General features: G+C 46.1%; 4 protein-coding genes across 11 annotated transcripts; 1 reads left to right on the plus strand and 3 right to left on the minus strand.

Annotated features, from left to right (window-relative positions):
- Positions 1–20,374: 20,374 nt before the first annotated feature.
- VWCE (von Willebrand factor C and EGF domains) lies at positions 20,375–468,694 on the minus strand. Of its 7 annotated transcripts, none has more exons than XM_068260103.1 (34): positions 468,261–468,693; positions 428,397–428,491; positions 427,745–427,834; positions 427,625–427,666; positions 419,465–419,584; positions 417,489–417,644; positions 387,403–387,528; positions 382,530–382,646; positions 373,724–373,846; positions 370,055–370,183; positions 364,086–364,205; positions 359,715–360,136; positions 359,147–359,237; positions 358,983–359,065; positions 347,362–347,449; positions 335,966–336,051; positions 335,677–335,794; positions 333,952–334,037; positions 325,409–325,505; positions 315,873–315,955; positions 291,623–291,713; positions 291,467–291,549; positions 288,716–288,806; positions 288,463–288,545; positions 285,302–285,377; positions 282,661–283,482; positions 277,537–277,619; positions 274,969–275,073; positions 269,280–269,409; positions 260,134–260,312; positions 253,787–253,842; positions 251,502–251,841; positions 208,383–208,530; positions 202,186–202,346 (listed from the first exon to the last, which is right to left on the minus strand). In XM_068260103.1, the coding sequence occupies exons 1-30, from the start codon at positions 468,365–468,367 to the stop codon at positions 260,227–260,229; spliced, it is 4,029 nt and encodes a 1,342-aa protein (XP_068116204.1). In that variant the 5' UTR covers positions 468,368–468,693; the 3' UTR covers positions 202,186–202,346; positions 208,383–208,530; positions 251,502–251,841; positions 253,787–253,842; positions 260,134–260,226. The 7 variants fall into 7 exon arrangements, with proteins under 7 accessions (XP_068116203.1, XP_068116204.1, XP_068116200.1 ...); XM_068260099.1 differs by having other exon boundaries at positions 251,502–252,168; positions 253,640–253,842; XM_068260102.1 differs by lacking the exon at positions 202,186–202,346 and adding an exon at positions 20,375–20,490 and having other exon boundaries at positions 251,502–253,842.
- LOC137537839 (uncharacterized) lies at positions 39,908–54,071 on the plus strand. Its single transcript, XM_068259792.1, is given in 4 exon segments — positions 39,908–43,691; positions 43,693–44,825; positions 46,942–47,776; positions 47,890–54,071. Coding segments are annotated over 4 exon segments (8,247 nt in total). The 5' UTR covers positions 39,908–40,781; the 3' UTR covers positions 51,259–54,071.
- Positions 155,757–156,806, minus strand: LOC137537840 (3-galactosyl-N-acetylglucosaminide 4-alpha-L-fucosyltransferase FUT3-like). Its single transcript, XM_068259793.1, has one exon. The coding sequence runs from the start codon at positions 156,804–156,806 to the stop codon at positions 155,757–155,759; it is 1,050 nt and encodes a 349-aa protein (XP_068115894.1).
- LOC137538100 (4-galactosyl-N-acetylglucosaminide 3-alpha-L-fucosyltransferase 9-like) lies at positions 167,601–235,085 on the minus strand. Of its 2 annotated transcripts, none has more exons than XM_068260105.1 (2): positions 234,991–235,085; positions 167,601–168,755 (listed from the first exon to the last, which is right to left on the minus strand). In XM_068260105.1, the coding sequence occupies exon 2, from the start codon at positions 168,732–168,734 to the stop codon at positions 167,700–167,702; it is 1,035 nt and encodes a 344-aa protein (XP_068116206.1). In that variant the 5' UTR covers positions 168,735–168,755; positions 234,991–235,085; the 3' UTR covers positions 167,601–167,699. The 2 variants fall into 2 exon arrangements, with proteins under 2 accessions (XP_068116206.1, XP_068116207.1); XM_068260106.1 differs by lacking the exon at positions 234,991–235,085 and adding an exon at positions 169,135–169,363.
- Positions 468,695–576,716: the final 108,022 nt, after the last annotated feature.

The following is a 576,716-nucleotide window of genomic DNA, read 5'->3' on the forward strand; positions in this document are numbered from 1 at the left end:
TTTAGTGTTCAGTGAACCCACCTCACTGTATCTTACTACCTTTAATGTTCAGTGAACCCACCTCACTGCATATAACTACCTTTTGTGTTGAGTGAACCCACCTCACTGCATCTAACTACCTTTTGAGTTCAGTGAACCCACCTCATTGCATCTGACTACCTTTAGTGTTCAGTGAACCCACCTCACTGCATCTAACTACCTTTAGTGTTCAGTGAACCCACCTCACTGCATCTAACTACCTTTAGTGTTCATTGAACCCACCTCATTGCATCTAACTACCTTTAGTGTTCATTGAACCCACCTCACTGCATATAGCTAGCTGTTGTGTTGAGTGAACCCACCTCACTGAATCTGACTACCTTTTGTGTTCAGTGAACCCACCTCACTGTATCTTACTACCTTTATTGTTCAGTGAACCCACCTCACTGCATCTAACTACCTTTTGTGTTCAGTGATCCCACCTCACTGCATCTAACTACCTTTTGTGTTGAGTGAACCCACCTCACTGCATCTACCTAGCTGTTGTGTTGAGTGAACCCACCTCACTGCATCTAACTACCTTTAGTGTTCAGGGAACCCACCTCACTGCATCTAACTACCTTTTGTGTTGAGTGAACCCACCTCACTGCATCTAACTACCTTTTGTGTTGAGTGAACCCACCTCACTGCATCTAACTACCTTTAGTGTTCAGTGAACCCACCTCACTGCATCTAACTACCTTTAGTGTTCAGTGAACTCACCTCATTGCATCTAACTACCTTTAGTGTTCAGTGAGCCCACCTCACTGCATATAGCGAGCTGTTGTGTTCAGTGAACCCACCTCACTGCATCTAACTACCTTTTGTGTTGAGTGAACTCACCTCACTGCATCTAACTACCTTTAGTGTTCAGTGAACCCACCTCACTGCATATAACTACCTTTAGTGTTCAGTGAATCCACCACACTGCATCTAACTACCTTTAGTGTTCAGTGAACGCACCTCATTGCATCTAACTACTTTTAATGTTCAGTGAACCCACCTCACTGCATATAGCTAGCTGTTGTGTTGAGTGAACCCACCTCACTGCATCTAACTACTTTTTGTGTTGAGTGAACCCACCTCACTGCATCTAACTACCTTTAGTGTTTAGTGAACCCACATCATTGCATCTAACTACCTTTTAGTGTTTAGTAAACCCACCTCACTGCATATAGCTAGTTGTTGTGTTGAGTGAACCCACCTCACAGCATCTAACTACCTTTAGTGTTCAGTGAACCCACCTCACTGTATCTAACTACCTTTTGTGTTGAGTGAACCCACCTCACTGCATCTAACTACCTTTAGTGTTCAGTGAACCCACCTCGCTGCATCTAATTACCTTTTGTGTTGAGTGAATCCACCTCACTGCATCTAACTACCTTTAGTGTGCAGTGAACCCACCTCACTGCATCTAACTACCTTTAGTGTTCAGTGAACCCACCTCACTGCATCTAACTACCTTTTAGTGTTCAGTGAACCCACCTCACTGCATCTAACTACTTTTTGTGTTGAGTGAACCCACCTCACTGCATCTACCTAGCTGTTGTGTTGAGTGAACCCACCTCGCTGCATCTAACTACCTTTAGTGTTCAGTGAACCCACCTCACTGCATCTAACTACCTTTAGTGTTCAGTGAACCCACCTCACTGCATATAACTACCTTTTGTGTTCAGTGATCCCACCTCACTGCATCTAACTACCTTTTTTGTTGAGTGAACCCACCTCACTGCATCTACCTAGCTGTTGTGTTGAGTGAACCCACCTCACTGCATCTAACTAACTTTAGTGTTCAGGGAACCCACCTCATTGCATCTAACTACCTTTAGTGTTTAGTGAACCCACCTCACTGCATATAGCTAGCTGTTGTGTTGAGTGATCCCACCTCACTGCATCTAACTACCTTTTGTGTTGAGTGAACCCACCTCACTGCATCTAACTACCTTTGTGTTCAGTGAACCCACCTCACTGCATATACCTAGCATCCCCCCGAAATGGACAAAATGGACAAACCAGGTAGAGGAAGAGGTAGAGGCAGACCCAGAGGAAGGCCACCTGGCACCAGCAGGTCTGTGCGAGGTTGTGTTGATGTAATTTCGTTCGGACCTGGCCCAAAGTACAGTGCTCAGAAGAAGGCACGTGCCATCACTTCCCAAAATTGTGAGGACGTGGTTGAGTATTTACACAGAACACCTCATCTCCTGCAGCCACCAGCACTACTACAAGCACCACATCCGCTGCATTTGACACTTCACAGGAGTTATTTGGTGTGGAAATAACTGATTTACAGCCAATAATGCTACAACAAGATGAAGGCAAGTTACACCACCTCATACGTCTGAGTTAGGTGGCGATAGTATGGACGTAACGTGTGAGGAGGGGGATGATGAAGCACCTGATGTTGGTGCAGTTGTGGAGGTGTCTGAGAAAAGCGAAGCTGGGTAGGAGGATTATGATGACGATTATACGGATGCCTCGTATGTTCCCAATAGAGGAGATGATCAGGGGCACAGTTCAGAGGGGAGCCAGAGAGGAGTAGGAGGAGACGAGTCCATGAAAGAAGCAGAGGGAGCTCCTCTTCAGAAACAGCTGGGGGCAGTGTCCGGTGCCGTGTATCGCCAGCTATGGACAGCCAGCCAACATGCCCTTCAACGTCAGCTGCTGATGCCACCATAGTGCCATCACCCCAGGGAGGCTCAGCGGTTTGGAAATTTTTTAACGTGTGTACCTCAGATCGGAGCAAAGCCATCTGTTCTCTCTGCCTCCAAAAATTGAGCCGTGGAAAGGCCAACACTCACGTAGGGACAAGTGCCTTACGAAGGCACCTGGAGAAAAGGCACAAACAGCAACGGGAAGAGGAAAAGCAGCACCCAAAAGACAAGCCACCCTCCTTCTCCTCTTCCTCCTTCAGGTGCATCATCTTCAGCCGCTTTCTCTCTTGCACCTTCACAGGCACCCTTCTCCACACCGCCTCTGCCCTTGAGCGGTTCCTGCTCCTCTGGCAGTAGCCAGGTGTCTGTGAAGGAAGTCTTTGAGCGGAAGAAGCCAATTTCTGCCAGTCACCCTCTTGCCCGGCGTCTGACAGCTGGCGTGGCGGAACTATTAGCTCGCCAGCTATTACCATACAAGCTGGTGGAGTCAGAGGCTTTCCGTAAATTTGTGGCCATTGGGACACACACAGTGCAAGATACCAGGCCGCAATTATTTTTCATAAAAGGCCATACCCAAAATGTACCGTGCAGTTGAGAGGCAAGTGGTGTCATCTCTTGTGAAGAGCGTTGGGTCAAGGGTCCACCTGACCACGGATGCCTGGTCTGCAAAGCACGGGCAGGGCCGCTACATTATGTACACAGCCCATTGGGTCAACCTGGTGACCGATGGCAAGCAGGGAGTACGTGACTGCGCAGCGGACCAACTTGTGCCACCTCCACGACTTGCAGGCAGGCCTCCTGGCACCTCCTCTCCTTCTCCTCCTGCTACATCCTCTTCGCTTTCATCCTCCTCCTCCTCCTTGGCTGAGTGGCAGTTCAATTCTAGTGGTGCTGCCATCTCCTCCTCTCCAGCTACACAGCCCCATCTCCCCAGAGCCTATGCTGCATACCAGGTTTAGACATGTCTTGCCTCAAAGCGGAGAGTCACACTGGACCAGCTCTCTTGGCTGCTCTTAACAAAGAGGTGGAGCAGTGGCTGAATCCCCACCAGCTGGAGATCGGCAACGTGGTGTGTGACAACGGCAGCATTCTCCTTTCCGCTTTGAATTTGGGAAAGCTGACACATGTACCCTGCATGGCACATGTGCTGAATCTGGTCATGCAAAGTATTTTGTCAAAGTACCCAGGCGTAGAGGACGTCCTGAAGCAGGCCAGGAAGTTGTGTGGGCATTTCAGGCCGTCTTACACGGCCATGGCAGGCTTTGCGGACATTCAGCGGAGAAACAACTTGCCGGTGAGATGCCTCATTTGCGATAGCCCGACTCGCTGGAATTCCACCCTGCTCATGTTCTTTAGAGTTGGGCCGAACCTCCGATTTTCGGTTCGCAAACCGGGTATACAGTGGCGGGTCCACTGAACAGAACAGGTATACAGTGGCGGGTTCACAGAACAGGTATGCAGTGGCGGGTTCACTGAACAGGTATACAGTGGCGTGTCCACTGAACAGAACAGGTATACAGTGGCGGGTTCACAGAACAGGTATGCAGTGGCGTGTTCACTAAACAGGTATACAGTGGCGGGTCCACTGAACAGAACAGGTATACAGTGGCGGGTTCACAGAACAGGTATACAGTGGCGGGTCCACTGAACAGAACAGGTATACAGTGGCGGGTTGACAGAACAGGTATGCAGTGGCAGGTTCACTGAACACAACAGGTATGCAGTGGCGTGTTCACTAAACAGGTATACAGTGGCGGGTCCACTGAACAGAACAGGTATACAGTGGCGGGTTGACAGAACAGGTATGCAGTGGCAGGATCACTGAACAGGTATGCAGTGGCAGGATCACAGTACAGGTATGCAGTGGGCTGAGGGCTCACTGAACAGAACAGGTATGCAGTGGCAGGATCACTGAACAGGTATGCAGTGGCAGGATCACAGTACAGGTATGCAGTAGGCTGAGGGCTCACTGAACAGAACAGGTATGCAGTGGCAGGATCACTGAACAGGTATGGAGTGGCAGGATCACAGTACAGGTATGCAGTGGGCTGAGGGCTCACTAAACAGAACAGGTATGCAGTGGCAGGATCACTGAACAGGTATGCAGTGGCAGGATCACAGTGCAGGTATGCAGTGGGCTGAGGGCTCACTGAACAGAACAGGTATGCAGTGGCAGGATCACTGAACAGGTATGGAGTGGCAGGATCACAGTACAGGTATGCAGTGGGCTGAGGGCTCACTGAACAGAACAGGTATGCAGTGGCAGGATCACTGAACAGGTATGCAGTGGCAGGATCACAGTACAGGTATGCAGTGGGCTGAGGGCTCACTGAACAGAACAGGTATGCAGCCAGGAAGAAGTTAAGCCTAACTAATCTTTCCCTATATGAGAGACTGCAGCAGCTCGCCCTACTCTCACTAATGCAGGCACACGAGTGGCCGTAATGGCCGCCGCTGCCTGCCTTATATAAGGGGGGGTGGGGCTCCAGGGGCTAGTGTAGCCTAATTGGCTACACTGGGCCTGCTGACTGTGATGTAGAGGGTCAAAGTTGACCCTCAGGTGCATTATGGGGCGAACCGAACTTCTTCCGCAAAACGTTCGCGTGCGGTAGCCGCACGCGAACCACCTACGTTCGCGCGAACCACGTTCGCCGGCGAACCGTTCGGCCCAACTCTAATGTTCTTTTGCCTGCTAGACCAGGAGAAAGCCGTCACCCAGTATCTGTACAATTACAGTAGAAGGACACAATCTGGGAAGATGGGGATTTTCTGGCCACCGAACTGTACACTGATGCGAAATGCATGCAGAATCATACAGCCGTTTGAGGAGGTGACCTACCTGGTGAGTCGCGCTGAAGGCACCATCAGCGACTTGATCCCCTATGCTTACTACCTGGAGCGTGCCGTGCGTAGAGTGGTGGATGAAGCTGTGGAGGAGCGTGAAGAAGAACAGTTACGGCAGGAGGAGTCGTGGGAGCGATTTTTATCTGAACCAGATGTTTCCTCGACACCTGCGGCAACACAGAGGGGGCAGGAGGAGGAACAAGAGGAGTCATGTGGGGAAGGAGAGGAGTCAGACTCGGATGAGGAAGGTGTTTCTGTGGAGGAGGAAGAGGCGGCGGCAGAAGAACAACCACAGCAGCTGTCACAGGGGGCTTGTGCTGCTCCACGTTCCCGTGGTATTGTTCGTGGCTGGGATGAGGAAGAGGACTTGCGTGACGTCCCTCAGGAAGAGCAAGAGGAGATGGAGAGTACGTCTGGATCCAACTTTGTGCAGATGGCCTCTTTCATGTTGTCTAGCCTATTGAGGGACCCCCGTATCAAAAAACTCAAGGGGAATGACCTGTACTGGATGGCCACACTACTAGACCCTCGGTACAGGCACAAAGTGGCGGACCTGTTACCAACTCAACAGAAGGTGGAAAGGATGCAGCACTTGCAGAACAAGCTGGCAATGATGCTTTACAATGCGTTTAAGGGTGATGTGACAGCACAACGCAATAAAGGTACCACTGGCAGTAATCCTCCTCCTCCAAGTCCACGCAGGCAAGGACAGGACGCTCCAGCGATCTCAGGGTGATGTCGGACATGCGGAGTTGTGGACATTCTTCAGTCCAACGCCTCGCCGTAGCCCTTCCGGATCCACCCTCCACCAACGCCTGGACCGGCAGGTAGCCGACTACCTGGCCTTAACTGTGGATGTAGACACTGCGAGCAGCGACGATGAACCCTTGAATTTCTGGGTGCGCAGGCTTGACCTGTGGCCAGAGCTGTCCCAATTTGCCATCCAAATTCTCTCTTGCCCTGTCGGAAGCGTCCTGTCAGAAAGGACCTTCAGTGCAGCTGGAGGCATTGTGACTGAGAAGAGAAGTCGCTTAAGTCACAACAGTGTTCAGTGCCTCACCTTTATCAAAATGAATGAGGCATGGATCCCGGTGGGCTACTGCCCGACCGAAGACTAAGTCAGTCCCCACACACAGCATCTCTGCCTGCAGGCCACTTGCCTTCTCCGCCACCACCAACAGGGTCCAGGACTCTAGGAAGATTCCTGAATTTTTAAGGGCGCTGCTAGCAGCGGCCGCTATACTAATTTTTCTGGTGCGTGTACATGCCTGCCTAATTTTTCTGGCTGCACTGCGGGCGGCTGCAACAAGAAAACAAAAGGCATGTACATATGCCCATCCGCCTTCGTGATCATTACCTTGCCGCGGCGAAGGGGCTTGCGTATCACAATGAAGCAATGACCGCCGGCTATATGAGTGTCTCGGGTGGGGGTGGCACACCAAAGATAATAATGTCGTTGCTTCATTGTGGTCAGACCAAATTTGATCAGCTGGACAGTCACTGTTCTGTCATTCAGCTACATCAGCCGTGCGACCATATGGGCTGTAAAGCCACCATCACCTGCACTCTCGTCATGGTGAGCACCAGTCCAGCACGGACGTCACTACACAAACGGCTGTTTTCGTACCTTTCACTGCATTCTCGTTAAAGGGTTTAAAGGTGATTCATTACATTAGGGCCTCAAAAGTCCTCCTGAGTCCTGTATTGTTATTTTTGGTCACTACCTCGGGCGGGCATGCCTGTTGCCCTCCTTGCCTGGATGTGTGGTGGTAGCCGTTTATTAGGCTACAACTCTGGACCGGAATCACACCAGCAACGATCCCCCGGCCATTACCCTTGGTCAGTGGTCACAATGGCAGACTTGACCTCCATAACAGATTCTCGCTGGAGACCAACCTGGTGAATCGCAGTGAAGCCACATCAGACTTGCCCTTCATAACTAATTCTCGTTAAATGATTTAAAGTTGATTCATTACATTAGGGCCTCCTGTATTGTTATTTTTGGTCACTACCTCGGGGCGGGCATGCCTGCTGCCCTCCTTGCCTGGTGGTTGCCGTTTGTTAGGCTACAACTCCGGACCGGAATCACACCAGCAACGATTCCCTGGCCATTACCCTTGATCACAATGGCAGACTTGCCCTCCATAATAGATTCTCATTGCAGGTACTGAACAGCAAGTAAAAAATGTAATGTAAAAAAAAAAGAGATGTAAGCTTTAACAATGGTCGAGAAAGAACCTTCGAAAGTTGATAAGGCAGACAGACATTACCTAACCAGACATCACTGAGTGAGGAAGAGCAATCTCGCCATGGTGCGCACTGCGCAGTAGTCCACCACGGCCATCACAACACAAACAGCTGTTTGCGGTGCATTACACAGTGAGTTTGGTGTGTCAGTGTGAAGCAGTACTAATTACACTCCATGATTGATGTATACACATGCAAGATGTTTGAAAGCACTTTAGGCCTGCAATTTAGCATTCAATGTGATTTCTGCCCTTAAAACGCTGCTTTGCGTCAAATCCAGATTTTTCCCAGGGACTTTTGGCATGTATCCCACTCCGCCACCTTGGGGTCCAGGTGTTAGGTGCGAAAATCGGAGGTTCGCGACATCTCTAGTTGCAGATGGCATTAATGGTATTGCTGAGGCACACAAATAAAAATAATTCCACACTTATGAGCTTTGGAATGTCGGCATTCGGGTGGTGACAACTGCAGGCATTGAAGGGCGTGTTGGCTGGCTGACCCCAGGTGTATCGCTAAATGCATCATGTGTGAATAACTCCTCTGACACATCAAGTGGAGCAGCTGTTTTGCTAGTGGTGGTGTTAAGTTTTTGTGGGGTACCAGAAGCAGAGCAGGAGGAGGACGGTGCATCAAGGAGGTTCCGTGCGGAAGCTGTAGAAGACGCGGTGCACTGTGTAAGCCAGTCAAACATGTTCTCAGAATTTGGGGGGTTGAGGGTACGTGCCCTCTGAACACTGTGCATTCTTCCAGGGCCGCAGGAAATCACATCAGCACAACCTCGAGGACACTTGCGGGGTGGCCTGCCTCTGCCTTTTAATTGGGGTACTGTGCCTACAACAAGTGAAAAGTAATGCAGTGAAAGTGCCTGCCCTGCAACTGAATATGGCAGCAACAATAGCACTAGTGTACACTGCTCTGGTTGTCAGTGGGCTGTGTAGTGTCACACACCGAGATACGCAACAGTTCAAACACAACACAGTGATAATAACAGAGGCCCAGGAACACTAGTGGTAAAACTGGGAAACAGTAGATTCAGGCACATGAGACAAGTGGACAAAAAGGGCGCCGCCATAGACTGCCATATTAATTATCGTTTGATGGGCGCTCACCGGGAATAAAGGGCGCCCACGTAAAATAACGTTTTATCATTACATTTTTGCTAGTTAATGTTTTCCACATTTCCCCACGATCATTGTCGTTAACATATTAAAATTTTATCTCTTACTGTTTGTAAAACATTCTTATTCACAAAATAAAGCGATCAGTACGTAACGTAAATTGTCATATATTTTATCCTTTACTGTTTTTAAAACATTATTCTCCACACAATAAAGCGATCATTAAGGGGGGGTCTTAGGTTTAGGCACCACCAGGGGGTCTTAAGTTTAGGCATCCACCAGGGGGGTCTTAGGTTTAGGCACCACCAGGGGGGTTTTAGGTTTAGGCACCACCAGGGGGGTCTTAGGTTTAGGCACCACCAGGGGGGACTTAGATTTAGGCACCACCAGGAGGGTTTTAGGTTTAGGCACCACTAGGGGGGTCTTAGGTTTAGGCACCACCAGGGGGGTCTTAGGTTTAGGCACCACCAGGGGGGTCTTAGGTTAAGGCACCACCAGGGGGTCTTAGGTTTAGGCACCACCAGGGGGGACTTAGGTTTAGGCACCACCAGGGGGGTCTAGGGGTTAGGGGTAGGTACAGGGAGAGTTCTGTGTGAGACTAGGGTTAGGTATAGTTTTAGTAAAATTTTAGTAATACTTACTAATGTTTTACAACACTTATTACGAACTTAGTTATATTTCTATCATCGTTACAAACAATATTTTCAAATTTTATTATACGAAGGAACAATAAATGAAGGTTATTCACAATAATATACAATTACAACGATTAAACATATATTAACGTTTTTTTTAAGAAACGTAATCATAAGTTTCACTTTTGAAACAGGGAAGATTAATGTTTTCACAATTGCCGATTTCATACACATTATTTAATGATTTATAAATTTGTAAAACATTATTTTTAAACGCAATACAGCACAATATTTTTTTAAACGCTATTAGCGCTTATCGTTTAAACCCCGCGCCCTTTTTCCCGACGCCCTTTTTTAACGTAAGCGAAAAAATAAGCTATTAAGTGTTGAATTAAATCATTATTGGGAGTATTATCCCCCTACTGTTATGGAAACAGGGGTCTATACGCAATTAAGTTTTTCTCTTTAGGGAAAACTCTGCATGATGTCCACAGTGAGATGTAGAAAATACAAATCTGTATTGCATCAGGTAAAACCAGCACAGCTGGACGGATGACGTTTTGGGCCGAAATTGGTGCTATCATGGTGCTATGATTAAGGCCCATTGTCGGCCTGACACATGTTAGCCGTCCGGCTGTGCTGGTTTTACCTGATGCAATACAGATTTGTATTTTCTACACCTCACTGTGGACATCGTGCAGAGTCTTCCCTTTCTTCTGTCTGCTGTTTGGGTTCGAGTCACCTGGCTACTGTCTCGGTGGGCAGAGATGAGCGCAGCTCACAACATTTCTCCAATTGAAAAACTACCAAAAGTGGGGGGAAAAGTACTATATTAAAATTATTTTTGAGTATTTTTTTGCTTGCTGGTGGCTTAAAAGGTATTTTATTGACAAGGTGGGAACTTATCACCTAGAAGAAAACTCAGGAGAAAAAGTGAATTTCATGTGGCCCAGCCGCCCAGGGATTCAGATTTACAATTCATATCCTATATTCCGTACCTGTATGTCTTAGACTCTTGTTAAAGAGACACTGAAGCGAAAAAAAAACTATGATATTATGATTTGTATGTGTAGTACAGCTAAGAAATAAAACATTAAGATCAGATACATCAGTCTAATTGTTTCCAGTACAGGAAGAGTTAAGAAACTCCAGTTGTTATCTCTATGCAAAAAAGCCATTATCTCTACGACTTTCAAAGTCATGGAGAGGGCTGTTTTCTGACTTTTATTATCTCAACTGTTAGTTAACTATTTACTTTTCCTCTGCCAGAGGAGAGTTCATTACTTCACAGACTGGTCTGAAAGAATCATTTTGAATGCTGAGTGTTGTGTAATCTGCACATATTAGAGAATGATGCAATGTTAGAAAAAACACTATATACCTGAAAATAAAAATATGAGAATATTTTCTTTGCTGCTAATCTTCTAGTAATTATTCATAGTACACAACCAATTCATTATATCATATATTTATTTTCGCTGCAGTGTCTCTTTAAAGGGACAAGCTTTATCACAATCTCCACAACTTACTGGTAGCCGCCTTTATTGGCCATAAAATCTCCTCAAATACCATACAATACCCAGGTATTTTAGCCACCCTTAAAGCATGGGAACACTCCATTAAACACCCCCCCCCCCCCCCCCCGATAAAAAAGTACTCTCTACACTTAATGTGAATTTATCAGCCCTAAAACTTCTTGTCCCTAATCTTGATCTCCATATATGGATAGACGCTGGTATAAATACATTAAATCACATATTTAAGGGAGACAGTATCAGATCCTTTGCTGATCTGACAAGATCCTTTCCCCTCCCTTCACACCAATTATTCACATATCATAGGATATATAACTTTCTCCACTACAAAAGAATAACTCTCCCTAAAATAGCCACCCCCATATTATCCATGCTCAACTATAAAGGCCACTTCAAAGGTGGTATCTCAATCTGGTACGAGGAGCTTATAGGGGACCCTATATCTCCGATTGAAAAGTACGCTTGGGTCTGGTCTCAGGATTTAGATCTGGAGATTCCCGCTAATAAACTGACATCCGCCTGCTCTGCCGCACTCAAATTATCTAAATGCAACTCCCACTGGGAAATAATGAGAAAAAATGTATACAGGTGGTATTTAACCCCCAGAAAGGTAGCGTCCTTTTCTAAAAACTCCTCCCCTACTTGTTGGAAATGTGGCTCCGATATAGGTACCTATTTTCACATGTTCTGGGCATGCCCGCTGGTTGCTAAACTCTGGTACAACACTGAGCAATTAATCAAGTCTCTGATACTACCAGACTTCCATCTAACCCCCCAACTAGCTTTACTAATGATTGATCTTTATAAAATCCCCAAATCAGCTCAACCTATTATATGCCACACAATTCTCGCAGCATTGCATTTGATAACCTCAAACTGGAAATCTACTGATAAATTTTCCTTAGCACATCTACTGGCTCTAGTCAAAAAGAATTTACATATGGAGATCAGAATTAGGAATAGAACCACTATGGTCAGCACAGGTTACATACTACCGGAGGAATGGTCTTCCTTCTCCCCACTTTAAGATGCCCTTTCTGAGCCTGATGTATCCCATCAGCAGACTGCACAAACACAAGACACACGATTTCCTTTAGACTCCATACACTCACGTGTAACATATACCTAGTTCCTACAGTTTTGGTTTATATACAAAAACAGTTATATATAGTTGCCGCCAGATATTTTATTACTTACCTACAGAACTCCCAAGCGATACCTTCTGTTCTAGGGCCCTTGTCAAAGGTCCATCTGGGAGGAACAGTTGAATCATATCAATATGCTACCAAGGTACTGTCAGCCTCTACGAGATAATGTTTGACTGTACCAGGTACTCTAATCAATAGCATATGTTCTGTATAAGTGGCAAGTGTAGTACTTTCATAAGATATCGTATTTTCTAATGTATGATGTAAATGTTGTCATGCAGTTCGGTATATCTTTACGTCTGTATAACCTTATATATTGCAACCCGACTGTATTACGATGCTTGATTATATACAAGTTAAATCAATAAAATTTGGATTATAATGAAAAAAAAAGGGACAAGCTTTATGTGTGTTTAACGATAGGGACCTTTAGATCTTGGGGATCACTAATAAACTATATTTTATCCTCTCCCTTACAATAATAAAATAAGATAAAATAAGATACAATGGCCCATATGCAATTCACCTTTTCTCCATAGTCATAAAATGCCTTTTAAGCCACCAGCAAGCAAGAAAATACTCAAAATAAATTTGATAGTAACTTTTAACTAACTTTTGGGTACTTTGTCAATTTTAAAATGCTGTAAAGTTAGTTTAAAGAGAAGAGGAAAATGAGGAAAATGATCTCCTAGGAGATAACTCAGGTGAAAAAGTTAATTGCATATGGGCCAATATGTTCTAAATCACTTATCACCTTTCATACCTATCCTTTTACTATAGATGGCAGCAACTCTTAAGGTGGCCATACACTGGTCGATTTGCCATCAGATTCGACCAACAGACAGATCCCTATCTGATCCAATCTGATCAGAGAGGGATCGTATGGCTACCTTTACTGCAAACAGATTGTGAACCGATTTCAGCCTGAAACCGTTCACAATCTGTTGTGGTGGTGGTGCTGCTGCCGCCGCTTCCCCCGCCCGCATGCCCGCATACATTACCTGCTCCGCCGGCGCGACTCCAGTCCCCAGGTCACCGCTGCTCCGTCTCCGCTCTGGTCTCCGGCCCCGGCATGCTTTACTTCTTCTTCTTTAAACAGTAGAGCGAACTGAAGCATGCCGGAGACCAGCGCGGACACGGAGCAGCGGTGACCGGGGGTAGTCGCGCCGGCGGAGCAGGTAATGTATGCGGCTCTATTGCGTCGGTCGTCGGGCAATCGAACGCCGCTAGCGACGCGCTCCCTACCCGCGGGCGATCGCCGGTAATTTTCCGCACAGAGCGATCGACGGGATCGGACGAAAAGGATCAAAATTCGGCGTGTAGCGCGAACGATTGGCAGCAGATTCGATCCCAGTGATCGAATCTGCTGTCGAAACGGCGGCAAATCGGGCCGGTGTATGGCCACCTTAAGGACTTCAAACATCTGCGTCTAACATGATGGTGTCTTCTAGAATGATGAATTAAAAAAAAAAAAACTAGTTAATTATTTTTTGTAAATACTTACACGGATTGCTTAAAGCGGTAGGATCAGCCATACTATGCCAGGGGAAAAAAACACATATATAAGTAGATAAATACTTGATCTACTTACATAACACATGTATTATACTGTCCACGTTTTGATTTCAGTGAATGTTATATAGTAAATTACGAGAATTCTGTTCCTGGTGGGGGTCATGTCTTTTGCCCACAGTTAAGGCTAACTCGTGATGTCATTTCTGCCCGTTACTTTTTTTCTTGTCTCCTCCAATCGCTGAATCACCTCAGCCTTGCTTGTAAACACAAGTGAGTAGGGGATTAGGTTTCAGATAAGAAGCTGGCAGGGAAATAAAGGGAAGAGGAGGAATAGATTATAGATTAAAAAAAAACCCAGCATGCAATTCTTTGGCACGACTACTAAAGGGCCAGTGTTCCTTAAGTATGTGATAACTCCAAATCATAACAGCAGAAAAAGTTTTGAATGCAGGATTAGCATGTTTATTACTTAATACACTTAGACCAGTTGCTGTTGAAATTTGGTTTTTATGGTGACGATACCGCTTTAACTACTTTGGTCTGAAAAATTACTTGAGTGCCTCTCGAGTGCTACCTAGATGTTTTTTATGTTTTCTTTTCATTAGAGCTGTTCTTTTAGAACAAGGAAAAAAGAATATAAATTTGAACTTTGCGTAGGTTTATTTTGTTAAAGGAAATAAACTTTAAAAAAAAACAATTCCCTCCCCTGCTGAGTGCTCTTTGACTCCCAAAGAATGTGTAGAAGCTTCTGGGGAGCTCAATTCGGCATTTTCTTTCTACCTAAATACTAAACTGTAGATTTAGAAAGGCTGTTCACAAGCAACAAGTTTGATTTTTGAATGATGCTTGTTCAATATTATTATCATGGTGTACATCAAGGGCTTTTTCTAAAGCCGCCTGAAACAAGGTCAAACACCCCGTCCCCAACCCCAGGTATGTGCAGCCTGTATCTATTCCCCCACCTATGTGAGAAGTGAGACTAGATTCTGAGCCCCCCAAGTGAAAGAAATGTCTATGGCTAAAGCCAGTCTGTCTCTTCTCCCCCACCATATATAACGTATAGCAGTGGCCACACTGAAACCGAAATTACCAAATCCAGAATCTACAACTAACATCTCTGTAAACTTCAAGGACTCTGGCCCTAATACTGTGAGAATGTCTCCAGTTTAAAGGTGGTCATTAGGGATGGTTGGAAAATTTCCCTGGAAATCCGATTTCCGGAAATTGGGTTAAAGTGGACCCAAATTAAAAATACAAGATTTCAGAAATAAAATCTATTTTCTAAATTATAATAATAAATAGCAGCCTTTTTTCAGCTGCATGATGACAAATATAAAATATTTTACATTTATTGGAGGAACCCCTCCCTTCCTTTCAAATTGCCGGGATTTTTCCGGCAAACTGGTGGAGTAGATGGTGTCCGGCAATGGAGGAATTGCTAATGGCTGCCCCCAGTATAATTCTAGTTATGAAAAGAGAAGGGTGAAAAGCATGCACTGAAATGATCATAGGTTTGAAAGAGTGTTTATTTATCTTTGTATGTGTCAGAGTGGTGCAACTAAATATTTTTAATTAAAAAAAATATTTGGTTTGGGTCCGCTTTAAGGCGGAAATCAGTATGCAGAAACAGGGGCGTGCAGAGAATCCTCAAGGTGGGATGCTCAAATTTAAAAAAAGGGCCCAAATCGATCAATCGTGGTAAATGGTGTATGTAATACCCCCTATCCAGAAAGCATTAGGGAGTCTTAGACCCCCCCCCCCCCTCCACACACACACACCTTTATAGCAGTATCAGGCAGACTTTGTGTGTCTCCTCCCAACCAACTCTTGGTTGATTATGGGGGCTATAGGGTGTCATGCGGGTCTTAGGTGCAGATACTGAGTGGGTACTGGGAGTGAGTACATAGTGACATATGGGTGATGGGTGCTGGCTAGTGGGGTATTTGTTGTCATGTGGGTGCTAAATGCAGATGCTGGGTGCCATGTGGGTTCTGGGTGCTGGCACAGGGTGTCATGTGGATTCTGGCTGTATGGGTGGGTATCAAGCATCAAGTAGGTGTTTATTGCAGTCCCTTGTGAGTTCTGGATGCAAGTACTGGATGTCATATTAGTGCTTGGTGTTTGTGCTGGGCACTAAGTGGAGGCTTGGTGCAGCTGGAACTACTGCAGATGAAATACGTGGGTTCTGAGTGCAGGTACTGGGTATCACATAGGTTCGAATACTTGGTGCCAAGCCTGCACTGGGTGCTAGCACTGGGTGCTAGCTATGGTGGACATTGTGTGTCATGTGGATTCTGAGTGCAGTTACTTTGGGTGCTAGTAGTGGTTATGTGAGTGCAGATAGTGGGTGCCATGTCAAGGCTGTGTGCAGGTGTGAGTAGTGGGTGCCATGTCGGGGCTGGGTGCAAGTACTGTGCCATGTGGGTGTGAGTACTGGGTGCCAGCTATAGGGTGAAGGGGTGCAGGTATTGGGTGTCATGTGGCTGTTTGATGCAAGTACTAAGTGCCATATGGAGCCTGGGTGTGAGTATAGGGTACAGGGTGCTTGGTGCAAGTACTGGGTGCTTGCTATAGTGGGGGTTACTGGTTGAGTGTAATGTGGGTGCTGAATATTGGTGGGATTGCTGTGGGTGCAGGGAGTGAGAGGTCACTGTGGGTACTGCAATGAATGGCATAGTTGCTCAGGGACGGATCTAGACCAAGTTGCGCCTGGGGCAAGGTCAGGTTCTGGCGCCTATGCTCTTATCCCTACTGTTTATACATAGTTTGAAACTCAATCCTCGCATGTAATCCTAGAAATATTTTTGTTTTCAACTAAAATATTGACAATTAAACATGGAAAGTATATAAATGAACAAATCAATTTACTTTAAACAATTCTTTGACATTTTCAACACTTATAAATATTTTACAAAAACTTCACTTTTCGAGATTTCTTTGCAGCAAACGATGCAATGATGTCATCATATGATAATGTACTGGCCAATGTATGCTCTATGTTGATAATGCTGAGGTTGGATAACCTGTCTTCCTTGCACTGATTCCTCACATAGGTTTTGATCAGCTTTAATTTGCTAAAGCTCCTTTCATTGGAGGCTACTGAAACAGGGAGAGTTAGAAACATCTTTAGGCACGTTGTAATGTTTGGGTATGCATCTTGAATTTTGCAGTTACAAACCATTTCAAGGAGACTTTTGGACAAAGTATTATTTTTGATGGAGGGATAGAGTTCCAAGGCATGGAACTTAAAGCTTTCTATTTCAAGAAGAAGTTCAGTCTTGTCGACGTCATTTGTGTACAAGTCAGCTAAGTTGGAGGCTTTTGATCAGAGCGAATTGATGGAATCAGTTTCAAATGAGTGTCCATTGAGGAAAGAGAACATCTCATTCAATCGTTGGTTTGCCTGAAAACGACTCCTCAGCCCAGCCAAGATCCGATCAATCACCTCGAGAGTTAGCAGCTTGAACTTTCTTTCTGCCGATATAGTTGCACCCTCATCCTCGCATAATTCATCGAAAAACTTTTTCTTCTTCCTAGCTCTTGAGTCTGTGAACGTTGGTTCAAAATCAATGCCAAATTTTCTAGCATTTTCTTTTGCTTCGGAAACAGATTCATTAGATATGGTTGACCTTTGTGTGTCCAAATGTTTGATCAGTCCATCTATTTGTTTTACAGACTCGTCAATTGTCAAGTCCTTTTCCTGGAACATTTTGTTGACAATGTCAATCTTTGTTAATACTCTGAACCAGAAACATGTCATGGCAATGAAGTCGAATGTTTTTAGGTTCTTAAGATGAGAATCTGCATCAGTCTTGGTAACATCTGTTGCTGAAGGACACTGATGTAATTCTTCGAGTGCTTCAGTGATTTGCTTGAGGTGTTTGTAAATAACTAATATTGCTTGCCTTTTGGAAGACCACCTAGTTTCACTCTGTAGTTTCACCGAGAGTGGAACGTGTTTTTGTAAAACTTCCCATCTTGATGTGCTGGCAGAAAAATATTTGTATAGAGAGTTGACTTTTCCAAAGTAAACCTCTGAATCCGTTGAAATGTTGGCGGCGTTATTTCCCACAAGGTTTAAAGAGTGTGCTGAGCATGGTACAAATAACGCCAAATGGTTCTCTTGCAAAACCCTATTTTGGACACCTTTGTACTTTCCGGCCATGTTCGAGCCGTTGTCATACGAATGGCCCCTGCAGTTGACTATATCCAACCCATCCTCTTTTATTTTATGAAGTATGGTTTCTGTTAGGGCTTCTCCTGTCTTTTGATCCACAGAAAGAAATCCAATGAAACTCTCAACTATTTCAAAGTCTTTATTGTCTCCCATTTTGACGTACCTAATAACTTGGGACATTTGCTCTAGATGGCTGACGTCTGGGGTACAATCAAACATCATGGAAAAATATTTTGCCTCTTTGATGTCATTGAGAATTTGCTCTTTCACCTTGCCTGCAATTATCTCCAGAAACTCATTTTGAACGCTGTGTGAAAAATAGGTAACCTGTCCTTTTTTATGTCTATTTATGTGCTCTCGTAGTACTGGATGGTAGTGTGAAATAAGTTCTATAGTATTCAAAAACGTACCACATCTTGGATCAGATAACTCAAGATTTTCTTGAGATCCTCTAAGAGGACTACCTTGCTTTGCCAGGTGCATTATAACATCAACTATTACACGTAACACAGACTTCCAATGATTTTCTTCTTCCAGTATTTGGTTTTCTAACTCTTTGTCAATACCACTTCTCTGAGTTACAGAACATTCAAGCGTTTTCCAAGTACAAAAGCACTTCTTATGGGGCAAAGAGTTTTCATGTTCAGGAATTCTATCACTAAGCTTTTTCCATTTACTAAAGCCATTTGTTTTAGCCAGGGAAGACACATTTTTCTCAGATGTTGTTTTTGAGAACAGTTTGCAAGGTAAGCAAAATAAAGCTGTTTTGCTTTCGCTGTACAATAACCATGACCTTTTGACTTTCTTCCCACTTGGAAGTTGTTTGTAAAATCAGTCCTTTGTCAAAAGACGACCATCTCTGATACTTTTGGTCAAGTCATACTCAGCATCTGGATTGTCTGCTATCATTTTGACAATGTAGCTCTTTTGTGTGTCAGTAAGCCTTTCTGGCCAAGTCCCAGGATCACTGATAGTAAATTCTGAACCATGTGATTGTGAAGAATGTGCATCATCTGTTACTTCGGACTTATTTGCATTTGAATTTGGCATGTTTGTACCTTCATTCCATTGTTCTTCACAATCCATGTTCATTGAAGTTTGTTGATCTTGAGCAGGTTCATTTTGCTGTGATTCTATTTCAGTAGAAGTTTTTAGGTATTCTTGACCTGGTTCTAAATTGCTGGCAAGTTCCAATTCCGAGCCTAAAACGTAACACATAAACATTATAGGCACCTGTTTCGTGTTTAAAGGGAATGTCCAAGCAAAATAAAAAATGAGTTTCACTTACCTGGGGCTTCTACCAGCCCCATGCAGCCATCCTGTGTCCTCGTAGTCACTCACTGCTGCTCCAGTCCCCCGCTGGCAGCTTGCCGACCTCGGAGGTTGGCGGGACGCATTGCGTACATTTTTACGCATTCCCGCTAATGCAGGAACATTAACACATACAATTTTACGCATTACTGGTTCAATGTGTAAAAATTTACGCATTGAACTAGGAACGCGTAAAAATGTGTGTGTTAATGTTCCTGCACTAGCGGGAATGCGTAAAAATGTACACAATGGGTCCCGCCGACCTCCGAGTTCGGCAAGCTGCCAGCGGGGGACTGGAGCAGCAGTGAGTGACTACGAGGGCACAGGATGGCTGCATGGGGCTGGTAGAAGCCCCAGGTAAGTGAAACTCATTTTTTTATTTTGCTTGAACCTTCCCTTTAATCACTAAAACTATTTAATACAATTGTTTTTAACTATCAAAAAATCAAAAGAACGAACTGTGCTACGCTGGCATTGCTGAGAGAATAGAATCTCTATCTGACACGCAGCTAGAAGTATGAAACACGACCCACAGGCCACAAGTCCTAACCTAACAATACAATACAATAACATTTGTAAAGCGCTTTTCTCCCATAAGACTCAAAGCGCATAGTTGTGTCTCAGATCAATACAGGATTGCAGGCTGGGTTGTGTTACAGAGGAGATAGTCAGGAGTTCATGAATGCCAGACTGAAGAGGTAGGTTTTCAGTTTAAACTTAAATGCTTCCAGGGATGGAGCTGTCCTTGTTAGGCATGGCAGGGAGTTCCAAAGTGTAGGGGCAGCATGACAAAAGGCTCTGTCTCCAAAGCTTTTGAGGTAGACTCTGGGGGTGACCAAGGTGTTACGACCTTTTGATCTAAGATTGTGGGGGGTGCGATGCAGTTGCAACAAGTCCTTCAGGTATCCAGGGCCCAGATTGTGCAAGGATTTAAATGTCAGTAAGCCAATCTTAAACAAAATTCTCCATTTTATCGGTAGCCAGTGGAGTGAGCACAGGGTTGGTGTTATAACCTTACCTGTACACGATATGTAATTAAATACCTTCATCATTTTGCAAGTGAGTGTACAAACACCCGTGAACTATACAGTAAAAATAATCGTACGATAATAAAATAGCTTACCTTCACTGGGTAATTGTGTGCCTAGCCATGATGACATCAATAAAGACGACTGGGCCGCCTGTTTTTCCCTTGCCTTGGCTCTCTTTTTGTAGTCCCATCCTGATAACTTTTTAGACATTGCTACTCGTTAGTTGTTGACCTCCCTGGCGTTCAATTTTCCCAGGATTTCTGTGCAAAAATTGGTTTAATTAATTTTAATAACCCTAGTAAGGGTCTAGTACACTTTTTGAGTATAATAAAAGCTTGAAACATAAAATAAAATCAAAAACGAATTTCAAAATTACCCCCCAAAATCTAGTGATAATGGGCAGATTCGACCAGGAGACAGATCTCTATCTGATTAGAGAGAGATCTGTCGGCTGCCCATACACTGCAAGTCGATTCCTGATCGATATCAGCTTGAAGTCTCTCGGGAATCGGCCCCGTCTGCTGACTCGCCATAGTCCCCCTAGTGTATAAATGTACCCCCTTGTGTGTGCATATACCATATTCTTCGCCGTATAAGACGCCCCGGAATATAAGACGCACCCAGGTTTTGAGGGCAAAAACCAGGGAAAAATTATATATACTAAACCTGGTGCGTCTATATTCAGGAGCATCTTGTAGTTGTTCCACCCCAACTAATGTCCTCAGGTGTCCCCAATGTGGTCCCCATTTGTCCCCAGGTGTCCCCCATGAGCCCTTAGGTGTCCCCAGGTGGCCTCCATGTGCCCTTAGGTGTCCTCAGTGTGGTCCTCAGGTGTCCCCCATGTGTCCTTAGGTGTTGTTCCCAGTGTGGCCCCCATGTGTCCTCAGTGTCCCCCATGCACCCTTAGGGTGCGCCGAATTGGGTGAGGGGTGCAGAGAAGTGATGAGGGGTGCACAGAAGCAGGTGAGGGGTGCTTAGAAGTATGTGCGGGTGGAACATTTGTGGGGAGGGGGCACAGAAGCAGGTGAAGGGGCACATATGTGGGTGAGGGGTGCACAGATAAGGATTGCACAGAAGTGGTGAGGGGGAACATATATGGCAGAAAGTGCACAGAAATGCGTGAGGGATACAGAAAAGTGTTAAGGGGCCACATATGTGGGTAAAGGGGTCCACAGAAGCAAGTGAAGGAGCACATATGTGGGCTAGGGGGCACAGTCTGGTGAGGGGGCACACACAGAAATGTGTGAGGGACACAGAAAAGTGGCATGGGGTCGCATATGTGGGTAAAGGGGTGCACAGAAGCAAGTGAAGGGGCACATATGTGGGCGAGGGGGCACAGTCTGGTGAGGGGGCACAGAAATGTGTGCTCCCTCACCAGACTGTGCCCCCTCGCCCACATATGTGCCCCTTCACTTACATATGCGACCCCTTGCCACTTTTCTGTCCCTCACACATTTCTGTACCCCCTCGTCCACATATGTGCCCCTTCACTTGCTTCTGTGCACCCCTTTACCCACATATGCGGCCCCTTGCCACTTTTCTGTATTCCTCACACATTTCTGTGCCCCCTCACCAGACTGTGCCCCCTCGTCCACATATGTGCCCCTTCACTTGCTTCTGTGCACTCCTTTACCCACATATGCGAACATTTGCCACTTTTCTGTATTCCTCACACATTTCTGTGCCCCCTCACCAGACTGTGCCCCCTAGCCCACATATGTGCCCCTTCACTTGCTTCTGTGCACCCCTGCTTTACCCGCATATGCGAACACTTGCCACTTTTCTGTATTCCTCACACATATCTGTGCCCCCTCACCAGACTGTGCCCCCTAGCCCACATATGTGCCCCTTCACTTGCTTCTGTGCACCCCTGCTTTACCCGCATATGCGACCCCTTGCCACCTTTCTGTAAAAGTGGCAAGGGGTCGCATATGTGGGTAAAGCAGGGGTGCACAGAAGTTTGGAGTGCACAGAAGCTGGTGAAGAAGTGGACCATATCTGACTGGGTCACAGGTGAGGGGTGCACAAAAGTGGTAAAGGGGTACATAAGTGGGCAAGGGGGTGCACAAATGTATGAGGGAGAAGAGGCAAGTAAGTCACGTGGGCACATGATTGAATAAGGGGGTGCACAAGTGGGCGAGAGATTCTCACATGAGATCATGTCATGATGAGAGAGGCAGAGAAGTGTGTGAGAGAGATGGTGGGCACATATCATGTAGCTCAGCTGAGCCTGAGGGGTGCACTGACTGTGGCTGTGCAGTGTGCACAGAACGAATTGTGCGAGAGAATTTCTCTCTATGCTGACTGACCTGACCTGCAGGCTGCAGCAATTAGGCACCAACCGCACTTTAGGCAGCGGCAGCAGTCATAACACTTCAGCCGCTCTCCGGACCAGAATGCAGACCTGGTCTCCTCTCCTCTCTGTGAGTCGCACTCGCGCACCTCTCTATTTGGCTTCACTGATGACGCGCATTACAGAAGCCAACACTAGAGGTGCGACAGAGAGGAGACCAGGTCTGCCGTCTGCGTTCCGTTCCACGGAGAGCGGCTGAAGTTAGTATGTATCCGTGTGACTGCCGCTATGATCCGCCATCCCTCCGCTATGCTGACACAGCGCCTGAGCCGAGCCTGGCTGACACACACTCGGGGGGCAGCGCAGCGCCAGCAGCGCAAACAACAGGGGGAAAGTGGAGCCCACACAAGCGGGGATAAAGAGCCTGCCGCCTGCCGCCGCCTGGGGCAAGAGACCCGCCTGCCCCCCCCCCCCCTAGATCCGTCCCTGTCGTTGCTGCTAGGGGAGGTAGAGGTCAGTGTGGTTGCTGGGGGAAGTAGAGGCCACTGTGGGTGCTGGGGGAAGGGTAGGTCACTGTGGGTGCTGGGGGGGAAGAAGTAACTGTGGGTGCTGTGGAAGGTAGAGGTCAGCATGGGTGCTGGAGGAAAGGGAGGTCACTGTGGGTCCTTTGTGGGGAGGTCACTGTGGGTCTTGGGGGAGATAGAGGTAATTGTGGGTGCTGGAGGAAGGGGAGGTCACTGTGGGTGCTGCTATGAACGGCATAGTTGCTGCTAGGGGAGCTAGAGGTCAGTGGGGTTGCTGGAAGAGGTAGAGGTCAGTGTGGGTGATGGGGGAAGGGTAGGTCACTGTGGGTACTGTAGAAGGAAGAGGTCAGTATGGGTGCTGGGGGAGGGAGTAGTCGTGGATGCTGTTTGTGTGGGCGCTGGGAGAGGTCACTGTAGGTGCTGCTTTTTGGATGGGAGGTCCCTGTGGGTGGGTGCTGCAGGGGACAGGAGGGAAAGATCACTGTGGGTGCTGGGGGAGGGATAGGTCAGTGTGGGTACTGGGGTAGGCAGGATTACTGCTAGAGCTGGGGAGGGAGAGGTGATTGTGGGTACTAGGTGAAGGAAGAGGTCACTGTGGGTGCTGGGGGAGGGAGAAGTCACTGTGGGTGCTGTGGGAGGGAGAGGTGATTATGGGTACTAGGTGAAGGGAGAGGTCAGTATGGGTCCTAGGTGGAGGGGGAGTTCACCTGGGTGCTAGGTGGATGGAGAGGTCACTGTGGGGGCTGGGGGAGGGAGAAGTCACTGTGGGTCCTAGGTGGAGGGAGAGGTGATTGTGGGTGCTAGGTGGAGGGATAGGTCATTGTGGGTGCTGGGGGAGGGAGAAGTCACTGTGCGTACTGGAGGAGGGAGAGGTCACTGTGGGTGCTAGGGGAGGGAGAGGTCACTGTGGGTGCTAGGTGGAGGGAGAGGTCACTGTGGGTGCTGGGGGAGGGAGAGGTCACTGTGGGTACAAGGTGCTGGGGGAGGTCACTGTGGGTGCTAGATGGAGAGGTCACTGTGTGTGCTGGGGAAGGGAGAGTTCACTGTGGGTGCTAGGTGGAGGGAGAGGTCACTGTGGGTGCTGGGGAGGTAGGGGTCAGTATGCCACACCAGAACTCCTGTCTGGACCTCTCCCCTTGAAAGTGTTCCAGGTGGGGCGGGGCTTACATCGATCGTGGGTGGGGCTTATTTTGCGCAGGCAGAGGGGCCTTTTTTGAAGATTTAAAAAAGGGGGGAGGGGTGCCTGAGCACCCAGAGCACCCCCCTCTGCACGTGCCTGTGCAGAAATCAGAAATCTGTGACAATGCCACATTACCGCAACTCAAAAATTTTAGCCCAATTACAGAACTCTGAAGCATTGGACCAAACACAGAATGCAGATTTCTCATATGGAAATCAGATTACTGCTGATATTTTAGGCTGATCAGAAGACATCAGAAGCTTTGGACCAATCACAGAATGCAATTTTTTTTTTTTTTTCAGAAAACTGATTACCATGGTAATTTTAGGCCAATTCCAAGAGACTTTGGAAGTATTAGGCTAATCAGAGAATGCAGACGTTTACCGCAGTTGCCAAATGTGGTTTCTACATAATGGCGTACTTTCGCAAAAAAATAGCGGATTCTGAAATTTTTTATTTTTTTTTTATTTAGAATTAACTTTTTTGACTCCCCCAAAAAAGTATTATGCTTACATTGGAAATCAGAATTCGAAATTCCGATTTCCGCAGAATTCCATGGAATCAGTAAGAGAATTATTGGAAAGTGAAAATGTAATCGGAATTGGAAATCGGCATGTACGACTATCCCTAGTGGCCATGTAAAGACCAAAGTTTGAGAAAAAATAATTATTTATACAGTTTTTTTGCCTTCCAACACTACCAGGTAAGACCAGAGACTGAAACCAAACTACTGTATCACCCTTTATCAACAAAAAACACTCATGACTAGCACGACACTTTAGCCATCCCAAAATTAGTGGGACTTTCAACACAATCCCAGAGTGGCAGGCAGATGGAGATCCAAATACAAAAAAATATTACTTTACGAGTAAAAATAAGATTCTTCTCTAGTCACTGAGGAGGTAGATATACTGTAGCTGATGCTAAAGTAGTTAAATACAGTTTTTTGCATGCAGAAGTGCAGCACTTTGTGTATTTTGGCCAGAACCAGATCATCTACAAGCCAAACCTAGGCAGTTGCCTAGGGCCTGGAGAGAGTCTAAGGGCCTGGCAGCAGTGGCATAGCAACAGGGGATGTAGACGTTGTGACTGCACCACCGCCCCTGGACCAGAGGGGCTCACGCGGTTTCCTCCTTAATCCATCTTATCTGCTTTTCATTGGTTTTCTGCTAGTAATGAAAACTTCTATATGTACATTGAATAGTAGTAATCCTTAAACTGTTTCCTTAGGCCTTGTTCACAATGCGTGTCCATCCACGTTGGGTGGTTTTTGACGCAGATTTTTTTTTCCGATTGCAGGCACTTGGGTGTGCGATTCGTTTTTGTGCTTAGCGGTTTTCTAAGCGTTTTTTACGAGTGGTTTTGTAATTCACTCCCTGACGCAAGTCAGGAAGTGAACTCTTTGACCCGGAAAATAATAAATACAATGGGCTTGATTCACAAAGCGGTGCTAACTGTTAGCACGCTTGTGAAAAGCCCCTATTCATGCCTAAAGTCAGTTTGGGCGTGATAAGTAGAAATAGCGTGCAAAGTCCCGCATGCAAAACTTTGCGCGGTGCGTGAAAAGCGTTGCATCGCGGTGCAATGAAAATGGCGCACCCGATTCGCCTCAGGTGCGCCGTTTTTGTTGCACTTCAATGCAATGATTTGCGCGCACCACGCTGTGCGTGCGCAAACTTTGCGCGCGGGGCTTTGCGCGATCAGATTTCCAGTTAGCACCCTAGTTATCACGCCCAAATTCTTTTAGGCATGCTAACTGAGTTAGCACCGCTTTGTGAATCAAGCCCAATGTATTTATTCTTAAAAACACGAGCACAATCGCTTTTTTATGCATTTTTGTATGCGTTTTCCGATTTTCCTATACCTTCCATTGAGGCAGAATCGCCCCGCAAATGGTACACACAACGCTTTGCAATCTGCACAGTGCACGATCTGCACTGATATGAACCTTCTCATAAACATTCATTGTCCGCGCGGTCAGGGGGCACTTTTAAAAACCACATACGGATACGGGCAAAAAAAAATGAAAACGCCTGCAGTGTGAACAAGCCCTTACTATAATTACACCTTTCTGTGCTTGGGGACTCATGTAAAACTTGCACTGAAGCCCCAAGCTCCTTGGTTACCTCACTGCCTGGCAGATGCTACCCCTCACCAAATCTTACAAAAAAAAAGCCAGGTGATCATCAGCGGTTGGCAAAAACGGCTATTTTGCCTAGGGCCCCATTTTATCTTACTCCTTTTCTGGTTTTGTCTCTAAATTACATTAACTGCTGTGATAAAACATGCACTGTTTTCCACATTCAAACACACATGGGGCTTGATTCACAAAAGAGTGCTAACTGTTAGCACGGCCGTTTCCGCGCGAATTTTCGCATTGCGCGCGCTCACGAATTTTCGCGCGAAACGGTAACGTTTCCGCGCGCAAACGCAAATTTTACAGCGAAATTGATATCATTTTCACGCGAAAATTTGCGTTTGCGCGTGAAAACGTTATCGTTTTGCGCGAAAATTCACGAGCGCGCACAATGCGAAAATTCGCGCGAAAACGGCCGTGCTAACAGCACTCTTTTGTGAATCAAGCCCATGGTGTTCTGCATCAAAACACACACAGAAGACAAGTGTGTTTATTTCTCAGCCTTAAAGAGATCCCGAGGTGGCTTCCTAAGAATGAAATCCGCACACAGAGGCTGGGTCTGCCTATACTGCCCAGCCTCTGTTGCTATCTCAATCTCCCCTAAGTTCCCCTGCGCTCTGCTATCCCCCATAAATCACAGCCACGCTGTCGACACGCAGCGTGTCGCAGCGGGCTCTGTTTACCTCTGTAGTGTCATTCTGCATGCTCCCCCGCCTCCTGCATAGCTTCAGTCCCCTCCCGCGTCCCTTCCCTCCCCGCTGATTGGAGGGAAGGGACGCAGGCGAGGACCGGAGCTATGAAGGAGGCGGGGGGAGCGGCGTGTCGACAGCGCGGCTGTGATTTATGGGGCATAGCAGAGTGCAGGGGGAACTTAGGGGGGATTGAGATAGCAACAGAGGCTGGGCAGTATAGGCACACCCAGCCCCTGTGTGCGGATTTCATTCTTAGGAAGCCACCTCGGGTTCTCTTTAATGTATTTGCTGGCAATTTATGTAACTGTTGCAGTTAGCATATGCCCCTATTCCCCAACATTGTCCATTATTTATTAGAATGAATGCTGTCAAACCCATGCTATGTCATGAATCATAACTGTACAGGCAGGGATGTGCTATGGAAAGGTAGGAGGTGGGAGTTACGTGCAGTCCATGCCCATGTTCATGTTTTACGCTGCACAGACCTGCAAACAGGCTCACCTTTGATACTTTGTGTTTCAGAGATCATGATTTAACGATACCTGTTGCTAGTAAGCATGTGAACAATGAAATACAGCCTTAAACAATTATGGAAAGGTCAACATCATCTATACACGACAGGCGGGCATGGTAATCAGATGTCATATGAATCATGAGTGTGATAACATGTACTGGCATTGTTCATGGTATCTGAACTGTTTGCCCATCATGTTGTAAATACATGTCCTGGGCAACAGCCAAGTAGTCAGCAGATAATGTGGGATAGATTCCACTTTCATTTACAATTATATCACGGGAGTCTATAGGCACAGATGTCCTAGCAACATAGATTTCACCCTCCATGAATCTACAAACACCCGCCGAACCGCACCACAAGTGTGCTGGCTGGCCCAGCTGTCACTTCTCCCTTACTTCACCTGCCTGGTGTAGCCACAGGTGCCCCTTAGTATTAGGCAGCCAGAGGTTTCCACATTACGGTACAGGTTGGGGATTGCCTTCCGGAAAAAATACGTTCTGCCAGGTACTTTCCACTGTGGTGTCCCAATTGCAACAAATTGGGACAAAGACTTCACCAGCTTATATGGTAATAGCTGGCGGACTAACAGTTCCGACAAGCCAGCTGTCAGATTCCGGGCAAGGGGGTGACTCGGAGACATCGGCTTCTTACGTTCAAAAATTTCCTTGACAGAAACCTGACTGTGGGCAGATTAGCAGGCACTGCTCAAGGTGAGAGGCAGAGTGAATGGTGGCTGCGAAGGGACCTGAACAGCAGAGGGTGACGTGGCTGAAAAAGCTGGACCAGGATAAAGGTGTCTTAGACTTTGGGTGCTGATTCTCCTCCTCTCCTCCTCTCCTGTGTTGCTCCCATTGGCATTGGTGTTTGGAGCTCAGGTGCCTTATCAAAACAGTTGTACCTAGGTGGGTGTTGGACTTCCCATGACTCAGAATCTTGTGGTGCAGGTTGCAAATGACTTAGCTGTTGTCACACAGAGACACACAAAAAATTGCCACACTGGTGAGCTTTGGGTTGATGGCATTCTGCTGCTGGTGGTGGTGGTAGTAACAGCAGAAGTTGGCGGGCGTGTTGGCTGGCTGACCCTGGGTGTCGATACATGCTGTCTGACAGTGCCACTAGCTCCTTTTGACGGTCTCCCCCTGCTAGTTAATACAACTCATTTCCTCCTCCTCCCTGTCTCCTCATCTGAACTGTCCCCCTGTTCTTTATCTCTTCTTGCAGGCACCCATGTGACATCCATGGACACATCGTCATCATCATCAACTGCTTCACTTGTATCAGACAACTCCAAAAAGGCACCAACAACAGGTACTACAACATCATCATGACACCTTACGTCCGTGTGTGTATTGACGCCTGACTGAGACATATCAGGTGGTGTGTAACATCCTTATCACCATCATCTTCTGCCAATAATGATTGTGCATCACTACATTTATCACACACATGTGTGTATAACTCCTCTGACATATCAAGTGGAGCGCTGTGGTGCTAGTGGTGGTGGTGGTGGCTGGCTGCCGGGCAAGTAGTAATAAGTTGTTGAGGGGTGCCCGAATCAGCAGGAGGAAAATAGTGCGTCAAGGTTCCATGCGGAAGAAGAAGATGGGGTGTGCAGGGTAAGCCAGTCAACTACGTCCTCTGAATATTGGGTGTTGATGGTACAACTGAACACTGGGCATTTTTCCAGAGCCGCAGGAAATCACAGCAGCACAACCTTGAGGGCCCCTACGGGGTGGCCTGCTTCAGCCTGTCATTTTTTTCATTTGGGATAATTTGCCTGCAGCAATGAAATATAATGCACTGGAGTGGTACTGTGCCTGCAACTTAATGTGGCAAGAATCGCAGCAGTGTACACACAGCTCTGGGTGTCAGTGGGCTCTGTGTAGATTCACACACAGAGAAATGCAGTAGTGCTATCAAAATACAGTGGAAGAAAAAACACTGGCGTGCTACTGTGCCTGCAACTGAATGGGCCAACAATAGCAGCAGTACTGTGCACAGCTGTGGGTATCAGTGGGCTGTGTAGTGTCACACACAGAGAAATGCATTAATACTATCAGAATACAGTCTAAACTAATGCACTGGAGTGCTACTGTGCCTGCAACTGAATGGGCCAACAATAGCAGTAGCACTTTGTACAGCTGTGGGTATCAGTGGGCTGTGTAGTGTCACACAAAGAGAAATGCAATAGTACTGTAGCCCTGCTACAAATAGTGCAGCTTCTTTAATTTAAAAAAAAAACAAAAAAAAAACATGTATTTTTATTTCTGGCCAGCATCAGCTATGAGAATTAGTGCTGGCACAGGCTGTATTTACACAGAGCAAGCAGCCAGCACTCAAGATGGCTGTTCTGCTCTCAGTCAGGGGGCGGGTGTCAGTTACACAGGTTGGGAACGCCCCTCCAGCTGAAGAGGCAAGCCCTCTCTGATTTTTACCTCAGAAGGTGACACAGGCAGCGTGAGGAGAGATGACAGAGACCAGAGGGGGAGAAACTGAGCTGACAGAGAGAGAAATGGCATTCAGTAGCAGAGGAATTTAGCTCACTGATGACACACAGAAAGGGGACCATGAGAGACAGCTCCCTGAGTTAAAACAGGGAGACACCTCATCCACAGAGGAGTGAGGGATAGCTCAGCAAGGCCAAGGAGACCACTTCAGGAAAAATTGACAGATAAGTGAAATTTCACCACACAGAAACACAGAAAGAAAATGACAGGAGTTTTCCTAATAGTAATGACACAAAAATCAGACTGTCAAATCAAATCAGCTAAATATTCTTCGTCTGATTCTCTACAGTTAGATAATATATATACAGTGTGTGTGAGGAGAAGAAATGTTGTCATAGCAACACCAGAGTACTGTATAATGTGAATCAATGACTGTGCTTCCCTACCTGTCACCACAGAGCTGATCAGTGAGAGAATCTGTGTGTGCACTCACTGGTACTGATTATTAATCTGTCTCTCCACAGTAAAGCCAGTCAGCCTGTGTTTGAATGCATTTGCTCTGTACATTGACTGTGCATATGCCTCAAGAATAATCCCCAGTGTGGCTCTGCCTGATATGAGTGGAAAAGACACTTACCTGACGATATTTTTGGAGTGTTAATCTCTCTGTGTGGAGAAAAGAGAATAACACATTAGTAAAGAAATTTATCAATTCATGGGAGAAAAATAGGAACTTACCCGTGAACAGATCTGTTGCTGTGTTCTGTGTGTTCTGCAAGTGAAGTGATTGCATTTAGAGCTTAAACCAACCTGCAGTAGAGATGGGAAGTTCGGATCTTTTCAATGATCCGGATGATTCGAATCGGATCATTGAAGAGATCCGGATCTTTGATTCGAATCTCGGATCATTTTACTACCGGAAGCATTCGGGGTGAAATGAACAGCAGGACAGGTCTGTGGACAGGAGAAGGGGAGGGGGTGGACACACAGAGAAGGGGAGAAGATGGACAGAGGGCAGGGAGTGGACAGAGATGGAAGGAGGGACGAGCAGAGAGCATAAATGTTTGCACGTAATACCCACATGCTGAAGTCATATGCTTTACATATATTTCACCTATATGTTCATCTGTACACTTTGAAAGAAAAGGTCGCACAGTGAAAGAAAGCATTCCCAGAAGATAAGTGCAGCTGTTTAGTGCCGAGCGCAGGAGGATTATATTGCCTTTCAATCACACTGTCTGCAAAGTTACTGAGCTATGCTGAGCCAAAAGCTTCCAATGTGTTCACTGTGCAGCACTACAGAACAGACAGCCTATACTCAGCAGCACATTTCAGCCAGTATGTGTGCTCTACACATATCTGGCAGTGGCACCCATGTCCCCTCTCTCTCATCTACCTGTCTCCCTGCAAGGCTGCCTCCCTTCCAACAGAGCGATCTATCTCAGCTCTGCTTCCAGGACCCCGCTGCCCGCTGAGAGGGGGCGTGTCGCTCCTGGCCCCGCCCCTTTTGCGATCCGAATCACTCATTTTGATGATTCGGATGATCGACTCATAAAATAGATTCGGATCAAAGATCCGAATCGTTCATGATCCGGACAACACTAACCTGCAGTGAGAAGTAATAAAAGGAGAGAATTGATACTTACATATGTGACATACAGGAAAAAGAAAAACTTTGATAACAATAAAGGGAAGAAACTTACTTCAGAATTATTGAACTGGCATCTTGGAGTGTGCTGCATGTAAAGTAAAGTAAGGTTATTATAAGCTATCATCTGCTTCAGGAAAAGATCTTTTATCAGCAACTTATCATCAGTTCTTTTAAAGGGGTACCCCTACTCCATGATCATATACAGGTTTAAGTGTGAATATGAATTCATAGCCACTGTATGGTTAGATAAGACTTTTGCAAGGAACTGAAGACTGTTATGGTCATTACCATACAGTAAGGACTACTTCGAGTCAGTCACTACTTATCTACCCAACCAGAAGCATTAGTCCATTTCCTATTTGGTTTCTCTCAGGTGTATTTGTTCACATACATGTATGCATACATATTTTTAGATAGGAAAGAGAAAACTGTATCGCTATAGACGTATTCAGAGTGAGATGAAGAAAAAGGTCTGATGAAGATTTGTGAAATGTGTATTTGCTGTGTTTTGTTCTTTGTTTTTCCTACAGGTGCAGGAACTTCAAGCAAGGTCCAAGTGCAGTAGCCTCTAATGATATTTCTGGAAGTAACCTTTTTCTTTTCAGGTGCTAGATCTTCAAGCAAGAAGTGTTAACTCTGAATTTGTTGCTTATTTTACCTCATTAATTTAGTGTATTTCAAGGGTGGTCTTGATATTGAGGATTTCAATTGGGGGTTTGTATTCTTGTTCTGCATGTTAGTGGACATTATTTCTTTGTTTGCCAAATAAAATCAATTGTTATTTTTCACCAATTTATCCTCCTGGTCAGTCGCTGTCCTTCCGCTTTAAGAGTAATAAGGGAACTCTCTCCTAGTGATAGTAATCGATTGGTCGGTTACATTTTGGCGCAGTCGGCAGGATGGACTCTGACATCAATAGACCAGGAGAGAACCTGGGGTCAGACGTACCAGCTATGGGTGAGGGATCCGCTGAGAGAGCTCTATCAAGGGAGAATGTGGATTTTACCATGTCTATGACTATGACTCCTATTGGTATGTTAGCTACCTACTTACCTAAATTTACTGGCAATAATATGCCTCTGAGAGATTGGGCAGAGCGTATTCAAAGTGCTATCAAAGCATATAAAGTTCCAGTTGATATGCATCGGGAAGTAGCCATTTTAGCTTCTGAGGGTGATGCACGGAAAACAATAATTAATGCCAGTCGGGATCTTCCTGTGAGTTTAGAAGACATTTTGGAGATACTTGAAGAAATATATGGGGACCCCTCTGACCTACACGTAGTGCGGAAGAGGTTCATGGATCGAACCCAGCGGGAGCAGGAGAGCATACCTCAGTTTGCTAATGCCCTACAAGAACTGATGAGAGCTATACAAAAAAAGGAAGATGCGGAGGATCCTTACCAGAACAACGGGATGTCTTCCTGGCTGAAAGACCAGTTTGTGCTGGGATTACGGAGCCATGTAGTAAGAAGGGCAGTAAAGAATAAGTTAGAACTAGACCCTGCAATTTCCTTTCAATCAATCCAACGACTAGCTATTAAATATCAACAAGAGGAGGAAATTACTCAATTGGCTATGCGACAACTAAATTCTGATGCAAAGGAAAAGGAAAGTGAGAATAGACATACCGCCCATACCTCTGCCAGTAAAAAGGGGGAAGAGGCCATCGAGTTAGGTCACATTTTGAAGCAGATGCAAGAAGATATTGCTAAGTTAAGATTACACCAAGAAGTCAGACGAGAAGAATACCATGGGCCCAGGGAATCTACTCAGAATAGAAATGACCAACCATTCACCTGCTGGAACTGCCGAAGAGAGGGACATTTTGCACGTAATTGTCCTAGACCTCAACGATATGCTCGCAATGGAAGCAATCAGAATTTAAACTAGAGCCTCCTAGGGTTGAAGGTCGGACGTTGGGAATGGCTACTCAGACCTATGTGCAGCAGGAGACAGGGCCAGTAGTAGGAAATTGTCCTTTGATTAAAATTAAGTTAGAAGGGAAAGAGGTTAATGGCTTGTTAGACACAGGATCCCAAGTGACTACCATTTCAGAGGCGTATTTTGCAAGGAATTTTCCTGGAAAAATTCAGGATTTGGAGATGTCTTGGATTGAGCTGGCAGCAGCCAATAATTTGCCCATCCCAGTCAAAGGAATTATTTGGATGGATGTGGAAATTGGTGAGGAACAGTTGGGAAAAAGGGGTATAATGGTGGTAAAGGGACAGCCATCCTCAGAAACCCCAATAATTGTTGGAATGAATATTCTGCAGGATCTGGATGGACGATTATTTTCGCAATATGGACATCGGTATTGGCAAAAGGTTTCCCGGCAACAAGAAGAGAGACGAGTGTTTCAAAATTTGATAAAAACATGTAGTGCTATTCGAAATGCCAAGCGTTGTAAGGGGAGGATTGGAGTGATAAGAGCACCCTGTGAGAAGGGTTTGTCTGTTCCCCCTAGGTCTGAGGTAGTCATGCAGGTGGCTGTGGGTTCCAACTGTCAAATTGCAGGTCTGACGGTGATGGTAGAACCAGTGAATCCGAGATTAGATATTACTGTAGCAAAGACAGTAGCCACGGTGAAAAATGGGCAAGTTCCTATCCGAATGTCAAATTGGGGAAAAGACACTGTACATATACCTTCGGGTGCTTGGTTGGCCGATGTGTTTCCGGTGGAAAGTGTAGGTGGTAAGGAAGTGCAAGTGGAAGAGAAAGGAAAAAATCTTTGCTCATGTCGGATAATGTCAACAGACTCTGATACTAAAGCGCAAGAATGGAATGGAGAGAAAATTTCCCAAACAGTAGTATTGGATGTTGAACAACTGAATGATAATGAGAAGTCTGCATTGAATCAGTTGTTTGAGAGAAATAAAGAAGTTTTTTCTATTGATGAAAGTGATCTTGGATGCTCTGATAAGATTCGTCATGAGATTAGAACAGATACAGCTGGCCCCATCAGAGAAAGATATAGATATATCCCTCCTAATTTGTTCCAAGAAGTTAAGCAGATGTTAGAACAGATGTTGGCGGCTAATGTAATAGAACCTAGCAGTAGTCCCTGGGCAGCTCCCATTGTGTTAGTGAAGAAAAAGGATGGTAGTCTGAGGTTTTGTGTAGATTACAGAAAGTTAAATTCAGTGACTATTAAGGATGCCTATCCCCTTCCGAGGATAGAGGACTCATTACTGGCTTTGGGGAAAGCTAAAGTGTTCTCTACTCTAGATCTTTGTAGTGGTTACTGGCAAATTTTAGTTGACAAAAAAGATCAGGAAAAGACCGCTTTTACTACACCCATGGGACTATATCAATTCAAGAGAATGCCGTTTGGATTGACGAACGCCCCAGCTACATTCCAAAGACTGATGGAGAGCTGTTTGGGCGAGTTTAATTTTGAACATGTGCTGATCTATTTGGATGACATCATCGTATATTCCACTGATTTTCATCAACATATTCAGCACCTGGATGTGGTATTCCAGAAGCTCAGGTCATATGGACTGAAGTTGAAGCCTAGTAAGTGTCATCTATTCAAGCCGGAGGTTAATTTCTTGGGGCATGTTATTTCCAAAGAAGGTGTCAAGCCAAACCCAGAAAAAGTGAAATTGATTAAGGAATGGCCAGTTCCTACTACTATCCGAGAGGTACGAGCATTTTTAGGGATAGCAAGTTACTATCGAAGATTTATACCGCATTTTGCACAGAAGGCTCGTCCTTTGCATTTTATTCTAAAAGGGGCTCAACTGAGAAAAAAAAATGATACTGTCTGCTGGAACACTGAACAGCAAAAAGCTTTTGATGAATTAAAAGCCGAAATCGAATCTTCTCTGATACTGGCCTTCGCGGATTTCCACCTTCCTTTTCGTTTGTATACTGATGCTAGTAATCAGGGCTTAGGTGCAGTACTGACTCAGGAAAAAGGAGGAAAAGAACGAGTAATAGCTTTTGCGAGTCGTATTCTCAGAGAGACTGAGAAAAATCCAGCAAATTACAGTTCTTTCCGGCTAGAATTGTTGGCAGTGGTATGGGCCGTCACGGAGAAATTCAGTGAGTACTTGAATGGAGTAAAATTTACCATTTACACCGACAATAACCCCGTAGCATACCTTCAAACAGCTAAATTAGGAGCGATGGAACAACGGTGGGTAGCCAGATTAGCCAAGTTCCAATTTACTATTAAGTACAGACCAGGAAGAATCAACGGCTGTGCAGATGCATTATCGAGATTCCCATATGAACCTGCTGGAAGGGAGAGAGATGAAGATCTGGAAGAAGTTGAAGTACCCCTGTTTGGGATTAAGGAAAAAGCTAGTCACATGTCGAAAGAAAATGAGGATGAGTTGATGGTAAACATGATGGAAGTTATTGAGTCCTCCTCAGCAGAGTGGCAAAAATTGCAGGAAGAAGATCATATTCTCAAACCATTGAAAGAAAAGGTCAGAGCACAAGTATGGCCAAAGAGAATACAAAGAGTCAATTGGACGGTGGAGGGCCAAAAACTGCTTAGGCAGTGGGATCGCTTAAGAGTGGAGAACAATTTGCTGGTCAGAAAGGTGCGGTTGAAAAATTGGCAGAATGTGCGAAGTCAGATAGTGTTGACTCGGGATGTAGCAAGCAAAGTTATCACTACTCTGCATGAAAAATTAGGGCACCCAGGGCCTGAGAAAATAGCCTGGTGTTTCCGAAAGAGATTTTACTGTCTACAGATGGAAGGGGTAATTAAGAAAGTATGCAGAGAATGTCTGACATGCAACACCAATCAAGGCACTGAGCCAAAACTCCCTTTGGTAAAATGGAGGACCAGCGCACCGTTGGAAGTGGTGGCAGTTGATTTTTTGTCTCTGGATACTGCTCAAGACGGACGAAGTAGCGTGTTGGTCATGATTGACCATTTCACAAAATTTGCTGTAGCCGTACCAACTAGAGACCAAACAGCAGTAACAGCTGCCAAGCACCTCTGGAATGACTTTATACAAACTTATGGCTGTCCTCAGCGGATCCATTCAGACCAGGGTCCGTGTTTTGAAAGTCGTTTGATGCAGGAGTTATGTCAGCTCTATAACATAAAAAAATCGCATACTACACCGTATCATCCTCAAGGGAATGGAGTCTGTGAACGTTTCAACCGCACCCTGATACAGAAGATACGGTCCCTGGAACAAGAAAAGAAACAACGTTGGCCGGTATACATTAAAGAGTTAGTCTGGGCCTAAAATCACACTGTGCATGACGCTACTGGTTATGCTCCTTTCCATTTGTTCTTTGGAAGGGAAGATGGAGGACCTCTGGATGTTTTGTGTGGAAGGTTAGAGGGGGATCAAACTTCAAGGACTATGCAAGAATGGGTTGAGAACCACAAAAATAGAGTACAAGAGATGTATGACTTGGTACGGCGTAGTAATGAAAAAGAATCTGAAACTTTTGAAAGGAGGTGGAATTTTCAGGTCGGAGACATTGTCTTACTCCGAAACAAAGGAACACATGAGAAAGGAAAGTTGACATCAAGATGGGGTGCTGATTTGTGGAAAATAGTAAATCAGCCTTCAACAGACATTCCAGTGTATGATGTTCAGAAGATGGATGGCACGGGCCCCATTAAAAGAGTGAATGGGGCTCTGTTAAAATTGATGTCAGAACCTAAGCCTTTTGGAAAATCTAAGAATTGTGAAATGGAACTGGAAGAAATGGTCCCTTGTTGGGTCCCAGTGGAGCTCTCCAGTGGTCTTACACCCCAGGCTCAGAGAAATAGAGACCAAAATTTGGCTCATCCTGTTGATGAGTGGCAAGATGTTTCGGGTCTCAGGGAGGAGAGTTCTGGAAGCTCAGTAGAGAGTGAGAGGGGGAGTGATGCTGACCAGCAGGTTGAGGGTTCTCCTGAGTTAGAACCTGAGGGTTCCTTAAGGAGATCGTCCAGAGAGAATATTGGACTTCCTCCTAAACGCTATCTGCAAGAAGAATTTATATGGCAACAGAGGAGATAAAGTCTTCCTTACTGTATTTGAGCGATGTATTGTGTTATGCGAAGTGATTTCTTAGAGAATTGTAAGGGACTACAATTTAAAAAAAAAGGGGAAAAATGTAGCCCTGCTACAAATAGTGCAGCTTCTTTAATTTAAAAAAAAAACAAAAAAAAACATGTATTTTTATTTCTGGCCAGCATCAGCTATGAGAATTAGTGCTGGCACAGGCTGTATTTACACAGAGCAAGCAGCCAGCACTCAAGATGGTTGTTCTGCTCTCAGTCAGGGGGCGGGTGTCAGTTACACAGGTTGGGAACGCCCCTCCAGCTGAAGAGGCAAGCCCTCTCTGATTTTTACCTCAGAAGGTGACACAGGCAGCGTGAGGAGAGATGACAGAGACCAGAGGGGGAGAAACTGAGCTGACAGAGAGAGAAATGGCATTCAGTAGCAGAGGAATTTAGCTCACTGATGACACACAGAAAGGGGACCATGAGAGACAGCTCCCTGAGTTAAAACAGGGAGACACCTCATCCACAGAGGAGTGAGGGATAGCTCAGCAAGGCCAAGGAGACCACTTCAGGAAAAATTGACAGATAAGTGAAATTTCACCACACAGAAACACAGAAAGAAAATGACAGGAGTTTTCCTAATAGTAATGACACAAAAATCAGACTGTCAAATCAAATCAGCTAAATATTCTTCGTCTGATTCTCTACAGTTAGATAATATATATACAGTGTGTGTGAGGAGAAGAAATGTTGTCATAGCAACACCAGAGTACTGTATAATGTGAATCAATGACTGTGCTTCCCTACCTGTCACCACAGAGCTGATCAGTGAGAGAATCTGTGTGTGCACTCACTGGTACTGATTATTAATCTGTCTCTCCACAGTAAAGCCAGTCAGCCTGTGTTTGAATGCATTTGCTCTGTACATTGACTGTGCATATGCCTCAAGAATAATCCCCAGTGTGGCTCTGCCTGATATGAGTGGAAAAGACACTTACCTGACGATATTTTTGGAGTGTTAATCTCTCTGTGTGGAGAAAAGAGAATAACACATTAGTAAAGAAATTTATCAATTCATGGGAGAAAAATAGGAACTTACCCGTGAACAGATCTGTTGCTGTGTTCTGTGTGTTCTGCAAGTGAAGTGATTGCATTTAGAGCTTAAACCAACCTGCAGTGAGAAGTAATAAAAGGAGAGAATTGATACTTACATATGTGACATACAGGAAAAAGAAAAACTTTGATAACAATAAAGGGAAGAAACTTACTTCAGAATTATTGAACTGGCATCTTGGAGTGTGCTGCATGTAAAGTAAAGTAAGGTTATTATAAGCTATCATCTGCTTCAGGAAAAGATCTTTTATCAGCAACTTATCATCAGTTCTTTTAAAGGGGTACCCCTACTCCATGATCATATACAGGTTTAAGTGTGAATATGAATTCATAGCCACTGTATGGTTAGATAAGACTTTTGCAAGGAACTGAAGACTGTTATGGTCATTACCATACAGTAAGGACTACTTCGAGTCAGTCACTACTTATCTACCCAACCAGAAGCATTAGTCCATTTCCTATTTGGTTTCTCTCAGGTGTATTTGTTCACATACATGTATGCATACATATTTTTAGATAGGAAAGAGAAAACTGTGTCGCTATAGACGTATTCAGAGTGAGATGAAGAAAAAGGTCTGATGAAGATTTGTGAAATGTGTATTTGCTGTGTTTTGTTCTTTGTTTTTCCTACAGGTGCAGGAACTTCAAGCAAGGTCCAAGTGCAGTAGCCTCTAATGATATTTCTGGAAGTAACCTTTTTCTTTTCAGGTGCTAGATCTTCAAGCAAGAAGTGTTAACTCTGAATTTGTTGCTTATTTTACCTCATTAATTTAGTGTATTTCAAGGGTGGTCTTGATATTGAGGATTTCAATTGGGGGTTTGTATTCTTGTTCTGCATGTTAGTGGACATTATTTCTTTGTTTGCCAAATAAAATCAATTGTTATTTTTCACCAATTTATCCTCCTGGTCAGTCGCTGTCCTTCCGCTTTAAGAGTAATAAGGGAACTCTCTCCTTGTGATAGTAATCGATTGGTCGGTTACATTTTGGCGCAGTCGGCAGGATGGACTCTGACATCAATAGACCAGGAGAGAACCTGGGGTCAGACGTACCAGCTATGGGTGAGGGATCCGCTGAGAGAGCTCTATCAAGGGAGAATGTGGATTTTACCATGTCTATGACTATGACTCCTATTGGTATGTTAGCTACCTACTTACCTAAATTTACTGGCAATAATATGCCTCTGAGAGATTGGGCAGAGCGTATTCAAAGTGCTATCAAAGCATATAAAGTTCCAGTTGATATGCATCGGGAAGTAGCCATTTTAGCTTCTGAGGGTGATGCACGGAAAACAATAATTAATGCCAGTCGGGATCTTCCTGTGAGTTTAGAAGACATTTTGGAGATACTTGAAGAAATATATGGGGACCCCTCTGACCTACACGTAGTGCGGAAGAGGTTCATGGATCGAACCCAGCGGGAGCAGGAGAGCATACCTCAGTTTGCTAATGCCCTACAAGAACTGATGAGAGCTATACAAAAAAAGGAAGATGCGGAGGATCCTTACCAGAACAACGGGATGTCTTCCTGGCTGAAAGACCAGTTTGTGCTGGGATTACGGAGCCATGTAGTAAGAAGGGCAGTAAAGAATAAGTTAGAACTAGACCCTGCAATTTCCTTTCAATCAATCCAACGACTAGCTATTAAATATCAACAAGAGGAGGAAATTACTCAATTGGCTATGCGACAACTAAATTCTGATGCAAAGGAAAAGGAAAGTGAGAATAGACATACCGCCCATACCTCTGCCAGTAAAAAGGGGGAAGAGGCCATCGAGTTAGGTCACATTTTGAAGCAGATGCAAGAAGATATTGCTAAGTTAAGATTACACCAAGAAGTCAGACGAGAAGAATACCATGGGCCCAGGGAATCTACTCAGAATAGAAATGACCAACCATTCACCTGCTGGAACTGCCGAAGAGAGGGACATTTTGCACGTAATTGTCCTAGACCTCAACGATATGCTCGCAATGGAAGCAATCAGAATTTAAACTAGAGCCTCCTAGGGTTGAAGGTCGGACGTTGGGAATGGCTACTCAGACCTATGTGCAGCAGGAGACAGGGCCAGTAGTAGGAAATTGTCCTTTGATTAAAATTAAGTTAGAAGGGAAAGAGGTTAATGGCTTGTTAGACACAGGATCCCAAGTGACTACCATTTCAGAGGCGTATTTTGCAAGGAATTTTCCTGGAAAAATTCAGGATTTGGAGATGTCTTGGATTGAGCTGGCAGCAGCCAATAATTTGCCCATCCCAGTCAAAGGAATTATTTGGATGGATGTGGAAATTGGTGAGGAACAGTTGGGAAAAAGGGGTATAATGGTGGTAAAGGGACAGCCATCCTCAGAAACCCCAATAATTGTTGGAATGAATATTCTGCAGGATCTGGATGGACGATTATTTTCGCAATATGGACATCGGTATTGGCAAAAGGTTTCCCGGCAACAAGAAGAGAGACGAGTGTTTCAAAATTTGATAAAAACATGTAGTGCTATTCGAAATGCCAAGCGTTGTAAGGGGAGGATTGGAGTGATAAGAGCACCCTGTGAGAAGGGTTTGTCTGTTCCCCCTAGGTCTGAGGTAGTCATGCAGGTGGCTGTGGGTTCCAACTGTCAAATTGCAGGTCTGACGGTGATGGTAGAACCAGTGAATCCGAGATTAGATATTACTGTAGCAAAGACAGTAGCCACGGTGAAAAATGGGCAAGTTCCTATCCGAATGTCAAATTGGGGAAAAGACACTGTACATATACCTTCGGGTGCTTGGTTGGCCGATGTGTTTCCGGTGGAAAGTGTAGGTGGTAAGGAAGTGCAAGTGGAAGAGAAAGGAAAAAATCTTTGCTCATGTCGGATAATGTCAACAGACTCTGATACTAAAGCGCAAGAATGGAATGGAGAGAAAATTTCCCAAACAGTAGTATTGGATGTTGAACAACTGAATGATAATGAGAAGTCTGCATTGAATCAGTTGTTTGAGAGAAATAAAGAAGTTTTTTCTATTGATGAAAGTGATCTTGGATGCTCTGATAAGATTCGTCATGAGATTAGAACAGATACAGCTGGCCCCATCAGAGAAAGATATAGATATATCCCTCCTAATTTGTTCCAAGAAGTTAAGCAGATGTTAGAACAGATGTTGGCGGCTAATGTAATAGAACCTAGCAGTAGTCCCTGGGCAGCTCCCATTGTGTTAGTGAAGAAAAAGGATGGTAGTCTGAGGTTTTGTGTAGATTACAGAAAGTTAAATTCAGTGACTATTAAGGATGCCTATCCCCTTCCGAGGATAGAGGACTCATTACTGGCTTTGGGGAAAGCTAAAGTGTTCTCTACTCTAGATCTTTGTAGTGGTTACTGGCAAATTTTAGTTGACAAAAAAGATCAGGAAAAGACCGCTTTTACTACACCCATGGGACTATATCAATTCAAGAGAATGCCGTTTGGATTGACGAACGCCCCAGCTACATTCCAAAGACTGATGGAGAGCTGTTTGGGCGAGTTTAATTTTGAACATGTGCTGATCTATTTGGATGACATCATCGTATATTCCACTGATTTTCATCAACATATTCAGCACCTGGATGTGGTATTCCAGAAGCTCAGGTCATATGGACTGAAGTTGAAGCCTAGTAAGTGTCATCTATTCAAGCCGGAGGTTAATTTCTTGGGGCATGTTATTTCCAAAGAAGGTGTCAAGCCAAACCCAGAAAAAGTGAAATTGATTAAGGAATGGCCAGTTCCTACTACTATCCGAGAGGTACGAGCATTTTTAGGGATAGCAAGTTACTATCGAAGATTTATACCGCATTTTGCACAGAAGGCTCGTCCTTTGCATTTTATTCTAAAAGGGGCTCAACTGAGAAAAAAAAATGATACTGTCTGCTGGAACACTGAACAGCAAAAAGCTTTTGATGAATTAAAAGCCGAAATCGAATCTTCTCTGATACTGGCCTTCGCGGATTTCCACCTTCCTTTTCGTTTGTATACTGATGCTAGTAATCAGGGCTTAGGTGCAGTACTGACTCAGGAAAAAGGAGGAAAAGAACGAGTAATAGCTTTTGCGAGTCGTATTCTCAGAGAGACTGAGAAAAATCCAGCAAATTACAGTTCTTTCCGGCTAGAATTGTTGGCAGTGGTATGGGCCGTCACGGAGAAATTCAGTGAGTACTTGAATGGAGTAAAATTTACCATTTACACCGACAATAACCCCGTAGCATACCTTCAAACAGCTAAATTAGGAGCGATGGAACAACGGTGGGTAGCCAGATTAGCCAAGTTCCAATTTACTATTAAGTACAGACCAGGAAGAATCAACGGCTGTGCAGATGCATTATCGAGATTCCCATATGAACCTGCTGGAAGGGAGAGAGATGAAGATCTGGAAGAAGTTGAAGTACCCCTGTTTGGGATTAAGGAAAAAGCTAGTCACATGTCGAAAGAAAATGAGGATGAGTTGATGGTAAACATGATGGAAGTTATTGAGTCCTCCTCAGCAGAGTGGCAAAAATTGCAGGAAGAAGATCATATTCTCAAACCATTGAAAGAAAAGGTCAGAGCACAAGTATGGCCAAAGAGAATACAAAGAGTCAATTGGACGGTGGAGGGCCAAAAACTGCTTAGGCAGTGGGATCGCTTAAGAGTGGAGAACAATTTGCTGGTCAGAAAGGTGCGGTTGAAAAATTGGCAGAATGTGCGAAGTCAGATAGTGTTGACTCGGGATGTAGCAAGCAAAGTTATCACTACTCTGCATGAAAAATTAGGGCACCCAGGGCCTGAGAAAATAGCCTGGTGTTTCCGAAAGAGATTTTACTGTCTACAGATGGAAGGGGTAATTAAGAAAGTATGCAGAGAATGTCTGACATGCAACACCAATCAAGGCACTGAGCCAAAACTCCCTTTGGTAAAATGGAGGACCAGCGCACCGTTGGAAGTGGTGGCAGTTGATTTTTTTGTCTCTGGATACTGCTCAAGACGGACGAAGTAGCGTGTTGGTCATGATTGACCATTTCACAAAATTTGCTGTAGCCGTACCAACTAGAGACCAAACAGCAGTAACAGCTGCCAAGCACCTCTGGAATGACTTTATACAAACTTATGGCTGTCCTCAGCGGATCCATTCAGACCAGGGTCCGTGTTTTGAAAGTCGTTTGATGCAGGAGTTATGTCAGCTCTATAACATAAAAAAATCGCATACTACACCGTATCATCCTCAAGGGAATGGAGTCTGTGAACGTTTCAACCGCACCCTGATACAGAAGATACGGTCCCTGGAACAAGAAAAGAAACAACGTTGGCCGGTATACATTAAAGAGTTAGTCTGGGCCTAAAATCACACTGTGCATGACGCTACTGGTTATGCTCCTTTCCATTTGTTCTTTGGAAGGGAAGATGGAGGACCTCTGGATGTTTTGTGTGGAAGGTTAGAGGGGGATCAAACTTCAAGGACTATGCAAGAATGGGTTGAGAACCACAAAAATAGAGTACAAGAGATGTATGACTTGGTACGGCGTAGTAATGAAAAAGAATCTGAAACTTTTGAAAGGAGGTGGAATTTTCAGGTCGGAGACATTGTCTTACTCCGAAACAAAGGAACACATGAGAAAGGAAAGTTGACATCAAGATGGGGTGCTGATTTGTGGAAAATAGTAAATCAGCCTTCAACAGACATTCCAGTGTATGATGTTCAGAAGATGGATGGCACGGGCCCCATTAAAAGAGTGAATGGGGCTCTGTTAAAATTGATGTCAGAACCTAAGCCTTTTGGAAAATCTAAGAATTGTGAAATGGAACTGGAAGAAATGGTCCCTTGTTGGGTCCCAGTGGAGCTCTCCAGTGGTCTTACACCCCAGGCTCAGAGAAATAGAGACCAAAATTTGGCTCATCCTGTTGATGAGTGGCAAGATGTTTCGGGTCTCAGGGAGGAGAGTTCTGGAAGCTCAGTAGAGAGTGAGAGGGGGAGTGATGCTGACCAGCAGGTTGAGGGTTCTCCTGAGTTAGAACCTGAGGGTTCCTTAAGGAGATCGTCCAGAGAGAATATTGGACTTCCTCCTAAACGCTATCTGCAAGAAGAATTTATATGGCAACAGAGGAGATAAAGTCTTCCTTACTGTATTTGAGCGATGTATTGTGTTATGCGAAGTGATTTCTTAGAGAATTGTAAGGGACTACAATTTAAAAAAAAGGGGAAAAATGTAGCCCTGCTACAAATAGTGCAGCTTCTTTAATTAAAAAAAAAAACAAAAAAAAACATGTATTTTTATTTCTGGCCAGCATCAGCTATGAGAATTAGTGCTGGCACAAGCTGTATTTACACAGAGCAAGCAGCCAGCACTCAAGATGGTTGTTCTGCTCTCAGTCAGGGGGCGGGTGTCAGTTACACAGGTTGGGAACGCCCCTCCAGCTGAAGAGGCAAGCCCTCTCTGATTTTTACCTCAGAAGGTGACACAGGCAGCGTGAGGAGAGATGACAGAGACCAGAGGGGGAGAAACTGAGCTGACAGAGAGAGAAATGGCATTCAGTAGCAGAGGAATTTAGCTCACTGATGACACACAGAAAGGGGACCATGAGAGACAGCTCCCTGAGTTAAAACAGGGAGACACCTCATCCACAGAGGAGTGAGGGATAGCTCAGCAAGGCCAAGGAGACCACTTCAGGAAAAATTGACAGATAAGTGAAATTTCACCACACAGAAACACAGAAAGAAAATGACAGGAGTTTTCCTAATAGTAATGACACAAAAATCAGACTGTCAAATCAAATCAGCTAAATATTCTTCGTCTGATTCTCTACAGTTAGATAATATATATACAGTGTGTGTGAGGAGAAGAAATGTTGTCATAGCAACACCAGAGTACTGTATAATGTGAATCAATGACTGTGCTTCCCTACCTGTCACCACAGAGCTGATCAGTGAGAGAATCTGTGTGTGCACTCACTGGTACTGATTATTAATCTGTCTCTCCACAGTAAAGCCAGTCAGCCTGTGTTTGAATGCATTTGCTCTGTACATTGACTGTGCATATGCCTCAAGAATAATCCCCAGTGTGGCTCTGCCTGATATGAGTGGAAAAGACACTTACCTGACAATATTTTTGGAGTGTTAATCTCTCTGTGTGGAGAAAAGAGAATAACACATTAGTAAAGAAATTTATCAATTCATGGGAGAAAAATAGGAACTTACCCGTGAACAGATCTGTTGCTGTGTTCTGTGTGTTCTGCAAGTGAAGTGATTGCATTTAGAGCTTAAACCAACCTGCAGTGAGAAGTAATAAAAGGAGAGAATTGATACTTACATATGTGACATACAGGAAAAAGAAAAACTTTGATAACAATAAAGGGAAGAAACTTACTTCAGAATTATTGAACTGGCATCTTGGAGTGTGCTGCATGTAAAGTAAAGTAAGGTTATTATAAGCTATCATCTGCTTCAGGAAAAGATCTTTTATCAGCAACTTATCATCAGTTCTTTTAAAGGGGTACCCCTACTCCATGATCATATACAGGTTTAAGTGTGAATATGAATTCATAGCCACTGTATGGTTAGATAAGACTTTTGCAAGGAACTGAAGACTGTTATGGTCATTACCATACAGTAAGGACTACTTCGAGTCAGTCACTACTTATCTACCCAACCAGAAGCATTAGTCCATTTCCTATTTGGTTTCTCTCAGGTGTATTTGTTCACATACATGTATGCATACATATTTTTAGATAGGAAAGAGAAAACTGTATCGCTATAGACGTATTCAGAGTGAGATGAAGAAAAAGGTCTGATGAAGATTTGTGAAATGTGTATTTGCTGTGTTTTGTTCTTTGTTTTTCCTACAGGTGCAGGAACTTCAAGCAAGGTCCAAGTGCAGTAGCCTCTAATGATATTTCTGGAAGTAACCTTTTTCTTTTCAGGTGCTAGATCTTCAAGCAAGAAGTGTTAACTCTGAATTTGTTGCTTATTTTACCTCATTAATTTAGTGTATTTCAAGGGTGGTCTTGATATTGAGGATTTCAATTGGGGGTTTGTATTCTTGTTCTGCATGTTAGTGGACATTATTTCTTTGTTTGCCAAATAAAATCAATTGTTATTTTTCACCAATTTATCCTCCTGGTCAGTCGCTGTCCTTCCGCTTTAAGAGTAATAAGGGAACTCTCTCCTTGTGATAGTAATCGATTGGTCGGTTACATTTTGGCGCAGTCGGCAGGATGGACTCTGACATCAATAGACCAGGAGAGAACCTGGGGTCAGACGTACCAGCTATGAGTGAGGGATCCGCTGAGAGAGCTCTATCAAGGGAGAATGTGGATTTTACCATGTCTATGACTATGACTCCTATTGGTATGTTAGCTACCTACTTACCTAAATTTACTGGCAATAATATGCCTCTGAGAGATTGGGCAGAGCGTATTCAAAGTGCTATCAAAGCATATAAAGTTCCAGTTGATATGCATCGGGAAGTAGCCATTTTAGCTTCTGAGGGTGATGCACGGAAAACAATAATTAATGCCAGTCGGGATCTTCCTGTGAGTTTAGAAGACATTTTGGAGATACTTGAAGAAATATATGGGGACCCCTCTGACCTACACGTAGTGCGGAAGAGGTTCATGGATCGAACCCAGCGGGAGCAGGAGAGCATACCTCAGTTTGCTAATGCCCTACAAGAACTGATGAGAGCTATACAAAAAAAGGAAGATGCGGAGGATCCTTACCAGAACAACGGGATGTCTTCCTGGCTGAAAGACCAGTTTGTGCTGGGATTACGGAGCCATGTAGTAAGAAGGGCAGTAAAGAATAAGTTAGAACTAGACCCTGCAATTTCCTTTCAATCAATCCAACGACTAGCTATTAAATATCAACAAGAGGAGGAAATTACTCAATTGGCTATGCGACAACTAAATTCTGATGCAAAGGAAAAGGAAAGTGAGAATAGACATACCGCCCATACCTCTGCCAGTAAAAAGGGGGAAGAGGCCATCGAGTTAGGTCACATTTTGAAGCAGATGCAAGAAGATATTGCTAAGTTAAGATTACACCAAGAAGTCAGACGAGAAGAATACCATGGGCCCAGGGAATCTACTCAGAATAGAAATGACCAACCATTCACCTGCTGGAACTGCCGAAGAGAGGGACATTTTGCACGTAATTGTCCTAGACCTCAACGATATGCTCGCAATGGAAGCAATCAGAATTTAAACTAGAGCCTCCTAGGGTTGAAGGTCGGACGTTGGGAATGGCTACTCAGACCTATGTGCAGCAGGAGACAGGGCCAGTAGTAGGAAATTGTCCTTTGATTAAAATTAAGTTAGAAGGGAAAGAGGTTAATGGCTTGTTAGACACAGGATCCCAAGTGACTACCATTTCAGAGGCGTATTTTGCAAGGAATTTTCCTGGAAAAATTCAGGATTTGGAGATGTCTTGGATTGAGCTGGCAGCAGCCAATAATTTGCCCATCCCAGTCAAAGGAATTATTTGGATGGATGTGGAAATTGGTGAGGAACAGTTGGGAAAAAGGGGTATAATGGTGGTAAAGGGACAGCCATCCTCAGAAACCCCAATAATTGTTGGAATGAATATTCTGCAGGATCTGGATGGACGATTATTTTCGCAATATGGACATCGGTATTGGCAAAAGGTTTCCCGGCAACAAGAAGAGAGACGAGTGTTTCAAAATTTGATAAAAACATGTAGTGCTATTCGAAATGCCAAGCGTTGTAAGGGGAGGATTGGAGTGATAAGAGCACCCTGTGAGAAGGGTTTGTCTGTTCCCCCTAGGTCTGAGGTAGTCATGCAGGTGGCTGTGGGTTCCAACTGTCAAATTGCAGGTCTGACGGTGATGGTAGAACCAGTGAATCCGAGATTAGATATTACTGTAGCAAAGACAGTAGCCACGGTGAAAAATGGGCAAGTTCCTATCCGAATGTCAAATTGGGGAAAAGACACTGTACATATACCTTCGGGTGCTTGGTTGGCCGATGTGTTTCCGGTGGAAAGTGTAGGTGGTAAGGAAGTGCAAGTGGAAGAGAAAGGAAAAAATCTTTGCTCATGTCGGATAATGTCAACAGACTCTGATACTAAAGCGCAAGAATGGAATGGAGAGAAAATTTCCCAAACAGTAGTATTGGATGTTGAACAACTGAATGATAATGAGAAGTCTGCATTGAATCAGTTGTTTGAGAGAAATAAAGAAGTTTTTTCTATTGATGAAAGTGATCTTGGATGCTCTGATAAGATTCGTCATGAGATTAGAACAGATACAGCTGGCCCCATCAGAGAAAGATATAGATATATCCCTCCTAATTTGTTCCAAGAAGTTAAGCAGATGTTAGAACAGATGTTGGCGGCTAATGTAATAGAACCTAGCAGTAGTCCCTGGGCAGCTCCCATTGTGTTAGTGAAGAAAAAGGATGGTAGTCTGAGGTTTTGTGTAGATTACAGAAAGTTAAATTCAGTGACTATTAAGGATGCCTATCCCCTTCCGAGGATAGAGGACTCATTACTGGCTTTGGGGAAAGCTAAAGTGTTCTCTACTCTAGATCTTTGTAGTGGTTACTGGCAAATTTTAGTTGACAAAAAAGATCAGGAAAAGACCGCTTTTACTACACCCATGGGACTATATCAATTCAAGAGAATGCCGTTTGGATTGACGAACGCCCCAGCTACATTCCAAAGACTGATGGAGAGCTGTTTGGGCGAGTTTAATTTTGAACATGTGCTGATCTATTTGGATGACATCATCGTATATTCCACTGATTTTCATCAACATATTCAGCACCTGGATGTGGTATTCCAGAAGCTCAGGTCATATGGACTGAAGTTGAAGCCTAGTAAGTGTCATCTATTCAAGCCGGAGGTTAATTTCTTGGGGCATGTTATTTCCAAAGAAGGTGTCAAGCCAAACCCAGAAAAAGTGAAATTGATTAAGGAATGGCCAGTTCCTACTACTATCCGAGAGGTACGAGCATTTTTAGGGATAGCAAGTTACTATCGAAGATTTATACCGCATTTTGCACAGAAGGCTCGTCCTTTGCATTTTATTCTAAAAGGGGCTCAACTGAGAAAAAAAAATGATACTGTCTGCTGGAACACTGAACAGCAAAAAGCTTTTGATGAATTAAAAGCCGAAATCGAATCTTCTCTGATACTGGCCTTCGCGGATTTCCACCTTCCTTTTCGTTTGTATACTGATGCTAGTAATCAGGGCTTAGGTGCAGTACTGACTCAGGAAAAAGGAGGAAAAGAACGAGTAATAGCTTTTGCGAGTCGTATTCTCAGAGAGACTGAGAAAAATCCAGCAAATTACAGTTCTTTCCGGCTAGAATTGTTGGCAGTGGTATGGGCCGTCACGGAGAAATTCAGTGAGTACTTGAATGGAGTAAAATTTACCATTTACACCGACAATAACCCCGTAGCATACCTTCAAACAGCTAAATTAGGAGCGATGGAACAACGGTGGGTAGCCAGATTAGCCAAGTTCCAATTTACTATTAAGTACAGACCAGGAAGAATCAACGGCTGTGCAGATGCATTATCGAGATTCCCATATGAACCTGCTGGAAGGGAGAGAGATGAAGATCTGGAAGAAGTTGAAGTACCCCTGTTTGGGATTAAGGAAAAAGCTAGTCACATGTCGAAAGAAAATGAGGATGAGTTGATGGTAAACATGATGGAAGTTATTGAGTCCTCCTCAGCAGAGTGGCAAAAATTGCAGGAAGAAGATCATATTCTCAAACCATTGAAAGAAAAGGTCAGAGCACAAGTATGGCCAAAGAGAATACAAAGAGTCAATTGGACGGTGGAGGGCCAAAAACTGCTTAGGCAGTGGGATCGCTTAAGAGTGGAGAACAATTTGCTGGTCAGAAAGGTGCGGTTGAAAAATTGGCAGAATGTGCGAAGTCAGATAGTGTTGACTCGGGATGTAGCAAGCAAAGTTATCACTACTCTGCATGAAAAATTAGGGCACCCAGGGCCTGAGAAAATAGCCTGGTGTTTCCGAAAGAGATTTTACTGTCTACAGATGGAAGGGGTAATTAAGAAAGTATGCAGAGAATGTCTGACATGCAACACCAATCAAGGCACTGAGCCAAAACTCCCTTTGGTAAAATGGAGGACCAGCGCACCGTTGGAAGTGGTGGCAGTTGATTTTTTGTCTCTGGATACTGCTCAAGACGGACGAAGTAGCGTGTTGGTCATGATTGACCATTTCACAAAATTTGCTGTAGCCGTACCAACTAGAGACCAAACAGCAGTAACAGCTGCCAAGCACCTCTGGAATGACTTTATACAAACTTATGGCTGTCCTCAGTGGATCCATTCAGACCAGGGTCCGTGTTTTGAAAGTCGTTTGATGCAGGAGTTATGTCAGCTCTATAACATAAAAAAATCGCATACTACACCGTATCATCCTCAAGGGAATGGAGTCTGTGAACGTTTCAACCGCACCCTGATACAGAAGATACGGTCCCTGGAACAAGAAAAGAAACAACGTTGGCCGGTATACATTAAAGAGTTAGTCTGGGCCTAAAATCACACTGTGCATGACGCTACTGGTTATGCTCCTTTCCATTTGTTCTTTGGAAGGGAAGATGGAGGACCTCTGGATGTTTTGTGTGGAAGGTTAGAGGGGGATCAAACTTCAAGGACTATGCAAGAATGGGTTGAGAACCACAAAAATAGAGTACAAGAGATGTATGACTTGGTACGGCGTAGTAATGAAAAAGAATCTGAAACTTTTGAAAGGAGGTGGAATTTTCAGGTCGGAGACATTGTCTTACTCCGAAACAAAGGAACACATGAGAAAGGAAAGTTGACATCAAGATGGGGTGCTGATTTGTGGAAAATAGTAAATCAGCCTTCAACAGACATTCCAGTGTATGATGTTCAGAAGATGGATGGCACGGGCCCCATTAAAAGAGTGAATGGGGCTCTGTTAAAATTGATGTCAGAACTTAAGCCTTTTGGAAAATCTAAGAATTGTGAAATGGAACTGGAAGAAATGGTCCCTTGTTGGGTCCCAGTGGAGCTCTCCAGTGGTCTTACACCCCAGGCTCAGAGAAATAGAGACCAAAATTTGGCTCATCCTGTTGATGAGTGGCAAGATGTTTCGGGTCTCAGGGAGGAGAGTTCTGGAAGCTCAGTAGAGAGTGAGAGGGGGAGTGATGCTGACCAGCAGGTTGAGGGTTCTCCTGAGTTAGAACCTGAGGGTTCCTTAAGGAGATCGTCCAGAGAGAATATTGGACTTCCTCCTAAACGCTATCTGCAAGAAGAATTTATATGGCAACAGAGGAGATAAAGTCTTCCTTACTGTATTTGAGCGATGTATTGTGTTATGCGAAGTGATTTCTTAGAGAATTGTAAGGGACTACAATTTAAAAAAAAAGGGGAAAAATGTAGCCCTGCTACAAATAGTGCAGCTTCTTTAATTAAAAAAAAAAAAAAAAAAAAACATGTATTTTTATTTCTGGCCAGCATCAGCTATGAGAATTAGTGCTGGCACAGGCTGTATTTACACAGAGCAAGCAGCCAGCACTCAAGATGGTTGTTCTGCTCTCAGTCAGGGGGCGGGTGTCAGTTACACAGGTTGGGAACGCCCCTCCAGCTGAAGAGGCAAGCCCTCTCTGATTTTTACCTCAGAAGGTGACACAGGCAGCGTGAGGAGAGATGACAGAGACCAGAGGGGGAGAAACTGAGCTGACAGAGAGAGAAATGGCATTCAGTGTCAGAGGAATTTAGCTCACTGATGACACACAGAAAGGGGACCATGAGAGACAGCTCCCTGAGTTAAAACAGGGAGACACCTCATCCACAGAGGAGTGAGGGATAGCTCAGCAAGGCCAAGGAGACCACTTCAGGAAAAATTGACAGATAAGTGAAATTTCACCACACAGAAACACAGAAAGAAAATGACAGGAGTTTTCCTAATAGTAATGACACAAAAATCAGACTGTCAAATCAAATCAGCTAAATATTCTTCGTCTGATTCTCTACAGTTAGATAATATATATACAGTGTGTGTGAGGAGAAGAAATGTTGTCATAGCAACACCAGAGTACTGTATAATGTGAATCAATGACTGTGCTTCCCTACCTGTCACCACAGAGCTGATCAGTGAGAGAATCTGTGTGTGCACTCACTGGTACTGATTATTAATCTGTCTCTCCACAGTAAAGCCAGTCAGCCTGTGTTTGAATGCATTTGCTCTGTACATTGACTGTGCATATGCCTCAAGAATAATCCCCAGTGTGGCTCTGCCTGATATGAGTGGAAAAGACACTTACCTGACGATATTTTTGGAGTGTTAATCTCTCTGTGTGGAGAAAAGAGAATAACACATTAGTAAAGAAATTTATCAATTCATGGGAGAAAAATAGGAACTTACCCGTGAACAGATCTGTTGCTGTGTTCTGTGTGTTCTGCAAGTGAAGTGATTGCATTTAGAGCTTAAACCAACCTGCAGTGAGAAGTAATAAAAGGAGAGAATTGATACTTACATATGTGACATACAGGAAAAAGAAAAACTTTGATAACAATAAAGGGAAGAAACTTACTTCAGAATTATTGAACTGGCATCTTGGAGTGTGCTGCATGTAAAGTAAAGTAAGGTTATTATAAGCTATCATCTGCTTCAGGAAAAGATCTTTTATCAGCAACTTATCATCAGTTCTTTTAAAGGGGTACCCCTACTCCATGATCATATACAGGTTTAAGTGTGAATATGAATTCATAGCCACTGTATGGTTAGATAAGACTTTTGCAAGGAACTGAAGACTGTTATGGTCATTACCATACAGTAAGGACTACTTCGAGTCAGTCACTACTTATCTACCCAACCAGAAGCATTAGTCCATTTCCTATTTGGTTTCTCTCAGGTGTATTTGTTCACATACATGTATGCATACATATTTTTAGATAGGAAAGAGAAAACTGTATCGCTATAGACGTATTCAGAGTGAGATGAAGAAAAAGGTCTGATGAAGATTTGTGAAATGTGTATTTGCTGTGTTTTGTTCTTTGTTTTTCCTACAGGTGCAGGAACTTCAAGCAAGGTCCAAGTGCAGTAGCCTCTAATGATATTTCTGGAAGTAACCTTTTTCTTTTCAGGTGCTAGATCTTCAAGCAAGAAGTGTTAACTCTGAATTTGTTGCTTATTTTACCTCATTAATTTAGTGTATTTCAAGGGTGGTCTTGATATTGAGGATTTCAATTGGGGGTTTGTATTCTTGTTCTGCATGTTAGTGGACATTATTTCTTTGTTTGCCAAATAAAATCAATTGTTATTTTTCACCAATTTATCCTCCTGGTCAGTCGCTGTCCTTCCGCTTTAAGAGTAATAAGGGAACTCTCTCCTTGTGATAGTAATCGATTGGTCGGTTACAGTACTATCAGAATACAGTTTACTACAGCACTGAGGATTTATACAGGAGCCAGTGGATACTAGATGCCAGTAATGGTGTGGTGGTGGTTTATGGTCAGTGCACTACTAGGACCAGCAGACCTGTCTCCAACAGCTAACTTGTGCACTGGCCACAGAAGAGCAATACAATAGCAAGAAAAACAATGTACAAGCCCTAAGAAGGGCTTAGCTCACAGGACAATGTGGTAGCAGCAAGAATCTGCACTGAGGACACAGAACACAGGCCTACCTAACTCTCGCCTTGTCACAACACACTGTCCCTCATCTGCCTAGCACAAAAGCCAAACACAGACTGCAAAATGGCTTTTGTGCTGGCTTTCTGATAGGTGGGGTGGCGGTCCAGGAGGGGGTGCTAGCTGATTGGCTGACATGTGTCTGCTGACTGTGAGGTAAAAGGTCAAAGTTTAGCTCAATGATGATGTATAGGGGCAAATCGAATCCACCAAGTATTCGCCTGAGGAGGCGAATGCGAATATTCTTTGAATCTCAGCCCAAATGTCCTAGCAAGTCCCCTTCTCTCCCTCTCCTCCCACCTACCCACCCTAACATGCCCCAATGAAGCGGCTGCACAATATAACCTTGCCCTCTCATCTGCTTTAGATCAAGCTGCCCCCTCAATCTTCCGCACTATCAAGCCCCCCAACCCTGGCACAACACCCACACACGTAACCTCAGAAAAGAAACTCGAGCAGCCGAACGGAAATGGAGGAAATCACATCTCAATGCTGACTTCCTAGATTACAAGGCCAAACTGTTACTCTTCCACGCTGCCCTCTCTGAGGCTAAACAAAGGTACTTTGCAGCACTGATTGTAACCCAAGCTTCCAACCCTCGACAGCTTTTTGCTACCTTCAATTCCCTCCTCAACCCCACTCCTCCCCCTCCCAGCTCCTCCCTCTCAGCCAATGACCTTGCCAACCACTTCACCACTAAAATTGCAACAATACGCAATGAAATTTCCCTCCTCCATCCCTCCCTTACCAATGCGTCTCAGGTTGTCCCCTTGCCTTCCCTCCCAGCGGCTCCCTTGTCTCATCCACCCCTCGCCTCTTTTGCTCCTGCCACCATTGATGAAGTCAGCCTGCTGCTAGTGGCTTCCCCCCCCCCCCCCCCCCACATCCTCTCCCTGTGATCCGGTACCCGCGAATACTCTTCGTCCCCACTTCCCTGACCTGGCCCCAGTCCTCACCTCCTTGTTCAATCACTCCCTTTCCACAGGCATCTTCCCCAAAGCATTCAAACAGGCCACTGTACTTCCCCTGCTGAAAAAACCCTCACTCTACCCATCCCTACCCTCAAACTACCGCCCAATCTCCCTCCTTCCCTATGCTTCTAAACTCCTCGAACGCCTAGTCCACCAGCGCATTACCCAATACATCAACACTAATACCCTACTTGACCCCCTACAGTCTGGATTCCGACCTGCGCACTCAACTGAAACAGCCCTCGCCAAGGTGGTCAACGACCTTACCCTTGCCAAGGCCAAAGGCAGTTATTCCATCCTGCTCCTCCTTGACCTCTCTGCAGCATTTGACACTGTTGACCACTCCCTCCTCCTCCAATCACTACAGTCCATAGGCATCCATGGGCTTGCCTTGGCCTGGATCTCCTCCTACCTATCCAATCGCTCCTTCACCACTTCCTTCAATGGCTCCTCCTCAACTCCTGCCCCCCTTTCAGTTGGAGTCCCCCAGGGCTCTGTTCTAGGCCCCCTTCTTTTCTCCATATACACTTCCTCAATTGGCAAGCTTATCTCCTCCCTGGGCTTCAATTACCACCTTTATGCAGATGACACTCAGATTTACCTCCATACCCCCGATCTCTCAGCCACCACCATAAACAAGGTCTCCTCGTGTCTCTCAGCAATTTCCTCCTGGATGTCAGCTAGGTTCCTAAAGCTTAACCTAGACAAAACTGAGCTCCTGATCTTTCCACCCCATGCTGCTGCACCCATCCCAGGTTTCCACCTCACAATCGACAACACAACCATTCTCCCTACCTCCCAGGCCCGCTGCCTGGGTGTCACCTTGGACTCTGACCTCTCCTTCATCCCACACATCCAAAACATCACAAGAGCCTGCAATTTCCACCTCCGTAATATCTCCAAGATCCGCCCATTCTTAACCCCGGATACGACCAAACTGCTCATCCCTCATCATCTCCCGCCTTGATTACTGTAACTCACTCCTTTTCTGGCCTCCCCCTGAAACGCACTGCCCCCCTTCAATCAGTGATGAACGCGGCTGCAAGACTCATCCATTCTTCGCACCGCTCTGCATCCACATCTCCCCTTTGTGAATCCCTGCACTGGCTCCCTATCTGTCTCAGGATTAGTTTCAAGATTCTATGCCTGGCGTATAAATCTGTGCACAAAACATGCCCTACCTACATCTCAGAGCTTGTTCACAAGTATACACCAGGTCGCCCCCTCCGTTCCTCCAACGACCTTCGCCTCACCACCCCGCGCATTTCACACTCCCATGCCCGCCTGCAGGATTTCTCAAGAGCTGCCCCCACCCTCTGGAATGCCCTTCCACCACCCATCAGACTTGCTCCCTCTTTCAACACATTCAAACAAGCCCTCAAAACCCACCTCTTTATGATGGCCTACCCACCTCCTACCACACAGTAACTCTCTAAGGAATATTTAACAGCCCCCCCTAGTGTTTCCACCCCTCCCTTTAGATTGTAAGCCTCTGGCAGGGTCCTCCACTCCCTAGTGTAATCTACAGGATCATGTGCTCCTGTCCTATGACAGCCTGTACTTGTATTACTGGGCCTACCTAACCAGCCCATATTGCATGATCATGTATTTTGTACAATTTGTATGTATAACTTTGTTCTATGTGTATAACCCTATGTATGTCATCCTTGTATCATTGTATATATTTATTATCCAGAGCTGCGTAATATGTTGGCGCTTTATAAATACAATAAATAATAATAATAATAATAATAATTATTCACCTGGCAAATACTTCGGCCCATCTCTAGTAAAGAGATTCCATTGTTTTTCTGTGTATAATTCGTACAGACAGTTTTATTATGCACCACAACAACTGTTGTTTGTATGAGTTGAATTGTATCCTAAAAATTCCGGCCGGAATTAGCTTAATTCCGATTCCGGTAGTGCAACCGGAATTCCTATACCTCTCAAACGGAAATTCCGCGGAAATTTTATAATTCATACGGAATTTTCTGGAATAACACTAATAATACTTTTCAAAAAGTACAAATCCTTAATCATGCTACTTTTTCTATTGAATTGATCATAATGGTAGTATGGTTTATGCTAGGCAAGCTTTACCATGTAGTGTGGTTCATGGTCTAGAGGGTAAGACAGATACCTAGTACCTACTACTAGGTATCTGAGAGAGAGAGAGAGAGAGAGAGAGAGAGAGAGAGAGAGAGAGAGAGAGAGATTTTAAAATTTTTCCGACGGAATTCCGTATAGGTCGGAATTCCGCGGAACATTTCCGGAATACCATCGGAATGAAACGGTGGTGGAATTTCAGTATGACGGAATGCGGAATTGTCCCGGAAACGGAAATGGGCTCTTCCGACCATGCCTGGTCAGTAGTGTATTACTCACCATCTTGGGCTGGATGGCTAAAACATACAAGTGTATGCATGTATACGTATGGACTCATGGTATGGAGCATAATGTTATAAGTCATTGTGTTACGTGCTTGTAACATCCGTAACCTTGGCAGCTGCGGATGCGCATGCTATACCCGCAACCGCCTTTGTTCCCTGTTCACAGGCCTTATCCGTCCCAACGGCGTCCAGCACGCCGGGAACGACATTGTCTCTTGCTCATAGGGTCTCTGTATCACGCAGGCGCGTGCGGAGACAGGACCTTTATGCTGGAAGAAGGTGCATAAGCTGACCTGCCGGTCGGCTGACGTCAGGAGTGACTTGCGCCGCTCGTATTGGCTGATTACTAAGGGGCGTGGCTCTGGGCTCTCCTCGGCTTCTTAAGCCTTCACAGATCATTGGCATCTCGTCTGCTGTTGTGAATGCACTCGTGTTAGCGCTCAGACCTAGTGAGGTTCCAGTTGATGATAGATGTAAATGCAGTGTTTGCAATATACATCTATCTATAGGTAGTTATTATTACATTGTATGATGATAACCTGTGTATGATTCTGGCTACTTTCTGACCTTGCTACTTCTATACGATTCTGTATCTCTGCCTTTCTGACTTAGTTGCTGAACCTCTGCCTGATATTAACTACTTTCTTGCCTGCCGATTTGGTACTGTCTCTGCCTGCCTGTTATCGAACCTAGCCTGTCTGACTACTCTACTCACCAGTGGGCTCTAGCCACTGGTGAGGTGCTCTTAGCTATTAGAACCTACCAGCCCCTATGGTGAGGTTCCGACCTATTGATATAGCTCCAGTGACTGATAGTATCTTACCAGCCCCTCTGGCAAAGGCCTATTGTTACTTGTGTTGGTAGATCCTCCAGCTCCTCTGGAGAAGTCTATACTGTTGCACCAAAACACCACACCTTACTCTCTGTTAGCTATACTGGTATTATTGGTGATACTGCAGATCACCACATGATCAGGTATAGCGTCTGTATTTATTGGTGATTCTGCAGATCACAAATAATCAGACGTCTGAGTTGCAGCACCCAATCGTTACAGAACAGCAGACCAGATATCATGGATACACTGGCTGGTCATGTGGAAGTCTTGATCACAGCTATTGCCTGACTGTCTCTTATAGTTAGTACTCAACAGACTCAGATTTTCCAACTATCTGAAGCTTTACAAGACATTCCAACACATACTATACCAGTGTCATCTCCTCTTGTTCTGGAGCCCAGACTACCTCTTCCAGAGAAATTTTCTGGGCATAGGTCCGATTTTCAAAATTTTAAAAATCGATGCCTTTCATATTTTGAAGTTTGTCCCATGGCTTCAGGGTCGGAGAGCCAGAGGGTCATTTTGTTAAAAACCTTATTATCAGGAGACTCACAGGCATGGGCCTATAGTCTTTCAGATAACCATGAAGCTTTGGTTTCTGTGCAGGGTTTCTTTGAAGCTATGGCAGTTATATATGATAATCCTGATTTAGCTATAACGTCAGAGAGGAAGCTTAAGGCCCTCGGACAAGGTAATAATTCTGTAGAGGTATATGCAGCAGAGTTTAGAAGGTGGGCGGTGACGACTAGATGGGAGCAATATGCTTTACTTGATTGTTTTTTATCGGCACTATCTGACGCAGTGGCCGATTTGATGTTAGGTCACCCCGAACCTATGTCTCTCGACGAGGCGATATCTTTGGCTATTAAAATTGATCGCCGAGTTCGATATCAGAGAGGGACTCTGGGTAAGATTATTAGGAAAGCTGGACCAGGTCCTTCGCTTTTTCAGGATAACTCGAGAGAAATTGATTTATTTCAGTTGTCCGAGTCTGAGGGAGATGGGAGCTCTCGTTCAGGATCCTGTTTTCCTTCGCCGGAGACAGATCAGCGGGGGCAAAATTGTCTCAAGGAGACGGACACTTTACATCACTCTCTGGTGGTTGGTGGTACCACCGTAGGCGATTCAGGCGTTCCGATAGGAGATTGTAGGTTGCTCCTTCCGTGCACTATTACCTGGGAAGATCAGGTCCAGGATACACAGGCATTCATAGACTCAGGTTCAGCAGCCAATTTTATGGATTATGATTTTGCAGTACAGCTCGGTCTTCCTCTCCAGTCGTTAGGACAGCAGGTTGTTCTTACTGCAGTGGATGACTCACCACTGCAGGGGAAACGATCTCTCTTGCAGACTCCTGTCTTGTTATGTTAGATTGGAATTCTCCATAGAGAACAAATTCAGTTTCTTGTTCTCAAAATGGCGACCTCCTCAGTGACTCTTGGTATGCCTTGGTTTCAGAAGCATTCCCCTCAGATTGACTGGAGTTCCAGACAATTATTAAGTTGGTCCTCTTTTTGTCAGCAGCATTGTTTGGGGAAAGTCACAGTATGCGCCACGAAACTTCAGGTGGAGGGATTGCCTGGACAGTATTCTTATTTCTCAGATGTATTTTGTCCCCGGGCTGCAGACAAGCTTCCACCCCATCGAAGCTTCGATTGCCCCATAGATTTAAGATTGGGTTGTATGCCTCCTAGGGGTCATCTATATAATTTGTCTAGGCCCGAAAAACTGGCTAATATATCACGGACAATTTGGCCAAAGGTTTCATCCGCCCTCCTAGGTGCCCGGCCGGGGCAGGTTTCTTCTTTGTGAAGAAGAAGGATGGTGGCCTCAGGCCGTGTAGCGACTACAGGGGTCTGAATAAGATTACAGTCAAAAATAGTTATCCTCTACCCCTAATCGATGACTTACTCTCCCAGGTTACTAAGGCTGGGGTCTCTACTAAACTCGATCTCAGGGGTGCATATAACCTGATCCGTATAAGAGAGGGTGACGAGTGGAAAACGGCGTTTAGCACGCCCGACGGGCACTACGAGTATCTCGTTATGCCCTTCGGCTTGTGCAACGCACCTGCCGTCTTCCAGGAATTGATTAATGAGGTGTTCAGGGAGGTTTTGGGGAAATTTGCCCTCGTTTACCTGGATGATATCTTTATTTTTTCCTCTACACTGACCAAACATAGAAAACACGTGCGATATGTTTTGAGGAAGTTACGGCAGAACTCATTGTTTCACAAACACTGGTCCACATGACAGCCCAGGGGCCCCAGGTCTCTCTCACTCGCTGGGTCCCCCAAACCACCATGCGACACCTAGAGGGAAGTGTGGGCAAGCCCTGGACCTCTCACCTCCAGGGAACTCACCCCACCACCTCTAAACTGAATGCCAACTGCAACAAACACAATTGCTAACTTCCAGCCAGAGCAATATCCTGACTCTATCTGGCCAGCAGACGCCAGTCAGCCAATCAGGTGTACTGTCATACACCCTTTGCCTGCTGTACCAAATCTAGCAGGAATTACATAAATTAGCATTCAGGTGGGAGGCTTCGGTTGGACGCAATCGTGAATTGCATCGTTTACAGGGACGCCCCGTGTAGGCACATCTCCCACACGGTCCCCTCCCTAACCACTCACCTGTCAACCGCATCCTAGAAGCTGCAAAAAAGAAATTTAAAATCACAAACACTGGTCCACATGACAGCCCAGAGGCAGGATATTGCTCTAGCTGGAAGTTAGCAATTGTGTTTGTTGCAGTTGGCATTCAGTTTAGAGGTGGTGGGGTGAGTTCCCTGGAGGTGAGTGGTCCAGGGCTTGCCCACACTTCACTCTAGGTGTCGCATGGTGGTTTGCGGGCCCCACAAAGTGAGAGAGACCTGGGGCCCCTGGGCTGTCATGTGGACCAGTGTTACACATATATATATATATATATATATATATATATATATATATATATATATATATATATGTATTATGTATATATATGTATTATGTATGTATATGTACATATATGTGTGCGTATATATGTGTGTGTATATATATATATATATATGTGTGTGTGTGTGTGTGTCTGTATATATATATATATATATATATATATATGTATATACAGTATGTGTATATGTATATATATATGTATATATATATATATATATATATATGTATATATGTGTATATGTATATATATATATATATATATATATATATATATATACATATATATGTATATATATATATATATATATATATATATATATATATATATATATAAATATGTGTATGTATATATATATGTATATACATATACACACACTGGGGCAAATCTATACTGAGGGTACTATTTTTCCTATGCTGATCCTGGCCTGATTGACTACCCAAACTCTTGCCTAACCCTGCTTATCTGACTAACCAATTTGCTGCTGATCCTGGCCTGGGTGACTAGACTACCGTGCATACATGCAAAAAAGGGCGTCGGGAAAAAAGGACATGGGGTGTAAACGATAAGCGGTAATAGCGTTTATAAAAATATTGTGTTGTATTTAGTTTACAAATAATGTTTTACAAATTAAAACACATTTAATAATGTGTATGAAATCGTAAATTGTGAAACGATAATCTTCCCCGTTTTAAAAGTGAAACTTATAATTACGTTTGTTAAAAAGACAACAATATATGTTTAATCGTTTATTGTATATTATTGTCAATAACCTTCATTTATCGTTTCTTCATATAATAAAATCTGAAAATAATGTTTGTAATGATTAAAAAATATAAGTGTGTACGTAATAACTGTTGTAAAACATTAGTAAATATTGCTAACATTTTACTACAACTAAACCTAAGCCTACTCTCACACAGAACCCTCCCTGTACCTATCCCTAACCCTTAGACCCCCCTGGTGGTGCCTAACCCTAACTTCAAAGGGTGTGGACGTGTCTGAGAGAGCTCCTGGACTTCCAGGGAAGGCCGTGCTGCTTGGAGGCTTTATCCGATTTCTGGACACCTTTGCCGGGGAGATTTCCACCTGAGGTCCCTGCTCCGGGCCTGCGCCGGGCAGGGGCCTTCCCTGTGCTAACTGGCTGCTCCAGCCATGGAGCAGCCAGCTCATACCCCTCCTACTGCTACCGGTACTCACCTGGGGGATGGTGGAGACTCCTCTGAGGAGGACATTGCAAATAATGTCATTTCATGGATCAAGGCTGTGAAGGCATGCGAGGAGACATTATTGCAACTAAGGTACAATTTTTCCAGAGGAAAGTTTCGGTACGGCATCAAATGGAGGCGAGAGCTTCTGTGGCAAGATGACACGCTAATGGACCTGAGAAAACAAATCTTAATACAAAAAACAAAGTTAGCAGATCTGGAGAAAATTGGTGGTCCCTTCTCTGAGCAGATGGGCCACAAGAAGAGATTCAAAAAAATGCTCAAGCCAGAAAGTGACGTGGATGACAGTGACACGGAGGAGGATTGCATTTTAATGGAGGACGAGTGCTCCCCCCCAGAGAGACCCCCGTGGATTAAAGAAGAGCCATCCCAATCCCAGATCCCACCTGGACAAGGCCTGCCTGCCGGGGACCCCAGGGATGAGGAGAGCGGGAGTGAAGTGCCAGAAGGTGAGGAGGAACTAGTACCGGACTCTGCAGCGAGTGTCCGGGTGAGTGCGGGTGGTATTGGTGCCGCTGCCCCTGCTGCTGAGGGTCTTGGTGGCGTGGGTGCTACTGGGGCCCTTGGTGAGGAGGTGGGTGGCGATGCTGGTGCTGCCCTGGCTGTGACTGTGGCTGGCATGCCCTCCCTCAACATACCTGGGGGTTGTGGCGTGGGCACGGCTGCGGCGGCCTCCCTGGACATTCGCACTGCTCCTGCTCCTGGTGGTTTCCTGGTCCCTGCGTTGGGGTCACAAATGGTGACTGACGTGGGGTCCTGGGTGAAGCCAGGAGTGGGGCAGTGCGCTCAGAGTCCTAGGGAACGTTCCCCGCATCGTAGCCTGCCTTATCAACATGGCGCCGGCTCGCCCAGCGGCGTTTCATCAACGCCGAGTGAACTTCCGGTCAGCGGGGAGGAAGTGAGGTCAGCGGATGCATTTCCGGCTGAAAACGCGCATGAAGGCGGAAATACCGCTACCGCTAATGCAGTTGAATGCGGCTCATTTTCCGGAACTGATGCAGCTGTATTTCCGCATACTGACGGAATTCCCACCAATGTCAATGGGGATAAATGCGGAAATTGGCCTGGAAAGGCGGAGTAGCAGGCAAGAGGTGGAATTCCAATGCAAATGGATGCAGGGGATGCGGAAAAGCTGCCAGTGAGCCCAGGTGACGGAATTTCCATTGAAACCAATGAGGGAGGAGGCGGAATCCGGCATGGTGATACGGAAGTGAGTGCAGAAGGTGGAATTCCAGCAGAAGTGGGTACAAGGGATGCAGAAAAGCAACCTACACAGATTAATGCAGTTGCTAAGGAAAAGGAGAATGCAAATGAGGAGAAGGCGGTGCAAAGAAGTCCGACCGAGGAAGCATGCAAACCGTTGCTGCGGTCACGGCTGCAGTGCTACCGGGAGACCTAGGCGACTGTGCATCAGCGTTTTTGGGGCTGTTGAACTCATCTTTGGATGAGAATCAGAAAGCGGAGATCATACGTCTGGCCAATCAACCAAGTTTGGAGATGGACTTGACAGTCGAGGAACTTGGGGAAGAGGACTTCCCGCAGTCTCAGGAGCAAGAAATGCCTGCAGAGATTGCAGAAAGCGATATTGAGCAATTAGCTCAAGAGCTTTGCCCGATGTCCAATGAGGACGTAAACCTGAGTTCTGTGGAGGAACAGAGCGGGGACGAGGACACGGGGAAGTCGGCTGGTGAGAAACAATTTTTGTTACTTTCTGGGAAACAGAAAAAGAAGGTTAAAAAAGGGAAGAATAAGATAAGTAAAACAAAGAAACTTGTTTTTGATATTGGTGGGCAGAGGAAGAAAAGGGGAAGTGCCTCTACCTCTGCAACAGTGGTGGAAGAAACTGATCTGTCCTCTCAAGAACCTCCAAGTGGAGAGGGGGAGGGTGTCCAAAGTAAGCAGGGCCCCCCCAAATTTGTACAGGAGAATGAGGGTGGAGAAATCCTGATTGCACGGGGAGAGGGGAGCACTGCAAAGGGGAGAGGTGAGGGGCACAAAGATCTCGCCCCTTTCTTTGAGAGAAATCTCCTCTCAGATCTTATATCTGATGACGAGGAGAGAGGTGGGAAAGGGAAAGGGAAGAAGGAAAAACTTAAGAGCAAACACCCTGAAGCCCCCCCTGTGGTAATTGAGGAGGTTGTTACCGAATTTAAAACAGCCAATATGACATATAGGCTGGAAAAAACAAGGCTGATTGTTATTGACGAGCATTCCGGTGAGGCTGTGATACTTGCGGTGGAGCCGGGGGGATACTATGGGGGCCTATGCATGGTGGGCATGGGCGATCCCAACTGTGGTCTCCAGCTAGATTTTCGTGCAGGAAGAAAGAAGTTTGTGGTGGAAGGTGATACATTGAAGAGGTTTTCACTTGAGGGGAAGCTCGAGTGGATGGAGACCATTTTTGGGCTCGGGCCGAATGCCCCCAAGCGTAGGTCCTCTCCTCCCCCCGTCTCCACCGCAACCGGCCTTAGCCGGAATGTTACGGAATTACCTGTGACTGATATGGGTGATGTTGGTCAGGCCAATAAGGCTGATACTGTTGTGGGAGCTGTTGGGGGTGTTGTGGCTGGGCCGGAGCTGCCAGAGCTGGAGAGTGTGTCAAGGGTTGGTTTTCCAGCTCTCGGCCCTGCTCGGAATCCGGGGGCCCTTGCTCCACTGGCAGCTTTGGCTCAGAGCACTTCATCAGCTCGTCCGGCATTGTATTCTAGAGCAGTTAGGGGTCCTGCTCCTGGTAGGAGGGTTGAAGCTCCCCTGGAGACAGGATTGGAGGAACACACCCCAGGTCGAAGGAATGTGGTCCGCCTCAGGCGGGACCATGCTCTTCTTCCTATCCCCACCAAAAGGCAGTTTGTGAAGTATCTCTTCGACCTGGGCTTTAAGCCAGTGGACCTCTTTGCGATCCTGGCTCCAGGGGACCCTCCGCAGTACTACGACGTGTCCTTTCTCTCCCAGCAGGGCATGGAATCTTTTTTGGAGGAGCGGTTAAAAGAGTCTGAAAACAACGAGTGGCACGGCTTTAAGGTTATTCCGTTGTCCAGGCAGACGCTGGAGAGAAAGGCACACGTTGTGGTGCATAATGAAAGCATTCCGGTGCGGGACCTGATGACTTGGGTCCAACACTATGCGGACATAATGTCCCCACCACACAGGGTCCTGGACGAGCTCGGGATCTGGTGGGGGGAGTATGAGGTGGCGATCCGACTCCGTGTAAAGGAGGGGGCCGTCACCCATATTCCCCGTTCCGCCCTCATAGGGCGGGACAAGGTCATCACGTACTACCCGGGCCAACCCAGGACCTGCAATAGGTGTGGGAAGCGGGGACATTTGGCCAGCAACTGCCCGGATCCGAGGTGCAGTCGTTGCCAGGAGTTTGGGCACTCTGCGCCGTCTTGCAGGCGGATTAAATGTAATTTCTGCTTCGAGTTTGGGCACCCGTACACAGAGTGCCCAATCTCCTGGGCAACCATGCCCTCGGATCTGAAGGTAGCCATGTTGGCTAATATGGGAGAGAGCCAGGAGGTCTCCGTGCCTGATCCTAGTGTGTCTGTTAAGTCTGTCCCAGTTCTTAACGTGTCCACGTCTAGTGTGAATCCGTCCTCTGTAGTCCCTTCCCCTGGCTCTCTTTCAGCTGACATGGCCTCCGGGAGGCAGTCTGGGTCTGAGTCGTTGGCTCCTGCCCGGGATGCTGTTCAGGGCGGAGGTAACCCTCCTCCCAAGGAGCAGCGACCTCAACCTGCAAGGAGTAGGGTGGGGGGCGGTCTTAGACCCCTCGCTACTGCTCCTGCAACACGGCCTCAGGCCCCTAAGCCTCTTCCTAGGAGGCAAAAAACAACTAGAGTCCCTCCAGCCACTGCTTCCTTGTCAAGTGGCTCTCCTGTCCCCCCCCCCCCTCAGCCCCTGCCACACCCCTTCCCCCTCCTGGCCCTCCAGCTCCTGTTGTGTCCCTTCCCCCTCCTGGCCCTCCAGCTCCTGCTGTGTCCCTTCCCCCTCCTGGCCCTTCAGCTCCTGCTGAGTCCCCTCCCACTGCTGGCCCTCCAGCTCCTGCTGTGTCCCTTCCCCCTCCTGGCCCTTCAGCTCCTGCTGAGTCCCTTTCCCTTCCTGGCCCTCCTACTGAACACCCTCCCCCTCCTGGCCCTCCTGTCCTAACTGTCCCTGCCCCCCCTGCTGTTATCCCGCCCCCTCCCCTCCCCCCTGCCTCCCCTTCCACGTCCACTGACAGCAGTACCTTTAAGTTGGCTTGTCCCGTCCCTTCTGCATATTCCTTTGCAGCTCCAGGACCTACTGGGGCGGCTTCCGCTCCCTGGAAAAGGGAGCATCTCTCTCTGGAGGATAAGGAGTATTTAGAGCAACGCTTTAGGACAAAGAAAAAAAAGGGGATTAAGACTTTGTCCAAAATCCCCCTGGAGGATAAAAGGGAAGCACAACGGGTTGATGCCTTCCAGAGAAGGCAAAAAAACAAAGACCTGAGCCTGTCAAACAGGTTTGACGTGTTGTCTCCTCTTGGTTCAGAGGAGGAGGAGATGGTCGTTGAGAGTTCAGCCCCCGTTGAGGAGGCATTGTGATTTCGTGTTGATGTATTTCCTTTTGTAAATGTTGTCAGTTTATTTAATTTTTGTCTTATGTTTAAAGAAGGATGAAGGGAAACCTTAAATCACTCTGATGGCAGTTCCCCCACCACTCATACTGGCAACGATCAACGTTGCCAGTATTAAAATGACCAGGGCTCGAAAATTGGCTTTCTCGATTTTGGCTGCCCATGAGGCTGATGTGTTTTTCCTGCAGGAGACCAGGCTCACCTCTGCAGCTGACCTCTGGTTGGCTGAGAGGGACTGGGTGTCCGGTCCGAGCTTTTGGTCCCTTGCGGGAGAGCCTGGTAGTGGTGTGGCAGTCCTTTTTAGGGCTGACATGGTAACTTGCCAGCGAGTTATTGAGGTGGAGATGGGTAGGTGTCTGGTCCTGGACGTCTGCATGAGGGGGCAGGATCTCAGGCTAATTAATATCTATGCCAACCCCAGGTTTAAGGGGGAGAGAAAACGCCTTCTCACGCAGATCAGGCCATACCTTTTTTCAGCCTATCCTGTGATCCTGGGTGGTGATTTTAACACCATCACTAGGGCCATGGACAGGGCAAGGGCCCAGGTCCGGATAGGTGTAGATAGTCAGTATTTAGTTAGATTAGCTAATGATTCTGTTCCGGTGGATGTGCACGTTTGTCACTCCCCAGGTCTCACGGGTTTCACCTTTTATAGAGGTAGTAGTAGGTCCAGGTTAGATAGATTTTTTGTTTCGGAGAGCCTCATCACTTCAACTCCTAAGCAGAGCCGGATTAAGGCTAAATGGGGCCCTAAGCAAAGTAACTGATTTGGGCCCCCCCATCATGTCGTAATAGAATCAGAAGATGCAGCTGCACAGCAATATGTCGCACACACCGGGCAGCCGAGCTACTGGTTGCTATGGGCAACAGCACGCTTTCCTCTGTGGGTGCACAATGCAGGGAATAGCAGCGGCAAAATGCAGAGTGAGAGATGAATGGCTGGGACATTTGCACTCAGGGGCTGGGGCACCCCTGTGAAGAGGGCGCCAGATATCACAGCAGCAGCACTTTCCCCCTGCATCTCCAGCCTGGCAATAGCAGAAAGCTCTGGACACCGCCAAACCGGAAGCCGTTCCCCAGACAGAATTACATAACCACTCCCACCACCGAACAACCAATTTCCTCCCAAACTAGACAGCCACCATGCAGCCTCCATCCCAGTGAATACGATAGTCCAGCAGAGAAGGCAGCCGCAGTGGGGGAGAATGACAGCACCAGATGAATCACATTCACCTATTGCGATCCAAGCAATAGAGGTCCCGTCATCCGGAGCCCATCTGTCTCCTCTAGAGTGCTGCCGCTCTGTTACTACTACTATTACTACTTCCTACTTCATGTCTGATCTGAGAATCAGGAAGTTCAGAGCGAGCGGCTGCACTGTAGAAGAGACAGACGGGTTTCAGATGACGGGATCTCTATTGCTTGGATCATGGATAGGTGAGTGAGCGTTTGCCATCTGCTGCTATCATTCTTGCTGCAGCTGTGGTTCTCTGTGGGAAGGGAGGGTGGAGTGGGCAGCAGCAGAGCGCACAGTAGCAGGAGGGGGACCTAGGAGGAGAGCCTGGCTCTGAAGACAATCAGCAGCGCACGGCATCATTTGACAAGACAAGACAAATAACATTTATATTGCGCTTTTCTCCTGGTGGACTAAAAGCGCCAGAGCTGCAGCCACTAGGACGCGCCCTATAGGCAGTAGCAGTGTTAGAGAGACTTGCCTACGGTCTCCTACTGAATAGGTGCTGGCTTACTGAACAGGCAGAGCTGAGATTCGAACCCTGGTCTCCTGTGTCAGCGGCAGAGCCCTTGAAGGGACTCCAAGCACTGCCTGTGGATATGCCTTTAAGCATACCCACAACTAATTCATTACATCCTCACACCTACCAGCATGATGTTTGTAAATTATATCCCCCTGGGTTCCTTATATTTCATTGCATTGTGCTGAATCGAGCTGCCAACTTTGGAGAAAAGTCGTCCTGTGGCCGTGATTTCGATCGTGAAAATATCAAAAACTAAAAGGCATAGAGCAGCCATTTATATAGCATTGGAAAGAGGAGAAAAAGAGCTTTAAAATGATATGCATCTTTCCATAGTTACTGCACTGCTCAAAGTCCCTTTAACCATTATACCATCCAGCCACCGCTGACTTTGGAGAAAAGTCATCCTGTGGCTGCGATTTCGATCGCGAAAATATCAAAAACTAAAAGGCATAGAGGAGCTGTTTATATATCATTAGAAAGAGGAGAAAGAGAGCTTTACAATGATATGCATCTTTCCATAGTTACTGCACTGCTCAGAGTCCCTTTAACCATTATACCATCCAGCCACCGCTGATTTTGGAGAAAAGTCGTCCTGTGGCCGCGATTTCGATCACGAAAATATAGAAAACTAAAAGGCATAGAGCAGCTGTTTATATATCATTGGAAAGAGGAGAAAGAGAGCTTTAAAATGATATGAATCTTTCCATAGCTACTGCACTGCTCAGAGTCCCTTTAACCATTATACCATCCAGCCACCGCTGACTTTGGAGAAAAGTCATCCTGTGGCCGCGATTTCAATCGCGAAAATATCGAAAACTAAAAGGCATAGAGCAGCCGTTTAGATATCATTGGAAAGAGGAGAAAGAGAGCTTTAAAATGATATGCATCTTTCCATAGTTACTGCACTGCTCAGAGTCCCTTTAACCATTATACCATCCAACCACCGCTGACAGGATGGCAAGGGCTGGTTTATGTGCTAATGGGGCCCCTTTGACTCTGAATGGGGCCCCAAGCGACTGCTTTTGTTGCCTGGTCGGTAATCCGGCCCTGCTCCTAAGTTGTCGGCGGTGGAGTTCTCAGATCACCTTATTCTGTCGGTAGGCTTGAATGCTTCGGATGCTCCTCCCAGGGGTCGGGGTATCTGGAGAATGAATTCGACCTTGCTACTGGAAGCTGAGATAAGACAATCCTTTGCAGTGGCGTAGCTAAGGAGCTGTGGGCCCCGATGCAAGTTTTACAATGGGGCCCCCCAAGCACTCTATACATAACAATTTTGACTGCCCTCCAAAATCTGCCAATGGCAACTACAGTGTCAGAGGTGCAAGAAGGGGATGGGGAACAGTTTGTTAATGATTACCACTATTCAAAGTATCTACAGAAGTCATTATTATGAGCATAGGACCAATAGAGAGCTAATTCTGTAGTTAAGGGAGGGCCCTTTGGGGCCCCTCTGGCCCAAGGGCCCCGATGCGGTTGCTACCTCTGCACCCCCTATTGCTACGCCCCTGATCCTTTGAGGAGTTTTTTCAAGCACAGGTCTCCATCCTGGACTGCTTTGACAATAGGTCTGAGTGGTGGGAGGAGGTCAAAAAACGTGTCGTTAGATTTTTCAAGGGTCTAGCTACTCGTAGAGGTATTGATAGAAATCTGGCTTACCAGGCTCTGAGGGAGAGGTTGACTGTCCTCGTTTCTGAGGGCGGAGATCCGGGGGAGATCTCCGAGGTCAAACTTCGCCTTAAAGGGAACCTTAACTGAATGGGGGGTAAAGAGTTTTACTTACCTGGGGCTATTACCAGCCCCCTGCAGCAGTCCTGTGCCCTCGGCGCCGCTCTGGAATCCTCTGGTCCCCCGCTGTCACTTAGTTTCGTTTTTGACGACTCACCAGTCGCCGGCCGCCATGCGTATTATTGGACGCATTCACCAATGCAATTAGCGCTATTGCGGACCGCAACGCGTACAAAAATACGCGTTGCCTCATATCTACGCGTGCGGAATGCGGCAACGCGTATTTATGTACGCGTTGCGGTCCGCAATAGCGCTAATTGCATTGGTGAATGCGTTTAATAATACGCATGGCAGCCAGCGACTGGTGAGTCGTCAAAAACGAAACTAAGTGACAGCGGGGGACCAGAGGATTCCAGAGCGGCGCCGAGGGCACAGGACTGCTGCGGGGGGCTGGTAATAGCCCCAGGTAAGTAAAACTCTTTACCCCCCGTTCAGTTAAGGTTCCCTTTAAGCAGCAGCAGTACGACCGGCTGACTTCTTTGGCTCTGGAAAGGGATCATGGTAAATACCACTCACCTGACCCTTACCAGAGTTTCAAACAAAGCTCGGCGCTTAAGACGGTCATCGGTTTCAGGGATGGCTCGGGGTCTCTGGCAAAGTCCAGGTCGGAGATCCTAGCCATCGCTAGAGAGTTTTACGCTGACCTGCTTGGGGAGAAGCCACTTGACCAGGCGAGGATGGAGGACTTCTTGGTTTCCACGCCAGGTCTGGAGAATATTGATATTTCTGCCATAGACTTGACAGTGGAGATTACTACAGACGAAGTAGCAAGAGCCATTGGTGGCCTTGCGCCTAAAAAGACTCCGGGCCCGGATGGACTGACGGCCGAATTTTATAAGGCTTTCGTGTCCACCCTAGCCCCTCAATTGGCTGGTGCTTTCAATGATTGCCTTGCTGAGGGCCAGTTACCACCCTCCATGAGGCAATCTGCAGTAATCCTGCTGTCAAAGGGTCGTGATCCTGAGATGATTGAGAATTGGCGCCCCATCAGCCTTCTCAACGTCGACAGAAAGATCCTGGCGAAAATTTTGTTCTGGCGGTTGTCCCAGGTGACAGACGTACTTTCTCGCCATCAGCACTGCTCTGTTGTGGGAAGGAGCACGCTCTCAGCATTGTTAGCTGTCCGGGAAGGCCTGGAACGGTGTAGGGCTGAAGGTTGGGGAAAGTATTTGCTGACGTTGGATCAGTCCAAAGCCTTTGATCGGGTCAATCACAAGTACTTATGGCGGCTACTTACTGTATATGGTTTGCAGGGGGGGTTTGTAGATTGGTTGCGAACTTTATATAAAGGGGCTGAGAGTTTCATGCTAATCAACGGATGGGTAGGCCAGCCTTTCGAGGTGGGCTCGGGGGTCCGACAGGGTTGTCCACTGAGTTCTCTACTTTACGTGTTTGCCATCGACCCCTTCGTGAGAAGGCTGGAGGGCGGCACGCTTGGTGGGGTTCCGGTGGGCATCTCTGGGAGCTCATCACTGAAGGTGGTGGCGTATGCCGATGATGTCACTGTGGTGATCTCGGATGCAGAGGAGGCGTTGGTGGTGGCTGAGGAGATTGCCAGGTACTCATCGGCATCTGGTTCGAAGATCAATCCGGATAAGTGCGAAACTTTCTGGATGGGCAAAGATGGAGAGTCCTTTAGACTTCCCGGATCCTTTCCCACGCCTCAAGACGAAATTAAGATTCTTGGCATCAAATTTGGCCCAGGTGATTATGGCCTGCGAAATTGGGTTAGCAAACTAGCTGATGTCGACAGGAAAGTGGTTCGCTGGAAAGGTTGGAGTTTGACCTTTAGGGAAAGGATTGACCTGATCAAGACTTATCTGATACCAATATTATTGTATGTCAGTTATGTCGCAATTTTGCCAGCATCACTGTACACCAGGGTCAATGGCTTGTTTTTCCTAATGTTATGGGGAAACAAGCTGAACCATGTGCGCAGGAATATTATCTATAAAGCTAGGCGGGAGGGTGGCTTAGGTATGGTCAACCCGATTGTTTTTTTCTCCTTAATTTTTATTAAATACAATATTGGTAGCATGTTAATGGAGAACCCGCCTGGCTGGGTAGGGATTTTTCAGACTTGGTGTGAGCCTTTCCTTAGAGAATGGAAGAGCGGTGGCCCGGTGAAAAAACTGAGGACACGTCATGGCTATCTTCCGGCCTATGTCTTGCCTTGCTTGAAGAAATTGTGGCAGTGGGGATTGACGGTGGAGGACATCAGATCGGTTGACAGGAAAGTCCTGTCGGCCAGGTTGGTGGACTCCTACTTTCCTGACTCACTAGCCTTGAGGGATTGCCCAGGCACAATTTTGGAGGAGGGCTTGCGTCTGTTGAATTCACCGCGGGTTCCGAATAAATTGTGGGACATCGCCTGGCTTACCTTCCAGGGCAAACTCTACGTTGGAGGGAACATGAAGTGTCGGGAGGTGGCGGAACGTGGTTGCCCTCGACAGGAGTGCGCTGTTGAGGAGACCATGGACCACTTCCTGATGTCATGTCCTTTTAATGTAGAAGTGTACAAACAGGTGGGGAGGGCTCTGAATATCCCGTTTCTGGTGCATCTTAGTTATGCCGAGTGGGCCTATGGAGCTTTCAATCAGCGCCAGGGTTATGATTTGTGCACGTTATATATAGTAAGTTTAGTGGTTAGGAGACACTTATGGTTGGCACGATGTGATTTAGCCATTAGACAAAAAGACTTGCCCGTCCAGGTGGTGGTGAGCACTATTCTTGGTGAGGTGAGGGTCATTCGGTACTTGGAGAGGGAGAAGCTGGGAAGAGGAGCTTGGGTTCTGGCTTGGCAGAACATCAAGCCTCCTTGACTTAGTGGAAATCTCTCCTGGGTGGGGCTTAACTGTCTCTCCTCTTTCCACTTTAGATTTTTTATTTTCTCGCCATTTTTGAAGTATTGGCCGCAGGCACACGGGGAGCATCCCTTTGTGCTTCTTTTTATGTGTAGGTGAGGTCTGTCCCGTGTTTTGGGTATTAGTTTTTATTTTCTGTCTTGTCTTGTGTAGTGTCCTTAGTCTTACGTATTCAGGTGTCTCGGGCGTAAAAGTCCCGTAGTATGTATGAAGTATGTGTTGGTGTTGTCCTTTCACTTTTTGGTGGTGGTATATGGTGTATGTTCCTTTTCTTTATTTCCTTTATTTTTTTGTCTCGTCGGTATGGATGGTGTATTGTGGGTGTTGTCGTTGTCTTTTGGTGATGGTATATGTTATGTGTTTTGATTTTCTTTTTTTTTTTTTTTTTTGTCTGGTTGTCTTGTCGGGGTGAATGAGGGTGAATGGTGTCTCCTCAACATGGTTATTGTGCCTTGATATAAAGACGAAGTGTTCTTTTGTTGATTATGGCTTATTATAAGCAGGTATCTCATTCTTATATTGTGAGCAAAGTGTTTTCCTGTTTGTTCATAGCTTGATACAAACATTGTTTTTCTTCGTTGTATATATGGAATAAGCCTATCCTTTGATTTGATGCATCACTGTGTATTATTTTTTCTTATGTCATGATGTATGTTATGAAATTATGTTTGACTGGTGATGGGATACTTTTACTTATTTATTTATTTACTTTGTATGCTACTTGAACTTCTTTAATAAAAAAAAAAAAATTTAACCCTAAGACCCTCCTGGTGGTTAGAGTTGGGCCGAACGGTTCGCCTGCGAACGGTTCCATGCGAACTTCCGTGGTTCGCGTCCCGCAGGCGAACCTTTGCGGAAGTTCTGTTCGCCCCATAATGCACATGGAGGGTCAACTTTGACCCTCTACATCACAGTCAGCAGGCCCAGTGTAGCCAATTAGGCTACACTAGCCCCTGGAGCCCCACCCCCCTTATATAAGGCAGGCAGCGGTGGCCATTACGGTCACTCGTGTGCCTGCATTAGTGAGAGTAGGGCGAGCTGCTGCAGACTGTCTCTCATAGGGAAAGATTAGTTAGGCTTAGCTTGTTCCTGGCTGCATACCTGTTCTGTGAACCCACCACTGCATACCTGTACTGTGAACCCACCACTGCATACCTGTTCAGTGATCCCACCACTGCATACCTGTTCTGTGAACCCACCACTGCATACCTGTACTGTGAACCCACCACTGCATACCTGTTCAGTGAACCCACCACTGCATACCTGTTCAGTGAACCCACCACTGCATACCTGTTCAGTGAACCTGCCACTGCATACCTGTTCTGTGAACCCGCCACTGCATACCTGTTCTGTTCAGTGGACCCGCCACTGTATACCTGTTCTGTTCAGTGAACCCGCCACTGTATACCTGTTCAGTGAACCCGCCACTGCATACCTGTTCTGTTCAGTGAACCTGCCACTGCATACCTGTTCTGTGAACCCACCACTGTATACCTGTACTGTTCAGTGAACCCGCCACTGCATACCTGTTCTGTTCAGTGGACCCGCTACTGTATACCTGTTCTGTTCAGTGAACCCACCACTGCATACCTGTTCTGTTCAGTGGACCCGCTACTGTATACCTGTTCTGTTCAGTGAACCCGCCACTGTATACCTGTACTGTTCAGTGAACCCGCCACTGCATACCTGTTCTGTTCAGTGGACCCGCTACTGTATACCTGTTCTGTTCAGTGAACCCGCCACTGCATACCTGTTCTGTTCAGTGAACCTGCCACTGTATACCTGTTCGGTTCAGTGAACCCGCCACTGTATACCTGTTCAGTGAACCCGCCACTGCATACCTGTTGTGTTCAGTGAACCCGCCACTGTATACCTGTTCTGTTCAGTGAACCCGCCACTGCATACCTGTTGTGTTCAGTGAACCTGCCACTGTATACCTGTTCTGTTCAGTGAACCCGCCACTGTATACCTGTTCAGTGAACCCGCCACTGCATACCTGTTGTGTTCAGTGAACCCGCCACTGTATACCTGTTCTGTTCAGTGAACCCGCCACTGCATACCTGTTGTGTTCAGTGAACCCGCCACTGTATACCTGTTCTGTTCAGTGGACCCGCTACTGTATACCTGTTCTGTTCAGTGAACCCGCCACTGCATACCTGTTGTGTTCAGTGAACCCGCCACTGTATACCTGTACTGTTCAGTGAACCCGCCACTGCATACCTGTTCTGTTCAGTGAACCTGCCACTGCATACCTGTTCTGTGAACCCGCCACTGTATACCTGTTCTGTTCAGTAAACCCACCGCATCAGTGCGCATACCTGTGCAGTTAAGTGAACCCACCTACCTACGTGAGTGCACGCAGTGTGATATACCACTCTGTGCATACCCGATATGGACAAAACAGGTAGAGGAAGAGGTAGTGCCAGAGCCAGAGGAAGGCCACCCGGCAGGTCTGCGCGAGGTCGTGTAAATGTAATTTCGTGTGGACCTGGCCCACAGTACAGTGCTCGGAAGAAGGCACGTCCCATCACCTCCCAAGATTGTCAGGACGTGGTTGAGTATTTAGCGACACAGAACACCTCATCTTGCTCAGCCACCAGCGCTACTACTAGCACCACTTCTGCTGCATTTGACACTTCGCAAGAATTATTTAGTGTTGAAATCACTGATGCACAGCCATTGTTGTTACAGCCAGATGAATTTTCACCAGCTCATATGTCTGAGTTACGCGGCAACACTATGGATGTAACGTGTAAGGAGGATGAAGGACCTACTGATGGTGCATGTTTGGATTTGTCTGAGGCAAGCGAAGCTGGGCAGGATGATTACGATGATGACGATGATAGGGATCCTCTGTATGTTCCCAATAGAGGAGATGAAGAGGGGGACAGTTCAGAGGGGGAGTCAGAGAGTAGTAGGAGGAGAGAAGTTGCTGAAAGAAGCTGGGGCAGCTCTTCGTCAGAAACAGCTGGTGGCAGTGTCCGGCACCATGTATCGCCACCTATGTACAGCCAGCCAACTTGCCCTTCAGCATCAGCTGCTGAGGTCCCCATAGTGCCCACATCCCAGGGTGGCTCAGCAGTGTGGAAATTTTTTAATGTGTGTGCCTCAGATCGGACCAAAGCCATCTGTTCGCTCTGCCAACAAAAATTGAGCCGTGGAAAGGCCAACACTCACGTAGGGACAAGTGCCTTACGAAGGCACCTGGAGAAAAGGCACAAACAGCAATGGGATGGCCACCTGAGCAAAAGCAGCAGCAGCACACAAAAGAAAAGTCACCCTCCTTCTCCTCTTCCTCCTTCAGGTGCATCATCTGCTTCTGCCGCTTTCTCCCTTCCACCTTCACAGGCACCCTCCTCCACTCCGCCTCTGCCCTTGAGCGCTTCCTGCTCCTCTGCCCACAGCAGCAGTCAGGTGTCCGTGAAAGAAATGTTTGAGCGGAAGAAGCCAATTTCGGCCAGTCACCCCCTTGCCCGGCGTCTGACAGCTGGCGTGGTGGAACTGTTAGCTCGCCAGCTGTTACCATACCGGCTGGTGGACTCTGAGGCCTTCCGTAAATTTGTGGCCATCAGAACACCGCAGTGGAAGATGCCAGGCCGCACTTATTTTTCGAGAAAGGCCATACCCCAACTGCACCGTGAAGTTGAGAGGCAAGTGGTGTCATCTCTTGCGAAGAGCGTTGGGTCAAGGGTACACCTGACCACGGATGCCTGGTGTGCCAAGCACGGGCAGGGCCGCTACATTACGTACACAGCCCATTGGGTCAACCTGGTGGTGAACGATGGCAAGCAGGGCGCAGCGGACCAAATTGTGACACCTCCACGGCTTGCAGGCAGGCCTCCTGCCACCTCCTCTCCTCCTGCTACATGCTCTTCGCTGTCCTCCTCCTCCTTGGCTGAGTGGCAGTTCTCCTCTCCAGCTACACAGCCCCAGCTCCGCAGGGCCTATGCTGCATGCCAGGTACGACGGTGTCACGCCATCTTAGACATGTCTTGTCTCAAAGCGGAGAGTCACACTGGAGCAGCTCTCCTGGCTGCTCTTAAGAAACAGGTGGATGAGTGGCTGACCCCGCACCACCTGGAGATAGGCAACGTGGTGTGCGACAACGGCAGCAATTTGCTTGCCGCTTTGCATATGGGGAAGCTGACACACATACCCTGCATGGCACATGTCATGAATCTAGTTGTTCAAAGATTTGTGGCAAAGTACCCTGGCTTAGCGGATGTCCTGAAGCAGGCCAGGAAGTTCTGTGGGCATTTGAGGCGGTCTTACACAGCCATGGCACGTTTTGCGGAAATTCAGCGGAAAAACAACATGCCGGTGAGACGCCTCATTTACGATAGCCCGACTAGCTGGAATTCGACCCTGCTCATGTTCTCCCGCCTGCTAGAACAGAAGAAAGCCGTCACCCAGTACCTCTACAACTACAGTAGAATGAAACAGTCTGGGAAGATGGGGATGTTCTGGCCCGACAACTGGACACTGATGAAAAATGCATGCAGGCTCATGCGGCCGTTTGAGGAGGTGACCAACCTGGTGAGCCGCAGTGAGGGCACCATCAGCGACTTAATTCCCTACGCTTACTTCTTGGAGCGTGCTGTGCGTAGAGTGGCAGATGAAGCTGCGAATGAGCGTGACCAGGAACCGTTACGGCAGGAACAGGCATGGGACCAATTTTCATCAGACCCAGCTGTTTCCTCAACACCTGCGGCAGCACAGAGGGGGGAGGAGGAGGAAGAAGAGAAGTTGTGTGCAGAAGATGAGTCAGACTCAGAGGATGATGAGCAAGGTGTTTCTTTGGGGGAGGAGGAGGAGGAGGGGACGGCGGCAGGAGAACACCCGCAGCAGGCGTCGCAGGGGGCTTGTGCTGCTCAACCTTCCCGTGGTATTGTTCGCGGCTGGGGGGAGAGGGTTGACTTACGTGACGTCACTGAGGAAGAGCAAGAGGAGATGGAGGGTACTGGATCCAACTTTGTGCAGATGTCGTCTTTTATGCTGTCCTGCCTGTTGAGGGACCCCCGTATAAAAAACCTCGAGGGGAATGAGCTGTACTGGGTGGCCACACTACTAGACCCTCGGTACAGGCACAAAGTGGCGGACCTGTTACCAACTCACCTGAAGGTGGAAAGGATGCAGCACATGCAGAACCAGCTGTCAACTATGCTTTACAATGCCTTTAAGGGTGATGTGACAGCACAACGCCAGCAAGGTACCACTGCCACTAATCCTCCTCCCGTGTCCACGCAGTCAAAGACAGGACGCTCCAGCGATCTCATGGTGATGTCGGACATGCGGACGTTCTTTAGTCCAACGCCTCGCCGTAGCCCATCCGGATCCACCCTCCACCAACGCCTGGAACGGCAGGTAGCCGACTACCTGGCCTTAAGTGTGGATGTAGACACTGCTGTGAACAGCGATGAGGAACCCTTGAACTACTGGGTGCGCAGGCTTGACCTGTGGCCAGAGCTGCCCCAATTTGCCATCCAACTTCTCTCCTGCCCTGCCGCAAGCGTCCTGTCAGAAAGGACCTTCAGCGCAGCTGGAGGCATTGTCACTGAGAAGAGAAGTCGCCTAAGTCAAAAAAGTGTTAAGTACCTCACCTTTATCAAAATGAATGAGGCATGGATCCCGGAGGGCTGCTGCTCGCCCCAAGACTAAGTCAGTCCCCGCACACACAGCATCTCTGCCTGCACGCCGTGTGACTGGCTGCCTGGCCTGCCCCAAGAAGACTAAGTCGCTCCCAGTCCCTCCACACAGCATGTCTGCCTGCAGGCCGCTTGACTACCTTCTCCGCCACCACCAACAGGGTCCGGGACTCCAGGCGGATTGCTGAATTTTTTAGGCCGCTGCTAGCAGCGGCGGCTGTAATAATTTTTCTGGTGCGTGTACATGACTGCCTTATTTTTCTGGCTGCACTGCGGGCAGCTGCAACAACAAAAGAAAAGGCATGTACATGCGCCCATTCCCCTTCGTGATCATTACCTTGCCGTGGTGAAGGGGCTTGCGTATCACAATGAAGCAATGACCGGTGCCTAGATGAGTGTCTCGGGGGGCACACAAAAGATAATAAGGTCGTTGCTTCATTGTGGTCAGACCAAATTTGATCAGCTGGACAGTCACTGTTCTGTCATTCAGCTACATCAGCCAGGCGACCATATGGGCTGTAAAGCCACCAAAACCTGCACTCTCGCCATGGTGCGCACCAGTCCAGCACGGCCGTCACTACACAAACAGCTGTTTGCGGTGCGTTACACGGTGAGTTTGGTGTGTCAGTGTGAAGCAGTACCTTAATTACACTACCTGATTGATGTATACACATGCAAGATGTTTTAAAGCACTTTAGGCCTGTCATTTAGCATTCAATGTGATTTCTGCCCTTAAAACGCTGCTTTGCGTCAAATCCAGATTTTTCCCGGGGACTTTTGGCGTGTATCCCACTCCGCCATGCCCCCCTCCAGGTGTTAGACCCCTTGAAACATCTTTTCCATCACTTTTGTGGCCAGCATAATTTTTTTTTTCAAAGTTCGCATCCCCATTGAAGTCTATTGCGGTTCGCGAACTTTAACGCGAACCGAACGTTCCGCGAAAGTTCGCGAACCCGGTTCGCGAACCTAAAATCGGAGGTTCGGCCCAACTCTACTGGTGGTGCCTAACCTTAAATCTCCCCTGGTGGTGCCTCCTAACCCTAAGACTTCCCTGGTGGTGCCCAGGGCTGGGACAAGGTTCTCCAATAGTAGAGGCAGAGATCTAAAGTTGCGCTCCCCCGCCCAGTATAGATAGCTAGATATGCCACTGCTACTTTACTCACTCACTGTAGTACTGTTGTTGTACTGTAGTACTATACTCACTGTAAGTGTAACTTGAATGGCCGTGGGTGCCAGACCAGGAAGTCCCGACTACGCAGCCAGATCAGCCAGAAGACGCCTGCGAGTGACGTTAATGATGAGAAGAAGGGGGCGGGCTCACGCAACCAGACACCAGCCACAGCCAGCCAGCGTCAAGAGAAGGGGGCGGCGGGACTCACGCGAGAGCCACCAGGATGCACCAGCCACAGTAAGCATAGGCTTCCGTGAGCTGCATGCTTACCATAACAACATGCCCGCCAGTGGCTGGAGAGAGAGGGGGGGCGGCGCCGGGATTATCATCACTATGGCAACTACTGTACTATCTCAGAGAGAGTACAGAGACGATCTGCACAGCGGCCGCAGAATTAGTAGTGCTACTGTAGCGGTAAGCTGCAGAGCGGGCGCCAGGCAGACACGACTGTCTAAGGAAGAATCTTCATCCTGCGCCAATGAATGACCTCACTGACCAGCGCGCCCAGAGGCTGTATCCTCGCCAGCCTATGTGGCGGCCCGGCCCTGGTGGTGCCTACCCCTAAGACCCCCCCTGGTGGTGCCTAACCCTAAATCTCCCCTGGTGGTGCCTAACCCTAAGTCCCCCCTGGTGGTGCCTAACCCTAAGACCCCCCTGTTGGTGCCTAACCATAAGACCCCCTGGTGGTGCCTTACCTTAAAACCCCCCTTAGTGATCGCTTTATTGTGTTGAGAATAATGTTTTACAAATAGTGACTGTAAAAAATATATTACAATTTACGTTATGTACTGATCGCTTTATTTTGTGAATAATAATGTTTTACAAACAGTATGGGATAAAATTTTAAATAATGTTTTAGTTAAATACAATAAATATGTTTAGTATTTTTGTAAATGTTATTCGTCACGGGTGTATTTTGTAAGCTTAAATCATCACAAGCAGGGCTGAGCTCTCGGATTCCGAATTTCGAGTTTGGCATCGGAATTTGGCAGTTTCGAATACACACTCGAAACTCGAAAAATCGGCAGTTCCGAGTATCGAATTCAGATTTCCATTGAAGTCAATAGTGCCAAATTCTGCGGTTAATTGTGAAGCCCCCGTACATGTTATCATCACCAAATTTGCAGTGCCAGGGGGGTGCTTGGGGGTTGTCCCCCAAATTTGTCCAAGCACCCCCAAAGCACCCCCTGGTGTGAACTGACTTCAGGCGTCTAAGAGAGCCGCCGAGTCAGTTCACAGCGGCAGCCCGAAGCAGCAGGGCAGGGCTACGGTAAGATGGTCGCCCAAAGCCCTGCTCTGCAGACTTGGAGTCTGCAGTGCAGGGCTTCGGGTGGCCATTTTCCTGTAGCCCTGCTCGCCGGGTAATGCAGGCTGCAGGCAGGAAGTCACGTGAAGGAAGAGGATCCGAGCTGCACGCCACAAGGAGGTCAGGACCAGGGACGGATCTAGGCGGGGGGGGCAAGCGGGTATCTTGCCCCAGGCGTAGTTTGTTGAATTTTTAAAAAGGCGGCAAAATGAATGGCAGTTTAGGCGCCAAAACCTGACCTTTAGGCGCCAAAACCTGACCTTGCCCCAGGCGCAACTTGGTCTTGATCCATCCCTGGTCGGGACAGGAGGAGGTCGGGACAGGAGGTCTTCTGACTGTAGGTGAGTAAATGGGTTTTTCTTTTCTTTTTCAGGTGGTGCTGCTGATTGGGGTCAGAACTGCTGAGCATTGTGCATATTGGGGTCAGATCTGCTGAGCATTGTGCATATTGTGGTCAGATCTGCTGAGGATTGTGCATATTGGGGTCAGAACTGCTGAGCATTGTGCATATTGTGGTCAGATCTGCTGAGCATTGTGCATATTGGGGTCAGAACTGCTGAGCATTGTGCATATTGGGGTCAGATCTGCTGAGCATTGTACATATTGGGGTCAGATCTGCTGAGGATTGTGCATATTGTGGTCAGATCTGCTAACGATTGTGCATATTGGGGTCATATCTGATAACGATTGTGCATGTTGGGGTCATATCTGATAACGATTGTGCATATTGGGGTCATATCTGATAACGATTGTGCATGTTGGGGTCATATCTGATAACGATTGTGCATGTTGGGGTCATATCTGATAACGATTGTGCATATTGGGGTCATATCTGATAACGATTGTGCATATTGGGGTCATATCTGATAACGATTGTGCATATTGGGGTCATATCTGATAACGATTGTGCATATTGGGGTCATATCTGATAACGGTTGTGCATATTGGGGTCATATCTGATAACGATTGTGCATATTGGGGTCATATCTGATTACGATTGTGCATATTGGGGTCATATCTGATAACGATTGTGCATATTGGGGTTATTGAACGTGTTTTTTGTTCAAATCTGCTCACATTACGTGTATTTTCTTGAGAAAACTTGCACAATTATGTGAATTTTCTGGGGAAAGGGTCACCAAAACTTGGGCCCTCTGTCTTTGTGCTGCACTTTTAAAGGGAACCCGGGGTGAGAATAATATTGAGGCTGTCATATTTATTTCCTTTTAAGCCATACCAGCTGCCTGGCTGCCGTGTTGGTTCTCTGTATCTAATTCTTTCAACCATAGACCCTGAACAAGCATGCAGCAGGTCAGGGGTTTCTGACAATATTGTCAGAACTGACAAGATTAGCTGCATGCTTGTTTCTGGTGTAATTCAGTTCACTACTGCAGCCAAATAGATCAGCAGGGCTGCCAGGCAACTAGATATTGTTTAAAAGGTAATAAATATGGCAGCCCCCATATCACTCGCACCCCGGGTTCACGTTAAATTACAGTTAGCCCCGCCCTCATCCGGCCATGACCACGCCCATTTTGTCGCCGCGCGCTGCAGTTTGTAGCCACACCCATGTTTTGCCGCGGCGCGCTTCACGCCGCAGGTCGTCAGCTACCCCGGAAATTGGTCCAGCACCTGCATAGCACCCCCTAAAAAAATTCCTGGAGCCGCCACTGCAAATTTGGCATGTATATTAAGCAGATGAGTAGGAACATGGTAAAAAAATTTTTTTTGTGAAAATACCTTATAGTTTTTGAGCAAATCGATTTCAAAGTTTCATAGGTTTTTAAACTGTGTAAAATGACACTGCTGCAGTACAGGTTACTGCATTCCGAGTTCTGTATACATATTGTATACATTTCATGAAAACAGACAGCGGGGGCCCCCCCTACAGAGCCTCTGTAACCCCTTGTCCCCCCTTATAGTTTTTGAGCAAATCGATTTCAAAGTTTCATAGGTTTTTAAACTGTGTAAAATGACACTGCTGCAGTACAGGTTACTGCATTCCGAGTTCTGTATACATATTGTATACATTTCATGAAAACAGACAGCGGGGGCCCCCCCTACAGAGCCTCTGTAACCCCTTGTCCCCCATGCAGGCTGGGATAGCCAGAATGCTTAGTCCTGGCCCCGTGGGGCTTTGCACCCTGAGCTATACCAGCCCGCATGGTCCATGGTATGGGGGTCTCTGGAGGAGAGGGTCAGCCAAGCCTCCCCACCATATAGTACCAGCAACTGCAGGCTCGGCGGGCAGATAATTACTCACCTCACTTCCGCGTTCCAAGCACTGGAGCACAGAGTCAGTCGCCACAACTCTCCGACTTCAATGCCGCCCACTGTGCTTCCGCTAATCAGGAAGTAAAGTGGGCGGCATTGAAGGCAGAGAGTTGTGGCGACTGATGCTGCGCTCCAGTACTTGGAACGTGGAAGTGAGGTAATTATCTGCCCGCCAAGCCTGCAGTTGCCATTACTATATGGCGGGGAGGAGAGGCAAAAGGAGGAGACCGAGGTGAGGGAGAGGGGGTGCTGGCCGCCTTCCCCGCTGCAGTCCCCGCTGCCCCTCCTTCTAGCGCTGCTTCCCATCCTGCTCTGCCGCAGGGGGGGGGGGTGTCATGGCAACACCCCCTCGCTGTCAGTTACCTGGTGCGCCACACCCCTTGTGCTCTATGGTAGGAACGCCCCTGTGTGGGACCACTTCCCCTTTAACACATGGATCCACGGAGGTCCTCCCCAGGGGAAAAGGGTATAGGGGTATATAGTACCCCTTACCTATTTGCACAAAGAGTTAAAAAAAGAAATAAAAACACAACAACAAAAAAAGTCCTTTATTATTCTAAATTAACCAGGGATACTTACCTTGCAATAATCCCATACCAGTATCCTCAGAAGTGGTCCCACGCCAGTATCCTCTTAGGAGGTCCCACGCACACGCCCAACTCCCGGGGCTGAATGGCTGTAGACAGCATCTGCAATCTGTATTGCATAAGCTGGAAACATGAAAATTGTTTTCTGAAACAAGAATTTTCTGCAAACAGTGCCACATACAAAATGGCTGCTTGGGAATCCCTGTTCCCCAGAGGCCACCTCAGAGTGTCAGAATGAGCGTTATTTCACATGAATGGGTAGGTCCAGGGGACCAGGGAACCTTCTGCCTGGACCTGGTCCCACCATCTGTGTAAAATGGCTGGTTTCGCGACTCTAGTGTGGTCTGTAGTAATCAGGGATTTCCCAGTGGCCATTTTGATTGCACTGTTTGCCGAAATTTCTTGTTTCAAAGGCAACATTTTCGTCTTCCCAGCCTCTGCTAAACAGATGCAGAGGCTGACTGTGACCATTCAGTGGCGGGAGTTCGTCAGTGTGGGAGGGTGGTGGGATGTCCTAACAGGATACTGGCGTGGGACCACTCCTAAGGATACTGGCGTAGGATTATCACAAGGTAAGTATCCCTGATTAATCTAGAACAATAAAGGACTTTTTTTCGTTGTCGTGTTTTTATTTCTTTTTTTAACTCTTTGTGGAAATGGGTAAGGGGTACCGTGTACCCCTATACTCATTTCTCCTGGGGAGGGGGTGGCATCCGGGGATCCACTTGTTAAAGGGGACCCCCAGATGGCACCATGAACCCCCCAGGACATCGGCGGCCCCCACCTCCTCCTGGGGCACCGGAGGTGGGGAAGAGTCCCTTGTCCATGAATTGGACAAGGGCTCAGGGGGAGAGGCTTGGCCAACCCTCTCCTCCAGAGACCCCCATATCATGGACCATGCGGGCTTGTATAGCTCAGGGTGCGAAGCCCCACATGGCCGGGACTCCGTATTCTGGCTATCCCAGCCTGCATGGGGGACAAGGGGTTAAGGATGCTTGGGTAGGGGGACCCCACGCTCTCTTTTTTCATGAAATGTATATGTATACAGAACTCAGAATGCAGTAACCTGTACTGCAGCAGTGTCATTTTACACAGTTTAAAAATCATTTTTCCTATGAAACTTTGAAATCGATTTGCTCAAAAACTATAAGGTCTTTTCACAAAATTTTTGTTCCTACTCATCTGCTTAAAGAGAACCTGAGGTGGGATTTACTTATGTTAGTGGGGCACAGAGGCTGGTTGTGCACACTAACACCAGCCTCTGTTGCCCCATGGTGTGCCTCCAGGACCCCCCTGCGCGCCGCTATAGCCCCCGCAGTGCTGGCGACACGCAGCGTGTCACCAGCACAATGTTTACCTTCTCCTGCCTGTTAGCGCCGCTCCCCCGCCTCCTCCGTATCGCCACTACCCACCCGCGTCCCTTCCCTCCCACTGTCCACTAGTCTCATGCGCCTAAATTTCCTGCTTCCGACTACCCCAACTCTTGCCTAACCCTGCTTGTCTGGCTAAACAATTTGCTGCTGATCCTGGCCCGGGTGACTACCCAAACTCTTGCCTAACCCTGCTTGTCTGACTAACCAATTTGCTGCTGATCCTGGCCTGGGTGACTACCCAAACTCTTGCCAAACCCTGCTTGTTTGACTACCCGATTTGCTGCTGATCCTGGCCTGGGTTGCTCTGTCCTTTTTTCCAGAGTTCTAGACTGCAAGTTGCAAGGGTTGCTGCCCTCACATTGAAGTCTCCACTGCACAGATACGCGATTCCTTTAACAATTAGTTTAGATGCATGTTGCGTGAACTTTCCTTTATAAAAGATCAACAGTAAGGCCTGGTGCACACCAAAAACCGCTAGCAGATCCGCAAAATGCTAGCAGATTTTGAAACGCTTTTTCTTCTTTTTCTGTAGCGTTTCAGCTAGCATTTTGCGGTTTTGTGAAGCGTTTTTGGTGTAGTAGATTTCATGTATTGTTACAGTAAAGCTGTTACTGAACAGCTACTGTAACAAAAACCGCCTGGCAAACCGCTCTGAAGTGCTGTTTTTCAGAGCGGTTTGCGTTTTTCCTATACTTAACATTGAGGCAGAAACGCATCCGCAATCCAATCATACTACATGGAAGGGGGTAAAATTGGTCTGTGATCTTTCATTTTCAAAAGACTGTGGTCTGATGTGTGTATGAGCCTTTAACCACTTAACGACCGCCCCCAGCCGATGGGCGGCGGCAAAGTCCGGGCCCAAACGACCGCAATACGCCCATCGGCGGGGGTGGCTGCGGGAGTGGCTATGCGGCGATCGCGTCATTTGTGACGCGATCAGCCGCCGGGGACTGGCTCCGCCCACCGCTCGCTGTAACCCGCCGGCCGTTCGGAAGCGCCGGCGGGTTACTAGCTGCCCGATCGCCGCACGGAAAGTGTATAATAGGCTTTGTAATGTATACAAAGCCTATTATACTGGCTGCCTCCTGCCCTGGTGGTCCCAGTGTCCGAGGGACCACCAGGGCAGGCTGCAGCCACCCTAGTCTGCACCCAAGCACACTGATTCCCCCCCCCTGCCCCCTGATCGCCCACAGCACCCCTCAGACCCCCCCCTGCTCACCCCCCAGACCACTGTTTGCACCCAATCACCCCCCTAATCACCCATCAATCACTCCCTGTCACTATCTGTCAACGCTATTTTTTTTTTAGTCCCTAATCTGCCCCCTACTCCCTCCTGATCACCCCCCCACCCCTCAGATTCTCCCCAGACCCCCCCCCCCGTGTACTGTATGCATCTATCCCCCCTGATCACCTGTCAATCACCTGTCAATCACCTGTCAATCACCCGTCAATCACCCGTCAATCACCCGTCAATCACCCCCTGTCACTGCCACCCATCAATCAGCCCCTAACCTGCCCCTTGCGGGCAATCTGATCACCCACCCACACCAATAGATCGCCCGCAGATCCGACATCAGATCACCTCCCAAATGCAGTGTTTACATCTCTTCTCTCCTCTAAACACCCACTAATTACCCATCAATCACCCATCAATCACCCCCTATCACCACCTGTCACTGTTACCCATCAGATTAGACCCTAATCTGCCCCTTGCCGGCACCCAATCACCCGCCCACACGCTCAGATTGCCCTCAGACCCCCCCTTATCAATTCGCCAGTGCAATATTTACATCTGTTATTCCCTGTAATAACCCACTGATCACCTGTCAATCACCCATCAATCACCCCCTGTCACTGCCACCCATCAATCACCCCCTGTCACTGCCGCCCATCAATCAGCCCCTAACCTGCCCCTTGCGGGCAATCTGATCACCCACCCACACCAATAGATCGCCCGCAGATCCGATATCAGATCACCTCCCAAATGCAGTGTTTACATCTCTTCTCTCCTCTAAACACCCACTAATTACCCATCAATCACCCATCAATCACCCCCTATCACCACCTCTCACTGTTACCCATCAGATTAGACCCTAATCTGCCCCTTGCGGGCACCCAATCACCCGCCCACACGCTCAGATTGCCCTCAGACCCCCCCTTATCAATTCGCCAGTGCAATATTTACATCTGTTATTCCCTGTAATAACCCACTGATCACCTGTCAATCACCCATCAATCACCCCCTGTCACTGCCACCCATCAATCACCCCCTGTCACTGCCACCCATCAATCAGCCCCTAACCTGCCCCTTGCGGGCAATCTGATCACCCACCCACACCAATAGATCGCCCGCAGATCCGACATCAGATCACCTCCCAAATGCAGTGTTTACATCTCTTCTCTCCTCTAAACACCCACTAATTACCCATCAATCACCCCCTATCACCACCTGTCACTGTTACCCATCAGATTAGACCCTAATCTGCCCCTTGCGGGCACCCAATCACCCGCCCACACGCTCAGATTGCCCTCAGACCCCCCCTTATCAATTCGCCAGTGCAATATTTACATCTGTTATTCCCTGTAATAACCCACTGATCACCTGTCAATCACCCATCAATCACCCCCTGTCACTGCCACCCATCAATCACCCCCTGTCACTGCCACCCATCAATCAGCCCCTAACCTGCCCCTTGCGGGCAATCTGATCACCCACCCACACCAATAGATCGCCCGCAGGTCCGACATCAGATCACCTCCCAAGTGCAGTGTTTACATCTCTTCTCTCCTCTAAACACCCACTAATCACCCATCAATCACTCCCTATCACCACCTGTCACTGTTACCCATCAGATTAGACCCTAATCTGCCCCTAGGGGACCCAATCACCCGCCCACACCTCAGAACGCCCTCAGACCCCAGCCCTGATCACCTCGCCAGTGCATTGCTTGCATCTATTTCCCCCCTCTAATCACACCTTGAGACACCCATCAATCACCTCCTGTCACCCCCTAGCACACCTACCCATCAGATCAGGCCCTAATTTGCCCCGTGTGGGCTCCTGATCACTCGGCCAAACCCTCAGATCCCCCTCAGACCCCCTTCCGATCACCTCCCCAGTGCATTGATTGCATCTATTTTCCCCTCTAACTGCCCCCTGAGACACCCATCAATCACCTCCTGTCACCCCCCTAGCACTCCTATCCATCAGAACAGGCCCAATACATCCTGTCATCTAAGAGGCCACCCTGCTTATGACCGGTTCCACAAAATTTGCCCCCTCATAGACCACCTGTCATCAAAATTTGCAGATGCTTATACCCCTGAACAGTCATTTTGAGGCATTTGTTTTCTAGACTACTCCTCGCGGTTTAGGGCCCCTAAAATGCCAGGGCAGTATAGGAACCCCACAAGTGACCCCATTTTAGAAAGAAGACACCCCAAGGTATTCTGTTAGGTGTATGATGAGTTCATAGAAGATTTTATTTTTTGTCAAAAGTTAGCGGAAATTGGATTTTTATTGTTTTTTTCACAAAGTGTCATTTTTCACTAACTTGTGACAAAAAATAAAATCTTCTACGAACTCACCATACCCCTAACGGAATACCTTGGGGTGTCTTCTTTCTAAAATGGGGTCACTTGTGGGGTTCCTATACTGCCCTGGCATTTTAGGGGCCCTAAACCGTGAGAAGTAGTCTAGAAAACAAATGCCTCAAAATGACCTGTGAATAGGACGTTGGGCCCCTTAGCGCACCTAGGCTGCAAAAAAGTGTCACACATGTGGTATCGCCGTACTCAGAAGAAGTAGTATAATGTGTTTTGGGGTGTATTTTTATACATACCCATGCTGGGTGGGAGAAATCTCTCTGTAAATGGACAATTGTGTGTAAAAAAAATGAAATAATTGTCATTTACAGAGATATTTCTCCCACCCAGCATGGGTATGTGTAAAAATACACCCCAAAACACATTATAATACTTCTCCCGAGTACGGCGATACCACATGTGTGGCACTTTTTTGCACCCTAACTGCGCTAAGGGGCCCAAAGTCCAATGAGTACCTTTAGGATTTCACAGGTCATTTTGCGACATTTGGTTTCAAGACTACTCCTCACGGTTTAGGGCCCCTAAAATGCCAGGGCAGTATAGGAATCCCACAAATGACCCCATTTTAGAAAGAAGACACCCCAAGGTATTCCGTTAGGAGTACGGTGAGTTCATAGAAGATTTTATTTTTTGTCACAAGTTAGCGGAAAATGACACTTTGTGAAAAAAAAATTAAAATCAATTTCTGCTAACTTGTGACAAAAAAAAAAAATCTTCTATGAACTCACCATACTCCTAACGGAATACCTTGGGGTGTCTTCTTTCTAAAATGGGGTAATTTGTGGGGTTCCTATACTGTCCTGGCATTTTAGGGGCCCTAAACCGTGAGGAGTAGTCTAGAAAACAAATGCCTCAAAATGACCTGTGAATAGGACGTTGGGCCCCTTAGCGCACCTAGGCTGCAAAAAAGTGTCACACATGTGGTATCGCCGTACTCAGAAGAAGTAGTATAATGTGTTTTGGGGTGTATTTTTATACATACCCATGCTGGGTGGGAGAAATCTCTCTGTAAATGGACAATTGTGTGTAAAAAAAATGAAATAATTGTCATTCACAGAGATATTTCTCCCACCCAGCATGGGTATGTGTAAAAATACACCCCAAAACACATTATAATACTTCTCCCGAGTACGGCGATACCACATGTGTGGCACTTTTTTGCACCCTAACTGCGCTAAGGGGCCCAAAGTCCAATGAGTACCTTTAGGATTTCACAGGTCATTTTGCGACATTTGGTTTCAAGACTACTCCTCACGGTTTAGGGCCCCTAAAATGCCAGGGCAGTATAGGAATCCCACAAATGACCCCATTTTAGAAAGAAGACACCCCAAGGTATTCCGTTAGGAGTACGGTGAGTTCATAGAAGATTTTATTTTTTGTCACAAGTTAGCGGAAAATGACACTTTGTGAAAAAAAAATTAAAATCAATTTCTGCTAACTTGTGACAAAAAAAAAAAAAATCTTCTATGAACTCACCATACTCCTAACGGAATACCTTGGGGTGTCTTCTTTCTAAAATGGGGTAATTTGTGGGGTTCCTATACTGTCCTGGCATTTTAGGGGCCCTAAACCGTGAGGAGTAGTCTTGAAACCAAATTTCTCAAAATGACCTGTGAAATCCTAAAGGTACTCATTGGACTTTGGGCCCCTTAGCGCAGTTAGGGTGCAAAAAAGTGCCACACATGTGGTATCGCCGTACTCAGGAGAAGTAGTATAATGTGTTTTGGGGTGTATTTTTCCACATACCCATGCTGAGTGGGAGAAATATCTCTATAAATAGACAATTGTGTGTAAAAAAAAATAAAAAATTGTCATTTACGGAGATATTTCTCCCACCCAGCATGGGTATGTGTAAAAATACACCCCAAAACACATTATACTACTTCTCCTGAGTACGGCAATACCACATGTGTGGCACTTTTTTGAAGCCTAACTGCGCTAAGGGGCCCAAAGTCCAATGAGCATCTTTAGGCTTTACAGGGGTGCTTACAATTAGGCACCCCCAAAATGCCAGGACAGTGAACACACCCCACAAATGACCCCATTTTGGAAAGTAGACACTTCAAGGTATTCAGAGAGGAGCATAGTGAGTCCGGGGCAGATTTCATTTTTTTTGTCGCAAGTTAGAAGAAATGGAAACTTTTTTTTTTTCTTTTTTGTCAGAAAGTGTCATTTTCCGCTAACTTGTGACAAAAAATAAAATCTTCTATGAACGCACCATGCCTCTCACTGAATACTTTGGGATGTCTTCTTTCCAAAATGGGGTCATTTGGGGGGTATTTGTACTTTCCTGGAATTTTAGTCCCTCATGAAACCTGACAGGTGCGCAGAAAAGTCAGAGATGCTTGAAAATGGGAAAATTCATTTTTGGCACCATAGTTTGTAAACGCTATAACTTTTACCCAATCCAATAAATATACACTGAATGTTTTTTTTTTTATCAAAGACATGTAGCAGGATAACTTTCGCGCTCAAATGTATAGGAAATTTTACTTTATTTGAAAAATGTCAGCACAGAAAGTTAAAAAAAATCATTTTTTTGCCAAAATTCATGTCTTTTTTGCTGAATATAATAAAAAGTAAAAATCGCAGGAGCAATCAAATAGCACCAAAAGAAAGCTGTATTAGTGACAAGAAAAGGAGGTAAAATTCATTTAGGTGGTAGGTTGTATGAGCGAGCAATAAACCGTGAAAGCTGCAGTGGTCTGAATGGAGAAAAAGGCTCTGGTCCTTAAGGGGCGAAAAGACTGTGGTCCTGAAGTGGTTAAACTGAAATTATCAGTATCTGCAAAAGAACTGTTCCTGCAAAAGATCCGTTCCTGAAAAATGCATTCATAGTTTATGATATCTTCAGATCCTCATACACACCTTGTTTAACTGACATTCATCTGCAGATCAGAGCCACCAGGATGGATCTTCAGATCTGCAGATGATTGTCAGATATGCAGATGAAGTCTGTTAAACAAGGTGTGTATGATGATCTGCAGATATCATAGACTATGAATGCATTTTGCAAGAACGGATCTTTTGCAGGAACAGATCTTTTGCAGATGCTGATCTTTTGAATGTATACAGCATCTTTGTGTGCAGCATCTTGCAAAGATTTCTGTCTGATAGGGAATTCAGCTCCATAGAATAGACTGTGTAGGTATGGCTCTCATACTACATGGAAGGGGGTAAAATTGGTCTGTGATCTTGCCTTTTTCAAAGACTTTTATCTCAAGTGTGTATGTAGTCTTACATACAGTATGTATCTGGTATAACCACTTTTAGGCCTCTTTTCCACGAACTGTTGAACTGTGTGCTCAGCAAGCAGTTACCAGGCAGCAGTCAGCAGTTACCAGGCAGCAACAAGCAGTTACCAGGCAGCAGTGAGCAGTTGTGAGAGTTTGAGAGGCATTTCACTGCCTGTCAATAGTTCGTGGAAAAGAGGCCTTAGGTAAGTTTTGTGAACCAGTCCTCCCAAAAATATTTTTTCTCAATGTGACTTCTTTCACCACACTGTGGCCCTTATTTAATTCACTTTTCTCCTAAGTATTCTCCTAGGAGATAGTTTTGGTACTTATCCGTTAGCCGGGCGCATCCGGCAGGTGGAGCTAATTACTATTCCCCCTCCAGGCCGCCATGGATAGTAGGGAAAGATGTAACTCTGGTGGAGTTTTGTCGCCACGTGCCGGGTGCACCCAGCTAACGGATAAGCACCATAGTTTTTCATCTTGTGTTTAAATAACTTTTCAGCACTCTGTAAATTAAAAAGTACAAAAAAAAGGTTAAAAAGTACTGTCAAAATTATTATGAATATTGGTTCTTTTCCGTTAGCCGGGTGCATCCACTAGGTGGCGACCTGGAGGGGGAATAGTAATTAACGCCACCTGGTGGATGCACCCGGCTAACGGAATAGTACCTGAATATTGTCTTGCTTGCTGGTGGCTTAACCTCCCTGGCGGTTTGTTAAAATCCGCCAGGGGGCAGCAAATACCTTTTTTAAAAAAAAATTTTCATGTAGCGAGACAATGTCTCACTACATGATAGCCGCTGCTGAGCGGCATCCCCCCAGCCCCTCCGATCGCCCTCGGCGAACGGAGATCAAGAGATCCCGTTCAAAGAACGGGATCTCTTGGAGGGCTTCCCCGTCGCCATGGCGACGGGGCGGGATGACGTCACCGACGTCATCGACGTCGTGACGTCAAAGGGGAATCCGATCCATCCCACAGCCAGGGCCGGCCCTAGACTTTTTGCCGCCTGAGGCAAATTTATTAAAAAAATTGCCACCGAACACCCCCCTCCTTCCCCCCGTGGGGGGCCGCCGAGGGGTAGCGGGCAGGACGGGGGTATTGGGCCTAGCGGTGGGGAGGGGGGTCGGACCCCCCCCCCCTCTCGCCTGAGTTCCCTGATCTGCGCTACCTTCCAGCTGTAATAGGAAGCTGCTGATGCCCAATAGTAAGAGGCACGGGCGGGGAGGACTCACCTTATCCGCGTTCCAGCGTGCGCTCCACTGACGTCACTTCCTGCATCGCCGCCCACTGTAATGTAAGTGGACGGCAATGCAGGAAGTGACATCAGTGGAGCGCACGCTGGAACGCGGATAAGGTGAGTCCTCACCGCCCGTGCCTCTTACAATTGAGCATCGGCTGCTTCCTATTACAGCTGGAGGGGAGCGCAGATCGGGGGACCCAGGCAAGGGAGGGGGGGGTCTGACCCACCTCCCCACCGCTAGGCCCAATACCCCCGTCCTACCCGCTACCCCTCCGGCTCGGCGGCCGGCCCCCCCGCACCCACGGACAGGCGGGTGCCGCCCCTAGAAGTTTGCCGCCTGAGGCAAACGTTTCACCCCGCCTCATGAGCGGGCCGGCCCTGCCCACAGCGCTGCCTGCCACTGAGTGGCCAGGCAGCGCACGGGGTCTGGGGGGGGCTGCGGCGACGGGCATGGCGGCGGATCGGCGGGTAGCGGCGGCGATCAGAGGTTACACGCAGCTAGCAAAGTGCTAGCTGCGTGTAACAAAAAAAAAATATGCAAATCGGTCCAGCGGGGCCTGAGCGGTGCCTCCCGGCGGCATAGCCCGAGCTCAGCTCAGCATATTTATTTCCTTTTAAACAATACTAGTTGCCTGGCAGCTCTGCTGATCTTTTTGGCTGCAGTAGTGTCTGAATCACACCAGAAAAAGACATGTCGCTAATCTTGTCAGACCTGACAATAATGTCAGACACACCTGATCAGCATATGCTTGTTCGGGGCTATGGCTAAAAATACTATGGCAGAGGATCAGCAGGACAGCAAGGAATTGCTTTCAGGCCTGGAACCCACTACAAATCGCAAAACGCTATCGCAATCGCTAGCGTTTTTATTCAGAGTTTCGTAAAGCGATTTCATGAGCGTTTACCGGCGCTTTTGAGAAAGATTTTAAAAAGTGTAACCTTTTTGCCAGCGATTGTGTAGCGATTTGCGATTAGCGATTTTAATTCTAATTGGTCCTTTCAATGTATCAGAATTTTATTACAGCTTGCCATCGCACTCAAATCGCTATGTGTAGCGATTCATGAGTGATTTGCCAGCGCTTCAATACATTACATTGAAGCGCAAACGCTCTCAAAATGCTGCATGTCCTGCGATCGCGATTTTGCTAAACGCAATGGATATTTTCGAATTTGTTACATTTATTTACATTGGCAGAGCGTTTAGGGAAAGCGCTAGTGATTTAAAGCGCTCCCTAAACGCTCAAAAAATCGCTCTAGTGGGTTCCAGCCCTCAAGGAAATAAATATGGCAGCCTCCATATCCCTCTCAGTACAGTTGTCCTTTAAAATGCATTTATTGGTAAGGTGTGAAAATATCAGCTAGGAGAAAAATACATGGAACAAGAGCCCTAAACGTCTATTAATGAATTAAACAAATGCTTGTTTGGATTGTATAAACGACAAGCCACAGTGTCACTTGATAAAAGTAAGCATCACATAACAATCTATAGGCCATATGCAATTCACTTTTTCACCTAAATTTTCTCCTAGGACAGTGATGGCGAACCTTTCACAGGCCGAGTGCCCAAATTGCGACCCAAAATCGACTTATTTATCACTGAGTGTGAAAAATGGGTGTGGCCATGACATTGTATGGGCGGAGCTAACATAATGATGTAACAGCGAGGCATAAGAAAGCAGTGTTTATGCCGTGATGTGGTGAAACGAGGATTCGCATCATGGGTGTGCAGAAACTGTGTAATGCTATTTATTAGTATACCGTAACCCCAAAGCAGCAAATATAGCCAACTATGACCATTAAATAATAAATGCAGCAATAGTTACCCCAGACACCAGAAAATTAACGCAATGTGGGCAGTATTTCACCAGAAAATAACGCAATGTGGGCAACATGTCAGCAGAAAATAACGCAATGTGGGCAACACGTCAGCAGAAAATAACGCAATGTGGGCAACACGTCAGCAGAAAATAACGCAATGTGGGCAACATGTCAGCAGAAAATAACGCAATGTGGGCAACATTTCAGCAGTAAATAACGCAACGTGGATCAGCATTTCAGCAGTAAATAATGCAATGTGGATCAGCATTTCAGCAGTAAATAACGCAATGTGAACCAGCATTTCAGCAGTAATTAACGCAATGTGGGCAACATTTCAGCAGTAAATAACGCAACGTGGATCAGCATTTCAGCAGTAAATAATGCAATGTGGATCAGCATTTCAGCAGTAAATAACGCAATGTGAACCAGCATTTCAGCAGTAATTAACGCAATGTGGACAACATGTCAGCAGTAAATAACACAATGTGGACAACATTTCAGCAGTAAATAATTCAAAGTGGGCAACATGTCAGCAGTAAATAACACAATGTGGGCAACAGGTCTGCAGTAAATAACGCAATGTGGACAACATTTCAGCAGTAATTAATGCAAAGTGTGCAACATGCCAGCAGTAAATAACGCAATGTGGGCAACAGGTCAGCAGTAAATAATGCAATGTGGACAACATGTCAGCAGTACATAACGCAATGTGGGCAACAAGTCAGCAGTAAATAACGCAATGTGGACAATATTTCAGCAGTAAATAATGCAAAGTGGGCAACATGTCAGCAGTAAATAACGTAATGTGGGCAACAGGTCAGCAGTAAATAACGCAAAGTGGACAACATTTCAGCAGTAAATAAAGCAAAGTGGACAACATTTCAGCAGTAAATAACGCAATGTGGACAACATTTCAACAGTAAATAACGCAAAGTGGGCAACATGTCAGCAGTAAATAACGCAATGTGGGCAACCGGTCTGCAGTAAATAACGCAATGCGGACAACATTTTAGCAGTAAATAACGCAAAGTGGGCAACATGTCAGCAGTAAATAACGCAATGTGGGCAACAGGTCAGCAGTAAATAACGCAATGTGGACAACATTTCAGCAGTAAATAACGCAAAGTGCACAACATGTCAGCAGTAAATAACGCAAACTGGACAACATGTCAACAGTAAATAACGCAAAGTGGACAACAGGTCAGCAGTAAATTACGCAAAGTGGACAACATGTCAGCAGTAAATAACGCAAAGTGGAAAACAGGTCAGCAGTAAATAACACAAAGTGGACAACATGTTAGCAGTAAATAACGCAAAGTGGACAACATGTCACCTGCAAAAAAAATGAATTTACTCACCTGACAGAAGTTTCCTCTCCCGGCGGCGGCGCGCAGCTCCACAATTACCTTCCTGCTGCCAGCAGAAAGTCCCGCGCTGACAGGAAGTGCTGACGTCTGACGTCAGCGCCCCTGTGAGCAGAGCGGGGAAGGGGTGGGGACAGAGCTTCGGCTCTTCCCTCGGCAGGCATCGGCTCCTCTCGTTGAAGAGAATTGGCTCTTAGAGCCGGCACTTTGCGAACAACCCATCACTACTGCGGCGGCGGGGGTTGTGGGATTAGTTGTGGTAGCGGACCGCACACGTGCCCACAGAGACGGCTCCACGTGCCGTCTTGGGCACACGTGCCATAGGTTCGCCAACACTGTCCTAGGAGATAATTTTTCATCTTTGATTTAAAATAACTTTCCAGCAAGAAATTGGAGTATTTTCTTGCTTTCTGGCGTCTTAAAAAGCATTTTATTGACAGGTTTAAAAATGTCACCTAGGAGAAAACTCAGGAAAAAAAGGTAATTGCATATGGGCCGATGACTCACAATGCAATAACACCACTTATGTACATTAAGTAGTGAGTGCAAATTACAGGTTATTACACATAAAACATGTATTGTCAAAGTTCAAGGAACTGGATTGACGTCGAGCACCATGTAAGCATAAAATAAAAAGCACTTAGGCCAGATCCACACTATAAGCACTTTTCTGGGTGCTTGCTGATTGATTAGCGCTTTCTAAGCATTTTTTAAAAATTTCTCCCTTTCACTTTGTGACGAATCAACGTTTCTTCGTCCTAAATAGGTAGTTAGAGCCTTATGAAATATCCCCTGTTGCCACTATTAACAAAATGACAACAGATAGGGAAAGGCTTGGTTTATAAAAAGACCAGGGAAGCCAAGGGTTAACAGTTCCTCTCCCTGGTCAAATGTAGCAAACCCTGGCTCTTTGGTAGCTTCTAATTACATAGCTTCCCTCCAAGGGTGGAATTTGTCACCTAGCCTTGCTGGGGGTTATACAGCCCATAAATCACAGATAAGGCTGACATATATCCTAAACCCCAAGTTTCTGGCAGAATGGTGTCTCTAACATTCTCACCTCCACACAAAACTAGCAAATGCCCAGATCTTATCAGTTTCTCTCTGGAAGCAGCTGACCTGCTGTGACCTCAGGAATCCCAATATTCATATGTTCTCCATATTTCCTTCATAATTCCTGGCGTAGCAGATCTCCCTGCCCATGAAATCTGCACAGGTTATGGGATTCCACAGGGCGCTGGTTCTGACAGGTTTACGGACCAATCGGACTGCCAGATCTAGCGTAAGATTGTTTTAAAATAACCCTCTAATACCCCAGGGGTCTGACCCCCCAAGTTTGGTATCAACGTTCTTGATAAATTCTGACAAACCTAAAAATGTTATTAGATTTAACATAACTTGTACGGTTTGCAGGTTTCCACACTTATCATGATTCAGGTAAATTCTTGCTTCTATGAGAGGGGCAGAGACCTACTGCTGCAAAGAGGTGTGTGATCCATGCCCCCTAACCCCTCCTTGCTGGAGTGGGGGCTATAACCACAGAGAGCCCAGAAAGCTCTGCGTCCTTTACCTTCAATCTGATGCCTAGTAACATCCTGGCAGCCCGCAAGGACACGGGCAAACCCTCCATCTTGGAACTTCCTAACAAAGGCCTGTTGGCCGCATGGCAACCGCCATTTTGGGACTTTCGCCAAAGACTTGCGATTGCCGCATGGACTACCAATAACGGTATTTGAACTGTATATAATCAGACATTCTGTTCTCTTTTCCTCTCTTCTCTCTGTCAATCAATCTGTTCTAAAATAAGCTGTGTGTATGTAGTTTAGAAATAAACTAGCGATTTTATCGTTCAGTCTTGTGCCTGTTCTGGTCATCTGATTGCTGCTATAACGAATCTGCCCTCTGAAGAGTCAGTCATACTACCGCATTGTTTTATGATTTGCTTATGATTGTTGATTTGCTAGCTAGGTTGTAAATAACCGTTTCTTCCTTCTAGGATTAGCTAGTACCAGATTTCCTGTGCGAAATCGATAACTTCGTTTCTCGATTATAAATACAATTCGAGATTGCATCATATAGGGACCCAGTAACCTTTCTTTAACGTCACATTGCTCACAGTCTTTAAGCCGTCGGAAGTGACTATTCCCCGAACGGTGACTTGGGCGTGTTGAACGTGATTGGGCTGGCTACCGTATTATGATAGCGGGAGTCTCTTTCCTCCCTGAACTTGAGAGAGTGGTGGCAGTTACCCGATTTCCAGCGCGAAATCGATATTTTTAGTGTACCGATTGTATATACAATCAAAATTGTACATGTATGGGCACCTCCAACCAATCTTAACCGTTTACTACGCACACAGTGAATTTGCCTCCAGCAGTCTCTAGTGCATGAGCCCTGCATGGCAACAGTGGCCTAGTAATACGGGATTGGTGGATGTTTGTCCCATTACATATTGTCGGCAGCGGCGCGACCAATCTTTATTGTCAGTCTGTTCACCGTACTTCCTGCGTATGCTAACGGGAGCAGATTAGACGGGATTGGCACGCTCTGTCGCCCTTTTCTTCTTACCTCTGACGATCCAGCAACCGGTCTCGTTGTCCGTCTGCGCCCGTACTTCCTGCGTACGCTAACGGGAGCAGATCTCGACGGGATCGCGGGGCTGGATTGTCACATTGGTTGGCAGTGGTGGTGATAGCACACCCCAAAACCAGGCATAGCCAGCTTTTGGGAAATCAGAGCGCAAAGATCTGACAAACTCAGTCTTTGCAACCAGAATAATAAGACAGTGGTCGCTAAGTATCCTGTCTTGCAGAACCGAAGTTCTGGGCACAAAACGGTACACATTGATAGCGAATAGATTGGTCTACATTTCCTAACTTTCTCTTTGCTATACCCTATTTTTTCTTGTACTCTTCTCTTCTGAATGTCTGATTCAGTTCAGTTTCACCAAAATTGGTCAGTTCCTAGCTTGCATGCCCTCTGCGAATCGCACGGCATTGCTGCTTGCAGCACAAGCAAGGCTGAGCTGGTGGCATAACCCCAGAGATGGAATCCTTGTCGCCACCTTGCTTAATGCCTCTATTACCTGCAATCCTGATACCCCCGGAGTGGTTGGCAAACCTGACCGGCGAGGATCTGCGCTTGTACCAGGAGTTCCGAGAATGTCAGCGCCAGCATGAGGCAGCGATGCTCCAGCATGAGGCGGAGATGCTCCAGCGTGAAGCAGAGCACCAAGAGCGGCTGCGCCAGTTTGATCTCCAGGCCAAGGAGCGACGACTCCAGCGGGAATTGGAGTTGGCAAACCTGACCGGCGAGGAACTGCGCAGATACCAGGAGCACCGAGAGTGTCTGCGCCAGCGGGATCTCCAGATCGAAGAGCTACGGCTCCAGCGTGAATTGGAGTTGGCCCAGCTAACCCAATCAAATCAGCACTCTTCACTATGTGTTTCGGTGGAGAGATGCGAACCTCTACCCGTGACCCCCACTGCAAAACTTCCTGCCATGGAAGAGGGCACGGGACGAGACTTTCCTGTGCACACCTCTGAGAGGGCGTACCATCAGGTTCCTGTACCTGACAGACAGAGAACCCTGGTGCTGGACAGTCACAGAACACTGTCCCAGAACTTGGAAGGAGGTAAGCCTACTGCATTCGCTCCTCCTGGTCCGGCGAGCTTTGTGCCACTGAGACCTGCAGCTGCTGCTATTGCTGCATCCCAGTCTGACACACCTGCCATTCGCACGTGTAATCTTTGTGGCGCAACTGGCCACATAAAGTTCTTCTGTCCCAAGAGGAAGAGAACGACCGTCCCTAGCCCGAAGATGGCTAGCAACCCTGATCCGTCACCTGCATCACCCTCTGCACTGCCTGTCAGCGTGTCAGAGATGCTCTACGGTTCCGGAAATCTTCACAGTGCTCCAGTGGACGACCAGATCATCTTTTGCTCCAGTGCTCCAGAAGCAGATGTTTCCTTGGTCTGTTCCGACCTTGCCACAGAGGAAGATATTCTCCCACAAAAGCTCCTCACCCTGACTGAAGTCAGGCCCAACCACCACAACCCTGTTATCCCAGGTCCCGAGAAGGCCGGATGGGGGGTGGGTTTTCCAGAGTGGGCTGTTGCTGAGTTTCCCTCTCCTCCTGTGCTTGGCACTGATCTAGGCACGCTTGTGTGCCCTTCGGAATTTTCTGCTGATATGCAGGAGTTCCCAGCAGGACTCCCTGACCACCAGGTACTGTACAAGCCTTTGGGAAAACAGGGAGATGTCAAACCCTTACCTGCTAATGCTACTGTACCTAACGCCGCTGGGCGGGAGGTACCCTCAGATTTATATGTACCAGCAACTGACTGTCTTTTATCCCTTTCTGCACCTGTTATTACTAATGAAATTGCATGTGTCAGTGATAATTGTGATAGAAACGCTGTACATTCTTTGGCCATTACATGCTCTATGGCCAGCCGCATGAACTCAGAGCTGACAGCAGGGATCCCCTCTGACAATTCTGACTTTCAGGCGGGTGACACACATGCTAAAAATGACATATCATGTTATGCAAATGCTTTTGATAGTGTTGTGCATGTTTGTGACAGTACGCTGGGTGACGCTAGTGTTGGGCGAACAGTGTTCGCCACTGTTCGGGTTCTGCAGAACATCACCCTGTTCGGGTGATGTTCGAGTTCGGCCGAACACCTGACGGTGCTCGGCCAAACCGTTCGGCCATATGGCCGAACTAAGAGCGCATGGCCGAACGTTCCCCGAACGTTCGGCTAGCGCTGTGATTGGCCGAACGGGTCACGTGGTTCGGACCCGAACGCGCTCTGATTGGCCGAACGGTCACGTGGTTCGGGTAAATAAATACCCGAACCACGTCATATCTCCGCCATTTGTCTGTGGGTTTAGCTTTGGGTAGGCAGGCAGGGTAGTTCGCGCTCCAGCCACGCTAGCCAGGGTCCCCCCTGTCATTGTGTCACTGCTGGGAACAGTAGTACACCGCTTGCTCAGCCACACTATATAGCATTCTGTTTACTGCCACTCTGTGTACCTCGCTCAGCCACACTATATAGCATTCTGTTTACTGCCACTCTGTGTCTGCTGGGAATAGTAGTACACCGCTTGCTCAGCCACACTATATAGCATTCTGTTTACTGCCACTCTGTGTACCTCGCTCAGCCACACTATATAGCATTCTGTTTACTGCCACTCTGTGTCTGCTGGGAATAGTGGTACACCGCTCGCTCAGCCACACTATATAGCATTCTGTTCACTGTTCTGTGTCTGCTTGGAATAGTGGTACACCGCTCGCTCAGCCACACTATATAGCATTCTGTTTACTGTTCTGTGTCTGCTGGGAATAGTGGTACACCGCTCGCTCAGCCACACTATATAGCATTCTGTTTACTGTTCTGTGTCTGCTGGGAATAGTGGTACACCGCTCGCTCAGCCACACTATATAGCATTCTGTGCACTGTTCTGTGTCTGCTGGGAATAGTGGTACACCGCTCGCTCAGCCACACTATATAGCATTCTGTTCACTGTTCTGTGTCTGCTGGGAATAGTGGTACACCGCTCGCTCAGCCACACTATATAGCATTCTGTTTACTGTTCTGTGTCTGCTGGGAATAGTGGTACACCGCTCGCTCATCCACACTATATAGCATTCTGTTCACTGTTCTGTGTCTGCTGGGAATAGTGGTACACCGCCCGCTCAGCCACACTATATAGCATTCTGTTCACTGTTCTGTGTCTGCTGGGAATAGTGGTACACCGCTCGCTCAGCCACACTATATAGCATTCTGTTCACTGTTCTGTGTCTGCTGGGAACAGTAGTACACCGCTCGCTCAGCCAGAGTATATAGCATTGTGTTTACTGCCACTCTGTGTACACCGCTCAGCCAGACTATATACCATTGTTTACTGACACTCTGTGTACACCGCTCAGCCAGACTATATACCATTGTTTACTGACACTCTGTGTACACCGCTCAGCCAGACTATATACCATTGTTTACTGCCACTCTGATTCTGCTGGGAACAGTAGTACACCGCTCGCTCAGCCAGACTATATAGCATTGTGTTTACTGCCACTCTGTGTACACCGCTCAGCCAGACTATATACCATTGTTTACTGACACTCTGTGTACACCGCTCAGCCAGACTATATACCATTGTTTACTGAAACTCTGTGTACACCGCTCAGCCAGACTATATACCATTGTTTACTGCCACTCTGATTCTGCTGGGAACAGTAGTACACCGCTCGCTCAGCCAGACTATATACCATTGTTTACTGACACTATATAGCAGACTATATAGCATTGTGTGTACACCGCTCAGCCAGACTATATACCATTGTTTACTGACACTCTGTGTACACCGCTCAGCCAGACTATATACCATTGTTTACTGCCACTCTGATTCTGCTGGGAACAGTAGTACACCGCTCGCTCAGCCAGACTATATACCATTGTTTACTGACACTCTGTGTACACCGCTCAGCCAGACTATATACCATTGTTTACTGCCACTCTGATTCTGCTGGGAACAGTAGTACACCGCTCGCTCAGCCAGACTATATACCATTGTTTACTGACACTATATAGCAGACTATATAGCATTGTGTGTACACCGCTCAGCCAGACTATATACCATTGTTTACTGACACTCTGTGTACACCGCTCAGCCAGACTATATACCATTGTTTACTGCCACTCTGATTCTGCTGGGAACAGTAGTACACCGCTCGCTCAGCCAGACTATATACCATTGTTTACTGACACTCTGTGTACACCGCTCAGCCAGACTATATACCATTGTTTACTGCCACTCTGATTCTGCTGGGAACAGTAGTACACCGCTCGCTCAGCCAGACTATATAGCATTGTGTTTACTGCCACTCTGTGTACACCGCTCAGCCACACTATATAGCATTGCGTACTCTGCCAGTCAGTGTGTATATTGCTGGGATCAGTAATACTCCACTCACCGTCAACCACTATATGAGCTCAACATGAGTTCCCCAGAGACCTCCGCTGTGAGCAGCACTCCCAACAACAGCAACAGCCAACGCCCCACGCAAGCTATAACATCCACCCCAGCAGCCAGTGGTCAGCAGCAGCCCTCCCCGGAGGAGAACGTTGTGTCCATCAGTCCGTCGCCAGAGCGATTAATGAGGGCTGCCATTGAGGAGATGATGGGGCCTGATGTGGAGGAGGAGGTCTGGCTCAGGCCAGCATCCCAAGTTAATGTTGAGGACGATGAGGGGTCTGTGTCTGGGGATGTTGGGGTGGCAGAGGTGGTGGGTGGGTCAGACTCAGGAGAAGAGTTGTATGATGAGGATGATGATCGGGACCATCTGTATGTGCCTCAGAGTCCGACCCCGGAAAACATGTTGTATCGTGTGTTTAGGTACTAAAATCTGCGTTCCCTCCCAGTAGTGTTGGGCGAACAGTGTTTGCCACTGTTCGGGTTCTGCAGAACATCACCCTGTTCGGGGTGACTATATAGCAGACTATATAGCATTGTGTTTAATGCCACTCTGTGTACACGGCTCAGCCACACTATATAGCATTGTGTTTACTTCCACTCTGTGTCTGCTGGGAACAGTAGTACACCGCTCACCCGCCACTGTATAGCATTGTGCTCTGTGTCACTGCTGACAATAGTGGTACACCGCTCACCCACCACTGTATAGCATTTCTGTACTGCCACTGTACTGCTGCCAGTCAGCGTGTACTTTAAGGATAAGTGAAATGAGGAAGAAATCCGGTGAAAGAGGGAGGGGCAAGGGAAGAGGTGTTTCCCCTGACGGTTCACGTACAGGCCACAGGGGAGCACCCAAGAAAACCCACTCAATACTGCCCATGTTGTCCAGGACAACAACCCTCACAGATCCAAAAGAACAGGACCAGATAATTACTTGGATGACCTCTCAAGCGTCCAGCAGTGGGTTAAGCAGCACCAGCACATCACGCACGAGGTCCGAGTCCTCAGCCAGTTAAAGTCTGGGCTTTCTTTGAAGACTGCACTGAGGATGTTACCATGGCGATTTGCAAGGTGTGCAAGACCCGCCTGAGCAGGGGGAAAAGTATTAACAACCTCTCCACCACCAGCATGAGCCGCCACATTCTATCCAAACATCCCACTCTGTGGGCAAACGCGGCAGGACAGGGTACCACCAGCAACACTGCCTCCCTTGGGTTCACCAGACTCACCACCAGACCCGCCTCAGCAGCAGCAGTAGCCCAGCCATTGCGTGGTTCACAACATTCACAAACATCAGACGATGCTGACACTGTCACTTTCCGGACTAGTGCTCTTGAGGTCTCCCAGTGTTCATCAAACACAACAACCAACAGCCCTTCGGTGTGCAGCGCTACGGTTGAGTTGTCTGTCTCTGAGATGTTTGAGCACAAGAGGAAATTGCCAGCAAATGACCCCCGGGCCGTGGCAGTAACAGCCAGCCAGCATAGCCAAGCTTCTGGCCTGCGAAATGCTGCCATATCGAGTGGTGGAGACAAACAGCTTCAAGGGCATGATGTCAGTGGCCATCCCACGTTACGTTGTTCCCAGCCGCTACCACTTTGCGCGCTCTGCAGTGCCTGAGTTGCATGAGCACGTGGTCAGCTAAATAACCCGAAGCTTGAAGAATGCCGTTGCCTGCAAGGTTCACCTCACCACTGACACCTGGACGAGTGCGTTCGGCCAGGGTCGATACATCTCCCTTACCGCGCACTGGGTGAACCTTGTGGAGCCTGGCAGCGATTCCTCACCTGCTACGGCGCGGGTGTTGCCCACGCCGCAAACAGCTGGATAACAACAGCAGCACCTACCTCTCTGACTCCTTCTCCTCCTCCAACGCATCTCAAAGCTGTACCTCATCCGGAAATGCTAACCCAGCACCAGCAGCAGTAGGATCGTGGAAGCAGTGCAGCACAGCTGTTGGCATGTGTCAGCAAGCGTTGCTGAAGCTGATCTGCCTTGGGGATAAGCAGCACACAGGGGAGGAAATTTGGAGGGGAATAAAGGAACAGACGGATTTGTGGCTGGCACCGCTGGACCTGAAACCGGGCATGAAGCTAGACACCTGGCACGAACTGGCAATGTACGCAATAGAGGTGCTGGCTTGCCCGGCAGCCAGCGTTATGTCGGAACGCTGTTTCAGTGCTGCCGGAGGCATCATCACAGATCGGCGTATCCGCCTCTCCACAGAAAATGCAGACCGTCTGACTCAAATTAAAATGAATCAATCCTGGATTGGAAACGACTACGCAACACTCCTGGACCCCAACCAAGTAACATGACCGATGAACATCTGGGATGGTTTAGCGTTTCCGGTCCCTGTTTATTGAACCTCTCATCTGTATTACATTTATGACTGCATGGCGGCAAAAAGCATTGCTGCTATATCCGCACGCTTTTTGTCCTCATGCAAGGCCTGGGTTGTTGTGTCTCACAAAGCGTGGCCTTCTCCTCCTGCGCCTCCTCCTGTTCCATCACGTGTGCTGCTGCTGCTGCTGCTGCTGGGTTACCGTTGCCGGTCCCTGTTTATGGAACCTCTTATCTTTATTACATTTATGACTACATGGCGGTACAAAGCATGCTATCCGCACGCTTTTTGTCCTCATGCAAGGCCTGGGTTGTTGTGTCTCACAAAGCGTGGCCTTCTCCTCCTGCGCCTCCTCCTGTTCCATCACGTGTGCTGCTGCTGCTGCTGCTGGGTTACCGTTGCCGGTCCCTGTTTATGGAACCTCTTATCTTTATTACATTTATGACTACATGGCGGTACAAAGCATGCTATCCGCACGCTTTTTGTCCTCATGCAAGGCCTGGGTTGTTGTGTCTCACAAAGCGTGGCCTTCTCCACCTGCGCCTCCTCCTGTTCCATCACGTGTGCTGCTGCTGGGTTAGCGTTGCCGCGTGGTCCCTGTTTATTGAACCACTTATCTTTATTACATTTATGACTGCATGGTGGTACAAAGCATGCTATCCGCACGCTTCTTGTCCTCATGCAAGGCCTGGGTTGTTGTGTCTCAAAGCGTGGCCTTCTCCTCCTGCGCCACCCTCCTCCTGTTCCATCACGTGTGCTGCTGCTGGGTTAGCATTACCGGTCCCTTTTCCTGGAACCTCTTATATGTATTACATTTATGACTGCATGCCGACAAAAAGCATGTTACCTGTGCAAAGAAAACAGACATTTCCCGCATTTAAAAGACAGTTTTCCCTTTGAAACTTTAAAATCGATTTTCTCAAAAACTATAAGCTCTTTTTGCTAAAATTTTTTTTCCTCTTGTACCCACTCCCAAGGTGCACATACCCTGTAAATTTGGGGTATGTAGCATGTAAGGAGGCTTTACAAACCACAAAAGTTCGGGTCCCCATTGACTTCCATTATGTTCGGAGTTCGGGTCGAACACCCGAACATCGCGGCCATGTTCGGCCTGTTCGGCCCGAACCCGAACATCTAGATGTTCGCCCAACACTAGGTGACGCCTTCAGTGTCACCGGTAGTCCGGACTCAGGACTATCTGGAGGAGTCTTGACTTCCCCTGATATCTCTGACCCCCAGACCAATGTCAATATTGACGTGATTTTGATTTACCCAAAAGGTGATGTTTATTGTGGTGTACCTGTGCAGACAGACACACACAGTACTGTTGGTAACCTGAGCTCAGAGCCTGCAGGCATTCCTGTCAGCTCTGACCCCAGAGAGTTTGATTTTCAGCAGCTGACCTCAGATCACACTAGGCAGCTGGCTGAGATTTGTAGTCCCACATCCGTGAGGATACTACAGAGCGACTCCAACCTGCGTGCGCTTAGTGGCCAGACCGCTAAGCCGCCAGCAGTGGAAGCTCCACTACAGGTGTACTGGGAGAATGGTAACTACTCCAGTGAACCCATTCCCCATGTAACTGACACCCCAGGTGAAAGCATGGTCCATGTGGATCTGTTAGAAGCCCAGTCAGACAGAACGCAGTTAGTTCTAGGAGATTACGGCCACTTAGAACAGGAAGATACAGGTCCCCTGTCAGGCTTGATAACTCCCACACGAGAATTGGCGGATGATGTGAAAGTCACGCCCCACCTCTCGTACTCCCCGAAGGCCTCGCTGAAGCGCACTGCGCCCCCACAGCGAAATCTTCGCAGCAACCCTGGGCAGGATACAGCAGTTCACAGAAGGGACCCGGGGACTCACAAGCCCTTACGGCAGATCCCCTACCGCGCCTCTCCGGAGGTGCAAGCAAAAGTAAAGATGAAGTATGAGGAGATGTTACAGATGGCTGTCCTCCGCAAATCCTCTAGCTCACCGACCACCAGGTTCTGTGAGGCCTATAGGATGCCGGACGACATCCCAGTAACTGTTGCGTATCCTGTGACTCCCCTCGGTGATCTGTTGGATTGGCTGGCATCCGCCAACTACCTAACAATCATTGATTGGAGCAACGGATACTGGCAGATTCCAACCGTGCCGGAGGCGCGCCTGGAATCCCCATTCACCCTGCCCTTGGACTTAAACGCCTCGATGCGGATGTCTTTTGGTATGATGAATGCCCCAGCCACCTTTCCCCAGGCGTGGAACGACCTGTGGAAGAGCAAGCACGGTTGTACAGTCACGTACCCGGATGACATCCCTGTGTTCCCCCCGACTTGGGAGCAACACTGCGATCACTCGTCCCTGGTACTAGAACAGCGGTCAGCTGACAATCTGACCGTTGAACCAGATGCAGATCAGATTGTCATGACAGAGGTACAGGCCTCTCTGGGAACAGCGGGATACTACAGGACGTTTGCTAAGCCCTGTAGCCTCCTGATTAACTCACTGACCAATGCATTGGGTAAAAGGCAACCCCCCAAGGTCAGGCGCAACCCAGCCTTTCCGGATGTGGCGTACCAGACCCAGCAGACGGTGGATTGCTTTACTCAGAGTCTTGTTAACTCCTCCCCAGCTAATCTCTTAAAAGGGGGAGGTGTGACGAATCAACGTTTCTTCGTCCTAAATAGGTAGTTAGAGCCTTATGAAATATCCCCTGTTGCCACTATTAACAAAATGACAACAGATAGGGAAAGGCTTGGTTTATAAAAAGACCAGGGAAGCCAAGGGTTAACAGTTCCTCTCCCTGGTCAAATGTAGCAAACCCTGGCTCTTTGGTAGCTTCTAATTACATAGCTTCCCTCCAAGGGTGGAATTTGTCACCTAGCCTTGCTGGGGGTTATACAGCCCATAAATCACAGATAAGGCTGACATATATCGTAAACCCCAAGTTTCTGGCAGAATGGTGTCTCTAACATTCTCACCTCCACACAAAACTAGCAAATGCCCAGATCTTATCAGTTTCTCTCTGGAAGCAGCTGACCTGCTGTGACCTCAGGAATCCCAATATTCATATGTTCTCCATATTTCCTTCATAATTCCTGGCGTAGCAGATCTCCCTGCCCATGAAATCTGCACAGGTTATGGGATTCCACAGGGCGCTGGTTCTGACAGGTTTACGGACCAATCGGACTGCCAGATCTAGCGTAAGATTGTTTTAAAATAACCCTCTAATACCCCAGGGGTCTGACCCCCCAAGTTTGGTATCAACGTTCTTGATAAATTCTGACAAACCTAAAAATGTTATTAGATTTAACATAACTTGTACGGTTTGCAGGTTTCCACACTTATCATGATTCAGGTAAATTCTTGCTTCTATGAGAGGGGCAGAGACCTACTGCTGCAAAGAGGTGTGTGATCCATGCCCCCTAACCCCTCCTTGCTGGAGTGGGGGCTATAACCACAGAGAGCCCAGAAAGCTCTGCGTCCTTTACCTTCAATCTGATGCCTAGTAACATCCTGGCAGCCCGCAAGGACACGGGCAAACCCTCCATCTTGGAACTTCCTAACAAAGGCCTGTTGGCCGCATGGCAACCGCCATTTTGGGACTTTCGCCAAAGACTTGCGATTGCCGCATGGACTACCAATAACGGTATTTGAACTGTATATAATCAGACATTCTGTTCTCTTTTCCTCTCTTCTCTCTGTCAATCAATCTGTTCTAAAATAAGCTGTGTGTATGTAGTTTAGAAATAAACTAGCGATTTTATCGTTCAGTCTTGTGCCTGTTCTGGTCATCTGATTGCTGCTATAACGAATCTGCCCTCTGAAGAGTCAGTCATACTACCGCATTGTTTTATGATTTGCTTATGATTGTTGATTTGCTAGCTAGGTTGTAAATAACCGTTTCTTCCTTCTAGGATTAGCTAGTACCAGATTTCCTGTGCGAAATCGATAACTTCGTTTCTCGATTATAAATACAATTCGAGATTGCATCATATAGGGACCCAGTAACCTTTCTTTAACGTCACATTGCTCACAGTCTTTAAGCCGTCGGAAGTGACTATTCCCCGAACAGTGACTTGGGCGTGTTGAACGTGATTGGGCTGGCTACCGTATTATGATAGCGGGAGTCTCTTTCCTCCCTGAACTTGAGAGAGTGGTGGCAGTTACCCGATTTCCAGCGCGAAATCGATATTTTTAGTGTACCGATTGTATATACAATCAAAATTGTACATGTATGGGCACCTCCAACCAATCTTAACCGTTTACTACGCACACAGTGAATTTGCCTCCAGCAGTCTCTAGTGCATGAGCCCTGCATGGCAACAGTGGCCTAGTAATACGGGATTGGTGGATGTTTGTCCCATTACATATTGTCGGCAGCGGCGCGACCAATCTTTATTGTCAGTCTGTTCACCGTACTTCCTGCGTATGCTAACGGGAGCAGATTAGACGGGATTGGCACGCTCTGTCGCCCTTTTCTTCTTACCTCTGACGATCCAGCAACCGGTCTCGTTGTCCGTCTGCGCCCGTACTTCCTGCGTACGCTAACGGGAGCAGATCTCGACGGGATCGCGGGGCTGGATTGTCACACACTTTCATTAAAATCGCGGTAAAAATCATGTAAAATCACAGCAATCACCTATGGAAAAAATCACAGTGTTTTTTATCTGATTTTTACCGCGACTTTAATGAACGTGAATGGGAGAAACTTTTAGAGCATGCTAATCAATCTCAAAACGCTCAGAAAAGCGCTTATAGTGTGGGCAACATGTCAGCAGTAAATAATGCAATGTGGGCAACAGATCAGCAGTAAATAACGCAATGTGGACAACATTTCAACAGTAAATAACGCAAAGTGGGCAACATGTCAGCAGTAAATAACGCAATGTGGGCAACAGGTCAGCAGTAAATAACGCAATGTGGACAACATTTCAGCAGTAAATAACGCAATGTGGGCAACAGGTCAGCAGTAAATAAAGCAAAGTTGACAACATGTCAGCAGTAAATAACGCAATATGGACAACATTTCAGCAGTAAATAACGCAAAGTGGACAACATGTCAGCAGTAAATAACGCAAACTGGACAACATGTCAACAGTAAATAACGCAAAGTGGGCAACAGGTCAGCAGTAAATTACGCAAAGTGGACAACATGTCAGCAGTAAATAACGCAAAGTGGACAACATGTCACCTGCAAAAAAAAAATAATTTACTCACCTGACAGAAGTCTCCTCTCCCGGCGGCGGCCTGCAGCTTGCCAAAAGTCCCGCACTGACAGGACGTGCTGACGTCTGACGTCGGCGCCCCTGTGAGCAGAGGGGGTGGGGGTGGGGGCAGAGCTTCGGCTCTTTCCTCGGCAGGCATCGGCTCCTCTCGTTGAAGAAAATCGTCTCTTAGAGCCGGCTCTTCGCGAACAACCCATCACTACTGCGGCGGCGGGGGTTGTGGGATTAGTTGTGGTAGCGGACCTCACACATGCCCAAAGAGACGGCTAAGCATGCCGCCTTGGGCACGCGTGCCATAGGTTCGCCAACACTGTCCTAGGAGATCATTTTTCATCTTTTATTTAAAATAACTTTCCAGCAAGAAATTGGAGTATTTTCTTGCTTTCTGGCGACTTAAAAGGCATTTTATTGAAAGGTTTAAAATGTCACCTAGGAGAAAACTCAGGAGAAAAAGTTAATTGCATATGGGTCGATGACTCACGATGCAATAACACCACTTATGTACATTAAGTAGTGAGTGCAAATTACAGGTTATTACACATAAAACATGTATTGGCAAAGTTCAAGGAACTGGATTGAAGTCAAGCTTCATGTAAGCATAAAATAAAAAGCACTTAGGCCAGATCCACACTATAAGCGCTTTTCTGGGCGCTTGCTGATTGATTAGCGCTTTCTAAGCGCTTTTTACAAAATTTCTCCCATTCACTTTCATTAAAATCGCGGTAAAAATCATGTAAAATCACAGCGATCATGTATGTGAAAAACCGAAGCGATTTTTATGTGATTTTTACCGCGATTTTAATGAACGTGAATGGGAGAAATTTTTAAAGAGTGCTAATCAATCTCAAAACGCTCAGAAAAGCGCTTATGGTGTAGATCTCACCTAAGAGCTTGTTCACACCTAGGGCATTTTGCATTTTTTTGAGCGCCAGGGATTCTTACAAACGCCCTGAACTCGCTAGTGCAATTATTCCTTATGGGTCAGTTCATATCAGTGCATTTCGTCCGCTTTCCGCTCAGCAAAGCGCTGCATGTACCATTTTCGGATAGTTTTGCTACAATGGAACGTATAGGAAAAGCCCCAAATGCCCACAAATCGCTTTATCCGGCGATTGCGTTTGCGCTTTTATGAATAAATACAGTGGGCTCGATTCACAAAGCGGTGCTAACCCAGTTAGAGACTTTAGGCGTGATAACCATTGCATTACGCTGGTGAAAAGCCAGTTTAGGTGTGATAAGTTTAGGCGTGGGCACATATCAAGATGGCACTGAGCCAGCAGCCTTGGTACACAGCTCCTGACTTTTTGTCCCTTTTCCGCTTTTTTTTTGTCTATTTCTGCTACCAGTGGTGCTCAGCAGAGCTCGAATATTCGAGTAGCTCGAATATTCGAGCTCTTTTTCAGCTATTCGAGCTCGAATACCGAGCTCGATTAGCTGCAGCTATTCGAATGGGCTATTCGAGTTAATTCGAATAGCCCATTCACTATTCGCGCTATTCGAGCAAACAGCGATATTCGAGCTCGAATACCGAGCTCGAATAGCGTCATAGCCCAGATTGATGTCCTTAGAGCCAATCAGAGGGCTCCCAGGCCCTCTGACGGCAGCCAATCACAGAGGGGGACCCTGGCCAGCCCCTACCCTATAAATAGTGGCCGCCATTTTAGGTTTTTCCGTCCTTGCCTGACTTTGTACAGAGAGAGATCTGCTCCTTTGTGCTTTGGCTTAGGAAGAGCTTTATTGTGGTCAATCACCTAGCGTTTTTGCTCACATACACCTCCTATATACACCTATATTGTTGTTAGTTAGATAGACATTGTATTTTAGTTAGTAGCTTGTGTGTTACATAGCGACAGCCAGCTGCTGCAGGCAAGCTTACACAGCTTTAGGCCTCAGGGCCTTGCCTGTGTGGGCACAGCTGTCCTCCTGTCCTCTGTTAGTTTATTTCTCATCTTATCTATACCAGTGTTTCTGCTGTCCTTTACTACTGAGTGATTGTATTTTGTAGTTATTATACTGTAACTGTACTAGGACACTCACTGTCACTGTTTGTTCGTTCATAGCTCCTGCGTGTGTGCGTGTACTGTCTGTACAGTACACACACTCTATTTCCTTCTGATTACTACTGATTATTGTAATTTCTAGTTGTACTTACTGTTACTACTTACTGTACTAGGGACACTCAGTCACTGTTCATAGGCTAGCTCCTGCGTGTGTGCGTGCGTGCACTGTCTGTACAGTACACACACTCTATTTCCTTCTGATTACTACTGATTATTGTAATTTCTAGTTGTACTTACTGTTACTACTTACTGTACTAGGGACACTCAGTCACTGTTCATAGGCTAGCTCCTGCGTGTGTGTGTGCGTGCACTGTCTGTAGTGTACTACACACACTCTATTTCCTTCTACTGAATCTGATTACTACTGATTATTGTATTTTCTAGTTAGTGTACTAGGGGACACACTCACTGTTCACACTTACTGATTACTGAATTATTGTATTTTGTATTAGTACTGTACTAGTAATCACTTAGCGATCTAATCACTTAGTGATTAGTGTCACCTCACCCACCAACCCACTCCATTAAAGTACCCCACTTTTTCACCCGCCCTTTTAAAAAACTTTATTGTTTACGCCCAAAACATCAAAGATGTCTGGAAGTGGCAGCCAGCGCGGTTTGGGCAAGGGGAAGGGCAGCAAGGGAATCAGGAGGAGAGGGAGCAGCATTGTGGCAAGCCGCGGCCGCGCCACCATGCACAGTTCCGCAGCAGCTGCGTCAGTGGCTAACATTCCGCCTCTAGCCACTGGCCGTGGACGCCTTGGGTGCCGCCCAGCAGGAGCATCTGCAACTCACGCTGCAGAGACACAGCAGCAGCAGCAGCGTGTAGTACCTGCTCCTATTTTCCTCCAGCCGGGTCGGAAACATCCCATTGAGGAAAAGGATGCAGCCACTGTGGTGCAACTGATGACGGAGGATGAGCAGCCCGCCATCAGCTCTGCATCCGAGGCCTCCAGCCTCACCACCACCCCTGTTCGCAGCAGCCGCCCAGCAGGGCCTGGGGAGGAGGCCAGTTCACCGTCGCAAGTTGGCGACCTGTCACTCAGCAGTATTTTTACCCCAGGCACCATGAGGGTATTGTCTGCTGTTGTTGGCGATTTGGAGGAGGAGATGCTGATGGGCACTTTGGGGGATGAGGGATTGGACAGCAAGACTGTGGCGACAGTCAAGCAGCCCATCCATGCATCAGGAGAGGAGTTTGGGGGGTCATCATCCCAGCAGGACATGTTTCAGGAGGGGGAGGATGATGATGACACGGTGACAGACAAAGTCTGGGTGCCACCAGCTCCTGGGGATGTCGTCGTCAGCAGCTCTGAGGAGGAGGAGGAGGATGCGCTTGTGGGCCTTGCAAGGAGGCGCATCATTGCAAGCATTGGCAGCAGTAGGCAGGTCCCACAGCCTGCTGGTGTCTCAGGCTCAGCAGCAGCAGCAGCAGCAGCATCTCCCAGTACCACCACCAGCCGCACCCAAGCCCTCCCCCCCCCCCCCTCCAACCACCACAGGGAGACAGGCAGCAGCGGCTCCAGGCCGTAGAGGGTTGTTCTTGTCACCAATCTGGCGATTTTTCACAATGCCCACAGTGTACAGCAAGTACGCCACTTGCAACCACTGTCAGCGGAAGTTGAGCCGAGGTGCAGACCCCTTAAAGTTCAGCACCAGCTCGCTCATCAACCACCTTGCTGCTAAACATTTCCACCAGCATGAGGAGTTCCAGAGGCTGAAGGCATCTGGTGCTAGCAGTGGCACCACACCCATCACTGCACAGCCTTCAGCAGCAGCAACAGCAGCCACCCGCCCTCCTGCTCCTCCAGCAGCACCAGCAGGAGTGCGGAAACGCACTGCTCCTCCCCCCTCTGCAACTCCTGCCGCCGACACTGAGGCCTGTTCTGGCAGCCAGTCCTCATTGGCCTCTTCTGCTGTGTCCGCTGATTCCCGTGCTAGCAAAAGGCCACGCCAGAGCCTTTTGAGTGAGTCCTTCCAGGGGGTGGTTAGGGCTCTGCCTCCCAGCAGCCGTCGCGTGCAGCAGCTGAACGGCTTGCTGGCACGGGCCATGTGCTCCCAACTCCTGCCGTACACACTCGTGCAGGAGGGGAGCGACATGCGTGCGCTGCTTGCTTGTGCAGCCCCAGACTGGCAGCTCCCCAGCAGACACTTCTTTGCCCGCAAGGCCATTCCTGCACTGCACCGCTTTGTGATGGCCAATGTGGAGCGAGGGCTGGAGCACGTGGTTGGTGAAAGGGTCCACATCACCATGGACACCTGGAGCACCCGCTTCGGGACAGGCCGCTTCCTGTCCTTCACTGTCCACTGGGTCAGCTTGGTGGAAGGTGGTGAGGATGGGAGAGCAGCAGCGGGCACAGCAGCAGCAGCAACACAGTGGGTGGTGCCACCCCGCAGGGTTAGGGGAACTGCAGCAGGTTCCTCCGATCCTCTGCCATCCTCCGGCACACCTGGCCAAACCCCCAGCCTCAGCAGCAGCGTGAAGGCCCGCCACTGCCAAGCGCTGCTGCAGTTGGTCAGCCTTGGGAAGACCAAACTGACGACAACCCATGTGTTGGCCAAACTCCAGGAGCAGGAGAGGATTTGGCTGACCCCCAGAGGCCTCAGAGTCGGAGAGGTGGTGGCCGACAATGGGGCCAATCTGGTTGCTGCAATTGACAGGGGAAACCTGACCCACATCCCCTGTCTTGCCCACGTGCTGAACCTGGTGGTGCAGAAGTTTTAGCGCACCTACCAGGGGATGGGCGAACTGCTGGAAACGGCAAGGAACATTGTGCGTCACTTCCAGCGCTCGGCTGCAGCCTGTGCGAGCCTGGAAGACGTGCAAAAGGAGCTGGAGCTGCCACGCCATCGGCTGATCCTTGACGTTCTAACTCGCTGGAACTCCACCCTGGCGATGTTGGAGCGTCTGGTTGAACAGAAGCACGCTGTCAACCAGTACCTTGCCCTGGCCACTGTTTCCGCCGCTCAGAAAAGGGACAAGACCAGCAACATCCCGTCCATCGTCCCGGATGACGACTGGAGGCACATGCAGCAGGTGTGCTTAGTGCTGGCTCCCTTTCTGCAGGCCACTAACATGGTGAGCAGGGACCATGCTATGGTCTGCGAGTGGGTGCCCCTGGTTTGTCTGCTGAACAGGGCCCTCGATGCTTTGCTGGAACAGGGAGCGGCAGCCTTGGACCAGCAGGAGCGGCAAGCAGCTGCACAGTCCACCTCTGAGGGGGAGGAGGAGGAGGACTTGGTGGAGGTCCCTGACCTTGCTGCTGATAAGGGGGATCAGCACAGCGCAGCTGAGTTGGTGTGGGGGTGGAGAGAGGATGAGGCTGAGGAGGCAGAGGAGGAGGATGAGGACAGCACTGCCGTCGATGTGCCAGCACACGTGGCCCGCCTCTTCCCAATGGCAGCGCACATGCTGACGTGCCTGCGCAAGGACCCCAGGGTGATCCAGATGAAGCAGAGGGAGGACATCTGGATCAGCATGATGTTGGACCCACGCCTCAAGGGAAAGTTGAGCCAGTTCCTGCCGCCTGCAGGAGGAGACCCAGCGCAACAAATAAGGAGCTTGCAGCAGGCCCTTGTTGAGCGCTTGGAGGAAGCCTTCCCCCAGCCTTCCACCCCCACTGTCCAGCCACAGCCAGCACAGAGGCAGCAGCAGGTGCCTGCATCCAGCAGCAAGCGCCCCACAGACCTGCTGTCTCTCAGCAACGAGCTCTACAGGACTGTAGAGGCTCCGGCAGCAGTGACTAGAGAGGAGGTGCATGCAGCAGCATCCTCCTCCGGTCACAGCCAGCGCCTGACCCGCATGGTGGCTGACTACATGGGGTCCTACAGCGGGCTTGACAGCGATGCCCCTGTTAATCCCATGGAGTATTGGGTCAAGTGCCTGGAGATCTGGAGCGAGCTGGCGCAGTACGCCCTGGAAGTGCTGTCCTGCCCCCCTTCCAGCGTGCTTTCCGAGCGCTGCTTCAGTGCAGCTGGTGGCGTGGTCACCGAGAAATGCTCACGTCTGTCTCACAAGTCTGTGGACAGACTGACGTTTCTCAAGATGAACCAGGCGTGGGTGGAAGGCGAGTTCCTGGTCCCTGTTGTCGGCGAGAGGGGGACATGAACTGGCTGCCGGAAGAACCATCGTTAATGTGCCTTACCACCCTTTACCACCTCCTGGTTCCTGCTCACTAAGCCAGCCTGGTTCACTTTGACTATTACGTCGCCTGCAGCCACACCTTTTACATCTACAGTGGGCTGAAGTGTACTGCCCTTCTGCTGTCTGTCTGTCTGTGTTTCCCACTGCCAGGGTACACAGATTTACCTTCTGCTGCCGCTCTGCCACCAGCTATTACGTCAAACAATAGCTGCCCCTGCTGCCTGTATTTACCTTTAAAAAAATAAAAAAAGGTTTAATTTTTCTGAGGTGCCCGGGTTGAAAACTGTGTTGTCCCAGTTGTGTATTGGACACGATGTGGGCTGCACGACCGCTGTCTGGGACCTCCTGTTGTGTTTATTTCCAGCCCTGGTATCAACGCTAGGTACCAGGGCTATTATGTCACGCTGCCTACCTACCTACTGCCACACTCACATTACTCCTCCATTCCTCCTGCTGCTGTCTGTCTGTGTTTCCCACTGCCAGGGTACACAGAATTACCTTCTGCTGCCACTCTGCCACCAGCTATTACGTCAAACAATAGCTATATCTGTGTAATTTGCTGTGAAAACAAAACAAAAAAACCATTAAAAAAAAAAAAAAAGGTTTAATTTTTCTGAGGTGCCTGGGTTGAAAACTGTGTTGTCCCAGTTGTGTATTGGACATGATGTGGGCTGCACGACCGCTGTCTGGGACCTCCTGTTGTGTTTATTTACAGCCCTGGTATCAACGCTAGGTACCAGGGCTATTATGTCACGCTGCCTACCTACCTGCTGCCACACTCACACTACTCCTCCATTCCTCCTGCTGCTGCTGCTGTCTGTCTGTGTTTCCCACTGCCAGGGTACACAGATTTACCTTCTGCTGCCACTCTGCCACCAGCTATTACGTCCAACAATAGCTACTCTCATTACTCCTCCATTCCTCCTGCTGCTGCTGCTGTCTGTCTGTGTTTCCCACTGCCAGGGTACACAGAATTACCTTCTGCTGCCACTCTGCCACCAGCTATTACGGCAAACAATAGCTATATCTGTGTAATTTGCTGTGAAAACACAACAAAAAAAACATTAAAAAAAAAAAAAAGGTTTAATTTTTCTGAGGTGCCCGGGTTGAAAACTGTGTTGTCCCAGTTGTGTATTGGACATGATGTGGGCTGCACGACCGCTGTCTGGGACCTCCTGTTGTGTTTATTTACAGCCCTGGTATCAACGCTAGGTACCAGGGCTATTATGTCACGCTGCCTACCTACCTGCTGCCACACTCACACTACTCCTCCACTCCTCCTGCTGCTGCTGCTGTCTGTCTGTGTTTCCCACTGCCAGGGTACACAGATTTACCTTCTGCTGCCACTCTGCCACCAGCTATTACGTCAAACAATAGCTACTCTCATTACTCCTCCATTCCTCCTGCTGCTGCTGCTGTCTGTCTGTGTTTCCCACTGCCAGGGTACACAGAATTACCTTCTGCTGCCACTCTGCCACCAGCTATTACGTCAAACAATAGCTATATCTGTGTAATTTGCTGTGAAAACAAAACAAAAAAACCATTAAAAAAAAAAAAAAGGTTTAATTTTTCTGAGGTGCCCGGGTTGAAAACTGTGTTGTCCCAGTTATGTATTGGACACGATGTGGGCTGCACGACCGCTGTCTTGGACCTCCTGTTGTGTTTATTTACAGCCCTAGTATCAACGCTAGGTACCAGGGCTATTATGTCACGCTGCCTACCTACCTGCTGCCACACTCACACTACTCCTCCATTCCTCCTGCTGCTGCTGCTGTCTGTCTGTGTTTCCCACTGCCAGGGTACACAGATTTACCTTCTGCTGCCACTCTGCCACCAGCTATTACATCCAACAATAGCTACTCTCATTACTCCTCCATTCCTCCTGCTGCTGCTGCTGTCTGTCTGTGTTTCCCACTGCCAGGGTACACAGAATCACCTTCTGCTGCCACTCTGCCACCAGCTATTACGTCAAACAATAGCTATATCTGTGTAATTTGCTGTGAAAACAAAACAAAAAAACCATTAAAAAAAAAAAAGGTTTAATTTTTCTGAGGTGCCCGGGTTGAAAACTGTGTTGTCCCAGTTGTGTATTGGACACGATGTGGGCTGCACGACCGCTGTCTGGGACCTCCTGTTGTGTTTATTTACAGCCCTGGTATCAACGCTAGGTACCAGGGCTATTATGTCACGCTGCCTACCTACCTGCTGCCACACTCACACTACTCCTCCATTCCTCCTGCTGCTGCTGCTGTCTGTCTGTGTTTCCCACTGCCAGGGTACACAGATTTACCTTCTGCTGCCACTCTGCCACCAGCTATTACGTCCAACAATAGCTACTCTCATTACTCCTCCATTCCTCCTGCTGCTGCTGCTGTCTGTCTGTGTTTCCCACTGCCAGGGTACACAGAATTACCTTCTGCTGCCACTCTGCCACCAGCTATTACGGCAAACAATAGCTATATCTGTGTAATTTGCTGTGAAAACAAAACAAAAAAAACATTAAAAAAAAAAAAGGTTTAATTTTTCTGAGGTGCCCGGGTTGAAAACTGTGTTGTCCCAGTTGTGTATTGGACACGATGTGGGCTGCACGACCGCTGTCTGGGACCTCCTGTTGTGTTTATTTACAGCCCTGGTATCAACGCTAGGTACCAGGGCTATTATGTCACGCTGCCTACCTACCTGCTGCCACACTCACACTACTCCTCCATTCCACCTGCTGCTGCTGCTGTCTTTCTGTGTTTCCCACTGCCAGGGTACACATATTTACCTTCTGCTGCCACTCTGCCACCAGCTATTACATCCAACAATAGCTACTCTCATTACTCCTCCATTCCTCCTGCTGCTGCTGCTGTCTGTCTGTGTTTCCCACTGCCAGGGTACACAGAATCACCTTCTGCTGCCACTCTGCCACCAGCTATTACGTCAAACAATAGCTATATCTGTGTAATTTGCTGTGAAAACAAAACAAAAAAACCATTAAAAAAAAAAAGGTTTAATTTTTCTGAGGTGCCCAGGTTGAAAACTGTGTTGTCCCAGTTGTGTATTGGACACGATGTGGGCTGCACGACCGCTGTCTGGGACCTCCTGTTGTGTTTATTTACAGCCCTGGTATCAACGCTAGGTACCAGGGCTATTATGTCACGCTGCCTACCTACCTGCTGCCACACTCACACTACTCCTCCATTCCTCCTGCTGCTGCTGCTGTCTGTCTGTGTTTCCCACTGCCAGGGTACACAGATTTACCTTCTGCTGCCACTCTGCCACCAGCTATTACATCCAACAATAGCTACTCTCATTACTCCTCCATTCCTCCTGCTGCTGCTGCTGTCTGTCTGTGTTTCCCACTGCCAGGGTACACAGAATTACCTTCTGCTGCCACTCTGCCACCAGCTATTACGTCAAACAATAGCTATATCTGTGTAATTTGCTGTGAAAACAAAACAAAAAAAACATAAAAAAAAAAAAGGTTTAATTTTTCTGAGGTGCCCTGGTTGAAAACTGTGTTGTCCCAGTTGTGTATTGGACACGATGTGGGCTGCACGACCGCTATCTGGGACCTCCTGTTGTGTTTATTTACAGCCCTGGTATTAACGCTAGGTACCAGGGCTGTTATGTCATGCTGCCTACCTACCTGCTGCCACACTCACACTATTCCTCCATTCCTCCTGCTGCTGCTGCTATCTGTCTGTGTTTCCCACTGCTAGGGTACACAGATTTACCTTCTGCTGCCACTCTGCCACCAGCTATTACGTCCAACAATAGCTGCCCCTGCTGCCTGTATTTACCTTTAAAAAAAAAAAAAGGTTTAATTTTTCTGAGGTGCCCGGGTTGAAAACTGTGTTGTCCCAGTTGTGTATTGGACACGATGTGGGCTGCACGACCGCTGTCTGGGACCTCCTGTTGTGTTTATTTACAGCCCTGGTATCAACGCTAGGTACCAGGGCTATTATGTCACGCTGCCTACCTACCTGCTGCCACACTCACACTACTCCTCTATTCCTCCTGCTGCTGCTGCTATCTGTCTGTGTTTCCCACTGCCAGGGTACACAGATTTACCTTCTGCTGCCACTCTGCCACCAGCTATTACGTCCAACAAAAGCTACTCTTATTACTCCTCCATTCCTCCTGCTGCTGCTGCTGTCTGTCTGTGTTTCCCACTGCCAGGGTACACAGAATTACCTTCTGCTGCCACTCTGCCACCAGCTATTATGTCAAACAATAGCTATATCTGTGTAATTTGCTGTAAAAACAAAACAAAAAAACCATTAAAAAAAAAAAAGGTTTAATTTTTCTGAGGTGCCCGGGTTGAAAACTGTGTTGTCCCAGTTGTGTATTGGACACGATGTGGGCTGCACGACCGCTGTCTGGGACCTCCTGTTGTGTTTATTTACAGCCCTGGTATCAACGCTAGGTACCAGGGCTATTATGTCACGCTGCCTACCTACCTGCTGCCACACTCACACTACTCCTCCATTCCTCCTGCTGCTGCTGCTGTCTGTCTGTGTTTCCTACTGCCAGGGTACACAGATTTACCTTCTGCTGCCACTCTGCCACCAGCTATTATGTCCAACAATAGCTACTCTCATTACTCCTCCATTCCTCCTGCTGCTGCTGCTGTCTGTTTGTGTTTCCCACTGCCAGGGTACACAGAATTACCTTCTGCTGCCACTCTGCCACCAGCTATTACGTCAAACAATAGCTATATCTGTGTAATTTGCTTTGAAAACAAAACAAAAAAAACATTAAAAAAAAAGGTTTAATTTTTCTGAGGTGCCCTGGTTGAAAACTGTGTTGTCCCAGTTGTGTATTGGACACGATGTGGGCTGCACGACCGCTGTCTGGGACCTCCTGTTGTGTTTATTTACAGCCCTGGTATCAACGCTAGGTACCAGGGCTATTATGTCACGCTGCCTACCTACCTGCTGCCACACTCACACTACTCCTCTATTCCTCCTGCTGCTGCTGCTATCTGTCTGTGTTTCCCACTGCCAGGGTACACAGATTTACCTTCTGCTGCCACTCTGCCACCAGCTATTACGTCCAACAATAGCTACTCTTATTACTCCTCCATTCCTCCTGTTGCTGCTGCTGTCTGTCTGTGTTTCCCACTGCCAGGGTACACAGAATTACCTTCTGCTGCCACTCTGCCACCAGCTATTATGTCAAACAATAGCTATATCTGTGTAATTTGCTGTGAAAACAAAACAAAAAAACCATTAAAAAAAAAAAAAGTTTAATTTTTCTGAGGTGCCCGGGTTGAAAACTGTGTTGTCCCAGTTGTGTATTGGACACGATGTGGGCTGCACGACCGCTGTCTGGGACCTCCTGTTGTGTTTATTTACAGCCCTGGTATCAACGCTAGGTACCAGGGCTATTATGTCACGCTGCCTACCTACCTGCTGCCACACTCACACTACTCCTCCATTCCTCCTGCTGCTGCTGCTGTCTGTCTGTGTTTCCTACTGCCAGGGTACACAGATTTACCTTCTGCTGCCACTCTGCCACCAGCTATTATGTCCAACAATAGCTACTCTCATTACTCCTCCATTCCTCCTGCTGCTGCTGCTGTCTGTCTGTGTTTCCCACTGCCAGGGTACACAGAATTACCTTCTGCTGCCACTCTGCCACCAGCTATTACGTCAAACAATAGCTATATCTGTGTAAATTGCTGTGAAAACAAAACAAAAAAACCATTAAAAAAAAAGGTTTAATTTTTCTGAGGTGCCCGGGTTGAAAACTGTGTTGTCCCAGTTGTGTATTGGACACGATGTGGGCTGCACGACCGCTGTCTGGGACCTCCTGTTGTGTTTATTTACAGCCCTGGTATCACCGCTAGGTACCAGGGCTATTATGTCACGCTGCCTGCCTCATTGACTGCCTGCTGCCACACACTCATCCTCCTGCTGCTGCTGCTGCTGAATTTACCTCCTGCTATCTGTGTGTTTCCACTGCCAGGGAGCACATACAATGGCGCTTCCACCATGCGCCACCAGCTATTTGTTACGCTCAAAAATAGCTGCATTTCTTTAAAAAAACAAAAAAATATATATATACTTTTTATTAATACTTTGTGATATTATTTTTAGAGGTGTCCGGGTTGAAAACTGTGTTGTCCCAGTTGTGTATTGGACATGATGTGGGCTTCACGACCGCTGTCTGGAACCTCATGCTGTGTATTTACGGTCTGGTACCACCGCTAGGTACCACACAGCCTATTATGTCTCGCTGCCTGCCTCATTGACTGCCTGCTGCCACACAATCATCCTCCTCCTCCTGCTGCTGAATTTACCTCCTGCTGTCTGTGTGTTTCCACTGCCAGGAAGCACATACAATGGCGCTCTTAACATGCGTGCGCCACCAGCTATTTATTACGCTCAAAAATAGCTGCATTTCTTTAAAAAAAATATATATAAAAGAGAAATAAGTGAAGAAGAAGAAGACGATATAGAAGAAGAAGAAGATATAGAAAAAGAAGAAGAAGAAGGAGAAGAAGATATAGAAAAAGAAGAAGATGAAATAGAAAAATAATAATAAGAAGAGGATATAGAAAAAGAAGATATAGAAAATTGTAAGGTGTACAGAGGCGCCAATAGGATAAAAGGTATTTAAAAAGTTTAAAAAAAAAATTCGGGTGGCGGCGGTGGACCAGCCACTCAAAAATGGACTTTGAAACGTCAGTTAGGTGCCAAGCGTACACTGGACCTGTTTAAGTGTATTACTCCTACTGTTGAATGCCTGATGAAGCGGGGTTGTGCCCGTGAAACGCGTTGCGATACTGTTCATTGGAGTATGTGAATAAATTATTTGTTCCTAACTGACGTTTCAAAGTCCATTTTTGAGTGGCTGGTCCACCGCCGTTACCCGAATTTTTTTTTTTACTTTTTAAATACCTTTTATCCTATTGGCGCCTCTGTACACCTTACAATTGAGATTACCACCCTTGGTGGAAGGGTGACAAACCCTTTTTTCTTCCTTCAGAGAGCGACATCTTAATCCTGAGTGGGGACAGGTCTAACCTCCCCACCTGCCTATACAGTGGTTGCCTGAGTGGTAACCCACGTTTGTGAGTATATTACTTACTTATCATATTTCCTCCCTTGGTCAATACATACTACACCATATTGGGCTCTCGGTTTCTCTCCTTTTATATAGAAAAAGAAGATATAGAAGAAGAAGTTGAAGAAAAAGAAGATGAAAAAGAAGATGAAGATGAAGAAGATGAAGAAGAAGAAGAAGATGATGATGAAGAAGATGAAGAAGATGAAGAAGAAGATGAAGAAGAAAAAGATGAAGAAGAAGATGAAGAAGAAGAAGATGAAGAAGAAGAAGATGAAGATGAAGAAGAAGAAGAAGAAGAAGAAGAAGATGAAGAAGAAGAAGATGAAGATGAAGAAGAAGAAGAAGAAGAAGAAGAAGAAGAAGAAGAAGAAGAAGAAGAAGAAGAAGAAGAAGAAGAAGAAGATGAAGAAGAAGAAGAAGAAGAAGAAGAAGAAGATGAAGAAGAAGAAGAAGAAGAAGATGAAGAAGAAGAAGAAGAAGAAGAAGAAGAAGATGAAGAAGAAGAAGAAGAAGAAGAAGAAGAAGAAGAAGAAGAAGAAGAAGAAGAAGAAGAAGAAGAAGAAGAAGAAGAAGAAGAAGAAGAAGAAGAAGAAGAAGAAGAAGAAGAAGAAGAAGAAGAAGAAGAAGAAGAAGAAGAAGAAGAAGAAGAAGAAGAAGAAGAAGAAGAAGAAGAAGAAGAAGAAGAAGAAGAAGAAGAAGAAGAAGAAGAAGAAGAAGAAGAAGAAGAAGAAGAAGAAGAAGAAGAAGAAGAAGAAGAAGAAGAAGAAGAAGAAGAAGAAGAAGAAGAAGAAGAAGAAGAAGAAGAAGAAGAAGAAGAAGAAGAAGAAGAAGAAGAAGAAGAGAAGAAGAAGCAGCAGAAGAAGAAGAAGAAGAAGAAGAAGAAGAAGAAGAAGAAGAAGAAGAAGAAGAAGAAGCAGCAGAAGAAGAAGAAGAAGAAGAAGAAGAAGATGAAGAAAAAGATGAAGAAGAAGAAGAAGATGAAGAAGAAAAAGATGAAGAAGAAGAAGATGAAGAAGAAGAAGATGAAGAAGAAGAAGAAGATGAAGAAGAAAAAGATGAAGAAGAAGAAGAAGAAGATGAAGAAGATGAAGAAGAAAAAGATGAAGAAGAAGAAGAAGATGAAGAAGAAGAAGAAGAAGAAGAAGAAGAAGAAGATGAAGAAGAAGAAGAAGAAGAAGAAGAAGAAGAAGAAGAAGAAGAAGAAGATATAGAAGAAGAAGAAGATATAGAAGAAGAAGAAGAAGATATAGAAGAAGAAGAAGATATAGAAGATAAAGAAGATATAGAAGATAAAGAAGAAGAAGAAGAAGAAGAAGTATATACACTACTGAACAGAACTTCCCTTCTCTTTCCACCTTTTTTTTTTCTTTAAAGGAACATCCCCACATAATCACTTGCTGTTGTTACTTGGAAAAAAAGATGTTTCTTGCATCATTCACCCTCAAAACAAGTGTTGAAAGCTATTTAAGGCCAATTCGAATAGTCAGCTCGAATAATGAGCTCGAATACCGACTCGAATAGTGAGCTCGAAGTCCGAGGTCGAATCGAATAGTAAAAAATATTCGACTCGAATATTCGACCGAATTCGAATAATTTACTATTCGAATTCGACCAAACTCGAATAATAAAAAGGGGTATCCGAGCATCACTGTCTGCTACGTCTTTTACCTTTTCACGGTGCATCACAGGTCGCTTATGCCTGTGATGCACACCTACAAGCGCATTGCCCCCCCCCCCCCGCTCGCCTCCGATCCCCAGCGAGCTGCACTGAGCTGCACTGAGGGGATACCGCTGCCTGCCTGCCGCCGCCACCGCTATCACAGGGAGGGACCACGTGGAAGGACCACACAGTCCACACAGACATTACCTCCTCAGCTGGAGCCCTGCACTCATCGCTGCTCGCACTGCTGCCCGCCACTGATCTCCTGGTCCCCAGCACCGCGGAGGGGACACCCGCTGCTCGCCTCACCGCTGCCCGCCTCACAGCTGCCCGCCACAGATCTTCTGGTCCCCGTCACCGCGGAGAGGACACCCGCTGCCTGCCACAGATCTCCTGGCACCGCAGAGGGGACACCCGACTCCATCAGACGAGCGCTGCATCCTTGTTGGAGCCACCCGCGAGCCCCGCTCAGCTGTGCTAGGCCACCCACGTGGTCCGCTGACACCACAGCTGCCTCCGGGGGCTGGCTGGGTCCTCGGCCCAACACCACCGGCCATCGGCACTAATGTAAGGGGATGCGAACCCCTCTGCAGCCAGGCTCCACTGAGCAACACTAGCCGCCGGCATCAGCTGCTGTTGCTGGCTGGCTCCCCCACGCAGCAAAGATCACCTGGAGGTGCCCACATCACTGCAGGACCACCGCGGCAAGTCTGCTTCCACCCCTTCGCTCACCGTGCAGAGGTCACAACCACCAGTTGCAGCTGATCCCACACGAGGCCTGCCTGAGCCGGAGCCATCCAGAGTCTGCTGCTTGGAAGGGGTAAGGGCCTCACTACTCCTGTTGCCTATGATGTGCATGCTATCACACCCCTTGTGCTGATCCCCCTGGGCCCAACCTGCTTGCTACTCAAGTCCTCTAGGCTGAACTCTCTGCCACTGTCACTGCTGGTCCTACTGCTGCTGCTCCCAGCCTCACCCTCCTGTTGTGCACCCCTGAGCCCGCTAGATGCCGGATTCACCTGGCCTCAAATGAAGTCCTGTGTTGTGTCTGGCCAGCTTGCCCCATGCTGACCTCTCTTGCCCCTTGTGCGGATCCTCCTGGGCCCAAACTGCTTGCTACTCTTGCCTTTAGGCTGAACTTTTTGCCGCTGACACTGCTGGACCTACTGCTGCTTGCTCCTAGCCTCACCTCCTGTTGTGCACCCCGCTGGCTACACCTGGCCCCACTGATCGCCCTGTGCTGTGTCTAGCCAGCTTGCCCTGTGCTGAACTCTGCTCTGATGCCTGGTCCACTAGCCGGTTGATTGATACTCAGGCAATGCCATGCTTCACTACCCCCTGCTGGCGCTCCACCTCTTGCCCTCTCACCGGAGACCGGGGTCCACTCTCACCACCCCCCGCCACACGCGTTTTATACACCAGGGAGCAGCTCCTACAGTGGGAACCTTGTGGCCCCTCTCCCCCTGTAGCCAGGCTTCTGTCCAAGCTGGTCTGGAACCACATCCAACTGGTCCTGGATCCGGCCTTTGGCCCTCGTGGAGGCCAGAGTTGGAGAGGCTGTCGGGCAGGCGCCCGCGAGAGACTCAAGAGGAAGGGCCTATGATCAGCTATCCTCTCAGTCCTCCTGGTGAATGTGTGCTCCCTCCCCAACAAGCTGGATGAACTGAGACTCCTCTGCGACAGGAAGGACCTTAGCAGAACGACGCCAGTCCTCTGCTTCACGGAAACTTGGCTACACGAGGACATCCCTAAGAACTCTCTACACCTCCCAGGTTTCAGCCTCACCCGTGCAGACCGGGACCCTGTCCTTTCCGGGAAGAAAAGAGGCGGCGGTGTCTGCTTCTATATCAGCTCCTCATGGTGCACCACCACAACAGTACTCACCAGGAAGTGCTCCCCCGACCTCGAACTCATACTCATCAACTGCAGGCTGTCATACTCTCCACGTGAGTTTTCCTCCTATGCTCTTGTCGGTGTGTACATTCCCCCCAACGCTGACGTCAGAGGTGCCTTATTGGACCTCAGCGAGACCATCTCACAATGGGAGACGTCCCTCCCAGACTCACTATTCATTGTTATGGGCGATTTCAACAAGGCAAATCTTCACCAGGAGATGCCACATTACCACCAGCATGTGGAGTGCCCCACCAGGGGCGTGAACACTCTCGACCACTGCTACACAGCACTGAAGGGTGCTTACAAAGCAGTCCCAGGGGCAGCTCTTGGCTCCTCTGACCACTGTGTCATACACCTGATCCCCATCTACTAGAGGCGCCTAGAAGCTAAACCGACTCGGTCAAGGTTATCAAGTTCGCTGACAACACCACCATTGTCGGTCTCATCACCAAGGACAACATCCAGGAGTACGGTCAGCAGGTGGAAAGAATCTCCCAATGGTGCAAGGAGAACAAGCTAGTGCTGAACACTACAAAAACTGTCGAGCTAATCGTTGACTTCAGGAAGTCCGCACCCACCCCACCACCAATTCACATTGACGGTACGGAAGTGGCCAGAGTGCCTTGTGCCTGCCTCCTGGGCACTACCATCTCCAGTGACCTCAGCTGGAGGCCTAACATCACTGCCATCCAAAGGAAAGACCAGCAGAGACTCTACTTCCTTCGTCAGCTGAGGAAGTTCGGCATAGCCCCAGAGATCTTGACCAGCTTCTACTCCGCTACCATTGAATCGATTCTCTGCTCCTTCATCCTGGTCTGGTACACTGGCGCCACCGCCAGCGACAGGCTCACACTTCAGAGAGTCATCAGGGCAGCGGAGAGGGTCATTGGGAGACCTCTTCCCCCACTAAACCTCCTACACAAGAGAAGGCTGAGATTGAGGGCGCTGAGGATCGCTAACGATTCCACTCACCCGGGATACCGCTACTTCTGTCAGTTCCCACTGGGAAATACTGCCAGTGCCACGTGCTACATCTGAGAGACAGAGGGAGCTTAGGGAATTAAATAAGTGGCTGAGAAATTGGTGTAGGAAGGAAGGGTTTGGGTTCCTGGAGAACTGGGCAGACTTTGCAGTCGGCTACAGGTTCTACAGCAGGGATGGGCTGCACCTTAATGGGGAGGGTGCAGCTGCATTGGGGGAGAAGATGGCTAAACGGTTGGAGGAGATTTTAAACTAGGATCTGGGGGGAGGCGGGAGGATAAAGTCTCAATACGTAATCAAGATGAGGTAAAAAGACAGTGGGAGCCTAACATTATGGGGGGTGGAGAGGGGGGTGGGGACAGTGTAAAGATTAAGGAGGTTGGTAAAAATTCAAGTAGCCCATTTCATGTAAACAAAATTGGTAAATGTGGTGGTAAAAATATAAAGTGCATGGTAACCAATGCTCGGAGCCTTGCAAATAAAATAGACGAACTAGAGTTCATTCTGAATGACTAAGGCTATGACATTGTGGGAATAACCGAGACATGGATGGATGAAAGCCATGACTGGATAGCTAATTTAAAAGGATACAATGGGCCTGATTCACAAAGCGGTGCAAACTTTTTCGCGGACTTTTGCGTGCGCAATTTGCCGCGATCCGCGCGATCGCTGACTTTTGCGCGCGCAATTACAAATTGCGCGCGCAAAAGTCAGCGATCGCGCGGATCGCGGCAAATTGCGCGCGCAAAAGTCCGCAAAAAAGTTTGCACCGCTTTGTGAATCAGGCCCAATGTGTTTAGGAGGGATAGAACAGGGAAAAAAGGTGGAGGGGTTTGTCTCTTTGTTAAGAATTCTCTTACAGCTGTCCTCAACGATGAGATGGAGGAAGATTGCGAAGATGTGGAGTCCGTTTGGGTAAATATTCATGGTGGAAATAAAAGTTCCCAATTGCTTATTGGGGTATGCTACAGGCCACCTCTTATTAATGAAGCTGCAGAACTGCGATAACTACATTAGATTGAAAAAGCTACAAGTAAAAATGAGGTAATAATTATGGGCGACTTCAACTTTCCAGACATTGACTGGAGTATTGAGGCTACCCATTCTGGTAAAAGCAGCAGATTTCTGGCAGCACTACAGGACAATTACTTGACTCAAATGGTAACTGAACCAACTAGGGGGAATGCGTTACTGGATCTGATCATTTCTAATAGACTAGTTAATGTATCAAATGTGCAGGTTCAAGAACATTTGGGAAATAGTGATCACAACATGATAACGTTTGATCTGGTGACTGATAGGCCACGGGGCAGCGGGACCACTAAAACTATGAATTTTAGAAAAGCAAAGTTCAACCAAATTAGGCAGGCACTACGTTTGGTGAACTGGGATAATGTACTACAAGGGGAAGACACTGAAGGGAAATGGCAAGCTTTTAAACTTATACTCAATCAATATTGTAGTATGTATATCCCATATGGAAACAAAATATCTAGAAATAAAAAAAGGCCTCTATGGGTGAATAGAAAGGTTAAAGATAAAATGAAGAGGAAAAAGAATGCCTATAAGGTCCTAAAACAGGAGGGGACCGAGGCTGCACTAAGCAATTATAAGGATTGCAATAAAAATTGTAAAAAAGAAATTAGGCAGGCAAAGATTGAAGCTGAAAAGCAAATCGCTAAGGATATCAAATCTAACCCAAAAAAGTTTTACAAGTACATTAACTCTAAAAAAAGAAAGGTTGACTCAACTCAATGGTGGATGACCAAGGTAAGGCAGAGTTATTAAATGCTTTCTTTGCTTCTGTCTTCACAAAAGAAACAGCACTGTTGCAAACTACAGAGGCGGAAGAGTCTCAATCTTCTAACTGTAATATTAAATACTTAACGTAGGAAGAAGTGAAGGCAAGACTAAATAAATTAAAAATAGACAAGGCACCTGGCCCGGATGGCATGCATCCTCGGGTCCTAAGGGAATTAAGTTCAGTTATAGATAAACCCCTTTATCTTATCTTTTGTGACTCTCTTGCAACTGGCAGAGTCCCAGTGGATTGGCGTACAGCCCACGTTTTCCCATTATTTAAGAAGGGCAAAAAATCTGATCCAGGAAATTATAGACCTGTAAGCTTAACATCAGTTGTATGCAAACTATTTGAGGGGTTACTAAGAGATACTATACATGACTTCATAGTAGAAAATAATCTTATTTCTCAGCATCAACATGGGTTTACTAAAGACAGGTCCTGTTTGACTAACATGCTCAGCTTTTATGAGGTAGTGAATGCTAATATGGATATTGGGAATGCTGTAGATGTGATATACTTGGACTTTGCAAAGGCCTTCGACACTGTTCCCCACAAAAGTCTGGTGCAAAAGTTGAGGATGCAAGGACTGGGGAAGAGTCTGTGTTCATGGATAGGGAACTGGCTAGTGGACAGAAAACAAAGAGTTGTGGTCAATGGATCGTACTCAAAATGGGAGACTGTTAGCAGTGGGGTCCCACAGGGGTCTGTTCTGGGTCCAGTGCTCTTCAATTTATTTATTAATGACCTAGTAGATGCAGTAGTGAGCAATGTTGCTATTTTTGCAGATGATACAAAATTGTGCAGAATCATCAACTCTCAGGAAGATAGTGTCATATTGCAACAGGATCTGGATAGGATGGCTATATGGGCACATACATGGCAGATGAAATTCAATGTTGACAAATGTAAAGTCATGCATTTTGGACGTACTAATGGTCTAGCACCATACAAAATAAATGGGATACAGTTGGGGACATCAAACTTGGAGAAGGACTTAGGAGTACTCATTGACAACAAGTTAAATAATCGTACTCAATGCCAAGCCGCTGTAGCTAAAGCTAACAAAATTTTGGGATGCATTAAAAGGCAAATAAAAACTCGAGATGCTAGCATAATATTGCCCCTGTTTAACTTTCTAGTAAGGCCACATCTGGAATATGGAATTCAGTTCTGGGCACCACATTACAAAAAAGATATTGCAGTTTTAGAGCAGGTGCAGAGACGAGCAACAAAATTGATACGTGGGATGGAAGGTCTCACTTATCAAGAAAGGTTAGATAAACTGGGTTTATTTAGTCTAGAGAAAAGACGCCTTAGAGGGGATCTAATTAACATGTATAAATACATCAGAGGGCAATATAATAGCTTGGCGGATGAGCTTTTTGTCCCTAGGCCTTCTCTAAGGACTAGAGGACATGATCTGCGCATGGAGGAAAAATGTTTTAGCCATTTATTTAGGAAAGGGTTCTTTACAGTAAGAGTGATTAAGATGTGGAATGCATTGCCACAGGAAGTCGTTATGGCAAACTCTATACCTGCATTTAAAGGGGGCTTAGATGCTTTCCTTGCGTTGAAAGACATCCATGGCTACAATTACTAGGTAATGCCTAATGATGTTGATCCAGGGATTTTATCTGATTGCCATCTGGAGTCGGGATGGAATTTTTCCCTTTAGGGGATAATTGGACCATGCCTTGTAAGGGTTTTTTCGCCTTCCTCTGGATCAACAGGGATATGTGAGGGAGCAGGCTGGTGTTGTACTTTATACTGGTTGAACTCGATGGACGTATGTCTTTTTTCAACCAAAATAACTATGTAACTATGTAACCTTACTCTCATACAGAGCCAGTGGCGTAGCAACGGGGATAGCCGCCATAGCGTTGCTATGGGGCCCGCAGTATCCCTACGCCACAGGGGCCCGTGCAGAGTCAGTGGACTTTTTTTTAATTATTTATTATTATTTTTTAAATGACGTCCGCCCCCCCACCCCCAGGCCCGTCCGAGCCCCCCCCCCATAATTTTAAAACAGGGGGCGCGCCGCCCTCCCCCGGCCCCCCTCCTCTGATAAGGTGGCTGGTGAGGAGGGGGACCACGTGGCGGCGCATTGATCCTCCCTGGCTGCCGGGCCGACACTTACTGTATAGTTCCGGCCAGCCAGGGAGGCAGAAGGAGGAGACAGCAGGAGGAGTCAGAGAGTGACTCAATCTCTCCGAGACTCCACACAGTCAGTCAGACCCCGTGGTGAGTGACCGTCTGACTGGCTGCGACCAGGAGCAGGGAGGAGAGGACCGAGGAGGAGAGCGGAGCACACCGACCCGACCCCACCGTGCACCGTCCCACGCAAGCTTGTAAGTACTTTGTGCGTGCGTGGGGACGCGTGCCTCACTGGTGCTGTTGCTGCCTGCAGTAGACGGAGGTGGGTGGGTGATGGGGCCAGCCCGGGGGACTTGCTGCCTGCTGCTGCCACCCATACCTGGCCAGCGCCCAGCGGGCGGCCATGATGCAACCTGGTGCTGGGGGGGATAGGGCAGGGTAGAGAGAGAGAGTTGCTGGCTGCTGGGAGGGGGGGGGATGGGGGAGAGAGAGAGAGTTGCTTTTGCTGGTGCTGGCTGCTGGGGAGGTGAGAGTTTCTGGCAGGGGGGGGGGAAGGGTGGGGGTGGAGAGAGTTGCAGGGTGCTGTGTGGGGGGAGGGGGGAGAGAAAGGTGCTGGCTGCTGTGTGGGGGGATGGGGGAGATAAAGGTGCTGGCTGCTGTGTGGGGGGATGGGGGAGAGAAAGGTGCTGGCTGCTGTGTGGGGGGATGGGGGAGAGAAAGGTGCTGGCTGCTGTGTGGGGGGATGGGGGAGAGAAAGGTGCTGGCTGCTGTGTGGGGGGATGGGGGAGAGAAAGGTGCTGGCTGCTGTGTGTGGGGGGATGGGGGAGAGAAAGGTGCTGGCTGCTGTGTGTGGGGGGGATGGGGCAGAGAAAGGTGCTGGCTGCTGTGTGTGGGGGGGATGGGAGTCGGATGACTTCTGTACAAAATCCACAGCCCTGTTAAGTATTAGACTAAGGAGTTGAGGAGTCGGAGTCATTTTGGGTACCTGGAGTTGGAATCATGGCTGCTGTGTGTGTGTGTGGGGGGGGGATGGGGGAGAGAAAGGTGCTGGCTGCTGTGTGTGTGTGTGTGGGGGGGGGGATGGGGGGGAGAGAGGTGCTGGCTGCTGTAGGGAGGGGGATGGGGAGAGAGTTGCTGGCTGCTGCCAACCGCCACCCATACCTGGCCGGCGGCCATGATGCTACATGTGCCTGGCTGCTGTGGGGGGGGGGGATGGTTTATTTTCTGCGCAGTGCGCACATAACAATTATGTGAATGCTCCCCACATAGCGATTATTTTCTGGTGATTGCTCCCCACATAACGATTATTTTCTGGTGATTGCTCCCCACATAACGATTATTTTCTGGTGATTGCTCCCCACATAACGATTATTTTCTGGTGATTGCTCCCCACAACGATTATTTTCTGGTGATTGCTCCCCACATAACGATTATTTTCTGGTGATTGCTCCCCACATAACGAATATTTTCTGGTGATTGCTCCCCACATAACGATTATTTTCTGGTGATTGCTCCCCACATAACGATTATTTTCTGGTTGTTGCTCCCCACATAACGATTATTTTCTGGTGATTGCTCCCCACATAACGATTATTTTCTGGTGATTGCTCCCCACATAACGATTATTTTCTGGTGATTGCTCCCCACAACGATTATTTTCTGGTGATTGCTCCCCACATAACGATTATTTTCTGGTGATTGCTCCCTACATAACTATTATTTTCTGGTGATTGCTCCCCACATAACGATTATTTTCTGGTGATTGCTCCCCACATAACGATTATTTTCTGGTGATTGCTCCCCACATAACGATTATTTTCTGGTGATTGCTCCCCACATAACGATTATTTTTCTGGTGATTGCTCCCCACATAACGATTATTTTCTGGTTGCTCCCCACAACGATTATTTTCTGGTGATTGCTCCCCACATAACGATTATTTTCTGGTGATTGCTCCCTACATAACTATTATTTTCTGGTGATTGCTCCCCACATAACGATTATTTTCTGGTGATTGCTCCCCACATAACGATTATTTTCTGGTGATTGCTCCCCACATAGCGATTATTGTCTGGTGAATGCTCCCCCACATAGCGATTATTGTCTGGTGAATGCTCCCCCACATAGCGATTATTGTCTGGTGAATGCTCCCCGACATAGCGATTATTGTCTGGTGAATGCTCCCCCACATAGCGATTGTCTGGTGAATGCTCCCCCACATAGCGATTATTGTCTGGTGAATGCTCCCCCCACATAGCGATTATTGTCTGGTGAATGCTCCCCCCACATAGCGATTATTGTCTGGTGAATGCTCCCCCAACATAGCGATTATTGTCTGGTGAATGCTCCCCCCACATAGCGATTGTCTGGTGAATGCTCCCCCCACATAGCGATTATTTTCTGGTGAAATGCTGCCCACTTTATGATTTCTGGTGAAATGCTGCCCGCATAACGCTTATTTTCTGGTGAAATGCTGCTCTTAACAATTAATTTATGGTGAAATGCTGCTCTGTTTACGAATAATTCAGGGCTGAGGAGTCGGAGTCGCGGGAATTTTGGGCACCCGGAGTTGGAGTCGGAGTTGTTGATTTCATAAACGTCGGAGTCGGACGATTTCTGTACAAAATCCACAGCCCTGTTAAAGAGAATCTGTATTGTTAAAATCACACAAAAGTAAACATACCAGTGCGTTAGGGGACATCTCCTATTACCCTCTGTCACAATTTCGCCGCTCCCCGCCGCATTAAAAGTGGTTAAAAACAGTTTTTAAAAGTTTGTTTATAAACAAACAAAATGGCCACCAAAACAGGAAGTAGGTTGATGTACAGTATGTTAACACATAGAAAATACATCCATACACAAGCAGGCTGTATACAGCCTTCCTTTTGAATCTCAAGAGATCATTTGTGTGTTTCTTTCCCCCTGCATCTGTCATGCACTGAAGTTTCAGGCTGCTCTTTTCTTCCTGCAAACAGCTTTGCCCTTGTCTGTAATTCCTCACTATGTGAAAGCCCAGCCAGCTCAGAGGACGATTTATCCAGCTTGTAAAAGAGAAGAGAGAAGTTGCTCTAATCTAAATAACACACAGGCAGTGTGCAGAGAGGGGCCTGGAAGGGGGAGTTCATAGCAGAACCACAACACTGAAGAACTTGGCAGCCTTCCAGACACAGGCTGACAAGTCTGACAAGAGAGAGATAAGTTGATTTATTACAGAGACTGTAATAGTACAAAGTGCTGCAGTAAGCAAGAACACATTAGAATAGCTTTTGGAACTTGTAGGATGATAAAAAACAGGATGCAATTTTTGTTACGGAGTCTCTTTAAGTATTAGACTAAGGAGTTGGAGTCGGAGCCATTTTGGGTACCTGGAGTCGGAGTTGGAATCATGGTTTCATAAACTGAGGAGTTGCAGTCGGAAGATTTTTGTACCGACTCCACAGCCCTGGATTAATTTCTGGTGAAATGCTGCCCACTTTACGATTATTTTCTGGTGAAATGGGGGGTGGGGATGGCGGGGAGGGGAGGGGGTGGCGGCGCGAGGGGGGAGGGGCCCATACAAAAAATTTGCTATGGGGCCCAGTCATTTCTAGCTACGCCCCTGTACAGAGCCCTCCCTGTACCTATCCCTAACCCCTAGACCCCCCTGGTGGTGCCTAAAGCTAAGATTCCCCTGGTGGTGCCTAAACCTAATACTCCCCTGGTGGAGCCTAAACCTAAGACCCCCCCTGGTGGTGCCTAAACCTAAGACTCCCCCTGGTGGGGCCTAAAACTAACCACCCCCCTGGTGGTGCCTAAACCTAACCACCCCTGTGGTGGTGTATATTGCACTGTAACTATACCTAACCCTCCCTGTACCTATCCCTAACCCCTAGACCCCCCTGGTGGTGTCTAAATCTAAGACCCCCCTGGTGGTGCCTTAACCTAAGACTCCCCTGGTGGTGCCTTAACCTAAGACCCCCCTGGTGGTGCCTAAACCTAAGACCCCCCTGGTGGTGCCTAAACCTAAGACTCCCCTGGTGGTGCCTTAACCTAAGACCCCCCCTGGTGGTGCCTAAACCTAAGACCCCCCTGGTGGTGCCTAAACCTAAGACCCCCCTAGTGGTGCCTAAACCTAAGACCCCCCTGGTGGTGCCTAAACCTAAAACCCCCCTGGTGGTGCCTAAACCTAAGACCTCCCTGGTGGTGCCTAAACCTAAGACCCCCTAGTAGTGCCTAAACCTAAGACCCCCCTGGTGGTGCCTAAACCTAAGACCCCCCCCCCCCGGTGGTGCCTAAACCTAAGACCCACTTGGTGGTGCCTAAAACTAACCATCCTCACCGCACAAACACGCTAAACACATATAAACAATAAAATATTTAATCCTTAAAAGATTTCACTACAAATAACATGAATAAAATAATTTATATATTTGTAATAGAATAACTAGCCTTAAAATCACGTATACATTAATAATATAAGTGGAAAAAGGTATATATATATATATATATATATATATATATATATATATATATATACACACAATAAGATAGATAGCCTTACAATCACGTATGCATTAGAAATCTTAAAATAACAGTGATATTAAAGGCGATATTTTAGTAACTATAATCAACGCATTATAAGTGTAAAAACAAAGTTATTACCAAAAGCGATGTATTTCTAATACAATCAGGCTAAGAAACGGTATTTAAGCATTATACATATGAAAACGAATTTTAAATGATAAAAGAAGTGTAAACAAAAATTTGGTTGTTATAGTTTTGTAAGCGAAATTTTAAAACGAAAAAAATACGTAAAACTCATATAAGCGAAATTTAAAAACGAAAAAATAAGTATAACACAAAGTCAAAACGAACTTGTAAACGATATTTGTTATAAACCTTATCCTGTAAACGAAAACTTTTGTTACCACGATCCCTGTGACCGCTATTTCTCGGGCGCCCTTTGTTCCTATCAGGCGCCGAATAGCCGATATTTTGCATTGCAGTCTATGGCGGCGCCCTTTTTGTCCACTATCCCTGTGCGCTCTTTTTTACTAGCTCCATATGTACTGTGCCGAACACAATTCCGGGCATGATCGCGGGCAAAGTCCCGCACGCAAAGCAGCGCCACTAAACTCTATGCGAAGTGCACCAGACTTTGCTAGCGCAAAACGTTTGATCAGCTGTGCACTGCAGTGCTAACCCAGTTGGTGCTATAGTTATCACGCCTAAACTTATCACACCTAAACTTATCACGCCTAAACTTATCACGCCTAAACTTATCACACCTAAACTTATCACGCCTAAACTGAGTTTAGGCGTGATAAAGGTCTTTTCACCAGCGTGCTAACTGTTAGCACCGCTTTGTGAATCAAGCCCATTGTATTCATTCATTTCCGGGTGAAAGAGTTCACTTCCTGACGTCACGGGATAGCTCTGCAAAAAAGCGATTTGTACAAAATCGGGAGGGGAAAAACAGTGCAAAAAATCAAAAATCGCTGGTGTCAGCGATTTCGATTTTAGATGTAAACAAAGCCTAAGGCCTCATTTCTACCTGCACCATGTAGCCACACTTTTGGAAATGAGGGACCTCAGAAAGTACATAACCTGCACTGCACGATATTTCCATCCATTCGTTGCGGTTCACTGTGGAATTGTAACATATGATTGCATGCATTTCGGCACATTTGTGATATGATTCCATTCATCATGATAAATTCATCAGGATACATGGTATCAGTACGTAAATACAGGGCCGGCCTTTGACCGGAGCGATCGCTCAGGGTGCCGGCTTCCAGGGGGGCGCTTCTGACGCCTGGCTGCTGCAGGCCCCGACTGGGTCCGTCTCGCTCCACCCTCGCTCCACCCCCTGGTGCCGCTGCTGGGGGTGATGGGAGGGCAAACATGATGGGCCGCCCCATGGCGGAGGGGGAAGCCATGGGGAGGGCAGCCTGACCTCTCCCTCCCTTCCTCTCCGGGCCACCCTCCGTGCTCCCCCCTCCGATGTAGACTGCAGCAAATTGCAATACAGAGAGAACAACTCACCTCCCTGGTTCCCGGTGCCTCTCACTAGCCGCTGGTCGCCTCTTCTACCTAGCCGCTGATACACACTACACTAAACTTCCTGCTTAACAGGAAGTTTAGTGTGTATCAGCGGCTAGGTAGTTTCTCCCTACGCTAAAGGGGGAATATGCCTATGCTGCTAGATACACTAATGGGGGGTGGGGGGTGGATCTGCTTCCTAAATACACTAAAAGGGGATATGCGACTGCAAGACTAGTAGCCTAAGCCTACATACACTAAGGGGGGGATCTGGCAGATCCCCCCCTTAGTGTATATAGGCTACTAGTCTTGTATATGTAGGCAGATCCACCCTTTAGTGTATATAGGCTTAGGCTACTAGTTATGCAGTCACAGATCTCCTTTTAGTGTATTTAGGCAGCAGATCCCCCCGACCCCCCCACCATTAGTGTGTGTGTGTGTGTGTGTGTGTGTGTGTGTGTGTGTGTGTGTGTGTGTGTGTGTGTGTGTGTGTGTGTGTGTGTGTGTGTGTGTGTGTGTGTGTGTGTGTGTGTGTGTGTGTGTGTGGTGCGCTCACACGCGAAGAGGATGAATGTGGGGAGGGGCACCAAAATCTGGTTACGCTCAGGGTGCTGTAAAACCTAAGGCCGGCCCTGCGTAAATATACAATTTACAAAAATACCTATTTCCTTTTTTTCCATAGATCTGATGGGGTGGCTGTTCTTTGCAGACTTGGACACCCTTTGGAAACTCCTCCCTCCACACACACACCCCTTCCAGAGACTACTACAAAAGAAGGGTTAAAGGGCAACTGTAACAAGAGGGATATGGAGGCTGCCATGTTTATTTCCTTTTACACAATACCAGTAGCCTGGCTATCCTGCTGAGCCTCTGCCACTAATACTTTTAGCCATAGACCCCGAACAAGCATGCAGCAGATGAGCTGCTTCCGACATTATTGTCAGATCTGAGCTAACAAGATTAACCACATCCTGGTTTCTGGTGTAATTCAGACATTACTGTAGCCAGATCAGCAGGGCTGCCAGGCAACTGGAATTGTTTGAAAGGAAAAAAATATGTCAGCCACCATATTCTTCTCACTTCAGTTGTCCTTTAAGTTGCATACCAGCAGCTTGGCCCTTCCCCCCCATCCAACCAAAAGGACAGCATGCACAGGAGGGACCAGGGATGTAAAATATTAGAAAGCATTTGTGGTCCCTACTGAAAAACAGCATTTTTTCAATATTAACGCATGTAATACTGTTGAATTGGGTGAGGGAGCAACCCATAAAAGGAAATCAGAGACGACAGATACTTACCTTTGTATACATACCTGGGGCTTCCTCCAGCCCCATGGGCATGGATCACTCCAACGCCGCCTGCACCTCCGGTACTGGGCCCCGTAACTTTCTCCAGTTGCGGCCTGGAGCTGCAGGCGGTGGAGGACGGCGGCCTGGGAGCGATCCGTACCCATGTGGCTGGAGGAAGCCCCAGGTATGTATAAAAGGTAAGTATCTGTTGTCTCTGGTACACTTTAAGGAAAATATTTGACTGGGCTGGGACTTTAACAGTGTTTACTGACTAATTAGATTCAATGTTTTATTATATATTTACACTGAGCATGACTTGAAGCTTGTTCTTTGAACTCTGAAGATAAATTTTGACGTGTTCACAATAATCTGTAAATGGCGCTAGTTAACTGTATTTACTGTATTGTGAGTCATGGACTGTAAGGTCACATTGTTATTTTTATGAAATACTGCCATGTCATCTATTCCCTTTCAATGTGCATCTGTATAATTTGTTAACAGAATTGGAGGTGCAGTGATAGACGTTTAGGTTAAAATTAGAAGAAATTATCTGCATTTTGAGACCTGGCTCTTACTGAAACTTAAAGAGGAACTCTAGTGAAAATAATGTAATAAAAAAGTGCTTAAAATTTTTACAATCATTATGTATAAGGTCGCATTCACAGTGGGACGTTATGGTCGCGTGTTATAAAGTCTTGCAACGCAGCTTACCGCACTGCAATGATAATCCTTCAGGCCGTTCACAGTGCGAAGTTAAAGTCGCATAAAAAAATGTTGCGTTATGGTAACTCACTGCTTGCAGTGCGTTACCTCTTCACGCAGACACGTTGCGACTTTAACGTCGCATTAAAACGCAACGTCCCACTGTGAATACAGCCTTAATGATTTAGTCAGTGTTTGCTCATTGTAAAATCTTTCCTCTCCCTGATTTACATTCTGACATTTATCACATGGGGACATTTTTATTGCTGGCAGGAAATGTCACTGGAAGTAGCTGCTGCTTGCTTTTTCGCAGTTGTAAACAGCTGTTATTTCCCACAATGCAACGAGGCTTCCACAGTGTGATGTCATTACCTCAGTGCTGTGAGGAGCTGACATCATTTGTGGGAGGGGTTTCACCACAAAATCAGCCATATAGAGCCCCCTGACGATCCCTTTGAGAAAAGGAAAAGATTTCTCATGGGAAAGAGGGTATCAGCTACTGATTGGGATGAAGTTCAACCCTTGGTTACAGTTTCTCTTTAAGGTGCCCCACACATCAGATGATGTATGGGCAGATCGACCAAGAGACAGATCTGATATAGGACTGGTGCACACCAAGAGCGCTTCTGAGCGCTTTAACCACTTAAGTACCAGCGGTCTCTGGGCACTTAAGGACCAGAGACCGCTGGTCCAATCCTGACGGAATCCCAATGAATCGCCCCACATACCCGCCGCCATCGCCGCTCGCCGGGACCCCCAGGATATAGACTCTGCCGTCTCTATGAGAGCAGAGTCATGTGAGCCGGTCAGGAGTCGCTTTCATTGGCTCCTGACCCTGTTTTTCAATGTAAGCCAATGGGAACGGCTTACATTGAAAGACAGGGCCAGGAGCCAATGAAATAGGCTCCTGACTAGCTCACATGACTCTGCCGTCATAGAGACAGGCATAGCCTGTGAGATGGGTTTGAGCGGCGCGATCGTCGGGGAGCGGCGGAAACGGCGGATGCGCGCTGCAGACATTGATTGAGATCTACGCCCTGCCAGCCAGGAGCCCACCAAAACAGGGCATAGATTTCAATCACTGCGGTCATTAAAGGGAACCAGAGGCCCCAGAAAAAAGATTCGATACATACCTGGGGCTTCCTCCAGTCCCATACGCACGGATCGCTCCCACGCCGCCGTCCTCCACTTCCTGGATCCGCCGGTACCGGGTCCCGTCACTTCCGGCGGACGCGGCCAATTGTCCGCATGAGCAGGGGCTCCCTCCATACCCTTACGCGTGCGGCTGCGCAGTAGGCAGCCGCACGCGTAAGGGTATGCCGGGAGCCCCTGTGATGCGGACAATTGGCCGCGTGCTGCCGCCGACTGGCCGAAACTACGGGACTCGGTCCGGCCAGATACAGGAAGCGGAGGACGGTGGCGTGGGAGCGATCCGTGCGTATGGGGCTGGAGGAAGCCCAAGGTATGTATAGAATCTCTTTTCTGGGGCCTCTGGTTCCCTTTAAAAAGCGCTTGGCTAATGTATTTGAATGGGATGGATCACGCCACAGTGATGTGATTTTTTTTTCCCAAATGCAGACGCGGGTCCTGCAGCATTTCTGCTGGTTTCTGAGGCGACTCAACCCCAATGTTAAGTATAGGAAAGTGGAAAATCGCTCTGAAAAGCGCTAGAACAGAGTGATTTTTCCAAGCTTTTTTTATACAAGACAAGTACACTTGTAGCTCTACTGTATTTAAAATAGAAAATTGCTACACCAAAACGCCCCAAAATCGCTAGTTATAGAAAATCATTAGGCACATGCCTAAAATCACTTCTAAAAGCGTTACGCGTTTTGCAATTATGCTAGCGATTTTAGGTGTCCACTGGCCATGAATCTGATTGGAGAGATATCTATTGGCTGCCCTTACACCGCATGCCGATTTCCGATCGATTTTAGCATGAAATCTCTCGGGAATCGGCCTTATGATGCTGCATCCGCCACTTCATGCGAACAATTTAGGCCCAAAATTGGTCCCATCGTCAATCAGGCATGCTCTTGGCGGTACCATTTTTAATCTGATTATAATAATCAAATGGAATGGTCGTTCGGCCGCCAAGTGTCCTGATGTATGGCCAACTTTACGCAAGTCAATTAGCAGCATAGACATCCTGCAGTTTCTAACAATGATTGAGGCCAGAAACCCTTTTCTGAGCGCTTTGTGATTTGAAAAGCTCTTGCTAATGTAATGCTATGGGTGTGATCCCACTTCAGTGATGTGATTTTATAAAAATCCCCCATAGCATTGCATTAGCAAGAGCTTTTTTAAATTACTAGCGCTTAGAAAGTGCTGCTAGTGGGTTTTTGGCCTAAATCTCTCAGAGATTTAAGCTGCAATGGGCTCTATTCATAAAACATTTTCGGGGAAAAAAATCTTGGACGGAAAATACCGCATCAGTATTTTAGACTTTTGTGTGCTAATTCATAATACAGTTTACACTTGCGATAGTAGTTCTGGGAATTCCCACACTGAACTAGCAGTGCTGCCTGAGTTGATACATTTTCTCTGGGCAGAGACAGAGTTAAGGCTCATACACACATCAGACCATAGTCTTTGGAAAATATAAGATCACAGACCAATTTTACCCCCTTCCATGTAGTATGAGAGCCATACCTTCACAGTCTATTCTATGGAGCTGAACTCCCCATCAGATAGAAATCTTTGCAAGATGCTGCACAAAAAGATGCTGCAGATCATCATACAAACCTTGTTTCATTCATCTGCAGATCAGATCCACCAGGATGGATTTTCAGATCTGCAGATGAATGTCAGTTAAACAAGGTGTGTATGATGATCAGCAGATCTCATAGACTATGAATGCAATTTGCAGGAACGGATCTTTGGCAAGAACAGATCTTTTGCAGATACTGATCTTTTGTGTCTGTACAGCATCGGTGTGTGCAGCATCTTGCAAAGGTTTTTTTCTGATGGGGAGTTCAGCTCCATAGAAAAGACTGTGAAGGTATGGCTCTCATACTACATGAAGGGTGGTAAAATTGGTCTGTGATCTTTCATTTTCCAAAGACTATAGTCTGATGTGTGCATGAGCCTTGAGTATAAAGGAGGCAGCCCCAACATCCCTTTACATGTGCATTTTTTTTTTAAACTGCCTCTCCTTGCCCTGAATCTTCTCTGAATCTGTCTAATAGTCTTTCTAATAGTCTTTCTAAACCATCTATTTAATTGCTGCAGCTTAGAAGAACTTCAAGAAATGTTACACATGCAGGCTTTCTGATGTGAAATTTATCTGAAAACAGGTACCCAAGGGGTTAAAAAACACAGCCTTGGTATTCTGGGATGCCGTTTTTGTTCTGCTCTCACCAGAGCCGGATTAAGGCTAAATGGGGCCCTAAGCAAAGTAACTGATTTGGGCCCCCCCATCATGTCGTAATAGAATCAGAAGATGCAGCTGCACAGCAATATGTCGCACACACCGGGCAGCCGAGCTACTGGTTGCTATGGGCAACAGCACGCTTTCCTCTGTGGGTGCACAATGCAGGGAATAGCAGCGGCAAAATGCAGAGTGAGAGATGAATGGCTGGGACATTTGCACTCAGGGGCTGGGGCACCCCTGTGAAGAGGGCGCCAGATATCACAGCAGCAGCACTTTCCCCCTGCATCTCCAGCCTGGCAATAGCAGAAAGCTCTGGACACCGCCAAACCGGAAGCCGTTCCCCAGACAGAATTACATAACCACTCCCACCACCGAACAACCAATTTCCTCCCAAACTAGACAGCCACCATGCAGCCTCCATCCCAGTGAATACGATAGTCCAGCAGAGAAGGCAGCCGCAGTGGGGGAGAATGACAGCACCAGATGAATCACATTCACCTATTGCGATCCAAGCAATAGAGGTCCCGTCATCCGGAGCCCATCTGTCTCCTCTAGAGTGCTGCCGCTCTGTTACTACTACTATTACTACTTCCTACTTCATGTCTGATCTGAGAATCAGGAAGTTCAGAGCGAGCGGCTGCACTGTAGAAGAGACAGACGGGTTTCAGATGACGGGATCTCTATTGCTTGGATCATGGATAGGTGAGTGAGCGTTTGCCATCTGCTGCTATCATTCTTGCTGCAGCTGTGGTTCTCTGTGGGAAGGGAGGGTGGAGTGGGCAGCGGCAGAGCGCACAGTAGCAGGAGGGGGACCTAGGAGGAGAGCCTGGCTCTGAAGACAATCAGCAGCGCACGGCATCATTTGACAAGACAAGACAAATAACATTTATATTGCGCTTTTCTCCTGGTGGACTAAAAGCGCCAGAGCTGCAGCCACTAGGACGCGCCCTATAGGCAGTAGCAGTGTTAGAGAGACTTGCCTACGGTCTCCTACTGAATAGGTGCTGGCTTACTGAACAGGCAGAGCTGAGATTCGAACCCTGGTCTCCTGTGTCAGCGGCAGAGCCCTTGAAGGGACTCCAAGCACTGCCTGTGGATATGCCTTTAAGCATACCCACAACTAATTCATTACATCCTCACACCTACCAGCATGATGTTTGTAAATTATATCCCCCTGGGTTCCTTATATTTCATTGCATTGTGCTGAATCGAGCTGCCAACTTTGGAGAAAAGTCGTCCTGTGGCCGTGATTTCGATCGTGAAAATATCAAAAACTAAAAGGCATAGAGCAGCCATTTATATAGCATTGGAAAGAGGAGAAAAAGAGCTTTAAAATGATATGCATCTTTCCATAGTTACTGCACTGCTCAAAGTCCCTTTAACCATTATACCATCCAGCCACCGCTGACTTTGGAGAAAAGTCATCCTGTGGCTGCGATTTCGATCGCGAAAATATCAAAAACTAAAAGGCATAGAGGAGCTGTTTATATATCATTGGAAAGAGGAGAAAGAGAGCTTTACAATGATATGCATCTTTCCATAGTTACTGCACTGCTCAGAGTCCCTTTAACCATTATACCATCCAGCCACCGCTGATTTTGGAGAAAAGTCGTCCTGTGGCCGCGATTTCGATCACGAAAATATAGAAAACTAAAAGGCATAGAGCAGCTGTTTATATATCATTGGAAAGAGGAGAAAGAGAGCTTTAAAATGATATGAATCTTTCCATAGCTACTGCACTGCTCAGAGTCACTTTAACCATTATACCATCCAGCCACCGCTGACTTTGGAGAAAAGTCATCCTGTGGCCGCGATTTCAATCGCGAAAATATCGAAAACTAAAAGGCATAGAGCAGCCGTTTAGATATCATTGGAAAGAGGAGAAAGAGAGCTTTAAAATGATATGCATCTTTCCATAGTTACTGCACTGCTCAGAGTCCCTTTAACCATTATACCATCCAACCACCGCTGACAGGATGGCAAGGGCTGGTTTATGTGCTAATGGGGCCCCTTTGACTCTGAATGGGGCCCCAAGCGACTGCTTTTGTTGCCTGGTCGGTAATCCGGCCCTGGCTCTCACTGCAGCAGCCTGGGAGGTCTGTCTTAGCTTGCCTGTTATCTTGCCTGTTATCGCTGGCTTATGTCCTTTTCTAAACAGTTGTTGTTCTCCGTGCTGATTCCGCTTGCTCTAATCTTTATGAATTAACCTTCAGTGACATGTGTTGTCAGTGGCGTAGCTAAGGAGCTGTGGGCCCCGATGCAAGGTTTACAATAGGGCCCCCAAGCACTCTATACATAACAATGGATACGGCGCACCAAAACCTGGCAACTACAGTGTCAGAGGTGCAAGAAGGGGATGGGGAACAGTTTGTTAATGGTTACCAGTATTCAAAGCATCTATAGAAGTTATTATTATGAGCACCCGACCAATAGAGAGTGAATACTGTAGTTGAGGGAGGGCCCTTTGGGGCCCCTCTGGCCCAAGGGCCCCGATGCGGTCGCTACCGCTGCAACCCCTATTGCTACTTCCCTGTGTGTTGTGATAATCTCCGCACAAGGCGGTAATTTCCCGCACTGCTCAGGAATTGTAGCTTTTTTATGCGGAAACAGCTTTTATGAATGGACACTTTGCTAAATGGTCGGGAAAGTCAGCTGTTTTGAGCATTACCGCATGTGGGAACGCTTTATGAATAGAGGCCAATGTGGCTGCCCAATCAATGTGGCGTGCTGAAAAGGTCTCACTCAAAAGGACTGTTGTAGAGGCATTGGCGTTCTGATTTCCCGACAACCGATGGACCCCACCCTCACTCAGCCCATGTGTAATGTGTACCTCCCAGGCCCGTAGTGAGTGTTGCAGAGTAGTTTAGACTCCGCTGGTGCACCTCATCCTGTGTCCCGTGTCTTCTCTCCATTGCCTGTACCCCGTGGCCTGGTGACACATACGAGGGCGGCAATGGAGAGAAGACACAGAACACTGGAGGAAGTTATCGTTATGATCATTCAGAAATGATCAGTCTGCCCACTAGTGGTCAAAAACTACAAACCAATTTGATCAGTTTGATGGGATTGATTAAAAAAAATAGATCAATTCCATTTATCTGATCGAATTGGTTAACAGGTTTACGTCCATTAGTGGGCATGGTTTCTGATTGGTCACAGCAATTCAATTGGATGATCAATTGCCTGTGGGATTATTTAGTTGGTGGGCACCCTTAAAGGTGACGATACAATAAAAGGTCCAATTTTACGACAAATTAATAAAAGCTAACAACAACAAAAACAGAAAGCGTTTTTTCTGATTCGATTGAGAAATCTAATTGAATTTCCTGGGTGCTTTTTTCCTATGAAACGCAATTCGAAGTGGTGGAAATTTCTGCAGAAGTTTGAGGCTAGGTTAACAGTGGTCAGTTCCATAACACACGTTAAAATGACTGTGAACTGCAATGGAGATTGGACCTAGACTTTAATGCAAAGCCTGCATGCAGCAAGTTAGAGTAATGTGGTCCTTTACAACGCAGTACTGTGAACAGGTCCATTGAATTGTATGAGTGGTGAGTTGCCATGCAGAGTTATTCTGCCACGCAACTGAGCACCGTGAACTAGTCCTCAATGGTGTAGGAGATGTTGTCAATTTCTTGATTTATAGAACCAAGCAAATATTCCAACAATTATTTTTTTCCATACGTGGAGGGAAATTGAACAGGTGTGCGACACATTGGTCAGATTTTCAACTATTACAATCAATCAGAAAAATTGGTTGTACTTCTCAAATTGAAATATAAAAACAATTGGATTGTGTGTGGCCACCTTGATGCTCTGAAAGGGAGCTTCAAGAGCGTGCACAGAGCTGCTAATCCACATCTCCTCCAGCTAGATAATTCTTTCACATAGCACATGTTCAGGAACATGGCAGGGGCTCTGGTCAAGCTACAAGCGCTAGTCTCATCATCATTTGGCAACTACCCCCCAGCACCTTGAAAGTGTTTACAATCCATAGAAGCAACCTGAAAGTGTTTGCGATCCAGAGTAGCTCCTTGAAAGTGTTTGCTGTTAGAATGTTGAGATTCATATGTCTGCTCCACCTACAGTGACATAAGAGTACTGCATTCTAAATACTGCATTCTGTGGTGGCTGGATAGTGTAATGGTTAAAGGGGAACTGAAGAGAGAGGTATATGGAGGCTGTCATGTTTATTTCCTTTTAGACAATACCAGTTGCCTGGCAGCCCTGCTGATCCTCTGCCTCTAATACTATTAGCCATAGCCCCTGAACAAGCATGCAGCAGATCAGGTGTTTCAGTGGTTCAGACTTATAAGTCTGATCTGACAAGACTAGCTGCATGCTTGTTTCTGGTTTTAATCAGATACTCCTGCAGAGAAATAGACCAGCAGGGCTGCCAGGCAACTGGTATTGATTAAAAGGAAATAAACATGACAGCCTCCATATACCTCTCTCTTCAGTTCCCCTTTAAGCGCTCTGCCTCTGACACAGAAGACCAGGGTTCAAATCTTGGCTCTGCTTGTTCAGTAAGCCAGCACCTATTCAGTAGGAGACCTTAGGCAAGTCTCCCTAACACTGCTACTGCCTATACAGCGTGTCCTAGTGGCTGGCACTTTGAGTCCGCCAGGAGAAAAGCGCAATATAAGTGTGTTTGTGTGGTTGTTTGTTAATGTGTGTCTAAATAAAGTTTTGTTGCTGTTCCTCTGACCATGAGGCTGTATTAGCATGGTGCCAGAAGATGGGAAGAGAACTGGTGTTTTTTAGCTACTATACTGCACAAACAGGACTGAAAGCTGTCCCTGCATACTACTAGCATCTGTAGTACATATGAGGCGGTCCGTGCACTGCGTCTTTAAATCACATTTATTATCCAAGGTTATCACCAGCAGACATTGACATTGTATACGTGTTCACAACGTGCATGAAGCGGAACAATCTGACCTGTGTCCAAGACGGATGCGGGGGTGTGACCAGGGGATGAGAGGACGGCACAACAGCCGTTTCACGCCGGTGTGGCGCTTGCTCACGTGCGTGTGTCCTTGGGCAATGGCGGCGCGTTCGGACCTCTGTGATGTAGACAAGAGGCCCCGCCCACCGCGTTCGCCATTGGTCCGCGGAACTGTGATGCGATAGTGACTGGGCTAAAGGGGAGGGGACGGGCCGTGTCATGTGACGTGTCATGTGTGTCCTGTGAGTGACAGGGGAAACTCTTCTACTTTGGACCAATGGTTGTGCAGGGGGGAGGATCGCCTTAATACGGCGAATACAACAGGACTGCGTTACGTAAACACCATTGTGCACACTGCAATAAACATTTGCCAAGGAACATTGGCGTGTTAAAAACTGTGCTAACACATTATTAACTTAAAATAAAGCTTTAAACCATGTGATATTTGAGAAAAGTGATCCATTATAAAAGGGTAAAGTCCATCCCATCTAAACACATTCCTATGATTGCACCTATACCCCATGATTCTTTTGATGCCTGCTGGCATAAGAACCCTCTTTGTTTACCTTTATTAAATACTATAGATTAAAAAGGAACAAGACCACCTCAATTCCCATTCTAAAATCAACATGCAGTTTGGGAGGCACATGGAGAGAAGGACACAAAAAATCAGGGGGGGACCCCCGAAAACAAAAGGGCTGCCTAAAACCCACCCAAACCTAAAAGCCCTATCAAGGGCTATTTTGTCCCCTACCCTTGTGTTTAATCCTACCAGGGTACCGGGGTTGGAGCCAGGGTGGCATAAAGTGCGTTCCCCCAATGCTCACTGGAAAAAGTAAGCTGGGAGCGTAATTATACAGCAAGAAAAGGGGGGGGGGGGGGAAATCCAAAGGATCCCCAGAGATTGGTGTGGCATCCAAGCGGTGCACGCCCAACCCCCCAGGGGCAGGACAGGGGTGCACCGGGCACGACAGTGCAGACAGGGAGGAATTCGTGCATTAGGGGGGACGATCACCGGGGCAACTTCATCCCCCCCCGGTGACGTCCTTTCCTCCCTATTCTATATGCAGGAAAAGGTGGCACTACCATCAATATATTGGTGGCATTATCTGTCCACTCTCATCCCTGTATTGCACCTGTCACCCGGCTGCCCCCATGTAATCCATATCCCCCAAGTGGGTGCCCGTACACCGCGGGCGCCACCTTCGAGTACAAATCAGGAATGGAGATAGTTGCAGCTGAAAAGAAGGGTGGAGAAGGGGAGAAAAAGCCCATGAAGGGGCGAGAAAATAAAGAACGGAGACAGACGAGTGGGCAGGAAGCGGGGCAAAACCTTAAGGGGGGGGCACCCCTATCGGGGTTAAATACCGAATGGACAGAGACCTGTCCATGGGTAAATGTTGAAAAGGCAAGGGGGGGGGGGGGGTTTTCGAGAAGGGACGGGAAAGGGGGGGGGGGGGAGGCCCAAGGGGGGAAGTTGCACTAAGTTCTAAGGGTCCAGGAAGCAGGACAGTTCTAGCCTGTCATTGAGGCCCAATGGCCCCATTGCCTCCGTACGTAGAATCACCCGGGATTCTCGTCGGGTGAGCTCCTGATCCCTATTTCCTCCCCTCCTCGAATTTGTGACATGCAAAAGTCCTGCAAATCTCAGGCATTTTGCTTTACCTTCGTGGGCCTGTCTAACATGATCAATCAGGCGTGGGCACCCCTTCCCAGATTTTATGGATTTGAAATGCTCCCCCACTCTCTCTTTGAGGGGCCTGGTGGTTTTGCCCACATAAAAGAATTGACAGGGGCAAAAGATGACATAGGAGACAAACCTGGTCTGGCACGTTATGAATGCTCTTACCTCCCACTGCACTCCCCCCATTCTGAGGTTGGTGCCCTCCATCATCCGTGGACAATATTTACATCTACCGCATTTGTGGTTCCCCTTGGGGCGTCTATTGCTTAGCCAATTAGATGGTGGAATTGAGCGGTACTCACTCCGTGTCAGGATATCCCCTAAGGTTGGAGCCCTTCTATATACCACACGTGGGGGGTCAGGAAAGATCTTGTGTAGTGTTGGGTCCCTAATTATAAGTGACCAATTCTTCTTTATAACTTGGGATAACCTTTTGGCCATGGGGGTATAATCAAACGTGCAAGTGAAAGAACCGCCTGCATCGGGTTTGGGTCGCCTAGTTAGGAGGGTGGACCTGCTCTTTTCTCTAGCCCTAACCTTTGCTGCTTCGAGGGCAACACCATCATAGTCCCTTGCCCGCAGGCGTGCAGTAAGTTCCCCTGCTTGCTTCTCAAATGAGCCTAAATCGGTGTTGTTGCGTCTAAGGCGCAAGTACTGGCCGTATGGCAGGGATGCCCTCACGTGTTCAGGATGGTAGCTGCTTCTATGCAGCAGTGAATTGACAGCCGTGGACTTTCTAAAGCCCTCACAAATCAACTTGGCCCCATCTGGTTTGATCATCAAATCCAAAAAGCACGCCCCCCTGTCATTGATTTCGGATGTAAAGCGCATGTTGATCCTGTTCACATTGAGGTGCTCCATGAACTCCCCAAATTCCTGAAGGCCTCCCTGCCACACAACCAGCACATCGTCCACGTAGCGTGACCATGTTTTAATGTTCCCTTGGAAGGGATTGGATGGATTAAACACGTAATCCTCCTCCCAGGCCCCCAAAAAGAGCCCCGCATAGGTACATGCCACAGAGGTTCCCATGGCCGTCCCGGAAGTCTGGTGGTACCATCCTCCGTCAAACATAAACGCATTATGCGTTAGGACGAACCTGAGACATTCACACAGGTAATCTTTGTAACCCGTGTCTTTACTGGTCCTATCCAGGAACCTGCGGACCGCCTTGATACCCTCCTTGTGGGGTATCCGGCTGTAAAGGCTTTCGACATCGATCGTGGCCAATCTGTATCCAGGTTGCCACACCACGTTCTCGGCAACGTTAATTGCGTCCAACGTGTCAGCCAGATAGGTTGGAACTCCCACGAGGAGGGGGCGCAACAGATGGTCCAAGAAGCGGGAAAGCCGTTCCGTGAGGGACCCACACCCGGAGACTATAGGTCTCCCCGGTGGGTTCTCCATAGATTTGTGCAGCTTGGGAAGATGGTACCACACAGGGTATCGGGGGGACACGGGTAGAAGGTCAGTAGCCAACCTCTGTGGCATGTACCCCTGTTCGACCCCTCGCCTTAACAATGTGCGAAGGGCCGACTGGTATTTTATGGTTGGGTTGTGACCCAAACGTTCATAAAATTCCCGGTTTTCCAGCTGCCTGTATGCTTCCCGTGTGTAGGTCTCACCGGTCATGATGACCACGTTTCCCCCCTTATCCGCCTGTTTCACCACCAGGTCGCGGCGAGACCTGAGCCATCTAATGGCCCTCCTCTCTGCACTGTTTAAGTTATCTGGTGCCCTGTCGTAACACAGGGCCCTCATCTCGTCCGCGACCTGGTGGAAAAACTGGTCTATTGGGGAACCGGGGGGAACTGGTACTGCTTGTATGGACCTACACGCCCTGAAAGCCCCGGGATTGCCCAGGCCCAGGTGTGGGCTGAAAGAATCTTCTGACCCCATAGAGCAATCTCCACCCTCCTCCCAAAGCTCCTCCAGCATCCGGAGTGCCTCCATCTCAGCCTTATCCCAGTCCACCACGGGACTGAACCCTACTAGCATCTCAGCAGCCACACAGAGAGAAAATGGCTACAAACAACATACCAGTTCCGGGTGCAATGGCCTGCACAGGAGACCTGGCAGCAAACTGGAGATTCTTCAGATCACAGTGGGAGGATTATAAGGTTGCTACTGAACTGGACAAGAGAGACCCCAAAGTCACATTTGCCTTTCAACTACTGAAAATGAGAATACAATTACACTGGTTTGGTTTTCACTTTCTGACATGTTTTGTGCATATTTAAAAATGTGTAAAATGAATGTGTATTTTTCACTGTCCATCTTTTAGTTACTGGGTTACTTTTCCACATGTACATTTAAAAAAGGGCTAGTAGTGCAGTGGTAATATTACCATCACTCTTCTATTAGCCACTGTTGTGAAATACCACAAATCGATGTCTTGGAAGTAAAGTATTGGTTTATTTACTGTACAGGAGACATGTACTTAAAGGGACTCCGAGCAGTGCAGAAACTATGGAAAGATGCACATCATTTTAAAGCTCTCTTTCTCCTCTTTCCAATGATATATAAACCGTCACCCTACGCCTTTTAGTTTTCGCTATTTTTGCAATTGAAATTGCAGCGGCCGCGATTTCAATCGCGAAAATAGAGAAGGCTTAGGGCGACGATTTAGGTGTCGCCAGAAAGAGGAGAAAGAGAGCTTTAAAATGATATCCATCTTTCCATAGTTACATTGTATTACACAGGACGACTTTTTCCTGCTGAATGGAGCTGCTGACACTGGGGAAAGTGTCGTCCTGTGTAATACAAGTAACTATAGAAAGATGGATATCATTTTAAAGCTCTCTTTCTCCTCTTTCTGGCAACACCTAAATCCTTGCCCTACGCCAGTTAGTTTTCTCTATTTTCGCGATTGAAATTGCGGCCGCGGCAATTTCAATCGTGAAAATAGCGAAAACTAAAAGGCGTAGGGCAGCGCTTTATATATCATTGGAAAGAGGAGAAAGAGAGCTTTAAAATGATATGCATCTTTCCATAGTTTCTGCATTGCTCGGAGTCCCTTTAATCATAGCCATGTCTGACTTGCAAAGCTCGGAACAGAAGTTATACACTCCCAATTACACATTACAATCATACCTCCTACCAATAACCTGATTGGATCCTCACAAAATCTCTAAGTTACCTATTGGAATACAGAATACAGCATAAATGAATACATATTAATATTTAAGTGGATGAGATCAGTCAGTCGTTAATTATTATTAGAGGAATTTGCTTCAATAGTAGCTTGTTTAATTTAAGGCTAGTTTGACTGGTGAGATTCACACAGCGCCATCTCTTATCTGCAAGACAGCACAAATCATCCCTAGTAGCACATTCCAAACCCATGAAAACATGTGAAAGAAGAGAACTAGGGCCATATGCAATTCACTTTTTCACCTGAGTTTTCTCCTAGGTGATAATTTTAAACTTGTCAATAAATGCATTTTAAGCCCCCAGAAGGCAAGTATATGCTCAAAATAATTTTAGTAGTGCTTTTTTACCAACTTTTTGGTACTTTTTTAGTTGAAAAGTACTGGAAAGTTATTTAAAATCAAAGATGAGAAATTATCTCCTGGGAGAAAACTCAGGTGAAAAAGAGAATTGCATATGGCCCCTAGTCTTATACGTGTAACTGTATAGAACAAAGGGAGTGTGGCAAAATGGCTTACAGGTGGCCATTTTATTTATCAATTTTACTTCATTACTGCATGATGTCATTTGTAAAATATTGGTAATTTTACCGATATTCAACTTTCACTACCCTCAACTTCGAATCACTGTCAGGTGCAGGTATGGGGCAGGTTCATGTTAAGAGGCGGTAACAGAGGTTTAGTAGTAGAGTTTTACACAAATGTGAAGTACATTTATTTTCACCCTATAAAAGGGATATCCTCTTCTGTTGCCAACCTTCTGCATAAGGTGGAGCTTCATGTAACAGTAAACCCTTCATAACTAGCTTAGAAAGTGCCACGGGAATCAGGTGTGGTGAGGAATGTCTGTTGAGCAGCGCATGGTCCTTCCTGTAATGAGTGATGACTGAACAGAGGTTTCAGAGGGAAATATACATATATTGTGGGAGCACTACTTACAATATATAAGTATATGGGTTGAACCTGCATCATTTGATTCCTTTTCATAGCCATATTTTACGTCAGGAACCATTTTTCCACGCTAGCTATAGCTTTGTAGCCTTTGCTTTGCTGTAGCTCTCTGCATGCTTTGCAGTAAAAACTATCCCAACCTAACTCTCTAACTGTCACAAACTTTGACCTCCAACTAAAATACTGTTCATATTTTGCATTGTCTTTGTCTAAGTCCAGCAGAAATTGTGCAAGTTCTTTCGGACTAGAGAAGTCATCCACATGAATGAAGGAAGTGGGAGGGATGAAACGTTCATAGTTCTCTCGAGGCGGGCCAAGTACAACGGGAACTAGCCCTGTGATAAAAGCGTTACTCCACAGTTTCTCAGTGATGTAGTCCCTATGCTCACAGTTTTCAAATGCAAGGTAAAACTTGTATTGGATGAGCGTACGTTCAAAGCCATCCCGGCTCAGTTTCTTGTGGTAACGTCCATATACATCAATGTCTATGTGTTTCTTGAGCTCCTCATAGTAACTTGCTCTTCGAGTACCTGAGTACCATGCACTGACTACCCAGGCCACCAGCTTAGACTTGGTAGGAATTTTAAAGCTTTGTGGTTCCTTCAGTGGCTTCATATAACCATAGGGTAAAAAAATATCAGAATTCTCTTGATAGCTCATCGTCATGTTTATAAGGTTGTCAAAAATATAGAGGTTGACGGTAACAATGGGAGGCTCAATGTTAAACCACACCCAACGTTGGTAGTGAGGTCTTGGTCCCCGAGGGATATCCCAGCTGTACATGACATCATAGTGATGGAAGACTACAGCATCCACTTCGCCAAGTAAGCTACGATCTGCAGTCAAAGAGCATCCTGAAATCTTATAATGAGACTCACAAGTATCCAAAGGAAAAGTTTCTTTAAAAGGCCAGGTCCAGACTAGAATAAGGAGTTTCTCATTTACATTTTCTTTTGATGGCTTTATCAATGTAGAGTGTCTATTCTCAATTTCACTTCCATGTAACACTTGCTTGAAAAACCATACATACGAGAGGAGGACAATCCCAAGGAAAAAAGGAAGGATGAAAAACAGTTTGTAAGGCTTTTTTCCCATCTTCCATGTGACATAAAAGTGCTGTAGAAAAACTTAAGAAAAAGAAAAAAATAATTGACCACAATAGATGGAAATGTTCACTTACAAAGAAAAGTTATACAATTGTGAAAGGGATTGTTGTATTGGTGATCTACAACTGTTCAGGATAATTTTAGGTGGCAATCTAGTATAAGTTTCCCTCTACATTGCTTGCTTTACCTTCAGCAATTCACTGAAGAAGATCCAACTCTGTCAATCTTGCTGTAGTTCCAGCTCCATCCTGCTTCTTCTCCCCCCCCCCCCCCTTCCTCTCTGTAAAACAGTATAGACTACTCAGCAGACAGCCAAGCAGATCATCTGTACATTGATTGGGGATGAATTATCTCCCGAAGGTATCATGAAAGATCATATCACGAAACACAGATATATAATCTTTACAGCAGCTTAAGGCCGATCATTGTTCTCTATTGTTGTGGATGCTCATTTTGCTTTCTAGGCTATCGTAGTAACAAGAAAGCATATGGGGAAAGCAATAATAATAATTCCTTTTTTTGTATAGTGCTTTTCTCCTGCCGGACTCAAAGCGCTTCTGAGGCAGCCACTAGAGCGCACTCAGTAGGCAATAGCAGTGTTAGGGAGTCTTGCCCAAAGAACTCCTTACTGAATTACTGGCTTACTGAACAGGAAGAGGCGAGATTTGAACCCACGTCTCCTGTGTCAGAGGCAGAGCAATGATCTAATTTAATCTACATATTGAAGGTATGGTTGTGGGTCACCATAACTAGATAGGGTTTTATTGGGGCTAAATACGAGATATCAGATGAACACCACCTGCTTTCTATCTTGATTAATCAACAGTTTATAGGCAAAGATCGCACATTTTATTTGTGTTAAGCTAGAAACCTAAGGGCTTGTACAAATTTGCAACTGATGTCGCCAGTCAGGGATCAGGAGCTGCTCCCCTTGGGTGACATTGCTGAGCCCTGCTGTCCTGTTTAGTTTAAGATAACACCTCTCACAATCCCATGGAAACTAGACAATGGCCTTTTCTTTACTGTAATTCACTTTTTCTCTCCTTTTCTCCTAATATTGAAAAGTTATTGTAAAAGACAAGATGAAAATTGACCTCCTAAGAGAAAACGTAGAAGAAAAAGTGAATAAAGTAAAGGCTAATGACCCTTATTCAGTTCACTTTTTCTCCTTTGGCCTCATTCTTCTGAGTTTTCTCCTAGGTGATATTTTCCCACCTTCCTATAAAATGCCCTTTAAACCACCTCAAAATAGTCTAAATAATTTTAATAGTACCTTTTCACCAACTTTTAGGTACTAGTTTAATTGTAAAATGCGTAAAAGTTATTTTAAAGAGAAATATGAAAAGATCTTCTAGGAGAAAACTCAGGAAAAAAAAGTTAATTGCATATGGGCTAAATGTTTTAAGTGAATATTTTCTAAATGTGGGCTTACCGTAGCTTTGGTTATATATGGCAGCATAAAATCACAACCAAGTGTTTCATATTACACAATGACCTATTCAATTTTAAGTTTCAGCATAAGTACAGGCATGTGTACAGCACACAACTTGTACTTAAAAACATTTGCAAGAAGTTGTCAAAGTGTCTACCACAAACTAGTTCTACCACAAAAGTTCATATGGATCTATCATTTTTGGAAGAGATTGTGTTAAAGTGTCATATCATATGCGCATATTGGAGAGTGTTTCTTAACCTCCTTGCCGGTTATCCCGAACTCAGTTCGGGGTAACCTGCGCAGGAGGATTTCTCAGGCCCCGCTGGGCCGATTTGCATAATTTTTTTTTTCCTACACGCAGCTAGCACTTTGCTAGCTGCGTGTAGTACGCAATCGCCGCTGCTCGCCGCCGATTCGCCGCTACCCACCGCGCCGAGCCGCCCCCCCCCCCCCTGCCCCAGACCCCTGCGCAGCCTGGCCAATCAGTGCCAGGCAGCGCTAAGGGGCGGATCGGGATTCCCTCTGATGTCACTATGTCCATGACGTCGGAGACGTCATCCCGCCCGGTCGCCATGGGGACCGGGGAAGCCCTGCAGGAAATCCCGTTCTGAACGGGTTTTCCTGCTTACTCTGATCGCCGAAGGCAATCGGAGTGAGTGGGGGGATGCCACCGCTCAGCAGCTATCATGTAGCGAGCCCTGGGCTCGCTACATGATTTAAAAAAAAATAAAATAAAAAAAAAGTGCTGCGCTGCCTCCTTGCCGGATTAATTAGACCGGCAAGGAGGTTAAGATCCACTTATTGCCTCTTCATTGGCCTTACCTGCATCTTTCCTGCATCTTCCCTTGCTGGTTTTAGCCAGCTGTGTATTTGTAGTAGCTGGGTTGCAAAGTACTACAATGTAAAATTTGGGAGCGACAGTCCTTTTCTACTGTATGAATCAGCAAGTTTCTCTTTACTTATTCCTGGAGTGTGATTATGGAATACAGAGAATATATTTCATCAAAAAAGGTTTTATTGTCTAACTGTATAGGGCTTGCATGAAGGTGTATAAGAATTATGGGAGGTAGATAATTTTGATAACGTTCATAAATCTAGGGAAAGATTTTCCCATCTTTTAAACATTCCATGAGGCCTGAGCCACACTATAAGCGCTTTTCTGAGTGTTTTTGATTGCTAAGTGCTTTCTGAGTGCTTTTTAAAAGTCACTCCCATTCACTATCATTAAAATCACGGTAAAAATCGAGTGAGTGATTTTTAAATAGTGCTCAGCAATCACAAGCGCTCAGAAAAGCACTTATAGTGGGGATCCAGCCTAAGAGGGGCTATACTAATTTTTTTGTGTTGTTTCACTATTTTCAGTTTAGATTGTGCATAGATGTGTTTGCATTGGGAGCAGAACTGATTTTTCAAAATTAACTTTAAATCTGGAGTGGTAAATTTAAAGGACAACTGAAGTGAGAATAATATGGAGGCTGCCATACTTATTTCCTTTTAGACAATACCAGTTGCCTGGCATTGTTCTGATCTTCCATGCATAAGTAGTGCCTGAATCACAGCAGAAACAAGCATGTTGCCAACCTTGTCAGATCTGACAATAATGTCAGAAACATCTGATCTGCTGCATGCTTGTTTAGGGTCTATGGCTAAAGATATTAGAGGCAGATAATCAGCAGGAAAGCCAGGCAACTGGTATTACTTAACCACTTAACGACCAGCTAACGCCCATAGGCGTCAGCAGGTCTTAAGTGGGTTACCATGGAAACATCGAGCGGACTTTCCATGTCAGTTCACGGAGGGTGTCTCCGTGAACAGCCGGAGAGCCGCCGATCGCGGCTCGCCGGCAAAATGTAAACACGCAGGGAAGAAATCCCCGCTGTTTACAACATACGGTGCTGCTGCGCAGCAGCGCCATAGGGCAGATCGGCGATCCCCGGCCTCTGATTGGCCGGGGATAGCCGTCATTTGATAGGCTGAAGCCTATCCTACAATGTGCAGGACGGATATCCGTCCTGCGCACATCAGAGCCATAGCGAGAGGCAGGAAGATGTAGGGAGGACGGAAAACGCTGCGGAGGGGGGCTTTGAGGTGCCCCTCCCTGCTCGGCCACACAGAGCGGCGGCGATCAGACGCCCCCAGCAGGTCATCCCCCTAGTGGGGGAAAAAGGGGGGGGAAGTCTGATCGCCCTGCTGTATTCACGATCTGTGCTGCGGGCTGCAGAGCTCACGCAGCACAGATCTCTAAAACACAGCCCGGTCCTTAAAGGGATACTGTAGGGGGGTCAGGGGAAAATGAGCTGAACTTACCCGGAGCTTCTAATGGCCCCCCGCAGACATCCTGTGTTGGCGCAGCCACTCCCCAATGCTCCGGCCCCGCCTCCGGTTCACTTCTGGAATTTCTGACTTTAAAGTCAGAAAACCACTGCGCCTGCGTTGCCGTGTCCTCGCTCCCGCTGATGTCACCAGGAGTGTACTGCGCAGACACAGACCATACTGGGCCTGCGCTGTGCGCTCTTGATGACATCAGCGGGATCGAGGACACGGCAACGCAGGCGCAGTGGTTTTCTGACTTTAAAGTCAGAAATTCCAGAAGTGAACCGGAGGCGGGGCCGGAGCATCGGTGAGCGGCTGCGCGGGCACAGGATGTCTGCGGGGGACCATTAGAAGCCCCGGGTAAGTTCAGCTCATTTTCCCCCGACCCCCCCTACAGTATCCCTTTAAGTGGAGGAAATAAATATGGCAGCCTCCATATACCTCTCACTTCAGTTGTCCTTCATCATGTTCTGATCGTGACTGTGTTAAGTCTAATAAGTATTTTATTTCTCAGACCATAAGATGCGCCAGACCATAAGACACACCTATATTTAGAGGACAAAAATCAGTTCCCAAACAGGCATAGATTTCAATTATTGTAGTTCAGAAGAGGTTAAAGAAAAAAATAGCAAATATGTACACATTGGGCACAGCAAATGCCACATTGAAGGAAATCCTAGGTGAAAACGTAAAATAAATATGGTACATGCATGTCTCCATAATGTCATACAAGGACTTTCCTGCGCATGCACAGGAAATACTTGATCTAGATCAAAGGTCACAAACCAGGTGGGTGGGGCCTAATCCAGTGCTAATCACACCTAAAGGGAGCAGTGCTGGGCGAACAGAAGACATTTATGTACCCTATTTATTCCATGTTTTCACCTCGGATTTCTTTTATAGTGAATATGCGGGGATGAGAACTGTATGAATGTGATGCATGGCTGAGTAAGGGGAGTGTGTAGGGAGTTTGATGTGACAATGACAGAGTGTTACATTTATTTTTGTAGACCGAACATAGCTGTGAGGGGTGCAAAAAATAGCTGTGTCTGTTGCTATAAATAAGAGAGGAGACACAACAAGTGGCACAGGATGGAGCGGTATGGAGTGGGCGGTGTGAGGGGGAGAACAATGGTCTCATCCAGTGCTGGAATGAAAGGATCTGACAGTCCAGATCTCTCTCTGAAGGATTGGGGAGGGACGAGAGCTGCCGTACACGCGTCCATGCAAAAAGGGCGTTGGGGGAAAAAAGGGCACGTGGTGTAAACGATAAGCGGTAAAAGCGTTTATAAAAATATTGTGTTGTATTTCGTGTACAATAATGTTTTACAAATTAAAAAACCTTTAATAATGTGTATGAAATCACAAATTGTGAATACGATAATCTTTCCTGTTTTGAAAGTGAAACTTATAATTACGTTTGTTAAAAAACGATATGTATAATCATTATAATTGTATAATATTGTGTATAACCTTCATTTATAGTTTCTTCATGTAATAAAATCAGAAAATATTGTTTATAACAATGAAGAAATATATAAGTACATTGGTAATAACTGTAGTAAACATTAATAAATATTACTAACATTTTACTACAACTAATCCTAACCCTACTCTCACACAGAACCCTCCCTGTACCTATCCCTAACCCTTAGACCCCCCTGGTGGTGCCTTACCCTGAGACCCCCATCTCCTGGTGGTGCCTAACCCTAAGACCCCCCTGGTGGTGCCTAACCCTAAATATCCCCTGGTGGTGCCTAACCCTAAGACCCCCCCTTAGTGATCGCTTTATTGTGTGGATAATAATGTTTTACAAATATTGACTGTAAAAAATATATTACAATTTACTTACTGATTGCTTTATTATGTGGATAATAATGTTTTACAAAAAGTAAGTGATAACATTTTAAACAACGGTTTAGTTAAATATGATACATAATTTTAGTATATTTGTAAACGTGATTCGTCACAGGTGCATTTTGTAAACTTAAATCATCACAAGCGCAGTTTGAAAAGAATACTAATAATCCGGGCGCTGTTTGAAAACGTTAACAGGGCGCCCTTTTTTTCCTGTTCAGTGCCCGTCAAATGATATTTACTATGGGAGTGAATGGCGGCTCCCTTTTTGTCCACTTGCCTCATGCGCCTAAATTTCCTGCTTCCGCCATACACACACTAGGTTCTCTGCACGGCCAACTTCAACCCATTTACTTTTGATCTTGCTTTTTTTCAGACACTTGGCATACACATAGACACAGTTCTTTCTGGAACACATGCAATTGACCAGAACAGGAACTGAGGTGCCCAGACCGATTAATCAGTTTTGCTCATAACATGGAAGAAACATGCACGCCATGAAATGTTATGGATTACTCAGAAAACCAAAACCTTCAAAAGGAGGTAATCCGAAGATTATGGCTTTAATTCACTAAGGGGAATTCGGTAAAATAATTTACCATACCACATACTGTATTTTACACTTTTTTCGAGTTCACTAAGATGCGGGGAGCATGCAGTAGAAGTAATTTAGCAAACAAACAAGCTTCAATTCACTAAGCCCTGCTCGGTAAGTCTCACTTGCCAGCTGTGGGGAAGGTCAGGCAGGAAGCTGAGAGTCTGTGTGCAGGAGTTGGGGTTTTTCTGTCCAGTGCATCCCAGGCATCTCTTTAGATGTGCTGCAGCCACCAGAGGGAGCTCTTCTGTTTACTGTAATGATCCGCTCAGCTGGCTGCACAGGCAGCCAGCTGTTTGACCATTCCTTATGTCTGAGAGATGCAGGTCTCTGGAAAAGAGACCTGGCTTCATCTTGCAACTTTCTGAGTTGCTTTGCTAAGGAATTTGCATACATGCAAATTGCTCAGCTGTCTCGTTGGAGGGCTGGCAGTATAAAAGCCTGCTGCTGACCAGAAGGCTTCGCTGGTCATAACGGTTTGTTAAATCACTCCTGGAGTGTCAGCCTTTTCTGTTGGATTGTTGTAGCTAGCTTAGAGTAATTCTGGGGACTGCACTAGGCAGCCTCTCTAGTGCAGTTAGCCTGCTTATCTGTTTTGTCTGTATTGTCTCTCTGTTGCGATTGTCCTGTCGCCAACGGTGGTCATCAGGAAATCGTTCTGTCTGTCTGTGGGTGCTAACCAGGGCAGCGGTTGTTACTTGTAGCCCCTTCTGTTTTATCTGTCTTACTTGGATTACACTAGCCTCTAGCGGTAGCGGCTGTGGATCCCTCTGATCGCTTTCTTGGAGTATAGCTGGAGCAGCGGTTGCCACCGGCTATCTCATCTGTCTGTCTTGCTTGGATCGCACTCGCTCTGGCGGAAAGAGCAGTGGATCCTGCTAACTCTGCTTCTATACTTGGATCGCACTCGCTCTAGCGGTAAGAGCAGTTGATCCTGCTAGCTCTGTTACTTTACCTGGATCGCACTCGCTCTGGCGGAAAGAGCAGTGGATCTTTTCTATCCTACTTCCCGTCCGTCTGTCTTGTCTGATACGAACGCTTGCTGTAGGCTCGATGAGGTAACCGTTAAGCAAGCGCTCGCGTTCTCTGTTTCGTGTTTGTGTGGCAGGGGTTAGTTAGGCGTGCTTGTCTCTGTTGTGCTTAACACGTGGAGAACGCGCTGTAAACGCGTTCGCTGTTGCGAATGAGTGCGGTGTTCGCGTTTAGTTAGCGTTTGTTATTTTCCTTATCTTCTCATTGTATGATTTGCTGTGCCTTTGCTACTCTCGTGCCCTGTCTTGCTTAAGCCTTGTGTCACCTCTGGCAATTGCCTCTCTCGCGATTTTGTTCCTACTTTGTTTCTGCTGTTGTGTGTGCACCGTCGCGGGTTGGTGACTAGATTGGTGCACATACATACATTCTGTCTCTGTGCTCATTCTCATTCGCAATCGCTTCTCTTGCGATTGCGTTCTCACTTGGTTTCCTCTGTTGTGTGTCCACCGTCGCAGGTTGGCGGCTAGATTGGTGGACATACATACATTCCTCATTTGTGCTTATTCGGTCTTGTGTTGCTGTTAGCAATCGCCATCTCTTGCAATTGTCTTCTCACCTGATCTTCATGGTTGTGTGTTCATCGTCGCAGGGTGGCGACTAGATTGGTGGACACACATAACCTCTGTCGCTTTGCTCTCTCTCTTTCAGGGCTATCTTGCCCTGCGTTTCTTCCCTTCGTACAATTCCTGTCTGGCGTCTGTGGCAGGGCAGAGGATCTGTTCCTCTGCACTCCACAGCTCCATCTGCCAACAGGAATTTCCCTCTACAGGTGCGTTGCACCTTTTGCTGGGTTCTCTCAAATTATACGCTTGTGGAGGATTTCCGCAGTGTCAACGCACATCCTGTGCGCTGACCACGGAAAGAATTCCACAATCGTTACATTTACTAGTATACAAATATTCACATCTAAAGGTATACCGAAAAGCCTTTTAAAATGTCTCCTTCCCCTCTTCTGTATTCTGAATTCCCGCCCTCCAGAGTATCGGACCAAATTGGGTGAGAAGCAGGGCTGTATGTCTCTCCCTATTGGCTTTCTGATACATCTATCAAGTTTTACCGCATAGAGATTATGAGTTACCAGCTGGTCAGAGCTAGTGGTAAATATCAAACACTTTTGCTTGATTTACTGAATGCTTTTACCTTTGTGAATTGCAATTTCTTGCCATTTCTTGATGTTTTTTACCACACAAGTTGGTAATTTACCTCACTAGTCGATAGTTTTCAGTGCAGCAATAGCTTTAGTGAATTGCCATTTGGCAAGGTGATTGGTAAAATCAGCTATATTCTGCATTACCGAATAAGGTTTTGCTTAGTGAATTGAGGACTATGTGTACAGAAAGAGGGAAGGCTAATTTCCATAATGGATGTATTAGGCCCTCTTGGTAACAAATGTAACACCTGTTCTGTGCCATGATAAATTCTATGCACATTATTTCATGTAATCTGCACTCTGTTGGTACTCCTAGGATAATATCAGTTGTTAGATACAGTGCGTCTTCCTGTTTATTTTTGGTAAATAAAACATCTTTCTATATTGTGCATCAGAGGCCTACACGGGTCCACTTTTTCATACCCACACCCTACCCACACCCGCGACCTGCTACCCGCACCCGACCCGCGACACGCTTTCTGGTGAATTTGATACCCACAACCCGACCCACACCCGCAGAACCGCTACCCGCACCCGACCCGCAGGCCCGCTACCCGACCCGCTACCGACGACTTGCTTTTTTACATTTTCTTCTAAAGTGCACATTTAAAGTAACATTGAGCTGTAAAGTTAACAAAATCTATTTGTATACACAAATCAAAGCTAAAGAAGGTTTACATGCTTGCTTTCACTACCCGCGACCCGCACCCCGCTACCTGCAACCCTACCCGCACCCGCAACTCGCTACCCGCACCCGACCCGCACCCGCAGCTTAAATCAATATGGGTACCCGAACCCGACCCGCATTTCAGGTTACCCGGGGGTACCCGACCCGCTGCAGGCCTCTATTGTGCATATTTGCCTTTGAACTACTCAAAGTGTGAATGAAATTACACTGGTTTTCATTTCCTGACATGTTTTGTACATATTTATAAATGTGTAAAATTAACTACTTGACCACTACAGGTTGTGCTCCCTTTATGGACCACAGCAATTTTCACATTTCAGCACTCCTCCCATTAATTTGCCAATAACGTTATTACTACTTATCACACCTAAATTATCTATATCTTGTTTTTTTTCATCACCAATTAGGCTTTCTTTCGGTGGTACTTTTTGCAAAATAATTATTTTATATGCATTTTAAATGAAATAAGAAGAAAGTGAAAAAAAAAATTTCTGTTTTCAACCAGTATAGTTTTAAAATAATATGTGCTACTGTAAATACAAAACACATATTTCATTTGCCCATGTGTTCCAGTTATTACAAAATTTAAATTATGTCCCTAGTACAATGTATGGCAACAACATTTTATTTGGAACTAACGTGTTTTTAGTTTTCTCATTGCACTTTATACATAATTACAAGCCCTAATTTGCTAAAATTACAATAATATACCCTCATAGCATACATATATATAAAAAGCTAAGTCCCTAACGTAATAATTTATGTATTCTCTTTAAAATGAGGTTTGAGTTTGGTAACTGTGGGGGCTAATGGGATTGAGAATGGGAATTTTATTAATGTGTAGTTTTTTGGTTTTTTTAGTGCACTAGTGCACTATTTAATTTTGGCCACTAGACAGTGTATTCTTGCAGAGAAAGCTGAATCACAGTGAAAGGGAAAGCAGCTGGAAAGCGGCTGTTTTTTGGGTTTTTTTTTTTTTTTTTTACTAACATTCAATGAATAATATCTGCTGCTCGTTACAGCAGAGATCATTCATAACTTAGGCACTTAGACTGGCTTTGGGAACTTATGTTCCTATTCACCAACAGATGATGGTTAGACAGGGGGTGCGTACGCATAAACAGCTACAGACGAATTGCCCCTGGGACTGGAGATGAAGTCCTGTGGTGTGTATATATACTGCCCTAAATAAAATAACTAGTTAATGTCTCTTTTTCACTGTCAGTCTCTGAAACTTTTTTTTTAAGTTACTGATTGTATTGGGTTACCTTTTCACATGTACTTTAAAAAAGGACTTGCAGAAATAATTTTGTGTTTCAGAAGCAGTTAGTAACATATCAGCAATGTCAATATTCTAGTATTAGCCACTGCATAATGCCAATTGTAAAATATTGTTAATTTTACTAATATTAAAATATCACTACCCTCAACTACTAACTAGGTGCAGGTATGGGGCAGGTTCATGTTAAGAGGAGGTAGTGGAAGGTTAGTGGTAGAGTTTTACACAGATGTTAATTGCATATATTTTGTCCATATAAAAGGGATACCCTCTTCTGCTGCCTTCATCATGGGGCAGCTAATAGCCGACCTTCTGTATAAGGTGGAGCTTCATGTAACAGTAAACCCTTCATAACTAGCTGAGAAAGGTGTGGTGAGGAATGTCTGTTGAGCAGCACAGGGTTCTTCCTGTAATGAGTGATGACTGAACAGAGGTTTCAGAGGGAAATATACATATATTGTGGGAGCACTATTTACAATATATAAGTATATGGGTTGAACATGCATCATTTGATTCCTTTTCATAGCAATATTTTACGTCCGGAACCATTTTCCCACGCTAGCTATAGCTTTGTAGCCTTTGCTTTGCTGTAGCTCTCTGCATGCTTTGCAGTAAAAATTATCCCAACCTAACTCTCTAACTGTCACAAACTTTGACCTCCAACTAAAATACTGTTCATATTTTGCATTGTCTTTGTCTAAGTCCAGCAGATATTGTGCAAGTTCTTTTGGACTAGAGAAGTCATCCACGTGAATGAAGGAAGTGGGAGGGATGAAACGTTCATAGTTCTCTCGAGGCGGGCCAAGTACAACGGGAACTAGCCCTGTGATAAAAGCGTTACTCCACAGTTTCTCAGTGATGTAGTCCTTGTGCTCACAGTTTTCAAATGCAAGGTAAAACTTGTACTGGATGAGTGTACGATCAAATTCATCCCAGCTCAGTTCTGTGTGATTATGTCCATATACATCAATGTCTATGTGCTTCTTGAGCTCCTCATAGTAACTGGCTCTTCGAGTACCTTGGTACCATTTACTGACTACCCAGGCCACCAGCTTAGATTTGGTAGGAATTTTAAAGCTTTGTGGTTCCTTCAGTGGCTTCATATAACCATAGGGTAAAAAAATATCAGAATCCTCTTTATAGGTCATCGTCATGTTTATAAGGTTGTCAAAAATATTAAGGTTGACAGTAACAATGGGAGGCTCAATGTTAAACCACACCCAACGTTGGTAGTGAGGTCTTGGTCCCCGAGGAATATCCCGGCTGTACATAACATCACGGTGATGGAAGACTACAGCATCCACTCTGTCACATAAGCTACGATTCGTGGTGAAAGAGCATCCTGAAATCTTATAATGAGACTCACAAGTATCCAAAGGAAAAGTTTCTCCAAAAGGCCAGGTCCAGACTAAAATAAGGAGTTGGTCATTTTCAATTTCTTTCGGTAGTCTGTTCTCAACTTCACTTCCATGAAAGACTTGCTTGAAAAACCATACATACAAGAGGAGAACAATCCCGAGGAAATAAGGAAGAATGAAAAACAGTTTGTTGTAAGGCCTTTTTGCCATCTTCTATGTGACAAAAAGGTGCTGTAAAAAAATAAAAAATACATAATTGATAACAAGAGATGGAAATGTTCACTTACAAAGAAAAGGTATATACAATTGTGAAAGGGAATGTTGTATAGGTGATCTACAACTGTTCAGGATAATTTTAGGTGACAATCTAGTATAAGTTTCCCTCTACATTGCTTGCTTTACCTTCAGCAATTCACTGAAGTAGATCCAACTCTGTCAATCTTCCTGTAGTCCCAGCTCCATCCTGCTTCTTCTCCCCTTCCCTCCCCTTTGGGATAAACTATCTCCCAGAGGCATCATGAAAGATCATATCACGTAACATGCATAGTCTTTACAGCTTAAAGGAGTTATCAGGGTAATATACAGAAAATAAGTGCTACTTAGTACTTACCTTTAGCCCCAATCTCCCAGCATGTCCCTCGACGCAGCTCTGCCTTCAGCCGTTCACAGCAGCTCCCTCCCAGTCTCTGGTGATGACGTCAGGCCGACCGACCTCCAGGTGGGCCTGTACTGCGCCTGTGCGAGCGGCCCTGTCAATCACTGCCACGTGGACCAGAGCGGACTGGTTCCTTTGAAATCAAAATGCTACTTTTTGGTACTTTTTCAGTTGCAGAATATGGAAAAGTTACTCTAAAGAGAAGATAAAAAAATTACCTCCTAAGAGAAAACTAGGAAAAAATGAATAAAGTAAAAGCCACTGGCCTCAATTCACTAAGCTTATCTCCTGTCTTTAATAACTCTTCTAGAGTTGTTAGCATGGTGATAAAGCATGTAGTATTCAGGAAACATTTTACCTCAGGATAGCCTAAAGTTAACTCTTCTGTCTTTAAATTAACTCTCCAATCCTTAAAATAACTCCAGAGTTAAAGACAGGCTGTTAATTAACTGCATGTGAAAATAACTACAGAGGAGGTAAATTAACTACAGAGGAGGTAAATTAACTACAGGAGAGGTAACTTAAAGAGGAGCTGTTAGGTATAAGGTCTCAGAGAAAATAAACACATATATCAGTAGCTAAAGATTGGCTGTACTTACATTACATATGCATTTCCCTGTCCACGTTTGTACTTCACAGAATTTTTATATAGTATATGCAGAGATTGATGCTCCTGACAGCTCATGGCAGGTTCCATGTTTTTCTGACTTCTATGAAGCCAAATGTGTGGTCATGTCCTGCCTGCTTCCTGATCACAGAAAAGCTCGTACTGAATAACACAGTGTGCAGTGAATATTAATTAGCCATGTGGCTAGGAACAATAGCTGACTCCTGCAGTGTACTCTGCCCGGAGATTTATCAGTGCTACGCGCTGGACTGATTACAAGCTGCTGTAATGTCTCATTAGCAGCCGAGGGGAGGGCCCCAGAATGCTTTGCAGCATAGTATGCGGCTTGCGTCCTGCTTGGGTCTAACAGCTTTGCTGATAAGCACACATCAAAGGTAAGAGAGATTTTTATCTTCAGTAATGCCTTTTTGGCTTCCTTCTAAACTGTTTAACACAGGAGAATAGAGGTTTAAATTAGCTTCTGCAGCCTGACAGTTACTCTTTAAGGAATGAAGAGGTAAGATAACTCTCTCACGTGTGGAGGTAAGTTTTCTCTTGTTTTATTATCTCTAGCATGATCTTAGTGAATTGAGGCCATTGACCCTTAGTCAATTCACTTTTTCTCCTGAGTTTTTTCTTTGAAGATGATTTCTCATCTTTTGTTTAACAAAACCTTTTAGCATTCTGCCATTTAAAAAGTACCGAAAAAGTAGGTGAAAAAGTACTGTCAAAATTATTCTTAAAATTGTCTTGCTTGCTGGTAACCTAAAAAGCATTTTATTGATAAGATGGGCAAATACTATGTCCTAGGAGAGAAAGAGAATTGCATATGACCCTAGGCCCATATGCAATTCACTTTTTCACCTGAGTTTTCTCCTAGGAAATACTTTTTCAATTTATTTTTAAAATAACTTTTCAGCACTTTGCAATTGAAAAGTACAGAAAAGTAGGCATACCATCAATATTATTTTGAGTATTTTGTTGCTTGCTGGAGGTTTAAAAAGTATTTTATTTACTAGGTGTGGAAATATAACCTAGGATAAAACTCTGGAGAGAAAGTTAATACCATAGGGGTCTTTGTCATAAGTGAAGCTTTCTAAATGTGGGCTTAGCGTTGGTCCTGTACAGGGTTTATATATGGCAACATAAAATCATAACCAAGTTTTTCATATTAAACAATGACCTATTCAATTTTCACTTTTAGCATAATATATGTACAGCACACAAGAACTTCTGCACTTTAAATAATTTCCAAGAAGTTGTGAAAGTGTGTCTACCATAAGCTAGTTCTACCACAAAAGTTGATATGGATCTTTCATTTTTAGAACAGATTCCGTTAATGTAACAAAAAAAGGCAAAAAAGCCGTGCACAGGTAGCAGGATCTGTACTGTGGAGTGCAACTCACCAATCCAAGTAGTTCATGCAGTATAGTATAGGAGAAGAAAGCAGTGGTGCACTTCCAGATAAAACATCACATGTTATTGAAATCCATTAAAAGGCTTTCATTATAGCAAACAGATGGAGAGGTACAGGCTAGTGGAGACGGTCTACAGCCGTTTCGCGCCGTTAAAGTCTGTGGCACAGACTTTAACGGCGCGAAACGGCTGTAGACCGTCTCCACTAGCCTGTACCTCTCTCCATCTGTTTGCTATAATGAAAGCTGTAATGCCTTTTTAATGGATTTCAATAAAATGTGATGGTTTATCTGGAAGTGCACCACCGCTTTCTTCTCCTATACTAGATTGTGTTAATGTGTGCCATATTATATGCGCAAATTGGAGGGGGTGTTGCAGTTATAGCGCTATGGTTTCATAACATTTACTTTTTGCCGTTCCAATGACCTGCTTCTTCCCTTGCTGGTTTTAACCAGCTGTGTATTTGTAGTAGCTGGGTTGCAAAGTAATACAATGTAAAATTTGTGAGCGACAGTCCTTTTCTACTTCATGAATCAGAGCATTTATCTTTTTTAATTCTTGTGGTCTGATTATGGCATACAGAGAAAATGTTTCATCTAAGGATTTATTGTCTAGTGGTATAAAGCTTGCATGGAGGTGTATAAGATCATTTCGCTTAGGTCGATAAATCTAGGGAAAGATTTCCCCATCTTTTAAATCTTCCACAACAGGGGTTATATCATTGTTTTTATTTTCTTTCACTGTTCTCAGTTTAGATTCTGCACAGTTGTGTTTACATTGGGAGCAGTCTTCATTTTTCAAGATTAATTTTATATGTTCTGATAGTGACTGTATTGGGTCTGTTAAGTACCATATTTTTCATACCTTAAAGGACTTACGAGCCCAAATAGCGAAAAAAAGATAAGTACCTTAAAGTGAACCTCCAGACTAAAAATTGACTCAGCAGCACTGAAAAGGCCTTGTGTTTCTTTAACAGTTTCACAGGTTCAGAACTTTGTTTCTCTTATACAAGCCTCATTTTTAGATGCACAGAAGAAAACTGCGCGGGCATTTTCCCCCTAATGCTGTGCAAAGCATGATGGGATTTCTGATGTTGTTGCTCTCGTTCTGCTGTTTTGGTGCAAATTTGTTTTCTTACATTTTGAATTTGACATTTGAAGCCTAGGCAGCTGGGAGGGGTGATCAGGACACAGGACAGTTGGAACTGTGTCTCCTGCTCCCTGTCACATCCTTTCAACCAAAAAGATGGCTGCCCCCATGACAAAGATGGCAGCCCCCATGAATCACAAACATTTGCCTGTTCTTTTAAAACAGGGCGAGTAAGAGATTATATTACCAATCTATTCTAATTAACATAACTAATGTAACTTAATGACAGTATGTTTGTTTAGGCTGAAGTTCCCCTTTAATCAGTTTTAAATGCACGGAGGACGCCGTCCGCACCCTCCGTGCAGTTCTGCCGGGTCCCCGCAGTCTGATCGCCCCCCGTGCCGCTCCCGACCCCACGGACGGGGTCGGGCTCCCTTTCCTCTCCCAAGATGGCCGCCGGAGCCTCTCCCAAGATGGCCGCCGGAGCCGGCCGCGGCTGCGCAGTCCGCATACACGTTAGTGCGGCTGTGCAGCTCTAGGGCCCTCCCCCCGATCCACGCACAGTAGCGTGGATCGAGGGGGGAGGCCCTAGAGCTGCGCAGCCGCACTAACGCGTATGCGGACTGCGCAGCCTCGGCCGGCTCCGGCGGCCATCTTGGGAGAGGAAGGGGAGCCCGACCCCGTCCGTGGGGTCGGGAGTGGCACGGGGGGCGATCAGACTGCGGGGACCTGGCAGAACTGCACGGAGGGCGCGGACAGCGTCCTCCGTGTATTTAAAACTGATTAAGGTACTTATCTTTTTTTCGCTATTTGGGCTCGTAAGTCCTTTAAGATGCTCTGACCGTAAAATGTACCTAGGTTTAGAGGACAAAAGTCAGGAGGAAAAAAAAATATACTAAACCTAGTGTGTCCATTATGCAGGGGTGTCTTGTGGACCTTTCTCCCATAACTGTCTCTATCTAAACTACACTGCCCAGCCACCTCTGCTGTCCCCATCATCTACACCAATCCCTGCATACCCTAATCGCTGCAAACACTAATCCCTGCATATACTAATCACCACATACACTAATCCCTGCATACATGAATCACTACATACACTAAACCACTGCAAGTGCAGGCTTTTATCACCTCTCCAGAATGCGTCAGTCCTCCATCTGCTTCATGTGTCAGGTTGGTGCAAGTGGGTCATCTGTGTATACTTCCGGTCAGCTGATGTGGGGGATCAACGAGAGTACCGGCCCCTGTGTAAGGACTCACATGGGCTGAGTTCCAGGGTGGTGGATGATCGGAGGTGTATACCAATGAGCTGCCGCAGAGTGCAAGGAGATGTTACCCCAGGGAATGCAGGTGGACCAGAATAGTGTTTCACCCCCCAGTCGTTGCAGTGTAGCACAATCAGACACTGCTACCACATGCTCCAAGTCCAGTCTTGCATTACTTCCTGGTTTACTGGTGTTCGCCACCCGGGTCACACAGTGAGAGGCCAGTAAACCAGGAAGTAATGCAAGATGAGACTTGGAGCATGCCAGAGCAGTGTCTGATTGTACTACACTGCTGGAGAACAGAACACTAGAGTTGGCCCGAACGGTTCCAGGCAAACCTTGGGTGGTTCGCGTTCGCCGGCGAAGGCGAACTTTCCCGGAAGTTCAATTCGCCCCATAATGCTCCATTAGGGTCAACTTTGACCCTCTACATCACAGTCAGCAGGCACATTGTAGCCAATCAGGCTACACTCAGTCCTGGAGCCACTCCCCCCCTTATATAAGGCAGGCTCCGGCAGCCATTACACTCACTCGTGTGCCTGCAATAGTGAGAGTAGGGCGAGCTGCTTCAGACTGCTCTCCTAGGGAAAGATTAGTTAGGCTCTTGGCTTGTTAGCTTGCTCATGGCTGAATCTTATTGCTATAATAGCACCCAGCAACAGCCATTTTCAGAGTGAATCCTGTTCTTGTGATTTTTTATTTTTCTGTCTGTGTGTCACCAGGGCCGGTTCAAGTAACAGCTGGGCCCTAGGGCAAAATTAGCCTGGGGGCCCCCCAACAGACCCCTCCCCCCAACCAAAAAGTATCATTAGAGGCCCTTTGTTGCAGCCAAATTTCCCTCCTGGGCCCTGAGCTGGCTGCTGACCCTCCCCCAATCACCTCCCAACTTAACAGACTCTACAGAGTCCCTGAGGAGCAACAGTTAAGATGGGTGAGGGACACCTTGAAGGCCCCTACAGGCTCTGGGTCCCTGGGGCAATTGCCTATTTTTTCCTATGGTAGCTCCGGCCCTGTGTGTCACTGACTGACACTTGTGTTGTATAGACAGCTTTTGTAATTCATACTGTGTGCCAGTGCCAGCCCAGGCCAATCACAATCAGACACCTGTGTCAGCTGCACATTGAGCAATATCAATTACTGCACTTGTGTTGCATGGACAGCTTTTGAAATAAGCATATACATATATATATATACCTACCTAGCTGTTGTGTTCAGTGAAACCACCTCATCACAGCACATACCTGACTGTTGTGTTCAGTGAAACCACCTCATCACAGCACATACCTGACTGTTGTGTTCAGTGAAACCACCTCATCACAGCACATACCTGACTGTTGTGTTCAGTGAAACCACCTCATCACAGCACATACCTGACTGTTGTGTTCAGTGAAACCACCTCATCACAGCATATACCTAAATGTTGTTTTCAGTGAAACCACCTCATCACAGCATATACCTGGCTGTTGTGTTCAGTGAAACCACCACATCACAGCATATACCTGACTGTTGTGTTCAGTAAAACCACCTCATCACAGCATATACCTAAATGTTGTTTTCAGTGAAACCACCTCATCACAGCATATACCTTTACCTAACTGTTGTGTTCAGTGAAACCACCTCATCACAGCATATACCTGACTGTTGTGTTCAGTAAAACCACCACATCACAGCATATACCTTTACCTAACTGTTGTGTTCAGTGAAACCACCACATCACAGCATATACCTGACTGTTGTAATTAGTAAAACCACCTCATCACAGCATATCCCTTTACCTAACTGTTGTGTTCAGTGAAACCACCTCATCACAGCATATACCTTTACATAACTGTTGTGTTCAGTGAAACCACCACATCACAGCATATACCCAGGGCCGGATTTAGGCCAAGGCCGCCTAGACCATGGCCTAGGACACCACAGGAGCATGGGCACCAAAGCAGCAGACTAAACTGGTGCAGAATTTGCAAGCTTGCAAATGCTGCAATGAAGGGATATCAGGCGAGCGCCTGACTGCAGTACTCTGCTGTTAGCCGCTTGTACAGTCAGTCAGCATATACCTGACTGTTGTGTTCAGTGACACCACCTCATCACAGCATATACTGTACCTTTACCTAACTGTTGTGTTCAGTGAAACCACCTCATCACAACAGGGCCGGTTTAAGCAACAATGGGGCCCCAGGGCAAAATAAACCTGGGGGGCCCCCCCAACATATACCCCGGAACAAAAATCGGCATTAGGGGACCTTTTTTGCAGCTGGTATAGTCAGGGTGTGAAGTCCCAATCGGTCAGAGCTCCACATTCTGGCTATCCCAGCCTGCATGGGGGACAAGGGGTTAAAAAGTTTTAGGAGAGGGGACCCCACATAATTTTTTTTTTTTTAATTCCCACACTCTAAACATAAAAAAATTGGGAAAATAGGAAAAAATGCCAGGGATCGTCATACAGCCATATTACGGCTGTATAGCGATCCCTGGCCAAAGCGCTGCGGCTGCGTATGGACCCCCTGGAAACCCCGTCAGAAAATTTACTGCGCTTTCGTTTGATGCATGTAAAATTACACTACCGTTAGGTTTGCTACTAAAAGTGGCATTTACCGCATTTAAAACTATACTTTTTTCCTTCTAAAACTTTAAAATCGATTTTCTCAAAAACTATAAGGTCTTTTTGAAAAATAGTTTTTTCTCTTATTCCTAATGATCTCCTTAACATATCCTGCAAATTTAGGGTTTCTAGCATTAATAAGGTGGATTTGCTATTACCCATTAAAGTCGATAGGTTTTTAAATGTGTTTTGTTTTTTTCCTTTGAAACTTTAAAATCGATTTTCTCAAAAACTATAAGGCCGATTTGCAAATTTTTTTTCCCTCTTGTAGCCACTGGGGGCCCCTACAAGCTCTGGGGCCCTGGGGCAGCTGCCTCCTTTGCCTTAATGGTAGCGCCGGCCCTGCATCACAACATATACCTGACTCAGTGAAACCACCTCATCACAGCATATACCTTTACCTAACTGTTGTGTTCAGTGAAACCACCTCATCACAGCATATACCTTTACCTAACTGTTGTGTTCAGTGAAACTACCACATCACAGCATATACCTTTACCTAACTGTTGTGTTCAGTGAAACCACCTCATCACAGCATATACCTTTACCTAACTGTTGTGTTCAGTGAAACCACCACATTGCAGCATATACCTGACTGTTGTGTTCAGTAAAACCACCTCATCACAGCATATACCTTTACCTAACTGTTGTGTTCAGTGAAACCAACTAATCTGTCGTGTTCAGTGAAACCACCTCATCACAGCATATACCTTTACCTAACTGTTGTGTTCAGTGAAACCACCTCATCACAGCATATACCTGACTGTTGTGTTCAGTGAAATCACCTCATCACAGCATATATCTAGCTGTTGTATTCAGTGAAGCCACCTCATCACAGCAGATACCTAACTGTTGTGTTCGGTGAAACCACCTCATTACAGCATATACCTTTACCTAACTGTTGTGTTCAGTGAAACCACCTCATCAAAGCATATACCTGACTGTTGTGTTCAGTGAAACCACCTCATCACAGCATATACCTGACTGTTGTGTTCAGTGAAACCACCTCATTACAGCATATATCTAGCTGTTGTGTTCAGTGAAACCACCTAATCACAGCATATACCTGACTGTTGTGTTCAGTGAAACAACCTCATTACAGCATATATCTAGCTGTTGTGTTCAGTGAAACTACCTCATCACAGAATATACCTGACTGTTGTGTTCAGTGAAACCACCTACCTACATAAGTGCATGCAGTGTGATATACCACTCTGTGCATACCTGTTAACTGCTGCACCTGTGTGACTGCACATTGTATTAGTCAAATCAGTACATACCTTTCACTTCACCCCCCCCCCCCCCCCCAATATGGACAGTACGGACAAAACAGGAAGAGGAAGAGGTAGAGCAAGACCCAGAGGAAGGCCACCTGGCAGGTGTGCGCGAGGTCGTGTTGATGTGATTTCGTGCGGCCCTGGCTCAAAGTACAGTGCTCAGAAGAAGGCACGTCCCATCACTTCCCAAGATTGTCAGAACATGGTTGACTATTTAACACAAAACATCTCATCTCCCGCAGTCACCAGTGCTACTCCAAGCACAACATCCGCTGCATTTGACACTTTGCAGGAGTTATTTGGTGTGGAAATCACTGATTCACAGCCAATACTGCTACAACAAGATGAAGGCGCTAAGCAAGTTACACCACCTCATACGTCTGAGTTAGGTGGCGATAGTATGGACGTAACGTGTGAGGAGGGGGATGATGAAGTACCTGGTGTTGGTGCAGTTGTGGAGGTGTCTGAGGAAAGCGAAGCTGGGCAGGAGGATTATGATGACGATTATATGGATGCCACATATGTTCTCAATAGAGGAGATGACCAGCGGGACAGTTCAGAGGGGGAGTCAGAGAGGAGTAGGAGGAGACGAGTCCCTGAAAGAAACAGAGGGAGTTCGTCCTCAGAAATAGCTGGTGGCAGTGTCCGGCGCCCTGTATCGCCAGCTATGGACAGCCAGCCAACATGCCCTTCAACGTCAGCTGCTGATGCCACCACAGTGCCATCACCCTAGGGGGGCTCAGCGGTTTGAACATTTTTTCATGTGTGTGCCTTAGATCGAAGCAATGCCATCTGTTGTCTCTGCCTCCAAAAATTGAGCCATGGAAAGGCCAACCCTCATGTAGGGACAAGTGCCTTACGAAGGCACCTGGAGAAAAGGCACAAACAGCAATGGCAAGAACACCTGAGGAAAAACAGCACACAAAAGACAAGCCACCCTCTGCCTCCTCTTCCTCCTTCAGGTGCAGCATCTTCAGCCGCTTTCTCCTTTGCACCTTCACAGCCACCCTCCTCCACACCGCCTCTGCCCTTGAGCGGTTCCTGCTCCTCTGCCCACAGCAGCCAGCAGTGTTGCCAACTCATCCCTTTAAATACAGACGCTTATGAATTATACATGTCTTGTGGCTAGTTAGATGCAGTTTAGGCAATGATTATCTGTGGGAAGCCCCAGAACCTGTATAAATTAGATGTGTCAGTATTTAAAGGGATGAGTTGGCAACCCTGGCAGCCAGGTGTCCGTAAAGGAAGTCTTTGAGCGGAAGAAGCCAATTTCTGCCAGTCACCCTCTTGCCCGGCGTCTGACAGCTGGCGTGGCGGAACTATTAGCTCGTCAGCTATTACAATGCAAGCTGGTGGAGTCTGAGGCTTTCCGTAAATTTGTGGCCATTGGGACACCGCAGTGGAAGATACCAGGCCGCAATTATTTTTCTAAAAAAGGCCATGCCCAAACTGTACTGTGAAGTTGAGAGGCAAGTGGTGTCATCTCTGGCGAAGAGCGTTGGGTCAAGGGTCCACCTGACCATGGATGCCTGGTCTGCCAAGCACGGGCAGGGCCTCTACATTACGTACACAGCCCATTGGGTCAACCTGGTGAACGATGGCAAGCAGGGAGTACGTGGCTGTGCAGCGGGCTAACTTGTGACACCTCCACGGCTTGCAGGCAAGCCTCCTGCCACCTCCTCTCCTTCTCCTTCTGCTACATCCTCTTCACTGTCATCCTCCTCCTCCTCCTTGCCTGAGTGGCAGTTCAACTCTAGTGGTGCTGCTATCTCCTTCTCTCCAGCTACACAGCCCCATCTCCCCAGAGCCTACACTGCATGCCAGGTACGACGGTGTCACGCCATCTTAGACATGTCTTGCCTCAAAGCGGAGAGTCACACTGGACCAGCTCTCCTGGCTGCTCTTAACAAAGAGGTGGAGCAATGGCTGACCCCGCACCAGCTGGAGATCGGCAACGTGGTGTGTGACAACGGCAGCAATCTCCTTTCCGCTTTGAATTTGGGAAAGCTGACACATGTACCCTGCATGGCACATGTGCTGGTCATTAAAAGATTTGTCTCAAAGTACCCAGGCTTAGAGGACGTCCTGAAGCAGGCCAGGAAGTTGTGTGGGCATTTCAGGCGGTCTTACACGGCCATGGCATGCCTTGCGGACATTCAGCGGAGAAACAACTTGCCAGTGAGACGCATGATATGCGATAGCCCGGCTCGCTGGAATTCGACCCTGCTCATGTTCTCCTCTCGCCTGCTAGAACAGGAGAAAGCCGTCACCCAGGACCTGTACAATTACAGTAGAAGGACACAATCTGGGAAGATGGGGATGTTCTGGCCACCGAACTGGACACTGATGCGAAATGCATGCCGGATCATGCGGCCGTTTGAGGAGGTGACCGACCTGGTGAGTCGCAGTGAAGGCACCATCAGCAACTTGATCCCCTATGCTTACTTCCTGGAGCGTGCCGTGCGTAGAGTGGTGGATCAAGCTGTGGAGGAGCGTGAAGAAGAACAGTTACGACAGGAAGAGTCGTGGGAGCAATTTTCATCTGAACCAGATGTTTTCCTCAACATCTGCGGCAGCACAGAAGGGGAGGAGGAGGAAGAAGAGGAGTCGTGTGGAGAAGAAGAGGAGTCAGACTCGGATGATGAAGAAGGTGTTTTTGTAGAGGAGGAAGAGGCAGAAGAACAACCGCAGCAGCCATCACAGGGGGCTTGTGCTTCTCCACGTTCCCGTGGTTTTGTTCGTGGCTAGGGGGAGGAAGAGTACTTACGTAACGACACTCAGGAAGAGCAAGAGGAGATGGATAGTACGTCTGGATCCGACTTTGTACAGGTGGCCTCTTTCATGTTGTCCAGCCTGTTGAGGGACCCCCGTATAAAAAATAAGCGTCCTGTCAGAAAGGACCTTCAGTGCAGCTGGAGGCATTGTCACTGAGAAGAGAAGTCGCCTAAGACACAAAAGTGTTCAGTACCTCACCTTTATCAAAATGAATGAGGCATGGATCCCGGAGGGCTACTGCCCGCCCGAAGACTAAGTCAGTCCCGACACACAGCATCTCTGCCTGCAGGCCGCTTGCCTTCTCCGCCACCACCAACAGGGTCCAGGACTCCAGGTGGATTCCTGAATTTTAATGCCGCTGCTAGTAGATAGAGATGTCGCGAACCTCCGATTTTTGGTTCGTGAACACCGTTTGCGAACTTTCGCGGAAGGTTCGGTTCGTGCGAACTTTCGCAAACCGCAATAGACTTCAATGGGGAGGCGAACTTTGAAAAATAGAAACACTTATGCTGGCCAGAAAAGTGATGGAAAACATGTTTCAAGGGGTCTAACACCTGGACCCCCAGGTGGCGGAGTGGGATACATGCCAAAAGTTCGAGGGAAAAATCTGGATTTGACGCAAAGCAGCGTTTTTAAGGGCAGAAATCACATTGAATGCTAAATTGCAGGCCTAAAGTTCTTTCAAACATCTTGCATGTGTATACATCAATCAGGGAGTGTAATTACAGTACTGCTTCACACTGACACACCAAACTCAATGTGTAATGCACCACAAACAGCTGTTTGCGTAGTGACGGCCGTGCTGGACTGGTGCGCAACATGGCTAGAGTGCAGGCCGTGGCGGTTTTCCAGCCCATATGGTCGCTGGGCTGTGGCAGCTCAATGATAGAACAACAGTGACTGTCCAGCTGATCAAATTTGGTCTGACCACAATGAAGCAATGACATTATTATCTATGGTGTGCCAGAAAAATTAGGCAGGCATGTACACGCACCAGAAAAATTAGTATAGCGGCCGCTGCTAGCAGCGGCCTTAAAAATTCAGGAGTACGCCTAGAGTCCTGGACCCTGTTGGACTTGTTGGTGGTGGCGGAGAAGGCAAGCGGCCTGCAGGCAGAGATGCTGTGTTTGGGGACTGACTTAGTCTTCGGTCGGGCAGTAGCCCTCCGGGATCCATGCCTCATTAATTTTGATAAAGGTGAGGTACTGAACACTTTTGTGACTTAAGCAACTTCTCTTCTCAGTGACAATGCCTCCAGCTGCACTGAAGGTCCTTTCTGACAGGACGCTTGTGGCAAGGCAAGAGAGAAGTTGGATGGCAAATTGGGACAGCTCTGGCCACAGGTCAAGCCTGCACACCCAGTAGACCAAGGGTTCATCGTCGCTGCTCGCAGTGTCTACATCCACAGTTAAGGCCAGGTAGTCGGCTACCTGCCGATCCAGGCGTTGGTGGAGGGTGGATCCGGAAGGGCTACGGCGAGGCGTTGGACTAAAGAATGTCCGCATGTCCGACATCACCCCGAGATCGCTGGAGCGTCCTGTCCTTGCCTGCATGGACTTGGGAGGAGGAGGATTACTGCCAGTGGTACCTTTATTGCGTTGTGCTGTCACATCACCCTTAAATGCATCATAAAGCATCATTGCCAGCTTGTTCTGCAAGTGCTGCATCCTTTCTGCCTTCTGTTGAGTTGGTAACAGGTCTGCCACTTTGTGCCTGTACCGAGGGTGTAGTAGCGTGGCCATCCAGTACAGGTCATTCCCCTTGAGTTTTTTGGTACGGGGGTCCCTCAACAGGCTGGACAACATGAAAGAGGCCATCTGCACAAAGTCGGATCCAGACGTACTCTTCATCTCCTCTTGCTCTTCCTGAGTGACGTCACGCAACTCCTCTTTCCCCCCCCCCCAGCCACGAATAATACCACGGGAACGTGGAGCAGCACAAGCCCCCTCTGACAGCTGCTTCGGTTGTTCTTCTGCTGCTGCCTCTTCCTCCTCCACAGAAACACCTTCCTCATCCTCATCTGAGTCTGACTCCTCTCCTTCCCCACACGACTCCTCTTCTTCCTCCTCCTCCCCCTCTGTGCTGCCGCAGGTGTTGAGTAAACATCTGGTTCGGATGAAAAACGCTCCCATGACTCCTCCTGCCGTAACGGTTCCTGTTCATGCTCCTCCAGAGCTTCATCCACCACTCTACACACGGCACGCTCCAGGAAGTAAGCGTAGGGGATCAAGTCGCTGATGTTGCCTTCAGAGCGACTCACCTGGTTGGTCACCTCCTCAAAAAGCTGCATGATCCTGCATGCATTTCGCATCAGTGTCCAGTTGTTGGGCCACAACATTCCCATCTTCCCAGATTGTGTCCTTCTACTATAATTGTACAGGTACTGGGTGACGGCTTTCTCCTGGTCTAGCAGGCGAGAGAACATGAGCAGGGTGGAATTCCAGCGAGTCGGGATATCACAATGAGGCGTCTCACCGGCAAGTTGTCGGTGTGAATGTCCGCAAAGTGTGTCATGGCCGTGTAAGACCGCCTGAAATGCCCACACAACTTCCTGGCCTGCTTCAGGACATCCTCTAAGCCTGGGTACTTTGACACAAATCTTTGCATGACCAAATTCAGCACATGTGCCATGCAGGGTACATGTGTCAGCTTTCCCAAATTCAAATCAGAAAGGAGATTGCTGCTGTTGTCACACACCACGTTGCCGATCTCCAGCTGGTGCGGGGTCAGCCATTGCTCCACCTCTTTGTTAAGAGGAGTCAGGAGAGCTGGTCCAGTGTGACTCTCCGCTTTGAGGCAAGACATGTCTAAAATGGCGTGACACCGTCGTACCTGGCATGCAGCGTAGGCTCTGGGGAAATGGGGCTGTGTAGCTGGAGAGGAGGAGATGGCAGCACCACTAGAGGTGAACTGCCACTCAGCCAAGGAGGAGGAGGAAGATGACAGCGAAGAGGATGTAGCAGGGGGAGAAGGAGAAGGAGAGGAGGTGGCAGGAGGCCTGCCTGCAAGCCGTGGAGGTGTCACAAGTTGGCTCCCTGCTTGCCATCGGTCACCAGGTTGACCCAATGAGCTGTGTACGTAATGTAGCAGCCCTGCCTGTGCTTGGCAGACCAGGCATCCGTGGTCAGGTGGACCCTTGACCCAACGCTCTTCGCAAGAGATGACACCACTTGCCTCTCAACTGCATGGTACAGTTTGGGTATGGCCTTTTGTGAAAAATAATTGCGGCCTGGCATCTTCCACTGCGGTGTCCCAATGGCCACAAGTTTACGGAAAGCCTCTGACTCCACCAGCTTGTATGGTAATAGCTGGCGAGCTAATAGTTCCACCACGCCAGCTGTCAGACGCCGGGCAAGAGGGTGACTGGCAGAAATTGGCTTCTTCCACTCAAAGACTTTCTTCATGGACACCTGGCTACTGCTGTGGGCAGAGGAGCAGGAACCGCTCAAGGGCAGAGGCGGTGTGAAGGAGGGTGGCTGTGAAGGTGCAAGGGAGAAAGCGGCTGAAGATGATGCACCTGAAGGAGGAAGAGGAGAGGGTGGCTTGTCTTTTGGGTGCTGCTTTTCCTCAGGTGTTCTTCCCATTGCTGTTTGTGCCTTTTCTCCAGGTGCCTTCGTAAGGCACTTATCCCTACGTGAGTGTTGGCCTTTCCATGGCTCAGTTTTTGGAGGCAGAGACAACAGATGGCTTTTCTCCGATCTGAGGTACACATGTTAAAAAATTTCCAAACCACTGAGCCCACCTGGTGTGATGGCACTATGGTGGCATCAGCAGCTGACGTTGAAGGGCATGTTGGCTGGCTGTCCATAGCTGGCGATACATGGTGCTAGACACTGCCCCCAGCTGTTTCTGAGGACGAGCTACTTCTGCTTCTTTCATGGACTCGTCTCCTCCTACTCCTCTCTGGCTCCCCCTCTGAACTGTCCCCCTGGTCATCTCCTCTATTGGGAACATACGTGGCATCTGTATAATCGTCATCATAATCCTCCTGCCCAGCTTCGCTTTCCTCAGACACCTCCACAACTGCACCAACGTCAGGTGCTTCATCATCCCCCTCCTCAGACGTTACGTCCATACTATCGCCACCTAACTCAGACGTATGAGGTGGTGTATCTTGCTTAGCGCCTTCATCTTGTTGTAGCATTATTGGCTGTGAATCAGTGATTTCCACAACAAATAACTCCGGCGAAGTGTCAAATGCAGCGGATGTGGTGCTTGATGTAGTGCTGGTGGCTGCGGGAGATGAGGTGTTCTGTGTTAAATACTCAACCACGTCCTCACAATTTTGGGAAGTGATGGCACGTGCCTTCTTCTGAGCACTGTACTTTGGGCCAGGTCCGCACAAAATCACATCAACACGACCTCGCACAAACCTGCCGGTGCCAGGTGACCTTTCTCTGGGTCTGCCTCTACCTCTTCCTCTACCTGGTTTGTCCATTTTGTCCATCTCGGTGGGATGCTAGGTATATGCAGTGAGGTGGGTTCACTGAACACAAAGGTAGTTAGATGCAGTGAGGTGGGTTCACTCAACACAAAAGGTAGTTAGATGCAGTGAGGTGGGTTCACTCAACACTAAAGTTAGTTAGATGCAGTGAGTTGGGTTCAATCAACACAACAGCTAGCTATATGCAGTGAGGTGGGTTCACTGAACATTAAAGGTAGTTAGATGCAGTGAGGTGGGTTCACTGAACACTAAACGTAGTTAGATGCAATGAGGTGGGTTCACTGAACACTAAACGTAGTTAGATGCAGTGAGGTGGGTTCACTCAACACTAAAGGTAGTTAGATGCAGTGAGGTGGGTTCACTGAACACTAAAGGTAGTTAGATGCAGTGAGGTGGGTTCACTCAACACAAAAGGTAGTTAGATGCAGTCAGGTGGGTTCACTCAACACAACAGCTAGCTATATGCAGTGAGGTGGGTTCACTGAACACTAAAGGTAGTTAGATGCAGTGAGGTAGGTTCACTCAACACAAAAGGTAGTTAGATGCAGTGAGGTGGGTTCACTGAACACTAAAGGTAGTTAGATGCAGGGAGGTGGGTTCACTGAACACTAAAGGTAGTTAGATGCAGTGAGGTGGGTTCACTCAACACAACAGCTAGGTAGATGCAGTGAGATGGGTTCACTCAACACAAAGGTAGGTATATGCAGTGATGAGGTGGGTTAAGTAAACACAACAGGTACTAGTAGGTATATGCAGTACTGGGTAGTACAATGTGCAGCTCCCTGTCACACACAGGTAGTCACTGAATGTGCTGCTGGGCTGCTGGCAGTGGCACACACACAGTATGAATTACCAATGCTGTCTATGCGACACAAGTGTCAGTTTGACACACAGAAAAAAAAAAAAAAACATCACAAAAACAGTATTAGCTCTGAAAGGAGCTGTTGAATGAGGGGTGCTATTAAAGCAATAAGATTCAGCTAGGAGCAAGCTAACAAGCCAAGAGCCTGACTAATCTTTCCCTAGGAGAAACAGTCTGCAGCAGCTCGCCCTAGTCTGTCTATGTGCAGTCACACGAGTGAATGTAATGGCCGCCGGATCCTGCCTTATATAAGGGGGGGGGGGTGCTCCAGGGCTGAGTGTAGCCAGTTTGGCTACAATGTGCCTGCTGACTGTGATGTAGAGGGTCAAAGTTGACCCTCATAGTGCATTATGGGGCGAATCAAACTTCCGGGAAAGTTCGCCTTCACCTTCGCCTTCTACTAGCAGAGGCCGCTATACTAATTTTTCTAGTGCGTGTACATGCCTGCCTAATTTTTCTAGCTGCAGTGCAGCTGCAACAACAAAACAAAAGGCATGTACATGTGCCCATTCCCCTTCGTGATCACAGAGGCGTAGCTAGGGTTTTCAGCGCCCGGGGACAAAGACAGTTTTTTGTGCCCCCAACCTCCCGGACAAAATGGGTGTGGCCACACATTAGAATGTGGTCGTAGTCATGCATGGATTCAAATGATATTTAAAAGGACATACGTGCCCCCTCACCCTTTCAGAAAGCCAGATGTGCCCCCCATTCCCCCCATTTAGATAGCCAGATGTGCCCTCAGTTCCCCCATTTAGATAGCCAGATGCCCCCCCCCTTTTAAATAACCTTTTTTCTGCTGCTAACACTTCTGCGCTTCTCTGCATAGGGAGGGAGAGAAGCGGAGGTACTTTGGGCAGCCAGCGAGATACCTTTCATGTATGTGGGGGTGCAACAGCCCTGCTGAGTGCCCTCACAGTGCTGTGCCCGGGGACACGTGTCCCCCCTTGCCCTCCCATAGCTACGCCTCTGCGTGATCATTACCTTGCCGCTGTGAAGAGGGGCTTGCGTATCACAATGAAGCAATGACCGCCGGCTATATGAGTGTCTCGGGAGGGGGGGGGTGGCACACCAAAGATAATAAGGTCATTGCTTCATTGTGGACAGACCAAATTTGATCAGCTGGACAGTCACTGTTCTATCATTTAATAAGTTAAGGAAAGAGAGGTGCTGAAGGGGGTGTGGCCAGAAGACAGCAAAAATCTATTAACCATTCGCACTCTCGCATGCAAATGTTCAAACAAATGCATTCACAGATTCACTCATCCAGGCACCACTGTTATCCCCACAGCTAAGTTACAAGCCGGGGTCTTAGTTCACAGAAGAATGCATTCTTATGCTTCGTCGCCTATACGGTGCAGAAGTACCCAGGTGTCCTAGGTGTCCTAACTCTGGCCCTGTAACATGCATAGTGCAGACATGCAAACATTCATTGCATCAAACCTATCTAGGGATTAGGAGCACACATCCTGACGTCCTCTCCTGGGACAGACAGTGCATCTTACCAATCGCACAAGGGAGCTAACGTAATGTATCCATGCGCACCATGCACATACACCAGCGTAAGCTGTGTGCATGCTGACAAAAAAACACATACAGGGGAAGGAGGGAGTGCACTGAATTAAAACCCTAGCCACAGGGGTCAGTAACAAAAAAGAATACATATATCCAGGCACATTGCCTCTAGTTAGGACATTAAATAAGTTATTAAGGAAAGGGATGCATGTTACAGGCCCAGAGTTAGGACATCTATGTTTACCTGGGTACTTCTGCGCAGTATAGGTGACTAAGCATAAGAATGCATTCTTCTGTGAACTAAGACCCTGGCTTTTAACTTAGCTGTAGGGATAACAGTGGTGCCTGGATGAGTGAATCAGTGAATGCATTTGTTTGAACATTTGCATGCGAGAGTGCGAAGGGTTAATAGATTTTTACTGTTCTATCATTGAGCTACCACAGCCCGGTGACCATATGCGATTGAACACCGCCACGGCCTGCACTCTGCCCATGGAGCGCAAAAGTCCAGCACGGCCATCACTACGCAAACAGCTGTTTGCGGTGCGCCACCCTGGAAGACCTTATGCGGATAGAGCCGCCTAATGCCGCTCACTCTACCGTCCTCTCCCGCACCACCATACGTTGCGTCAGGTGCACGTTATGCGACCTTAACGTAGCACCTAACGCATCGTCTTAGTGTGTAAGTAGCCTTAATGTTTCTAGTTTTCAAAGTTCGCATCCCCATTGAAGTCTATTGCGGTTCGCGAAAGTTCACGTGAACCGAACCTTTTGCAGAAGTTCGCGACCCGAAAATCAGAGGTTTGGGCCATCTCCATTGAAGATCTCCACTGCCCCCCACATAGCAGAGAATGCGTCCTGTGCAGAACGTATAGCTGCCGGCTCCCGCTGTCTCTCCCTACCTGCCTTCACCTGTCACCCTCACCTAGGCTGGCACCTGGTGCCCATGGGGCTGGAGGAGGCCCCCGGCGAGCGAGGTGGGCAGGTGCGTGCAGGCACGTGCATGCTCATTGTTGGCAGCAGCGGTGCAAGAAAGACTTAGAGCCCATTTTTAAACGAGCTTGGGTCTACTAGTGTATGTATAAAAATGTAAGTATCTGTTGTCTCTGGTACACTTTAAAACCTGCAGTCAGATATCAACTAATCAGACTAGAATAATCACCTAAACTAGTATAACCAACCTAAAGGTGGCCACTAACGGTCCAATTTCTAGCGAAAAATCGTTCGAGCGATCAGAAATTCTGATTGGATTAATTGAAAAGAATCTCAGTTTATGGGCACAATCGATTATGAACGATTATAAAAAAAAATCGTTCGATTGGATTTTGGTCAAACCAAAATTTGGATTTTCTTGATTGGTTGTGATAGATAATAAGCAAAGATTGGTTCGTTGATGGTGTAGTGAACGATTTTTCTTCCGATCAACTTTCTGATTGTTCGAACGATTTTTCGCTAGAAATTGGACCATTAGTGGCTATCTTAACCACTTCGGGACCACAGTCTTTTCGCCCCTTAAGGACCAGAGCCTTTTTCTCCATTCAGACCACTGCAGCTTTCACGGTTTATTGCTCGGTCATACAACCTACCACCTAAATGAATTTTACCTCCTTTTCTTGTCACTAATACAGCTTTCTTTTGATGCTATTTGATTGCTGCTGCGAGTTTTACTTTTTATTATATTCATCAAAAAAGACATGAATTTTGTCAAAAAAATGACTTTTTTAACTTTCTGTGCTGACATTTTTCAAATAAAGTAAAATTTCCTATACATTTGAGCGCGAAAGTTATTCTGCTACATGTCTTTGATAAAAAAAAAAACATTCAGTGTATATTTATTGGATTGGGTAAAAGTTATAGCGTTTACAAACTATGGTGCCAAAAGTGAATTTTCCCATTTTCAAGCATCTCTGACTTTTCTGCGCACCTGTCATGTTTCATGAGGGGCTAAAATTCCAGGATAGTACAAATACCCCCCAAATGACCCCATTTTGGAAAGAAGACATCCCAAAGTATTCAGTGAGAGGCATGGTGAGTTCATAGAAGATTTTATTTTTTGTCACAAGTTAGCGGAAAATGACAGTTTGTGACAAAAAAAAAAAAAAAAAAAAAGTTTCCATTTCTTCTAACTTGCGACAAAAAAAAATGAAATCTGCCACGGACTCACTATGCTCCTCTCTGAATACCTTGAAGTGTCTACTTTCCAGAATGGGGTCATTTGTGGGGTGTGTTTACTGTCCTGGCATTTGGGGGGTGCCTAATTGTAAGCACCCCTGTAAAGCCTAAAGATGCTCATTGGACTTTGGGCCCCTTAGCGCAGTTAGGCCGCAAAAAAGTGCCACACATGTGGTATTGCCGTACTCAGGAAAAGTAGTATAATGTGTTTTGGGGTGTATTTTTACACATACACATGCTGGGTGGGAGAAATATCTCCGTAAATGACAATTTTTTTATTTTTTTTACACACAATTGTCTATTTATAGAGATATTTCTCCCACTCAGCATGGGTATGTGGAAAAATACACCCCAAAACACATTATACTACTTCTCCTGAGTACGGCGATACCACATGTGTGGCACTTTTTTGCACCCTAACTGCGCTAAGGGGCCCAAAGTCCAATGAGTACCTTTAGGATTTCACAGGTCATTTTGAGAAATTTCGTTTCAAGACTACTCCTCACGGTTTAGGGCCCCTAAAATGCCAGGACAGTATAGGAACCCCACAAATTACCCCATTTTAGAAAGAAGACACCCCAAGGTATTCCGTTAGATGTATGGTGAGTTCATAGAAGATTTTTTTTTTTTGTCACAAGTTAGCGGAAATTGATTTTAATTGTTTTTTTTCACAAAGTGTCATTTTCCGCTAACTTGTGACAAAAAATAAAATCTTCTATGAACTCGCCATTCTCCTAACGGAATACCTTGGGGTGTCTTCTTTCTAAAATGGAGTCATTTGTGGGGTTCCTATACTGCCCTGGCATTTTAGGGGCCCTAAACCGTGAGGAGTAGTCTTGAAACCAAATGTGGCAAAATGACCTGTGAAATCCTAAAGGTACTCATTGGACTTTGGGCCCCTTAGCGCACTTAGGGTGCAAAAAAGTGCCACACATGTGGTACCGCCGTACTCAGGAGAAGTAGTATAATGTGTTTTGGGGTGTATTTTTACACATACCCATGCTGGGTGGGAGAAATATCTCTGTAAATGACAATTATTTGATTTTTTTTACACACAATTGTCCATTTACAGAGAGATTTCTCCCACCCAGCATGGGTATGTATAAAAATACACCCCAAAACACATTATACTACTTCTTCTGAGTACGGCGATACCACATGTGTGACACTTTTTTGCAACCTAGGTGCGCTAAGGGGCCTAACGTCCTATTCACAGGTCATTTTGAGGCATTTGGATTCTAGACTACTCCTCACGGTTTAGGGCCCCTAAAATGCCAGGGCAGTATAGGAACCCCACAAGTGACCCCATTTTAGAAAGAAGACACCCCAAGGTATTCTGTTAGGAGTATGGTGAGTTCATAGAAGATTTTTTTTTTGTCACAAGTTAGCGGAAAATGACACTTTGTGAAAAAAAAAACAATACATATCAATTTCCGCTAACTTGTGACAAAAAATAAAATCTTCTATGAACTCATCATACACCTAAAAGAATACCTTGGGGTGTCTTCTTTCTAAAATGGGGTCACTTGTGGGGTTCCTATACTGCCCTGGCATTTTAGGGGCCCTAAACCGTGAGGAGTAGTCTTGAACCCAAATGTCTCAAAATGACCTGTGAAATCCTAAAGGTACTCATTGGACTTTGGGCCCCTTAGCACAGTTAGGCTGCAAAAAAGTGTCACACATGTGGTATCGCCGTACTCAGAAGAAGTAGTATAATGTGTTTTGTGGTGTATTTTTACATATAACCATGCTGGGTGGGAGAAATATCTCTGTAAATGACACATTTTTTTATTTGTTTTACACACAATTGTCCATTTACAGAGAGATTTCTCCCACCCAGCATGGGTATGTGTAAAAATACACCACAAAACACATTATACTACTTCTCCTGAGTATGGCGATACCACATGTGTGACACTTTTTTGCAGCCTAGGTGCGCTAAGGGGCCCAACGTCCTATTCACAGGTCATTTTGAGGCATTTGTTTTCTAGACTACTCCTCACGGTTTAGGGCCCCTAAAATGCCAGGGCAGTATAGGAACCCCACAAGTGACCCCATTTTAGAAAGAAGACACCCCAAGGTATTCCGTTAGGGGTATGGTGAGTTCATAGAAGATTTTATTTTTTCTCACAAGTTAGTGAAAAATGACACTTTGTGAAAAAAACAATAACAATCCAATTTCCGCTAACTTTTGACAAAAAATAAAATATTCTATGAACTCATCATACACCTAACAGAATACCTTGGGGTGTCTTCTTTCTAAAATGGGGTCACTTGTGGGGTTCCTATACTGCCCTGGCATTTTACGGGCCCAAAACTGTGAGTAGTCTGGAAACCAAATTTCTCAAAATGACTGTTCAGGGGTATAAGCATCTGCAAATTTTGATGACAGGTGGTCTATGAGGGGGCAAATTTTGTGGAAGCGGTCATAAGCAGGGTGGCCTCTTAGATGACAGGATGTATTGGGCCTGATCTGATGGATAGGAGTGCTAGGGGGGTGACAGGAGGTGATTGATGGGTGTCTCAGGGGGCGGTTAGAGGGGAAAATAGATGCAATCAATGCACTGGGGAGGTGATCGGAAGGGGGTCTGAGGGGGATCTGAGGGTTTGGCCGAGTGATCAGGAGCCCACACGGGGCAAATTAGGGCCTGATCTGATGGGTAGGTGTGCTAGGGGGTGACAGGAGGTGATTGATGGGTGTCTCAAGGTGTGATTAGAGGGGGGAAATAGATGCAAGCAATGCACTGGCGAGGTGATCAGGGCTGGGGTCTGAGGGCGTTCTGAGGTGTGGGCGGGTGATTGGGTGCCCGCAAGGGGCAGATTAGGGTCTAATCTGATGGGTAACAGTGACAGGTGGTGATGGGGGTGATTGATGGGTAATTAGTGGGTGTTTAGAGGAGAGAATAGATGTAAACAATGGATTTGGGAGGTGATCTGATGTCGGATCTGCGGGCGATCTATTGGTGTGGGTGGGTGATCAGATTGCCCGCAAGGGGCAGGTTAGGGGCTGATTGATGGGTGGCAGTGACAGGGGGTGATTGATGGGTGGCAGTGACAGGGGGTGATTGATGGGTGATTGACAGGTAATCAGTGGGTTATTACAGGGGAGAACAGATGTAAATATTGCACGGGCGAATTGATAAGGGGGGGGGGGGTCTGAGGGCAATCTGAGCGTGTGGGCAGGTGATTGGGTGCCCGCAAGGGGCAGATTAGGGTCTAATCTGATGGGTAACAGTGACAGGTGGTGATAGGGGGTGATTGATGGGTAATTAGTGGGTGTTTAGAGGAGAGAATAGATGTAAACAATGGATTTGGGAGGTGATCTGATGTCGGATCTGCGGGCGATCTATTGGTGTGGGTGGGTGATCAGATTGCCCGCAAGGGGCAGGTTAGGGGCTGATTGATGGGTGGCAGTGACAGGGGGTGATTGATGGGTGGCAGTGACAGGGGGTGATTGATGGGTGATTGACAGGTAATCAGTGGGTTATTACAGGGGAGAACAGATGTAAATATTGCACGGGCGAATTGATAAGGGGGGGGGGGTCTGAGGGCAATCTGAGCGTGTGGGCAGGTGATTGGGTGCCCGCAAGGGGCAGATTAGGGTCTAATCTGATGGGTAACAGTGACAGGTGGTGATGGGGGTTATTGATGGGTAATTAGTGGGTGTTTAGAGGAGAGAATAGATGTAAACAATGGATTTGGGAGGTGATCTGATGTCGGATCTGCGGGCGATCTATTGGTGTGGGGGGGTGATCAGATTGCCCGCAAGGGGCAGATCAGGGGCTGATTGATGGGTGGCAGTGACAGGGGGTGATTGACGGGTGATTGACAGGTGATTGACAGGTGATTGACAGGTGATTGACAGGTGATCAGGGGGGATAGATGCATACAGTACACGGGGGGGGGGGGTCTGGGGGGGGGGGTCTGGGGAGAATCTGAGGGGTGGGGGGGTGATCAGGAGGGAGTAGGGGGCAGATTAGGGACTTAAAAAAAAAATAGCGTTGACAGATAGTGACAGGGAGTGATTGATGGGTGATTAGGGGGGTGACTGGGTGCAAACAGTGGTCTGGGGGGTGGGCAGGGGGGGGTCTGAGGGGTGCTGTGGGCGATCAGGGGGCAGGGGGGGGGAAATCAGTGTGCTTGGGTGCAGACTAGGGTGGCTGCAGCCTGCCCTGGTGGTCCCTCGGACACTGGGACCACCAGGGCAGGAGGCAGCCAGTATAATAGGCTTTGTATACATTACAAAGCCTATTATACACTGTTGCAGCGGCGATCCGGATGCCAGTAACCCGCCGGCGCTTCCGAACGGCCGGCGGGTTACGGCGAACGGGGGGCGGAGCCAGTCCCCGGCGGCTGATCGCGTCACGAATGACGCGATCGCCGCATAGCCACTCCCGCAGCCGCCCCCGCCGATGGGCGTATTGCGGTCGTTTGGGACCGGTCTTTGCCGCCGCCCATCGGCTGGGGGCGGTCGTTAAGTGGTTAAGATAGATAGAAGGAATACAGTGATACAGTGCATGGAGCATGTGCAAAGAGGACTTCCCACAGTATAATGTACCTTTGCACAGAAAAGTGTTGCGTGCATAAAGAGAAAACTGTGAAAAATGAAAGCAAAGTGCCAAATGCATAAGGAGAAAACTACAGCAAAAAAAAGTGCATATGTGAGACCAAGGACCAAAACAATCATTATAAATTGGGCTGAGAGGGCTCACTCGGAGGTGCAACAGTTAAAAGTGAATACAAAGTGACCAGAAGGAATCTAGCAATAAGTTATTAGTGCAGCACTGAAGAGCTGCCAAAAAATGGCAAAATAACAGCATGATGATTGAAATAAAAAAAAAATGTACAGCAGTGAAAGGGTGAATAGCTCCAGGGAGATCAAAGCCCAAAGCTGCCAGAATCTCAGAGTGAGACAGAGCAGAGCAATGCCGTGCAGAAAGTGAAACTTACTGAATAGGACAGTCACTCTGGATCTGCACAGTTACACTTCAGCTGCAGCAGCCACTCCTCCCTGGCCGGAACTAAAGATTAATTGTAGGCTGAGCCAGGGAGGTATACATTCGCTAGAGGAAAAATAGTTCCCTCCTCACCTGCCAGATGCACTTAGGGACCTGAAAAAAGGTTTGTAGATGTACTTCTGCATGTTGGGAGGCAGGGCCCAGGAGAGAGTAGGTATTCTATAATTGTAGTTAAAAGTTTTCTGCAGTCAGCCTGGGCCCCCCCTCCTGGCATAGCATAGCGCAGCCGGACACCATAGCCAATGCTATGGTTGCTATGGCTATCCCGACGCCTCTGGCAAACAGCTTCTTGTGTAGTGACGGCCGTGCTGGACTGGTGCGCACCATGGCCAGAGTGCAGGCCGTGGCGGTTTTCAAGCCCAGTGCTTTAAAACATCTTGCATGCGTATACATCAATCAGGGAGTGTAATTAAAGTACTGCTTCACACTGACGCACCAAACTCACTGTGTAACGCACCGCAAACAGCTGTTTGTGTAGTGACGGCCGTGTTGGACTGGTGCGGACCATGGTGAGATTGCTCTTCCTCAGTGAAATCAGGTAAACGGCGTAGGATTTCCACTCCCGACAGGATCGTGCGCACCCGAGAGGGGAGATTAAGCCGTCATATGAGAGCTGGCATCTCCCCCCCCCCCCCCCCTCAGTGATCAGAAGCCATTGCGTATGGCTACTGATCACTACGATCGCCAGTGGATCATAGTGATCACCAGTAAGAGTTGCGGCGATGGGGGGGGGGGGGAGGATCCACTATCCATTCATCTTCCTGCCGTTCCCCCGGCCAGCATCCCCACTCGCTCTGACGTCAGTGGCGGGTGCTGGCTTGATGTCGTCATCAAGCCGCGACCCGGAACGGTGCGGCAGTACAAGCGGGGATGCCGGCCAGAGCGGAGGGGTCCATTGTGGCTCATCGCTGGAGCCTGGAAGGAGGGAATTCTGGCTATGGGGGGACACACAGCCCAGCAAGCAACACTGGGGATCCGACTACCTGACCCCCCCCCCCCCCCCCAACATGCCCCCCCATGCAAATTCGCCTGGTCCTTAAGGGGGGGTTAGGCAGCCGGTCCCCAAATGGTTAAATATATTCCAGTATTGTTTATAATTTAATGGACAAATATTATGTAGGCTAAGAAGAGGACATAGGTCATCATTAGCTTTTGTGACGTTGTTTACAGTACATCCAGAACACAATATAGTAGAATGCAGTAAATTATCAGGATACCCACTTTTAAGGTAGTTTCCCTCCATTCAGCATCAGAAATACTTCCTATATCTTTATATTGCTGTATATCGGTATGTAGCCTCACCCTCCCAGCGATACTAAGCATAAGCTCTTTAGATATGCCGAATTCTCATCCCAGAGCATTCTGTGAGACCAGGTATATTTTCTACTGCCTTTAGAACTCTCAATAAAAAACATTCACAGAGCTGCTAGAATAGGTGATCACTGTAGGGATACCATGGTCACCTGTATGACAAGGAGAAACCAGGAGCCAAATGTCGCAGTATTGGGGGGTATTAGATGTTAGATTGTAGTACTAGAGTATTTATACTCACAAAGGTGGGTTGCAGTCCCTGCTACCACTGTATATTGCTAGCTGGGAAATAATCATCCCTGCTCTGTATTCCAGGTCCTACTGGAACTGGACGGTTACACTCCTGGTTGGTCCTTCTTGGGTGTAGATAACACCCCACCTGGAAGGTGAACACCTCCAAAGGAGATGTAATGTATAGTACTGGGGGTGGAAGCGCCCAAAAATAGGTAATGTAATAAAACAAAAAATAATAATAAGATGTAGGAAGGTGTCTTTACCACTCCAGATGGAAGAACCCAAACCACAGGGTAAATGAAAAAGCAGGCTGAGACCCGTGAAACGCGTTGTCCTTTTAATTGTGCTGAATAAATAACTTAATCTTTTTACATTTACCCTGTGCTTTGGGTTCTTCCATCTGGAGTGGTAAAGACACCTTCCTCCACCTTATTATTATTTTTTGTTTCATTACATTACTATTTATGGGCGCCTCCACCCCCCAGTACCACCTGTGATAAATATCAGAGTTTAGATTAAAGTGAACCTCCGGACTAAAAATCTACTCAGCAGCACTGAAAAGGCTTGGTGTTTAACAGTTTCACAGCATCAGAACTTTGTTTTTCTTACCAAAGCATCATTTTTAGCTGCATATTTAGGTAAGCTCCACCCATCAAAGAAAAAAAAGCCTGGGCTTTTTTTCCCTGATGCTGTGCAGAGCATGCTGGGATTTCCTATGTTGTTATTCATGTTGCCTAGCAACTGGGAGAGGTGCTCAGAACACAGGACAGTTGGAACTGTGTCTCATGCTCCCTGTCACCTTCTTTCAACCAAAAAGATGGCTGACCTCATGAAATCAAACATTTACCTGTTCTTTTAAAACAGGGTGGGTAAGAGATTATATCACCTATCTATTTTAATTAACATAACTAATGTAACTTAATGACAGTATGTTTGTTTAGGCTGGAGTTCATCTTTAAGGAGAAAAAAGATTTAAAAATGGGCAAACATTGCTGAAATCATTTATAGTGCGTAAATATTGTAAAAAGAAAATTGTATTCATTACATTATTTTTACGACAGTTCCTCTTTAACTGTTCACAGTAGAACCTCCTGGAAAACCATGATCCAATATTCTGTTTGCTATAATTCAGAAAAATGCTACACTTCAGGTATGCAAAATGTATGTGGCTCATACCTTAAAACAAGTGGCACCGGTTTATCTAAGGACTATGACACAAATAATAGCTTACTAAATGATACCATACTTGTGTAAACACATTGTGTAAAACAACTGCACTAAACACCTGTGACATGCGGGTGGAGGGAGGGTGTGGCCAGGAAGTTTCAATGGCTCAGATCAACCACAGTTCTTTCATATGCATTTAACTAAAACATTATTTCATTAACCTCCCTGGCATTTAATTTCCTCAGGATTTCTGTGCAAAAAGTGGTTCAATTAGTTTTAAATAATTTCCAAGCATTCTTTTTTTCACTTACCGGTACTTTTTTTTAAATATTGAATTTAATACAGGTTATTGCAGGGGTCCCCAAACTTTTTTGGTCAAGGGCTGGGTCAACATACTTCAAACTAATGGGGGGCCGGAGTATACATAATATGATGTAGAAAATATTACATTGAACCCAGGTAGTGTAAACTATTACCTGTTAACACGCTAAGCCCTTTTCTTCCCATTTAACCAAAGCAGATATTATGCCCCCAACACAGTGTGTGCAGATGCGTACGTTAAAAAAGGGCTCCGGGAAAAAAGGGTGCAGGGTTTTAAAAGATAATCATGAATAACGTTTAAAAAAAATTTGTGCTATATTTCGTTTAACAACAATGTTTTATAAAGTTATAAATCATTAAATAATGTGTATGAAATCGGCAATTTTAAAAACGTTAATCTTCCCTGTTTAAAAAGTGAAATTTATAATAACGTTTTATAAAACATTAAAAAGAATTTTACTAAAGCTATACCTAACCCTACTCTCACACAGAACCCTCCCTGTACCTATCCCTAACCCCTAGACCCCCCTGTTGGTGCCTAACCCTAAGACCCCCCTGGTGGTGCCTAACCCTAAGACCCCCTGGTGGTGCCTAAACCTAAGACCCCCCTGGTGGTGCCTAACCCTAAGACCCCCCTGTTGGTGCCTAAACCTAAGACCCCCCTGATGGTGCCTAAACCTAAGACCCCCCTGGTGGTGCCTAAACCTAAGACCCCCCTGTTGGTGCCTAAACCTAAGACCCCCCCTGCTGGTGCCTAAACCTAAGACCCCCCTGGTGGTGCCTAAACCTAAGACCCCCCTGGTGGTGCCTAAACCTAAGACCCCCCTGGTGGTGCCTAAACCTAAGACCCTCCTTGTGATGCCTAAACCTAAGACCCCCTGTGATAAGCATTAATAACGTTTGAAAAAAATATGGTGCGGTTTTTCGTTTAAAAATGTTTAAAAAAAAATTTGTACGGTTTTTCGTTTAAAAGTAATGTTTTAAAAAAATATTGTACTGTTTTTCGTTTAAAAATAATGTTTAAAAAATTATAAATCATTAAATAATGTGTAATCATGAGAAGCAGTTATAAAACATTAAAAGTCTCTGGGCGCCGCTTTTAAAACGTTATTTTTCTCCGGCGCCCTTTTTTCCTGTTGGGTGCCGATTAAACGATATTTATTATGGGAGTGAATGGCAGCGCCCTTTTTGTCCACCTGCCTCATGCGCCCAAATTTCCTGCTTCCGTGTGCAGATAGTATGCCCCCCAACACAGCATGTGCAAATATTATGCCCCCAATACAGCATGCGCAGATAGTAAAAAACGTATTTTCGCCAGACAGTGAAGTATACTCAGGGGGCAACCTGTTGTCCAATTGGACAGCAGTGTCACTTGATGCGGAATTGGATTGGAAGCCAGTGAATGACTGCTCGCTGGCTTCTACAGTATGTGGATGGGTGGTGCAAGCACTGCCATTCTATAAGTGAGACACCAATATTTAAAGATGTAGTGGACCGCATCTATAAGTAATAAATTTTATCAGTGGGGGGGGGGGGGGGGAGGAGTCAGTGAAAAAGCCTTGGAGGGCCGCATTCAACCCACGAGCCTTAGTTTGAGGACCACTGGGTTATTGTTTTGAAAAAAAATTAGTTTGCCGCCAGATGTTGATGATGCTGCATGACCCTGGTGTCATTAACACCGATTGCCTGGGAACATGTTATCGCCAAGGGAGAAACAAATTCGCTGAGGGACATGGAAGAAGACACTGGGAAAGCTATCGGAGGTATACAACGATGGATCAGCATGCCAAAGGTAAATATAAGCCCCAGTATAGGTTAACCAGCTAAAGGTGCTCCAGTACAGGTAAGCCAGCTATAGATTTCACAGTATAGGTAAGCCAGGTATGAGTGTCCCCAGTATAGGTAAGGCAGCTATAGGTCCCACCGTATAGTTAGAAAAATATAAGTTCCAAAGTTTCACAGGGGGGCCCAGTTATTTCTAGTTACCACCCTGCTTGAAAGTAGCAGGATCTGAACTTGAAACAGAGGTATGAAACCAAGAGATAGTCGGTGGAGAGCATTGGCGTATATAACAGGAGTTATATAAGGCAAAATATCACTTGTTGGGAACCCGAACTTCTTTCCACAGTGCGCCACACTCTTTCAGGCCACTGCAGTTTAGGTGTTTCCACAGGTTGGGACAAGTCAATCCTCACATTGGCTGTTTCAAGGATCCTCCTGCCCCCATCAAGTGTGGAGACTCTGTGGCTTGTCCCCTGTCGTGTAAAGTTTAGAGCAGCGTTTTTTGACCGGTGTTCCGCGGCACACTAGTGTGCCACGGGATGTTGCCTGGTGTGCCATTCAGGTCTGGCCTCTCGCTCCTCCCCTCCCCGCGGCCACCGCTCCTGTCACCTTATCATGAGCGGGCGGCCGCTTGTCCGATTAGATTCCCCCGTAGTAGCCGCTCTCCTCTGTGGCATCTCCTATTACAGCAGCGCGCTCGGCGGCTGCTGTGATGACCAGGAAGCGGTACAGCGGTTCCCATGGTAACGGCGATGCATATCGTCGCTACAGGAAGCTGCTGTACCACTTCCTGCTCATCACAGCAGCCGCCGAGCGCGCGCTGCTGTAATAGGAGATGTCACAGAGGAGAGCGGCTACTACGGGGGAATCTAATCGGACAAGCGGCCGCCCGCTCATGATAAGGTAACAGGTGCGGTGGCCGCGGAGGGGGGAGGGGCACACCTACCCATACTAGGAAACTATATTGGGCACTATACTAGCTATACTGGGCACTATACTGGGGCACTACCTACCTATACTGGGCACTATACTAGCTATACTGGGCACTACCTACCTATACTGGGCACTATACTAGCTATACTGGGCACTTTACTGGCTATACTGGGGCACTACCTACCCATACTGGGCACTATACTTGGGCACTACCTATCCATACTGGGACTATACTAGCTATACTGGGGCACTATACTAGCTATACTGGGGCACTATACCTGGGTAACTATACTAGCCATATTGGGGCAACTAAACTCCCTATACTGGGGCAACTATGCTAGCTATGCAGCCGCACCCCAGTCCCCCCCCTCCCCATAGCCTGCTGTGCACGGCACTGTCCACTAGGTCGCGCAAACAAACGCCGATTCCTGACGATTCCTGTCGTTCCGTCCGTGCGGTAGATTTCCCTCGATCGGCGGCGGGTCGGGAGTGCATCAATAGTGGCGTTCGAATGCCCGACGACCAACGCTAGCGGCAATACATTACCTGCTCAGGGCGGCGCGAGTCCCTGCTTTCTCGCTGTCTCTTCTCCGCTGGGTTCCGAGTGCCGGCTGGCTACTTACTGTCATGGCAGGGAGTTTAAACAGTAGAGCGCCCTCTACTGTTTAAACTTCCCGGCAGGAAGTTCAGTGAAGCTGCAGCCCTGGGGCCCGGAGCGGAGAAGACGACAGCGGAGACCGGGGGACTCGTGCTGGCCGGAGCAGGTAATGTATAGCTGGGGGGGGGGGGGGGGGGGGCAGCAGCTCCACAGATTGTGATCAGTTTCATGCTGAAATGTATTGCACAATCTGTTTGCAGTAAAGGCAGCCATATGATCCCTCTCTGATCAGATTCGATGAGAGCCAGGGATCTATCTGTTGATCGATCTGATGGCCAAATCGACCAGTGTATGGTCACCTTTAGAAGAAGTTTCAGCACTGCCAGAGAATGTTTACATGTCTCTCTTGCTACAATTAAGTAAAACACAAGATAATATTATCATCTGGTCTGATTGGGATCCCACTGCAGGGAGCTTTCTATTGAAAAAGCAAGTCCTGTGTTTAACTGTTTGAATGCTGTTCTGCTAAAAAAAAAAATGGTGGTAGTTTAATATATGCTGTAAATAATCTTTTAGTACAAAGAAGAAATGCTGGATTTCATACCACTTTAAGGTTTTACTGCAGAGCTAATTACCCTTTGAACTTACCTTTCATTTTTTTACTATAATTAATTTTTATTCATACAAACTTTCCAAATACAGAAAAGAAAATTAATTTTCCAACAAAATTAAAATAAAACATAATCAAAATAACTCCCAGGTCCTCCTCTGGAAATATCTAAGAGGGTCATCACCAGAATTATACAAACATAATTTATAAAACAAGGAAATCTTGTGTCTCTAGGAGCTTAATTCAACACAAAAAGTTTCTCAAAACAAGAAAGATTAACTGTTCTTAAGTTTTTTCTAATCTCCATTAAAAAAAAAAAAAACGCTCCGACTGTCTGTGCTCCAAAAATCACCCTTTGAACTTTCCTGCTCTGTTTCATAGTTTAAAATGCAGAGTATAGTTTGTAAACTGTGAATATTAGAGAATGATGTAATGTTAAAAAAAAAAAAAAGCTATATAACTGAAAATAAAAATATGTTGTTGTGTTTTTTTGTGTTTTTTTTTTGCTACTAATGTATAGAATTACTGTACTACACATACAATTCATTATATCATATGTTTTTTTTTTTTTTTTTTGCTTCATTGTCTCTTTATAACACACAAGCGTGCATCCTGCCTTTTTCTTGTTTATAAGGTAATAAATAAGTCAGCCTCCAGATCCCTCTCACCGCAGGTTCCCTTTAAATTTGCAGTTACTGATTAAATTGATTGATAGTTCCCAAATCTGATTGCTTAATAGTGTGTTATTTTACCACTGATAAATAATGAATAATAAGGACAACTTTGTTCTATTTAGATGGCATAAAGCAGATTTATGGCTGATCAAACATAAAACCATACAAGATACTATTCGTTTTGGTACATAACAGCAAACGTTCCCCCCCCCCCCCCCCCCACACACCAGACTATGGCTGTTAGCATTCTGATTTGGTATCTGAGCTATGCAGGGCCACACAGGGCTCACAGAAATGCAAATATGCGGAGCAGGATATTAATAATACTCACGACAAATGTGTAGTGTAAAGTCTTAGCAGCACACTCAGACAGCATTGTTAAGCTGAATGGAAAGGTATCTCACTCTGTACACCTTTGAAATCCCATGGAGATAAACGCCGTCCCACAGTAAACATATCAGGAAAGTAACAAGGGCATTCATACAATTTGATCTGAACCTGTTGAATGCATAAATGCATGTCAGATAAATGGATGTCAGCTTATTAGTTAGGTAGGACGAAAATTTACATATAGATTAAAACTCAGTGTGTGTGGGTGTTAAAGGAATACTATCAATGCCAAGTGTTCTAAGATTACAATGTACAAATAATGCCTAAGTAGCTGTGTAAACATTTTCCTACTCTTTTCATGTAAATATCAGAGCAAAAGCTTTACTTTATTGAGAGTAGGATTCAGCTATATTGGGACAAATCAATTGCAGAAGGGGTGTTTGCTTCAATGCACAGCCAGTGTTGCATATCAGACTACAGAGTATTCTTCTCAGAAAGCAAAAACAGTATGAAAAGCTTACCTCCCAACATTTTAAAATTAGAATCGGACACAGGCCACACCCCTAGCCACACCCTTAGCCACACCCCCTAACCACCTAAGTCACGCCTACCATAAAGTTTTTTGAAGATTTTTTTTTTTAAATATTGATGCCCTTATATTTTTTTAACTAAATATATCCCTCATATACCCTGCCCGTGGGTGGGGCTAACTGTAATGTAGTTATACCAGCTAATGTAGTTACATAAATAAAATATGAAGTAAATGCACATGACAGACAGCATTTCCCCAGTAAATGCATGAAATGAGAGACAGCGTTTCCCACTAAATGCACATAAGAGACAGCGTTTCACCAGTAAATGCACGTAATGACAGACAGCGTTTCCCCCGTAAATGCACATAATAAGAGACAGCTTTTCATAAGTAATTGCACATAATAAGAGACAGCTTTCACCAGTAAATGCACATAAGAGACAGATTTTCACCAGTAAATGCACATAATAAGAGACAGCTTTTCACTAGTAAATGCACATAATGACAAACAGCCAGTTGTCCCCAGTATATGTAGGCAGGGGTATATGTGCCCAGTATTTGTAGCCAGAGGTATATGTGCCCAGTATATGTAGGCAAGGGGATATGTGCCAGTATATGTAGCCAGGGGTATATGTGCCCAGTATATGTAGCCAGAGGTATATGTCCCCAGTATATGTAGCCAGGTGTATATGTGCCCCAGCATATTGTAGCCAGGTGTATATGTGCCCCAGTATATTGTAGCCAGGTGTATATGTGCCCCAGTATATTGTAGCCAGGTGTATATGTGCCCCAGTATATTGTAGCCAGGTGTATATGTGCCCCAGTATATTGTAGCCAGGTGTATATGTGCCCCTGTATATTGTAGCCAGGTGTATATGTGCCCCAGTATATTGTGGCCAGGTGTATATGTGCCCCAGTATATTGTAGCCAGGTGTATATGTGCCCCAGTATATTGTAGCCAGGTGTATATGTGCCCCAGTATATTGTAGCCAGGTGTATATGTGCCCCAGTATAGCCAGCAGTATATGTGCCCAGAATAGGTAGCCAGGTGTTGTCCCGTCCCCCCCAGGAGGAGAGAGCGAGGGAAGGAGAACAGTGGAGAAGGGGGGCCATCTCCCCCCCCTTCCCTCACCTTAGGGTGCTCTCGCTGTCCCCTCCGGAATGAAGTGCTGTGGCTGGCAGAGGGGCGGAACTTACCATCCGTGTCCTCCGTCTGGTCTCGTCGCCGGCGCGGGATGATTTGCCACTACTCTGGTCTGATCCAGACCAGAGCAGCGGCTGCGGGACCAGAACTTCCGGCTGGCGCATGGAGCGACACGGAAGGTAAGTCCCGCCCGCTGCCAAACGCTGCCGCACACACAGATCAGAGGTGAGAGAGAGGGAGGGAGAGCACCCTAAGGTGAGAGAAGGGGGGGAGATGGCCCCCTTCTCCGCCGCTGCCCACCGCTTTCCCTCCACTGCGCTGCTCTCCTCCTGCTAATACTGACAGCCGCCCGGGACTTGGGGGGCTCTTACCGGGATAGCGGGAGAGCCCCCCCAAATCGGGAGAATCCCGACGAAAACGGGACGGTTGGGGACTATGACAGAGTTACACACAGGGTTAACTGATCAAGTGTGAGGGGAATTTCCCCTCCCCTCATGGCTCATTCATGTCAGTTTTGGAGTCAGTAAAGTTTGAAAGTATTTTGATAACAGTAAACAAAGAGGTTGCCAGTGAAATGTTTACACCAGTACTTAGCAGCACTTCCCAAACAATTCCTATCTTAATTGAAAAAAATACTGTATGTAGATCGATAGTGTTCCTTTAACTGAGTTTTTGTGTGTTGCATACATTTCTGTATTGATACTAAAGTTATAGCTCCCAATTGTCCCTCTTTTGGGAACCCAATCCCTCTGTCCCTGTAATGAAAATTCCACGACGCCAGGCGGATTGCGGAAATATGGTCGCATCTGTTCCGGCAGGCGGACTTTCCAATGCGGAATGCGGAAATTTGTCCGCATCCGCCGCGCAAGATTCTCCAGGCGCACCGCTCCAAACTCACTGGCGTGCTGCACATCAGGGCTCGGCCATCTTGCCTCTAGGTGGTGCGCGTGCGCCAGGCACGCCTTTATACCTCTAGAAAGCGTGTCAGCTGACCTGGAGGCCAGCTGACGTTTTTAGCCTGCCCTGATTGGTTGCTGCTTGGGGTGGAGTCTTCCAGGCAGTATATAAGGAAGTGCTTTTCAGTCACATTTCGTCTGTGTTTGCAATACCCTGTGTCAGCACTCAGACCTAGTCAGTTCCCGACTTCCCGTGTGATAATCCGGCAGGACCCCGGCTCTTGTCACACTTAGCCAGTCTTGTATTTGATATTGCGTCATATACTGGTTTATCGCCAGTATATACGCATATTGAACCGTATTGATTTTCTGTGTATGACTCTGTGCCTGTCTTGACCATCCTTTTGTACTTTGCCAGCCCGTACCGTTATCGACTATTGGCTTGGTTTCTGACTATTCTCTCGTCTCACGTTTCTGTACTGTTGCCGCCTGATCTGTTGCCGAACCTCTATTTATCTGACCTTTCTCCCTTCAGTGGAACGTCTCCCACTGTAGGGTTACTATCTGAGGCTTGCCTCTCTGAGACGCCCACCCTAGCAGACCGTTACTGCCAGAGGCCGAGACTCCTCCACTGCTTCCCTTAGAGGATCTCACACACGGGGTTCCCATTCAGAGGTAACCACACCTCTGAGGAATTACCATGCGGTGGACATTTCCACAAACTTGTGAATTTATACTGCATTGTATTTTGTTGCATTTGTTCGTGTGTCTACTACCTTTTTGATCAGCCCGCATTATTAGCAATTCCACAAATTGCTCTATATAATCGGGTCAAACCTTGTATTATTGGTGATTCTGCGGATCACCAATAATCAAGGCTCTGGGTGTGACACTGATCTTCACAGATCGTTACAGTCCCTCTTTCTTCCTCATGTGTTCCTCTTTCAATCAGGACTCATGTACAGATTTATGTAAATATGTGTATTTGTCTATTGAAAAAATGTGTTAAACTGATTCCAAACGTTATTTCCATCCTTTAAATTAATATGTTACACGCTGTACCTGTCCAAATCAAGAGCAATAAGTACTGATGGATGTTGCCAGCCTCATTTTTTGTTATATGACTGGCTCATTGTGCTTCTGAGTCATCAGACAAGGCACATCACTTTAAAGGGAATCAAGCGCCACTTTTTTTGGTCTATAGTTTCTAATAGCCATAGGAGCTGCCATGTTCCCCCTCCGCTTCTAGCTGCCCATTATTTATCCAGGGGAAGGTGTGAAGATAGCTTCTGTGGCTTCTGTAAACTCTTTGAATCACAGTGTCCAATTACCTGCCCTTCCTGCTGATGAAAGTTTTTGTTTTTTCTCTGCTAATGTGTGCAATAAAATAAATACAGCAGGCCTTATCTGCCTGAAATGTCTGCTGTTGGGCACGCCTTGGAGGTAGGAGGAAGTAGTATAATAAAAGCCTCTGCAAAACTTTTAAATGTAAAAAAAGGGGTAAAATTGAAGGTTTATTTAATAATGAGCCACATTGTTGGCATGCATGTTTAACGTGCTATTGAGGTGCCCTGGGTGCTAAGAAAAATAGTGCTTGAAAATAAAGCCTCCAGATCCCTCTCACCTCATGTCCCGTTTAAATTTGCAGTTACTAGTTAACCATTTCAGCCGCGCGGACGTGAGCTTCACATCCGCAGCGGCAGCAGCTAGAGCCGCAGGGACGCGATAGTCATGTCCCTGCAGTTTGGGGGGGTCTGGAGGCGATTGTGCGGGCCAATTCCCGCGATCGCGCTGCTGCTGCTAGCAGGGGGGATTGGCTGCAGGGGATAAAAGTCCCCTGTGCCTATCCGAGCATGTCCGCCAAGAATAAACACTGTTTTTGTTCAAAAACAATGTTTATTCTTACTTACAGCCGTCGCGCTGTATCCTATTAGCGTACAAAGTATGCTAATAGGATTTTTGCTCAGCGGGGACATCTTGTGGCCAAATAGTAAAACACACCTAATGACTTTAAGGTAACAAAAAAAATTATTTCTATGTCAAGAGGGCATATAATTATTAAATAATGGGCTTAAAATTAGTGATAGATGTAAAACTGAAAAAAATGGACCTTTATTTCCAAATAAAATATTGTTACCATACATTGTACTAGGGAACTAATTTTAACGTTGCAATAACCGGGACAAATGGCCAAATAAAATGTGTTGATTTTAATTATGGCAGCATGAATTATTTTAAAACTATAATGTCTAAAAACTGAAAAACAATGCATTTTTTCCATTTTTTTCTTATTATTCCCATAAAATTGCATTTAGAATAAAATAATTCTTAGCATAATGTACTACCCAAAGAAAGCCTAATTGGTGGCGAAAAAAACAAAGTATAGATCATTTCGTTGTGATAAGTAGTGATAAAGTTATTGGGGAATGAATGGGAGGAGTGCTGATAGGTGAAAATTCCTCTTGTCCATAAGGTGAGAAAAACCCGTGGGCTGAAATGGTTAATTTGATTGATAGTTCCCAAATATGATTGCTTAACAGTGTATAATTTAAAAAAACTACTGATAAATAATGAAAAATAAAGATAATTCTGCTCTGTTTAGATGGCATAAAGCAGATTTATGGCTGATCAAAACATAAATTCATACAAGATACTAATCTATTAGTTTTGACACATAACATAGGTCCAACAGGAAGTACCTGGCTGATGATGCAGATAAATGTGTGTCTGCTTATTAGTTGAAGTTAAATATAAGTAGGATGAAAATTTACAAAAAAAATGATAAGCCAGTGAACGTAGGTTTTTGTGTGTTGCATACATTTCTGTATTAATAGCAAAGTCCAAATGAGAACCTGTACTACTTTGTTACGGTTATCTGCAATTGCATCAAGAAGTACATCCCTTAGGCCTTGTTCACATTATAAATCGCCAGCACTATCGCAAACGCTGGCGATTTATGGGGAGATTTTGAATACGCTTTTACAAATGCTTTCAGAGCAATTTCAGCTTTTATAAGAGCTTTTCTAAGCGCTTTTGCGGAGCGATTGATTTTTCACTTCCTGAATCCTAACATCAGTCAGGAAGTGAACTCTTTAACCCAGAAATTAATAAATACAATGTATTTATTCATCAAAGCACTCGGGAAATCGCTATACAAGCACTTTGTGATTTCCCTATACCTGCCATTGAGCCAAAATGCTCAGAAAATGGTACATGTAGCGCGTTCGCGATTTTAAACAAATTGCAACGCTCAAATGTGAACACTGTCATAGGAAATCATTACACAAGTGCTTTTAGAGTGATTTGCAAAAACGCCAGCGCTTAAAAAAAACAACAAGCCCTAGGCTGGCTGCACACTTGTGTCTACTGCCCATGGTTTTCTGCAGACGATTTAGTGCGTGTTGTAACACAAGTATCACCCACCATAGTCAGCCACCACCTGCTGGCAGTCTGTGGGAATCGCAGGCACCTTGTGATTTAATGCGACAGGACAGAAGAGGGGTTTTTTCAAACGTGAGAATCGTGGTGGAAAAATTGTGGAGCTCTACGTGAACGCATGAACCTGGGACAGAAGTGGGTCTGACTGTAATAGAGCACATAGTATCACTAGGAAAGGCATCGGAGGGACTTACCTACTTCTTGTTTGGATAGGAATTGAAGGAAAATCTCTCACAGGGGATTCTGACAGCAGTGAAAACCCAGATCCACCTTGTCATATTTTTCCATTCCAAAATAATTCATTTGGGTGGAGCGTGGATTTAAGTGATATAGGTGTGGTTTCTGTTTGGAAGAGAGATTGCTGATAAAATGCAAATGATTTTGACTTATATACAAACATCTTCCAAACAGCATGAAGCTTGAAACTGAGATAATCACAATCATTTGGTGTTTTTGATTAGGCCATTTGCAAGCTGAATATAATTTGCATGCAAGCTGCAATTGTTTGCATCTGATTGACTATCTCTAGTGTGGAATAATATAATGAAGTGATTTGGTGCACTATTTATTATCAAACATTAATGAAAACCTGTAACAAAAAAACCCTCCCATGGGGGGTACTCACCTCGGGTGATGTTTCCTACCGTCCTCGGTCCCACGGCAGCAGCGAAAATCCTCCCGGAATGACGGAGATGTAAATATTTACCTCCCCGACTCCAGCACAGGCGCAATATCGGCTCTCCGCACGGAGATAGGCGGAAATAGCCGATCTCCGTCGGGCCGCTCTACTGCGCCTGCGCAGTACAGTGGAGCCAACAGAGATCGGCTATTTTCCCCTATCTCCGTGCGGAGAGCCAAAACAGCGCCCCCGCTGGAGCCAGGAGAGGTAAATAAATCAGCGCTTGTCAGGCTTGTCGAGGGAGGACTCCGGGACACTTCGGGGGAGCCAGCGCTGGACTGTCTGCAGCTACAGGAAAGGGGGAAGGCTTATTGGGACCCTGAGGCTTCCCCCTACCGAGGTGAGTACCCCCCAGGAGAACTTTATTTTGATACAGAGTCTCTTTAAGCAAGAGTATTATATAGGGCTGAACAAGAAAGAATGCCAATTGCAAATTGTATGTGCCAGAAAATGTGCATGAAACCCGCCTTTTTTGAAGAGTGTGGGAGGTGAACAGTTAATTTATAAATGTAATTGTATGTCTTGTATGTAGATGTAGTTTTACTATTTGGCCACAAGATGGCCTCAGTCATTTTTTTCATCCTGTAAGTGAGCGATCACATGAATTTTTTTTTCTTCAGAAAGATTGCTGCTTCTGATAGAAGCCATTGGTCTTTCTAACGGGGACTTGGGAACTGCTTACAGGACTGCGATTTTAGTCCAATGTAAAACGGGCGGCAGCACCGGAGCGTGCGGGCGCGCGTGCGATCGTCCGCGGGAGCGCACAGCAGTGCAGCAGCAGCCTTTTAGATATAGCAAGTATGTCCCAAAGGCTTAAAGGGACTCCGAGCAGTGCAGAAACTGCATACCATGCATACCATTTTGAAGCTCTCTTTCTCCTCTTTCCAATGATATATAAACCGCCGCCCTACCCCTTTTAGTTTTCGCTATTTTCACGATTGAAATCGCGGCCGCCGTTTATGTGTCGTTGGAAAGAGGAGAAAGAGAGCTTCAAAATGGTATGCATCTTTCCATAGTTGCTTGCATTAGACAGGACAACTTTTCCCCAAAGTCGGCAGCTGAATGGAGCTGCCGACTTTGGGGAAAAGTCGTCCTGTGTAATACAAGTAACTATGGAAAGATGCATACCATTTTGAAGCTCTCTTTCTCCTCTTTCCAACGACACATAAACCACCACCCTACGCCTTTTTGATCGCAATATATCGTTGGAAAGAGGAGAAAGAGAGCTTCAAAATGGTATGCATCTTTCCATAGTTACTGCACTGCTCGGAGTCCCTTTAATTTAAATTTATAGAAATCCTAAAGTAAACACTGCAGTGTTTACTTCCTGGACAGATGGGAGGCTGAACTGTGAGTGTTCATTTTATGGGGTTTTTTTTCCGTCCTAGTGCCTCTTTAAAGAGAACCCGAGGTGGCTTTGTATAACGTTAGTGGGGCACAGAGGCTGGTTGGGCACACTAACACCAGCCTCTGTTGCCCCATGGTGTGTGTCAAAGACCCCCCTTCTCGCCGCTATACCCCCGCAATGCTGGCGACACGCAGCGTGTCGCCAGCACAATGTTTACCCTAGCGCTGTCTGTCAGCGCCGCTCTGCCGCCTCCTCCGCATCGCCGCTACCCGCCCTCGTCCCTTCCCTCACGCTGATTGGAGGGAAGGGACGAGGGCGGGTAGCGGCGATGCGGAGGAGGCGGGGGAGCGGCGCTGACAGACAGCGCTAGGGTAAACATTGTGCTGGCGACGCGCTGCGTGTCGCCAGCACTGCGGGAAGGATAGCGGCGAGCAGGGGGGTCTTTGACACACACCATGGGGCAACAGAGGCTGGTGTTAGTGTGCCCAACCAGCCTCTGTGCCCCACTAACGTTATACAAAGCCACCTCGGGTTCTCTTTAAGCGTATTACTTTAGAAGTATCAGTTTAATGCAGTGTCAAAGAAATACGTTTCTAACTTGAATTTGTGAGCTATCCTTTACTGTGAACAATAGCTCTGCAATCCTCCTTAGCAGGTCTTTGCATTACACAAGAAGTGTTTATCTGCATTTGGTCCCTCTATGCTATAGTATTGTAAGCCTGAGTTGCAGATTGTGGATAACATCAGGAAACATATAAATCCATGTATACATGCTTGATTAACCATTGGCTGAGGCAGCCATTATAGGACATCCAAGCTAAAGGAGAAAAGATAAGCCTCATTTACCTGGGGCTTTTTCCAGTCCCTAGCTGGCTTTCTAGTACTCCGCAGCAGTTTCACTGCCCTCAAGTGCACCGCTATCACTCCGAGGGATCCCCAACCATAACTGTAGTTGCAGGCTTCGGTGCATGCGTGGGTGCATTCCACACGCCACTCTAGATCGTGCTTCCATGGCTAGGAGTGATCTGCACTTGCTCAGTTCACAAAGACGCTGCAGAATGCTCTCGGCTATGTAGCGCAATCTGGAGAGATGCGCGCAAGTGCAGTAACCTGCGACCACAGCTTTGGTCGAGGATCTTTCAGAGGGGACATCAGCACCTTTGGAGGCCAGTAGTGCTGCAGCGAGGGAACAGGTTGACTCCTAGGAGCTGGAACAAGCGGAAGTAAGTAAATTTAATCTCCCCCACCCTAAAATTTTCTTTAAAGTGGATCCGAGTTTAACTTTTACACATTGCATAATTATGTTCCTTTCCTATTGTTTATAGGGCATTCCTGAAGCCAAATACTTTTTTGTTTTTGTTATAATACTCTAATTCCTTACAAACTAGACAAGCCACGCCTACAGGTTTTTAGAGAGCCAAGGCACTTTCAGACAGTAGCAAGGGCTCATGGGAGCTCAGTCTGGGCAGGAGGAGGAGGAGGTATTACTAGCCAGAGATTTCAGAGGCAGAGGGGAGGAGGGAGGAGGAAGGGGGATTAGGTTTTTTTGCTCAAGATGCAGATAATCCTGCCTCTGTGTAATATTTACAAACAACATGGCTGCTGTCATTGTATCACATGATTAAATAATTATAATTCTATTAAAGCTGTTTGCAGCTATATTTGCTGTGTAAACTACCTAAACTTCAGATAAGATATATAGACAAGTTACTTGTTATAGTTAGTTTTTCATCTCGGATCCTATTTAAGGACCACTGTTGGTGAAAATCTAGTGTGTATACAGGAGCCCCCTGATATTGCCTAGGCTAGTAACAAGGGGCATAGCTAGAAATCATGGGGGCCCATTGCAAAGTTTTGGTATATATATATATATATATATATATATATATATATATATATATATATATATATATATATATATATATATATATATATATATATATATATATATATATATATATATAAATATATATAATTATTAGCAAAAATACAAAAGATCATCTGACTCTTGGGTGCATGCAAAAACAATTTAACTAAATATTAGCAAAATACATAATATGCACAAGACTACATAAATATACATAAATACCACTCTGTATTATAATAAAAAGCCACCAAAAAGACCCCCCAGAACAAGCATCATTACATAGAGGCTGCAGTCCTCTTAATCAAAAAAACATAGTTCGATGGGCCAAATTTTAATCAAGGCTGATGTAATGGAATGTAATTGAATACTATAGTCACTGAGTCCTTAATTGAAGGTATTGTATCAGAAGGACAGTATGCTGATCCGGCAGCTGCTAATGAGAATATATGTATTGATCATCTCACGCAATCCAGAGGACTTGATCCTGGACTCAATCACAGAACAGGCATCACACAGTCCATAGACCGATCAAACGAAAATGACATTGGACTAAAATCGCAGTCCTGTAAGCTAGCAAAGGCAACAGTTCATTTGAATGCGTGATGATTCCACCAACAAGAGGGTACATGCCCCAGTGTATGCAAGATTGAATGGCAAGCAAGCAGCATGCAGTTGAAGTAAAGCCATGCAATGCAATAGTATAACAGATGTCCGCTCAGGCAGTGCAATCGAAGTAGCAGGTCACATATATTGCAAGTTCATATTTACCACTCCGAAGTTACTCGGCAACGTGGAAGCTGATGTGGCCCATAGTACGGTTCTAAAGATGGTTCTGGGGTGTGATAGCTGGCTGGGACGCTGTCATCTGACATGTTTCGCCATCTCCATAACAGCCTCTTCAAAGATAAGCGTCCGGTCAGGAAGTGTATCGGCCGCAGAGTGCAGCGGGCATTTGAAAAAAGCCATGTGTCTAACCCCGCCCATCCGTCTCCCCTCCGCATAGCCAATCGCAAAGGAGCGGCTGGACTGAGGCGCAGAACAGCACCCAATGTCCACCACGCATGTGGGGAAGGACCCGTACGCGTCATGCGCTCCACAATGGGACGCAAACAGGAAGCGCACGCGTTCCATCGCAGGCAGAGGGGAGGAGAGGGGCGGCGCGGAATCCCCGCATATAATTATTACACACCTTTGTGCCCCCTTCTACCACACACACCAGTTTTAGGTAGCCAGTGTGCATATGTATCAATACGCCACCGGTGAGCTGGGCGCAGGTTGAGCCGAATGATGGATCACCTTGCTGCCGCACAAATCCCCCGCAGCGTTAAATACTGAGTCATATCAACTCAGAGGGATATGTAATTCAGGTTCTGGTGATCACTAGAACCTCTGATTACCCTTACACGACCCGTGCACTACAGCATTGCTGCTATAGCGGCGCCTGGTTTCAGCACTGAGCGCTGTGCACTGAAACAACCTGCTTCAGCCAGTGTTGTCCCCAGCATTAAGTATCCCCCCAGTATTAGATAAACCTAGGTACCCCCCTGTATATAGGTAGACAGACATGCCACCTAGTATAGGTAGCCACAAGTAGCCTCCTCAGTATAAGTATGCACAGGGGCACCCCGGTATAGGTAGCCAGAAGCATTCTCCCTTCCTCCCCCCAGTATAGGTAGCAATAAGTAGCCACCCCAGTGTAGGCAGCTAGAAGGTGCCCCCAGTATAGATACCCAGATATGACCCCCTTCCCTTGCAGAGTTATGTGAGTGAACCAGAGAAGAGAAGTAACTCACCTCTTCAGGCTTCACCGATGATCTACCTTGTCCAGACATCTGTTTTTCTGTCATTAGAGCACCCTCTCACCACTTTATTGAATGGCATGTCACATAATGACAGAGGGCACTGTAATTCCCAAGACGGGGATGCCTGGAGACAGACTGCTGGTGGAGCCTGGAGAGGTGAGTTACTTTTCTTCTACACTCCACTCAGGCTACTCTACTACAGGGCCTGCCTTGAGTCTTCATGAGGCCCATTGCAGACCCCTCTGTTGCCATTGGCACTCACATGGGCCCCCTTGGCTACAGGCAGTTATCCTTACTACTAGTAGTAGCTACAGGCATTATTCTACACTGCTAGTAAAGCGGCTGTGCTGCACTTGGTCGTGAACAGTTGCCTGAGGGATTGTGTTCGATTCTCTATGGGCGACCATCTTCAAAATGAAATTGCTTACTTCTGGCGCACTATGGGCAGCCACGGCACACAGAGCTCCCGAATCTTCTCATTAATACTTACTTTCACATTTCTTTCTTTATATTTAGTGAAGTTTAGTAGTTTTAGTAGGCTTAATGCTGTTAGAATAGAGCAGATCAGCAATCAACGGGTTTACTGCTTGCCGCCCACGTGGAGGAGTCGCTAACTGGGAGTCGACTCCACATAGTAATCCCCCTCTGCCGGACGTGCAGCTACCTGGGAGGCCGACCCCACATTGGAATCCCCCGCCACCGGACTGGCAGCCACCGACCACACAGCAGATGGCAGGAGACAGGAGGCTCTCAGGCTCAGACTGGCCTCGCCACTCACAGCCACCGATGGATGACACCCACTGCACAACCTCTCCCGACGGACCTGCAGCCACCAACTCAGCCCCTGCAGTTCCAAGGCACAGACTCAGCCCCCGCAGCTTATGGGCACTCAGCCCCGCAACTCAAAGGTCCCGCTGCTCAAAGGTCCTGCTACCTACCCTGTGGCAGCTCACCTTCTCTCGGCGGCCTGCTGTACCTCCATGCCCCTGCTTCTATTACATGGCCCGCTGCTCCTGCCCACACAGATACTCCAAACCAACTGGCCCCTGAAGCAGCCAGCAGACAGTCGCTGCTCCCATTGAGCTGGCCCCACAGCCCTCTCGCCAGCCGAAGGTACTTAGCCACCCCCACTGCTGCTAAGGAGCACCAACAAGAGAACTCCTGCACCAGAAAACTCCAGAATTTCCCTACCCTACCTCCCTCAGCACTGCACCCCTACCAGCAAAACTGCCAACTTGCTGCTATCTGTGCTATCTGAGCTAACTACTTTGACCTATGCGCCCCATACTCCTTGTTACCTGGAGCCATATAACAGGATGTTTTTCTCCCCTGTGCGCTACACACTCTGCCCATCCACTGCGAACTGCCTTGTATAACTATATGTAGAAGCTTTCCAGAGGCGCCAAAAGAATAAAAGTCACTTAAATGAGCTTAAAACCGATGGGGCAGTGGTGGGCCTATCCCATCCATGCAGACAAAGCAAACAAAGGAAGGACTGTGGCATCAACAGTCAAACACCAATTTATTTATACTCCACAGTAAAAATAGGCAACGCGTTTCACGGGCTCAATCCCGCTTCATCAGGCCAATCAAAAAGGAGCATACAGCTTATCAGCATCAAAACCACACTGAGCGCCTCTGTTGCCTTGTATAACTGCAGTGAACTTACCTTTTTGCCTATCATGTGCCACTGTGAATTAACTTGCTTATGATCTATGCTGCCTGATGCTTCCACTTCTCTATGCTGTCTGAGGCTACCTTATTACCGCACCAACTGTGTTGTTGTTGCTAGTATAATATTGTACTGCCTTGCACTGCACTGCATATTGTTGGGACTCCTGTACTCTGTACTGCACTGTTTCGCACCGCACTGTGTTGCTGGAGTATTCCTGCACCATCCTTAACTGCCACAAAACAGCCTTGCTGCTGCTATTATACTTGTACTTCATAACATTGTGCTGCATAACATTGTCTTTCTGTGGGATTGTCTTGCTGGTAGGATCTCTGTACACTGTGCTGCATTGGTTTGCCGGAGTATTCCTGTACAACCCTATATTTGCCCCTGTTGCTGGCGGTATATCGATCTACACCAATGCAAAGAAACGCTACCTAGGCCCTAAGTTGCCCGACCACTGATCCCACCACCTAAAGTCAAACCGACTTAGTACAATGAGAGCTTGCACTGGGAGGGGCATTCCCTGATGTTGGGACCCTAAAAAACACCATCTGGGACCACATAAACCACCTCGCAGGCAAGCACAAGCACATAGACCCAAGCCCTACAGAGCAAAGCAAGCAGGAGCACTCGTAAGGCTAAAGAGGTATGGTCTGTGTTCAGCCATTCCACCCATCCTCCTAGCGAACGTCCGCTCACTTCCCAACAAGCTTGACAAAATACAGCTACTAACCCACAAATCCTCAATCAAGAGCAGCAACCCTATTCTATGCTTCACCGAGACATGGCTCAATGACAACATACTAAACTAATCTCTAAACATACCGGATTAAACTTCCTACGAGCGGACAGAGATCCCACCTTAGCTGGGAAGAAGAGAGTGGGAGGGGTCTGCTTCTATATCAGCTCCAAGTGGAGCCATGAGTCGACCATTCTGACAAAAACCTGCTCGCAAGACCTTGAAGTTCTCCTGGTCAACTTAAGACCTTAGTACTCCCCCAGAGAATTTTCCTCTTTCGTACTAGCAGGGATCTACATCCCCCCCTAATACAGATACCAGATGGTATCGCTCTCTAAGCAATACCATCTCAAAATGGGAAACAAACCTGCCAGACTCCCTCTTCATCATTATGGGTGATTTCAAGTAGGCCAATTTTCACTCAGAGATGCCATGCTATTTACAGCACATCATATGCCCCCCCAGGAACCAGAACACTCTAGAACATTGCTGCACCGTCTTCAAGGGCGCATACAAGGCTACAACATGAGCGGCCCTCGGCAACTCGGATCACTGCCTGGTCCATCTGATCTCCACCTACACAAGGTGCCTTGAGACCTGCCACCAGTCATCAGGACTACCAAGGACTACTGAAGCAAAACAAACACTAAAGCCCTGCTTTGACTGCACTGACTGGTCAGCCCTTGTACCATCAAATGGCAACCTGGATGACTGGGCAGACGATGTTATGCAGAGCCAAAGAAGCAGCCCGGAGGAGCAGCACCTTAGAAGAGCTAAGGTTAGCCAAAAACATCCTCAACAGAGAACTGAGAGTTGAAAAAAGGAAGTTCTCTGACAAACTGCAGCTGAGCCTCAGCTCAAAAAACCTGTGCAAAGTCAGTAGAACCCTCTCAACGCACGACTCCCAGCACCAAGCTAGCTGAAGACCTGAACAAGTTCTACTGCAGGTTTAAGGGGAACCAGGTGAGCCCACCCTTAGACTGTACTCACCACCTCCCCCTTGACCCCTCCATATCAACCAGCCCTGCCCCCCCCCCCCTCCCGGCTACGCTAGTGGTGGAAGATGCTGAGATATTAAAAAACCTTTGTAAACTCAAACCCAGAAAGGCACAAGGACCGGACGATGTGTCAAACCTCTGCCTGAAAACCTGTGCAGTCCAGCTGGCCCGAGTCCTTACCACTCTGTTCACACAATCTCTGAAAGAACACAAGGTACCCTCCTGCCTAAAGAAATCGACAATCATACCAATCCCCCAAAAAACAGTAGCCACTGACCTGAATAACTTCAGACCCGTTGTACTGACATCAAATGTCATGAAGGTTTTCGAGAGGTCAGTTCTGTCTCACCTAAAACACACCACCAGTGACCTGATCGACCAATACCAGTTTGCCTACAGAGCAAATAGGTCTGTAGTGGATGCCATTAATATCAGTCTAGAGCACATTCTAAACCACCTAGACAGGCCAAACACCTATTGCCAGAATGCTCCTCCTAGACTTCAGCTCGGCATTCAACACCCTTAGCCCTGACATCCTCTTCAGCAAACTTGCTAACTTCAATGAACACCCCAGCGTCTGTTGATGGCTGATGAACTTATTAACAAGCAGAACTCAAGTCATCACGCTCAACAACTTCTCCTCACAGGTGTGAGTCACCAACACAGGTGCTCCTCAAGGTGTGTCCTGTCCACTATTCTATTTTCGCTATACAGGAACTTCTGCACCTCTATGAGCAAAGTCATAAAGTTTGCAGACGATGCCACCATCATTGGCCTTATAGACGAGAATGATGAACATGCCTACTGCCAAGAGATTGAAAACATTTGCAACTGGTGCAAGGTGAACAAGCTTGTCCTAAACACAGCTAAAACAGCACAACTGATCCTAGACTTCAGGATAAACTCCCTTGAACTTCACTTGGTCCTCATCAAAGGCACAGAGGTCACCAGAGTCCCACATGCCAGCTTCCTAGTCATCACCATCTCAAGCGACCTGAGGTGGGAGGAAAATGCCACCAAAATCCAGAAGAAAGCCCAACAACGGCTATTCTTCCTTCAACAGTTAAAAAAGTTTGGGATGTCGCAATACCTACTTCTACTCTGAGACCATCAAGTCAATTCTATGCTTTTCCATAATCATATGGTATGCAAGGGCCTCCACAAGTGACACGCTACAGAGAACTATAAAGCCTGCAGAAAGCATCATCTGCAACCCCCTTCCACTCAATCTGCTTGACTCCACCAGACTGCGTTCCAGAGCTGTCAGGAAAGAAAAAGACCCCTCTCACCCCAGCAACCGCTACCTGAAACCTCTCCCATCAGGCCACCGATATAGGTCCTTACCCACCAGGACCACTAGACACAGAAGCTCCTTCTTTCCCCTAGCTGTTTAAAACCTTAATCTATGCCCCTCTTGATCCCGTGCCAGTGGGCACCTGGTATGCCAATTCAATGTATACTATGTCTTGTCCCTGGTACTACGACCACCTCTCTTTGTACAGAAACTGTATGCCTTTATCTTGTATTGCACTATATTGCCTCCTTGTAGTGCAAATGTATGTCCTTATCTTGTATTGTACTGAAACGCCTCTAGTGTACTGTAATTCCTCCTTGTACTGCAAATTTATATCTTTATCTTGTATTGTACTGTACTCCTCTGTTGAGCTTGTGTGTGCCAAAAATTATTCCATGTACTATCAGTACTTGTCGAAATAAACCTGTACTGATGCTGGTTCTGATTCATATGTGTGTACAAGGCTTTAATGACTAGATGGCCAAGCCTATGTACTGTATGAGAGGTTTTGCTTAGTATCACTAAATATTGGTGGTGTATATAGTCAGATTTCTCTCCATCATTCTTATGTGGGATTCATTTTTAACCTGGGGTTTTTGCTATTAAGATGAGGGTGGGGATGAGGGTGGGTCTGGCTAGCTGTAGGTTGCAAGGCAGACGTACAGGGTACTTTCATTTATTCACACACAAATGTACTGCTCGGGATCTGGTGTCTAGTTAGATTATAGATCTATTTGATTGGGTTTAGTCTATTAAAATCAAACTTTGGTTCATGTTTGAGAATTTAACGAACTAGTTAATATCTGAAGGCTTGCATACATGCTTGACTAAAGTCGCCTTAGCTGACAATCAAGTGTGTGTAGAGCAGCCCCCGACTGCTGACTCCCAACCCCCAAGTGATCCGCCCAGCAGATCTACTCACCCGATCAGCGGTCAACTTGTTTGAAGATGCCGTTCCCCCACCCGCCGTGTGATGTCACATGCACGCCGCTTCGTCGTCTCTCCACCACCCGGTATAGATACAGTATGCGTCATTAGCTACACAGCTGACACACCTCTGTACTGGCAGGCCCATCAGTGTCACAACAGGGAAATCGGGTCCCGATCCCAGATGGGATCGGGACCCAACAAATCACAAATCACATGTGTGTGCACCTTCAGGGCCGGTTCAAGGGGCCCTGTGGCAAGCTTTAGTGTTGCCCCCCCCCCATTACCCCTCTGCTCCCTGGGGCCCTGCTGCAAGTATATTAGCAGCCATAATGACCTTATTCTCGGCTGGTGAGCGGGCGGGCAGCGGCTGCACTCAGAGACACACTGTCTCTCTCTTTCTCTATGACCTGGCGCATCATGTGTAAACACACGCCGGGTCATAGAGAAGGAGGGAGACAGCGTGTCTCCGAGTGCAGCCGCTGCCCGCCCGCTCACCCGCCGGGAATAAGTTAATTATGGCTGCTAATATATAATATACTTGGAGCAGGGCCCCAGGGAGCAGTGCGAGCGGGGGGGGGGGCTGGAAATATCGCAGGGTCGGCGCTGCTGGGGCCTCAGCAGAAGTCGGGGCCCCATAGCAAATGCCCCTTTTGCCTCTATGGTAGCGCCGGCCCTGTGCACCTTTAGAATGTAAGTGTCAAACCTCTCTCTCTCAATGGCCCATATGCAATTCACTTTTCTCCTGAGTTTTCTTCTAGGAGATGATTTTTTAACTTTTTTTAGAATAACTTTTCAGCAATTTGCAATTGAAAAAGTACCAAAAAGTAGGTGAATAGTGCCACTAAAATGATTTAGAGTACTTTATCACTTGATGGTGGTTTAAAAGGAATTTTATTAATAAAGTGTGAAAATCTCACCTAGGAGAAAACTTAGAAGAAAAAGTGAATTGAATAAGGGCCAACGTGCTTTATTAGTGCTGTGTGATGTATGTTTTTTTCCACCTCTTTGTACAAGTCATTAGCCATTCTGTTGTGTATTACCTGTATCCAATTTATGGTTTTTGTATCTGTATGTACTATGTGCTCTATATTGTACAGCACTACAGCATATGCTGGCGCTATAAAATTTGAAACAATAATACATGCTGGGACACCATTGCATTTTCTGAAACTGATCTCACTCATCCCTACTGATAATTCTTTGTGCCGCCAGCAGCCATAACAGAAAGCTTATTTTTTTTAGCAAATGTTTGTATCGATATCTTGTTGGAACTCAATAAACAAATATTAAAAGAAATGCTACCTTTTGCTATCTACAGAGCCGCCACTATCATTCCAATGAACGCTGCACTATGGAGTAGCAAAGTGAATGCTGTTGATCATACTTTAAAGTGGTCTGAAAGCCAGAATTTCTACTTTGCTCTAAAAGATTCCTCACAGCTTGAAGGCTACTATCCCAGAAAAAAATGCTAGCAGATCACTGAAATGCTTAAACAAAGCACTTTCTCCTGCTATTCCACTTCAAATCCACATCCAAACTGGAGATAACAGTATATTTTTACTTGTTAAACACAAATGTATCAACTCTGGAATGTAAACAAACACTCTCTGCAAAACTGTCTCTGCTTCAGGCACACACAGAGTTCAGAATAGCTCATTAGAAGATTTTAATATATAATAAAAAGCAGTTGTAATAGAAAAAGAATAAAATGCAATGCCAGCTTTCACGGCAAGAAAAACTACTCTTTGGAAACTTGTAATTTGTAAACCGACAATATTACGTGTGCACAAAAGCAAATATGATAACTGTATGAGTAATAAAAAGTAGGAAAACACATTTTATTGAATGTTATGTCAGAGTTTTAGATCACTTTAAGACAAGGTAAACCGGTTTCTATAATGCCTTTGAGACAATAAACTTTTGGCAGACGTGACACAGTTAGCCATTAAATGATGTAAGGATTGTGAAAACACTATCCTACTAGATGACTCTGGGAAAACAACTCTGAACATCTATGGAAATAGGAAGGGTGTAGTCAGATCGTTTACAGTAAATGTGTTTGTTGAGGCACAGTTCTTTCATATGCATTTAACTAAATAGTCTAATGAATTATGTATAGAACATTTGAAATCACAGTATTAAAGAGGAAAACAAGTGGTTGGCTGCCAGGCGTAGCACAAGGTTTTTTATATGCATTTAATAGAAAATGATTATAAATAATTATCCATTAAAGACACCCATAACATTAGGAATTATAGGCCTATATCCCTATGAAATATGGATAATAAAATCATAACTTCAATTGAATAGTAGATTTAATAGCTGTCTCCCCTCCATGGACCACAAGGACCAAGTTGGGTTTGTCTGTTCCGTAAAACCTCCAATAGCTCTTTCATATGTAACAACCACTTTTTCATGTCCAGGTGCCCCCTTGGGCTGCAGCTACCCAAGGCCCGGCCCTTTTGTGCATTTCCAGAAACTCTGCCCTGCTCATGACAATATACGTTCCAGACCTTCTCCCATTTTGGAATCTATGGTGCCTTCACAAACATTATCTCATGCCTTTATTTTAACCCTTATGCTTCTCTTAAAATCTAATCTGCACAGCACTCCCGCTTCCCAATTTACATAAGTACATGCCAAGGCTGCCCCCTTTCTCTGGCCTTGTTGTGTTGTGGAAATAGAGCCCTTAGCCTAAAGTATTCACTTAAACCCTGATATTCAAGGATACTGCATTGGTGTTGTTCACATGAAATTGGATCTATTTGCGGATTACCTGCTTGTCTCTCTTGTTAACCCCCAAACTGCTCTCCCAAATTTATACACACTTTTATACACGTATAAAACATTCTCAGGCCTATCCCTCAATCAGAATAAATCCCAGGCAATATTTTGTAATTACTCTTCATAGATTGCTTAGGGCATAGCAGAGTCCTTCAAGATCCAGTATAAAATAGTATATCTTACAGGTACTTGGGTATCAACCTGTGCACTACTATGAATAACATGTACTCGCAAAACTATATTCACTGGTTCAGGAAACTCAGGCATGATCTACAACAATGGGACTCATTCTCTTTGTCATGGACAGGCCGCACATATGTGATACAAAATGACTCTACTACCTCGTCTCACATATTACTTTCGCACTCTTCTCATCCTTCTAAATTATTCTGATATACGCCTATTGCAGAGATGTTTTGAAATGTATTTGGGCACACAAGCAAGCAGGTATACCAGCAAAAGTCATGCACTGGAATAAACAGCTAGGTGGCTTCTCTGTCCCGAACTTCAATAAATATTACCACACCTCTACATTAACTCCTCTCCCTATGATTTATGCAGGACAACATATCCCCCTTTGGGTTATATTAGGAAACGAGAGGCTGCAACCCTTCTCCTGGAAAGGCATACTTTGGTCCACCATCCCAAATCTCAATGATTACAAATTAGTGCCCCCCAACGTCTTATACTCTACAGCTATGGAAACATCTGAGACGCACCTATGCTCTACAGTCAAGCTCTCTCCCCAACCATGAAAGTCTTTAAAACCCAGATTTCCCTCTCGGCTTGGACTCCAATAATTTCCTCGTATAGAAATTATCTCAACTCCCTTAGCTGAATAGTAGCTGCTGGTAAAATACCCACTATGCAGCAAATATCTCTTTCATATTCTGTCCCGTTAAATTAGCACTTTCAATTCCAACAAATATATCACTATCTGCTATCCTTGCCTCAACCCTCTGAGGACCATAAAACTACTCAGCTGGAATGTGATTCTACTAGAAAGGGAGCACTATCACTTGTACTGTATATGCTCACTTCAACTCTCCCCCTCAAGATCAAAAATTAGCATTTATGCAGAAATGGGAGAAGCTATAAAGCTGCTGAACTAGAGACCTTCTTGAAGGGACTCCGAGCTCAGAAAAAAAAGGAAAGTTGTACTCACCAGGGGCTTTTTCCAGCCCAGTGCTGGTCGGGAGGTCCCACGCCGGCGTCCTGGCTCCTCTCCTTCTCCCCGCTCCGGAATGGCTGGCAGGCCGCAGCCCGGGCGACACTCTCCCGAGTGTTGGGCTGCTTCTTCCGCATATGATGCGGATTACGTCACACGCCGGCCGCCTCGCGTCATCACGGCGGCCGGCATGAAAGTACTGCGCATGCGCGCTTTGTTCGCGCATGCGCAGTACTTTCACGCCGGCCGCCGTGATGACGCGAGGCGGCCGGCGTGTGACGTAATCCGCGTCATATGCGGAAGAAGCAGCCCGACACTCGGGAGAGTGTCGCCCGGGCTGCGGCCTGCCAGCCATTCTGGAGCGGGGAGAAGGAGAGGAGCCAGGACGCCGGCGTGGGACCTCCCGACCAGCACTGGGCTGGAAAAAGCCCCTGGTGAGTACAACTTTCCTTTTTTTTCTGAGCTCGGAGTCCCTTTAAAATTACTCGACAGGACATACCTAGTACCCCCACGGTTAGTACGCTGTTACCTGGGAAATCTCATCTGTGCTTTATGGGAAGTCAGGCTTTGAATACCATGGAAAATATATGGTGGTCTTGCCCAGTAGCTTCTAAATTCTGGTCGCAAATAGCCAGATTAATTTTATTCATTTTCGTAACCCAATTTCAGAAGGACCCAAAAATCTTCCTACTAGGCTTCAAGGCTGATAAGACTAAGTACCCCAAACACAGGCTAATCCAACATGTACTTATTTACGCCAAGTTTACTTAGCCTCCCTGTGATCTAAGCCCACTTTGCATATTACCCATGTGCTGACCAGGTTAGACAGAAAACACCTCTCAGAAAAGCCTGGACTGGGGCCGCAGGACCTGGGGAGGGCACGCATGATGGGGCTAAATTCGCCTCCATCCTGGGAAGGGGTTAAGCTGGGGAGCCTCGGTGAGTCACATCCGGACTGGCCAATCGGGTAATAGAAGGGGCGGGACAGGCAGGAGAAAAGGGGTTAAGTAGTGGGGTGGAGCTAGCGGCGGCAAGGTTCGCCGGAAAAGAGAAAGTTCAACAGCTCTCCCTCGTGCTGTGCGGCGAATCTTTAACGGCCATCTCATGGACGTGGAGGCCCTGATTGCACGGATCCGCCAGGAGGTGGCCGTGCACGGCGATGAGTGGGTGACCGGCCAGTTGAACACGCTGGATGCAGCTCCGGCCTCAGTCGCAGCGGGGGTGGCCACGAGGGCTCGGACGATCCGCCCTCCTGAGCGCCTCAGTCCGGATGCCTCCCCCAGAGCCCAGCGCCAACATGGGAGCCCCAACGTGGACCCTCCAGCCCCCCGCCAAGCGGCCAAAGTCAGGAAGCAAGCAGGTGCAATCTCCAGCATCGGCGAGGCTCTACCGGAGGTGCCCGTAGCAAGCCTTCTCCAACTGCACCGCCGGCGCCTTCTGTTTCCGCCACAGCGGCGGTTCCCCGCAAGGGGGGCAGGCCTGCTCAGCGCTGGAGTGACTCCTGTTAGGATATATAGATTTATATATCTGCTGCCACTTACAGTAATCTAAAAGTACTGCTGCTGCCACCTACAGTACAATTCTAGTACTGTATTCTAGCTGTATGGTAATGTTGTGTCTCAATAAAGTTGGTTGTTGTTCCTCTGACCATGAGGCTGAGTTAACATGGTGTCAGAAGCTGGGAAGAGAACTGGGTTTTTTTTCACTACTAAACTGCATCAAACAGGACTAAAAGCTGTCCCTGCATACTACTAGCATCTTAGCAGCCACACAGAGAGAAAATGGCTACAAACAACATACCAGTTCCGGGTGCAATGGCCTGCATAGGAGACCTGGCAGCAAACTGGAGATTCTTCAGATCACAGGGGGAGGATTATGAGGTTGCTACTGAACTGGACAAGAAAGACTCCAAGGTAAGGGCTGCAACCTTACGCTCAGTGATGGGGAGAGACTGTCTGCGTGTCTACCAGCACCTCACACTGTCTGACACTGACAAGCAAGATGTACAGAAAACACTGGATGCATTACAGAGCTATTTCATGCCTGCCAGGAATAGAGTGGGGCCGAACCTCCGATTTTAGGTTCGCGAACCGGGTTCGCGAACTTCCGCGTAAGGTTCGGTTCGCGTAAAAGTTTGCGAACCGCAATAGACTTCAATGGGGATGCGAACTTTGAAAAAAAAAATTATGCTGGCCACAAAAGTGATGGAAAAGATGTTTCAAGGGGTCTAACACCTGGACCCCCAGCTGGAGGAGTGGGATACATGCCAAAAGTCCCCGGGAAAAATCTGGATTTGACGCAAAGCAGCGTTTTAAGGGCAGAAATCACATTGAATGCTAAATGACAGGCCTAAAGTGCTTTCAAACATCTTGCATGTGTATACATCAATCAGGTAGTGTAATTAAGGTACTGCTTCACACTGACACACCAAACTCACCGTGTAACGCACCGCAAACAGCTGTTTGTGTAGTGACGGCCGTGCTGGACTGGTGCGCACCATGGCGAGAGTGCAGGTTTTGGTGGCTTTACAGCCCATATGGTCGCCTGGCTGATGAACAGAACTGGTATGCAGTGGCGGGTTCACTGAACAGAACAGGTATGCAGTGGTGGGTTCACAGAACAGGTATGCAGTGGCAGGTTCACTGAACAGGTATACAGTGGTGGGTTCACTGAACACAACAGGTATGCAGTGGCGGGTTCACTGAACAGGAATACAGTGGAGGGTTCACTGAACAGAACAGGTATGCAGTGGCGGGTTCACTGAACAGAACAGGTATGCAGTGGCGGGTTCACTGAACAGTACAGGTATGCAGTGGCAGGTTCACTGAACAGGTATGCAGTGGTGGGTTCACTGAACAGGTATGCAGTGGTGGGTTCACTGAACATGTATGCAGTGGTGGGTTCACAGTACAGGTATGCAGTGGTGGGTTCACAGAACAGGTATGCAGTGGCAGGTTCACTGAACAGGTATGCAGTGGTGGGTTCACAGAACAGGTATGCAGTGGTGGGTTCACTGAACACAACAGGTAGGCAGTGGTGGGTTCACTGAACAGGAATACAGTGGCGGGTTCACTGAACAGAACAGGTATGCAGTGGCGGGTTCACTGAAAAGTACAGGTATGCAGTGGCAGGTTCACTGAACAGGTATGCAGTGGTGGGTTCACTGAACAGGTATGCAGTGGTGGGTTCACTGAACAGGTATGCAGTGGTAGGTTCACAGTACAGGTATGCAGTGGTGGGTTCACAGAACAGGTATGCAGTGGTGGGTTCACAGAACAGGTATGCAGTGGCAGGTTCACTGAACAGGTATGCAGTGGTGGGTTCACAGAACAGGTATGCAGTGGTGGGTTCACAGAACAGGTATGCAGTGGCAGGTTCACTGAACAGGTATGCAGTGGCAGGTTCACTGAACAGGTATGCAGTGGTGGGTTCACTGAACAGGTATGCAGTGGTGGGTTCACTGAACAGGTATGCAGTGGTGGATTCACAGAACAGGTATGCAGTGGCAGGTTCACTGAACAGGTATGCAGTGGTGGGTTCACAGAACAGGTATGCAGTGGTGGGTTCACAGAACAGGTATGCAGTGGCAGGTTCACTGAACAGGTATACAGTGGTGGGTTCACTGAACAGGTATGCAGTGGTGGGTTCACTGAACAGGTATGCAGTGGTTGGTTCACAGTACAGGCATGCAGTGGTGGGTTCACAGAGCAGGTATGCAGTGGTGGGTTCACAGAAAAGGTATGCAGTGGCAGGTTCACTGAATAGGTATGCAGTGGTGGGTTCACAGAACAGGTATGCAGTGGTGGGTTCACAGAACAGGTATGCAGTGGCAGGTTCACTGAACAGGTATGCAGGTATCCAGTGGGCTCACTGAACAGAACAGGTATGGTGGGCTCACTGAACAGAACAGGTATGCAGCCAGGAACAAGCTAAGCCTAACTAATCTTTCCCTTTGAGAGACAGTCTGCAGCAGCTCGCCCTACTCTCACTAACGCAGGCACACGAGTGAGCGTAATGGCCACCGCTGCCTGCCTTTTATTAGGGGGGGAGTGGCTCCAGGGGCTAGTGTAGCCTAATTGGCTACACTGGGCCTGCTGACTGTGATGTAGAGAGTCAAAGTTGACCCTCATGGTGCATTATGGGGCGAACCGAACTTCCGCAAAAGTTCGCCTGCGGGACACGAACGCGAACCACTGAAGTTCGCATGGAACCGTTCGCAGGCAAACCGTTCGGCCCAACTCTAGCCAGGAACACCATATATGAGAGATATGTCTTTAATACCACAGATCAAGGTCAGTCAGAGAATATAGACCAGTATGCCACAAGGCTGAGACAGCTAGCTGCTACATGTGAATTTGGTGAATTGCATGATGAACTCATCAGAGACAGGATAGTACTTGGATCAAGGGATATCAGTGCAAGGAGAAGAATGCTGAGGGTGTCTGACTTGAACTTACAAAAAGCTATAGACATGTGCAGAAGCCATGAACTCACAGAGCATCAGCTACAGACAATGCAAGATAACAAGGTAGAGAAAGAGACTGTGCATTACACTACAAAGTCACAGTACAGAAAGGAGCAGACACCCAGAATGAGAGCACAAAGCAATGCAGGAGTGAGCAGGAACTGTAAATACTGTGGAAGCAGTCACACCAGGGGCAGAGAGTACTGTGCAGCCTATGGAAAAACATGCAGCAAATGCAAAAGACTACATCACTTTGCTAGTGTCTGCAGACAGAAAAGAGAAGTGATGCAAATTACTTCAGAAAGGGAAAACAGCAGCTCTGAGGAATCTGTCTTCGCTGTCATACATCAGATTGGATCAGTCAGTTCCACAGGATCACAGTGGTTTGTACCTTTAGAACTCAGCATTGGCAGACAAACAGGCAAGCGAATACTCTGCCAGCTAGACTGTGGGGCCACCTGCAACCTTATGGCATACAAAGACTATTGCAAACTTACTAAAGAAATCCACACTACACTGCAGAAGAGTAATGTAAAGCTGAAATGGTACAATGAGACATATATGACACCTGTGGGACAGTGTACTTTGCACTGCACATATAAAAAAAAAAAGATACAGACTTATATTTCAAGTTGTCAAAGCCAACCACAAGCCACTCCTGTCAGCAGATACTTGTCAGAAAATGGGCCTTCTCACGCTGAATATAGAGCAAAATGTGTTATCAACAGAACATAATGATCTAAAAACTGTTCAAGATTCACTACTAACATATGAGAAGATCACAGCAGACTATAAAGATTTGTTCCAGGGTCTGGGATGTCAGGAGAATATCATTTAGAAGTGGACACAAGTATTACACCAGTGCAGCATCAGCCGCGCAGAGTGCCAGCTCCTCTCAAGGCTGAGCTAAAGCAAGAAATTCAGCGCTTAGAGAAACTTGGAGTACTCAAAAAAGTCACAGTGCCCACACCATCGATAAGCAGCATGGTTGCAGTTAAGAGACCAGGCAAGTTGCGAGTGTGCATTGATCCAAAGGACTTGAACAAAGCAATAAAAAGGTCACATTATCCAATGCCCACTATAGAGCAAGTGCTGCCTAGCTTAGCAAGAGCAAAAGTATTTTCAGTTTTAGATGCCAAAGATGGGTTCTGGCAGGTCAAGCTAGATACAAAAAGCAGCTACCTCACTACATTCTGGACGCCTTTTGGAAGATATCGGTGGTTGCGCATGCCTTTTGGATTAGCCTCAGCTCCAGAAGAGTACCAGCGGAGACAACATGAGGCAGTAGAGGGCCTGCCAGGAGTGGAAGTTATTGCTGATGACATCTTGGTATACGGTTGTGGAGACACCACGGAAAACGCTACAGCAGATCATGACAAGAACTTGATTAGGCTCCTGGAGAGAGCAAGAAAACTTAACCTGAAGTTAAATAAACAAAAGCTGAGACCAAGATTGTCGTCAGTATCCTATATGGGACATATACTATCTGAGGAAGGTCTGCATCCAGATCCAGAGAAGATAAGAGCTATTTTGGAGATGCCAAAGCCAGAAAATGTACAGGCAGTCCAGAGACTTTTAGGTTTTGTAAACTATCTTGCAAAATTCCTGCCTCACTTATCCGATGTATGTGAACCCCTCAGGAGGCTTACTGATAAAGACAGTGTATGGGTATGGCAAACCGCGTCTAGTTAAAAATGGCGCCGGCCAAAAAATGGCGCCCCCTTCTGCCCGATATATGTTTAAAACGATATTTATCGTTTTAAAGGTTAAAATAGTGCAGAACGAAATTTATCGTTTTAAAACTGTTTTTTTTTTTTTTTTTTTGGTCCTGCCTGAACGATATTTATCGTTTTAACCCCTGCTTTGCTGCCGTTTGGAAAATATCTGCCCGCCGGCTTTAATGTTTAATAGCAAAGCCCCCTTAAAAGCTAAAAACACCAAATTTGCAGGGAATGTTAAGAAGAATATTGTGAACAAGAGGAAAAAAAAATCTTTCAAAAAGACCTTATAGTTTTTGAGAAAATCGATTTTGAATATTCTTCTTCTGACCGTGGGAAAATTAAACGCCCGCCGACTTTAGCGGTTAATAGCAAAGCCCCTTTAAATGTCAGAAACACCAAATGTGTAGGGAATGTTAAGAAAAATAGTGGGAACACGAAGAAAAAAAAATTGTTCAAAAAGACCTTATAGTTTTTGAGAAAATCGATCTTAAATCTTCAAAGGAAATGTAACTATTTAACCTGCCTGGCGTTCTATTAAGATCGCCAGGCAGGCTGCGGGAGGGTTTTTTTTTAATAAAAAAAAAACTATTTCATGCAGCCAACTGAAAGTTGGCTGCATGAAAGCCCACTAGAGGGCGCTCCGGAGGCGTTCTTCCGATCGCCTCCGGCGCCCAGAATAAACAAGGAAGGCCGCAATGAGCGGCCTTCCTTGTTTTGCTTACATCGTCGCCATAGCGACGAGCGGAGTGACGTCATCGACGTCAGCCGACGTCCTGACGTCAGCCGCCTCCGATCCAGCCCTTAGCGCTGGCCGGAACTTTTTGTTCCGGCTACGCTGGGCTCAGGCGGCTGGGGGGACCCCCTTTCGCCGCTGCTCGCGGCGGATCGCCGCAGAGCGGCGGCGATCAGGCAGCACACGCGGCTGGCAAAGTGCCGGCTGCGTGCTGCTTTTTATTTCAGCCAAATCGGCCCAGCAGGGCCTGAGCGGCAGGCTCCGGCGGTACTGGACGAGCTGAGCTCGTCCAGACCGCCCAGCAGGTTAAATCGCGTACTGACATTCCCGTGGAAACTTTTCCCGCCGACTTTAGCAGTTAATAGCAAAGTCCCCTTAAATCCTAGCAACACCAAATTTGCAGGATATGTTAAAAAGATACTGGGAAACAATATTTAAAAAAAAAATTTGAAAAATTTTATTTATTTTTTTTTTAAATTAAAATTTTTGGGTTATGTTCAGAGTGTGGGAAAAGTTTTGAAAAAAATGACGTGGGGTCCCCCCTCCCGAGCCTCTGTAACCCCTTGTCTCCCATGCAGGCTGGGATAGCCAGAATGCGGAGCCCCGGCCGACTGGGGCTTCGCACCCTGAGCTATACCAGCCCGCATGGTCCATGGTATGGGGGGGCTCTGGGGGGGAGGGGCGGCCAAGCCTCCCCCTCCCCCCCGGAGCCCTTGTCCAATCCATGGACAAGGGGCTCTTCCCCACCTCCGGTGCCCCAGGAGGAGGTGGGGGCGACGACTCATTTGATTCAATACAAAAAGAACCGGCTCATTTATGAGCCGGTTACTATACCTTAGGATGCGTCCTGTGCGGACGTATAGCTGCCAGCTCCGCTGTCTCTCCCCACCTGCCTGCACCTGTCACCCTCACCTAGGGTGGCACCCATGGGTGCACCAGGTGCCAGGCTAGGTGAGGGTGACAGGTGAGGAGGCGGGGAGGACAGCGGGAGCCGTGCTATGCGTCCCTACGCAGGACGCATTGTAGGGTATAGTATTTTAATTGGCGTGGGAGATCTGCAATCAAGCTATTTGAAGATCGCAAGATAAGAGGATATTGTTAATCGTTGGATCATTTCCGAGGATATATTGGCGTGGGAACATTTTTTTAAAGGTACAGGTAAGTATTTGTGGTTAATTAAGATTATTAAAATACTTTTCTCGTGGTTGTGTTTTTATTTCATTTAACCCTTTGTTGAAATGGGGAAGGGGTACAAAGTAGCCCTATACTCATTTCTCCTGGGAGGGGGGTGGGCATCTGTGGGTCCCCTTCTTAAAGGGGACTCCCAGATGCCACCATGAAACCCCCCCCCAGGGAGTCGTCGCCCCCACCTCCTCCTGGGGCACCGGAGGTGGGGAAGAGCCCCTTGTCCATGGATTGGACAAGGGCTCCGGGGGGGAGGGGGAGGCTTGGCCGCCCCTCCCCCCCAGAGCCCCCCCATACCATGGACCATGCGGGCTGGTATAGCTCAGGGTGCGAAGCCCCAGTCGGCCGGGGCTCCGCATTCTGGCTATCCCAGCCTGCATGGGAGACAAGGGGTTACAGAGGCTCGGGAGGGGGGGACCCCACGTCGTTTTTTTTTTAAATTTATTTCCCACACTCAGAAGATTAAAAAAAAAATTTGATAGCAAATTTAAAAAAAAAAATGACGTGGGGTCCTCCCTCCCGAGCCTCTGTAACCTCTTGTCTCCCATGCAGGCTGGGATAGCCAGAATGCGGAGCCCCGGCCGACTGGGGCTTCGCACCCTGAGCTATACCAGCCCGCATGGTCCATGGTATGGGGGGGCTCCGGGGGGGAGGGGCGGCCAAGCCTCCCCCTACCCCCCGGAGCCCCTTGTCCAATCCATGGACAAGGGGCTCTTCCCCGCCTCCCTTGCCCCAGGTGGAGGCGGGGGCGACGACTCCCTGGGGGGGGGGTTCATGGTGGCATCTGGGAGTCCCCTTTAAGAAGGGGACCCCCAGATGCCCACCCCCCTCCCAGGAGAAATGAGTATAGGGGTGCAGGAGTACCCCTTACCCATTTCCACAAAGGGTTAAATGAAATAAAAACGCAACAACGAAAAAAGTCCTTTAATGTTCTAAATTAACCACAAATACTTACCTGTACCTTTAAGAAAAAAATCCCACGCCAATCAGGTCCCACGACAGTATCCTCTATCTTGCGATCTTCTGATACATGTTGATTGAAGATCTCCGCCGCCCCGACGCCACACACGCCGCCTCCGCCGCCAGTGGCGGCTCCAGCTTCAGATTTTTGGGGGGGCTCAAGAGGGGCACAATGGCTGGCAGGCGGGGCTCATGGGGGGAATTTGCGGCGCGCGAAGCGCGCCGCGGCGACCATGTGGGCGTGGTCATGACATCATGTGGGAGGGGCTAACTAATGTATTTGTACCAGCTAATGTAGTTGCATAAAAAAAATATAAAGTATATGCACATAATGACAGACAGCGTTTCCCCAGCAAATGCACGTAATGACAGACAGGGTTTTTCCAGTAAATGCATGTAATAAGAGACAGCGTTTCACCAGTAAATGCACGTAATGACAGACAGCCTTTCACCAGTAAATGCATGTAAGGAGGGACAGCGTTTCCCCAGACAGCATTTCACCAGTAAATGCACGTAATGAGAGACAGCGTTTCACCAGTAAATGCACATAAGAGACAGCTTTTCACCAGTAAATGTATGCTGAGGAAATCGAGGGACAGGGGTGTCATGCTGGGAGGACAGGGGGTATTGTGAGCTGGGGAGATCCCAAGCACATGACACCCATGTCCCCTCCAGCACAAAACCCCTGTACTCCCAGAAAATCACACCCCTGTCCTCTCCAGAACATGCCAATACTGTCCCTCTCAGCACATCACACCCCAGTCCCCTCCAGCACCTCACTTCACTGTCCCCTCCAGCACATCACACATCTGTCCCCTCCAGTACATCACACATCTGTCCCCTCCAGTACATCACACATCTGTCCCCTCCAGTACATCACACACCTGTCCCTCTGTAACCCCAGCAGCACATCTCATTCCTCCCTCTAGCACTGACCCCATCCTTCAGCCCAGGACCCCAGAGCAGCTGGTACTTGAGTGGCAGCAAGAGAAGTATGTGGCTCCCATGGTCCTGGGTCCGTCTGGGGGGTGTGGAGGAGGAAGAAGCCATCTACTGCTGTTGCATCGCTGCTTAAATATACCCCCCACCCTCATTTTCCCCTGTGGTGGTGCTGCTGCTGACGCTAACACACCTCAGATTGGCAGCGAGCAGGAGATAGGAGTCAGCCAGAACAGCGCATTGCAGCCACGCGGTGAAATCAAATGCAGGAAGTGATATCATCGGTCACGTCCAGCATTTAAAGTCCACCGTGCGGCTGCTATGCGCTGGTCTGGCTGATTCCTATCTACTGCTCGCCGCCGATCTGAGGTGTGTTAGCGTCAGCAGCAGCACCACCACAGGGGAGAATAAGGGGCAGGTGCGTTGTCAGCATCCCAAAAGATTCGGGGCACTTCTGGGCACCAATAAAAAGAAACCGTGTGACATGCTGTGGTGTTTGTGGGCATGGCAATGACAGGTTATATGTCACCATAATAAAAAAGAATAAGGCTAGAAGTTTTAGAGCTAGTCTACTTTAGGAGACCCAGCAGGAAACCTCATAGGGAACAACTCTCCAATCACAGCACCCTTTACCCCACAGAGCATTGTGATTGGCTGAACAACGTGGGCGTAGTTTATTACAACCTATCTGAAACCTACAAGTTCAAGAGCATGCCATCCACCCAATCACGTTAGCTAGATTTCCTGCTGGGTCCCCTAAAGTAGATTAGCTCCGAAGTCTCCTATAGAATCTTCCCACATAACAGCCAAAATATCTCACACATAGCAATTTTTAGGCAGCAAATCCCCTATTTAGCAGCTAGGCACTACATCTACCACATAGTAATACAGCTGCATATGTCCCACATAGTACAGTAATTAGGCATCCATCACATAGCAATAGGACTGCATGTATCCCCCATTTATACCCCTGCATGGCAGTTAGGCAGCATAACCCTCTGCACAGTAGTAAGGTAGCAGATGGATAGTAGGAAGTAGGATAGTAGGAAGTAGAAAGGTAGCAGATGGATAGTAGGAAGTAGTAAGGTAGCAGAGCACACAGCAATTAGTGACACATACCACTTAATAGGTAGACGTTTCCCATATAGCAATTAGGCACCCTGATTTTGCACCATATCATTCATATAATAGGCAACAGGTTAGCTATTAAGCAGTCAGGTAAAGTGCATTATTTTCAGTGTATGGTGAAGATGTGTGACTCCCTTCCCTGCACAGCAGAGTAACATGCTAAGAGACATTTACTTGGTGATCTGTTATCCTAATGTATGCCCAGAATCCCTGCTTGCTTTCACAGTGTCTATCCTGCTGCTGCTTCTCCCTGGATGTCAGACTCACACTAGTCACTAGTAATCCCTCCATGTCTGCTTCTCTCCCTGGTGTCAGCTATCAGACATTCATGATCTGCCCTTTAGTCCACTGGTGGTGTGAGTGAAGTCGTGGGGGAGAAACACTCACAGACACCGCTGATTTCTGACTACTGCAGCATCAGACATTCCTCCAGGCTCCAGCCTCCTGCTTCTCCTCCTCTCTTCTTCAATTCTTCTTAGCTTTTCAAACATCCGCACTCCCTGTCAGCTGAAACTGTATCCTTCCGCCCTGCAGCTGCAAAATCCTGTATCCTTACGCCTTTGAGTCAGCTAGTGTAAATATGCAGCGATCGGGACTATTTTGTACAGTGGAAATGCCCGTTCGGGGCACAGTCGGGCTGATACCAGCACGTGCTACAAATAAATTGAGCTTAACAACGACACTGATGAGGGCAGAACATTTAAGCAGCAGCAGCATGAGGGAAAGATTTTTTTTTAAAGTACACTCAGCTCTGGGGGGGGGGCTTTGGGGGAGGCTTACAGTTTGTCAGCTGGGGCTTCAGCCCCGGCAAGCCCCAGTGTAGCGCCGCCCCTGTCCGCCGCACTGCTCTCAGCTATACTAAGTATAGCTGAGAGTTAGACGCATTAGCGCTAGCTGCCGCTGCCCTCCCTGCCTCCACCCACCTGTCACCCTCACCCATGCTGACACCCAATGCACCCATGGGTGCCAGCATGGGTGAGGGTGACAGGTGGGGAGGGCAGCGGCAGCTAGCGCTAATGCGTCTATATAGACGCATAGACGCAACTCTCAGCTATACTTAGTATAGCTGAGAACAAAAAGCATCTTTAAATTTTGGCTCCAAGGCTCCCCATTGGTTCCTTATCGACCAATGGGGATCCTCCTGATCCCCATTGGTCTGTTAAGGAACCAATGGGGACCATTGGAGCTAAAATTTAAAGATGCTTTTTGCTCTTAGCTATACTAAGTATAGCTAAGAGCAGTGAGTGCGTCGGAGGCGGCGTGTGTGGCGTCGGGGCGGCGGAGATCTTCAATCAACATGTAACTGAAGGTCGCAAGATGGAGGATACTGTCGTGGGACCTAATTGACGTGGGATTTTTTTCTTAAAGGTACAGGTAAGTATTTCTGGTGAATTTAGAACATTAAAGGACTTTTCTCGTTGTTGTGTTTTTATTTCATTTAACCCTTTATGGAAATGGGTAAGGGGTACTCCTGCACCCCTATACTCATTTCTCCTGGGAGGGGGGCAGGCATCTGGGTTCCCCTTCTTAAAGGGGACTCCCAGATGCCACCATGAACCCCCCCCAGGGAGTCGTCGCCCCCACCTCCTCCTGGGGCACCGGAGGTGGGGAAGAGCCCCTTGTCCATGGATTGGACAAGGGCTCCGGGGGGGAGGGGAAGGCTTGGCCGCCCCTCCCCCCCGAAGCCCCCCCATACCATGGACCATGCGGGCTGGTATAGCTCAGGGTGCGAAGCCCCAGTCGGCCGGGGCTACGCATTCTGGCTATCCCAGCCTGCATGGGAGACAAGGGGTTACAGAGGCTCGGGAGGGGGGACCCCACGTCATTTTTTTCAAAACTTTTCCCACACTCTGAACATAACCCAAAAATTTTAATTTAAAAAATAAATAAATAAAATTTTTCAATTTTTTTTTTAAAATATTGTTTCCCAGTATCTTTTTAACATATCCTGCAAATTTGGTGTTGCTAGGATTTAAGGGGACTTTGCTATTAACTGCTAAAGTCGGCGGGAAAAGTTTCCACGGGAATGTCAGTACGCGATTTAAATAGTTACATTTCCTTTGAAGATTTAAGATCGATTTTCTCAAAAACTATAAAGTCTTTTTGAACAATTTTTTTTTCTTCGTGTTCCCACTATTTTTCTTAACATTCCCTACACATTTGGTGTTTCTGACATTTAAAGGGGCTTTGCTATTAACCGCTAAAGTCGGCGGGCGTTTAATTTTCCCACGGTCAGAAGAAGAATATTCAAAATCGATTTTCTCAAAAACTATAAGGTCTTTTTGAAAGAATTTTTTTCCTCTTGTTCACAATATTCTTCTTAACATTCCCTGCAAATTTGGTGTTTTTAGCTTTTAAGGGGGCTTTGCTATTAAACATTAAAGCCGGCGGGCAGATATTTTCCAAACGGCAGCAAAGCAGGGGTTAAAACGATAAATATCGTTTGGGAGCAATACAAATATAAATATAAACGATAAATATCGTTTTTAAAGCCGGCGCCATTTTTTAGCTGTCAAAAACGAAAAATAACTAGTGATAATGGTTCTCTATGGGGCGCCGTTTTTTAACTACGATAAATGGCGCCATTTTTAACGGACCCCTGGCAAACCAGCCATGATGAATGCCTTGACAAAATAAGAGCACTAGTCACGGCTCATCCAGTCCTCAGATACTATGATGTCAAGGAAGAAGTAACAATTTAATGTGATGCTAGTGAGAAAGGACTTGGAGCAACTCTTTTGCAAAACGGTCAGCCTGTTGCCTTTGCATCACGAGCACTGTCACCAACAGAGCAGAGATATGCCCAGATTGAAAAGGAATGTTTGGCCATTGTTTTTGGCTGTCAGAAATTCGATCAGTATATACATGGAAAGATGCTTGTTAACGTTGAGTCAGATCACAAACCACTGGAAAGTATTTTCAAGAAACCTCTTCTAGGAGCTCCAAAACGTCTACAGCGCATGATGCTACAGTTACAAAAATACAACTTAAAAGTTATGTACAAAAAGGGCTCTGAGATGTACATTGCAGATTTCCTGTCCAGAGCAGCATTGCCACAGAAACATGTCACAGGAGATACCCGACATTATGACATATTTTCCAGTCAAGCTGAAGAAGATTTTCAGCATGAGGTAGAGCAGATTAACTTTACAGAATATTTGAGAGTGTCAGACTCCAGACTGCAACAAATTCAACACCATACTGGGCAAGATGAAGTAATACAGTCACTGAAAACAACTGTTCTATCAGGTTGGCCTGATAAAAGGGAACAAACGCCAGTGTGTATTAGAGACTTCTGGGGTTTTAGAGATGAAATCACCATGCAGAACGGAATTTTGTATAAAGGACACAGAGTCATCATACCCAAAAGTATGCATCCAGAAATGATAACACGAATCCACTCGAGTCACCTAGGCATAGATGCATGTCTTCGCAAGGCAAAGGATGTGATATTTTGGCCACAAATGGGTCCAGATCTGATTGCTGCAATTCAGGACTGCAATACTTGCAATGAATTTCTACGCAGGCAGACGAAGGAACCTCTTATGACACACAGTTTACCAACTCTACCCTGGAGTAAGCTGGGAATGGACCTGTTCTCTGTGCATGGACAGGACTATTTGATAGTAGTCGATTACTACTCAGACTTCTGGGAGATAGATGCATTAACTGACACAACGTCAAGGACAATAATTGAATGCTGCAAGATACATTTTAGTCGGCATGGAATACCTAACTTGGTCATTACAGATAATGGACCACAATTCGTCAACTCTGAGTTTGACCAATTTGTTAGAAAGTGGGAATTTGAACACATCATCCCCGTACCACAGCCAATCCAATGGCAAGGCCGAATCAGCTGTTAAAATAGCAAAGACACTTATAAAGAAAGCCATGAGAGATGGCAAGGATCTTTGGAAAGCTGTCTTAGATTGGAGAAATACACCAACAGAAGGGAATAAAAGTAGTCCAGCCCAAAGGCTTATGTCTAGAAGAACACAAACTCTTCTTCCCACAGCTCAAAGGCTACTGGTTCCCAAAGTGATTGACGGAGTAGTCGAACAACTTGAACTTAAACGCAAAAAAGCAAAATTGCACTATGATAAAGGAGCCAAGGAACTCCCTGAGTTGACTATAGGGCAATCAGTACGCATGCAACCAGCACCTTCCTCAGGTGACGGACTGTGGCGGAAAGGAACATGTGTACAGCAAGTTGCTCCACGCTCATATGTAGTGGAAGCTGACGGACATTTGTACCGAAGGAACAGGAGATTTCTTAGAGCAAGAGAGGAGAGAAGTGATACAGATAATGAGGAACCCTCTACGACGGACAGGGACAGTCCAGCTGTGAACATACCTGACAATACATTGCTACATGAATCGGAGTTGGGGTCACCTGCAGATGATGATTCTGCACCCCCTCGTTGCACTCGAACTCGAGTTACCAGAACACCGTTGAAATATAGAGACTACATCCTCTAACTTGTTTTTTCCTTAGATGCAGCAGTCCACAAACTGTCTTATGTTTAGCATTTACTTATATTTGCAAAAGAAGGGAGATGTTAGGATATATAGATTTATATATCTGCTGCCACTTACAGTAATCTAAAAGTACTGCTGCTGCCACCTACAGTACAATTCTAGTACTGTATTCTAGCTGTATGTTAATGTTGTGTCTCAATAAAGTTGGTTGTTGTTCCTCTGACCATGAGGCTGAGTTAACAACTCCAGGACGGGTGCCTCCGCCCGTGGCAAGACGGCGGCCAAATCCGGGAGGCCGGCCCAGCTTCAGGGACACTCTTCTTCAGGCTCGTCCGGACCTTGGAGGTGCGTGCCTCGACTTCTAGCCAGGCCATGCAGTCCTCCTCTGCTGGTGTGACGGCTGCCCAGCCTTCTGGGCTGGCTTCCCCCCTTATTTCTCCCCCTCCTGCCGGCCAAAGAGGGCACCAGAAAGGAAAAAGGCCCCAATCCAGGGGCAAAGAGCAAAGAAGCCCTCCTCGAGGAGTCGCCGGGGTTTCCTCCAGGCAGAGCTCAGGCTCCTCCTCGGAGGGTGAAGTGTCAGACGATGGCCTTCCTGATGGATCCGGTGCTGCGGCTGACCTGGGCTCAAGCTCGGTGCAGCCAGGTGAGACTGGGGGTTCTTATTATGGGGGGCTGGGGTGGGCTGTGCGGTTAGGGGTAGCAATGTTGCTGTTCCTTTAAACACTGTGCCTGTTGCTACATCTGCTTTGCCTGCTTCTGCTTTGGCTTTGGTGTATTCTTTGTTGTTAGGCTTACGTGATGTTTTGCAAGTGCCGCCAGTTTCCCCACCTATTTCTACACCCCCGGCTAACCCGACGATCGCTTGGGTGGGTACCCCGGGTCAAGCTGTAGTTCCGCTGCTGCAGGTTTTACCTTCACACTTACCTTCCGTTCCTGCGGCTGCGGTGAATCCAGACTTTTCAGGCACCGGTCTTATACCAGTTCCTTTACCCGCCCCTGTAGCAGTACCCCCTCCCACCCTGTTATGTGATCAGATCAGGTTGGGGGATGCGGCAAAAGGGGAGGTTTACCTTTGCTTCGAGGGCCCTTTAGGGACTCACTTAAAGCAGGAGGTAAGAGAGCGTATATGGAGAGGGGAATACGTAGAGATTTTCTCTTTGCTTCAGCTGGAGAAATTTAATCTGGATAGGGCAAAGCCAGATGAAAGTAAGAAGGAGGCGTTATCGATTGATTCTGCGTACGTTTCAAAACTAGCTACAAGCCTTTTCCATTTTGGCGAGCGTGATCGGGGAGCGACAACCAGAATGTTGCTCTGCTTTATTTTGTTATTTGGAATGCATTGGATAGGCTCATCGTGCTTACGGCGGCATAGCCTGGCTACGGTACGATGAGCAATTCCGACAACGAAAAGCGGTGCGTCCTGTGATACGCTGGGATCAGAAGGACATCACGCTGTGGATTGAATTGACGATGCCATCGGGTCATAGCAGCCAGCCCTTTCAGAGTGGGGCCAGTGGTTCAGGATCCGCAAAGAAAAAAGGGTTGTGTTGGCAATTCAATGAAGGGTCTTGCGGTTTCGGGAGCTCGTGTCGCTTCAAGCACGAGTGTTCGTCCTGCAATGGCAGTCACCCCTCCTCAAAGTGTTATAAGGCGGGAAAAGGACGTTCCAATGAGTCTTCAGGTAAGAGGGAAGACTCCGGTGAGGGTTCAAGGGATGGAGCGATTTCTAAGTAGATACCCAGATTCAGCCGCTGCCGCTTTTCTGTTTCAAGGTTTTACAGACGGGTTTGTAATTCCCAGTGTTTGCAATTTGACTTCCGCCCCCCCCCCCCCCCCCCTTATCGCAATTTGAAGTCGGTGGCCTTGTGCCCTGATGTCATCTCTCAAAAATTGACCAAGGAGGTTTCATTGGGGCGCATGGCGGGTCCATTTAGGGAACCTCCGCTGGAAGACCTTGTGGTTTCCCCGCTGGGCTTAGTACCCAAAAAAGAACCGAACGCGTTTCGTCTCATACATCACCTTTCATACCCGAAAGGTACGTCGGTCAATGACGGTATAGATCGGGACAATCATCTGTGGTTTATACGTCATTCGACGAGGCCGTGAAATGGGTGAGGCGCTGTGGTCAAGGGGCGTTGCTGGCAAAGACGGATGTGGAATCTGCATTCCGTTTGTTGCTGGTGCATCCCGACAGTTTTCGCTTACTTGGTTGTTTTTGGGACAACAGTTTTTTCGTAGATCTGTGGCTGCCTATGGGTTGCTCCATCTCTTGCCAATATTTCGAGTCCTTTAGTACATTCCTGGAATGGGTGGTAAAAGACATTTCGGGTTTGGGGTCGGTCATTCATTATCTGGATGACTTCTTGTTTCTGGGTTCCAAGGACTCGCAGCATTGCAGGTACCTTTTGGCAACCATGCAACAAGTTTGTAAGTCTTTTCGTGTTCCACTGGCCAGCGAAAAGACTGAAGACCCTCAGACAACCATCAAGTTTTTGGGTATTACGATCGATTCGGTCGCCATGGAATGTCACTTACCAGATGACAAAGTGGCGGATCTTCGACTCACGATAATGGAGGCACTGGCAAAGAGAAAGATCACTTTGCGTGCACTACAGTCCTTAATGGGCAAGCTGAATTTTAGAATAATGCCCATGGGGCGCATTTTCTGCAGGCGGTTGGCAGCAGCCACGGCTGGAGTTTCAGTTCCTCACCATCGTATTCGCTTGGTCAGTGACATGCGGGAGGATTTGGCAATGTGGTTGTCCTTTTTAGCTGATTTCAACGGGCGTTCGGTATGGATGGCCGAGAATATTGATAACTTCGACCTGGAGCTGTTTACCGACGCCTCAAGTGCGTGCGGCTATGGAGCCTATTTGGCAGGTCAGTGGAGCACAGAACCCTGGCCAGGTGACTGGGTTCAGGCAGGATTTACAAAAAATCTATTGTTGTTGGAATTATTTCCCATTATAGTGACAGTGGAGTTGTGGGGTGCCAATCTCCGCAACAAGAGGATCAGGTTGAATTGTGATAATTTGGGTGTCGTATTGGCCATCAATCGGGTCTCGGCATCCTCCCCTCCTGCTGTTCATCTGCTTCGTCATCTGGTGTTAGTCTGTCTCCGCAACAACATGTTTGTCCATGCTGTACATCTGCCTGGAACGGCTAACAACGTGGCTGACGCCCTCTCTTGTTTCCAGTGGGATCGTTTCCGAAGAGAAGCCCCGGGAGCCGAGCAACAGGGCCTTTGCTGCCCGGAGGCCTTGTGGATGATTCCTTTCGGAAGAGACAGGAAAGGATGCAACAGTCGGTATCGTCCTCCACTTGGAACGCGTATACGGCCGTATGGGCCCAATGGAAAGAAATTATACAGACCAGTGGCGCGGGTGATTCGTCAGAGGAACGGTTGTGTGTTCTGTTCCATTTTATGGCACAGAATAGGGGCGAGGGTGTTTCACCCTCGGTTTTAGCGGAAAAACTCACAGCTCTTGCCTTTTTATTTAAAATGCAAGGAGCTCCAGATATTACGAAAGATTTGCGGGTACTTTTAGCTCTGAGGGGCTATAGGTCGGGTCTTTCTGTGCGTGACACGCGTCGTCCTGTGTCTTTTACAATTTTGTCTGCTATGTTCGAGCATTTGGTCGATGTATGTCTGTCTTCTTATGAAGTCTGTCTGTTTGCTGCTGCATTTTTGCTTGCTTTTTTCGGTGCGTTCAGGATAGGGGAGTTAGTTAGTGCTAGCAAGGTTAAGCAAGGGGGTTTACTACAAGGTGATGTTTCCGTAGTACCTGATTCGGTGTTAGTTTACCTTCGCAGGTCAAAAACTGATAAGTTGGGAAAAGGCAGGTTGGTTACCCTCTTCCCGGTGCAGGGGTCCCCTGTCTGCCCGGTTGGAGCAGTTAGGTCCTTTTTGGAAGTTAGATCCAATCAAGGAATATCCTTTTTGTGTCATGAGGGGGGATCCGCCTTGTCCCGTTTTCAATTTGTGGCAGTTTTTAGAAAACTGCTTAGCCTTCTGGGTTACGATCCCCTTAGCTTTGCATCCCACTCCTTCCGGATTGAGGCCGCTACAGAAACGGCAAGGTGGGGTTTAACCACTTGCCGACCGCCCACAGCCGATAGGCGGCGGCAAAGTGGATCCCTAAAGGACCGCAATACGCCCATGGGCGTTGCGTCCTTTTCACATGCCGGGGGAGCGATCGCGTCATTGATGACGTGCGCTTTCCCCAGCAACTGGCTCCGCCCACCCACCGGAACATCCCGCCGGCCATACGGAAGCGCCGGCGGGATGTTAACCCCGCGATCGCCGCTACAAAGTGTATAATACACTTTGTAATGTATACAAAGTGTATTATACAGGCTGCCTCCTGCCCTGGTGGTCCCAGTGTCCGAGGGACCACCAGGGCAGGCTGCAGCCACCTTATGTCGCACCCAGACACACTGATCTGCCCCCCCTGCCCCCTGATCGCCCACAGCACCCCTCAGACCCCCCCCCCCCCGCCCAGCCCCCAGACCACTGTTTGCACCCAATCACCCCCCTAATAACCCATCAATCACTCCCTGTCACTATCTGTCAACGCTATTTTTTTCTTATTCGCCCCCCTGCCCCCTCCTGATCACCCCCCCACCCCTCAGATTCTCCCCAGACCCCCCCTCCCCCCTGTGCACTGTATGCATCTATCCCCCCTGATCACCTGTCAATCACCCATCAATCACCCCCTGTCACTGCCACCCAACAATCAGCCCCTAACCTGCCCCTTGCGGGCAATCTGATCACCCACCCACACCAATAGATCGCCCGCAGATCCGACATCAGATCACCTCCCAAGTGCAGTGTTTACATCTGTTCTCTACCCTAAACACCCACTAATTACCCATCAATCACCCATCAATCACCCCCTATCACCACCTGTCACTGTTACCTATCAGCTCAGACCCTAATCTGCCCCTTGCTGGCACCCAATCACCCGCCCACACGCTCAGATTGCCCTCAGACCCCCCCCCCCCCCTTATCAATTCGCCAGTGCATTAATTACATCTGTTCTTCCCTGTAATAACCCACTGATCACCTGTCAATCACCTATCACCCATCAATCACCCCCTGTCACCCCCTGTCACTGCCACCCATCAATCAGCCCCTGTCACTGCCACCCATCAATCACCCCCTGTCACTGCCACCCATCAATCAGTCCCTAACCTGCCCCTTGCGGGCAATCTGATCACCCACCCATCCGATCGCCTGCAGACCCGCAGTCAGATCACCTCCCAAGTGCATTGCATCTGTTCTCTCCTCTAAACACCCACTAATTACCCATCAATCACCCCCTGTCACTGCTACCCATCAGATTAGACCCCTATCTGCCCCTAGGGCACCCAATCGCCCACACCCTCAGACCCCAGCCCTGTTCACCTCGCCAGTGCATTACTTGCATCTATTCCCCCCACTAATCACACCTTGAGACACCCATCAATCACCTCCTGTCACCACCTGTCACCCCCTAGCACACCTACCCATCAGATCAGGCCCTAATTTGCCCCGTGTGGGCTCCTGATCACTTGGCCAAACCCTCAGATCCCCCTCAGACCCCCTTCCGATCACCTCCCTAGTGCATTGAGTGCATCTATTTTCCCCTCTAATCACCCCCTGAGACACCCAGCAATCACCTCCTGTCACCCCCCTAGCACTCCTATCCATCAGATCAGGCCCAATACAACCTGTCATCTAAAAGGCCACCCTGCTTATGACCGGTTCCACAAAATTTGGCCCCTCATAGACCACCTGTCATCAAAATTTGCAGATGCTTATACCCCTGAACCGTCATTTTGAGACATTTGGTTTCCAGACTACTCACGGTTTTGGGCCCGTAAAATGCCAGGAGGGCGGTATAGGAACCCCACAAGTGACCCCATTTTAGAAAAAAGACACCCCAAGGTATTCTGTTAGGTGTATGACGAGTTCATAGAAGATTTTATTTTTTGTCAAAAGTTAGCGGAAATTGATTTTTATTGTTTTTTTTTTCACAAAGTGTCATTTTTCACTAACTTGTGACAAAAAATAAAATCTTCTATGAACTCACCATACTCCTAACGGAATACCTTGGGGTGTCTTCTAAAATGGGGTCATTTGTGGGGTTCCTATACTGCCCTGGCATTTTAGGGGCCCTAAACTGTGAGGAGTAGTCTTAAAAACAAATGTCTCAAAATGACCTGTGAAATCCTAAAGGTACTCATTGGACTTTGGGCCCCTTAGCGCATTTAGGGTGCAAAAAAGTGCCACACATGTGGTATCGCCGTACTCAGGAGAAGTAGTATAATGTGTTTTGGGGTGTATTTTTACACATACCCATGCTGAGTGGGAGAAATATCTCTGTAAATGGACAATTGTGTGTAAAAAAAATTAAACAATTGTCATTTACAGAGATATTTCTCCCACCCAGCATGGGTATGTGTAAAAATACACCCCAAAAAACTTAATACTACTTCTCCTGAGTACGGCAATACCACATGTGTGGCACCTTTTTGCAGCCTAACTGCGCTAAGGGGCCCAAAGTCCAATGAGCACCTTTAGGCTTTACAGGGGTGCTTACAATTTAGCACCCCCCAAAATGCCAGGACAGTAAACACACCCCACAAATGACCCCATTTTGGAAAGTAGACCCTTCAAGGTATTCAGAGAGGAGCATAGTGAGTCCGTGGCAGATTTCATTTTTTTTCGTTGCAAGTTAGAAGAAATGGAAACTTTTTTTTTTTTTTGTCACAAAGTGTCATTTTCCGCTAACTTGTGACAAAAAATAAAATCTTCTATGAACTCATCATGCCTCTCAGTGAATACTTTGGGATGTCTTCTTTCCAAAATGGGGTCATTTGGGGGGTATTTATACTATCCTGGAATTTTAGCACCTCATGAAACATGACAGGTGGGCAGAAAAGTCAGAGATGCTTGAAAATGGGAAAATTCACTTTTGGCACCATAGTTTGTAAACGCTATAACTTTTACCCAATCCAATAAATATACACTGAATGTTTTTTTTTTTATCAAAGACATGTAGCAGAATAACTTTCGCGCTCAAATGTATAGGAAATTTTACTTTATTTGAAAAATGTCAGCACAGAAAGTTAAAAAAGTCATTTTTTTGACAAAATTCATGTCTTTTTTGATGAATATAATAAAAAGTAAAACTCGCAGCAGCAATCAAATAGCACCAAAAGAAAGCTGTATTAGTGAAAAGAAAAGGAGGTAAAATTCTTTTAGGTGGTAGGTTGTATGACTGAGCAATAACCGTGAAAGCTGCAGTGGTCTGAATGGAGAAAAAGGCTCTGGTCCCTAAGGGGTAGAAAGACTGTGGTCCTCAAGTGGTTAAGCAATACCTGGATAAAACGTATTGGCAGATGGGAGTCAGCTCGTTTTCTCTCTTATGTCAGGCCGCATCTTTTGTGATCAAGTATGCTGGGTTCAGGTTCAGTTTTTGACATACGCGTTTCTTTAGTTATTATGTGTTTCAGACGCCTCACCTTGCCTGGTCTGGATCCTTGGCCATTCGTACGTTGCCTGGGGAGTCCGGCGGGCAGGAGCAAGGCCCGAGGGCCGCCACTTGGGTATATCTCGAGACCAGGCTCTTTTAAGATGGATCGGGGTTCCCGGTATGCTGTGGTCTCGAGTGGTGCCAAAGGTCTACAGCTTTGCCAGGCTGGATCGCCCACCTGATGTTTTAGTTATCCACGCCGGTGGGAACGACCTGGCATCATGCCCTACCCAGCATATTGCCAGGGATATAAAATTTGATTTTTTTGCGGCTGAGATCCAGCTTCCCAGATATGGTCGTGGTCTGGTCGGAGATGGAGGGCCGGCTCAGGTGGAGGCAGGCGAGATCGGTGGATAGGATGAACAGGGCATGGATAAAATTAAATAGGGAGGTCTCGCGTTTTGTAGCGCATAATGGTGGGGTGGCTGTGCATCACTCAGACTTAGAGATGGACACGTCCAGGTTCCAGAGGTTGGACAGAGTCCATCTTAATGCAGTGGGTACAGGCCTGTGGACCCTGGCTCTCAGTGAGGGAATCCAGAGAGTGTTGAGTATGTGGCGTGCCGGGCAGGCATGAGGTGTCCTGCCAGCTCGGTGTGGAGGGGGTTCGGTATCCGGAGGTGGTTAAGAACTGGGAGGTGGGGTTGCGCCTTGGTGCGTATACCTCCGAAGAAGGTCAACGGCTTCAAAATGACCGTGTTGGGCGGAATACAGCTGTCCTTGAGTCATTGTTCGCGGCTGGGGGCCAGTGCTATGAGCTGTATTTCCGTTATGTTAACGTGTGTTACGTGTACCTCCGGATCCCTCCCCCTTTTTGTTTTGTTCCCTAAATTTTGCACTATTGTTAAGTTCAATAAAGACTAAGGGCTGCTCTGGCCTTTATTTTTCCACGTCAATTGCAGTCCTGCGTTTTTGTTATAATAGTAGGAATTGTATAAGTTTGATGGTAAAATAAATGTGGATGATGTTGGGAAGGATGGGGTGATAGGCTATGCCCTCATCAAGAAAAGCCCGGACTGGGGGCCGCAGGACCTGGGGAGGGCACGCATGATGGGGCTAAATTCGCTTCCATCCTGGGAAGGGGTTAAACTGGGGAGCCTCGGTGAGTCACATCCGGACTGGCCAATCGGGGAATAGAAGGGGCGGGGCAGGCGGGAGAAAAGGGGTTAAGTAGTGGGGGCGGAGCTAGTGGCGGCAAAGTTCGCCGGAAAAGAGAAAGTTCCCTCCCTCCCTTTAGATTAGGCTGTTTTGCTGTGTCTCTCTCTGTGTTTTTTCTTTGTCATTGCAGCTGGAGGGGGTTCGGTATCCGGAGGTGGTTAAGAACTGGGAGGTGGGGTTGCGCCTTGGTGCGTATACCCCTGAAGAAGGTCAACGGCTTCAAAATGACTGTGTTGGGCGGAATACAAGAGCTGTATTCCCGTTATGTTAACGTGTGTTACGTGTACCTCCGGATCCCTGTCCCTTTTTGTTTTGTTTTCTAAATTTTGCACTATTGTTAAAGAGACACTGAAGCGAAAAAAAATATGATATAGTGAATTGGTTGTGTACTATGAATAATTACTAGAAGATTAGCAGCAAAGAAAATATTCTCATACTTTTATTTTCAGGTATATAGTGTTTTTTCTTACATTGCATCATTCTATAATATGTGCAGATTACACAACACTCAGCATTCAAAATGAGTCTTTCAGAGCAGTCTGTGAAGTAATGACCTCTCCTCTAGCAGAGGAAAAGTAAATAGTCCAGGAACAGTTGAGATAATAAAAGTCAGATAACAGCCCTCTCCACGACTAACTTAGTCGGAGAGCTTAATGGCTTGTTTGCATAGAGATAACAACTGGAGTTTCTCAACTCTTCCTGTACTGGAAACAATTACACTGATGTATCTGATCTTCATGTTTTATTTCTTAGCTGTGCTACACATACAAATCATAATATCATCATTTTTTTTTTTCGCTTCAGTGTCTCTTTAAGTTCAATAAAGACTATGGCCCCATTCACACTTACGTTTTGCCTTGCAAACGGACCGGATCCTGATCGGATCAGGATCCGATCAGGATCCGGTCCGTTTGCATCAGGCATGCATCAGGCTGCCATCAGGATCTGTGGGCAAAAAATAGCGAAATTAAATAAAAAAATGTTGGGGTCAGCAGAAGGTGCACCTGGTGCACCTGTAGAATCAGGTTCCTGCGCTGTAGGCCTCACCTCCACCTCCAACATTCTGCCAAAACAGCTCCAGCACGTCTGTCACTGCTGCTCCACTCCAGACATGCTTGGCCCATGTGTCCCCATCCGAAATGGCCGCTTGGATACGCATAGGAAGTGGGGTAGAATGTCAGGTTTTTGTAGGCAGTGTGTTCTGTGCCTTCCGTTCCCCATTGGTTTCTGTGTGCCTGATGGTGCTGTCAGGTTCCGGTCAGGCTCCGGTCAGGATGCGTGGGCCGGAGATCCGGACCCAAAAAATAGCGCATGTTGGAAAAGAGTCCGGAGTCCGGATCCGATCCGGCTCCGGTACGTACGGAACGGACGCGTGTGAACGTCCGCATAGACATTACATTGCTATGCGGAACGTACGTTCCGTTTGTACAGTATGCGTTCCGGATCCGATCCGGAAAATCCTGATAGCGAACGCTAATGTGAACCGGGCCTAAGGGCTGCTCTGGCCTTTATTTTTCCATGTCAATTGCAGTCCTGCGTTTTTGTTATAATAGTAGGAATTGTATAAGTTTGATGGTAAAATAAATGTGGGATGGTGTTGGGAAGGATGGGGTGATAGGCTATGCCCTCATCATGAGAAAATTAATACCACGGTTGCCAATAAATGAAACATTTAAAAAAAAATGAGGTCCTTGGATTGATAGGAGTGGCTTTGAGGGTGATATTTGGTAGATTCATTTTATGTGTGGTTGAAAGTCCCTTGCCCTGCTAACAGAGAAATGATAGGCTTTCTCTTCTTAATATTACAACATGGAGACATCACTAGGTGGCAATACTCTGCAACACGCTATCCCCCTCTCTCTGGCAGTGATGGTTTGTATACATCCAATTTCTAATTAACATTATCTGCATGTTTTACGAGATATTTCCAGTGGAATGTAATGATATTTTGACCTGAACAAGACAATATATTTGCTTTTCTGTATTCTACTGTCTATGTCTTGTAATTATGTTATGACTGTGGGTTGTCACCCACCCACGTGCTTTGGATGTTTGACGTTTTTATGCTTCTATAATCAAAAAGATTAAAACTAAAAAATGATAAGTCACATAGCATACTTGTTCCCCTAAGTAAATGGGTTAATGCTTTAAAGAGGTTAGCGTGGATACTATGAGAGAGCCTGAACAAGGCGTACCTGCTAACATGTATTGCTTTTATGTGGAACTGATGTCTATTACATGCAGTTCTTAGCAGCTTTGTATATAGGTTGAGAAGTGCATAAGCTTAGTCTGTGCCTTTGCAGGAGGTGGGAGTCTTTTGTTCACCCACATATAGGACAGGTGCTGCTTGATCCAGAGCACTTGCTCTTTCTCTACCCATGTAAAATATTTAAAGAAACCCTAAAGCAAAAAAGTTAGATACTTAATTATGGGGAGGGAAGGCTCGGGATCCGATAGAGCTTACCCGGCCCTCTCTGCATCCCCACATTCCACTGCAGCCCCCTGTAAATTAATTTGACCTCACATTTGCGCAGTATGGATGCACCAATCCTTGGAAGCAGGGGCAGGCTGATGCAGAGGCGAGAGAGGCTCCAGTCTGAGGGTGCAGTGCAGGAGGGAGCGCACAACTCACTCAGCTATCATTCCCCTATTGTGTTTGAAGCAAGGAGAAATAAGAAAAGGTGATACATGGCAGTGACTGCCAGCCCGATAACTAGAGATTAAGGTGTTGGGAGGGGTTGGGGACCCTGGGATGACTCTTAGGGCTCTTTCACACTAGAGGCTGTGGTAGAAAAGGCTAAAAGGCTGCCTTTTGCTGTCCGCATTTTTGTAGCCTTTCCATAGCATTTTCAAAGCTTTTTTATAGCGTTTTACAGCTCATATGAAAACATCCTTTTTTTTTCTTTTAAAAAGAAGTCAACAAGTCAGCTGTGAAATGCTTTGAAGCTGTAAAAAAGCTGTAGTTTGCCTTTTCCATTGACTATCATTGAAACGCAAAAAGCCGACATCAGCTGTGAAAAGCTTTGAAAAAGCTCCGGGGAGCTTCAAACAGCAACGCCCAAAAAAGCTGCTTTAGGTGTGAAAGGTAAAATGAAAGTCTATGGACTTTTATTTTACCTTGGAAAACGCAAACTATGGTCTTGGCTGTAAAACGCCGAAACTAGCCTCTAGTAGTGTGAAAGAGCTCTTAGTGTAATAGTAATCAGTGTGTGACGGCTGGGGTGGGAGGGATGGAGGGGCGCACTTTGGTGTCTCAGACTTTGGTGCTGGAGGACCTTGTCCCGGCTCTGCTTGGAAGTACTCTGGGATGCAAGTACTTCCAAAGCCTTCTAAGGACTCCTGAAGACACAACCAGTAGAGCAGCAGAAGACATTTAAATCCACGCTTGGTTGTATCTACTAGGTGCCATCATTTTTTGAAAGTGGTCAACACAAATAGATATAAAACTAAATAAAAAGTAAACTTTTAGACTTGTAAATATTAAAAATTTTATTTGAAAATTGGCCAGTATAGCTCTCTTTCACCCAATGAATTAGCCGATTATTTTAAGACAGAAAAAAAGGTTTTTGTTACTCTTGTTATTTTATACAGATATAAATGAAACATGGATTTACAAATAAAACATTTAAATAATAATTAAATAACATAAAAATGGTGTTTAAAAATGTTATTTATAACCATTACTGAAAATAAACCAGGCCAGCTTAAATATTCAGAAGCCCTTTTTGGCATACTCACACAATATTTTCAAGTGTTCTGCTGTGGAATGTTTGTCACAAGTCAGGTGGAGATGAGTGAGAATGACAAGTTTGTACCAAAGCCGTCCAACCTTTTTTTTCAGAGGAAGCCACTTTTAAATAGCACATTTAATCAAGAGTCAACAGTTGAAAAACCATGGTAGCAGGGTAGTGCAGGAATCCGTATACCCGGATGCCGGTACCAAGCCTCGCTCAGGTCTCTCCCCCGAGTGTATGTTGTTCCAACAAGTGAATGAAGAGGTGGCACACCACTGGCTTTGCTATTCAAGCGTATATTGTGATGATCAGACAGAGCAATGCACATGATTGCAGTCACATGACTAATTCATTAAATTAAAGAAGAACTTTAACCAAGGATTGAGCTTCATTCTAATCAGTAACTGATACCCCCTTTCCCACAAGAAGTGTTTACCTTTCCTCGAATAGATCATCAAGGGGGTCTGTATGGCTGATATTGTGAGGGAACCCCTCCCACAGTATGATGTCATGACCAAGGTCCCAACAGTTTGCTGCTGTGAACCTTGTTGCATTGTGGGAAAGAATGTCTTTTTCCAACTGCCAAGCAAACAGTATCTCCCTCTGTGCACAGCACTCTCAGTAACAAATATTCTGTACAGATCACCTGGCAGAACAAGAGATGTCACCACCTGTGATAAATTTCAGAGCGTAAATCAGAAAGAGAAAAATATTTTACAATGGGCAAACACTGACTAAATCATTTATAAGTGAATATTGTAAAAAATAAGAAATTTTATTCACTATGTTATTTTCATTACAGTTCCTTTAGAAACGTTCTGCAATCAATGTTAAAGTCTGACAAATTTTAAACCGGGGACAGGATTGCTGAATCGCTTACTGCATGTTTTTGAATACCTAAATGAATACCTATAATTAAAAACATAATTACAGTTATCCTTGGAAACACATAGTTCACCTTCTATAATAAATGCAGCTACTCATCCCATGCCTATTCTGTGCAGAATAGGGTAGTGTGGCAGTAGTGACATCATTCCCCATCTACAGAATCAGTAGGGAGCATAAGGAGGTCAGTGAGCTTGGTACACTGTCTTATTCTGCATGTAACAGGATGGGTTCAGAAACAGCATTTAGTATTAAGGTGCATTTTTGGGGCTGTAGGAATACAGTGCTTGTATTTATCCTTTAGAACTGAACCTTTAGCAATTGAGGCCAATTGTTCATTGGCGTTTGTCATATCAACAGAGCATTTAGACATCAGCTACCTGCTAGACAACAAAGGAAATTAAATTGTTAGAAATCTTAATCTACTTCACCACTATGTTGGTTAACAGCAGAAATCATTCTAATGATATAAATAAAAACAGAGATCCTCTGAGGAATTAAATGAATTCAATTTGCAGGGGTTAATTTGTCAATGCACGTTGCAGTTTTCACATTAGAACAGATCCATGCAAGTAACCCTGGAGTGGATGATGATCCATTCAGATAAGTTCCCCAATATATCCTTAAACTGAAGTGTTTAATAGAAAACTAGATGCAGTTTCTTTCCATCTTTTCCTCTGTACCATCCAGCCATGTGAAAATCTTGCAGCTCAAATGGACTGGTGAGTAGATGAGTCAGAGTCGAACTTGCTAACTTACTTGTGATTACTTCTCATTTCTAATGAGCCATGCTGTCTGGTTGGAGAGACGGCAGCATGAGTCCTCAAAAGGGTGGAAAGGGGATATGAGTGATCATGTGGTATAAGCATCCCTGAGTGACCAGCACAATTTTTCATATAGCTAGAAAAGTAGTTCATTGCAGGAAACTGCATGTGTGCTTAATATGCTCTTCTGCCTGTTAACTCCTCTGAGTTAATTATGGATTCAAATATACGGATCCACTATATATTCACTTTAATAAGAAGATCAAACTTCTTGTCTAGTGTCCAGTATTATACCAGTATTACATATAGTAATAAAGTAGAGGTTTGGCATCATTTGTAAGAATGGTTTGCTGGTTAGCAGGTGTTCCAGAATAGAAGATGGCTTTGGCATTTGATTGTCCCATGGTGATGATGGCCAGATTCTAATGACTTTTTGGCAACAGTCAGTTTTTGATTACCAAGCAGCATAGGTAAAATTACTTATATTTCTTACACCCGGTATATTCTCATAAATGTAACAGAACACTCCTTTTACGGTCGTTTATATCAAAACGTCTTATCTGGAGAGAAGGTAAAGACCAGCTGAGTTTTGGCACATGGTGCACTTTGATGACTAGACGTTGCAGAGTGGAAAGGATACTTGACATTGAACTGTATCAGGATCTTGTATCACCTTTCTGTCCATGAAGAGGATCGCTGTAACAAGAATAAAAGAATTTGTGAATGCCAAATATGAGCTAATTTGTAAATTGGGGTCAGAAGCACAAGTATCACCAGATAGAAGATTGGAGAGTAGTAGAAAACCGGCAAACCCAAACTGCATTGTTTTAAAAACTGTGACATTAGGTGACGACATTTGCAACCCTCACCTAGATTACTGTATATCAGAACATAATGGCAATTACTAAATGATTAGTGGACTAGTGGTAGTACAATTGCAGTAGCACATAGACACCTGCAGTGAGACCTTTTTGTGCTGAAGGACTATTTGAATATATTAAGCTTTTAACTTTTATGGTGGATATGACTACACCTATTTTACTAACCTTTAGCAATCCTTACAGTACTTGATCTGACATTACATGTGTAGGTTGCAAAATGTTCGCACCTAACAGCGGACAACCTTTTATAGAATCCATCCCAAGTCTGCTAGATGATAAAGGCGGGCTAGCCACGCACTGTTTTGCTACACATCTTTCTGACTACTGTACAATACACAATGGGCCATATTCTATTCTAGGAGATATGTGGCTTGCAGATGCGAGCTACATATCACCTTGCCATCGTGCAAGGATTACCGGCAAATCCTATTGCCAATTTCCTTTGAACAATGGCCGATCGCTAGGGAGCATTACTCAGGTGAAAGCCTGAGCAATGCTCCCTTTTACTGGGGAGCGAGGCTTTATCCTGTGGTGCTGTCCACCCGCCGAACATCCTCCACCATCTTCTGCCACCGCATCTGGAGGTCTCCTTTAATAATCACCGCTAATCACACGCCGCATCTCACCGCAAGTCCCGTTGTGTAATTACAGTGTATGAGTCACTGAAATTACTCTGCATCGGAACCCCAGCAAAACATCTTTGAAGCTCCCGCCGGGGCTCCCCATTGGTCCAGTGGCTGGACCATTTTCATTGGCTCAGACAATGGACCAATGGGAAGCCCCAACGGAAGATTCCAAGATGCTTTGACGGGTCTCCGATGCAGAGTAACTACAGTGACTCATACACTGTAATTACATGACTGGACTGGTGGCGAAATGCGGCGGGTGATTAGCAGCGGTTTGTAAATTTCTCGGGCATGGCGGCGCAGCTACGCAGAGGACTACGCAGGCGGCAACCCGACAGGGGGTCTCCTTATTAAAGGAGACCCCCAGATGCAGCGGGGACAATGTGCGTTAGCTGGTTTAGACCTACCCTTTGCAGGTCTAGGCTAATGCTCATGTCTGCCGGGAAGCATGGCTTCTGGGAGGTATGAAGTTGGCAATTGGATAAAGTGTAAGGGACTCACTGGGCAATTATATCATCCAAGCGAGTTCTTTTATGCCCAGGGGAGGGGGGTGTGTTAAATAAAATCGGATTGGGCGATGCTCCCCTCGTCTAAATTAAGAACTCGACAGCGCTTAGTGCTGGCAAGTTCAGCAATAGGATATGGACAAAACAATCCTTCATGAAGCTGACAAAGCATACAGTCTGGCTCGACGTCAGGAGCATAACATGAGCATATATGGTTTTGTTTAGGCAACAATACAAGTTAGTTTCGGGCAAGATGTGCCCTTCATCAGACCATTGTTTTTAAAAGATTCTAAAACCAAAACAGACAAAGCAAATAATAAAATTCAGTATTAAAAAGGAGCTAAAGATGTCCCGAAGCCAAAAGTGAAATATTAGAACCATGAAATCATAAATAGTGAAAAGAATTGGTATAATGCACAGAAACCCTCATCAATTCTAGGGCTTCACTTTTAACCAATATAGAGAAAACATGCACAATAGAGAAGATATTACATCGTTAAGGGAGAGAGTGTCCTCTAGAGGCCCCCACACTCTAAAAAGAGATAGATCCCACGCAAAAGTGTGCAATTTAGATATACAGTAGCAGCATATCACCTTACAAAGTACGACCAAGTGCATAAAGAAAGCGATGCAGAGAAGATGGAAAAATGACCCATAGAAACCTCATAAGCCAAGTCAATAGAAAAACCAAATATATAATATGAAATACTTATAAGGGAGCATCTGAACCAACCAGATGCATTCACACCTAGTAACAAAAAATAATAAGAGAGGTGCTGTAAATACTTGGCAACAGATATGGCCACAGCCCTGCATAAAGAAATCTAAACATACCAACTGCTGACATACATCAGAGATAAAGGAGTAGTACAACGTAGAGACAATCTCAAGACTCCTAGTTGTGTATATCTCTATGGTAAGCAGTACTAAATGATTTAGAGCACTACATACAGGTCAGTTGTATTCATTAGTTTCATGCTTTGGAGCCATATATCTCTCTATATATAACCATTATCTATAAAGTTCATTGGGGATCATAATCTATATTCATTCCCATTGAAACTAGTGTCTGAAGGAATCTGATCCAATAGGCCTCTTTATGGAGGAAAATAGCATCTCTATAACCACCTCTTTTTAGTGTATCAATAATATCTAAAATACAGAAACGTAATTGATTAGAGCTAACAGGGAATCTTTATCGGATGTCACCCTGCCATGTTGAATAGCAACACTTATTCTCAGTCTGTTTTCCACAATACATTCTTTTACTGCTCAAATTGTCTACCCTACATGCATCTTACCACAAGGGCATTTGAGTCCATAAACAATGTATGCTGTATCACATGTAGTGTAATGTCTAAACTTGATTCATTGATGCTCTTCTCCTTAAGAACCAATTTGCAACAAGAACAGTGCAAACCAGTGATGAGCAAAAATGCAAAATTTCTTTTCGCCGAATTTACGCCCAAAAAAGCAGTAATTTCGTTTCGACAGGTGAATTTTCGATCAAATATTTTCGTGTTAATTTTCACCTAATGCCCGTAATTTTGCGTTAAATTCGTAGTTCATCGCGTACGTATTTCCGCGTAGTCGTAGTACCGCTATGCGAAGCTTCGCCCGCTACGCGTAGTATATAATTCCGCATTGGAAGGTGGAATGTACGCATGTATTAGCGGATTATTGCGTACATTTTTCCGCATAAGGACATAAGCGTCCGCATACAGCGAAGTTTATTCAATTTTCGATGCTGGTCAAAAACGCGAATATTTCTGAAAATTTTCACGAAAATTTGCTGAATTCGAAAAAGGATTTTCGATGCGAAAATGACTTGGGCGAACATTCTCAAGCAACACTGGTGCAAACAAGGGAAAGAACATTTTTCGAGGTGGTGCAACTGTCTCTGTAAATTCATTTTAGCAGAGGCAGTGTCTGCTATGGTTCCTTATAGGGTGCGCCCTTTTGTATGCCATTATGGTAAGAATTCTGAAAGAAGGAATATTGGTGCTAATAGAACGTGGAATAAACCAATGCCTCGTAATAACCAAGGCAATCCTCGATGACAATGTGTTATAAGAGGTTGCCAAAAATAGGCGGTTTTTCCTATCAGTACTCCTCCTGAGTTCCAATAGATTTTTCTGGTCAAAACCTAGGACTTATGAGGTTTCAATGGGATCATGTTTGCCATCTTCTCTGCATGGCTTTCTTTTTGCAAGAAAGAGTGTTGGAGGCTGGCACTTCCAAAAATAGAAAAAAGCTCTTTATTGAAGCATTAAAAACAGTGGTAACACAGCGACAGCCCGCTGTTTCAGGTATTAGCCTTTCTTCAAGCCGTTTTAACCACATGGTTTCAGTCTTACTTTGTAAGGTGATATGCTGCTACTTTATATCTCAATTGCACACTTTTGCATAGGATTTGTCTATTTTTAGAGTGTGGGGGCTCATTTTTGTAGATTCTAGTGGACACTCTCTCCCTTAACGATATAATATTTTCTCATTTGTGCACGTTTTCTCCATATCGGTTAAAAAGTGAAGCCCTAGAATTAATGAGAAATAGCAGAAGAAGAATTGCACACTATTCCTGAGGTGCAGGACCAGATATGCAATACAAACAATCCAAGGGGTCCGCACACTCAAATATAAACAGTTCCTTGCTCATTCAGCAATTGTTACAATGATCCATTCACATACAGTAACCAACAAATAATTTTGGGGCCCCTCAAAACGATTCGTTGGTTATGTGAATGGATCATTGTCAGGAACAAGGAACTGTTTATATTTGAGTGTGCGGACCCTTTGGATTGCTAGAAGTGATGAGGGTTTCTGTGCATTATACCAATTATTTTCACTATTTCTGATTTCCTGGTTCTAATTTGGCATTCTTGACTTTGGGACATCTTTTGTTTCTTTTTGATACTTAATATTAATATTAGCTTTGTCTGTTTTGTTTTTAGAATCTTTTAAATGCAATGGCCGGATGGAGGGCACATCTTACCCGAAACAAACTTGTATCATTGCCTAAACAATGTATGCTCAGGTTATGCTCCTAATGTCAAGCCAGACTATATGCTTTGTCAGCTTCATGAAGGATTGTCTTGTCCTGTATATGGTCTCTGATGCAGTCTTCAATCATGAAGATTGAACTCTTGGAAGACATTTAGTATAAAAAGGAATATTTTTGTGCCAATAAAACTTGTAGCTGCAACATTTTATCATGGTGTCTTGAAGTATCCAATATCCTCATAAAACATATTAAGTATTGAAATTGGGTGTAGTGGACTACCCTTTAAAGGTTTAAATGTTTTTTGCACTTCCATTTGAAAGGACCATTCCCGAATATACTGTATATATAACATACTGTACAATACACAACAGACTAGCACCTATATTGCAACAGCATGCACCTTTCCATTTATGGCCTTGCAAGTCTATAATGCCTATTAGCTTCTTGGATTCCTATAAATGAACATGCCATAGCTGCTGCTAATCAAGAGGTGGTACCTACTGCTAGAAATTATGCTTTATTTACTACTTGGGATAGAGGACAGAAAAGCTGCCTGGTATACCTAACAAATAGCACATGCTGCATCACATGAGTTTGTCCTACAAGTGTTGTGCACCTCAGAGCAGGACTCAGATCAAGCTATAATGGGCCAGATCCAATTCACTGTTTTTCCAAGTTTTCTCCTACCTAGGTGATATATTTACATCTTATCAATAAAATGTGTTTTAAGCCAGCAGCAAGCAAGAAAATACTTTTAATTTTGACAGTACTTTTTTCACTTAGTTTTGGTACTTGAGAGAGTGTTGAAAAAGTATTTTAAACTGAATATGAAAAAATATCTCCTAGGAGAAATTTAGGAGAAAAAGTGTTACTAGTTCCTTCATTGAGAAGTGAACTCAAAAATAAATTATAGTGAAAGAGAATCAAAAGGAATGTGAGACCTTCAAAATATTACTGCTTGCCATGTGTAAAATCCAATAACCTTGTTTAAGGAGCACTGATGATTTGGAAATATCGAAAGAAACCAGCTTCCATATCAGATGGATTTCGACTAGTTGCTATGGACTACAGCAGCTGTGCCCAACCTAAGGCCCGCGGGCCATTCGTGGCCCACAAAGCCGACTTTTGTGGCCCACGGAAGTGTCCTTAGGTTGAGGATTGTGTCATACTATGTCAGGTTTACACAGCGTACTCGTGTTCTCTGCAGTAGCGCTGTGCTAGTTAGAGAACCTCGTCCATTGGTTGCTGCAGGAACCCCCCTCCAATAGGAATCAGCCTTATTTCTATTGGAGGGAGGTTCCTGCAGTAACTAATGGGCGAGAGTCTATAACTATTACAGTGCTACTGCAAAGAAACTGAGAACGCTGTGTAAAACCTATAACACAATCCTCGATCCTCTTCCTCAGTACGGATTCTTGCTTAGGCTGTCCTCACGTGCTCCGGCTATCCTCTCCTAGATGCTTTGCCACTGCTCCGGCCTCTCATCTCAGGAGACAGTGTGAAATCACACCCTACCAGCCAGTTAAGCTGTAAAAAACCTTTGCTCCACGCTGACCTTCACCCACGGCTAGGTCACGGCAACTAATTGAGATCCCAGCTTCTGCTGAATAGTAGGCCTTAACTCCCCGCAGCTCACACAGCACTTGTGCTGGGCGGGGTGATCACACAGAAAGCTTCTGCACATACACCCAGGTACCCCAGAAAATGGGCATCAAATGCTGAGTACAACAATTCTTGGTTTGCCATGATCTTTCCTTTTCCAGCACCATGTTAACCTTTACTCGACAAATGTTAAAGATTTATATTTAAATTTTGTATGTATGTGTTCTGGCCCACAAAATGTATCTTGATATGAAGTGCGGCCCTCGGGCACAAAAAGATTGGGCACCACTGGACTACAGCAATATGTATTTTCTGCTAAGCATTAATAAATAAAGCCAATATCACATAATTTCTGTAGAATTCCTGCTTACCATGTGAGTGCTGAGGAGGCCTCAAGAAGCTGGCATTAGAAGATGGTAACAGTTCTGGTATCTTCCCTCCTGGAGATCTGGATCTTGATATCTTCAAGGACTGAACTGCTCATCCCAAACGTTCAATGCCCCTTCAATAGTCAGGGGAACCCGGTTAAGTTGCTTCTTTGTATTTTTCTCTGAAAATAAAAAATGAAAATTGAAAACGCAACATAGAGTTTTTATGTGCTAATGCAACTCCTTGCAGGATAAAACTGCTCCAGCTCTTAATATAACAATAACATACCCTCATGCCATACATGGTAGAAAAGCGGAGTTCCTAACATAATTTTATGTTTTTTGTTTTTTTTAAATGGCGTAATTTTTTTTTTATTTAATAAATGTAAAATGTAGTGTAAAAAGTGTTTGTTTTTTATTTTCACATAAAGATTTTTTTTGACCACTAGATGTCCTCATACTCTTGCGATCAAATAGCAGCGACGGCGTGGGGGGACATTTCAAAACATGCGTCGGTCCGTTAACAGGGACCAACAGGACGTTTTACAACAGCAGGTGGGTGGGTAGTGGTAAAGAAAACCTGAACGGAGACAAAAAAGAAGAGTTATATAATCACCTAACAAGAGGGAATACTCCGGATCCCACAAAAGCTCCTTGGTCCTCTCTGTGTTCCCTTTTTCCACTGTCAGGTGCCCACTCCCAGTTGAAGTAATCCAATTAGGTAGTTGAAATAAGCCTTCAGGGCTCTTCAGTGAGATTTGCAATTACTCGTATCCCTATGTTTTTCTGAAGACAAGCAGATCCGTACAGCACACTCGCATTACAGCAGGACAGATCCACTTGTCTTCAGAAGTACTTAGAAACTTCCCACGCTTACCTAATGCTTATCTCGACTACTTAGTCCCTAAGGCTTATTCGACTACTTAGCCGGATTACTTTAATGGGGGGCCTGGTGGTGTAATGAGGGAATCGTGAAGGTTCTGTGGAATCCAGGACCCTTTTCTCTTCTCAGGCGAATATGTAGCTGTTATTTTTATCTCAGTTCAGCTTTCCTTTAAATTTTCAACAGGTGTCCAGTGAGGATTTATGATCAATCTTCCTAGCTTCCAGACCTCTATGCACAGCACATAAGTGCACAAAAGACTTCCTCCTCCACCCCAAAGAGTATGAACTTTCTGGACTTTGGTGTAAGTGAGCCCTCCTAAGTGTTTGGCAAGACAGATATGAGGGAGGTAGACAAGAATAGGGAATAGGGCTAGGTTTATAAAACCTAGTGTCTATCAATGTCTATCAATTTAGTGTTAGGTGATTATTCATCAAAACAGCATGGAATAGTTGAGTTAGGAACTACCTAATTGAAACGCTGCACTTCCACCTTCACAGTTAGAAGTCTGGAGGATTTAGAACAATCTGCAGCGCAATGGTGAGAGTTAGCTACTGCCATCATGATCTCACGCCTGTCTTTTATATTGTGTAGAACACATCTCATTGTAGTAATGTCTCTACCAAAATCTAGGGCCAGTTCAGAAAAAGTCGACCTGCCAGCATCACGTTTTTGGGATGTAGTGGGAAGAAAACGAACACTTGGAGTACATGCAATATAATGTACAACAGGAACACCAGTCAAACCACTGAACCAGTGCCATGGAGCGGATCAATGGCTGCTGGACCAGAAACTCCAACGCAAGACAAAAAAAAACCTGTTCCCTCAACTGGTAAAAAACTTCTTTACATCTATGACTAAAGATAGTGTTGGGCGAACAGTGTTCGCCACTGTTCGGGTTCTGCAGAACATCACCCTGTTCGGGTGATGTTCGAGTTCGGCCGAACACCTGATGGTGTTCGGCCGAACACCTGATGGTGTTCGGCCTTTTAAGTTCGGGTTCGCCCCGAACTACTAATTGGTCGCCGAACAGGGCCGAACAGGGCCCCTGTTCGGCCGAACAGGGCCCTGTTCGGCCGAATACTGCCCCCCTATGGGGTCGCAGGCATAAGGGGGGAGCATGCCCCGATCGCGGGGGGGGTCGGAAATTTCCCCCACCCCCTCCGCTAGCGCTCCCCCCTCTGCCCGCTTCCCCATACAAAAGTTTCAGGAAGTACCGGTCCGGTGGTAGTGGGTGGCTGGCAGTGGGCGGCACTGTGAAGTGAGTGACTGAGGAGGAGGAGTCCGGAGAGTGACGCGTTGAGGGAGGCCGGGCAGCGGGCGGTTCAGCAGTAGTACCGTACTACTGCTGAACCGCCCGCTGCCCGGCCTCCCTCAACGCGTCACTCTCCGGACTCCTCCTCCTCAGTGCCGCCCACTGCCAGCCACCCACTACCACCGGACCGGTACTTCCTGAAACTTTTGTATGGGGAAGCGGGCAGAGGGGGGAGCGCTAGCGGAGGGGGTGGGGGGAATTTCCGACCCCCCCCGCGATCGGGGCATGCTCCCCCTTTATGCCTGCGACCCCATAGGGCCCCCAAAAGCGGGATGTTCGGGGCGTTCGGGGTTCGGCCCGAACATGCCGAACATTGCGGCCATGTTCGGCAAACTTTCCCGAACCCGAACATCCAGGTGTTCGCCCAACACTAACTAAAGATAGATTAAATTGCACCTGTGTTTGTACCCAATTGTCAATAAAGGAAGACATTTTTACCCATTGAGCAGTTTGTTTTCTTGTCTTACGTTGGAGAACATGCAGATACTGTCCTGGAGCAATAGCACAGCAAGAAAACAGTGCAAACCACTCAGCCACCATGGCACTGATGACTTCCTTTTAAAAATTATGACTTGCCTAGTTGCTGTGCTGATCATCGTTTTCTAATACGTTTTGAATTTCTGACCTAGGACAAGCATGCAGAAGTGTTCTGATACCACTTAAGCCTTGTACATCTGTCCAACAAGTGCATGACCAACAGGATGACATAACCAACCACATGACAACACGTTGACATGACCTGTATGTCCAAACCAAGTACAAGTCGTTCAAATGACTTATACATATGCGGCCAACTGCATGTTATCAGCACAACAGTCATGTGAGTAGATCCGATGGATGGATCGAGCAAACTGCCTGTTATCAGTTGGTTGTCTAGTCGTTTGCGCACAGACATGCCTTATTGTCGTCCCTCGGACTAAAGTCTGATGACAATCAGGCAGTTTGGTTGAGTGTGTGTATGAGCCTTTAGGCATCACTAGCTGCATGATAGTCCCAGTTGTATGCTTGAGAAACTACTGAAAATGAGCAGTACAATCATGCATTTGCATTTTTTATATTTTTAGCGAAAAACATGGCATTCTCATATTTATTTCACTTTAGTTTTCACCTAAGATAGGTAACATAAAATAGAGGGAGAAGAAGCTGGATATGCCTTACTTTCCAAAGATTGGGAATTTAGAATTGTAGTGGCAGCGTGATCAAGGTGATATGACGTGATATGACGTGTGTGTACACAGGTGGCATCCGGCCATGGGAAATAAAAAATAAGAATTTTGTATGATATCAGATGGTCAGCTGGGGGAAGGGGTAATTTAAGCACTTCTCATATGAATATTTAATAATAATAATATTATGTAATAGTATTTGTACAGCGCCTTTCTCCTGTTGGACTCAGAGCTTGATAGTGTTGAAACTCCACATTTAATTTAGTTTTGCATAATGCTGGTTAATTATAGACTAAGGATACAAAACTGAAAGATGTTAATTTTAGTTACTTCCTAAATATGCTAACCTTGCCTTTTTTAAGCAGAAGGCATTTGCAGTTATATACATAAGCAAGGAAGATCTCCCATAATGCATCACCGTTGAATATGCAAATCATCCCTCTGTGCCCTGAAAGCCAGACACACAACCAGGACCATGAATTCCAGACACACAACCAGGACCATGGATAACTATTGCTCTATGGGGTAGGGCTTGGGTAGTGTAACAGAGTACTCAGCTTGTGGTGACTCAGTCAGAACCACAATAATATTATAAGTTGACACCTTAATGCTGGGAATACACGGTTCGCTTTTTAGCTGATTAGATGGTTCGATAGATAATTTCCGACATGTCCGATCTCCCTTTCGATCCTTTTGCCACTCGATTTCTGATAGAAGTGAATGGAAAAAGATAAAAAAAAAAAGACGAGGGGAAGATAATAGAATCGACTGCAGAATCGAGCGGCAAAAACGATCAAGAGCAGAAACACACGGCAGAAACGAACCGTGTATTCCCAGCATTAGGTTGTGAGACTTCAATAGCTTCAAGTTAATCAAACACTAAAATGTACATAACATATTAGGACATTAGCTTAGTGGTTCTACTTTATCACTACTTGAAATGCAGCTGATAAGAAGAACAAAAAACTTGGCAATGGCTGCACTCACACAAGATATAATTGGGTCCTGGCAAGGTCTAATCAACAAAAGCCAAAGACATCTTCAAAATAGCCATTAACTGTTTGTGAACCAAGGACTAATCCAGGACTATGACTATGCAGTGTGTTTGTGACAAAGTAACCTATGTGCAAATAACTTTCTCCTGAGTTTTCTCCTAGGTGATATCTTCACACTTTGTCATAGAATCTTTTTTAAACCACCAGCAAGCAAGAAAATACTCCAAATAATTTTGATGGTACTTTTTCACCAACTTTTAGGTACTTTTTCAGTTGTAAAATAGAGAATCTGTACTCTACAATTCTTACAATAAAAAGCATACCATTCTATTCATTATGTTCTCCTGAGCCCCTCTGTGCTGTTTCTGCCACGCTCTGCTGCAAACCTGGCTTGTAATTACCAGTTTTAGGCAGTGTTTACAAACAAGACATGGCTGCTAAAAGCTTGTGATAGGCTCAAGTAAGCAGAGTGTGTGAGTCACACAGAGCTTGCAGGGGGCCTGGAGAGGGTGTGTATAGCTCCTATCCAATCACAAGCAGCACAGCACATTCCAGCCATACGGCCTGAGCCCGACAGACCCAACAGAGGAGAGAAGATTAGATCATATAACAGAGATAACACAGTCACTGTGCAAGTAGGAAAGGCTGTGGTAAGCCAGACCACATTAGAACAGGCATAGGAACTTATATGATAGAAGAAATAAGGATGACATTTTTGTTAGAGTCTCTTTAAAAGTTATTTTAAAGAGAACATGACAAATTATCTCATAAGAGATAACTCAGGAGAAAAAGTGAATTGCATATAGGCCAGTTCCTCTATGATGTGTTCCCATTCTGTTTCCTTTAGTGTAAAAGCTCTAACTAAAAATACTTCAAACAGAAATTAGTTCACCAAGCTATTTAGCTGCCACATACTGTATACTTATATTTTTTCTTTTTAATTTGGAGTCATTTGAACAGCGTAGAGGTAAAACAGAAACTTGTATACCTTTCAACAATTTTCTGTTGCAGAGGGTCCTTTTTTGTAACTGTAAAGCAGCCACATTTGTTACTTCGCCTCCATACACAAGATCTAGATAACTGTGACATAACAGGGTAGCCAAAAAGGTAAGAACATTACTCTTACAAATGTGTGCCATGCTTCTGTGGAATTTACCCACTGGTTGGTTCACTTATTTTCAGAAGCGTCAGACATTCCCGAGTTGCATGTGTTACAGAAGTACATTAATTTGTGTAATTAATTCAACTTGTGTTTGGTTCTTAGCTTAGGCCTCTTGCACACTGCAAGCGATTTCGATTCAGATTCCCCTTTTTAATCAGTTTTTACATCTGAATCCGATTTGCAGTTTGCTCCCTGCACACTGCAAATCGGAATCTGAATTGGATGTAAAAACCGATTAAAAAGCGGAATCTGAATCAGAATCGTGTGCAGTGTGCAAGAGGCACAGATACACTTTATACATTATAACTAGCTGGACATTACAGTTCTTTTTGTTGATGAATGCTGGCTGCTGTACACTTTGATTAGTAAGACGGTGAAGCCCTCTAGCGTCAGTTGTGGGTACTGCAGATGAGTGTGGCGTAATTGTTTATGGCCAGAGGAATGTCAGGACCTGTCATGCACAGACAACTTTTTTTGTAAACAAAAGTAAAGTTTTTTGAAACACACAGCTAGGCAAGGACAATTACATACATAAGTGCACGTTTCTACATTGAAAGATTGGTCAAGAAACTGACAAAGGTAAATGAGGTCATCTCAATCAAACCTGTATATTAGGTAGAAGGTTGCTAAGCAGTGAGAACATGTTGTCATTCATTGAATATTGACATTGTGTATGTTGAGGAAATGCTTAGCGAGGTATTGGCATTGCAGAGTGCAATCACACACAATATTAGGTTGCAAAAACTGAGACAGTGTCTCCAGGGAACTCATCTCAACAGACCAGTGATATACATTACGTCTGTTTATCACAGATTACTGTTAGTTATCTCGGACGTTTTTTCCATCTGTCCCATATTAAATGGAATGTCTTTATAGCTCCTCTATGCACATACACAGGGGCGCAAGTAAGGGGGCGCAGCAGGGGGGTTTAGAGGTGTGTGTGGGGGGGCTACTAACCTTTCCTTTCTCTCATAATCCATATCAGGTGTTTTTGTGGCTACACATGTTAATCAGTGTGAAGATCCTGATGGCCACACTTGGTTTGTGACCCTTACAAGATCGGCCCCCAGGCTGTGAGGGTCACCAAGAGGAGGCAAAGTAATTCTTATGAACATTGAAGGGTCCCATCTAAGTTTAGCTGGGGGGCCCCATGATTTGTAGTTACGCCCCTGCACATACAATAACTTTGTAAAGTAAAGAGTTGCCACTTTTTACCGGTGGGACCCGATGCAGAATTTGAACTTGGGCCCCCTACATTAAATAATGTGCCCCCCTCCCTCTCACTCCAGTATGGTAGCCAGAAGTGCCCCACTTCCCCCCCCCCCCCCCCCCTGGTATGGTAGCCAACTATAGGAGCCTACAGTATAGGTAGATAGGAATAGGTGTCCCAGTATAGGTAGCCAGGAATAGATGTAACAGTATAGGTAGCCAGAAATAGGGGCCTCAGTATAGGTAGCCAGAAATAGGAGCCTACAGTATAGGTAGCCAAAAATAGGGGCCTCAGTATAGGTAGCCAGAAATAGGGGCCTCAGTATAGGTAGCCAGAAATAGGAGCCTACAGTATAGGTAGCCAAAAATAGGGTCCTCAGTATAGGTAGCCAGAAATAGGGGCCTCAGTATAGGTAGCCAGAAATAGGGGCCTCAGTATAGGTAGCCAGAAATAGGGGCCTCAGTATAGGTAGCCAGAAATAGGGGCCTCAGTATAGGTAGCCAGAAATAGGGGCCTCATTATAGGTAGCCAGAAATAGGTGTAACAGTATAGGTAGCCAGGAATATGTGCCTCAGTATAGGTAGCCAGGCATAGGTGCCCTCAGTGTAGGTAGCCAGGCATAGGTGCCCTCAGTTTAGGTAGCCAGGAACAGGTGCCTACAGTATAGTATCCAGGAATAGGTTCTCCAGTATAGGTAGCCAGACGGAAGGGGGGATGCAGCAGCCAGCGCACGAGCAGCAGCTGAGAGGGTCATCAGTTACTTACATTGCCAGGATTCACACGCTGTATGTACTTACTTATTCCTGTTCTTGCATTCCATCTCACAGTAACAGCACTCCCTAGGGGGCACTGTTACTGTGAGATGGAACGCAGGACAGGAAGAAGTTAGTAGTACATGCGTCGCTGGATCTTGGCAATGTGAGTATTTGATGACCAGCATATGGTTGGTGGGGAGGGCTCAGGCCTTCTGCATGCTACCTCTTGTCTTCCCATAAACAACACTTCACTCAAAAATTATTTGAGGAGCTTCCAACCTTTTAGGCCCCGTTCACACTTGCGGTTTTGTCAAAACCGCACCGGATGTCCGGACCGCACCGGAGCCGGACCGGACCTGATCCGTACGGTTCCTATCCGGATCCGGTCCGGATCCGGTCCGTTTGCATCCGGTTTCCATGCGGTGTGAACACGGTTGCGGTCCGGATCCGGTTTCTTAAGGAGATAACATCCTGTAAATACCTGGGGTCTGGGAGGTCAGCAGAAGGGTCTGGGGTCATTGTTGGAGACAGGTGGACGTGTGGAGACCATCCGTGGATACAGAGACTGCAGTTGGGACCATGGATCCAGGCATTTTTTACTCGTAAACCTGGGAATTCTCTCCTTCCTGTTGTTGGCCTCCTCGTTATCAGACATCAGACATGTTGCTGCCAAAACGAGCTCCAGCATGAAATCGCTGCTGCCCCACTCTTTGAACGCTGGGCCCATGTGGTCCCCATCCAAAATGCATAGGAAGTGGGGTAGAACGTCCGGTTTTTGTAGCCAGTGTGTTGTGCGCTCTCCGGCTCTCATTGCTTTGTATTGGCCGGATGGTGCAGTCCGGCTCCGCTCCGGATACGGCTGCCGGAGGAGCCGGACCAAAAAATAGCGCATGTTGGAACGGACGCCGGAGTCCGGATCCGGTCCGGATCCGGTCCGGCTCCGGTCCGGCAGAACGGACGCATGTGAACGGACGCATAGGCTTTCATTGCTATTGCCGTGCGTCCGTTCCGTCCGTTCTGCAAGCGGTCCGGCTCCGGCACGGCGATTCCGGACGGCCACCGCTAATGTGAACCGGGCCTTATACTGTACTCACATTGGACAAAAAAACAGTTCTTTAAGCAAACTGTAACAAAGCGAACTCTAACCGAGGTGAATGGTTCCTATGCTAATAAATAGAATCTGTACACATTGCTGTTCATAGTGTTCTCTTTTCTTTTATATTATAGTTGTAATTTAAAGAGAAACTATAACCAAGGATTGGACTTCATCCCAATCAGTAGCTGATACGCTCTTTCACATGAAAAATATTTTCCTTTTCTCAAACAGATCATCACGGGGCTCTGTATGGCTGATATTGTGGTGAAACCCCTCCCACCAGGGTGCTGACTTTACACTGTGGGAGCCTTGTTGCATTGTGGGAAATAACAGTTTCAAATTGCTAAAAATGCATCATCTCTTTCTACAGACATCACCTGCCAGCAGTAAAGTTGTCGCCATGTGATAAATGTCAGAATGTAAATCAGGGATAGGAAAGATTTTACAATAAGCAAACACTGACTACATCATTTGAAAATAATTATTGTAAAAGTTAAGCACTTTTTTCATTACGTTATTTTCACTGCAGTTCCTCTTTAACATTTGTTTACGTTATGATTTGTATACCTGTACTGGATTCAGAGCTCTGTGATGTGCCTTCTGTGTTGCAGCCAGGTGTAGAGGAGCAGGATCGACAATGAAGAAAGACATTCTCACATTTGCAAAACGCCCGGCCTTCACCTTGTTCTGAGTAAATCTGCAAAGCAATCATTCATTGTTAAACCAGACTATGAAACTAGTGAGAATTGAAAATTCTTTTGGGGGTAAAGTCATTATAAGGAACACTATTGCAAAAAATGTCGAATCCATGTGTAACCACAAATGTTTGGTTATGTACATCATATATGTGTATACATATGCACTATAAATTCACACACACACACACACACACGCACGCGTGTATCAAAAAAGGGAGCCTGGAAAAAAGGGCGCGGGATACAGCCGAAATTATAGGTTGTAATATAAAACAATAATTTTCGATTATAGCTTGTAAACGAAAATGTAGTGATAAATAGGTTAAATAAACGGAAATTATACCGTCTATAACAACAAACGAATTCTGAAATGAAACGTCAAATAGCGTCTATATCGAAAAAAATATATTTACACTTGTATTAAGCATAGTAATACAATGGTAGATTTTGCAGATATTTTACTGTAGGCTCACATAGATCTCTCCCTATCCCTATTCCTAACCCCTAGACCCCCTCTTTGCTTAAATATACATAATTTAATAAATTGTATATATTACATACAGGATCTTCTCAAAAAATTAGCATATTGTGATAAAGTTCATTTGTTTTCTGTAATGTACTGATAAACATTAGACTTTCATATATTTTAGATTCAAATACACACAACTGAAGTAGTTCAAGCCTTTTATTGTTTTAATATTGATGATTTTGGCATACAGCTCATGAAAACCCAAAATTCCTATCTCAAAAAATTAGCATATTTCATCCGACCAATAAAAGAAAAGTGTTTTTAAAACAAAAAAGTCAACCTTCAAATAATTATGTTCAGTTATGCACTCAATACTTGGTGGGGAATCCTTTTGCAGAAATGACTGCTTCAATGCGGCGTGGCATGGAGGCAATCAGCCTGTGGCACTGCTCAGGTGTTATGGAGGCCCAGGATGCTTCGATAGCTTTAGCTCATCCAGAGTGTTGGGTCTTGCGTCTCTCAACTTTCTCTTCACAATATCCCACAGATTCTCTATGGGATTCAGGTCAGGAGCGTTGGCAGGCCAATTGAGCACAGTAATACCATGGTCAGTAAACCATTTACCAGTGGTTTTGGCACTGTTAGCAGGTGCCAGGTCGTGCTAAAAAATGAAATCTTCATCTCTATAAAGCTTTTCAGCAGATGGAAGCATGAACCCACTTTTGAACCAGAAACAGCGGCAGAAGCGCCTTACCTGGGCTACAGAGAAGCAGCACTGGACTGTTGCTCAGTGGTCCAAAGTACTTTTTTTCCGGATGAAAGCAACTTTTACATGTCATTTGGAAATCAAGGTACTAGAGTCTGGAGGAAGACTGGGGAGAGGGAAATGCCAAAATGCCTGAAGTCCAGTGTCAAGTACCCACAGTCAGTGATGGTCTGGGGTGCCATGTCAGCTGCTGGTGTTGGTCCACTGTGTTTTATCAAGGGCAGGGTCAATGCAGCTAGCTATCAGGAAATTTTGGAGCACTTCATGCTTCCATCTGCTGAAAAGCTTTATGGAGTTGAAGATTTCATTTTTCAGCACAACCTGGCACCTGCTCACAGTGCCAAAACCACTGGTAAATGGTTTACTGACCATGGTATTACTGTGCTCAATTGGCCTGCCAACTCTCCTGACCTGAACCCCATAGAGAATCTGTGGGATATTGTGAAGAGAAAGTTGAGAGACGCAAGACCCAACACTCTGGATGAGCTTAAAGCCACTATCGAAGCATCCTGGGCCTCCATAACACCTGAGCAGTGCCACAGGCTGATTGCCTCCATGCCACGCCGCATTGAAGCAGTCATTTCTGCAAAAGGATTCCCCACCAAGTATTGAGTGCATAACTGAACATAATTATTTGAAGGTTGACTTTTCTTATATTGGTCGGATGAAATATGCTAATTTTTTGAGATAGGAAATTTGGGATTTCATGAGCTGTATGCCAAAATCATCAATATTAAAACAATAAAAGGCTTGAACTACTTCAGTTGTGTGTATTTGAATCTAAAATATATGAAAGTCTAATGTTTATCAGTAAATTACAGAAAATAATGAACTTTATCACAATATGCTCATTTTTTGAGAAGATCCTGTATGTTGTGCTGTAACTATACCAAACCCTACTCTCACACAGAACCATCCCTGTACCTATCCCTAACCCCTAGACCCCCCCTGGTGGTGCCAAACCCTAACCACCCCCCTGGTGGTGCCTAACCCTAACCATACCCCTGGTGGTGCCTAACCCTAACCATCCCCCTGGTGGTGCCAAACCCTTACCATTCCCACTGCACAAACACCCTTACACACATATAAACAATAATATATTTAATCCTTAAAATACTTCACTATAAATAACATGAATAGAATAATTAATATATTTGTAATTGAATAAATAGCCTTAAAATCACTTACACATTAATAATATTATAAATAGAAAAAGGATATATATTAGTAAGTTAATAAAAATATAATTGACACATTATAAGTGTGAAAAACAAAGTTAATACCAAAAGTGATGTACGGTATTTCTAATATAATGAGGTTGAAAACGATATTTAAGCATTATACCGTATGAAAACAAATTTTAAATGACAAAATAAGTGTAAACAAAAATTTACTTGTTACAGTCCTGTAAGCGAATTTTTAAAAACAGAAAATAAGTATAATACAAAGTCAAAACGAACTTGCAAATGATATTTGTTATAAACCTTATTCTGTAAACGAAAACTTTTGTTAACATGATCTCTGTAACCACTATTGTGTAAGCAAATTTTAAATGACAAAATAAGTGTAAACGAAAATTTACTTGTTAGCGTCCTGTAAGCGAAATCTAAAAACGGGAAAATAAGTAAAAGCTCCTATAAGCGAAATTTAAAAACGAAAAATAAGTATAACACAAAGTCAAAACGAACTTGTAAACTATATTTGTTATAAACCTTATTCTGTAAACAAAAACTTTTGTTAAAGAGACACTGAAGCGAAAAAAAAATTATGATATTATGATTTGTATGTATAGTACAGCTAAGAAATAAAACATTAAGATCAGATACATCAGTGTAATTGTTTCCAGTACAGGAAGAGTTGAGAAACTCCAGTTGTTATCTCTATGCAAACAAGCCATTAATCTCTCCGACTAAGTTAGTCGTGGAGAGGGCTGTTATCTGACTTTTATTATCTCAACTGTTCCTGGACTATTTACTTTTCCTCTGCCAGAGGAGAGGTCATTACTTCACAGACTGCTCTGAAAGACTCATTTTGAATGCTGAGTGTTGTGTAATCTGCACATATTGTAGAATAATGCAATGTTAGAAAAAACACTATATACCTGAAAATAAAAGTATGAGAATATTTTCTTTGCTGCTAATCTTCTAGTAATTATTCATAGTACACAACCAATTCATTATATCATATATTTTTTTTCGCTTCAGTGTCTCTTTAACACGATCCCTGTAACCGCTATTTCTCGGGCGCCCTTCTCTCTTGTCGGGCGCCCAAGAGCCGATATTTTGCATTGCAGTCTATGGCGGCGCCCTTTTTGTCCATTAGCCATGTGCGCCCTTTTTTACTGTCTCGACACACACACACGTCAAATGCTATCTGTGGTGGACCACTCCACACTTACAGTGAACAGATTTAATACTTAATAAGTAAGGGCTCTGGCCCACCTCTTCCTGCTATCTGCCAACCAATCAGATAGCACAAATTAGGAAAGATCACGGTAGTCCTCTTAAAACCAGAAAATGCCTTGGTTGCAAAACAGAGTAGCTGTTAAGAAGCAAGCAAGGTTTTAGCAGACCTGAACTCAGAACTTCCTCTCTGCTCTAAAAGATAAGCAACAGCATAATAACCTTTAAAGAAAAACATGTATTTGTTACAGCTGATACAAATCCTGCAATAAATCTGCAGTGTATCTACTTCCTGATTTCATGAAAGCAGCCATATTATTAACATCCTGTATTTACCTATTGGACCTTAAAGAGACTCCGTAACAAAAATTGCATCCTGTTTTTTATCATCCTACAAGTTCAAAAAGCTATTCTAATGTGTTCTGGCTTACTGCAGCAAGTTCTACTATCACCATCTCTGTAATAAATCAACTTATCTCTCTCTTGTCAGACTTGTCAGCCTGTGTCTGGAAGGCTGCCAAGTTCTTCAGTGTTGTGGTTCTGCTATGAACTCCTCCTTCCAGGCCCCTCTGTGCACACTGCCTGTGTGTTATTTAGGATTAGAGCAGCTTCTCTCTTCTCTCTTATCTTTTACAAGCTGGATAAATAGTCCTCTGAGCTGGCTGGGCTTTCACATACTGAAGAATTACAGACAAGGGCAAAGCTGTTTGCAGGAAGAAGCAAGCAGCCTGAAACTTCAGTGCATGAGAACAGGGGGAAAGAAACACACAAATGATCTCTTGAGATTCAAAAGGAAGGCTGTATACAGCCTGCATGTGTATGGATGTATTTTCTATGTGTGGACATACTGTACATCAACCTACTTCCTGTTTTGGTGGCCATTTTGTTTGTTTATAAACAAACTTTTAAAAACTGTTTTTAACCACTTTTAATGCGGCGAGGAGCGGCGAAATTGTGTCAGAGGGTAATAGGAGATGTCCCCTAACGCACTGGTATGTTTACTTTTGTGCGATTTTAACAATACAGATTCTCTTTAACTCTCTGCTGTGGAAGCCAGCTGACACAGCTGTGGGATCAAATTACAACTAGTGATTAGAAACAGATGAAGAGGAATTAGGCTGGCTAAACTCTAAATACATACAGGGTGCATTTCTCTTTGCTTTCCTTCTGTCTTGTGCAAGAGTTCCAAAACCTCAAAATAAATTGCTTGGGTCTATAAATGAATGGGACTATAAATAAAAAACTGACAATCCATACCATTCTATCTTCCCAGTCAACTTATTTAGCCAGCCCATTTTTTTGAACCATCGACTTGCTGCCTCCTAAGAAAGAGCTTTATTGCTATGGTCCGGTCTTTTCTTTCAAATGGTCTCACAAATGTTTTCACACTTATCAATACATTTTTTTTCAACTTCCAGCAAGCAAAAAAGTACTCAAAACAAGTATCCCAAATGAATGTAACATTGATATTATTTTTCATAACTACTTTCACCACTCTTTAGGATTCGTAGATAAGATGAGAAAACATTGTGAGAATGTCATAACATTCCATACATTGGCCAGGAGGGGGAGCATTTCATCTTTCATGAACATTTTGAGCAGCATCACCCACACTACAGCACAATTCAGATTCTGTTTGGGTTGTAATCTCAAGTTACTTTTAACATATTAGGGCCCCTATGCAATTCTCTTTTTCTCCTGAGTTTTCGCCTAGGTTTTTCACAACTTGTCATAAAATGCATTTTAAGCTACTAGCAAGCAAGAAGATAATCAAGGTAAATTTGATAATACATTTTCTCCAACGTGTGAGTACTTCAGCAATTGTAAAATGCTGAAAAGCTAGTTTGAGGAGAAGTGGAAAATTATCACCTAGGAGATAACTCAAGTGAAAAAGTGAATTGCATACGGCCCCAGGAGTCATTACCTGATTGGTTTCCTTAGAGCAGGAATCAGCCAGGAGATGGTAACAACTCTGGCAGCACAATCCATTCGGGAAACGGGTATTTGCCCTACAGTATATTCCAGAGCTCTAAAAACAAAGCAAAATAAATAAATAGCGTAGTGCATCTTTTCAAACATCAGAACAATTCTTTAGTCCCTATAGTAACGCACAGGGCCTTATTTCCTTAAGTTTGGCCATATGGTGAATATGTAAAAGGAGACATTAAACAGTAAATATAATGGGGGGGGGGGGGGGTATTTGGCTAGAAGCTTTTACATATATTGTTGCTGTTTGAATCCCTGTTGGAAAGGTTTGCCTTTATTTCATGTAATTTTGTCTCGGGTAGAGTAATGTAACCTTCAATGAAACCTTAAAGAGTACCAAAGGCAGCATAGGGGAGGCAAATGTGACACAGAGGCATGTTCCCTGCTCAATGCCATGCTGCTCTCTGCGCTGTGCTGGGACTCCCCCTTTCCCTTGCAGGACAGGCACTTCTGTAAAACACCCCCTCTGGCATTAGAAAAGCCCCTTCCTCTGCTCTCAATGGCCCAGTTCTGCTTCTCCACCCATTTTCCACCTCTCACCCACCCCTATGCGCTCTGTGCTCTTGGAGGGAGAGCACAGTGCAAGAAAATGGCTCTACCTGATCCGGCTCACCCCTGGATCAGAGAGAGAATATAGATATATATATATATATATATATATATATATATAGAGAGAGAGAGAGAGAGAGAGAGAGAGAGAGAGAGAGAGAGAGAGAGAGAGAGAGAGAGAGGTGGTTCAGGTTCTCTTTTGAGGACAATTATCACAAATAAGTGTAACATTTAGAAATGAAATGTAAATTGCATTTTTCCTGTGTCGCTGTCACTTACAGTAGGTAGTAAGACTGACAGATCTTTTAGGTTTTGGACTAGTCCATCTCCTCATGAGGGATTGTTAATTATTTCTTTACTTATGAAAGCATTTAATGACTTGCAGTTGCTCAATCTAACTTCCAAATAGTGTGCAAACAGGTAGGGAGGCTGACTGACATCTTTGTATGGATCCTTTTAAAGAAGAGCAGTAATACTGAGAATCCTGAGAAATTGGACTAGTCCAAGATTTGTCAGTTTTTTATTACTTGTAAGTAACAGCAACTTAGGAAAAATATTACATTTTTTTTATTATTTTCACTACATGTTATATGTGTGTATTTTAAATTGTATATATTTTTTTCTAATCGTGGTACCTTAAACTGAACCAGAGTTAAACTGGTGCCAACTAAGGGTAAGGCTAGATTTCATGCAGTCTTACCAACCACTCTGAGGCTTATTGTTAAAAATGAGGCTGCAGAGTACTGTGGTCAGGTCTTTCTGCTTCTGGGTCTCTACTTACGGAAGCTGGCCTGCAGTGGTGGTGGCCACTACTTTCTTTCCACCTAAACATAAGCTAGGCTTTCCATTGCTTCAGAGGCTGACTTGCCATCATTTAAGATGGTGTGTGGAGGCTCGGCATCAAGTCCGCTATCCTAAGAAAGGCAACATCTGAGGTTAGTATCATCTTCAGACCCCTGAACAAGCAAATTTTGGGTGCCGACATAGGCGCTTATTAATTTCAGCAAATACCAATTATAACTGCAAATTTAGAACATTGGCGGTGCCCAAAGAATTGCGGCAGGAGAGTTCTGCTACATTGACTGTGGCAGCAGTGGGGTTGACTAGAATGGCAGCAGTGAAATGACCACAGCAACAGCAGAACAGATGTACAAAGGTGAGAAATGAGAATATGTTGACGGACACACAATGGGGCACAGCGTATCTGCTCAGGATGCGCTGTGAATAACTGTTGTGCAAGCGGCATAGTGGAAACCCAGCCTAATACTTCTAGCCAAGTATTCAGAAAAGGTGCTCTGACTGAAGTTTGCCTGGATTTGCTGCATGCTGCATACTCATTTCAGACGTGTGATTCAGACTCTACTGATGCATGAAAGATCAGCAGCACGCCAGGCAACTGGGATTGTTTAAAAGGAAATAAATATGACAGCCTCCATATGCCTCTCACTGCATGCCCTTTAAAAACCATCATTTTTCAGGAATCATAATAAATGTATTGTTATATGCCAGCAACCAGTGCAACACACCCTTATAAAAGTGACAAAACTGCTCTGGATTCCAATAAATGGATTCCATCATGTCAATATATATTATTATTATTATTATTATTATTTATTGTATTTATAAAGCGCCAACATATTACATAGGCCTTTCAGCACGCCACAATAAAGAGGGAAAATGGAGAAAATCCAGAGTTTTACGTTAAACCAGCCATAGTGGAGCAATGTAAACAGCAGCAAGCATGATTGAATATATTTAATGGAATCTGGAGCTGATTTGTCACATTTATAAGGGCGTGTGCTGCGCTGGTTTCAGTCATAAATAAAGCAGGCTGAGAACATAGACTGAAGATGTGATGTCATTTAGATACTGCATAGGCTTTTGTGTATAAAATTATAGCAGAAAATGGTGCTCAGAGGTATTTGCAATATACGCCTCTTTGCTGGGGAAGTTTTACCAAACATTCACACTGCAGGCAGATGTCCGCATCAGCGATGTAGATGGAGCCATTCGTATGCCTGAGGCCATTTAAAGGGCACTCTGAAGAGAAAAAAAAATAATAAATTGAAGTTGTAGTACGACATTGTTCATGTATAGCAGTGATTTTAAGAGTATTTGACTATATTTTGCATATAAAGCAAACCTGAACAGAAAATGAACTTGCAAGGTATTTGTATGTGTAGTGGCAATAGTATATAGAAGTTACAACCTCCATGCAGTCTTATATTCCTATTTTTAGTCAAGGAACTACATTTAGGCCATCATAGAGTGATGTAAAATACGGTTCACTCAGCTGCCAACAAAAGAAATGATGAACATTTAAACTGTTAAGCATTCTTTTGTTATAATCAGCATTTGGACACCTACATAAAATTAATTTGCTTCCCTCTACTCTTCAGGACAGCCTGTTCTACTGTTATATTTGCATAAAGATATTAGTTTATTTACACTTTCAATGCAAAAAATGAAATAAAAAGTGAACACAGGCAGTTTCTAAATGGGCTTAGTACTACAAGTACCCATATTTATTTCATCAGGTCACATGTCACTTCAGGTACGCTTTAAAGGAAACCTGAAGTGAAAAAAACCTATGATATAATGAATTGTAAGTGTAGTACCGATAACAAATAGAACATTAGCAGTAAAGAAAAGAGTCATATTTCTATTTATATAGCTTTTTTATAACATTGCATCATTCTGTCATCTTTGCAGTTTTACACCACACACTGGGGTTGATTCACTATCACTATAGCTCCCCTTACTGCACGCTTAGTGTGCCTTATCAGAGTAAACATGCCTTATAGAGATGGCTCGAACCTCTGATTTTAGGTTTGCGAACCTTGAAAGCGAACTTTCGCAAAAGTTCAGTTCACATGAACTTTTGCGAACCGCAATAGACTTCAATGGGGAGGCAAACTTTGAAAACTAGAAACATTTATGCTGGCCACAAAAGTGATGGAAAAGATGTTGCAAGGGGTCTAACACCTGGAGGGGGCATGGCGGAGTGGGATACACGGCAAGAGTCGCGGGGAAAAATCCGGATTTGACGCACAGCAGCGTTTTAAGGGCAGAAATCATATTGCATGCTAAATTGGAGGCCTAAAGTGCTTTAAAACATCTGGCATGTGTATACATCAATCAGGGAGTGAAATTAGTGTACTGCTTCACACTGACAGACCAAACTCACTGTGTAACGCACCGCAAACAGGTGTTTGTGTAGTGACAGCCATGCTGGACTGGTGCGCACCATGGCCAGAGTACAGGCGATAGTGGTTTTCAAGCCCATATTGTCGGGCTGAGGTAGCTGAATGACAAAACAACAGTGACTGAGTGTCCAGCTGATCGAATTTGGTCTGTCCACAATGAAGCAACGACCTTATTATCTTGGGTGTGCCCCCCCCCCAAGACACTCATATAGCCGGTGGGCATTGCTTCATTGTGATACGCAAGCACCTTAAAAATTCAGTAATCTGCCTGGAGTCCTAGACCCTGTTAGTTCCGCAATAATGTCATTAGCGATTTAAATAGATACATTTTCCTCTTTGAACATTTAAAATCGATTTTCTCAAAAACTATAAGGTCTTTTTCAACAATTTTTTTTCTTCGTGTTCCCACTGTTCTTCTTAACATTCCCTACACATTTGGTGTTTCTGGCATTTAAAGGGGCTTTGCTATTAACCGCTAAAGTCGGCGGGCGTTTAATTTTCCCACGGTCAGAAGAAGAATATTCAAAATCGATTTTCACAAAAACTATAAGGTCTTTTTGAAAAAAAAAATTCCTCTTGTTCACAATTTTCTTCTTAACATTCCCTGCAAATTTGGTGTTTTTAGTTTTTAAGGGGGCTGTGCTATTAAACGTTAAAGTCAGCAGGCAGACATTTTCCAAAGGGCAGCAAAGCAGGGCTTAAAACGATAAATATCGTTCAGGCAGGACAACAAAAAAAACAAGTTTTAAAACGATAAATTTCGTTCAAAAGGTTTGTACTATTTTAACCTTTAAAACAATAAATATCGTTTTAAACTAATATCGGGCAGAAGGGGCGCCATTATTTAACCGGCGCCATTTTTCACTGGACGCGGCTTTTTCCCTTTTGTACCTAACTGACCCCTCAGTTCTTTGAAGAGTTTTGCCTTTCTCTAGGATGGATAAACCAGAGTTATCTTGGGACAAGGATGTTATTTTTGTCTGTTTTCCAGCAAACTGTGTAATATCTGCCTCAGAGATTTCACGTTTGAAAATGTTTGTACAATCTATTCAAAAAACAATATTGCTTGGCAGAAAAATCACTCCACACAAGCAAGATTATGAGGAGTATGAAAGTTAAGACTATGTCAAATATCCTCCATTATTTAAAGTTGTGACGTTTGGGATTTGGGAACTGTGAAAGTCATGTTTAAATAGATGCCATAAATATCCAATTCATTTCATGCCTGTGGCTGTTTAGACCTTAATTAACTATTTCACATTCCTGGACGTGAAACTCACGTCCAGGAAGCCATGTGCGCTCCTGCGCGTCCACGCGGCCGATCGCGCGCGTGCACGCGCGCGATCGGCCGGCGGTTTGTTAGCCAGTGAATCAGTGAATCGGGCAACGGTGCCCGATCACTGATTCCTCTCCCCCGCAGAAAAAGCGACAGCTTCTCTCGGAAGCTACGCTTTTTCTGCTTCCTATGTCGCTCTAAGCGTACGTGGTACGCTTAGAGTGACGTCACTGTAAACAACTCATGGCTGCCATCTTGTGGCCAAAAAGTAAACTACATCTAAATGTTAAATAAAAATAAAAATACACATATATTTACAAAAAAAATACAATTTCAATCCCACCCTCCCAAAAATACCCACATAAAATGTTTAATTAAAAAAAAAAAAAAAACATTACAATTAAAAAAAAAAAAAAAACACAAATATTTACCTAAGGGTCTAAACTTTTTAAATATCTATGTAAAGATGAAATATTTCTTTTTTTTTTTTTATTATAAGCTTGTAAATAGTGATGAATGCAAAACGGAAAAAATGCACTTTTATTTCCAAATAAAATATTGTCGCCATACATTGTGATAGGGACATAATTTAAATGGTGTAATAAACGGGACAAATGGGCATATACAATACGTGGGTTTTAATTATGGAGGCATGTATTATTTTAAAACTATAATTGCCGAAAAGTGAGAAATAATGATTTGTTTCCGTTTTCTTCTTATTCTTCCTTTTAAAATGCATTTACAGTAAAGTGGCTCTTAGTAAAATGTACCCCCCAAAGAAAGCCTAATTGGTGGCGGAAAAAACAAGATATAGATCAGTTCATTGTGATAAGTAGTAATAAAGTTATAGGCTAATGAATGGGAGGTGAACATTGTTCGGATGCATGAAGCGAAAAACGACTGAATGCGAACTGGTTAAAAGAAAACTATAGTCCATTAATGCCAGCTATGGTTGGATATACCACAAAAGACATGTAGTATGACATATGCATAATCTCCAGATTGACAAGAACTTCTAATCACACTAAACTGAAATTTTACCAATGGACTGAAGAAGTATATGTGGTCAAGTACTACTCCTCCACAATAAGAGATCATGATAGTTGAATGCTCTTCTTTATTCCCAAAATGATTGTTCACACATTAATCCTCAACATTCTTTGAGAGTGGGATTTAGCTGTGTAAGATCCCTCAAACATATAATGCATTATTAAAGGCCTGTCACCTGTCCTGCAGAAATCCTGATCTGATTACTAGTTACTTCTGTTCAACGTTGCTTAGTGTGGTAATGTAATTAGAGTTTTTAAAGTTGGTTATATACAAAAGAAAGCTCATTGTGCAGACTGGCACACTTGTATAATTTCTTCTATTTCTACCTTTGTTACTATCACTATGTTCCCTGCATGCACCGTGGGGCTGTCATGAAAAGTAATTTCATAGGGCTTGATTCACTAACTCATAGCACGGCCGCGCTATGCTTAGCGCATAAAACTTAACGTGCGCTAGAGCAAACGTTTGCGCACGTTCACGCAGCACAACATGCTCATAAGTACACGTTGCGCAGCGTGAACGGGCGCAAATGTTTGTTATAGCGCGCGTAAAGTTTTATGCATTGTAAAACGCGTGCAAAGCATAGCGCGGCCGTGCTATGAGTTAGCACGGCTTTGTGAATCAAGCCCATTGTGTTACACAATGATAATAAAGTGCTTAAATCTTGACTATGTTTCTTATTTCACCTAGCAGTCTATACAGTGTGCAATGGATGTTCAGTTTGCTTATCTCTGAGGCTCGGTTCCCACTTGTAGCGGATCAGCAGGAGTGTACAGTGTAATGCCCACTCCGATGGTCTGGCTGCAGCCCAGGGCAGATGCGTTACCATCATAGGCTATATGGGAGAATGCATCCGCATGCACGGGATTATCGCAAACTGCACAGAAGTGTGATCCATTTACTTCAATGGATCCCATGGATCCGTTGCAGAGTGGCAAATGTGAACGGCTCCTATTTATAAACTAGGAGCCCTTCGCTGTCCATTTAGCAATGAGTGGAGAACAGACAAAATGTCCATTCTCCACGTAAGTGGGAACAGAGCTTACCCCTTTCTAAGGCAGTAATGAAAGGTGTTTGTGGGCTCTATTCTTTTCCACATTATCAGTAGCGTTAAAGGGGAACTGAAGAGAGAGGTATATGGAGGCTGTCATGTTTATTTCCTTTTAGACAATACCAGTTGCCTGGCAGCCCTGCTGATCCTCTGCCTCTAATACTATTAGCCATAGCCCCTGAACAAGCATGCAGCAGATCAGGTGTTTCAGTGGTTCAGACTTATAAGTCTGATCTGACAAGACTAGCTGCATGCTTGTTTCTGGTTTTAATCAGATACTACTGCAGAGAAATAGACCAGCAGGGCTGCCAGGCAACTGGTATTGTCTAAAAGGAAATAAACATGACAGCCTCCATATACCTCTCTCTTCAGTTCCCCTTTAAGTAGAATATTGAGCAGAGACATTCTGAAGGTCATGAGGGACATCTAACTCATGAGAAAAGTAGCCATTTTTTACTTTTACCTGTCCAAAAAGGATTTTTTAAGAATTAATCTTACCTATTGAATGTTGCGATTCATAATCCATCGACTTAGCATCCTCTGGTATCTCAAATGAAGGTCTCCGGATATCTGCCAGGTTGTCGTGATAAAAAGGCCTTGATACATTCCCCTCCACAGCTTCTGATGTATTTGCAGTGGTGTCATTGTTATCCAGTGAAGATGGTAAGCTTCCAAAACCAGGTGAAGACATTGGAACATTTTCCTCCGTATCAGCAGCTCCAACACCTAGTGTGGGATTGGGGGAAGGTTGAAGAACTTGCTTAAGGTAATGGAAAGAGGTAGAAGTTGTGTTTGTAAGGCGAGAGGACTCCGTTACAGTGGACATCATTTGTGATTGTGTCTCAGCAGATAAATTAGTAATAGAAATGTTTTGATCTGATGAGCTTGAGGTAGGTTGACTTGTTGCATCATTAGTGGTATTCGAAGAATGAATTGGTTGATCTGGCAATGAAGGTGATGCAGAGATATCAGGGGAACCAGAAGACAAGTGCAAATGATCGCTAGGTTCTGTGAAATGTTTTCTTGTAGCAAAAGGCACAGGATGTGTAAATGGTTCAACATCCAAATTTTTGTTGTGTTGTAGCGCTGACATTAATTCTGCTATGCCAGTGGTTCGATCTTCTACAGGCACAGAACTGGAGACAGGAGATGGTGTGACTGTAGTGGCAAAGTTCTTTCTTGTAATCAGTTTCTGGGACAAAGACATACGGCCAGACACAGGAGATTTAGTGGCCGGTAGTAACTTCAATGGATCGTTGATTTGTAACCCAGCATCTTGAGAATATTGTAATTGCTTGGAATAAAAGGTGTCTGAGACTTCTGTGGAAGACACAAATTGAGTAAAGGGTAAGATCTTGATTAAATACAATAATTCCAATGTTTGTAAAGCGCTTTTCTCCTGTCGGACTCAAAGCGCTTGCGAGGCAGCCACTAGAGCGCACTCTTCAGGAAGTAGCAGGGTTAGGGAGTCATAACCAATAACTCCTTCCTGAATAGAAAAAGCCAAGATTTGAACCCATGTCTCCTATGTCAGAGGCAGAGCCCTTAAAGAGGAACTCCAGTGAAAATAATGTAACAAAAAGTGCATAATTTTTACAATAATTATGTATAAATGATTTAGTCACTGTTTGCTCATTGTAAAATCTTTCCTCTCCCTGATTTACATTCTGACATTTATCACATGTGACATTTTTACTGCTGACAGGTGAAGTCACTGGAAGGAGCTGTTGCTTGCTTTTTTGGCAGTTGTAAACAGCTGTTATTTCCCACAATGCAACAAGGCTTCTACAGTGTGATGTCAGTACCTCAGTGCTGTGAGGAGCTGAAATCACACAGTGGGAGGGGTTTCACCACAAAATCAGCCATACAGAGCTCCCTGATGATCCGTTTCAGGAAAGGAATAGTTTTCTCATGGGAAAGGGGGTATCCGCTACTGATTGGGACGAAGTTCAATTCTTGGTTATAGTTTCTCTTTAAAGTGAACCAGAGGTGAAAACAAACTGATGAGATAAGCAATAGTCAATATTATATAGCTGCGCTCAATGTTAATACAATACTTGGTAGTCCTTAGAGCTGCAGGCAGTGTCCTCTGTATAGGCAAAGTTAACATTTATCACAAGTGCTGCTGCGCTTCAAATCCTCATATATCCAGCGAACAAACATGTAATAGAAGCAAAAAGAGACAATGCTGCCTGGTAACTGCTTGCTGAGCACACAGTTCAACAGAACAGTCTGTGGAAAAGAGGCCTAAGAGTAGAGCTGGTCCTGCATCCAGACCAGTCTCAGGAAGTGTATTGGAGGCAATGGCTGCTAGTGATCACGCATGTTAAAGTATTTACTGTGGGTAAGTGGCCAACCTATTGGGAGCTGCTGGGACTATCCCTGTCTGTGGCTGGGCCTGATCATCTTTCTTTCTGGAGACGTGTGGAGTTGCACTAAGGGTGTTTATGTGTTTTAACGTTACACCCTATGTTTTGTGTATCTCTTTTTGCTTCTATTACAGGTTTGTTTGCCGGATATATGAGAAACTGATGAGAAACTACTGTTTTTATCCTCCTACTCTAAAAAATTATTTTTAAATATCCCATGGTTTTATTTGATATTTAAACATTTGCAAAGTAGATTGAATGTTTTGTTATCTCACTGGCAGCAGACTAAGTGTCCCTAAATGAAAATACATGAACTATTGAACTTGTTATCTTCCCCTGTTCTCAGAAGTTGTATTCTGCCAAGAAAACTTTTATGGCTGTAATTTCCTCATCAGTGATGTTTAATATATTCCCAACAAGGTACCAACAAGACAAGAAGCTGTCACTTCTATGCCTAAAAATTAACTCTTTCAGGCAGCAAAATAAAACCAGTAAAACAGCCTCATTATGAATATGTTTTGCACTATACAAACACATATTTATCTCATCATGAGGTTGATTCACTATTGATAACGTGCCAACACAGCGCAGGTAAACTCCTCTTACAAGCGCTAATAAATTAGCGCGACTTAATGAAACCTCTCGGGGCATGCTATGCATGCTAGTGGCAGCGTAGCATGCATTATTTAGCAACGATACCGCCATACTTCACTAGCTCGGCCGCTACTAAGTTAAGATTTTGTAGTGATCTGTAAGTCTAGTGTACGTACCATTCAGACAGTCCTGAGTCTTCTGGTCACAAGGGGTACAGGAATCCTCCCGTTGTTCACATTGCACATTCCCGGCCTGTGTAAAGAAGATGTTAAGTTGCACTCTTTAGGGGAGTATTTCGCTGCAGCCTCCACATTTATTTCCTCATCCACTGACTGCTTAGGCTAACTCAGGGGCGTAACAATAGACCCTGCAAGGGATGCAGCCGCAGTGGGGCCCAGAGGCCACAGGGGGCCCCATCCTGAGAGACTGACAACTAAGGGCACAGAGAGAAAAACACTTTCTGCTCTCTGCACAATTGTTCTAATGAATGCATCTGCTTAGCCACTGATAAGGAATTATACAAAGTTTTGCAGACAAAAATTTGTAGGCAGTCCCTATTCAGTGTTCACATAGTCTTGTGTACAGTGCTGTTCTACTCCCAGCATTTCTGGGGAGGAGGTTTGGCGGGAGGGGGTCCCATCCAAAGTTTCGCAGGGGGGCCCCGTGATTTCTAGTTACGCCCCTGCTCATTATATACACTTACAGAAGTCAGTTCTTCTTTTTGATTATTCATGGTTCGTTTCCAAATGCAAAAACACATTACATCACATCTCACAACCAGAGGCGGGACAAGGTCCTCCAGCACCCAAGGCTGAGACACCAAAGTGTGCCCCCCCCATCCCTCCCACCCCAGCCGTCACACACTGATTGCTATTAGACTAATAGGTGCCTTAAGGCCCCCAACCTCCCCAACACCTTAATCTCTAGTTACCTGGCTTGCAGTCACTGCCATGTATCCCCTTTTCTTATTTCTTTCTGTTTCAAACACAATTGGGAATGACAGCTGAATGAATTGTGCGCCCCCTCCTACACTGCGCCCTGAGGCTGGAGCCTCTCCAGCCTCTGCCTCGGCCCGGCCCTGCTCACAATCAACATTAAATATATGGTCTGTTTGCACTCTGAACCTTTTTTATTTACAGAAAAAAAAACCCTGACAGCTTGTTGTTAGCTTCTGGACACGACACACGCTTTCTCTGCTGTTAAAAACCGCACATGTTTTTTAAGTGACCCTAAAGTGGAAAAAGTGCCCCTAGGAGGTACTTGCCTTGGAAGGGAGGAGGCTCTGGATCCTAAAGAGGTTTTCCTTGTCCTCCCCCTCAGCCCCGTTCCAGCGGTAGGACCCCCCAAAAGTCCAACAAGAGCTTGTTGGCGCTCTACACATGCACACTAGCAGCTTTCCACATAGGCAATAATAACAGTTGTTGGCCTGCGCTGGTGCTGTAGCGGGTTTCCAAACCCTCTGTGCCTGCGCAATAAAACAGACCTGATCAGGCTCTGCTATTTCTGCTGGATCCTGAGCAGAAAGCTGCTAATGCGCCTGTGCAGGCAAGCCACTGTTATTGTTACTGTTATTAGTTGTCCAGGGGTGCTAGCCCTGGATCAGGTTGGCTGAGGAGGACAGAATGCAGAGGCTTCCCCCTCCCAATATAATTATCGTTTTTTAAATGTATTGAAGTCATGCATTCCCTTTAAAGTGGATGGGAACCGCATTTAAAAAAAAATGAAGCAAATACTTACCTAAGGAGAGGGAAGGTTCTGGGTCATATAGAGCCTTCCGTCTCCTCTCTCGGTGCCCTCTATCCTGTGCTGGCTCCCCCCCCCCCCCCCCCCCCCCGTTTCAATCTCCCACCGAAAGGGTATTTGGAAGTCTTCAGGAGCCGTGTCCTCCTGAAGATGTGTGGCTCCATACTGCACAGGCGTGAGCGTGCAAGAGAGGGTGCTTGCGCAGGCGCAGTACAGGGCCGCCCTTCTTCAGGAGCACTCGGGCTCCCTGAAGACTTCTGAAGCCTCCTTCGGCCGGGTAAAGCAGTATTTGACTAAATTAGTCAAATACTGCTACCGGGCGAGCCAGCACTGGATCGATATAATGAATTGTATATGTAGTAAGGATAATTAATAGAACATTAGTAGCAAGTTTTCAGTTACAGCATATAGCTTTTTTATAGCATTGCATCATTTCTAATACTTGCAGTTTACAAATTGCACTTTGTGTTTTAAAGGGAACCTAAACTGAGAGGGATATGGATGTTTCCTATTAAACAATACCAGTTTCCTGGCCGTCCTGCTGATCTCTTTGGCTACAGTAGTGGCTGAATCACACACCTGAAACATGAATGCAGCTAATCCAGTCTGACTTCAGTCAGAGCACCTGATCTGCATGCTAGTTCAGGGGCTGTGGCTGAAAGTATTAGCGACACAGGGTCAGCAGGAGAGCCAGGCAACTGGTATTATTTTAAAAGGAAAAATCCATATCCTTCTCAGTTTAGGTTCCCTTTAAATGATGAAACAGAGCAGAGCTAATGACCCTTTGAACTTCCTGACAGTGAGAGACAGATTGAGATAAGTGCTTCAGAAAACAGTACTTTAGCCGACCCAAGTTAGTTTGGAGAGCTCAGAGAAGCTCTTTTGCATAGAAAACAAGTGAAGTTTCTTAACTCTTCCTGTACTGGAAACAATATGAGACTGTACCACACATAAAATTCCTTATATCATAAGTTTATAGGTTTATTTTAACTTCAGATTCCCTTTAAAGGATACCAGATGCAGAGAAACGGGGGGAGCAGGCATTTTCTCCCTTCTCCTCTCTAGCCCTCCTATCATACCTAAAAGCCCCCCGTGACCCTCTTCCGGGTCGCCGGAGTCAGGCTTTACTGCACAGGCACTGGCCGGGCTGCTAGCATCCTACATGGGCATGATGTCACCAGGTCATGCGCATGATGTCATACGCATGCGCAGAGTGCTCCCGAGCAATGTGCTCTAGGATGTATACAGCCTAGCCAGCACCTGCACAGTAAGGCCTGACTCAAGCCACCAAGAAGAGGGTCCCGGGGGGCTTTTTGGTATGATAGAAGGGCTAGAGAGGAGGTCGGGGGGGGGGGGGGGGAGCGGTTGGCATCAGAACAGGTGATAGTATATGCCTGCTCTCCCTGTTTCTCTATGTTTCTTCGCATCTGGTATCCTTCAAGCCTACCAAAGAATTATTTTATTTTGTGTTTGATTTGATTTGATAATTAACAACAACAGCTTGGAATCTTGTTGTGATGTTGTCATTGAATTCTTTGCCCCTTATTCACTTTTTTTATGGTTGACAAATGACACATAAATGGAAACTACTCACATAACAATGGCACTCAACACAAGGGTCAGTTTTCGAGATATAAGATCCTCCATTCTCCAAAACATGTCCTTCAAAGGCACACTCTGATAGTAAAATATGAGGAAAAGGCTTATATTTTTAAAGATAAAATAAAAACAGAGAATAAGAATGTTTAATGAGAGACAGCTGACAATTCATGTAATCACAGGAAATAATAAGCTGCAAGACAAAACTATAGGAAAGGGGTGAAATTGATGGGGTTTGGAATCTGTACCTTCACAAGCAGGACAGCATTCTCCAGGGAAAATGTAAGGATGAGAACAAGCTGTGGCGCAGGAGATGGCATCACACTGCACTTCTCCATCCTAATGAAACACATGGCAGAAAACAGACATTAACTAAATGGTCCATAGTTGCAAAACATAATGCTTCTCAATTTTCCAACAAGTGTTAGAAGAAAGTGCAGGATCTTCACAGTCAATACTCAAAATCTAAAGCCTCATAACATCCTTAAAGAGAGTCTGAAGCCTTAAAAAAAATCCTCTTTTTACTTGACATTTACGTTAAAGGATACCCGAAGTGACATGTGACATGATGAGACAGACATGTGTATGTATAGTGCCTAACACACAAATAACTATGCCTTGTTCCTTTTTTTCTTTCTCTGTCTGAAAGAGTTCAATATCAGGTATGTAAGTGGCTGACTCAGTCCTGACTCAGACAGGAAGTGCCTACAGTGTGATCCTCACTGATAAGATATTCCCCTTTTTTATCTCTTTCTTGCTCGCAGAAGCCATTTTCTGCCAGTAAAGTGTTTTATTGTTGGAATTTCTTATCAGTGAGGGTCACACTGTAGTCACTTCCTGTCTGAGTCAGGACTGAGTCAGCCACTTACATACCTGATATTTAACTCTTTCAGGCAGAGAAAGAAAAAAAAGGAACACAGTATAGTTATTTGTGTGCAAGGCACTGTACATACACATGTTTATCTCATCATTTCACATGTCACTTCGGGTATCCTTTAAGCAATATGTGCAGAGCTAAAACGCTGCAATCCTGTGGCAGAACGATGTAATTAAACCCCCCAAATCCCTGGGGCAAAATTCAGGGCTCCTTCCTGGTAGAGGCAGAGCTTTGCGCTGTAGCTCTGCCTCTGCTCGGCCTTCTTTCACTGAGCGGGGCAGGGAGAGGCGGAGATCCGTGGAGATTGACGTGACTGGAGGCAGAGCTACAAACGCGTTCCCTGGAAAGGATCTATGCAAAGATGCCAGCCTCCTACTCACCACACACTATTTTGGCAGTTAGACTGAGCCACTAACATTCATAGAGCATTTTACTTTGGAAAAAAAAATGTACATTGTACACATATGCATTTAAAATGTTCTCAATAGTGGTCCTTTAAAAAGTGTACCTGAGACTTTAATACTATCAGCATTTATACTTACCTAGGGCTTCCTCCAGTCCCATGCATGCCATTTGCTCCTTCGCCATCCTCCCGGCCTGCTCCATTGTCCTGCAGTAAGGCTTGGCATGCACGACTGAACGAGACTGGCCAATTTACCAGGCCTTACCGCAGGACAACAGAGCAGCCCGGGAGGACAGGGAGAGAGCCAATGGCGTGCTGGAGGAAGCCCCAGCTTTAAATGCTGCTAGTATTAAAATAGCAGGTTTATTTTAAATAGTAATTTATAAAAAATAAAGTTATAAAATCAAGTGTATTATGATGATATTTAAACTCCTGCATGCTTAAAGAGAAACTCCGGCCAAGAATTGAACTTTATCCCAATCAGTAGCTGACACCCCCTTTTACATGAGAAATCTATTCCTTTTTACAAACAGACCATCAGGGTCTGTTTACATACAGTGCGTATGGCTGATATTGTGGTGAAACCCCTCCCACAAAGAAGTACGTACTTTTTGCAATTTCCTGTCTGTGAACCTTGCTGTATTATGGGAAATAGCTGTTTACGTGCATTTACCGCACGTGTGAACCAGCCCTTAAGGACTGAATTAAGACCTTCAGAAAGTTGGCGTTTACTAACAACTTAATCAATAGTGAGTTCCAGAATACAAGAATTGGGAATAAAACCAATGGTCAAAACAATATACCATATGTAAATCAATCTAAACTCCTGTGCATCTAAGCCTACAGGCAGCAAGTAATAATCATCACAAAACACCAATATACATGCGCTCAGGACAACAGAGTATTACAACCACTGTGGTTTGCGTACTAATACAATGCTGTATACAATGCAAATAGACAATAAATACTAAAGTACGCGCTTTCAGTCTGTAACGAAGCAAGGAGAAAGTAAATATCACCCAATTAATGTCCACACAGAGTCCAGTCCTTCATTCAAAACTCCACTGCGGGTAATCTTCCTCCTATGCCACATATGACCAGCACAGGATATGCAATAAATCAAACAGAGGACATATCATAGCGTATCACTTTAAAAACAGTGTTCCTCCACCAACACCAGTGGGTGCCGTCCCAAATCCACAATGTGGCTCAAAACACACGCCGTGCCAGTGCTGGGTCACTCCCCCTTTGTGCCTGCACTCACCGTGTCAGCCTCCTATATTATGGAGGTAAGAAAGATGCGCATTGGGGGTCAACTAATCTCAGCATTCCTCGTTGTCACTAAACTCAAGCACAGATTTCCATAGCGTAAATCCGCATACATTTTAATAAAAAGAATAAAATCACACTTACAAACATCGGATTAAACGAATATATGAGTTAACTGTGGGTGTTTAGCTCCTGGGTAGCCGCTCACACCCATCCAGCTTCAGATCGTCTCGCTCCACTCTGTCACTGCCGGTCACGTGGATTGTGGCTCCACCCTACGCGTTGTCATAACAATGATGAGTAGGGCGGAAACCACATTCCACATGACCCGCAGCAATCTACCATATCTATCATATAAATAGGCTGTTAATTTATTTAGAAGACAGAGAGATACACACATGCAGGGATTAGCATTGCTATTGCAGAGCGCAGTATTTTGTTTCAGCTCACCTGGCAGGTACACTGAGTACACGGCTCGCTTTCCAAGGAAAACGTCTGATGGTTTAGCACTTTCCTGCCTTCATATGTGCAGTCTGCAGCGACACAAATATTAGGGGATGATGGAAAATCATAGAGAGCCAAGAAGCAGATACATCAAGTTCCTACCTCGGCACACAGGACAGCACTCTCCGTCGTCATGGAAGGGGTAGGTGCAGCTTGGCGCACACTCCATAGGAGAGCATGCTACTGTACCCATCTGCAAAGAGAAGGCGTATAAAGACAAACATATACAGATGATTTACATACAATTCATTGGGTTATGCATGCCAACATCGCTTTATAGCTACACCAACATCCTATAAATCTGTTTCTCACTCTGGCTCTTACAAATCCATTGGTAGTATTTAATGAGTTTACCAAGTCTCAGTGGTGGAATAACCAACAAATGATTACCTGAAGCCCACCTAAACCCAAAACAAAACAAGGTGAATTCTAATCGCAGGTTTCCTGAACAATCACTGCTACCAAATACCTACTGTATGCATGAATCACATAGTTCTGTCTCATTTACAGATTACTGCCCCCCAACCCTTCAGTACCTTCTGTATCCACTTTTTAAACCTAATGCTTGCTTAAAGCGGGATCGTCACCATAAAAATCAAAATTTTTGTGTATTAAGTGATAAAGATGCTAATCCTGCATTCAAAACTTTCAAAACTGTTATCTGCTGTTATGGTTTGGCGTTGTCACATACTTAAGGAGCACGAAGCCCTTTAATAGTCAGTGCCAAACAGTTGCATGCTGGGGGTTCTTTTTATCTATAATATATTCCTCCTCTTCCATTTATTTTCCTGCCTAGCTGCCTATCTGAAACATGATCCCCTGCTCACTTGTGTTTACTAGCAAGGCTGAGGTGACTCAGCGATTGGAGGAGAAAAGAAAAAAAGTAAAGGGCAGAAATGACATCAGGATTTAGCCTCAAACTGTGGGCAAAAGACATGGTTCCCACCAGAAACAGAATTCTCTTCATTTACTGTATAAAATTCACTGAAATCAAAATGTGGACAGTACAATACATGTGTTATGTAAGTAGATCAAGTATGTATCTACTTATACATGTGTTTTTTTCCCTGGCATAGTATGGCTAATCCTACTGATTTAACTTTTGTTCTTAACTCCGTGGGGATTGCGGGCCTCTGACCTCTTAAGGACCAGACCTTTTTCCCCATTCTTACCTTTGTGATCACTTTGTGCTTACAGTGATCACAGGGCTGCACAGAACTCAGATGTCTTTTGAAAGTTGAGTTTAGTGGCAATGAGCCTGTGTGATCATGTCAGGAGTGTGAAGCGGGTGTAGCAAAGTGTAGCAGGTTTAGGCAGCCACAAGCGCAGTGTAGATTTTGCTATGTGCGGTCCACAAGGAGTTATGGTAATTGCTTGAAAGTCAGATGATGTTTTAGGTCACATTGATGTAAAATATAAAAAAAATGTAAGGGGTTAACAAAATTTCAAACACCAGAGTACCTTGCAGCAATACCAGCAATTATAGCACTCTCATTAGTGCATGTTGTGGAGACAGATATGTGAGGTCATGTGACACCACTGAGCACCTGAGAGGAGTGAATCTGCCCATGATTAGCTTAGACTGTGAAGTAAAAATCTGAGTGTTGCTACCCAGTGTACTTTTGTTGTGGTTTCAAGAAAGTATATTTTCAATCATTTGCCATATCTAGAATATCATAGCAGGCTGTTGTCCATCTCAAATTGGAGGTACGGCAACAGAGCTGTGTTTAGTCAGCATAGCTCATGTCCTCTGCAGCCCCCATCTTAAAAAAAGGATTGTCATTATAGGTTATCGATCTATATTTCTGATTACACAATGCTATATTTCATACAGATCTGATGATTGATTTTGACTTTAACTATATATATATATATATATAAATATATATATATATATATATATATATATATATATATATATATATATATATATATATATATATATATATATATATATATATATATATGTGTGTGTGTGTGTGTGCAATTCAAATAGATCAGCTACATTGAAATACCAAAAACAATAACTGGACTCAGCTAGTACAGTATGCCATATGTTTATACATTTTCCAATCATACTATGGACCTGTATTTATTTTTAGACATGAGACTAAATCTTATACATGAATATAAATAACGTGATATAGCATACTATAATCCAATTTATGTTGCCTAAATCTTTGTGTAACTTGAGGCCGGTTTCAGATTGAAAACCAGCGTTAGCGATGTGGTGAATTGCGCCTAATGCACCGCATCGTCAAAAACAGGCCTTCAGGGAACACCACACTATTGCGCGGCGCGTCACTTCCTGCTTCAGGTATGCAGAAGCACTTTTTACAAGGTACACTTCCGCTCATCACGACCACGACATCGCACTGGTAATTTTTTCAACTCCACACGTCGCCATAGACTAACATGACTTCAGGGCCGAAGCAGATCGCTGCAAGTCACTGCAGCATTAACGTGGTGTGGACCTGCATCGGGGATGCGGCGAAAACGTCACTTCCGTTGCATCGTGCTGTATCGCGCAAGTATGAAAGCCTCCATAGACTTATTGCCTGGCGGTGGACTGCGGAAAAAATACCTTACCGCCTCGGTGTGAAAGGGCCCTTAGGATTAGATTTAGACATGGTCACATGGATAAGCCGCTATGTATGAGAAATAAAGGCCTTATGTGTAATGGGACAGCCTGGCCCGCGCAGCCGCGGGGATCCAGGCACTTCCGGGTTGCGCTCCACGGCCGCATCTCCAGGAAAGATGGACGGACGCATGCGTCCCAAAGGACGCATGGGGCGGACGCGTACGGACGTACGTCAGACGCGTACGTACACGCGTACTATTGATGCGTCCAAGCGGCAGGCGACCCGGAAATGACGCGGACGGAGGGTATATAGGCACTTCCGGTCCGCGGCTGCACGCCGGTTATAGCGTGTGTTTGCTGGCAATAGGCTGTGTATCAGCCTGCTCTGTATTGTACCTCAGTTATTGCTATTATTGAGTGCTCCTAGCTAGTCACTGTGTTGTACGTCCATCTGCAGCTCTGAGGGTGCTAGTTAGTCACTGTGACAAACCTGAACTTGACCTCCTGTGTATGACCCGGCTTGCATTAGACCATCCTCCTGCCTGATCCCCCAAACCTGAATTTGACCTCCTGTGTATGACCCGGCTTGCATTAGACCATCCACCTGCCTGATCCCCCAAACCTGTACGTGACCCCCAGTGTATGACCCGGCTCGAATCAGACTATCCGTTGGAGCCGCACGCCCCCTAGGTGGGACCCCGGGTCGGTGGTGACAGCTCCGTCACCCGACCGTTACATTATAACCGGCCTAAAACATTACTTATCCATAACATGGAGGATATGCAACGGCAGATAGACCAGTTGGCCGACGCGATCAAGGGCCTAGCCGACATGGTTACCCCGATAGTCCAGGCGCAGGCTGCTGCCCAAGCCCAGGCACAAGCCCAAGCAGCCGCACAGGCCGCAATACAAGCGCAAGCTGCGGCCACTCCTCTTGATATGGCCATTGACATGGAAGGGTATGCACCTCTCGCTCCGCGGGTCGAACCAGTTGCTCCCGCACCGGTAGAGCATCCTCATGAGGAGCGCTCCCAGGAGCCCAAGCTTCCCCTTCCTGAGAAATTCTCTGGAGATCGGGGTTCCTTCAACAACTTTATGAACTCCTGCCGCATGTACTTCTATGTGAGGCCCAGAGCCACAGGGTCCGAGGCGCAAAGGGTAGCTTTGGTGATCTCCCTACTTCAGGGGGATCCGCAGGCATGGGCGTTCAGCCTCCCTCAGGGGCATCCAGCCCTCACCTCAGTGGAGGAGTTCTTCCAGGCCATGAGCATCCTCTACTCTGACCCAGATGTCACTACCACCGCTGCACACAAACTCCGAGGTCTCCGGCAAGGAAAAAACACTGCGGAGATCTATGCCTCAGAATTTAGGAGATGGTCCGTGGTCTCCCAGTGGAATGACCCCGCCCTGTTAGACCAGTTCACACATGGGTTGACGGAAACAGTGAAGGGCCTACAAAGGTTCCTGGGGTTCACCAACTTTTATAGGAGGTTTATTCGAGGGTTCTCCCTCAAAGTGGCGCCCCTAACGGATTTAACCAAGAAAGGGGCCGATCCCACCCGATGGACTCCTCAGGCCCAACTTGCCTTCAAGACCTTGAAGGAGGCCTTTTGCTCTGCTCCTGTCCTGGTACACCCAGACATTACTCGAGCCTTTATTGTTGAAGTGGACGCTTCCGAGCTTGGTGTAGGTGCGGTCCTCTCGCAATATGCAGGTACTCCCGAGGAGTTGCATCCCTGTGCTTTCCTCTCAAGGAAATTCTCTTCCGCTGAGCGGAATTACGACATCGGGAATCGAGAGTTGTTAGGGGTAAAATGGGCTCTGGAGGAATAGAGGCAGTGGCTAGAGGGGTCAGCATACCCAGTTACGGTGTACACAGATCACAAAAATCTGGAGTACATCGAGTCGGCGAAAAGATTAAGCCCAAGGCAGGCCCGGTGGGCGTTATTCTTTTCCAGATTCAGATTTACCATCACATACAAACCAGGCTCGAAGAACGTGAAGGCGGATGCCTTGTCACGATGTTTCAGCCCGGAAGCCCCTGAAAATCAGATCCCTGAATCGATAGTGCCTGCACATTGTATTTCAGCTGCTGCAACTAACCCCTTCCTTGAGGAAGATCTCATGTGCCTTCTGTCTTCTCTTCAAGGTGATGCTCCTCCGGGGAAGCCTGCTGATTGCATCTACGTGCCACCTCAGTGGAGGTTCAAGGTCCTGCAACAGTTCCACGACAGTAAAACTGTGGGTCATCCAGGAAAAGCAAAAACCCATGAACTCCTAGCCCGCTGGGTGTGGTGGCCCTCCCTATCACGAGATGTGAAGGCTTACGTTGGTTCTTGTCCCATTTGTGCCCGCAGTAAAGTGTCCCGCACGACCCCAAGCGGGTATCTCCAGTCACTCCCAATCCCTTCCCAGCCCTGGACGGACATATCCATAGATTTTGTGGTAGATTTACCTGTCTCCAAAGGGTGCACGGTCATCTGGGTCGTGGTTGACCGCTTTAGTAAGATGTCCCACTTCATTCCCTTGAATAAATTACCTTCTGCTAAAGAACTGGCTGATCTGTTTATTTCTAACATCTTTCGTCTCCATTGGGCTCCGGAGAGAATTGTGTCAGATCGGGGGGTCCAGTTTGTCTCTCAGTTATGGCGTTCGTTTTGTTCTCGCTTGGGTATTACACTGTCATTTTCCTCTGGGTTCCACCCCGAGATGAATGGCCAGACTGAGAGAGTAAACCAGAACTTGGAACAGTACCTACGGTGTTATGTGGCTAGTAATCAAGGGGAATGGGCGTCCTACTTACCATTTGCAGAATTCGCCATAAACAACGCGGTGAGTTCATCTACGGGCATGTCGCCATTCCAGGTGGTTATGGGTACGAATCCAAAATTCTCTCCCTTGTCGGGACCGCCTTCCGATTCTCCTATGGTGGAGGACTGGGTGAGTCACATGGCTGAGGTATGGGGCAAAGTTCGGGAGAACTTGGAAAGGGCCACTAGGAAGCAGAAACACTTCTCGGACAGGTTTAGGTCTCTGGAACCAGTGTTCAGTCCAGGGGATCTAGTGTGGGTGTCAACAAAGAACATTCCTTTGAAACAACCAACACCTAAGTTGGGTCCACGGTTCATTGGGCCATTTCCTATTTTAAAGCGAATTAACAACGTCGCTTACAGGGTCAAGTTACCTGATTCATTAAAAGTGGGAAATTCGTTCCATGTTTCACTACTTAAATCAGCGAAAGATTTCCGAACCTCCGCCACCCCCCCACCTCCTGTAACTGTACAGGGAGAGACTGAATTCGAGGTGGAGAGAGTTTTGGATTCAAGGAAAGTTAGAAACTCGTTGCAATATTTAATCGAGTGGAAGGGATACGGGCCAGAGGAACGACGGTGGGTCCCGGCACGCCAGGTACATGCCCGGGAGTTGGTCCGGGAGTTTCACACTAAGTTTCCCCACAAACCGAAAATAGAGTGCCCAGAGGTAACTCCTCAGGGGGGGGGGGGGGTAGTGTAATGGGACAGCCTGGCCCGCGCAGCCGCGGGGATGCAGGCACTTCCGGGTTGCGCTCCACGGCCGCATCTCCAGGAAAGATGGACGGATGCATGCGTCCCAAAGGACGCATGGAGCGGACGCGTACGGACGTACGTCAGACGCGTACGTACACGCCTACTATTTATGCGTCCAAGCGGCAGGCAACCCGGAAATGACGCGGACGGAGGGTATATAGGCACTTCCGGTCCGCGGCTGCACGCCGGTTATAGCGTGTGTTTGCTGGCAATAGGCTGTGTATCAGCCTGCTCTGTATTGTACCTCAGTTATTGCTATTATTGAGTGCTCCTAGCTAGTCACTGTGTTGTACGTCCATCTGCAGCTCTGAGGGTGCTAGTTAGTCACTGTGACAAACCTGAACTTTGTTATAAACTGTTCTTATCACCTTGCTTCGACACCATCGTCTCACAGACTGTGAGATCACTTGACTTTCCACACAGCAAACAGTAGATATAGAATTTCTCAGGCTTCTTCAATGTTTACGTTATTTATTCAGGAAACAGGAATACAGATAGATACATTCATCTCCTGGCAAAGCAGACTTCCATGTTGCGTTACAGCTGCTTGAGTATCTTCCTACTGAAGATACCCAGGTCTTCTTGTGTCTACTCTATGTTACAGCTAGACTACCTATGTACAGCATACATTATATCAGATTACAGAAAGGAATAACATGCTTAGAGGTCCAAGTCGGCCTTGCGAGCTAGTGCAGAAGGAAGAAGCAGAAGACAGTTCTCCATTGCTCGCTCCAGATTTAATACCGACTAGGAAAGAGTTAAATATGACATCATCTTCGCCCACCCCCTATATCAGTCTATTGGTGGACCCACTCGTGGTGTCATCATACCCGCCTACTCGATTAATAATCAATGAGGCATTTGACATACATGCAGGAATGTGGATATTTACAAAACATGGCTGATGTTTATTGTTCCATGTCCAGGTCAGGGAGACCTGCGGCCTTGTTTAGAACAGCTTCTTGGTATGTTCTAGTTCTGCTGACAGAACTGCAGATTTTCTCTCTACAGAGAAAATCCCCTTAAAGGACAGGTCTGCTCATCAAGCCTTTTTGACTAACTCAGTCCAAATAACTGAGGCCTACTTAAATTATAACAATCCCCCCTAAAAAGGCTTGATCCGCAGATCCCCACTTCTGAACCTAACCCGTACCTGGTTTCTTTTCTTTAGATTTCACTTTTCGATGTTCGTGCTCACACAACTTCTGTGCTCTAGGCGATTACCCCTGGAAGAGAGAGAGCAAGACCTCTTGGTCTTCCTGTAACCAGGCTCTCTGGGGAGGCCCTACTTCTAAGTCCCTCTATACCACATGCTCAGCATTTGCGTCACTTACGTATCACTCACAAACTTGCATGACCACAGAAAAGTGAAACTCGTTTGGTTGTTACAAAACGGAGCAGTGCCAGGTGCCTTCTAAAAGAACGCCTTTATACAATCAGCTCCATCACAGGTACTACTAAACCTATACCCGTAACCCTGTATATCCCTTAATTTGAACTATTGGTTCAGGAGATTGTTTATGAGGCACCAATCCCTGGACCAGGTTAATTTGTTTTACGTAATTTTAACACGCAACCTCACCTGGATAATGATGCCTAAAGTTGTCATCCCCATCCAGACGACCAGTGGGTGTAGAAAGAACTTTGGAACTGCAGAGGCCCAGTCCGAGTGTCCCTGGAACATCACCGGAACCTTTGTCCACCAGGTCAGACTGGAACTCACCTGCTCATTTTTGTATTCTACCTCGTGAAGATCACCTGTATCATGGTGAAATCTTACCTCTAACTTAGTGTACTGTTTGTTTAACCTTTGTAACAAAATGTGGTCGTCTTGGATCAAAACCTGTTCCCCTTTGTCCCATGTCATGTTCTCTTTCAGGACGTGAACTACCCGTGAAACTTTGCACTTTAGAGTTCTCTTAACAATTTGAGAAACAACGTCATCCAACCTGGATGACTGGATCTATATGGGATCTCCGCTCCCACAATATGTTCCCCTTGGAAAATCTCCCTTATCGGAACAATTATGAGAATATACCTTGAATGTATCATTAGAACTTATGTTAAAAAACCAAACCTTTCCTTCCGCCACCGGCACTATCGGTTGGGCTTCAGGGTGGATCTTTTGAATGGTAGCCTCGCATTCTGCGTTATTGAGCCTGCAGGCTTCTTCACTAAATTTGACTTGCCCCGGCCAACGCAGGTACTTCTGCAAGAATTGCCCGCATGAGGACAACTCTACTTACTTCACCTCCCCGTCTAGCACCAAAAAAGGTTGACCTCTCAGGTCCTGGTGTAAGACATGGGTTGAGGTGGGAACTAAGGAAGTAGCGGTGCCTAAAGGAATGTTGCACCGTTTCCATTTGTTCACCCAAACATCTCGAAGCTGCCATGCAAAAGATCCTTCTCCAGAAAAATTAATATACCTCCCCTTGTCCAATCTCTCGCTGACAAAATATGTCCCCAGCTGTCCTGATTGGACCACTTCCCCCCTTATGTCCTGAGGCACACTATGTACCTGAGGTCAGGAAGACTGTACTCTCTGCAATCGTTCGATTAAGAGTACCTCTTCACTTACCCAACTATCATGAGGATAAGCTGCTGCATATGGACTGTGTAATATCGTCCCCTGTTGTGACCCGTGTTGTGTGAATGGGGTTCCCTGTGTGGGCTTTCCCTCCCCCGGGACCGCTCTCCCCACCCTCTTTGTCACCTGGAAATGTGGCTTGATCTCGATTTTTACTTCTTGTTTCGAGAACCACCCACCCTTGGCTTTCCAGCCTTTACGTGTGTATAGTTGTTTCAGAGGCACTCTCTGTTGGTAGCTCCAGAGTGTGATGTTGTCCCCTGCGTCTCTCTGGTAAGAGAATTGACGCCTCCTGCTCGTTCCTCTCCAATCTGGAACCATCTCACTCTGCATAACCAAGACAAGGTACCCCCGAATCACACACTCCACCTTTTGCATGTACCCATTGTACTGCAATGTACCTTTTAACAAACCTTTGGATCGGTGCATCGATTCTGGGAGTGTGGCATTCAATAGCAGATTTACACTGCCATTAAATTCCCACTGCCCGCACACTTGACCCTTCAGACCTTTCACCCACCTTGTGCCATGAAATTTGCTTTCTCCTGGCACAAGTGCTCTTTTCCTCCGTCCCTGCATGGTCCATCTGTGCCAAGCGGAGGGAGGTGTGAAAGGATTAGTACCTTTGTCACCAAACATTAACATGCTTGGGCCTTGCATTCTCATTAACCCCTTATTATACATGAGAATGTCCTCTCTTCGTTCTCCTAGGACGAAATGGCAACCTAGGATCACCATCAGCATGGTACTCTTCATTATAAAAGCACCACCTTGGGAAAGAGAAACATTAGCAATTTGCACTATGCTTTGCTCAGACAGTTTTTTTAGACGTTTTCCGATCTCAGGAACCTCGGTTTTTAGTCTCTTTCCAATTTTAGGAATCTCGTGTTTTAGTCTCTTTCCAATTTCAGGAATCTCGTGTTTCTCCAAACTTAGATTGGCATCTGGAACCTTTCGCTTATCCGACTGACATCTCCAGCTTTGCTGCCAGCACTGCAGCTGTCTCAATTCCATATTGCCAAACACCTGAAATCGAAATACAAACAAATCAATTCTTATTAATGATTTGGGATTCGCCCTGCGGCTTGTACTCTGTACACTTTAAATTGATCAATATATATCGTAATTGATCTCGTTGCTCTATGGTTCTCATGAACTCTGTTTACTCTTATTGGTAGATTGGAGTTAAACTTCACCCCCCTACCTCAGTACTATCCTCAGTACTTACCTGTTTAAAAAATGCTCCCGCGGACTTCACCTTTGGAAGCTCTCACCCCATTGCAGCTCACTCCACATCCCCCCTCATCTGTCCATGCGCGGCCGTCGCATGCACAGATCACGGATGCCACACCTGATGCTGCTTTGCAGGTGAGCCTGCAATGCTCTTACTCATTATCGCATTTACTTATCTAGAACTTCATCGCGATACCAGCTCTGCTAGAAGTTCTGTGTGTTGTACCCTCTGATCAATGTTTGCCGTGCCACTACCCCCAGACTTCACAAAAAAACGGCTGCCTCCCTGTAGGAAGGAGCACTTTGCACTTAAACTACACAGGGTGCAGGGCTAAGCATACCAGCGTCACATGCCTGTATGCAGATCCCTGAATGCCCACATGGAAGGTAGTCACATGGCAAACAGCGTACTGATACACTGTCACTCTGTAAACGGCAATTCTATCATCTGTATAATTGCCCCATGAACTGCTGTCAGTCCTTGTTCTTTGTGCTACAATTGATAAGAGCAGGAAAAAACATATTTGACCAATCAGTGGACGAGAAAAAAAAACCGCACAAAAAAAACAGCTCCAGCCCAGCATAGACCTCTCAGTCCAGCTCTGGCCCTGTCCACGACAAAACCGGAAAAAACGTTACCGCTCTGCAGAAGCGGCGACGGAAACCCGAATTGGTCAACTCCCTTTTTTCCAACTCCGGCACCCCCCTGATGCACTGTCCCCCCCTCTACTCTATTGGGAACTCATGCTGCACCACCCATTAAGGTGCCCCACTTACAGGAATAATCCCGTAAGCAACTCAGTACAGACACTTTCCTGATCTGCACTGCTACTTGTGTCCCTGCACCTAGCTGGGAAACACTTCCTATTCCGGCATTCCTTTCCATGGACCCAGGGAAAAGCTCTGGGGAAATACTTTGAAAACCGAGACACACAGGAGAATGTCTCTGTATTTCTACCCCCCTTCCTTTCAGCTGCTCTGCCCGGAGCCGCGAGCACAGCCTGACGTGACGTGGATCCCCCAGCCCCTCCTCCCCCCCTGCCATGACGTGTGGGGGCCATGACTCTCGGGGGCGGGCTCTCTCCACTGCCGCCATTTTGAGTCCTGGACTGCCAGCTAAGATGGCTGCTCCCATAGCAGCCTCTGGTTCCTATATCTTAGGAGAGAAAACAAAACTCACACAGACCAAACATTTTATGCATAGTTATACACAGTGCAGAGAGAAGAGAAAAAAAAATATCAGCATTCCGCCACACACACTGTCTACGACCGGAGACTTTGTCCCAGCTGCGATTATTCACCCAGGGACTTGGGAAACTCCCTCTCTACACAAATCATCTGCAGTTTATCTCCGCCATAACTCAGATCAGAACTACTCAAGCGCGCAGCGTAACTATAAACCATATTAACAGCTAGTACTGCTGAGACGAACAACAGACGAGCTGGCTGAACAACATAACAGATGCAGATATTTACAAGCATGTTAGCAACTCTGACTGGAAACGCACGGAGGAAAGATAAACAAAAACCTCACCCATTATCTTAGCTGTCACTATGCGAACTTACACAGCTACCCAGAGACAAGGGCTGTCCACCCAGCTCCCCGAAAAAAAAGAGAAAAGAAAAAAAAACAGCTCACCGAGAAAAAACTTACTTCTAAGTTCTACAACTGTTCTCTCCTGTCTACTCTGCTACCTCTCTCCCCTGTCCACCACTAACACTGATGGTTTCCCTCTGCCGCGGGGGACCCCCCCCCCCCCTTATCTATCATCCTGCCCAGTCTCTGGACAGGGAGAGAAAAACAAAACAAAACCCAGAGAGAGAGAAAACAAAACATCTGCCACACAGGAACATCGAATCCTAAGAAATAATCAAAGCGCATAAACTCTGAAAACACATTCTGTATTTACATCGGAGCTGCACCTCTCCTCACCCCTCCCTTCACGCACAGGAGAGATGAGAAGCCCGCAGCCTCCACACTGCAATTAACACAGAATGTACACATTAACACATTATCCTCTCCTTGTTATAACACCAAATACAACTTAAATCAAACTTGCCTGAGCAGAGGACTTCGTACGCCTGCCAATTCGCCCAGCTTGTGGCAACTCCACGAACCTGAGTGGACCCCTGGAATTACTGAGCGTCATCTCTGTGTACCCTCACTGGCTCAGCGGATCGATCTCCAGCGGCAGCTGCCAGCCGGCCTCGGAGCCTTCCAGTCACCTGCGATCCGGTTTGGCTATGACTGCGTGCACTTACAGTCAAAGTTTAACATCCACGAGGTTCGCCGCTGGTTTCCACGAATTGCAGCCCGTGTGCTTGCTTGGCTCACGCAACGCACACTCACACTAGCTTATCAGTCTCAACTTGATAAGCTTCACAGTCCGCGTCTATTCCGCTTGTTTTGCTGTGGAATATCTTGAAAACTTCTTCTTCGGCCCCCGGCCCCTGTCTGCCTGTTTTGCGAGGCAGGGAAGGGTTTCAGCGCCACTGTTATAAACTGTTCTTATCACCTTGCTTCGACACCATCGTCTCACAGACTGTGAGATCACTTGACTCTCCACACAGCAAACAGTAGATATAGACTTTCTCAGGCTTCTTCAATGTTTACGTTATTTATTCAGGAAACAGGAATACAGATAGATACATTCATCTCCTGGCAAAGCAGACTTCCATGTTGCGTTACAGCTGCTTGAGTATCTTCCTACTGAAGATACCCAGGTCTTCTTGTGTCTACTCTATGTTACAGCTAGACTACCTATGTACAGCATACATTATATCAGATTACAGAAAGGAATAACATGCTTAGAGGTCCAAGTCGGCCTTGCGAGCTAGTGCAGAAGGAAGAAGCAGAAGACAGTTCTCCATTGCTCGCTCCAGATTTAATACCGACTAGGAAAGAGTTAAATATGACATCATCTTCGCCACCCCCTATATCAGTCTATTGGTGGACCCACTCGTGGTGTCATCATACCTGCCTACTCGATTAATAATCAATGAGGCATTTGACATACATGCAGGAATGTGGATATTTACAAAACATGGCTGATGTTTATTGTTCCATGTCCAGGTCAGGGAGACCTGCGGCCTTGTTCAGAACAGCTTCTTGGTATGTTCTAGTTCTGCTGACAGAACTGCAGATTTTCTCTCTACAGAGAAAATCCCCTTAAAGGACAGGTCTGCTCATCAAGCCTTTTTGACTAACTCAGTCCAAATAACTGAGGCCTACTTAAATTATAACAATCCCCCCTAAAAAGGCTTGATCCGCAGATCCCCACTTCTGAACCTAACCCGTACCTGGTTTCTTTTCTTTAGATTTCACTTTTCGATGTTCGTGCTCACACAACTTCTGTGCTCTAGGCGATTACCCCTGGAAGAGAGAGAGCAAGACCTCTTGGTCTTCCTGTAACCAGGCTCTCTGGGGAGGCCCTACTTCTAAGTCCCTCTATACCACATGCTCAGCATTTGCGTCACTTACGTATCACTCACAAACTTGCATGACCACAGAAAAGTGAAACTCGTTTGGTTGTTACAAAACGGAGCAGTGCCAGGTGCCTTCTAAAAGAACGCCTTTATACAATCAGCTCCATCACAGGTACTACTAAACCTATACCCGTAACCCTGTATATCCCTTAATTTAAACTATTGGTTAAGGAGATTGTTTATGAGGCACCAATCCCTGGACCAGGTTAATTTATTTTACGTAATTTTAACACGCAACCTCACCTGGATAATGATGCCTAAAGTTGTCATCCCCATCCAGACGACCAGTGGGTGTAGAAAGAACTTTGGAACTGCAGAGGCCCAGTCCGAGTGTCCCTGGAACATCACCGGAACCTTTGTCCACCAGGTCAGACTGGAACTCACCTGCTCATTTTTGTATTCTACCTCGTGAAGATCACCTGTATCATGGTGAAATCTTACCTCTAACTTAGTGTACTGTTTGTTTAACCTTTGTAACAAAATGTGGTCGTCTTGGATCAAAACCTGTTCCCCTTTGTCCCATGTCATGTTCTCTTTCAGGACGTGAACTACCCGTGAAACTTTGCACTTTAGAGTTCTCTTAACAATTTGAGAAACAACGTCATCCAACCTGGATGACTGGATCTATATGGGATCTCCGCTCCCACAATATGTTCCCCTTGGAAAATCTCCCTTATCGGAACAATTATGAGAATATACCTTGAATGTATCATTAGAACTTATGTTAAAAAACCAAACCTTTCCTTCCGCCACCGGCACTATCGGTTGGGCTTCAGAGTGGATCTTTTGAATGGTAGCCTCGCATTCTGCGTTATTGAGCCTGCAGGCTTCTTCACTAAATTTGACTTGCCCCGGCCAACGCAGGTACTTCTGCAAGAATTGCCCGCATGAGGACAACTCTACTTACTTCACCTCCCCGTCTAGCACCAAAAAAGGTTGACCTCTCAGGTCCTGGTGTAAGACACGGGTTGAGGTGGGAACTAAGGAAGTAGCGGTGCCTAAAGGAATGTTGCACCGTTTACATTTGTTCACCCAAACATCTCGAAGCTGCCATGCAAAAGATCCTTCTCCAGAAAAATTAATATACCTCCCCTTGTCCAATCTCTCGCTGACAAAATATGTCCCCAGCTGTCCTGATTGGACCACTTCCCCCCTTATGTCCTGAGGCACACTATGTACCTGAGGTCAGGAAGACTGTACTCTCTGCAATCGTTCGATTAAGAGTACCTCTTCACTTACCCAACTATCATGAGGATAAGCTGCTGCATATGGACTGTGTAATATCGTCCCCTGTTGTGACCCGTGTGGTGTGAATGGGGTTCCCTGTGTGGGCTTTCCCTCCCCCGGGACCGCTCTCCCCACCCTCTTTGTCACCTGGAAATGTGGCTTGATCTCGATTTTTACTTCTTGTTTCGAGAACCACCCACCCTTGGCTTTCCAGCCTTTACGTGTGTATAGTTGTTTCAGAGGCACTCTCTGTTGGTAGCTCCAGAGTGTGATGTTGTCCCCTGCGTCTCTCTGGTAAGAGAATTGACGCCTCCTGCTCGTTCCTCTCCAATCTGGAACCATCTCACTCTGCATAACCAAGACAAGGTACCCCCGAATCACACACTCCACCTTTTGCATGTACCCATTGTACTGCAATGTACCTTTTAACAAACCTTTGAATCGGTGCATCGATTCTGGGAGTGTGGCATTCAATAGCAGATTTACACTGCCATTAAATTCCCACTGCCCGCACACTTGACCCTTCAGACCTTTCACCCACCTTGTGCCATGAAATTTGCTTTCTCCTGGCACAAGTGCCCTTTTCCTCCGTCCCTGCATGGTCCATCTGTGCCAAGCGGAGGGAGGTGTGAAAGGATTAGTACCTTTGTCACCAAACATTAACATGCTTGGGCCTTGCATTCTCATTAACCCCTTATTATACATGAGAATGTCCTCTCTTCGTTCTCCTAGGACGAAATGGCAACCTAGGATCACCATCAGCACGGTACTCTTCATTATAAAAGCACCACCTTGGGAAAGAAAAACATTAGCAATTTGCACTATGCTTTGCTCAGACAGTTTTTTTAGACGTTTTCCGATCTCAGGAACCTCGGTTTTTAGTCTCTTTCCAATTTCAGGAATCTCGTGTTTTAGTCTCTTTCCAATTTCAGGAATCTCGTGTTTCTCCAAACTTAGATTGGCATCTGGAACCTTTCGCTTATCCGACTGACATCTCCAGCTTTGCTGCCAGCACTGCAGCTGTCTCAATTCCATATTGCCAAACACCTGAAATCGAAATACAAACAAATCAATTCTTATTAATGATTTGGGATTCGCCCTGCGGCTTGTACTCTGTACACTTTAAATTGATCATCATATATCGTAATTGATCTCGTTGCTCTATGGTTCTCATGAACTCTGTTTACTCTTATTGGTAGATTGGAGTTAAACTTCACCCCCCTACCTCAGTACTATCCTCAGTACTTACCTGTTTAAAATATGCTCCCGCGGACTTCACCTTTGGAAGCTCTCACCCCATTGCAGCTCACTCCACATCCCCCCTCATCTGTCCATGCGCGGCCGTCGCATGCACAGATCACGGATGCCACACCTGATGCTGCTTTGCAGGTGAGCCTGCAATGCTCTTACTCATTATCGCATTTACTTATCTAGAACTTCATCGCGATACCAGCTCTGCTAGAAGTTCTGTGTGTTGTACCCTCTGATCAATGTTTGCCGTGCCACTACCCCCAGACTTCACAAAAAAACGGCTGCCTCCCTGTAGGAAGGAGCACTTTGCACTTAAACTACACAGGGTGCAGGGCTAAGCATACCAGCGTCACATGCCTGTATGCAGATCCCTGAATGCCCACATGGAAGGTAGTCACATGGCAAACAGCGTACTGATACACTGTCACTCTGTAAACGGCAATTCTATCATCTGTATAATTGCCCCATGAACTGCTGTCAGTCCTTGTTCTTTGTGCTACAATTGATAAGAGCAGGAAAAACCATATTTGACCAATCAGTGGACGAGAAAAAAAAAACCGCACAATAAAAAAACAGCTCCAGCCCAGCATAGACCACTCAGTCCATGCTCTGGCCCTGTCCACGACAAAACCGGAAAAAACGTTACCACTCTGCAGAAGCGGCGACGGAAACCCGAATTGGTCAACTCCCTTTTTTCCAACTCCGGCACCCCCCTGATGCACTGTCCCCCCCTCTACTCTATTGGGAACTCATGCTGCACCACCCATTAAGGTGCCCCACTTACAGGAATAATCCCGTAAGCAACTCAGTACAGACACTTTCCTGATCTGCACTGCTACTTGTGTCCCTGCACCTAGCTGGGAAACACTTCCTATTCCGGCATTCCTTTCCATGGACCCAGGGAAAAGCTCTGGGGAAATACTTTGAAAACCGAGACACACAGGAGAATGTCTCTGTATTTCTACCCCCCTTCCTTTCAGCTGCTCTGCCCGGAGCCGCGAGCACAGCCTGACGTGACGTGGATCCCCCAGCCCCTCCTCCCCCCCTGCCATGACGTGTGGGGGCCATGACTCTCGGGGGCGGGCTCTCTCCACTGCCGCCATTTTGAGTCCTGGACTGCCAGCTAAGATGGCTCCTCCCTTAGCAGCCTCTGGTTCCTATATCTTAGGAGAGAAAACAAAACTCACACAGACCAAACATTTTATGCATAGTTATACACAGTGCAGAGAGAAGAGAAAAAAAAATATCAGCATTCCGCCACACACACTGTCTACGACCGGAGACTTCGTCCCAGCTGCGATTATTCACCCAGGGACTTGGGAAACTCCCTCTCTACACAAATCATCTGCAGTTTATCTCCGCCATAACTCAGATCAGAACTACTCAAGCGCGCAGCGTAACTATAAACCATATTAACAGCTAGTACTGCTGAGACGAACAACAGACGAGCTGGCTGAACAACATAACAGATGCAGATATTTACAAGCATGTTAGCAACTCTGACTGGAAACGCACGGAGGAAAGATAAACAAAAACCTCACCCATTATCTCAGCTGTCACTATGCGAACTTACACAGCTACCCAGAGACAAGGGCTGTCCACCCAGCTCCCCGAAAAAAAAGAGAAAAGAAAAAAAAACAGCTCACCGAGAAAAAACTTACTTCTAAGTTCTACAACTGTTCTCTCCTGTCTACTCTGCTACCTCTCTCCCCTGTCCACCACTAACACTGATGGTTTCCCTCTGCCGCGGGGGACCCCCCCTTATCTATCATCCTGCCCAGTCTCTGGACAGGGAGAGAAAAACAAAACAAAACCCAGAGAGAGAGAAAACAAAACATCTGCCACACAGGAACATCGAATCCTAAGAAACAATCAAAGCGCATAAACTCTGAAAACACATTCTGTATTTACATCGGAGCTGCACCTCTCCTCACCCCTCCCTTCACGCACAGGAGAGATGAGAAGCCCGCAGCCTCCACACTGCAATTAACACAGAATGTACACATTAACTTATTATCCTCTCCTTGTTATAACACCAAATACAACTTAAATCAAACTTGCCTGAGCAGAGGACTTCGTACGCCTGCCAATTCGCCCAGCTTGTGGCAACTCCACGAACCTGAGTGGACCCCTGGAATTACTGAGCGTCATCTCTGTGTACCCACACTGGCTCAGCGGATCGATCTCCAGCGGCAGCTGCCAGCCGGCCTCGGAGCCTTCCAGTCACCTGCGATCCGGTTTGGCTATGACTGCGTGCACTTACAGTCAAAGTTTAACATCCACGAGGTTCGCCGCTGGTTTCCACGAATTGCAGCCCGTGTGCTTGCTTGGCTCACGCAACGCACACTCACACCAGCTTATCAGTCTCAACTTGATAAGCTTCACAGTCCGCGTCTATTCCGCTTGTTTTGCTGTGGAATATCTTGAAAACTTCTTCTTCGGCCCCCGGCCCCTGTCTGCCTGTTTTGCGAGGCAGGGAAGGGTTTCAGCGCCACTGTTATAAACTGTTCTTATCACCTTGCTTCGACACCATCGTCTCACAGACTGTGAGATCACTTGACTCTCCACACAGCAAACAGTAGATATAGACTTTCTCAGGCTTCTTCAATGTTTACGTTATTTATTCAGGAAACAGGAATACAGATAGATACATTCATCTCCTGGCAAAGCAGACTTCCATGTTGCGTTACAGCTGCTTGAGTATCTTCCTACTGAAGATACCCAGGTCTTCTTGTGTCTACTCTATGTTACAGCTAGACTACCTATGTACAGCATACATTATATCAGACTACAGAAAGGAATAACATGCTTAGAGGTCCAAGTCGGCCTTGCGAGCTAGTGCAGAAGGAAGAAGCAGAAGACAGTTCTCCATTGCTCGCTCCAGATTTAATACCGACTAGGAAAGAGTTAAATATGACATCATCTTCGCCACCCCCTATATCAGTCTATTGGTGGACCCACTCGTGGTGTCATCATACCCGCCTACTCGATTAATAATCAATGAGGCATTTGACATACATGCAGGAATGTGGATATTTACAAAACATGGCTGATGTTTATTGTTCCATGTCCAGGTCAGGGAGACCTGCGGCCTTGTTCAGAACAGCTTCTTGGTATGTTCTAGTTCTGCTGACAGAACTGCAGATTTTCTCTCTACAGAAAAAATCCCCTTAAAGGACAGGTCTGCTCATCAAGCCTTTTTGACTAACTCAGTCCAAATAACTGAGGCCTACTTAAATTATAACAAACTTGACCTCCTGTGTATGACCCGGCTTGCATTAGACCATCCTCCTGCCTGATCCCCCAAACCTGAACTTGACCTCCTGTGTATGACCCGGCTTGCATTAGACCATCCACCTGCCTGATCCCCCAAACCTGTACGTGACCCCCAGTGTATGACCCGGCTCGAATCAGACTATCCGTTGGAGCCGCACGCCCCCTAGGTGGGACCCCGGGTCGGTGGTGACAGCTCCGTCACCCGACCGTTACATTATGTTTCTAATTCTAGGCTAATAGATGACATTTTAATTATTCTATCTATTGAATACCATAAAGCATGTTTGAAAATGTGCATAACATTTCTAATTTGATGTTGATTTAGGGTAGTTTAGTTGTTGTAGTAAATTTAGTTGTTTTAATTTAGTTGTTTTAAAGAATTTTAAACAATTTTGTTGGCCTTCTCTTCCTTTGAATTTTGGCATCTAGCCTTTCTAACTGCAATTCTTTATGGACTACAACCTATTGTGAAGCCCAGTCTGCAGCCATTGCATCAGGGGTTCCTCTTTTCCCCTGTCATTAACCCGGGTCCGTTAAAAATGGCGCCAGTTATCGTAGTTAAAAAACGGCGCCCCATAGAGAACCACTATCGCTAGTTATTTTTCGTTTTTGACAGCTAAAAAACGGCGCCGGCTTTAAAAACGATATTTATCGTTTATATTTGTATTGCTCCCAAACGATAATTTTCGTTTTAACCCTTGCTTTGCTGCCGTTTTGAAAATATCTGCCCGCCGGATTTAATGTTTAATAGCAAAGCCCCCTTAAAAGCTAAAAACACCAAATTTGCAGGGAATGTTAAGAAGAAAATTGTGAACAAGAGGAAAAAATTTTTTTTCAAAAAGACCTTATAGTTTTTGAGAAAATCGATTTTGAATATTCTTCTTCTGACCGTGGGAAAATTAAACGCCCGCCGACTTTAGCGGTTAATAGCAAAGCCCCTTTAAATGCCAGAAACACCAAATGTGTAGGGAATGTTAAGAAAAATAGTGGTAACATGAAGAAAAAAAATTGTTCAAAAAGACCTTATAGTTTTTGAGAAAATCGATCTTAAATCTTCAAAGGAAATGTAACTATTTAAATCGCGTACTGACATTCCCGTGGAAACTTTTTCCGCCGACTTTAGCAGTTAATAGCAAAGTCCCCTTAAATCCTAGCAACACCAAATTTGCAGGATATGTTAAAAAGATACTGGGAAACAATATTTTTAAAAAAAAATTGAAAAATTTTATTTATTTTTTTTTTAAATTAAAATTTTTGGGTTATGTTCAGAGTGTGGGAAAAGTTTTAAAAAAAATGACGTGGGGTCCCCCCTCCCGAGCCTCTGTAACCCCTTGTCTCCCATGCAGGCTGGGATAGCCAGAATGCGGAGCCCCGGCCGACTGGGGCTTCACACCCTGAGCTATACCAGCCCGCATGGTCCATGGTATGGGGGGGCTTCGGGGGGGAGGGGCGGCCAAGCCTTCCCCTCCCCCCCGGAGCCCTTGTCCAATCCATGGACAAGGGGCTCTTCCCCACCTCCGGTGCCCCAGGAGGAGGTGGGGGCGACGACTCCCTGGGGGGGGTTCATGGTGGCATCTGGGAGTCCCCTTTAAGAAGGGGAACCCAGATGCCTGCCCCCCTCCCAGGAGAAATTAGTATAGGGGTGCAGGAGTACCCCTTACCCATTTCCATAAAGGGTTAAATGAAATAAAAACACAACAACGAGAAAAGTCTTTAATGTTCTAAATTAACCAGAAATACTTACCTGTACCTTTAAGAAAAAAATCCCACGTCAATTAGGTCCCACAACAGTATCCTCCATCTTGCGACCTTCAGTTACATGTTGATTGAAGATCTCCGCCGCCCCGACGCCACACACGCCGCCTCCGCCGCACTTTTTCTTAAAGGTACAGGTAAGTATTTGTGGTTAATTTAAAACATTAAAGGACTTTTTTCGTTGTTGCGTTTTTATTTCATTTAACCCTTTGTGGAAATGGGTAAGGGGTGCTTTGTACCCCTATACTCATTTCTCCTGGGAGGGGGGTGGGCATCTGGGGGTCCCCTTCTTAAAGGGGACTCCCAGATGCCACCATGAACCCCCCCCCCCCCAGGGAGTCGTCGCCCCCGCCTCCACCTGGGGAAAGGGAGGCGGGGAAGAGCCCCTTGTCCATGGATTGGACAAGGGGCTCCGGGGGGGAGGGGGAGGCTTGGCCGCCCCTCCCCCCCGGAGCCCCCCCATACCATGGACCATGCGGGCTGGTATAGCTCAGGGTGCGAAGCCCCAGTCGGCCGGGGCTCCGCATTCTGGCTATCCCAGCCTGAATGGGAGACAAGGGGTTACAGAGGCTCGGGAGGGGGGACCCCACGTCATTTTTTTTTTTTAAATTTGCTATCAATTTTTTTTTTTTAATCTTCTGAGTGTGGGAAATAAATTTAAAAAAAAACGACGTGGGGTCCCCCCCTCCCGAGCCTCTGTAACCCCTTGTCTCCCATGCAGGCTGGGATAGCCAGAATGCGGAGCCCCGGCCGACTGGGGCTTCGCACCCTGAGCTATACCAGCCCGCATGGTCCATGGTATGGGGGGGCTCTGGGGGGGAGGGGCGGTGCGTCTATGCGTCTATACAGCTAATGCGTCTGTATAGATGCATAGACGCAACTCTCAGCTATACTAAGTATAGCTGAGAACAAAAAGCATCTTTAAATTTTGGCTCCAAGGCTCCCCATTGGTTCCTTATCGACCAATGGGGATCCTCCTGATCCCCATTGGTCTGTTAAGGAACCAATGGGGACCATTGGAGCTAAAATTTAAAGATGTTTTTTGCTCTTAGCTATACTAAGTATAGCTAAGAGCAGTGAGTGCGGCGGAGGCGGCGTGTGTGGCGTCGGGGCGGCGGAGATCTTCAATCAACATGTAACTGAAGGTCGCAAGATGGAGGATACTGTCGTGGGACCTAATTGACGTGGGATTTTTTCTTAAAGGTACAGGTAAGTATTTCTGGTTAATTTAGAACATTAAAGGACTTTTCTCGTTGTTGTGTTTTTATTTCATTTAACCCTTTATGGAAATGGGTAAGGGGTACTCCTGCACCCCTATACTCATTTCTCCTGGGAGGGGGGCAGGCATCTGGGTTCCCCTTCTTAAAGGGGACTCCCAGATACCACCATGAACCCCCCCCAGGGAGTCGTCGCCCCCACCTCCTCCTGGGTCACCGGAGGTGGGGAAGAGCCCCTTGTCCATGGATTGGACAAGGGCTCCGGGGGGGGAGGGGAAGGCTTGGCCGCCCCTCCCCCCCGAAGCCCCCCCATACCATGGACCATGCGGGCTGGTATAGCTCAGGGTGCGAAGCCCCAGTCGGCTGGGGCTCCGCATTCTGGCTATCCCAGCCTGCATGGGAGACAAGGGGTTACAGAGGCTCGGGAGGGGGGACCCCACGTCATTTTTTTCAAAACTTTTCCCACACTCTGAACATAACCCAAAAATTTTAATTTAAAAAAAAAAAAAAAAAAAATTTCATTTTTTTTTTTAAATATTGTTTCCCAGTATCTTTTTAACATATCCTGCAAATTTGGTGTTGCTAGGATTTAAGGGGACTTTGCTATTAACTGCTAAAGTCGGCGGAAAAAGTTTCCTCGGGAAAGTCAGTACGCGATTTAAATAGTTGCATTTCCTTTGAAGATTTAAGATCGATTTTCTCAAAAACTATAAGGTCTTTTTGAACAATTTTTTTTTCTTCGTGTTCCCACTATTTTTCTTAACATTCCCTACACATTTGGTGTTTCTGGCATTTAAAGGGGCTTTGCTATTAACCGCTAAAGTCGGCGGGCGTTTAATTTTCCCACGGTCAGAAGAAGAATATTCAAAATCGATTTTCTCAAAAACTATAAGGTCTTTTTGAAAAAAAAAATGTTTCCTCTTGTTCACAATTTTCTTCTTAACATTCCCTGCAAATTTGGTGTTTTTAGCTTTTAAGGGGGCTTTGCTATTAAACATTAAAGCCGGCGGGCAGATATTTTCAAAACGGCAGCAAAGCAGGGGTTAAAACGATAAATATCGTTCAGGCAGGACCAAAAAAAAAAAAAAAAAACAGTTTTAAAACGATAAATTTCGTTCTGCACTATTTTAACCTTTAAAACGATAAATATCGTTTTAAACATATATCGGGCAGAAGGGGGCGCCATTTTTTTGCCGGCGCCATTTTTCACTAGACGCCATTAACCTACCTGTAAAACTGAAGTTTCCAAAGATGCTGCCTGTGGAATGACCCCTACTCATCATCCTTTCCTCTCTCTCCATAGGCCAGAAAAGGCTGCTTTGCAGAGAGCCCAGAAGGATGTCTGTACAATTACTGTCAGCAACATGTCACTCAAAACAATCTTGAAAGTGTGTCTGAGGCAATATGCATCTCGCAAGGGTACAAAGCTTTGGGTGGAAGCAGGAAATTTGGACATTGGAGGTGCTGCCACAGGTGCCCATACACAAAATATTGAACTGCAACTACAAATAGTGGGTGTGCCCATATTTCCCACTGTAGCCATAATTTGTATGGGTGCCTATTGTTGCCCCCAAACTTTTGTTGCATCCCATATATTGTATCGGCAGGTTTGTGGTGGTGGGTGCGTGGTTAAGGTTACTTGTCAGTTGGAGGTCTTTTAAAGCTAGGCGTTGGTTCGGGGTCTTTTAAGGTCCAGCATCAGTGAGGGGGTCTTTTAATGCTAAGCACTGCAAGGGGGGGAGGGGGGAGGTTAGGCATTGGCAGGGGGTGGTTAGTTAAGCATTAGCAGAGGGGGAGTGGTTAGGGTTAGGCATCGACAGGGAGGGTCATTAGGTTTGGAATCGGTAGGAGTTGGTTGAAGTTAGCATCGGCAGGGGCTTTGGTTAGGGTAAGATATCAGTAGAGGGTAGGCTCAGAATTAGCACTGCCCAATAGTAGAATATAGGTAATGTTACCAATATTCTACTAGCAGCTATATCTGGCACCCAAATTTCCAGGCGCCCTTTTTGCATGTATGTGCTTTACATTGCAGACAGTCACATGTCCTTCTGGCTCAGCCCATTCAAACTCTAATAATGTTAACTACCATAAGTAGAATACAAAATAAAAAAAGCAATGAGTTAACTACAGTTTATAAAAAAAAATAGAAAAAAAACTTTCAAACCCTCCTTACTAGACAGATGCAGGTGAGACATGGATCCAGAGTGGAAGGAAAGCTCTCATTATTTCTGTAGGTCCTTCTCCCATATGAGCAACCTTTAAGAAATCAAACTTAAAATAAGAAAATCTCCCCAAATAATACAGCATCATGCCAAATTATAAGAAAAGAGGCCATCTGAAAAATAATCTCTAAAAATTTTGTTATCCCCATTTTTTAATTATGATATTTATTGGGTGCCAACAGAGCCAAAATTACCCACTGGGTACCTCTATAACCACAGTCTATCCGGCACCCATTTTACCAAACCGCAGCCAGCGCCCAAATTACCTGCTTGTTTTGGAAAGAGGTGAACCATTATACCTCCCACATACAGATATTGGCAAAGTTTTGATTATAGCCAAGGTGGTGAATAGAATTTCCTAAATAAACACAATTTCCTGTGTGGCTTGCTCAGGGCCGGCGCTACCATAGAGGCAAAGGGGCCAATTGCCCCAGGGCCCCTGAGTACTGTTGCCCCCCCCCCCAGGTCTCTCCCTGACCTGTGCTCACTGGTGCCCCTGCAAAGTTTTGTCAGCATAGAAATTCACTTATTTATTCCAAGAGGCCGGCGCTCACGGTGTACATGAAATTACAATATGTTTGTAGTGATTAATCAATTTAAGGAATATTAAAACAGCCAATATAGAGTCCCTTGAACAAGTCCATAAACTAGCAATCCGAAAGTCCTTTAAGCTTCCATACAGGGCTTCAATAAGATAACCTCCTCAAGTTATACAAGACAGAGATGGCCACCACCAGCACCCTTTGTGTGCCACTCACCGAGTCCTCTGACCAGATTGGCCAAAATAAGCCTTGGGACAGTTCCCGGGTCGTCCCCCACCTCACAGATCAAATCACCAAAGTCTCCTCTCAGGGATCCCTGAGAGGAGATCCCTGAGAGGAGACTTTGGTGATTTGATCTGTGAGGTGGGGGACGACCCGGGAACTGTCCCAAGGCTTATTTTGGCCAGTCTGGTCAGAGGACTCGGTGAGTGGCACACAAAGGGTGCTGGTGGTGGCCATCTCTGTCTTGTATAACTTGAGGAGGTTATCTTATTGAAGCCCTGTATGGAAGCTTAAAGGACTTTCGGATTGCTAGTTTATGGACTTGTTCAAGGGACTCTATATTGGCTGTTTTAATATTCCTTAAATTGATTAATCACTACAAACATATTGTAATTTCATGTACACCGTGAGCGCCGGCCTCTTGGAATAATTTTGCTGTAAGTTATGAGGTGGCGAACAGGTGTTTATGCACATATAGGTCTGAAAGATCCCTAAGGCTGAGAGCGCTACCTCTTTGGGTATAGAAATTCACTTGTTTTGGTGCACTGCTCCATTGTACTCCCCATCTTCATCCCCACTGGCTGCCTCTTCTCCATGACTTGTTGCATGTCATTACACAATAACATATGCTGAGTCACTGAGTAAAGGCATCACTGGAAGAAGGATGAAGACAAGAGCAAATGGATGGAACAGAATGCTGGGACGGGTGAGTTGCTATTCTGACAAAAACGGTGCAGGGAATCACAGTGGAGTTGAGAGGAGAGATCTGGGGACAGGGGTGGCAGCCAGCTTGGGGGCCCTGGGGGTGAATTTGCAGTGGATTGAAGGATAATTGAGGAGTGATCGCAACTGCTATATAAACATTGATAAACTGTGCATGGATTGGTAATCTAAGAGCAGCGCGACCCATCAGAAGTAAGGATTGTTATATGTATGTAAGCTGTAGCCTTATTGTAAGGGTAAGCGCAGCACTACTACTTGGGAACTATGTTATAAATCTAGTCATCGTCAAAAAAGAGCCGATAAATTATGGTGTTTATCAAGGCGTTAATCGATAAAACATCCAAAGGGATCAACAACATTGTAAATATGTCAAACAGAACACAGCTTGTTTTCTCTTTCATAAATAGGCCTTTCAATGTCATAACATATCCTCCTGTTTATCCAACAGTAAATAGTTTGTAGATATCCACACAGGTGTTTACATAGAATATTCCATAAACAAGCATTTATAATGTTAGATTTTCATTTTAAAATTGCTTGTAAAGCAAAGTCTTCCAGGTCAGGGGTACTTGTGACGTTGTGACTACTGTTCCACACCTATGCAAACATAATTATAATTGTTTAACAGAGTTGGCTGAAGATGTGTATTTTTTAAGTTTGCGATAAAGAGGTTGTTGTGGTCTATGTTAGCCTTGAAAAATGTTATCATACTGGTGTTGATTAACAATCCCTTTTACCTGGTCCTAATAAAGTTGCTGCACTTTATTAAACACTTTATTTACTACGGATTTTCAATGAATATTGACGGTGAATATTGACCTATGTCCTTTTTCATTTGATGGGTTCGACTCCTGCCTTCTTGTGCAACAAATATCTAAACTCTTTAAAGCGACACTGAAGTGAAAAAAAACAAAACTTATGATATAATGAATATTATGTGTAGTACGGATAATTAAAGAGACTCCGACTAGTACTGCAAAGTACTTAAAGATGCATACTGTTCTGTAGCTTGTGCTCGCCTCTTTCATTTGATGCATGAATCGCCATTCTACACCAAATAATTTAATTTTCATTTGATTTCAATTTAAAAATCACCCCGGAATGAATGAAACAGGAAGAGGAAGTGACACGCATGGCCCATTGAACAAGTGAAGGAAGCAGTAAGAGGAAGTTACATGCATGGCCATTGCAAGCGGCTCCTCCAGAGGGGTCGTAGCACGACTTTGTTGGAAGTCGTCTGGCCACATGCATTTTATAGCGGCAATGCCAGGGGGAGTTTGAATAAAACAAGTGGCTGGTAAGTGTGCTGACATTCTTAAATGTTCGTAGTTATGCTTAAAGGCATACATATCATAGGTGCTCAGAGTCTCTTTAATAGAATATTAATAACATTGCATCATTCTCTAATATTTGCAGTTTACAAATTACACTCTGTATTTTAAATTATGAAACAGAGCAGAGCTAAACCTTAAAGAGAAACTCCAACCTAGAATTGAACTTTATCCCAATCAGTAGCTGATACCCCCTTTTACATGAGAAATATAATGATTTTCACAAACAGACCATCAGGGGGCGCTGTATGACTGATTTTGTGCTGAAACCCCTCCCACAAGAAGCTCTGAGTACCGCGGTACTCTGGGCAAACTGCCACAATGTAACAATGTTCACAGACAGGAAATGGCTGTTTACAGCTGTCTGTAACAGCCAGAACAGCTAGAAACAGCTACATAACCTGCCCACAGTAACAATGTCACCATGTAATACATGTCAGAATGTGAATCTGGGAGAGGAAAGATTTTACAATGAGCAAACACTGACTAAATCATTTATACATAATTATGATAAAAAATGAAGCACTTTTTTTACTACATTATTTTCACTGGAGTTCCTCTTTAAACAAACAAGAAATGGTAAAAGACAGGTTGAGATAAGTGCAAGGACGGATTTATACTTTTTGTGCCCCAGGCCAACTTTTTGCAGCTCCCTTTCCATGTGCAGCACCCCCTCCTATTCCCTGTACAGACCCCTTTTCCATGTCTATCATTCATGCACAGCAGCCCCTTGTGTAATTTTATACAGATCCCTTGGGCTGCAGCTACCTATTTCTGTCTTATTCTCAACCTCTGTATTCCATTTGCATCAATCCCTCTTCCTTGTCCAGCCACCCCTTGGCCAATTGCCGCCCAAGGTCCAAGCCTTTGTGGCCTTACCAGAAATCCTGCCTGGATAAGTGCTTCAGAAAACAGCACTGTAGCCGACCCAAGTTGGGTCGTAGATATCACAGAAGCTCTTTTGCATAGATAACAAACTGAAGTTTCTTAACTCTTCCTGTACTTGAAAACAATATGAGACTCATATCTGTGCTACTTATGTTCTATTTCTTAGCTGTACTACACATACAAATCATTATATCATAAGTTTATTTTCACTTCAGATTTCCTTTAATAGGCTTATGCACTTAGGGGTGGACCTCTCTATATTTATCTTCTGAGAACAGTTCTTTGTTTTTTGTGGAAAGATAAAAGGGAAAATCAGGAGCTCACAATAGTGTAGTATGTTAGGATAAGTGAAAAGGAGTACTTTGCATAAAATGATACTCACAAGTGAGGGTTACACTAAGGCTACCACTGATTAGGTAGGTGGAGAGCTAAAGGTGGCCACTAACTATACAATTTGCTGAACGATCGTTTATGAACAACAACTCATATAAATGATTAGAAATCATCATTTGGGAACACTAACAGACACAAATCTCTTTACCAATCCAATCAGATTGATGGGATATATCCAAAAATTGGATATATTCCATTAATTTGATCGAATAGGTTAGATTTTTGTCCATTAGTGGTCCCAAATGATCACTTCCAATTGTTTATTCGAATAATCATTCGTAAACGATCGTTCACCAGATTGTATCGTTAGTGGCCACCTTTAGACCTGGCCCAATTTAGGTTAAAGGACAACTGAAGTGAGAAGAATATGGAACATGCCATATTTATTTCCTTTTAAATACCAGTTTCCTGGCTATCCTGCTGATCCTCTGCCTCTAAAGGTGGCCATACACTGGTCGATTTGCCATCAGATCGACCAACAGATAGATCCCTCTCTGATCGAATCTGATCAGAGAGGGATCGCATGACTGCCTTTACTGCAAACAGATTGTGAATCGATTTCAGCATGAAACCAATCACAATCTGTGGAGCTGCCGCCAACCCCCCCCCCCCCCCCCTCCATACATTACCTGATCTGGCCAGCGCGAGCCCCCTGGTCTCCGCTGTCTTCTTCTCCGCTCTGCGCTCCGGGTTTCGGACCGGCTGGCTTCACTTCACGTCCGGGGAAGTTTAAACAGTAGAGGGCGGTCTACTGTTTAAACTTCCTGCCGGGACAGGAAGTTCAGTGAAGCTGTAGCCCTGGAGCCCAGGCGGAGAAGAAGACAGTGGAGACGGGGGGGACTCACGCCGGCTGGAGCAGGTAATGTATTGCCGCTGTACTGCGTCGGTCGTCGGGCATTCGAACGCCGCTATCGACGCACTCCCGACCCGCCGGTGATCAAGCAAAATCTTCTGCATGGATGGATCGACGGGAACGATTGATTTTGGACGGAAATCGAACGTTCTGTCGGCGCTTGTGCAACGCTTTCACAGCAGATTCGATCACAGTGATCAAATCTGCTGTATATTGGTGGGAAAATCGTTAGGTGTGTGGGCCCCTTAATACTTTTAGCTATAAGCCCTGGAACAAACATATGCAAATCAGGTGTTCTGTTCCAATCCTGACATTATTATCAGTTCTGACAAGATTAGCTGTATGCTTGTTTCTGGTGTTATTTGGACACTACTGCAGCCAAATAGATCAGCAGGCCTGCCACGCAACTGGTATTATTTAACAGGAAATAAATATGGCAGTCACCAGATTCCTCTCTGCTCAGTTATGCTTTAAGAAGTTGCTCTCTGTAGAACAAAAGCAAAAGGGGGCAATACACCTCCACCAAGGGTGGACAAAACTTGCCGATAACAGAACAGAGGCACCAAAACAGGAAAAAACACACTAAAAAAAGTTTTAAAATGGAAGGTAGTGATGAACCTGATTCCCCATAGATGACTTGATTTTGTCAGAAGGAGGAGTATAGAATAAAGTCATTTTTACTTGAATCTGACAAAATCGAGTCATCTGTGGGGAGGCAAGTCCACCACCAAATAGTTTTTAGTGTATTTTATCCTGTTCTGGTACCTCTGATCTATTATGATCAGCAGATCTTTATGAAATGGTCAGATTACTATTATTATCAGCAGATCTTAATGCAATGGTCAGATAACTTTCTCCACACACCAGCTCTGATGTTATAGAAAATTCTGATATTGTATTCTATATAAATTGTGATGTCAAAATGTTGGCTGAAGTAGTTGTGGGAGCGGTACAGAGCATATAAGATGCTACCTAGCTGTAGGGAGATGAAGTAAGGGTGAAAATCTTTGGAAAACCCTCAAAACCAAGGGAGCAAGAAAGGCATGGTGCACAGCCAGGAGTATAGCTAGCAACTGAAGTGCTGTACTGAAGGGAAGGGAATATGGTTTGGACAATCAGAAATAAATGACATCATGAAGAAGGTCGGTAACAGGCATTGCGAATAACCTATGCCAGGCCAGCTCTTGTGAAGAACATACGGTATATGTCCTCCTCAAGACCTTTAACTAAAATACATCACTTGAAATGCAAGAAACCCAAAAGCCATGATGGAAGGGTCCCTATGGAATCTATTGGAAAGCTGCAACCCCATATTCACTGAGGATTAGAGCAGACCAGAGTTTTGCTTTCTGTATATTCTACCTGCAGGTTTCGGTACAGTCAAAGCATGGAAACTCAAGTTTGGTTTTAAAGGATCTCTCATAAAAATCTTAAAATTTAACATACATGTAAACAAATACAAATAAGAAGTACATTTCTATAGAGTAAAATGAGCCATAAATTACTTTTCTCCTGTGTTGCTGTCACTTACAGTAAGTAGTAGAAATCTGACGTTACTGACAGGTTTTGGACTAGCCCATCTTCTCATGGGGGGTTCTCAGTGTTTTCTTTATTTTTAAAAGCACTTAGTGAATGGCAGTTGCTCTGTCCAACTGCCAAAAAAATGTGCAGTGAGCAGAAAGGCTGGCCAGCCTGTTTGTATACATCTTTTTCAGGGAATGTCTTTATAAAGAATAAAGGCCATACTGAGAATCCTCATTGAAGAGATGGACTAACCCAAAACCTTTCGGTAATGTCAGATTTCTACTACCTATTGTAAGTGACAGCAACATAGGAGAAAAGTATTTTATGGCTCATTTTACTCTGGAAGAAATGTACTTCTTATTTTTATGTGTTTTACATTTTAAGATTTTCGCAACAGTTCCTCTTTAAAGTTTGAAAGGCTGGTTTCCAACTGAAATTTCAGTTGTTAGCATCAGTAGCGTCCCTACCATAGGGCGGCAGGGGGTGCCCCGCACCGGGTGTCGGGCGCCCCAGGGGGTGTCATCAGGCCTCCCACAGAGGCCTGTGTAATGTGCAGGACAGGAGGGGGAAGCAGCACGGAAAGGAGGGGTGGCGGGGAAAGCGGCGGGGAGGGGGGCCGGACCCCCCACCTCCCTCACCTGGGTCCCCTCCTTCTGGCGCTTCCCCCTCCTAATTGGCAGCAGCGGGCAAGAGGACTTACTTACTCACCTCCTTCCTGCGTTCCAGGCGATGGCAAATAGCGTCATCGTCACATGACGCTGGTCTCCGCCTTCTCCACCGCTCACTGTGCTTCCTGATTGGCGGAAGCACAGTGAGCAACAGAGAAGTCGGAGACCAGCGTCGCGTGAGGATGACGCTATGCGCCGCCGCAATCGCCAGGAGCAGGTGAGTGAGTCTTCTTCGCCACTCCTGCCCGCTGCTGCTAATTAGGAGGGGGAAGCGCCAGAAGGAGGGGACCCAGGTGAGGGAGGTGGGGGGTCCAGCCCCCCTCCCCGCCACCCCTCCTTCCAGGCTTTCCTCACACTGGGGGCAACTAAACTAGCTATACTGGGGGCAATTATACTAGCTATTCTGGGGGCAATTATACTAGCTATTCTGGGGGCAGCTATACTAGCTATTCTGGGGGCAACTGTACTGGCTATACTGGGGGCAACTAAACTAGCTATACTGGGGGCAACTAAACTAGCTATACTGGGGGCAGCTATACTGGGGGCAGCTATACTAGCTATACTGGGGGCAACTAAACTAGCTATACTGGGGGCAGCTAAACTAGCTATACTGGGGGGCAGCTATACTGGGGGCAGCTATACTGGGGGCAGCTATACTGGGGGCAGCTATACTAGCTATACTGGGGGCAACTAAACTAGCTATACTGGGGGCAGCTATACTGGGGGCAGCTATACTGGGGGCAGCTATACTAGCTATACTGGGGGCAGCTATACTAGCTATACTGGGGGCAGCTATACTAGCTATACTGGGGGCAGCTATACTGGGGGGCAGCTATACTAGCTATACTGGGGGCAGCTATACTGGGGGCAGCTATACTAGCTATACTGGGGGGAGCTATACTGGGGGCAGCTATACTGGGGGCAACTATATTAGCTATACTGGGGGCAGCTATACTAGCTATACTGGGGGCAGCTATACTGGGGGCAGCTATACTAGCTATACTGGGGGCAGCTATACAGGGGGCAAATATACTAGCTATACAGGGGGCAACTATACTAGCTATACAGGGGGCAACTATACTAGCTATACTGGGGGCAACTATTGACGATTGAAGTGTTTTGTGGACAGGTCTGCCACACGATTGCATGTATTTTCTGGTCAAATCTGCTACATGATTGCATGTATTTTCTGGGCAAATCTGCCGACATGATTGCATGTATTTTCTGGGCAAATCTGCCGACATGATTGCATGTATTTTCTGGGCAAATCTGCCGACATGATTGCATGTATTTTCTGGGCAAATCTGCCGACATGATTGCATGTATTTTCTGGGCAAATCTGCCGACATGATTGCATGTATTTTCTGGGCAAATCTGCCGACATGATTGAACGTATTCTCTGGGCAAATCTGCAGACATGATTGCATGTATTTTCTGGGCAAATCTGCCGACATGATTGCATGTATTTTCTGGGCAAATCTGCCGACATGATTGCATGTATTTTCTGGGCAAATCTGCAGACATGATTGCATGTATTTTCTGGGCAAATCTGCCGACATGATTGCATGTATTTTCTGGGCAAATCTGCCGACATGATTGCATGTATTTTCTGGGCAAATCTGCCGACATGATTGCATGTATTTTCTGGGCAAATCTGCCGACATGATTGAACGTATTCTCTGGGCTAATCTGCAGACATGATTGCATGTATTTTCTGGGCAAATCTGCCGACATGATTGAACGTATTCTCTGGGCAAATCTGCACACATTACGTGTATTTTCTTCAGAAAACCTGCACAATTATGTGAATTTTCTGGGGAAAGGGTCACCAAAACTTGGGTCCACTGTCTTTGCATTGCACTTTTAAAGGGAACCCGAGGTGAGAATAATATTGAGGCTGCCATATTTATCTCCTTTTAAGCAATACCAGTTGCCTGGCTGCCGTGCTGGTCCTCTGCCTCTAATTCTTTCAACCACAGACCCTGAACAAGCATGCTTGTTTCTGGTGTGATTCAGTTCACTACTGCAGCCAAATAGATCAGCAGGGCAACTAGTATTGTTTAAAAGGAAATAAATATGGCAGCCTCCATATCACTCTCACCCGGGTTTACGTCAAATTACAGTTAGCTCCGCCCTCATCCGGTCATGGCCACACCCATTTTTTTTGCCGCGGCGCCGCATGTTATAGCGCCACCCATTTTTTGCCCCTTTACTTTTTTTGGGGGGGGGGGTGTCTTATAATACCCAGCACCGGGTGTCAAATGCCCTAGGTACGCCACTGGTTAGCATGGAATGAGCCACTAAGCAGATGCCTAACTGGTGAACAGATAACAAGGTCAGTACCTGCGGAGCAGTCAGGACAGCACTGTCCAGGAACAGAAATGGGGTGTGGACACGTCTCCACGCAGTCTGTTTTCTTGCACACGATGGAGCTGTCTGCCTAAATCAGATAACAGAAGATAATTTAAGGAGAACCTTAAATGCAAAAATGAATTTTATCCTTATCAGTAGCCGATACCCTCTTTTCCATGTTAAACAGTATGGAATTTGTAGATCAGGTGGTATGTGCGCTCCTCAACACAATTAATAAAGCTTCACAGTGAAATACAACTAAGTGGATCAAAAGTTCACAGTACAATACAATTAGGTGGATCGCTATACAATTGGGTGCGTATTGACACCCTGCAAAGTATGTAGCTGTTTTGCCATTGTAAGTTAGCTAGTTTAAGACATGTTACTTTAATGCAATATGGGTATTGATATATGTTGGATACATCAAAGTGTCACACATGTCCTTTCTGTATCTATTAAGGGGAGCAAAATTTCAATCCCGATTGTGATTAATAATATTAAAGATTAACTTTGCAAATGAATTACATAATTCTATTTGGGAGTAAGGGGAGGTGCATGGACATTTGTCTCACAGTTGGTGTTATCTTGATGGATGTGCAGCAACGTGCATACCTGTATTTTATGTCATTTTATTTCAGGGTGAAAGGAGTTAAAAATTAGGATTGGGTATAATGAAGTTATAACATTTAAATTACGTTATGGGGCAATGTTGATATAAGTTGATGATGGGTACAAAGTATTTTGTGTCTAGATGTCATACATATGCACGGCTATGAGGAAGGTGCATAGAGATGCGGAGCGCGACCTGTCATCAGACCGCGCAGCACCTAACATTCTGAGCTGCTGCTCAATGGATGCTAAAACCAGGAAGTAATTTACATATCAATGGAGTTATAGCGTCTCCACGTAGCTGCGATGGCCGAGCCCCTGATGAGTCATATGACGAAACCGGTAGGGCGTGGCCTCGTAGCACGGAGTGGAGACGCAAGACAGGCAGCATAGAGGATGTCCGGCGGTGTTATGATTACATGCGCATGATTTTATTCAGAAAATGTGAGTGCACTACTTTGTTTTTACGGATTTTAATAAATGGTATTACACTATAGAGACTTTGTCCTTGAGTCTATTAGGGGAGAAGATTCTGCCAGAGGAGAGGACTTGAACGTTTATGCGCAGAGAGCTGGTTTGTCATTTGATCAGCATTTAGATCTGGTGAGCCCGCAGCCTTAACAATTTTATGCACCGGGATTGTGGTGTATATGTCATATAACACACGGGTGATCATTTGCATGGGTGAAGGTGTGTTGTACCCGCTTTTGAAACAGTATTATGCTATGTACTGCTGTTTTCTATTCTGAGGAACATACAAGGAGAAGGCTTAAGGAAAGTGAGATGTCATCTATCATATGCTATTTATGCTGATCGTAATTAGTCAGCCATCAAATCTGGTGAGCGTGATACCTATTATCTGTATTGGAGACCTGAGATTGCAGACTTCAGAGTGGACTCTGGACTCTTGTTTATGTAACTTATGCCAAGGAAGTGTGTTGTGGGAATTTGAGACTTACCAAGGCTGGTGTTGAGCGCTGTACTTAAACAGCTACATACAGTATGGCATTTGTATCTGGATAAATGGCAGTGCAGTACTTGGCTTATAGGTTTTATCAGTTAAAGAGGAACCTTACTGAGTATAATGATATAATGTAATTAATAAAATAGCTTACTGTTTACAATATTAATTTATAAATTATTTAGTCACTGTTTGTCCAATATAAAATCTTTTAAGATATGATAATAAAATTCTATCAAAACGCACACACCTCAGCCTATCGTCCTTAGTATAAATAACTTCCTCTTTTTGTTGGTTTAGTTCTTCAAATAAGGAAAGCAAATATTAGAGTTTCAGATTTGCTTTCCTTAATAACAAAAACTGCCTGTTTCATTGCATTGACTAACATACTGTCATATTATCCAATGTTATTCGTATTTAAATATTTAATAATAATCCTATTCCTAACATTGGTATAGCGCTTTTCTCCTTTCAGACTCACAGCTATGCTACTAAGAGCACGCTGAAGAGACGACCCTACAGTGTTAGGGATCTTTGCCCAAGAACTCCTTACTGAGTAGATACTGACCCTAGCCAAGACTCATACCCTGGTCTTCCATGACGAAGACAGAGCCCTCAGGCTCTGTTCCCACTTGCGCTTAAAACAGACATTTATTTGTCCGTTCTCCGCTCATTGTGAAACTGACAGTGAACGGTTTCTATTTTATAAATAGGAGCTGTTCACACTTCTAATGCTGGGGATACATGGTACATTTCTGTACCGTGTATCGACCAGCTGATTCGGCCAGCTGATAATATTCAGCGGGCCCGATCAAGCCGCTCGACCCATGCCCGCTCGATCCCTGCCGGCGGACAATGGCAGGGAATCGAGCGCTGATAAGGAAGCGCCGGCGGGGACGAGCGGTAATCGATCCGCGCGCACACCCGAACGAGCGGGGATGCGGCGGGGACGTGGCTGGGGTCGATCTGGCGGCTAATCGAGCCGCCGGTCGACCCGTGTATCCCCAGCATTAGACTTAGACTAGGATTAGCACAGTACTAATACTACTACAATCAGTCAGCCAGCAGCAGCATCACTGTGATTCTGCAGCTGCTGCTAGTAGTGTGTGTGTGACAGTGAGACTGTATTCCCAGCATTAGTGTGCAATGAATTTGTGAGATCCATTTCGGTAAGCAGATCGTGCTTCTGTGCAGTCTGACATAATCCTGGGCAGTTGGATGCGTTCCCACTTATAGCCTATGGTGGTACACATTTTCCCCCGACTACAGCCGGACCACAGCGGACCATCGGAGCAGATACTACACAGTCCACTCCGATGGCTGCACATGATCCGGCTACAGATGGGAACCGAGCCTTAACCAGTACACTATCCAGCCACTCTAATGGTGCCCATACATGGTACAATGTTTTCATTTTTTTCGATTAGATCATTTAGTTTGATTATTCTGTTAGATCGAATATAAAGATTTTTTCCAACACGTTGGATCGGATTTTTATTGAAAAAAAACAGGATAATCATTCGTTTTTCTTGATTAAAAAAAAAGATTATTTTTGATTCAATTATTTTGGTCGAATAAATGGGAAATAAGGCCCCATTCACACTTGCGGTTCGAGTCCGCAAGTGTCCGGGTCTCTGCGGTGGCCACAAGTTGCCACCAGTTGCGGATCCGGAATGTATCAGTTCCGGCTACAATAAAGTAGCCGGAACTATATACATTGCAGTGCCAGAAAGGCACCGCAAGCATGGGGGATATCGGCGTGTAGTCCGGGCCCCCCAAGTGGCATAGGACCGGTGCTGGAAGCATCCGGTCCTATTGCCAGTGTGATGAGAAACATCCGTTTCTCATTGCACAGCATGGCCGCATGTTCGGGTCAGGATCCGGCCCGGGTGCGTGGGCCGGATGACTGGACCCGAAAAATAGCGCATGTTGGAAAACTGTCCGGAGTCCGGATCCGATCCGGCTCCGTACTGTATGGAACGTACGCATGTGAACGTCCGCATAGACTTTGCATTGCTATGCGGAACGTACGTTCCGTTTGTACAGTATACGGTCCGGATCCAATCAGGCAGATCCGGACAGCGAACGCTAATGTGAACCAGGCCTTATACGTTTTTATTGTACCATGTATGGGCACCATTAGAATGATTTACCTATTAAATGCCATAGCGCAAAATCTTTGTTTGCCTGTTATCTATATTGACATTTGTATTGCACATATTTCCCTAACCACTTCCGTACCAGCAGTCTCTGCCCCGTTAAAGAGACATGGAAGTATCAAAAAAAGCATCTTTTTATTTGTTAAAAGTGTTTAACATAATAGCCCTAACTAAACCGCCGCATTCCCGATTCTGTAAACTATCTAAATCTCCCTTAACTCCTCCCTCCCTCTCCCCTGCAAAATCCACTACTTTCTTGGTCGTGGATTTTGCTGCCATAAGCGCTTCCGTGTGAGGCAGAGCTATGAGCTGCAGCCCTGCCTCACACGCGACTGTCAGCGGCGGATCTCCGCCTCTCCTCCGCCCCTCTCAGTGAAGGAAGACTGAGTTGGGCGGGGGAGAGGTGGCGATCCGGGCTGACAGACGCGTGTAAGGCAGAGCTGCAGCTCATAGCCCTGCCTCACTCGGAAGCACTGCCCGGATTGCCCCCCGGGGAGTTTGGAGGTATTTAGTTAGATTAGAGCGGCGGGAATGTGGCGGTTTAGTTAGGGCTATTATGTTAAACACTTTTATTAAATAAAAAGATTTTTTTTAAGACTTCAGAGTCTCTTTAAGGACCAGAGACTGCTGGTACGGTAAACCGTCGCCTCCCGACGAATCCCTGCAACAATACGCCGCTCCCAACGGTCACACCATTCTGTCCCCCACCTGCCATCATAGGGATGGCAGAGAGAAGGACCTGCGAACGGCCATCCCTATGATGGCAGAGCGCCGGCACCATTCAGGAGTGGATTTCATTGGCTCCTGACCCTGTCAATCAATGTAAGCCAATGAGATTGGCTTACATTGAAGACAGAGCCAGGAGCCAATAAAACCGGCTCCAGATCCAGCTCAAAGACCTCTGCCAACATCAGAAGAAGGCAGGGCAAGTGTATGGCAGCAGGGAGAAAATGGTGCGATCGGCGGTAATGGCGGGTACGCGCGATTTAGCAGGACATTGAATCTACGTCCAGTTAGAGCGGTAGTGCCACCTGCTGGATGTAGATTTATACTGCGTCAGTCCGGAACCAGTTAATGAAAGCATTGTTGGATAAAAATAGAAGTGACTGGCTGATTTAGATGAATATAGTTCCAACAGAAGTAAACCTGTACCATGCTAGCCAACTAAGATACTTTAAAAAGACTTGTGTGAACAATTTCGATGTGGTTAAAGGCCAGCTAAACCCCAAATTGAACAACGCAAATTCTCAAACAATCATGTAGATTGGTGTAAATAATTAGTATTTTCTTTGAATCTGAACTTTTCACAATATATTTCTATTGAGTAGCTGTCAAGCTGTGCTAGACTACAGCTGTGCACCTCTCCATACGCGCCAGACCTCTACAGTCTAACTTACCTCCTGGGAACAACAAATTCCCCCTAATTCAGGAGAACCACAATATATTTATTTAATTTAGGGATGCTGGGAAGTGTAGTCTATTGTTCTTCTTACTTTTGGTGTCCCAGGGTGACACATAACTGACCCGCCCACCAGCTGAATCCAGAGCAGAGAGAAAGTGTAGCGCAGCTTTTCAGCTTGTTATTTGTTACATTAAACAGGTATTCTGTCTACCACTTTACCTCTGTATGTTTTCATTCACTTGTCAACCTGATGATGGTTAGAATTTGCCATTTTAACTCTGCACCTATGTCACATGGGTGATTGCCTGCTCAGTGACAGTGCTGCCATCATTGCCTTGTATGAATGAATTGCTTTACTGCTAAATGAAAGCTCCATTCACTGAGAACATCAGTTTTGCTTATTGCTCTGTTACTGCTATCAAGTAGAAATTAAGTTGGGTGAGTCTCTACTTGAGATGGCTCGAACCTCCGATTTTCGGTTCGTGAACCTCGAACGCGAACTTCCGCAAAAAGTTTGGTTCGCGCAAACGTTCGCAAACTGCAATAGACTTCAATGGGGAGGCGAACTTTGAAAACTAGAAACATTTCTGCTGGCCACAAAAATGATGGAAAAGATGTTTCAAGGGTTCTAACACCTGAGTTTTTGCATGGCGGAGTGGAATACATGCCAAAAGTCCCTGGGAAAAATCCGGATTTGATGCACGGCAGCGTTTTAAGGGCATAAATCACATTGCATGCTAAATTGGAGGCCTAACGTGCTTTAAAACATCTTGCATGTGTATACATTACTCAGGTAGTGTAATTAGTGTACTGCATTACACTGACAGGCCAAACTCACTGTGTAACACACAGCAAACAGCTGTTTGTGTAGTGACGGCTGTGCTGGACTGGTGCGCACCATGGCCAGACTGCAGGCAATAGCGGTTTTCAAGCCCATATGGTCGCCGAGCTGAGGTAGCTTAATGACAGAACAACAGTGACTGTCCAGTTGATCGAATTTGGTCTGTCCACAATAAAGCAACGACCTTATTATCTTGGGTGTGCCTCCCCCCCCTCACCGAGACACTCATATAGCCGGCGGTCATTGCTTCATTGTGATACGCAAGCCCTTCACCGCGGCATGGAAATGATCACGAAGGGGAATTGACACATGTACATGCCTTTTGTTTTGTTTTTGCAGCCGCAGTGCAGCCAGAAAAATTAGGCAGGCATGCACACGCACCTGAAAAATCATTATAGCGGCCGCTGCTAGCAGCGGCCTTAAAATTTCAGGAATCCGCCTGGAGTCCTGGACCCTGTTGGTGGTGGCGGAGAAGGCAGTCAAGCGGCCTGCAGGCAGACATGCTGTGTGGGGAGCAACTTAGTCTTGGGGCAGGCAGTCACACGGCGTGCAGGCAGAGATGCTGTGTGTGAGGACTGACTTAGTCTTTCGGGCAGGCCTGACCATGCTTTGCAGACAACGTGGTCAGATGGACGCTTGACCCAACGCTGTGTGCCAGAGATGACACCACTTGCCTTTCAACATCACGGTACAGTTTGGGTATCACCTTTTTTGAGAAATAATTGTGGCCTGGTATCTTTCACTGCAGTGTGTAGCTTTGCTTTTGTGTGCTGCTTTTCCTCAGGTGATCATCCCATTGCAGTTTGTGCTTTGTCATCATGTGCCTTCATAAGGAAGTTGTCCTTACGTGGGTCTTGGTCTTTCCACGGCTCAATTTTTGGTGGCAGAGAGTACAGATGGCATTGTTCTCATCTGAGGCAGACACACAAAAAAATTTCCACGCCGCTGAGCCCTGGGGGGATGGCACTTTGGTGGTGGCGGCCGACTGAGTGTTACGTGGGGTGCCAAAATCAGAGCAGGAGGAGGAAGATATGTCACGGTTCCGTGCAAAAGCTGAGGAAGATGAGGTGTTCTGTGTTAAATAGTCAACTACGTCCTGACAATCTTGGGGGTTGATGGCATTCGCCTTCTGAACACTGTACTTGGTCCAGGGCCGCACAAAACCACGACAACACCACCTCGAACAGACCTGCCGGCTGGCCTGGCTCTGCCTATTTTTCCCATATTGGGGGGATGAAGTGAAAGGTATGCACTGACTTGACTAATACAATGTGCAGTCACAAAGGTGCAGTGAACAGGTATGCAGTGACTGGTATCAATACAATGTGCAGCTGTCTCACACACACAGGTACCGTGAATAGGTGCAGTGACTGGTATATAATATCACACTGCTTTCGGTCACGTAGGTAGGTGCACTGAACAGGTAGGTATGCAGTGATTGGTATTACAAATGTGCAGCTGTCACACACACACACACACACACACACACAGGTACCGTGAACACGTGCACTGACTGGTGGTATATAACACTGCGTGCAAATTTGGACAGCGGCGCCAGGCAGGTTAAAATGATTTAAAAACAACTAAAAAAGAAGAGTACAGGTGGACTTACCTCCTGAAATGATGGACAATCGAGATTGTTCAAATCACAAATAACAATTTATTTTGGCACTCCGTAACGCGTTTCGCAGGTATAACCCGCTTCATCAGGCAAGGAGTGCAAGCTCAAAAATAGTGGCAATGCGCCTCACGTAGGTAGGTGGTGCACTGAACAGGTAGATATGCAGTGATTGGTATTACAAATGTGCAGCTGTCACACACACAGGTACCGTGAACAGGTGCAGTGACTGACTGATATATAATATAACACTGCTTGCAGTCATGTAGGTAAGAGCACTACTAAATAGGTATGCAGGAATTGGTATTACAAATGTGCAGCTGTCACACACACAGGTAGTCACTGAATGTGCTGGGCCTGGCAGTGGCACAGTAGGAATTACCAAGGGGCCAAGGTTCAGCAGCTGCGACTGACTGACAGGGCTGTATATGCAACACAAGTGTCTGTGGGACACACACACAAAAAAAAATAGATCACAAGAACAACATTATCTCTCAAAAGAGCTGTTGAGGAGTGCTTTTTAGCAATAAGTATCAGCAAGGAGCAAGCTAACAAGCCTAATACAAGAGCCTAACTAAGCTTTCCCTATGTCAGCAGGTTCTCTCCCTTCTCTAATTCTCTAATTACTGCAGCCACACGAGTGAGTGAAAAGGCTAATACTGCCTGTGTTTTTATAGGGGGGCTCCAGGAGGGAGTGTAGACTGATTGGCTACCTAGTGTCTGCTGACTGTGATGTAGAGGGTCAAAATTGACCCTAATGATGTAGTATAGGGGGCTGGTTGAACTCGCATATAGTTTGCGAACCACCGATGTTCAATCGAATAAGTCCGTGGTCGAACGGTTCGGGCCATCTCTAATCTCTACTGGTGATCCTATTACTGAGCAGGGAATCACTCACAGGATTCGGGGCTAAGTTAGAAACAAAGAAAAACATGTAAATTTACCTGACAAATGCAGATCGAACAGGGATCCCCAGGTGACCAGATTTGACCAACTGGAATTTCAATTCCATTGTCATCAAATGAGCATCCTGTATTGAAGAAAAAACAATTCTACTGTATGTATAAAGTAATTCCACACAATATATTCTTTCACATTTTGTATGGCATAGTTCAGTGCTTAAAAGACAACTGAAGTGAGCGGTATATGGAGGCCGCCATATTTATTTCCTTACATTTATTTCCTTATAAGCAATAGAGATGGGCCGAACTATTCACTTAGCAAATAGTGCGCAGGGAAGAAGGGGTGTTCGAGTTCAACCCCTCCGGAGAATACATGCTGTGTTCAACCCCCCACCTATACATTATAATAGAGCCAAACTTCGACCCCTCACCTCAGAGTCAGCAGACACATGGCAGCCAATCAGCTATGCCTCCCACCCGGACTGACCCCCCCCCCCCCCCACACACACACACACACACACACACACACCTATCAAAAAGCTAGCACAGAAGCCATTTTGCAGTCTGTGTTTTGCTTCTGGCCAAGACAGATCAGGGAGAGTGTAGTGCTGACAGGGAGAGAGTTAGGTAGGCCTGTGTTCTGTGTCCCCAATGCAGATATACTTGCTGCTACCATATTGTCCTTAACATGTCCTTCTTAGGGCAGTTACATTGTTTTTCTTGCTATTGTATTGCTGCTCTGTGTCCAGTGCACAAGTTAGCTATTGGAGACAGGTCTGCAGGTTCCAGTAGTGCACCGACCATAACCCAATAATCCTTCACCACCACTACTGGCATCTAGTATCCACTACTGCCCCCTGTATAAGGCCTCAGTGCAGAATCAGTGTTAATTTGGTCACTTAACTGTCATTGAACTACCTCAGCCTGACCATAGAGGCTGGAAAACCATGACCGCCTGCACTCCCATGATTGTGCGCACAAGCACGGCAGCCATTACACTAACATTTATGCCCTGGAGGTGTCAACTAGTAAAAACAAAGATATGCTCACCCGACATATTACTTACGTTTTTTGCAGTTGTTTGCAGACTTTGGTTGGTTAAATGCAGCGTTTGGTCTGTCAGTGGGAAGCGGGCGTAACCCTCACACTACCTGATCGACGTGTACACACCCCAGACATTTTAAAGCACTTTATTCCACCATTTTAGGAATGTAATGTAATTTCTGCCCTTTAGAGATGAAAACACAATTCTGCGTAAATTACATAATTTTTGGTGGGACTTTTGTCATGGATTCTCCTTTGGGATGCCACGGTCCAGGTGTTACGCCCCTTGAAACAACTTTTCCACCACTTTTGTGACCAGATGCAGTCCCTGTAGGTTTTAGAATTCTCCTGCTCATTAAAGTCTATGGAGATTCACCAGATGCGCCTGTTTGCAAATCTTTGTGGAGATTTGCGTTCGCCGTTCACGAATCTTAAATTTGATGTTTGGCCCATCTCTAATAAGAAATACTAGTTGCCTGGCTGCTCTGCTGATCTTCTGTTTCTAATACTTTTAGTAATGGACCCTGAAGAAGCATGCAGCAGATCAGGTGTTTCTGACAATTTTGTCACATCTGATCAGATTAGCTGCATGCTTGCTTGCACGGATCGCTCCAACGCAGGCAGCGTGGGAGTGATCCATGCACATGGGGGTGGAGGAAGCCCCAGGTAAGTATAAAACTTTTTTTTCGGTCCCTGGTACACTTTAAATCTGATGGCACTCACCTGTACGTGGCGGTTGCTCCTGACACTTGAAACAGCATTGTCGAGCCTCCAGCACCCAGTCCTCTCTAGGGCACTCTAGGCTGGGACACGGGACAAATGAGCATTCTACTGCTCCATTCTAAGCAAAAAAAAAAGGAACAAAAAGGCAAACAGTATAGGATAAACATATAGTTACATTTTTTACATTACAGTGTATGACTATGAGCACTACATCTAGTAGATTAAGATAAATGTCTAACAATAAAAACAGTAGTATAAACATAGAAAAAAGTTAAAAAGATCCCCAGACCTGGCACAGGCAGGAAGTGCATCCATTTTCATCCCGGCTAAACTTGGCACCATGTTGGTAAACATTTCCTTGGAATTCACAGGCAGCTAGGAATGCAGAGTTTATGGCATTTTAGGAGACAGTTAGTCAAGAAACCAGAGAAAAGTAGTAGAGTAGTGATGAACAAATTCCAGTTTAACCACTTCAGGACCAAACTAATTTCACATATCAGCACTGCTCCCATTCATTTGCCAATAACTTTATTACTACTAATCATACCTAAATGATCTATATTTTTTTTTTTTCAGAACAAATTAGGCTTTTAATTTGTGATGATTTTGTTTAGTAATTACCTTATTTTCAATGCATTTTAAAGGGAAAAGAAGGGGAAAAAAGAGAAAATTTCCCAGTTTACATCCATTATAGCTTTACAATAGATAGAGCTAACTATAAGTTAAATCCACAAATTGTATTTGCTTATTCATACTGGTTATAACAATGTTTAGAATATGTCCCTAGCACAATGTAATGTGACAATATTGTATTTGGAAATAAAGGCTTTTTTTAATTTTTAATTTTTTTGCTTACTCATTGTACACTATTGATGATTATAAGACCTTATTTGCAAAAATAATAGTAATATACCCTCATGGCATACATATTTAAATAGCCAAGTTCCTAAGGTAACAGTATATGTTGTTTCTTTCATATTCTGTCACTATGTTTTCATTTTACAAGTTTTTTTATTTTGGTACAGAATATGCAAACATGTAATTGCCATTGGTTCAGTTTGTGGCTAAAATGAATACACAAGACATGGACCTATTCTACTGCTTATCACAGTTAAAATGTTACCGCTTATGTCTCTTGTAGTTGTGCTAAAACTTTCCCAAATTTGATCGTAATTTTGAAAATGACTTTTTTATGTTTTATTGAGTTTGTCTGTACCTATTTTTATGTGATGTGTGCCCAAGCTTTAAGCAAGGCCGGTTTTAGTAACAATGGGGCCCCAGGGCAAAATTCGCCCAGGGGGCCGCCCCAACAGACACCCTTCTACCAAAAATGGTATTAAGGGTTCTTTGTTGCAGCCAATTTTCCCTCCTGGGCCCATGAGCCGGCTGTGGACCCTCCCAATCACCTCCCAACTTACCTGTGTGCAGGGTCTATGGTAGTGTCTATGGTAGCAGCACAGGTTATACGCTGCTCCGCCAAAGACTCTACAGAGGCACCAGGAAGCAATGGTTAAGATGGGGGGCACTTTTGGGGCCCCAACATGCTCTGGGGCCCTGGGGCAATTGCATCCTTTGCCTCTATGGTAGCGCCAGCCCTGGCTTTAAGACCCCCCAAAATGTATTCCACAACTTTTCACGGTTAAAATATCACGTTCCTCATTTAGTAACAAACTGGTGGTGAAATTTCTGCAAATAAACTGGACGTTTTTAAACGTCCAGTTGTCATTAAGTGGTTAATACAGCAAGGAATAAAATTATTTGAGCCTCTGCTAAATTTGGAGGTTTGTCCACTTATAAAGAAACAAACTGTTTGCAATCAATTTTTATGCTTTATGTCATGTATTTTTTTTTCGGGTCATATTCTTTCTCCATAAAATGAAACTACCATACAATTTACAAACTGTTTATTTGTAAGCAGGCAGACTTACAAATTTGGAGATTAATTATTTCCCCCACAGTATGCCCCTCTCACTATTACCTACTGTATTGCAAAAAAAAAATATTGCAAGGAAAAGAGCAGATCATGGGATCTTTAATCTGTCTTTTGTCTAAAGCTTAGCACACACATTCAATTTTGATTGGCCAATGCTACCAGTTCCATGTAGTATGATAGCTTACCTACACAAACTGGTCATAGTATCCAGATTTGACTTCATACTACATGGAGGTGGTAACATTGGCCAGTGATTGGTCAAAAATCGGATTTGTGTATGAACCTTTTAGACAATGCTCTCAATTCCATAAAGTTATCTCCTGTCTGTAATAACGTTTCTAGAGTTATCACCATGGTGATAAGGCATGTAGTATTCAGGAAACATTTTACCTCAGGCAAACCTAAAGTTAAGTCTTCTGTCTTTAAGTTAAGGAGAGATCTCTAAAGTTAACTCTTCAATCCTTAAAATAACTCCAGAATTCAAAAATTAAAGACAGGCTGTTCATTAACTGCATGTGAAAATAACTACAGAGGAGGTAACTTAAGGACTAAAGTGATAAGATAACTCTCTTACTGTGAAAACGTATCTACACCTTAATAAGGCAAGATCGATGTGTGCAGGCAAGTTTTCTCTTGCCTTATTATCTCCAGCATTATCCTAGTGAATTGCGGCTAATGGCCTCAATTCATTAAGCTTATTTCCTGTCTTTAATTTAAGATCTCTAAAGTTAGCATTTCAATCCTTAAAATAACTACAGAATTCTAAAGTTAAAGACAGGCTGTTAATTAACTGCATGTGAAAATAACTACAAAGGAGGTAACTTAAGGACAGAAATCATAAGATAGTTGTAACGATTGTGGAATCGTATTCGCGGTCAGCGCACCAGACGTGCGCTGACGCGGCGGATTTCCTCCACAAGCGTATATTTGAGGACACCCAGGCTAGGTGCTATGCACCCGCAGAGGGCAATTCCCTCCGGCAGATGGCGCTGTGGAGTGCAGGCGAACACAGTCGCTGCACAGCCACAGATGTCAGACGGGAATTGTACAGATCCAGGACAAGGTACGATCAGGCAGGGCTGGATAGCCCACAAGAAACAGAGCCAAGGTACAGAACCAATGTGTGTCCACCAAACTAGTCGCCACCCAGCGACGGTGAACACACAACGGCGGAAACGAAGTGGGAATGCAATCGCAAGAATGGCAATTGCTGACAGAGACACAAGACTGAGCAAAACAGGGCACAAGGGTAGCAAAGGCACAGCAAATAATACAATGAGGAGATACGGAAAATAGCAAACGCTAGCTAACCGCGAACACTGCACTCATTCGTAACAGTGCACGCGGTTATGCGCGGTCTCCACGTGATCAGCACAATAGAGACAAGCACGCCTACCTAACCATTAACAGACAAACATGAAACAGAGGACGCGAGCGCTTGCTTAACGGTTACCCCACCGAGCCTCCAGCAAGCGTAGCAGACAAGACAGACACACGAAAATAGGGACAAGCGAGAGATAGGATCCCCAGCACTAGCGAAAAGTGGCTAGCACGATCCAGGTACAGACTAGAGTAGCAGAACAGAAGGATCCACAGCACTAGCGAAAAGTGGCTAGCGCGATCCCAGGAGACAGAACAGAAGGATCCCCAGCGCTAGTGAAAAGTGGCTAGCGCGATCTCAGAAGACAGAACAGAAGGATCCCCAGCGCTAGCGAAAAGTAGCTAGCGCGATCCCAGGAGACAGAACAGAAGAGATAGCTGGTAGCAACCGCTGCACCAGCTATACTCCAAGAACAGAGATCAGAACCATTTCCTGTCGACCACCGTTGGGACAGGACAATGGCAACAGAACAAACAAACAGATAATACAACCTGACTGGGCTAGAAGGGGAGCCTAAAGCAACCCCCAGGAATTAACTATACTAGATAGCAACGGCTGACACTCCAGCAGTGTCCATCAGGAACAGACCATGGAAGGGAAATGACCAGCAAAGCCTTCTGGGAAACATAAAGCTCTTATAGTGCCAGTCATCAAAGAAGGCAGGTAGGGGATTTGCATAACGAATGTATGCAAATTCCCCAGCAAGAGAACAGACCAGAACTTGCAATGGAAAGACAGGTCTCTGTTCCAGAGTCCTGCAGCATGCAAACCTAAACAATGGTCAAAAGGCTGCCTGCCTGCGCAGGCAGCTGAGCGGATTCTCACAGTAACCCCCCCCCTCTAGGGATGGATTCCAGACATCCCTCAAAACTGGTATCATCACAAAACTCTAACTGAAGACTCATGAAGGTCGGGGCAGCCCGACAAGGCCCAATTCCAGAGTCAGTCCATCCGAAACCGACCTCATCGGAAGCAGAAGCCACCGAAACATGCCCATCAGCACTACAAGTCTCAGCGTAACACCCATCAGGACTGTGGACACCAGAGAAGAAGCCATCGACACCCTCCAGACAATACCCACCAACTTCCAAGGAGCGTCCAAGAATACCAAACCTGCCGCAATACCTGTTCGAAGTGTCCCTTACAACACCAAAGCCATTGCTGATCGTATTCAGGGCACCAAGCAAAACCTTTCCCGGAATCTCCCAGAACGCCTTGAAGCTCCGCAGAGATCCCAAGAAGCCAGAATGCTCACCAGGCTCACATGGAGAACCACCAAGAACCCCTATGGAACCTGATCATTCCAGACTCAAAATTAGCAGGACACCCATCAAGATCAGGACTTTCAGGGACCACTTCTGGGCATGCAAGCAGGCAGGCTATATTGGAACATGTCTCCACTGAGGAAGCATCTGAGTACGCTGGTAACCGAGGCACACTTGGGCTTTCTGGGTCACAGAGCACATTGGGGTACACTAGTACAGGAGAAACCTCAGGACATGTCGGGGAACTGCCAACCTCAGAGTCCGACACGACAAGACCAAAACCAGTACCGGGCAGAAAATCATCACGAGTAAAGGTCACAGGTACTGGTCTTTCAAAAGAAGACTCGGACTCAAATTCAGAATTTTCTGTAACTGTAATATCATCATTGACTACACATGAATGAAGCTCCACAAGAGCTGCAAAAGTAGTCAGCAAGGCAGCAATGCCTACTGAAGTGGGCAACACCTCAGAAGGACCTGGGGGGCAGGAGACATCTCCTACAAGTTCTGCACCCTTTGGGAGGAACTCGGAGATCTCCAGGACATCAGACAAGACCTCAGGAACACCATTTCCCAAGTTTTCTAAGAAGGATTCTGAACTATCCATGTTACAGGGCAAAACTTGAACTTTATTTCGTGTGCAGGGCAGATGTCCCAGGGAAGGTTCCACCATAAACTGAGACTGAATTTTATCATCAGGACAGGGATACACAGGAATATCTAGTAAAACTAGCTCTGACTTTCTGAGTTTTGCCTCACTACAGGCAGATTCCTCCATAGCAGTCAAACCAGACTGCAATTCCAAAATAGCAGAGAAACAGGTAACAATGGTTGCAATACCTAGACGAGCATCTAGGGTCACTGCAGGAGATTTTAAACAAGGTAATATTGACTCATCCAGAGTACTGGGTGGAGAGTCAATACTTTCTTCAGAATCAGACTCGCAAATGTCAATGCAAGTGGACATCATGCCTTCATTCATGGTACAGGGCAGGTTCAGAGAAAGCTTCTCTGGACAAGGCAAAGAAGCTTCAGCATCAGATTCGCAAAACCGAGGCGCTGTCTCACTCTTAGTTTCGGCTAACAATGTCGAATCCAAGGAGTCAGAACGCAAAATTTGCGGATCCAAGATCGCTTTAGGTTGCGAAACTGACGCTTCCATATCGCAAACCTCCGCGATCTGCGGAGCAGACTGCAAGGCATCTAGGACAGAAACACTGGGGCAACTGTCATCAGGCAACATGCCTGCACAGGTGCGAACAGAATAAGACATAGATTCATTTGCAAAAGAAGTGGCGACAACAACAGGAGAAACTTTATTAGACACATCAATAATTTTCTTAAAGTTGCATAACTTAGGAATTCTCCCCATGGCAGGCTCACAAACGGACGATCTTAGAGAACCTGAGGGAAAAAAATCTGTCTTCCTTAGACACAGGACCACACAGACCTTTTGCAGCCATACGTGCGGTGGCGACATCAGACCGCACTGGTTCAACTTCCACACAAGCAACTGCTCTGAACGACTTGCACTCAGACTTCAAACACTCAGTTGCTTTGGGAAATGGAATGCATTCAAAACTCACTTTCTTTAAATCCAGAGGATTGGAACAATCGTCCGCTGACAATGTGTTTTTAGCAGATTGAAGCGCATGTAGTTCATCCAAAATCATTCTCCACACGTCAAACAGCGGAGTCACAAAGTCAGAGATACATTCACCAGTCTTGATTAAAGTGCACGCAGACTCAATGCACGCATACAAAACTGCTTCGTTTTTAGAAAGGTAATGATTGCAAAACGATCTCCAATCACATTCCAATTCATAGACCAGGAGCTCGATCTCCCATTTCTCAAACGGGGGCTCCCATGCACACTTAACAGAGGATGAACAATCATAGTGCGCACAGTCTACAGATGGAACTGGAGCAGGAACAGAACGGGAATCTTTTACCTCTTTATTGGAATCAATTAATTGGTGTGTGTGTAATTCATCTAAAATGATCTGCCACACATACATCACCAGATCCACAACACACTCGTCACATTCATCAGAATCAATCAAAAGGCACACAGAGTCAAGACAATCGTTCAGGACATCCGCGCTTTTTGCGATGTAAAAATCGCAAAAGGCTTTCCAATCCAAATCAAATTCCTCCACCAAGGCCCCGATTTCCCATGAGGCAAATGGCGGTTCGAACAACCCAGTATCTAAATAATCTCCATATGGGTGGGGATCAGGAACGAGTACAGATTTTTTAACTGCTTTAATATAGTGTGCGATCCTACCTATAATAGGATCCACATATGCTTTTGTCACAGGCAATGACATCTGAAGCAAATCAAAGGTTCCCTCTGGCCTGGGAATTTTGGTTTGGCTGGTCATTCTGTAACGATTGTGGAATCGTATTCGCGGTCAGCGCACCAGACGTGCGCTGACGCGGCGGATTTCCTCCACAAGCGTATATTTGAGGACACCCAGGCTAGGTGCTATGCACCCGCAGAGGGCAATTCCCTCCGGCAGATGGCGCTGTGGAGTGCAGGCGAACACAGTCGCTGCACAGCCACAGATGCCAGACGGGAATTGTACAGATCCAGGACAAGGTACGATCAGGCAGGGCTGGATAGCCCACAAGAAACAGAGCCAAGGTACAGAACCAATGTGTGTCCACCAAACTAGTCGCCACCCAGCGACGGTGAATACACAACGGCGGAAACGAAGTGGGAATGCAATCGCAAGAATGGCGATTGCCGACAGAGACACAAGACTGAGCAAAACAGGGCACAAGGGTAGCAAAGGCACAGCAAATAATACAATGAGGAGATACGGAAAATAACAAACGCTAGCTAACCGCGAACACCGCACTCATTCGCAACAGTGCACGCGGTTATGCGCGGTCTCCACGTGATAAGCACAATAGAGACAAGCACGCCTACCTAACCATTAACATACAAACATGAAACAGAGGACGCGAGCGCTTGCTTAACGGTTACCTCACCGAGCCTCCAGCAAGCGTAGCAGACAAGACAGACACACGAAAATAGGGACAAGCGAGAGATAGGATCCCCAGCACTAGCGAAAAGTGGCTAGCGCGATCCAGGTACAGAGTAGCAGAACAGAAGGATCCACAGCACTAGCGAAAAGTGGCTAGCGCGATCCCAGGAGACAGAACAGAAGGATCCCCAGCGCTAGCGAAAAGTGGCTAGCGCGATCCCAGAAGACAGAACAGAAGGATCCCCAGCGCTAGCGAAAAGTAGCTAGCGCGATCCCAGGAGACAGAACAGAAGAGATAGCTGGTAGCAACCGCTGCACCAGCTATACTCCAGGAACAGAGATCAGAACCATTTCCTGTCGACCACCGTTGGGACAGGACAATGGCAACAGAACAAACAAACAGATAATACAACCTGATTGGGCTAGAAGGGAAGCCTAAAGCAACCCCCAGGAATTAACTATACTAGATAGCAACGGCTGACACTCCAGCAGTGTCCATCAGGAACAGACCATGGAAGGGAAATGACCAGCAAAGCCTTCTGGGAAACATAAAGCTCTTATAGTGCCAGACATCAAAGAAGGCAGGTAGGGGATTTGCATAACGAATGTATGCAAATTCCCCCGCAAGAGAACAGACCAGAACTTGCAATGGAAAGACAGGTCTCTGTTCCAGAGTCCTGCAGCATGCAAACCTAAACAATGGTCAAAAGGCTGCCTGCCTGCGCAGGCAGCTGAGCGGATTCTCACAATAGTTCACGAACAAGCTTGCCTTATGGTGTAGAGATAAGTTTTCACATTGAGAGAGTTAACACTGAAAATACCATTGATGTGTGGTGGTAAGTTTTCTCTTGCCCTATCCAGCATGATCTTAGTGAATTGAGGCCATTGTAGAACCTAGGTTCTCAACTTGTTGTATGTAATGGGGAGACGTCGCATGGCTTCAAGGGGATACAGTACTTGGGTTTGCAATAGCTAAATAAGTTAAATTAATTTTGAGTTTTAGAAAATCTGAATTAACCAATTAACCTTCCTGGACGTAAAAGTTACGTCCAGGAGGCCATGTGCGCTCTTGCGCGCCCCCTGCGGCCGATCGCGTGCATGCACGCGCGCTCCCGGCCCGCGGTTCGTTAGCCAGGCAATCAGTAGAGTTGGGCCGAACGGTTCGCCTGCGAACGGTTCCATGCGAACTTCAGTGGTTCGCGTTCGCGTCCCGCAGGCGAACCTTTGCGGAAGTTCGGTTCGCCCCATAATGCACATGGAGGGTCAACTTTGACCCTCTACATCACAGTCAGCAGGCCCAGTGTAGCCAATTAGGCTACACTAGCCCCTGGAGCCCCACCCCCCCTTATATAAGGCAGGCAGCGGCGGCCATTACGGTCACTCGTGTGCTGCCTGCGTTAGTGAGAGTAGGGCGAGCTGCTGCAGACTGTCTCTCAGGGAAAGATTAGTTAGGCTTAACTTGTTCCTGTCTGGCTGCATACCTGTTCTGTGAACCCACCACTGCATACCTGTGCTGTGAACCCACCACTGCATACCTGTGCTGTGAACCCACCACTGCATACCTGTGCTGTGAACCCACCACTGCATACCTGTTCAGTGAACCCACACTGCATACCTGTGCTGTGAACCCACCACTGCATACCTGTTCAGTGAACCTGCCACTGCATACCTGTTCTGTTCAGTGGACCCGCCACTGTATACCTGTTCATTGAACCCACCACTGCATACCTGTGCTGTGAACCCACCACTGCATACCTGTTCTGTGAACCCACCACTGCATACCTGTGCTGTGAACCCACCACTGCATACCTGTTCAGTGAACCTGCCACTGCATACCTGTTCTGTTCAGTGGACCCGCCACTGTATACCTGTTCATTGAACCCACCACTGCATACCTGTTCTGTTCAGTGGACCCGCCACTGTATACCTGTTCATTGAACCCACCACTGCATACCTGTGCTGTGAACCCACCACTGCATACCTGTTCTGTGAACCCGCCACTGTGTGTCAGTGTGAAGCAGTACCTTAATTACACTACCTGATTGATGTATACACATGCAAGATGTTTGAAAGCACTTTAGGCCTGTCATTTAGCATTCAATGTGATTTCTGCCCTTAAAACGCTGCTTTGCGTCAAATCCAGATTTTTCCCCGGGACTTTTGGCATGTATCCCACTCCGCCATGCCCCCCTCCAGGTGTTAGACCCCTTGAAACATCTTTTCCATTACTTTTGTGGCCAGCATAATTATTTTTTTTTTCAAAGTTCGCATCCCCATTGAAGTCTATTGCGGTTCGCGAACTTTAACGCGAACCGAACCTTCCGCGGAAGTTCGCGAACCAGGTTCGCGAACCTAAAATCGGAGGTTCGGCCCAACTCTAGCAATCAGTGAATCGGCTATGGGGCCCGATCACTGATTCCTCTCCCCGCAGAAAAAGCGACAGCTTCTCTCGGAAGCTTCGCTTTTTCTGGCTCTAGCGTCCCTCTAAGCACACATGTTACGCTTAGAGTGACGTCACTAAACAAGCCCATGGCTGCCATCTTGTGGCCAAAAAGTAAAACTACACCTAAATTAAAAAAATATAAAAAATAATCATATATTTACATTTAAAAATGACAATTTACACCCCACCCTCCAAAAACTACCCACATAAAATGTTTAATAAAAACAAAAAAAACAACAACATGTAAATAAAAAAAAAACATGTAAATATTTACCTAAGGGTCTAAACTTTTTAAATATCAAAGTAAAGATGAAATATTTCTATTTTTTTTTTTTTTAATTATAAGCTTGTAAATAGTGATGGATGCAAAACGGAAAAAATGCACTTTTATTTCCAAATAAAATATTGTCGCCATACATTGTGATAGGGACATAATTTAAATTGTGTAATAACCGGGACAAATAGGCAAATACAATACGTGGGTTTTAATTATGGAGGCATGTATAATTTTAAAACTATAATGGCCGAAAACTGAGAAATAATGAATTTTTTCTGTTTTTTTCTTATTCTTCCTGTTAAAATGCATTTACAGTAAAGTGGCTCTTAGCAAAATGTACCCCCCAAAGAAAGCCTAATTGGTGGCTGAAAAAAAAATATAAATCAGTTCATTGTGATAAGTAGTGATAAAGTTATAGGCTTATGAATGGGAGGTGAACATTGCTCGGATGCATGAAGTGAAAACGACTGAATGCGAAGTGGTTAAAAACTCAATTCAATTTTTTACCTATTTAAGGGGTCTTTAAGATGAAGAGCTGACAGCAGTACATTAGCGGTTTGTCAGCCTTTCCTGTTTACGTGCAGGGCGTTTGCAGCCGGCTTCAAGCATCCAGCACTTGTGGCAATCTCTGCATGTGCATCTGAGCTGGCAACAGGTGGCCCCGGATGCCACGTGCCACGGTTCTGTACCAGACAGTAACCACACTGCGTGCCAACCGCTGACACACTTGTGGTCACAAACCCTCCCATTAGCTTGTATTTTTTTGCAACCAGAAGGTGCTTAACCCCAGCAAATGAGCAACTAAAAGGCGCATTTAACACGTAGTTTAGCCATTCAATTAAAAGAGCCCTAACAGTATGAAGGACTGCTTCAAAATCATTTCTGCATAATTAATCTATTTTACCAGTAAATATGTATGTGAAAAGTGGTATTTAAGAAAACCTTACATATACCCGTGGCAACATGATAAGGCAAGCTTTCTCATGGTGGTACACACCAAAAGATTATTGAAAAACACTGATGTAAGGGTAACCACAAAGGGGAAAAAAAGATGGGAAACCCCCCAAAAAGTCAATATAGTGTAGAATATTTTAACTATCTAGGAAGTAAAAAATATAGTTGATGGGATAGTCACCCTAAGGGAACAAATGGTTTGTCAAATCCTATGAATATGAATGAAATCAAAGAGATAAAAAGTTGAGTTGATATCACATTTTCTTGTTCCATTTTAATGTTTTACTCTGTTTTTATTGCTGGTGATTATTGGTGAACCCAATTAAATGAAATACAGTATGAGCATCCAGTTTGTTGCCAATTATTATTCTGTAGTATACATAACTAGCTTGTATTTCCTCTTCATATGTTTTTAAAGGCAATCCAGTATTTTACAGACCTGGGCATTGCAAACAGCAGTCCAACATAAGCGGGTCAGTGCATGTAACTGGAGGACACACAGGAGGGATACAAGTGATATTTCCAGACTGCAGAAATCAGAATATCACAATCAAGCAATGTCATGCAAGTTAAAGTTCAATGCATACTTTATATACTAGTAACAATAAACTCACAGGAGTAAGGGCAAACTGCTTTCCAAAACACACAGTGAAGAAATGCAAAGCACATTTCAGAAGAGGCAAATACATTTTGATATCTTTCTTTGTAGAATCTAACTTTGCAATTGGAAAGTACATTTTAATGATTCGGAAAAGGGTTAGGTCCAGATTTATTAATATTCTTGATAAAAACAGTTGATTTGTTAAAAGGAGTCGTCAAGCAACTAATGCTACCCAGAGTACTACTTATCCGGGGCTTCCTCCAGACCCTGGCAGCCACTATGTCCCTCGCCGCAGCTCTGCTCTCTGCCGCTGGCTCCCAGTCCCCGACGGTGCCTCCCCAGATGTCCTCAATTGCGCCTGCGCAGCGCCGCTGTCAATCACCTCCACATGGTCTGGAACGTACTGCGCCTGCTTGCGCAGGGGCAATTAAAACTCAACCCCCAACTCTGCCTGCCATAATTTTTGACTATGACATTCTTTCAATAGTCACTGGCTCCTCCTCTAAACAATTAATATCTACAATTTATAACTCTATAATACTGGAAGTTTCTACTCGTAAGGGCCTGTACACACTGAAAAACGCAAGCAAAATCGCAGGCGCATGCGTTTTTAAAATTGCAAGTGCATGTAGTTTTAAAAACGCATTGTATGCGCTTTTGCCTGCGTTTTTGATGCGTTTGCGTTTTTCTTGTAATTGCTGATTGGCTAAAGAATCCTTTGGTTTTTTTTTCTAGTTTACATTTCAACAGGAATCAGGAAATTGCAGTCTTCTGGGATACGGATTTCTGAAAAATGCAGGCAAAAAAACCGCAAGTGCATGCGTTTTTAATGCGTTTTTCAAGCGATGCGCTTAAAAAAGCGCAGCAGGCACTGCGACTGCGTTTTTCTAAAAACGCATCGCACCAGTGTGTACAAGTCATCACGATTTTCATTATTTTTCAAAAGACCTTGCGATTTTAAAAACGCATGCGGTTTTAAAAACGCAGCGCAAACGCAGCAGTGTGTACATGCCCTAAGGCATACGAAGAAATCTGTATGGGAACAAGATCTTGGTGAGCTATCCGATAAAGATTGGGAGGAGGTTCTTGACTATGGCCTCAATTCACTAAGCTTATCTCCTGTCTTTAATAACGTTTCTAGAGTTGTTACCATGGTGATAAGGCATGTAGTATTCAGGCAACATTTTACCTCAGGCAAACCTAAAGTTAAAGACAGAAGAGTTAAGTTAACTCTCCAATCCTGGCTGTTAATTAACTGCGTGTGAAAATAACTACAGAGGTGGTAAATTAACTTCAGAGGAGGTAAATTAACTACAGAGGAGGTAAATTAACTACAGAGGAGGTAACTTAAGGAATGGAGAGATAAGATAACTCTCTCACTGTGTGGAGGTAAGTTTTCTCTTGCCTTATTATCTCCAACATGATCTTAGTGAATTGAGGCCATTCTCAAAGGTGTCCACACATGTCCCTGATTGACTTCTTACACTTTTACGTATCGCATAGATAGAGCATACCCAAAACCAGTACGTCTGTCTGAATTTAGGCCTAGCTATTCACCTTTGTGCTTAAAATGTGCTTTTGCCCAGGGTATGTTTTTTTACAAATGCTATGGCCCTGTCCCAAGGTAAATATATACTGGCAACAAACCACAAAATTCCTGTATAACAAGATGGGGTGCTCTGTTGCCCTTGACCCGTTTTGTCTCCTGAGCATTATCCCCCCAGGCACCTATAATAAGTACACTAAACAGCTAATTCTATTTGTCCTTCAAATTGCCTGTAGAGTTTTGACCAGACACTGGATCCTACAGGTAGTACCTACTAAATCTGAGGGGATTGCTTCAGTAAATAACACCCTTTCATATCACGAAGCTATTTACCAACGTCGTGGTGCTGTTGCCAAGTATCACATTATCGGGGACCCTTGGGTACAATCTGTTTGCTCTAAAAATGTCCTCTCTCTTGACCTCTCTTGTCCATTGTATAAGTCCTACTCTGGAGGTGTGTATGGCCTGGCAGGGCCCGGGGTGTATACACCCCATTATAGTTGGGTCTGTTAGATGTTACGCTGTTCATTTTAGATGTCTTCTGCTATTTAGTATGTCATTTATTGATATCTTTCTCTGTTTGCATCATGATTCCACTGTATGATGGAGCATTTATCCTTCTTTTGTTATCCTGCCTGCATGCAGAGATTTTCTGTTATTTATGCCCTGTTTCATTTCTTTCAATAAATTGACCTGCTGAGTGAAATTAAAAAAAAAAAGATAGTAAAACTGTTTAGTTCAGCACATGCATCAAATAGAAAAATGAGTGCACACCCAAGGAATAAATTGCATACAATCAATCAACCAGAAAAGAGACCACGAATCAGGTGGCACCGCATATCTGATAATTTTCAAAAATGCAATGTTTTTTTTAACAATCAGTACAATTGTACAAATTGTGAAAATAAAGCATTGAATTTTTGAAAATTATCAGATATGCGGTGTCACCTGATTCAGGGTCTCTTTTCTGGTTGATTGGTTGGTTGGTTGGTTGGTTGATTGTTTGTCTGTAATGATCGGCTCTGCTGTCTGCACAGGCAGACAGCTGTTTGACCATTTTGTAAATCTGAGTGCGGCAGGTCCCTGGAAAAGAGACCTGTCTCCACTCTGCAAGCTGCAGAGTTGCTGTTCTGGGGAGGAATTTGCATCCACTTGTCATGCAAATTGCTTAGCTGCTTCCTCTGATGGCTTGCAGTATAAAAACCATTTCTTCCCAGAATTCCTTGCTGGTCATGATGGTTTGTTCCTGCTGACTTACCTGGAGTCTCAGCCTTTGCTAATCGTTTGTTAAGATTATCTTAGAGTAATTCCTTAGGAGTGCACTAGGCATTCCTTCTAGCGTAGTCAGGTTGTATTATCTGTTTGCCTTCTACTGTCTGTCTGTTGCGATTGTCTTGTCACCAGCGACGGTCGACAGGAAATCGTTCTGTCTGATGGGATCGCATTCGCCCTAGTGGTTAGTGTTGGGCGAACAGTGTTCGCCACTGTTCGGGTTCTGCAGAACATCACCCTGTTCGGGTGATGTTCGAGTTCGGCCGAACACCTGACGGTGCTCGGCCAAACCGTTCGGCCATATGGCCGAACTAAGAGCGCATGGCCGAACGTTCCCCGAACGTTCGGCTAGCGCTGTGATTGGCCGAACGGGTCACGTGGTTCGGACCCGAACGCGCTCTGATTGGCCGAACTGTCACGTGGTTCGGGTAAATAAATACCCGAACCACGTCATATCTCCGCCATTTGTCTGTGGGTTTAGCTTTGGGTAGGCAGGCAGGGTAGTTCGCGCTCCAGCCACGCTAGCCAGGGTCCCCCCCAGTCATTGTGTGTCGCTGCTGGGAATAGTAGTACACCGCTCGCTCAGCATTCTGTTTACTGCCACTCTGTGTACCTCGCTCAGCCACACTATATAGCATTCTGTTTACTGCCACTCTGTGTCTGCTGGGAATAGTAGTACACCGCTTGCACAGCCACACTATATAGCATTCTGTTTACTGCCACTCTGTGTACCTCGCTCAGCCACACTATATAGCATTCTGTTTACTGCCACTCTGTGTCTGCTGGGAATAGTGGTACACCGCTCGCTCAGCCACACTATATAGCATTCTGTTCACTGTTCTGTGTCTGCTTGGAATAGTGGTACACCGCTCGTTCAGCCACACTATATAGCATTCTGTGTACTGTTCTGTGTCTGCTGGGAACAGTAGTACACCGCTCGTTCAGCCACACTATATAGCATTCTGTGTACTGTTCTGTGTCTGCTGGGAACAGTAGTACACCGCTCGCTCAGCCACACTATATAGCATTCTGTTCACTGTTCTGTGTCTGCTGGGAATAGTGGTACACCGCTCGCTCAGCCACACTATATAGCATTCTGTTCACTGTTCTGTGTCTGCTGGGAATAGTGGTACACCGCTCGCTCAGCCACACTATATAGCATTCTGTTTACTGTTCTGTGTCTGCTGGGAATAGTGGTACACCGCTCGCTCATCCACACTATATAGCATTCTGTTCACTGTTCTGTGTCTGCTGGGAATAGTGGTACACCGCTCGCTCAGCCACACTATATAGCATTCTGTTCACTGTTCTGTGTCTGCTGGGAATAGTGGTACACCGCTCGCTCAGCCACACTATATAGCATTCTGTTTACTGTTCTGTGTCTGCTGGGAATAGTGGTACACCGCTCGCTCAGCCACACTATATAGCATTCTGTTCACTGTTCTGTGTCTGCTGGGAATAGTGGTACACCGCTCGCTCAGCCACACTATATAGCATTCTGTTTACTGTTCTGTGTCTGCTGGGAACAGTAGTACACCGCTCGCTCAGCCAGAGTATATAGCATTGTGTTTACTGCCACTCTGTGTACACCGCTCAGCCAGACTATATACCATTGTTTACTGACACTCTGTGTACACCACTCAGCCACACTATATACCATTGTTTACTGACACTCTGTGTACACCGCTCAGCCAGACTATATACCATTGTTTACTGCCACTCTGATTCTGCTGGGAACAGTAGTACACCGCTCGCTCAGCCAGACTATATACCATTGTTTACTGACACTCTGTGTACACCGCTCAGCCAGACTATATACCATTGTTTACTGACACTCTGTGTACACCACTCAGCCACACTATATACCATTGTTTACTGACACTCTGTGTACACCGCTCAGCCAGACTATATACCATTGTTTACTGCCACTCTGATTCTGCTGGGAACAGTAGTACACCGCTCGCTCAGCCAGACTATATACCATTGTTTACTGACACTATATAGCAGACTATATAGCATTGTGTGTACACCGCTCAGCCAGACTATATACCATTGTTTACTGACACTCTGTGTACACCGCTCAGCCAGACTATATACCATTGTTTACTGCCACTCTGATTCTGCTGGGAACAGTAGTACACCGCTCGCTCAGCCAGACTATATACCATTGTTTACTGACACTCTGTGTACACCGCTCAGCCAGACTATATACCATTGTTTACTGACACTATATAGCAGACTATATAGCATTGTGTGTACACCGCTCAGCCAGACTATATACCATTGTTTACTGACACTCTGTGTACACCGCTCAGCCAGACTATATACCATTGTTTACTGCCACTCTGATTCTGCTGGGAACAGTAGTACACCGCTCGCTCAGCCAGACTATATACCATTGTTTACTGACACTCTATGTACACCGCTCAGCCAGACTATATACCATTGTTTACTGCCACTCTGATTCTGCTGGGAACAGTAGTACACCGCTCGCTCAGCCAGACTATATACCATTGTTTACTGACACTCTATGTACACCGCTCAGCCAGACTATATACCATTGTTTACTGCCACTCTGATTCTGCTGGGAACAGTAGTACACCGCTCGCTCAGCCAGACTATATAGCATTGTGTTTACTGCCACTCTGTGTACACCGCTCAGCCACACTATATAGCATTGCGTACTCTGCCAGTCAGTGTGTATATTGCTGGGATCAGTAATACTCCACTCACCGTCAACCACTATATGAGCTCAACATGAGTTCCCCAGAGACCTCCGCTGTGAGCAGCACTCCCAACAACAGCAACAGCCAACGCCCCACGCAAGCTATAACATCCACCCCAGCAGCCAGTGGTCAGCAGCAGCCCTCCCCGGAGGAGAACGTTGTGTCCATCAGTCCGTCGCCAGAGCGATTAATGAGGGCTGCCATTGAGGAGATGATGGGGCCTGATGTGGAGGAGGAGGTCTGGCTCAGGCCAGCATCCCAAGTTAATGTTGAGGACGATGAGGGGTCTGTGTCTGGGGATGTTGGGGTGGCAGAGGTGGTGGGTGGGTCAGACTCAGGAGAAGAGTTGTATGATGAGGATGATGATCGGGACCATCTGTATGTGCCTCAGAGTCCGACCCCGGAAAACATGTTGTATCGTGTGTTTAGGTACTAAAATCTGCGTTCCCTCCCAGTAGTGTTGGGCGAACAGTGTTTGCCACTGTTCGGGTTCTGCAGAACATCACCCTGTTCGGGGTGACTATATAGCAGACTATATAGCATTGTGTTTAATGCCACTCTGTGTACACGGCTCAGCCACACTATATAGCATTGTGTTTACTTCCACTCTGTGTCTGCTGGGAACAGTAGTACACCGCTCACCCGCCACTGTATAGCATTGTGCTCTGTGTCACTGCTGACAATAGTGGTACACCGCTCACCCACCACTGTATAGCATTTCTGTACTGCCACTGTACTGCTGCCAGTCAGCGTGTACTTTAAGGATAAGTGAAATGAGGAAGAAATCCGGTGAAAGAGGGAGGGGCAAGGGAAGAGGTGTTTCCCCTGACGGTTCACGTACAGGCCACAGGGGAGCACCCAAGAAAACCCACTCAATACTGCCCATGTTGTCCAGGACAACAACCCTCACAGATCCAAAAGAACAGGACCAGATAATTACTTGGATGACCTCTCAAGCGTCCAGCAGTGGGTTAAGCAGCACCAGCACATCACGCACGAGGTCCGAGTCCTCAGCCAGTTAAAGTCTGGGCTTTCTTTGAAGACTGCACTGAGGATGTTACCATGGCGATTTGCAAGGTGTGCAAGACCCGCCTGAGCAGGGGGAAAAGTATTAACAACCTCTCCACCACCAGCATGAGCCGCCACATTCTATCCAAACATCCCACTCTGTGGGCAAACGCGGCAGGACAGGGTACCACCAGCAACACTGCCTCCCTTGGGTTCACCAGACTCACCACCAGACCCGCCTCAGCAGCAGCAGTAGCCCAGCCATTGCGTGGTTCACAACATTCACAAACATCAGACGATGCTGACACTGTCACTTTCCGGACTAGTGCTCTTGAGGTCTCCCAGTGTTCATCAAACACAACAACCAACAGCCCTTCGGTGTGCAGCGCTACGGTTGAGTTGTCTGTTTCTGAGATGTTTGAGCACAAGAGGAAATTGCCAGCAAATGACCCCCGGGCCGTGGCAGTAACAGCCAGCCAGCATAGCCAAGCTTCTGGCCTGCGAAATGCTGCCATATCGAGTGGTGGAGACAAACAGCTTCAAGGGCATGATGTCAGTGGCCATCCCACGTTACGTGGTTCCCAGCCGCTACCACTTTGCGCGCTCTGCAGTGCCTGAGTTGCATGAGCACGTGGTCAGCTAAATAACCCGAAGCTTGAAGAATGCCGTTGCCTGCAAGGTTCACCTCACCACTGACACCTGGACGAGTGCGTTCGGCCAGGGTCGATACATCTCCCTTACCGCGCACTGGGTGAACCTTGTGGAGCCTGGCAGCGATTCCTCACCTGCTACGGAGCGGGTGTTGCCCACGCCGCAAACAGCTGGATAACAACAGCAGCACCTACCTCTCTGACTCCTTCTCCTCCAACGCATCTCAAAGCTGTACCTCATCCGGAAATGCTAACCCAGCACCAGCAGCAGTAGGATCGTGGAAGCAGTGCAGCACAGCTGTTGGCATGCGTCAGCAAGCGTTGCTGAAGCTGATCTGCCTTGGGGATAAGCAGCACACAGGGGAGGAAATTTGGAGGGGAATAAAGGAACAGACGGATTTGTGGCTGGCACCGCTGGACCTGAAACCGGGCATGAAGCTAGACACCTGGCACGAACTGGCAATGTACGCAATAGAGGTGCTGGCTTGCCCGGCAGCCAGCGTTATGTCGGAACGCTGTTTCAGTGCTGCCGGAGGCATCATCACAGATCGGCATATCCGCCTCTCCACAGAAAATGCAGACCGTCTGACTCAAATTAAAATGAATCAATCCTGGATTGGAAACGACTACGCAACACTCCTGGACCCCAACCAAGTAACATGACCGATGAACATCTGGGATGGTTTAGCGTTTCCGGTCCCTGTTTATTGAACCTCTCATCTGTATTACATTTATGACTGCATGGCGGCAAAAAGCATTGCTGCTATATCCGCACGCTTTTTGTCCTCATGCAAGGCCTGGGTTGTTGTGTCTCACAAAGCGTGGCCTTCTCCTCCTGCGCCTCCTCCTGTTCCATCACGTGTGCTGCTGCTGCTGCTGGGTTACCGTTGCCGCGTGGTCCCTGTTTATTGAACCTCTTATCTTTATTACATTTATGACTACATGGCGGTACAAAGCATGCTATCCGCACGCTTTTTGTCCTCATGCAAGGCCTGGGTTGTTGTGTCTCACAAAGCGTGGCCTTCTCCTCCTGCGCCTCCTCCTGTTCCATCACGTGTGCTGCTGCTGCTGCTGGGTTACCGTTGCCGCGTGGTCCCTGTTTATTGAACCTCTTATCTTTATTACATTTATGACTACATGGCGGTACAAAGCATGCTATCCGCACGCTTTTTGTCCTCATGCAAGGCCTGGGTTGTTGTGTCTCACAAAGCGTGGCCTTCTCCTCCTGCGCCTCCTCCTGTTCCATCACGTGTGCTGCTGCTGCTGCTGCTGGGTTACCGTTGCCGCGTGGTCCCTGTTTATTGAACCTCTTATCTTTATTACATTTATGACTACATGGCGGTACAAAGCATGCTATCCGCACGCTTTTTGTCCTCATGCAAGGCCTGGGTTGTTGTGTCTCACAAAGCGTGGCCTTCTCCTCCTGCGCCTCCTCCTGTTCCATCACGTGTGCTGCTGCTGCTGCTGCTGCTGCTGGGTTACCGTTGCCGCGTGGTCCCTGTTTATTGAACCTCTTATCTTTATTACATTTATGACTACATGGCGGTACAAAGCATGCTATCCGCACGCTTTTTGTCCTCATGCAAGGCCTGGGTTGTTGTGTCTCACAAAGCGTGGCCTTCTCCTCCTGCGCCTCCTCCTGTTCCATCACGTGTGCTGCTGCTGCTGCTGCTGCTGGGTTAGCGTTGCCGCGTGGTCCCTGTTTATTGAACCTCTTATCTTTATTACATTTATGACTACATGGCGGTACAAAGCATGCTATCCGCACGCTTTTTGTCCTCATGCAAGGCCTGGGTTGTTGTGTCTCACAAAGCGTGGCCTTCTCCTCCTGCGCCTCCTCCTGTTCCATCACGTGTGCTGCTGCTGGGTTAGCGTTGCCGCGTGGTCCCTGTTTATTGAACCACTTATCTTTATTACATTTATGACTGCATGGTGGTACAAAGCATGCTATCCGCACGCTTCTTGTCCTCATGCAAGGCCTGGGTTGTTGTGTCTCAAAGCGTGGCCTTCTCCTCCTGCGCCACCCTCCTCCTGTTCCATCACGTGTGCTGCTGCTGGGTTAGCATTACCGGTCCCTTTTCCTGGAACCTCTTATATGTATTACATTTATGACTGCATGCCGACAAAAAGCATGTTACCTGTGCAAAGAAAACAGACATTTCCCGCATTTAAAAGACAGTTTTCCCTTTGAAACTTTAAAATCGATTTTCTCAAAAACTATAAGCTCTTTTTGCTAAATTTTTTTTTCCTCTTGTACCCACTCCCAAGGTGCACATACCCTGTAAATTTGGGGTATGTAGCATATAAGGAGGCTTTACAAAGCACAAAAGTTCGGGTCCCCATTGACTTCCATTATGTTCGGAGTTCGGGTCGAACACCCGAACATCGCGGCCATGTTCGGCCTGTTCGGCCCGAACCCGAACATCTAGATGTTCGCCCAACACTACTAGTGGTAGTGGCGGTGGTTCCTTCTGTATTCTGCCTTAGGGGTGCTAACCAGAGCAGCGGTTGCTACTGGTAGCCCCATCTGTTGGTCTGGATCGCATTCACCCTAGCGGTAGTGGCGGTGGTTCCTTCTGTACTCTGCCTGGGAGTGTAGGCCAGAGCTGCGGTTGCTGCTGGCTACTCCTTCTCTCTGTCTTGTCTGGTACGAACGCTTGCTGTAGGCTTGGTGTGGTAACCGTTTAGCAAGCGTTTGCGTTCTCTATTTTCGTGTTTGTGCTACATTGGTTAGTTAGGGTGGCACACTTATAACTGGGCGCCTAACGCGCGGTGATCGTGTCTTTAACAGTGCGGAGTGAGTGCGGAGTTCGCGTTTAGCTAGCGTTTGTTATTTTCTTTGACGTTCTGATCATTGTTATTTGCTGTGTCTTTCCTGCTACACTTGTGCTCTGTCTGATTCGGTCTTGTGTCACTATAGGCAATCGCCACTCTTGCGATTACGTTCCCACTTCGTTTCCGCTGTTGTGCGTTCACCGTCGCTGGGTGGCGACTAGATTGGTGGACACACATACATTCTGTTTCTGTGTTCTCTCTCTCTTTAAAGAGAGTCTGAAGCGAGAATAAATCTCGCTTCAGACCTCATAAATAGCAGGGGCATGTGTGCCCCTGCTAAAACGCCGCTATAGCGCGGCTTAACGGGGGTCCCTTCACCCCCAAATCCCCCTCGATACACCGGGGGAGCGCTTCCTGGTTGGGGCAGGGCTAACCGCCGCAGCCCTGCCCCACGCGCGTCTGTCAGCGCGTATCTCCGCCTCTCCCCCGCCCCTCTCAGTCTTCCTTCACTGAGAGGGGCGGGGGAGAGGCGGCGATGCGCCGCTGACAGACGCGACTGGAGGCAGGGCTGCAGCCGTTAGCCCTGCCTCCAGGAAGAGACAGCCAGCGACTTTTTCTACGACACACTTTTGCGGGGGGTGGGTTGGGGGTGAAGGGACCCCCGTTTAGCCGCGGGATAGCGGCGTTTTAGCAGGGGCACACGTGCCCCTGCTATTTATGAGCTCTGAAGCGAGATTTATTCTCGCTTCAGAGTCTCTTTAAGGGCTATCTTGCCCTGCATTGCTTCGACTCGTGCAATTCCCCTCTGGCATCTGTGGCAGGGCAGAGGCTGTGTTCCTCTGCACTCCACAGCTCCATCTGCCGGTGGGAATTTCCCTCTACAGGTGCATAGCACCATAGCTGGGTTCTGTTAAATTACACGCTTATGGAGGATTTCCGCAGTGTCAGCGCACATCTTGTGCGCTGACCACGGAAATAATTCCGCAATCGTTACATTGTCCTTGCAGATCTGATCACTGTGTGTTGCTGAAACCATGGAAGCGAGGCCTTATGGAGGAAATTATACCACAAACCGTATCATACAAGAACAGTAATGATGGGAAATGTCAGGAAGATTTTGATCTTTTTATTCAATCAGATTTTGGTTGGATTGTTACCACGCACCCTAAAATACATTGGAGTAAGTATAACAACTATTTTGTTTGGTTTTTTTTCTCTCTGGTTATATTGGTTTTAATATTAGTTTTAACCTCACATGGGAGCTTGCACAGAGCCTTAGCACCATCTGCTGGCCGTACTTAGCACACTCCATACAAGAGCCAAGACTGCACTCCCACTAGTTAGTCTTTAGATTTTACTTTACTCTATACAAAAGCAGCAGCAACAGCAATGTTTCCTGTATTCCCCTTCATAAGCTGATGGTGGTTGTCTATTAGATCATACTGCACTACATAACTTGGCTTTTAAGGCCATGCCACTTACCAGACAGATGCAGACAGTACAATTATCTGGGGTAATGGAGAAAAGCTCTCCTTCTGCTCTCCTTGTTCCTTTGAATAAGCACCCTGTAACAGATCAGAAACAATCAATGCAGGACTGCACAAGAAGGACTAAACACTGTTTGAGATGCATCGGAACATGCTCACCTTCACAAGATGGGCAGCAGCTATCGGAGTGAAGGACTGGATGAGAGCAGTTGGGATAACACACTCGTCTCTCACAAGTCACCTTTCCATCCTGAAACAATCACATTTAGAAAACAAGGCCTACAGATGGTAACATTATCTGTATAATCTAATTTATTTTAGAAAAATCATATTTTAATAAATACATGACCAAAATTAATACTTTTTCTTTCATTTGTTTTCTTCATCTACTTTTAGGACTTGTTTGAAAATTTGCTAAATTGATTGCAAATGGTGACCCAGAATCACTAGGAAAGTATAAGGGGCTAGAAGAAACCGAAAAGCCCTCTTACTAAAAAGCAACTCTGAATATAATTTTGACTTCTCCAACCAGAAGGCATTTGTGATAAGTTGACTTTAAGTGTGCAACTGTGATTTCCCATGATGCACCACTCACAGATATGCAAATAATCTCTTTATGCCCCTGAAAGCCAGGTACACATCCAGAATCACAGGTGTATAGAGAGAAGGTGTCTTTTTCTGAAAAAAAACAAAAAACATGCCAATAAATGTGTCAACTGGCACCTACCTGGCAAGTGCAGTCTAAACATCCTGGCTCTGTCCATTTGCTGCCTGACAACAGCAATGCCTTATTATGCCAGCAAGGGGCATACATGCCCAAGACAGTTGGCTGTCCAGTGGGGATGATTATATTCTCTTTCAGTGGCATGTGAGGAATCCCTGAGGGCATGTGAGATAATGAAGAATGACCCGTTTTGAGATGCTGAGGTGGAGGAACTGGTTCAAGCTTTGTTGTGGTTTGAGGTGTTGAGGTAGACTTTGTAGTAAACACTTCATGTGGTAACACAGTGCTGGCCAACTCTGTTCCTGAAGCAGTGGTAGCTGCCGATGTCCCAAGGCTGAGAGGTATTGGCAGTGTTGGCTTGAAAGGCATCCAGTCACTGTGCACTGCCTGTAGTAAGCTTGCAGTCTGTGTATCAATAGGAATTGCTGTGAGGTACAAAAAGAACAAATACAGTCAGATCATTTAGAAAAAAAACACTCACACATTTAATTTTGTCGTTTTAATGACCACAAAGGCCAGCAGGGTTGTTTTAGGGCATAAGTGGGTTTAGCATGGAGCAGTATCATAAGAGTAGCCAGGGGCCCCTCAAGCATTCTATAAATAACAATTCATATGGTGCAACAACCCCTGCCAAGGACATCTACAGAATGTGAGGTGTAAGCAGAGGAACAGTTTGTTGATGATTACTACTATTCAAAGCTTATATAGAAGTGATAATTACCAGCATAGCACTATTGAAGAGCTAATACTGTAGTTAACCGCCCTGGCGCTAGCTACATGCTTCCCCCCTCCCTTCGCTATCCCTCCCACCCAGGCCCGGCCCTAGACTTTTTGCCGCCTGAGGCAATTTTTAAAGAAATCGCCGCCGCCCCCCCCCACCCAAGCCGTTGTTTTGGGGGGCCGCCCGAGCTGGAGGGGATAGCGGGCAGGAAGGGGGTATTGGGCCTAGCGGCGGGGAGGGGGGTCGGACCCCCCCCTCCCTCGCCTGGGTCTCCCGTCCTCCGCTCCCCTCCAGCTTTAAAAAGGTCCGTGCTGTGGCTGCAGCTATTCGTAAGAGGCAACGGGCGGGGATTACTCACTTCTTCCTCGTTCCAGGCCAGCATGCGCTCCACTGACGTCACTTCCTGCTACGCCGCAGGAAGTGACGTCAGTGGAGAGCACGCTGGCCTGGAACGAGGAAGAGGTGAGTAATCCCCGCCCGTTGCCTCTTACGAATAGCTGCAGCCACAGCACGGACCTTTTTAAAGCTGGAGGGGAGCGGAGGACGGGGGACCCAGGCGAGGGAGGGGGGGGTCCGACCCCCCTCCCCGCCGCTAGGCCCAATACCCCCTTCCTGCCCGCTATCCCCTCCAGCTCGGGCGGCCCCCCACACACATGGACGGGCGGGTGCCGCCCCCCCAGAAGTGCCGCCTGAGGCAAAAGTTTCACCCCGCCTCATGGGCGGGCCGGCCCTGCTCCCACCCCTCCGATCGCCGCTGCGCTTTTACCCTGCAAGGAATCGCGTTCTGAATGGGATTCCCTGTATGGGCTTCCCCGTCGCCATGGCGAAGATCGCGATGACGTCACCGACGTCATCGACATCAGCGGGTGTTCCAATCCACCCCTCAGCGCTGCCTGGCACTGATTGGCCAGGCAACAAAAGGGGTCTGGGGGGGGGGCGGCGCGGCGAATCGCGGCGAATCGCGGGTAGCGGCGGCGATTGTTATGCACACGCAGCTAGCAAAGTGCTAGCTGCGTGTAGCAAAAAAAATTATGTAAATCGGCCCAGCAGGGCCTAAGCGGCACCCTCCGGCAGCTTACCCCGTGTCCAGCACGGGGTTACCGCTAAGGAGGTTAAGGAAGGGCCCCTAGCGGGTCCTTCTGGCCCAAGGGCCCCGGTGCAGTCGCAACCTGTGCATCCCCTATTGCTACACCACTGATAGCGAGCTCAGCTAGGCGTACAAGTTTAGGACCCTCCCAAGCAATAGATATGCCTTTTTGACCCTTGTTAATAAGGGTAGACATTAAAGCGGAACTGTAATGTTGTAATCAATAAAAAAAAAATATAGCACCTGCTTCTCCTCTTCTCCCTGTAATCAATGTATATATCGCCTCTTCCCGCCGCTGCTATCAAAGGAATTCTTATTTTAATTGCACTTCTCTCAAGATGTCCGTGATGTGCAACTGTTTCTGGGGCATTGCGCGTCCATTGTTTGCTGAAATCGTGCACAAGAGGACTCCAGCACTGACCATGCTCAGTTTCTCCTCTCATGCACGCAAAACTTTCATCCTGCTCGTTCGCACGGTGCCTGTGACACTAATTAAAAGTGCCTGTCGCAGAGTACATTGTCCTGCCTCGCTATCATGTCCTGTGCGTTCAGGATCAGACAGTCTCTCTCCTGCAAGTTCTGGTAAAGAAAAATGGCAATGCTGAATGAACGCGCACGGAGGGGCGGAGAAAGGGTGGAGACATGGAGCAGAGGTAAAGAATAGAGGTCACACAGGCAGAGGAATACAGGCTCTTCCTGTGGTCTTAGCATCGACTTGTAAGTCGATGAATTTAACGGCAGGAATTCGGGACAGGAAGAACAAGAATAAATATAACTACAACGCGCAGAGGTATGTGAGACTTAAGGGACATACCTAGATTAGCAAATTCCGCTTTAAATGAACATCTTCAGATAAGGATGGTCAGATAGGCTTGCACATTCAGCAACTTATTTTTAGCATCTATTAAAGGCTACAAGTCAATTTTGTGCAGTACTGATCTTAAAATCAATCCAGTTATCGACCGGGGACAGATCGGAAATGTTGGAAATTATTGATTCAACCCGTTGATCTGACAGGAAAGAGCATCATGTGTATCTAGCATTACATACCATAAAATTGAGATTGTCCAATCTTAACTCATTTACTATATTAATGAAGTATGAGGGACTGTCTAAAGTATCTGTGTATTAAATATTTTTTTGTAAAAATTGTAAAGGTTGTACAATCAAGATAACAGATTTCTTGGGCAGCTTAGACATCAGACATGAGTCAGATCTGGTATCCGGCTGTGGAATAAACATATTCCTATGTTTTGATTAGGGAAGCATGTTTATGTAATGGACAAGGACAAAGGAGATTCACCGGTGTCAGCCTATCCATTTTAGACGTTTATAACAAGAATAATCAGCTTGGGGAATCTATCCCAGCAAATTACTTTCCTTCCCATTGAGACTGAGCAGTATAGGACTAAAGGTGGATATACACTGTTCAATGTGGGCATTAGATAGATCCCTCTCCGATCATTATCTTATCAGAGAGAGATCTATCTGGTTGAATGCCTCCACACACTACACACAGATTTTTAATTGATTTCAGCATGAAATTGTTTGAAAACATGTACACGCTTGCCAGGTTTCTGAAGTGCAGTGTGGGGGCACCTCTCATCTAACCACAGCAAGGTAGTGTGCCTTCTTTGCCGGCTTTTCTTTCCTCTCTCCACTCCTGGGGCACTTCTGTGATGTAACTTTACAGAGCAAACATGTAAGGTACCTTAGGTAACCACTAGAGGCCTCTAGATTCTTAGTCACGTCACATATAAGCACCATAGAATGGAGTGAGAAAGTGGCCAGCTGGGAGAGAAGACACCAGAAGGGTGAGAGAATCGCCTACTTTTGCGTCATTCATCCAAAAATTAAATGTTGCTACCATCGCGCTCTTGATCCACTGGGAGTGACCAAAAACTTCCACCCTGACCTATTTCTAGCCGATTCAATCAAAACGATGCAAAAAGTCGACTAGATTGTGCGCCTTTCAAACCGCAAACCGCCGCACAGCCAATGTAAATTAATGTGCTTTCCCTGGGTTTCACATTAGGGCCCCTATTCAATAAAATCGTTCTTGTGAGTTTTCCCCAAGTTATATTTTTACACATAATCAGTAAAATGCATTTTAAACCACCAGCAAGCAAGTAAATATTCAAAACAATTTCAAGAGTTATCTCCAGGGAGAGAATTCAGGAGAAAATATTAATTGAATAAGGGCCTATATATGGGTTTTTTTGTTCACCAATGTATGCAATGAAAAAAATTCAGACATTGCATTTTCGGACACCTCACACATACGTTTTATTGTTTACATTTTTATGCTGTGAAAAGACATGAACATACTTTAAATATATTCACATCTGAACGTGAGTGGTGTCTGAAAAAATGTGTGCAAAAAAATCAGTGCGCAGTTTCCACACGTACATGTTTGAACCCCACCTAATTGCCTTGGTGATAGCAGTTGTCTTATAGATGTGTAGTTACTTCCTGATAAAACCATTTCATACATAGAAAATCACTCTATGTCGACATGTGGACAGCCCTACTATGTTTTATAGTTGCCTAAGTTGGAAAACTTTACCTGAGCAGCCACCATTGATTGACTGAAAGCCAGCAGGACATGAGCACATGTAAGACCCCAGTGTATTCATACAGCTTCCAGATGTGCACAACGTGGTGTTCTCCAAGCACTCATTCACATCTACAATACAAAGAGAAGCATTTGTATTCTACAGCATTGAGGAATCCAAATTGTAAAAGGTTGTAATATATAGGGATGCTCATTCGGATTTCGCGGAATTTACATTTCCAAATTTCCGATCGGAACTCAGAAATCGGAAAACGGAACTCGGAAATCGGATCTCTGTAGAAATACTGCATTACCACAACTCGGTAATTTTAGCCCAATAACAGAACTCGGAAGCATTGTACCAATTAGAGAATGCAGAGTCAACTCGGAAGTATTTGGCCAATAAGAGAATGCAAAATATGACCCAAAAAAACACTACTCGGAAATCCGAACTCGGAAATCGGAAACTGATCGGAAATCCATGAAATAGGTAATCGGCATTGGCGGAAATCGAAATTTCTGCTGAATCAGAAATCGACATTTCCGAGTCCGACCATCCCTAGTAATAAAGTTATGCGATACGACAAGTAGTAGCATAGGAAAGTGTAAATGAAACTTAACTCAGAACTTCCCCTGCATCCGTACTTGGTTTACAAAGTTATTAAAGAATCATTGGATGGCTCAGCCTACTGTCTATCCAGCAAAGCTGAATTGTGGTTGTCACACGCCCACTAGTGGCCGGACCACTCAATGCCTTCCAATCTATTTCAACACACAGACTATCCAACCTTGTGGACAATAAATGCATTGAAACCGCTGACAATAGGCAGCAGACAGACTAGGAGGGAGCGTGCAGGCAACACAAACACTCTACTACACAATATTTCAGGTACAGGGCTGACACCACCTCTGTTATGGACAGAGGACCTACTGACCATTCTAAACCTGTGAATGAAAATTGTTAAACACTCTGCTCTGGCTAAACCAATACAATACTTCAGGTAGCGAATCTTCAGAATGGCTAGGATTCTTTCTATTATGCTTAGAGCAGGTGTGTAGCTGAGAAAATGACTTTAAGTCTTTTATTGCAAATGCAATATCAATAATTGATATATGCACAGGAAATCATTAAAAGTAACAATTATGAACACAATAGCCCACATAAAATAAAAGGTTAAAAAAGACAAAGAGAATGAATATTTCAAGTTTTGGAGGAGGTATGTCCTATGAGTGAAAATCCAAGAAATTCAAAGTTCCTTTGTTTTAGAAGGAAAACAGCAGGGAGACCAGCCTCATGGTTATTTCACTGGCTCCAGTCAGATGGTAAAATGATGAACTTTTTGCTGAAACTGCTGTGGTTCTTTTATCCAAACCTGCTCTGAAGGCGGAGCTCAGGGCCAGCCCCTGGGCTGGGATGTGGGCGTTATTTTATTTTTGGTGGTACTCTCAAGTCCAAAATATGTAACATTTCCATATGTCGGACAATGTTCATCGCACACAAATAATAATAGCAAATTCACAATCCCCAAAGAATATAGATCACATTCATAGCAGACATGGATATTGTAGCAGATTCCCGTTACTGAGAAGTGGCATAATGGGGAGGAGGCTTACCGCAGCCCCATACAAGAGGGATGAAAATGACCGTCACGTTACTAGTTATCAGATGATATCATTTTCATACTTATAAGTACAGTCTTATCATAAGTCTTATCTTATAAAGGCAGAAATCATACAATACAGTTATTCTAAATATGGCCACAGGGGTGCCTTTCTTTCTGGTCTCCTGCTGGGTTGGAGCTGTGCTCAGGCTACCTCTGCCACGAAAAGGGACCAGTTGGTCCTGTTGCTGGCAGAGCTCACACTTGGCTGCTAGTGGTCTGCTAAAGGGAAACTTCTTTTGTTCCCAGTGATTAAAAAAAACAAAAACGAAACAAAACAAAAAAACATTGTCCTCTCAGGATAACAGCTGCAACCACATGAATTGGTAGACCCCATTTTTTTGTGCTGTCCTTAGACATGCAGACTGAATTGGAATCCTGAAACACAATCACAAAACCAATTGATCGTGTTTCTTCAATGTTCTAACTTGCAAGTTCCCTGTGGGCAATACTGTACTTTGAAGCTCTTTTAGTACAGTGCTTTTGAGTTCCCTTTAAACTGTTACATAAAATCCTGGTACTCCTGGTTCTCCACTCTGTAAAATGGACACCCTGCATAGTCATGCTGCACATCACTTTGAGAAGCTGTTAGGAAGGCAAAATGATATTCTGCATTGCTGTTCAGTTTTTTAAGCCCCTTATACGTTCCTAGTGGTTCTGGGTCACCATACGCTATCTGTATAGTGTTGTGTCAGGGCCCATTCACACTATGGCGATTAGCAGGCGATTCCCGCTAATCGCCGAAGTGCTAGCGCTTTTTAAAACGCTGGTGCAATAGTATGTATATGGCAATTTGCAACAATCGCCAAACACGTTACCTGCAGCATTTTTGGGCAATTTGGGAGCGATCGTGATTAACATATATAGAAGCTCTAATCGTGATCACTCCAAGAATGCATATTTTTCCAGTGATTTTTCAGCATTAAATCGCGCAAAAAAAAAAATCACCCGCACTAAACGCGTTACCGTTTTGCGCTGTTAAGTGTGAATGGGTCCTTATTGCCCCATCCCCTTCTTTAGTACCGTATATACTCGAGTATAAGCCGACTCGAGTATAGGCCGACCCCCCAACTTTTACCAAAAAATCCTGGAAAAAATGATTGATCCGAGTATAGGCCGAGGGTAGGAAATGCAGCAGCATTAATAATAAAAATAATTCCTCCTCCTCATCTGTCTAATCACAAATTGTAATTTGAACTCTCCTGTGTCACCTGTCAAGGTAAATAAGCTCATTTGAAAGCACAGGATGTTAATATGTCTGCTTCCATGAAAGCAGGAAGTAGACGCACTGCAGATGTATTGCAGGATTTTGTATCAGCTGTAACAAAGAATTGTTTTTCTTTACTATCTTAAGGTGCGTATCTTATAGAGCAGAGAGAAAGTACTGAGTTCTGCGTTAAAAGCTATCACTAATGGCAGCGTGCCCCCCTGCACTCCCCCACCGCAATGTGTAAAAAAAGGGAAAAAAAGCTGAGCAGCACTAATGATCACATAACTCCCCCCTCCCCTCCTGCTCGTGGCTATGTGTACAGTAATCTGTGCCCCCTTCCCGTTTGCCGCAATGAGTACAGTAACCCACATGCCCCTCTCCCCCGCTATGTGTAACTTGAGTGCCCACCTCCCCGAGTGCACCTTCCTTCCGCAGAGTGTAAAAAAAAAAAAAAAAAAAAAGCTGAGCAGCGCTAATGGTTGATTAACTTCCCCCTCCCGCTCGCCGCAATGTGTACAGTAACCCGCATGTCCTCCTCCCCGCTATGTGTAAAGTGCTGTAATCCATGTGACAGTCTCTCCCTGGCAGACTGGAGTGTGTTGCCAACCTTGGAATTGTCCTCCGTGTCCCCCAAGTGTCACCATATGCAGCGCAGCTTTGAGTAACTCACAGTGATCCGCGCTGTGTTCGGATGCCTCTTCCTGCCTGTCGCAGGCTCGTTGCTATGACGCCGCACGTGGTGCACGTGATTGAGTCATAGCAACGAGCCTGCGACAGGCAGGAAGAGGCATCCGAACACAGCGCGGATCAAAGTTACTCAAAGCTGCGCTGCATATGGTGACACTCGGGGGACACGGAGGACAATTCCAAGGTTGGCAACACACTCCAGTCTGCCAGGGAGAGACTGTCACATGGATTACAGCACTTTACACATAGCGGGGAGGAGGACATGCGGGTTACTGTACACATTGCGGCGAGCGGGAGGGGGAAGTTAATCAACCATTAGCGCTGCTCAGCTTTTTTTTTTTTTACACTCTGCGGAAGGAAGGTGCACTCGGGGAGGTGGGCACTCGAGTATAAGCCGAGACCCCCACTTTTGGGCCACTTTTTTGGCCTCAAAAACTCGGCTTATACTCGAGGATATACGGTAATCGGACATTCCCTCCACTCTATATAACACAAATAGGAGTGTTTGGCCAAGGTGAGTGTTCCAGTCTACAGCAGGCAGGTGGGTGCTTAGACAATTCATCTAAACACCCTTAGATGTCTGCAGAAAGCTTTAGACTGGGCAAGCAGGGGAATGTGAGATGAAATAAGGTGGTAGGGCAGGCAAGACTGCTTTGTATGATAACAGGTTTATCATACACAGTAGGGCTTGCAAGCAAGAATTAGAATAAGGCCATGCTGCTATAGACTGCTGAATCTCTGTAGTGGTAATATTTATGGAATGTTACTTATGATGGCACAGACATATTTTAAACCAGACAGAATTTTTTATAGATAACTAGTAAAAAGGCTCGCCTGTTAATAAACAGCTAGGCCGCGACCCCCTTCCCCCCCCCCCCATGTGCACAGACGCATCCCACTCGCCTGCCCTCCACCAGTTTCCAAAGTATATGCACACAGGGAGATGTTGCTTGCTTGGCAGTTGGAAAAATATGTTATTTCCCACAATGCAATGAGGTTCACAGACAGAAAACTGTCAGGTCTGGAAGCAGGGACACAGGGGCAGAGGAGGACGCAGGACACGGGGTTTATTATATAGGATATACAACTGTTTAAGAGGGACACAATGAATAAAATGGCTCATTTTTTTCTTTTTACAATATTATTTATACTTTTTTTAGGCACTTTCTGAAATGTATGACAGGTGGTGACATCTTTATTCCTGTTCATTTACTGAAAGTGTAATATACCTGGTCTCCCAGAATGCTCTGGGATAAGAATTACGCATTACTAAACAGCCTAGGTTAAACAGCACTAGAAGGGCAGGGCTATATACCAATACATTGCAATATAAAGATATAGGATAGGTCATCAGGTCATCGGTGCCTAATCAATGCCATGCAGTGCCTGACTTGGGTGCCTTCATAGACTGTAATTGTTAATTACGGCTATCGTGGCACAGCATGATTTTCAATGCAATACGGGCACTGGACCCCAAATTACATCCCCCTCCTCTGATTTGCTACAATTTCTACAACTTAGAGGGGAATAGAATTGAATGCCGCCTGGAACTTCAGCAGGAGCAGGGTGAGCTGTCTTATGGCCCACCCTGCATCCAACGAAGGAATAATACGTACTCGATATAGGAAGTGTTTATGATGCTGAAACCAGGAAAATAACCATAAAAGTGGGTATCCTGAATAATTTAATGTATTCTACTATAGGTCACTACAGTGCCTCTTTAAAGAGACTCCGTAACAAAAATTGCATCCTGTTTTTTATCATCCTACAAGTCCCAGAAGCTATTCTAATGTGTTCTGGCTTACTGCAGCACGTTCTACTTTCACCATCTCTGTAATAAATCAACTTATCTATCTCTTGTCAGACTTGTCAGGCCTGTGTCTGGAAGGCTGCCAAGTTCTTCAGTGTTGTGGTTCTGCTATGAACTCCCCCATCCAGGCCCCTCTCTGCACACTGCCTGTGTGATATTTAGATTAGTGCAGCTTCTCTCTGCTCTCTTATCTTTTACAAGCTGGATAAATCCTCCTCTGAGCTGGCTGGGCTTTCACATACTGAGGAATTACATACAGGCAGAGCTGTCTGCACTCTGCAGGAAGAAATAGCCTGACACTTCAGTGGAAGATAGCTGCAGGGGGAAAGAAACACACAAATGATCTCTTGAGATTCAAAAGGAAGGCTGTATACAGCCTGCTTGTGTATGGATGTATTTTCTATGTGTGGACATACTGTACATCAATCTACTTCCTGTTTTGGTGGCCATTTTGTTTGTTTATAAACAAACTTTTAAAAACTGTTTTTAACCACTTTTAATGCGCCGAGGAGCGGCGAAATTGTGACAGAGGGTAATAGGAGATGTCCCCTAATGCACTGGTATGTTTACTTTTGTGCGATTTTAACAATACAGATTCTCTTTAAGTACTTACCAACACAAGAGACTCTGTCTGTGCTTAGAATATACCCAGCTCTGCAGGAGCAGAAGAAGCTTCCGTAGGTGTTGTGACAGAAGTGCTGGCAGAGATGAGATGATCCTGGTCTTCTACACTCATTGATATCTGTACAACAAGAAATAAAGTCAAACCTTTTTTATCTTAAAGTGGTCTAAAACTCCGATATAACATTCAATAAAAATGTGTTTTCCTACGTTTTATTACTCATACAGTTATCATATTTGCTTTTGTGCACACCTAATATTGTCGGTTTACAAATTACAAGTTTCCAAAGTGTAGTTTTTCTTGCCCTGAAACCTGCCATTGCATTTTATTATTTTTCTATTGTAACTGCTTTTTATTATATATGAAAATCTTCTAATGAGCTATTCTGAACTATGTGTATGCCTGAAGCAGAGATAGTTTCTCAGAGAGTGTTTGTTTACATTCCAGTGTTGATACATTTGTGTTTAACAAGTAAAAAAAGATACTGTTATCTCCAGTTTGGATGCGGATTTGAAGCTGAATAGCAGGGCAAATGCTTTGTTTAACCATTTCAGTAATGTTCTGCTAGAATTTTTTCTGGGATAGTGGCTTTACAGCTGTAAGGAATCTTTTAGAGCTAAGTAGAAATGCTGACTTTCAGACCACTTTAAGGTGACAATACACTTATTTTACCATTCGTTTCCTGGCAGATGCAATCTGGATCTGGATCTGTCAGAAATCTATTGCTCCAACCTGTCCACTGATCAAATTCTGATTGATTCCTACCTAACATCTAAAGATTCTGTTGATTGGACAGGACAGAAGATTTGCATCAATCAGGGATGGGTTGAATTGGTGGCCAATCAACAGGCCACGGAACAATGCAACGCTTGTGGTTCAATCAGTTCAATAGATTTCCTGCTATTGCTAAAATCTATTAAATAACAATAAGCTTTGTGTGGTAGAAATGTGCTAGTTTTTTTACTTGTAATTGAAAAGGTCTACCCCGATGGATCGCTAAATGATGATGTGGCGCAGTTTTACACATGCTAGATTCTTGGAGAGAGACCATAGCATAAACCCCGTTTCTATGGGCGTGTGATACGTGCAATCGCCCAGGGCGCTGGATTGTTGCGGCCTGAGGGGGGCGCTGTGGCGGTGGGAGCGGGTATAATAGTAATAACTCACCTTCGATCAGCAGAATAGCTGATCCCACGCTGCTTCAATGTACTTCCTTTCCCGGAATCTGTCTCAGTAGCAGCGCCCCCTGTGATGATGTTCCGCATGTCAACACAGGGGGCGCTGTTACTGAGACAGATGCCGGGAAAGAAAGTACATTGAAGCAGCGTGGGATCGGCTATTCTGCTGAAGAAAAAGGTGAGTTATTACTATTATGCCCGCTCCCACCACGCTGCAGCACCTACCTACCTAATCTATACTGCAGCACCTACCTACCTACCTAATCTATACTGCAGCACCTACCTACCTACCTAACCTATACTGCAGCACCTACCTATCTATACTGCAGCACATACCTACCTACCTAATCTATACTGCAGCACCTATCTACCTACCTAATCTATACTGCAGCACCTACCTACCTACCTACCTAATCTATACTGCAGCACCTACCTAACCTATACTGCAGCACCTACCTACCTACCTAACCTATACTGCAGCACCTACCTACCTAATCTATACTGCAGCACCTACCTACCTAATCTATACTGCAGCACCTACCTACTTAATCTATACTGCAGCACCTACCTACCTACCTACTCTGTACTGCAGCACCTACCTACCTACCTAATCTATACTGCAGCACCTACCTAACCTACACTGCAGTCACTTACCTACCTAACCTATACTGCAGCACCTACTTACCTAACCTATACTGCAGTCACTTACCTACCTAACCTAAACAGCAGTTACTTACCTACCTAACCTATACTGCAATCACCTACCTAACCTATACAGCAGTCACTTACCTACCTAACCTATACTGCAGTCACCTACCTATCTAAGCTTTACTGCAGGCACCTACCGTTCTAACCTATACTGGCACTTACCTATCTAAGCTATACTGCAGTCACCTGCCTAATAAGCTATACTGCAATCACTTACCTACCTAACCTATACAGCAGTCACTTACCTTCCTAACCTATACTGCAGTCCCTTACCTACCTAACCTATACAGCAGGCACCTACTTATCTAAGCTATACTGCAATCACTTACCTACCTAACCTATACTGCAGTCACCTACCTATCTAAGCTATACTGCAATTACTTACCTACCTTACCTATACCGCAGTCACTTACCTACCTAACATATACTGCAGTCATCTACCTAACCTATACTGGAACCTACCTATCTAAGCTGTACTGCAGTCACCTACCTATCTAACCTGTACAGCAGTCACTTACCTACCTAGCCTATACTGCAGTCATCTACCTATCTAACCTATACTGGCACCTACCAATCTAACCAATACAGCAGTCACTTACCTACCTAACCTATACTGCAGTCACCTACCTATCTAACCTATACTGCAGTCACTTACCTACCTAAACTATACTGCAGTCACCTACCTATCTAACCTATACTGCTTTCACTTACCTACCTAACCTATGCAGCAGACACCTACCTATCTAACCTATACTGGGGGCATCTACCTATCTAACCTATACTGCAGGCACCTAGCTAATTAACACATACTGGTGGCACCTACGTAGCTAACCTATACTGTGGGCACCTATACCTGGCTCCACGGTGGGGGGGGGCGATTTTTACACCCTCACCCTGGGTGAAACTTAGCCTAGAAACTGCCCTGCTAGCAGTCAACTTGACTGGGAATGATCTAGTGAGTGTATTAAGCTTTAGACCCTGGCCTGACTTTTTCTCCAGCCTGTACACCACACTTGCCTGCCCTGACCATTCTCTCACCTAGATCCCTTCCCTGATATGTATTGTGGAGACCATAGCTGCCTCCTCTAACTCTGGCTTGTTCTCTTACATAGCTGCCAGCAGGGCCACCATCAAAAATGTTTGGGAACTATAAGTGCCTTCATGTTCTTCACTTTGCTTCATGGTAGGGCCTCCCAAGCCAGGCACCAGAATCCCTGTGCCACCTACATTTCTCTCCCCGTGATGCCCTATCGGTGGCCTAGACAGCCAGCACTAATTCCCCCCCCCCCCCTCATGAAATAGCGACTCTCTGCATCAGACTCCAAGCACTTGAGAGCTCCAGCCACAAAGGGAAACTCAGTAGGCAACCCTGGGGCATCAGGGAGTCTTGCCAGAGGACTTATTACTGGTTAGGTACTAGCTCCAGCCAGGATTTGAGCCCTGGTCACCTACCCTTAACCTGTATTATGTCAGGCCATTCAGCAGGCTCAACCTGCTTATTCTGATGCTAGTTTGCTCTCCAACCTGCAAACCCAGACTTACCTGGTCATTTGTCAGTTTTATGATCAGTCACCACCACTATGCCACTACTCATGGTGATCATTGCCATTTTATATATATATATATATATATATATATATATATATATATATATATATATATATATATAGATAGATAGATAGATAGATAGATAGATAGATAGATATATAGATATATAGATATATATATATATATATACACACAGTATACAGTATATCGGTTGTACACTGCATACCTCCACAGGTACGTCCATTGCTTTGTAGCATGAAACCTGCTCCACAAAAACACCTATAGCTGCCGTGGAAGTTCTTACAGCGGTACTGACAGACTGATCGATGTGCCAAACATTCATCAATATCTGGAAACAAAATAAAAAGTCACATATAAGGTAGCAATCAGTAACAAACATTCAAATGCACAACAGTAATCATGTGAATTAATGAACCTGTGGATTTATATAGCAAGGACTTTGGTAAACAAGATGCCAGTATATACTCGCATATAAGCCAACCCGCATTTAAAGCCGACCCCCCAACTTTTATCTCAGAAATTAGGAAAAAAAATCATTGACTCGCATATAAGCCGAGGGTAGGAAATGCAGTGACTCCTAAGTTTCAATAATCAAAGTAAGTGCCAATTAAATTAAATTACATTGCACACAGGCCAGCCTGAGCCTCACAATGCTCACACAGTACAGTTCTCCTGCCTACGTGCATTGCCCAGCCAATGGGCATTCAATGTGATAGATGGATGAATAATCCAGCCATTCAGAAGCTGCAGCAAGCTGATCTGAACTCAGAACTTCATCTCAGCTCTAAAAGATATGCAACAGCATAATAGGGTAAACTTTAAAGAAAAAAATGTCTTTGTTAAAGCTCTTACAAATCCTGCAATACATCTTCAGTGTTCTTACTTCCTGCTTTCATGGAAGAAGACATTGTTAACATCCTGTGCCTTTTAAATGGGCTTATCTGCCATGTCAGTCAACTGGCACAGGTGAGAGATCAAATTACTACTTGTGGTTAGACACTAATGAGTAGACATTAGACAGGCTAAACTCTGTAAATACTTTAGGGTGCATGTCTTTCTGTTTTCCTTTGGTCCTGTGCAAGTGTTCATGTCCACTTTCAGCTCTGCCCCCGCCCTCTTGACTGAGTGACCGGATGATGGAGGGGTGGTGGGGCACCGCAGTATTGCAGCCAGCTTGTGCATGACGAGGTTCGGATGTCTGCCCTATAGAGGATCAGCTGCTTCGAGTCCCTCCGCATTTGTTCCTCCAGCCACATAATTGGCTGAGGAACGTCTATCAGCGGGCGGCGGTGCAAGCGAGCGTTACCAGTAGTTTAATTCAGGCCGGCGGAGGAGCACTCCTCCAATCAGGATAGCTAAGAGAGAGGGACGGAGCGCTCTTAATAATAATATTGCAGAACATTACACTATGACTGTGGTAGGATTAGTTTGTGAGCTTCCCTGGGGACAGTCAGTGATATGCTATGTACTCTGTAAAGTGCTGCAGCTGAGCAGTAATAGTGCTTGAAACACAAAATATAAGAAAAAAAACCCAAAATCCTAGCCGTGTCTTGGCTCTAACTATACAATATACACAGTTCTAACTATAGACTGAACAAGCCTTATGCATTGTTAAGGCTCATACACACGGGGCACAAATGTCGCCACAAACACATGGCACGCGCATGTTGCGGCGACAGGTCCCCCATGTGTATGAGGCCCGCGCCACGAACCGTCGCCAGTCAGAGCTGTCGCCAGGCGATTGACGTGGCCAACTTCGCCGCAACTGTCGCTAGTCCGCCACGCATACTGCGTGTGTATGCGGACTATCGACAGCAACCCATATTCCATGAACGGAGCTTCCAGCGGGGGGGGGGGGGGGGGAAAGGAACCTTCGGCGACAGCTTCCACCGCATCTCTGTCCCTCTGTGCGCCGTGTGTACGGCTGCTGCACAGAGGGACCTGGCGACGAGCTGTCGCTGCTTTTTTTTTGTTTTGTCTTTTTTTTGTCTCTTGTGAGACATCTGTGCCTCGTGTGTATGAGGCTTTAGTCACACTGCAACAAATTACAGTTTTTAATTCAACCTTTTAAGCTTCAGTCAGACTCAACCTGTCTGCTTCCCAGGTTACAGAGCAATGAATGAGAGCAGGGCTTAGCTATTTAACATAATCCACCTCCTGAATACTAATTAATGTGGTGTATGAGCAAGTGACGGGGAGGTGTGTGTGTGTGGTGTGTGTGTGTGGGGTGTGTGTGTGTGTGCTTGTTGTGTGTGTGCTTGTTTTGTGTGTGTGTGTGTGTGTGTACTTGTTTTGTGTGTGTGTGTGTGTGTGCTTGTTGTGTGTGTGCTTGTTTTGTGTGTGTGTGTGTGTGTGTGCGCTTGTTTTGTGTGTGTGTGCTTGTTGTGTGTGCGTGCGTGCATGTGTCATAAACAGGGGAGTGTGTGTGTGTGCGTGCGTGCTTGTGTGTGTGTGTGTGTGTGGTGTGTGTGTGTGTGTGTGTGGTGTGTGTGTCATGCACAGGGGAGTGTGTGTGTGTGCGTGCATGCGTGTGTGTGGTGTGTGTGGTGTGTGTGTGTGTGTGGTGTGTGTGTGTGTGTGTGTGTGCTTGTTGTGTGTGTGCTTGTTTTGTGTGTGTGTGTGTGTGCTTGTTTTGTGTGTGTGGTGTGTGTGTGTGTGTGTGTGTGTGGTGTGTGTGTGTGCTTGTTGTGTGTGTGCTTGTTTTGTGTGTGTGTGTGCGCGCGCTTGTTGTGTGTGTGTGTGTGTGCTTGTTGTGTGTGCGTGCGTGCATGTGTCATAAACAGGGGAGTGTGTGTGTGTGCGTGCGTGCTTGTGTGTGTGTGTCATGCACAGGGGAGTGTGTGTGTATGTGTGTGTGCGTGCGTGCATGCGTGTGTGTGTGGTGTGTGTGTGTGTGTGTGTGCGCGCGTGCATGTGTCATGAACAGGGGAGTGTGTGTGTGTGTGTGCGTGCGTGTGTGTGTGTGTCATGCAGAGCCGGGACAAGGTCCTCCTGCACCCAAGGCTGAGACACCAAAGTGCGCCCCTCCATCCCTCCCACCCCAGCCATCACACACTGATTGCTATTAGACAAAGAGGCGCCACAGGGCCCACAACCTCCCCAACACCTTAATATCTAGTTATATGGCTTGCAGTCACTGCCATGTATCCGTTTTCTTATTTCTTTCTGCTTCAAACACAATTAGGAATGACAGCTGAATGAATTATGCGCCCCCTCCTACACTGCGCCCTGAGGCTGGAGCCTCTCCAGCCTATGCCTCGGCCCGGCCCTGGTGTCATGCACAGGGGAGTGTGTGTGTGTGCGTGCATGCGTGTGTGTGTGTGCACGCGCGCGCATGTTAGTGTCACAGGGTGGGAGGGACTGAGGAAGACACAGCCACATGGGGAGTGGTGACATATTGATAGAGGGACATCCACATAGAGTGGAAGAGTGGCACAGGCTAGGAGAGATAGCCACATGGGAGGATATTAAAACTGAGGGAAAAGCAGCCCCGCAGAGGGAAGGGACACTGTGTTGGAGAGGGACATAGGGAGGGAGAGATAATCCCATGGGGGAGGGGGTTGATATAGAGGAAAATACATGAGGGGGGAGAGGGAAGAACACACACACATAGGGACAGCCACAACGAGAGAGATACACATGGGGTGAAAAATACATGGACAGAGGTCAGCTATGTAAGAGTTAGGAGGCAAACACAGACTGAACATAGAGCTAATTTACTGTCACGAGCAAGAGGAAGCGGGGAGAGAGCACCAATATGCAGATTACCTTGTTACATCATGAGAGTGGAGAGATCACTGCTCCATCTGAGCTTATGGTAATTGTGGCACCCAGCAATCAGAGTAAGCAACAGCAGTGATCACATGATCTGCAGGCACCTGGGCCCTGGCCTGAGTTATACAAGGAGGCGCCTGGATGACTCACTAAGTACAGTACACAGGCTTATGTACAAGTGCTTATGTGTCAGACACACATTCATAATATGCCAGGGAAAGCGAGGGTGCGGAGTCAGGGAGATGCAGGAGATCATTGCTGTAGTACAAGCCTCCGCTCTGCTAGACCCCCTGCTCATACAATTTTCCCCCGCTGCATCATGTTATTATCTAAGGGCCTGTTTCCACTACTGTGGAAATCAGGCCGAATCCGCAGAGTGAATCGCACTGGGAAACTCTGCCATAGAGGATAATGCTGACGCTGTCCAAATCGCTTGCCATAGCAATTCAGCTAACACTGCAGCATTTTTCTGTGCGAGTGCCAGCGAATTCCATAGCCATGCATGGTATGGCTTCTGGGATTCGTCTGCACACTCGCAGAACAGGAAGTGCAGCCACCCGACTCGTAGGATGTGCGGCGGCTAGTGGAAACGGGCCCTAACTGTGGAGGGGGGAGTGATCCAAGAAGAGGGAGGGAGGAAAGAATTTGGAGCACCTTCACAATAGTCTCTGTCAAGCGCTGCCTCTCCTCCTGGCTGGTGCACATTCAGCAGAATACCATTGTATGCTACTGAAAACATGCTGGCTCCTCCTCCTCCTTCTCTCCCAGCAGTTCCTGGGCTAGACTAGTTAATGTAAGTATATGTCAGACGATGCGGTGGGGTGATTGTTATGTACTTTGACAATGCACCCCCATGTTGTTTGAAGAGGAAGTCGCCCAGGGCATGTACCTTGCATGCACCCTTACAGATATGCCACTGGTATTACCTAAGGTAGGGAGAACCAGTAATTTCGAAGGAGGGCATATAAATTTGTAACAAAGCTAAAGAGTAAGGAGCGCAATACACATTTTATATTTATACCTAATCTGTTTTTTTGGGGGCTGAAGTTCACATCTGGTCTTTTTTAAGCCTGCCATACACTAGCAGACGTTCTTCTGACGTGTCCAAAATTGCCCCACAGTTACATAGTTAACCACCTCAGCCCGCAGATGTTTTCACCTCTAGGACAGAAGCAATTTAACCCTGTCAGTGCTCTTTCCATTCATTGCCAATAACTTTATTTTTACTTATAACAACAAAATGATCTATATCTTGTTTTTTTCTCCACCAATTAGGCTTTCTTTAGGTGGCACCTTTTGCTAACAGTTAATTTATTCTAAATAAAGTGTAGAGAAACCGAGAGCCCAATATAGTGTAGTATGTTCAGCATAAATGAAGTAAAGGTTATCGTGAGAAAATTATACTCACAAACATGGGTTACCACACAGGCAACCACTGTATAGGCAGGTGAGGAGATTAGACCTGTCCTCACTCAGGGATAAGAAGTCGCTCTCTGTAGATGCGAAAGGGGGTAGATCACCCCTCCACCAGGGGTGGACACGGTATAGCAGTAGGAGAACAGAGGCGCCAGCAGGATAAAAGTGGATAAAAACTTTAAAATTTGCTGGGAGGAAGTGGTGGACTTACCTCCATAAAGCAGACACGAAAGACTGTCTGAATAGTAGTCACATTTATTAATTAGTACCCCAAAACAGTGCAACGCGTTTCGCAGGCCCAGCCCGCTTCATCAGGCAATAAAAATGGGGTCAAGACTGTAGACAAGAGACAGTACATTATGCTATAGTAAATTCTGCAAATTTGCATATTAATATATTGCATATCATAAAGCATACCATATGAAATAAATAGCTTCGTGGAGATGGCATAAAAGAGTTGGGTGTGCAAGTAGACAATAGGGGGTAGAGGCTTTGGTGCTCGTGATAGTAATGGGCTATGGGGTGTTATTTTACACAGATTTGCAATGAGTGGTATTGGTAATGGAAAAGGGTATATGTCAGCAAGAGTAATGGGTAATAGAGCATTGAGAAGAGAACAGGGGGCCAGAAATACAGGGTAAAGTGTGCAAATAAAATAACATAAAGAACTCACCAGAATTTCGCAATAGCAGGTGTAGCGCCTCAGTGAAGTGGTGAGGACGCTCAGCTCCTTATATATACAGGTTCTTGCTAAAAGGGCCAATTAGATGTATGGGAGGTATTTGGTGGGTGGGGTTAGGGTGAGTGTGCGAGCAGCCAATGGGCTCTCGCCACCTGTGTTCAGTGAATTGGGTTTTTGGGAAGGGTGGGTGGGGTTAGGGCGGGCTTGTGAGTAGCCAATGGGCTCTCGCCACCTGTGTTCGGTGTATTGGGTAGTTGGGGGGCGGATACAGGTATCATGGTTACCAAATGTGCAGCTGAATAGTGTACTAGCTGAATAGAGTACTGGTTAAGGGCACTGCCTTTGACATGCCTGGTCTCCCATGTCAAAGGCAGTGCCCTTAACCAGTACTCTATTCAGCTAGTACACTATTCAGCTGCACATTTGGTAACCATGATACCTGTATCCGCCCCCCAACTACCCAATACACCGAACACAGGTGGCGAGAGCGCATTGACTACTCACAAGCCCGCCCTAACCCCACCCACCCTTCCCAAAAACCCAATTCACTGAACACAGGTGGCGAGAGCCCATTGGCTGCTCGCACACTCACCCTAACCCCGCCCACCAAATACCTCCCATACATCTAATTGGCCCTTTTAGCAAGAACCTGTATATATAAGGAGCTGAGCGTCCTCACCACTTCACTGAGGCGCTACACCTGCTATTGCTGAAATTCTAGTGAGTTCTTTATGTTATTTTATTTGCACACTTTACCCTGTATTTCTGGCCCCCTGTTCTCTTCTCAATGCTCTATTACCCATTACTCTTGCTGACATATACCCTTTTCCATTACCAATACCACTCATTGCAAATCTGTGTAAAATAACACCCCATAGCCCATTACTATCACGAGCATCACAGCCTCTACCTCCTATTGTCTACTTGCACACCCAACTCTTTTATGCCATCTCCACGAAGCTATTTATTTCATATAGTATGCTTTATGATATGCAATATATTAATATGCAAATTTGCAGAATTTACTATAGCATAATGTACTGTCTCTTGTCTACAGTCTTGTCCCCATTTTTATTGCCTGATGAAGCGGGCTGGGCCTGCGAAACGCGTTGCACTGTTTTGGGGTACTAATTAATAAATGTGACTACTATTCAGACAGTCTTTCGTGTCTGCTTTATGGAGGTAAGTCCACCACTTCCTCCGAGCAAATTTTAAAGTTTTTATCCACTTTTATCCTGCTGGCGCCTCTGTTCTCCTACTGCTAATTTATTCTAAATGCATTTTAACGGGAATAATGAAAAAAAAATCTCAATATTTCTCAGTTTTCAGCCGTTATAGTTTTAAAATAAACTACTATGCATAAAACCCAGACATTTTATTTGCCCATTTGTCCCGGTTATTACAACATTTAAAATATTTCCCTAGTACAATGTATAGCACCAATATTTTATCTGGAAATAAAGGTGCATTTTTTCAAATTTGCGTCCATCGCTAATTGCAAGCCCATATAGGCAAAAGATAACAGTAATATACCCTCGAAACATACATATTAAAAAAAAAGTTTAGTCCCTTAGATAACTATTTACCGTACTTTTCGCCGTATAAGACGCACTTTTTCTCCCCAAAAAATGGGGAGAAAAAGTCCCTGCATCTTATACGGCAAAGGCAGGGAATCCCCGACTTACGAACGCCCGCCGATACGAACCGCGACCCGCCGTCGGGGATTCCCTGCCTGTGGTGCTGCTGTGGCCGTCTCCTTCCTCCCCGCTTCCCTCTACCCGCACCTCGGGTCCCCCCTGCGTGTCCTCGGGTCCCCCCTGGGTGAGAAACAGCAACGCTTACCTTCTCCATCTTGGCAGTGGCGATTGAAGACATCTGGCTTCAGTGGGCGGCTTCCTCTAGTGCTGGCTTGTAATGACGCGTCATCGATGATGCGTCATTACAAGCCGGCACTAGAGGAAGCCGCCCACTGAAGCCGGATCTCTTCAATCGCCGCGGGCAAGATGGAGAAGGTAAGCGCTGCTATTTCTCACACAGGGAGGTCCGACCCAAGGACACGCAGGGGGGACCGAGGACACCAGAATGAGGGGTAGAGGCAACCCGGGGGGGGGGGGGCAGAGAGCGGACACATGGGGGGCAGAGAGCGGACACATGGGGGCAGAGAGCGGACACATGGGGCAGAGAGCGGACACATGGGGGCAGAGAGCAGGGCCATGGGGGCAAAGAGCAGGGCCATGGGGGCACACAGCAGGACCATGGGGGCACACAGGAGGACCATGGGGGCACACAGGAGGACCATGGGGCACACAGCAGGTCACTGGGGGCAAACAGCAGGACCATGGGGGCACACAGGAGGACCATGGGGGCACACAGCAGGACCATGGGGGCACACAGCAGGACCATGGGGGCACACAGGAGGACCATGGGGGCACACAGGAGGACCATGGGGGCACACAGCAGGACCATGGCATGGGGGCACACAGGAGGACCATTGGGGCACACAGGAGGACCATGGGGGCACACAGGAGGACCATGGGGCACACAGGAGGACCATGGGGGCACACAGGAGGACCATGGGGCACACAGGAGGACCATGGGGGCACACAGCAGGACCATGGGGCACACAGCAGGACCATGGGGCACACAGCAGGACCATGGGGCACACAGCAGGACCATGGGGGCACACAGCAGGACCATGGGGGCAGACAGCTGGGGGCAGACAGCAGCACACTGGGGGCAGACAGCAGGACATATGAGGACACCATTTGGGGGAGGTCAGGAGGTCATGTACAAGGTGCTCCTGAAACATGGATGCACCAGGTTTAGTTTTTTGTTTTTTTTCTTGGTTTTTGGCCTCTAAACCTAGGTGCGTCTTATATTCCGGAGCGTCTTATACGGCGCGAAATACGGGTATGTATTTTTTTAAACTGTAATTTTTTTTTAAAATGTGTTTTTGTTTTTGTTAAGTACGGGGAGGGTGGGGGTTAATCAGTCTTTGTTTTTTTCTACTGTCATTTTACTTTTTGGCCACTAGGTGGCACTAAGCACTCTCCTGGAAGATACTAGGAAGTGCTAGATCTTTTTTTTACATTCCGTTTTCATGAATCAAGATGCCTCCTGATTGGCACCATTTACTCACCTAAACAACTGCTCCTATCAGCAGCGAGCTTCAGACCAGGCCCGCAGTCACAGACAAACCCTCCTTCAGTATTCAGGCAGGTTCCCTCACAGGAGGATGCTGCACATTCATTGATATCTGGTACATAGGAGAGACGGTGAAACAGCTGTACACCACATAGACTATTATTAATAGTTTACTAAATAATGACAATTATATATACTGTAGGCTTCTGACTTCAGTAAAATTATGTTTTCACTTTTTCTTTTTTTTCCTCCTCAAGCTCAGCCTTTTATGCACCCAACTGCACAATGATCAAGGGGACTTCATCACACTGCTCCTTTGTTTAGTTTCTATTGTGCATCATTTGTCACTTTTTGAAATAATCAAACTATCCTTCTTTATTCTCATAAATGTAGATCAAAAGGGGAAAACAACAAAATACACAAAACAAAGCAAAAGAACAAAACAACAAGAAGCAAAAGAACGGACCACAAAGCAACAAGAAACAAACAAATAAAGAGAAAAGAAAAACAAAACAAATGAGCCTGTGTTGGCATACCTCTCCACCCTATCCTTACACATACCACCCAATCATCATAACTCATTGATCCAGTTCATATTATTAGAGATGGCTCGAACCTCCAATTTTGGGTTCGCGAACCTCGAACACGAACTTCTGAAAAAGTTTGCGTTCGAGCGAACCATGCAAACCGCAATAGACTTCGATGGGCAGGCAAACTTTCAAAACTACAAACACTGTTTCTGGCCACAAAAGGGAATGAAAAGATGTTTCAAGGGGTCTAACACCTGGAGGGGGGCATGGCGGAGTGGGATACATGCCAAAAGTCCCAGGGAAAATTGCGGATTTGACACACAGCAGGGTTTTAAAGGGACTCCAAGCAGTGCCTGTGGGTCTGCCTTTAAGCTTTAACTAATTAATGATATCCTCACACCTACCAGCATGATGTTTGTAATTATATCCCCCTGGGTTCCTTGTATTTCATTGCATTGTGCTGAATGAAGCTGCCGACACTGTGTCGTCCTGTGTAATAAAATGCTGGAGTCCAAAAAGTGCAGAAACTAAGGAAAGATGCATATCATTTTGAAGCTCTCTTTCTCCTCTTGCCAATGATATATAAACTGCCACCCTATGCCTTTTAGTTTTCTCTATTTTCTCGATCGAAATTGCAACAGTCGCAATTTCGATCGCGAAAATAGCGAAAACTAAAAGGCGTAGGGCGGTGGTTTACATATCATTGGAAAGAGGAGAAAGAGAGCTTCAAAATGATATGCATCTTTCCTTAGTTTCTGCACTGCTCGGAGTCCCTTTAAAGGGACACTTAAGCCAGGAAAAAAAAAGAGTTTTACTCACCTGGGGCTTCTACCAGCCCCCTGCAGCAGTCCTGTGCCCTCGCAGCTATTCACTAATCCTCTGGTCCCCGCTGCCAGCTAGTTTCCTTTTTGCCGACAGCCCCTTCAGGACTGGCCAGCCCCTTCAGGACTGGCCATGCGTAGCTTTTTCCGCATTCCCGACTGTAATTAGCGCTATTGCGGACCGCAACGCGTACAAAAATACGTGTTGCCGCATTACGCACGCAATAGCGCTAATTACAGTCGGGAATGCGGAAAAAGCTACGCATGGCCAGTCCTGACAGGCCTGTTGGCAAAAACGAGACTAGCTGGCAGCGGGGGACCAGAGGATGAGTGAGTGGCTGCGAGGGCACAGGACTGCTGCAGGGGGCTGGTAGAAGCCCCAGGTGAGTAAAACTCATTTTTTTTTCTGGCTTAAGGTTCACTTTAAGGGCAGAAATCACATAGCATTGCTAAATTGGAGGCATAAAGTGCTTTAAAACATCTTGCGTGTGTATACATCAATCAGGTAGTGTAATTATGTTTACCAATGCTCTGCCTTGCTGCTAAGGTGCCATTTTCCTCAAACAGATGCCTTTCCAATCCTAGACCTAAACCTCCCTCTGTCAAAAGACCAAAAAAATAGCTGATAAAGAATACATTGTAAGGTAGTCTCCCAAATGTTTTTTTTTCCAAAGCTTTCTAGCTTTGGAGATCTTTCCAGCTTTCTAGATTTTTTTTTTTACTTTTAGACCACCACATGTGAATATCTGACCCATTTACATGGCCACATCTCCAACATCTCTTTGATATTGCATTGGTCATATTTGCCTTACATTCATGAGTTAAATACCATCTTGAATCTAACTTATATTGAATTAGCTGTAAATTTCCATATACAGTATTTTGCAAAATCTGGAATCCTCTTTCATCTACTAGAATAGGTCTAGTTCCCAATCTTCTACAAAGTGAGGAGGCAGGTAACTTAAAGAGGAACTCCAGTGAAAATAATGTAATAAAAAAAGTGCTTCATTTTTACAATAATTATGTATAAATAATTTAGTCAGTGTTTGCCCATTGTAAAATCTTTCCTCTTCCCGATTTACAGTCTGACATTTATTACATGGTGACATTTTTACTGTGGGCAGGTTATGTAGTTGCTACTTGCTGTTTTGGCTGTTAGAGACAGCTGTAAACAGCTAATTCCTGTCTGTGAACCTTGTTACATTGTGGCAACCTGTTAAAAGTACCGCGGTCCCAGAGCTTCTTGTGGGAGGGGTTTCAGCACAATATCAGTCATACAGCGCCCCCTAATGGTCTGTTTGTGAAAAGCAATATATTTCTCATGTAAAAGGGGGTATCAGCTACTGATTGGGAAAAGTTCAATTCTTGGTTGGAGTTTCTCTTTAACCTCTTGACGACCAGCTAACGCCGATTGGCGTAAACTGGTCGTCTGCGGGTTACCATGGAAACGGCCGCTCGATCGAGCGGCCTTTCCATGTCAGTTCACGGAGGGTGTCTCCGTAAACAGCCGGAGAGCCGCCGATCGCGGCTCGCCGGCAAAATGTAAACAGGCGAGGAAGAAATCCCCGCAGTTTACATCATACGGCGCTGCTGCGCAGCAGCGCCGTAAGGCAGATCGGCGATCCCCGGCCTCTGATTGGCCGGGGATCGCCGACATATGATAGGCTGAAGCCTATCCTTCAATGCGCAGGACGGAAATCCGTCCTGCGCAGCTCACAGGGGGAGGGAGAGGGAGGGAGTGGCGAGACGGCGAAGAACGCTGTGGAGGGGGGCTTTGAAGATCCCCCCTCCCCCGCTAAGCAAATGCAGCCGGCGGCGATCAGACCCCCCCAGCAGGACATCCTCCTAGTGGGGAAAAAAGGGGGGTAGTCTGATCGCCCTGCTGCACTCCTGATCGGTGCTGCGGGCTTTAGAGCCCACGCAGCACCGATCATTGAAAAATCCCCTGGTCGGCAAGTGGTTAAAAGGGCTCCAGGTTGGATGTATATAAAATAAAGAGCAGCCCCTCCAGTCTCTCAGTTTTAGATCAAGTCTTAAATCTTTGTTTTTTTTCTTTAAAGGAAATATCAGGGATTTTTAACAAAATGAGGTCTACTTACCTGGGGCTTCCTCCAGCCCCTGGAAGGCTATGTGTCTCCCTCTTCGCAGCTCTGCTCCCAGTCGGTCTCCTGGGGTCCCCTCCGTTGCAGCCGGCGACCTGGCAAGGTCAGTATTTTCTGTGCTTGTGCCAGTGTGCGGCCGCACCATTAGCAATTGCATTCGCGTAGCCAGGAGCGTTCTGTGCAGCCGCAGAGGTACTGTACCTGGGAGCAGAGCTGCTATGAGGGACACATAGCCTTCCAGGGGCTGGAGGAAGCCCCAGTTAAGTAGACCCCATTTTGTTAAAGATCCCTGATATTTCCTTTAATTAGTGATGTAACTTCTTTCTTGCAATTTCCCCCATACATTGTCCTGACACGGTTTCTCAAACAAGCTTTGGTATGCCAATTTTCTTGTTTCCTTTCAAATGTATGATACTTATTTCTCTACAAATGTTGTTTACCATAAACCAAAATGAAATTCTGTGTTGCCCCTTAGGGTTGTTAAGGGGGAGGGGCTAGTTAATATTTGCCAATTTTCTAGCAGACCTTGAAGTTGTTTTAAAGTTGGTTTGATTAATTGGGACTTTTGGGAGTAGCTATTTTATGTAGTTGACCAAGGCAGCCATGTTACCTTCTATTGTGACCCATAGTTTTTTTTGTGTCTCTGATATACCAGTCTACTACAGTACATGTATGATATGAATGCTTTTATAGTAGAGCCTAATATCCGGTGTGGATAGGCCCTCCTGCCTTATACTCTGGGATACTTTAGCATAACTCACTCTTCTATTTGTTCTGGCCCATATGAAGCTCTGGAATAATTAATATCAGTCCTTAAACCACTCCTTCCACATTGCTATTGGTAAGCATTGCATTGTAAAGTGGATCCTAGTCAAGATCAGCATTTTTATAATATCTATCATACCCAGTATGTAAAAACATCGTCCTCCCTAAAAACAAGAAAAACATAGTACAGAGAGGTCTGCAGAAGCTCCTGCATGAAACTCACTCAGGAACAGGATTATCATCCTGTTCTGTGGCTTTTCGTCCCGAGCTGGACTCGGGATTACTGCTAAGGAGGTTAAGATAAAATTGTCAGCAATTTGCAATTGAAAGCACCAAAAAGTAGCTGAAAAAGTACTATCAAAATTATTTTGAGTTTATACTTGCTTGCTGGTGGTTTAAAGGGCATTAAAATGGGTCTCCTGGATGAAGGCCATATCTACCTTGTTCCTTAACAATTTTTCTGTAATTCTTCCCCTTTTAGGACCTTAAATGGTCCTAAGTTGATCATTGTCATTAGTTGATCTACCTCTGTCTCCCATTCATTATTATAGCGTGACATTAAGCAATGTCAATGTGAACATACACTGAGGGTAAACAAAGGTCAAATGCCAGTGTACACTATTCATAAAAGGGGCGTATGTTATACATACCTGTGCAAATGACTCCATTAGCAGTTTCAGTCATGCGGAATCCCAGAGGGCACACCCGAGACACATGTTCACAGCCGCCATCATTACAGCTTAACTCGCAGCCATACTCACCACAAAGACCAGGAGCTGCAATGACACAGTGTGAGGAAAGACTTTAATAGGCAAACAGCATGATACATATTTATGACAGCAAGCATACAGCAAAATGGCCTGTCTACTTGTGTAATGTATGGTATCTGCATAGTGCATGATAAGCTGTACATGAGAAGGGAAAACTGGTGTGGACCTTTTTCTTGTTTGGCTATGTAGGCTATCACTGCTGACCATCTTTCAAAAACTGCGAGTTTCCAAACTGCCATGGTAGTCCTCCACCTTCATGACTGTCTATGTCCCTGGTGAGGAACAACTATGATGACCATCAGCTCTTGTTTTCACTTTAAAGCCTCGCTAAATGTAAAATTAGCAGAAAAAAACTCCATGGGCTGATACTGACTACCTAGTATAGTGCTAACTCATACCACCTCCCTCCGCCACAACTCCATTTTTTTAGAAACCAAAAACTGAAGATTTTTCTTCACTGCTCCAGAGGCTAAAAACCTAACATTGGGCACAAAACAATAGCACTAATGTTTACTGGTGCTCAGCTCCTACATGCTAACATAAAAGGGAACCTGAGATGGGGATTAACAATAAAATATACTTACCTGGGGCTTCCTCCAGCCCCCTCCAGCCTGATCGCTCCCATGACGTCCTCTTCTCCCACATATGTGGCCTGTATCATTCTGTGCCTGTTCAGTACTACTGTGCAGGTGCAGAATGCTCCAGGTGCCGTGAGCGAGGTGGCGAGTGAGCCTGGCCATACTGCGCATGCGCCAACTGACGGATTTTCCGGGGCCAGTTGCGGATGAAGGAATATGGAGAATAGGTCACTGTGGGAGCGATCAGGCCAGAGGGGGCTGGAGGAAGCCGCAGGTATATATATTTCATTGCGGAGTCCCCATCACAGGTAGACTTTAAGCAGCATGCTCATGTACTTACCTGTGCCATCTAACATTAGCCTATGGAAATGCATGACCAGAGAAAACAGAGGCAGCAGCACAATCCTGGGGTCTACATGAAAAGGGCGCCGGTAAAAAAGGGCGCCTGGTGGAGCCCATATATATACCAACTTCGGCTACAAAAAAGGCGCCTGGTGTAGCCCATATAAACTTCGGCTACAAAAAAGACGCTTGGTGTAGCCCATATAAAAACTTCGGCTACAAAAAAAACAAGGCGCCTGGTGTAGCCCATATAAAAACTTCGGCTACAAAAAAACTCCGGTATGTGCTAATTACTATTCCCCCTCCAGGCCGCCATGGATAGTGGGGGAAAGAAATAATTCGGCTTCCAGCGCTTGTAGCCCATATACAAACTTCGGCTACAAAAAAACTCCGGGATGTGTTAATTACTATTCCCCCTCCAGGCCGCCATGGATAGTGGGGGAATGAAATAATTCGGCTTCCAGCGCTTGTAGCCCATATACAAACTTCGGCTAGAAAAAAACTCCGGGATGTGTTAATTACTATTTCCCCTCCAGGCCGCCATGGATAGTGGGGGAATGAAATAATTCGGCTTACAGCGCTTGTAGCCCATATACAAACTTCGGCTAGAAAAAAACTCCGGGATGTGTTAATTACTATTTCCCCTCCAGGCCGCCATGGATAGTGGGGGAATGAAATAATTCGGCTTACAGCGCTTGTAGCCCATATAAAAACTTCGGCTACAAAAAAAAAAGTCAATAATATGGGCTACAGAGGGGCACCTTACTGTAGCCGAAAAAATATGGGCTACAAAGGGGAGCCCGCTTGTAGCCGAAAACCTTGTAGCCGAAAAAATATGGGCTACAAAGGGGAGCCCACTTGTAGCCTATATCAAAACTCGGGCGCCCTTTTCTACACCTTGTAGCCCATATTTCCAGAAATAACATTGATGTCTATGGCGGCGCCCTTTTCATACAGGCAGCTCAGGCGCCCTTTTCAACCGATCCCCAATCCTGAGTTTGTCTATGTCAACAGCTGATGTCGCACAGGAGAAAAGGCGATGGCTTCCAATAACTATGAAACACAGCAGCGTTATGAGCTAGTGCTGAATTAGTCAGCATTAGCCCAGTGGTGCTTTTTTAACTAAATGTCTTAACTGGCTTTAAATCTATTGACTTAATGCCTCTTTCAGGTCAGTGACCCCCCCAAAACCAGGAAATAAGCATGACAGCTAGTCAAGTAACATTTTAACCTGTACTGATCTCTATAGAGTCTATACAGCCACTTCTCTCTTCTCTCTCAACCTGTTGTTGTGGAAGTGGAAAGAGACATCTGCAGACTATAGAGGTACAGTCAGAAATCAGGCATGGGTTGGGAAATTCAGTACTTCCTGGCATAACAATTTAAAGATCGGTATTTATATTCCTTGAACAGGACATCCTACACGTGATATAGTCTCTGTTGTACAATTGATTCATTTATTAAAAAGCTGGTTGGAAGAAAGGATCATAGCAATCTATACAAAGATTTCTGCAATGTATGTTTTGCCATAACTTGTAAAATTAGAAAGACACTGCAGAAGTGGTTTCCAACCAGGGATGTAACTAGAAATATTAGGTGCCCCCAGTACAGGTAGCCAGGTATAAATATATGATATACCATAACAAAGACACTGACTGATTTCACAGGAGCAAGTAAGTGCAAGTAGGGTGGTTTCCTCTTCCCCAAAGACCTCCTCTAACCCCCACAACCACTTCTAGTACCCATTAATGCAGGGCTATCCAACTCCAGTCCTTGAGAAGAGATGGCTCAAACCTCCGATTTTAGGTTCGCGAACCTCGAACGCGAACTTCCGCAAACGTTCGGGTTTGCGTGAACTTCGCGAACCGCAATAGACTTCAATGGGGAGGCAAACTTTGAAAATGACAAACATTTATGCTGGCCACAAAAGTGATAGAAAAGATGTTTCAAGGGGTCTAACACCTGGAGGGGGCATGGCGGAGTGGGATACACGCCAAAAGTCCCAGGGAAAAATCAGGATTTGACCCACAGCAGCGTTTTAAGGGCAGAAATCACACTGCTTGCTAAATTGGAGGCCTAAAGTGCTTTAAAATATCTTGCATGTGTATACATCAATCAGGGAGTGTAATTAGTGTACTGCTTCACACTGACAGACCAAACTCACTGTGTAACGCACCGCAAACAGCTGTTTGTGTAGTGACAGCCATGCTGCACTGGTGCGCCCTATGGCGAGAGTACAGGTGATGGCAGCTTTCCAGCCCATACGGCCACAGGGCTGAAGTAGCTCAATGACAGAACAGTGACTGTCCAGCTGATCGAATTTGGTCTGTCCACAATGAAGCAACGACCTTATTATCTTGTGTGCGCTCACACCCGCCCCCTCCCCCCCGAGACACTCATATAGCCGTCGGTCATTGCTTCATTGTGATACGCAAGCCCCTTTACCGTGGCAAGGTAACGGTCACGAAGGGGAATTGACACATGTTCATGCCTTTTGTTTTGTTTTTGCAGCTGCAGTGCAGCCAGAAAAATTAGGCAAGCATGTACACGCACCAGAAAAATTATTATAGCGGCCGCTGCTAGCAGAGACACTGTTGGTGGTGGCGGAGAAGGTAGTCAAGCGGCCTGCAGGCAGAGATGCTGTGTAGGGACCGACTTAGTCTTGGAGAAGGCAGTCACACGGCGTGCAGGCAGAGATGCTGTGTGTGGGGACTGACTTCATCTTCGGGTGGGCAGTAGCCCTCCGGGATCCATGCCTCATTAATTTTGATAAAGGTGAGGCACTGAACACTTTTTTGACCTAGCCAACTTCTCTTCTCAGTGATAATGCCTCCAGCTGCGCTGAAGGTCCTTTCTGACAGAACGCTTGAGGCAGGGCAAGCCAGAAGTTGGATAGCAAATTGTGACAGCTCTGGCCACAGGTAAAACCTGCACACTCAGTAGTCCAGGGGTTCATCGCTGTTATCTACATCTGCAGTTAAGGCCAGGTAGTCGGCTACCTGCCGGTCAAGGTGTTGGTGGAGGGTGGATCCAGAAGGGCTAAGGTGAGGCCTAAAGAATGTCCACATGTCTGACATCACGAGATCGCTGGAGCGTCCTGTCCTTGCCTGTGTGGACATGGGAGAAGGATTACTGGCAATAGCACCTTTATTCCATTGTGCTGTGACATCACCCTTAAACGCACTGTAAAGCATACTTGCCAGCTTGTTGTGCAAGTGCTCCCATCCTTTCTGCCTTCTGGTGAGTTGGTAACATCTCCGCCACTTTGTGCTTATACCGAGGGTCTATTAGCGTTGCCACCCAGTACAGGTCATTCCCATTGAGGTTTTTTTTTATACGAGGGTCCCTCAACAGGCTGGACAGCATGAAAGCCGCCATTTGCACAAATGCGGATGCAGACGTACTATCCATCTCCTCTTGCTCTTCCTCAGTGATGTCAGGTAAGTTCTCCTCCCTCCCCCCAGCCACGAAGAATACCACGGGAAAGTTGAGCAGCACAAGCCCCCTGCGACGCCTGCTGCGGTTGTTCTTCCGCCTCCTCCTCAAAAAAAACGCCTTTCTCATCTGACTCCTCTTACCCACACGACTCTTCCTCCTCCTCCTCCCCCCCCTCCTCTGTGCTGCCGCAGGTGTTGAGGAAACATCTGGTTCTGCTGGTATTTGATCCCACAACTCTTCCTCCTGTCCCTGTGCACGCTCCTCCTCCACAGCTTAATCCACCACTCTACGCACGGCATGCTCCAGGAAGTAAGCATATGGGATCAAATCGCTGATGGCTCCTTCACTGCGACTCACCATGTTTTTCTCCTCCTCAAACGGCCGCATGAGCCTACAGGCATTTCGCATGAGTGTCCAGTACTTCGGCCAGAACAACCCCATCTCCCCAGAGCATGTCCTTGTACTGTAGTTGTACAGATACTGGTTAACGGCTTTCTCCTGTTGTAGCAGGCGGTTGAACATCAGGAGCGTTGAATTCTAGTGAGTCGGGCTATCGCAAATCAAGTGCCTCACCGGCAAGTTGTTTCTCTGCTGAATATCGACCAAGTGAGCCATGGCCGTGTAAGACTGCCTGAAATGCCCACACACCTTCCTGGACTGCTTCAGTACATCCTGTAAGCCTGGGTACTTAAACACACAAATCTCTGAATTATTAGATTCAGCACATGTGCCATGCAGGGCACATGTATCAACCTTCACAAATTCAAAGCCGAAATGAGATTGTTGCCATTGTCACACACCACGTTGCGGATCTCCACTTGGTGCGGGGTCAGCCACTGATCCACCTGTTTATTAAGAGCAGCCAGGAGAGCTGCTCCAGTGTGACTCTTCGCTTTGAGGCAAGACATGTCTAAGATGGCATGACACCATCATACCTGGCATGCAGCATAGGCCCTGGGGAGCTGGGGCTGTGTAGCTGGACAGGATATCGCAGCACCAGTAGAGTAGCACTGCCACTCAGCCGAGGAGGAGGACGACGACAGCAAAGAGGATGTAGCAGAAGGAGTAGGGGGAGAAGGAGAGGAGGTGGCAGCAGGCCGGCCTGCAAGCTGTAGAGGTGTCACAACTAGGTCTGCTGCACAGCCACGTACTCCCTGCTTGCCAGCGGTCACCAGGTTGACCCAATGGGCTGTGTAAGTAATGTGCCTGCCCTGACCGTGCTTTGCAGACCAGGCATCTGTGGTCAGATGGACCCTTGGTCCAACGCTGTGTGCCAGAGATGACACCACTTGCCTTTCAACTGCATGGTACAGTTTGGGTATCGCCTTTTTTCAGAAATAATTGCAGCCTGGTATCTTCCACTGCAGTGTCCCAATCGCCACAAATTTTCGGAAGGCCTCAGAGTCCCCCAGCTGGTATGGTAAAAGCTGGTGAGCTAACAGTTCGCCGAGCCAGCTGTCAGACGCCGGGCAGACATTGGCTTCTTCCGCTCAAAGATTTCCCTCACGTGCACCTGGCTGCTGCTGTGGGCAGAGGAGCAGGAACCGCTCAAGGTGAGAGGCGGAGTGGAGGAGGGTGGCTGTGAAGGTGGAAGGGAGAAAGTGGCTGAAGATAATGCACCTGAAGGAGGAAGAGGAGAAGGAGGGTGGCTTTGATTTTGTGTGCTGCTTTTTCTCAGGTGGTCTTCCCATTGCAGTTTGTGCTTTTTCTCCATGTGCCTTCGTAAGGCAGTTGTCCCTACACGGGTGTTGGTCTTTCCACAGCTCAATTTTTGGTGGCAGAGAGTACAGATGGCATTGCTCTCATCTGAGGCAGACACATCAAAACATTTCCACACCGCTGAGCCCTGAGGTGATGGCACTATGGTGGCATCAGCAGCTGACGTTGAAGGGCATGTTGGCTGGCTGTCCATAGGTGGTGATACATGGTGCCGGACACTGCCACAAGCTGTTTCTGACGACAAGCTCCCCCTGCTTCTTTCAGTAACTCGTCTCCTCCTACTCCTCTCTGACTTCCCCTGTTCATCTCCTCTATTGGGAACCCACGTGACATCCATATCATCATAATCTTCATCATCATAATTATCCTCCCCAGCTTTGCTTGTATCAGACACCTCCAAAACTGCACCAACAGCAGGTAATTCATCATCCTCCTCCTCACACCTTACGTCCATAGTGTCGCCTAACTCAGAGTCTCAAACATATGAGGTGGTGTAACTTGCTTAGCGTCTTCATCAATAATGGCTGTGAATCAGTGAATTCCCCACCAAATAACTCCTGCGAAGTGTCAAATGTAGCGGATGTGGTGCTTGGAGTAGCGTTGGTGGCTGCAGGAGATGAGGTGATCTGTGTTAAATAGTCAACCACGTCCTGACAATCTTGGGAGTTGATGGGACGGGCCTTCTTCAGAGCACTGTACTTTGGACCAGGGCCGCACAAAATCACGTCAGCACTACCTCAAACAGACCTGCCAAGTGGCCTGCCTCTGGGTCTGCCTCTGGCTCTGCCTCTGCCTGTTGTTTTGTCCATATCGGGGGGGGGGGGGGGGGGGATGAAGTGAAAGGTATGCACTGACTTGACTAATACAATGTGCAGTCACACAGGTACAGTGAAAGGTATGCAGTGACTGGTATTACAATACAATGTGCAGCTGTCACACAGGTGCAGTTAACAGGTATGCATGGACTGGTATATAAAACAGAGTGCGGTCACACAGGTGCCGTGAACAGGTATACACGGACTGGTATTACAAATGTGCAGCTGTCACACACACAGGTACCCTGAACAGGTATGCAGTGACTAGTATTACAAATGTGCAGCTGTCACACACAGGTGCAGTCAGGGCTGTATTTGTACTTTCCAGCACCCTAGGCCGGCTCTATCACCAACTGTCCCCCCCCCATTCTGTCCAACTCTGACTAGTGTTGACTAGTTTGAACAGGCAACCCTCTGTTTTGCCCCTGTTCAAAGAAGCAGCGCATGCTCGGTCCACTCCATGTAATTTTGCACTCCTGCCTGGATGCATAGCAGCTGATAGCATTTTGGGCTTGCTTACTTCAGAAATGATGCTCATGTATGAGCAGCACTTGTCAAGTATGCATACCAATAACACTCCCTCGGCTCCTGTGCACATCCGTACAGGAGTGCAAAATTACAAGGAGGAGTGGGTCTGCTTCTCTCCGCACCCTGCACCTTCCGGGTCCTATCACCGCCCCCTTCCCTGCACTTCTCATCCTTTAAAGCCCATGTAATCCGCCTGTACCAACCTCTCCCAGCCATCATTGCGGTCCTATATCACCCCCCATCTACTCCAACTTCACTCTTCCTGGACAACCTGGCCTCCTGGCTCCCCCACATCCTGTCATCTGACCTCCCCACCATCATACTCGAGGATTTCAACTCACCTATCGATGAGCCTATCTCCACTGCTGCCAAGCAGCTACTCTCTCTCACCAAATCCCTTGGTCTCTCTCAGCACACAAATTCCGCCACCCACCGCGCTGGTCATACTCTTGACCTCATATTCTCAAAGTCCACCTCCCTCAGCAACCTGGACATCGCACCTTTCCCTATCTCTGACCATCACCTCCTCACCTTCACCACCTCCCCACCAACAACTTCTCTCCCCACCCCTCAGCCTGGTCGATGGCAGAGAGACCTACGTAATCTCAGCCCAAATGTCCTAGCAAGTCCCCTTCTCTCCCTCTCCTCCCACCTACTTACCCTAACATGCCCCAATGAAGCGGCTGCACATTAGAGTTGGGCCGAACCTCCGATTTTCGGTTCGCGAACCGGGTTCGCGAACTTTCGCGAAAGGTTCGGTTCGCGTTAAAGTTCGCGAACCGCAATAGACTTCAATGGGGATGCGAACTTTGAAAAAAAAAAAATTATGCTGGCCACAAAAGTGATGGAAAAGATGTTTCAAGGGGTCTAACACCTGGAGGGGGGGATGGCGGAGTGGGATACATGCCAAAAGTCCCCGGGAAAAATCTGGATTTGACGCAAAGCAGCGTTTTAAGGGCAGAAATCACATTGAATGCTAAATGACAGGCCTAAAGTGCTTTCAAACATCTTGCATGTATATACATCAATCAGGTAGTGTAATTAAGGTACTGCTTCACACTGACACACCAAACTCATCGTGTAACGCACCGCAAACAGCTGTTTGTGTAGTGACGGCCGTGCTTTACTGGTGCGCACCATGGCGAGAGTGCAGGTTTTGGTGGCTTTACAGCCCATATGGTCACCTGGCTGATGTAACTGAATGACAGAACAGTGACTGTCCAGCTGATCAAATTTGGTCTGACCACAATGAGGCAACGACCTTATTATCGTGGGTGTGCCCCCCGAGACACTCATCTAGGCGCCGGTCATTGCTCCATTGTGATACGCAAGCCCCTTCACCACGGCAAGGTAATGATCACGAAGGGGAATGGGCGCATGTACATGCCTTTTCTTTTGTTGTTGCAGCTGCCCGCAGTGCAGCCAGAAAAATTAGGCAGTCATGTACACGCACCCGAAAAATTATTACAGCGGCCGCTGCTAGCAGCGGCCTAAAAAATTCAGCAATCCGCCTGGAGTCCCGGACCCTGTTGGTGGTGGTGGAGAAGGTAGTCAAGCGGCCTGCAGGCAGACATGCTGTGTGGAGGGACTGGGAGCGACTTAGTCTTCTTGGGGCAGGCCAGGCAGCCAGTCACACGGCGTGCAGGCAGAGATGCTGTATGAGCGGGGACTGACTTAGTCTTGGGGCGGGCAGCAGCCCTCCGGGATCCATGCCTCATTCATTTTGATAAAGGTGAGGTACTTAACACTTTTGTGACTTAGGCGACTTCTCTTCTCTGTGACAATGCCTCCAGCTGCGCTGAAGGTCCTTTCTGAGAGGACGCTTGCGGCAGGGCAGGAGAGAAGTTGGATGGCAAATTGGGACAGCTCTGGCCACAGGTCAAGCCTGCGCACCCAGTAGTTCAAGGGTTCCTCATCGCTGTTCACAGCAGTGTCTACATCCACACTTAAGGCCAGGTAGTCGGCTACCTGCCGTTCCAGGCGTTGGTGGAGGGTGGATCCGGAAGGGCTACGGCGAGGCGTTGGACTAAAGAACGTCCGCATGTCCGACATCACCATGAGATCGCTGGAGCGTCCTGTCTTTGACTGCGTGGACACGGGAGGAGGATTAGTGGCAGTGGTACCTTGCTGGCGTTGTGCCGTCACATCACCCTTAAAGGCATTGTAAAGCATAGTTGACAGCTGGTTCTGCATGTGCTGCATCCTTTCCACCTTCCGGTGAGTTGGTAACAGGTCCGCCACTTTGTGCCTGTACCGAGGGTCTAGTAGTGTGGCCACCCAGTACAGCTCATTCCCCTTGAGGTTTTTTATACGGGGGTCCCTCAACAGGCAGGACAGCATAAAAGACGACATCTGCACAAAGTCGGATCCAGTACCCTCCATCTCCTCTTGCTCTTCCTCAGTGACGTCAGGTAAGTCAACCTCCTCCCCCCAGCCGCGAACAATACCACGGGAAGGTTGAGCAGCACAAGCCCCTTGCGATGCCTGCTGAGGTTGTTCTCCTGCCGCTGTCCCCTCCTCCTCCTCCTCCTCCCCCAAAGAAACACCTTGCTCATCATCCTCTGAGTCTGATTCGTCTTCTGCACACGACTTCTCTTCTTCCTCCTCCTCCCCCCTCTGTGCTGCCGCAGGTGTTGAGGAAACAGCTGGGTCTGATGAAAATTGGTCCCATGCCTGTTCCTGCCGTAACGGTTCCTGGTCACGCTCATTCGCAGCTTCATCCGCCACTCTACGCACAGCACGCTCCAAGAAGTAAGCGTAGGGAATTAAGTCGCTGATGGTGCCCTCACTGCGGCTCACCAGGTTGGTCACCTCCTCAAACGGCCGCATGAGCCTGCATGCATTCTCCATCAGTGTCCAGTTGTCGGGCCAGAACATCCCCATCTTCCCAGACTGTTTCATTCTACTCCAGTTGTAGAGGTAGTGGGTCACGGCTTTCTTCTGTTCTAGCAGGCGGGAGAACATGAGCAGGGTCGAGTTCCAGCGAGTCGGGCTATCGCAAATGAGGCGTCTCACCGGCATGTTGTTTTTGCGCTGAATTTCCGCAAAGCGTGCCATGGCTGTGTAAGACCGCCTCAAATGCCCACAGAACTTCCTGGCCTGCTTCAGGACATTCGCTAAGCCAGGGTACTTTGCCACAAATCTTTGAACCACTAGATTCATGACATGTGCCATGCAGGGTATGTGTGTCAGCTTCCCCATATGCAAAGCGGCAAGCAGATTGCTGCCGTTGTCGCACACCACGTTGCCTATCTCCAGGTGGTGCGGGGTCAGCCACTCATCCACCTGTTTCTTAAGAGCAGCCAGGAGAGCTGCTCCAGTGTGACTCTCCGCTTTGAGACAAGCCATGTCTAAGATGGCGTGACACCGTCGTACCTGGCATGCAGCATAGGCCCTGCGGAGGTGGGGCTGTGTAGCTGGAGAGGAGAACTGCCACTCAGCCAAGGAGGAGGAGGACAGCGAAGAGCATGTAGCAGGAGGAGAGGAGGTGGCAGGAGGCCTGCCTGCAAGCCGTGGAGGTGTCACAATTTGGTCCGCTGCGCCCTGCTTGCCATCGTTCACCACCAGGTTCACCCAATGGGCTGTGTAGGTAATGTAGCGGCCCTGCCCGTGCTTGGCAGACCAGGCATCCGTGGTCAGGTGTACCCTTGACCCAACGCTCTTCGCAAGAGATGACACCACTTGCCTCTCAACTTCACGGTGCAGTTGGGGTATGGCCTTTCTCGAAAAATAAGTGCGGCCTGGCATCTTCCACTGCGGTGTTCCGATGGCCACAAATTTACGGAAGGCCTCAGAGTCCACCAGCCGGTATGGTAACAGCTGCCGAGCTAACAGTTCCGCCACGCCAGCTGTCAGACGGCGGGCAAGGGGGTGACTGGCCGAAATTGGCTTCTTCCGCTCAAACATTTCCTTCACGGACACCTGACTGCTGCTGTGGGCAGAGGAGCAGGAAGCGCTCAAGGGCAGAGGCGGAGTGGAGGAGGGTGCCTGTGAAGGTGGAAGGGAGAAAGCGGCAGAAGCAGATAATGCACCTGATGGAGGAGGAAGAGGAGAAGGAGGGTGGCTTTGCTTTTGTGTGCTGCTGCTGCTTTTGCTCAGGTGGCCATCCCATTGCTGTTTGTGCCTTTTCTCCAGGTGCCTTCGTAAGGCACTTGTCCCTACGTGAGTGTTGGCCTTTCCACGGCTCAATTTTTGTTGGCAGAGCGAGCAGATGGCTTTGGTCCGATCTGAGGCACACACATTAAAAAATTTCCACACCGCTGAGCCACCCTGGGATGTGGGCACTATGGGGACCTCAGCAGCTGATGCTGAAGGGCAAGTTGGCTGGCTGTACATAGGTGGCAATACATGGTGCCGGACACTGCCACCAGCTGTTTCTGACGAAGAGCTGCCCCAGCTTCTTTCAGCAACTTCTCTCCTCCTCCTACTCTCTGACTCCCCCTCTGAACTGTCCCCCTCTTCATCTCCTCTATTGGGTACATACAGTGGATCCCTATCATCGTCATCATCGTAATCATCCTGCCCAGCTTCGCTTGCCTCAGACAAATCCAAACATGCACCAACATCAGTAGGTCCTTCATCCTCCTTACACGTTACATCCATAATGTTGCCGCGTAACTCAGACATATGAGCTGGTGAAAATTCATCTGGCTGTAACAACAATGGCTGTGCATCAGTGATTTCACCACTAAATAATTCTTGCGAAGTGTCAAATGCAGCGGAAGTGGTGCTAGTAGTAGCACTGGTGGCTGAGCAAGATGAGGTGTTCTGTGTCGCTAAATACTCAACCACGTCCTGACAATCTTGGGAGGTGATGGGACGTGCCTTCTTCCGAGCACTGTACTGTGGGCCAGGTCCACACGAAATTACATTTACACGACCTCGCGCAGACCTGCCGGGTGGCCTTCCTCTGGCTCTGCCACTACCTCTTCCTCTACCTGTTTTGTCCATATCGGGTATGCACGGAGTGGTATATCACACTGCGTGCACTCACGTAGGTAGGTGGGTTCACTTAACTGCACAGGTATGCGCACTGATGCGGTGGGTTCACTGAACAGAACAGGTATACAGTGGCGGGTTCACAGAACAGGTATGCAGTGGCGGGTCCACTGAACAGAACAGGTATGCAGTGGCGGGTCCACTGAACAGAACAGGTATGCAGTGGCGGGTTCACTTAACTGCACAGGTATGCGCACTGATGCGGTGGGTTCACTGAACAGAACAGGTATGCAGTGGCGGGTTCACTAAACAGAACAGGTATACAGTGGCGGTTCACTAAACAGAACAGGTAAGCAGTGGCGGGTCCACTGAACAGAACAGGTATGCAGTGGCGGGTTCACTAAACAGAACAGGTATGCAGTGGCGGGTTCACTAAACAGAACAGGTATACAGTGGCGGTTCACTAAAAAGAACAGGTATGCAGTGGCGGGTCCACTGAACAGAACAGGTATGCAGTGGCGGGTTCACTTAAATGCACAGGTATGCGCACTGATGCGGTGGGTTCACTGAACAGAACAGGTATGCAGTGGCGGGTTCACTTAACTGCACAGGTATGCGCACTGATGCGGTGGGTTCACTGAACAGAACAGGTATGCAGTGGCGGGTTCACTAAACAGAACAGGTATACAGTGGCGGGTCCACTGAACAGAACAGGTATGCAGTGGCGGGTTCACTAAACAGAACAGGTATGCAGTGGCGGGTTCACTGAACAGAACAGGTATGCAGTGGCGGGTTCACTAAACAGAACAGGTATACAGTGGCGGTTCACTAAACAGAACAGGTATACAGTGGCGGTTCACTAAACAGAACAGGTATACAGTGGCGGTTCACTAAACAGAACAGGTATGCAGTGGCGGGTCCACTGAACAGAACAGGTATGCGCACTGATGCGGTGGGTTCACTGAACAGAACAGGTATGCAGTGGCGGGTTCACTAAACAGAACAGGTATACAGTGGCGGTTCACTAAACAGAACAGGTATACAGTGGCGGTTCACTAAACAGAACAGGTATGCAGTGGCGGGTCCACTGAACAGAACAGGTATGCGCACTGATGCGGTGGGTTCACTGAACAGAACAGGTATGCAGTGGCGGGTTCACTAAACAGAACAGGTATACAGTGGCGGGTCCACTGAACAGAACAGGTATACAGTGGTGGGTTCACAGCACAGGTATGCAGTGGTGGGTTCACAGCACAGGTATGCAGTGGTGGGTTCACAGCACAGGTATGCAGTGGTGGGTTCAATGAACAGGTATACAGTGGCGGGTCCACTGAACAGAACAGGTATGCAGTGGTGGGTTCACAGCACAGGTATGCAGTGGTGGGTTCACAGCACAGGTATGCAGTGGTGGGTTCACAGAACAGGTATGCAGCCAGACAGGAACAAGCTAAGCCTAACTAATCTTTCCCTGAGAGACAGTCTGCAGCAGCTCGCCCTACTCTGACTAATGCAGGCACACGAGTGGCCGTAATGGCCGCCGCTGCCTGCCTTATATAAGGGGGGGTGGGGCTCCAGGGGCTAGTGTAGCCTAATTGGCTACACTGGGCCTGCTGACTGTGATGTAGAGGGTCAAAGTTGACCCTCCATGTGCATTATGGGGCGAACCGAACTTCCGCAAAGGTTCGCCTGCGGGACGCGAACACGAACCACTGAAGTTCGCATGGAACCGTTCGCAGGCGAACCGTTCGGCCCAACTCTACTGCACATTATAAACTTGCCCTCTCATCTGCTTTAGATCAAGCTGCCCCCTCAATCTTCTGCCTTATCAAGCCCCCCAACCCCCAACCCTGGCACAACACCCACACACGTAACCTCAGGAAAGAAACTCGAGCAGCCGAATGGAAATGGAGGAAATCACATCTCAATTCTGACTTCCTAGATTACAAGGCCAAACTGTTACACTTCCACACTGCCCTCTCTGAGGCTAAACAAAGGTACTTTGCTGCACTGATTGGAACCCAAGCTTCCAACCCTCGACAGCTTTTTACTACTTTCAATTCCCTCCTCAACCCCACTCCTCGCCCTCCCAGCTCCTCCCTCTCAGCCAACGACTTTGCCAACCACTTCACCATTAAAATTGCAACAATACGCAATGAAATTTCCCTCCTCCATCCCTCCCTTCCCAATGCCTCTCAGGTTGTCCCCTTGCCTTCCCTCCCAGCTGCTCCCCTGTCTAATCCACCCCTCGCCTCCTTTGCTCCTGCCACCATTGTTGAAGTCAGCCTGCTGCTAGTGGCTTCCCCTCCCACATCCTCTCCCTGTGATCCGGTACCCGCGAATACTCTTCGTCCCCACTTCCCTGACCTGGCCCCAGTCCTCACCTCCTTGTTCAATCTCTCCCTTTCCACAGGCATCTTCCCCAAAGCATTCAAACAGGCCACTGTACTTCCCCTGCTGAAAAAACCCTCACTCGACCCATCCCTACCCTCAAACTACCGCCCAATCTCCCTCCTTCCCTATGCTTCTAAACTCCTCGAACGCCTAGTCCACTAGCGCATTACCCAATACATCAACACCAATACCCTACTCGACCCCCTACAGTCTGGATTCCGACCTGAACACTCAACTGAAACAGCCCTCGCCAAGGTGGTCAACGACCTTACCCTTGCCAAGGCCAAAGGCAGTTATTCCATCCTGCTCCTCCTTGACCTCTCTGCAGCATTTGACACTGTTGACCACTCCTTCCTCCTCCAATCACTACAGTCCATGGGCATCCATGGTCTTGCCTTGGCCTGGATCTCCTCCTACCACTTCCTTCAATGGCTCCTCCCCAACCCCTGCCCCCCTCTCAGTTGGGGTCCCTCAGGGCTCTGTTCTAGGCCTCCTTCTTTTCTCCATATACACTTCCTCAATTGGCAAGCTTATCTCCTCCCTGGGCTTCAATTACCACCTTTATGCAGATGACACTCAGATTTACCTCCATACCCCCAATCTCTCATCCACCACCATAAACAAGGTCTCCTCGTGTCTCTCAGCAATTTCCTCCTGGATGTCAGCTAGGTTCCTAAGGCTTAACCTAGACAAAACTGAGCTCCTGATCTTTCCACCCCATGCTGCTGCACCCCTCCCAGATTTCCACCTCACAATCGACAACACAACCATTCTCCCTACCTCCCAGGCCTGCTGTCTGGATGTCACCTTGGACTCTGACCTCTCCTTCATCCCACACATCCAAAACATCACCAGAGCCTGCAATTTCCACCTCCGTAATATCTCCAAGATCCGCCCCTTCTTAACCCCAGACACGACCAAACTGCTCATCCATGCCCTCATCATCTCCCGCCTTGATTACTGTAACTCCCTCCTTTCTGGCCTCCCCCTGAAACGCACTGCCCCCCTTTAATCAGTGATGAATGCGGCTGCAAGACTCATCCATTCTTCGCACCACTCTACATCCACATCTCCCCTTTGTGAATCCCTGCACTGGCTCCCTATCCGTTTCAGGATAAGTTTCAAGATTCTATGCCTGGCGTATAAATCTGTGCACAAAACCTGCCCTACCTACATCTCGGCGCTTGTTCACAAGTATACACCGGGTCGCCCCCTCCGTTCCTCCAACGACCTTCGCCTCAAGACCCCACGCATTTCACACTCCCATGCCCGTCTGCAGGATTTCTCAAGAGCTGCCCCCACCCTCTGGAATGCCCTTCCACCACCCATCAGACTTGCTCCCTCTTTCAACACATTCAAGCAAGCCCTCAAAACCCACCTCTTTATGATGGCCTACCCACCTCCTACCACACAGTAACTCTCTAAGGAATATTTAACAGCCCCACCTAGTGTTTCCACCCCTCCCTTTAGATTGTAAGCCTCTGGCAGGGTCCTCCACTCCCTAGTGTAATCTACAGGATCATGTGCTCCTGTCCTATGACAGCCTGTACTTGTATTACTGGGCCTACCTAACCAGCCCATATTGCATGATCATGTATTTTGTACAATTTGTATGTATAACTTAGTTCTATGTGTATAACCCTATGTATGTCATCCTTGTATCATTGTATATATTTATTGTCCAGCGCTGCGTAATATGTTGGCGCTTTATAAATACAATAAATAATAATAATAATAATAAAAGAGCCCTTGTGGACAGCGCTGCTTCTTTGACCTCTGTGCGACTTGCTGCAGTCAGAGCCACAAATAGGGGACAGTGTAGCGCAATGGAGAGAAGCCCATTCAAAACAGAGAACAGGTAAGTAGAATGATCCTAAACTACACACACTGGCATAGATGTAGTGTAATGCTAGGTACACATTATGCAATTTTCTGACAGATTTACTGTCAGATCGATTATTTCCAACATGTCTGGTCTGATTTCCGACCAATTTTTCAATCGATTTGCTGTTCACTACTATGAAAAATCATTCAGAAAATCGATCGGACATGTTGGAAATAGTCGATCTGACAGTAAATCTGTCAGAAAATTGCATTGTGTGTACCTAGCATAAGCTCAGGTGTACTTTACACAGTGACCATTTAGCACCTAGGGCAAGTTAAGACAGATCTTAACATCAGTCAGCAGGAAGTTTTGAAGTTTTGTAACAGAAAAACACTTTTTATTTGCTAACCAAAAGAAAAACAGTGAGCCTTTGGCTAATGAGCCATCTTTAGACTTTGTTTCTGTATACAGCTATATATACAGTCAGTGGGAGATGCATTGATTGCTTTGTAAATATAAATAAATGTAACAGTTGCCATTCTTTTTCAAAACATCCTGCTTTCATCACTGAAGGCTAACACAGTACAATGCTTTGCTGACAAAAAAAAGTCAGGAAAGAGTTAAACTGTAGCACAAAGAATGTTGCTGTTATTCTCTAGGAAAAAAATAAACAAGCCATAAATTTAACAGGTCTGAGGTCTTTAACAGCACTGACCTGCTAGTAATAAACTAACATCAGTCAGGGAGAGGGGAGAGCTGTTAATTCCTGTCAGCGAATGCGCATAGGAAGAACCTAATCCGAACTCAAGAGTTCTTCTACTTCAGCCCATATATTTTTCTTCTCACAACAGCTTGTTTGTCCCCTCTCATCCTACAGAGGACAGGATCATCCGGTGATAGCAGATGCTGACTGTCAGAACACAAACTTTGCACAAGTGACAGAGATGCAGTGATCTCTGGCATTCAGGCAGACCAAAGCAAAGCAGGAGAGGTGATTTACTTTGAATTGTGACCTCTTATCTCTCCAAGTCCTGTGCCCTGCTGATTTTTATCGCCCTAGGCCATGGCCTTTGTGGCCTTCCCAGAAATCCGCCCCTGGGTGCAGTGACTGGTATTTAACATTGCGTGTTTCTGTCACGCAGGTGCAGTAAACATGAACAGGTATGCAGTGACTGGTATTACAAATGTGCAGCTGTCACACACACAGGTACCGTGTACAGGTGCAATGACTGGTATATAACACTGCGTGCTTCTGTCACGCAGGTGCAGTAAACATGAACAGGTATGCAGTGATTGGTATTACAAATGTGCAGCTGTCACACACACAGGTACTGTGAACAGGTGCAGTGACTGGTATATAAGACTGCACGTTTCTGTCACACAGCTGCAGTAAACATGAACAGGTATGCAGTGATTGGTATTACAAATGTGCAGCTGTCACACACACAGGTACCATGACCAGGTGCAGTGACTGGTATATAACACTGCATGCTTCTGTCACGCAGCTGCAGTAAACATGAACAAGTATGCAGTGATTGGTATTACAAATGTGCAGCTGTCACACACACAGGTACCGTGAACAGGTGCAGTTACTGGTATATAACACTGCGTGTTTCTGTCACGCAGCTGCAGTAAACATGAACAAGTATGCAGTGATTGGTATTACAAATGTGCAGCTGTCACACACACAGGTACCGTGAACAGGTGCAGTGACTGGTATATAACACTGCGTGCTTCTGTCACGCAGCTGCAGTAAACATGAACAGGTATGCAGTGATTGGTATTACAAATGTGCGGCTGTCACACACACAGGTACTGTGAACAGGTGCAGTGACTGGTATATAACACTGCGCATTTCTGTCACGCAGCTGCAGTAAACATGAACAGGTATGCAGTGATTGGTATCACAAATGTGCAGCTGTCACACACACAGGTACCGTGAACAGGTGCAGTGACTGGTATATAACACTGCGTGTTTCTGTCATGCAGCTGCAGTAAACATAAACAGGTATGCAGTGATTGGTATCACAAATGTGCAGCTGTCACACACACAGGTACCATGAACAGGTGAAGTGACTGGTATATAACACTGCGTGCTTCTGTCACGCAGCTGCAGTAAACATGAACAGGTATGCAGTGATTGGTATTACAAATGTGCAGCTGTCACACACACAGGTACCATGAACAGGTGCAGTGACTGGTATATAACACTGCGTGCTTCTGTCATGCAGCTGCAGTAAACATGAACAGGTATGCAGTGATTGGTATTACAAATGTGCAGCTGTCACACACACAGGTACCGTGAACAGGTGCAGTGACTGGTATATAACACTACGTGCTTCTTTTACGCAGCTGCCGTAAACATGAACAGGTATGCAGTGATTGGTATTACAAATGTGCAGCTGTCACACACACAGGTACCATGAACAGGTGCAGTGACTGGTATATTACACTGCATGCTTCTGTCACGCAGCTGCAGTAAACATGAACAAGTATGCAGTGATTGGTATTACAAATGTGCAGCTGTCACACACACAGGTACCGTGAACAGGTGCAGTGACTGGTATATAACACTGCGTGCTTCTGTCAGGCAGCTGCAGTAAACATGAACAGGTATGCAGTGATTGGTATTACAAATGTGCAGCTGTCACAAACACAGGTACTGTGAACAGGTGCAGTGACTGGTATATAACACTGCGTGTTTCTGTCATGCAGCTGCAGTAAACATGAACAAGTATGCAGTGATTGGTATTACAAATGTGCAGCTGTCACACACACAGGTACCGTGAACAGGTGCAGTGACTGGTATATAACACTGCGTGCTTCTGTCACGCAGCTGCAGTAAACATGAACAGGTATGCAGTGATTGGTATTACAAATGTGCAGCTGTCACAAACACAGGTACTGTGAACAGGTGCAGTGACTGGTATATAACACTGCGTGTTTCTGTCATGCAGCTGCAGTAAACATGAACAGGTATGCAGTGATTGGTATTACAAATGTGCAGCTGTCACACGCACAGGTACCGTGAACAGGTGCAGTGACTGGTATATAACACTGCGTGCTTCTGTCACGCAGCTGCAGTAAACATGAACAGGTATGCAGTGATTGGTATTACAAATGTGCAGCTGTCACACACACAGGTACCATGACCAGGTGCAGTGACTGGTATATAACACTGCATGCTTCTGTCACGCAGCTGCAGTAAACATGAACAAGTATGCAGTGATTGGTATTACAAATGTGCAGCTGTCACACACACAGGTACCGTGAACAGGTGCAGTTACTGGTATATAACACTGCGTGTTTCTGTCACGCAGCTGCAGTAAACATGAACAAGTATGCAGTGATTGGTATTACAAATGTGCAGCTGTCACACACACAGGTACCGTGAACAGGTGCAGTGACTGGTATATAACACTGCGTGCTTCTGTCACGCAGCTGCAGTAAACATGAACAGGTATGCAGTGATTGGTATTACAAATGTGCGGCTGTCACACACACAGGTACTGTGAACAGGTGCAGTGACTGGTATATAACACTGCGCATTTCTGTCACGCAGCTGCAGTAAACATGAACAGGTATGCAGTGATTGGTATCACAAATGTGCAGCTGTCACACACACAGGTACCGTGAACAGGTGCAGTGACTGGTATATAACACTGCGTGTTTCTGTCATGCAGCTGCAGTAAACATAAACAGGTATGCAGTGATTGGTATCACAAATGTGCAGCTGTCACACACACAGGTACCATGAACAGGTGAAGTGACTGGTATATAACACTGCGTGCTTCTGTCACGCAGCTGCAGTAAACATGAACAGGTATGCAGTGATTGGTATTACAAATGTGCAGCTGTCACACACACAGGTACCATGAACAGGTGCAGTGACTGGTATATAACACTGCGTGCTTCTGTCATGCAGCTGCAGTAAACATGAACAGGTATGCAGTGATTGGTATTACAAATGTGCAGCTGTCACACACACAGGTACCGTGAACAGGTGCAGTGACTGGTATATAACACTACGTGCTTCTTTTACGCAGCTGCCGTAAACATGAACAGGTATGCAGTGATTGGTATTACAAATGTGCAGCTGTCACACACACAGGTACCGTGAACAGGTGCAGTGACTGGTATATAACACTGCGTGCTTCTGTCACGCAGCTGCAGTAAACATGAACAGGTATGCAGTGATTGGTATTACAAATGTGCAGCTGTCACAAACACAGGTACTGTGAACAGGTGCAGTGACTGGTATATAACACTGCGTGTTTCTGTCATGCAGCTGCAGTAAACATGAACAAGTATGCAGTGATTGGTATTACAAATGTGCAGCTGTCACACACACAGGTACCGTGAACAGGTGCAGTGACTGGTATATAACACTGCGTGCTTCTGTCACGCAGCTGCAGTAAACATGAACAGGTATGCAGTGATTGGTATTACAAATGTGCAGCTGTCACAAACACAGGTACTGTGAACAGGTGCAGTGACTGGTATATAACACTGCGTGTTTCTGTCATGCAGCTGCAGTAAACATGAACAGGTATGCAGTGATTGGTATTACAAATGTGCAGCTGTCACACGCACAGGTACCGTGAACAGGTGCAGTGACTGGTATATAACACTGCGTGCTTCTGTCACGCAGCTGCAGTAAACATGAACAGGTATGCAGTGATTGGTATTACAAATGTGCAGCTGTCACACACACAGGTACCATGACCAGGTGCAGTGACTGGTATATAACACTGCATGCTTCTGTCACGCAGCTGCAGTAAACATGAACAAGTATGCAGTGATTGGTATTACAAATGTGCAGCTGTCACACACACAGGTACCGTGAACAGGTGCAGTTACTGGTATATAACACTGCGTGTTTCTGTCACGCAGCTGCAGTAAACATGAACAAGTATGCAGTGATTGGTATTACAAATGTGCAGCTGTCACACACACAGGTACCGTGAACAGGTGCAGTGACTGGTATATAACACTGCGTGCTTCTGTCACGCAGCTGCAGTAAACATGAACAGGTATGCAGTGATTGGTATCACAAATGTGCAGCTGTCACACACACAGGTACCGTGAACAGGTGCAGTGACTGGTATATAACACTGCGTGTTTCTGTCATGCAGCTGCAGTAAACATAAACAGGTATGCAGTGATTGGTATCACAAATGTGCAGCTGTCACACACACAGGTACCATGAACAGGTGAAGTGACTGGTATATAACACTGCGTGCTTCTGTCACGCAGCTGCAGTAAACATGAACAGGTATGCAGTGATTGGTATTACAAATGTGCAGCTGTCACACACACAGGTACCATGAACAGGTGCAGTGACTGGTATATAACACTGCGTGCTTCTGTCATGCAGCTGCAGTAAACATGAACAGGTATGCATTGATTGGTATTACAAATGTGCAGCTGTCACACACACAGGTACCGTGAACAGGTGCAGTGACTGGTATATAACACTACGTGCTTCTTTTACGCAGCTGCCGTAAACATGAACAGGTATGCAGTGATTGGTATTACAAATGTGCAGCTGTCACACACACAGGTACCATGAACAGGTGCAGTGACTGGTATATTACACTGCATGCTTCTGTCACGCAGCTGCAGTAAACATGAACAAGTATGCAGTGATTGGTATTACAAATGTGCAGCTGTCACACACACAGGTACCGTGAACAGGTGCAGTGACTGGTATATAACACTGCGTGCTTCTGTCACGCAGCTGCAGTAAACATGAACAGGTATGCAGTGATTGGTATTACAAATGTGCAGCTGTCACAAACACAGGTACTGTGAACAGGTGCAGTGACTGGTATATAACACTGCGTGTTTCTGTCACGCAGCTGCAGTAAACATGAACAAGTATGCAGTGATTGGTATTACAAATGTGCAGCTGTCACACACACAGGTACCATGAACAGGTGCAGTGACTGGTATATTACACTGCATGCTTCTGTCACGCAGCTGCAGTAAACATGAACAAGTATGCAGTGATTGGTATTACAAATGTGCAGCTGTCACACACACAGGTACCGTGAACAGGTGCAGTGACTGGTATATAACACTGCGTGCTTCTGTCACGCAGCTGCAGTAAACATGAACAGGTATGCAGTGATTGGTATTACAAATGTGCAGCTGTCACAAACACAGGTACTGTGAACAGGTGCAGTGACTGGTATATAACACTGCGTGTTTCTGTCACGCAGCTGCAGTAAACATGAACAAGTATGCAGTGATTGGTATTACAAATGTGCAGCTGTCACACACACAGGTACCGTGAACAGGTGCAGTGACTGGTATATAACACTGCGTGCTTCTGTCACGCAGCTGCAGTAAACATGAACAGGTATGCAGTGATTGGTATTACAAATGTGCAGCTGTCACAAACACAGGTACTGTGAACAGGTGCAGTGACTGGTATATAACACTGCGTGTTTCTGTCATGCAGCTGCAGTAAACATGAACAGGTATGCAGTGATTGGTATTACAAATGTGCAGCTGTCACACGCACAGGTACCGTGAACAGGTGCAGTGACTGGTATATAACACTGCGTGCTTCTGTCACGCAGCTGCAGTAAACATGAACAAGTATGCAGTGATTGGTATTACAAATGTGCAGCTGTCACACACACACAGGTACTGTGAACAGGTGCAGTGACTGGTATATAACACTGCGTGTTTCTGTCATGCAGCTGCAGTAAACATGAACAGGTATGCAGTGATTAGTATCACAAATGTGCAGCTGTCACACACACAGGTACCATAAACAGGTGTAGTGACTGGTATAAAACACTGCGTGCTTCTGTCACGCAGCTGCAGTAAACATGAACAGGTATGCAGTGATTGGTATTACAAATGTGCAGCTGTCACACACACAGGTACCGTGAACAGGTGCAGTGACTGGTATATAACACTGCGTGCTTCTGTCACGCAGCTGCTGTAAACATGAACAAGTACGCAGTGATTGGTATTACAAATGTGCAGCTGTCACACACACAGGTACCGTGAACAGGTGCAGTGACTGGTATATAACACTGCATGCTTCTGTCACGCAGTTGCAGTAAACATGAACAGGTATGCAGTGATTGGCATTCTAAATGTGGAGCTGTCACACACATGCAGTGAAAAGGTAGGCACTGAATGTGCTGGGCCTGGCAGTGGCACAGTAGGAATTAGCAAGGGGCCAATGGCCAGCTGCGACTGACTGACAGGGCTGTATATGCAAGCGTCAGTGGGAAACGCACACACACAAAAAAATAGATCACAAGAACAACATTAGCTATCAAAAGAGCTGTTGAGGGGTGCTTTTTAGCAATAAGTATCAGCAAGGGGCAAGCTAACAAGTCTTACAAGAGCCTAACTAAGCTTTTCCTATGTCTACAGCAGGTTCCTCTCCCTTCCCTAATTACTGCAGCCACACGAGTGAGGAAAATGGCCGACACTGCCTGCCTTTTATAAGGGGGGGGATCCAGGAGGGAGTGTAGCCTGATTGGCTACCATGTGTCTGCTGATTGTGATGTAGAGGGTCAAAGTTGAGCCTAATGATGTAGTATATGGGGCGGGTCGAACTCGCATATAGTTCGCGGTTTACAGCGAATGCGAACCACCGAAGTTCACGCGAATTGGTTCGCGGTTGAACCGTTCGGGCCATCTCTAGCTGTCACACACACAGGTACCGTGAACAGGTATGCAGTGACTGGTATATAATATAACACTGTGTGCGGTCACACAGGTGCAGTGAATAGGTATGCAGTAACTGGTATTACAAATGTGCAGCTGTCACACACACAGGTACTGTGAACAGGTATGCAGTGACTGTTATATAATATAACACTGCATGCTGTCACGTAGGTGCACTGAACAGGTATGCCGTGTCTGGTATCAATACAATGTGCAGCTGTCACACGCACAGGTACCGTGAATAGGTATACAGTGACTGGTATATTATATAACACTGCGTGCTGTCACGCAGGTGCACTGAACAGGTATGCAGTGACTGGTATCAATACATTGTCCAGCTGTCGCACACACAGGTACCGTGAACAGGTATGCAGTGACTGGTATTACACATGTGCAGCTGTCACACACACAGGTACCATGAAGCAATGCAGTGACTGGTATATAACACTGTGTGCTGCTGTCATGCAGGTGCAGTAAACATGAACAGGTATGCAGTGATTAGTATTACAAATGTGCAGCTGTCACACACACAGGTACCGTGAAAAGGTAGTCACTGAAAGTGCTGGGCCTTGCACAGTATAGCAATTAGCAAGGGCCAGCTGCCTGCGACTGACAGGGCTGTATATGCAAGTGTCAGTGGGCCACACACAAAAAAAAGAAAACACATCAAAAGCACGTTAGCTCTCAAAAGAGCTGTTGGGTTGTGCTTTTTAGCAATAAGTATCAGCAAGGAGCAAGCTAACAAGCCTAACAAGAGCCTAACTAAGCTTTCCCTAAGTCTACAGCAGGGTCCTTTCCCTTCTCTAATTACTGCAGCCACACCGAGTGAGATAATGGCCAACGCAGCTGCCTTATATAAGGGGGGGGGGGGGGCTCCAGGAGGGAGTGCAACCTGATTGGCTACCATGTGTCTGCTGACTGTGATGTAGAAGGTCAAAGTTGACCCTAAGGATGTAGTATAGGGGGCGGGTCGAACTCGCATATAGTTCACGGTTTACCACGAGCGCGAACCAGTGATGTTCACGCGCATTGGTTCGCCGGCGAACCGCTCGGGCCATCTCTATCCTTGACGGCCGATGTCATTACCCATTTTTGCCACAGCTCAAAGTAATTGCTTGGACTGAATCAGGAAAAATGTGGTTCATCGAGTAGAACATATATCTCCATTTCTCTGTCTATCCTACACACTGGCATGTATGGCCCTCAAAGACTGGAGTTGGACAGCCCTTCAGTAAGGGGATAAATTCAGCAATTTGCAAGCACTTGGGATGAATCTGTTTATTCCTAGTAAATGCTGTATTGATGCGTTATGAACTCTAGGACCAACTGCATAGGAAAGGGTTGTGAGCTGTGATTGGCAGCAGATAACAGGCGGTAAATAAGAGGCAAAACTGTCCACCTGAAGGATACCAACTACAGTGCTCATAGTGAGGTACTGACACACCATTTTCATGGCCTTTTGTTGTTTAATTATTTTATTGACTTTGACATGGAGGGAAAGGTCATGGTTGCATGAATGTGAATATTGGCAGGTTCTAATTAAACTGATGTTCTGTGGTTACTTCAGTGGACATGTATATTTTAACATCTTTGTCTTTATAACCCATTGGGGGGAGGGAGGGGGGGGTGTTAAAATAGGCACTTTTTGTCACTCCATTCAAGAAGTCCTGTGTTTTCAACAGGAGAGACATGTCCTATCTATATATTGCTGTATATTGAATGTAGCCCTCCCAGTGATGTTTAGCTTTGGCTGATTAGCTATGTGGATTCCCTGGCTTTGAAACACTAAACAAACATTCCACAGAGCTGCACCTGACAGGACTAAAAATGCAGCTACCTGTGACAAATTTCTAAACTTTAATCAGGAATCAGGATGATTTTACAATGGAATGATGTTACAATGTTAGGTTATCTTCACTACAGTTGCTCTTTAAAATTGGTCCAAACGACCATGTGTATAATTATATAATATACAGGTGTTGCCCTGTAGCAACCAATCAGATGCCACCAATTTTACAGATATAAAAATAGAAGCAAACAGATGGCTGGATTTTACAGTTTAGGCTGTCTCCAATTGAGTTCCTGTACATTTTTAGAATGCCTCTATTTCTTTGCTTTATAACTGACAGCAGCAATAAAGACATGTGTCTCTCTAGAAGACATTGATGGGGTAATCAGCTGTTGTTATTGCCTTCCTGGAGATAATCTATGACATGTTATAGAATACATTTAATGTCCTACCATATTATGCACTAAACAATTAGATGATTACCCACAATCTTGCTGGGGATAATAACAAGCATGTGAGTCTTTAATGTTTGCTATTACGAGGCAATATTGGGCTCCCATGAGAATGATTACTGCACTTAACATCAGTTCCAGACACATCTGCTGAGCACCAGCCATGGATATGTGGGGATGAAGGGGTTTACATAATGCTGTGGATGGCAGGATATGGAAGTATAAACTGTTTTGTTAGACACATATGTTTGATGCGTGAACAATGCACAATTTACTAACAAATTATTAAAGCATGATGGTTTGGGTACAGAACCAGAGTGCCCTGTGTTCTGCGTGGAAGACAAAAGGACATGGAAGGGAAGAGAAAAATTATTTACAACATTCTCCCTGATACTAAGGCTCATGCAGGATGTGAAACCCTTGGTTCTCAACATGTGGCATGCATACCCAAGGGGTGCTTTAGTTGGATTCAGGGACTTAACTACATGGAGCGCTCCAGAAGAACTGCTGCAATGTTCACACCCTCTTACCCTGTGGTGACCACCATGGCCCACTGCCAGGAATGATTTAACAAGTGTGGCTACCATGATCCCATACAGGGCCTCCCATACAGGGCTGGCATTTGCATAGCGGCAAACTGGGTAATTGCCCCAGGGTCCTGAGCTGACTGCCAGGCGCCACTGGTCTCCCCCTAATCTTGTGTTCTCTGGGGCCCATACAAAGTTTTCGGCAGTGTAGCAACTCCCTTGTACTGGATGGCCCGCTCTTCCATTTGTCCGTGCGTTCATGTCTTTATTCCCGCTGGCTACATCTTCTCAGAGCCGAGGCGGCATATTATGTAATAACATGTGCAGGATCATGGAGGAGAGGCTACCCTGCGAAGATGAAGATGGTACCACGCACAGCCAAGGACTAATGGCTGATTGTTACTCTGCTGAAGTACCCCCTGAACAGAGGCATAACTATAGGAGGAGGAGCCCCTGCAACAGCATGGGTCAATGAGGCTGTCTGCTAACCATTTTTTCACCAATTTTGCTGTGTATTTTGGGTCATGGTCATGCTGAAATGTCCAATGGTGCCCAAGGGCAAGTTTCTCTGCAGACTGCCTGATGTTGTTGTTGAGAATCCTCATGTATTGCTCTTTTTTCATGGTGCCCTTTACTGTGATTAGGTTCCGTGGTCCATTTGCTGAAAAACACCCCAAAGCATTAGGTTCCCTACACCATGTTTGACAGTGGGGGTAGTGTTATTTGGGTCGAAGGCTTCTCCTTTTTCAAACATCATTGTGACCAAACTTCAATTTTTGTTTCATCTGACCATAACACAGAAGACCAGAAGTCTTCTTCTTTGTCCAGATGAGCATTTGCAAAGGCCAATCGAGCTTTTTGTGTGCCTTAGCTGGAGAAGTGGCGTCCTCCTTGGTCTGCATCCATGGAACCCCGCAGCGTGCAGTGTCCATTGGATTGTCTGCCTTGAGACATTGCCACCAGCAGAGCCCAGATTCACCAGGATGGCCTTGGTCGTGATCCTTGGATTCTTTTTCACCTCTCTCACTATCGTCCTGGCCAGCATAGGTGTCACTTTTGGCTTCCGACCACGTCCTCTAAGATTTTCCACAGTGTGGAACATCTTGTATTTTATAATACAAGCTGGAACTTGAAAACATTTAGGAATGGCCTTGTAGCCCTTTTCTGACTCGTGAGCAGCCAAAATGTGCAGCCGCAGGTCCTTACTGAGCTCTACTCTCTACTGCATTAGCTGTGACTGTCTACAAACCGACTGCAGAGAGCTACTTTTTTTCACCTGTTGAGTTGATTAAAACAGCTGTTCCCAATTAATTAGGGTAATTATTAGGATGCTTTAGAACAGCTTGGACTATTTGGAATGGTATAAAACTTTGGATTTTCCCACAGACTGTGACAGTTTGTGAATGGTATGAATCATTTTGGACTGGACACTTTTTGTTCAATGGTAAATAAAAGCTGAGAAATGTTTTTTCACAATAATGCCTCTTGTACATCGTCTTATTATCTTTTGGGAGACACCTATCATTTGCCGTCAAAAAATTACTTGCTGGTTGAATAAAAGTAACTTTAAGTCAAAATTTCCTATGGGTATGAATAATTATAGGCAGCAATGTAGTTCTGGCATGCATGCAAATGTCAGGCAAATTAAATGCAGAATAGGATTGCGCCAATCAAATGCACATTTGTTGATTTGGATTTTCCCATTTCCCTGCTGCATATAATGTGCATGAAATTTCCATGCAAGCCAAAATTATTTTTGTTGATAATAAGTGTTGTAAGTGGTTAAGGGCTCTAACACAGGCGACCTGGGTTTAAATCTTAGCTCTTCCTGTTCAGAAAGCCAGCACCTATTCAGTACAGAGACCTTGGGCAAGACTTCCTAACGGCTGGAACCCACTAAGGCAATTTTGGCAGCATTTTGGAATTGCCGACAAACGCCAGTGATTTCCAAAAATTCTTTGCCAATGAAAGTGGTGGGGGACCCATTAGTGCGATTGCAATTAGGGGTACATGCAGCATTTTGAGCGTGTTTGCCCTTAATGCAAAGTATATAAACGCTGTATAAATCGCTTTTGAAAGCGATTACGCAGTGCTTTGGGTGGTCGAGCGATCGCTCTTTAAATAAACTTTAAATACTCACCCGGTGTCTGGATTTCTTCCTTCTGTCCAAAGCCCTGCCCCCAAAGTAAGAGTTCACATGCGCCTCTCTGATTGGTCCTAGAGAAGCACCTATGACCTCTTCCTTTAGGAGACGGGGCTAAGGATGGAAGAAGGATGACTGGTAAGTATAATAAAGTTTTTTTAAAAAAAAACAAATCACAAATCGGAAGTGCTGTACAGTTTAACCACTTCCGTACCAGCAGTCTCTGGCTCCTTAAGGACCAGAGACTGCTGGCACCAAAAACCGCAGCATACCGACGAATTGCCGAACATACTTGCCGCTCTCGCCGTTCACGACGCTGTCCCATCGACGCAAGCCCCTCTCTATACCGTCTCTATGACGGCAGAGCACTGTCACCTGGTCACTCAGGAGCCGCTTTCATTGGCTCCTGACATCTATCATTGTGAGCCAATGTGATTGGCTCTCCATGATCACGTGGTCAGGAGCCAATGAAAGCAGTTAATGTACAGCGCTTCCAAGTGACGGGAAATCGCGAAACGCCCTAGGAATCGCTGCAAACAGCACTGCAGCGATTTTAAAGCGATGCAGTGATTCCTAGTGGGTTCCTAGACTAACACTGCTACTGCCTATAGTGGCTGCTGCTCTGGTGCTTTGAGTCCGCAGGAGAAAAGCGCAATATAAATGTTCTCTTTCTCTAGCACTGAGTAAATGACGGGTGTCCTATATACCTCGGAAACCTTAGCAGACAACTCAACAATATGTACATTTTCTAGATTTTATCTTTTAAAAAAGTGTTCGACTTACCAGCAATAGTGTTAGGATGTTTGATGGGCAGGCATGTGCGTCCATTGGCAGAAATCTGATACCCATAATAACACAGGCATCTGTAGCTTCCGATGTTGTTCTTACATTGCTGCTGACAGTGGCTCAATGCCTGAGGCCGAGAACATTCATCAATATCTGACAGAGAAATAGAACAACAGCGTAACACTCATACACGACTTTACTCACTTCTAGCTTTGTCATTGAAGGAGACCGACCTTGTTCAGAAATAAGCTTGTTGGCTTCCACTTTTGGGGTTGAAGGAAATGTTGAGGAATTTATGGAGTCAGAAAACAGATCTTAAAAAGGGGCTGGTACCATTGACTGCAATGTACTATGTTTTTTTTTTTCAAACTGCAAAAATCCTATGCTTCAAAAAGCTTTAAGAAGACAATGCTAAAGCAAAAGCATACCATTTTCCATTAGTTACATTTTTTTTACAATGGCATCAGTTTTTCATCTGGTTCAGTTCTTTCCATACCACCACTCGCTCGGTACCTGTTGCTGCCAAATTATACCGATCCCTGAGGACCATCAGAAGTACCAGGCTCCCATTGGTTAGAAAACAATCTGAATCTTCCCTAAGAACCAATGAGGATTTTCATAGGTCCACTACTCAGTGAACCAATGAGAATCCTCCCTGGGGACGGATGATTCCCATCAGTCTATTGCAAACCAATGGGACCTGATGCTTCTGCTGGGGCTCTGGGATCTGTATACCGATGGTTGTTCCATGCAGGGGCGTGAATGGACAACATCAGCAGTGGCAGAGGACCTAAATAGACAGTGGCAGGTAAGTATTTTGCAAAACCTTTGCAGAGAGCATCCTAGTGAGAACAGACACCGTCCGTTCCCATATGCTACCATTGATTTTGTCAGTCTCTGTCACCATCTGCTTCTTCCGGCTAATCTGGAAAAGTCGTACAGGATCCAAGGTTGTATTTTGCTCATTGGAATGGACTGAATAGATCTGTTCTGAATGGACTGATAAGAATGCATCCTATTGCTTTGCATGGGATCTATTTGAATCTGTTCCATTTCTTTGCACTAAATAGAAAGCTTTTAGAGCCAGGGTGAACGCAGCCTCAGTTTTCTCAACTTATAATAGAATACTCCAGAAAAGAGATTAAAATGTTGGCAACACGTGGAGAGATTTGAATGCAATACTCTTAAAGGATAATGTATTGTCATTGGACTGGGCAATTTATAGTAATAATTGATAACATTTTTAATTTATGGGTGTCTTTTAAAAATGTTATTATTCCAAAGCAGCACAAATTATAAACATTCTCTGTCGCTGGCTGGCTGACTCACGTATTAAGCATTGTACACAATGATAGATCATTCACAGCTGAAGCTGCCGACTGAGGCCAGCTCTGCTGAGAATCTAGCACTTGTACACTTGATGCATTGGCGAGCGATCAGCCTGGTGGATCATCCCGGCCAAGCTCAGGAGGAGAGCATTCTACTCAGCCTGCTTGTTCTGTGTATCCATCAGGCCTCTTCCCCTTCCATAGCCAAAGAACACATGACTACTACCCGACGTTGCATAACCACTTTGCATCTAGACCTTTTTCCCCCCTTATGGTTATGCTATGTCCCTATTTAATCAACAATAACTTTATCCCTACTTATGACACCTAAAATATATAGCTCAGGTGTAAACTGGTTAGCCACTTAACAGGCAATTTTTTAATGACTCCAGCCCAGGTTAACCTAGAGATGCTTTGGAATCTGTGCATATGCCTTAGTAAATAAATAAATCGAGTCAGTCACCACTCACTACTTGCTGTTTATTCTCCATGCTAATGTACATCTGTGATTTCTTTAATGGTGTGGAAAGGGTTAATGGTGTGTCAAGAGTGAAACTAAATATTCTTTCCTCTTTTTGCATTTTTCTGCCTTGAACAGTGTAGAATGAAGACCCGATACCACATGTCTGGAATCCAACAACTTACCAAAGCAGCTTTTGCCATCTTTGCCAAGAGTGTAACCATGGAAACAGGTGCACACAGCAACACCATTCACCACTTTACAGCCTTGATCGCAGCCTGCAGATAAGCAGTTGGGAGAAAAACCTGCAATACATGATGTAAAGGTTGAATAGCACCCAGTAATACTCACCAGAGAAAAGTCATGGAATGTCATTACAGTAAGTCAAAGCCAAACATCTACAGTAAGAGTTGTGGAGTAAAAAAAAATAACTATCTGCTGAAGATTGACATTAACTTAACCCCTTAAGGACCACAGGCTAACCCCCTATCCAGTGTCCAGGCTATTTTTTTTTTAATTAGGGCTCTGCAGCTTTAATGGCTTGCTTCAGAGCCACACATCAGTCCACACAAATTAATCCCTTCCCGCTTTTCTGCCCACCAACAGAGATTTCTGTTGGTGGGCGCTGATCTAATTTTTTTTTTAATTAATATTATTGTCTTTTTTATTTTATTTTTATAAAAATGCCTATTCTCTTATTTATTTTTTTACTCCGATCCCTCCCCCACCAGCCAATCACAGCGATCAGCTCTCATAGACATCAGCCTATGAGAGTCGATCACTCTCTGAGACTTTCCAGGGGACAGCCGAGTGACACGACTGTCCTCAGTACAGCGCTGCCGTAGATTGCAGTGCTGTACAATGTAAATAGACGGCAGTTTCACCATCTAACAATCTCCTAGCGGCGATCACCACTGGGAGACTGATGGAGGACTTTAGGCGGTCCTGGAGCTACCGCCATGTTCATGCCAATTGGGATAAGGCGGTTGACAAGAGGTTACATGAAACGAAAAAATGCTAAGTACATTAGGAAACCATGGCTCCTCTTGATGTTCATATTTCCTTGATATCATGGTCAGGGTCAATTCTGGGCATTTTGGTGCAACTCTACCACACCCCAAGCTAAATCTGCTGTTTAGTGATAGTTTAGTCATATGGCACTAAAGCCACAAGAACTGACTGTGTGGTGACGCAATGCAACTGAGGAAAACTGCAGGTCTGGAAACAGTAGTCACACACAAAGCTGAAAGGCACATGTCAGTTAGGGAGATTAAAGTACCCCTGACATATGACCTGGTCCCCGATACTTTTAATATCGTTTTTTTTACTGGACTAGCGCACAACACAATTCTCCCACCTCCAGCACCCCCTGTGGCCCCATACTGCTGTCAAATATGGGTGGGGAGTAATTTATCAGCTCTTCCTCCCTCTCCCTCCTTAGTCCCGTCCCCTCCACTTGCCACTATAGTCCCCCATATGATTCACTGCACACAGCATGCAGGGAAGCTACGCTGTGTGCGGGCTTGTGGTGATTGAGTTCAGGAGGATATCCCACCTCAAATACCACAAGATTGCATACAGCGCAGCTCGCCTGCTCGCTTTGTGCAGAGAATCGTATGGGGAACTATAGCGGCGAATGGAGGGGACTGAATTATGGACGGGCAGAGGGGAGGAAGAAATGCCACTTCCTCCTTGCCCATATTTGACTTTCTGCTCAGTCAAAGATTACGACTGAGCAGAACGGGGGCTACAGGGGGCGCTGGAGAGGGGGAGAATGGTGCTGCCACGTCAGGAGTACTTTAAGGCAGGAGACACATTTTTTTTTTCAGTTTTTGTTCTGCGCGTATTTTTCTGCATGCATTTTCTGCACACCAAGTGTGTTTCTATGCTGAAAAACGTGCACATTTTTCACAGGAGCTAATGTAACTGATCGAGAAAACTGACAAAATGTGCAGAATTATCCTGCAGAATGTCAGGGTTTTTTTTTTTCGCATGAAAAACGCATTAAGTGTGAACTAGCCCATTGATTAACAGGAGCTCTCCGTTTTTCTGCGCACAAACTACACATGAAAACAGTCAAGTGTGTTCCCTGCCTAAAGTGAACCAGGTAAAATTATTTAAAATAAACTGATTTAAACTGTTTTGATTTTCCGATAGGCTCCAAGTAGTCACAAGAGATTAGCCTTAGGCAAATGGCTGCATGTACTGCAAAGCTTATGTACTGAGTGCCTAGGACACTGGACATAGTATAGTGCATAGGACAGACTGTTCATTGTAATCAAGCTGTATATTTATTCCACTTTGTTATAACTACTTTGTTTGTGTTAGAATATTTCGACATGCATAGCAGGTGCATTTGATTTGTATTAAATTACTTAAAAAGCTAACTTGTTATTGCGTTAATTCAAGAATCTAAATTACAGGAAAATTAAGTTTATGAGCTCCAGGATTCCAGTGGCAAATGTCTGGTTTTGCACGTGTTATTAATGTAGGGTGACCTCATCGCGGGATGTAGAGTTGGACACGCCTGGGCCTCGTACGATTTATTTGTATATTTTATTAATTTACTATAAACAAATTCTATAGATTTGTACAGCATAGGATACAGTCAGATCATTCACATGTAGAGATGGTACGAACATAGAATATTCCGTTTGCGAACAGCGAACGCGAATTTTCTCAAAAATTTGCGAACCGCCTGTTCGCAGCGCGCTCCATACACTTAAATGGCAGGCGAACAGCTGTCAACTTTAACTGTTAATAGCAAAGCCCCCTTATATGCTAGAAACACCAAATTTGCACGGTATATGGGTAGGGACAGTGGCTACAAGAGTAAAAAAATTCAAAAAGACCTGAAAGTAGAATTTGAGAAAATCGATGTTAAAGTTTCAAAGGAAAAAAAGTATACATTTAAATGAAGTAAATGACAGATAATGTAGCAAACCAAACAGTAGTGTAAATTTACATATATCAAAAGAAAGAGCAATTAATTTTCTGACGGTGTTTCCAGATTGGACAAGGGCTCTGAGCCAATTTATTTGATTCAGTACAAAAGAACCGGCTCATTCATGAGCCAGTTAGTATAGCTTAGAATGCGTCCTGTGTGGACGCGTAGCTGCTGGCTCCCGGCTCTCCTCCCCACCTGGCTGCACCTGTCACCCCTCACCTAGCAGGGTGCTGCTAGGTGCCAGTCTAGGTGAGGTGACAGGTGAGGAGGCGGGAGAACAGCGGGAGCCGACAGCTATTTGTCCCACAGGACACATTCTCTGCTATATGGGGGGCGGCGGAGATCTTCAATCAACTGTAACAGAAGATCGCAAGATTGGAGGATGCTGTATTCGTTGAATCGTTTACCGAGCATAATGGCGTGGGAACATTTTTTTAAAGGTACAGGTAAGTATTTCTGGTTAATTAAGAATATTAAAATACTTTGCTCATGGTTGTGTTTTTATTTCATTTAACCCTTTGTGGAAATGGGTAAGGGGTATTTTGTACCCCTATACTCATTTCTCCTGGGAGGGGAGTGGGCATCTGGGGTCCCCTTCTTAAAGGGGACTCCCAAATGCCACCATGACCCCCCCCCCCCCCCGGGAGTCGTCGCCCTAACCTCCTCCTGGGGCACCGGAGGTGGGGAAGAGCCCCTTGTCCATGGTTTGGACAAGGGCTCGTGGGGAGAGGGGAAGGCCCCCCTCCAATACCATGGACCATGCGGGCTGGTATAGATCAGGGAGCGAAGCCCCAGTCCCCCGGGGGCCCGCATTCTGGCTATCTCAGCCAGCATGGGGTTACAGAGCTTCCACAGGGGGGACCCCACGATGGATGTTGTTGTTTTTTTTTTTTTTATTTCCCACCATCTGAACATAAAAAAAAAAAAAGTTGATAACAAATTTTAAAAAAAAAACGACGTGGGGTCCCCCCTCTGGAGGCTCTTTAACCCCTTGTCCCCCATGCAGGCTGGGATAGCCAGAATGCGGAGCCCTGGCCGACTGGGGCTTCGCACCCTGAGCTATACTAGCCCGCATGGTCCATGGTATGGGGGGGCTGCGGGGGAGAGGGGCAGCCAAGCCTTCCCCTCTCCCCCCGAGCCCTTGTCCAATCCATGGACAAGGGGCACTTCCCCACCTCCGGTGCCCCAGGAGGAGGTGGGGGCGATGACTCCCTGGGGGAGTTCATGGCGGCATCTGGGAGTCCCCTTTAAGAAGGGGACCGCCAGATGCCCACCCCCCTCCCAGGAGAAATTAGTATAGGGATACAAAGTACCCCTTACCCATTTCCACAAAGGGTTAAAAATGAAATAAAAACGCAACCACGAAAAAAGTATTTTATTAATTTAAATTAACCATAAATACTTACCTGTACCTTTAAAAAAATGTTCCCACGCCCATATCCTCGGTAATTGATCCAACGAATACAGTATCCTCTATCTTGCGATCTTCTTTACTTTGATTGAATATCTCCGCCGCCCCGACACCACACACGCCTGCCTGCCCCACCTGTCACCCTCACCCATGCTGGCACCCAATGCACCCATGGGTGCCAGCATGGGTGAGGGTGACAGGTGTGAGAGAGGCAGGGAGGGCAGCGGGAGCCGGTGGTAATGCGTCTGCATAGACGCGCTCTCAGCTATACTAAGTATAGCTGAGAGCAAAAAGCATCTTTAAATTTTGGCTCCAAGGCTCCCCATTGGTTCCTTATCGACCAATGGGGATCCTCTTGATCCCATTGGTCTGTTAAGGAACCAATGGGGAGCATTGGAGCCAAAATTTAAAGATGCCTTTTGCTCTCAGCTATACTGTATAGCTGAGAGCAGTTCAGCGAGGGTGGCATGTGTGGCGGTGGGTGCGCGCGAAGATCTTCAATCAAGATGTAACAGAAGATCGCAAGATAGAGGATACTGTCGTGGGAAAATTGGCATGGGAATTTTTTCTTAAAGGTACAGGTAAGTATTTCTGAAGATCGCAAGATAGAGGTTAATGTCTTTGTGTGTGTACATAACAGATTATAGCGTGGGACCTTTCCCGAAGATATTGGTGTGGGAACTTTTTCTTAAAGTACATGTAAGTATTTCTAGTTAATTAGGAACATTAAAGGATTTTTCTTGTGGTTGCGTTTTTATTTCATTTAACCCTTTATGTAAATGGTTAAGGGGTAATTTGAACCCCTATACTCATTTCTCCTGGGAGGGGGGCAGGCATCTGGGTTCCCCTTCTTAAAGATGCCACCATGACCCCCCCCCCCCAGGGATTCGTCGCCCCCACTTCCTCCTGGGGCACCGGAGGTGGGGAAGTGCCCCTTGTCCATGGATTGGACAAGGGCTCGGGGGGAGAGGGGAAGGCTTGGCTGCCCCTCTCCCCCGGAGCCCCCCATACCATGGACCATGCGGGCTGGTATAGCTCTGGGTGCGAAGCCCCAGTCGGCCAGGGCTCCGCATTCTGGCTATCCCAGCCTGCATGGGGATAAGGGGTTACAGAGGCTCGGGAGGGGGACCCCACGTCATTTTTTTTTTCAGATTTCCCATACAAATGTTTAATATTTTTTTTTAAATATTGTTTCGCACTATTTTTTATCACATCCTGCAAATTTGGTGTTGCTAGGATGTAAGGGGCCTTTGCTATTAACTGCTGGGAAATAATTCCCACACTCTTTGAGCGGCGGCATTTAAATGTATCGTTTTTTTTCTTTGAAGTTTTAAAATCGATTTTCTCAAAAAGTATAAGGTCTTTCTTGTTCCCAGTGTTCTTCTTAACATAACCTGCAAATGTGGTGTTTCTATCTTTTAAGGGGGCTGTGCTATTAAATGTTAAAGTTGGCGGCCAGACATTTTCCAAATGGCAGCAAAGCAGGGCTTAATACGATAAATATCATTCAGGCAGGACAAAAAATCAGGTTTTAAACCGATAAATAACGTTTTGACGGTTGGCGCCATGTTTTAACTTTATAAAACGATAAATATCGTTTAATAATGATTTTCAATGAGGCGCCATTTTTATAGCGCCCGCGCCTGGCGCCATTTTTTACTACTCCCATCTTTCGATATTGTGGCATGGCCAAAGCGGTGCGGCTCCGGAGGGGTTTGCAGGTGGTCTGCGTATGGAGCCACTGGAAACCCCATCAGGAAATTCATGGCTCTTTCTTTTGATACATGTAAATTTACACTACCGCTAGGTTTACTACATTATCTGTCATTTACCGCTTTTAAATGTATTCTTTTTTTTCCTTTAACATTTTAAAATCATTTTTCTCAAAAACTTTAAGGTCTTTTTGAAAAAAAAATTGTCCTCTTGTAGCCACTGTCCCATTCCATATACTCTGCAAATTTGGTGTTTTTAGCATATAAGGGGGCTTTGCTTTTAACCCTTAAATTTGGTGGCCATTCGCCTGCCATTACAGTCTATGGGAAAAATGCGAACGCAAATTTTTTTCAAAACAAGTCGTGTTCAAGGCGAACTAAAAAACAGGCCAATGTTCGCAGAATACTGCCCGTACCATCTCTAATTCCCATTAGTCTGTGCTCCAAAGAAGGTTACAATGTAACAGTCATGCTACAGTCGTATAAAGCCTTTTAGATCTTCAGGCTGGTTGCCCAGTGCGGTGTCCACAAAGAAATCAGGCTTCATTTGACCTAGCGCCATGGTGCATAATCCGTGTGGGAGGCAGGGATCCTGTGGTAATGCGCTATAGATTTTGAGCTGATTTTACTACTTACGGCGCACCGCATAGACTTGTAGTGGCCTTGCAGCGGGGCGACACAGCAGCAAATGGGCCTCAATGATTGTTACTTGTTGATTACGCATGATTGTATCAGCCAAAAGCTAGACAGCAGTAGGTGAACCTGACCGTTCATGTAAAAATACCGATCGGTAATTTGGGCACTGGGTATTGCCGTTAATTTAATTTCACTAATGATATTCAAATAAGTCTACCCAACATACATCAAACACTTACCTTCCCCCTATCTACAGCTAACACCAGGGCCAGATTTACCATAAGGCACTGTAGGCATCGCACAATCCTCTCCCCTAGTGTCTCCCTCCTTCCATATGCAGAGTCTCGAGTTGATTGTAAACGAGGTTACTCACCCAACTCTCGGCATTCCACTGATGATATCTCCCTTCAGTCAGGGGCACCTCTAGCTACTTAATACTGAGGTTCCACTAGCTACCTAATACTTGGGGGCACCTCTAGTTAATTAATACTGAGAGTACCAGTGGCTACCTAATGCTAAGGGACACCTTTGGCTACCTTTGACGGGTAAGGGAACTAAGGGAGAAGTGACAGCTGGGCCAGCCTGCTCACTTGTGGTGCGCTTCAGCACCACTAGGACATCTGTGCCTATAGACTCCTATGATGTAAATCCAGGCCTGTCTAACACTATACTTGAGCACCACACAGATGCCTCTCCCTGTTGCACTCAATAATGGTAGTCGGCTATAGATAGAGCCAGCACTTGCACTCGGCTATACATGAATGATGATTTTCCTCCTGCAATGCCGTGTGCTTCAAAGAACTCTGTTACTTCCTGTGAAAACGGATGGTAATACTTCCTATGAAAATATATGATGTGAACAGCTACTGACTGTTCCTATCGACTGCCACTGTGTCTGTTAGCATTTAGCAGTCAGTACATTTTGTTTCAGGTCCAGAAATGTTGGACTTTCCATTTCATTTACAGAACGGGTTCAAACGGAATTGAAATGTCTGAATGGTTCCATGCCATTACATAACACAAGACAAAACTATTAGGAAGGAGCTTCTGAGACCATCACTCAGGGTATGACAACACGTGGGAAAAGGCTCCAAGAGTTAGAGGGGGGCATCAGCTGCACGGTCAGATCTCATCAGGGGAGAGCCAGCTAACACTGAAACTCGAAGCCATTATTAAAGCTACTGATTTGTAGGTGCACAAAAAGAAAACATTTGGCACTATGAACATGTTGCATTATGAACTGTATTCTTATTTTGAGGAATATACCCACGTAATGGATCAGAAGTGCTCTTTTTTGCTAGGACCCTATATGATGTGAGGGGAGCCTATTTAATGTCCCACAAGCAATACTGACCATTGTCATAGTGGTCCAACATCTTTGGTGAGTCAACAACCACATGGTGTTGGTGGTGGAAAGAGTCAAAGTGCTGGTCAAGCAATTTGGTTCCATCCATGTCATAACATTGAATCAGTTTTCCTGTCAGTTTATCCGGCCCTGTACACTCCGGAAAACAGTACAAAGCATGTGTAAAGTGTGTCATGTAGTTAACTATATGATGCCCAGTGGTCACGTCACTGTGGCTTTTGTGATGGGAGTATGTGAGCAGATGACTGATTTGTATCATATATTGTATCTTACCTTTCTCTTCCAGTTCCTTTTCATATTCAGTGACATAGTGATCTGAAACAAGAACTATGTTTAGTCTAGAAATAAATGGATGAGAGCAGCAGACATAGGTCACACATCACAACTCCTTACCAGTGCAAGTGACACCTTGATGTCCATCTCTGCAGGAACACAGATTAGGAGCGATACAGTACCCGCTGCCACAACCGAATGAGCACAGGGCTGCAAGGGACAAAGACAAGTGGTAGGACTATTGGTGCATAGTGGCAGCTTTAAGGGGCACCTAAAGTGATTACAATATGAAAGATGCAATTGATGACTTCCTTTTAGAAGATGTTATAAAGAAGACACCAGGCTGTTGTGCACATCTTCTTACTCTATAGACCCCTAAAATGCTGAATAATCATCACTGATATTTGAGTGACAGTTTAAGGGACAGTGCCAGTCCCTGTCTCTTATATGGAGAGGGGTAAGGGAGGAAAAGCTGAGGATACTCTGAAGGCACTAAGCAAAAACAGCTGTTCTTGTTATTTGTTTAGCGATCATGGAAGATTGATAAACAATGGCATGAGCCACATGTACTGATGATACATTTTTACCCAAGACCACCTTCTCCCCTTACCAGTCTTCCCTCTAGCAAACCAGATTTGACAGTAGGAATATCACAAAGCTACTCCAAATACAAAGAGAATTAACCAGGATTAAACCCAAAAGTACTCTACAGAAACTGACATACAGCCTTGTAGTACAATCTGTCTTTCCATGAAAGAGAGTAAAAACTTACGCTGAAGGCATTGTCCAGTGCCTGGCAAGATCGTCCATCCTGGACAGCATCCACTGCCCATACCTGAGAAGCAAACATGAGGCCCAGAACGAAGTCTAGAATGATACAGGAAGAATAGAAATATATTAATAGTTGTGTGCATCATCTGTGTGCTAGAGCCACAAAGCAATCTGCAATGCAAAATGCGTCAAATATACCGCTTAAATCTTAAGATATTCTCAAATACGTTTCATATATTCCCTATACTGCATGATGGTAATTGTACTGATGTACTGTAGCTGAACTGCCTGTGCATTATTGTGCCTAGTACACACCATACAATTTTCTGTTAGATTTTTCTGTTAGATTTTCTGTAAGATTTTCTGTAATTAGATTATTTTCTGTAAAGTACTGGTAGAGACTGGTCATTATCTCTGGTGCATTGTCTTCTGGTTATCTCCTGCTGAGTAGAACAATGCTTAATTGCTTGGCAGATAGCTGGTTAGATAGATAATTTCCAATATGTTGGAAATTATCTATCTGGCAGGTAAATCTAAAGCCCCATCTACACGATACGATTCTTTATACGATTCGATTACGATTCTATTTACGATCCGATTAAATCCAACATGTCCGATCGGGATTCGATTAGATTCAATTTGATTTGCCATTGTTTTGTAATGGCGAATCGAATTGAATCGAATCGAATCGAATCCCAATCGGACATGTTGGATTTAATCGGATCATAAATAGAATCGTAATCGAATCGTAAAAAAAAAAAAAAAAAAGAATCGTATCGTGTACATTGAGCTTAATGCTGGGAATACACGGTACATTTTTTTAGCCATTTAGATGGCTCAATTGATAATCTCCGACATGTCCAATCTCCCTCCCGATCGATTCCGCACTCAATTTCGCACAGGGAACAATGGGAAAAGATAAGAAAAACGAATGGAAGATAAGAGAACCGGCGAGTAATCGAGCGGGGAATCGGTCGGGCGGCAGAATCGAGCCGCAAAAACGCACTGTGTATTCCCAGCATAACAGAAAGTCTTACAGAAAATTGTATGGTGTGTACTAGGCATTGGGCAGGCTCCTATGACCAGGCCCCCTAGGCAGCTTGGTGACTTGACCCTGACAGTGACGGGAGGCTAATCACATAATCATTGCTGCCCCTGTGACTGGCCAGTTGAAGTGAACAAAGGGAAAGTTTTTCATACACAAACCATTATCTGGTCGCAGTGCCTGGCAGTTAGGAGATATGAATTGGTGCAAGGAATATTAATACTCCCATTCCAGGCAAAAATGTTTTCCTAGATCAGTCTAAACTTTTAGTTGTTGAGTTTGCTTTTATATTATTATTACTATTATTCATTTATGGTGTATAATTCTGACCTGGGGCATAACTACAGGGGACCAGCCCCTGCGACTGCAGGGGGACCAGACCTGTAAGGGGGCCCAATTACTGCTTCACGCTCTCTGACAAAGGGGTCCATCCTTCAGATCAGGTGTTTTTGTGGCTACACATCTTATGGCAGTAAAGATTATGATGTCCACACTTGTTTTATGACCCTTGCAAGATGGGCACTCAGGCTGTGAGGGTCACTAGGGGAAAGCAAGGAAAAAGGTGGGAACATTGGGAGGCCCCATCAAAGTTGTGCTGTAGGGCGCCATCATTTGTCGTTACACCTCTGATTCTGACATCTACAAAGTCTTGTTATTTCCTCTCTGTCAGAGGAGCTTACATTTGTTAGTTGTATTCATAGTCGAATTTCCCTACCCTAGTCTAAAGGTGTGTAGACACATATGTATATGTACACCACCAGTGAGCTGGGCGCCATGTGCCGAAACCACCTGCTTTGGCGTACACACCTATAGGTGACAGGACTCGATATCTGGGGCGACCGTTCAGAGGCCTATGGGGAAGAGAAGATGGATAATGCCACAGCGTGCAAAGTAGCAGGCAGGGTTGGGAGATGAACAATGCGCTTGGAGGTCACTGTCATTTAAAGATCTGCGTTGGAGGAATATCTGCACAGATGCTGGATGCATATGCACAGTCTCAGGCCATTTTGGGACACGTACATACAGCATGTTTTGGTGATGTGAAGGGAGTGGGCAATTAACTTGCCACAATATGTTGATAATGTAAAAATTATCCAGACTGTCCAAACTGGGTATTAAACCCAGAACTACTTTCAAAGTATCTGATAAGAAGCACAGACAATGGCCACTTTCTGCACCACAGACAGATAGACTGCACCACAGACTGTTATTGCTACAGGCTGCAATCTTCTCTGAAATATTAATCTTAGTCTGTGCCTTCCACCTCTCAAACAGGATTATGCAGCTCAAACAGCAAGAGTCCCACCTACTGTACACTGCCTGAAGCTTTTACCCATATGCATTAGGTCATGTGTAAAAAAAACAATTCAAGGAAGGGTTTATAGCTGCAAAAGTTTAGCAGGAGGAAAAAAAAGGTACAGCACTCTAATTACTAAGCTATTAGATGGTATTTTTAGATAAATGCCTGAAGGTGTGCTTTAATCAGGTAAGAGCAGGGTCAGTGAAACACATGCAAGCAATTAAAGTTTGCCGCCACAGAAATGAACTGAAAACTAGATACAAGGCTGTCCACATTAAGTGGCCACCAGAGGAAATGAGAAGAAAACAGATATGCAGCACTGAGCCAAGACATGAACCTGTGTACACTTGAGTAAAGTGAGCATAGAGCCACCCCGGTCCCTTCTCCCCACAAAGGAAAACATGATTAATCCATAGAGCACAGGGCAAACGATGATTAAATATGAAGTGGTGACCAGGCATGTTTTGAGCAGATGTCAAAGTATTGTGAAAATTTGGAAAATCTCCCATTGGCCCAGCAACAAGTAAATAGGTGAACTGCATTCCAAGCTGATCTGTAACTACTTAGAGCAGCAGCATTCCCATTCATTTCAATGACAAGGCCTCTTCCATGTCTAGCCGCCCCTCAGCCAGCTGGCCTGGGCCGTGGCCTCTCCAGAAAATTGTCCCTGGCAGGGACTAGCTAGCACCAGAGGGGTTGTCACTCAGAAAGAGCTGCAAGCTGCAGATGAAATGAACAAGCTTTAAACTCCTGTTGTCTATTTGCATGACAGATTCAAGATTTTTTTACACTGTGATGCTGCATTGCATTGTGTTATAATGTACGTATAATGTAACCAAAAACATTTGCAGTGTCATGCAATGTAAAGCACGCAAAGAAGTAACTGACCAATATGCACCTTCAGTGACTAACATTAAGTGTATCATTGTGTATGCCTCTAGCAATGCACTGTAAAATTTATGTTGTAATAATGGAATCTGGTGCATTGCAGTGAACTGAGGAGGTGTATAGTGTTCTGACGAGGTGAGAATTTTAATCTCACTGCGTTAAAGTGCGCAAAGCAAGATCCATTACAACGCAACGTCTTAGGTCCTGAGCCCACTGACGCTTTTCAGTTAGGCATCAATGTTACAGATGCTGAAAAGCAGACTGAAGCAGACTCAACTGCGTTAGTAGGCTCAGGACCTTAGTGTTAGTGTACCGTAATGAACATGTGACAAAACCATGCAGCCCAACTGCCTGTGATCCATTGAAGAACAGACAGTAGGGTGTGCGGGGTGTGTGCGAGAGGCATACAAGGGGGCGGTGCTATGCATATGACCCTGTGTGGGCGCACTCTGCTGCAGGGTCATATGAATCTCATTTTTAATTGTGGTGCAATGTGAGGGGCGGCGCATTGCTTTTTCAGAGATGTAAAACCGGCCTCACTTCAGCTTTGCAATCAAAAGGATCAGTCAGTGCAGAATAATGTTGGTGAGAGGAGCTCACCCATGACTGAGTACTAGAAAGACATGGTTTCAAAGACAGTAGTGTGAATGGACCCTAGTGGCCACTCACTGACATCCAGGCAACCTCTTACCAAAAGGCCTATAGCCTGTTCTTAGAATGTAATAAGAGGTTTCCACAGCACTTAGGTAATGGTTGTGGCTATTCCTTTAACTCCTTGCCAATAACACATGGGGGATTTCTACTGGCAACTACTCAAAAACCGTTAAGCTAAGCTTTTACTTCCTCCTCTGCAGTGCAGGGTTATGTTTTCAATCCACAGCAGGAAAGAAATGCTTAAAAAAAAAAGCTGAACCAAAAGTCATGGAAAAAAACAATTCAAGGTACAAAATAGCCATAGAGGGTACTGAATTCACATGTGTAAACAATCAGCTGCTCTGTGTACGTATAATAATAACTAATATGCTCAATATATAGCACATTCATGGCAATAGGCACAGATAAATTACCAAAACTAGTAATATTCAGGTTGATAACAGTCCAGTTCAGCAAGAGATTGATCAGGTAGTAATGACAGATTCATCACTTGAGCTCAACCTCAGCAGGGATCTGATCTATATTGAATATGCCACACCCACTCTATGCAGTGCAATGCCGTGCAGCAATTGCTGCCTCACCACTCCTTCTCCTCCCTGTTAAAACAAAGTTTATCATCATACCTGAGTAACCTTTTCATCAATTAGCTCTTCATATGTCGGGGTTAGTAAATTAATGGGTGTTCAATGGTAGGGTAATGGTAGTGTAGTGGATAGAGATGGCTCGAACCTCCTATTTAAGGTTCACGAACCTCGAACGTGAACTTCCGCAAAAGATAGACTTCAATAGGGAGGCGAACTTTGAAAATTACAAACATTTATGCTGGCCACAAAAGTGATTGAAAAGATGTTTCAAGGGGTCTAACACCTGGAGGGGGGCATGGCGGTCTGGGATACACGCCAAAAGTCTGAAAAATCAGGATTTGACGCACAGCAGCATTTTAAGGGCAGACCAAACTCACTGTGTAACGCACCGCAAACAGGTGTTTGCGCAGTGACGGCCGTGCTGGACTGGTGCGCACCATGGCGAGAGTGCAGGTGATAGCGGTTTTCAAGCCCATACAGTCGCCGGGCTGAGGTAGCTCAATGATAGAACAACAGTGACTGTCCAGCTGATCGAATTTGGTCTGTCCACAATGAAGCAACGACCTTATTATAGCCAGTGGTCATTGCTTCACTGTAATACGCAAGCCCCTTTACTGCGGCAAGGTAACGATCACAAAGGGGAATTGACACATGTACATGCCTTTTGTTTTGTTATTGCAGCTTGAGTGCAGCCAGAAAAATTAGGCAGGCATGCACACGCACCAGAAAAAATAGTTTTTGGTGTTGTTAGCGGCCGTTGCTAGCAGCGGCCTTACAAATTCAGGAATCCGCCTGGAATCCTGGACCCTGTTGGTGGTGGCGGAGAAGGCAGTCAAGCGGCCTGCAGGCAGAGATGCTGTGTGGGGTCTGGGGACCAACTTAGTCTTGGAGCAGGCAGTCACACGGCATGCAGGCAGAAATGCTGTGTGCGGGGACTGACTTAGTCTTCGGGTGGGCAATAGCCCTCCGGGATCCATGCCTCATTCATTTTGATAAAGGTGAGGTACTGAACACTTTTTTGACCTAGACGACTTCTCTTCTTAGTGACAATGCCTCCAGCTGCGCTGAAGGTCTTTTCTGACAGGACGCTTGAGGCAGGGCAAGTTGGATGGCAAATTGTGACAGCTCTGGCCACAGGTCAAGCCTGCGCACCTAGTAGTCCAGGGGTTCATTGTTGTTGTCTACATCCACAGTTAAGGCCAGGTAGTCGGCTACCTGCCAGTCGAAGCATTGGTGGAGGGTGGATCTGGAAGGGCTAAGGCAAAGTGTTGGACTAAAGAATGTCCGCATGTCCGACATCACCATGAGATCGCTGGAGCGTCCTGTCCTTGCCTGCATGGACATGGGAGAAGGATTACTGGCAGTGGCACCTTTATTCCGTTGTGCTGTGACATCACCCTTAAACGCACTGTAAAGCATAGTTGCCAGCTTGTTCTGCATGTGCTGCATCCTTTCTGCCATCTGGTGAGTTGGTAACATCTCTGCCACTTTGTGCTTATACCGAGGGTCTAGTAGCGTTGCCACCCAGTACAGGTCATTCCCCTTGAGTTTTTTTATACGGGGGTCCCTCAACAGGCTGGACAGCATAAAAGATGCCATCTGCACAAAGTTGGATGCAGACGTACTATCCATCTCCTCTTGCTCTTCCTCAGTGATGTCAGGTAAGTTCTCCTCTTCCCCCAAGCCACGAACAATACCACAGGAAAGTTGAGCAGCACAAGCCCCTTGCAATGCCTGTTGTGGTTGTTCTTCTGCCTCCTTCTCCTAAAAAAAAAAAAAACACCTTCCTCATCTGACTCCTCTTCCCCACATGACTCTTCCTCCTCCTCTGTGCTGCCGCACCTGTTGAGGAAACATCTGGTTCTGCTGGTAATTGATCCCACAACTCTTCCTTCTGTTCCTGTTCCTGTTTATGCTCCTCCACAGCTTGATCCACCACTCTATGCACGGCACGCTCCAGGAAGAAAGCATATGGGATCAAGTCACTGATGGCGCCTTCACTGCGACTCACCATGTTTGTCACCTCCTCAAACGGCCGCATGAGTCTGGAAGCATTTCGCATGAGTGTCAGGTACTTCGGCCAGAACAACCCCATCTCCTCAGAGCATGTCCTTTTACTGTAGTTGTAGAGATACTGGTTGACGGCTTTCTCCTGTTGTAGCAGGCGGTTAAATATCAGGAGCGTTGAATGCCAGCGAGTCAGGCTATTGCAAATCAAGCGCCTCACCGGCAAGTTGTTTCTCCGCTGAATATCGGCCAAGCATTCCATGGCCGTGTAAGACCGCCTGAAATGCCCACATAACCTTCCTGGATTGCTTCAGGATGTCCTGTAAGCCTGGGTACTTACACACAAATCTCTGAATTATTAGATTCAGCACATGTGCCATGCAGGGTATATGTGTCAACTTTTCCAAATTCAAAGCTGAAATGAGATTGCTGCCATTGTCACTCACCACTTTGCTGATCTCCAGTTGGTATGGGGTCAGACACTGATCCACCTGTTTGTTAAGAGCAGCCAGGAGAGCTGCTCCAGTGTGACTCTCCGCTTTGAGGCAAGACATGTCTAAGATGGCGTGACACCATCGTACCTGGCATGCAGGATAGGCCCTGGGGATCTGGGTCTGTGTAGCTGTAGAGGAGATTGCAGCACCAGTAGAGTAGCACTGCCACTCAGCCGAGGAGGAGGAGGACGACAGCGAAGAGGATGCAGCAGGAGGAGTAAGAGGAGAAGGAGATAAGTTGGCAGGAGGCCTGCCTGCAAGCCCATGGAGGTGTCACAACTAGGTCCGCTGCACATCCACGTACTCCCTGCTTGCCAGCGATCACCAGGTTGACCCAATGGGCTGTGTAAGTAATGTACCTGCCCTGACCGTGCTTTGCAGAACAGGCATCCATGGTCAGATGGACCCTTGACCCAACGCTGTGTGCCAGAGATGATACCACTTGCCTTTCAACTTCATGGCACAGTTTGGGTATCGCCTTTTTTGAGAAATAATTGCGGCCTGGTATCTTCCACTGCAGTGTCCCAATCGCCACAAATTCTTGGAAGGCCTCAGAGTCCACCAGCTGGTATGGTAACAGCTGGCAAACTAACAGTTCCGCCAAGCCAGCTGTCAGACGCCGGGCAAGGGGGTGACTGGAAGACATTGGCTTCTTCCGCTCAAAGATTTCCCTCATGGACACCTGGCTGCTGCTGTGGGCAGAGGAGCAGGAACCACTCAAGGTGAGCTGTGAAGGTGGAAGGGAGAAAGTGGCTGAAGATAATGCACCTGAAGGAGGAAGAGGAGAAGGAGGGTGGCTTTGCTTTTATGTGCTGCTTTTCCTCAGGTGGTCTTCCCATTGCAGTTTGTGCTTTTTCTCCATGTGCCTTCGTAAGGCAGTTGTCCCTACGCGGGTGTTGGCCTTTCCACAGCTCAATTTTTGGTGGCAGAGAGTACAGATGGCATTGCTCTCATCTGAGGCAGACACACAAAAAAATTTCCACACCGCTGAGCCCTGGGGTGATGGCACTATGGTGGCGTCAGCAGCTGACATTCAAGGGCATGTTGGCTGGCTATCCATAGGTGGCAATACATGGCGCCGGACACTGCCACCTGCTGTTTCTGATGACAAGCTCCCCCTGCTTCTTTCAGCAACTCGTCTCCTCCTACTCCTCTCTGACTCCCCCTCTGAACTGTCCCCCTGTTCATTTCCTCTATTGGGAACCCATGTGACATCCATATTATCATAATCATCATCATCATCATAATCATCCTCCCCAGCTTCGCTTGTATCAGACACCTCCAAAACTGCACCAACAGCAGGTACTTTATCCTCCTCCTCCTCCTCACACCTTACGTCCATAGTGCCACCTAACTCAGACATATGAGGTGGTGTAACTTGCTTAGCGCCTTCATCTTGTTGTAACAATAATGGCTGTGAATCAGTTAATTCCCCACCAAATAACTCATGCGAAGTGTCAAATGTAGCGGATGTGGTGCTTGTAGTAGCGCTGGTGGCTGCGGAAGATGAGGTGTTCTGTGTTAAATAGTCAACTACGTCCTGACAATCTTGGAAGTTGATGGCACGTGCCTTCTTCAGAGCACTGTACTTTGGTCCAGGGCTGCACGAAATCACATCAGCATGACCTTGAACAGACCTGCTGGGTAGCCTGCCTCTGGGTCTGCCTTTGCCTCTGCCTGTTTTGTCCATATTGGGGGGGATGACGTGAATGGTATGCACTAACTTAACTAATACAATGTGCAGTCACACAGGTGCAGTGAAAGGTATGCAGTGACTGGTATTACAATATAATGTGCAGCTGTCACACAGGTGCAGTTAACAGGTATGCACAGACTGGTATATAAAACAGCGTGCGGTCACACAGGTGCAGTAAACAGGTATGCAGTGATTGGTATTACAAATGTGCAGCTGTCACACAGATAGGTATCATAAACAGGTATGCAGTGACTGGTATATAATATAATACTTTGTGCGGACACACAGGTGCAGTGAACAGGTATGCAGTGACTGGTATTACAAATGTGCAGCTGTCACACACACAGGTACCGTGAACAGGTATGCAGTGACTGGTATATAATATAACACTGCGTGCTGTCACGCTGGTGCAGTGAACAGGTATGCAGTGACTGGTATCAATACAATGTGCAGCTGTCACACACACAGGTACTGTGAACAGGTATGCAGTTACAGGTATTACAAATGTGCAGCTGTCACACACATGCAGTGAAAAGTTAGGCATTGAATGTGCTGGGCTTGGCAGTGGCACAGTAGGAATTAGCAAGGGCCAGCTGCGACTGACAGGGCTGTATATGCAAAAAAAAAAATCACAAGAACAACATTAGCTCATAAAAGAGCTGTTGTGGGCCTGGTGTGCTTTTTACCAACAATTATCAGCAAGGAACAAGCTAACAAGCCTAATGGCCCATACTCACGGGCAACTTTTTGGCCTGTCGCCAGCACACGTGAGCGTGTGCGCGACAGGCCGGCGACAGCTCGTCGCCAGGTCCCTCCGTATACACACGGCGGAGGGACCTGGCAACTGATGCGGCGGAAGCTGTCGCTGTTGCGCCTCCCCCCGCCAGAAGCCCAATGGATTACTTATCTTGTTGCTGTTGCTAGTCCACGTACTCACGCGGACTAGCGACAGTTGCGGCGGAGTTGCGGCGGCGACAGTCGCCAGGCGATTGAGCGGTTTAATCGCCCGGCGACATCAGCGACGAGCGACAGTTCGGGGTGCGCGCCCGTGCAACGCCGCATACTCACGGGCGACCTGTCGCTGCAAAACGCGCACGCTGCATGTTGCGGTCACATTTGTAGCCCGTGAGTATGGGCCATAACAAGAGCCTAACTAAGCTTTCCCTAATCTGTGCAGCAACCTCTCTCCCGTCTCTCACTACCTACGCAGCACACAGAGTGAGGAAATGGCAGAGGATGCTGCTTTTATACATATGTATGTAAGAAATTTGAAGTGAAGTTTTCGCTTCAGAACACCTTTAAATGCAGTACTGACGAATAATGCAAAATGATAGCATTATTGAACATATACCCTCTTTAAGATTTTGAAATGTCTCTCCCAGTATGTATTGTATAAGTTGTTACTTTGTGGCTGTGTTAATACTAAACTTATAACAAAGCATACTGATACTTGCTCAAACTGTTTGCAGGAAATATTGAAATGTTCTCACTGATTCTATAGTGCTTGCTCACTTCTCTCTAGAGAATTCAGCAAAACTGAATGGAGTACAGCAGCAGCTAATCAGAAGCCAGTTTTAATGAAAACAATAGAAATGTCAGGCAGGGCTAAAATCAATAATGGCGTGCATGAAATAGAGGCGTGAGGAAAGATAGGCGCAAGGCAGGGGCGTAACTATAGCCCCTGCAGCATCTGCGACTGCAGTGGGGCCCGGAGCTCATGGGGGGCCCGTCTGTGCCGGCTTCTTACTAGTATAGTAGTGCCTGACTGCTGACAGCAGCGAGGGTGGATGGCAGGACAAGCCGGAAGGTGTGAGTAGTGACGCAGTGCAGAGCTGAAGTGCCGACATGTGTGGGAAATTCGTGCTGCTGCTCAACATATACCAGTGAGGAAAGGAAGGGTTTATTACAGCCGGGCTCTGAACTTGGCATCAGCTGCACATACTGTGTGCTTATAGCAGACAGACAAAGCCACGGGAGTGCTGCGAGCAGTGAGTATGCAAATGAGTGACCCCTGCAGATCACTCTGCTCACCTCTGACCTTTCTCGATGCTATCTTCTCCTGCACTGCCGCTGTTTGCTTCACACACACCCGGCTGAAGGCAATTTAAGCCGACCAGAGTGGGTGCTCTTTCTCCTCCCCCCACCAGCAGCAAAGGGAATGTTTGAGGTATTTTTGAGGAATTTCAATGCAGTTGTACTACTTTATGGCTTCCTGCAACTTGCCTGTTAGTTTTCTGTCTCCCCATTCACAAAGCTGATGTTTCTGCATGTTTGACTCTTGCATCTCTCACTCCCCTGACATGTCTCTCTGTGTTTCTGTGTGGCTTTCTCCCTCTCCCTGTGTTTCTTTTTAGTGTGGTCCATCCCCATGGTTGTTTTCTCTGTCCTGTCAATTTCATTACTAAGGATGAGCGTTTGAATTTGGAACACTGTTCTGAATGCTTCAAATCTGAATGTTTACATATTTGGACTGCGGTGAGGGGATTTAATACACCCTTTTTGCCACCTCTGCCCCCAGCGCTCCATGTTTAGTTCTAGGCAGCTCTCTGATTCTTCCTCAATCACAGCCTAAAGGAGGAAGTGTCAGAGAGCTGGAACGCAATGTGTAGTGCAGCAGGATGCGGCAGCACTAAGGGTGAGTTAAATTTCCCCCGCCGCTGTCCAAATATGTAAAGAATCAAAATCGAAGCATTCAGAACGCTGTTCCAAATTCAAACGCTCATCCTTATTCGCCATCCACAATGTCACTATCTCTCCCTCTGTCACCTCCTCTCGTCATGTGGCTTTCTATCCCTCACTGTATCACTACCCCACCTCTGTCCCTCCGTCATGTGGCTGTCTTTTGCCCTGTACACACGATAGATAAAACTCAGCTGAGGAGGTCGTTAACGTTGCCATTATATTACTGCAGCTAAACCTAACCCTACTCTCACAGAGAACTCTCCCTGTCTAACCACCCTCCCCCCCCCCCCTAACTGTAAAAACCCTCCTTCCTGAAGCCTAACCTTAACCGTCCTCCCTGCCGCAAACAACTAAAAATGTTAGTTGCTGTAATTGGTTATAGATTGTAGCCACAGTTTACATAAACCCCAAACTTCAAAAAGCAGGTACCGAAATTTCTATGTATAATACTATGAGCAGTTATGGTGGCACCCAAACTTCCTGCTTCCGGAGGGGCCCCATCCAAAAGTTTTGCAGGGGGGCCCAGACATTTCTAGTTACGCCCCTGGCGCAAGGTGAAGCTGATATAAGTCTAGCAGCACAGTGGCATAGTGGTGGCATAGTGGATAGCACTCTGACCTTGTAGTGCTGGGTCCACAGGTACAAATCCCAGCCAGGTCAACATCTGCAAGGAGTTTGTATGTTCAACCCTGTGTCTGTGAGGGTTTCAGCCGGCACTCCGGTTTCCTCCCACATCCCAAAAGCATACAGATAAGTTCATTGGCTTCCCCCTAAATTGGCACTAGACTATGATACATACACTATGTGATACTGTATATACATAGACATATGACTATGGTAGGGACTAGATTGTGAGCCCCTCCGAGGGCCAGTTAGTGACAAGACAATATACACTGTACAGTGCTACGTAATATGTTAGTGCTATATAAATACCTAAATAAATAAAAAATAAAAGTGTGCTGTCTGTCCACAGCCAGATTCTATTAATCAGTATAATTGAACTCTACTCCCTCTAGTGGACACTTTCAAAATAGCATTTGTTCCTTGCTGTATTATCCAGAAGTCATGTGACAGGGAGGAAGTAGATGCTCTGTGAACAGGAAGCAGTTTGTGGTACAGGCCCAGCTAGATTCCCACTGTGCTGTTGCAATCCACATCCATCTATCCTTCATCCACGCCAATCCAAGCATCGTTGGTATGTCAAACCTCATCTTTTAGCTATATCTGCAATGTAGAATGCATATTTGTTGTATACGTGCATTTGTTAGAGCTTTATAGCTAGGCCATAGCTCATGTATGTCGGGAGATGCCTGTCACATGCTCTGAGATCTGTGTAGTTATTCTGCACTCTGATTCATTCATCAGGCTGTTATACATGTTCTGATCCATAGTTCATGATGTGATAGTTTCCTCATCTGCAGCAGCATTCTATGTTGTACAGTGTATTCTCATGCATATGATGTTTGATAGATGCTGTATTGTATGAATCCACACTTTTGCATTGCATGCATGGTCTGATACTATGCTTTTGTTTGCATTTACAGTTTTACCTTCTTTTGATCATTTACATTAAACAAGTTACCGGAACTTACACAGTGTGATGATTGAAGGGCGAGTAAACTACCTGTCGAATTATTCTTCACAATAAGGGGAACAGGACAGTAAAACAATGGCTTCCACGGAGAAGGCCCTTGAATGCGATAGAGCAAGGCAAGCAGAATAAGCGCTTCATCCGGGTGCATCAACACTGCACAGCAACACAGCTTCTACTCCAGAGGGACTGAAGGTTTGTCTCATAGACCCACACCTAGCAACACAAAGATGTCCGAAGTTTCACACAAGACAAGATCCAGAGTGTTACTCTAATCCAGACTCTCACATCCATCCCGTGCTTCTGAAGCGGCAGCACTAGCCAGAGCCGAAGCCGAGGCCATGAATGCACAGATAGCATTTGCAGAACAAGAAGCAAAGATAAAGCAAGAAAAGGCATGTCTAGAAGCTTCACTAGAAGTACTCAGCTTGTAAAAGTCAGCAGCTGCAGCAACTGCAAAAGCACAAGTATTAGAGGCTGCATTAGAAACTGACAACCACTTTAACGACAAACAAGACATCCAGTCCAACTTACAGCAAGAAGCTGCAATACGGCGTACTGAGGAATACGTGAGAGAACATTCACAGATACTCCATCAATCTGATCCAATCGCAGAAGATGGAAATGAGTACCCACACAGCAATGCCAGCTTTCCACTTCAGCAAAGTTTCCATCAGCAGAACGCTTCTTGCCAAGACCCTCCCTTTACTGCAGACGCATCATGTTATGCCCCTCCAATGAGAAACTCCAGAGGTCAGATCTTCCAGGAAGATCCTGCGATGGACAGCAAGCGATGTGACACTCCACTCTGCTGCTCAGATCCACCTGACGGCTACAGTTATCCTAGACCTCCAGTGAAAAAAGGGACTTATACTCATTCATCAGATGCGAGAATGATACCACCAGCTAATCACTATACAGACTCACTAGCTCATAACCAAGTCACATCAGATCTGGTAAGATATATGGCAAGACGAGAAATCCTTTCTAAGGGACTTGTGCAGTTTGACGATTTGCCAGAGAACTTTAGAGCTTGGCGGGCTTCATTCAGAAATGCTATAGCAGATCTTAATCTCTCTTACAAAGAAGAAATAGATCTTTTGGTGAGATGGTTAGGCACTGACTCACGCAAGCAGGTAAAACGCATACAAGCTGTACATGTGAACGACTCCAGAAAGGGTTTGTGGATGGCATGGCAGAGACTTGATGAGTGCTATGGGGCTCCTGAGATTATAGAGGACTCTCTGTGGAATAGAGTAGACAGCTTTGGGAAAATCTCCAGTAAAGACCACATCAGGCTCAGAGAGTTAGGAGACCTGCTAATGGAAATGCAAGCTGCAAAGGAAGAAGGTGACTTTCCAGGTTTAGCCATTCTTGATACAGCTAGAGGTATAAGTAACATTGTTCAAAAATTGCCAATTTCCCTACGAGAAAGGTGGTTGACTCAGGGTTCCAGATACAAAGAACTGCACCGAGTGCTTTTTCCACCATTCTCTTTCTTTGTGAGTTTTATTACACAACAAGCAAAGATGCACAATGACCCAGGGTTCATCCTGTCCCCTCAGAGCTCTGATTGTCAGAGACTAGAGAAACACCATCACAAGAATGCTACTCATAGAACTTCTGTCTCGGTGCACAAGACTGAGACTTCTCCAAATATACCATCACAGAAAGAGCCTGCCCATGCCAAGACAGTGGACCTTGCCCAAGGTTGCCCCATTTATCGCAAGACCCATACTTTGAATGAATGTCGTGGCTTCAGGGTAAAGCCTTTAGTCCAAAGAAAGGCCTTCCTGAAGCAAAATAACATTTGTTACCATTGTTGTGCATCTACTTCACATTTTTCAAAAGACTGTGATAAGACTATTTGTTGTACTGAATGTGATAGCAATAAGCATGTATATGCTATGCATCCAGGTTGGCTCCATGGACCTTGAAGGCTGAAACAGAGGGAGAGCATGGCGGGGAGGGACAGGAAAATAGCTCAGCACCAGATGTGTCAGCCATGTGTACTGAAGTTTGTAGAGAGAATCCACAAGGCAGGTCATGTTCAAAAATTTGTTTGGTCAGTGTGTATCCTACAGGGCATAGGGAAAGAGCTATCAAAGTTTATGCAATCTTAGATGACCAGAGCAATAGAACTTTGGCAAGACCAGAGTTATTTGAGCTTTTTGGGTCAAAAGGTCACCAATTTTCCTATTCCCTCAGAACATGTGCAGGAGTGATTAACACACCAAAAAATCTATTGTTTACAGCCAGGCTCTGAGATATAACCGAATATGTTCTAATTCAGAGGACAGAGACAGACAACTTATGTCACTACGTAAAATATTCATAGATCAGGGATATCATCCACAAATCGTTGATGATCAAATACACAGAGCAACTTTAAAATCAAGAGAGGAACTGTTGAAGTACACCCCAAAGACTGAAAACAACAGCATCCCAATTGTGGTAACCTACAACCCAAAATTAAAGACACTGAGGAAGATATCGAAAGCCCTACAACCGATACTCCATAAAGACAAACGCCTGAAGGATGTTTTTCCTGATTTACCACTGCTTGCTTTTAGACAACCTCCCAATTTGAGACAAATTATTATCAGAAGTGCATTATCTACACCAGAGACTCCAGGCACATTACCCTGCAATAACACAAGGTGTGAGACCTGCCCTTATATCTTGAGCACAAGCCAAATACAAATACCAAACTCACAGAAATATCATCAAATACAAGATCAATTTTCCTGTGAGTCATCCAATGTTGTATACATGATATGCTGCATGAAATGCCCCTCAAGAGGAAACTATATAGGAGAAACAGGACAAAAACTGCGCACAAGAATGAACCATCACCGCTTTAAAATCAATGAAGGTAAAATGGACACACCAGTGGGCCAACACTTCTGTGAACCAGGACACAGCATGCAAGATCTAAAAGTACTTGTTCTTAAGGGTAACTTCAAAAATGATCAATCAAGAAAAATTTCTGAGTACAAATTTATGAAAATGTTCAAGACATTAACAGAAGGTTTAAATTGTGGAACAGGATTCATGACACCTTATGTAACATGATTGATTTGGCTTCATGATCTTCAGAAACCTGCTGGATTTCATGTATGGTTGCACTAACTCACTGGCTCCAGCCTGCTGATCACCTGACACCTAACGGATAAACAGTAACCAGCACAACTGTCATCTTCGTGTTTACCATTTATCTGCATCAGTGTTTTACTTCACCTAACATCTGAAAATATGCCTGAAGAAGGGGACTAGATCCCAGAAAGCTTGCATCATTTAACTCTATTAGTTAGCCATTAAAAGGTATTATTTTTTACATAACGTTGTTTTTTTCTACCTATATAATTTGTTTGGCTAACACGGTACAGAAACTTTTTTGCTACTAACACTACTGGGAGAATGGTACATGGCTTTCAGTTGGAATCCCTTGACAGAAAGGTGTCCATTCCACTACCCACACTGATAGAATGTGATGAAATCCCAGATGTTCGATCAGAGATCCCAACTCCAGAGGTTGCACTTCATCATACACATCTGAGACAGTTAGCCACTCAGATACCTGAGCTCGATCCTAATGCCTCCATATATTATTAAGATCCACAAGGTCAGGGACCACATTAACGGGCCACACGACTCTCCTTACGCCCAAAGATTAGACCTGGGGTGGGTTATTGTGGGCAATGTATGTCTGGGTGGGGTCCACAGACCAGAGACAGCGCATAGCCTCTATACCAACACCTTAGACAATGGCAGGAGATCGCTGTTCACACCTTGCCCAAACTACTTCACTGTGAAGGAAAGCTTCAATACAAGCACACCCTTGACCCTGCAGGCCTCATCTGTCTGGAATTCCTCTTGTATGGAAGACTGTCTTGGACACAAAGCCTTTGAAATTACCAAAGAAGATAACAGAATGGCTCCTTCCCACAGTGAGCTTGCTTTCATGGAGATTATGAAGAGAGGTTTCTACAGGCATGAAGACAACAGTTGGGTTGCTCCACTACCTTTTAAAGCACAGAGACAGCGGTTGCCAAACAAAACACAGGTCTTGCACCGATTCAGGTCTCTTCAGAAATCCTTCAAGCAGAAGCCTAACATGAAAGAACATTTCTTTGCCTTCATGGAGAAAACAATACAGAATGGCCATTGTGAAGTTGCGCCACCCCTTGATGCAGAAGAGGAATGCTGGTATCTGCCTCTGTTTGGGGTATACCACCCGAAGAAACCCTTGCAAATCAGGGTGGTCTTTGATTCAAGTGCCCAGTGTGGTGGGATATCTCTGAACGACATCCTTTTGAAAGGTCCAGACCTCAACAACAATCTTTTAGGAGTATTACTTCGCTTTCGAAAGGACGCCATTGCCTTTGTGGCTGACATTGGTCAAATGTTCCATTGTCTCCTGGTTAGACCTGAAGATAGGAACTTTTTAAGATTCTTCTGGCATAAGGATAATAACCCAGCAGAAGACATAATTGAATGGCGGATGAAAGTGCATATTTTTGGCAACAGCCCCTCACCAGCAGTAGCCATTTTTGGCCTCAAACTCGCAGCACATGAAGCAGAAAGACAGTTTGGTGCAGATGCAAGAGAATTTTTGGAAAGGGACTTTTACGTTGATGATGGACTAAAATCTCTTCCGACTGCAACACAAGATATCAACCTCTTGAAGAGAACTAGAGAGATGCTGGCATGTTCCAACCTTCACCTACATAAGCTAGCATCAAAGAGCAGAGAGGTCATGATGGCCTTCCCTTCAGAAGATCGGGCAAGTGACTTAAGGGATCTTGATTTCAGTGCTGATGCATTACCCATTCAGAGAAGCCTTGGCATTAGCTGGGACCTCAAAAAAGATGTTTTGACATTCCAAGTATCACAAGAGAAAAGACCTTTTACTCGTCGCAGAGTCCTCTCTACCGTGAACAGTGTATATGATCCTCTAGTTATAGCCGCACCAGTCACCATAAGAGGAAAACGTATTCTTCATTATCTCACTGCAGATAGTCAAGATTGGGATGCACCTCTATCTGAGGAAAAGAAACAGCAGTGGGAAGATTGGAGAGAATCCCTACAGCAGTTGAGACATGTTGAGGTATCCAGACCTTATGGATCGATTTCCTGCTCTAATGCTCAGTATAAGGAACTTTATGTATTCTCAGATGCCTCTGTCCAGGCAATAGCAGCAGTAGCCTACTTAAAGGTTGTCGATGCTCAAGGAGAAGCTCACATTGGGTTCATCTTAGGAAAGGCAAAGCTAACCACACGTCCAGAACTCACCATCACACCAGCGCAGCTGTCCTTGCTGTGAACATTGCTGAATTCATCACCACAGAAATCGACTTGAACATAGGCACCATTAGGTATTTCACTCGAAGTAAAATCATTCTGGGCAACATTTACGACAAGGAAAACCCAGTCATTATCCCAGGTCGACACCCCATTGCCCAATTACACAAGGTAGAAGCACAAGATTGTCCTGAACACTACAAAGCTTGGCACCTCTGCAGAGGACTGCACCTTATTGAGTTCCTCAAGGCCAGAGCAGTCATCGTGAAAATTGTACAAGAAGAAACCATTACTAAGGACATTCTTCATACCCAGGCACGGCACCAAGTATGGCCTGTTACGGAGAGAGCGATTGCTAGAGTAGAGGTGCCAAAGAAGCGGCCACCAGACAGGCCTAAAGTTCAGCCAGGTGACGTCCTTTTCAAAAGCCACCAAACTAAGAAGACTAAGTGGCCAATGGGACGGGTTACAAATCTTCCCCTCACAAAGATTGCAGCTAGGGGTAGAACTCACTAGCGAGAGAAGTTCAGGTTTGTTCACTAGTCCAGTAACAGAACTTGCCTTGGTCCTATCTCCTGCAGAGTAACTTTCAGTGGGTTGTTAAAGTGTGGTATTTTATAGATACCAGGCGGGGAGTGTGCTGTCTGTCCACAGCCAGATTCTATTAATCAGTATAATTGAACTCTATTCCCTCTAGTGGACACTTTCAAAATAGCATTTGTTCCTTGCTGTATTATCCAGAAGTCATGTGACAGGGAGGAAGTAGATGCTCTGTGAACAGGAAGCAGTTTGTGGTACAGGCCCAGCTAGATTCCCACTGTGCTGTTGCAATCCACATCCATCTATCCTTCATCCACGCCAATCCAAGCATCGTTGGTATGTCAAACCTCATCTTTTAGCTATATCTGCAATGTAGAATGCATATTTGTTGTATACGTGCATTTGTTAGAGCTTTATAGCTAGGCCATAGCTCATGTATGTCGGGAGATGCCTGTCACATGCTCTGAGATCTGTGTAGTTATTCTGCACTCTGATTCATTCATCAGGCTGTTATACATGTTCTGATCCATAGTTCATGATGTGATAGTTTCCTCATCTGCAGCAGCATTCTATGTTGTACAGTGTATTTTCATGCATATGATGTTTGATAGATGCTGTATTGTATAAATCCACACCTTTGCATTGCATGCATGGTCTGATACTATTCTTTTTGTTTGCATTTACAGTTTTACCTTCTTTTGATCATTTACATTAAACAAGTTACCGGAACTTACACAGTGTGATGATTGAAGGGCGAGTAAACTACCTGTCGAATTATTCTTCACAATAAGGGGAACAGGACAAAAAGGATAAATATCATACTGAATTGGACACCAAATGAAAATGAAAAAAATATTAACAATGACGATAGTAAAAGATTGGTAAATGACATTGGTATTTTACTACAGCTAAACCTATCTCTACCCTCGCACAGAACCCTCTCCCCTCGATGCCTAACCCTAAAACCCTATATCCTGACACCTAACCCTAAAACCCCCCATTCTGACACCTAACCCTAAAACCCCCCATCCTGACACCTAACCCTAAAACCCCCTTTCCTGACGCCTAACATTAAAACACTCCATCCTGACACCTAAACGTAAAACTTCCCTTCCTGGCGCCTAACCCTAAAACCCCCCTTACTGATCTTAAAGGGAATCTGCAGTGAAAGTAAACTTATGAGATAATGATTTGTATGTGTAGTACAGCTAAGAAATAGCACAGATATGAGTCTCATATTGTTTCCAGTACAGGAAGAGTTAAGAGACTTCAGTTCATAGCTATGCAGAAGAACTTACCTGAGCTCTGTGGCTAATTTAAGGTCGCTAGCTATTCATCTAGCGATTCTGATTCAATCGACAATGTGATCGGCTTTATTGGGGAATAGACTTCAGTATAGTTAATCAAAAGTCGATCGGTTAGTAGCTCACATACTACAAGAGATATCCTATGCAATTCACCTTCACTAATCGATCTGACCGATGTTGTGTCTCCATGCTCTGAATGCAAAAATCGATTCAGAGTTGATCGAATGATACATAAACAGTAGCCGATTCCTGTGTGATCGACCAATAGCTTGCATCCTGCTCGATCGACTAAGCTGGTCAATTCGACATGATATTGTAAGAGTTTGCGGAAAAGCCGCCGCGCGGACTGACGGCGAGGCGGCTGGTTCCGCGTCCAGCCCGGCGGTTTGCACGCAGCAGCGTGCGTCTGAGGTGGCTGGGTCTGTTAGTGCACACAGATTGAGGAATATGCGCGCGCGCGCGCTGAGAGGCAGAACCTTTATGGCAAGCGAGGAGGGATCAGCTGACCAGGTTGGTCAGCTGATCTCAGAGCGAGTAGCTATTGGTTGATGAGCGATGGGTGGCGCCGGGAAGCGCCGCTCTATATATAGTTATTGCTGGTCAGTCCCGAGTTGTCTGCCGTTGCGAACACTTACGTGAAAGCACTCAGACCATAGTCAGATCCCACAGTGTGTTAGAACCAGGAGGACCTGGGAATTCACACTGAGCCAGATTACTTCTGTGTTACTATTGTGTCATACTTCAGACTAGTTACAGGGTGTTGAGACCACGGACCTCACACCCAAGACTAGGGAAACTGTGTTACTATCGTGTTATACTTCAGACTAGTTCCAGGGTGTTGAGACCACGGACCTCACAACCAAGACTAGGGAAACTGTGTTACCATCGTGTTATACCTCAGACTAGTTCCAGGGTGTTGAGACCACGGACCTCACACCCAAGTCTAGGGAAACTGTGTTACCATTGTCTTATAATTCAGTCTAGTTCCAGGGTGTTGAGACCACGGACCTCACACCCAAGACTAGACATTGTTAATATATGTTATGACCTATTGCATCCCTGACTATCCTTCTGCTTTCTGATTTGGTACCTTCACATATCTGATTACCTGTTGCCAACCCTGCCTGTCCCTGGATACCGAATCAGCCTTTTGTCTCTGTACCTTATCTGCCCGTGTGTTGCCGACCCAGTCTGCCCGACCTTGCGAGCTATCCCTCTCCATTGAGAGATTAGTCTCCAGTCCTGCTTGTGATGCCCATCTTCTAGGTGTCACTCGGCCACAAGGCCTTACAGCTATTCAGCCTGGGGCTTCACCCCTTTGGAAGTCTCAGGCTGTTGGAAGGGCTTCACAACCAAGACTAGGGAAACTGTGTTACCATCGTGTTATACCTCAGACTAGTTCCAGGGTGTTGAGACCACGGACCTCACACCCAAGTCTAGGGAAACTGTGTTACCATTGTCTTATAATTCAGTTTAGTTCCAGGGTGTTGAGACCACGGACCTCACACCCAAGACTAGACATTGTTGATATATGTTATGACCTATTGCATCCCTGACTATCCTTCTGCTTTCTGATTCGGTACCTTCACATATCTGATTACCTGTTGCCAACCCTGCCTGTCCCTGGATACCGAATCAGCCTTTTGTCTCTGTACCTTATCTGCCCGTGTGTTGCCGACCCAGTCTGCCCGACCTTGCGAGCAATCCCTCTCCATTGAGAGATTGGTCTCCAGTCCTGCTTGTGACGCCCATCTTCTAGGTGTCACTCGGCCACAAGGCCTTACAGCTATTCAGCCTGGGGCTTCACCCCTTTGGAAGTCTCAGGCTGTTGGAAGGGCTTCACACTTCCAAGAGGGAGGTATTTCTCATACTGCCAAGGACCACCTACTCCCCGGGTGGTCCCACTCAAAGTCATTACTGTTGCACCAAACACTCACATTACATAGGTGTCCAGAGGTTAGTTATACTTGTATTATTGGTGATTCTGCAGATCATCAATAATCGGGTATATATCTGTATTCTTGGTGATACTGCAGATCACCAATAATCAGATTCTCTCTGTGTGCTGACACCGATCGTTACAGATATCAGACACTTTTGATCGATTGGGCATACTGCAACACACTCGATTCTCTCTCAATTTGATAAAATGATTGAATCGAATAATCAGTCGTACAGCAAAATTGCTAGATGTGTGGATAACTTTAGTCAGAGAGCAATGCTATTATCTGAAGAACTTATCTCAACCTGTCTCTCACTGTTTCTGCTCTACTGCAGAGCTAATGACCCGTTGAACTTTCCTGCTCTGTTTCATAATTAAAATACAAAGTATAGTTTGTAAACTGCAAATATTAGAGAATAACACAATGTTATAAAAAAAAGCTATATAAATGAAAATAGAAATATGAGACACTTTTCTTTGCTACTGAGGTTCTATGAATTACCCGCACTACACATACAATTCATGATATCATACGTTTTTTCGCTTCAGCATCACTTTAAAAAAAACCTGTTCCTTATGCCTAACCTTAAAACCCCCCATCCTGACACCTAACACCTAGAACCCCCCTTCGTGACACCTAACCCTAACTGCATCACAGCCCATGTCCCTACCCTCATCGCAAATAATGTTAATTAAAAAAAAGATACACTGTAAAAACAATACTTTTCAAAATTGATAAATTAAAAATGGTTGGTTGGACGGGCTATTTATTGGGTGATCAACACTCTGCCATTAGCACCCAATAGCCGCATTAGCACCTATGGCAGCGCCCAAATTGTCCATTAGTCGCAGGTTCCCAAATGTCTTGCTTCCCAATAATGTACATATATTGCATTATTGATCAGTCTCATTATAAGACATTTTAACCACTTTTGAGTTTAAGTACACTAACGCTTAAACTAAAGTTTATAGGTAAACACTGGCACCCACTCCTCGCTAAATAGCCAATAGTTGCCGGGAGCCAAATATCCTAAATACATGGGGCTTGATTCACTAAGACAAATAGCATTCCTTATCAGAGTTAACACACCTTATCAGAGTTAACGTGCCTTATCAGCGTTAACATGCCTTATCAGAGTAGCATAGCGAGCGCTACAAACTTATGCCTGCTAATTGGCAATGACGAGAGCTCCACTTATCCTGCCCTGAGCCACTGCGAGTCCAATCACTTTAAAGGACATTACCACCGCACTTTGATTGGCCCAATAGGCTGCCTGTCACTTGACAGAAAACTTGACAGGCAGCCTATTGGGCCAATCAAAGTGCAGGGATAATGTCCTTTAAAGAAGAACTATTAGCTAAAAAATGCCCCCCACCCAAAACACATATGTAATTAGATAAATACTTGCTCTGCTTACATAACAGATGTATTGTAGTGTCCACGTTTTTATCCCTGTGTTTTTGAATTGTAAAATTAGATGATCCATGTTCCTGGCAGGGGCCATCTTGTGTCCTCCGGCTGGATCCTCCCCCTCCCCCCCCCCCCTGCATCCCCCACCTCTCCACACTGTTTCTGTGCACAGCGGGGAGGAATAAATGCAGCAGCCACAAACTCACCTGCTAATGGATACAAGTGCTGCCGTTCCCATCTATTCTCTGCGCTACCACCGAATGCAGTGCAGAGAGTATAAAAGGATACTGCAGTGCCTGGAACCATTATTCAGGGACTCTGCGCGCCGCCTTTATCCTTCCCCGATGTTCAGTGTGGAGAAGAGAGAGAATCCGGCGGTGGTGGGCGGCAGAAGGACTGGGGGGGGGGGGGCAGACATGCTACTGGTGGGGGGGGGGCAAAGGACAGTGACAGTGACAGTAGATAGCCTCTGGCTCCCCTCCCTGCACTCTTACAGCGGCTGGACAACGGAGAGAAGGGGATACCAAGGCGGCCAATCAAAGAGCAGAGAAGTGAGTGACAGAGGCATCAGCCAATCAGGCTGATTCAGAATGCATGTCACTTCTCTTCTGCGGCCATGCGTACGCTCTTAGAGCCTGGGGGCATGAGGAGAGAAACTGCACATGAAAAAAAAGTAAAAATGATTTTAAACTTTTCAATTGCCTGATTAGCATCCTTTTTACTAATATATCAGCCTGCAATGTAAAACTGATTGTGTATTTTAATGCTAACAGTTACTCTTTAAAGTGATTGGAGTGACGGGTTCAGGGCAGGACAAGTGGAGCTCACGTCATTGCCAATGAGCAGGCATAAGTTTGTAGCGTTCGCTATGCTACTCTGATAAAGTGTATTAACTCTGATAAAGCATGTTAACTCTGATAAGGCGTGTTATCTCTGATAAGGCATGCTATTTGTCGTAGTGAATCAAGCCCATAATGTTAAAACAAGTCAATATCACAGAGTTGATAGAACAATAGTCACGTACAAAATAATAGGTCACTGATTACCCCGAAAGATGGAACGCACTTGAACAAATTGGGTCAGGTGCTGCTCTCTCTTTTTTTTTGTTAGAATTTTACATAAAAGTCTGCATTTAGAATTCCCTTTCTCCTTGGAGTATATGCTATTTGAGAGAGCTAAACTGTAAACATCTGCCATAACGTGGCTTCTGTGGAGGAAATTATCCGGGGTTCCATCAAGGTTATGACTCCAGGGTCGATGTAGGGATGATGCCATGATCTTTGACAACTCATGCTTACCAACAATCTTTGAGTTGTTAGCGACGCCAAACCAAACATTTTTTTTATTCAAAATATTTAGTTGCACCACTCTGACACATACAAAGATAAATAAACACTCCTTCAAGCCTATGAGCTTTTCAGTGCATGCTTTTCACCCTTCTCTTTTCCTAACTAGGGTTATACAGGTGGCAGCCATTAGCAATTCCTCCTTTGTAGAACACCACCTACTCCACCAGTTTGCCGGATTCTGTCCCGGCAATATGAAAGGAAGGGAGGGGTTCCTCCAATAAATGTAAAATATTTTATATTTGTCCTCATGCAGCTGAAAAAAAGCTGCTATTTATTATTATAATTTAGCAAATAGATTTTATTTCTGAAATCTTGTATTTTTAATTTGGGTCCACTTTAAGATTCCCTTATACTGTTTATGGTGCAAGGCACAACGCTGGAGTGAGAACAGACAAGTTCCTCTTGTTCCATCACTTGTGATAAGTAAACTTTAATTCTCCTATAAGATATGCAAGCTCTAAGGCCTTGTTCTCATTGGCAATAAAAGCGGTCCATTTAGCAGACCGTAACGGAACTGATTGTAACAGCTGTGAACAGACGGATGTTATGTTTATCATTAGTATCCATTTACATTGCTCCATCGGAACAGATCGATTTGGCCCCCTCCGCCGAATGTACTGCAGGTTTAAGGAGGGAGTGATTTTTCTTAATCAACGGACCCCTCACATTGTCCGCACAGAATGGAGGATCACAAATCAGTCTTTATATCAGTTTTTGGTCAGTCTAGTGTGACCCGGCCCTTACTGCTGCTCATTGCCTTCAGGGTCCCTCCCATTTCCCCATCCTGGCAGGTTTTAATATACGCCTGCATGGGCAGTTGAATTTCGTACGACCGCAAATGCCCGCAGCCATGCATGAGAACCTACACACTCATCATGCACTAATTCCAAACCGTGCGTGCCCAGTAAATGTGATCAAATGCATTTTTACTGCACATTTGCAAGTTCATGATTCGTGCACGCCAGGGGTCTAGTCCTGGAAAAAGAAGTGAGTGGACTCACCCTAAAAACCTCTGCGCCGCGCTAAAATGGGCGTGGTTAAGCATAGCATGGGCGTGGTCATGGGTGGGGCCAAATATACATGGCCTTAGCAGTGGTATAAAAGGTCTGCCAGGGGAAGTTTGAGCTCTGTCGTAGAGTATCCCCAAAAAGTAGATGTAATCTGACAGCATTTCACCAAAAATACACAATCTGGCAGAGGTTCCTCCAAAATACAGATAATATGGCAGTGGTTCCCCCAAAATAGACAATCTGGCAGCAGCAGTTCCCCCAACATACACATAATCTGGAAGCAGTTCCCCCAAATACGTGAACCTGGTAGTGGATCACCCAAAATACATGTAACACCCAAAATACACGTAATCTAGCATCAGCGGTTCCCCAAAAATACAGATCTGACAGCAGTTCTCCCAAAATAGGTACCCCCAGTATAGCTAGCCAGGTCTATATGTGTCCCTAGTATAAGTAGCCATGTTACATAGTTACATAGTTATTTTGGTTGAAAAAAGACATACGTCCATCGAGTTCAACCAGTATAAAGTACAACACCAGCCTTCTCCCTCACATATCCCTGTTGATCCAGAGGAAGGCGAAAAAACCCTTACAAGGCATGGTCCAATTAGCCCCTAAAGGGAAAAATTCCTTCCCGACTCCAGATGGCAATCAGATAAAATCCCTGGATCAACATCATTAGGCATTACCTAGTAATTGTAGCCATCGATGTCTTTCAACGCAAGGAAAGCATCTAAGCCCCCTTTAAATGCAGGTATAGAGTTTGCCATAACGACTTCCTGTGGCAATGCATTCCACATCTTAATCACTCTAACTGTAAAGAACCCTTTCCTAAATAAATGGCTAAAACGTTTTTCCTCCATGCGCAGATCATGTCCTCTAGTCCTTTGAGAAGGCCTAGGGACAAAAAGCTCATCCGCCAAGGTATTATATTGCCCTATGATGTATTTATACATGTTAATTAGATCCCCTCTAAGGCGTCTTTTCTCTAGACTAAATAAACCCAGTTTATCTAACCTTTCTCGATAAGTGAGACCTTCCATCCCACGCATCAATTTTGTTGCTCGTCTCTGCACCTGCTCTAAAACTGCAATATCTTTTTTGTAATGTGGTGCCCAGAACTGAATTCCATATTCCAGATGTGGCCTTACTAGAGAGTTAAACAGGGGCAATATTATGCTAGCATCTCGAGTTTTTATTTCCCTTTTAATGCATCCCAAAATGTTGTTAGCTTTAGCTGCAGCTGCTTGGCATTGAGTACGATTATTTAACTTGTTGTCAATGAGTACTCCTAAGTCCTTCTCCAAGTTTGATGTCCCCAACTGTATCCCATTTATTTTGTATGGTGCTAGACCATTAGTACGTCCAAAATGCATGACCTTACATTTGTCAACATTAAATTTCATCTGCCATGTATGTGCCCATATAGCCATCCTATCCAGAGCCTGTTGCAATATGACACTATCTTCCTGAGAGTTGATGATTCTGCACAATTTTGTATCATCTGCAAAAATAGCAACATTGCTCACTACTGCATCTACTAGGTCATTAATAAATAAATTGAAGAGCACTGGACCCAGAACAGACCCCTGTGGGACCCCACTGCTAACAGTCTCCCATTTTGAGTACGATCCATTGACCACAACTCTTTGTTTTCTGTCCATTAGCCAGTTCCCTATCCATGAACACAGACTCTTCCCCAGTCCTTGCATCCTCAACTTTTGCACTAGACTTTTGTGGGGAACAGTGTCGAAGGCCTTTGCAAAGTCCAAGTATATCACATCTACAGCATTCCCAATATCCATATTAGCATTCACTACCTCATAAAAGCTGAGCATGTTAGTCAAACAGGACCTGTCTTTAGTAAACCCATGTTGATGCTGAGAAATAAGATTATTTTCTACTATGAAGTCATGTATAGTATCTCTTAGTACCCCCTCAAATAGTTTGCATACAACTGATGTTAAACTTACAGGTCTATAATTTCCTGGATCAGATTTTTTGCCCTTCTTAAATAATGGGAAAACGTGGGCTGTACGCCAATCCACTGGGACTCTGCCAGTTGCAAGAGAGTCACAAAAGATAAGATAAAGGGGTTTATCTGTAACTGAACTTAATTCCCTTAGGACCCGAGGATGCATGCCATCCGGGCCAGGTGCCTTGTCAATTTTTAATTTATTTAGTCTTGCCTTCACTTCTTCCTGCGTTAAGTATTTAATTTTACAGTTAGAAGATTGAGACTCTTCCGCCTCTGTAGTTTGCAACAGTGATGTTTCTTTTGTGAAGACAGAAGCAAAGAAAGCATTTAATAACTCTGCCTTACCTTGGTCATCCACCATTGAGTTCCCACCCTCATCCTTTAGGAGTCCTATACAGTCAACCTTTCTTTTTTTAGAGTTAATGTACTTGTAAAACTTTTTTGGGTTAGATTTGATATCCTTAGCGATTTGTTTTTCAGCCTCAATCTTTGCCTGCCTAATTTCTTTTTTACAATTTTTATTGCACTCCTTATAATTGCTTAGTGCAGCCTCGGTCCCCTCCTGTTTTAAGACCTTATAGGCATTCTTTTTCCTCTTCATTTTATCTTTAACCTTTCTATTCATCCATTGAGGCCTTTTTTTATTCCTAGACATTTTGTTTCCATATGGGATATACATACTACAGTATTGATTGAGTATAAGTTTAAAAGCTTGCCATTTCCCTTCAGTGTCTTCCCCTTGTAGTACATTATCCAAGTTCACCAAACTTAGTGCCTGCCTAATTTGAGTGAACTTTGCTTTTCTAAAATTCATAGTTTTAGTGGTCCCGCTGCCCCGTGGCCTATCAGTCACCAGATCAAACGTTATCATGTTGTGATCACTATTTCCCAAATGTTCTTGAACCTGCACATTGGATACATTATCTGGTCTATTAGAAATGATCAGATCCAGTAACGCATTCCCCCTAGTTGGTTCAGTTACCATTTGAGTCAAGTAATTGTCCTGTAGTGCTGCCAGAAATCTGCTGCTTTTACCAGAATGGGTAGCCTCAATACTCCAGTCAATGTCTGGAAAGTTGAAGTCGCCCATAATTATGACCTCATTTTTACCTGCAGCTTTTTCAATCTGCTGTAGTAATCGCAGTTCTGCAGCTTCATTAATAAGAGGTGGCCTGTAGCATACCCCAATAAGCAATTGGCAACTTTTATTTCCACCATGAATATTTTACCCAAACGGACTCTACATCTTCGCAATCTTCCTCCATCTCATCGTTGAGGACAGCTGTAAGAGAATTCTTAACAAAGAGACAAACCCCTCCACCTTTTTTCCCTGTTCTATCCCTCCTAAACACATTGTATCCTGTTAAATTAGCTATCCAGTCGTGGCTTTCATCCATCCATGTCTCGGTTATTCCCACAATGTCATAGCCTTTGTCATTCTGAATGAACTCTAGTTCGTCTATTTTATTTGCAAGGCTCCGAGCATTGGTTACCATGCACATTATATTTTTACCACCACATTTACCAATTTTGTTTACATGAAATGGGCTACTTGAATTTTTACCAACCTCTTTAATCTTTACACTGTCCCCACCCCCCTCTCCACCCTCCATAATGATAGGTTCCCACTGTCTTTTTACCTCATCTTGTCTACGTTTTGAGACTTTATCCTCCCGCCTCCCCCCAGATCCTAGCTTAAAATCTCCTCCAACCGTTTGGCCATCTTCTCCCCCAATGCATCTGCACCCTCCCCATTAAGGTGCAGCCCATCCCTGCTGTAGAACCTGTAGCCGACTGCAAAGTCTGCCCAGTTCTCCAGGAACCCAAACCCTTCCTTCCTACACTAATTTCTCAGCCACTTATTTAACTCCCTAAGCTCCCTTTGTCTCTCAGATGTAGCACGTGGCACTGGCAGTATTTCAGAAAACACCACCTTGGAGGTCCTTGCTTTAAGTTTATCTCCAAGTACCTGAAAATCATTTTTGAGGACCTTCCATCTCCCACTAACTTTGTCATTGGTGCCAATGTGTACCATGACAGCCGGGTCTTCCCCAGCCCCACCAAGTAATCTGTCAATTCTTTCCGCTACATGCCGAACCCGAGCACCCGGGAGGCAACAGACTGTACGGCATTCGCGGTTTCTTCGACAGATTACCCTATCTGTGCGCCTAATAATTGAATCCCCTACCACCAGTACCTGTCTAGCCTTAGCTTAGCATGTGTATAGTTGTCCCCAGAATAGGTGGCCAGATGTAGAGATGTCACCAGAATAGGTAGCCAGGTGTATAGATGTCCTTAGAATAGGTGGTCAGGTGTAAAGATATTCCCAGAATAGGTGGCCAAGTGTATAGATGTCCCCAGAATAGGTAGCCAGGTCTATAGGTGTCCCCAGTATAGCCAGGTGTCCCCAGTATATCTAACCAGGTGTTCAGGTGTCCCCAGTATAGCCAGGTGTATAGGTGCCCCCAGTATAGCCAGGTGTATAGGTGTCCCCAGTATAGCCAGGTGTGTAGGTGTCCGCAGTGTATGTAGCCAGGTGTATAGGTGTCCCAAGTATATGTAGCCATGTGTATATGTGCCCAGTATATGTAGCCAGGGGTATATGTGCCCACTATATGTAGCCAGGTATATAGTGGCCCCCAGTATATGTAGCCAGGTGTTTAGTGGCCACCAGTATATGTAGCCAGGCGTATAGTGGCCCCCAGTATATGTAGCCAGGTGTATAGTGGCCCCCAGTATATGTAGCCAGGTGTTTAGTGGCCCCCAGTATATGTAGCCAGGTGTTTAGTGGCCCCCAGTATATGTAGCCAGGGGTATATGTGCCCACTATATGTAGCCAGGCGTATAGTGGCCCCCAGTATATGTAGCCAGGCGTATAGTGGCCCCCAGTATATGTAGCCAGGTGTATAGTGGCCCCCAGTATATGTAGCCAGGTGTTTAGTGGCCCCCAGTATATTTAGCCAGGTGTATAGTGGCCCCCAGTATATGTAGCCAGGTGTATAGTGGCCCCCAGTATATGTAGCCAGGTGTTTAGTGGCCCCCAGTATATGTAGCCAGGTGTTTAGTGGCCCCCAGTATATGTAGCCAGGTGTTTAGTGGCCCCCAGTATATGTAGCCAGGTGTATAGTGGCCCCCCAGTATATGTAGCCAGGTGTATAGTGGCCCCCAGTATATGTAGCCAGGTGTATAGTGGCCCCCAGTATATGTAGCCAGGTGTATAGTGGCCCCCAGTATATGTAGCCAGGTGTTTAGTGGCCCCCAGTATATGTAGCCAGGTATATAGTGGCCCCCAGTATATGTAGCCAGGTATATAGTGGCCCCCAGTATATGTAGCCAGGTATATAGTGGCCCCCAGTATATGTAGCCAGGTGTATAGTGGCCCCCCAGTATATGTAGCCAGGTATATAGTGGCCCCCAGTATATGTAGCCAGGTGTTTAGTGGCCCCCAGTATATGTAGCCAGGTATATAGTGGCCCCCAGTATATGTAGCCAGATATATAGTGGCCCCCAGTATATGTAGCCAGGTATATAGTGGCCCCCAGTATATGTAGCCAGGTATATAGTGGCCCAGGCCCCAGTATATGTAGCCAGTTAGTCACCCCCCCCTCCCCCCCCCCCCCGGCTGGAGGGGAGCAACGCAGCAGAGGAGCATTGTGCGCAGCGTGGAGAAGGGCGGACGTTTCCCCCCCCCCCACATCCCTCACCTTGGGGCTTCTCTCCCTGGCTCTCCCCTCCATAAAGATGTGGCGGCGGCGGTGACTGGCAGCGGCATCGGTGGGCGGGACTTACCTCCTCCAGTGTTCCGGGTGGCCTCTGTGCGTGCAGCTACTCTGGTCTAGTGAAGACCAGAGCAGTGGCACGCACGGCGTCCACCCGGAACACTGGAGGAGGTAAGTCCCGCCCACCGATGCCGCTGCCAGTCACCGCCGCCGCATCTTTATGGAGGGGAGAGCCAGGGAGAGGAGCCCCAAGGTGAGGGATGGGGGGGAGAAACGTCCGCCCTTCCCCACGCTGCGCACAATGCTCCTCTCTGCTGCGCTGCTCCCCTCCAGGGTGCTAGGGGGGACGGCGTCCACTGTCCAAAAAAAGTAAGTGGACGTCGTCCCCCCGCGTTCACGCAGGACTGCACGCCCAGTAAAAGGTTTTGTAGGAGGATTGAAGATGCGTACAAACACGTCCTTTCACTGGGCATGTTCGGTTCATGAACTTGTGCATGCCCAGCTAAAATGCCCATATTCATGGCCCAGGTGAACTTCTGGGACACAGTGGATAAAACGATGGAGTAATAAGGAACAGGAGGGATACTATAAATGGAGCCCCACAATTTACTAATTTTTATTTATTTATTTTCACTACAGGGTTGCTTTATACTTCTATAGCATCCATGTGGACATGATGAATGATCTAAAGCTTGTGTGATCCAGCAAACCAGGATTACAAATGTCTATTAACTATTATTAGATAGCAAAATATTGGAAATCTTCACCTGTGTCATATCAGATCAAAGCGAGAACTTCTAAATGGTGGGTGCAGGGGCGCCTCTAGCCATTTTGTCACTCCAGGTGAAAAAGCCTGTGGTGCCCTCCCACAAGTGGCGGCCACTACGTGAGCCCCCCCCCCCCCCCCCCCCCCCCCTTGCGCCCTCCCCATGTGAAAATAATCGGAATGCAGCAGTGTTTCACCAAAAAATAATCATATTGCAGCAGCATTTCACCAGAAAATAATCATAATGCAACAGCGTTTCACCAGACATTACACTTACTGCAGCAGTGTTTCACCAAAAGATACACATAGGCAGGGCTCTACTTTCATGAGGCACAAAGGGGGACAGAAGGAAGCACAAAGGGGGACAGAAGGAGGCACAGGGGTACTGAATAAGGCACACAGGGTGACATAGGGAGGCACAGGGGACAGAAGGAGGAATGAGGGTCAGAAGAAGTCACAAAGGAGGACAGAAGGAGGCACACAGGGGGACAGAAGGAGGCCCAGTGGGTGACAAAAGGAGGCATAGTGAGACACAAAGGAGAACAGGAGGAGGCACAGGAGGACAGAAGGAGGTACACAGAGGGGAAGCGGGCGGTACAGGAGGACAGAAGAAGGCATGAGGGCCAGAAGGAGGCACAACAAAAAAAGGACAGAAGGAGGCACAGGGGGGACTGAAGGAGGCACACAGGGGGACAGAAGGAGGCACAAAGTGGGGCAGAAGGAGGCACACAAGGGGGTATAAGGAGGCACAATGGGGCAGATTGAGGCACAAAGGGGGACAAAAGGAGGCACAGGAGGAAAGAAGGGAGCACAGGGAGACTGAAGGAGGCACACAGAGGACAGAAAGAGACATAAAGGGGGCAGAAGAAGGCACGATGGGGGACAGAAAAAAGCACAAAGGGGGCAGAAGGAGGCGCAGGAAGACAGTAGGAGGCACAAAGGGGAACAGAGGGATGCATGAAAGGAGACAGAAGGAGGCACAAAAGGATGATAGAATAAGGCAGAGGGGGAATTAAGGAGGCACAGGGAGACAGAAAGAGGCAGAGGGGGACAGACAGACCCACAGGGAGACAGAAGGAGGCACAAAGGGACACAGAAGGAGGCACAGGGGGACAGAGTAAGGCACAGGGGACAGAGGTGACACATGGAGACTGAAGAGACACATGGAGACAGAATGAGGCACACAGGGAGACAGAAGGAGGCACATGAGGACAGAAGGAGGCAGAGTGGGACTGAAGAAGGAACAGGGGCAGAGGCAGCACAGGGGGGCAAAGAAAGGCACAAGGGGACATATGGAGGCATGGGGGGACAGAAGGAGGCAGAGGTGGCACAGGGGGACTGAGGGAGGCACATGGAGACAGGAGGCACAAAAGGAGACAGAAGGGCAAACGGGGTCAGACATGGCACAAGGGACTGAAGGAGGCACAAGAAGACAGAAGGAGGCACAAAAGGGACAGAAGGAGTCACAAAGGGGAGAAAAATTATGCACAAGGCACAGAGGGACACAGTGGCAGCTGCCTGCAACTTACGCTAAGCAGATGCAGCAGAGGCAAGTAATAGAACACCTGTGTGGGCGGGGCTTAGTCAGGGGCGTGGTTTAGTCCAGGGGCATGGCTTAATCCAGCAACATGGCGCCCCCAGGACCTATGGCACTCCAGGCAATGGCCTGTACTGCCTATGCCTAGAGGCTCCCCTGATGGATGTGCACAACTCCCAGTGAAGTTGCACACTACTGGAGCTGCAAGCAGGAGAATAGAGCAGACTCAGAGGATGCCAATGAACCTTGTGGGATGGAGGGGGGGGGGGGGGGGCTGGAGGAAGCTCAGGTAAGTTCAGATTCCATTTTTCATGTCTTTTCAGGGTCCTTTTAAGTATTGCGTAGCTCTCAGCTGACCATTTTTCAGAGGGAGAGTCCCTCTTTGGAACCAAAATGCTCTGTGCCTCTTTCTTTTGCATCTGTTCCTCTTTCAGAAGAGATCAACAGCTTTGTATGAATATATATGTTTCTCTATTACAACTGTGTTTATGTGACTCTAAACTTTACTCCCATTCTCTAAACTGATTAATTGCATATTTTCAAATGGTAAAAGAAGTGATGACAGGAAGGAACAGAGTGGTTCTAATTATCGAAATATGTGTTTTGTTTGTGAGGATTTTGTTGTATTATGTGATGAGGGATGTGACGGGGGCGTAACTTAAAGGGAAGGTCCGAGCAATTCAAAAATAAAAAATCCACTTACCTGGGACTTCCTCTAGCCCCCTGCATCCGTCCTGTGCCCTCGCCGCAGCTCCGGTGGCTCCCGGTCCCTTCCGGTGCAGATGCCGACCTCGCCAGGTCGGCTGCCTGGTCGGTGTCTTCTGCGCTCCAGCATGTGGCTTACTGGTTGCACTGATGTCATCCAGACTGTACAGCTTTGCCTCCGCAGTACAGTCCGGATGATGTGTCAGTGCAACTCTGAGAGCCGCTCGTGCAGGCGCAGTGGACATCCTGCACCACATGGGGGGCCATCGGCGGAGCTGCGCCGAGGGCACAGAATGGCTGGCAGGGGTTGGAGGAAGCACCAAGTAAGTGGATTTTTTAAATTTTTGATGTGCTTGTATGTATCCTGTGTATGTAAAGTGTTGCATGGACATGCCTTGAAGGTGTCCCTCTTTCTCATCTCATAAAGTTGGGAGAATACGCTTAGTAAAAAAGAAATGCAGTGTAGACAAACAGTGCAGCGACTAAATATATAAAAGGGTCAGTGTAATGCAGTAAAGGAGGATCAGAATTCACTCTGTACTGGAAGAAAAAACTGATCCTGTAAAAACTGGTCAGTTTGTTACAATGTCATCAGTTTTTCAAATGAAATGTTTTTTTTCTATTCCCTTTTCACATTGACACCTACTTGGTACCTGGCACCTTTGCGTTCCACCGCCACCGCTGGTCAAGTCCTCTGCATGAGAGAAACGCTGGTTAAAGGGGAACTGAAGTAAGAGGTATACGGAGGCTGCCATATGTATTTCCTTTTAATTAATACCAGTTGCCTGGCAGCCCTGCTGGTCTATTTCTCTGCAGTAGTATCTGAATAACACAAGAAACAAGCATGCAGCTAGTCTTGTCAGATCAGACTTTAAAGTCTGAAACACCTGATCTGCTGCATGCTTGTTCAGGGGCTATGGCTAATAGTATTAGAGGCAGAGGATCAGCAGGGCTGCCAGGCAACTGGTATTGCTTAAAAGGAAATAAGCATGGCAGCCTCCATATACCTTTCTCTTCAGTTCCCTTTTAAGGCCTCGCTCACATTAGGCAACGCATATGGTTCTGCATTCGAGAAGTGTGAGAGTAGTGTGAATATGGCCTTACATCTGAGATCCACACTAGAAGCATCAAGCTCCCATTGGTTTGCATAAGACCAATGGGAATTCTCTCTGAGTACCAGGGAGCATTTTTCATTGGGTTACCACTCAGTAAACCAATGAGAATTCTCCCTAGGGAGAGAGAATTCCCATTAGTTTAATGCAAAGCAATTGTAACCTGATGTTTCTGATGGGTCTCTCGGATCTGTATACTGGTGCTTCTCCCGTGCAGTGCACCAAACGGCGGTGGCAGCAGCGGCGGAGGACCCAAATGGATGGTGGCAGGTGAGTATGCATGAGACAATAAATGTCCATTCTCTTTGGCTGCTTTCACAGTGGGACGTTACAGGCGCACGTTAGAGCAGCCTGTAACGCAGCCCAACTCACAGTAATGAAAAATCAATGGACTGTTCACAGTGCCCACGTTGCGTTACAGTGTAACGCTGGACGTTCAAAGAAAGTGCAGCATGCTGTGCGTTAAAGGTGGTTTTGGCTGCGTTAGACTGTTTGCACATGCTCAGTAAGGGGAGAGTCCAATATTGTTCCTAGCCACTTGGCTAATTAATATTCACTGCACTGTAGTGTGCAGTTGGCCGATGGTTTAATGGTTAAGGGCTCTGCCTCTGACACAGGAGACCAGGGTTCGAATCTCTGCCTGTTCAGTAAGCCAGCACTAATTCAGTAGGAGACCTTTGGCAAGTCTCCCTTACACTGCTACTGCCAATAGAGCGCGCCCTAGTGGCTGCTGCTCTGCTCTGGCGCTTTGAGTCCGCAAGGAGAAAAGCGCAATATAAATGTTATTTGTCTTGTCTTGTCTTTCCAGATCATGAACAATTCGGATCTTTGATCTGGATCTTTTTTGTGAGTTGAATCATCCGGATCATCACAATGAAGGATTCCGTACACAGTGGATGTCTGGAAGAAACAGGAACTGCAGCTTCTGTGCACAAGCACAATCTTCCTGCTGCATCTCTCCCTTCCTCATTAGCACCCTCAATGTGCCCTCATTCTCCTGCACCTCTCACTCTGCTGCACCCCTGCTTCCTGCTTCCCTAGTAAAATGATTCAAAGATCCGGATCTTTTCAATGATCCGATTTGAATCATCCGAATCATTGAAAAGATCTGGACTTCCGAGGATAGCACCAAGAGCCTCATAACACGGCTCAATCTGAAGTCCAACTTCAACACCACCATGCGTTGCGTTAGGGGCACGTTATGCGACCATAACGTCCCCTAAAACGCAAAGTCTTGGTGTGAAAGAGGCCTTAGGCTAGCATTTGTCAGCCTTTGTTGCCATCCAATTTGTCCTGATGATTAGGAAAAGGCGTACAGGCCCCAAACGTTGCTCTGCTTTGCACAGGATCCGTACACATCCGTTCGGAACTAAACTGAACTTTTTGTGCCAATGTGAAATGTGAACCCAGCCTAACACAATGCAGAAAACACTGCCTTCTCCAGTGTCAGTAAAGTGCCTGGGTATAGTACAGCTCAACATCATGAAATGAAATGCAGGTGATAGCAAATAAAAAGGACAAGGCACTACACTGCTTATAAAATTGTGAAATGGTAAAAAAAAGGGTGCATGCGTCTAGTAACTAATTGGCTGCAGCCATAGGCGCCAATACAAAACATCAGGAATTGGGCGCCAGGGCAAAAATGTAGGCACCCGGTAAATAGCAGGTGCTGGTACAGTGCCCTATATCTCAGGCACCGTAGGCGCCCAAATGCTGATATTTTGCGGCTCCTGAGATTTTCTGTTTTTTCTTTTTTCTTTTTTTGCAGTGGAAGAGATGCAATCCTTGCATCACACTGCAGCTAGTAGGAGAGGTTGCCAGTAGGTAGTGTGTGCAGGGGGAGGGGGTTAGGTTTAGATATTAGTGAGGTAGTGTGTGCAGGGGGTTGGGAGGAGTTTAGGTTTAGGCATTAGGAAGTAATGTGTGAGGGGGGGGGGGGGGGAGGTTAGGTTAAGGCATTAGGTACGTAATGTGTGCAGGGGGGGGCCTGGGGGAATAGTGTGTGCGCGGGGGGGGGGGAGTGTTAGGCATTAGGTAGTGTGTGTGTGGGGGGGGGGGGTAGTTTTAGGCATTAGGCAGGTAGTGTGTGTGTAGTGGTGTTAGTGTTAGGCAGGTAGTATGTCCTAATACAGTACTACAAAGTGTCAGAGTAATACACCTTAGTACACACCCACACCTGCATGCAGTACAGTGCATGGTCACCACACTACAGCAGAATGTTAGTGTAATGAAGCATAGTACAGTGCTTCTAGTACAGCACAAGGACTTTATAATAGAGCAAAGCATCAGTGAAATGCAGTATAGTGTAGTGCCTCCAGTACTGCTACTGCACAATGTTTCTGCAATGCAATGTATTGCAGCATAGTGCACCTCCGGTATACCACAGTGCCAGGGTATCACAGCACTGCAGTGCTTTATGTACAGTGTAATGCAATATAGTGCAGTGCTTCCAGTACACCACATGGTTGGTGTAACGGATCATAGTGCAGTGTGCCACATACAACACAGGGTCAGAGTATTGCACCATAGAGCACTTAATACAGCATGGTGCACTGCCTCCAGTAAAGCATGCTGGCAGAGTAATGCAGCATAGCACTACATTTTCAGTACAGCAAAATGTCAGTGTAATGCAGCAAAATATAGAGTCTCTTTACAGCACTGTATTACAGTGCAGTGCCTCATTACAGCAAAGAACAGCATAATTGTAATGTAACATAGTGCAGAGTCTGCAGTACAGCACAATATCACTGTAATGGAACATAGTGCAGTACCTCCATGATAACACAATGTCAGTGTAATACAGCATAGTGCAGTGTTACCAGTACAGCCCTTTACCAGTACAGCACAACGAAAAGACTTCAGAAAAGCACTGTCCCTCCAGTCCAGGATAGTGTTGGTATAGCACAGCACAGTGCATTACTTGCCGTACAGCAGTGTTCATGTCATGCAGCGCAATGCCTCCTGTACAGTGCCAGTGTAATGCAGCAAAGTGCAGTGCCTGAGTACCGCATAGTGCCAGTGCAATGCAACATAGTGCAGTGCCTGAGTACAGCCCAGTGTCAGAGTCATGCAGGTGCAGCATAGTGCAGTGCCTCCTGTACAGCGGGGTTAGTGTCATGCAGCACAGTGCCTTCTATACAGCACAGTGTCATGCAACATGCAGTGCAGTATTTCCAGCACAACACAGTGTCAGTGTCATGCAGCATAGTGCAGTGCCTCCTGTACAGCACAGTGTCAGTGTAATGCAGCATAGTACAGTGCCTCCTGTACACCTCAGAGTCAGTGTAATGTAGCATAGTTCAGTGTCACCTGTACAGCACAGTGCCAGTGTAATGCAGCATAGTGCAGTGCCTCCTGTACAGCACAGTATCATTGTAATTCAGCATAGTGTAGTGACTCATGTACAACACAGTGTCATGCAGCATAGTGCAGTGCCTCCTGTAGAGCACAGTATCAGTGTAATGCAGCATAGTGCAGTGTCTCCTGTACAGCTCAGTGTCAGTGTAATGCAGCATCCTGCAGTGTCTCCTGTACAGCACAGTGTCAATGTCATGCAGCATAGTGCAGTGTCTCCTGTACAGCACAGTGGCAGTGCCATGCAGCATAATGTAGTGCCTCCTGTACAGCATGGTCTCATGGAATATAGTGCAGTGCCTTCGGTACAGCTCAGTGTCAGTGTATTGGAGCATGGTGCAGTGTCTCCTATACAGCACAGTGTCAGTGTTATGCAGCACAGTGCAGTGTCTACTGTACAGCACAGTATCAGTGTAATGCAGCATGGTGCAGTGTCTCCTGTACAGTACAGCACGTGTCATTGTAATGCAGCATAGTGCAGTGTCTCTTGTACAGCACAGTGTAATACAACATAGTGCAGTGCCTCCTGCACATCACTGTGCCAGTGCAATGAACAGCACATTGTCAGTATCATGTAACATAGTGCATTGCCTCTTGAATACCACAGTGTAATGCAGCTTAGTGCAGTGTATCCTGTACAGCACAGCGCCAGTGTAATGTAGCATAGTGCAGTGCCTCCTGTGCAACACAGTGTCAGTGTCATGCAGCATAGCACAGTGTCAGTGTAATGCCTCCTGTACAGCACAGTACTAGTGTAATGCAGTATAGTGCAGTGCCTGAGTACCACACAGTGTAGATGTAATGCTGTCCAGCTGTTTCTCCACGCATGCCCACAGATTCCTGTTCCATGAGCACTGTTTCTATGAGTCACAGCGTCTGTGTCAATATACCTCTGTGCTGTCACCATTGGCGGCTTCTTCCGTCCGTTGTAAATTCTTCCTTCGCTCCAAGAAGTGAGGAGGAGTATGCAGGACATTCTCAACCAAAATTGGATCATGATGTGCACTCGAACCAGCCCCAAATCCAGTGACCAATAGTGAATGGGATCCCCTGCGCTTTCCTCGCTCTTTTGTTCAGCTCGTTAAAGGTCTTCAAAAGGATTGCTTTGCTTCCCTCCCCTCCTCTATAAGTTATCCTTATTAGATGTATGTGTGCTCCTTACCTAAGCTTCATTCACTTTCCTCCGGTGTCCTCTGATTGTTTTGCCTCTCAGCTTTGTCACCCACTGGCCCTCCTTGTCCCTCTGTTATTGGTAATTTGCTGCTCTCATTTATCTGTGTGCCTGTGCCAATCTATCACCTTCTACAACTCTCCATCCTCCCTCTGCTGCTCTCTCTGCTTTGACTCACTTTCTCCCTCTTCGCTCTGCTGATGGATTTGATGGGATAGGAGCCCCTCACATCATAGTAAGAAGGAAGTGGCCCCACAGTGACATCTGGGAACGGATAGAAAGCTTTGCCAGATGCAGATCTCTCTATCCGCTCCCAGATGTCACACTATGTGATGTGCCAAGATTGCGTGTGTCTATCTGTTCTCGGTGACTGTGTGTTTGGAACCCGTGTGTTTACTAGGCACTTGCGTGTGTGACTGTGTATATCTGCAAATAAAGCCTGCAGGGATTGTGCTCTAAACTTCCTGTGCAAAAAAAGAAAGAAAGACTGTAACCTAAACAAATATTTGTCACACTTCACTTCTATTTACTTTGCTTTTTTTCTCTCCCTTTGCTTGAAAAACACCTGGACAACTCCAAGACAAGCACATTAAGGTGCATGACAGACCTCAGCTCTAAAATAAGACAACAGCTGTATACAGACATCAGATCACGGTTACATCATCACCCATTTCTAGATGGCTATGTAAAAATGAGCATTTTTATGTTTCAGCCACGTACCGTATATATCCTGGTTTGAGTCTGACTCCGCTGGGATAAAAACAATCTCCTGATTTTGGATTTGAAAAGAAAAAAACACAGGGACACTGGGAGCCCAGTCTTGCGTATTAACATACGGTATTGGGGAGATTTAAAAGAACAGTATAAGGTTATACTCACAAAGCTGGGTTACTAAGGAAGCAACCACTCAGAAGAGCATGTGGTTAAGTATTGTCCCCCCTCGGCCTTTGTTGTAAATTTGTGGTGATTGCTGCTCCAAAAATTGGGGAGTGGTCTCACTGCCGTGAAGTGGGTCCCTCAGAAGGGGTCACTGGTATTAACTGGAAAGAGGTAGGAGGCGTCCAGGGGTGGAAAAAAGTGTAGCATGCCTTACCAAAACAAAGGTAAGACAGTCTTACCTTTAATAAGAACTTCAGAGAGTAGGGTGTTCAAAAGTGATTCAAATTTATTATGCACATAGACAATCAGTTAAAATATATTAGGATTGATTCACTAAGACAAATAGCATGCCTTACCGCAGTTTGATTGGCCCAATAGGCTGCCTGTCACTTGACAGGAAACTTGACATGCAGCCTATTGGGCCAATCAAAGTGCGGGGATAATGTCCTTTAAGGTGATTAGCTCTCTATTGGCCCTGTGTTGGTAATAATCACTTCTATAGATGCTTTCATTAGTAATAATATTTAACAAACTGTTTCCCGTCCCCTACTTGCACCACAGACACCGTAGTTGTCCTTCGCAGATTTTGGTGCACAGTATCAATTGTTATGTATAGAGTGCTTGGGGGGGGATGTAAAACTTGCACCGGGGCCCATAGCTCCTTAGCTACGCCACTGTTAGCAGGCATTAGTTTGTAGCGCTCGCTATACTACTCTGATAAGGAATATTAATTCTGATCAAGTGTGTTAACTCTGATAAGGCTTGTTAACTCCTATAAGGTACTCTATTTGTCTTAGTGAATCTAGCCCAAAGTGCCATATGCAGATCTAGCAGCATCAGCCCTGAGCGCCACTTTAGAACATCCTTCTCTCTGAAGTACATAATAAGGGCAAGGTACGCTACACATTTCAAGTTAAACCCCTGGTTGGGCTTTTCCTTGCCAGATGTTATTGTTATGTTTGGGACAAGGCTGAAATAGAGGTCTCTTCTGAATTCCTCCTCTATCTTCCAGAAGAGTGAGCATGCATGCACCACTGACTGCTCATGTCAATATTCAGGTATAACTGCTGTGCCTGAAAGATGGGTGAATCCAGAAAAGTATTAAGATAAATCCAAAATGCCCCCACAGCCCACTGAATACATCCCCAAAACCCTATGTCCTGGGTCCCCTTCCTCCTTACCTGCAGGCATCGGGAGTCATGTGATCTAAAAGTTAGGACTTCTTTTGTTTGCATCAAGCAGTAATGCTCCCTCTATTCGCTAGGTAACACTGCTGCGTAGGAAGCAGATGGCCTTTCCATTCATTACTATGGCACCTTCCATACGGATGTCTGAACTGTGCGCTTGCCGAGCAGTTAAGTCTCCCGTCTGCTGATCGCCAGTGCAATTCGGTTGCAATTTAACTGCAGCAGAATTGCTGCGGTTGCAACACCACACCTGTCAAGCGTTGACACGCGGTAGAGTAACTGGGCGGCGGACTCGAGATGTTCAGTCTAAGCAAGGCTGAGGCCGTGCTCAGATCTCACCCCCTGGGGGGGAGGGGGCACCTGTACGGCACCGGTATCAGTACAGGTACCGTAATTTTAGCCCGTGATTTTAGTGTCTACCCAAAAAAGGTGCCTGTATATGTTGGCCCACAGTAATGCCAATAGTAAAAAAATCGGTATTAAATACCGATATTTTACTTTGGCCAAAACCTAACCCTACTTTTACACAGAACCCTCCCACCCGACATCTAACCTTAACCCCCCCCCCCACACACACACACACACACACACACACTACCCCCAATCCCTAAACCTACCCCCCCTCCCCGCACACAGTACCATACTTCCTGCCTAATACATAAGCCTAAACCCCACACACACAAACTACCTACCTAACAACTAACTCTTAAACCCAGTGGCGTAGCTAAGGAGTTGTGGGCCCCGATGCAAGTTTTACAATGGGGCCCCCCAAGCACTCTATATATAGCAATTGATACAGCACACCAAAACCTGCCAATGGCAACTACAGTGTCAGAGGTGCAAGTAGGGGATGGGGAACAGTTTCTTAATGATTACCACTATTCAAAGTATCTATAGAAGGGATTTTTACAAGCACAGGACCAATAGAGAGCTTATACTATAGTTGAGGGAGGGCCCTTCAGGGCCCCTCTGGCCCAAGGGCCCCGATGCGGTCGCTACCTCTGCAACCCCTATTGCTACGCCCCTGCTTAAACCGCACCCCCTGCACAAACTACCTGCACAACCCTTAACCTCCCCCCCCCCACACACACACACAAACTAGCTACTTAACACCTAACGCTTAACCCCCCCCCTGCACCAACTACCTACCTAGCGCCTAACTCTTAACACATCCACGCACACAAACTACCTACCTAACGCCTAAGCCCCCTGCACACTAGCTACCAAAGGGCCCTTTTACACTATTCATGGCAAAACAACACACCTCCCCGGAACTTCTAGCGCACCGCCGGGGGTCCTCTTTTGCCCAGTCATTTCTAATTCACATTGTGTAACACACCAAAAGTGATACATCTTTGCAGAGGTGAATGATGCTTCTAACTCGTTCTAGTATCTCACACCTTGAGATATCAATTCTTTAGTCAGGAAGGGTGTTAAAACAAGCATGTTTGATATCTATGGGTTCCACACATGATGACTGAGTGTAAAATGTTGTTTTTTATATCATATATCGGGTATCCACCGATTTATGGCATAATAGGAGACAATTCCAAACTCTTCTCCTAGGCAAGGGGACGGACCTCAGCCAGAGGTCAGATTGCTAGGGGCTGTAGGTCAGGAATCATCTCTTGCTACCTCCTCCACCCTCCAGCGTAAAAAGAGTTAAAACTGCTGGACACAGACTGGCAAAGGGTACCTCCTTAGCTGGTATCCATATTCCATAAAGGAGCTAGGCTTTCCATCATTGGACTATTACACACAGAACCTTATATCTTTTGCTCTGGACTTACAATCCCAAAAAACATGGTCATTTCTGCAAAACTACTCAGACTATAACTAGTTATCTTTCTTCACTTGTATTCCCTTTATTTTTTAACTATAACAATCTGTTCAATTGCTGTATTTAGGTTATACATTATTTTATTATAAAATAAACAATTAAAAATCTTTCTCTAAGTGCTTGTACTGAAAGCTCTGCAAAGAGTTCGCGTTTCCTAAGGGATCGTTACCATAACCATTTTACTGATTTGTAATTTTGCTATCTATAGACAGGATGTTGAATGAACCCTTTTTCCTACAGGATTTAGGTAGAGTTAGATTGCTTATTCACATGCTTATTGCGAATTTGTGGCAGCGACCCAATATCTATAGAAGATCGCAGATTGCATCAATTGTACATACAATCGAAATTGTACTGTGTGTGGACTTACCAACCAATCCAAAAGGTTACGTTGCCTGCAGTGCTGAATGCCTTCAGGATTCCCTCAGGGTCTGAGGCTGAATGATAAACTGCGGCAAAGGGAACAGGAATTGGAGGGTGACGTCACATCATGGGAAATCAGAAATCTGCGGATTTGGTAATCCGCCTTGGCAGAAATCGCAATTTCTGCAGAATCGTTTATCGGCATTTCCGACTATCCCTGCTCAGCAGTAGAACCAACATTCAGAATTAGGTTGCAGGTACGGATGGTCAATGGGATACAAATAATTCTGAGTTGATGCTAAATTTTATGCTGTTTTATGCAGATTAATACAGCTTGAAAATAGATCAGTCAGATATCGCAGCAGCATTTGATTGGTCAGTTTTCAAGCTGCATAGATTGGCATATCATTTTGCATCAACTTAGAATAATTGCATCTCATTGACCATCTCTAATCACAGGGGGAAAGTAAACAAAGGAAGAACACGCTATTTGGATCATGGCCCCGGGTCTGCAGAAGTGGACAAAAAAAGGAGACAGCATTGAAAGGAGCATTCTGGATATTATTATAATCGAATCGGATGAAAATCGGTGCCGCCAAGTGCATGCCCGACTGACAATGCCACCATGCATGCTGCAAGATGTTGGGCCAGCTTGCTCGATTGGGTGCGCGGCGGTAACGGCTTGAAATTTCACGACTATCGGTGAACGCGCCAAAACCTCCGCCCTGTCCCCTCTCATGAAAAATGGCCTACTCGGTGCCCCATGCATGTAATACATTACCTCCGCTAGTCTCCCCAGGCTCCACTTGGTTTCCTAGTAGGGATGCGCGTATAAAGTCAGACGTCATACACACCGCCACGTTTCTAGGCAAATACGTGGCGTGTATGTTTGATGAGCAGAGTGCATCTGGAGCCTTAAGAGTCTAGTAGAGGTGGCTGAAAAGTAAGGTATTACATGCGCGGGGCACCGGGGGGGTTACACATTTTTCATTAGGGGGGCAAAGCGTCAAGGCGGCGGGGTGGTCGTATGCAGCGTACAAGGCCGATTCCCAAGAGATTTCATGCTGAAATTGAACGGGAATCGGCCTGTGGTGTATGGGCAGCTGACAGATCTCTCTTTTATCAGATTCGATTAGAGTGAGATTTGTCTCTTGGTCGAATCTGTCCATACATCGCTAGATGTATGACAATGCAGACCCCCTTGATGATCTGTTTGAAAGAAGGAAAACATTTCTCATGGGAAAGGGGGTATCTGCTACTGATTGAGGTGAAGTTTAATCTTTGGTTACAGTTCCTCTTTAAGACATGAGATGACCATTTTCCAATTCATCTATTTGTACTTAGATTGGTAAATAATTGTACGCTGATTTAGACTCTCCAGCTTCCCCTAGCTGTTCTTCTTCAAGGGAAGAATGATAAAGGTCATATTCTATTGTTTTACCCTCAAGATAAGCATGTGCCAATAATGCCTTTTTTTCCTCTTCCCCTTCTCTGTTCCAAACAATGAACAAGAATGCTTAGCAATAGCCAGATCCCATATTCATGTCTACAGAAACACATCTAAATTTATTAAATATTCAAATTCAGGAACTGTATTTAAAGTTAATGTGATAGAACATTTATTTTAATAAATCAGGAATAAAAAAATTTGTCAATCCCAATACCAAGGTCAATCTTAAACCATGCCATCCTACCAGAGACTGACAGTCAAGACAGACCGCAAGACAAATTACAATTACAGTGGTTTGCAAAAGTATTCGGTCCCTGTCACAGGAGCCCTAGTGGTCGGAACGCAATTTGCCTTCCAATCGGTTTCAGCACACAGACCATGCAAACTGTGGTCGCAATCGGTGCACGGAAATTTACGGAATTTGGGCAGCAGCCTAACTAGAAGGGAGCCTGTGAGGTTACGGTAATTACAACTTACACACTATTTCAGGGTATATCTGCCACCACCACTGGTATGGGCCAGTGGTCCCTACCGACTGACTGACTGATCCTGCAAATAAAACGGTTAAAACATGTTGTATTCTGTCTAGATATCAATAATAGTAGTGACTCCTCAGAGACCTGAATTCAGTTTCTGTGTATGGCTGTATAGCAGGTGTAGCGGAACAGTAAACGACTTTGATAAATTCTTTATTTACGTGCAATATAAATAATTAATATATACAGAAAATCGTTAAAATCAACAATTATAGAGACAAATGATAACACAGTATGAAAAGAAAAAGGATAAAATATTTAGGTTCATGGAAGATGTCCTTTTGTGGGAAAACTTGTAAGGTTCAGTTTCAGCTTCAGCAAAGTTCAAAGTCCAAACAAAATGGCCACCACTTGTTCCTCAAAGTAGCAGCAGCTTTCAGGAAGGTGGAAAAATTGAGGAATGAGGGAGGAGTCCCTCGCAGACACTTTTGAACAATGTACATCTTTGGGTGGAGTCTCAAGTACAGCCCAGGGGTTGGACAGGGGCGGTTAGCTCCCTGGGTGGGTTTCCCATGCCCACCAAATATGACATTTGTCATATCTCGGCTTACGCTTTCCGCACACACATGACCATCACATATTCATATACCTCAGAATATGCCAGTTCATATGATACCAAACTTGCTTAGGGTAGAGGATTCAGTTCCTGAGAAGTTTAATAACTGGGTTGTAGGGGCCCTGGGCCCCTCTCGTCTGGTATCAAGAGATTCAGCATGACCCTAAGGATCCAATGATACTGCTCTCATAACTACCCTATTTACGATATTCTGTAAATAGGCAAAAAATTATATAATACCTGCATCTGCCCTTGTGGTGCCCGTCAGTCTGTGGGAAGAAGGTTTGGAATAGGCTTCCTGCTGGGAGTAGCTTCCTGGTTCTCCCTGTATAAAAAGGCTCGCCAAATGGTGGGCAATTGACATCTGCCTGAGGTAATTAAAAATAAACATTCTCCCTGTACACAGGCCTGGCCCAAGCTAATTAACAAATCAAAAGACATCCTGTACCTAAGTACTGCTAGCTCTCTGCTGAGAAAAGAGGGAGCCCAGATTGACTGCAGATGCTCCTACACAACCAATCTAGATTCTATCGATCTTAACCGCATCGATGCAGAGAATCGATTGTAATTGCATGTTCTGCATGGGCGGTTCAAGGACGCGGCTGCGGCTACGCAACCGTCCTTCACAGCCCCCTTAAAGTTTTACGCATTTTGTCATATTACTGCCACAAACATGAATCAATTTTATTGGAATTCCACGTGAAAGACCAATACAAAGTGGTGTACACGTGAGAAGTGGAACGAAAATCATACATGATTCCAAACATTTTTTACAAATAAATAACTGTAAAGTGGGGTGTGCGAAAACTTCAAGGGGGCCGAATACTTTTGCAAGCCACTGTATATTGTGCTTTACCCGTGGCAAAGGCCAAGCTCTTAACCAGTACACTATCTAGCAGCAGCTGGGAGTCATAAGCCTCGTAAATGAAACACCACCATGGTGACCCATAATGACTGACTGCTGAGAATGTAGCAGGTGTACAATTTTCTTCTGATGCCCCCAAACACATTGGTCACTGGTCAGTATTGTTCTCCCTCCCCTCAACAGCCCCATTCCCGTGATCACATTTGAACTGGATATGTGTATGTTCAAAACAGCTCATGTCCATTGAAAGGAGGGAAGTGCTCAAGGGTTTACAACCAACCTCCAGGGCAGGTGGATTTATGTTTAAGCTCCCCATCAAGTATGTTCATCATACAGGAGATTGTTATTGTCTGATAGTCACCCACGGCTTCCTTCATTAGCATAAGCACGTCTGAGTCCCACGCCGTCCTTCCAGCGGTCTGTTGTTCAGCTGCAATCAGCCCTGATAACTGGCTCAGTTGGGTCCAGTCTGGGTCTACTGCGCAGACTGGACCCGATTAAGCCTGTTACCGGGCCCCCCCCCCCCTTTTATATAAGGCAGCAGCGTCAGCCATGTTGTTGTTGCAGAGATAGGGAAAGCTTAGTTAGGCTCTTGTTAGCTTGCTTCTTGCTATACTATGCCAGGCCCAGCACATTCAGTGCCTAGTGTGACTGCTGCACGCTGTTTTATATACCAGTCCGTGCATACCTTTCACTGCACCTGTGTGACCGCACGCTGTTTTATATACCAGTCCGTGCATACCTTTTCACTGCACCTGTGCAACCGCACGCTGTTTATATACCAGTCCATGCATACCTTTCACTGCACCTGTGTGACCCCACGCTGTTTTATATAGCAGTCACTGCATAGATTTCACTGCATCTGTGTGACCGCACGCTGTTTTATATACCAGTCGCTGCATACCTTTCACTGCATCTGTGTGACTGCACATTGTATTATACCAGCAGTCAGTGTATACCTTTCACTGCATCTGTGTGACTGCACATTGTATTAGTCAAGTCAGTGCATACCTTTCACTTCATCCCCCCCAATATGGACAAAACAACAGGCAGAGGCAGAGCCAGAAGCAGGCCACCGAGCAGGTCTGTTCAAGATCATGCTGTCATGATTTCGTGCGGCCCTCGACCAAAGTAATGTGTTCAGAAGAAGGCACGTGCCATCAACCCCCAATATTGTCAGGACGTAGTTGACTATTTAACACAGAACACCTCATCTTCCTCAACTTCCGTACAGAAGAGTGACATATCTTCCTCCTCCTGCTCTGATTCTGGCACCCCACTTAAAGGACTTACGAGGCGAACACACAAACAAAAGTTAATTACCTCATGGCCATTGCAGTGCTCCTAGCAGACTATCAGCGCCTGGCCTGTCACTGTATGGCCCTCTGTCAGCATTATCCAAGCTGTAGTTCAGGCCCCGACCCTGCCCAGGGTCGCCCTATCAATTTACGATAAAAAACGCAGCTTTAAAAAAATCCTGCGTCTGTGCAGTTCTTAGCCGCTAGTGCGGCTGCGCAGGTTCTCTGGCCTGGCCCCGGCCCGTCCTCTCTCCCTTCACTCAGCTCTGTACGTCATGTGGGCGTGTCCGCACGGCCGCCCACATGACTGATTGAGGGACAAGTCAGCCGCGCCCCCTCAGCCGAGAGAAACAGCGCTGAGCGTGGGGAGACGTGACTTGTCCCTCAATCAGTCATGTGGGCGGCCGTGCTGACACGCCCACATGACGTACAGAGCTGAGTGAAGGGAGCGAGGACGGGCCGGGGCCAGGCCAGAGAACCTGCGCAGCCGCAATAGCGGCTAAAAACTGCGCAGACGCAGGATTTTTTAAAGCGGCGTTTTTGATTGTAAATTGATATCCAAGTACTACTGCTTGGATAATGCTGTCAGAGGGCCACACAGTGACAGGCCAGGCGCTGATAGTCTGCTAGGAGCACTGCAATGGCCATGAGGTAATTAACTTTTTTTTGTGTGTTCACCTCGTAAATCCTTTAACACTCCGTCGGCAGCCATCACCAAAGTGCCATCATCCCAGGGTTCAGCGGTGTGGAAATTTTTGTGTGTGTCTGCCTCAGATGAGAGCAATGCCATCTGTACTCTCTGTCACCAAAAATTGAGCCGTGGAAAGACCAAGACCCACATAGGGACAACTACCTTATGAAGGCACATGATTACAAAGCATAAACTGCAATGGGATGACCAACTGAGGAAAAGCAGCACACAAAAGCAAAGCCACACACCGCAGTGGAAGATACCAGGCCGCAATTATTTATCAAAAAAGGCGATACCCAAACTGTACCATGATGTTGAAAGGCAAGTGGAGTCATCTCTGGCGCACAGTGTTGGGTCAAGGGTCCATGGTCTGCAAAGCACGGTCAGGCCTGCCCGAAAACTAAGTCAGTCCCCACACACAGCATCTCTGCCTGCACACCATGTGACTGCCTGCCCCAAGACTAAGTCGGTCCCCACGCAGCAACTCTGCCTGCGTATCACAATAAAGCAAGGACCAGTTATATGAGTGTGTTGGGGGGCACACCTGACCCAATAAGGTTGTTGCTTCATTGTGGACAGACCAAATTCAGCTGGGCACTCAGTCACTGTTGTTCTGTCATTGAGCTACCTCAGCCCGACCATATGGACTTGAAAACCGCCATCGCCTGCACTCTCGCCATGGTGCGCACCAGTCCAGCATGGCCCTCACTACACAAACAGCTGTTTGCGGTGCGTTACATAGTGAGTTTGGTCTGTCAGTGTGAAGTAGTACACTAATTCTACTACCTGATCCATGTCTACACACGCAAGATGTTTTCACGCACTTTATGCCTCCAATTTAGGAATGCCATGTGATTTCAGCCCTTTAGGGATTATAACCCTGCTCTGCGTCAAATCTGTAATTTTCCCTGCGACTATTGGCGTATATTTGAAAAGGGCGCCTGTAAAAAAGGGCGCCTGGTGTGGCCCATATATGCCAAATTCGGCTACAAAGATGGCGCCTGGTGTAGCCCATATACCAACTTCGGCTACAAAGGGTACCTGGTGCAGCCCATATATTCCAAATTCGGCTATAAAAGGCGCCTGGTGTAGCCCATATATGTCAAATTCGGCTACAAAGGGCGCCTGGTGTAGCCCATATATGCCAAATTCGGTTACAAAGGGCACCCAGTGTAGCCCATATGCCAAATTCAGCTGCAAAGGATGCCTGGTGTAGCCCATATATGCCAAATTCGGCTACAAAGGGCTCCTGGTGTAGCCGAAAAAGCTAGTTTTAGTTTATAAAAAGGATGCTGTTATAGGCAAATTTGTTGGGCTGTAAAAGGGCTTTAGATATTGCTGAGAAAAGTGATTGCTATGACCTAACTTATCCCTACTCTCACACAGAACCCTCCCCTGATGGTGCCTAACCCTAGCCCCCCTTGTGGTGCCTAACCCGAACCCCTCCCTGGTGGTGCTTAACCCCTCCCTGGTGGTGCCTAACCCTAAGTCAGCCCAGGGTGATTACTATGACCTAACTTCTCCCTACTCTCACACAGAACCCTCCCCTAACCCTAACCCCCCCCCCCCCCCCCCCCGGTGGTGCCTAACCCTAAAAGCCCACCAGGTGATGCCTAACCCTAAGACTCCCTGGTGGTGCCTAACCCTAATGGCCCATACTCACGAGCAACTTTTTGGGCCTGTCGCCAGCACACGTGAGCGTGTGGGCGACAGGCCGGCGACAGCTCCTCGCCAGGTCCCTCCGCGTACACACACGGAAGAGGGACCAGCGGCGCGACGGAAGCTGTCGCCGACGTTCCTCCTCCCCCCGTCGGAAGCTCCGTATTCCTCAATGGAGGTTGCTGTGGCTAGTCTGCGTACTCACGCGGACTAGCAACAGTTGCGGCGGAGGTGCGTCGGCAACTGTCGCCAGGCGATTGAGCAGTTCAATCGCCTGGCGACATCAGCGACGAGCGACAGTTCGGGGTGCGCGCCCGTGCAACGCCGCATACTCACAGGCGACCTATCGCCGCAACACGCGCGCGCCAATTGTAGCCCGTGAGTATGGGCCACAAGACCCCCCCAGGTGATGCCTAACCCTAAGACTCCCCTGGTGGTGTCTAACCCTAAGACCCCTCAGGTGGTGCCTAGCCCTAAGACCCCCAGGTGGTGCAAAACCTTAAGACCCCCAGGTGGTGCCTAAGACCCCCATTCGCTTGTGATGCCTAATCCTAACCCCGCCTGCACCCCTGAATCAAAAATCTCGGCTATAAAAGGGTGCCCTTTTGTAGCAGAATCAAAAACCTTGTAGCTGAATAAAAATATGGGCTACAAAGGGGCGCCCTTTTGTAGCATAATCACACCCCTTGTAGCCAAATAAAAAATATGGGCTACAAAGGGGGTGCCCTACTGTAGCCGAAAACCTTGTAGCCGAAAAATATATGTGCTACAAAGGGCCACTCTACTGTAGACATAAAAACTTGTAGCTGAAAAAATATGGTCTACAAAGGGGTGCCCCACTGTAGCCGAAAACCTTGTAGCCGAAGGAATATGGGCTACAAAGGGATGCCCTACTGTAGCCGAAAACCTTGTAGCCGGAAAAAATATGGGCAACAAAGGGGCGCCCTACTGTAGCCGAAAACCTTGTAGCCGAAAAAAAATATGGGCTACAAAGGGGTGCCCGCTTGTAGCCTATATCAAAACTCGTGCGTCCTTTTTCACCACCTTGTAGCGGATATTTGCAGAAATAACATTGATGTCTATGGAGGCGCCCTTTTCATACAGGCAGCTCAGGCGCCCTTTTCAACGGATCCCCCCATTCCGCCATGCCCCCTCCAGGTGTTAGACCCCTTGAAACATCTTTTCCATCACTTTTGTGGCCAGAATTAGTGTTTGTAGTTTTGAAAGTTCGCCTGCCCATTGAAGTCTATTGTGGTTTACATGATTCACTGGTTTGTGAATTTTTTCGCAAGTTCGCGTTCGTGTGGTTCGCAAACCAAAATCCACGGGTTCGCGACATCTCTAGTTAAGAGCACACACTATGCTGACAGGACCGCTCATAGCGTGCATCTGCTACTATTAACCTGTGCTGTTTGTGCATGGTAGGTTTAGTAAATCAGCCTTATAAGGTGGCCATACACTTGTCGATTTGCCATCAGATTCGACCAAAAGATAGATCCCTCTCTGATCGAATCTGATCAGAGAGGGATCGTATGGCCACCTTTACTGCAAACAGATCCGGCGCAAGTCCCCTGGTCCACCGCTGTCTTCTCCGCCTGGTCCCGGCATCTTCTCCGCATCGGCTTCCGGCTGGCATCCGCGTATAACTTTCTGTCACTCCAGTGACAGCGGGAGTTCAAATAGAGAGCCCTCTATTTGTACTTCTGCTGTCACTGCAGTAACACAGGAAGTTATGCCGGATGCCGGGATGCAGAAGCTGATGCGGAGACGATGCCGGGACCAGGCGGAGAAGACAGCGGTGGTCCAGGGGACTCGCGCCGGCGGAGCAGGTAATGTATACCCGCTGTATTGCGTCGGTCGTCGGCGACCGAGAAAAGTCTTCCGCACGGATGGATCGGCGGGAGTCGACGGGAACGGTGGATTTCGGACGGAAAACCATCGTTCTGTCACCGGTGTGCGCGGGGATTTCACGGCCGTTTCGATCACTGTGATCTAAACGGCCGTATTTCGGCGGGAAAATCGTTAGGTGTATGGGCCCCTATACAGAGCTATTTACACTAAATAGATAATAGGATGTCAATCAAGGGATTTATCTGGCTACTATGAGGATTTGGAAATGATTTACGGTATTGCCTTGATACAGCAAATTTGAGTGTGTTTTCTATAGGATTCTGCCTCACTCTTGACCAAGTGATGCTGCGATTACTAAGGCTGGTTTTTCGTCAAAGGACATGTGTCTTTTTTCATCCTCGCTATGTGACTTCAAAAACACACTGGGCCTCCTTTATCCTGGTCTGAAATAATAACTGTTTGTGGTGTTCTCTAACAAGCAATCTGAATCAGCCCTACACTTGGTATTTAAGTGGAATTCCGCTTTTGTTGAGAAAGAAATCTAATCAGTTCAGCCATATACTGGATATCATCAGCATTTTTGGCGGATATTATTTCAGCTTTCTTACTTTGTTTTTACCTGCATATATGAATATGGCAATTCCAATGGGTTCCTAAAAGATAACATTAGATGTGTGCGTCACTGTCAGCTACAGTCTTCTGATTGCTATAAGCGTTTTAGAAAGTGTAAGCAGGGCTTCTGCTTTGTACAGCCAATTACTCAAGCAGGAATATGGGAATTTTTAGTAAGTCTATATCCTAAGCAGAGAGCTGTTGCTTTGGTTGCAAAGGAGTGTAATTTGAAATTTCTGCTGAATGTGAATTATTTTTAATAACCTTAAATTAAAAGAAAATGACTCTGGTAGCACTTAGATATGTTTCTAACAATTGTAAAACAAACAAGAGTCTGAATAAGGTCTTGTTGACAACTGCCTTGCTCTAAAATCAGTGTGCGGCAAATTATACAAATGCCTACAAAGAGTTTAAAGGAACATTATCAGTTACAATTATTTTTTTAATACTCTGTAGTAGGGTACACATTTCCACTAGAGCTAGGGGCACTTTATTTATTCACCCAGTTCTGTCTCCCTCTCTCCCTGCTTAAAAATCATCCTTCATTCCTCACACAGCTTACAAATATACTTCACTGTGTCACAGCATGCAGGAGACATGAGGAGGAGGCTGATCTAAGGAGGTGACAGGTATCTAGATGTGCTGTAATGTTGCTGTAATGTAACTAGCATGGAGATGTGTACATACTATTCCTGACTGACTGGCTTGCTTGTGACTTTTCACTCCAGGCCGCATCTACTCTGTAGGCTGCTATGTGGTGCTGTGCTGAGGTGAGACACTGTTTACAAAGGCATTACTAGGATCTTCATCAGAGAAGCAAAGATAATAAACACGCATTGCTGGAATCTTTAACCCCTTACCACCATCTGAATAAGATTCTTTCCGCAAGGTGACTATTAAACTATACGCTGAGGGGTTTATTGCAAGCTCCATTGTGCAGGAACATGGTGTAGCCCTTTAAGAGCCCAACGCTTTTGTATCTAAAACTGACAGAGGATTTTACAGCAGAGAGGCAGAGCTGTGTGAGGAAGGAAATTGCTCCTAGTACTTGTGGTAATGTGTGCTCTAAAGTACAGCATTTTAAAAAAAAAAGGTGTGTTAATCGATAGTATTCCTTTTTATCTCAATGTTCCCACATCAGCTTATCAAGATGCTTAGACACATATTAAAGGTGGCCATACACTCGTTAGATTAGCAGCAGATAGATCATCAGATAGATTTTCTGATCTATCTGATGTGTTTAGGAACATTTTTTACTAGGAACAGATTTCCAATGGATTTCAGTATGAAATCTATTGAAAATCGATCTGATGGCATTTCTTTGCCATCAGATTTCCACTAGGTCCAATGCAAATTGATAAGCAATCTCATCAGATCGACCTAGATTTTCCAGCATGTCGATTAAAATCAGTCGCAAATCGATCGATTGGGCAATTGATTTGCGATCGATCGATTTCGATCGAACGTCCGCTAATCGGCTGAGTGTATATGGGCCCCAAGCTATCCAACTGAGTGTCTACACAGGACTAGGAAAATATTTGTGCTTGGAGCTATAGCCTTTCAAGTCTGTACATAGATTTCACTAGAGAAGATAAGTCTGTGGGATGATAGGCTTTCTTAAAAGGCATTTTTTTTTCATTCAGCCCCTGCTGCCTTTATAAGTGCAAATATCTCCTGCTGCCAGTGTTCTCTGCTGGCATTAGGTGGCACTGAATAGGGCCTATGGAGACAGGCTATGTGCTGCATTTTAGAGGATGTATATAGCTTGTCCCCTTATTAGGGACATTTATTCACAGACTGCAAACTAGTGTATTATGAATCAACAGGAAATTACACATTCATAGTCTAAATGTAGCCCGTCTGAGGCCTGAAGTTGCAAAAAAAGACCTATTGAGTATTTCTGGAATTCTGCTTGTGTGTGTTGTATGTGTGATGGGTTTTCTCCGCTGGATTCATTTCTGCATGGCCATCTAACCTATAAGTGGACCTATAAGTAGAGAATATGTGATGTATCATCACAGTCTCCAACTCTTGCCCTCCCTCTTATACTCACTTTTCAGGATATTCAATCCTGGAAAGTGAATGTATCTTCCCAAGTGCTGTACACACACTAGATTCTTGGCAACAACAACAACAATAACATTTCTATAGCGCTTTTCTCCCATAGGACTCAAAGTGCTTAGGCTCTCTCAGATTCAGTAGTTGGTAGTAGAAGGAAGTATTTCTGCAGATGCCTGACTGAACAGGTGGGTTTTCAGTCTGAATTTAAACACGTCCAGAGATGGAGCTGTCCTGATCTGCCGATGTAAGGATTTCCATAACGTAGGGGCAGCATGACAGAAGGCTCTGGGACCAAAAGTTTTCAGGTGGACTCTGGGTATGACTAGAATATTAGAACCTGTGGATCTGAGATTGCAGGGATTGCTACGCAGCTGTAACATTACTTTCATGTATCCAGGTCCCCGATTATGTAGTGATTTAAATGTCAGTAGGCCGATCTTGAATAGGATCCTTCATTTTATAGGTAGCCAGTGAAGGGAGTGCAGGACTGGTGTTATGTGGCAGTGACGGGGTTGGTTGGTTAGCAGTCTGGCAGCAGTATTCTGTATCAGCTGTAAGCGGTACAAGTCCATGTTTGGAAGGCCGGTGCAGAGAGCATTACAGTAGTCCAGTCAGGATGTAATGAAGGCATGAACTAAGGTTGGCAGATCTTCTGGGGGATGAGGTGCTTGATTTTTGGGATGTTCTTCAGGTGAAAATAGGACGACTTCACCACAGCAGAGATGTGAGTTCTGAAGTTTAAATCCCCATCAATTAGAACTCCCAGGCTATGCACATGCTCAGAGCTGTGTAGATATGTGCCTCCTATTTCCAGTGATGAAGACTGAAAGTTAAGTTGTTTTGCTGTCATGCACTGCCCTCCGATCAGAAGGACTTCAGTTTTATCTGCATTTAGTCGCAGCCGGTTGTCACTCATCCATTTCTTTAGGCTTCTTGCACACAGGGACGTTACAGGCGCACGTTAGTGCAGCCTGTAACGCTCCCCCAACCACAGCAATGTAACACAAGTGGGCTGTTCACACTGCCCACGTTGCGTTACATTGTAACGCAGCAAAGTGCTGCATGCTATGCGTTCTCCGCGGCTAAGCTGCGTTAGACTGTTTGCACATGCTCAGTCATGTTGGGGAGGAGGGGAGAGCGGCCGGGCACATGGCTAATTAATATTCACTGCACTCAGTGATGTGCAGTGTTTACTTCCTGGAGCGGCCGCTCTGTGCGGCGATTGGCCGGGCGGGACCACGTGATGCCGCATGCGTCCAAGAGTACGCATCACGGCATCACGGACGCCAGAGTGAGCTGCACAACGCGGCTCACTCCGACGTCCACACCAGAGAGAACTAGGCGTTGCGTTAGGGGCACGTTATGTGCCCTATAACGTCCCCTAAACGCAACGTCCTGGTGTGTAACTAGCCTTAGTCTGGCTAAGCAGACGTTTATAGTTGGAGTTGGGTCTGTCACACCAGGCTAGAAGGAAAGATATATTTGGGTGTTGTCAGCATAGCAGTGGTATGTCAGGCTGCGTTTTTTAATTTGTTTTCCCAACGGTAACATGTAAATTGTGAAAAGTAGGGGAGAAAGGATTGAGCCCTGGGGCACCCCGTACTTAAGTGGTACAGAGGTGGACAGGATGGCCCCCAAAGACAATTTTTGGGTTCTGCCAATCAAGAAGGATTGGAAACATTGAAAAACTATGCCATCAATGCCGCAGTATTCCTGTAGCCTGCTTATCAGGATGTCATTGCCAGTTGTATCAAAGGCTGCAGAAAGGTCTAGCAGCATCAGGATGGAGCACTCTTCTCTGTCTCTTGCCATGAGCAGGTGGTTGCATATTTGGATAAGGGCAGTTTCAGTGCTGTGATGTTTCCTGAAGCTAGACTGGAATGGGTCATAAATGTGGTTTTGTAATATTTTGGCTTCTAGCTGGAGGTATTCTGATTTTTCAATTACCTTACACAGAAAGGGAAGGTTAGAGAGAGGTCTGTAGCTGGTCATTGCATCTGAGTCCAGGGAAGGTTTTTTGAGGAGAAGCCTGATGATTGCTTCCTTCAGTAAAGCAGGAAATATCCCTGATTGTATGGAACAGTTTACAATTTTGAGGAATACCGGTACAAACAGGTCGGGGCAGTTCAACATGAACTGTGTTGGACCAGGATCCAGGTCACAGGTAGTTTGGTGGAGGTGAAGGAGGATGCTTGATGTGACTTCTTCATCAATTTCCTTGAAGTTTGACCAAGGTGTTACGTTGTCTCTGCTAATATTCTTTGGTGCTATATTAGGCTCAGATGTTGTAAGTTGGATGGGGGCCCGTAAAGCAGAGACTTGTCTGAGAAGAAATGGGTAAATTGGTCACAGAGGTCCTTTGAAGACTGGATATTACATTTTTGGCATGCAGGGGTGGTAGTCATTGGCTGCCTTGGCAGAGTTTCATCTAGCGTGTGTACACATCTTTAAGGTGCCCATATATTACTTGATTTCCACCAAGTGATAAAGCGGTTGACTTTATTAGGTGATCAACAACAGTGTGGTCGATCAAAAGTCAATCGACTAGTGACCCATATACTGCAGGCAGATCTTACGTGAACCTTCTTCATTAATTGAACTGAACGATGTTGTGCCTCCATGATCTGAAACCAAAAAGTAAATTTTGCGTAGATCGAAATCATGTAAACGACAGACGATTCCTTTGCGATCGACCGATCTATTGCATCAAGTAAATTGGTTGATTTGATCAGATATGTTCCAATTTGATTAAATTGAATGGTCGATCGAGCAGGAAAATTGAGTAATGTATGGGCACCTTTAGAATATCTACCCTATGGCTATCTTTAAAGCAAACCTGAAGCAAAAATAAACTTATGAGATAGTTAATTGTATGTGTAGTACAACGAAGAAATAAAGCATTAGTAGCAAAGAAAAGTCTCACTGTTTTCCTGTACAGGAAGAGTTAAAAAAAACTTCAGTTGTTATCTATGCAAAAGAGCTTCTCTGAGCTCTCTGACCCACTGGGTGGAATACCGTCCTGTTTTCTGAAGCACTTTAACAGTCAAGAAACAGTAAGAGACCGCTTGAGATAAGGTTTTACTGCAGGAAAGTTTAAAGGGTCATTATTTCTGCTTTTGTTTTATAGCTTAAAAGACAGAGAGGCCCATATGAAATTAACTTTTTCTCCTGAGTTTTCTCCAGGCGATATTTTCACACCTTGTCATAAAATGTCTTTGCAACCACCAGCAAGCCAGAAAATACTCAGAATCATTTTGTTAGTACTGTTTCACCAACTTTTGGGTACTTTTTCAAATGTAAAATGCTTCAAAGTAATTTTATAGAGAAGATGAAAATTATCTCCTAGGAGATAACTCAGGAGAAAAAGTTAATTGCATATGGGCCCGAGTGTGGTTTTAAAACTGCAACTCTGACAGAATTAAGCAATGCTATAAATAAAGCAATACTGTATAACTGAAAATAAAAAAATGTGACTCTTTTCTTTGCTACTAATGTTTTATTCATTATCCGTACTACACATACAATTCATTATTTCATACTTTTTTTTGCTTCAGGTTCGCTTTTAATTAATTAGACATTAGAGATGGCCTGAACGGTTCGCCGGTGAACGGTTCCCGGCAAACTTCCGTGGTTCACGTTCGCGGAGAACCGGAAACTTTTCCAAAAGTTCAATTCGCCCCCATAGTGCATCATTAGGGTCAACTTTGACCCTCTACATCACAGTCAGCAGGCACATTGTAGCCAATAAGGCTACACTCCCTCCTGGAGCCCCACTCCCCCTTATAAAAAGCAGGCAGCGTCAGGCATTGGACTCACTCGTGTGCCTCCAGTAATCAGAGAAGAGAGAGCTGCTGCAGACTCTCATAGGGAAAGCTTAGTTAGGCTCTTGTAGGCGTGTTAGTTTGCTCCTTGCTGATTTTTATTGCTAAAAAAGCACCCCACAACAGCTCTTTTGAGAGCTAATCTTGTTCTTGTGATCTATTCTTTTTTGTGTGTATGTGTGGCCCACTTGCATTATATACAGCCCCGTCAGTCAGTCGCAGCTGGCCTTTGGCCCTTGGTGGTAATTACTACTGTGCCAGGTGCAGATTTGTAATACCCATCACTGCATAAAACTACCTGTTGTTCACAGTGCCCCTACCTACGTAAGCGCACGCAGTGTCACTGTGCCTGTCTGGTACCTGTCTGTGTGTGACAGGTACACATTGTAATACCCATCACTGTATATACCTACCTGTTGTTCACAGTGCACGCACCTACCTACGTGTGTGCACGCAGTGTCACTGTGCCTATCCGGTACCTGTCTGTGTGTGACAGGTGCACATTTGTAATACCAGTCATTGCATAATTGTTCACAGTACCTGTGTGACCGCACGCTGTGTAATATACCATTCTGAGCATGCCTGTTAACTGCACCTGTGTGACAGCTGCACATTGTATTGTAATACCAGTCACTGCATACCTTTCACTGCATTCCTGAATTTTTAAGGACGCTGCTTCGTAATCATTACCTTGCCGTGGTGAAGGGGCTTGCGTATCACAATGAAGCAATGACCGCCGGCTATATGAGTGTCTCGGGAGGGGGGGGGGCTGGTACACCCAAGATAATAAGGTCATTGCTTCATTGTGGACAGACCAAATTTGATCAGCTGGACAGTCACTGTTGTTCTATCATTGAGCTACCACAGCCCGGCGACCATATGGGCTTGAACACCGCCACGGCCTGCACTCTCGCCACGGTACGCACCAGTCCAGCACTACACAAACAGCTGTTTGCGGTGCGTTACACAGTGAGTTTGGTGTGTCAGTGTGAAGCAGTACTCTAATTACACTCTGTGATTGATGTATACACATGCAAGATGTTTAAAAGCAGTTTAGGCCTGCAATTTAGCATTCAATGTGATTTCAGCCCTTAAAACGCTGCTTTGCGTTAAATCCAGGTTTTCCCTGGGACTTTTGGCGTCCAGCCCACTCATCCATGCAAAAACTTAGATGTTAGACCCCTTGAAACATATTTTCCATCACTTTCCTGGCCAGCATAAGTGTTTCTAGTTTTCAAAGTGCGCCTCCCCATTGAAGTCCATTGCGGTTCGCGAAAGTTCGCGTGAACCGAACTTTTGCGGAAGTTCGCGAACCTAAATAGGAGGTTCGGGCCATCTCTATTAGACACAACATCTTTTTAGGAGGGTTAAAGCCAAAACACACACATTTTTGCTCAGAGTCGGTCTTTAACCAGTTCCGGACGACGCTAATTGAAATCTACGCCCTGTTTTGATGATGCTGTTGCTGCCACGGCATAGATCTCCACTGACTGCCGTGCCTACTCGTCGTTCTCGTCACTCCCGCTGATCGTGATGTATTCTCCCAGCTGCAGCTCACTCGCTCTGAAGTCTCAATGATTGCAAAGCCCTGTGAGCTGGTCAGGAGTCTATTTCATCGGCTCCTGACCCTGCCTATCAATGTAAGCAACTCCCACTGGCTCACATTGATAGACAGGGTCAGGAGCTAATGAAAGCGGCTCCTGACTCTGACTCTGCCATCATAGAGACAGCAGAGTGGGTGTCCCGAGGATCCCGGCATGCGGTGTGGCTGGCGGTTGTCGGTATTCTGCCGTTTATTGTACCAGCGGTCTCTGGTCCTTTAGTGGTTAAGATATTCTGGTTCTTTGAGTTCATCGTCACTTTTTCTGCACAATAAGGAAAGTAAACCAAGGTCATCCAAATACACTTGAATCTAATTTATTTGGTCCCCAAGGCTTCTGCTGCTTGGAGATAAAAAAAAATATATATGTAATTGTTGTGTAAGTTTTATTGGTCATCTTGGTTCACATAACGGAACGATGTACTTGTATGTCTCAGGGGTGCAGACACTATCTGCACTTGGCTGCAAGGTTTGTTATGGTAAAGAGCAGAGTCATCCCCTCCCCCCTGCACAGGCTCCCCCACACCCCCCACCCCGCACTCTCTTCCATGATCACTTTTTACTATTTGTTTGCTTGGGAACACATCTGGAACGAATCAGCAGTCCATTGCTCTAGGCACTATCCTTTGTACTTGTTGCAGACCCCATAACTTCTCCACTCAACTGGTAAAATGAACTGCAGCCCAATTCTAGCTCTCAGTGTTTGGATCACGCAGGGTCCACACAAGAGGCTTTTAACTAAACCTATTTTCAGGCTTCCGGGATTGCACCCCCTCTTGGCGGACACAATACAAAACCTTATTTGTATGGTGGTATCCATACAGGCAGATAAAATGGGTGCCATTTATAAGATATTTGTGCAGATGTTTCTGGCAGCAGCCATTAGAAAGGCCTCATTATCTAGCAGAGAAAAAAAAGCAAATCTAGGTTATGTCCATGTGACATGGAAGAGTCTGTCATATATTTTTAGGAAAAGTTTTATAAACACATTAGGGCTATGAACTGGCACTGTATATATGAAGAGACATGAAACATGCTATGTGGTTATGTGACTATTACTTTGCATTCCTGCATCGTAATTCAAGTATAACTGGATTTTCCATCTAATATTACAGTAACAATGCTATAGCTGCGCTTTCATAATATTCACTTTTTAAATTTAAAATTTCCATTCCTATAAAACATTTCTGAAGCTGTCCTGAGCAGTTGCTGCAACTCGCACATGGGTTTTATAATCATGATAAGAATGACAATAATTGTATTTATTTCTATTAGTTTTTAAAGTGGACCTCTCATCTGTGACTATTCACAAGTTGTAATTTGATCTCTCAGCTGAATCAGCTGGCTGCCACGACAGAGTAGCTAATTTGTAAACACAGGATGTTAACAATATGTCTGCTTCCATGAAAGCAGGAAGAAGACACACTGCAGATTTATTACAGGATTTGTATCAACTGTAACAAAGAAATGTTTTTTCTTTAACCACTTCAGCCTACAGCTTCGAAAATCTTATGCATCCGAGCAATGTTCACCTCCCATTCATTCGCTAATAACTTTATCGCTACTTATCAAAATTAATTGATCTATATCTCGTTTTTTTCCGCCACTAATTAGGCTTTCTTTAGGTAGTACATTTTGCTAAGAGCCACTTTACTGTAAATACATTTTAACAGGAAGATTAAGATAGAAATGGAAAAAAATCATTATTTCTCAGTTTTTGGCCATTATAGTTTAAAATTAATACATGCTACAGTAATTAAAACCCATGCATTTTATGTGCCCATTTGTCCCGCTTATTACACCATTTAAATTACATCCCTATCACAATTTATGGCGCCGATATTTTATTTAGAAATAAAGGTGCATTTTTTCAATTTGCGTCCATCACTATTTACAAGCTTATAATTTTAAAAAATTTAATAAGATACTCTCTTGACATGTATATTTAAAAAGTTCAGACCCTTAGGTAACTATTTATGTAGTTTTTTTTTTTTTTTTTATTGTAATTTTTTTTATTTATTTTTTTAATACAAAAATGTATTTGGGTAATTTTAGTTTGGGAGGTAAATAGCCAAATTTAGATGTAATGTAATGTATTTTTTTATTCAATACAGGTATGTGGGTGCAGTTTACTATTTGGCCACAAGATGGCCACATTCAAAAAATTCCTAGATGCGAACGATGTCGCATCTAGGAACTAAAAAGAAGAGAAGAAGTTTCCTGGGGGCAGAAATACCACGCTCTCTGATGAGAAAGCGTCGGTATTTCTGCCGGGGACTTAGATCGGTGAATGGGAATTATATTTCCATTCACTGATCGGGGGGGCAGCGGGAGCACGCGCGGGCGCGCGCCCGATCGCGCGCACCACACGGCTGCAGCACCACTGCCTATCTGGACGGATATATGCGTCCAGATATGGCGAAGTGGTTAAAGAGACTCTGTAGTCTCTTTTTTACCTTATATTGTCATACAATCCTCTTCAACATTCATTTCCAAGTAGAATTTCGGCATCCACGCGGCAGATGAGTGATTTATTACTGAGAAATAGCCCAGCAAAGTTCCAGGGCTCGCAGGGCTTTACTTCTTTGAAGAGGCAGAGCTTTGTGCTGTAGCTCTGCCTCCTCCGCAGTCAATCTCTGCCGATCACCACCTCTCCCCGCCCCTCTCAGTCTTCTTTCACTAAAAGGGGCGGGAGGAGGCGGAGATTGATTGTGGAGAGGCAGAGCTACAGCACAAAGCTTTGCCTTCCCAGGGCAGCAAAATCTACGACCCGCAAAGTCATGGAACTGTGCAAGTCTATTTCTCAGTAATAAATCGCCCATCTGCCGCGGGGATGCGGCGATTCCACTTGGAAATTAATGCTGAAGGATTTTATGACAATATAAGGTAAAAAAAGAGACTTTAGAGTCTCTTTAAAAAAAACAGTAATGACAAAAAGTTCCCCTGGGGGGTTCTCACCTCAGTAGAGGGAAGCCTCCGGATCCTAATGAGGCTTCCCCCGTCCTATTGTGTCCCACGGCGGTCTCGCTCTGGCCCTTCGAACGGCGGTACACGTAAATATTTACCTTCCCATCTCCAGCGCAGGTGCAGTATCGGCTCTCTGCTTGGTGATAGGCAAAAATAGCCGATCACTGTCGGGCCGCTCTACTGCACAGGCGCAAGTCTCTTATTTTTGCCTATCTCCGTGTGGAGAGCCGCAACAGAGCCCCCGCTGGAGCCAGGAGAGGTAAATACATTTAGCTTGTCAGGCTTGTCGAGCTTGGATTGCCGGACACTTCGGGGGAGCCAGCGCTGGATTGCCTGCAGCTACAGTGGAGGGGGAAGCCTCATTGGGACACTGAGGCTTTCCCCTACCGAGGTGAATACCCCCCAGAGGAACTTTTTTTTGTTACAGGTTCCAGGGCCGGATTACCGACCAGGCAAAAAAAGCAGTCACTTGGGGCCCCATTCAGAGTCAAAGGGGCCCCATCAGCACATAAACCAGCCCTCGCCATCCTGTCAGTGGTGGCTGGATGGTATAATGGTTAAAGGGACTCTGAGCAGTGCAGTAACTATGGAAAGATGCATATCATTTTAAAGCTCTCTTTCTCCTCTTTGCAATGATATATAAACAGCCACCCTACAACTTTTAGTTTTCGCTATTTTCGCGATTGAAATCGTGGCCACTGCAATTTCGATCGCGAAAATAGCGAAAACTAAAAGGCGTAGGGTGGCAGTTTATCTATCATTGGAAAGAGGAGAAAGAGAGCTTCAAAATGATATGCATCTTTCCATAGTTACATTGTATTACACAGGACGACTTTTCTCGAAAGTCGGCAGCTCGATTCAGCACAATGCAATGAAATATAAGGGACCCAGGGGGATATAATTACAAACATCATGCTGGTAGGTGTGAGGATGTAATTAATTAGTTGTGGGTATGCTTAAAGGCATACCCACAGGCACTGCTCGGAGTCCCTTTAAAGGGAAGGTTCACGGTACTAAAAAAGACAAACTGCACTCACCTGGGGCTTCTTCCAGCACCTGGCAGTCGATCGGTGCCCTCGGCGCAGCTCCTCTCCCTCCGGGCGTCCAGCGGTGAAGAAGCCGACCACGCCAGGTCGGCTTCCAGGTCGACTTCCGTGCGCTCCACGGCGGGGTGTCACATGGTGTAGAGACGTCATCGGGTCTCTACTAGTAGAGACCCGATGACGTCACGTACATCACGTGACCCGCGCCGTGGAACGCACATGACGCCGACCCGGAAGCCGACCTGGCGAGGTCGTCTTCTTCAGTGCTGGACGCCTGGAGGGAGAGGAGCTGCGCCGAGGACACTGATCGATTGCCAGGAGCTGGAAGAAGCCCCAGGTGAGTGCAGTTTGTTAGTTTTTTTTAGATGCGCGGATCTTCCCTTTAAAGAGAATCTGTAACGTCAAAACGTCCCCTGGGGGGTACTCACCTCGGGTGGGGGAAGCCTCAGGATCCTAATGAGGCTTCCCACGCCATCCTCTGTCCCTCAGGGGTCTCGCTGCGGCCCTCCGTACAAGATGACGTCATTATTTACCTTCCCGGCTCCTGCGCAGGCGCTCTGACGGCTCCGAAGTAGGTGGAAATACTCGATCGCCGTCGGGTCTGCTCTACTGCTAAAGATTGAATTGACAGTCGCGTCTGTCGCTGGCTGTTCGGAGGGCTGCAGCGAGACCCCCGTGGGACAGAGGACGACGTGGGAAGCCTCATTAGGATCCCGAGGCTTCCCCCACCCGAGGTGAGTACCCCCTAGGGGATGTTTTTGATGTTACAGAGTCTCTTTAAGGGCACAGGAGACCAGGGTTCGAATCTCGGCTCTGCCTGTTCAGTAAGCCAGCACCTATTCAGTAGGAGACCTTAGGCAAGTCTCTCTAACACTGCTACTGCCTATAGGGCGCGTCCTAGTGGCTGCAGCTCTGGCGCTTTGAGTCCACCAGGAGAAAAGCGTAATATAAATGTTATTTGTCTTGTCTTGTCAAATGATGCCGTGTGCTTCAGATTGTCTTCAGGGCCAGGCTCTCCTCCTAGGTCCCTCTCCTGCTACTGTGCGCTCTGTCACTGCCCACTCCTCCCTCCCTTCCCACAGAGAACCATAACTTCAGCAAGAATGATAGCAGCAGATGGCAAACGCTCACTCACCTATCCATGATCCAAGCGATAGAGATCCCGTCATCTGAAACCCAGCTGTCTCTTCTACAGTGCAGCCGCTCGCTCTGAACTTCCTGATTCTCAGATCAGACAGGAAGTAGGAAGTAGTAATAGTAGTAGTAACAGAGCGGCAGCACTCTAGAGGAGACAGATGGGCTCCGGATGACGGGACCTCTATTGCTTGGATCGCAATAGGTGAATGTGAGTCATCTGGTGCTGTCATTCTCCCCCCCCTGCGGCTACCTTCTCTGCTGGACTATCGTATTCACTGGGATGAAGGCTGCATGGTGGCTGTCTAGTTTGGGAGGAAATCAGTTGTTCTGTGGTGGGGGTGGTTATGTAATTCTGCCTGGGGAACGGCTTCCGGTTTGGCAGTGTCCAGAGTTTTCTGCTATTGCAAGGCTGGAGATGCGGGGGGGGGGGGGAGTGCTGCTGCTGTGATATCTGGCGCCCTCTTCACAGGGGTGCCCCAGCCCCTGAGTGCAAATGTCCCAGCCATTCATCTCTCACTCTGCATTTTGCCGCTGCTATTCCCTGCATTGTGCACCCACAGAGGAAAGCGGGCACCGGGAGAGGAGAGGGAGTGCTCTATGGGACCCAGAGCCTCCCTATTCTTAGGTGAGTATCTGACTTTTTTTTTTTTTTACAACCCGGTTCCCATTAGCTTTAACTATTTACATGTAAATCAAATTTTTATCACAAAAATAATATTGAATTCTGTATAATCTTTTAAAAAATGAATGATGAACTAAGATGAAACAGACAATAAATACCATTCACTTTGTTATACTTAGCGGCTTTGACCTCATGTGTCATTTCTCTTTTAACCTCAGATCAACAGCTTCCCTGAGGACAGCGCTGGATAAATTTATCTTGTTCTTTAATTAGCTTGTCCTTAAAGCATTGTTCAGATCCTCTGCTTAATGTCCTGTCCCAAATCATAACAAAACATGATCAGGATGCTGGGAGCTTGTGATATATTAAGCTTGTACTATAAACATACAAAAAGGATATTTCTCTCTCCATGGCTCTTATCTACATTGTGTCTACTGGCAGCTGATGCTGCAGGAAAAGCGAAGATATCGGGCAGGGGACAATGAAATGAGGCTTCCAAACTTAAGTGCTGAAGGTAAACACAAATAACTTCTAGTATGGCACCAGCTTCCATTTTAACTTCTAAACACATGTCCGTAGGCGTATTAAAACAGGCATTCACCCGCATGTAACCCCCGTGGCACTCGGGAACTCGAGCTGCTTTGCAATACAGCAAAATAGATGCTTATAAAATGTCCTATTTGCACTCATAGGACATTTTAAAATGTCAATTTTGCAGGAAGTGATTAAAAATAAATGAAAAAAAAAATAGAAATGTGTATTTTGTTTACTGCATGTACTTTATGCACACAAAAGATACTTCATAAGTCTATACAATCGAAACACCACAAGACAAGACAACACAGTATAATGATTCTATATGAAGCAATACATAAATACAGCTACAACATGTAAAATCTTGTAAAAATCACAACATTTTAAAATAACTGAAAGAAACAAATAAATGAATCAATATAAGGCCCCGTTCACACTTGCGTTTTGGCAAATAAACGGACCGGATCCTGATTGGATCCTGATCGGATCCTGACCTGATCCTGATCAGAACCGTACGGTTCCGATCCGGATTCGGTCCGTTTGTATCAGTCATGCATCAGGCTGCCATCCGGATCCGTGGGCAAAAAATAGCGAAATCTGAAAAAAAAAATGTTGGGGTCAGCAGAAGGTGCACCTGGTGCACGTGTAGAATCAGGTTCCTCCGCTGTAGGCCTCACCTCCACCTCCAACATTCTGCCAAACAGCTCCAGCACGTCTGTCACTGCTGCTCCACTCCAGACATGCTTGGCCCATGTGTCCCCATCCGAAATGGCCGCTTGGATACGCATAGGAAGTGGGGTAGAACGTCAGGTTTTTGTAGGCAGTGTGTTCTGTGCCTTCCGTTCCCCATTGGTTTCTGTGTTCCGGATGGTGCTGTCAGGCTCAGGTCCGGCTCCGGTCCAGGTGCGTGGGCCGGAGATCCGGACCCAAAAAATAGCGCATGTTGGAAAAGAGTCCGGATCCGATCCGGCTCCGTACTGTACGGAACGGACGCGTGTGAACGTCCGCATAGACTTTACATTGCTATGCGGAACGTACGTTCCGTTTGTACAGTATGCGGTCCGGATCAGATCCGGAAAATCCGGATAGCGAACGCTATTGTGAACCGGGCCTAAGAGGTAGCATATCTCTAATGGTACCAATACACTGTACAATAAAAACATTCAATTTTCCAATTTTTTCTACCAAAACGATCGAATTGAATAAAAGTTGAAAATATTTTTTTTTTCCGATGAAGAAAAATGAACGATTATCCCATTTTGTTTTTTTAAAATAAAAATCCGATCAGACATTTTGGAAAAATGTTATATTCAATCTAATGGATTAATTCAATTAAATTATCTAATTGAAAAAAATGAAAAATTGTACCATGTATGGGCACCTTAAGGGGGCACTATGGCAAAAAATTGTAACATTTAATTCTATTCTATCTATTCTATTCTATTCTATTTAAAATATGTGCAAACAATGACAAACAAGAAGTATGTTTTTTCCAGAGTAAAATGAGCCATAAATGACTTTTCTCCTATGTTGCTGTCACTTACAGTAGGCAGTAGAAATCTGACAGATGCGACAGGTTTTGGACTAGTCCATCTCTTCATAGGGGATTCTCAGCAAGGCTTTTATTTTTTATAAAGATATTCCCTAAAAAGGATTTAAACAATGATGCTGCCCAGCTTCCCTGCTCCCTACACAGTTTTTTGGCAGTTGGACAGAGCAACTGCCATTCACTAAGTGCTTTTGAAAATAAATAAATCTCTGAGAATCCCCTATGAAGAGATGGACTAGTCCAAAACCTGTCGCTTCTGTCAGATTTCTACTACCTACTGTAAGTGACAACAACATAGGAGAAAAGTCATTTATGGCTCATTTTACTCTGGAAAAAATGTACTTCTTTTTTGTATATGACGAAAAACTGTAAAATTTTAAATATGTGCATAGTGCCCCTCTAAGAGTTACACATACCAACTTGTAAAAGTGGACTTATTTGTTAACTGTTTTTATTTAAAGAGGACCTGAAGTCTTGCAGAGGACAGAAGGAAAACAGAGAAATGCACCCTGTATGTATTTAGAGAGTTTAGCCTGTCTAATCCCCCCTCATCTGTGCCTAATCACAGCTGTAATTTGATTTCTCAGCTGTGCCATCTCAGGAATCTCCTCTACCATGGCAGAGCAGCCAATCTGTAAGGAGGTTAACAATATGTCTGCTTCCATGAAAGTAGAAAGTGGACACACAGCAAGTTTTTTAGCAGAGTTAGTATCAGCTATAATAAAAAAAAAAATTTTCTTTAAAGATTATCAAGCTGTTGCTTATCTTTTAGTCAGAAAGGAAGTTTTGAGTTCAGGTCCGCTTTAACCAATATGTTTTAGGGACACCTGAGCAGTTGGAGCCAGTTGTACGGAAAAGGGCAACACTCTGAAATTGGGCCCACCTGTGCACAGCAGCCGCTACCGTGCCCAGGGGCATTTTGGGCAAGGCACATGAGTGTCATTTCTGATATACACATGCACAGATTGCTTTTGGCTGCAGCCAGGGGCGTTTCTAGGGTCCTTGGAGATCGGGGGCACCTGTGGGCACCAGGCGGGGAGTTATATGCACGCGCCGCGGCAAAAAAATGGGCGTGGCCATGCGGTGAGTGGGCGTGGCCATGGGTGGGGCCAAATGTACATGAACTTAGCAGCGGTGTAAGCTACAGATAACGGGCCTGCCCATCGAAATATTGGATGGAGCCCCCTGTCCTTTATTTGGATAATTTACAATCAGTATAGGCATAGATCAAAGATGTATACGCACATACAATTTTGATTGGTCAATTACTGACCCCCAATTTTACCGCCCCCGTGCAGTAAGTGGGCCAACAGACAATGAATTTTATGAACAGAGCTAAAATTGGCTAATCAAAATTGTATGTGTGTACCAGGCTTTACAGCTAATACTGTACATACTGAAAGTAGCAGGGATCAGCATACAATATAGCTGGTTTACAATCAGTAAAGGCACAGAGTAACACCTTACACTGTACACACTGGAGGTAAATCAGCACACAGTGCAGGCACTAGAGAACAGCGTATACTGTACATACTGTAGGCAGCAGAATTCAGCACACTGCAGCTAGCGTGCCAAAAATATGAGGATCACGTTGTGCGGCGTGCTTATCGCGCTGCACCGAAAAATGGGTGGGCCATGGACTAGAATATAGGTGTGGTAACGGGTGGAGACAAATTTACATGAACCTAGCAATGGTGGGACATTAGATTATGACAGTGGTGGCGAACCTTTTGGAGGCCGGGTGCCCAAACTGGAACCCAAAAGTCACTTATCTATCGCAAAGTGGCAACCACAATTTAAACTAAATACTGTACAAACGTTTTAACTCATACATGAACATTATGGAAAATCCAAGTTGAAAATAAACTGTGAAGATAAACAATTTCATCCATCCTACTCCTGAAAAATGTATTCAATTTTTTAGAACCTCCCAGTTTTATTTTCTGTTTTAAAAAGCTAAAAAAGTAGGTTTAATGCTATTGTCTCCTATGATAAGGATTCAGCTTTTCCCATAGTCTCGCAGTTAGCAATCATGTGACCCCCAACAAGACAAATTCAGCAATCATGAGGCCCCCAACAAATCATGAGGCCCCCAACAAGACAAATTCAGCAATCATGAGGCCTCCAACAAATCATGAGGCCCCCAACAAGACAAATTCAGCAATCTTGAGGCCCCCAACAAATCATGAGGCCCCCAACAAGACAAATTCAGCAATCATGAGGCCCCCAACAAATCATGAGGCCCCCAACAAGACAAATTCAGCAATCTTGAGGCCCCCAACAAATCATGAGGCCCCCAACAAGACAAATTCAGCAATCTTGAGGCCCCCAACAAATCATAAGGCTCCCAACAAGACAAATTCAGCAGTCATGAGGCACATAAATAGACAGCATTTCACATAAATAGGCAGAATCCCCCCTTAATATGGTAGCCCCCACGTTAGGTAGTGAGTGACAGGGACCCCCAGGTTAGCTAGTGAATGACAGGCGCCTCCCGTTAGGTAGTAAGTGACAGGGACCCCGATAGTGAGTGACATGGAGCCCCTTTAGGCAGTGAGTGAGTGCCAGGGAGCCCCTTCAGGCAGTGAGTGAGTGCCAGGGAGCCCCTTCAGGCAGTGAGTGAGTGCCAGGGAGCCCCTTCAGGCAGTGAGTGAGTGCCAGGGAGCCCCTTCAGGCAGTGAGTGAGTGCCAGGGAGCCCCTTCAGGCAGTGAGTGAGTGCCAGGGAGCCCCTTCAGGCAGTGAGTGAGTGCCAGGGAGCCCCTTCAGGCAGTGAGTGAGTGCCAGGGAGCCCCTTAAGGCAGTGAGTGAGTGCCAGGGAGCCCCTTCAGGCAGTGAGTGAGTGCCAGGGAGCCCCTTCAGGCAGTGAGTGAGTGCCAGGGAGCCCCTTCAGGCAGTGAGTGAGTGCCAGGGAGCCCCTTCAGGCAGTGAGTGAGTGCCAGGGAGCCCCTTCAGGCAGTGAGTGAGTGCCAGGGAGCCCCTTCAGGCAGTGAGTGAGTGCCAGGGAGCCCCTTCAGGCAGTGAGTGAGTGCCAGGGAGCCCCTTCAGGCAGTGAGTGAGTGCCAGGGAGCCCCTTCAGGCAGTGAGTGAGTGCCAGGGAGCCCCTTCAGGCAGTGAGTGAGTGCCAGGGAGCCCCTTCAGGCAGTGAGTGAGTGCCAGGGAGCCCCTTCAGGCAGTGAGTGAGTGCCAGGGAGCCCCTTAAGGCAGTGAGTGAGTGCCAGGGAGCCCCTTCAGGCAGTGAGTGAGTGCCAGGGAGCCCCTTCAGGCAGTGAGTGAGTGCCAGGGAGCCCCTTCAGGCAGTGAGTGAGTGCCAGGGAGCCCCTTCAGGCAGTGAGTGAGTGCCAGGGAGCCCCTTCAGGCAGTGAGTGAGTGCCAGGGAGCCCCTTCAGGCAGTGAGTGAGTGCCAGGGAGCCCCTTCAGGCAGTGAGTGAGTGCCAGGGAGCCCCTTTAGGAAGTGAGTGAGTGACAGGGAGGCCCTTTAGGAAGTGAGTGAGTGACAGGGAGGCCCTTTAGGTAGTGAGTGAGTGCCAGGGAGCCCCTTTAGGGAGTGAGTGACAGGGAGGACCTTTAGGGAGTGAGTGAGTGACAGGGAGGCCCTTTAGGGAGTGAATGAGTGAGTGACAGGGAGGCCCTTTAGGGAGTGAATGACTGAGTGACAGGGAGGCCCTTTAGGGAGTGAGTGAGTGACAGGGAGGCCCTTTAGGGAGTGAGTGAGTGACAGGGAGGCCCTTTAGGGAGTGAGTGAGTGAGTGAGTGACAGGGAGGCCCTTTAGGGAGTCAGTGAGTGCCAGGGAGCCCCTTTAGGGAGTGAGTGAGTGCCAGGGAGCCCCTTTAGGGAGTGAGTGAGTGCCAGGGAGCCCCTTTAGGGAGTGAGTGAGTGCCAGGGAGCCCCTTTAGGGAGTGAGTGCCAGGGAGCCCCTTTAGGGAGTGAGTGAGTGCCAGGGAGCCCCTTTAGGGAGTGAGTGAGTGCCAGGGAGCCCCTTTAGGGAGTGAGTGAGTGCCAGGGAGCCCCTTTAGGGAGTGAGTGAGTGCCAGGGGGAGCCCCTTTAGGGAGTGAGTGAGTGCCAGGGAGCCCCTTTAGGGAGTGAGTGAGTGCCAGGGAGCCCCTTTAGGGAGTGAGTGAGTGAGTGAGTGAGTGCCAGGGAGGCCCTTTAGGTAGTGAGTGAGTGCCAGGGGGAGCCCCTTTAGGGAGTGAGTGAGTGCCAGGGGGAGCCCCTTTAGGGAGTGAGTGAGTGCCAGGGAGCCTCTTTAGGGAGTGAGTGCCAGGGGGAGCCCCTTTAGGGAGTGAGTGCCAGGGAGCCCCTTTAGGGAGTGAGTGCCAGGGAGCCCCTTTAGGGAGTGAGTGCCAGGGAGCCCCTTTAGGGAGTGAGTGAGTGCAAGGGAGCCCCTTTAGGGAGTGAGTGAGTGCCAGGGAGCCCCTTTAGGGAGTGAGTGAGTGCCAGGGAGCCCCTTTAGGGAGTGACTGAGTGCCAGGGGGAGCCCCTTTAGGGAGTGAGTGAGTGCCAGGGAGCCCCTTTAGGGAGTGAGTGAGTGCCAGGGAGCCCCTTTAGGGAGTGAGTGAGTGCCAGGGAGCCCCTTTAGGGAGTGAGTGAGTGCCAGGGAAACCCTTTAGGGAGTGATTTAGTGCCAGGGAGCCCCTTTAGGAAGTGAGTGAGTGCCAGGGAGCCCCTTTAGGGAGTGAGTGCCAGGGGGAGCCCCTTTAGGGAGTGAGTGCCAGGGAGCCCCTTTAGGGAGTGAGTGAGTGAGTGCCAGGGGGAGCCCCTTTAGGGAGTGAGTGAGTGCCAGGGAGCCCCTTTAGGGAGTGAGTGAGTGCCAGGGGGAGCCGCTTTAGGGAGTGAGTGAGTGCCAGGGAGCCCCTTTAGGGAGTGAGTGAGTGCCAGGGAGCCCCTTTAGGGAGTGAGTGAGTGCCAGGGAGCCCCTTTAGGGAGTGAGTGAGTGCCAAGGAGCCCCTTTAGGGAGTGAGTGAGTGCCAGGGAGCCCCTTTAGGGAGTGAGTGAGTGCCAGGGAGCCCCTTTAGGGAGTGAGTGAGTGCCAAGGAGCCCCTTTAGGGAGTGAGTGAGTGCCAGGGAGCCCCTTTAGGGAGTGAGTGAGTGCCAGGGGGAGCCCCTTCAGGGAGTGAGTGCCAGGGAGCCCCTTTAGGGAGTGAGTGAGTGCCAGAGGGAGCCCCTTTAGGGAGTGAGTGAGTGCCAGGGAGCCCCTTTAGGGAGTGAGTGAGTGCCAGGGGGAGCCGCTTTAGGGAGTGAGTGAGTGCCAGGGAGCCCCTTTAGGGAGTGAGTGAGTGCCAGGGAGCCCCTTTAGGGAGTGAGTGAGTGCCAGGGGGAGCCGCTTTAGGGAGTGAGTGAGTGCCAGGGAGCCCCTTTAGGGAGTGAGTGAGTGCCAGGGAGCCCCTTTAGGGAGTGAGTGAGTGCCAAGGAGCCCCTTTAGGGAGTGAGTGAGTGCCAGGGAGCCCCTTTAGGGAGTGAGTGAGTGCCAGGGAGCCCCTTTAGGGAGTGAGTGAGTGCCAAGGAGCCCCTTTAGGGAGTGAGTGAGTGCCAGGGAGCCCCTTTAGGGAGTGAGTGAGTGCCAGGGAGCCCCTTTAGGGAGTGAGTGAGTGCCAAGGAGCCCCTTTAGGGAGTGAGTGAGTGCCAGGGAGCCCCTTTAGGGAGTGAGTGAGTGCCAGGGGGAGCCCCTTCAGGGAGTGAGTGCCAGGGAGCCCCTTTAGGGAGTGAGTGAGTGCCAGAGGGAGCCCCTTTAGGGAGTGAGTGAGTGCCAGGGAGCCCCTTTAGGGAGTGAGTGAGTGCCAGGGGGAGCCGCTTTAGGGAGTGAGTGAGTGCCAGGGAGCCCCTTTAGGGAGTGAGTGAGTGCCAGGGAGGCCCCCCCGCCGCCGCCGCCGCCGCTCCCCCCACCACCCTTACCTTGTAGCAGACCTCAGGATCAGCGGCGACCCGACCAGTAAGAGCGGGCGCTGGACGCACCCGCTCGATATGCGGAAGTGATGTCACTTCCGCATATCAGTGCGGGCGCTGGGTCCTAGCGCCCGCACGATTGGTCGCCGGCTCGCCGCCTGATCCTGAGGTCTGAGTGACGCGGCGGTGGCGGCTGGAGGGAGCCGCTGCCAGAGGGGGCCGGGCGGAGATCCGTGGCACCCCAGGATAGATTGGGGGCACGTGCCCCCCCAAAATAGGGCTAGCGACGCCCCTGGTGCAGCAGAAGTTGTGCTCTCACCTCCCCCTGAAGTCCAGTGCTGTGCTTCCTCCTGTCCGCTTGCCACTCACCCTAGTGCCCAGCATCTACTAGTGCATGTTGCATGTTTACATGCAATATGAGGAGAGTGAGGTGCCAGCACTAGAGGGAGCGGGGGAGTGCAGGAGGGGGATGGGGACAGATAGTGGCAAAATGGGACATAAGGAAGCACAATGAGAAACACATCAGTGCAAATAGGATGTTTAATAACAGTCCATTTTGCCAAAATGCTGTTGCAGTCACCTGCACAGTGCACACGCACTCTGGGAGACGCCTTTAAGATTGATCAACTCACTGTCAAGTAATCATTAGTTTTCAAATCTGACTAGTCTTGCACAGACTTTTGTTTCTTCTCATGGTAATTCCGCTTCCTGCGGAGCAAGAAAAATGCTCATTTTAACCTCCTACCCAGGGGCGTTTCTAGGGTCCCTGGAGATCAGTGGCACTTGTGGGCACCAGGAGGGGAGGTACATGCGGCGCGCGTAGCGCGCCGCGGCAAAAAATGGGCGTGGCCATGCGGTGAGTGGGCGTGGCCATGGGTGGGGCCAAATGTACATGAACTTAGCAGCGGTGTAAGCTACGGATAACGGGCCTGCCCATCGAAATATTGGACGGAGCCCCATGTCCTTTATTTCGATCATTTACAATCAGTATAGGCATAGATCAAAGATGTATACGCACATACAATTTTGATTGGTCAATCACTGACCCCCAATTTCCCACCCCCGTGCAGTAAGTGGGCCAACAGACAATGAATTTTATGAACAGAGCTAAAATTGGCTAATCAAAATTGTATGTGTGTACCAGGCTTTACAGCTAATACTGTACATACTGAAAGTAGCAGGGATCAGCATACAATACAGCTGGTTTACAATCAATAAAGGCACAGAGTAACACCTTACACTGTACACACTGGAGGTAAATCAGCACACAGTGCAAGCACTAGAGAACAGCGTATACTGTACATACTGTAGGCAGCAGAATTCAGCACACTGCAGCTAGCGTGCCAAAAATATGACGATCACGTTGTGTGGCGTGCTTATCGCGCCGCACCAAAAAATGGGTGGGCCATGGACCAGAATATAGGTGTGGTAACGGGTGGAGACAAATTTACATGAACCTAGCAATGGTGGGACATCAGATTAGGACAGTGGTGGCGAACCTTTTGGAGGCCGAGTGCCCAAACTGCAACCCAAAAGTCACTTACCGGTATCTATCGCAAAGTGGCAACAGCAATTTAAACTAAATACTGTACAAACGTTTTAACTCATACATGAACATTATGGAAAATCCAAGTTGAAAATAAACTGTGAAGATAAACAATTTCATCCATCCTACTCCTGAAAAATGTATTCAATTTTTTAGAACCTCCCAGTTTTATTTTCTGTTTTAAAACGCTAAAAAAGTAGGTTTAATGCTATTGTCTCATATGATAAGGATTCAGCTTTTCCCATAGTCTCGCAGTTAGCAATCATGTGACCCCCAACAAGACATATTCAGCAATCATGAGGCCCCCAACAAATCAGGAGGCCCCCAACAAGACAAATTCAGCAATCATGAGGCCTCCAACAAATCATGAGGCCCCCAACAAGACAAATTCAGCAATCATGAGGCCCCCAACAAGACAAATTCAGCAATCATGAGGCCCCCAACAAATCATGAGGCCCCCAACAAGACAAATTCAGCAATCATGAGGCCCTCAACAAATCATAAGGCTCCCAACAAGACACATTCAGCAGTCATGAGGCACATAAATAGACAGCATTTCACATAAATAGGCAGAATGCCCCCTTAATATGGTAGCCCCCCCAAGTTAGGTAGTGAGTGACAGGGACCCCCAGGTTAGCTAGTGAGTGACAGGCGCCTCCAGTTAGGTAGTGAGTGACAGGGACCCCGATAGTGAGTGACAGGGAGCACCTTTAGGTAGTGAGTGAGTGCCAGGGAGCCCCTTTAGGCAGTGAGTGAGTGCCAGGAAGCCCCTTTAGGCAGTGAGTGAGTGCCAGGAAGCCCCTTTAGGCAGTGAGTGAGTGCCAGGAAGCCCCTTTAGGCAGTGAGTGAGTGCCAGGGAGCCCCTTTAGGCAGTGAGTGAGTGACAGGAAGCCCCTTTAGGCAGTGAGTGAGTGACAGGGAGCCCCTTTAGGCAGTGAGTGAGTGACAGGGAGCCCCTTTAGGCAGTGAGTGAGTGACAGGGAGCCCCTTTAGGCAGTGAGTGAGTGACAGGGAGCCCCTTTAGGCAGTGAGTGAGTGACAGGGAGCCCCTTTAGGGAGTGAGTGAGTGACAGGGAGCCCCTTTAGGGAGTGAGTGAGTGACAGGGAGGCCCTTTAGGGAGTGAGTGAGTGCCAGGGAGCCCCTTTAGTGAGTGAGTGCGTGCCAGGGAGCCCCTTTAGTGAGTGAGTGCGTGCCAGGGAGCCCCTTTAGTGAGTGAGTGCATGCCAGGGAGCCCCTTTAGTGAGTGCATGCCAGGGAGCCCCTTTAGGGAGTGGGTGCGTGCCAGGGAGCCCCTTTAGGGAGTGGGTGCGTGCCAGGGAGCCCCTTTAGGGAGTGAGTGAGTGCCAGGGGAGCCCCTTTAGGGAGTGAGTGAGTGCCGGGGGAGCCCCTTTAGGGAGTGAGTGAGTGCCAGGGGAGCCCCTTTAGGGAGTGAGTGAGTGCCAGGGGAGCCCCTTTAGGGAGTGAGTGAGTGCCAGGGGAGCCCCTTTAGGGAGTGAGTGAGTGCCAGGGGAGCCCCTTTAGGGAGTGAGTGAGTGACAGGGAGCCCCTTTAGGGAGTGAGTGAGTGACAGGGAGCCCCTTTAGGGAGTGAGTGAGTGACAGGGAGCCCCTTTAGGGAGTGAGTGAGTGAGTGACAGGGAGCCCCTTTAGGGAGTGGGTGCGTGCCAGGGAGCCCCTTTAGGGAGTGGGTGCGTGCCAGGGAGCCCCTTTAGGGAGTGGGTGCGTGCCAGGGGAGCCCCTTTAGGGAGTGAGTGAGTGCCAGGGGAGCCCCTTTAGGGAGTGAGTGAGTGCCAGGGGAGCCCCTTTAGGGAGTGAGTGAGTTCCAGGGGAGCCCCTTTAGGGAGTGAGTGAGTGCCAGGGGAGCCCCTTTAGGGAGTGAGTGAGTGCCAGGGAGCCCCTTTAGGGAGTGAGTGAGTGACAGGGAGCCCCTTTAGGGAGTGAGTGAGTGACAGGGAGCCCCTTTAGGGAGTGAGTGAGTGCCAGGGAGCCCCTTTAGGGAGTGAGTGAGTGCCAGGGAGCCCCTTTAGGGAGTGAGTGCGTGCCAGGGAGCCCCTTTAGGGAGTGAGTGAGTGACAGGGAGCCCCTTTAGGGAGTGAGTGAGTGACAGGGAGCCCCTTTAGGGAGGGAGTGAGTGCCAGGGAGCCCCTTTAGGGAGTGAGTGCGTGCCAGGGAGCCCCTTTAGGGAGTGAGTGAGTGACAGGGAGCCCCTTTAGGGAGTGAGTGAGTGACAGGGAGCCCCTTTAGGGAGTGAGTGACAGGGAGCCCCTTTAGGGAGTGAGTGAGTGACAGGGAGCCCCTTTAGGGAGTGAGTGAGTGACAGGTAGCCCCTTTAGGGAGTGAGTGAGTGACAGGGAGCCCCTTTAGGGAGTGAGTGAGTGCCAGGGAGCCCCTTTAGGGAGTGAGTGAGTGAGTGACAGGTAGCCCCTTTAGGGAGTGAGTGAGTGAGTGACAGGGAGCCCCTTTAGGGAGTGAGTGAGTGCCAGGGAGCCCCTTTAGGGAGTGAGTGCGTGCCAGGGAGCCCCTTTAGTGAGTGAGTGAGTGAGTGACAGGGAGGCCCCCTCTCTAGCCGCCGCCGCCGCCGCCGCTCCCCCCCCCCCCCTACCTCTCAGCAGACCTCAGGATCAGCGGCGACCCGACCAGATGTACGAGCGGGCGCTGGACGCACCCGCTCGATATGCGGAAGTGATGTCACTTCCGCATATCAGTGCGGGCGCTGGGTCCTAGCGCCTGCACGATTGGTCGCCGGCTCGCCGCCTGATCCTGAGGTCTGAGACGCGGCGGCGGCGGCTGGAGGGAGCCGCTGACAGAGGGGGCAGCGGCGGCCGGGAGATCCGTGGCACCCCAGGAAAGATTGGGGGCACGTGCCCCCCTAAAACAGGGCTAGCGACGCCCCTGGCTGCAGCTGCTGTGCATAGTCAAGCAGGAGCACTGACATCCAGGGAGGGCAGAGTGGGCAGAGCATGCGCCGGTCCTTCATGTTCAGTTCCACTGACTCCAGTCAAAGCCACAAATGGGTGGCAGAGGAGCACAAGGGAGGGAAGCCCATTCTAACATACACATATTTTTGGCACAAAATATCGCCAAAGTTACTTTTTTGCAAATATCCTGTCATATTCCCCCCATATCTGCCCCCTATTATCTTCACACAAACCTTCTACCTTTATAATGCCTAAAACTAACCTGCCACTCTGATCCTAACCTTCCCCTCTGGACTCCCAACACTGACCTCCACCTCTCCTCTTTTAGCACTAACCTTCCACCTCGCCAATATTGCAGTAAGCCAAACTCAATACTGATCAGAGCACCGTCCCCACTGCAGGCCCCACTGCTCCAAGCTCTATATAATAGCCAGACGGACATGCCAAATTTCAGATCGGCTGCATGACAATAAATTAAATACATATACACAGATGATGAGTGAAAATGGATTTCATTTATGGACAGTGGCGTAGCTAAGGAGCTGTGGGCCCTGATGCAAGTTTTACATTGGGGCCCCCCCAAGCACTCTATACATAACAATTGCTACGGCACACCAAAACCTGCCAATGGCAACTACAGTGTCAGAGGTGCAAGAAGGGGATGGGGAGCAGTTTGTTAATCATTACCACTATTCAAAGTATCTATTGAAGTGATTATTATGAGCACAGCACCAATAGAGAGCTTATACTGTAGTTGAGCGAGGGCCCCTCAGGGCCCCTCTGGCCCAAGGGCCCCGATGCTGTCGCAACATCTGCACCCCCTATTGCTACGCCCCTGTTTATGGGGTCTGATTTACACTACAAATCGCTCTGATAATCATTTGTTATAGTTGTGTATAGGTAAAAAATCTTGCATTAGTTCAGGAGGTCCACTGAATTACATCATACTTACCCGTATTTCGCGCCGTATAAGACGCTCCAGAATATAAGACGCACCCAGGTTTAGAGGGCAAAAACCAGGGGAAAAAAATACTAAACCTGGTGCGTCCATATTCCAGGAGCGTCTTGTACATGTCCTTCTGTGTGTCCTGACTGTCCTCATGTGTGCTCCTGTGCCCCCCATATCCTCATGTGTCCTTCTGTGTGTCCTCATGTGTCCTCCTGTGCCCCCATGTGTCCTTCTGTGCCTTCCATGTGTCCTCCTGTGTGTCCTAATGTGCCCCCCATGTTTCCTTCTGTGCCCCCCATGTGTCCTGTGTCCTCATGTGCCCCCCCCCATGTGTCCTTCTGTGCCCTCATGTGCCCTTCTGTGCCCCCCATGTGTCCTCCTGTGTGTTCTCATGTGCCCCCCATGTGTCCGCATGTGCCCCCATGTGTCCTCATGTGCCTCCCCATGTGTCCTCCTGTGTGTCCTCAAGTGTGCTCCTGTGCCACCCACGTGTCCTGTGTGCCCTAATGTGCCCTGTGTGTGTTCTCATGTGCCCCCCATGTGTCCGCATGTGCCCCCATGTGTCCTCCTGTGCCCCCCATATGTCCTCATTTCCCCCCATATGTCCTCTTCCCCCCCCCCAGCCTTCCTCCCTCCCGCCTGCGTCTCCTGGCCCCCCCGGATGGAAGTGTCAATAGTGGCGGCCACTTACCTTTGGCAGGCTCCCGCGTTGATCCTAGATCATTGCGCTGCCCCCCGCTAGCCTCCTCTACCTCCCCCCTGCTTATCTGGCCCCCCCGGGTGTAGGAATAAGTATCGGTAGCTTACCTCCACAGTGCGCCCGCGATGACTGCAGACATCTGTCTTCCAGGCACTTTTCGCTCTAGTGACCGGTCACTAGAGCGAGAAGTGCCTGGAAGACGGATGTCTGCAGTCATCGCGGGCGCACAGCTGAGGTAAGCTACCGCCGCTATTGACACTCCACAAGGGGGGCCAGGAGACTCGGGCAGGCACGGGGAAGGCAGGCAGGGAATCCCCAACATGGCTGCGGGTCGGCGGTTCGTATCGGCGGGCGTTATTAAGTTGGGGATTCCCTGCCTTTGCCGTATAAGACGCAGGGACTTTTTCTCCCCATTTTTGGGGGAGAAAAAGTGCGTCTTATACGGCGACAAATACGGTAGATATTGTAGTTCCTGCTGAGAACTGCTGTGGAAATATTATTATAATTATAGTTAACCCTCTGGGGACAGGCAGCCGGATTCCCTGTATAGTTACTAGAGATGGGAAGTTCGGATCTTTTCAATGATCCGGATGATTCGAATCGGATCATTGAAAAGATCGGATCATTTTACTACCGAAGCATTCTGGGTGAAATGAACAGCAGGACAGGTCTGTGGACAGGAGAAGGGGAGGGGGTGGACACACAGAGAAGGGGAGAAGATGGACAGAGGGCAGATAGTGGATAGAGAAGGGAGGAGCAGAGAGCAGAAATGTTTGCTTGCACACAATACCCACATGCTGCAATCATATGCTTTACATGTATTTCACCTATATGCTCATCTGTGTCGCACAGTAAAAGAAAGCATTCCCCAAAGCATTCCTAGAAGATAGGTGCAGCTGTTTAGTGCTGAGTGCAGGAGGATCATATTGCCTTGCAATCACACTGCCTGCAAAGTTTCTGAGCTGTGCTGAGCCAAAAGCTTCCAATCATGTGTTCACTGTGCACAACTACGGAACAGCCAGCCTATAATGAGAAGCACGTTATAGCCAGTATGTGCTCTACACATATCTGGCAGTGGCACCCATGTCCCCTCTCTCTCATCTACCTGTCTCCCTGCAAGGCTGCCTCCCATCCAACAGAGCGATCCATCTCTGCTCTGCTTCCAGGACCCCGCTGCCCGCTGAGAGGGGGCGTGTCGCTCCTGGCCCCGCCCCTTTTGCGATCCGAATCACTCATTTTGATGATTCGGATGATTCGACTCACAAAATAGATTCGGATCAAAGATCCGAATCGTTCATGATCCGGACAACAGGGCCGGATTTGTACTTTCCAGTGCCCTAGGCCTGCTGTCATCTACCGCCCCCCCCCCCCCCCCCCCCCCCCGCCACCACCACCACTACCAAAAAACATTCTGACCAACACTGACTATCGATCACTGGTTTGAATGGGCTCATTTCAGTTGTGCTGCTCTGCCTCCCATTCAGCCAGGCAAGAATCAGAGGATGCTCTGTCTGCTCAATAATTCCTGCAATTTGTGCTCCTGCCCGAATGTGCACAGCAGCTAATAGTGTTCTGGGAATGCATACTTGAGAAATGACGCTGATATATGTACTTGTCAAGAATGCATAACATTATACTGGCGTTGGTTGCTGTGCACATCTGGGCAGGAGCAGAAAACTTGCGCAAGTCGCAATTTGCCAGAGCATGCGCTGCTTCTTTGTCCTCTGTGAGACTGGCTGCAGTCAGAGCCACAAACAGGTGACAGGGAGCGTGAGTGACCAGAGCATGCGCTGCTTCTTTGTCCTCTGTGAGACTGGCTGCAGTCAGAGCCACAAACAGGTGACAGGGAGCGTGAGTGGCCAGAGCATGCGCTGCTTCTTTGTCCTCTGTGCGACTGGCTGCAGTCATAGCCACAAACAGGTGACAGGGAGCGTGAGTGGCCAGAGCATGCGCTGCTTCTTTGTCCTCTGTGAGACTGGCTGCAGTCAGAGCCACAAACAGGTGACAGGGAGCGTGAGTGGCCAGAGCATGCGCTGCTTCTTTGTCCTCTGTGAGACTGGCTGCAGTCAGAGCCACAAACAGGTGACAGGGAGCGTGAGTGGCCAGAGCATGCGCTGCTTCTTTGTCCTCTGTGCGACTGGCTGCAGTCATAGCCACAAACAGGTGACAGGGAGCGTGAGTGGCCAAAGCATGCGCTGCTTCTTTGTCCTCTGTGAGACTGGCTGCAGTCAGAGCCACAAACAGGTGACAGGGAGCGTGAGTGGCCAGAGCATGCGCTGCTTCTTTGTCCTCTGTGAGACTGGCTGCAGTCAGAGCCACAAACAGGTGACAGGGAGCGTGAGTGGCCAGAGCATGCCCTGCTTCTTTGTCCTCTGTGCGACTGGCTGCAGTCATAGCCACAAACAGGTGACAGGACAGCTTAATGGAGAGAAACAGAGAACAGGTAAGTAGCAAACATCCTGTCAATACCCACTTTGGATGTTTGGTTGTAATTAGAGCGGACCTGAACTCAGAACTTCCTCTCTGCTTCAAAAGATACACAATAACATAATAACCTTTAAAAAAAATTTCTTTGTTACAGCTGATACAAATCCTGCAATAAATCGGCAGTGTCTACTTCCTGCTTTCATGGAAGCAGACATATTGTTAACATCCTGTGCTTTCAAATTAGCTTAGATGTTGTGGCAGTCAGGGGACACAGGAGAGATCAAATTACAACGTCAGATTAGACACAGATGAGGGGGAATTACACAGGCTCTCTAAAAAAATACAAGGTAGATTTTTCTCTGTTTTCCTTCTGTCCTGTGCAAGAGTTCAGCTCCACTTTAAAGCATCTGAATGATATTTATTTATATTTGAAAAATCTATGTATCTCTTTTGAATGTTGAAAGTACATATGGTGGTTTGCTCTAACATATTGACAGTATACGGGAACAAAGTCTTAAGAAGGCTTATTCACAGAAAGATTACTTTTTTCTTTTAAGCCAATAAATAGTATCATCCTCATTCAAAACTCTCTGCTTTCGCTGTGGCTAAAATGGTACAATGCTTTACTGCTACAGGAAAGGAGAAGGATGCCAAACTATACACACTAGCATAGAGGTAGCAACAGCTCAGGTGACAGTGACAGTTTAGCAATGAAAGTAAAGCAAACAGCATTTTTATTCCTCTCATAGTTGGTAGGAACAGAAAATGAGTCAGGAAAGAGTTAACTGAGACCACTGCTGGCTAGGAAGAAAAAAAAAACCTAAAGCCATAAATTTAAGTAGACTAGAGATAAGAAAGTGTAATTTACAGCTGCTGGGGTCAGTGTGTCACAACTGTAAAGGAGAAAGTGAAGAAATTAGCAGGGTTCACTGATGTCTTTGAATGCCTGCATTAAAACTCAGCGGAACTTAGTTCTATCTGCTTTGTAATGTAAATCCCTGGTATTTCTCACATCAACTTGTATGATCATGATAAGAGGAATTGATCATCAGATGAGGTGACAGCAGATGTTGATTGAGAGAGAGACTTGCTGGAATTGGGGAACTCTGGAATTCAGCTATTAGTGCAGAGCAGGGCGCTGGCTGGCTGCGCTGCGGGACCAGAAGAGGTGATTAATTTTGACATATGACCTCTTCTCTCTCCAAGTCATGCCACCCTTCTTATCTTATCTGATTTTATCGCCCTAGGCCGTGGCCTTTGTGGCCTTTCCAGAAATCCGGCCCTGCCGGACAACACTAATAGTTACCTAGGCATGGTGTCCCCAGTGTAGCCAGGTGTCCCTAGTATTCCCAGCAGCCTTTACTCACCTCCCTGGGTCCTCCGATGAGCAGCTCTAGTCCCCTCCACTCTGGCTGGCATCCCTGCTCGCACTGACTCTAAGCTCCGGGTCACGACTTGATGATGTCATCAAGCCGGGACCCGACACTTTAATCAGAGTGAGCAAAGCTGCTGGGCAGAGCGGAGGCATGCGATGATTGCCGGGAGAATGTTAGGAAGGTGAGTCCCATCCTCTCCTTCCCCTCCTACCGCCGCTGCTCAGTAGTGATCCCTACAATCAGCTGGCATCGCAATGATCACGTGATCAGGAACCAATCGTGATGGCTCCTAATCACTGAGTGGAGATGTCAGCTGTCATATGACAGTTTAATCTCCCCTCTCAGGTACGCACAATCGCGTAGGGAGCGGAAGCAGCAGGTTGCGTAAACCCTATGCCGCATCAGAGTTAGGCAGCCGTGCGGTATAGGGTTTACTACCACCGGTCCCCAGAAGGTTAAGTATATACAGTATATAGGGTTGACATCTCCTGCAGCACTTTTACAGAGTGTATAGTCATGTCACTAAGGGTCTGTTTCCTCTACATGTAGATTCTGGGTGCAGAGAAACTAACTCCAATGAATGCCTATGGACCAGTTTACACTGAATGCAAGAAAAATTATGGATTGCATGTTGCAGATTTCTGCATCATATATCCGTTTCCCATACAATTATACAATTATATTGATAGCCAAACCCAGAAATCAGGATCCAGAAATACTGATGCAGAAGGCAATGCTAGTTGAAATCCCATAGGTAAGTTGGCTTCCAAGTCACATATTAGTAGTAGGGCCCCTTACGACTGTAGGGGACCTCAATGAGGTAAAAGGGTCTAGTACAGAATGCCTTTGCATGCAAAACCATTTTGGAAGCAAACATCCTCCATTAGTGCAACTGAATGCAAATTATGCATTTGGTTCTGCAGTGTGAATGCACGTAATGTGCTTCTAATTTGCTAACGGGCTTCTGCAGACCATTTATAAGGCAGGTGCTGCTTGGAAGTGCTATTACCTACTATGGGCTTGATTCACAAAGCCGTGCTAACTATTAGCACGCTTGTACTGATCATGCGCAAAGTCCCGCGCGCAAAACGTTGCATAGAGCTGAATGGGAACTTCGCACGCACCGTGCTGTGCACGCACAAAGTTTTGCCTTTTCTCCCTCTCCCCTTTTTCTCCCTCTCCCCTCTTCCCTCTCCATAAAACAGGATGACAAGCTTGGCAGAGACCCAAGCATCTCATCTGTACACTTATCAGGGGTGCAATAGAAGATACAAAGTCGGCACTGCTGCCTCCGTAGAAGCGCCTAGTTAGCGCGAAACGGCCGTCAGGCTATTCCTGCTCCCAGCGCCCACCACCAGCCCACAGCTCCAAGCCTCCAACGCATGGTATGTGTCATTTTATATACTGCACGCATGTGATGAAGAGCACCTTTTGGCAATAAACACACAGTATGCAGCAGTGCCGACTTTGTATCTTCTATTGTACCTAATTGATCTCTGCCCTATTCCAGTCTGAGCACGCTGATAGTGCCACAAGAGTCCAACGTGCCGTGACCCTGCAGATCCTTCACAATAACGGATGTGGATCCCATGTAGTGCCGACTCCCTCTTTTCTCCCTCCATTGCCCAACACTTATCAAGGGTAAACTGTCTCCCAAAGCAATTATGAGAGATTATTTTTCCTTTTCCTGTATGCAGCTTAAAGTGAAGTTGAGGTGGTTAAAAAAGTTAGATATTTACCTAGATAGAGGAAAGCCTCTAGATAGACCAGAGGCTCCTTATTTCGTGCTCGACCCCACCATTATTACACAGGGTCCCTCTGAACAAATCCAACAAGAGCAAACTAAAGGAGGTAGGGTCGAGGATGCTGTGGAAAGCCTCTGGAGTATACAGATGCCTCCTTCTACTTAGGTAAGTATCTTTTCTTTAGCCACCTCGGGTTTGCTCATATATGCAACACGCCTCCCCTTGCACAGCTATATGTTGCGCCATCCATATTTGTGGTAACACAAAGATGTGGCCAGAAGCCTTTTTGGCAGTACTGCTTCACATCACACTGGTGCGAACAATCAACGATACATTTAAGGTTATATAAAAAGCCAATGGTAATAATGCTGGCGCTCCAGTTTATAAATTAAACCAGTGTGCTCAATAAACAAAAGTGCGGCCTTCATTAAACTGTACCGCAGGACTTTATTGTAGTTACCATTGAGTTTTACTGTTTCTGGCTGTGTCCATTCATTAGAGTTGTTGCTATGGAAACATCACTTCCAGTATTTTTGGTTGGTAAATTACTTCTTGGATGTGCTTAATGGCTTCTTTAGTCAGCTCATTAAAATGTCACAAGCTCTATTTACCTCACTTGGACAACATTCTTGAAACTGCACGCATGAGGTATTTACCGTTTTTCCTGGTAATTACCACTAATGGTTTTACTGTTTTTTGGCTCTGTTCATTAATTAGAGGCCTCACCACGGAAACACCACTTTCAGTAATTTTGCCCTGTAAATTACCTCTTGGAGGTAAAATGGCTCTTTCAGTTATCTCTGCATTACCGCTGTTTATTCATCAGAGGTGTTGCTATGGAAACATCACTTTTAGTATTTTTGGCCTGTAAGTTACCTCTTCGATGTGGTAAATGAATGCCTCAGTCAATTCATAAAAATGCTGCAAGCGTGATTTACCTACCTTACAGTAAATCTTGAGCTGCCATTAATAAATCTTCCCCTATAAATCCTTTAATGTACAGTGCTATTTATATTCTGATCTCTATAAGAAGCTCAATCTCAATTTGTGGGATTATTATAGTGTTATCCCCTTACATTTCTACTTAAACTAAACCTGCGTCAAAAACATGAGTTAAATAAGCTGAATGCATGTACAGTCATGGCCAAAGGTTTTTTTAGAATGGCACAAATACTGATTTTCACAAAGTTTGCTATTTCTGTTTTTATGATGGCGATTTGAAAATGCTCCAGAATGTTATGAAGAGTGATCAGATGCAGGGCTGGATTTACCATAAGGCACTATAGGCACGTGCCTACAGGCGCCTGATGAAGTGCCTCCCTCCAGCCTTACATATGCAGTCCAGAGTAAATGAGAGGTTGCTCACATGGGTTTTGGCATTCCACTGACCAGATCTCCCTTCAGTCAGGGGCACCTATAGCTACATAATACCGAGGATAGCTCTTGTTACCTAATACTAAGTGGCACCTGTAGCCAGCTACACTGGGTAAGGGAAGGGAGGAATGACAGCGGGGACAGCCAGCACACTTGCAGTCAGGTCTGCAGGTGTTTGTAGGTTCTAGGGTGCCAGGACATCTGTGCCTATAGGCTCCTGTGATGTAAATCCGGGCCTAATCAGATGAATTGCAAAGTCCTTCTTTGCCATGAAAATTAAATTAATCCCCTCAAAACCATTCCCACTGCATTCCAGCCCTGCCACAAAAGGACCTAATTATATAATTTCAGTAATCTTCTCATTAACATTGGTGAGAGTGTTGACTAGCACAAGGCTGGAGAACATTTTGTCATGCTGATTGAGTTAGAATTGAAGACTGGATGCTTCAAAAGTAGGTTGATGCTTGAAATCAGTGTGCTTCCTTTGTTAACCATGGTTGCCAGCAATGAAATGTGCAGTCATCATTGCATTGCATAAAAAGAGCTTCACTGGCAAAGATATAGCTACTACTATGATTGCACCTAAAATCAACCATTTATCGGATCATCAAGAACTTCAAGGAGAGAAGTTCAATTGCTGCAAAACAACCTTTATGGCACCCAAGATAGCCCAGAAAGCACAAGCACCATCTTGTAAAGATGATTCAGCTGTGGGATTGGGGGGCTGCTGTGGCAGAGCTTGCTCAGGATAGGCAGCAGGCAGGTGTGAGTGCATTTGCCCGCACAGGGGGGCAAAGACATTTGGAGGATGGCCTGGTGTCAAAAATGGAGCAAAAAATCCACTTTTCTCCAAGAAAAACATGAGGGATAGGCTGATATTCTGCAACAACTTCTCTGACCATCAAAGCAAAGTTTGGTGAAGAACGATGCATTTTCTAGCATCATGGATTAAGAAAGAATGGCTTTCCATCGGTCAGGATTTGGCCCAGAAGTTGATTGACAACATACCAAGGCAAGTTGCAGAAGTCTTGAAAAAGAAAAGCCAACACTGCAAATTTTGACTCTTTGCATAATTATCAATAAAAGCAATTTCAATATGAAATGCTTGTAATTATACTTCAAAACACCGCTGTTATCCTGCTGGTGGCAGCACTGTGTGTACTTTCGCTGTTCACCAGCAGATGTCTCTTGTCTCACCAATGTCATGACCTGTGCCTTTTGTATCCTGCTGGTGGCAGCACTGATGAACTCTTGTGTGGACTTCTGCTTTCCACCAGCAGATGTCTCTCCTCTTGCTGGGATCTATGATATTCCCTTGCTCACCTGCAGATGGAACTCTGAGTAAATTAATGGGAATTAAGTTTAGAGTCTATTAAACAATTTTTCAGTAGTAAACTACATATATTTACACAGATCTGTACATCAGTCCTAAAAGAAGGACAAATGAGGAAGATTTGGTTCCCAAAGAGGGGCTCCAAAAGAGGGAGAGTTGGGAGCTATGCCTAAATATCAGTGCAAGTTACTGTGTGGCGAGAGAACAGATGGAAATGTAAAGGTCTTGTACAGTCTTGGTTCACCCGTGGGGTAGTAGTAGTGTAAACGAATATTGTTTGTAGACGATGCTAAAAACAGGCTTATAAGATAAACAGGACTGTAAATTGACAGGCGCCTTCCCCATAATGTTCTACTCATAGTCAGTTCTATTTGTGCTGCAGCAAAATAAAACTGCTGGTGACATATGGCCACAAATTTGCTGCTTGTATATAGAGAAGCAATCTTCCCCGTCTGTATACACAAACCCTAAAAACAAACTCTTTAGAGCTACAGTATATACTGCAGCATTCACAGGCTGTCTTAAAATGCGAGCCATATCTCCATCTAGTGGCAAACCTCTGGTACTGGAAAAAAAAATTTAGTGACAAAATTCACTGTTTGAGCAATGTCTTCTTGCTTCTTGCTTTAGGTTTTCGGTTACAAATAAAACAGATTTTGGTACTTAACCCTCCTAGCGGTATGAAAAATTCCGCCAGGAGGCAGCGCAGCAGTTTTTTTTTGTTTTTTTTGTTCGGCGATCTCCGATCAGGAAATCCCGTTCAAAGAACGGGATTTCCTGGAGGGCTTCCCCCGTCGCCATGGCGACGGGGCGGGATGACGTCACCGACGTCAGCGAAGTCGTGACGTCATTGGGAGTCCCGATCCACCCCTCGGCGCTGCCTGGCACTGATTGGCCAGGCAGCGCACGGGGTCTGGGGGGGGGCGCGCGCCGCGACAGATAGCGGCAATCGGGCGCGGGGCGGCGGCGATCGGTGTGCTGGCGCAGCTAGCAAAGTGCTAGCTGCGTCCAGCAAAAAAAAAATTAAGAAAATCGTCCGAGCAGGGCCGGAGAAAACCTCCTGCGCGGCTTACCCCGAACTACGTTCGGGGTTACCACCAGGAAGGTTAAAGGGACCCTGAGCAGTGGGTTAAATTTAAATTGGTACTTACCTGGGGCTTCCTCTAGCTCACCGTAGGCTGCGAGGTCCCCCGGCATCCTCCTGGCTCCATTCCGGGTCCCGCTGGCGACTTCATAGTTAGAAAACCGCACATGCACAGGACTGTCAGGCAGGCCGGCGAGAAGATGCGTAGTGGCCGGCGTGATGACGGTTCAGGAAGTGTTGGGCCGACACTCAGCCGGAGTGTCGCTGGTAACGGAGCCGCCAGCGGGACCCGAACGGAGCCAGGGGGAGCTCACAGCCTACAGTGGGCTGGAGGAAGCCCCAGGTAAGTACCAATTTTAAATTTAACCAACTGCTCAGGGTCCCTTTAAGTATTAAAGCCATCTAGCAGAATGGCTTCCCTACTTGACTGGCAGAAAAATAATACACTGAGCTTCAGTAGCAGCTGATTTGTTTTGAATCAGCTGCTCCCTTCTGTACTCAGGTGGCCGTGCTGACTTAATCAAAGTGAATAAAATCATGTGCCATGGAAGCATTCGTATCCCTCTGACTTCTCTAAAGTTAACTCATCAACCTGCGCTCTGATATTCTTATCTGGCCAGGTCAGCTCACAGCCTTAAAGAAAACCTGTAACTAAAAAAAGTTCCCCTGGGGGGTACTCACCTCGGGTGGGGGAAGCCTCCGGATCCTATTGAGGCTTCCCCGTCCTCCTGTGTCCCACGGCGAACTCGCTGTGCCCCTCCGAACAGCGGGGTTGTAAATATTTACCTTCCTGGCTCCAGCGCAGGCGCAGTATCGGCTCTCCTCGGAGATAGGCGGAAATAGCCGATCGCTGTTGGGCCGCTCTACTGTGCAAGCGCAAGTCTCCTGCGCCTGCACAGTAGATTGGACCCAAAAGAGATCGGCTATTTCTGTGCTGAGGGCTGCAACAGTGCCACCCACTGGAGTCAGGGAAGGTAAATATATCATACAGGGTCTCTTTAAATCTTGTCCTGCAGCAGATGGGTCAGGTTACACTTCCTCTGCTGTTTCACTTTAAAAAATATTAGTTACAGTGGGATGCAAAAGTTTGGGCAACCCTTTTAAAGCGGGATATAACCCTGCATTTCAACTTTGCTCTAAAACATTATTTACAGCATATTATATGCAAAAAGCATTTTTTTTTTACTAGACCAGCATTGGAAGGGTTAAACACAGGTTTAAAGTTCAGTGGAGAGATATGCAGAAGTTCAGATTGTTACATTCTATTTAGTTATATGTATCTATTGAGAAATGTTACACACTCTTTGGCTGTCCTCCAAGCTCCTTCTCAGTCAGAGAGATGAGTCACATTCAACACTTAGATACATTTATGTAAACAAAATGTATCTATGTCAGCTTCGGATGCGTCTGCAGAAATCTCCAGGAACTTTAAAGCACTGTGTAACCCTTCCAATGCTGGTCTAGTAAAAAAAAAATGCTGGTTGCATATAATATACTGTAAATAATGTTTTAGAGCAAAGTTGAAATGCAGGGTTATATTCCGCTTTAATCGTCATGATTTTCCTGTATAAATCGTTGGTTGTTACGATAAAAAATGTCAGTTAAATATATCATATAGGAGATGCAAACAGTGATATTTGAGAAGTGATTTCAGCTGTCTGTTTACACAGTTAGGAACATATTGAGGCAATGGAAGACCACAGGCTCAGTTCAAGTTAAGGCTCGAAGTGGCTGACCAGGAAAAATCTCAAATAAACAGAAGTGACGAATGGTGAGTAGAGTTGGGCCGAACCTCCGATTTTAGGTTCGCGAACCGGGTTCGCGAACTTCCGCGGAACGTTCGGTTCGCGGAAAAGTTCGCGAACCGCAATAGACTTCAATGGGGAGGCGAACTTTGAAAAAAAAAATTCTGCTGGCCACAAAAGTGATGGAAAAGATGTTTCAAGGGGTCTAACACCTGGAGGGGGGCATGGCGGAGTGGGATACACGCCAAAAGTCCCCGGGAAAAATCTGGATTTGACGCAAAGCAGCGTTTTAAGGGCAGAAATCACATTGAATGCTAAATGACAGGCCTAAAGTGCTTTAAAACATCTTGCATGTGTATACATCAATCAGGTAGTGTAATTAAGGTACTGCTTTACACTGACACACCAAACTCACCGTGTAACGCACAGCTGTTTGTGTAGTGACGGCCGTGCTGGACTGGTGCGCACCATGGCGAGAGTGCAGGTTTTGGTGGCTTTACAGCCCATTTGGTCGCCTGTCTGATGTAGCTGAATGACAGAACAGTGACTGTCCAGCTGATCAAATTTGGTCTGACCACAATGAAGCAACGACCTTATTATCTTTTGTGTGCCCCCCGAGACACTCATCTAGGCGCCGGTCATTGCTTCATTGTGATACGCAAGCCCCTTCACCAGGGCAAGGTAATGATCACGAAGGGGAATGGGCGCATGTACATGCCTTTTCTTTTGTTGTTGCAGCTGCCCGCAGTGCAGCCAGAAAAATTAGGCAGTCATGTACACGCACCAGAAAAATTATTACAGCGGCCGCTGCTAGCAGCGGCCGAAAAAATTCAGCAATCCGCCTGGAGTCCCGGACCCTGTTGGTGGTGGCGGAGAAGGTAGTCAAGCGGCCTGCAGGCAGACAGAACAGGTATGCAGTGGCGGGTTCACAGAACAGGTATGCAGTGGCAGGTTCACTGATCACAACAGGAATGCAGTGGCGGGTTCACTGAACAGGTATACAGTGGCGGGTCCACTGAACAGAACAGGTATGCAGTGGCGGGTTCACTGAACACAACAGGTATGCAGTGGTGGGTTCACTGAACAGGTATGCAGTGGTGGGTTCAGAGAACAGGTATGCAGTGGTGGGTTCACATACAGGTATGCCGTGGCAGGTTCACTGAACAGGTATGCAGTGGTGGGTTCACTGAACAGGTATGCAGTGGTGGGTTCACTGAACAGGTATGCAGTGGTGGGTTCACAGTACAGGTATGCAGTGGTGGGTTCACAGAACAGGTATGCAGTGGCGGGTTCACAGAACAGGTATGCAGTGGCAGGTTCACTGAACACAACAGGTATGCAGTGGCGGGTTCACTGAACAGGTATACAGTGGCGGGTCCACTGAACAGAACAGGTATGCAGTGGCGGGTTCACTGAACACAACAGGTATGCAGTGGTGGGTTTACTGAACAGGTATGCAGTGGTGGGTTCACAGAACAGGTATGCAGTGGTGGGTTCACAGAACAGGTATGCAGTGGCAGGTTCACTGAACAGGTATGCAGTGATGGGTTCACTGAACAGGTATGCAGTGGTGGGTTCACAGTACAGGTATGCAGTGGTGGGTTCACAGAACAGGTATGCAGTGGGCTCACTGAACAGAACAGGTATGGTGGGCTCACTGAACAGAACAGGTATGCAGCCAGGAACAAGCTAAGCCTAACTAATCTTTCCCTATGAGAGACAGTCTGCAGCAGCTCGCCCTACTCTCACTAATGCAGGCACACGAGTGACCGTAATGGCCGCCGCTGCCTGCCTTATATAAGAGGGGTGGGGCTCCAGGGGCTAGTGTAGCCTAATTGGCTACACTGGGCCTGCTGACTGTGATGTAGAGGGTCAAAGTTGACCCTCCATGGTGCATTATGGGGCAAACCGAACTTCTGCAAACGTTCGCCTGCGGGACGCGAACGCGAACCACGGAAGTTCGCATGGAACCGTTCGCAGGCGAACCGTTCGGCCCAACTCTAATGGTGAGAACAGTCAGAGTCAACCCACAGACCTGCACCAAAGACCTACAACATAATCTTGCTGCAGATGGAGTTACTGTGCATCGTTCAACCATTCGGCGCACTTTACACAAAGAGATGCTGTATGCAGAGGAAGTCTTTTCTCCGCCCACAGCACAAACAGAGCCGATTGAGGTATGCTAGAGCACATTCGGACAAGCCAGCTTCATTTTGGAATAAGGTGCTGTGGACTGCTGAAACAAAAATTTAGTTATTTGGGCATAACAAGGGGCGTTATGTATGGAGGAATAAGAACACAACATTCCAAGAAAAATGCCTGCTACCTACAGTAAAATATGGTGGTGGTTCCATCATGCTGTTGGGCTGTGTGGCTAGTGCAGGGACGGGAAATCTTGTCAAAGTTGAGGGACGCATGGATTCCACTCAGTATCAGCAGATTCTGGAGACCAATGTCATGGAATCAGTGACAAAGCTGAAACTGCGCCGGGGCTGGATCTTTCAACAAGACAACAACCCTAAACACTGCTCAAAATCCACTGAGGCATTCATGCAGAAGAACAAGTACAATGTTCTGGAATGGCCATTTTAGTCCCCAGACTTGAATATAATTGAAAATCTGTGGTGTGAGTTAAAGAGAGCTGCCCATGCTCAGAAGCCATCAAACCTGAATGAACTAGAGATATTTTGTAAAGAGGAATGATCCAAAATACCTTCAACCAGAATCCAGACTCTCTTTGGAACCTACAGGAAGCATTTAGAGGCTGTAATTTCTGCAAAAGGAGGATCTACTAAATATTGATTTCATTTCTTTTTTGTGGTGCCCAAATTCATGCACCTGCTTAATTTTGTTTAAACAATTATTGCATACTTTCTGTAAATCCAATAAACTTCATTTCACTCCTCAAATATCACTGTGTGTGTCTCCTATATGAGATATTTAACTGACATTTTTTATCATAACAATCAACGATTTATACAAGAAAATCATGACAATCAACAAGGTTGTCCAAACTTTCACATCCCACTGTATGTACCCTCTTGACGTGCATATTAAAAAAAAGTTCAGACCCTTAGTTAACTATTTTTTTAACTGTAAATTAAAAAAAAATTTGTAAAAAAAATGTATTTTGGTATTTTTTGGGTGTGGGAGGTAAACAGTTAATTTTAAATGTAATTTGTTGTGTTTTTTTTTGTGTGTGAGAGAAAAATGTATGTGCATGTAGTTTTACTATTTGGCCACAAGATGGCCACAGTGAGTTGTTTTTCTATCCTGTATAAGGTGGGCGTGATTTTTTTTTTCCAGACAGACCGTGGCTTCTGATAAGAAGCTGTTGATTTTTCTACCGGGGACTCAGATCAATGAATGGGAACTATGCTCCCATTCATTGATCTCTGAACTAACGAGAGGCAGCATGGGAGTGCACGTGAACGCACACGGGAGCGCAGAGCAGCAAAGCAGCAGCCTTTGGACGTGACAGTCACGTCCAATCGGTTAAAATGGTTAACCTCCCTGGCGGTTATTTTTTTTTTGCCAAATTGGCAAAAAAACTTTTTATTTTTATTTTTTTTTTTTTTGTTTCATGTAAAGCTACCAGAGTGGTAGCTACATGAAACACCACTAGAGGGCGCATGTGTCCCTCTAGTGCGATCGTCGCCGGCATCTATAGCAAACAGGGGAACGCGTATATAACGCGTTCCCCTGTTTGGCTTCTCCTGTCGCCATGGCGACGATCGGGCTGACGTCCTGACGTCAGACACCTTCGATCCAGCCCATAGCGCTGCCCGGAACTCATTGGTCCGGGCAGCGCAGGGCTCTGGCGGGGGGGGGCCCTCTTTCGCCGCTGCGTGCGGCCGATCGCCGCACAGCACGGGGATCAAGCTGTGCGCGCGGCTAGCAAAGTGCTGGCTGCGCGCACAGCAATTTACAGCATGAAAATCGCCCCACCAGGGGCTGAGATCTCCCCCTGCGCGGCATAGCCCGAGCTCAGCTCGGGCTTACCGCCAGGGAGGTTAAAGGACAACTGAGGTGACATGTGACATGATGAGATAGACATGTGTATGTACAGTGCCAAGCACACAATGACTAGGCTGTGTTCCTTTTTTCTTTCTCTGCCTGAAAGAGTTAAAAATCAGGTATGCAAGTGACAGTTTTTGTTCGGGTCAGACCGGGTCACACTATAGCATAACCCTCACTGATAATTACAGCCATAAAATACTTTCCTGTCAGTAAATGGCTTCTGAGAGCAGGAAATAGATAAAAGGGTCATTAATTCATAGATTTCAGCTCTGGCATACTTCAATGAAGGTATCATTGAGCAGAGACCATGAAACAGTAAAAACTTAAAAACTAGATTTAAAGATAAAATAAAACTGTGGCATGTCTAAAAAGTTATTTTTAGGAGAAGGAGGATGGATACAATTGTTCTCCTCATCAGTTTATTTTCACCTCGGGTGTCCTTTAAAGTGATTTTTTTTTATTTCGCTTTAGGTTTCCTTTAAGGCTTGTTAGTTTTTGAACAGGTCATTGGCAATATGCTGGAATGGCCAAAAGGCCAAAAAGGCATCACTAAATATTCAAAATGTTTGCATACTGTTCTGAATGCTGCCTTCTATTCATTAGATGCTAATTAAATTTCAGGATTTATACAAGTCTAATTTAAAATAAAAAACCTGGCTTCACAAAATGTAAAAAAAAATTGCCAGAAACTAATGGCAGTGGTTAACAGTTGTTAAAGGATATCAAACAAGTGACAGCGCTCCAGGCTGCAAACTGAAATGTAAGCCAGCAGAGGCATGCAGAGCCCCACTGGGGCTAAATACATGCCTTGAATGCAAATCAGATGCAAATTATGTACTAATTCCTAATCTAAAAATTTGATTGCAAGCTGAAACACATGAATGCAGCTAGCCAAAAAGTATACTTACGTAAATTTTGTACAGCAGGAGAAATTTGCAGCGCTTTCAGACAGAGGCTGTAATCCGAATTAGCTATTTGCAAAGATGTGCAGAGCTCCACAATATGGACAATATTACACAACATGCATTCAAAACAGGTACTGTACAGCAAAGGAGGGCATTAGCTTCAGTATAAATAATATGTGCACAAATTATTCCCTACTAGACTTGCCCCATGGCGTTGACGGGCCCTAGTGCTGCTAATCATAAATGGTATACACATTTCTTCAAACAAACATCAAACTAGTGACAGCGCTCCAAGCTGCAAACTGAAATGTAAACCAACAGAGGCATGCAGATTGGGGCTAAATACATGCTTTGAATGCAAATCATGGGCCTTGAGAAAATAATGGTTAACAGCTAGGCATTTCTCTGACTTTTTTTATGTGGGTTTGTTTTTCTGGCATCCAAGAGGTACAGCGGGCACAGGAAGTAAGCTTATTATATGCTAGCTGAATGCACCTTAACCCTAGCTATGCAAATGCCATGAAAGTGCTCTCAAATGAATGCTGATGTTTTTAAAGCGCTTATTTAGGAACAGAAATCTTAAAGCAAGTGTTCAAGTGAAGGACCATAACACAGGAATCATGAACTGAGGTTTTTACAAAGGGATTGCTGGATCCAATGACAGCAATTACATTTCTTAATAAGCTATTTGATTGCAGCCTTATCACTTTGAAGGCCACGTAGCTATTTTCTGTAGCTGGAGTCACACTTTTTTTTTTTTTTGTAACGCTATTTTTATTAAGGTGAAAAATATTGCTCATACAAAATATATCAACAATAATCACCACAACCACGAGCAGCGAAAAACATCCAACTAGTAGGAAATGCACACAATCATATATAGTATCATTGGATAGAGGTGCAGTATTAGTAGTGTAGCTTCTTGTTAAAGAGGTGCACAACTGCACATGTCAGTAAATAAAAAATATGGTTCAGCAAATCTTATTCGATTTCACTGTTATTAAACAAAACCACATGGTTATGGGAAGAACATGGAGAACAAGTCATATCGTATGAGATCATAATTAAGCCCAAAAAGGAATCAAATAACAAAAAAGACAGAGAGTGAAAAGGAAGAGAAACCAAAAAAGTTCAACCGGTCTGGTCTGCCCCCAAGTATACACACCAGAGAAGATATTGTATAAAGAAAACAGGTCCTATAACCTAAAATCAAACCAATTATGGTAGTCACATAGTGAGAAAGAAGCATCCAAGTCCTCTCCATATGTACATCAGGTGCATCCATTAGCGTAAAGAAAAAAAAAAGGCTTATGTATTCAAGGGGGGACATAATTTAGGAAGAAGGTTTCCCATGGATGAGTAAAGCAGGGAGGTATTCCATAGATTTAGTCCAATTAATGTTAGCAATAATCTCAGAAAGAGTGGCAACAGCAACATTACGCCGATGGGAAGCAATAGACAATCTGGTGGGCATCAGGATATGTATGATGAGTCGCATGGGATGTTTTTTAACCCTAGAAATGAGTTTACCCAGTAGCATAAGAAGAGGATCCAGGGGAATCAATAAATCAACAACCTGTGAAATCAGGGCCTGGATGTCAGTCCGTAAAGGTTGTATCACTGGGCAGTACCAAAAAATATGTTCAAGGGTGCCTGTTTGACCGCACCCCCTCCAACAACAGTTGGAAACCTCTGGATATATTTTAGATAATATATCTGGGGTTCTATACCTCCTGGATACCAATGTATAAATATTATTTTTAACCTGTTTACACATAGAAGTAACTTTAGAATTACCCCAAATAGAGGTCCAATCCTCTAGGTCAGTAGATTGATTGATTGCTTGTTCCCACTTAGTCATATAAGCATGGTTAGGATTAAGAGTACCTGATTTGTCTGAACGTAAAGCGTAAATTAGGAAAGCTGGAGTTACACTTTAAAGGACCACTATTGCAAAAAATTGTAAAATGTAAAATGCATGTAAACATATACAAATAAGAAGTATTTTTCTTCCAGAAATATAGTTCTTCCAAAGTAAAATGAGCCATAAATTACTTTTCCCCTCTGTCACAGTCACTCACAGTAGGTAGTAGAAATTTGACAGAACCGACAGGTTTTGGACTAGTCCATCTCTTCATAGGGGATTCTCAGCAAGGCTCTTATTCTTTATAAAGACATTCCCTGAAAAGTATTTATACAGTGATGCTGGCCAGCCTCCCTGCTCACTGTACACTTTTTTTTTGGGCAGTTGGACTGAGCAACTGCCATTCACTAAGTGCTTTTGAAAATAAACAAAACCCTGAGAATCCCCTATGAGGAGATGGGCTAGTTGAAAACCTGTCAGATTTCTACTACCTACTGTAAGTGACAGCAACATAGGAAAAAAAAGTAATTTATAGCTCATTTCACTCTGGAAGAACCATATTTCTAATCTGAATGTGTTTACATGTATTTTAAATTTTACGATTTTCGCGATAGTGGTCCTTTAAAGAGACTCTGTAACAAATTTTTCAGCCTTATTTCTTCTATCTTATAAGTTCCTGTACCTGTTCTAATGTGGTCTGTCTTACTGCAGCCTTTCCTAGTTGCACAGTGGCTGTATTATCTCTGTTATATAATCTAATCTTCTTTCCTCTGATGGCTTTGTCGGGCTCAGGCACTCAGGCAAGAATGTGCTGCTCTGCTCGTTATAGGCAGAAGCTATAAACACCCTCTCCAAGCCCCCTGCAGGCTCTATATGAGTCACAGACTGAGCTCCTCTCAGCCTATCACATGCCATGTCTTTTGTTTATAAACACTGCCTAAAACTGGCAATTACAAGCCAGGATTGCAGCAGGGAGTGGCAGAAACAGCACAGAGGGGCCCAGGAGAACATAATGAATAGAATGGTATGCTTTTTATTGTAAGAATATTAGAGTACAGATTCTCTTTAAGTCATCCTACATCCTATACTACATCCTATATGGAGACATCTGTGTGAAAAGTTCTGGAGCATTTGTTGGCTCTTCTGGTTCACACTCACTCTATGGAACAGGGGGATTGTGCAGATGCACTTCATACAGATTTGTCATAATTGCCTTCATAAATGTTTTATGTAACAGTCCGCCCTTACACTCACGCCCAGTGTTAAACTTGGTCAAAGTAGAAAAAAAAAAGTCACAAAAGTTTGAGATCAGGCCTGAGATGAATGTCTTATCCCTAAATAAATTTATGTTCAGCCATGCAGTATATAAGAAATTGCGGTGAGTTATTTAATGCTAGTCTACTTTTATTTCATATAGCACTTTAGAATACAGTAGAATCTTGTTATAGTAAACTCTGATATAGTAAAAATGTGTCTATAGTAAACTCAATCCCCAGGTCTCAACCATGAATATACAATGTATAACGAATGCTGATATAGCAGACTTGAGGGGACAAAGGATCAGCAGGATAGCCAGACAACTGGTGTTCTTTAAAAGAATTGTCAGGGTTCTTGAGAACCATCGGGGTTCTGTTGATCCCATCACTGGTATCAAGGGGCGAGCAGCCCCAGGGCGTGGAGTCTAAACGAGCACGGGTCTTCAAGGGAAGATGGGCCATCACCCCTAGTGGGTGGTGGACTATTTTGTTGCCTGGTGCTCGCCAGGTCACGACCCCTAGGACTAGCACTCCAGTGACGGGAAGAACAGAGGGCACCTGACGGGATAGGAGGGGGGCTCGAGAAGAGCAGACCGTTGAGCTATAGGACCAGGACAGGCTTGGCGGGCAGGTAGGCCTAACCTACAGGATCCCAGAAAGGACACTGATAGGAGGAGTTCCCAGGAGGAGAACGGTCTGGTGGGATTATCCCAGGAAGGGAGCTGGCTATGGGAGCTGCCAGGAGGGCAGCAGACTGACAAGGGGAATCTGGGATAAGGAACTGGCAGCAACGGATCCCAGGAGGGTTCTGACTGACAAGGTAAGTCCCAAAGATACTGGCAGTAAGAGGTATTCCCTGGGAAGGGAGCTGATGGGCTATGAACCCAGGAGGGAACAGACAGGCTGGAGGAATCCCCATGAAGCTGTAGGTGACTGGAGAGTTCCATGGAGGAAACTAGCAGACTGAGGGAAATCTCAGGAAGCCACAGGTGACTGGAGAGTACCCGGAGGGTACTGACAGACTGAGGGAATCCCCGGGAGGCTGCAGGTGACTGGAGAGTTCCACGGTGGGAACTGGCAAACAAAGGGAATCCCAAGGAAGCTGCAGGTGACTGGAGGGTTCCTAGAGGGTACTGGCAGACTGGGAATCCCAAGGAAGCTGTAGGTGACTGAAGGGTTCCAGAGGGAACTGGAAGACTGAGGGAATCCCAGGGAAGCTGCAGGTGACTGGAGGGTTCCCAGAGGGAACTGGCAGACTGAAAGAGACCCCGGGAAGCTGTAGGTGACTGGAGGGTTCCAAGAGGGAACTGGCAAACTAAGGGAAACCCCAGGAAGCTGCAGGTGATTGGAGGGTTCCCAGAAGGAACTGGCAGAGTAAAGAAAACCATGGGAAGCTGCAGCTGACTGGAAAGTTCCAGAGGACTCTGGCAGACTGAGGGAAACCCCGGGAAGCTGGAAGTGACTGGAGAGTTCCCGGAGGGGAACCGACAGACTGAGGAGAAACCCCAGTGTGCAGCAGACAGGGAGATAACAGGGGAGATCCCAGGAAGGGATCGGATAGGCATGGATACAGGCAGGGAAGTGACTGGCAGTAGAAGTGACTTGTGTAAGGCTGACAGGTGACTGATAGGCAGGCAGGTTCAGCAACATGGATATGTTTCACGGAACAGCCGTGAGAAACGCAGGCGAATCGGGAAGATTCGCAGTCGATTTTCTGATCGCTTCCTGGCTAGATGTGCGCAGTAATTGCAGCGACCAGAATGACAATTTTCCCTTTCATGAAGTATGTTTGCTGAGCAGGGAAGGCATGTTGGTTTCAATTAACTGGACCAAAAGAAGCCAGTTCACACATACCCGTCACAACTCTGACCAGGTAATTAAACCTCATCCCAGTTACCTGAGAATGACAGCATACATAGGAATAGTCAGGAAACGCACCGCAGGAGGTCTATTCAAAACCTGCTTTCCCACAGACTCCCTGGCACCACATAGATAGCTTAAGAAGTACATGGAGTTTATGATTTTTTGCATATTTACGGAATACCGTAAATAGGATAGTTATGAGAGCGGTATAATTGGATTTGTAGAGTTTTACTGAATCTCTTGATACCAGTCTAGAGGGGCCAGGGGCCCCTACAACCAAGTTATTAAACTTCTCAGGAACTGGACCCTCGACCCTAATCAAGTCTGATGTCATAGGAATTGTCATCCTCTGAGGAATATTAATCTGTTATCAGTGCAAATGTGGCATTTATCGGGGTTGAGTTACAGCGTTTTATAAGTTTAAACCTGAATCTCTCTCCAAGGACTTGAACTGTGATTGGGTTGTAATTCAGAGGGGGCAGGCATTGCCACACCCCCGAACCAGCTTCATCAAAAGCACATTGCTAGCAGGCGGACCTCAGTCCTCCTGTGTACCATCACCTGATCAGAGGACCATGTGGCTGGCGGCCATTTTCCTGAACTGAAACAAAGGATATTTCCCATGTGCTCAGATTTTCCCAGAAGGACATATTTCCACGAACTCTAAGTATTTTCTCCATTTTTATTTTTTATACTGTGTTCATTTGTCTCTATAATTCTTGATTTTAACAATCTTCTGTATATATTAATTATTTATATTGCATTTTAATAAAACGACGCTAACGTCATTTTGTTTATTCGGCTATTCTGCTATTCAACCACACAAACTGAACCTGCTCTCTGAAGAGTTGCTACTATTGTCGCTAGCTAAACAGAATAGAGTGTGTTTAACCGTTTTTATTTGCAGGTCTAGACTCAGCCAGTCAGTGGGCTCCTCTGTCCCATGGTAACAGAGGTGGTGGCAGTTATACCCTGAAATAGTGTGTAATTTGTAATTACCGTAACTCGCAGGCTCCCTTCTAGTCGGTCTGCTGCCAAAATTCCAGCGGTTTCTGCGCACCGATTGCGACCACAGCTTGCATGGTCTGTGTGCTGAAAACGATTGGAAGGCATTTTGCGGTCCGGCCACTAGGGGTCCTGTGACAGTGTTTGGCAGCGTTTGGGATCTGTGTTGTGCTGAAAGCAGTGCTGTGCCGAAATTACGCATTAGCGTAATTACGCATCGTAATTCACTACAAATGCACCGTAAGCGTTACGTGTAAGGTTACGGTATTACACATAATTAATTACACGTAGACTGTAGGTTACGTTATTACGCGTAACAAATTACGCGTACGACAGTAAACTCCAATTGTAATTACACAGTCTGCCGTAATCGCGTAATATTACGCTCCCGTATAATATAAAAAAGCCGCCGACTTTAAGGGTTAATAGCAAAGCCCCCTTAAGTGCTAAGAGCCTCAAATTTGGAGAATATATTAAGGAGATCAGAAGAAATTTTTCAAAAAGACCTTATAGTTTTTGAGAAAATCAATGTTAAAGTTTCAAAGGAAAAATATATACATTTAAAAACCCGCCGACTTTAATGGTTAATAGCAAAGCCTGCTTAAAATTTACGAACACCAAATTCCCAGGGTATATTAAGGGATCAGTGGGAATAAGAGGAAAAATTTTTTTTTCAAAAAGACCTTATAGTTTTTAAGAAAATCGATTTTTAAGTTTCAAGGGCAAAAATGTCTTTTAAATGTGGAAAATGTCAGGTTTTTTTGCACAGGTAACAATAGTGTTTTATTTTCATAGATTCCCCCAAGTGGGAAGAGTTTTACTTACTTCGTTCTGTGTGGGAAATATTAAAAAAAAACGACGTGGGGTCCCCCCTCCCAGACCTCTTTAACCCCTTGTCCCCCATGCAGGCTGGGATAGCCAGAATGCGGAGCACTGGCCGGGTGGGGCTCCGCACCCTGACTATACCAGCCCGCATGGTCCATGGATTGGGGGGTCTCGGAAGGGGAGGGGCAGCCAAGCTTTCCCCTCCCCCTCCGAGCCCTTGTCCAATCCAAGGACAAGGGGCTCTTCTCCACCTCCGATGGGCGGTGGAGGTGGAGGCCGCGATTTCCTGGGGGGGGTTCATGGTGGCATCTGGGAGTCCCCTTTAAAAAGGGGTCCCCCAGATGCCCACCCCCCCTCCCAGGAGAAATGAGTATAGGGGTACTTGTACCCCTTACCCATTTCCTTTAAGAGTTAAAAGTAAATAAACACACAAACACTTTAATCTGGACTACCTCTATCCCGTAATACACTATATCCCAAATTCTACAATTGTGGAAGAGTTTGAAGTGTTTAGATAATGGATGTTCTTCCCACCCCTTGCTAATGTTATTAAGATGCTCCCCAATACGACTACCAAGTGTTCTCTTGGTGCGACCTATGTATTTCTTCCCACATGGACAGGTCAGACAGTAGATCACCCCCTTCTGGCATCTCCCACATCTGACGAACCCTCCCCCTGTTCCTCCCGTGGGCTTCCTGTCCATACTCCTAGCCGCCATTGCCACTCTACGCCCCACTGTGGGGCTTAGAGTGGCAATGGCGGCTGGGAGTATGGACAGGAAGCCCACGGGAGGAACAGGGGGAGGGTTCGTCAGATGTGGGAGATGCCAGAATTGTAGGAGGACAAAAGGTTATACGAAAGTAGTGACAGTAGAAGGAGAACGGGATAGCTACAAAATCAGAGACCTAATCACCTGTGATACGAAGGGGGTGATCTACTGTCTGACATGTCCATGTGGGAAGAAATACATAGGTCGCACCAAGAGAACACTTGGTAGTCGTATTGGGGAGCATCTTAATAACATTAGCAAGGGGTGGGAAGAACATCCATTATCTAAACACTTCAAACTCTTCCACAATTGTAGAATTTGGGATATAGTGTATTACGGGATAGAGGTAGTCCAAAGAGATAAGAGAGGTGGCAACTTCATAGCCAAAATGTCTAGAAGGGAGAGTAAGTGGATTTTTGACCTGGATACCTTGACCCCAAAAGGTCTAAATGAAGATATGGAATTGTTTGGGTTTTACAGTTAATCCTTATGAGGATAGGATATTGTGAATCCCTTGTATTGCCCTACTGGTATAGTTGGTATGTAAGTGCTATTGAGTACTCTGGTTCCTGTATGAGTGTACTGGTTCCTGTAGTATTTATGGGCCCATGAGTTCATTATAATTATAATTGTATTTTATATTTTTATATATAACACTTTTGTAAGGTTTTTTTGTTCCTTCTACGATAATATTATTGTCTATTATAACAACTGAAGAGTCCATGGTGGGAATGATGATAATGATATAGTGGAGAATTGCTATACCAAGAGACTATAATAAGTATGGGATACTATCACTTTAAGGAATGCTCCTTGTGTTGGAAGGGAGGAGACTGCAGTGATGGACTATAAAAGACTTCCGGTCAGTGATAATCCAGTGATTCTGAGGAAGATAGACGTATATTTTATCGAAACATGTCAATCTGGAATTTATTCTTGTAGTGTGGGGCGCCCCAATTATCCTTTTGGATATGAGAATATTTCTATTTCCTAACCACTCCAAACGCCGCATATACACTCAACAAGCGACATTGGAATATAGTGGTACGCAAGGAAGTAAATTGGATTACAGGTTGGAGCGCAGACGAAAGGAGGAAGTGACGTCGCGCTAACCAATGGTTTGACCGGAAGTGTTCCGCCGTACTACGTGTGACGCTGCGTGTGTAACGGGAACGGCACTGCAGAAGCAAGCAGCGGGTGGCGTATGCTCCGGACATCACCGAGCCACGAGAATCATCCATTACAGTCCATTGGAGGGTAAGCTTAACCTGGTGTGTATAGCCCATGTAGTGATAACTCTACGTCTGGATATATTGGAATAGGAATTTTATACGGACTTAAAGGAACAATCTTAGGATTTATCCTATACGGTCTCCCCTTTTCTGTCTACAGCGAGACAGTGGAAGATCTGCAGCAGCACCTTTATTGAGTCGTTTTATCTATAATACCCAACCAGGGTTCATCTGTTTTTGACGGTTTATTTTACCTGATAATTTTTATTCTAGATACATACGTATCTTTTATCAAACGTACCCTAACATAGTGTATACACACTTTTTACGTTTTTTAAGGAACCAGTGTACTCAGGTATGTGTGTGCTGTGTGATTGTTAGTTAAGCAGAGGATTGGTATAACCACGGTACGGTCTCTTGTTCAATATACAATAAAAGTTATATAAAGTTATTCAAATCAGAAGGAACCCCATTGGTCTGCTAAGGACCAATGGGGCTCCTTGGAGCCCAAATTCAAAGATGCTTAGAGAGCTCTGAGCTATATAGCTCAGAGCTCTGTCGGGTCCGTGCAGGACGCTAAATCCCCGCTGGCTCCCGCTGCCCTCCCCGCCTCTCCCACATGTCACCCACATGTCACCCACATGTGGGTGACAGATGTGGGCGGGGTGGACAGCGGGAGCCGGCGGGGACTTAGCGTCCTGCAAGGACACGTAAGTGTTGCGGCGGCTGAGCGGCGAGTGACGTCGGGTGCGGCGTAGTTACAATGTAACAAAGTTGTTACATTGTAATAACTTTGTTACATTGTAACTGATAGAACATTTCCGAGGATATTGCGTGGGAACTGGCTTTTAAAGGGACAGGTAAGTATTAATGGTTAATTAAGAATATTAAAGGACTTTTTTCGTGGTTATGTTTTTTGTTCAATTAAAATACTTTTTCTAAGTGTTTGTGTGTTTATTTACTTTTAACTCTTAAAGGAAATGGGTAAGGGGTACAAGTACCCCTATACTCATTTCTCCTGGGAGGGGGGGTGGGCATCTGGGGGACCCCTTAAAGGGGACTCCCAGATGCCACCATGAACCCCCCCCCAGGAAATCGCGGCCTCCACCTCCACCGCCCATCGGAGGTGGAGAAGAGCCCCTTGTCCTTGGATTGGACAAGGGCTCGGAGGGGGAGGGGAAAGCTTGGCTGCCCCTCCCCTTCCGAGACCCCCAAATCCATGGACCATGCGGGCTGGTATAGTCAGGGTGCGGAGCCCCATGCGGCCGGTGCTCCGCATTCTGGCTATCCCAGCCTGCATGGGGACAAGGGGTTAAAGAGATCTGGGAGGGGGGACCCCACGCCGTTTTTTTTTTATATTTCCCACACTCAGAATGAAGTAAGTAAAACTCTTCCCACTTGGGGGATTCTATGAAAATAAAACACTATTGTTACCTGTGCAAAAAAACCCTGACATTTTCCGCATTTAAAAGACATTTTTGCCCTTGAAACTTAAAAATCGATTTTCTCAAAAACTATAAGGTCTTTTTGAAAAAAATGTTTTTCCTCTTATTCCCACTGATCCCCTTAATATACCCTGGGAATTTGGTGTTCCTAAATTTTAAGCAGGCTTTGCTATTAACCGTTAAAGTCGGCGGGTTTTTAAATGTATATATTTTTCCTTTGAAACTTTAACATCGATTTTCTCAAAAACGATAAGGTCTTTTTGAAAAAAAAAATGTTCCTCTTATTCCTTCTGATCTCCTTAATATATTCTACAAATTTGAGGCTCTCAGCAATTAAGGGGACTTTGCTATTAACCCTTAAAGTCGGCGGCTACCTAACATTGATCCATGCGTCAACTTTTCCGCTTGGGAGCATTGCCTTACGCATTAATTGCTAGTAGGAAATTATGCGTAAGGCAATAACGTAACAACCTGCATTACGGTATTCTTACGCGTAATTGCATAAGGGCTATGCGTAATTACAGACATGAACCGTAGAAAAATGTCTACGCCGTAAGCATAATTCTGTAATGCGTAATAGCGTAAAATTACGCGTAATGATCCGTAAGCGTAGTTTTTTCCATTACGCCCAGCACTGGCTTAAAGTATCTAAGATAGCGCTATCAAATTAGCCCTATCGGGAAACGAACTAATTCGTTGGTAGTAGCTGAATGGAATATATTTTTTTATATACAGAGAGACTGTGTAATAATAATAATAACTGCAGTATTTGTATAGCGCCTTTCTCCTGTCGGACTCAAAGCACTTGCGAGGCAGCCACTAGAGCACACTCAGTTGGCAGCAGCAGTGTTAAGGAGACTTGCCCAAGAAACTCCTTACTGAATAGGTGCTGGCTTACTGAACAGGCAGAGCCGAGATTTGAACCCAGGTCTCCTGTGTCAGAGGCTGAGCCCTTAAAGGGATACTGTAGGGGGGTCGGGGGAAAATGAGTTGAAGTTACCCGGGGCTTCTAATGGTCCCCCGCAGACATCCTGTGCCCGCGCAGCCACTCACCGATGCTCCGGCCCCGCCTCCAGTTCACTTCTGGAATTTCTGACTTTAAAGTCAGAAAACCACTGCGCCTGCATTGCCGTGTCCTCGCTCCCGCTGATGTCACCAGGAGTGTATTGCACTGAACTGGAGGCAGGGCTGGAGCATCGGTGAGTGGCTGCGCGGGCACAGGATGTCTGCGGGGGACCATGATAAGCCCCGGGTAACTTCAACTCATTTTCCCCCGACCCCCCTACAGTATCCCTTTAAAGAGAACCTGAGGTGGGTTTAACCACTTGAGGACCTAGGGCTTTCTACCCCTTAAGGACCGGCAACTTTTTTTCCATTCAGACCACTGCAGCTTTCACGGTTTATTGCTCGCTCATATAACCTACCACCTAAATGAATTTTGGCTCCTTTTCTTGTCACTAATAAAGCTTTCTTTTGGTGCTATTTGATTGCTCCTGCGATTTTTACTTTTTATTATATTCATCAAAAAAGACATGAATTTTGGCAAAAAAATGATTTTTTTAACTTTCTGTGCTGACAGTTTTCAAATAAAGTAAAATTTCTGTATACATGCAGCGCGAAAAATGTGGACAAACATGTTTTTGATTAAAAAAAACCCATTCAGTGTATATTTATTGGTTTGGGTAAAAGTTATAGCGTTTACAAACTATGGTGCAAAAAGTGAATTTTCCCATTTTCAAGCATCTATGACTTTTCTGACCCCCTGTCATGTTTCATGAGGGGCTAGAATTCCAGGATAGTATAAATACCCCCCAAATGACCCCATTTTGGAAAGAAGACATCCCAAAGTATTCACTGAGAGGCATAGTGAGTTCATAGAAGATATTATTTTTTTGTCACAAGTAAGCGGAAAATGACACTTTGTGACAAAAAAAAAAAAAAAGTTTCCGTTTCTTCTAACTTGCGACAAAAAAAAATGAAATCTGCCACGGACTCACCATGCCCCTCTCTGAATACCTTGAAGGGTCTACTTTCCAAAATGGGGTCATTTGTGGGGTGTGTTTACTGTTCTGACATTTTGGGGGCTGCTAAATTGTAAGCACCCCTGTAAAGCCTAAAGGTGCTCATTGGACTTTGAACCCCTTAGCGCAGTTAGGCTGCAAAAAAGTGCCACACATGTGGTATTGCCGTACTCAGGAGAAGTAGTATAATGTGTTTTGGGGTGTATTTTTACACATACCCATGCTGGGTGTGAGAAATATCTCTGTAAATGACAATTTTTTAATTTTTTTTACACACAATTGTCCATTTACAGAGATCTTTCTCCCACTCAGCATGGGTATGTGTAAAAATACACCCCAAAACACATTATACTACTTCTCCTGAGTACGGCGATACCACATGTGTGGCACTTTTTTGCACCCTAACTGCGCTAAAGGGCCCAAAGTCCAATGAGTACCTTTAGGATTTCACAGGTCATTTTGAGAAATTTCGTTTCAAGACTACTCCTCACGGTTTAGGGCCCCTAAAATGCCAGGGCAGTATAGGAACCCCACAAATGACCCCATTTTAGAAAGAAGACACCCCAAGGTATTCTGTTAGGAGTATGGTGAGTTCATAGAAGATTTTATTTTTTGTCACAAGTTAGCGGAAAATGACACTTTGTGAAAAAAAATGGGGTCATTTGTGGGGTTCCTATACTGCCCTGGCATTTTAGGGGCCCTAAACCGTGAGGAGTAGTCTTGAAACGAAATTTCTCAAAATGACCTGTGAAATCCTAAAGGTACTCATTGGACTTTGGGACCTTTAGCGCAGTTAGGGTGCAAAAAAGTGCCACACATGTGGTATCGCCATACTCGGGAGAAGTAGTACAATGTGTTTTGGGGTGTATTTTTACACATACCCATGCTGGGTGGGAGAAACACCTCTGTAAATGACAATCTTTTGATTTTTTTACACACAATTGTCCATTTACAGCGGTATTTCTCCCACCCAGCATGGGTATGTGTAAAAATACACCCCAAAACACATTGTACTACTTCTCCCGAGTACGGCGATACCACATGTGTGGCACTTTTTTGCACCCTAACTGCGCTAAAGGGCCCAAAGTCCAATGAGTACCTTTAGGATTTCACAGGCAGGCTCGGACAGAGCCGCCGTGGGCCCCGACTGCCCCTCCTCCTGGGGGCCCCAGAGCTAAGAGGGAGGGGGGCACTAGCGTCGTGACGTTTTTTTTTTTTTTTTTAAATTTATTAAAAACCTCTTTCCCCCCGGGGGGGCCCCCTCCTATCCTCCCCCTCCCTCACCTCAGAGGGCCCCCCTCCTATTACGAGCGGCGGTAGAGCGGCGGTTACAGCAAAGTTCCGGCGAGGTAAAGCAGAAGATAGAGGTCCAGCTGCCTCCCGGGCTACGCTGTCTCCTCTATGCCGCTCGCACTGCTTCCTGGTTTAGTGCGCGGCAATTACAAAGGAGACAGCGACTGGGAGGCAGCTGGACCTCTATCTTCTGCTTTACCTCGCCGGAAGTTTGCTGTACCCGCCGCTCTCCCGCCGCTCGTAATAGGAGGGGGGCCCTCCGAGAGTCCGAGGTGAGGGAGGGGGAGGATAGGAGGGGGCCCCACCGGGGAAAAGAGCTGCCCTCCCCGTGGCTTGTAATAGGAGGGGGGACACCCAGGTGAGGGGGAGCAAAGGAGTCGGGGCCCCCACTGGCTACCCACCCGGCTACCTAACTGCCCACCCGGCTATCTAACTGCCTACATTCCCACCCGGCTACCTATCTACCCACCCGGCTACCGATCTGCCTACCCTCCCATCCGGCTGCCTAACTGCCCATCCGGCTACCTATCTACCCACCCGGCTACCTAACTGGCTGCCCACCCGGCTACCTATCTACCCACCCAGCTACCTATCTGCCTACCCTCCCACCCGGCTACCTAACTGCCCACCCGGCTACCTAACTGCCTACCCTCCCACCTGGCTACCCTTCTGCCTACCCTCCCACCCGGCTACCTAACTGCCCACCCGGCTACCTAACTGCCTACCCACCCATCCGGCTACCTATCTACCCACCCAGCTACCTATCTGCCTACCCTCCCACCCGGCTGCCTAACTGCCCATCCGGCTACCTATCTACCCACCCGGCTACCTAACTGGCTGCCCACCCGGCTACCTATCTACCCACCCAGCTACCTATCTGCCTACCCTCCCACCCGGCTACCTAACTGCCCACCCGGCTACCTAACTGCCTACCCTCCCACCCGGCTACCCTTCTGCCTACCCTCCCACCCGGCTACCTAACTGCCCACCCGGCTACCTAACTGCCTACCCTCCCACCCGGCTACCTATCTACCCACCCAGCTACCTATCTGCCTACCCTCTCACCCGGCTACCTAATTGCCCACCCGGCTACCTAACTGCCTACCCTCCCACCCGGCTACCTATCTGCCCACCCGGCTACCTATCTGCCCACCCGGCTACCTATCTGCCCACCCGGCTACCTATCTGCCCACCTGGATACCTATCTACCCACCCAGCTACCTATCTGCCCTCCCGGCTACCTAACTGCCTACCCTCCCACCTGGCTACCTAACTGCCCACCCGGCTACCTATCTACCCACCCAGCTACCTATCTGCCTACCCTCCCACCCGGCTACCTATCTGCCCACCCGGCTACCTATTTACCCACCCAGCTACCTATCTGCCTACCCTCCCACCTGGCTACCTAACTGCCCACCCGGCTACCTAACTGCCCACCCAGCTACCTATCTGCCCACCTGGCTACCTAACTGCTTACCCTCCTACCCGGCTACCTAACTGCCCACCCAGCTACCTATCTGCCTACCCTCCCACCCGGCTACATAACTGCCTACCCGGCTACCTATCTGCCTACCATGCCATGGGCGTCCCTACATAGGGCAAAATGGGGCATGCGCACTCCCCTGGCTAGCTGCTGCCCCCCCCTAGCTACCCGGACGTGGCTGGCCCGCCCGCCCTGGGGTGGCAGCGGAGAGAGAAAAGAAGTGGCAGGCACAGCGGCGCTGCCTGCCGCATCACTTAATTCTAAAGGGCGAAGCGAGAGAGGGGGAGCCCCAAGGTGAGGGAAGGGGGAGGGGGAAACGTCCTCCCTTCCCCACCGCTTCTCTTCTCTCTCCGCTGCCACTGAGGACACCTATAGATCTGGCTATTTAAACTGGGGACACCTATAGACCTGTCTATCTATACTGGGGGGCCCTGTCACTACCTAAACTAGTGGCTCCTGTCACTACATACACTGGGGGGGGGTCCCTGTCACTGCATACACTGGGGGGCTCCTGTCATACCTAAACTGGGGGTACCTGTCACTAACTGAACTGGGGGGGCGCCTGTCAATACCTGAACTGGGGGCACCTGTCACTACCTGAACTGGGGGGCCCTGTCACTACCTAAACTGGGGGCTCCTGTCACTACATACACTGGGGGGGGGGTCCCTGTCACTGCATACACTGGGGGCTCCTGTCATACCTAAACTGGGGGTACCTGTCACTAACTGAACTGGGGGGGGGCGCCTGTCAATACCTGAACTGGGGGCACCTGTCACTACCTGAACTGGGGGGCCCTGTCACTACCTAAACTGGGGGCTCCTGTCACTACATACCCTGGGGGGCACCTGTTACTACCTTAACTGGGGGGCACCTGTCACTACAAACACTGGGTGCTCCTGTCACTACCTAAACTGGGGGGTATCTGTCATTAACTAAACTGGGGGGCTCCTGTCGCTACCTAAACTTGGGGGTCCTGTCACTACCTAAGCTGGGAGGCTCCTGGTGCTACCTAAACTAGGGTGCACCTGTCACTACCTAAACTATCCAGGCCAGCCCAGCATCACCACCAGCCAACCAGCCCAGAATCACTGTCAAAAAGGCCACAGCATCACCACCAACAGTCAGGCCAACATTTACTTCAACCAGCCAAGTACAGCCCAGCATCACCGCCAGGCCGGCCACAGCATCACCGCCAGGCCTTTCAGCCCACACATCATCCCCAATCCAGCCAAAAACAGTATTGCCTGGCACAGAAGCCAGTAGAGGAGAATTCAGAAGCCAGGTGAGAGGTGTATACCATATTAAGTGGGCATTCTGCCTATTTATGTGAAATGCTGTTTATTTATGTGCCTCATGACTGCTGAATTTGTCTTGTTGGGGGCCTCATGGTTACTGAATTTGTCTTGTTGGGGGCCTCATGGTTACTGAATGTCTTGTTGGGGGCCTCATGATTGCTGAATTTGTCTTGTTGGGGGCCTCAAGATTGCTGAATTTGTCTTGTTGGGGGCCTCATGATTGCTGAATTTGTCATGTTGGGGGCCTCATAATTGCTGAATTTGTCTTGTTAGGGGCCTCATGATTGCTGATTTTGTCTTGACGGGGGACCTCATGATTGCTGAATTTGTCTTGTTGAGGGTCACATGATTGCTAACTGCGAGACTATGGAAAAGGCTGAATCATCATCATATGAGACAATAGCTACTTTTTAGCTTTTTAAAACAGAAAATAAAACTGGGAGGTTCTAAAATAAAAAAAAAGAATACATTTTTCAGGAGTAGGATGGATGAAATTGTTTATCTTCACAGTTTATTTTCAACTTGGATTTTCCATAATGTTCATGTATGAGTTAAAACGTTTTTATTTAGTTTAAATTGCTGTTGCCACTTTGCAATAGATAAGTGACTTTTGGATTGCATTTTGTGGGGGTATCTGCCGTCAACCTGATTGCATTGTGTGGGGGTATCTGCTGTCAACCTGATTGCATTTTGTGGGGGTATCTGCCACCAACCTGATTGCATTGTGTGGGGGTATCTGCCGTCAACCTGATTGCATTTTGTGGGGGTATCTGCTGCCATTTGACTACTTGATGAATTATGAGGCATGTAACTACTTGAATATTTTATCTACAATGTATCTGGTCGGACCTAATCTCTGTGAATAACGCCGCTACTTATTTTGTGTTTTGTATTTTTTTTTTAAGTCTGCCCATGACTCATCATGACCACGCCGATGTTCCAGTGCGTGGTGACACCCATTTAGTTTCGCATTTAGACATATCCCTATTGGAGACTGTCCTCAGAATTGCTCACAATCTATTCCCTACCATAAAGTCATGCAAAATTTCTAGAGTACATGTGTATGCGAGCCCAAAATGGGGGGGGGGAGGGAGGAGGGGGGGGGGGAGGAGGAGAGGGGGGAGGAGGAGAGGGGGGTGGGCCCCAGGCTGAAACTTCCTTGGTGGGCCCTTGGTGTCCCAGTCTGACCCTGTTCACAGGTCATTTTTGTTTCAAGACTACTCCTCACGGTTTAGGGCCCCTAAAATGCCAGGGCAGTATAGGAACCCTACTAATGACCCCATTTTAGAAAGAAGACACCCCAAGGTATTCCGTTAGGAGTATGGTGAGTTCATAGAAGTTTTTATTTTTTTGTCACAAGTTAGCGGAAATTGATTTTAATTGTTTTTTTTTCACAAAGTGTCATTTTCCGCTAACTTGTGACAAAAAATAAAATCTTCTATGAACTCACCATACTCCTAACGGAATACGTTTGGGTGTCTTCTTTCTAGAATGGGGTCATTTGTGGGGTTCCTATACTGCCCTGGCATTTTAGGGGCCCTAAACCGTGAGGAGTAGTCTTGAAACAAAAATGACCTGTGAAATCCTAAAGGTACTCATTGGACTTTGGGCCCCTTAGCGCAGTTAGGCTGCAAAAAAGTGCCAATCATGTGGTATCGCCGTACTCGGGAGATGTAGTATAATGTGTTTTGGGGTGTATTTTTACACATACCCATGCTGGGTGGGAGAAATACCTCTGTAAATGACAATTGTTTGATTTTTTTTACACACAATTGTCCATTTACAGAGAGATTTCTCCCACCCAGCATGGGTATGTGTAAAAATACACCCCAAAACACATTATACTACTTCTCCTGAGTATGGCGATACCACATGTGTGACACTTTTTTGCAGCCTAGGTGCGCTAAGGGGCCCAACGTCCTAATCACAGGTCATTTTGAGGCATTTGTTTTCTAGACTACTCCTCACGGTTTAGGGCCCCTAAAATGCCAGGGCAGTATAGGAACCCCACAAGTGACCCCATTTTAGAAAGAAGACACCCCAAGGTATTCCGTTAGGTGTATGGCGAGTTCATAGAAGATTTTATTTTTTGTCACAAGTTAGTGAAAAATGACACTTTGTGAAAAAAAACAAAAATCAATTTCCGCTAACTTTTGACAAAAAATAAAATCTTCTATGAGCTCGTCATACACCTAACAGAATACATTGGGGTGTCTTTTTTCTAAAATGGGGTCCGTTTCTGGGGTTCCTATACCGCCCTGGCATTTTACGGGCCCAAAACCGTGAGTAGTCTGGAAACCAAATGTCTCAAAATGACTGTTCAGGGGTATAAGCATCTGCAAATTTTGATTACAGGTGGTCTATGAGGGGGCGAATTTTGTGGAACCGGTCATATGCAGGGTGGCCTTTTAGATGACAGGTTGTATTGGGCCTGATCTGATGGATAGGAGTGCTAGGGGGGTGACAGGAGGTGATTGATGGGTGTCTCAGGGTGTGGTTAGAGGGGAAAATAGATGCAATCAATGCACTGGGGAGGTGATCGGAAGGGGGTCTGAGGGGGATCTGAGGGTTTGGCCGAGTGATCAGGAGCCCACACGGGGCAAATTAGGGCCTGATCTGATGGGTAGGTGTGCTAGGGGGTGACAGGAGGTGATTGATGGGTGTCTCAAGGTGTGATTAGAGGGGGGAATAGATGCAAGCAATGCACTGGCGAGGTGATCAGGGCTGGGGCCTGAGGGCATTCTGAGGGTGTGGACGGGTGATTGAGTGCCCTAGGGGCAGATAGGGGTCTAATCTGATAGGTAGCAGTGACAGGGGGTGATTGATGGGTAATTAGTGGGTGTTTTGGGTAGAGAACAGATATAAACACTGCCCTTGGGAGGTGATCTGACGTCGGATCTGCGGGCGAACTATTGGTGTGGGTGGGTGATCAGATTGCCCGCAAGGGGCAGGTTAGGGGCTGATTGATGAGTGGCAGTGACAGGGGGTGATTGATGGGTGGCAGTGCCAGGGGGTGATTGATGGGTGGCAGTGACAGGGGGTGATTGATGGGTGATTGACAGGTGATCAGTGGGTTATTACAGGGAAGAACAGATGTAACTAATGCACTGGCGAATTGATAAGGGGGGGTCTGAGGGCAATCTGAGCGTGTAGGCGGGTGATTGGGTGCCCGCAAGGGGCAGATTAGGGTCTGATCTGATGGGTAACAGTGACAGGTGGTGATAGGGGGTGATTGATGGGTAATTAGTGGGTGTTTAGAGGAGAGAATAGATGTAAACACTGCGTTTGGGTGGTGATCTGATGTCGGATCTGCGGGCGATCTATTGGTGTGGGTGGGTGATCAGATTGCCCGCAAGGGGCAGGTTAGGGGCTGATTGATGGGTGGCAGTGACAGGGGGTGATTGATGGGTGGCAGTGACAGGGGGTGATTGATGGGTGATTGACAGGTGATTGACAGGTGATCAGTGGTTTATTACAGGGAAGAACAGATGTAAATATTGCACTGGCGAATTGATAAGGGGGGGTCTGAGGGCAATCTGAGCGTGTAGGCGGGTGATTGGGTGCCCGCAAGGGGCAGATTAGGGTCTGATCTGATGGGTAACAGTGACAGGTGGTGATAGGGGGTGATTGATGGGTGATTGATGGGTAATTAGTGGGTGTTTAGAGGAGAGAATAGATGTAAACACTGCGTTTGGGTGGTGATCTGATGTCGGATCTGCGGGCGATCTATTGGTGTGGGTGGGTGATCAGATTGCCCGCAAGGGGCAGGTTAGGGGCTGATTGATGGGTGGCAGTGACAGGGGGTGATTGATGGGTGGCAGTGACAGGGGGTGATTGATGGGTGATTGACAGGTGATTGACAGGTGATCAGTGGGTTATTACAGGGAAGAACAGATGTAAATATTGCACTGGCGAATTGATAAGGGGGGGTCTGAGGGCAATCTGAGCGTGTAGGCGGGTGATTGGGTGCCCGCAAGGGGCAGATTAGGGTCTGATCTGATGGGTAACAGTGACAGGTGGTAATAGGGGGTGATTGATGGGTGATTGATGGGTAATTAGTGGGTGTTTAGAGGAGAGAATAGATGTAAACACTGCGTTTGGGTGGTGATCTGATGTCGGATCTGCGGGCGATTTATTGGTGTGGGTGGGTGATCAGATTGCCCGCAAGGGGCAGGTTAGGGGCTGATTGATGGGTGGCAGTGACAGGGGGTGATTGATGGGTGATTGACAGGTGATTGACAGGTGATCAGGGGGGATAGATGCATACAGTACACAGGGGGGGGGGTTCTGGGGGGGGTCTAAGGAGAATCTGAGGGATGGGGGGGTGATCAGGAGGGGGCAGTGGGCAGGGGGGGAGATAAAAAAAAATAGCGTTGACAGATAGTGACAGGGAGTGATTGATGGGTGATTAGGGGGGTGATTGGGTGCAAACAGGGGTCTGGGGGGTGGGCAGGGGGGGGTCTGAGGGGTGCTGTGGGCGATCTGGGGCAGGGGGGGGAGAAATCAGTGTGCTTGGGTGCAGACTAGGGTGGCTGCAGCCTGCCCTGGTGGTCCCTCGGACATTGGGACCACCAGGGCAGGAGGCAGCCTGTATAATACACTTTGTAAACATTACAAAGTGTATTATACACTTTGTATGCGGCGATCGCGGGGTTAACATCCCGCCGGCGCTTCCGTATAGCCGGCGGGATGTTGCGGCGGGCGAGCGGTGACAGGCGCCGGCGGAGGATCGCGTCACGGATGACGCGATCGCTCCGCCCATGCCCTTAAATGGACCGCCGCCTCTGTGGGTGAGCCGGTCCTTAAAGAAAACCTGAACTGAAAATTAAAAGTCAGAATAACCATACACAGGTCATACTTACCTCCCGTGTAGTCTACTTCTCAATCTCTTTCTCCTCTCCTGCGTCCCATTTGTCAGCTGTGATCAAGGGAATTTTCCGTCCTCCATTTTGAAAATGGTCATTACCCCATTACAGCTTTCTGGTCAGCACACTGTTGAACTGTAACATCGCCCACTTGAGCCATAGGGAAACATGGACATTAACTGGCACATCAGTTGTCCACTCAGCTATAACTGACAACAACTGATATATAACTGACAGCAACTGATATATTTCAGTTCTGACAAAATGTTGTCAGAACTGGAAGGGATAATGGTCAGAAGAAAATGTTGAGCTTCTGAGAGGAACTGATGGTAAGCTAACTATGTAATGTGCATTTGAAGTTACCTCATGTGTTTATGTTAAATAATTAGACTCAGTACAGGTTCTCTTTAAGGGCTCCACTTCCCGGCCGCCTCTGTGCGTTAGGCGGTCGGGAAGTGGTTAAAGAATGTTATCTGCATACAGAGGCTGAATCTGCCTATACAGCCCAGCCTCTGTTGCTATCCCAAACCCCCCTAAGGTCCCCCTGCACTCTGCAATCCCCCATAAATCACAGCCGTGCTGTGAGGCTGTGTTTACATCTGTAGTGTCAGTCTCGGCTGCTCCCCCGCCTCCTGGATAGCTCCGGTCCCTGCCCCCGTCCCTTCCCTCCAATCAGCAGGGAGGGAAGGGATGCAGGCTGGGACCGGAGTTCTGCAGGAGGCGGGGAGATCAGCAGACTGACACTATAGAGATAAACACAGCCAGCTCTGACAAGCTGTTTGTCAGCAGTGTGGCTGTGATTTATGAGGGATTGCAGAGTGCAGGGGGACCTTAGGGGGGTTTGGGATAGCAACAGAGGCTGGGCTGTATAGGCAGATCCAGCCTCTGTATGCAGATAACATTCTTCAAACCCACCTCGGGTTCTCTTTAACCATTACACTATCCAGCCACTTGTAGCCAGTACCCCTCCCCAAAAGTTTTATTTTATTTGGCATGGAAATGTCCGGGAACTACCAGTTCATGTCCGTAGCAGATCTGGCAAATCTTTGTCATCAGCGGGGCATTGACGCCCTCCGCAAGAACAAGCAGGTAAAGGACTTATTTCAATGGGATACCCAGCAACTGCGGGAGTGGGGTGTGTCCGCTGAGGTGGATACCAGCCCATCTGACTCAAGTTGAGGGGAACCAGAGACTGAAGATCCTATGCGTACGGAGGTTGAGCATCCTACGGGCAATGTGGCAACAGTTACGCAGGAGGCTGTCAGTGTGGACCCCGATCTCAGAGTTTCTCCGAGTACTCGCCCGGAACCGGCCAGTACTGGAATGTCAATTTGTGCTCACCCGGTAATGCAGCAGGCATTACAGAAGCTGATGGACATTGACCTAGAACAGTACCTGCAGTACATGGAAGCGCATGAGGAGCGGGAGCGCCAAACTACAGAACGGGAGCTCCAACGACAGCATGAACTGAACATGGCAAAAGTGGCCAGCCGGGGTTCAACGCCCAGCCTCCCTGCTGAAGGAGCCGCATCACCCGTAAGTGCAAAATTTTAATTTGCTAATATTGAAAAGGACACTGACATTGACTTGTTTTTGTGATCCTTTGAGAAAGCATGCCGTCAGTACCGTCTGTCCCAAGACCAGTGGGCCAGACATCTGACACCTTTGCTGCGCTACAAAGTGCTTGATGCTTTCGCAGAGTTACCTGCGGAAAAAGATAATGATTATGCAGCTATAAAAGACGCTATCATTACTAAATACCAGCTGACGCCAGAAGCCTATCGCTAAAAGTTCAGGTCCTGGTAAAATAAATCTGACTCTTATCGAGATGTGGTCAGCAGTCTACTCACCACATTCCGCAAGTGGACTCTAGGCCTCACCAAAGGGTCTTATGATGTCCTGGAGGACTTAATAGTCCTAGAACAGTTTCTGAACATTTGCCCTGCTGATGTACGACAGTTTGTGCTGGAGCGCAAGCCTGCGTCAGCAACTGTCACTGCAGACCTCGCTGAAACCTTTGCGACTACCCGGGTGCCTGACACACGCAGGACTGCACCATCCAGCTGGAGAGGAGGTCAGCCCAATACTCTGGCAGACTCTCCTGCCGTCCGCCACAGAGGCCACCCAGCGCCACTCTCCTGCTTTCCGCCACAGAGGCCACCCAGCGCAGCTGCTGCGCCCAGGCTTGCAGCACCTGAGGAGGTCACCTGTCACTACTGCCGCCAGCCCGAACACATGAAATTCGACTGTCTGGAGCGGAGGCAGACACCACCAGCACCTGTATAACCTGTACCACCTGTACCTCACAAACAGCAGAGGCAACCAGCCAGTGAACCACAGCCTGGATCATCAGATTTTGTTCTGTTTGCCCGCGGAAAGGAAATCCGCGACCGAACCGACCAGCAGCAGCCCGTTAGAGTGAATGACAAGGTTGTCACCAGATTCCAAGACACCGGAGCCGACATCACGTTAGTTCACTCACACCTTGTTCCAAAGGAGAGCATCAGCTCCAACTGATCCCTTGCCCTTACTGGAGTAGAGGGCACCCTTTCACACATAGCCCAAGCGAGATTGAAGCTCGACTGGGGGGTGGGGGTTCAAGAAAGGGTTGTTGGGGTTGTGAATGATCTCCCAGTTCCTGTGTTGCTGGGGACTGATTTGGGCAAGCTTGTGTCCTATTATGAACCTACCACAACCGCCTTGTCGTTCAAGGAAGGAGACGGACTCTCCGCCCACCACCAGGTACTTTACACACTTGGGGGGGCACCAGGGGGAGGTGGGTTCAATGTGCCCAGTTCAAGGGTACCGGGTTCAATAGTGCCTGCTTCAAAGGTACCTGAGTTTGATGTACAAACTGTCTGTTGTGATGAAGATGTAACTGTACCTGTGTTTAACGTACAAACTGTCTGACGAAAATGTGTCTGTACCTGTCACTGTCATTAAAGAGACACTTAAGCCAGAAAAAAAAAATGAGTCTTACTCACCTGGGGCTTCTACCAGCCCCCTGCAGCAGTCCTGTGCCCTCGCAGCCACTCACTAATCCTCTGGTCCCCCGCTGCCAGCTAGTTTCGTTTTTGCCGACAGGCCCGTCAGGGCTGGCCACGCGTAGCTTTTTTCGCATTCCCGACTGTAATTAGCCGCAACGCGTACAAAAATATGCGTTGCCGCATATGCGGCAACGCGTATTTTTGTACGCGTTGCGGCCCACAATAGCGCTAATTACAGTCGGGAATGCGGAAAAACCTACGCGTGGCCAGTCCTGACGGGCCTGTCGGCAAAAACGAAACTAGCTGGCAGCGGGGGACCAGAGGATTAGTGAGTGACTGCGAGGGCACAGGACTGCTGAAGGGGGCTGATAGAAGCTCCAGGTGAGTAAAACTCATTTTTTTTTCCTGGCTTAAGGTTCACTTTAAGGCACGTGTCAATGATGTGAAAAATGTCAATTATTGTAATGCTAATGCTGTGCCTGTAATAGCAGTCACCCAGGGTGTTGCAAGGTTTGTGGACTCAGTGCCGAACTCCTCGTTCAGTACTGACCCCAGCAGTGAGACCCTTCAGCCGCTGACTTCATGTGACATGAGCCAGCTGGCTGGAACTGACAGCGCTGTATTCACAGCAGCGCTACAAAGTGACCCAAGCCTGGAGGCACTCAGGCAGCAAGCCTCTGAGCCCCTTGCAGACGGGGCCGCTTTCAAGGTGTACTGGGAAGGTGGGAGACTGTACAGCAAGGCTGTGCAGCCCACTACCGGTAGATCACATGCGAATACCAAATGGCTTGTGGTCCCAAGTGCGTTCAGGGGACATGTGCTGAAATCCGCACATGGTAATCCTCCGAAAGGGCACTCAGGTGTCCGCAAGACACTTGCCTGTATTCGGAAACAGTTTTATTGGCCCAGGATGAACAGGGATGTAGCAAAATACTGCAAAGCATGTGCCGTCTGTCAGAAGCTGGGAAGGTCCAGGGATCCCCGCGGGGTTCCCTTAGGTCCACAGCCACTTAGCAGGGAACCCCTGCATGGGCTGGCTGTTGACCTACCCAACCTACTGCCCGTTGTCAGCAGTCCTGGCAGACGCCACATCCGAACGCAGTGGCGCAAACGCCCTGTCCAGAACGGTCCATGTGGGGTCAAACCTGAGGGTAGTGGACAGCGACCTATCCAGGTTAACCGAGCCACAGGCTCCCATAAGTTCTCCCACCGTACCGGCAGCTCGAGACCCATCAGCCAGATTAGCGGCAATGCCACACATCTTGCTGATGCATGTGTATGTGCCTTCACCCCAGGGGGAGCTGTCACCTGAACAGCCGTGAGAAACGCAAGCGAATCGGGAAGATTCGCAGTCGATTTTCTGATCGCTTCCCGGCTAGATGTGCGCAGCAATTGCAGCGACCAGAATGACAATTTTCCCTTTCATGAAGTATGTTTGCTGAGCAGGGAAGGCATGTTGGTTTCAATTAACTGGACCAAAAGAAGCTAGTTCACACGTACCCGTCACAACTCTGACCAGATAATTAAAGGATACCAGAACTGACATGTGACATGATGAGATAGACATGGGTATGTACAGTGCCTAGCACACAAATAACTATGCTGTGTTCCTTTTTTTCTTTCTCTGCCTGAAAGAGTTAAATATCAGATATGTAAGAGGCTGACAAAGTCATGACATAGACGGGAAGTGACTACAGTGTGACCCTTACTGATAAGAAATTCCAACTATAAAACACTTTCTTAGCAGAAATTAGCTTGTCAGAGCAAGAAAGAGGTAAAAAGGGGAATTTCTTATCAGTGAGGGTCACACTGTAGTCCCTTCCTGTCTGAGTCAGGACTGAGTCAGCCACTTACATTCCTGATATTTAACTCTTTCAGGCAGAGAAAGAAAAAAAGGAACACAGCATAGTTATTTGTGTACTAGGCACTGTACATACCCATGTCTATCTCATCATGTCACATTTCAGTTCGGGTATTGTCACAGGAGGCCCTAGTGGTCAGACCGCAAATGGCCTTCCAAACGGTGCCAGCGCACGGATCGTTCGAACTCTGGTCGCAGTCAATGCGCAGGAACCGTTGGGAATTTGCCGCAGACAAACCAGAAGGGAGCCTGTGAGGTACGATAATTACAACTTACACACGATTCCAGGGTATAACTGCCACCACCACTGATATGGGCCAGTGGACCCGACTGCCTGACTGATCCTGCAAATAAAAACGGTTAAAACACGCTGTATTCTGTCTAGCCAACAACGAACAATAGTAGCGTCTCTTCAGAGACCTGGGATCGGTTCTGTGTGTGCTGAATAATAGGGTATCTAGAACAACAACTGACGATAGCGTCGGTTTGAGAGCAATATAAATAATTAATATATACAGACAATTATTAAAATCAACAATTATTAAAACAGTAATAGCCGGTATGAAAAATAAAAGAAGGAAGAAAAAATACTTAGTTCCTGGAAAGATGTCCTTTAGTGGGAAAACTTGTAGAGTTCCTTTTGTTCAGTTCAGCAAAGTTTAAAATCCACGCAACCAGGGAAAATTTCCTTTGTTCCAGGTTACAGAAGATGGCCAATCAAGATGGTTGCTAGCCATGTGTCCTTTGTTTCAGCTTAGACAGGATGGCCGCCAACCATGTGTCCGCTGGCTGGCAATGTGCTCTCAGGAAGGTGGAATTTGGAGGACTGAAGCCCGCCTGCTGGCTCTGTGCTTTTGACGAAGCTGGTTTGGGGGTGTGGCAATGCCGGTCCCCTCTGAGTTACCAACAAATGACAGTTCATTCCCTCTGAGAGATTTTAGGGCTAAACTTATGAAATGCTGTAACTCCTGAACCATACACGTTATATTTGGGGGGTATGAGATTCATACTTGTTGGAAAATACAGATTAATATGACATCAGACAGGGCTAAGCCAGAGGGTCAGGCTCCTGAGAAGATTTATATCTCAATACCCGGACAGGCTATCACAATGAATGTCATATCAGCACGATGGCCAGGTTTTACCGAACAAGACGATATGAATTTTATAGCTGTGCGATATACGGTCTCCATTTAATAGGTAAGAAACCCTATCCCCCAGGTTTTCCTATCTGCCTGGTCGGTGCCGTTCTGGCTGCTTTGTCATGGCCCCCTGGAGAGCCAGTTTCCTTTCTCTTTTTCATGGGGCCATCTGGCTGTGGGGGAAAAGGAGCTGGTCCCTGCAGGGAATCCAGCCACGTGCGACATTCCTGAGGGGAATGCTTTGCTCACAGGGGAACAGGTCTCTGGATTAAAAAACACAAAAGTGTTGTTTGCTGATCGCTTGCACGACTGCACAGATCCGACAGGGAGCGATTAGGAAAGCGACTGTGAATTCTCTAGATTCACCTGCGTTTCTCACGGCTATTCCGTGACAGGTATCCTTTAAACCTCATCACAGTTACCTGTGAATGACAGCATACACAGGAATAGTCAGGAAACACACCGCAGGAGGTCTATTCAAAACCTGCTTTCCCACAGACTCCCTGGCGCCATATAGATAGCTTAAGAAGTACATGGAGTTTATGATTGTTTTTGCATATTTACGGAATACCGTAAATAGGATAGTTATGAGAGCGGTATCATTGGATTTGTAGAGTCGTGCTGAATCTTTTGATACCAGTCTAGAGGGGCCAGGGGCCCCTACAACCAAGTTATTAAACTTCTCAGGAACTGGACCCTCGACCCTAATCAAGTCTGATGTCATAGGAATTATCATCCTCTGAGGAATATTAATCTGTTATTAGTAAAAATGTGGCATTTATTGGGGTTGAGTTATAGCGTTTTATAAGTTTAGACCTGAACCTCTCTCCAAGGACTTGAACTGTGATTGGGTTGTAATTCAGAGGGGGCAGGCATTGCCACACCCCCGAACCAGCTTCATCAAAAGCACATTGCCAGCAGGCGGACCTCAGTCCTCCTGTGTACCATCACCTGATCAAGCCAGCCAGAGGACCATGTGGCTGGCGGCCATTTTCTTGATCTGAAACAAAGGACATTTCCCATGTGCTCAGATTTTCCCAGAAGGACATATTTTCACAAACTCTAAGTATTTTCTCCATTTTTATTTTCTATACTGTGTTATCATTTGTCTCTATAATTGTTGATGTTAATTATTTTCTGTATATATTAATTATTTATATTGCATTTTAATAAAACGACGCTAACGTCATTTTGTTTATTCAGCTACCCTGCTATTCAGCCGCACAAACTAAACCTGCTCTCTGAAGAGTCGCTACTATTGTCGCAAGCTAGACAGAATAGAGTGTGTTTAACCGTTTTTATTTGCAGGTCTAGACTCAGCCAGTCAGTGGGCTCCTCTGTCCCATGGTAACAGAGGTGGTGGCAGTTATACCCTGAAATAGTGTGTAATTTGTAATTACCGTAACTCACAGGCTCCCTTCTAGTCGGTCTGCTGCCAAAATTCCAGCGGTTTCTGCGCACCGATTGCGACCACAGCTTGCATTGTCTGTATGCTTAAACTGATTGGAAGGCATTTTGCAGTCTGGCCACTAGGGGTCCTGTGACATGCAAGCAGGGGATCCTGGAGGGGAGAATCTGGTCAAAGGAATGCCAAATGGGGGGAAATCCAGGAAAGGGGGAATGGCGACGGAGCGTTTTGGCTGTGAGCAGGGATGCAACAGCATCCTAACAGTGAGAGTGCAGGGCTTATATACCCTGTCTCAATTAGTGACAGGTGCAGTACCACCTTAGGCCACTGCACATAAGGGGCAGAGGCGTGCACGAGCACCTAGCAACAGGGAGAGACGCTGAACCTGGAAGTCCATCGGGTTGGCGCCTCTCCACCATTATAGATGAGAGAGAAGCGGCGTGGGACTTGGCGGCTGGAGGGTAACGAACGATCGTTACTCTCTGCCGCTCTAGCAAGAGAGCCAACGCAGGAGCGAGGAGAGGTAAGAGGTACAACCAATCGTGACAGAAATAAAGATGGCAGCCTCCATATCCCTCTCAGTTCAGATGTCCTTTAAACTTTGGGGCTTAGTGCCTCGCCTAGAGCTCATGTAACTTAATCTCTTTGTGAGCAGGACCTTGGGGAGCTCTCTGATGAAGAGTGGGAGGAGGCTCTGGAAGGTTCCAAGTCTCCCCTAATTTCCCTGATAGACTACATTGTCTGTTGTATGTTTTCCACAGGGACTACTTAAAGAGGAACTCCAGTGAAAATAATGTAATAAAAAAGTGCTTCATTTTTACAATAATTATGTATAAATGATTTAGTCAGTGTTTGCCCATTGTAAAATCTTTTAAATCCCTGATTCACATTCTGGAGGCAGTAGGAGAACAGAGGCGCCAGCAGGATAAAAGCGGATAAAAACTTTAAAATTTGCTGGGAGGAAGCGGTGGACTTACCTCCATAAAGCAGACACGGAAGACTGTCTGAATAGTAGCAATCACATTTATTAACTAGTACCCCAAAACAGTGCAACGCGTTTCGCAGGCCCAGCCCGCTTCATCAGACAATAAACATGGGGACAAGACAGAATTTCAGCAATAGCAGATGTAGCGCCTCACTGATGGTCTGTTTGTGAAAAGAAATAGAGTTCTCATGTAAAAGGGGGTATCAGCTACTGATTGAAATAAAGTTAAATTCCTGGTCGGAGTTGCTCTTTAAAGCCGGTGAGGTTAGCCAAATTTAAACCTGGTATCTCATGCTTTTGTCCTAATTGTAATGCTAGTGCAGGCATTTTCTTTCACATGATATGGTCCTGCCCAGTAATCTAGAGTTACTCAGTCAGTGATTCTAAATCTCTAGCTTTGTTAAATATTGTGCCTCCAGGTTCTAGGGGTAAGTATACCAAGCTTTTTTTGCTACACTCCTTTCATATTACACATAAGCTCTTGATGAAACACTGGATGCAATCCACTGTACACTCTCTGGCCGACTGGATAAAGGCCATCAATACCATTATTCCATTTCATGAAGCAATTTATCAACGTAGGTGTGCCTCAAATAAGTATACACGAGTTTGGGTTGTATGGATAGTTTCACCTCGTACTTTACACTGTAGGCTGTGTTGTCTCTTTGGTTGTACGTTGCTAGTAAGCTAGTCACACAAAACACATCTTACGCATATCAGATCATGTGTTCTCAAATTGCCCTTTACCATAATGGTCGATGATACAAGACAACATGATATGATAATGAATTTACCTTAAAAGGTATTAGAACAGACGTGAGAGGGAATGGTGAGGAAATGGTGAATGGAGAGGGAATGAGAGGGAATGGAGAGACGGAGGGAATGGTGAATGAAGAGGGAATGGAGAGACGGAGGGAATGGTGAATGGAGAGGGAATGGTGAGGGAATGAATAGATGGAAGAAATGGTGAATGGAGAGGGAATGAGAGGGAATGGTGAGATGGAGGGAATGGTGAATGGAGAGGGAATGGTGAGGGAATGGAGAGACGGAGGGAATGGTGAATGGAGAGGGAATGGTGAATGGAGAGGGAATGGTGAGGGAATGAAGAGATGGAGGAAATGGTGAATGGAGAGGGAATGAGAGGGAATGGTGAGATGGAGGGAATGGTGAATGGAGAGGGAATGGTGAGGGAATGGAGAGACGGAGGGAATGGTGAATGGAGAGGGAATGGTGAATGGAGAGGGAATGGTGAGGGAATGAAGAGATGGAGGAAATAGTGAATGGAGAGGGAATGAGAGGGAATGGTGAGATGGAGGGAATGGTGAATGGAGAGGGAATGGTGAAAATGGTCCAAACAATAGCCAATACCCCTTTACCACAAGAAATCTTTACCATTTCTCGAATAGATCATCAGGGACATCTACTGTATATTGCTAATATTGTGGTGAAACCCCTCCCACAGTGTGATGTCAGGGCCGTGGCATGTCAGTTTCCTGTCTATGGAACTCGTTGCTTAGTGGAAAAATAGCGGCCTTTCCCAACTGCCAAGCAAGCCTCATCTCCCTCTGTGCACAGATTTGTCAGTAAACAAATATTCTGCAGAAATCATCAGACAGGAATATTTCAGAATGTAAATCAGGGAGAGGAAAGATTTTACAATGAGCAAACACTGACTGAATAATCTGTATTTGAATATTGTAAAAAAATAAATAAAACATTATTAACCACATTTTACTTTACTATCTGCACCCCTTAAAACTTCACTTGCTCACCAGGGGTGTAATTACGTGGATTTGTTTATCTACCCATCCCTTTGTGTGTTTCTGCTGCCATCTGCTGCCATTCCGCCAGTCCTTTATCTATAAATGGAAACATGTTTCCAAAGCCAATCAAAGGGCCAGTAGTGAAGGTCGGCATCAGCGAATCAGTACACAGGGATAAAGTGTGGTGACATCTTATGACCAAATGACCAAAAAGTAAATATACATCCGCATACACTAATATATATATATATATATATATATATATATATATATATATATATACATATATATATATATATACTGTATATGTGGTATTTATTAGTTACTAAACCCTTTCACCCCTACCCCATAGTTACCAAAATAAAACACTTGTAAAAAAACAAGAAAGTGCCATTTAAAAAAAAAAAGTTACCTTAGGGATTTTTCAATATGTATGTCATGTGGGTATATTACTGTTATTCTTGCATATAAGGGCTTGTAAATATTGATATAGTATAAGAGAACACTAAACTGAAAAAATAAACCTTTATTTCCAAATACAATTTTATCACCATACATTGTACTATGGACACAATTTAAATGTTGTGATAACCTGGATACATAGGCAAGTAAAATATGTGGGTTTTATCTATAATAGCACATTTTATTTTAAAACTGTAATTGCTGAAAATTAAGAAATATATATTTTTTTCAATGTGTTTCTTCTTAATCTCTTTAAAATACACACAAAATAAAATCATTCTTAGAAAAAAGTACCACCTATACAAAGCATAATTGGAGGCAAAAAAAACAATATATAAATAATTTTGAAGTGATAAGTAGCAATAAAGTTATTGGCAAATTAGTGGGAGGAGCGTGCTGTGAAAATTGCTCTCGTTTTTAGGGGGAATAAACTGTAGTTGAGAAGTGGTTAATTACATTATTTTTACTACAGTTTACTACAGTTTCTCTTAAATATCCACATAAACATTTTACTACTATCTTAAATATCCTAAAATTAAAACTTAGAGAAACTCTGACCAAGAATTGAACTTTATCCCAATCAGTAGCTGATACCCCCTTTTACATGAGAAATCTATTCCTTTTCACAAACAGACCATCAGGGGGCACTGTATGACTGATACTGTGGTGAAACCCCTCCCACAAGAAACTCTGAGTACGTACTCCTGGCAGTTTCCTGTCTGTGAACCTTGCTGCATTGTGGGAAATAGCTGTTTACAGCTGTTTCCAATGGCCAAAAAAGCATGCAGCAGCTACATCACCTGCTAACAGTAAAAATGTCACCATGTAATAAATGTCAGAATGTAAATCACGGATTTAAAAGATTTTACAATGGGCAAACACTGACTACATCATTTATACATAATTATTGTAAAAATGAAGCACTTTTTTATTTCATTATTTTCACTGGAGTTCCTCTTTAAGCTCTTTAAAAAAATTCAGAGATCTTAATATATAGGATTTGCTGTGAATTTCATCCTAAAGGTACCCATACACTATGACATGTTATTAACAATAAACTAGATGTTCTATATCCTTGCATTTCTTTTTTATTTATTGCTATAGCTGCAGCTGTGTTAATTTTGGTGTATTAAATAAAGGCAAGAAATTCATATTCACAAATACTGTGCATAAGAAGACATATAGACAATATGCACACATTTTACCTTGAACTCCTGTACAGGTAATATTATAGCATTTTTTCTTAAGCATATTTGCCATCTAGTGGTACCCGTTAAACATAGCAGATCTGCAATGCCCCAATAACTGGAAAAGCTCAGAAGATAATTGTAGTAGTAGCATGATAAAGGTACAATGAAGCTCTGTTTTGCAGACATACCCTCTTTCTAACATCCCAGACAGCACTGAAAGCTCAATTGCATATTTCTAGAAGTCAGTTTATAGCCTACCATATTTTAATGCATAGGGTTGTAAATTTGCATCAGTTAGCATTGCACAGCTGTACTATTTGCAAAGTCAATAACAAACTCATAAAAGCGTTGCTGGTTCTTTCCCCATTACCAGAACTTCCAATACCGGTTTTAACCAGCAGTGATATCAGTATGTATAAGAGGCTATATCCATCCACTCTAGTCATCCCTGGTCTTTGGTATGTATGTACATGGGGCTTTAGGAATAGATTGAGTGAGTGGAGAGCAATAATAAGCTCATGCCCTGTTTGGGTGATTTTATGGGTTAGGGAGTGTTTTATATTTGTCTCTTTTTACTTTTGTTGAAGTAAAATTATATTAGATACCCTATAAGCAACCCTTTTATGTGCTGACTATTGGTGCTGCTCTATTTTGGGTGACAGGCCTGCTCTAGGACAGTGGCACCATATACATTTAATTTAGATTAGGCCACTTGCCCGGAGGTTTGCCTCACCGTGGCGCAAGTGTCCAGTATATTATACTTTGCATGCAAACTATAGTGGAAGCCAAAGTTCCTCCATAGTATAATAAATGTAGCTTTTTGTTTTGGATGCAAGGCATGCATTTTCAGCCTAATAGACGTGGTGCATGCCTGAGCAATTAACCAGTCAATTGCAGCATGTTTTTAGGGATGCGCAACCCCCCCCCCCCCCCTTTTTTTATAATTTTGATAGTATGTAACTACCAGGTTAGCTGCTTCCAGCCCATATTCCTGAGTTTCCCGTTTGCATGGTAAGTAGTAGTAGTTACGCATATGATTTGCATCTGAATTGAATGTGAAGTGTGCTGATAGCTTATTAGAGGTGCTGCACATGTAAGCTCTTGGTCATTTCAGATGCAGCCTTTGTTGTATGCGCTGGCCCTCTCCTCTCTGTCCATTAAAATGTAAGTTACACATTTTTGCTTAGCTGCTCCCAAGGTTATACATATGTTGTTTTTAATTTAGGTTAGGCCACTTGCCCGGAGGTCTGCCTCACCGTGGCGCAAGTGTCCAGTATATTATACTTTGCATGCAAACTATAGTGGAAGCCAAAGTTCCTCCAAAGTATAATAAATGTAGCATTTGTTTTGGATGCAGGGCATGCAATTTCAGCCTAATAGAGGTGGTGCATGCCTGAGCGATTAACTAGTCAATTGCAGCATGTTTTAGGGGATGCGCAACCCCCCCCCCCCCCCCTTTTTTATAATTTTGCTAGTATGTAACTACCAGGTCAGCTGCTCCCAGCCCGTATTCCTGAGTTTCCCGTTTGCATGGTAAGTAATAGTAGTTATGCATATGATTTGCATCTGAATTGAATGAGAAGTGTGCAGATAGCTTATTAGAGGTGCTGCACATGTGAGCTGTTGGTAATTTCAGATGCAGCCTTTGTGGTATGCGCTTGCCCTCTCCTCACTATCATATACATACCTCCTAACTTTTTGAGATAAAAAAGGGGGACACTTAAGCCACACCCCAGCCACACCCATAGTCACACCCAAACCACACGCCATGCAAACCATAAGAAAAATATGTAGTTTAATAATACAAACCACACCTGTCCTTTCTATCCTGGTTCATTTTCCTTCATATTAGCATTTGAAAACAAAAAATATATCAATTTAATGAATGGTAAAAAAAAAGTGAGTGAATAAAACACATTTTCAAGTAGAAAAATATATATATTTACATAGATCTGTATATGATTCAACAAATGAGGAAGAAAGATGGAAAGTGGGATCTGGTTCTTACAGAGGGACCGATCCTCTGAAAAGGGGACAGTTGGGACTCATGCATATACAGTGGGATGCGAAAGTTTGGGCAACCTTGTTAATCGTCATGATTTTCCTGTATAAATCGTTGGTTGCAACTATAAAAAATTTCAAATGTTAAATATATCATATAGGAGACATACACAGTGATATTTAAGAAGTGAAATGAAGTTTATTGGATTTACAGAAAGTGTGCAATAATTGTTTAGATCAAAATTAGGCAGGTGCATATATTTGGGCACCACAAAAAAAGAAATTAAATCAATATTTGGTAGATCCTCCTTCTGCAGAAATTACAGCCTCTAAACGCTTCCTGTAGGTTCCAATGAGAGTCTGGATTCTGGTTGAAGGTATTTTGGACCATTCCTCTTTACAAAACATCTCTAGTTCATTCAGGTTTGATGGCTTCTGAGCATGGACAGTTCTCTTTAACTCACACCACAGATTTTCAATTATATTCAGGTCTGGGGACTGAGATGGCCATATCAGAACATTGTACTTGTTCCTCTGCATGAATGCCTTAGTGGATTTTGAGCAGTGTTTAGGGTCGTTGCCTTGTTGAAATATTCCAGCCCTGGCGCAGCTTCAGCTTTGTCACTGATTCCTGGAGATTGGTCTCCAGAATCTGCTGATACTGAGTGGAATCCATGCATCGCTCAACTTTGACAAGTTTCCCAGTCCCTGCACTGGCCACACAGCCCCACAGCATGTACATATGGGATGTGAGTCGTTGGCAGATAGTAGAGTTGTCGCGAACCTCCGATTTTGTTTCGCGAACCTCGAACTCGAACATACAAACATTAATTCTGGCCACTAAAGTGATGGAAAAAATGTTTCAAGAGGTCTAACACCTGTAGGGGGGGGCATGGCAGAGTGGGATACATGCCAAAAGTCCTGGGGGAAAATCCGGATTTAACACACAGCACGGTTTAAGGGCAGAAATAAAATTTTATTGCTAAATTGGAGGCCTAAAGTACTTTAAAACATCTTGCATGTGTATATATCAATCAGGTAGTGTAATTAGTGTACTGTACTGCTTCACACTGACAGACTAAACTCACTGTGTAGCGCATCGCATGTTTGTGTAGTGACGGCCATGCTGGACTGGTGTGCACCATGGCGAGAGTGCAGGCGATGGCGGTTTTCAAGCCCATATGGTCGGGGTGAGGTAGCTGAATGACAGAACAACAGTGACTGATCGAATATGGTCTGTCCAGCTGATCGAATTTGGTCTGTCCACAATGAAGCAACAACCTTATTATCTTCTTGGATCAGGTGTGCCCCCCAACCCCAACACACTCATTTGTCTGGTCATTGCTTCATTGTGATACGCAAGCCCCTTCACCACGGCAAGGTAACGATCACAAAGGGGAATTGACACATGTACATGCCTTTTGTTTTGTTGTTGTAGCCGCAGTGCAGCCAGAAAAATTAGGCAGGCATGTACACGCACCAGAAAACATTACTGTAGCGGCCGCTGCTAGCAGCGGCCTTAAAAATTCAGGAATCCACCTGGATTCCTGGACCCTGTTGGTGGTGGCCGGAGAAGGTAGTCACACGGCGTGCAGGCAGAGATGCTGTGTGTGGGAACTGACTTAGTCTTCGGGCAGGCAGTAGCCCTCCAGGATCCATGCCTCATTAATTTTGATAAAGGTAAGGTACTGAACACATTTGTGACCTAGGTGACTTCTCTTCTAACTGACAATGCATCCAGCTGCGCTGAAGGTCCTTTCTGACAGGACGCTTGAGGCAGGGCAAGACAGAAGTTGGATGGCAAATTGTGACAGCTCTGGCCACAGGTCAAGCCTGTGTACCCAGAAATCCAGGGGTTCATCGCTGCTCAGTGTCTACTTCCACAATTAAGGCCAAGTAGTCAGCTACCTGCTGGTCGAGGCATTGGTGGAGGGTGGATCCGGAATGGCTAAGGCGAGGCATTGGAGTAAAGAATGTCCACATGTCCGACATCACCATGAGATCGCTAGAGTGTCCTGTCCTTGCGTGCATGGACATGGGAGGAGGAGGAAGATTACTGGCAGTGGCACCTTTATTCCGTTGTGCTGTGACATCACCCTTAAAGAGAACCTGTACTGAGTAAAATTATTTAAAATAAACACATGAGGTAACTTCAAATGAACATTACATAGTTACCTTGCCATCAGTTCATCTCAGAAGCTCACCATTTTCATCTTACAGTGATCACTTCCAGTTCTGACAACATTTTTTCAGAACTGAAATATATCAGTTGCTGTCAGTTATATATCAGTTGCTGTCAGTTACAGCTGAGAGGTGAACTGATGTGTCCATGTTTCCCTACGGATAAAGTGGGCGATGTTACAGTTTATGTCATGTTGTGTTATGATGTAATGGCCATTTCCAAAATGGAGCATGGAGAATTCCATTGATCACAGTGGACAAACAGGACGCAGGAAAGGAAAAAGAGATTGAGGAGTAGACTACACAGGAGGTAAGTATGACTTGTGCATGTTTATTTTGACTTTTAATTTTCAGTTCAGATTTTCTTTAAACGCACTGTAAAGCATAGTTGCCAGCTTGTTCTGCAAATGCTGCATCCTTTCTGCCTTCTGGTGATTTGGAAACATCTCCGCCACTTTGTGCTTATACTGAGGGTCTAGTAGTGTTGCCACTCAGTAATGGTCATTCCCCTTAAGTATTTTTTATACGGGGGTCCCTCAACAGGCTGGACCCTCAGTGATGTCAGGTAAGTTCTCCTCCTCCCCCCAGCCACGAACAATACCACGGGAAAGGTGAGCAGCACAAGCCCCCTGCGACGCCTGCTGCGGTTGTTCTTCCGCCTCCTCCTCAAAAAAAACACCTTCCTCATCTGACTCCTCTTCCCCAGATGACTCCTCCTCCTCCCCCTCCTGCCTGGCGCCTTTGTCGAAATTTGCACAGTAATGCCGCAGGTGTTGATGATGCCGCAGGTGATGATTCCAAAAACTCTTCCTCCTCCTCGTGTTCCTGGTCATGTTTCTCTACAGCTTGATCCACCACTCTACGCACGGCACACACCAGGAAGAAAGTATATGGGATCAAGTCGCTGATGGCACCTTCACTGTGACTCACCAGGTTTGTCACCTCTTTAAACGGACGCATGAGCCTGCAGGCATTATGCATGAGTGTCCAGTACTTCGGCCAGAACATCCCCAGCTCCCCAGAGCATGTCCTTTCACTGTAGTTGTACAGATACTGTTTGACGGCTTTCTCCTGTTGTAGCCGGCGGTCAAACATAAGGAGCGTTGAACTCCAGCGAGTCGGGCTATCGCAAATTAAGCGCCTCGCCGGCAAGTTGTTTCTCCGCTGAATATTGGCCAAGCACGCCATGGCCGTGTAGGACCGCCTGAAATGCCCACACACCTTCCTGGACTGCTTCAGGACCTCCTGTAAGCCTGGGTACTTGCACACAAATCTTGGTATTATGAGATTGAGCACATGTGCCATACAGGGTACATATGTCAACTTTCCCAAACTCAAAGCCAAAATGAGATTACTGCCGTTGTCACACACCAGGTTGCCAATCTCCAGTTAGTGCGGGGTCAGCCACTGATCCGCCTGTTTGTTCAGAGCAGCCAGGAGAGCTGCTCCAGTGTGACTCTCCGCTTTGAGGCAAGACATATCCAAGATGGCGTGACACCATCGTACCTGGCATGCGGCATAGGCCCTGGGGAGCTGGGGCTGTGTAGTTGGAGAGGGTGTAGCAGGAGGAGTAGAAGGAGAAGGAGAGGAGGTAGCAGCAGGCCTGCCTGCAAGCTGCGGAGGTGTCACAACGAGGTCCGCTACACAGCCACGTACTCCCTGCTTGCCAGCGGTCACTAGGTTGATCCAATGTGCCGTATAAGTAATGTACCTTCCCTTACCGTGCTTGGCAGACCAGGCATCCATGGTCAGATGGACACTTGACCCAACTCTGTGTGCCAGAGATGACACCGCTTGCCTTTCTACATCACGGTACAGTTTGGGTATCGCCTTTTGAGAAAAGTAATTGCAGCCTGGTATCTTCCACTGCGGTGTCCCAATCGCCACAAATTTTCGGAAGGCCTCAGAGTCCAGGGCAAGGGGGTGACTGGCAGACATTGGCTTCTTCCGCTCAAAGATTTCCTTCACAGACACCTGGCTGCTGCTGTGGGCGGAGGAGCAGGAAGCGCTCAAGTTGAGAGGTGGAGTGGAGGAGGGTGGCTGTAAAGGTGCAAGGGATAAAACGGCTGAAGAAGATACTGTATCTGAAGAAGGAAGAGGAGGCGGAGGGTGGCTTTGCCTTTGTTTGCTGCTTTTCCTCAGGTGGTCTTCTCATTGCCTTTGTGCTTTTTCACCATGTGCCTTCGTAAGGCAGTTGTTCATACGCGGGTCTTGGTCTTTCCACAACTCAATCTTTGATCACAGATAGTACAGAAGGCAATGCTCTCATCTGAGGCAGACACACACAAAAAAAACTCCACACCGCTGAGCCCTGGAATGATGGCACTTTGGTGGTGGCGTCAGCAGCTGACCTTGAAGAGCATGTTGACTGGCTGTCCATAGGTGGCGATACATGCCGCCAGACACTGCCACCAGCTGTTTCTGATGATGACGAGCTCCCCCTGCTTCTTGCAGCAACTCGTCTCCTCCTACTCCTCTCTGACTCCCCCTCTGAACTGTCCCCCTGTTCATCTTGTCTATTAGGATCCCACGTGACATCTATGGCAGTATTATCATCATCATTATCCTCCACAGCTTCGCTTGTATCAGACACCTCCAAAACTGCACCAACAGCAGGTAATTCATCATCCTCACACCTTAGGTCCATACTGGCGCCTAACTCAGATATATGAGGTGGTGGTGTAACATGCTTAGTGCCGTCATCTTGTAACAAGAATGGCTGTGAATCAGTTAATTCCCCACCAAATAACTCTTGCGAAGTGTCAAATGGGGTGGATGTGGTGCTAGTAGTATTAGTGGTGGCTGCGGAGGAAGATATGTCACAGTTCCGTGCGGAAGCTGAGGAAGATGAGGTGTTCTGTGTTACATAGTCAAGTACGTCCTGGCAATCATGGGAGTTAAGGCACGTGCCTTCTGAACACTGTACTTTGGTCCAAGGCCGTACGAAATCACGCCACCTCGACCTCGAACAGACCTGCCGGGTGGCCTGCCTCTGGCTCTGCCTCTGCCTGTTGTTTTGTCCATATTGGGGGGATGAAGTGAAAGGTATGCACTGACTTGACTAATACAATGTGTAGTTACACAGGTGCAGTGAAAAGATGACTGCTGGTACAACAATGTGCGGTTACACAGGTGCAGTGAAAAGGTGACTGCTGGTACAACAATGTGTGGTTACACAGGTGCAGTGAAAAAGTTTCAGTGACTGCTGGTACAACAATGTGCAGTTACACAGGTGCAGTGAAAAGGTTGCAGTGACTGCTGGTACAACAATGTACGGTTACACAGGTGCAGTGAAAAGGTTGCAGTTACTGCTGATACAACAATGTGCGGTTACACAGGTGCAGTGAACAGGTATGCAGTGACTGGTATATATAACTGCGTGCTGTCACGCAGGTGCAGTGAACAGGTATGCAGTGACTAGTATCAATACAATGTGCAGCTTTCACACACACAGGTGCAGTGAACAGTTATGCAGTGACTGGTATATAACACTGCATGCTGTCACGCAGGTGCAATGAACATGAACAGGTATGCACGGTCGGACTGGTATTACAAATGTGCAGCTGTCACACACACAGGTGCAGTGAACAGTTATGCAGTGACTGGTACATAACACTGCGACTGCATGCTGTGACGCAGGTGCAATGAACATGAACAGGTATGCACGGTCGGACTGGTATTACAAATGTGCAGCTGTCACACACAGGTGCAGTGAAAAGGTAGGCACTGAAAGTGGTGGGCCTTGCACAGTATAGCAATGATCAAGGGCCAGCTGTGGCACACAGGGCTGTATAATGCAGTGTCTGTGGCACACACACACAAAAAAAAAAAGACTTCACAAGAACATTAGCTCTGAAAAGAGCTCTTTTTGTGGTGCTTTTTAACAACAAATATCAGCTAGGAGCAAACTACAAGAGCCTAACTAAGCTTTCCCTATCTCTGCAGCAGGTTCCTCTCCCTTCTCTCACTACTGCAGCAACACCAAGTGAGATAATGGCCGACGCAGCTGCCTTATATAAGGGGGGGGGGGGGTGCTCCATGAGGGAGTGCAGTCTGATTGGCTATCATGTGTCTGCTGACTGTGATGTAGAGAGTCAAAGTTTAGCCCAATGATGTAGTATAGGGGCGGGTCGCCATAAAGTTCAAAGTTTGCGTATTGACGGGAACGCGAACCACCGATGTTCGCACGAATAAGTTTGCGGCCGAACCGTTCGGGATAACTTTAGCAGATAGGTGTATCAAGTCACAAACTACTACCTTAAAAATGAAATGGATACTGCATGCTCATGATAGAGATTGGGTGCATATGATATCAATAAAGTAGAGATCGTAGACAATCAGGCACTGCAGCAGTGTTACATTTATTCCATGTTCAGATGTTCAGCAGTATATTCCAAACAATATGCTGTATATAGTGGTAAGTGAGTGAGTGGACCAGTCTCGAAAGAAGCACCGCCGTGCGAAACGGCCGTTAGGCTGCCTGTTTTTTTGCCCTGCACCCACCGGCATCTGCCTCAATACTGGTACAACAAAACCAATGTTGATGTTTGTCACTGTGTGCAACAACTATGTGATTGTGACTCACTCACCTACCACTATATACAGCATATTGTTTGGAATATACTGCTGAACATCTAAACATGGAAGAAATTTAACACTGCTGCAGTGCCTGATTGTCTACTATCTCTACTTTATTGATATCATAAGTGTATAACAGTTTTGCTTTACAGTGCTAGAGTCCTATGTATACATCACACCCAGGTTAAATCCCAGTGAGTAGTGTCACGGATGGTTGCGGGGCCGCAGACGCGTCCTGGAACCGCCCGTGAAGAAAAAGCGATCGCACTCGATTCTCTGCATCGATTGCGCTTCAGATCACTAGAATCCGGATTGATTGTGTAGGAGCCTCTGCTTAACTGCAGGATGGCTCTTTTGATATGCTAATGAGCAGGAACAAACCCTTGTGCTCAGTAAGCTAATCCCAGCTAATCCCAGCAGGGGACTATTCAAAAACCTGCTTCTTTCCCAGACTGGCCGGAGCCACTTAGCCAGCCATAAGAAAAGCATGGGTGGTATGATTTCCTGTCGGTATACGAAAACCGTATGTTGTACAGCTATAAAATTCATATCGTCTTGTTCGGTAAAATCTGGCCATTGTGCTGATATGACATTCATTGTGATAGCCCGCCCGGTTACTGAGATATGAATCTTCTCAGGAGCCTGACCCTCTGGCTTAGCCATGTCTGATGTCATATTAATCTGTATTTTCCGACAAGTATGAATCTCTTACCCCCTTAAATATAACGTGTATGGTTCAGGAGTTACAGCATTTCATAAGTTTAGCCCTAAAATCTCTCAGAGGAAATGAACTGTCATTTGTTGGTAACTCAGAGGGGGCCGGCATTGCCACTCCCCCAAACCAGCTTCATCAAAAGCACATGGCCAAGCAGGCGGGCTTCAGTCCTCCAAATTCCACCTTCCTGAGAGCACATTGCCAGCCAGAGGACACATGGTTGGCGGCCATCTTGCCTAAGCTGAAACAAAGGACACATGGCTAGCGGCCATCTTGATCGGCCATCTTTGCTGAAACTGAACAAAGGACATCTTCCATATTGCTTGGATTTTAAACTTTGCTGAACTGAACAAAAGGAACTCTACAAGTTTTCCCACTAAAGACCATCTTTCCAGGAACTAAGTATTTTTTCTCCCTTCTTTTATTTTTCATACTGGCTATTACTGTTTTAATAATTGTTGATTTTAATAATTGTCTGTATATATTAATTATTTTTATTGCTTTCAATAAACCGACGCTATCGTCAGATGTTGTTCTAGCTATCCTATTATTCAGCATACACAGAAACTGATCCCAGGTCTCTGAAGAGACGCTACTATTGTTTGTTGTTGGCTAGACAGAATACAGCGTGTTTTAACCGTTTTTATTTTTAGATCTAGTCGGCGGGCTCCTCTGTCCCATGGTAACGGAGGTGGTGGCAGTTATACCCTGGAATAGTGTGTAAAGTTGTAATTACCGTACCTCACAGGCTCCCTTCTGGTTTGTCTGCGGCCAATTCCTAACGGTTCCTGCGCATTTACTGCAACCAGAGTTTGCACGATCCGTGCGCTGGCACCGTTTGGAAGGCCATTTGCGGTCTGACCACTGAGGGGTCCTGTGACAAGTAGCTGTGTCACTAGTGTAAAGTCCAGCTGAGCTATTATGCAACCTAGCTTTTATATATCATTTTAATCCAGATTAAAAAAGACAATGCATTGCAAAAAGGGTTTCATTTAATTTGAGCTGTAATATATTTAAACAAGTTCATTTGAGTGTAAACACGTGTAACTATTGTCAACTCTAGGACCAATTTTCCCTTGGCTTCTAAAATAAATTCATTTGATATACTATTACATTTGGGTTAGCGTTCATGTAATTTAATCAGGATTATACAGCACTACCACATTGTACACATACATTCTTTACAGATCTGTTGTATATCCACTAAAACTGTTATGTACATTAAACGCTGACATGTTATCTGTTGTTAGCATTGCGGTTCAGATAGTGTGCAAAGAATTTGTAATAGAAGAGGACTCCCCTCATTTCCTCTATAGAACTGAACTAAAAAAAAGAGCTTAGAACATTTTGCACCCACAGGGTTATAGATAGCTGTTAATACTGTACAACAATTCTACCTACTGGTTTTGATTACTGGGTTGCTGCTTCAAATTCAGACTGCCGCCCTCTTTAAAAGATGCACACACGCGGTTTTTCTGTGGCAAAACAATCCTACATTGGTGGTATGTTGTGGTGAAGGGGGGAGGGGGCGGGGGCTTCTGCTTAAAGGTTTTTGAAAATAATGTTTATACATGTTAAGATTTAATGCTTTTAATTGTGGAAGGAAGCCTCTTTTTTAATTTGGGTCAACTTTAACGTTGTATGTCTCAGCTGTAGCTATTAGACATTAAAACCATGACATTTGGGCCCATGTGCAATTAACTTTTTCTTCTGAGTTTTCTTCTAGGTGTTATTTTTATCAATAAAATGCCTTCTAAACCACCAGCGAGCAAGAAGATACTCAAAATAATTTTGAGAGTACCTTTTTACCAAGTTTTTTTTATACTTTTTTAATTACACTAATACTGAAAAGTTATTTTAAAACAGAAAATGAAAAATTATTATCTCCTAGGAGAAAACTCAGGAGAAAAGTTAATTGCATATGGGCCTTAATCTCTTTAGCCTTCCCTGATTTCCTTAACCCGGTAAAATTTTGATACTTAAAGAGACTCTGTAACAAATTGTTTATCTTTATTTCTTCTATGCTATAAGTTCCTATGCCTTTTCTAATGTGGTCTGGCTTACTGCAGCTTTTCCTAATTGCACAGTAGCTGTGTTATCTCTGTTATATGATCTAATCTTCTCTCTATAGTCGGCACAGTCAGGCTGAGGCAGTCAGACTGGAATGTGCAGGGCTGCTTGTGATTAGCTAGAAGCTGTACACACCCCCTGCAGGCTCTGTGTGACTAACACACTCTGCTTAGCTGAGCCTATTAGAAGCTGGTTAGTTTGTTTGTAAACACTGCCTAAAACTGGCAATTACAAGCCAGGTTTGCAGCAGAGAATGGCAGAAACAGCACAGAGGGGACCAGGAGCACATAATGAATAGAATGGTATGCTTTTTATTGTAAGAATTTCAGAGTACAGATTCTCTTTAAAAGTATTCATTGGGTGCCTCAGACAAAGCAGGTAAAAAAGGTGCATACAACAAGTGGTTTGAAAGGGCACTGCATAGAGTACAGTGTTATTAGCGGCTTTTGCAGCGTTCAAAGTACAATAATGGCCACAATATTTTTTAACAGCAGTAAGAAGTCTCAATTCGAAAATCATATAGAGGATGGGTTAGTTTTTACGCGTTGTTGCCATGTTTGTACGCGTTGACGTATATAGGGTTTTGCGTATGTTTTTACGCGTCACGTGACATTTGTACGCGTTTACCGTATTTTTCGGACCATAAGACGCACCTGACCATAAGACGCACCCAGGTTTAGAGGACAAAAACCAGGGGGAAAAAAAATATACCAAACCTGGTGCGTCCATGGTACAGGGGCATCTTGAGTATCTTCTCCCCCCCTCAATTATTATGTCCCTCTGTCCCCTTGTACCCTTTGTGTCCATATGTGTGCCCCCAGTGTCCTCATATGTGCTCCTCTGTCTCCTGTCCTTATCTGTCCCATGTCTCTTGTGTCCCCTATCCTCTGTCTTGAGTCCTGTGTGTCCTGAGTCCTGTGTGTCCCCTGTCCTTAGTCTTGTGTGCAGTGGGGTGTCTGGGTTATATGGCACCCATGACAAACACTGAAATGGTGCCTGCCTCACCCCCACCAATCCGACCTCCCTTCCCCTGTAAAAAGAGCACCTGTTCCCCCCCCCAGCACATGACACCCCTGTCCCCCACCCCAGTATATGATATGACACACACCCCATCCACCCAGCACATGACACCCCTGTCCTCCACCCCAGTATATATGACACACACCCCATCCCCCAACACATGACACCCCTATCCCCCACCCCAGTATATGATATGACACACACCCCATCCACCCAGCACATGACACCCTGTCGCCCTCCAGTAAGTGACACCCTGTCTGTCCCGTGTTCCCTCCACTGTCCCTGTGTCTCTAGGGGCATTCCACCACGTAGTTCGTGTAGGCTATGGCAGCCATGGCCCCCGGGGTAATGTGCGGCTCACGAGATAGACAAGTTTTACCTGGCCAGAGGGAGAAGCCATCCATATCCCTTAGCTGCAGCGATCGTATACAGCAATAACATCCCGGACCGATAACAGGTCGCACCTATGCGAGAGGGGAGTGAGCGGCAGGGCATCGCAGCTGATCGGCAGGCTGCGGCTTACAGCATAGCGGGGGAATACGGCAGGAATGAGTAGCGGTAAACGTCCATCGGAAACCCGCTCGGAGGTCTGTGCACGCTGCCATAGCGTCTCTCTCGTCACTTCCGGTTTAGTGACATAAGCGGAAGTGACGAGAGAGACGCTATGGCAGCGTGCACAGACCTCCGAGCGGGTTTCCGATGGACGTTTACCGCTACTCATTCCTGCCGTATTCCCCCGCTATGCTGTAAGCCGCAGCCTGCCGATCAGCTGAGATGCCCTGCCGCTCACTCCCCTCTCGCATAGGTGCGACCTGTTATCGGTCCGGGATGTTATTGCTGTATACGATCGCTGCAGCTAAGGGATATGGATGGCTTCTCCCTCTGGCCAGGTAAAACTTGTCCATCTCGTGAGCCGCACATTACCCCCGGGGGCCATGGCTGCCATAGCCTACACGAACTACGTGGTGGAATGCCCCTAGAGACACAGGGACAGTGGAGGGAACACGGGACAGAAGGGCTGACACGGGACAGCAGCCGGGGACTCAGGAAAGGGGACACATACCCGGGCAAAATTGTTACATTCGGACCATTAGACGCAGTGACTTTTTCCCTCCATTTTTGGAGGAGAAAAAGTGCGTCTTATGGTCCGAAAAATACGGTACGTCATCCTTCAGTTTCCTATCAGGTTCGTTTTTTCTTTGGCCATGTTTTTTAGGGCTGTTCCTTTTTTGAGGGGAGTCTCTCTAGCTGTGATGTCACTTTGGGGTGTGTTCTTCCTTTGTACAGAAGTTCCCCATCAGGTCCTCCACTCCTTTGATGTGCTCTCATTGGTCGCTTGGTCTTGCACATGTGTGCTTATTACTGGGGGGTGGAGGCACCCAAAGATAGGTAATGTGATGAGACAAAAAATAATAATAAGGGAGAGGGAAGTGTCTTTACCACTCCCGGTAGAAGAACCCAAAGCACAGGGTTAATGTAAAAAAAAATAATTATTTATTCAGCACGATTAAAAGGACAACACGTTTCACGGGTCTCAGTCCGCTTCTTCAGGCCAATACAAGTGCCTTTAAAATATGGTCACAAGCATGGACGCCAGAAGAAAAAAAATAAAAAAATACAGGTGCCCGTGGTATCCCCACAGTGACCATCTTTTCTACTCTGTGTGCTTATTGGTTGCAGAATGAGCTCGCAACTTGAAGAAGAAGCATGTCGCTTCTAAACAGCGGGCTGTAGTTGCCTCCAGCCCAATTCTGACATGTAATTTTAATTGCATATTCAATAAAGAGCTACTTTTAACTTAAGCGGTGCTGCTGATACTTGTTTTTTATGGCTTTTGTGAAATCAGAAATCTAGTGTACTTTAAAGTTAGTGTCATGTTATAATGTTATAATGTATTATGATAGCCGCAATTGTATTTACTTACCTACTCCACATTATGCCATATAAGGCAAAGACCCCTTAGGGCCCGTTTCCACTTGTGCGAATCTGCATGTATTTTCTGCATGCAGATTCGCATAACCAATACAAGTGGATGGCCCTGTTTCCACTTGTCAGAAATCCTGTGCGGTTTTGTGTGCAGGAAAAATCTGCATGGCAGAGCCATCAGAATTCGCACACCGCCTTACGGTGTGTGATTCGCATACAATGTATTTCATAGGAAATTTGCATGCGTTTTTGTATGCGAATTTTACTGCAATTTCGGACATTTTCACCTAAAAACTAATTTGCACCGCACAAGTGGAAACGGGCTCTAACACAATATAATGTCATGGCTTTTTTCTGGAGGCTGGATTACCTTCTCCACAGCCCAGGCTCCAGCTATGCAGCCAGCCCCCAGCTCTGTAGCAGCAGTGTAATTGCGTGACATTCCTCTTAGAAGAGAGAGGAAATATTGCGAGATTACGCTCACCCAACCCTCCCTTTCCATACCACAGTCTGGGAACCTGAAAACTTTAAAAAAGAAGATGCAAACTATCCCAGGATCAAAAGTAGAATATATATATATATATATATATATATATATATATATATATATATATATATATATATATATATATATATATATATATATATATAGATTGTAAGCCTTTGGGCAGGGTCCTCCTCCTTTTGTGTCCTACCTGATCATGCACCTCCATTACTGTGCACCCATGCTATGCATTTGAGTGAACCTAACTTGCCTAATCTCCATGCTCCATCCAGTGACTGACTAAGCATTACCTTGTACTCATACTGTGCTGTGTGATCTGGTTTTCTTGTATTCCTGTATTGCCATATTGCTGTTTGTCACCCCTAAATATTGTCTGTAACCTAAATTAATGTCCAGCGCTGCGTAATATATATATATATATATATATGTATATATATATATACACACACACACACATATCGTGGATTTCTCTGGATTTTTCCCTGGGGGGGGGAGAGTTGCATATCAAAATTTGGCTGTAAGACTAGCTATGCCCTTATCTGTGTGCAAAATTGCTTGAATGGAAAATCTACAGTGCTATGCTGTTTAGTCCATGGCATTTCAAATCTCCACTAGGGGTGCTGTAGGTTCATGTTTTTAACTAGCACCAAATAAAAAGGCTCATTTCACACTGAATCAGTTGCTTTCAGTTATAACTGCACAGATAACTGATGTCCAGTGCAGGTGAAGGTAATATGTGTATTTCTCTGTGGCCTCTTCCACACTGTATGCTGAAGCTTTTTCACAATACACTGCTATGGAACAACTGATCTGTTAAAACGCATCAGTTTTTCTGCGTACAGTGTAAAGTGCATAAAGGCAGTAAGGAAAAGTTCTCTTTCCCTTTAAAAAAAAAATAATTAACCTAGATGAATACCCCTAAGAAAGTGCACAATGATTGTAAGCAATAAAGATCATCAAGTTCATACCCGCGCAAAGTATTTTGTCACAGGTGCCCTGGCAGGTGCAAATCAATGACACTTCGATGAGACAGCCCACCACCACCATACCCCAAGCAGTGGGCACTCACCCTTAGTAGATGCAGGGCAATGTCAATTACATTAGTGTAGCCTTAATGGGGAAGGCAGGAGGATGGTATGGTGTTTTGACATGGTGTGTAATATAGGGAGACGCATTTCACGTGGACCATTCATATAATTTATAATATATGGAGACATGTGTCATGTTGACCATTCATATAGTGGTTGGCTGTAAGACAACGCATGACAATAATGGCAGCAGGAAAATGTAACAATGGTATTAGATAATAACAGTAAAGAACACAATGGGCTTGATTCACTAAGACAAATAGCATGCCTTTTCAAAGTTAGCACCCCTTATCAAAGTTAACACGCCTTATCGTAGGAGTTTTTAGGAGTATATATTTGAGATTTAAAGGAGCGCACCACCAAAAACTATTCATCCCTACATAGATATCATAGCAGTATCTTTTAACCAATTTACCTAGATGGCTTATTCTAAAGGTAGAATATTAGATTTGAGACTTGGGCCATACCATTCTAACTAACACAACAATTCCGCTCTCCTCCAGTGCCATGAAATAGAAATACTTTATTTGGACATCCGTAAAGCATACAAAAGATAACATTGACAGCACCACTATAACAGCTGATGCAATTCCGACCCTGGGGATACTACTAAAGACGCAGGAGGGTTGGAAACACGTCAGCTGTTACAGTGACACTGTCATTGTGATCTTTTATATGCTTTGACGTTCTAAAAAAAAGTAATGGTGCCTTTCCAGCTCCTTCCCATTAATATGACTACATACATCGAATGGTTAAAGAGACACTAAAGCGAAAAAAAAATATGATATAGTGAATTGGTTGTGTACTATGAATAATTACTAGAAGATTAGCAGCAAAGAAAATATTCTCATACTTTTATTTTCAGGTATATAGTGTTTTTTCAAACATTGCATCATTCTACAATATGTGCAGATTACACAACACACAGCATTCAAAATGAGTCTTTCAGAGCAGTCTGTGAAGTAATGACATCTCCTCTGGCAGAGGAAAAGTAAATAGTCCAGGAACAGTTAAGATAATAAAAGTCAGATAACAGCCCTCTCCACGATTAACTTAGTCGGAGAGCTTAATGGCTTGTTTGCATAGAGATAACAACTGGAGTTTCTCAACTCTTCCTGTACTGGAAACAATTACACTGATGTAGCTGATCTTAATGTTTTATTTCTTAGCTGTGCTACACATACAAATCATAATATCATCATTTTTTTTTCGCTTCAGTGTCTCTTTAAAGAGCATTGCTTTTTGTGGGATACCATTCTATTTGGCAAAGGCATAAAATCATTTTCTGTTGTGTTTGGCATGATGATGTGTTAATAAAGCTGCCACTGTTCCTACATTTCTCAGAACTTTATTATGTTGTTTCTTAAAGCAGACCTGAACTCAGAACTTCCTCACTGCTCTAAAAATACGCAACAGCATAATAACCTTTTAAGAAAAGCATTTCTTCGCTACAGCTGATACAAATCCCGCAATAAATCTGCAGTTTGTTTACTTCCTGCTTTCATGGAAGCAGACATATTCTTAACATCCTGTGTTTTCAAATGAGCTTATCTGCTGTGGCAGTCAGCTGACACAGCCGAGGGATCAAATTTTAACTTGTGATTAGACACAAATGAGCGGGAATCAGACAGGCTAAACTCTCTGAATACATACAAGGTGCATTTCTCTATGTTTTCCTTCTGTGCTGTGCAAGAGTTTAGGTCCACTTTAAAGAGAACCCAAGGTGGGTCTATAAGTAAAAAAAAACAACACATGCTGCTTGGTCTGTGGCTGTGACTGGACCAGGCAGCGCTCATTACCTAATCTCTCCGCTGCTCCTAGCTGCTGCCATCCATCACTTTTACTTTGGTGACCTGATCAATGTGGAGGGGGCTGTGGAGAGGAGGGGAGCAGGCAGCAGTAGGAAGGCTCTGATAGGCAGGGAAGGGGCGTTTTGCAGGCATTCCTTA

Source organism: Hyperolius riggenbachi, chromosome 11 (assembly GCF_040937935.1).
Source record: "Hyperolius riggenbachi isolate aHypRig1 chromosome 11, aHypRig1.pri, whole genome shotgun sequence".
Lineage (NCBI taxonomy): Eukaryota > Metazoa > Chordata > Amphibia > Anura > Hyperoliidae > Hyperolius > Hyperolius riggenbachi.

Excerpts from the sequence above, each read along its gene's own strand:
- LOC137538100 (XM_068260105.1), bottom strand. The coding sequence starts at position 168,734 with ATGGCAAAAAGGCCTTACAACAAACTGTTTTTCATTCTTCCTTATTTC.
- VWCE (XM_068260102.1), bottom strand. The coding sequence starts at position 468,367 with ATGATCCAATTTTGGTTGAGAATGTCCTGCATACTCCTCCTCACTTCT. Across the intron at positions 291,714-315,872 it reads GTCTCACCTGCATCTGTCTA|ATGGGTACAGTAGCATGCTC; the intron begins GTAAGGAGGGTT and ends TTCTCTTTGCAG. Across the intron at positions 260,313-269,279 it reads GAGCTCTGAATCCAGTACAG|AGAAAAATACAAAGAAGCAA; the intron begins GTATACAAATCA and ends TTTTATTTTCAG.
- LOC137537840 (XM_068259793.1), bottom strand. The coding sequence starts at position 156,806 with ATGGGAAAAAAGCCTTACAAACTGTTTTTCATCCTTCCTTTTTTCCTT.